This window comes from Ursus arctos, unplaced genomic scaffold (genome assembly GCF_023065955.2).
Source record: "Ursus arctos isolate Adak ecotype North America unplaced genomic scaffold, UrsArc2.0 scaffold_22, whole genome shotgun sequence".
Taxonomy (NCBI): Eukaryota; Metazoa; Chordata; class Mammalia; order Carnivora; family Ursidae; genus Ursus; species Ursus arctos.
In genome coordinates, this window is record NW_026622897.1 from 42,143,147 (window position 1) to 42,719,862 (window position 576,716).

At 39.4% G+C, this 576,716-nt stretch overlaps 2 protein-coding genes, 4 long non-coding RNA genes, 1 other non-coding gene and 1 pseudogene across 8 annotated transcripts in view; 4 read left to right on the top strand and 4 right to left on the bottom strand.

Moving 5' to 3' along the window:
* Positions 1-6,769, bottom strand: part of LOC130544538 (uncharacterized) — a 10,849-nt gene extending 4,080 nt beyond the window's left edge. Inside the window, exons 1-2 of the long non-coding RNA XR_008960901.1 lie at positions 6,602-6,769; positions 2,490-5,734 (exon numbers count right to left, since the gene is read on the bottom strand). This is a non-coding gene — a long non-coding RNA (uncharacterized LOC130544538). The remainder of the gene's footprint in view (positions 1-2,489; positions 5,735-6,601) is intronic.
* A 46,641-nt stretch (positions 6,770-53,410) lies between these two features.
* On the bottom strand, positions 53,411-56,153 carry LOC130544539 (uncharacterized). Its single transcript, XR_008960902.1, has 3 exons — positions 56,013-56,153; positions 55,375-55,505; positions 53,411-54,976 (listed from the first exon to the last, which is right to left on the bottom strand). It is a non-coding gene; the product is annotated as an uncharacterized LOC130544539 (long non-coding RNA).
* An 82,621-nt stretch (positions 56,154-138,774) lies between these two features.
* Positions 138,775-189,065, bottom strand: LOC113269411 (uncharacterized). The gene is made up of 7 exons (XR_008960903.1): positions 187,795-189,065; positions 175,388-175,490; positions 173,233-173,393; positions 159,141-159,227; positions 152,912-153,020; positions 151,778-151,807; positions 138,775-148,407 (listed from the first exon to the last, which is right to left on the bottom strand). It is a non-coding gene; the product is annotated as an uncharacterized LOC113269411 (long non-coding RNA).
* A 9,470-nt stretch (positions 189,066-198,535) lies between these two features.
* On the bottom strand, positions 198,536-451,803 carry TMEM135 (transmembrane protein 135). 2 transcript variants are annotated; one of them, XM_048217349.2, is made up of 16 exons: positions 449,198-449,541; positions 424,871-424,998; positions 422,267-422,359; positions 416,739-416,774; positions 407,789-407,822; positions 361,168-361,233; positions 288,276-288,322; positions 236,973-237,014; positions 225,782-225,928; positions 222,926-222,995; positions 218,993-219,160; positions 215,304-215,367; positions 214,253-214,329; positions 210,072-210,170; positions 209,181-209,248; positions 198,536-206,966 (listed from the first exon to the last, which is right to left on the bottom strand). In XM_048217349.2, the coding sequence occupies exons 1-16, from the start codon at positions 449,336-449,338 to the stop codon at positions 206,834-206,836; spliced, it is 1,413 nt and encodes a 470-aa protein (XP_048073306.1). In that variant the 5' UTR covers positions 449,339-449,541; the 3' UTR covers positions 198,536-206,833. The 2 variants fall into 2 exon arrangements, with proteins under 2 accessions (XP_048073306.1, XP_026374070.2); XM_026518285.4 differs by lacking the exon at positions 416,739-416,774 and having other exon boundaries at positions 449,198-451,803.
* On the top strand, positions 308,326-308,432 carry LOC113269549 (U6 spliceosomal RNA). Its single transcript, XR_003321477.1, has one exon. It is a non-coding gene; the product is annotated as a U6 spliceosomal RNA (small nuclear RNA).
* On the top strand, positions 449,462-454,335 carry LOC113269472 (cofilin-2-like; annotated as a pseudogene).
* A 57,070-nt stretch (positions 454,336-511,405) lies between these two features.
* FZD4 (frizzled class receptor 4) lies at positions 511,406-520,619 on the top strand. The gene is made up of 2 exons (XM_026518282.4): positions 511,406-512,043; positions 514,170-520,619. The coding sequence occupies exons 1-2, from the start codon at positions 511,759-511,761 to the stop codon at positions 515,496-515,498; spliced, it is 1,614 nt and encodes a 537-aa protein (XP_026374067.1). The 5' UTR covers positions 511,406-511,758; the 3' UTR covers positions 515,499-520,619.
* A 41,813-nt stretch (positions 520,620-562,432) lies between these two features.
* LOC130544605 (uncharacterized) lies at positions 562,433-574,648 on the top strand. Its single transcript, XR_008961021.1, has 2 exons — positions 562,433-563,219; positions 567,972-574,648. It is a non-coding gene; the product is annotated as an uncharacterized LOC130544605 (long non-coding RNA).
* Positions 574,649-576,716: the final 2,068 nt, after the last annotated feature.

Consider the following 576,716-nt stretch of genomic DNA (forward strand, 5'->3'; position numbering starts at 1 on the left):
ATGGTATGAGATTTTTCTGTGAAAGACCTGTCTCATCTCAGAATGTACAGCAATAAAAAGAAAGAGAAGTCAAAATATCTAGGAAGAAGAAATAAAATATTAAAACAGTTCTTGTTAAAAGAGCCTCTGAAGAAGAAACAACCAGAATGGTGAACTAGCAAATACCAAGTTCTTAGTCAATCCCATTTGTCCTCAAGGGGCATAGGAATATAGGATGAGTCGAGATACTGTCTGCCTTGAGGGTGAGATTTTGATCCTAACGCCTGTGGAACCACTAGCATCTAAGAATCATAGGCTTGTTCCAGACAATGGGAATTATTGAAAGGCCATCTTAAGTAAGCTAATGATTTTCCCCCCAGGAAATATGCTTTCAAATAATTTTATAACATTTAACAGAAAGCATTTTGGCCTGCCCTAGATATATGAAACCAGACGTTGTTACAATTCCCATTGTACTTATGGAGAAACTGAGCTTCCCTGAAACTGGAGTGCTGCTTTTGTAACGGGACTAATGGCTGTGCTGGTGTGTGAGTCCCTATCTTCCAACTCCAAGTGGAGAGAACTTGCCAGTGCTGTCAGAAGCAACCCGCATTAATAGAAGATTGCGTTCTGTGCCCTACACATCAAGATGATTTGTGTGCAGTTGTTATTGATCCAGAGCAGACGAGGCAGGCCAAATGTAATAGATGCCAGAGGAATAACTTAGGAGCACCTGTGTGAGGAGCAGTGTAAGTGGGGGCATGTGTCCAGGAATCTGTTCTCAAATCAATAGGGGAGCAGAGGTTTATGTGCAGGACAATCAGAACAACAAAGGTCTGATCTGAAGGTGGACAGGTGGCTGAGTATCTATCTTGAGTGAAGACAGGACACTACCCCATGTCCAGGAGAGCTGACCCAAGGAGAACAGGACTTTCCCATTTTTAAGTTAAGAACCTCTTGCTACCCATTAGATGAGGAGGCTGAGGGACAGTGAAGTTTAGTGATGTATCTCTGGTTAAACAGAAAAGGGGTCCCACAGGAAAGAGGACCTAATCCTTCTGGGTCTTCATCCCAAAAGCCTAAAATTGAACAAAATAAAGAAGCAAAGTACTTAGAAAAGTTCTAAATCAGACCGTTCTGTCCTCTGAATGGGGCCCCAGGAAAGGGAAGCAGAAACAAGGTAAGAATTTTATTTTATAAATTGGTAATTTAGTCTTAAAAATGTGGCAATGTAGAGATTTTGTTGGTTTTGTGCCTGGTTATTTCCAATGGGCTTGAACGTAATTGCCCAGAGATTTGCTCTCTTTGCTCCTTGTGTGGGAAAAGAGAAAGTGAAGGGCAACATCAGAAGAATGGACACCAACGGTTGGATTGGCCTGGAGGGGACACTGCTTGCTCAGCCAAATGACAAAGGCCAGCATGTGAACTGATCACCTTTCTCTGCAGTTTTTGGAGGAAAAAAAAAGTTAAGCAGAAAATACTATTGCTCAACTGGGGATAATTACAACAGAGAGGAAAGGAACCAGACTAAGGAAAGAAAATTAAGCCAAAGAGAATGCAGACTGATCACCAATGGAAATGGCAAAGCATGGAAGACTGAGATTGGGAAACTATCTTCTGAGGGAAATTAGAGGAACCCTATTGCTTGCATAATTAAACACAGATATGGTGCTGTAGGGAGCATACCTGAGGTGATGGAGGAAGGAAGGAAAGGCCCATCTGAGGATCCTGAGCTTTCTTGTGGAAAATCCTGAATGAGGGAAAAGCCCTGCCTCCGCACAGGTTTATTATAAATTAAAAAATAATCCAACTCCACCACTGATGTTTCTCTAAAAATCAGTTCAAAGTCTCCTTCCCATTCCCTCCAATAGTGCCTACTTGATGTAAGCCTCATTCTTCTGGCATTTTGTTGTGGCTATTTGAGGTTTAACAGATGTCTCCCACTGTGTCAACATTGCATGTGCGTTTAGGACTCTTCTCAGTGATTATCATGCACACAGTAATAACAAATCACTGGACACAGCCTAAAGAAAACAGTGATTTGCATGGCAAATCGCAATGATCAGAACAGGCTCTGGAGTCAGAATTGGGTCAGAATCTCTCATTATGTGTGATCTTGATCAAGTCAATTAACCTTTCTGAGGTTTCATTTTATTATCTGTAAAATGGGTGTAAAAATAACTCTCCCTTAAGATTTTTGTGAGATGATAACATTTTTAAAAATTAATGCAGTGCCTGGAGATAATATGCTACAGAGCCTCTTAATAAATATTATTGATAATAATGTCAATGACAAAAACGAAAGACACGGCTCTGGATATTAACCGTTAGAAAGAGATCAGAGAGAAGATACAAAACATGCATTTTTACCTCCTCTTTCTAGGTGTTGGGAGTGTGAAAAGGAGTAAAGGGATCCTCATTTAAAATAGAGCCAGGAAGCCCTGAAGGGGGAGCTCTCACACAGGAGCTACAGGTTGCAGTCCCTAAACCAGCAGGAAGATAACTCTTACCTTGAAGAGGTTTCCAAGTTTCCACACAGGAACTTCATCTCCTGCCTTTCTGAAAAAGAAGGAAGGTTGCTCCCTGCCTTAGCAACAAGACATGAATCACCACCTTCTGCAGCCAATGAAAAGCCATCATAAGCTCCAACTCCTGTTGCTCTCCCCTGAGCTTTTGTTCCAAACAACCGTCCCAATTTCCTCCTAAAACCCAACAAAAGCTGACCTTCCCTTTGTCTCTTTGGACTTGCCTGCGGTTTGCCAAAGTTTGCTTGTCCTGAGTTGCAGTTCCTCTGCTCTTCCCGAATAAACTCATGTTGCTACTGAAATAACCAGCTATTTTATTTTTGAGGCTGACAGGAGGTGCTCAGTGACTGTTAACTTATGTCATTTAAGCATATGGTCTATATGAGTACTTATGGAAGAGTGATGACATTCAAGCATTTTTTTCTTCAGGGTCATTTAAAGAAAGAATGAAGAGATTGGGAAATGCACCTTTCTGGTGTGTGTCTATGTATAGGATGAAGAAATGCAGTGTCTTTCTTTTCCCAGTAAAAATCCTGGCTGAAGTCTGTAACATAAATAAACATAAGGAATTTGATCATACTTTATTGCTGAGATAATCTTGGCTCTTTGTGATGGAAAAAGTGAGAAGTTTAAAGTCAGAAAATGGGGGTTTGAGTCCCAAGACCAATACTTCCTCTTCAGTTTAGTGAGAGATTCTCTGTGAGCCTTCATCATCCTCATTGCAAAACAAAAATAATTATCTTTTCCCTGACTACTTCACAGGGTTGTAAGAATTAATTAATAATGTTTGTGGAGGTGCTTTGTAATGTCATGTCAAACATTACCTTACCACATTATTATCTCACAGGAAGGTAAAGCTCATTCTTTATAAAGAAAACAGCTGCAATATAGTGGGCTCTCCATAGGACCAGCAGTCTGGTAGTCAAACATTTATGAGTGATCCACTACCAGTTACCTTCTATTGTAAAGCCATACCCCATTCAAGTTAAACTGTAGGAAAAAAATTGTACTTGCATGAAAAACTGTGTATTGTCTAGGAAACATCACTCCAGGTTATCTGAGTCTACTCTTTCCTTGTCTTTAGGCTATTTTGCAACGTGTAAATTGTAACTGATGGCAATGCAAGATTATTCTTATCTATAAGCATGCAAGTTCTGTCTTGCCCTGTAGAGATTCAATTGTCTTTCCACCCACTCTTGTTAAAAATTAGTTTTGCCACCATTTATATATTTCGATATTCCTGATCTATAAATATGCCCCTTCTTTTTTTCCACATTTTCTTTTGAATTACATTTGTTTGTCCATCACATTTACTTGATTCCCTCATGAGTTAAAAATCTTTAACACAAGTTCATTTTTGAACCTGTAGGAGAATAATGAATTTACTCTTTTTTGGAAATTATCTTGGGACCATTTCTTCATTCATCATTTATCCCGCAAACATTTGCTGAGTGACTACTCTGTGGACAGCTCTGGTTAAAGAGGTCATCAAAGCCCTCAGCACGCTGCAGCACTATTGCGAATCCAGTTTCCTGCCCCACCACGGCTTCACCCAGCACACAACAAATACTCAATAGATGGGTATTGAATTAACTTTAAAACGTCTTTCCCTACAGGTGGTAATTTGTAGTCTAGAAATTTCTGCTCTTGCAAAGGCTTTCCAACCAGAGCCTAGACAGTGCTGAGGATGAGAAGACATTTGATAAATGCCTGATGAACGAATGAACTTACAGTCAGCTTTTGAGGGACTCACAGTCTACTGATTTTGCTGCTCAGATGAAGGTCATGCATCCAGGCTTGCGCAGTTCCCCACACTTAAGAGACATGCAATCAATACCAACTGACTGACTTCCAATGCATGGCAGTTGTAAAAACCCAATATAAATATTACATCCTTCTCAATGAAATCACCTCCTGGATAAGCAAACCATCGTTGCAACAGTAGCTTTTCTTGAATGGTTAGATTCCCAAAGCAAAAAGGTCGTTCTCCTAATTAACTTTTTCCTTAGTCCAGTAAGTTAAATTTTGATCATTATTTTTCAGGAGTTGATATAATCCCTGCTCCACTGCTAATATTTTTGTTCAATTACCATCAACCACAAACCTTGGGTGCATTTTTGTCAAGCAGATTCTAACATAATCTCTTTCTCACAGATACTGACAAGAACACCAAGATGACCATTGGGTTTCTTTCACAAAATGGAAAAGAAGAGTTATGTTATAAATTTTCTAAACCCTGTGCACTGTGAGAAAAATCTATGCCTAGCAAAGATAATTTAGTATGTAGAACTATATATAAATCTTACCAAAAAAATTAGAAGCAGCTACATGCTTAGAATGAAGTGCAAATCATTTTCTCCAAAAGGGAGCTGGTATAAACCTTGAAAAGATTTATTAATAATGCCCACATCTGCCCTGAAACCTTCTCAATACCAGTGGGAAAGAATGTTCCTCACTGACCATGCTATAAATATAGCTGGCGAGAGACGGAGTTTTACAACGTCAGAATGACTGTGTGGATTACTGCAAAAGGTTGTTACCAACACCAGAGGGAATTAAATTAACTGCTCTGAGAGTCTCAGAAGGTTGAAATGTGCTATTGTGCCGATATTATGTGTCACAATTGATGTAGTCAGTACAGCGTTTTCAGCTATAATAAGTGAAAAAAATGGCCAAATTGGCTATTTTAATTAGCCAATTTGAAGATGGCCATGACAACTGGCTTGGGATATACAAACTCAAAATCAGATCATTCCTTTCAGAGGTCACAGTATTGTGGGAGGAATGAGCCTTGAACATAAATAACTAGGCAAGTAACCCTATGTGGGAAATGCTCAGTAAAATAACAGAAGGAAAAATAAAAAGATATGGCAAGAGGGAGAGAGATTGCCTTCAGCCATTGCTTTAGAAGGCTTTCTGTGGGAAGGGAATTAGAGCTGGGCCATGAAGGATGAGTACACCAGGGTTATGTGGAGATGAAAGGCTGAGCATGCTGACAGTAGGGCACAGCATTGGTACACACCTGGAAGAGAGATGAAAGGACAAGTAAGCAGAAGAGAAATAAGCTCTCTTTGTGAATGTCCTCCATGCACACACCTACCTTGCCTTGATGGCTTTCTCCTTGGTAAGACTATCTTTTCGGTGATAATCACTATAAAATTCCAATGTGCTGAGACTATATGGGGACCATGAACACAAGAGCTCAGATATGGGAAGACCTGCAACATGAACTGAAAATAGCAGGGTCTCAGTTTTCTGTAAGAGCAATGGTTTTCAAGCCTTATAAATCCATGGAAACTCTATATTAATCAAAACCCATGTGGGTTCACAATAAGCAAAATAGAGCTGCTCTGTTTGAAGCAGTGGTAGGAGTCTAGAGGCTCACCTACTCAGCTTCTTCTCCCTAAGTAGGAGGCCTGGGAGGAATGATCTCTTATTGTTCCCTGGAATAGAGTTTAGAGAAAGCACTACTTTCAAGCAAGAAATGTACAATAGAGTTGCAGGAAATCAGAGGTTTAGTTCTGATGGAGAAGGGCCTGGAATTCCAGGTTACGTGCTTGGTTTTTATTCTGTCGGGAATAGGGAGTCTTTGAGAGTTCTTTGGGTAAGAGGAATGTATCCTGAGAGAGAGAAAAAAGAGACGACAGGAATGTAATGATGGAAAGAATACATTGTTGAGAAAAGACTCAGCAGGACATACTAAGTGATTGATGTCAAGGGCAAGGAAAAGGGGGAAGTTCACAAAATAAGACAGGACTTCAAACTGGGTGACTGAAGTCATTAGAGAAAGACAGCGACTACATTCCTTTTCTCGTTTATTAATTACCATTTGGGCTTGTGGCATAGTGCTAGATCCTGTATACAATGTTTAAAAATGTACTAGTGGGCCCTGGAGGCAGCTTGGAGTAATAAAAAAAAAAAAAGCACAGATTAGGATGTCTGATAAGCCTGGACTTGAATTCTGGTCAAGTTACTTAACCTTCCTCTAAAATGGGACTTGAATCTCAGGGAGAGGCCAAGCTGAGCAGGCACCAAGAGATGGGCTGGATTCCCTGAAGGGATCCTACTTCCACTCCCCCCCAACGTGGAAGGCTTACCACTGTGGCTCTGACTTGCATGCACTGGGAGATAGCAGCACCTGCTGTGTGCCCTGTTTTCTCCAGCTCCTCCCTCCAGCATCTCTGCTATTTGTAAAGAAAGAGAAATGGTATTTTCACACTTTTGTTCTTGCTCAAAGATGGCTAACAGTTCATCACTACATCTTCTTCTTTACAGATCTTAATTTTTAGAAAATCAATCTGTTACATGATGCCTATCCTTACAGCAACTCAAACAAAATGGTGGACATTTCCACTTCAGAGAGTCCCAAGCAGCACTTTTTTTTTCTGGAATCTGCCTCACACAGGTTTGGTATCTGGGTGGCCGCACCTATATTGTTTGAGTTAGAAAGCTGAAGAGATAAAGTCCAAACTTCCAAGTCCTTAATTATCCTGGCCTGACCTACCAGAATAGCTGAAAGAAAATTTGTTCTCAAATAATACAGGTAAACTATTCCTTCCTAAGTCAGTGATTATAGTCTAACAGAACCCAAGAGTCAGTCTAAGGGAAATTTTGTCCAGACACCTAACTTCAAAAATTGAGATTTGACACTAAAAGACAAAAAAAGTAAAAACATAAGAAAATAAAAATAATTGGAACTATATCAAACCAAAAAACTTCTGCACAGCAAAGGAAACCATCAATAAAATGAAAAAGCAACTTATTATTTTGGGAGCAAATTTTGAAAATCATATCTCTGATAAGGGGTTAATATCCAAAATGCATAAAGAATGCCTACACTCTGCAAAAAGAACAGCAAAAACCAAACACTCTGATTTAAAAATAGGTAGATGATCTGAATAGACATTTTCCCAAAGAAGACATACAGATGGCAACCAGGCTCATGAAAAGATGCCCAATGTCATCATCAGGGAAATGCAAATCAAAACCACAGTAAGGTATCACCTCACACTTGTTAGCATGGCTATTATCAAAAAGACAAGAAATAAGTGCTGGTGAGGATGCAGATAAAAGGGAACACCCATGCACTGTTAATAGGAATGTTAATTGGTGCAACCACTCTGGAAAACAGTATGGAGCTTCCTCAAAAAATTAAAAATAGAACTACAACATGATCCAGCAATTCTACTATTGGGTATTTATCCAAAGAAAACAAAAAATAACTTGAAAAGATATATGCACCCCCATGTTCATTGCAGCATTTTTTTAAAATAATAGCCAAGATATGGAAACAACCTAAGTGTCCATCAAAGGATAAAAGACTAAAGATGATGTTGTATGTGTGCACTTGGGTGTGTGTGATGGAAAATTACGGCCATAAAAAAGAATGAACTCTTGCCATTTATGACAACATGGGTGGACCCTGAAGGCATTATGCTAAGTGAAATAAATCAAAGTCAGAGAAAGACAAATTCTATATGATCTCACTTACACACAGAACCATAAAAAAAAAAACTCATGAATACAGAGAAGAGATTGATGGTTGTCACGGGTGAGGGCTGGGAGGTAGATAAAATGGGTGGAGGGGGTCAAAAGTTACAAACTTCCAATTATAACATAAATATGTCATGGGGGTGTAATGTGCAGCATAGCAACTATAGCTAATAATACTGTAGTGCATATTTGAAAGTTGCTAAAAGTAAATTTTAAAAGTTCTCATCACAAGACAATTTCTGTAACTATGTATTGTGACAAGTGTTAACTAGACTCATTGTGGTGATCACTTTACAGTACATACAAATAGAGAATCAACATGTTGTACACCTGAAACTAACATGTTGTATTACAATTATACCTCTATTTAAAAAGACAAAAAATAAAATAAAAAGGACTGAGGATAATTTCTTAAGGGTTCTTAAGTCTCACATTATTACAAAATGAAGGGTCATTTGGGGAAGCCATTTTTAGAGTAGTGTCCATTGGTGTATGCAGTAAGGGTCATGGGCACGTGGTATATGAGCTAGTGAAGAAATAAGTGTGCCCAGAAAGCACTATTCATTCTTCACTGAACAAATATAGAGACTATACATTATTGAGAGATTTAAAAAAAAAATTGAGTCTACCTACACCACCCCCGTCTCCTATGATTGAATTATTGCTTCCAACTCCAGCCCTGATACTTCATCCTATTTTGAGAACACACAGTGGTTGCAGGAGCTCCACCTTCTCACATGAATCTACCACATTAACCATAAAAATGCAGACAACCCCACCCCCACAATGGCAGGTGAAGTCAAAATGCCTTGAAGAAAGTTTTACTAAAAACTGCATGGGTTAGTTACTTGATCCAGGCATCCAGGGTTTTTCAAACTGCCCTCCATTGCAAATTGTCCCCACACCTCTGTCATCTCTTCCCCTGTTTCCTGTTAAATTAATACTATTTTCTTTGTTTACTTACTCTTCTTTCCAGGTTTGGAAATTAAACAGTCTATTCCCCTTCTCTCTAGTGGTTGCCTTGACAAAGTTGGAAGCTGACCAGTAGTCTTTCCCTCATCTCAAATGATACAGAAACCTTAGGATTCTGATCAGAATTCTTCCTTCAGTCCTAATCTTCTATGCTAATTTAATCCAGTATTGTTTCTTTTGCTCTGTAACATTTCTAGTCAGAACTCAAAATCCTCTTCCCAACACACTATTTTTTAAAATCAAGTTGACAGAGGCTGGGTCAAGCTTGATGGTTTAAGAGGAAGTTTCTAGACAGAACTAAGTAGGCTCACATTACAAGGTATAAATTTCATCTTAAATGATAACTTTCTCTGCAGAACACGGGACAGATTTTACAACTTTCTTCTGACTGTGGAATGATATTCTCAGGACAGCCCTGAGGCTGGCTACATTCTTCAGAACTGTATGTCCAGCATGCAGCAAACAGGGGCAGGGCGCACACTTCTGGCTCAGTCCCAGAGAAAATCTATTCCAAGATGCTGTTGAGTACTTAGACTAAAATTCAAAGATCCTAGGTAGAACCAACTCATTTATCAATCTGAATTATTCTATTCCTCAAAGACATGGCTAATCTGTGGAAAAGGCCCACTGGCAGCTTTCAGACAAACAAAAATGTTCAACCTTTCATCTCTATGCCCTCCCTGCCTATGCTTTTGCGGCCTTCTGTACAATTCTTTGTCCCACCCCACGCCTTAAGTCATCATACTGTGAATGTAGTTACTTTATGGAAGATTTTGTGTTGTCGTAAGAAGGGAATTACTTTTATTATCTCAATAACTCTCTCTTCTGCTCTCCTAAACTCATGCTCTTCATACTGCCCCACACAACCTCTAGAGTGTCAATTTCAGTTCCCCTTTCTCCTCCACCTCTCTCTTAGGGGGAGCTTACCAGGCCAGTCTGTCTTCCTATGGCTTCCTTGGAATTCCAGAGCATAAATTTTCCTTTCTTACTTGTGCAGGTCAGGGTACTATTAGTAAGCACTGGGTGCTTGTGCTTTATTCTTGAGGCTTTCTAACTCAGACTCTAGGTACACAAAAGTGCCCCAAGAATAGTTTCATGGAAGAACAGGAAGTCCATATATGCTGGCCTCTAGGCCTCCCACATCAACCAAATCTATTTGTCAGAGATCATCCAGTAACAGAAGCAGAAATGAGAGATCAAGACCCATGACAAGGAAATTTCACTGAAACCAATTATAAATATGCTGAAAAGTCACTACTTCTTTATAAACACCCTAAAAGCTAAGAAATAGAAAATTAATAATTTTCTTTCATAACAGGCAAAGGAAGATGCCTCCTTCCCTCATAGGCCTTACGTGGGAACATTGGTGAGAAAAATATTAAGAATAAAGGAGTTTTCACCAGCCAGTGAGTGAGTACTTCACCCCTTACATGATGATAAAAGCAAAATATTTTCCACTCTATATAGATTTAAGGCATTATGAAGCCACACAGATTTTGCCTGTCACTACCCCTTACTTCTGCCTTTTTAATAATAAATAACCACTTATTGGTTTCTCAATTCTGCTTTGTGGGGTTTGCTTCGCTTCCCAGGCAACAACAATTTAGTGAAGATTAAAGACCAAGAAAAAAAAGAAAAAGTCCAGAAGCTTCATGCATTCCATGATAGCCCTTCAGAAGAGATGTGAAATAACTCCTTTAACTCAACTCCAAGAATAGTCGTTATCCATCATCAGTGTATGCTAGTGGGCTCAGCAAGTCCTAGAGACTTTGGGGGTTTGCCAAACTAAATTCTGGAAAGATAACACAATAGAAGATGAAAGTGAATATGCCTTATTCCACTCACACAAAGAAATGTTTCTCCTCTTTTTAAACCACAGGAACTTGGGAAACTTACAAATGCTAAGAAAAGAGAACTACAAACCCAGTTTAGATAGCAGTGGGAAGACAGAGGCAAAAACTACAGGTTTCAGAATCTTTACCTGGATAGGTGGATTCTTTTATTATGACTGTGACCGTGACCATGATACTGAAAGGAAGAACGCTTATCTGGGTAGTTAGCATGCAATTGCAAGCCCTATTGTCAGCTAATGTGCTTAGACTATTATCAGACAGGTCAAAATGTGGAATCATTCCCAACCTGGTACGAAGTAATTCCAAACTCCCTAGGTCAGAATAACTGGATCCTCCAGGTTCATCTCCAAGTCAAATGTGTACAATACAAACCAGACCTAAGTTTCAGGAACAAAGAAAGTAAGTAGGTCTTATACAAGAAGCTGTCATAGATGTAAAAGTCGACTTCTGAGGGGACAATGGACTTTATAATAAGTCGCCCTCCCCACTTTGGACTCTACCCCCCAACCTAGATCATGAGTGGGGATCCAACTCAAGGCACTAAATTAATTGGCTTATGAGTGACCAGTTCAATCCTCTTTGTTGTTGCTGGAACAAGGGACACAGGTGGAGTGAATGAGAAGGTGAGGGACACAAGTGCTGTGAGGTCATTATTCTGTTCATCAAAACAGCACCTTATTTCCATTTGTACAGATGAGGTTGTTGCCTAGGAAATGTTTAGAAGCCACTGTGTCATTAGAGAATGAGAATCCATTGTTAGAATCCTATTTTCTTTCTCACTGACTACATGAGCTTGAATAGGTCATCTTGACCTAATTTACCAAGCTTAAAAAAAAATCAGGCTTATAGAAAATCCTAGATGTGAAAGTAGGATTTTGTCAGTGTAGCAAAAGACCTAGAAAAATAACTGAGCTGTGAAACTTCTGGGAATTCAGATAAGCCAGATATGAAGTCGAAGAGGGGATCTAGGGGTGCCTGGCTGGCTCAGTGGGTACACGCCCACTCTGAAACCTACCATTTATCTAATTGCTGGTTTCGTGAAGGCAATCTTTTTCCCTGTGATAGCTTTTATCATCTCTTTATCTTTGACATTTTTCACATTTTCACTACTATGACTAGAAAGTGGTATATGTTTACTGATTGTACTGAGTATTCAGTATGTTTTATGATCTGAGAATGCATATTTCCTTTCCTCAGATATTTGCCATCATTCACATGTAATGTTGCTCTGAATTGCTTTTTACTATCCCCCCCCCTTTTTCTCCCCAAGATTTTATTTATTTATTTATTTGACAGAGAGAGAGAGCCAGTGAGACAGGGAACACAAGCAGGGTGAGTGGGAGAGGAAGCAGGCTCCCAGTGGAGCAGGGAGTCCGATGCAGGGCTCGATCCCAGGACCCTGGGATCACACCCTAAGCAGAAGGCAGACACTTAATAACTGAGCCACCGAGGTGCCCCTCCCCTTTTTTAAATTTTATTTTCTCTTTATGATAACCTCTCCAGGTCTAACAGTTTTGTGATACATCCCATCCAGTACTCCAGGCTTAAGCAGTATCTTATAATGTTAGATCAGGATTCCTACCCAAAATGATATTGTAGAGATCTTACAATCCACAGTCAAAGCTCTATGCAGATTATTCCAGTCATTCGGCTATATTCAAATACAGTGCTATTCAAGAAGGCTGCCAGGTCATGGGGAAAAAACAACAACAACAACAACAACAACAGCATAACACATTCATAGCATGATGCAAGGGAATTTCCTCACCTACAAAAGCATCCCTTGGGGCGCCTGGGTGGCACAGCGGTTAAGCATCTGCCTTCAGCTCAGGGCGTGATCCGGCGTTATGGGATCGAGCCCCACATCAGGCTCCTCTGCTGTGAGCCTGCTTCTTCCTCTCCCGCTCCCCCTGCTTGTGTTCCCTCTCTCGCTGGCTGTCTCTCTCTGTGTCAAATAAATAAATAAAATCTTTAAAAATAAAAAAAAAAGCATCCCTGGTTTTCACTTTACTCTGCATTGTTCAGAGGTACAGAGATTATACCCTAGGAACTTACATATATCCCCACTTTTTTATTTTAATGTACAAATTTAAAATACTAGATTTTAAGTTAAACATATTCTACTAGAAAACATTAACATTATAAAGATAAAGTAGCAGCAAAAGCCTGTAAACGTCCACTTCACTAAAAACACTAAAGATGTCAGCAGGTAAGTGGCTCATCCTGGTAGAACACCAGATGTGTTATTGGTTAGAACAGAAACGTCATATGCAAACATTGATTTTAACATGGAAGATAGAGACTAACATCGCTAATAGACTTCTGCTATGGTCATCTGGATCAATTGGACGTTGGTGGGAAGTTTTATGTCGACTTTTTACATTTACATCCCCATAAACTGGTGACTTGGTCATGTTGATATGATGATATAAAAGTATATTACTTAGGAAGCAGCAGCTCTTTCTGCCCAGGGGTCCTTTCCCCATGCTTTAATAAACTACCATTTTGTGCCGAAGACATCTCAAGAATTCTTTCTTGGTCTTCAGCTCTGGACTCTACCTCACCTATATTCCAAAACTACATCCTACGGCTCCTGAATGTGGGGCTTTGAGTCTTTACATCTGGATTCTGAGCTTCGGTGCAAAATTGGTCTTCAATAACTTAGTTAAAATGTCTGAATATTGGAAATGGGGAGTTAAGATGGCGGAGGAGTAGGGGACCCCTTTTTCAGCCGGTCCCCTGAGTCGAGTTGGATAGGTACCAGACCAGCCTGAACATCCACGGAATCAGCCTGAGACGCAGGACGATACATCTGGATCTCTACAAATGAGCATCTCCAGCGCTGAGTATTGAGGTTCGAAGCAGGGATCCGTGAAACTGCACACAGATATCGGAAGATAAACGGAAGAGGGAGGGAGCCGCCACGTTCGGGCACCGGGAAGCTGTAGCCACCTGCACGGGGGAGCGGATGGACTTGCGGACTGGCACCCGGAAGAGAGCTGACTGAGACTGTGAGCGGGGGAGCACACATGACCAGACTGAAATGGAGCTCCGGTGCGCTCACTGGAACCCGACTGAGACCGGGAGCTCCGGAGCGCACAGGGGCGGCTGGTGGCTGGGGGCTGGCGGTGTTAGAAACACAAAGGGCAGAGACCTACCGGCTCCGGAAGGGAGGGCTGGGACACCGGGTGTGGGGCGCACATCACCGGACGCTGCAGGGTTGAGCAGCACCAACAGAAACAGAGTTAAAGTGGCCAGATCATCAGTGGAGAATGGTCCGCGATCCCTCTGTTCTGAGACAGAGGCTGAGATTCGGCCACTGCTGCTCTGACTCTCAGAAGAGACACAACAAACCGCCAGGGAAAGCCACCAGAGAACAAAAGCCTGGAAATACCGGCTCACAGTGTGCCCACCCCCATCCCCCTTGCAGGGGACCCAGAAACTCTACTTAAACAGGGTTGCCTGAGTATCTGAGCGGCAGGCCCCTCCCCCAGAAGGCAGGCTGAAAAATCAAGACGCCCACATCCCTAAGATCCCTATAAAACAAGGGGCACGGCCTGGGTCCCGGTCAATAATTTGGGCTCTGGACAACCCCACAACCTCTCCTCATCAGAATGATGAGAAGGAGAAATCCCCCCCAGCAAAGAAAAGACAATGAGTCTGTGGCCTCTGCCACAGAACTAATGGATATGGATATAAACAAATTATCGGAAATGGAGTTCAGAGTAACAATGGTCAAGATGATGTATAGACTTGAAAAAAGTATTGACGAAAATGTTAATGAGAATATAGAATCTCTAAGGGCGGAAATGAGAGCAAATCTGGCAGAAATTAAAAATTCTATGAGCCAATGCAGTCAAAACTAGAGGCTCTGATGGTCAGGGTGAATGAGGCAGAAGAACGTAGCAGCAAATTGGAGGATGGGTTAGTAGAAGAAAAAGCTAAAATAGAATCTGGACTCAAAAAAATCCACACTCAAGAATGTAGGTTACGGGATATTACAGACTCAATGAAACATTCCAATGTCAGAATCATCGGCATCCCTGAGGGAGTGGAGAAAAACACAGGTCTAGAAGAGATATTTGAACAAATTGTAGCTGAAAACTTCCCTAATCTAGCAAGGGAAACAAACATCAGTGTCCAAGAGACAGAGAGGACCCCTCCCAAGCTCAACCACGACAAACCTACGTCACGTCACATCATAGTGCATTTTGCAAATAGTAGATCCAAGGACACAGTACTGAAAGCGGCCAGGGCAAAGAAATTTCTCACGTACAAAGGCAAAGTTATCAGAATTACATCAGACCTGTCTACACAGACCTGGAATGAGAGAAATGGTTGGGGGAGGGGCATTTTTAAAGCTCTTTCAGAGAAAAATATGCAGCCAAGGATCCTCTATCCAGCAAGGTTGTGATTCAGAATGGATGGAGAAATAAAGACCTTCCGGAGTCACCAGTCATTGACCAATTTCGTAACCATGAAACCAGCCCTACAGGAGATATTAAGGGGGGTTCTATAAAAGTAAAAAGGCCCCAAGAATGATACAGAACAGAAAGTCACAATCTATAGAAACAAAGACTTTACTGGCAACATGGCATCATTAAAATCATATCTCTCAATAATCAGTCTCAACGTGAATGGCCTAAATGCTCCCATAATGCCACAGGGTTGCAGATTGGATAAAAAGACATGACTCAGGGCACCTGGGTGGCACAGCAGTTAAGCATCTGCCTTCGGCTCAGGGCGTGATCCAGGTGTTATGGGATCGAGCCCCACATCAGGCTCCTCCGCTATGAGCCTGCTTCTTCCTCTCCCACTCCCCCTGCTTGTGTTCCCTCTCTCGCTGGCTGTCTCTATCTCTGTCAAATAAATAAATAAAATCTTTAAAAAAAAAAAACACATGACTCATCCATTTGCTGTCTACAAGAGACTCATTTTGAACCTAGAGATACATTCAGACTGAAAGTAAAGAGATGGAATACCATCTTTCACACCAATGGACCTCAAAAGAAAGATGGGGTAGCAATTCTCATATCAGACAGATTGGATTTTAAACTAAAGACTATAGTTAGAGACACAGAAGGGGACTATATTATTCTTAAAGGATGTATCCAACAAGTGGATATGACAATTATAAATATATATGCCCCCAACAGGGGAGCAGCAAGATACACAAGCCAACTCTTAACCACAATAAAGAGACATGTGGATAAAAATACACTAATAGTAGGGGACCTCAACACTCCACTATCAGCAATAGACAGATCACCTAAGCAAGAAATCAGATAAGAAACAAAAGCTTTGAAAGCCATACTTGACGAGTTGGACCTCATAGATATATATAGAACACTACACCCCAGAACCAAAGAATACTCATTCTATTCTAATGCCCATGGAACATTCTCAAGAATAGACCATGTTCTGGGTCACAAAACAGGTCTCAACTGATACCAAAAGACTGAAATTATTCCCTGCATATTCTCAGACCACAACGCTTTGAAATTGGAACTCAACCACAAGGAAAAATTTGGAAGAAACTCAAAAACTTGGAGACTAAGAACCATCCTGCTCAGGTTTGACTCGATAAACCAGGAAATCAAAAATCATTTAAACAATTTATGGAGACCAACGAGAATGAAAACACAATGGTCCAAAACCTATGGGATACTGCAATGACAGTCCAAAGGCGGAAATACATACCAAGCCTCACTCAAAAGAATAGAAAAATCTAAAATGCAGTTTTTATATTCTCACCTCAAGAAGCTGGAACAGCAACAGAGGGACAGGCCTAATCCACACACGAGGAAGCAATTGACCAAGATTAGAGCAGAAATCAATGAATTAGAAACCAGGAGTACAGTAGAGCAGATCAACAGAATTAGAAGCTGGTTCCTTGAGAGAACTAATAAAACTGACAGACCATTGGCAAGATTTATCCAAAAGAATAGAGAAAGGACCCAAATTAATAAAATTATGAATGAAAAAGGAGAGGTCACAACCAACACCAATGAAATTGGAAGGATTATTAGAAACTTTTATTAACAGCTTTATGCCAATAAATCAAGCAATCTCGAAGAGATGGAGGCCTTCCTGGAAACCCATAAGCTACCAAGACTGAAACAGGAAGAAACTGATTTTTTAAACAGGCCAATTAATTATGAAGAGATTGAGTCAGTGATAAACAACCTTCCAAAAAACAAAACTCCAGACTGGTATGGTTTTCCTGGGGAATTCTACCAAACATTCAAAGAAGAAATAATACCTATTCTCCTAAAGCTATTTCAAAAAATAGAAACAGAAGGAAAGCTACCAAACTCATTCTATGAGGCCAATATTACCTGGATCCCCAAACCAGGCAAAGACCCCATCAAAAAGGACAATTATAGACCGATTTCCCTAATGAATATGGACACCAAAATCCTCAACAAGATCCTGGCTAATAGAATCCAACAGTACATTGAAAGCATTATCCATCATGACCAAGTGGTATTCTTCCCTGGGATGCAAGGGTGGTTCAACATTCGCAAATCTATTAGTGTCTTAGATTTTATCGAGAAGGAAAAATTCAAAAATCATATGATTCTCTCAATAGATGCAGAAAAAGCACTTGACAAAATACGGCATCCTTTCCTGATTAAAACCCTTCAGAGTGTAGGGATAGAGGGTACATTCCCCAGTCTCATAAAAACCATCTATGAAGCCTACAGCAAATATTATTCTCAATGAGGAAAAGCTGGAAGCCTTTCCCTTAAGATCATGAACACGACAAGGAGGCCCACTCTCGCCACTATTATTCTACATAGTACTAGAAGTCCTTGCAACAGCAATCAGACAACAAAAAGGGATAAAAGGTATCCAAATCGGCAAAGGAGAAGTCAAAATGTCTCTCTTCCCAGATGACATGATACTCTATATGGAAAACCCAAAAGAATCCACTCCCAAACTATTAGACGTTATAGAGCAATTCAGTAATTTGGCGGAATACAAAATCAATGCTCAGAAATCAGTTGCATTTCTATACATGGATAATGAGACTGAAGAAAGAGAAATTAGGGAATCCATCCCATTTACAATAGCACCAAAAACCATACGTTACCTTGGAATTAACTTAACCCGAGAGGTAAAGGATCTATATTCTAGAAACTATAAATCACTCTTCAAAGACATTGAAGAAGACACAAAAAGATGGAAAAATATTCCATGCTCATGGATCAGAAGAATTAACATAGTTAAAATGTCCATGCTACCCAGAGGAATCTACACTTTCAAGGCTATCGTGATCAAAATACCAATGACATTTTTCAAAGAACTGGAACAAATAGTCCTTAAATTTGTATGGAACCAGAAAAGGCCCCGAATCACCAAGGAACTGTTGAAAAGGAAAAACAAAGCTGGGGGCATCACAATGCCGGATTACGAGCTCTACTATAAAGCTGTGATCACAAAGACAGCATGGTACTGGCACAAAAACAGACATAGACCAATGGAACAGAATAGAGAACCCAGAAATGGACCCTCGGCTCTTTGGGCAACTAATCTTTGATAAAGCAGGAAAAAACATCCGGTGGGAAAAAGTCTCTTCAATAAATGGTGCTGGGAACATTGGACAGCTACATGCAAAAGAATGAAACTTGACCAATTGCTCACACCATACACAAAAATAAATTCCAAATGGATGAAAGACCTCGATGTGAGACAGGAACCCATCAGAATCCTAGAGGAGAACATAGGCAGCAACCTCTACGACATTGGCCAGAGCAACCTTTTTCATGACACATCTCCAAAGGCAAGAGAAACAAAAGATAAAATGAACTTGTGGGACTTCATCAAGATAAAAAGCTTCTGCACAGCCAAGGAAACAGTCAAAAAAACTAAGAGGCAGCCCACAGAATGGGAGAATATATTTGCAAATGATGCTACAGATAAAAGACTGGCATCCAAGATCTACAAAGAACTTCTCAAACTCAATACGGGAGAAACAAATAAATCATAAAATGGGCAGAAGATATGAACAGACACTTTTCCAATGATGACATACAAATGGCTAACAGACACATGAAATAATGTTCAAATCATTAGCCATCAGGGAAATTCAAATCAAAACTGCATTGAGATACCACCTTACGCCAGTTAGAATGGCAAAAATTAACAAGGCAGGAAACAACAATTGCTGAGAGGATGTGGAGCAAGGGGATCCCTCCTACATTTTTGGTAGGAATGCAGGTTGGTGCAGCCACTCTGGAAAACAGTGTAGAGGTCCCTTAAAAAGTTAAAAATTGAGCTACCCTATGACCCAGCCATTGCACTACTGGCAATTTACCCCAAAGATACAGACGTAGTGAAGAGAAGGGCCATATGCACCCCAATGTTCATAGCAGCATTGTCCACAATAGCTAAATCATGGAAGGAACCGAGATGCCCTTCAACAGATGACTGGATTAAGAAGCTGTGGTCCATATATACAATGGAATATTACTCAGCTATCAGAAAGATCCAATTCTCAACATTTGCTGCAACACGGATGGCACTGGAGGAGATAATGCTAAGTGAAGTAAGTCAAGCAGAGAAAGACAACTATCATGATTTCTCTCATCTATGGAACATAAGAATGAGGATGAATCAGTAGGGGAAGAAAGGGATAAAGAAAGGGGGTAATCAGAAGGGGGAATGAAACATGAGAGACTGTGGACTATGAGAAACAAAGTGAGGGCCTCAGAGGGGATGGGGGTGGGGGATTGGGATAGACCCATGATGGGTAGTAAGGAGGGCACATATTGCATGGTTCACTGGGTGTTATATGCAACTAATGAATCATAGAACTTTACATCGGAAACCGGGGATGTACTGTATGGTGACTAACATAATATAATAAAAAAACATTAAAATTAAAAAAAAAAGTATATTGCTTAACCTGCTCAATATATCCTGATTTTTCTTTAGCTCTTAAGTGTAAATAGACCTTGTTTGTTTGTTTGTTTGTTTGTTTAATCACTTGGGAATTTCCCATCCCTACTCCTGCGTACATACCACAATCCAGAAGAAGGAGCTTTAACATAATGTGGGGTCATTATTGATCAATGGAGAAAGGAGCAAATGGATTAAATGTTTCTCCTTTTTTCCCCTCAGGTAGATAATTCCTAGACATATTTCCCCTGAGGATTAAGCAACCAATCACCTGTAACAGTGGCCATTGTATTGGCTTCCCTTCTGTGTTGCTTCCCTTCCTTCCCTACTTCTGCTCCTAGGATCACATTCCCATATAAACTACCTACCTTCAAGCTTTTTACTCAGGCTCTGTTTTCAGGGAAACCTATGCTGAGATACTTTTCCAGAACTTAACCCTTTGGTACACAGATAGATAGTAATGAGTCAATTTTTTTTAATTACAAAGTTAATGCATGCCCACTTTCGCACTGAAAATAAGAGTCTCCATTTCTGATCTGATGTTTTTCTGTACAGTATCACACATTAAATCCTTTAAATATAATTGAACTAACCTGCCTTAAATCAAAGCACATCCTGCTCGTTTCTGACACCCACCAGACAAAATGCCCAGAAAGATTTTAAGAGAAAACAAAGGTCCATTCATTAATTTACTAGACTAGTAGATTCCTTAAGTATTTGAGGATACTAATATGAAAGAGGAGCCATCTCTGCCTTCATTGAGCTCGTATTATGGTAAAAGAAACATAATAGATTCATATTCATATGCATAAATGGTATATCAAATGCAGTATAATTAGATGATATATAATACAAAATTTTATTCTATAGAAGATGAATTAGAAATAACATGGTACTTAGAGTCCACCTCCCCCAAAACGGATCTTTGCTGCATAATTTGGAGCACATTACTTAATTTCTGTGAGTCTCAGTGTTCTGAAATAATAAATAGAAACAATTATAACTATTCTAAAAAGTTTTTATGAAGAGAAGGGCCATATGCACCCCAATGTTCATAGCAGCAATGTCCACAATAGCTAAATCGTGGAAGGAGCCGAGATGCCCTGCAACAGATGACTGGATTAAGAAGTTGTGGTCCATATATACAATGGAATATTCTCAGCAATCAGAAAGAACGAGTTCTCAACATTTGCTACAACATGGACGGCACTGGAGGAGATAATGCTAAGTGAAATAAGTCAAGCAGAGAAAGACAACTATCATATGATTTCTCTCATCTATGGAACATAAGAACTAGAATGATCAGTAGGGGAAGAAAGGGATAAAGAAAGGGGGGGTAATTAGAAGGGGGAATGAAACATGAGAGACTATGGACTATGAGAAACAAACTGAGGGCTACAGAGGGGAGGGGGGTGGGGGAATGGGATAGGCCGGTGATGGGTAGTAAGGAGGGCACATATTGCATGGTGCACTGGGTGTTATAAACAACTAATGAATCATCGAGCCTTACATCGAAAACCGGGGATGTACTGTATGGTGACTAACATAATATAATAAAAAATCATTATTAATAAAAAAAAACTATTCTAAAAAGTTTTTGTGAAAATTCAAGAAGATAGTATGGCATTTATGATGTGGTACCCACTATTATTGTTCTTTGTTATAGAGTTTTCATTGCTATCATTAACAACAAACTTCATTTACTATCATTAATGTAAGATGACCATGATAATTAAATTTAACAAATGTTTGAGGACCTACTCAATGACAGGTGCTGTGACAACCAATACAAAGCAAACAGGAAAAGAACAATTGTAAAAAGAAATGAAGTTAGGCTATGTGGCCTAGAGAGAAGTAGGGAAGGCCAGATGGAGGCTCAGAACATAAAGGTGAAGAGAAGGCAGCAGACCTAATAATAAGCTCACTGCACAGATGGGCTTGTGGTGCTCCAAGTCCTCAGTACACAGTATCGAGGAACTCAGAATTCTAATTTGAGGTCATGACTTCCAGAGCCTGTCATCTGTGGAAGAGCAGCATATCCATCACCCCTGGATCCATGACAAATATACCACTGTTGCTTCACTGGCTTCTCCCCTCCAGCAAGTGTTAAGTGGAAACTCACTCAAGCAGAGCTATTTAGCTGCCCTTTCCTCTCTGTTCTATTGTCTGTGTTCTGTCATCATGTATATTCAATTAAGATTAATATCTGTACCAAAAGAGTCTGAGTTCTCACTAAGCCCCAAAGAGAAATCACTCATGGGGAACCAAAGTCCTATGGCTCCATTATGTTCAGAGGGCAAACAGCAGCTGGATGATGAATTACATACTCTATCTTGTTGTTGTTGTTGTTGTTGTTGTTGTTGTTGTTGTTATAGTTATATATATTTCAAATGATACTGAGATAAGACCCAGCTGAAACCTATCCGTAACCAATGCAAACAAGACTACTCCTTTTATTACTGGATTGATAGCCCTTACATCCTTTTCCATTTTATTTTATTCACAATTATTGTCTCTAAGAACAGGAAAGATTTACTCTTATTTTGACTCATTTGAATTAACAAGATGTATTTCTTCTTGATAAATTATGTTGAATTAATTCCTTTGGACAGCACTGAGGACCAAATATTGGATGAGCTACTTAATCATGAGCCCTGTCAGAGCCCAAATCCACCCAGACTAACTAATGGAAAATTGTACGAACAATGAGCATGCTAACAGAACAGATAAAGCTGTCCATAGACATTTGAGAAATGCCTCTTCGGGGTGTGTTTCAAAACTCTGCACACATATCTACAAAGACAAAAAGTCTGGGATTAGTCATTACAAAGTAAAATAGCAGATTCACGATTGCAAATCCAGGTTTGGGGAGATGGGAATCTTACACAGTTTGAGGGGCCATTTTGAAGAAAAATAATAAAAAGAAATAGGAAACAGGTATAAAATTCAATACAGAATTAGGCTAAAAAAAGAAATTCCAATAAATTGTAAATTTTTTTTAAGTTGACAAATACCACAGACATCACCAAAGTCAGAAAAATAGCATATATTTACTAAGTTATTGCCTGATCCATTTCTATAATACTTCATACATTTTTTTTGCTGGTTACTCTGCGTCTTCGTATAACAATTTTGTAGTATCAGTCTTTGTAGGAAAAAATGGAAAGAGCCCTTTTTCTAGCATGGGTGATCAAATATTGATTTTTTTTATTATTGATGGTTTTGGGTAGGCATCTGTGTGAACTGAATTCTCTACTTACAATGTTACGTCTCCTGATGAAAAGAACATTCCACAGACAAGCTTCCAGCTCCTTCCTGTAAGCCCTGCCCACACAATTCCGGGGCCAGGTACAATAGGAAACATTCACACTGTGATGTGACATCTAGCCTATGTCTTGAAGTCATAATGCCTGGTATAGCAAGTGTTAGGAATATTCTTAGAAGCCATTTCTAGGCCAGGACAGTTAACAATAGCTTAACTATTCATGAAAGTGGCCATTTCTCATGAAAAAGTTATTAGCATCTTTCGGCTAGTGACAAATACTGGTCCAGATCCTTGTATGGTGACTTGAGCCTCTTGTTCTCTTCCAAGTATATGTGCCATATAATCTTTGGCCTCAGCATTGGAATCCAGATCATTTAATTTCTTTATAATTTGTTTATATCTTTGGCCTCTTCTGTATCTCTCCCAATCCTCTCTATGTTGAAAAACCCAACAATGAGCACAGAGCCTGCCTAAGCACAGGGTCCCTGCTACATTTAACGGAGCCATTTATATGGTTCTACACGCATATCAGGGAACCCAGTTCTGCCAAATACAACAATCTAATCATCAAAAGGGTGTTTAGAAAGTATTTTTATTAAAAGCACCCTCTTGAAATTTTTTAAAAAAGCAAAAGAGAAAAATACGATTCTTAAGCTACTATAACATGGTGCCTGCAAACTCGGCTGATAAAAAAAATCTTGAAGGATTAACCATGTATTAAGGAGTCTACATTTTAATTTTGGCATGAGATCTTGGAGTTTTAAGGAAAATATAGTTAAAACCACTATTTTTCAAGCTATCTGATAATTACATGGCTTACATCCTTTTCTTCCATTTCTCAGATTCCTATAATTTTTTTTTTAACTCTAAACAGGGCTAGATTTGAAAGCGGGAACAAATTTAACACTTACACAGAATTCCTTAATGTCATTTATTCTCTTAACAAGCTTAGTGAGAAATGAAAAAATGAAAGAAAAGACATTTCTTACTTGTGTGCTTCCTCCAAGCAAAGCGAGTTGTAACAGATTCCATGCATTAGTGGGCACTCTATTACCCCATTTTGCTAAGAATCAAATCAAAAGAGACATCTGTTCTCAATAATTCCTCTTTCTTCTGTACCAGCAAACTGCCTCCAGCAGAGGAAGAACTCCACAGTGCCATAAAGAACCCCTCTGGCTTTAAACAAACCATTACATGAAGGTCAGGTCTATATACTACCAGCAACAGTTAATGCAAAGAAATAATAAAAACAGCAACAATAATAATAAATAATACACACACACACACACACACACACACACACACCCCAAAAGGGTAACAGTTGATCTTCTGTTAATCAAAATGGTGGCCCGGAAGTCTCTATTAGATTGAATTTTCCAGTTAAGTGAATGGTAAGCACAGGATCCTTGTTATGGGACTTGTTGTATGTCACCCTATTCTAGGACCATGCTTCTCAATGTTTTTTAGATTATGCTCTTTCTTGAAGAACGGAGCTTCCCTGGAGCTTCTGCTCCCCTGTTTATAATGGAATCACTGAGAGACAGAGGAAATTTTATTTTGTATATATTCTCATCAGCCAAGAAGTTTCCTTTAGCTTTTCTGATGTAGTTTACATTACAAAAATAATGGCTTTTTGTGACATTTCAATTTTAAAGTTTGTATAATGTTAAATACATATTTTCATATACCCCCTGAGAGAGTGATACATTCTCCTGGGGAAAGAAAGGATGTTGCCCTCTCCCTAGCCACAAGTAAGAAATGCTGTTCAAAGACTAATGATTCCAATTTTCTGCTTTAGTAAATAGGATAGAGAGAACATAATTGAATTCCCATTTAGTGCTTAGGATCTAATAGTGCCTCCGGCTCTGGATGATGCACTTGGATCTTCACCATACAACACGATAGTTACAGATTTACAAAATAAGTGAGCTTGATTTGGGAGGTGTGCCATAAAATCAGTAAACACCACAGGGGGCCCCTCCCCTATTATTACTATTTTTTAAACAGAGTCTCAATCACGATAAACACTGTTCAGAATTTAAACTTGAAAATACTTAAACTATACAATACAGCTCATCTCTGGTGATTTTCCCCCAACGCATCTTCTATTATTTATGAAGAAAAAAGCTAATCTCTTTTTTAATCCATTGCCTTAGAACATTCCTAAATTTGCAGATATGTAACGATTTTCCCATGTCAGTCTTTGCTCAGGCTCTGGATATTAACCGCCATAATTCTTTTCACATGCTCCTGGCAATTAATCCCTCATGCAATATGCATACTTTAGTGCCCTTTTACTGCATGACCTCCACTGTCACGTCTCCCCAGGCTAATACCATGCTAACACCTGGCTTCTGCCTTCCAATTTGAAGATATATTGAGTTCAGGAAGCAAAAATAGAACAGGCTTGAAGTGTCTCATTTTCCTTCCACCTTTTCGTGGTCCCTTTGTGTTTCACCTTGAAATTAATTGAGAGGACAGTGAGGTGAAACTGCACCATTTCCTCTGGATGCTACCTCTGCTTTCCTTTTTTGTTGACTCTTAGACTGCCAAGATTTCAGACAGATATTTAAACAGTGAGGAAAAGATCACAGCTTGTTACAGAGGCCTTTGGTCAAACACAGATGCATCCCCCTCGATTTATTTATTTATTTATTTGCTCCTAAATGTATGAAACTATTGTTATGGTATAAAATTGCTAAAAGGGAGAAATTTTTTTTTAAGATGTTCATGAGGTGAGGGAGTATGGTTGACTCGGGGTGGATGATGGAGACAGCAGGTCTTGCACCTCACAAAAAGGTATGATATCATTAAAGAGCAAGGGACAGTGCTGAATGAAGTCCTCCAGAGAGATCAAGAAACCAAGGAGATGCTTGCAAGGCTGCTCACAGACCGGGCAGCAATCCTACACCTGCACGTGAGGGCACATGGGGGAATCAGCAAGAGGAGGTTAAAAATGCTCATCTCTTTACTTCAACGTCCTAGGCCTCTGCTGACACCATGTTGCTATTACCAGTTAAAAACAGACACACACAAAAAAACACCACAGGGTTCAACAAGTTCATTCAGGCAGGTACAAGGGAAACTACTGCAGCTGGCCAGTCCAGAAACAGTGAAAGCAAAAAAGCAAATGTATGAGTAAGCACCCTGGGGACCAAGAGAGAGTCTGATTTCAGTCAGACCAGGTGTGACTTCTAAACAAGAAATGCTCATCAAGGCATGAGGCAGGTTTCCTGGAAAGTTCCTTCACAGTCACACCATGCAAGGGGTGGGCAAGATGATTTGCAGACCACTACAGATAATCTCCCAACAAGACAGTAAGATCTGGATGGGACCATGACTTCACTCATACACATTTGCAGAGGGACGACCATGCATTAGGTGCTATGCTGGGGATGGGAGAAGGGGTGCACAGACCCTTAGACAAGTGATGACCATATCCTGTGCTGAATGAAGCTACAGGAGCCCCCGGGGAGTCAGGGGGATGGAGATGGAGAATAAACGCATTCTAGAAGAGCTAGGGACAGCTTCACAGAGGTGAGTTCTCTGCGCTGAATTTTGACCATATCACACAGGGTTCTTAGCTGCAAATAACAAAGTGTATTTGGCTATTTTTAGCAGCAAATAAATTTATCAGAGGAAAGCTTACAGATTTTCTGAGAGACTGTGCAGCTAGGAATAACACCCCAAATCACATCATGGAAGTGCTCCAGTGGAGACACTGCTGCTACCACCACCTCCAGGCAGAGATCCAGTGCTTGGCCCCACAAGTTGATCGACTGCTTCCTCTGGAACTGGATGCCCCTGCCGTCTCCCCAGAAGCTCTCATTGCCAATTCTGAGTCTGGGGTCAGTGCGTTTGACTGGTGGAGTCTGGGTCTCATGCAAGAGTAAGTGGGAAAGCCCATTTTCTGAATTTGAGACATGGCAGAGTAGAGAATGCCTCAAGAACAGGAGGCATAGTTGAGGTTTCAGGACACGCAGAAAGAATGGCAAAGATTCACTTCTGGGGTCTAAAAACGGGCTCACATGTGGAAGCAAGGTGAAATGGTGCGTGCAGAGGCACTGGGAGTAAAAGCACGTGGCCTCGGCAGAGCTGAGAAGTCATTGCTCTCAACTTTCCGTTTCATCTTGGGAGAGGGATTCAGGAAGCAGCAGCCCCATTGTACATTATCAAGACAGGAGATTTTATTACTTTAGTTATTACTATTATTAGTACTCTTATCCTCAAATGACAGCTTCATCGTATCTTGGATGCTCTGCTCACACACAGCCATCACTTGCCAAAGCCTGTGCTCAAGCATTGGGAACTGACTCAAGAACAGCCACTGAGCCCTTCTGCCCCGTGCCAGGGCCCGACATACTTGGATCTATTAATGCCAAGACTTTTACAATTATTAAGGATATTCCCATATGCATCCTCCACTGAAGCTTGTCTGAAAGTATTTCTTATTAGAACATTTAAAAATCAATTGCATATAATCCCATGCCGTACGAGCACATGGGTTTTGTTAGCTAACACACCGGCCATAGTACGTGCATTATATAGCCACCTGCCATATAACACAGGCACAGAAACTTGCTCACTACAAATATTTTATCATCATAAGCAACTCTTTCTTTACAGTAGCTGTCAGAGTGGTTTATGCATTCACATTCACACATCTGTCTACCTGTCAATCAGGAAACAAGTAGAGGAGGCAAAATGAGACCTGTTCCAATTGGTCTGGCATTCCCACGCAAATGCAAAGCTGACTAGGACAGAATACTTTCAATACTTTAATGACCAGTAAGTGAAGAACTTCACACATTTTCAAACTTCCCTAGCAACTCTGCATAGACCCAGACAACACCTTAGGGATCCGTCTAGCTTATTAATTAGTCTTCACACTCTTGTCTGGTTTCTAACATTTTAGAGCCAGCTTGTAGAATCAGCTCAAGTTACAAAACCTGCTGCATCAATAAGTTATTTCCCATAACGCTAGAGGCGCAATTAAATCAGTCTTTATAGCTTCTTGAAGATTTCATATTCAGTTACCTGATGCACCAGAAATTTCTCACTTTACTCAGCCAGGCACTTCCATTCTGTATCACTGCAATGAACTTCTTTCTGAGCTTTGTCAAGCTCTCCATTTTAAGTGCCTTGTTCAGAAGAACTCCCAAATGTAACCAAACTGTTCTAGTTCAGTTTATGACTGAGAGCTACCTAAACACCCCCTCCCTCAGCTCTTCCTCTTCTACCTCTATTTTTCTTTCTTATTGCTTTGATCAACTTTTAATTGGCCCACCGGAGACAACTAGAAACCTAGGGAAGAGAGCTCATTGTCCTCTACCTCGGTGTCTAACGTTTGCTCTGTGATGTTCTGCAGCTCTTCTTTGATAGGTCTTTAAGGAGCAATCTCAGAGAAGCCCGTTTTTAATAGTTGACCAACTTGAATAAAACCAAGAAAGATGTGGGAATATATAAAGACAAATTATACTCCAACAGAATAGAAATATGATACAGCTCTGACAAATTGGTCCAAACTTTTGCAGAGAATTCTGCTGAGACCACACTTGGACAAGACTTTAGGACACAGTGTAGGGTCACTTAAAATAAAATGTTTTAAAATGGATCTATTGCTTATTTACCAGTGGACATGATTTCATATTTTAAAAGAAATATCATTTGTAATGAAACACCCTCTCCCCACACCCTACCCTAGAGTGAGTGATACCTACTTGTTCACAAATAGAGATAGCAAACTTTATAGGACAATTCGTGGTTTATAGGACACTTTCACAGAAATCATCTCATTTGATCCTTCCATTAGGTAAATAAGGTATTCTTCAGTCCATTTCAGTAACTAGGAAGCCAAACTCAGCATTTCCCCAAGATCACATATGTAATTAATGAGAGAGTTGAGCCTCTAATCTTATCTTATTACTTCTCACTATTTTCTTTTTAGTGGCCCTGATTGAGCACTGAGTACCTGAATGTGCCAGTCATTCCAGAAGAGTCCAAGGCCCACCTTGGGTCTGCAACCCTTGGCACCATCAAGGGCGAAGGGAACAATGCCAACTGCCCCATCACACCCGAAATAGTAAAGCACATATTTTCACTTCCATTACATTTTTAACCACCTTAGCCACAGAGGATGTTCAGCAAGAACACGCTTCTAACCAAGCTACACAATTTACAGAGGAAACACCCTGTGTATCGCTGCCCCAAGCCTTTCCCTTTCACCAGCTCTTCTTCCTCCATCTTCCCATCTAACACTCCGTTTCAGTTGCTTTTATTTTTAAGATTTATTTATTTTAGAGAGAGAGAACACATGTGCATGAGTGGGGAGGGAGCAGAGGCAGAGAATCTTGAGCAGACTCCTTGCTGAGTGCAGAGCCTGATGCGGAGCTCAATCCCAGGACCCTGAGATCATGACCTGAGAGTCAGACACTTAACCGACTGAGCCACCCAGAAGCCTAGTTGCCTTTATTTCACTAAGGTTTTCTGAATTTCCTACTTATTATTTGTCCAGTGATTATTCTGTCCATTCCATTCTACACAATGAGAAAGCCACAAAAACTTTCACCTAGTTTAAAAGCAATTAAAGCTAAAGTCTACCATGACCCCAGAGAAAGATTTAAATCGCCACTCACCACCCATCCTGTGCTGGCAGCTTTCTCCATACACAGTACAGTATATTCAAGAATAAATGCTCCCATCCTTGCCTAATTTCTGACTTAAGCCTTAACACAGAGTCTCTAAAGCAACCTAAAATTACTTATATTATTTCTGGCCTCTGAAACCAGTGCTCCCTGCCTTAGGTTCCTATGCAAATTCTGAATAAAACCGTGTTGGCCCTCATAAAACTTAACATGTTTATTAATCTTTGAGAGAGAAAGAGAGTGCACACATGGGGGGACAGAGGGAGAGATTCCTCAAGCAGACTCCCCACTGAATGTGGAGCCCCATGAAGGGCTCGATCCAACAAACCCATAAGATCAAGCCCTTAGCTGAAACCAAGAGTCAGACACAACTGACTGAGCCACCCTGGCACCCCGAGACTTACATCTGAAATGGAACTCATGATAAAGACAATTCTCTGTGAATTGTCTGGGTCTACACTGTGCCTAATATCATGTTATATTTATAAGGCACCAAATAGTTATTAAGTTGAACCATAATTATGGAAAGAATCAGGTATAGACGTTCTGATAAAATGCTTATTTCAATCACGGCTTCAAGAGAAATATCCGATAACTTCTAAAGAAAATAAAGAAAACAGATAGTAATATCTAAACTACAGCTAGGTAGCTTCAAATGTTGCAATACTCTCACTACCCAGCTGTTTCATTTCCACTTAAAAGCAGTTTCCACACAAATGAGATAAATAGCTATGAAACTCAGTGGGCTGGTTAGCCATCTTAAAATAATTTTAAACAGGTTTTTCTACATTTCTTTCAAAAATTAAGTGTGTTCTTTAGTTTCAACCACTTTTTTTTTTCATTTTTGGTCAATGAATCTACCTAACACCATTATTTTTTAGTTAAATAAACCAGAATTTCTGTTTTGGACTAGTTTTCAGGTGGGCCAATAGCTGTCTCCAGTGTTTCACATTTTCCCATTGTTATCAAAATTGCCACATATGTTATGTCCTTATGTGGTTCAAACACCAAATGACCTCATGGGTTACTTCCCCCCCCCCCAGATTATTTATTTATTTATTTATTTATTTATTTATTTATTTATCAGAGAGAGAAAGACAGAATGCACACACAAGCAGGGGGAGCGGCAGAGGGAGAGGGAGAAGCAGACTCCTCGCTGAGCAGGGATCCTGATGCGGGGCTCAATCCCAAGACCCTGGGATCATGACCTGAGCCGAAGGCAGACACTTTACCTGAGCCACCCAGGCAATACCCGGGCACCCCTCATGGGTTAGTTCTATCATTTCCAAATTTTTTATGAAGAAGCTGGGGCTTGTGGCACCTAAGTGGCCTCATAGAGGACTTTACAAAGGGCACTACAGAAGATGGTGACTGGATGTAGAGTGATTAGGTAAGCAGGGCAAATAAGCATGCCAGGTGCAGAAAACAGCCAAGCCTGAGTGGAAGTACACAGCTAGTGAGGACCATCTGCCCCAGGATCTTTAATCTGTGTGGACATTCCCCCTTGTTACCACCCTATAGCTCATTCCCTGAAAGATAGAAGGACCACCTTGCCTCTCGTGAAATGTAATGGGCTTGTGATATTTTATAAAGGAAATATAAAAAAAATACTCCTTTATTCTACAATACTTTTTTCCCACTGACTCCTACCTAAGTTTCAAAATTACCCCATCATACACAGATTCAATACACACCAAGTTTATATACTGTTTCTTGACACCGACACTGTGTAACTTTGCGGAGACTCACCTACAAAATGCAGATAATGACACCTACCCCATGTGGTTTTTGTAATGACTAAACAAAACAATCTGTGAAAGGCCCAGTGTTTGCACAAGGAAGTATTGTTTGGGTCTCATCACAATGAATTTGGCTATATTTAGCGAGTGTCTCCAATCCAGCCTAAAAAAGGAGCAGGCGACCAGCTACTGCAGAGTTTATGCAATAACTTTCAATAATCAGGAACTAGGAATTTAAATTCTACCAGCTGTTTTAAAAAGTTGTAAGATGTTTTCTGTTTCCCTCCAGAATCATGCTGATGCCCAAAAAACACGTTAAAAAATATGTACAGACAACTGTGTTGAAGTAAATGGCTTAACTTTTTAATACTTCCCTCCTGGTGCATCAGCTAAGCCATTAGCACCAAGGGCAAATCTGGACTTCTTCCTAGGATCCCATCTGCTCCCCGAGGCTTATTTTAAGCAATAATCATCTTATTCTAAGAGGGGAGATGTTCCTATCACATTAAACTGAGAGGTTTGGTGTCCCAGTTATTTTTCATAGGGACTTAACAGCTCAAATAATTTCAACCTAAATGTTGGGAGTTGAGGGGAATAGAAACAATCTGGTATTAGATATTAGTCCAAGCAAACCTAAGTTAGGAGGTACTGGTGCTCTTGAAAAGGAAATACACAAAGGATCAGAAAAAGGGCCAGACGAGAAGTTGAGTCCAGCAAGCCACCAGCAAGTCAAGAGTCAGGAAGTGGCAGGAGGGAGACCAGCCACAGCAGCAGAACATGGCAGATGAAGCACTTGCTGGCACAAGGTTCTACCATCAAAGACAAGTAGGGCCTGAAGTTAACATTTGAAACATCTGCCCAGTGCTGGAATTGGGAGGCCACAATTCTTAGCTGGGCCAGAATAACCAGCTATCAAATACAAAGGAGAATTTTCAGTTTTCATCTCTCTAATCTTTGTTATCTGACAACACTAACCAAAGAATTACAAACACCTGTCTTTTGCCTATAGGACACTGAGGTCCTCATGCTAACTCCTGGCCTTTCTTTGACAGCTCTTTTAGCTGGGTCTATCAGCTTCTAAACATTACTGTTTCCTTCCTACTCTCTCTAAATGATCTCATTTCTTCATGCTTTATCCACCACCTACGGACAGATGCCCTGCAGATTAGTATCCCTCCTAGATCTCCTTTCTGAATGCCCCATTTGCCAAGTGTTTAAAGGCCACCATGTGGACATTTCATCACCTCCAGCCCATTCATACCTCCCCCAGAATCAGTCATTCTCTCTCACCCTGTCTCTTTCCCTTCCTCTCTCTCCCTGCTTCCTTTCCCAACTGCCCATACACACATATGCACATACACACTTATGCATACGTACACAAGCAATTTTGTATAAAATGGTGTTTCTTCAACCTTAATGTGCATATGAATCACCTGGGCGTCTTGCTACAGTTCTGATTCTGATGTAGTCTGGGGTGGGACCCCAGATACTTCATCTCTAACAACTCACAGGTGTCATTGATTCTGCTGGCCCCTGGACCATTCTTAAAGTTGCAGTGGTAACCAGGAACTAGGTCACCTAAGTTAGACTTGCACCTCTGCCATTACCTCCCTTCAGAACCTGAGTTATTCCACTCAGTGTCTTTATCTGTAAATGAGACAAGACTACACAATTCATGAGGCTTTTATCCAGTTCTTAAAGCATGAATCAAGAGCTGAAATCTATTAACTGTAGCTAACAAAATGTACCCCATTTCTGTGCAGTGAGCCCTATGAAAAACTAACCAGGATTTAGTAGCAATGCTAAACCAAACTAGGATTTAGTAACAACAGTAAAGTGTTCAGAACGCTATCTGCAATAGATATTGGTCCAGAAAACACATTCTTTAAGGCATTGAGCCAGGGGCAAAATTGGCACTGGTAAAACACAGTGTTATTTTGTGAAATAATAACAGTTTGAAATGACTTCTTTTCTCAGTGGGTCTGTAAATCAAATGAGAGCCATCAGAAATACACTTAGAGAATAATCACTAAATAAATAGTACTAAAACAAAACCTAAGGATAAGAGTATTCCAGGTCTAATGGTTATTTTTACGGCCTAATAAGCAAGGTGTTTAGAGCTGTTCTGTACGTTTCCCCAGGGGCACATGACATGCAAGTCCCATACTGGTTTTTATTTTCCTACTGCAGTGGTGGAGTATAGAAGAAACAAGACAAGGCTTGGAACACTAAGATTTGGGTTCTAGTATAAATTCTGTCTTTTACAGGCTAGATAATCTTGGTCATATGATACGAGCCTCTGTTTCTTCACTGGTGAAATGCAGATGGTAATAACGCATGTGTCAGTATATTGCTTTGGGGATCAAATTAGCTAATGGGAACAAAAGCTTAACAAAAATTATACTACACTGTGGAATATCAGTGGAGAGTGTAAGGAGAAGGGGAGGAGAGGGAGAGGAACAGTGGCAATTATTTTGGATAAATGCGTTGACAATGTAACACTTCCTATCACTTGTTTTCTAAAATACCTTCAAATTACCTCGTTGTGCACCAAGAAAAAAAAAAAAGCCTTTAGAGGACCACCACAATTTTGCCTCTGCCTGCATTTCTAGCCCACTTTCTAATACAGCATGTTGGCTTTCCACCGACAAGTGATAGGGTCTCCATATTGGGGGAGTGAGTGGATTACTAAATATTTAAGAGGGAAATGTAACTACCATTTGGAATTGCCTACCATGTGTGAGGTGCTATGTATTAGTTACTTAATTTTTACAATCACCCTGTTGAGCATGTAAAGCCTGTTATACTTGATAGTCCCTTCTGATTGTCTTGGTCCTACCAGCCAAAAGGTCGAGGGACAGAGTCTGCTCTGGAAGACTGTTCATACTGCAGTTTTTCCACACAGGATTAATCAAACTTCTCAAAGATTAGAAGTGGAATCTATTTTCTTTTCATTATGCACCAGTGAAAATGATACTTCTGCCATGCCTCTCTGTCATTTGTTGATACAATATTTTCCAAAGAATAAAAGTAGTAAAAATTTTGTGTGTGCCCATTGCACATCTAGTCATATTTACTATGACACATAGAATATCATGTGTTAGATTACTACAGTGCAATAATAGATGGACAACTACTGTGTAGGCACTGGCTATACAAGAGGAGCAGTAGAAAAATTGGTTCTAATGTTTCCATTCCAGTTTACAGGGTGACATGTATACAATTATCTCATTTTAATTCACTGAATCCTCCCCACCACCCTCTAAGGTAATCTTATCCCCACTGACCAGTTGAGAAAACCAAGACTAAGAGGGATCAAGTGTATTCCCCAAGGTCACGTGGCCTATAGACACAGGGGATCACTTCTAAATACTCATCTTCTAAGTCCAAATCCCTGTTCCTTTTATGAGCCTACTTATTTTTCTAACAAGCAAATATACAGTCAGGCACAGCTCTCCTCACCAAGCCCCCGCAGGAGCTCTAGACTTTCTGGGAGAATCATTTTGTGCAGACCAAGACTCAATGCCTGGTTCCTCTACTTTCAGAATAACATGTGGCCTTGGAATTCATTTTTCCCTTGGACCCAGAAATTTAACAATAGTTAAATACCATCATAAGAGAAGATAATAAATTTGACATTTGTGGAGACTTCTCATGTTTTAAATCTTCTCTGGGATAGCTAAGTCACTACCAAAGGTAGCAATGTGGTGAAAAAGATGATAGTTACTTCTCTGTCTTCCTGTTTTTGTCAGGCACAAAGGAGAAGAACTCAGGGCAGGGAATGGGAACAACACATTGGAGACAGATATTAGAAACTTCTTAACTCTTAAGCCAAGGTCTTTACTTACATGCTCATTTATGCCACTGATTTATAGATTCAAGGCTGCAAGGGAACATGAAAAATCGTCCCTTGTCAAGCAATACTTAAATAAACCATTTTCACTAAAAGGCAGTAGAGTATAGAGGTTAAGAATATGAACATGGAAGTAGGTCACTTCCCAGTATCAAATCCCAACTCTGTCACCTAATAGCTGTCTGACCTTGGGAAAGTTTCCTAACTACCCTAAACCTCAGTTTTCCTCTGAAAAATAGGATGGAATATAATAATACCTAGCTCATAGATTTTCTTGAAGAGTAAATGAAACATTATGTTTAAGGTAGTTGGAAGACTGCTTGATAAATAGTAAACACTTTAGAAGTACAATTATTATTGCAACTCTCTTGCTCAAAAAGCATGCTTCTGTATGGCAACAGGCTAGGTCCAAACCACTCAACTTGACCTTCTGACCTTCTGAGATCCTACACTATGCCTTGAGTTTCATTTCTTACTATCTATTCAATTGTATTTCAGTAGTATTACCCAACCACTAAGCTCTTACTATGGGCTAAGTGCAGTTTTAGGTGTTGGAGGTATAAAGAACAGGCAACACATGATCCTTGGACTCACAAAACTCAGTTCCTCTGATTCAGCCAGCCCTGTCTCCCCACTATCCCTTGAAATGTCACATTCATCTTGACCTTTATCCAAAACATCCCCCTATCTGAAATACTTGAATAACAGGACTCTCCCTTCCACCTAATCAAATCTTACTTTCCTGTCAAAGTGTCCTCTTACATGAAGCTTTCTCAGACAGTTCAACTCCAGGTTGCTCCCCTCTGAATTCCTACATCACAGCATTTAATTAGCTACTGTCTTCTATTCTTAGGAGAATATTTTACCCACACTGTAGCAGATTATGGCATTAGTGGTCAGAAAACCTTGAGTGGAAAATCTAGCACTGCTGCTTCATAAGTACATGGCCCCAGATTTTTTTTTTTTAACCTCTACAAGCCTCAGCTTCCTTATCTGTAATGGGAATAACTAGGACTTACTTCACGGTGTTATTATGACAGGTAAAGAAAGCACATACTAAGACTTCTGAGATATAGAAGGCACTAAATAAATGGTCATCTCTCTTTCCTTTTCTTCACTCCCATTGATCTTGTCTTCCCATCTAATGGCTACGTCCTCTGACTTGGTCAACTACGGCTCTAACACCACATATGCAAGGTTGAACATATATTAAGAACTCAAGAAGGGGCGCCTGGATAGCTCAATCGGTTAAACACTGGCTCTTCATTTCAGCTCAGGTCATGATCTCAGGGTCATGAGATCCAGCCGCACATCAGACTCCATGTTCAATATAGTCTGCTTGAGATAATTCCTCTCCCTCTGTCCCTAACCCAACTCTCTCTCTCTCTCAAATAAATAAACAAAATCTTTTAAGAAAAAAAAAACTTAAGAAATAAAGGGGAAGAGAAATTGATCCTATTACCTAGAACTGACAGAGAACATTCATTCATGTCCTGCCTTGACACCATTTTCTTATTTAAAAGCACTTCCTATAAAACGCTCTCAATATGACAAAATGGCATACACCAAGCACTAGTTTTCCAGTTTTCCACACATACATGTCCATAATAGCTATCATGTGTTGAGAAGCTAATTTTTGCTAAGGTTGTTTACATAAATGACCTCCTTTAATGCGTGCTGCAACCCTGTGAGATGACAATTATTATTTCCATTTTACAGATGAGAAAACGAGCTCCAGGAAGTAAAATAATGGATTCAAGGTGACCCAGCTAAAAAGTGACAGCACAAGAATTCAAATACAGATCTGACTATGAAGCCATGATAACACTAAACATTTATATTACATCAAATCTAGGATGTACTTTTTTAAAATATTTTTACACCTCTGAAATCAGGATGAGTCTGATCCCTAGTTGATATTTTTATTAAGTTACAATCATTAGCATTTTTCTATCTTTGTGGCTCAATAAATATGATGCATTTCTCAGTCAATGGTGTCTTTGATTCAACAAATAAGTTAAAGATTTTATTTATTTATTTGAGAGAGAGAGTGCAAGAGAAAGAGAGAGAGTGCACGCATGTGCATGCACAATTGAGAGGAGAGGCAGAGGGAGAGAGAGAGAAGTTAACTCCCCGCTGAGCAGGGAGCCCAATGTCAGACTCGATCCCAGGACCCTGGGATCATGACCTGAGCCAAAAGCAGACGCTTAACTGACTGAGCCACCCAGGTGTCCCAGAGTCAAAAAATATGTTAACAGTACTTTTTATGCAGCAGGCATCATTCTAAACACTGTACAGCCATTAACTCATCCAGTTCCCACAACAAACTTAGGACATAGTCCATTATTATCATTTTTGCTCTACAGATAAGACCAAGGCATAAGACTGTTTGTATCTTGTCCTCTTCTCCCTCCAACTGAATAGCTATAGCATACTGCAGTTAGTACTTGAAACCCAGTCATGGTCCAGCCTCTGTGATCATAACCACTATATTGTATTCATTAATGCTATACTCTGTACTGTTATGAGACTTCAGCTTGCTCCACACTGCTTTTCTGTCCAAAGTGGTCTTCAAGAATCATTCATAGGTTTTTAACAAGACTGCAGAGCTCTTCTTCAGTTCTCCAGAATTCCACAGTACCTAGCACAGTGTCTTATTAGCTCACAGGCAAATGCAGAATATGCATTTATTGAGTCTAATTTTAACACAAATATCAAAAATAAAATTTTTACAAACTGAACAGCCTTTTTGCTTTCCTTAGGTTAAGGTTTACCATGAGATTCATTTTATTCAGTTGCTCTCAATGGGGCAATTTTCTTTCCTCCCAAGGGACATTTGTTGGTGTATAGAGAGCCTTTTCACAATTGCAGTTGGGGATGCTACTGGCATCTAGTGAAAGGAAACCCTGGATTCACTGAATAGTTATGGAGCACCTTCTCAAGCCACACTTTTCTCATCTAGAAATTTGGAAATTCATAGTATCAAAAAATTTTTTTTAGCCAAAAGTACTCCCACCAGTACATGAATTCCCTTTTCAGCAACCACATCAGGCAGCCTTAAGCCTCTATGTGAACACCTCACCTCCAGGGGCCAAAATTGTATAGACTCTGGGGAAGCCCATCTGTTTCTAGAACTGTTTATTACTATTTCTAGTGGACATAACTATGATTCTGCTTAACATCAAATGAACTGGGCTCTACTACTGTGGCTGAAAATAGCACTATTAAAAAAATTGCCCATGACATTTTCAAAATGACTGTTCTTTAACATGTAGTCTCAGTCCACTAACTAAACCCTTTTTTCATCTTAAATGCAATTTTCCAGACAGAATATTCCTGACTAATGGTTCTTAGATAATCCTCAGAAATGTCAGTACCCTTCACTAATTCAGATTATCAGAGAAAAGCCAATCTCAAATAAGGACATTTCAAAATTATGACATAGCTGTAAAATTGCCCCTGTATTACTTCTAAATGCTGCTTTCATTCATCCATGCAATAAGGCCTTTTGTATTCCCATGCTGGACTTCAGAAATACAAAGATGGAATAGGACAAAACCCTCTGCTTAAGAAATCCACAGTCAGGGGCGCCTGGGTGGCACAGCGGTTAAGCGTCTGCCTTCAGCTCAGGGCGTGATCCCGGCGTTATGGGATCGAGCCCCACATCAGGCTCCTCCGCTAGGAGCCTACTTCTTCCTCTCCCACTCCCCCTGCTTGTGTTCCCTCTCTGTCTGGCTTTCTCTATCTCTGTCAAATAAATAAATAAAATCTTTAAAAAAAAAAAAAGAAATCCGCAGTCAGAGGAGGCAAATAATACTGCATCATGACTGCAACCAAGGAAAGCGTTGATGAGGAAGTCACCAATTCTATGTGGGGGACTCAGGGAGAATTTACAGAACAGTTGCCTGAGCTAAGATATAGAAGATCTGTAGCAGTTCCCAGGCAAAACAAGGGAAGAGCATCTGCAAACATACCAAGTCTGAAAGAAGGAAGAACATTCTGGGAACTATACATAATCCACCAGGCTGGCACTCAAGACTTGTGTACAGGATGAGCAAAGCCAAGACAAAAGATTTTGTGGAAGCTCTTATGTACCTTGCTAGAGAATTTGGACTTTATCTTGTGGGCCCAAGAGCCACCAAAGGGAAGAGAACAGGTCAGAATGGACTCTAGAAAAGATCACTGGCAAAAGTGAGAACAGATTGGAACTAAGAGAGACTGGCATGCTAGGGTTATGGTGATTTATCTAGACATCTGGGAAAGGAACTGTCCTTCCTACTACAATGTTTGCCTAGCTTAATGAAGACTTAGAGCACATCAATTGCTATCATTGTATTAAGTCATAAAAGGCCATGGAGAACAACTTCTGATTTTATGGAGGAGCCAACTAAGCCCAAGGAAGGAAAGCAGTGTGCTTAAGTGCCACAGTAGTTAGGGAAGACATAGGATGAGCACTCAGGACTCTAAACATCCAGCCCTTTCTGCTTTTTCTACTGCTAGGAGATTGCTTTTATTTGTTTGTGAAGGGCTGTTTTTATCTTGAGAGCAATTAAATGCCTCTTTCTCCTTCTCCTTTTTTTCTCCCATCATTCACCTGATGTTCTATTTACCCAATTAACTTTTACTGTCTATGAAGAAAGCCTTTTCAAAGCTAAAGTAAATTTCAGCCTAGCCCTTGTCAGCCTGCTGGCTGATTCCTAATTAACTGAGATGAATTGAATGGAGGTTTATTGTTATTGAGCTTCTTAAACCCTCTGCTTATATTGGATTTGGAAGCACTTGACAAGAAGAATGTGTGTCTTATATTCCTCAAATATGGACTTGATGATGGACACATGACAGAGCAAGGGAGTCATCACAGGTCTGTAGGACCCCAACCTGCCCGGGGTTTCCCAAATCCCTTACTAACTACTGTATTGATGCAGGGGGAATGCTCCAGGAAATGGCATTGATGGAGAAGGGTCTGAGCCCAAACCTTACATTGGTGACATCCTTGTGTCTCCAAATTGAATAGCTTTGAGAACCTCAGTGTTAAGATAGAACAGGATTATTTTTGCAAGTTTATCATCATTGCAATTCTCATTCCACAATAATAGGGGTGGTTATGATTCTGTGGAAACTAGAAGTAATGAGTACTCACAATCTCATATGCTTTTTCATCAGTTGTTTGAAGAATAATGACCAAAGTTTTTCCATATTTGATTGAAACCATAAATCTACAGAGCCAAAAGTTCAGTGAATATTAAATACAAAAAACAAGAATAAAGGCACATCATAATCAAATTGCTCAGAACCAATGATAAAAATCTTAAAAGCAGCCAGAGAAAAAACTACAAGCTACATGTAAACAGTAATAAACACAAGAATGACAGCAGACTTCTGGTTAGAAACACAAGTGAGAAAATAGTGAAGTAACATTTTTAAAAGACAATAGGAAAATAACTGTCAATTAGACTTCTGTACCCAGAAAAATAACCTTTGCAAGTGAAGGTGAAATTAAGATTTCAGACATACAAAATCTAAAAGAATTCAACACCAGCAGATCAGCAATACAGGAAATGTTACAGGAAGTCCTTCAGGCAGAAGGAAGATAGTACAAGAGGAAAATACAAATCTACCTACGTAGATAGGAATAAAGATATGACCATATCTGGAAGAACACCAGATATGGTCATATCTTTACAATTATAATTGACTATTTAAAACCAGGAATCAACAAATTATAGCCCACAGACTATTTTGTGGATGGATTTTGTATCCCCCCAAAATTCACATGTTGAAATCCTAGTGCCCAAAACTGAGGGTATTAGGAGGTGGAGTCTTCGGGCATGATTAGGTCTTGAGAGTGGAGCCCTCATAAAGGAAATGAGTGCCATATCAAAGAGGCTCCAGAAAGATCTCTTGCTCCTTCTGCCATGTGAGGATACAACGAGAAGCCTGCAAACTGGAAGAAGGCCATCATCGGACCATGCTGGCATCCTAATCTCAGACTTTGAACCTCCAAAAGTGAAAAACATATTTCTGTTGCTTATAAGCTATGCAGTCTGTGATATTTTGTGATAGTTGTCAAACAGACTAAGACCAAATCCTTCTTGTTGTTTTTTAAATAAACTACTACTAGAAAACAGTCATTCTCGTTCATTTATATATCACCTATGGCTACTTTGAACTAGAGTGAATTGTTGCAACAGAGACCATATGGTACACAACGCCTAAAATATTGACTATGTCGTTCTGTATAGAAAAAGTTTGCCAACCTCTGGTTTAAACAAAAATAGTAGCAATGTATTATGGTGTTTATAACATATTAAAGCAAAATGTGTGATAAAATAACACAAAGTTCAGGAGGGAAGAAACGAGAATATACTGCTGAGATTCTTCACTATATGCACAATGATGTAATATTTCTTGAAAGGTGTAATAAAAATGTATGCTATAAATCTTTAAGCCACCACTAAATAAAACAAAGTTTTATTTAGACATAAAAGCCAACAAAAGACATAAAATAGAATCATATTCAATTAATCCAAAAGATGACAGGAAAAGTAGAAAAAGAGAAAGAAAAAATAAAGCAAAGAAAAAGAAGGTAGATTTTTACCTAATCTATCAATACTTATATTAAATGTAAATGGTCTAAGTACCTCAATTAAAAGGCAGATATGGTCAGATTGAATAAAAAAACAAGGTCAAACTATATGCTGCCAAAAGGAACAGACTTTAAACATAAAGACATTAATAGACTAAAAATAAAGGAATGGCAAATAATATACCATGCTAACACTATCAAAGGAAAGCTGAAGCAGCTACATTTTTTTTCAAACAAAGGACTGTTCAGAATAAAGAATACTATCAAGGATAAAGAAAGTTACTTGATAATGATAAACAGGTTAATTCATGAAAAGGATATAACAACCCTACACAGTTATGCATGCAAAAACAAATAAATGAAGCAAAATATATGAAGCAAAACCTAATAGAACTGAAAGGAGAAATAAATCCACAATTATAGTCAGAAATTTAGGGTAATGCGATTAAAACTATAATGAGCACCACTTCCCACCTATTAGCATGCTAAATTATAAAGCTCATCCTAAGAGTTGGCAAGGATATGGTAGGCTAGAACTGTCATACACCACTGGTGGGATAAAATGGTGCAACTATTTTAGAAAAATAGTTTGGTAGCTTCTCAAAAAGTTAAACATGACCTACCATATGACCCATACTTCCACTCCTAGGTATTTATGCAGGAGAAATGAAAGCATATATTCATGCAAGGCTTATACACAAATGGTCACAGCATCTTTATTTGCAATAGCCAAAAACTGGAAACAACCCAAATGTCCATTAATATGTGAATGGATACACAAATGATATATATGTACAATAGGATACAAATCAATAATGAAAAGGAATAAACTATTGATACATGCTAAAATATGGATGAATCTCAAAAATAATTATGCTAAGTGAAAGATTAAAAAAAAGACTATGTACTATATGATTTCATTTATATAGAATTCTATTAAATGAAAACTAATCTTAAAGGAACGGAAAGTAGATCAGTCATTGCCAAGGGATGGAGGTGGAGGATGGCAGGGAAAAACTAGTGAGAGGAATTACAAAGATGCATGAGGACACTTCTAGGAGTTAAGTTTTTATTAACTTGATTGTTGGTGATGGCTTCACGGGTACATGGTTAGGTCAAAACTTACCAAATGGTATACTTTACATGTAGTTTATCGTACATCAATTATGTAAAGCTATTTTTAAAAATGTAAGGAGAGAATCACTGGTCCAAATCAAGGTCAGCCTAAGGTGGCTGGAGGGCCCTCAATGCATAACTGCTTTGTCTGCAGAGAGGTATAGACCGAATAGCTCCAGAGTGCTCCTGGCCCCTCCCACTGTCCCCTTCCAGTACCTGAGAGAATATTCATTCTAAACCCCACTTTGAAGCATGAGAGACTATGGACTCTGAGAAATAAACTGAGGGCTTCAGAGGGGAGGGGAGTGGGGGAATGGGGTAGGCTGGTGATGGGTGGTAGGGAGGGCACGTATTGCATGGTGCACTGGGTGTTATACGCAACTAATGAAACATTGCACTTTACATCAAAAACCAGGGATGTACTGTATGGTGACTAACATACTATAATAAAAAAATGTTTTAAAAAAAAACAGGAAAAAAAGCAGTACCCTGAAACCAAATGAGGAAAGTATTTCAAGAACTACACTTTTATTTTTTCTTTTTTGGTCCAAAGGAAAGCAAAAGTCACACTCCAATTCTTGATAAAACAAGCAAACAAAACAACACACACCCAAACAAAAACAATCTCTTAAAATTTGTTATTTTGGCCTTCCTTCTTATGATCAACTCTATGAACTAAGGATATTGAGCATGATTTTGTGTACATTTCTAATGCTTCCTTTAAATTTGGGGCTGTATCACTTACTTAGTTTGAAAAACCAATGTCCAATGTAATTAAACTATAAAGTGCAAAATAAATAAATAAATAAACCCCGCTTTGTTTCCTGTGAAATCACATAGAGCTGCTGTTCCCTCTCATCTCAAGGGTATGGTAAGAGGAAGTACTCTTTACCTACCAACATCTTTTCAGAATAACTCTCTGCTAGCACCAAACACTGACAGACACCAGAAGAGATATCCACAGCTTTGAACGATTGCCAACGTCTAATTGGTACTGTTAGATTATACAAAGGTTTTTTTCTCCATGAAATAATTTAGGAAGTATCCACGCTGGAAAATAAATATTTTTTTAAAAAGTACTGACAGTATAATCCGTCATCATTTTTTTTTAACCAATGTACTTCACAGCACAAAGAGCAACAGTGTATAAATTGAGGAATTAGGGTAAGATTATAGATGTGTTGCTCTAACGTAATACCTTATCTGTGCTCCCCTCTATGTGAAATCTGAAATATTCTTTCCATCAATAAATATTGCACTACCCACATTCTATACTAGCTACACATGGGAGGCGATGCATGATGCACCCTCCAAGTAATGAATCAATTGTCCAAATCCACTTGTACATTAGTCAGAGGAAGACCAGACCAAGCTGCCAAACTAGAAATTGAGAAAATGATCACTCAAGGAATTCAGAATTCTATTGAGTACAAAGAAAGTCACCACTTGGCCTTGATTGTCCACAAATTGACTTTTAAAACTGATAGGACTTAGATTTTGATGTGAGACATATTAATCTCAAATATATCCCACATGCTTTAAAATACAGAAATCTATCTAAGGGATAACAAGATGGTAATAGTCTATTTGGATAGTGACCTTGTTGTGGTGGTAGGAGAGATGAAGAAAAACTTGACTGATGTCTGTGGAGTAAAAGAAAGGGGGATCCCACAGCTTCTATGGACCCTCCCTGGTATATGGAATATAAGATAGAAAGAGGATTTTCTTTGGCTGAACTGATAGGTACAAAATCTATCCACAGGCTTATCTTTCTTAAAATCTGAAAAGGGCAAATTCTGTATTATCACTATATAATGTATTCAATCACATTTCCATTTCTGAGAGCAGATGAAAAGTGGGATGCCTGGGATTCTAAATTAATTCCTTTTATTCCTTTTCAAGACACAGCTTCTGTGCTGTAGAAGGGTATTGCTGCTCCCTTCTCATTTCTTATTTATAAGTCAACTCCCTGTCCTAATCATCTGCAGCTCTTCCCCACAGCTAAATGGTTTCAAAGAAACTGAAGTTTGGCATCTTCTGCAAAGTGCCTACTGCTTTACTCCTTAAATACTCATATTTACTTTAGAGTTAAATAAAAAGTAAAGTTAGTATGTCCAAGGATAACTCCATATACCTCCTGCTAGATCTGATTCTAATTGGTAATCCAATATAATAATTGAAATAGTCAGAACTCTTTGATTGCAAGAGATAGCAATCCAACCCAGGGTTTTTTCTACAAGCATGTAAATATAGCCATAAACAATTTCAGGCTTATAGCCTTCCAAGCTAAAGGCCAGAAAGCAATTTTTATTGCATACCTGCAATTTGGGATGCTCAAAAAGGACTCTGATTTCTATACCCCAAGATGGAGGTGTTAGGATTTTCAGCCTCCACTAAAATGATGTAACTTGGCTGAGGAGGGAGAAATTTTTAAAAAGGAAGAGTAAGAAGGAGAAGGAGGGAAAAGAAGAGATTGGGAAGATGAAAGAGGTTAGAACACACAAAACCACCTGGTGAATAGTTGGAAATTGGGAAACCATTTTACTACATCCATCCACCTTATACTTTAGTTTTGCTTATTCATCTTACAGACCTTTTAATCGCCATGAAAGGTAACACTGCTATGTGAGAATGTGACCATAAGCAATGGGAGGTGTCTTAACTGCATGGTCCAAAGGAATAGAATTAAACTATTGCAGTTTTATCTGAACTACAGATTAGAATTTCTCCCTTAAAAGAAAAACTTAAAAAAAATTTTAAATACCAAGAATTACAACATAAGTAACAGGTAGAATTTGTGTTTCAAATACAATAACCCTACATAAAACTTTGTGCTTGCTCACTAATTCTTAACTGTTAGAAATCTGAGGCTTCTGTCTTCTTTCACCTTAAAATGTCAAAGAGTAAAACAGCTTCTCTCATATTGGCCTGTAAGCCTCAGAACTTAGAGGTCTGAACAATTTTCCAAAATGTGCTTTCACCTACGGTACAATTCTATGAAATGTTTTCAAAGTGGTAGATTTGGACATTGTCCTCTATCTGTGTTAGTCATGGGAGGATGCCATCAGAGGATGAGAGGGAGATGTGCTTTGTATTTGAAAATTTCACAAGGAACCTCAACTGAGCAAACATCACCTTTTGTAGTACAGTCTTCTACTGAGTCCTTCATCCTCTTATCCAGAGTGAGACCTCTCTTCCCGTGATGCTGCTCACCTCACCACAGAAACTGAAACAAAATGATGCGCCTCTGTCTGAAGACACCTCAGACACCTTATTAACTTTCACAAAGACCTACCTTCATGACACTTGTTATTTCTTCCAGCACAAATTTCGTAGTAAGATTTATTCTTTATGTAAAAATAATATGCTTCCTATAGAAAGCTGAAAATATAAAGAAAATCTTTTCAAGAGATCACACCAATTTTTTCATTTGGCATTATATCATAAGCATTTTTTATGCAACTAAATCTGAAAACATGGTTATATTGGCTGTAAACGACCATTCAGTCATATTAATGCACCATAATTTACTTAATTACTAGTATGTGTTTTCATGTTTTTTTCTATTAATAAATAACACTATAAAAAACATCCATAAATCTTTTTCTACATAATTATTACTTTGAAATTAATCCACAGAAATGGAATGACAGAACCCAAGGAGGTAAATCATTTTAAAGCTCTTTTGTTGTTGTTGTTGTTGTTTTAGGTAGTAATTCCTTTTTTTTTTAAATGTTTTTTTATTATATTATGTTAGTCACCATACAGTACATCCCTGGTTTCTGATGTAAAGTTCGATGATTCGTTAGTTGGTATAACACCCAGTGCACCATGCAATACGTGCCCTCCTTACTACCCATCACCAGCCTATCCCACCCCCCACCCCCCTCCCCTCTGAAGCCCTCAGGTTGTTTCTCAAAGTCCATAGTCTCTCATACTTCATCCCCCTTCTGATTAACCCCCCTTTCTTTATCCCTTTCTTCCCCTACCGATCTTCCTACTTCTTATGTTCCATAGATGAGAGAAATCATATGATAATTGTCTTTCTCTGCTTGACTTATTTCACTTAGCATTATCTCCTCCAGTGCCGTCCATGTTGCAGCAAATGTTGAGAATTGGATCTTTCTGATAGCTGAGTAATATTCCATTATATATAGGGACCACAGCTTCTTAATCCAGTCATCTGTTGAAGGGCATCTCAGCTCCTTCCATGATTTAGCTATTGTGGACATTGCTGCTATGAACATTGGGGTGCATATGACCCTTCTCTTCACTACGTCTGTATCTTTGGGGTAAATTGCCAGTAGTGCAATGGCTGGATCATAGGGTAGCTCAATTTTTAACTTTTTAAGGGACCTCCACACTGTTTTCCAGAGTGGCTGCACCAACCTGCATTCCCACCAACAATGTAGGAGGGATCCCCTTTCTCCACATCCTCTCCAGCAATTGCTGTTCCCTGCCTTGTTAATTTTTGCCATTCTAACTGGCGTAAGGTGGTATCTCAATGCAGTTTTGATTTGAATTTCCCTGATGGCTAATGATTTTGAACATTATTTCATGTGTCTGTTAGCCATTTGTATGTCATCATTGGAAAAGTGTCTGTTCATATCTTCTGCCCATTTTATGATTTGTTTATTTGTTTCTCGCGTATTGAGTTTGAGAAGTTCTTTGTAGATCTTGGATACCAGTCCTTTATCTGTAGCATCATTTGCAAATATCTTATCCCATTCCGTGGGCTGCCTCTTAGTTTTTTTGACTGTTTCCTTGGCTGTGCAGAAGCTTTTGATCTTGATGAAGTCCCACATGTTCATTTTATCTTTTCTTTCTCTTGCCTTTGGAGATGTGTCATGAAAAAGGTTACTTTGGCTGATGTCGGAGAGGTTGCTGCCTATGTTCTCCTCTAGGATTCTGATGGGTTCCTGTCTCACATCGAGGTCTTTCATCCATTTGGAGTTTATTTTTGTGTATGGTGTGAGAGAGTGGTCAAGTTTCATTCTTTTGCATGTAGCTGTCCAATTTTCCCAGCACCATTTATTGAAGAGACTGTCTTTTTCCCACCGGATGTTTTTTCCTGCTTTATCAAAGATTAGTTGCCCAAAGAGCCGAGGGTCCATTTCTGGGTTCTCTATTCTGTTCCATTGGTCTATGTGTCTGTTTTTGTGCCAGTACCATGCTGTCTTTGTGATCACAGCTTTGTAGTACAGCTCGAAATCTGGCATTGTGATGCCCCCAGCTTAGTTTTTCCTTTTCAACAGTTCCTTGGATACTCGGGGCCTTTTCTGGTTCCATACAAATTTAAGGACTATTTGTTCCAGTTCTTTGAAAAATGTCATCGGTATTTTGATCGGGATAGCATTGAAAGTGTAGATTGCTCTGGGTAGCATGGACATTTTAACTATGTTAATTCTTCTGATCCATGAGCATGGAATATTTTTCCATCTTTTTGTGTCTTCCTCAATGTCTTTCAAGAGTGATGTATAGTTTCTAGAAATTAGATCCTTTACGACTCTGGTTAATTCCAAGGTAACGTATGGTTTTTGGTGCTATTGTAAATGGGATGGATTCCCTGATTTCTCTTTCTTCAGTCTCATTTTTCATGTATAGAAATGCAACTGATTTCTGAGCATTGATTTTGTATCCTGCCACATTACTGAATTGCTTTATAACTTCTAATAGTTTGGGAGTGGATTCTTTTGGGTTTTCCATATAGAGTATCATGTCATCTGCGAAGAGAGACAGTTTGACTTCTTCTTTGCTGATTTGGATACCTTTTATCCCTTTTTGTTGTCTGATTGCTGTTGCAAGGACTTCTAGTACTATGTTGAATACTAGTGGCGAGAGTGGGCATCCTTGTCGTGTTCCTGATCTTAAGGGAAAGGCTTCCAGCTTTTCCCCATTGAGAATGATATTTGCTGTAGGCTTTTCATAGATGGTTTTTATGAGATTGAGGAATGTACCCTCTATCCCTACTATCTGAAGGCTTTTAATTAGGAAAGGATTCTGTATTTTGTCAAATGCTTTTTCTGCATCAATTGAGAGAATCATATGATTTCTGAATTTTTGTTTCTGGATAAAATCTAAGACACTGATAGATTTGCAAATGCTCTACTACCCTTGCATCCCATGAATGAATCCCACTTGGTCATGATGGATAATCTTTTCAATGTACTGTTGGATTCTATTAGCCAGGATCTTGTTGAGGATTTTGGCATCTTTATTCATTAGGGAAATCAGTCTGTAATTCTCCTTTTTGATGCGGTCTTTGCCTGGTTTGGGGATCACGGTAATATTGGCCTCATAGAATGAGTTTGGTAGCTCTCCTTCTGTTTCTATTTTTTGAAATAGCTTTAGGAGAATAGGTATTATTTCTTCTTTGAGTGTTTGGTAGAATTCCCCAGGAAAACCGTCTGGGCCTGGACTTTTATTTTTTGGAAGGTTGTTTATCACTGACTCAATCTCTTCATAATTAATTGGCCTGCTTAAAAAATCAGTTTCTTCCTGCTTCAGTCTTGGTAATTTATACGTTTCCAGGAAGGCCTCCATCTCTTCCAGGATGCTTAATTTATTGGCATATAGCTGTTGATAAAAGTTTCTAATAATCCTCCCATTTCATTGCTGTTGGTTGTGACCTCTCCTTTTTCATTCAGAATTTTATTAATTTGGGTCCTTTTTCTATTCTTTTGGATAAGTCTTGCCAGAGGTCTGTCAATTTTATTAATTCTCTCAAAGAACCAGCTTCTAGTTCTGTTGATCTGCTCTACTGTACTCCTGGTTTCTAATTTATTGATTTCTGCTCTAATCTTGGTCAACTGCTTCCTTGTGCGTGGATTAGGCTTGTCCCTCTGTTGCTGTTCCAGCTTCTTGAGGTGAGAATATAAAAACTGCATTTTAGATTTTTCTATTCTTTTGAGTGGGGCTTGGATGGCTATGTATTTCCCCCTTAGGACTGCCTTTGCAGTATCCCATAGGTTTTGGACTGTTTTGTTTTCATTCTCATTGGTCTCCATAAATTGTTTAAATTGATTTTTGATTTCCTGGTTTATCGAATCATTCCTGAGCAGGATGGTTCTTAGTCTCCAAGTGTTTGAGTTTCTTCCAAATTTTTTCTTGTGGTTGAGTTCCAATTTCAAAGCGTTGTGGTCTGAGAATATGCAGGGAATAATTTCAGTCTTTTGGTATCAGTTGAGACCTGTTTTGTGACCCAGAACATGGTCGATTCTTGAGAATGTTCCATGGGCATTAGAATAGACTGAATATTCTTTGGTTCTGGGGTGTAGTGTTCCATATATATCTATGAGGTCCAACTCGTCGAGTATGGCATTCAAGGCTGTTGTTTCTTTGTCGATTCTCTGCATGGGTGCTCTGTCTATTTCTGATGGTGGAGTGTTGAGGTTCCCTATAATTAACATATTTTTATCTATATGTCTCTTTATTCTGGTTAAGAGTTGGCTTATGAATCTTGCTGCTCCCCTTTGGGGGCATATATATTTATAATTGTCATATCCACTTGTTTGATACATCCTTTAAGAATAATATAGTGCCCTTCTGTGTCTCTAACTATAGTCTTTAGTTTAAAATCCAGTCTGTCTGATATGAGAATTGGTACCCCGGCTTTCTTTTGGGGTCCATTGGCGTGAAAGATGGTATTCCATCCCTTTACTTTCAGTCTGAATGTATCTTTAGGTTCAGAATGAGTCTCTTGTAGACAACAAATGGATGGGTCATGTGTTTTTATCCAATCTGCAACCCTGTGGCTTTATGGGAGCATTTAGGCCATTTACATTGAGACTGAATATTGAGAGATATGATTTTAATGATGCCATGTTGCCAGTAAAGTCTTTGTTTCTATAGATTGTTACTTTCTGTTCTGTATCACTCTTGGGGCCTTTTTACTTTTATAGAACCCCCCTTAATATCTCCTGTAGGGCTGGTTTCGTGGTTATGAAATTGGTCAATGACTGGCAATTCTGGAAGGTCTTTATTTCTCCATCCATTCTGAATGACAACCTTGCTGGATAGAGGATCCTTGGCTGCATGTTTTTCTCTGAAAGAGCTTTAAAAATGCCCCCCCCCAACCCTTTCTCTCATCCCAGGTCTGTGTAGACAGGCCTGACGTAATTCTGATACCTTTGCCTTGGTACGTGAGAAATTTCTTTGCCCTGGCCACTTTGAATACTGTATCCTTGGATCTAATAATTGCGAAATGCACTATGACGTGATGTGGTTGCGTTTGGGAGGGGTCCTCTCTGCCTCTTCGACACGAATGTTTGTTTCCCTTGCTAGATTAGGGAAGTTTTCAGCTATAATTTGTTCAAATATCTCTTCTAGACCTCTGGTTTTCTCCACCCCCTCGGGATGCCAATGATTCTATTATGGGAACATTTTTTTGAGTCCGTAATCTCCCGTAACCTACATTCTTGAGCATGGAGTTTTTTAAGTCCAGATTCTATTTTCGCTTTTTCTTCTACTAACCCACCCTCCAATTCGCTGCTACATTCTTCTGCCTCATTCACCCTGACCATCAGAGCCTCTAGTTTCAACTGCATTTGGCTCATAGAATTTTTAATTTCTGCCACATTCACTCTCATTTCCGCCCTTAGAGATTCTATATTCTCATTAACATTTTCGTCAATACTTTTTTCAAGTCTATACATCATCTTGACCATTGTTACTCTGAATTCCATTTCTGATAATTTGGTTATATCCATATCCATTAGTTCTGTGGCAGAGGCCACATACTCATTGTCTTTTCTTTGCTGGGGGGGATTTCTCCTTCTCGTCACTCTGATGAGGAGAGGTTGCAGGGTTGCCCAGAGCCCAAATTATTGACCAGGACCCAGGCCATGTGCCCTTTTTTATCAGGACCTTAGGGATGTGGGCGTCTTGATTTTTCAGCCTGGCAACCCTGTTTGGGTAGAATCTCCGTGTCCCCTGCGAGGGGGGATGGGGGTGGGCACACTGTGAGCCAGTCTTTCCAGGTTTTTGTTCTCTGGCGGCTTTCCCTGGCGGTTTGCTGTGCCTCTTCTGAGAGTCAGAGCAGCAGTGGCCGAATCTCAGCCGCTGTCTCAGAACAGAGGGATCGCGGACCGTTCTCCACTGATGATCTGGCCACTTTAACTCTGTTTCTGTTGGTGCTGCTCAACCCTGCAACATCCCGGGATGTGCGCCCCACACCCGGCGTCCCAGCCCTCTCTTCTGGGGCTGGTGCATCTCTGTCCTTTGTGTTTCGAACACTGCCAGCCGCCAGCCACCAGCTGCCCCCTGAGCACTCCCAGAGCTCCCAGTCTCAGTCTGGTTCCAGTGAGCGCACAGGAGCTCCGTTTCAGTCTGGTCGCGCATGCTCCCCAGCTCAAGGTCTCAGTCTGCTCTATCACGGGTGCCGGTCCTCAAGACCACCCGCTCCCCCGTGCAAGTGGCTACTGCTTCCCGGCGCCCGAACACGGTGGCTCCCTCCCCCTTCCATTTATCTTCTGATATCTGTGCGCGGTTTCACGGCTCCCCGCTTCGTACCTCAATACTCAGCGCTGGAGATGGTCATTTGTAGAGATCCAGATGTATCTTCCTGTGTCTCAGGCTGATTCCGTGGATGTTCAGGCTGGTCTGGTACCTATCCAACTCAACTCAGGGGACCGGCTGAAAAAGGGGTCCCCTACTCCTCCGCCATCTTAACCCACCTCCTAAAACTCTTGATATATACGCCAAATTTCTTCTCAGCAAAGATAACATTAAATTTTCACTCTTACTAGCAGAATCTGAGAGATTATCTTCCCATCAATACTATCATCATGTGAGTATTTTCAACCACAAAATTTAAGCAAGGTTATCAAAATAAAAATTTGAAATGGGTTCATTTTTCACTCACCAGCTGACTTAATTTACACCACGACTACCATCCCTGTAGCTGATGCTTATTTTAAATGCAGACTTCCTTGTCAGTAACCTAAATGTTCATCAGCAAAAGTACAGCTAAATTATGGTGCAGCTATACAATGGGATAAAACATAAGCAATAAAAAGACTGAGAGATATCCCTATTTCTTTTTTTTAAAAACTATCTACATTACTACATACAGTACATATAGTATATACCATATATATACAGTATATATAGATCATATATATATGATTAAATATTCATAGAAATATGAATAGAGGTAAGTACCAAACTACTATGAACAGTCTTAACTTAGTAAGAATGGGTTAATTGATGGGGAATGGGGGATTCTTGAGTTGGAAATTTCAACTTGAATTTTACTACAATGAGCATACTTTTGCAATTATGTCCAGTGAGAAGAGTTACAACACTCCATTAGAATTAATAGATATTTTTACTACCTACTAAGGAAATTTTGTTTTACAGATTTTGAAGCCACAAAGTAATGTGAGAGAGATGGGGGGATAATAATTTTTTATACCTACCTTCATAATTTTGAAAGATCTATCTGGTAAATTTAGAAATAAAAAAATGTATTGTGGGTCTAATCTGATTTGATCTTAAAATAATACTACTTGCTATATTTGAACATCTATGTGGGGGCGGGGAATAAAAAAATAAAGCAAAAACATCAAGGGAAAAATACTCTGATAAGATTGATCATCCTCTCGATTGCTCTGGGTCCAAGCCTTGGCATTATCTTCTACTCATTTCACTATAATCTCCTGTATCCAACACGGGTTCTATCTCCCAGAAAACTCAGATTTGCACCTCCCTTTATCTCCCACAATCCAGGTCCCAACTCAGGCCCACAGTTCACTCACCCTCTGTAGATTTCTAGGGAATTTTTTGCCTCTAAGTCACCTTTTGCCTCCTGCAACTGAAGTGATTCCACATTTCCCTTGCCAAGACTGTTAGATTTTCAACGGCTGTAAAGCAAAATTCTAATTCCTTGGCATAGCATTCAAAGACCTACACCATGTGCTGTCTGATCCACCATTTTCCAACATCACTATCAACTAGATGTGCTTCCCCCATCCCACCTCAACAACCAATTCACATTTCTCTGTCCTTCCCCTTAGGTTCTACCTCCATGTCTCTGCTTGTGATGATCCATCTGTGTACCACTTTTTTTAAATGAAGAACTTTTCTTCCCTGAGGATGTGAGAAAGGAGGAGAAACCAGGGCACAACTTAACTTTGACCACGATGATTTGAGAGTGAAACTTCATTATTTGAACATGAAAGCAAAATTCAAACGAAACTTCAAGGCAATAAAAAGCCTCTAACTATTCTCTCCATCACAACTGGTGGTGGGGGCGGCAGCACACACACCTCTCCCGAACCCAGCCCCCAGAGGTTTGTGGCCAGTCCCTTTTGCTCTTTGGAGTCCTCTACTGGAATTTTTGAAAACCACTGCTCTAGGTGGAAAATTTTCCAACCCCTTTCTGTTTGACAATTCCTGCCCATTTTTAAGAGCCAGCTCCTCTACAAAACATTCCAACATCCCTCCAAAAAAATGAAACCAAAAATGAAACTCCCTTCCTTTACTCCCAAGGCATATATAATGACTATTATAAACTGCTATTAAGCTTAGGTGGGCTTGTGGACTTTCAGCCCCTGCCTGTTCACAAAGCAATGCATCTCAGTAAAAATCAGGGAAGACTTGAATGAATGCATGCCAGAATACAGCCTTATCAAGGTGTGGGGAGACAAAACTTCCCATAAGTTGTCTACAACCCTGGAAAAAGCCTCAGCCTCCTGAGCTACAAAAATGTATATGCTATAAAGTGAAGGAAAGCTTACTTTCACTTCTCCTTGAAATATGTCTAAATCTACAGATTAAAACTGCCCCAAAAGTCAAGTGGGTAAGTCCCAGGATAGGTACCTAGGTTAGGTCAGAAGGTGCCTGGAGAAGGGAGCATTAGCTACCGAGGTATTTCCATTTTAAGAAATAATAATCCCCTGACCCTGGGATACCTTTTGTCACAAATCCTAGAGACAAGGGACTATCAAGTACCTGGAGTGATTTTATTTGCACATGTAAGGGCTGGAGTCAGGCTTGGAGTCAGGAAAAACCTTTCCAGAGAGAGAGAAGACAGCTGCCTCCTTCCCCTTTGTGTGCAAAAAGAAAAAAAAATCATGTTACTCTTCCCTTTCCTATGGGGTATCCAATTACTTCAAAAATAAAAAAAGTTGACTTGGCTCTCATCGCATCACCCAGAGGCTAAGACTAGGTCAAAGAGGAGGCCAGAGCACTTATTTACCGTGAAGTATTTAATAAGGAATGTGTCTCTGATAAAGAATACTTCATGTGCACATTCAGCCTAAATTAATAAAGACAAATATTAAAAACCTAACATAAGGCTTATAAGAACTTAAATGTAGCCAATATTTGTCTTCATTCTTGCATTTTGGAATTATTGTTATTGTCTCTCCCCAACTCTCACCATCTCCCCATTTCTGCCATCCATTTATTTGCTTCCGAAGCCTCATTTATGTTAACCATTTACCTTGTTGTCCTGATCTTGGTTTACTGCTGCTCATTAAAACATCATTGTTTCTCAGAGAAGAGCTCTTTTTCAGAGTGATGCAGAAGTGTTTTAATCTAGTTATAGACATCTGGGATAGTGAGTCAGCTAACCTGTAAGAAACATGAAAGACACATGATAAGTCATAAATCCCCAATCAGATCTCCTTGTACTAGCTCATAACTGTGAAAAAATGCAAAGGTAGCAAATGAGCATGCAAGAGATAGAGGTTAGGAAGCTATGGCTGCTCTGTCCATGCTAATTATTCTCCTACTTAATATATTCATGGAAATTCTCACATCTACTTAACATATTCATGAAACTTCTAGTACTCACTTAAAATATTCATGAAACTTGCTCATTTTCAGTCCCACAGTTCTCACAAATTTATTACATAGATAAGGTGGGAAAGGTAATCTGAGGACAGAATGTGTCTGCCTTCCTCAATAGTGTTAGCATCTGGTCAGGGTTAGAGACTGTATCTAATGAATTCTGACTTCCCCAAACATCTAACAATATACTTCACACACAATAAAGTTTTATGAGACTAAATGTTTGTCAAATCAAGTAATTTCTACAGGAAAAAAAGTGTGATTAATAGAGGATGAACTGAAGGGCACCTGGGTGGCTCAGTCATTAAGCGTCTGCCTTCAGCTCAGGGCGTGATCCCGGAGTCCTGGGATGGAGCCCCATATCGGGCTTCTCCACTGGGAGCCTGCTTCTTCCTTTCCCACTCCCCCTGCTTGTGTTCCCTCTCTCTCTGGCTGTCTCTTCCTCTGTCAAATAAATAAATAAATAAATAAATAAATAAATAAATAAATAAATAAATCTTTAAAAAAATTTAGAGGATGAACTGAATAGTGTTAATGAAAAACTTAGTCTCTGTAAAAAATCAAGTTATCACAGTGTTGGTAAGTGTATGGGGAGATAATTACAAATACATAGTTAGTGGCCACATAAATTTGTTCATTCTCTTTGGAGGACCCCTTTTTGAGATTATCAAAATTTTACTACACATGCCCTTTGACCTAGAAATTCAACTTCTAAAAATACATCTTATAAAAAATATATCTTATAAATGTATGCATATGCAAAAAAAATGCACAAATGACTCCTGCATTGTTTTTTAAAGCAAAGGAAAAATAAGCTTTATGTCCATTAATAGAGGACTAATTAAATAAGCTATACTACTTCTACTCATTAGGAATATAACATACCTACTACTATGTCATTGACAAAAAACATAACATAGCAGATAAGTCTATATGATATGGTAAAATCTTCAAGATAAATTGTTAATTGGAAAAAATCAATTAAGATCTAGAACAGTATGTTTAGAATAACCTGTGTATTTTTTGTGTGAAAGTAAACACACACACACACACACACACACACAATTTCCTGAAAGAAGACACAAGAGACAGTTGATATAGTTGAGGATTTGGGTGATAGAAACCATTTCATTCTCCTCTCATTGTTTAAATTTTTATTCTTTTTAATTATGAAAAAGAAAACAATACAAAGTTAAGAACAAAGTAGGGCACTGGAAGTCCTAGTCATAGCAATCAGATAAGAAAAGATATAAAAGGCAACCAAATTGGTAAGGAAGAAGTAAAATTTTCACTATCTGCTGAAGTAAAATTTTCACTATACACAGAAAACCCTAAAGAATCCACCAAAAAAAAAACTATTAGAATAAATGAATTCAGTTAAGTTGCAAAATACAAAATTAACATACAGAAATCTGTTGCATTTCTATACACTAATAATGAAGGAGCAGAAAGAGAAATTAAGAAAACAATTCCATTTATAATTGTACCAAAAAGAAAAAATACCTAGAAATAAACTTAACCAAAAGGTGAAAGATCCATACTCCAAAAACTATAAAATACTGACAAAAGAAACTGAAGATACATATAGAAAGATATTCCATGCTCATGGAGTAGAATTAGTACTGTTAAAATGGCCAGACTCCCTAAAGCAATCTACAGACTCAACTCGACCCTATAAAAATACCAATAGCATTTTTCACAGAACTAGAAAATCCTAAAATTTGTATGAAACCACAAAAGACCGTGAATAGCCAAAGCAATCTTGAGAAATAACAAAGCTGGAAGTATCACAATCCCAGATTTCAAGATAATCTTTTTTTTTATTTTATACTTTAATACAGTACAATAAATGTACGGCATTATATTAGTCTCGGGTGCACAATATAGTTGCAACAATTCTGTACATTATTCAGTGTTTATTGAGATTAGTGTACTCTTAATTCCCTTCATCTAGTTCATCCAACTCCTCACCCACCTCTACTCTGGTAACCACCAATTTGTTCTCTATATTTAAAAGTCTACTTTTTTGTCTCTTGTTCTTTTTGTTCATTTTTGTTTCTTAAATTTCACAAATGAATGAAATCATATGGTATTTATCTTTCTTTGACTTATTTTGCTTAGCATTATACCCTCTGAATCTATCCATGCTGCTGCAAATGACAAGATAGCAATCTTTTTTATGGCTGAGTAATATTCCATTGGATATATATACTACATCTTCTTTATTCATCTGTTGATGAACATGCGGATTTCAAGATATTCTACAAACCTATAATAATAAAAATATTATGGTACTGGCAAAAAAATAGACACATAGGTCAATGGAACACATTAGAAAGCCCAGAAATAAACCTATATTTGCCACCTATATGGTCAATTAATCTGCAATAAAGGAGGCAAAAATATACAATGGGGAAAAGACAGTCTCTTCAATAAATGGTGCTGGAAAAACTGGACAGCTACATGCAAAAGAATGAAACTGAACCACTTTCTTTTTTTTTTTTTTTTTTATTTTATTTTTTTTTTAAATGATTTTTTATTATATTATGTTAGTCACCATACAGTACATCCCCGGTTTCCGATGTAAGGCTCGATGATTCATTAGTTGTGTATAACACCCAGTGCACCATGCAATACGTGCCCTCCTTACTACCCATCACCGGTCTATCCCATTCCCCCACTCCCCTCCCCTCTGAAGTCCTCAGTTTGTTTCTCATAGTCCATAGTCTCTCATGTTTCATTCCCCCTTCTGATTACCCCCCCTTTCTTTATCCCTTTCTTCCCCTACCGATCATCCTAGTTCTTATGTTCCATAGATGAGAGAAATCATATGATAGTTGTCTTTCTCTGCTTGACTTATTTCACTTAGCATTATCTCCTCCAGTGCTGTCCATGTTGTAGCAAATGTTGAGAACTCATTCTTTCTGATGGCTGAGTAATATTCCATTGTATATATGGACCACAACTTCTTAATCCAGTCATCTGTTGAAGGGCATCTCGGCTCCTTCCACAATTTAGCTATTGTGGACATTGCTGCTATGAACATTGGGGTGCATATGGCCCTTCTCTTCACTACGTCTGTATCTTTGGGGTAAATACCCAGTAGTGCAATGGCTGGATCATAGGGTAGCTCAATTTTTAACTTTTTAAGGGACCTCCACACTGTTTTCCAGAGTGGCTGTACCAACTTGCATTCCCACCAACAATGTAGGAGGGATCCCCTTTCTCCACATCCTCTCCAACAATTGTTGTTTCTTGCCTTGTCTATTTTTGCCATTCTAACTGGCGTAAGGTGGTATCTCAGTGTGGTTTTGATTTGAATTTCCTTGATGGCTAATGATTTTGAACATTTTTTCATGTGTCTGTTAGCCATTTGTATGTCTTCATTGGAAAAGTGTCTGTTCATATCTTCTGCCCATTTTTTGATTTGTTTATTTGTTTCTCGTGTATTGAGTTTGAGAAGTTCTTTGTAGATCTTGGATACCAGTCCTTTATCTGTAGTGTCATTTGCAAATATATTCTCCCATTCCGTGGGCTGCCTCTTAGTTTTTCTGACTGTTTCCTTGGATGTGCAGAAACTTTTAATCTTGATGAAGTCCCATAAATTCATTTTATCTTTTGTTTCTCTTGCCTTTGGGGATGTGTCATGAAAAAGGTTGCTTTGGCCGATGTCGTAGAGGTTGTTGCCTATGTTCTCCTCTAGAATTTTGATGGATTCCTGTCTCACATCGAGGTCTTTCATCCATTTGGAGTTTATTTTTGTGTATGGTGTGAGATAGTGGTCAAGTTTCATTCTCTTGCATGTAGCTGTCCAATTTTCCCAGCACCATTTATTGAAGAGACTGTCTTTTTCCCACCGGATGTTTTTTCCTGCTTTATCAAATATTAGTTGCCCAAAGAGCCGAGGGTCCATTTCTGGGCTCTCTATTCTGTTCCATTGGTCTATGTGTCTGTTTTTGTGCCAGTACCATGCTGTCTTTGTGATCACAGCTTTGTAGTACAGCTCGAAATCTGGCATTGTGATGCCCCCAGCTTTGTTTTTCCTTTTCAACAGTTCCTTGGAGATTCGGGGCCTTTTCTGTTTCCATACAAATTTAAGGACTGTTTGTTCCAGTTCTTTGAAAAATGTCCTTGGTATTTTGATCGGGATAGCATTGAAAGTGTAGATTGCTCTGGGTAGCATGGACATTTTAACTATGTTACTTCTTCCGATCCATGAGCATGGAATATCTTTCCATCTTTTTATGTCTTCCTCAATGTCTTTTAAGAGTGATTTATAGTTTCTAGAATATAGGTCCTTTACGTCTCTGGTTAAGTTAATTCCAAGGTAACGTATGGTTTTTGGTGCTATTGTAAATGGGATGGATTCCCTAATTTCTCTTTCTTCGGTCTCGTTATTCGTGTATAGAAATGCAACTGATTTCTGAGCATTTATTTTGTATCCTGCCACGTTACTGAAATGCTCTATAACTTCTAATAGTTTGGGAGTGGCTTCTTTTGGGTTTTCCATATAGAGTATCATGTCATCTGCAAAGAGAGACATTTTGACTTCTTCTTTGCCAATTTGAATACCTTTGATCCCTTTTTGTCGTCTGATTGCTGTTGCAAGGACTTCTAGTACTATGTTGAATAATAGTGGCGAGAGTGGGCATCCTTGTCGAGTTCCTGATCTTAAGGGAAAGGCTTCCAGCTTTTCCCCATTGAGAATAATATTTGCAGTAGGCTTTTCATAGATGGCTTTTATGAGATTGAGAAATGTACCTTCTATTCCTACACTCTGAAGTGTTTTAATCAGGAAAGGATGCTGTATTTTGTCAAATGCTTTTTCGGCATCGATTGAGAGGATCATATGGTTCCTGAGTCTTTTCTTGTTGATATGATGTATCACGCTGATTGATTTGCGAATATTGAACCACGCTTGCATCCCAGGTATGAATCCCACTTGATCGTGATGGATAATCCTTTTAATGTACTGTTGGATTCTATTAGCAAGTATCTTGTTGAGGATTTTGGCGTCCATATTCATTAGGGAAATCGGTCTGTAATTCTCCTTTTTGATGGGGTCTTTGCCTGGTTTGGGGATCAAGGTAATATTGGCCTCATAGAATGAGTTTGGTAGCTTTCCTTCTGTTTCTATTTTTTGAAATAGCTTTAGGAGAATAGGTATTATTTCTTCTTTGAATGTTTGGTAGAATTCCCCAGGAAAACCGTCTGGGCCTGGAGTTTTGTTATTTGGAAGGTTGTTTATCACTGACTCAATTTCTTCATAATTAATTGGCCTGTTTAAGGAATCAATTTCTTCCTTTTTCAATCTTGGTAGTTTATAGGTTTCCATGAAGGATTCCATCTGTTCCAGATTGCTTAGTTTATTGGCATATAGCTGTTGATAAAAATTTCTAATAATCCTTCCAATTTCAATGGTGCTCGTCGTGACCTCTCCTTTTTCGTTCATAATTTTAATAATCTGGGTCCTTTCTCTTTTCTTTTGGATAAGTCTTGCCAGGGGTCTGTCAATTTTATTGATTCTCTCAAAGAACCAGCTTCTAGTCCTGTTGATCTGCTCTACTGTACTTCTGGTTTCTGCTTGATTGATTTCAGCTCTAATTTTGGTCAACTGCTTCCTCGTGCGTGGATTAGGCCTGTCCCTCTGTTGCTGTTCCAGCTTCTTGAGGTGAGAATATAAAAACTGCATTTTAGATTTTTCTATTCTTTTGAGTGAGGCTTGGATGGCTATGTATTTCCCCCTTAGGACTGCCTTTGCAGTATCCCATAGGTTTTGGACTGTTGTATTTTCATTCTCATTGGTCTCCATAAATTGTTTAATTTGATTTTTGATTTCCTGGTTTATCGAGTCATTCCTGAGCAGTATGGTTCTTAGTCTCCAAGTGTTTGAGTTTCTTCCAAATTTTTCCTTGTGGTTGAGTTCCAATTTCAGAGCGTTGTGGTCTGAGAATATGCAGGGGATAATTTCAATCTTTTGGTATCGGTTGAGACCTGTTTTGTGTCCCAGAACATGGTCTATTCTTGAGAATGTTCCATGGGCATTAGAATAGAATGAGTATTCTTTGGTTCTGGGGTGTAGTGTTCTATATATATCTATGAGGTCCAACTCGTCGAGTATGGCATTCAAAGCCTTTGATTCTTTGCTTAGTTTTTGCCAGGGTGTTCTGTCTATTTCTGATAGTGGAGTGTTGAGGTCCCCTACTATTAATGTATTTTTATTTATATGTCTCTTTATTCTGGTTAAGAGTTGGCTTGTGTATCTTGCTGCTCCCCTGTTGGGGGCATATATATTTATAATTGTCATATCCACTTGTTGAATACTTCCCTTAAGAATAATATAGTGCCCTTCTGCATCTCTAACTATAGTCTGTAGTTTAAAATCCAATTTATCTGATATGAGAATTGCTACCCCAGCTTTCTTTTGAGGTCCATTTGCGTGAAAGATGGTACTCCATCCCCTTACTCTCAGTCTGAATGCATCTTTGGGTTTGAAATGAGTCTCTTGTAGACAGCAAATGGATGGGTCATTTCTTTTTATCCAATCTGCAACCCTGTGGCGTTTATGGGATGGTTCAAACCATTTACATTAAGACTGATTACTGAGAGATATGATTTTAATGTTGCCATGTTGCCAGTAAAGTCTTTGTTTGTATTGGCTGTGACTTTCTGTTCTGTATCACTCTTGGGGCCTTTTTACTTTTATAGAACCCCCCGTAATATCTCCTGTAGGGCTGGTTTCGTGGTTACGAAATTGGTTAGTGACTGGCGATTCTGAAATGTCTTTATTTCTCCATCAATTCTGAATGACAGCCTTGCTGGATAAAGGATCCTTGGCTGCATGTTTTTCTCTGAAAGAGCTTTAAATATGCTCCCCCAACCCTTTCTCTCATTCCAGGTCTGTGTAGACAGGTCTGACGTAATTCTGATGCTTTTGCCTTGGTACGTGAGAAATTTCTTTGCCCTGGCCGCTTTCAATACTGTATCCTTGCATCTAATATTTGCGAATTGCACTATGACGTGACGTGGCGTAGGTTTGTCATGGTTGAGCTTGGGAGGGGTCCTCTCTGCCTCTTGGACTCGAATGTTTGTTTCCCTTGCTAGATTAGGGAAGTTTTCAGCTATAATTTGTTCAAATATCTCTTCTAGACCTCTGTTTTTCTCCACCCCCTCGGGGATGCCGATGATTCTAACATTGGATCGTTTCATTGAGTCAGTAATCTCCCGTAACCTACATTCGTGGGCGTGGATTTTTTTAAGACCATATTCTATTTTCATTTTTTCCTCTATTAACCCATCCTCCAATTCACTAACCCGTTCCTCTGCTTCTGCGACCCTGGCCGTCAGAGCCTCTAGTTTTGCCTGCATTTGGCTCATAGAATTTTTAATTTCTGTCAGATTCGCTCTCATTTCTGTCCTTAGGGATTCTATATTCTCAGTAACCTTTTCGTTAATAGTTTTTTCAATTCTACTCATCATTTTGACCATCGTTACTCTGAATTCCATTTCTGATAATTTGGTTACATCCATATTCATTATTTCTGTGGCAGAGGCCACAGAATCACTGTCTTTTCTTTGCTGGGGGGGGGCTTCTCCTTCTTGTCATTCTGATGAAGAGAGGTTGCGGGGTTTCCAGAGCCCAAATTATTGACTGGGTCCCAGGCCGTGCCCCTTGTTTTATAGGGATCTTAGGGATGTGGGCTTCTTCTTTAAAGATTTTATTTATTTATTTATGTGGCAGCCAACCAGCGAGAGAGGGAACAGAAGCAGGGGAGTGAGAGAGGAAGAAGCAGGCTCCCAGCGGAGGAGCCCGATGAGGGACTCCTTTCCGGAACGCCGGGATCACGCCCTAAGCCGAAGGCAGGCGCTCAATGACTGCGCCACCCAGGCACCCGGGTTGTGGGCTTCTTGATTTTTCAGCCTGCCTTCTGTGTTCTGGGGGAGGGGCCTGCCGCGCCGATACTCAGGCAACCCTGTTTGGGTAGAGTCTCGGCGTCCCCTGCGAGGGGGAATGGGGATGGGCACCCTGTGAGCCGGTATTTCCAGGCTTTTGTTCTCTGGCGGCTTTCCCTGGCGGTTTACTGTGCCTCTTCTGAGAGTCAGAGCAGCAGCGGCCGAATCTCAGCCTCTGTCACAGAACAGAGGGATTGCGGCCCAATCTCTACTAATGTTCTGGCCACTTTAACTCTGTTTCTGTTGGTGCTGCTCAACCCTGCAGCGTCCCGGGATGTGCGCCCCACACCCGGCGTCCCTGCCCTCACTTCCAGGGCGGGCGCGTCTCTGTCCTTTGTGTTTCTAACGCCGCCAGCCGCCCCGCGCGCGCTCCCGGATCTCCCGGTCTCAGTCTGGATCCAGTGAGCGCACCGGGATTCCGGTGTTCCGCGAGATGCCTGGTGGCGCGCGCACCCGGCTCACGGTCTCAGTCTGCTGTTTTGCGGGTGCCGTCCGCGAGCCCCGCCCGCTCCCCCGTGCAAGTGGCTACCGCTTCCCGGCGCCCGATCACGGCGGCTCCCTCCCCCTTCCGTTTATCTTCCGATATCTGTGCACAGTTTCATGGCTCCCCGCTTCGTACCTCAATACTCAGCGCTGGAGATGTTCATTTGTAGAGATCCAGATGCGTCTTCCTGCGTCTCAGGCTGGTTCCGTGGTTGTTTAGGCTGGTCTGGTACCTATCCAGCTCGACTCGGAGGACCGGCTGAAAACGGTGTCTCCTACTCCTCCGCCATCTTAACTCCCCCTGAACCACTTTCTTACACCTTACACAAAAATAAACTCAAAATGGATTAAAGACCTCAATATGAGACTTGAAACCAAAGAACTCCTAAAAGAAAAAAAAAGACAGTAATCTTTGACAACAGCCTTAGCAATATTTTTCTAAATACGTCCCTTCAGCAAGGGAAACAAAAGCAAAAATAAACTACTGGGTCTATACCAAAATAAAAAGACTTTTTCACAGCAAAGAAAATCATCAACAAAGTGAATAGGCAACCTACTGAATGGGAGAAGTTATTTGCAAATGATATATCCAATAAGGGACCAATTATTGGATATTGGATATTAACCAATATCCAAAAAAAAAAAAAAACCCACCTGATACAACACCAAAAAACCCAAAACTCTCATTTAAAAAACAGCAGAGGATCTGAATAAACATTTTATCAAGGATGACTTACAGATAGCCAGCAGACACATGAAAACATGCTCAACATCACTCATCATCAGGGAAATGCAAATCAAAACCACAATGAGATACCACCTCACTCCAGTCAAAGTGGCTAGTATCAAAAAGACAAGAAATAAGTTTGGTGAGGACATGGAGAAAAAGGTATCTGTGCACTGTGGGTGGGAACATAAATTGGTGCAGCTACTGTGGAAAATAGTATGCAGTTTCCTTAAAAAAAATACAAATAGATTTACCATATGATCCAATAATTCCACTACTGGATATTTACCCAAAGAAAAGAAACAGTAATTTGAAAAGTTATATGCACCCTTATGTTTATTGCAGCATTATTTACAATGGCCAAGATATGGAAGGAATCCCAACGTCCATCCATAGATAAATGGATAAAGATGTGGTACGGGTGTGGGTATACACACAAAGGAATATTACTCAGCCATAAAAATAATGAAATTTTGCCATTGGTGACAACATGGATGGACCTACAGGGTATTATGGTAAGTGAAATAAGTCAGACAAGAAAAAGAGATACCATATGATTTAACTTGTATGTGGAATCTAAAAAAACAAAACAAACAAAATACAGAAAATGAACATGGTTGCCAGAGTGGGGAAGTAGGGGGAAAATGGGTGAAGGGGAGAGGGAGACGCGGGCTTCCAGTTAAGGAATGAATAAGTTATGAAGGTAAAAGGTACAGCATAGAGAATATAGTCAATGATGTAACAGTGTTGCACAGTGACAAATGGTATACTTGTGAGCATAGTGTAACATATAAACTTGTCAAATCACTATATTGTATACTTGAAACTAATGTAACATTGTGTGTCAACTATACTTCAACTTAAAAAGACAAAAAAGAACAGAAAAGGAAAGCAAGCTATAGAATTGCAAAGGTAGAGGGGGCATTAGGGGTAATTAGCTCAAAAGGAAGAAATGGTAAGTGAGTTGCTCGAGGGAACACAACTGTTATTGGTGCTTCAATTGCAACCTTTAATAATTAATGTACATACTAGCTACCATTTTTTGAGCATCTACTCTGTGTCATGTACAAGGCATCATACTAAGTACTTTATAGAGTATACCTCTAATTCTTTTTAATTCTTACAAGAACCCAGCAAAGTATGGTTTGAAAGTGTCATAAGGGTCATTCAAGTTTCAGGACCATTTTACACCTTAGAGCAAATACCCATGTAGGGTAAAGTGGTTGGGAGTACTAGGTACTTCACATACATTACCTCTGCTATCTCTACTATCTTAAAAATGTAGGTTCTATTTCCACTTTATAAGTAGGGAAACAACACATCTTGCTAATGATTACATAGCTGATAGGTGGTAAACTTGGGATTCCAACCCAAGTTTGCCCAACTCCCAGATCCCTCTTCTTGGTACTACTTCACATTCTACGTCTTGGAACTGTGGATAGTCCGAGAAGTTGATATAAAGTTTTGCCCTCTTGTTGCAACTTGTCAGTTGATGACCAGCAAATCAATAATAATACTTGTGTGTATTGACCCAGATGTTCCTTTGCATATTGACATCCCACTCAAAAGTCATACTTTTCATTGCCCAGTTTTTCATCTAGCTCTTTCACTACTACACACAGTTCTCTGTGATTCCTGAGCCCAAATGTTCTGTCACTAGCACTGCTTGCCAACATACAAGCCCTGGTTTGATGCAGAAAAATCCTAAAACCACTTCAGATTCCACACCCAATTCTGCCTGTCCATAGCTACTTCTCTTTTGAAAGGTATTTAAAAAAATCACAAAGTAAAATTTTAGTGCTATAAACTAATTACTGTACATCTGCCTCAATAATTACTATATTAAGCAACTTACAATTACAATTCATTCATTTATAATTGAGCTCCACATAGCTCCCACTGATAGCTATTTTAGTTCCAAGACTTAAAATTCAACTCAACAATTATGTTCATCATTATGAAAATACATGGCTCCAACTACCCGCACTGACAAAGTGCCAGGGTGAGCTAAAGTTTCAGGTTTCTTGAACCTACATTTTTCTGTTCTCTATCTTTGGGTCTGAAATCATGCTGTATAACTCAGCCTTATTTCCATGTAGATATTTAAGTGATAAAAAATATTTCTAGACATGGGTAAATTTGTTTTGCTTAGTATGTTTCTCTCATACCAAACAGAGATATGAAAATGATTTTCCCATGAAAGTTTCACAATATCAATAAGGATATCAATAAAACAGTTAAGAAACTAACATACAATAAGCTACATATATTTACAGAGTAAAATTTGAGAAACTGTCATATATTCATCTGTGAAACCATCACCACAAACAGAATAATAAACACATCCATTACCCCCAATGAACTTATTATGCACCTTTGTAATTCCACCTTCCACCATTTCCCATTCCTGGCAACCACTGATCTGATGTCACTCTAGCTTAGTTTGTATTATCTAGAATTTTATATAAATGGAATTATACTTCATGTATTCTTTTTTGGTCTCCTTTCACTCAACATAATTATTTTGAGATTCATCCATGTTGTCATGCATATAAATAATACAAATAAATCTGCTCTGAATATTTACATACAAATCTGTGTATGGGTGTATGCTTTTATTTCTTTTAAGTGGAATGACTGAATCACATGATTGGCAGTTTCTAAAAAGTTTCACATAAACCTAACTGCTTTCCAAACTGGTTAAACATTTCACACCTCCACCAACAATGGAAAAGAGTTCAAGTTTCTCTACATGCTTACCAACACTTGATACAGTCAGTATTTTAAATTTCAACTTTTCTTTAAGATTCTATCTATTTTTATTTTAGAAAGAGAATGAGCAAGCAGTGGGGGAGGGATAGAAGGAGATCATCTCAAGCACACGCATGCTGAGCATAGAGCCCAACATGGGGCTTGATCTCATGACCCTGAGATCATGACCTTAGCTGAAATCAAAGGATGGATGCTTAACTGACTGAGCCAATCAGGCACCCCATTAAATTTTAACCATTCTAAAAGAAATGTACAATTTCTCATTGCAGTTTTAATTTGCCTTTCCCTAAGCACCAATATCATTGATGATCTTTTCACATATTTATTTACCATCTGTCTATCTTCTTGGGTAAAATGTCTGTTAAAAACCTTTACTAGAAACAACCACGGAAGCAGCCTGAGACAAGGAAGATACATCTGGATCTCTACAAATGAACATCTCCAGTGCTGAGTATTGAGGTACAAAGCGGGGAGCCGTGAAACCACGCACAGATATCGGAAGGTAAACGGAAGGGGGAGGGAGCTGCTGCATTCGGGTGCCAGGAAGCGGTGGCCACCTGCATGGGGGAGCGGGCGGACTCCTAGACTGCACGGGTGAAACAGCAGACTGAGACCCTGAGCCGGGAGCGTGCCACCAGGCTTCTCAAGGAGCTCTGGAATCCCGGTGTGCTCACCGGAAATAGACTGAGACAGGGAGATCCGGGAGTGCACAGGGGCAGCTGGCGGCATTAGAAACACAAAGGACAGAGACGCACCGGCCCTGGAAGTGAGGGCTGGGACACCAGGTGTGGGGCTCACATCCCGGGACACTGCAGGGTTGAGCAGCACCAACAGTAACGGAGTTAAAGTGGCCAGAACATCAGTGGAGAATGGGCCACAATCCCTCTGTTCTGTGACAGAGGCTGAAATTCGGCCACTGCTGCTCTCTTAGAAGAGGCACAGCAAACCGCATGGGAAAGCCGCCAGAGAACAAAAGCCTGGAAGTACCGGCTCACAGCGTGCCCATCCCCATGCCCCCTCGCAGAGGACACGGAGACTCTACCCAAACAGGGTTGCCTGAGTATCGGCGCAGCAGGCCCCTCCCCCAGAACACAGAAGGCAAGCTGAAAAACCAAGAAGCCCACAACCCGGGGCGCCTGGGTGGCGCAGTCATTAAGCACCTGTCTTCAGCTTAAGGCATGATCCTGGCGTTCTAGAAAGGAGTCCCTCATCGGGCTCCTCTGCTGGGAGCCTGCTTCTTCCTCTCCCACTCCCCTGCTTGTGTTCCCTCTTTCGCTGGTTGGCTCTCTGCCATATATAAATAAATAAAATCTTTAAAGAAGCCCACATCCCCAAGATCCCTATAAAACAAGGGGCATGTCCTGGGACCCAGTCAATAATTTGGGCTCTGGACAAACCCGCAACCTCTCCTCATCAGAATGACAAGAAGGAGAAGCCCCCGCCAGCAAAGAAAAGACAGTGAGCCTGTGGCCTCTGCCACAGAAATAATGGATATGGATGTAAACAAATTATCAGAAATGGACTTCAGGGTAACGATGGTCAAAATGATGAGTAGAATTGAAAAAAGTATTAACGAAAAGGTTACTGAGAATATAGAATCCCTAAGGACAGAAATGAGAGTGAATCTGACAGAAATTAAAAATTCTATGAGCCAAATGCAGGCAAAACTAGAGGCTCTGACAGCCAGGGTCACCAAGACAGAGGAACGGATTAGTGAATTGGAGGATGGGTTAATAGAGGAAAAAACGAAAATAGAAGCTGGTCTTAAAAAAATCCACACCCACGAATGTAGGTTACGGGAGATTACTGACTCAATGAAACGATCCAATGTCAGAATCTTCGGCATCCCCGAGGGGGTGGGGAAAAACAGAGGTCTAGAAGAGATATTTGAACAAATTGTAGCTGAAAACTTCCCTAATCTAGCGAGGAAAACAAACATTCATGTCCAAGAGGCAGAGAGGACCCCTCCCAAGCTCAACCACAACAAACCTACGCCACGTCACGTCATAGTGCATTTCACAAATATTAGATCCAAGGATACAGTATTGAAAGTGGCCAGGGCAAAGAAATTTCTCATGTACCAAGGCAAAGGCATCAGAATTACGTCAGACCTGTCTACATAGACCTGGAATGAGAGAAAGGGGTGGGGGGAGGGGGCATTTTTAAAGCTCTTTCAGAGAAAAACATGCAGCCAAGGATCCTTTATCCAGCAAGGCTGTCATTCAGAATTGATGGAGAAATAAAGACATTTCAGAATCGCCAGTCATTAACCAATTTCGTAACCACAAAACCAGCCCTACAGGAGATATTAAGGGGGGTTCTATAAAGGTAAAAAGGCCCCAAGACTGATACAGAAAAGGAAGTCATAACCAATACAAACAAAGACTTTACTGGCAACATGGCATCATTAAAATTGTATCTCTCAGTTCTTAGTGCCAATGTAAATGGTTTAAACGCTCCCGTAAAGTGTCACAGGGTTGCAGATCAGATAAAAAGAAATGACCCATCCATTTGCTGTCTACAAGAGACTCATTTCGAACCCAAAGATGCATTCAGACTGAGAGTAAGGGGATGGAGTACCATCTTTCATGCAAATGGAACTCAAAAGAAAGCTGGGGTAGCAATTCTCATATCAGATAGATTGGATTTTAAACTAGAGACTATAGTTAGAGATGCAGAAGGGCACTATAATATTCTTAAAGGATGTATCCAACAAGTGGATATGACAATTACAAATATATATGCCCCCAACAGGGGAGCAGCAAGATACACAAGCCAACTCTTAACCAGAATAAAGAGACATAGAGACAAAAATACATTAATAGTAGGGGACCTCAACACTCCACTATCAGAAATAGACAGAACACCCTGGCAAAAACTAAGCAAAGAATCAAAGGCTTTGAATGCCATACTCGACAAGTTGGACCTCATAGATATATATAGAACACTACACCCCAGAACCAAGGAATACTTATTCTATTCTAATGCCCATGGAACATTCTCAAGAATAGGCCATGTTCTGGGACACAAAATAGGTCTCAACCGATACCAAATGATTGAAATTATCCCCTGCATATTCTCAGACCACAACACTCTGAAATTGGAACTCAACCAAAAGGAAAAATTTGGAAGAAACTCAAACACTTGGAGAATAAGAACCATCCTGCTCAGGAATGACTCGAGAAACCAGGAAATCAAAAATCAACTTAAACAATTTATGGAGACCAACGAGAATGAAAACACAATGGTCCAAAACCTATGGGATACTGCAATGGCAGTCCTAAGGGGGAAATACATAGCCATCCAAGCCTCACTCAAAAGAATAGAAAAATCTAAAATGCAGTTTTTATATTCTCACCTCAAGAAGCTGGAACAGCGACAGAGGGACAGGCCTAATTCACTCATGAGGAAGCAGTTGACCAACATGAGAGCAGAAATCAATCAATCAGAAACCAGAAGTACAGTAGAGCAGATCAACAGGACTAGAGGCTGGTTCTTTGAGAGAATCAATACAATTGACAGACCACTGGCAAGACTTATCCAAAAGAAAAGAGAAAGGACCCAAATTATTAAAATTATGAATGAAAAAGGAGAGGTCATGACGAACACCATTGAAATTGGAAGGATTATTAGAAATTTTTATCAACAGCTATATGCCAATAAACTAAGCAATCTGGAACAGATGGAATCCTTCATGGAAACCTATAAACTACCAAGATTGAAACAGGAAGAAATCGATTTTGTAAACAGGCCAATTAATTATGAAGAAATTTAGTCAGTGATAAACAACCTTCCAAATAACAAAACTCCAGGCCCGGATGGTTTTCCTGGGGAATTCTACCAAACATTCAAAGAAGAAATAATACCTATTCTCCTAAAGCTATTTCAAAAAATAGAAACAGAGGGAAAGTTACCAAACTCATTCTATGAGGCCAATATTACCTGGATCCCCAAACCAGGCAAAGACCCCATCAAAAAGGAGACCCCATCAAAAAGGAGACCCCATCAAAAAGGAGAATTACAGACCGATTTCCCTAATGAATATGGACGCCAAAATCCTCAACAAGATCCTGGCTAATAGAATCCAACAGTACATTAAAAGGATTATCCATCATGATCAAGTGGGATTCATACCTGGGATGCAAGCGTGGTTCAATATTCGCAAATCAATCAGCGTGATACATCATATCAACAAGAAAAGACTCAGGAAACATATGATCCTCTCAAATGATGCCGAAAAAGCATTTGACAAAATACAGCATCCTTTCCTGATTAAAACCCTTCAGAGTGTAGGAATAGAGGGTACATTTCTCAATCTCATAAAAGCCGTCTATGAAAAGCCTACTGCAAATATTATTCTCAATGGGGAAAAGCTGCAAGCCTTTCCCTTAAGATCAGGAACACGACAAGGATGCCCACTCTTGCCACTAGTATTCAGCATAGTACTAGAAGTCCTTGCAACAGCAATCAGACGACAAAAACGGATAAAACGTATCCAAATCGGCAAAGAAGAAGTCAAAATGTCTCTCTTCACAGATGACATGATACTCTATATGGAAAACCCAAAAGAAGCCACTCGCAAACCACTAGAAGTTTAGAGCAATTCAGTATTGTGGCGGGATACAAAATCAATGCTCAGAAATCAGTTGCATTTCTATACATGAATAATGAGACTGAAGAAAGAGAAATTAGGGAATCCATCCCATTTACAATAGCACCAAAAACCATACGTTACCTTGGAATTAACTTAACTAGAGACGTAAAGGACCTATATTCTAGAAACTATAAATCACTCTTGAAAGACATTGAGGAAGACAGAAAAAGATGGAAAAATATCCCATGCTCAAGGATCGGAAGAATTAACATAGCTAAAATGTCCATGCTACCCAGAGCAATCTACACTTTCAATGCTATCCCGATCAAAATACCGATGACATTTTTCAAAGAACTGGAACAAATAGTCCTTAAATTTGTATGGAACCAGAAAAGTCCCCGAATCTCCAAGGAACTGTTGAAAAGGAAAAACAAAGCTGGGGGCATCACAATGCCGGATTTCGAGCTGTACTACAAAGCTGTGATCACAAAGACAGCATGGTACTGGCACAAAAACAGACACATAGACCAATGGAACAGAATAGAAAACCCAGAAATGGACCCTCGGCTCTTTGGGCAACTAATCTTTGATAAAGCAGGAAAAAACATCCGGTGGGAAAAAGTCTCTTCAATAAATGGTGCTGGGAACATTGGACAGCTACATGCAAAAGAATGAAACTTGACCAATCGCTCACACCATACACAAAAATAAACTCCAAATGGATGAAAGACCTTGATTTGAGACAGGAACCCATCAAAATCCTAGAGGAGAACATAGGCAGCAACCTCTACGACATTGGCCAGAGCAACCTTTTTCATGACACATCTCCAAAGGCAAGAGAAACAAAAGATAAAATGAACTTGTGGGACTTCATCAAGATAAAAAGCTTCTGCACAGCCAAGAAAACAGTCAAAAAAAATAAGAGGCAGCCCACGGAATAGGAGAATATTTTTGCAAATGACACTACAGATAAAGGACTGGTATCCAAGATCTACAAAGAACTTCTCAAACTCAATACACGAGAAACAAATAATCAAATCAAAAAATGGGCAGAAGATATGAACAGACACTTTTCCAATGATGACATACAAATGGCTAACAGACACATGAAAAAATGTTCAATATCATTAGCCATGAAGAAAATTCAAATCAAAACCACACTGAGATACCACCTTACGCCAGTTAGAATGGCAAAAATACACAAGGCAAGAAACAACAATTGTTGGAGAGGATGTGGAGAAAGGGGATCCCTCCTACATTGCTGGTGGGAATGCAAGTTGGTACAGCCACTCTGGAAAACCGTGTGGAGGTCCCTTAAAAAGTTAAAAATTGAGCTACCCTATGATCCAGCCATTGCACTGCTGGGTATTTACCCCAAAGATACGGATGTAGTGAAGAGAAGGGCCATATGCACCCCAATGTTCATAGCAGCAATGTCCACAATAGCTAAATCGTGGAAGGAGCCGAGATGCCCTTCAACAGATGACTGGATTAAGAAGTTGTGGTCCATATATACAATGGAATATTACTCAGCTATCAGAAAGAACGAATTCTCAACATTTGCTGCAACATGGATGGCACTGGAGGAGATAATGCTAAGTGAAATAAGTCAAGCAGAGAAAGACAACTATCATATGATTTCTCTCATCTATGGAACATAAGAACTAAGATGATCAGTAGGGGAAGAAAGGGATAAAGAAAGGGGGGGTAATCAGAAGGGGGAATGAAACATGAGAGACTATGGACTATGAGAAACAAACTGAGGGCCTCAGAGGGGAGGGGGGTGGGGGAATGGGATCGACTGGTGATGGGTAGTAAGGAGGGCACGTATTGCATGGTGCACTGGGTGTTATACACAACTAATGAATCATCGAGCCTTACATCGGAAACTGGGGATGTACTGTATGGTGACTAACATAATATAATAAAAAATCATTAAAAAAAAAAACTTTTACCTATTTTTGTGTTGGGTTACTTGTTTTCTCATTATTGAGTTTTGAATTTTTTATATATATATCCTGGATAAAAATTATCAGATCTATGATTTGCAAAAATCTTTTCCCAGCGTATGGCTTGTCTCTTCATTCTTTTAACAGTGTCTTACAAAAAGCAAAAGTTTCTAAATTAATGAAGTATAATTTATCAATTTTTTCTTTTATGGATTGTGCTTTTGGTATTATATCTGATCCAAGGTAATAAAATTTTTATCCAGAAATTTTATAGCTCTTGGTTTATGTCAATGACGCACTTTGAGTTAATTTTTGTATATGGCATGATGTATACATTAAACTTTGCTCTTTTGCATCTTAATATGCAATTGCTCCCACATCTTTTGTTGAAATACCATCCTTTCTCCACTGGATTGCTTTTGCACATTTTTCAAAAAACAGTTGTCCTTTTAAGTGTGAATCTATTTCTAGACTCACTATCCTGTTCCGTTGATATTTTCTATCTTTCTAAGTTTTTCCTCTATTCATTATCTTTTCCTAGACTTTACTATTAACTATTACTTTTAAAGTACATTTCTCATAGGCAATATAATTTGGTTTTATTTTTTGTATCCAGTTATCTCTGCCTCTTAATTGATGTATTTTATGTAACTTAATGTGATTATTAATATGGCTAAGTTTCATTTTATTATTTTGCTATTTGTTCTTATTTTGTCTTATTTTGGATAAACTGATGATCTTTTAATTACTCTTTAGTGGCATTGTTGACTTTATTAGCTATAATTTTTTTTTGTTTACTTTTTGTAGATTTTTTTAGTAATTGTTTTAGGGATAATAGATTCTTTCACAGTCTATATTCAAATATGATACCATTTCATGCATACTATACTTTTATTTCTCCTTTCAGACTTTTGTAGTTTTGTTGTCACACACTTTGCTTTCACATATAGACCCCACACTATATGGTTTTTATTTTTGTTCAAACCATTAACCTTTAAAGAGATTCAAATAAGAAAACAATCTATAGACTACTTCTGGAAAAGATGGCAAAGTAGGAGGATCCTAAGCTTACCTTGTCCCACACATATAATTAGATTATACCCACATTAGTGTAAATATCCCAGAAAACAACCCAAAGACTGTCAGAACAGACTCTGCACAGCTAAATGTAAAGAAGAAGCTATATCAAAGAGAGTAGGAAAGGTGGAGATGTGGCTGGGAACCAAACTAACCCAGCGGACTCTCTGTGGGAGTGAGGGATGCCATGGACATGGAAAGGGGAGAGGAACAGACTCTCATACCAGGCACCCAGGCATGGGAAACCTGCACTGGGAAGAAAAATCAACATAATATTTGGCTTTGAAAACCAGAGAGGCCTAACTTTATGACTTCTTACAATTGGGGGGCTTAACACCTGGGGTTGTAAAAAGCAGCAGCTTGGCTCAGGATAAGCTAGGAGGGCAATAGGAAACTGATTCCCCACCCTTAAAGAGACAGCACAACAAACAGCCCCACTGAGATACAGCATAAAAACAGCAATTTGAAAAATGCTTGAGGTGTATGGGCAGATTTATTCACTACTCTTAGAGCATGTGCTAGAGGCGCTGGGATCTTTGGGAACTTCAAGAACAAAAGATCTAGCAGGTGCCACTCCCCTCCCCACCTCTCAGACTAGATGCATGAACACATGCAGCAACCAGTGCAGCAAGAACACTCTCCACCTAGCTTGCTAACAGTGCACCCTGCCCACAAGTACTCCTGTGGACATTCCCCCTCCATCCCAGCCTCAGCAGGAGTTTTCCCAGGTATCTACAGGTCTCCTTGCATAGTGGACCAGTACAGACCTTGCTGGCACCACACACTTCACCCCAGCATTATCTTGTGGATCTTCTCCCTCCAACATTTGAAGTCCATCCAAAGCAGTGCCACAATCCTTGCATTATGTAAGCCGCCCAAATACGGTCCAGCACCATGCCAAAGTGACTCCTACCCTGGGGAGAGGGGAAGATAACCATGAACATCAGTTTGCTGGCAGCCCCAGCAATGAGCTGGAGGAAGACAGCTGATCTGACTGCAGGCCCTGCCTAGCAATGAAAACTTCTGAGGGGACAACATAGGGAAAATGTCCTGCAGTTTGGTGATTCTGCATCTCTGGCAAGTGGCTGGTCTGACAACTGAAGGATAAGGCAGTCAGCCCCAGAATGGCCCACTAACACAGGGACCAAACACTGCCTAAAACAGGCAATGGAAGCCATTGCAGAAAACTGACCTGAAGGTGAATATGTCTCAGCCACAATAGCAGGGCACACACATCACACATAGGAGACACCCCAGAAGTATCAGTTTCCAGTAAACTGGAACAATCCACCACCAGGCACTATAGTGCCCATCTTCATAAAGCCACTACATGAAAGAAAAGAAGATGTAGCTGACTTTCCTAACACACAGAAACCAACATAGAGAATTAGTCAAAATGAAGAAACAGAGGAATATGTTTCAAATGAAATAAAGAAGAGGGGAAGAGGACAAAAATCACAGCAAGAGAGCTAAACAAAATGGAGATAAGTAATTTGTCTGATAGGAATGTAAAGTAATGGTCATAAGTATACTCACTGGACTTAAGAGCAGAGGAACTCAGTGAGACCCTTAACAAAAAGTTAGAATACATAAACAAGAACCAATAAGAAATGAAGAACTCAATAAATGAAATAAAAAATACACTAGATAGAATAAATAGACTAAATGAAGCAGAAGAGATCAGTGATCTGAAAGACAGCAATTGAAAGTAATCAAGCTGAACAGGAGAGAAAATATAATAATAATAAATGAAAATAGACTAAGAGAACTCAATGACAAGCTTAAGCATAACAACATTTGCATTATAAGGATCCTAGAAGGAGAAGAGAGAGAAGGGGGCACAGAAAATTTATTTGATGAAATAATAGTTTAATATGTCCTGAATCTGGGAAAGGAAACAGAAATCTGGGGAAAGAAACAGAAATCCAGATCCAGAAGGCACAGAGAGCCAACAAGAAAATCAACCCCAGGAGGTCCACACCAAGACACATAGTAATTAACATGTCAAAAAGTAGTGATAAAGAGAATTTTAAAAACAACAAAAGAAAGCTGTTACATAAAAGGGAAATCACATAAGGCTTTCAGTGGATTTTTCAGCAAAAACTTCATAGGCCAGAGGGGAGTGGCAGAATATATTCAAAATGGTGAAAGAAAAAAAGAAAAAAAAACCAACAACCCAGCAAACCAGAATACTCTACCCAGCAAGGCTATCATTCAGAATAGAAGGAGAAACAAAGTGTTTCCCAGGCAAACAAAAGTTAAAAAAAATGTATGCCCTCTAAACCAGCCCTACAAAAAAAAGTTAAGGGTGACTCTGAGTGGAAAGCAAAGACCATAAATAGGAGTAAGAAAAGTAGGAAGCACAAAAGCAGTAACATTAAATATATCTATAAAAATTAGTCAAGAGATTCACAAAACAAAGAGATGTACATTATGACACCATATACCTAAAAGATGGGGTGGGAGAAGAGAAGAATAAAGAATGAGTTAAAACTTAAGCACGACCATCAACTTACTATAGACTGCTATATGCATAAGATGTTATATATAAACCTAATGGTAACCACAAATCAAAAACTGGTAACAGATATGCAAAACATAAGGAAAACAGAATCTAAGTATATCACTAAAGAAATTCAGCAAGCCATGAGAGAGCAAGAGAAGAAAGGAACAGCAAGGAATTACAAAAACAACCATAAAACAAGGAAGAAATGGCAATAAATACATACCTATCAATAATTATCTTCAATGTAAATGGACTAAATGCTCCAGTCAAAAGACATAGGGTAACAGAGAGGATAAAAAAGCAAGATCCATCTATCTGCTATCTACAAGAGACTCATTTCAGACCTAATGACACAAAGAGATTAAAAGTGAAGGGATAGAGAAGCATTTATCATGCAAATGGAAGTGAAAAGTAAGCCAGGGTAGCAATACTTAAAAAATAGACTTTAAAACAAAGACTAACAAGAGACAAAGAAAGACCTTATATAATCATAAGGAGAACAATCCAACAAGATATAGCAATTGTAAATATTTATGCAACCAACATGAGGCACCCCAAATACATAGAACAGCTAATTACAAAGGAAGTAATCAATAGTAATACAATAAGAGTAGGGGACTTTAAAACTCCATTTACATCAATGAATAGGTCATCCAAACAGAAAATTAATTTAAAAAACGAACCCTCATGCATTGTTGGTGGGAATGCAAAATGGTGCAGCCACTGGGGAAAACAGTATGGAGGTTCCTCAAAAAATTAAAAATAGAACTACCATATGATCCAGGAACTCTACTACTGGTATTTACCCAAAGAATATGAAAACATTAATTCAAAAAGATATATTCACCCCTATGTTTATTGCAGCATTATTTACAATAGCCAAGATAAGAAAGCAGCCTATGTCCATCAATAAATGAATAAAGAAGATGTGTTATATATACACAATGGAATATTTATCAGTCATAAAAAAATAAAGAAATCTTGCCATTTGCAACAACATGGATGGATCTAGAGGGTATAATGCTAAGTGAAATAAACTGATGAGAGAAAGATAAATACCATAGGATTTCATTCATGTGGAATTTAAGAAACAAGGCAAAAGAGCAAAGAAAAAAAGAGACAAACCAAGAAACAGACTCAACTGTAGAGAACAGATAGTTGCCCAAGGGGAGGTAGGTGGGGGGACAGGTTAAATAGGTAAGGGGATTAAGAGTACACTTACCATGATGAGCACTGAGTGATGTATAAAATTGCTCAATCAGTATGTTAACTATACTGGATTTGATTTAAAAATTTAAAAAATTAAAAAAAACTATATTTATCTATGCAGTTACCATGATCATGTCTGATACTCTTTGTTCCTTTGTATGTATGTTCATCCAGTATCAAACATTTACCTTCTATCTGAAGAGCTTACTTTAATATTTCTTATAGTACAAGTCTACTGGTAGTTATTTCTTCTAGATTTTATGTCTGAAAAGTCATTATCTCACTTTTATTTTTAAAAGATACCTTCTCTGAGTGCAGAACTCTAGGTTGACAGGTTTTCTTTCATAACTGTCAAGATCTTGCTCCACTATCCTTTCACCTGCATTATTTCTGATAGGAAATTGGCTGTATTTCTTATCTTTGTCCCTCTGTTTATAATGTGCCTTATTTTCTCTGGTAGCTTTGAAGCTTTTCCTTTTATCATTGGTCTTGAGCAATTTGATTATGAATTGCCTGTGTGTAGTTGTCTTCATGTTTCTCATTGTTAGCGTTTTTGAGCTTCATGGGTTGATCAGTTTATTGTTTTCATCAATTTTGGGATTTGGCAGGGGGGGTGAAATGATTGTATCTTCAAAATTTTTTCTATCTTCCTTCACTTTTTCTTCAGGTGCTGCAATTACACATAAACAGGCAATTTGAAGTTGTCTCCCAGCTCATTGATGTTCTGATAATGTTTTTACTTTTTCCTCTCTGTATTTCTATATGGATAGTTTCTACTGCTAGGCGAAGTTCATTTATATTTTTCTTTTGCAACGTATAATTTGTCATTATTTCCATCTTGTGTAATTTTCACTATAAATACGGTGGCTTTTATCTCTAGAAGTTGAGTTTGATTCTTTTTTATATCTTCCATTTCTCTATTGAATTTTTGAATGTGTGGAATACCTTTATAATCATGGTTTTAAAAGTCCTCATTAATTAATTCTAACATTTGTGTCAGTTGTGGGTCACTTTTAATTAATTTTTCTCCTTTTATGGGTTGTATTCTCCTTTGAATGCATAGTAATTTTTTTTTACTAGATACCAGAATTATGAATTTTACCTCATTGAGTGCTGGATATTTTTGTATTGCTATAAATTTTCATTAGCTTCATCTAGGATATGGTTCAGTTACTTGGAGTCAATTTGATCCTTTGGGGCCTTGCTTTTAAGAGTAGGCAAGAATAGAATAATGCTCAGTCTGGGGCTAATTATTTCTCACTACTGAGGCACAACCCTTCTGTGTACTCCATTGAGTTACTATGAATGGTTAGGTTTTCCAGTCTGGTGGGAAGGCAATAAGGTGAGGCAATTTTTAGGGCTGCCCTCATCTGTGTCCTGCCTCTCAGGGTTCACTGTTCTTTGATACTCAGTACCTTGACAGCCATCATTTCATAGATTTTATCCAGGTTTTTGGTTGTTTCAGGTGGGAGGCTAAATCCAGTTCCTAATAATCCATCTAAATCAGAAGTGAAATCCAAAGCCAATATTAATATATCTAGGTAACAGAATTCCATCCATAAAACTGATGACAAGAGGCATGTTATGGTAAAAGAAAACAAGTGCTGATTAAGGAGTTTTCAAGTCCTATTCCTGCTCCTAACCTACTGTGTGGTCTTGGACAAGTGACTTCACATCTATGAACCTCAGTTTTCTCCTGAATAATAGAAAGTAATTGCAGATTTCCTATCCCCAGCATTTATTCATTTAAAATTACATTTACTCATATTTATATATATACATGTATGTGTGTTAAGTGGATAGATGGATTTTAGAGGGAGAGAGAAAACCCGCATTGTGCCAGGATTTGTCCTGGACTACAGGAATATAGCAATAAACAACACAGACTTGGTTTCTGCCTTCCTAGAACCTAGGATAGTTTTTTTGAGAAATTACTGCATTCTAAGGGAAACCTTTGAATGTTTTGACACATCTTATTCCATCTATGAATGAATATGTTATTCACACTGCATGGCCCAATAAATATTTTATGTCTTCTTTGATGTCTTTTGTAATATTTCCTCTTACTTCTGATCTAAAAAAAATTACACACATACACACAACCTTGCAGATATATACATATACACTGAATGTTACATGCTTACTTTACATATCTTAAGACACTCATTCATTATCAATTTATTTAACTTTTATAAATTCAGCCCATACTCTAGGCCAGGGCACATGCTAGGCATCAAGGATACAACACTAAACAAAAATGAGTTGTTTCTCAAAATGTGTAACAGACTATTATAATGCACAGTATGTGATACAATGCTACAGGTGGGAAAGGGACACCGTGCTATTGGAACATGAATAAAGGATACCTAACCATATCTGAGAGGATCATGGGTGATGTCCTGTTAAGGTAATTTCGTAGTTGAGTTAAATAAAAATTAAGAATTATCCCATCTGATTTCTGTTTCTGCCTAAAATGTGGAATGATGACAAAGACCTCCACTTCTGCCAAACATGAAATTACTACAAAAACCCAGAGATAGACTGGGCCAAAAAAAAAGCAAGACTTAACTACATGATGTTTATAAGAATTGTACTTTAACTACAAAAATACAATCAGATTAAAATTCAAAGATTTGAAAAAAGATATATCATGGAAACACTAAGTATGAGAAAGTTGGAGTTTTAATGTTTTAAAAGCTGGAGTACTAAACAATGTTAACTTCAAGAATATTACCAGAAGGAGAGAGGGAAATTTTATGATAAAAAGATCAATTCACCTGGAAGACATACCGTTCTAAATGACATTTATTTAAATTATAGAAAGTGATCCTGCCAGAGTTGAAAGAGTGAAATAGACAAATCAATAATTATGACTAGAGATTACAATATTTCTTTCTTAGTAACCTAGAAGATTAGACCAACACTATCAATTCAGTAAAATCAACATTTACAGAACTCTACCATTAATAACTATGGAATACATTTCTTTTTAAGTTCATGTGAAACATTCACAAAGATGGACCATATGCTGGATCACAAAAAAGGTGAATTTTTAAAAATTCAAGGATTGAAATCACAAAGATTATATGCTCTGTCCATAGCATTAAATTATAAATCAGTAATTTTACATATAGCAAAATATACATATATTTGAAAATGAAGCAATACACATCTAATACCCATGGGTGAAAGAAGATATTACAAAGAAAACTTAAAAACATATTTAATGGAATAATTACAACATATTAAAATTAATGACCTGACTAAAGCAGTCCTCAAAGGAAAATTTATAGCCTTAATGTTCGCAGTAGAGAAGATTAAAGTACAGATCATTTATTTCATGCCTTAAGAACCTAGAAATGAAAACAAACTAAAATCTAAGCAAAATAATGGAAATAATAGAAGACATCAATATAACTGATAATAGCTGAAGAAATCAACAAAGAAAATGTTTATTTTGTAAGATTAATAGAGTTGATAAATCCAGGGTTAAATTAATCAAGAGACAGAGAAAGGACAAATTCTCTGCATCATTATAGATCTTATAGTCATAGGACAATGAGGTTATATTATGAGCTTTATGCAAACCAATTTGACTGCTTAGGTAAAATGGGCAAATTATTTTAAAAACACAACTTATCAGACTAAAACAAGAACTAGAAAATGTTGATAACCATATTACTATAGAAACACTTCTACACTTTCAGAAAATATTTGCTTCCCAATAAATTTTATAAGTCTAGCAAAATCCTGATAACAAATCCTTAAGAGGATATAAAAGAGAAGAATTTACAAACACCTTCACTAATCTAGGCACAAAGATTCTAAACAAAGTAATAGCAAATTAAATCTATCAGTATATAAAATGGTAATATATCATGACCCACTGAGGCTTATTCCGGGACTACAAGATTGGTGCAATACTTATATTGGTTTAAGTACACTACATAAACAGAATAAAGAAAAAAAAACATGATCACAATAGATGCCGAGAGGCATTTGACCAAATTCAGCACTTATTTAAAAATGTTAATCTCTCAGCAAAGAAAAGGGGATTTTCTCAGTCTGAAAAATATACATCTATAAAAATCCTACAGCTAATATAATGAAATATTAAATACCTTCACAATTGGGAATGGGAAATGTTGGTCCATTTTTAGTATTTCTATTCAACATTGTACCAGAGATTCTAGCCAGTATAAGATAAAAAGGTAAAAGGCATGAAGTTTAGACTATAGTAACAGACATTATGATTGATTACATAGATTCCCCTTACACTCCCCTAAGGAATCTACTAAAAATAAGAAAATTTAACAAAGACATGGGATACAATTTCCATATCCAAAAATAATTGCATTTATATATAGTAGGAAAAATTGGAAAATTAAAATTAAAAACACCACTTAAAATAACACTTAAAATATCATCTAAAAACAAAATATGTTAGAATATATTTAACAAAAATGTACAAGATTTCTACACTGAAAAGTATCATTACAGAGAGAAACTAAGATGGTAAATTATAATTTAGGAAAAATAAACCTTATTCATGAATTCGAAGATTTAATATTGTAAAGTTGTTAAATCTGCCCAAATTCATCCAGTCAAAAATCTCAGGTGGTATGACTAGCTAATTCTAAAGTTTTATTTAGAAATATAAAGGACTTTGAATAGCCAAAACAATTTTGAAAAAGAACAAAATTGAAAGAATTATACAACCTGATTTCAAGATTTACTATAAAGCTATAGTAATCAAGTCAGTGTGGTATATGTGAAGAACACACAGATTGGTGTATTTTCTTTCCTTTGATCTAAGATAGACTCACATATATACAATTAAGCTTTCCATAGGGAAATCATATCCTTCTTACAAATATTACTGTAAAATTCAAATCTCATAGTACAATATAGTCTCAATATAGTACAAGTTGATTCTTGACTCCTACTTCATACAATACACTAAAATTAACTAGGGATGTACTGTATGGTGATTAACATAATATAATAAAAATTATTTTAAAAAAATAAAAATAAAAAAATAAAATGTTTAATCAAATTAAAAAAAATACACTAAAATTTATCCAAGATGGATCACAGACTTAAGCATAAAATCAAAAATTAGAAAACTGCTAGAGGAAAATGATGGAAAATATCTCCATGTCCCTGGTGTAAGCAAGGTTACTCAGAACATGATAAGCATTAGCTTTAAAAGAGAAGATTGCTAAATTGTATTTCATTCAATTTTAAAACTTCTCTTCTTCAAAATATACTTAATGAAAACAAAAGATAAGCCACAGATTAGGGAAAAAATCGTAAGACATAGATATAAAAAATGAATTCAGAATATGTGAAGAACTCCTATATGTTTTTTAAGTTAGACAAATAGTGGGCAGAAGACTCATACATTTATCAAAAAAGATACATGAATTAGAAGCACATGAAAAGATATTTAACATCATTAGTCATTACGGAACTGCAAATCAAAACCATAATGAGATACAACTTCACAGCCACTAGAATAGTTAAAATTAAAAAGACCAATAATGCAAAGTGTTGAGATGAGAATATGGAGCCAATGAAACCATCAGAGACTGCTGGTGTGAGTCCAAAATGACACAACCATTCTAGGAAACAATTTGGTTAATCATATACCTACCAGCAATTCTCCTCCTAGATATTTACTCCAAAGAAAACAGGTATTCACAAACAGTACAAAAAAAAAAAAAAAAAAAGCTCATAGAAGCTTTAAATCACAGAATGCAAAAACTAGAAATACCCCCAAATACCCATCCACAGATAAATTAACTTTAAAAGTATAAATTCATACAACAGACTCATTAACAACACACACACACACACACACACACACTCCACAACATCATGAATGAATCTTAAAAACATTGTGATGAGTAAAAGAAGCCAGACACAAAAGAGTACATACCATCTGATTTGTTATATAAAATTCTAGAACAGACAAAAACTGTGCTAATAGAAATCAAACGATCACCCAGGTAGAAAGTAGACAGTGAGTTAAGTGCATCAAAGACTTTAAGTGATAAAAATGTTCATGATAGGAGTGTTGGCTACATCAATGTATTTATTTGTCAAAACTCATTGAACTGTATACTTAATATCTAGTTATATTATCACATGTAAATTATAGTTCAAAAGCATTTAAGAGTGCCAATCTTGGGAAGATTCAAGGGCTTTTCATGCAATGGAACAGCTTTTGCAAAGGCTCAGAAGGGAAAAGAAAATCAGTGCTGCAAAGTGGCTTATAAATTACCTGTTGGATGTTTTATAGCCAATTTTAATACTCTGTAGCGTACCCATGTGTTTTAACTGAATTTTACACACACACACACACACACACACACACACACACACACACAAAGGTTCTTGGCAGTCTCTCTAGAATATATGCATGTGTGGTAGAGCGTAAGTGTTCAGGGCTTGGCTCTGGAGCCAAAATTCAAAGCCTAGATTCAAATCCCAACACCACCTCCCCTCCTTGTGTAGTAGCTGTGAAAGCTCAGTCAAGTACTTGATTTCTCAGTGCCTCTGTTTACAGATCTCTAAAATGGAGAGGAGGATAGTACTTCCCTCTTCCAAAGTTGCTGGGAGGGTGATGTGAGATAATACATATAAAGTACTTAATATTTATTACATGATGAACACTAATAAATGTTAATTATAAATGAGGACAGAGTCTATCTTATTCACCACCACTTCCAGGCACATAGTGAGATTCCCAACTGAATTTAGAGGTTGGCAATTAGAGCAAAGGGTCTGTTGGATCCAGAAAACAAAGAAGGGAGATGTACCAACTACCCATGTCTCTCTTGCAGCCCCTGGGGTAGAAAAAGGATCTGTTTCTATTCTTGGTGTTTTCCCTACAGATGGAAACTGCTTGTCAACACCCATAAAGCCACATCCACCAAAAGCTTCCCCTTCTCCTTTGCAGCTACAGAAGTAAGTAGAGTTAATTCATCCTAAGACCCATGAAGAAAATAAAGGAATAATTTTAGTCTCAACAATCTTAGCTTGTTTACTTCACATGTAATAATACATGGGCATTAAAAATTGTGTACAATTCTCATTAACCAAGAAAAAGTATTTTCTATTCATTTACTCAAAACATAGTATAGATCAAATCTTTGATATGGCCCCTACTTCTTCTTAGGCAATAAAGTCCATCATAAACCATATTCTCCAAGAAAATTCCCCATAGTTACCTGCTTGATTTTGCTGTTCTCTCAAGGGTTCATCATAAGCCCTGTAATCACTGTACTATCCTGCCTCTCAAAGTCTGATCTCATTGGAACTGACCTTCTGATTCAGAATTCCTATGAGAGTCTGAAAAACAGACCTAATTAAACCACCTATTCCATAGCAATAGGAAATTGAGACCCAGAGAGGGGTAGTGTCTTGTCTAATGCCACACAGGTTGTTGTTCAATAAACAGAGATGTCAATAAATAAAGTATATAGAGTGACAATGATGTGCCTTCTATGTCCACACTCTGGATCTTCAGAGAAATAAGAATTAGTCAGAATCCAAGATGCCAACCTTCCTCCCACTCACAATGCCCTAAAGGAAGAGAAGTATGGAGGGGGTATCTCCCAGAAGAAGATCAGGAGGAGCAACGAGAGGGATTTGGAGTGGATAAAATTGAGGATAGCTTGATAAATCTCCTAAGTCACTTTCATAAGGGGCTGCTTGTGATTTATTCACCTCTGTGTACCATTGGATGGCTCCAGAGTGTCCCGTCCATTGGAGAAATAGAAGATCAATAAGCAGAATAAAATTTTATTTCCACATAAATTATATGGAACTTATAAAATAGAATGAGAGAGACAAAATGGAAGGGAATGGGATAAATTGGGATGGGAAGGAACAGGAAGGAATGTGATGACGTTGAATTGAATGAAATGAAATCAAATCCATGATGAATGGACAGGAATCTATCATCACCCATCTACATTGTCACTTTCCCCTTTGTGGCAAGGAGGCTGGCAGCATTTTCTTAAAAAAAAAAAAGCCACATTCCATCTTGGCCTCTCAGCCTCATGTAATAACCCACTAGGTCCACCAGTCCCAACCAGATAGTTTAGGATCTCTAGCATGTCCCAACTAAATTAGAAGAGAGAACTTGAGACCCGGGAAAGAAATGCTGAGCCAATTATGTGTCTTTCACAGAAACAAAGCAGAATCAAAAAGGCATCAGAGTTTCAGCCTACTTTCCCCACACCAAATGACAAAGCTTCTGAACACTTTTGGAGAGCAACAATTATGTGAATACAGTATTCATTACTTGAAGAAAACAGACTCATCAATACTCTATGTCCTAAGGAGAGAAAGGTGTGGGGGAAAAAATGGTCCAGGATGGAGTCTGGGACCTTGTGCAGTTTCATCCTGACTATGACTGAGGACAGCACTGCTACCTGTATCTGTCAGGGTCAGGGTCCTCATGACCCTGAAATCTAAGGTTGTGATTCATCATTATCTCAACAAGCATTTGCTTCATGCTCACTTCAAATTTCTCAGTACCTTTGTGCTCTTTCTTCAATGACTAGAGCAACTTTCTGCAGAAAAATCCTTTCCATCAACACAAAGCAGATGGGCAGCCCACCAGAGCGTAGCACCTGCTCAGAAAGCTCCTTTCGCCTCTGCTGCAATTCCTCATGGCTGCTGTGTGAATATTCCAGACCATTTGTAACTCAGCATATGCTCACTTGGAGCAGCATTGTGCAGCAGACACAAGTTTTGACTGCTGCTGGTCTCTCAACCTCTATGTTTGTGGTCAGCTCCCTGGCCAGACTGATCTATCTGTCTTGGTTTGGGCCCAGTAAGCTCTCAACAAATCCTATACCACCTTGTGCTCCTGAATTCGCCTAACCACTCAGCCCTGGTACATAATAGACAGAGAATAAAAGTTACTTTCTCTACTCTTCTTCAGATGGCAGCTGAAAAAAAATCAGTGCTTGGGGTGTTGTAGCATCCTATACTAGAAAACTCTACTGTGGAAAAATGTGACTGTTAGTGGTTTGACTTCAGCTTGGTGATTTCCAATGGGAGTGAAGTAGGGCAGATTTGGAGATTGGGCATTTATTCATTTCTTCACGTTGACAATTTGTACCATAGAGGCAGTTACCTGTATCGCATCAAATTCTAATTGCCATTCAGTCATCAACAAAACCGCTCAGTGTCTGCCTTCACATAACAGGAAATGTCCTAGTCACTGTTGAATGAGGTGATTGGAATGTGGCACATAGATGTTGTTCCCCACATTAGATCCTTCTAGGACTATTCCATTCACTGCTATTATTGCCAGCTCTGCTTTTGGCCTTTCCTTTTCTTGGACAAGGTATTATCCTTACCTGTGGCTGACAACAGTGACCTTTATAACGTGCCTTTCATCATTTCTGCCAGTTATCACCAATGCAAAGTCTACCTCCCCTACATTAAACTTTTCTTCCACATAATACCTGCTTTTTTCAGTCTATGTTGGCAGCTTTAACTGGGATTTCTAGCTCCTGCTCATGTATACCAGATCTCAGAACTCTCACGTACTTTGGCAAAGCCTACAAAAACCGTACTTTGGCAAAGCCTACAAAAACCGTACTTTGGCAAAGACTACAAAAACAACTGGAAGATGCAGACAAGTCAGCTGACCTGCTGTTGCCAACAAGTCGGCCTCCTGATGTGGCCTGGCCTGTGTTCCCACCTACTGGTCCTGTGCAACAGTGGGAAGCAAAAAAATTGTTGCAAACGACCTGCCATATTCTATCATAGTATATGCCACAGCTATCCTATCAAACTATAGGGAAATTAAAGAGAAGAGGCTACAGCTCCTTTGACAATCCTGGCATGAGAGGTGGGATCTTTGTCCCCTCCCATTGAAACTGAGCAGGCTTGCAACTTATTTATAATCAACTGAATGTGGTAGACTTCTGAGGCTTAGTAAAAAAATGCAAGGGGTGCCTGGGGGGCTCAGTCAGCTAAGCGTCTGACTTTGGCTTAGGTCATGATCTTAGGGTCCTGGGATGGAGTCAGGTCCCGTGTCAGGCTCCCTGCTCAACAGGGAGTCTGCTTGCCACTCTCCCTCTGCACCTCCCCCTGCTTGTTCTCACTCTCAAATAAATAAATAAATAAAATCTTTAAAAAAAAAAAAAAGGTGATACAGCTTCTGCCTTATTCACTGAGACACTCATTTTTGGAGACCTGAGACAACATTTAAGAAGTCCAACCTCCCTGGGGCACCTGGGTAGCTCAGTTGGTTAGGCATCCGACTCTCGGTTTCAGTTCAGGTCATGATCTCAGGGTCGTAAGATCAAGCACCACATCGGACTCTGTGCTCAGTGCAGAGTCGCTTGAGATTCTTTCCCTCCGCCCCTTCCCCTACTCACTCTCTAAAATAAATAAAATCTTTAAAAAAAAAAGTCCAACTTCCTTGAGACCACCATACTGTTAGAAAGTCCAGGCCACACATACAGGTCACTTGTAGATGCTCTGGTCAACAGGACTGGCTAAGGTCCACACTGATGGCCAGCATCAACTGCCAAACATGGAAGTGAAGGTGCATTGATAGGAGTTCAGCCCCAGCCATAAAGTCACCCCTATCCATTAAGGGTGAGACAAGGCATTCCCACTGTGCCATATCTGGAATTCCTGACCCACAGAATCCACGGACATGTTAAAATGGGTGTTTTAAGCTACCAAGTTTTACAATGATTTTTAGTAGCAAGAGTAGCTGGGACAAACAGTGTCTAAAGTCAAACAAGCCTACACTGAAATTCTAGCTCTATCCACTATGGGAAGTTAGTAAGCTACTCAACCTCTTTGAGTCTGTATCTGATGTAGAAAGTCATGATAACAAAACTGATAGAGAATTTGTGAACTAACTAACGTAGAGGGAAATAGTACCCCTCCTATGCGTGTCTGCTTCCTTTCTCCCTTCCACTCATTCCTCATTCTCAGATCCAATGAGCCAAGTAGAGGTTGGAGGTTCATTAACCATTGCTGTCAAAGATGCTAATGTAACTAATGTATTATCTTTCATCTGCAATATAATTCATTTATATAAATAAAAAAGCAGTTGAGGGAATACCTTGCCCAAAAGAAACTAAAAAAGGTTTTTCCCCTCATCTTGGCTGCTCTTGCAAGGGCAGCTCATCTGGCTTCAGGCCAACTAGAGACATTTCCATCTTCAGCCGGTCTTTGTGAGGGCCTTCCAAATCCCTAACCTTTTATCCCCCAGTAATTTTCTCATGCAATCTTCACCACAAACCTATGAGCGAGGGTGATTCTTCCCTTTCAAGTTTAAGAGATGGTGAAGGAGAGTCCACAGTACAGCACTAGAATCTAGGAGGATAACATCAGCTTCCTGTGCGTGAGCAACTAGTGTTGCCATGTTACAGCTGGTCTACATGGTATCTCGGCTGTTGGCTGGCAGCTATTTGGGAAGATAGATTTAAGTGAGAAAATATGAGAGACTCATTTCTGCTCTATGTAGCCTGGGTTACTGATATGGGGAGAGAACATAAACATATTGAGTACTTAGCATGTACTGAGCATTCTGCTGGCTGTTTTTCCTGCATTATACATTGTAATACCCAACACATTCCAAGGTTCATCTATAACCTTATTTTATAGATGAGGAAATGGAGGCTCAGGGGGATAAGCAAATTTACTTCAACTCATGCAAGAAGAGATGTTCGAATAGGCAGCAAGGCTGGTGTGTCTGATTCTAAACCTATAGTTTCCCCTTCAGCACCTCTTGTTTTCAGGCATGTTTTATTGAATCAGTGCTAATGTCAGTGAACTTGTGCAGATTTGATGGACTGGTCAATTTACTGACAAATTAGTTGATAGGGCTTAACAGGATTCAAAGTATCTTTTGGTCAAGTCAGCCTACAGTTTTACAACTGACTTCCATGAGCTCAAGTCTACCTATAATTGACATGAAAACTAGCCTGAGAACAGAAGTTACAGTAGGGGAACTGGACTGAGAGCCTAGATTTCACTGGATTCTGCTGGCTCGGAGGTCACTTGTTGGGCTTGGCTCCTACAGACAGAGATTCTCAGAAAACGCAGCAAATGTGCAGATATTGTAAGTCTTGGAATGCAAATGATGAACTTGAGTTTTTATTCTGAATTTTCCTCAAATTTGAGTCTCTCTATACGCTCACAGGGACCCAGACTAGATGTTAACATACAAACCAGCAAAGGGAGAGAGAACAACTTTAGCCCAGAATTGACTTAAATAAGTCAGGATTTATTGAAGTTAGATTCAAAATGCAGCTTTCTGTGGGACCTCTCAATAGCAAGGCGAAATGGGGCAGCAGATGGCCTTATTTATACCAAGACTGTATGCGGGTCTTTTATTTGCTTGCTGTCTTAGGTTTCAAGGAACAGATTCAAACTAGCTTTAGACAAGGAGGGTTGATTGCAAGGAATCGGGAGTACTTGACAGGATGCAAGAACAGGAAACACAGCTGAGCCGTATAGGAACTGGAAAATCTGGAGCTGCTCCTGTGTCCGTCTAGCTCTCACTCTCTGAAGCAACATGGCCTCTTGTCTCTGCTAGAAACTTACTACATTCCTCTCTCTGTGGACTGTTTTCTCTTCCTTCCTGAAACCTCATCATTTCAATTTGCATGGAGCTCCCCGTTGCCATGGTGCCAACTCTACCTGCAGTGTGACCTTACAGCTCCCTTCCCATCTCCCTCTGACAACATCTGGAACATCAAGTTCTGAAGAGAGAATCTGATATTCAGTTCAGGGTCAGTGACAACGGAGTTTAAGTCACGTCATAGAACACTGTCCTATCCCTTCTTGACACAGGCGGCATACTGGCTTGGGAAGCACTTTCAAAGAAAGGCAACTGACCTTAGCAGACTCTTGAAATATATCTAGTACATACCTGAGGGGATGTGGGCAGAAATAGCCGAGATAGAATCTAGCCTAAAACCTATGGAAGCATAAACAGAACCAAGAAGGTAAGGTCCCCTCAAGTGCTTATATTTTGTAATTTTTCTCCTCTTTTGTACCAACTATCTTTTTATGTGAAATGTAGGTTTCACAATTCTCAGACTCACGCCAGCATTTGAGTGACAGCTGTATGTCCCATGGGCCTTCCTTTCTTTATCAATAAAATGAGGGGCAATAAAACTAACAAAAGCTTACTCTTTTTCCTTGACTCCCTGGAATAGTGAGAGCCCACTGTGTGCCAGGCACTATGCTCAGCACCAGAGACACTAGTCTGTGCCAAGAGAAGCTAGCACAATTGCAGAAAAAAATAGATCAGCTAAAATAAATAATTATACTACCACAAAGTCTTTCCAAAGTATGGTCAGATGACATGCCATTACCATACAGTCGAGCAATGAGCTCCAGTATTAGGGTTTCAGCTTACAATGCAGATTCCTAGGTCTCCCCTAAATACACAGAGTCAGAAACTGTGGGGCTGGAGCCCAGAATCTGTATTTCGAGCAAGACCCCAGGAAATCCTAAGGGTGCCATGTTTGAGAACCACTGCTCTCTTCTGTGAAGTGTCACGCTTGAGGCCACGCCACAGTCACAGAGAAGAGTGACTCCCTGGCTGAAAGAGTTAGAGGAGTCTTCCTCAAGGCGGGGACACATTTGAGTTGAGTCCCAAATGTGTTTGCCAGGAAAAGAATGAAGATCAGAGAACCATAGGCAGAGGGAAAAGCAAAAGGCCAGAAGCATGAAAATCAGGGCAGGCTCTGAGGGGCAGAGAAAAGACCCCAGACATTTTCGGGAAGCATGGCAAGATGGGAAAGAGAACAGAGATAGAGTGGGAAGGGCTAAGTATGCAAGGCTTCAAAATAAAAGGTTCAAGGGGTCCTTAAACAATTTCTCTGACTTGTATTTTCCTTTAATATCATTTCTGCAAATCTACTTTTCTGGCCATGGCCCAGCCCAAGAAAAGCCTCCAGAATCTTAAAGGAACTGCTCATCAAACACAACTGTTGAAACAAACCAAAGACAGAGAGCCTGGAGCTGGTTCCATCTAATGCCATTCACTGGAAGGAGAACTGAAATTCATCCTGAGATCTGTCATTACAAGGAAGGAGGAGTCCATTGCTCAATCTTCTCTCAAAAGCCTGGACAGACTGGGGATTGCTTTTGCCAGAATCATTATCCACCCAGTGCCAGCCAAGGTCCAAGAGCTGCTTTGTCTCCCTGCCAGACAGGAGAGGCTGGGATTCTCTGATGACTTCCCTCCCCAGGCCAAGAACATCAACCAACCTTGAGCCAAACTTCAATACTGCCTGCTTCCCTCCCAGAATCTGGCATTTCCATTTCTAAAATCATCCAAATAGCCACATGCGGTTAGGTTAAGGGCAAAAACCCACACCCAGAAATGTTCTTTTTTTCCTTTGTCAATAGGGACAATTTGCTTTTAAAATAGTCACCTAAGGTGTGATTGATGGGAAATCAGTACTTGTCATTTCTGGCTCCCTAGGAAATGTCATTTAGTCAAACTTAACTAAGCCTTTTATTTCCCATATTCACTCCCTCCTGAACTGGGGCCTGTCAGCTACCCATTCCAGAAACAGCAGAGAGCCTGTATACCCTGCAGTATTTTCATAGAGCAATTCCTCCAGCCTAACAGATCAAATTTCCAGGTCTTTTTGTTCTCTCTTCAAAACCAGATAGCTCTCCCAGAGCAGCATGTCTAACTTTGTTTAGATGCCAGTGAGAACAGAGAGCAAGGGCTTCATTTTCTGCTTTTCCTTTTTCCACACTCCTCTGTCCACCTCCTCCACCCAGCAACACTGAAGGAACCCTGGGTTCCTAAAAGAATCAAGTCATCTTCTGAGGTGCCAAGATTTTCCCTCTCACACTTGCAGTTTATAGGATTTCCAGAAACTTGCCTTTAGGACCAGCACACATGCAGATGTTCGAGGGCAGAGTGAGCCTGCCAGGGCTCCCTGAAGGGCAAGGGCTTTGTTTTTTGTTTGTTTATTTGTTTTGGGTTTTTTTTTTTTATTTGAGAGAGAAAGAGAGTGGGGGGGGAGGGCAGAGGGAGAAGCAGCCTCCTGGCTGAGCAGGGAGCCCAATAGGGACTCCATCCCAGGACCCTAACATCAGGACCTGAGCTTAAGGCAGAAGCTTTACCAATTGAGCCATGGAGGCACCCCGGGGCAAGGGCTTTGAAATCAGAAAGACAAGGGTTTACATTCCAACTCTCCCAGATACTAGTTGTGTTACCTTAGCCAACGTATTTTCCTTATGAAATGTCAATTTTCTCACTTGTAATAGGAAAGCAATATTGACATCTGTCCAGTTTTAGGGTGAGAAGTAAAGAAAGTAATTGTGGCAGACACTGTTGGTTGTTGTTCTCAATCTGATTGTCCCTGAGCCCCTTCCACCTTAGAGGCGGACAGAGCTTACTCCTCACTTTCCCAACTACCCTTTCCATGAGGAGTAGGTGGCCAGATAACATAGTTCAGGGAAGTAGAATTAAGCAGAAGTATGAAGTGGTTCTGGAAATGTCTTCTTTCCTAATAAAAGGGACAGATGAGGCAGAACCTCTTTTTCCTCTTCTATATGCCTTAAACAAAGATGAGATGTCCAGAGCAGCAGGAACTTTCTTGTGACCAAGAGAATATCAGCATCATCAGCCCTGACGTTGACAGAGACATCATCAACACATTGAACCAATGCTACATGCATCAAATTCCAGATTTCTCATGACATGAAAAAAAACAGTCCCTCTTTATTTAAGCCACTGCAAGTTAAACTTTGTTTCTTGCCACCAAATGCATTCCTGATAGGTGTAAGTGATCTTAACACAGCAGCTACAATAGTCACTGGTATTTGATAATTATTAGCTCTTCTCTCTTCCCCTCACTCAAAGTGTTCAGCCCTAATCTGTACCACAGGGTTGTTCATATTTATGGTAGAATTTGGGCCCAGAATATGGATCCAAACTGACTTTCAAGGTCTCTGAAATCAGTTTCTTCCTCCCAAGGCCCCTTGCACACTGCTGTCAAAATCCTAGTCAATGCCAGCCAAGCCTATTGGTTACACCGCCCATGTGTCATGCTCATTCTATCCCCAAGCCATTCCTGCCTTCCCTCATTCTTCCCCACCCCACCCCTTTCCTTTGGCCTGCCTAAATCTTTATCTTTCAATTCTTAGCTGCAGCCCTACCACCTCCCTAAAATGCCTTTTCTGATGTGGTCAGCCACACTCAGGAGACACAAGAGAATCCTGCGCTAAAAAAACTGCTTGCCCCATTTGGCAATGACAGTGACTACACAGAAAAACATGGCTACTCAAGGGAGCCCTTGGAAAGAAGGGACATAGAGTTTTAATCAGCAGTAACCAAAGGCAGAGCTGTAACAAAACACAGGGCAGTTGCAAAGCAGCTCTCAGGGCTTGACTTTGGCTCCTGTAGAAATGAAAATAAAAGAACTGGAGAGTTATGGTCATGTAGGGGCTGCCCTTGAGATGGCAAGAAGAGGCATGCAGGGAGTGCAAGAGACAAAGGCATTTCTGCACAGTGCATCCAGAAGCTCCACCAGGTCCCTGGCCAAAGAAAAGGGGAATTAAATGGCCAAGGCTTTGGAGGACTTCATCTCCTGCCACAACCCCTCAGTACAAGGGGTGATGGATCACCATGTGGTTAACCAGATAAACACTGAACAAAGACAGGATGGGCCACATTGGCCCTTCAGGCAGAGTCCTTGGGGTCTATCAGCAGCTGCCATCAAGCCCCTTCTGTGTTCTTCTTGGGTGAACTGTGACACCTGCTGGTTTACAACGGAGAAAACCCAGGCTTCTAGGATTTGGTAAAAAAGCTGCCTGGTACTAGTGCAGGACACATGGCTCCCACATAGACAAGGTTCTTTGTTAGTGAGATATTGCACATCTTGGAGTTTCTATGGCCATGGCCACATGCAGAGTCAGCTTCCTATGGCCACAGTTGTTTTAGTCCTGGAAGGACAATGAAAGTAACCAGAAGGTGTTACAGGGAGAGACTAAGCACAAGGAGATCTGATTTCTGGCTCTGCCTCTTCGTGGCCTCAGGACACTAAGCAAATCATTTCTGTTTCGTTGTTGTTGTTCTTTTCAAAGAAATTCATTATCTTTATTCCAGTTTCATGTGTAAGGAATCAAATCATATCATATGCTTGTTGACACCACAAATATGTTTTCAAGCATTACTCAAGCATCTGCCATGTGCTAACTAACACAGTACTAGACAGATACACACATACATGCACATACACAGAAGCACATACATGCATAGTACACAATACTGGTGATACACACATGAACCAACCACAATTCTAGTCTAGGAGGAGGGACAGACATACAAACCAGACAACCTTGTTCTTTTTGCCTGAAACTCTTCTTCTTGGCCTCTCTTTCAAGTCCCAGCTCACATGTCACCCCTTCTGGGATACCTTCCACGGCCCCTCCCATCAAGCCACATCCTTTTTGACACTCTCAGGGTGAGCACTGTCATTTCTTGGGAGCATAGGGCCCGGAGTCAGGCAACTGTCGGTTCAAATCCTAGTGGCCCCCAGCCCCCTCTCAGTAGCTGTGGGAACTTGGGTGAGTTACCTAGCATCATCAAGCCTTGGCATCCTTTTTGTAAAATGTGGATAGTAACACCTGCTCCCCAGGGTTTTATATGCACTCAAACTGGCACTTGGAAAGCACTTGGAAGAGCACCTGACAAATAGTAAGTTCTTAACACTGTTAGCTTTTACTTTCGTTTACAGAATTTTTAACGTCCATCCCTCCCACCAGACTATTAGCTAAGGCCCGATCAGTTTTTTTCATGCCACGTTTTCTGCATCTATCACAGTACCTCAAAAACTGAGCTTTTTCTTCTAGAACATATACTTTCCAGGGACAGTATAGAGATCAATGGCAATAAGACCCCCAGTCAGCAGGAGTCAGCATGAAGCCCAACACACAGAGAAGTATTCAGTTGATATTATCATTAATACAATGAAGTAAATACGATGGTCAGAAGTACAATAGAAAAGGTAATTACTTTTACCTGGGAACGGGAGGATGCCTGGTCAAAGTTTTAAGGGATGGAGGAAGGACTTAGCCAAACAGTCTGTGCTCAGTTGTGGATAGAGAGAAACAGATTCCAGTCCCTGCCCTCCAGGAAGTCACGATCCCATAAAGGAGGACGTCTCCCCTGCCCCAGCCCAGGGTCTTTTGGGTGCACAGAAAAGGACAGCCTGATGCAGAATGCCTGCACAGAGAAGGCTTCTGGAAGGTGACCCAGAGTAGAGCCGTGCAGACAGAGAGGGAGTAAGCAGGCTAGGAACCAGAAGGAAGTTTCATTCTGCAGAACAGTAGGAGACAGTGAATGCTGGGGAACTGCAAAGAATTCAGACTTTGGGTACCTGGGCCCAATTGGAAAGAGTGCAGCTGGAGAGAGAAAGTCAGGAGGCAGGTAATGAAGAGCCAGGTAATAAAACTATGCTAAGGAATTTGGATTTTATTCAGCAAGCAGTGGGAATAGCTGAAAGAATCCAAAAGCAGGAGAGAATGATATGCTCACAGTTACATTTTAGATAGGTCGTTCTAGAAGGACAGTCAGACAGCAGTGGGGAGATTAGTCAAGAGGTCTTGGATGAATCCCGACAGGCAACGGTGATGGCTTGCCTTAAAAAAGTAGAAGTAATGAGAGGACTGAGTGATTTAAAAATACAATTAGGATGTACAATCAACTGGACTTATGGATTTGGTGTGGGAAGCAAAAAAAAGAGCAAATGATCCAGAATTTAACTTGGGTGACCAGGTGGATTATGGAGCCATTCACTGATTCAAAGATAACAAGAAAAAGAGCAAGTCTGCAACAGGAAAAGAGCCAGCACTGTTTTGTTCATATTTCATTTGGGATTTCTAAGGAGCCAATAACAATCCTCTTCTTCAATGTTACATAACATCATTTCCTCATGCACCAGCCACTTGCAGGGTTATGTAATCAACCCAAATCTTGGTCTTTCAGCTCCTACCAGCTCACATGTTGACTGGGAACCACCACTGGTTCCCCTGCAAGGGCTGAGTCACACGGTCAAGCTGCTATCTTCCCTGGCTTTTCCCTGGCCTACCAACCCTTCCAGGAGGGAGACTCAGACTAGCAAGGCAACCAAGTCTCCAGTCAGCAGCTTCATGAATGGAGCTGAAATTCAGAGCACAATCAGAGCCAGCAGTACACACTTGAGAGGTAATAACACAGAGTTGTGAAAAGGCAGCATGGAGAGCAGCTGAACCCGCCAGGAAAACTATGCAGGGTAAGAAGCTGAGCACAGATGGAAGCCTGAGGAGCAAGAACCATCAAGAGAACCATTAAGAGAAGAGCAAGGCGGAGGGAGAAGGACTGACGAAGGAGGAATGGCCAGGATGACATAGGAAGAAAATCATGATAAACTCAAGGGAGGAGGGAACTAAACACACGGTGGTCAGAGACATCCAGTTCCACAGCGAAATCAGTGCTGAAATCTAAATTCAGGGCTTGTGGGTGTTTGGTTGGTTTCAGAGCCTGGGAGCAGTTAAAGATGGAGGAAGTAGAGACACTATCTTGTGAAGCCAACTCTTTCAAGAAATTTGTAAAAAAAAAAAAAAATAGAGGGCAGAAGCTAAAAGTAGTTAAATGTAGAAAGTATTTTCGGTTTTTACTTTGGACATTAGTGCTTGTGGAGAGGCAGCATGTGGTGAGTGTCACGTACTGTAGCTCAGCTTCTAGAGCCAGACTTGAGTTCAAGTCCCACCTCCACACACAAGCTGGGCACATCCCTCAACTCCTCAGGATCCCATTTTGCTCATTCGCAAGATGGGGAGAATAACAGTACTAACATACAGTTGTATTTAATAGTTACAAGGAGTCAAGTGCTTAGGTGGTGCCTGACCCAGTGTAAACAATAAATAATAGTCTTTTCTGTTGATATTCCTATTTAATAATCAGAAAAAGCCATTAAAAGGAGACCCTGAAAATACAGGATAAAGAATTAGTGATGGAGGGAAGTTGCTGAAGAGTCAGGAGATGGAGCAGAGAACTAAAAGGGGTGTAGCCTTAGACAGGAGGAGGGACCAGGCTTGTGTTCACTGAGTCAGAGGAAGTCACAGGGGTTCAGATTCCGGTGTGTTGGTTTTAGGCAAGAAGGAGACAGAGAGTCGAGAGAGCCTCCGTTGTGCTCTGTGAGGTATGAAAGAAGGTCATTGGCAGAGAATGAAGAAAGAAGTGCGGAGGGGGCAGAGGCTGTTGTCAGAGGCAAGAGTGGGGATGGTCTGCTGTTGTGGCCATGGAGAGTGGCCGGCAGAGGTGTGGGTCTGGGAGGGGTCCAAGATCCCCCGGAGCACTAATGCATCAATATCCTCAGCAATCTCAACAGCCTGTGGGAGAGTAGAGAGGACTATTGGTTGGACTGCTCCATTGTCAAGACTTTGAGAGTCTGACAGAAAGTTAAGGAGACAAGGACACCAAGTGGTGAAGTGGTAGACAGAGACCCCAGGCTAGAAGGCGGAGGATGTAAAGCCAGGAGAGGAAAAAGGTGAAGCCACTAGAGGAACTGACGTCTCCACCTATAGGCACAACGAAGTAAGAGAATGGAATGGCAGGTGGAAGGAAAGGAGCTAGTGACCAGAGAAGCAAAAATAATAATAATAATAATAATAAAAAGTCCAGCTTGGCACCATGATTAGCTTGACCAACAGGATATGGGTTTCACAGGCTGGGCTATGAGAATCCTTGTAGCTTCCTTCCCCCCAGACCCCTTGGAAGCCTTGCTCTTCAAGTCCTGAGCAGCCTGATAAGCAGTCCAGCTCTCCTGAGGTCCCCACACTGGGGAGACCATGTGGAGATGCCACAGCGAGGGATCCTGGGATTACAAAGAGAGGGAGAAATGGCCGGCTGGCCCTCTGCCACGCCAGACCCAGGTATTTAAATTACACAACCTAGGCCCCAGACACCACGAAACAAAGACTAATTGCTCTTGTGGATTCTGGCCACCTTACAGATTCAGGAGAATAAATGATGGTTGTTATTTTGGGTGGTTTATCAGGCAGCACTAAACAGCCAGAGCAACTGGAGTCGAGCTTTCAGAGAAGGTACAGTCTAGGCTGAAACAAGAGCCCGCGAATGGCCGTGATGACCTGGTGGCTAAAGAAGATAAACTAATTGGTACCAAGAGGTCACACAGGAAAAAAAGCCACCCTCACCGTGGATACAGAGGAAGCTAGATCAGAGAGAGGGGATGAGGTAAGACTTGTCAGAATGTGCAAAACCCATAAGAGAAAAGTTTTATTCTCAAGTACCATAGAAACATCTATTTTTATTTGAACATACTTATTAGGTATCAGTCTAAGTGTTCATGTAAACTGGTCCCAAGGAACATGCTGCTATGTTTAAATTTAGAGTGTATGATGTTGGCCTAGGTGATCCCTCTTTAAACATGAAATAATACATTGCGTTTCTTTGAAATGGTATCTTCAATATAGCTGTTGTATTACTCAATGATTATAACACCTCCCCCTCAACTCCCATGTATTGCCATATATAGTCCTGTTTCTCTCTCCTGTGATGTTAAACATTCAACAAGTCTGTAGGGAGCATCTGCTAGGTGCCAGGCTCTGTGTTAGGTGCTGGCCTTAGACTTTTATTAGTCAAGTCCTGTCCGTGTTGGGGGATTGTAATGGAGAGGTTTAGCAAGCACTTAACAGAGGCCGGGCCCTATACTGTGCCCTTTACAAGTCTTATCCCATTCCAACAATAATAGGTGGGTTCTGTTTCCGGCGGGGCTCAATCAGATAAACAAAACCACTATAAACACAGAGAGATTTGTTACAGGGGTTGGACTTGGTACAACTGTGGGAGTCGGTTGTCCTCACGTCGGATATTGGAGCCGGAAGTCATTAGGGGAGGCAGTCAGCAAGGGAAGAGGGATGTGAAGTGGGGAGAGCTCACAAAGATGGACTGAAATCATGTCAGTTTGTTTCTGATTTTTGTGGTATGAGTGTCCTGCAGAAGCCAGGCCTTGTCCTGGAGCTTAGCAGACATACCCGGCCAGGAAGTCAGAGCAGCCGAGGGAGGATCTGAGGGGGAGGCGAAGGCATGGCAGGCCTGGCTGCTACCTCCCGCCAACCAGGGGAGCAGATAAATGATGACGTGTGTCGACTACCAAATGACGATTGCTTCCCTTGCACTTTGCAAATCTCCCACCGGAATCTCTGTTGGGGCCACTCAAACTCAAACGGAATTCTGGATTTCAAAGCCACCACAGAAACTATTCAAACAACAGTAACCAGTAGGCACTATCATCACTGACATTTTAATGAAGACAGAAACGGGGGCTCTGTTCTCAGAAACCGGCACTCTGAGCCGACAGACTTGGACCAGCTGGCTGCCAAAGCCTGTGCTTTGAGCCACCGCACACAATATTCTTGGCTTCTGCTTCAGGAAAGTTCAAAACAGTGGGCAGACAATAAAACACGTTGGTCTCCTTAGCCCCAGGGCGGCCCACACATGGGCCCAGAACGTAGGGCCCTGTCAGAGGCCTAAATAAGACGTGGGAGACCGGACAAATATATTGGCCACAAAACACAAAAAGAAAACTTATAATCCAAATGAATATGCACTTTATATTAATTATGTCAACACATCTTCTACTCATCTACAACTTATATGAAAGTCTAAGTAATTTTTTTATCATGCAGGATTTAGATGAATACTGTGTTTGACAGGAGAGGAGAGCTCCAAAACTAAGTTGCTGGAGACCTACCCATTTCTTCTAGACAGAGGAAAATTTAGTGGGGGCGTGGGGGAACAGATGTTGTTAAAACCCATTTTGGAGACCACCTTTGGAGCAGATACTGCAGGCCTGTCTTAGTCAGTAATTTGGAATTGCAGATGTGGAGCAAAAAAGGAACAACACTTACCTGATATTCACTAGGGTTTTATATAAAATGAAGGAAAAATGGGCAGTCTTGGTGTTGGCACACCGCCCACCTTGCTGATGTGTTGGGAGCGTTTTAAACCTATCACTGCGGGTGGTTGAACGAGAACAGAAACCAGAACTGTAGAGATTGAATTTAGCAGCAGATTGAATTGCACTCACCAAGATGTTTGCCTCTCTGCCTATTCCCTTCTTCCTCTGAGCTCAGGCTGTGGGGTGCCTAATCACAGAAGGCAGCCTTCTAGCAAATTCAATTAACGAGAGAGAGCCTTGCGTGGGTTAATGGGTAAGAGAAATGGAAAGAGACAGGACTGCACAGAAATGGCCATGGGCAGTGTGGGAAGGACTCCAGACTCAGCCAGACAAAGCTCATCCTTCTCAGGGAAGCTGTTACTGCCCCAGATGTAGCAGCAACAAGTGCAAGGTTAGGGGATGAAGGAGACAGACCTGGACTCTTCTGGTTGGGTTCCTGCTTCTGCAGGACTTCAGCTCCATGACAATGCACAAGTACTAGTGTCCTGATCTTGGTCCATATGCAGCATCTGCTCCAAATACTCAAAATAGTCTTAAATGGTGGTAATGGAGAGCTGGCGTGGACTGAGCATTTACCACATGTCAGGCCTTGTGCTCAGCCAGCTCATTTTCCACCTTCACAGCACTTACTCTCAACCATGATGATAAACTGACCTCGTGTAACCCATGGCTTCCCCAATCCAAGGGCAACCCACTTGAGTTTAAACTCCTGCATCAAGGAGGAAGCTGCACCTCCCTTCTAGATGCCCATGGTCTAAGACATGATGATGTATGTCCACCTGACCTGTCTCTGGGGTATACTATCTCATCCCTCTGACCTTGTCTAAAATGCTAGGTCTCTTTCTCTTGAGACTTCTGACAGGGCTTAGTTTTTAATATCAAACTGAATTTAACTACAACACATACTGAGACACAGCATTGGTTACGAGTGTGGTCTTTGGAGCTAGATAGCTGGAGTTTGAATTCCAGCCTTAGCATTTATGGTCTCATATGTATGGGTTTGAGGATTTACTTAAAATCCCTGTCACCCTCTGTTTTCTCATCCTTAAAATGGATAGAATAGTGCCTACCTTACATAAGATGTTGTGAAGAATAACAAACATGTCAAATGCTTAATATGTGCCACATAATCCATACTCAATAAACATTGGCACCTAGCTCTACTAGAAATTGCTCGTAAGTGTGTGGGGCAATGAATAAAACATTAGCCCACCCTTCGTAGCTCATGGTTCAACTGATGAAGCAGACATTAAACTATATAATCATAATACGATGAGTACAGAAATCCAGAAACAGTGGTTCACAACCTTCTTTCTGTCCTCAAACTCCTGAGGAATAAAATAAATTCCCATGAGAAGCAATGGCTCACTATGAGAGCAGCATGTCCTACCAGGATGGAGGGATGGGAGGCCACCCTGGATTCCATTTCCCCACTTTCCAACCATCCCAAATTACCTGAGCAACTCTGATGACATACAGATTATAGTCCATTGTTCCCTTCAACAAATGTTTGTTAAACACAAATGTGCAAGGTCCTGTTTTAGGCAGTGCATAGTGTTTGTAACCAGCAGAGAGAACATATTGAACAAACAGTTGCAAGTATGCTGAACTCAACAAGTAGAGATGTTGGTGCTGAGAGCTTTGAAAGTTCCTGAATACAAGAGACCAAGGTTGAGTAGTAGTTGAGAGAAGGGAGTGAGAAGCCTTAAAACCATTGTTTGTCAAAATAGACTTCACCCAGAGTTATAATCCATAGTAGACTTAAATGCAGATGTATAAACAGATGCAGAGTCCCTTAGGATGTAGATTGAGGACAGAATGCTAGCTCCTTCCTAAGAGTCTGAAAAACTATCTCATCAATATAACCAACAGTTAAAATCCTAAAGGATATGGTTATAATTTGTAGCTTTTAATAAGGAAAAGAAAAATAGCAGATAGTTAAAATAGGTGGGAGTATAACTAAGCACAGATGCATATAATTTAAATCATCGACAAGAACACAAAACATACATGTAAGCAGATATACACACTCTATCTCGGATCTCTTCCTCTCTGCCCCTAGAATTCCTTTGGTGGTTCACGGTGAATGCTGTTCTCTCATGAATTATCAAATCAAAGGCCATTATATATTGACTCTTGATATAATGAACCAATTAATTAATTAAATAAAGCTGCCACCTTGTTGTCCTCCTAGACCTAACCTTCCTGCCTTGAGCAGGCCACTGCTTTTAGATTCAAGTCATGTCTTTGTGGCTGTCACTACTGTCTCTCAAGAAATGCCGTCTGGGGCATCCGCATCCTCCCTCTCAGTCTGGGAGATTAATGGACCCATCGCAGCACAAGTCAGAGGCAGCCAGGCAAGGAGGCTCTTCACGGTCCCTGAGTTATTTAGAAAGGGAGTGAGGAAGAGTTTAAATAGAAAAGTCTACAAATAAATTTGAATTAGACAAAAATAGGAGCTGAATATAAAAAGGAGCAATTTTTTTTTAATTCAAGTAGAATTGACCTACAGTATTATATTAGTTTCAGGTGTACAATATAGTGATTCAACAATTCTATATATTACTCAGTGCTCATGATAGGTGCGCTATTAATCCCCTTTACCTGTTTCACCCATCCCCCATCCACCTCCCCTCTGACAACTACCAGTTTGTTCTCTATAGTTGAGCGTCTTTTTTGTCTTGTTTTGTTTCTTAAAGTCCACAAACGAGTCAAATCGTATGGTATTTGTCTTTCCAAAGAAGCAATCTTGATACTGTGAGAACCGGGTAACAAGGTGCCCAAGATAATGACAGTACCTCCCCCATCCTCAGAGATGGACATTTAGGAGGATCAAGGCCACAACCAGCAGAACCAGTGTCAGCAGAAGCAGCCAAGGCTGTAAGGGTTTTTGAATCATGCAGAGCTCAATCTGAGACCCAGCTTTACCGCCTAGTAACTATGTGTTCTTATACAGATAACCTGAGTGTGGGTTTTATTATCTAAAAAGAAATAATATTATCTAACTCATAGAGTGGTGGTAAAGATTAGCAACTATTTATTCAAGCCAAAGTATCTTGAACCAAAAAGCTCAACTCAAACTATTTTAAACTTAAAAAAAAAAAAAAAGATCTGTATCATGTAACTAGGAAGTCTGGAAGCCCAAGGGAAGAATAAATCTCGGAGACTCAAACACTGTCAAGACTGTTTCCTCCTGTGCAGTGAGCCCATCCTGGCTTACTTGCAGATGGCTTTCCTCCATGCAGCAGTGAGAAGAGAGAAGAAAAGGCCATGGGCTAATCACCTGCCAGCTGAGAGGTAAAGCCTCTCTTGTCCCCCTCTGCGGCACTGCAGCCAGGGGTTGGGGTTCGAGGATGAGCTAAACCAGATGTCACATACACCCTGCAGGTGGGGGGATGAGATTCCTGATTCCGATCAGCCTAAACCACCAAGTACTTGACCCTCTGGGTCTTCCCTCATTTGGAAAGTGGAACTATCATTCTACAGAGATAAGAATAGCATACTGAGAAATAATGCCCCCCTTGGCACTTCAGATGGCTCCATAAATGTGAGGGCATTAATCAGACAGGATTTCCACAATCTTAATCACCATCTAGTAACCAAACAGACCAAAAGGTAGATGCCTTTTGTCCTGGGCCATTCTTTTATGCATGCATTCGTTATTTCATTCATTTATTCATCCATCACTTGTCAGCATTTACTACATGTCAGATGCCGCACTTTTTGTGCGTTGTAACATTTAGTCTTCGCGGTAATGTTAGAAAGCACTATTATTAACCCTGCTGCATGGTATGAAAACAGAGGCTCAGAGTAGTGAAGTAACTTGCCTAATACTTGACAGAGGTGGACGTGAACACAGGTCAAGTCAAAGGCCATGCTCTTAACTACTACCAACTGGTACCCCAGAGGTATGAACACAACAGAAGATGACGGGAAAATTCATCACTATGAATTTTGTCCAGGGGAAGCCTTGAAGGGGAAGTCAGAATTCGCCCAGCAGGGCAGACGGGAAAGGGCACTTGAGGCACAGGACAGATGGTGGGCAAAGACCTTGTGTGCGGCAAGTGTCCTTTGCTTCTAGTCAACGTCCAGTGGGTCCTACCAACTCAAACTACTACAGAGGACAGCTTGAACTAGTCAAAGATCTAAACAATGTTCATTTATAGACAAAAATAAATGCAGTCTTATTACATTTCATATGCTCACAAACACCAAATTCGCAAAAGAAAAACAAACTTTTTTTTTTAAAGATTTTATTTATTTATTTGACAGAGAGAGACAGCCAGCGAGAGAGAGAACACAAGAGGGGGAGTGGGAGAGAAAGAAGCAGGCTCCTAGCGGAGGAGCCTGATGTGGGGCCTGATCCCAGAACGCTGGGATCACGCCCTGAGCCGAAGGCAGACGCTTAATGACTGTGCCACCCAGGCGCCCCAAAAAACAAACTTATTAAGAGACTGACCTGTTCAGTGTAGCGCAAACTATTTTGGGCCGTACGGACAGATTAGACTACCCCCACCTTCCCTGAACCATCTTATTAGGCAGCATACCACCTTTCTCTTTTGAATTTTCACAACCGCCTTTCTCAGCCTAATTATCGGTTAATCGGCTAATGAAGACCTGTATAAGATATCACCCATTTTGGATATTTAGTGAAAATTAAACTTCATTTATGTGGAGTTTTTACCTCAAAGCGGACAAATATTATCTTTGAAAAAAATCAGGGAAGGTTTAAGTAGTCATGGGGAGTAAAACAAAGACTCTTTCCTGTGATAAAAGGCTTCTCCCCATACCTCAATAGTACCACCTCATTCCCCAGTTTATCAAGTAGGAAACTAAGGCCAACATCATATATTCCCCAGACCTCCCATTCTCTCTCCCTTCCCCTTCATGCAATCCCCCCTGCTCTGTGAGTTCTGCCTCCTTTCTATTTTTGTCCCCGCCCTGGCTCACCGTTCCCTCTGTCACTGTATCACCTCAGGATTCATCGCCTCTCTCCTCCCTGCTGTTGGTCTCCTGCCCTCCTACCCATCCCCTGGAGTAAGCTGTTTAATACCCAATGCTGTCAATTATCTCACATCACTGACAAGTTTGGTCAGTCCAGGCAAGGCAAACCAGAGTCCTTCCCCAGAACAGTGACATAGATGCCAAAAATTAAATTCCTCCTCACATCTTCTGCTACATGGGGAGGCTGTAGGCAAGAGGGAAGGAGAAGGCCAACATTCAAAAAGAAGGAGAGAGAAATGGATGAGCTGTGGAGAGTCCTGACAATGCCAAATCCTTGGTTCTCAGCCCTAACCAGATTCCTTTTAGAAACCCTTATATCATTATCGACCACCAAAGCCAGCAAATTACATTTTTGCTTAAAAAAAAAATGCTGGTTGTACCATCCCTGGATCTTCACTAAGTCCTCATTCCTTTGAAGATGACGGTCAAACTTGTAAGCTGACAAGCTATGCCCGTCACAGCACACCATCTGGCTCCCACATGCAGACTTACCTTGGCAGCCTCCTTCACCGCACTCTAAGTTCAGAGCTGCATTCGTACTGAGCTCTGCTTTGCTGTGGCAATCATGGTCACTATTGTTATTGGTGCCCAGATTTCACCACCCCCTTTTGGTGCTAGACCTCTGTACTTCACATAACCACATTTTGATCTGCTGAGCTAAATTCTATCCGTCCTTCCAAAGGCTTCTTCTTAGCCAAACCCCTTCTCTAAGCTCCCTTAGCCTCTAAACACAGCACTACTGTAATGAAATGAACATGCTATTTCATAAATACATTTACTTTCCTGCCTTCTCCTATTCAAGGAAATTAGGAGAGGACTGTTTCTTTCTCCTCCATAAGGAACACAGTGTTGCTTTATAAACTGGCCACCATACACGAAAGACAAGGAGCAACTGAAGAAAGAGGTGAACCACAGCAGAATGGTAGGTGGCAGTTTCAGTCAGCAAGAGAACCCACATATGCAGCTTGTCTTGGGCAGCTGCAAGATGAGCATTTCTCCACCCATACCCACCAGAATCTTAGAAGTTCATATAGAGGCCTTAATGGGGTTGAGTCATGTGTACCACCCAGATCGTCTCAATACATTGTTCTGTCAAGGTTGCAACCTTAAAATAGCTGTGGGAACAGTGGCAGGAATGTACATTCCAAGGACAGGGGAGAAGGTAAGGAGCTCCCAATTGCCCAGACCGAGCTCTTGGATCAACCAGTGGTAATATCCTCTCAATGACCTCCTCCGAAAGTCCACTCCTTGTAACTGGCTCTTACAATCTTCTATGTTCCCCTCTTCCATGATGTGGCCTGAGTAGTCAAAGGGCTTTACTAGCTTGGAGACAGCTCATTTGAGGGTTATCTGGCTGTACTATTCTGGTGGAACATTCGATTGCCAGTTGCAGTAGATAACACCTCTTCCAGGTAGCATAAGGCCTGCTGAGAGGGCAGTGGCTGTTTCCTGTGATTCCCAGACCTTTGTGGTGCTGGGTACTTCAGCAGGGACCCGGTCTGGCATATGGGGCAACAGACCATACTGGTTGACCATTAAAATGTATTAAAGCCTGGGATAGTATTTAGCTGGCCCAGCCAAGCCATTTATTTGTTAGTAATGTAATCTGCATATATAGATAAAAAAATTTTAACCAGCCCTGTTGCTTGTGGGTTACAGGGGTAATGGAATCTCCATGTAATGTGCTGTTCTTTGGTCAGTTTTGTCTATCATGACCTTTGAAGGGTGACTCCCCCCCCCAATCACTGTCCATCCAACAATGGTATCCATACATGGTATTCAGTTTCTCTGATCTCCTTATGGCTCCAGCCTGGTTCATGTGGCGACAGGAAAAATCTTTGGTCAGACATAGTGTCCACACAAACCAAGGCATATATAGAACCCTCGCCCAGAGGAAAGGGACCAGTTTCATCAATTTTCCAATCCCTCACCAGTTGGGAACTCCAATGGATGGCCTCCAAGTTCTTGGACATTTGCCTTGGGCATTGTTTAGAACACACAGGTCATGCTGTGACTGTATTAACTGGCATCCTTGGCAATGTGCCTTCCCACCCAGGAGCTACAGGGATCACTCTTTTTATGCTCGCAATCCACTAGATCTACAGAAGGACCAGTTGCTAGGGCTCATACCCAGCCTAGGACATCAGCTATCTGATTGCCAGAAGGTGTCATTGCCTTATGAGCTAGAACGTGGGAAAACACTGAGGACTTCCTCAGGCTCTTGCAGGTGAACTTTTTTCCTCCCACATATCCTAACCCCACAAGGGCTTATGCAGGATCATCCACCCCTTGGCTTTCCATTGTTCAAGCCATAGGGTTAATCTCTTTAGAGCAGCCCAACAGTCAATGCAAAGGTTTAACAGCCAGTGATCATGAGCAATCACCAGCCATCCCTGAATTCAGCTCACTAGCTGAGCTGCTGTGGTTCGCTCTTGTTTCCATCCAAATGGGGTCAGTGTTGGCTAAACAGCAATTGTAGTCCAGGTGCCTGGCTTGCCCAGACCAGACCCAACTGTATGCCAGGCATCAAGGGGAAGGGTGGTGGGGGAATTTGGAGGATCTACATCCTCTACAGGGCCTAGTAGCATCCACATTTCTAGAGATAATGGGCTGGCGAACAGGTGCTCCTCTGCTGCCAATGGGCATGTCCCCAAGTGAAAGTGGGAATCTGAGCCATGGCAGAGGTGGCTTGATGGAACATATTCACAACCCACCCCTTGAAAGGAAAGGGAGTTCTTACCAGGTTATGCTGTTTCTTCAGGAAAGGCTTTACCTGGAGAATACTGTATATGCTGTTAGGAGCTGTTGCTCTATGACAGTATATTTGGTTTCTGCCCTTCCAGAGCTGGAACCAAAATCCTAGGAGCAGCCGCTCCTTCTTTTGATGGTCACAGTGCCTAATCCATACCTTCTGCAGTCACAGGGACATTTAATTCAAATGGTAGCCCTGCTTGGTAGATTTCCAAAGCTTTAACTTACTTCACTGTATTTTGCCTTCTTAAAGGCAGCTTGAAGCTCTGATCCCCAGTCCCACACATGCCCTTTCTTTACCAGGAAATATCAGTGACAAAGGCCAGGTGGAGAATAAGAATTCTTCAAAACCTTCAAAATTCTCCAAAACCCCTACAAAGGCTGCATCTCTTTCAGGTTTTTAGGGGTTAGATAGGCTTGCACCTCATCAATCACAGCTTTTGGGACAATGCACATCGTATCTTACCAAATAATTCCCAGAAACAATGGCAGTATCTGAGCCTTGAATTTTCTGTGGGTTTGCCACCCATCCTCTCCCTTTTAGATGTTCCACCAAAGTCTGCAGAGTGTCCTGCCACAGAAGCAAGTCTTTCCATGGTAACATCCTTGATGTAATGGGCCCATTTTACTGATGTGGGGAAGGACAGCAGGAACCTAGCTCAGCTACCATCCCAGGACTTATCATGGGGCTATGCAGGTAGCTATGGGGAAGCACTTGAAAGGTCCATTGTTGCCTCTTTCCACATGAAGGCAAATTGTCTTGCAACTCAGTGGCCAGGGGTATACTGAATAAACCATTTGCTTAATATAGTATGGTATACTCTGAGGACCACGGCTAAGGTGTCTAAGACAATGGCAAGGTTAGGCATAGCTGCATGGAGGGGGGAACTACCTTGTTCAATTTTGGGTAGTCCATGGTCATCTGCTATGAGCCAAATAGCATTTTTAGTGGCCGTACCAGGCTGTTGAAAGCACCAGATGCAGGGCATAAGACACCCGGTCAGGGCAGATCTCTGTTAGTTTCTCTTGGTTCCTTATGCTCCCCTCACACCCAGACAATTTACGTTGTCCTGGGAGCGGCAGACTTACTGGTTCCCAGCTGGTGTTTCCCCTCAGCACTGGTTTAACTACTTGATCCCGGAACAGAAATTCACCAACAGAGGTTTATAGAGTTTGACCCTGTAAAGTACCCATGCCTGCTATGTTCTCCACTATTAGAGAGAATCATATTCTTGTGAGAACACCGAATTTGCAGTTTCAAAGGACCTCTTGGACCATAACCAACTGCCTTTTGTAACCATCAGTGGCACTGAGGGACCAGAAAACTTTTGAGGGCTACTATGTGTTAGAGTATATTTGGCTCCAGGATCAACCAGAACCCTCACCTTGTTTATTTCTGGGGGACCAGTCAATAGTGAGCTCAACATGATACTCTGATTGCCTCCAATGGGCCTCACCTGGAGATGACCTTGACCTGCATCCTATACCTGGGGCATGGAATGCACCCCTCCCCCCATAGAACTATAATGTGGAGGCTTCTCAGGAAGTAGGTGGCTTATCAGGGATAGTAGGAGCAGGTAGGGTAGATTGGGCAGGTCTGAACTGTTTAGGTTTTAAGCTTTCCACAGGCAGACCAACATAATATTGGGTTGCTGGTTTTACTTTTAGGTAGGTCTCGGTAGCAAGGAGGTCAAACCACTGCCAGGTTACTTTTATTGCACCCTTAATAGCCAAATGGGATAGGCTTTTGGCGTTCTTAGTTTCCTCTTTGTCTTGGATCTTTCTCATAGCTGGTACCAGTTGCTGGAATTTGTCAGTCCACCCCCAGACCAGTAGACCACCCAACATCATACATGTCTGTCCCACAACTGGACTCAGCAAGGATACTGTTCTGTACCAGATGCTTGGGGGCATTCCTGCAGTGAACATGGCTCCATCAGGCCTTCAAAGACAGGGATGCATATGGCCCTGTGTCATTCCCAGCTCCCTAAAGATTTGTTGTACCTCGTCTATGGATTTCCAGGGTCCCAGATGACCAGGGAGATAGCCGTCACCGAGCCAAGCCTACTTACAGTCTAGAATAACCCATCTATAAGACAGTGAATACTTTAACCCCCCACCCCAGGGCCATGCAGGCATTACCAGAGGGCCGGATGTGTGGTGATGTTGCTAATTTTCTCTGCCTACTGCTCAGAGAAAGGCCACCTCTCCCCACCCCCATGGAGGCACTAGCCATACCTGGATACTTACCCCGGCTTCTTGCTGGGATTTGGTAGCTACACCGGTAAACTGAGTAGGAATATATTCTCTTGTGGTGAATATTTCCTGAGTTGGGGGCTGCCCTGCTGGCCGGGGTTCCTTTCGGTGTGTTTTTGTTGTCCTTTGTATCAGGGTGAGACAACATGTGGCACTTCATTCACTTCACTATCACAGCCTACTCCCCTCATTCTCCTCTGTTCCCCAGGGATTCCTCTTGGCGGCTCACTCAAGCTTCGTCCCAAGTGCACAGACCTTAATCCACAGCAGTCAGTGCCCACCTAGCTTTGCTAACCACACACTGAGTTCTCCAACTGACGATCCTGCTCTCCCAGCTTGCCTGCCAGCCCCAAAGCCAGCAGAAGTGGACACCTGCACATCCTTCTCTAACCTCAGCTTTGCCAACTTTCTAACTCGAGCTCCAGCCTCTAGTTGGGCACAGAGAGCCTGTCGAACTAATCCGAGGAGAGGACAGCCCACCGTGGCCGCTATGTGCTTCCCTCCTCTGCAGCTGGGCGCACATCCTCAAACAAGTGCGTTCAACTGTCCAGCATTTTCAGGGTGTCACGTGGTGGCCCACAGCACCCAGCCTCCTGGCCACCCCTCCCCACACAGAGGTCGATGGCCAGCTTGGGGTTTCTCCCACAGATGCCTCTTCCCCAAGACTCATTTCTTCCACTGGCTGCCATTGTTGGTTTGCAAACCAGTCCCACATGTGGAGAGCAAGGACAGACTAAAGGAAGAGGCAGGCCACTCCAGATCAGCATGTGGCAGGTTTAATAAGGAACTTACTTACCAGGCGGTCTTGGGTAGCAGCAAGTTGAGTAAATCTCCACACCGGTCTGCCAGAATCTGAAGTTTATAAAGAAGCCTTAAGGGGTGGGGGGTGTGAGTCATTACACCCTCCAAATGGTCTCAATAACACAATACTCTTTCTAGGTTGCATCCTTAAAACAGCTCCAGCTGCGGGAACGCTGGACGAAACACACATCCCAAGGACAGGGGAGGGGGGTTAGGAGCCTCCAATTGCCAAGGTGCACCTCTTGGGTCAACCAGAGGTCATGTCCTCTCAACAACCTCCTCCAATACCCAGGGCCTGAAATGCATAGCAGGTAGTCAGAAATGTCTGCTGAATAAATAATGAATACACTGAAATACTTCAGTTTGGACATCTTGGAAATTATAAGGTCCCACCTTGCTTTAGAAAATCCCCTAAGTTGTGCAAGGCAGAATGTTCTCCCCACCACCACCCTTTCACTGCAGGCCGTAATACATACATATTCAGCTCATAGGTTAGATTATCTTGTGATTGAGCGGATTCTCTTAAAGAGTTTAATATTAGCTTTTAATTACATCCTGCCATGCAACTAGTACTTTAATAAATGCAAGGGAAGAAACCCCTCTGCATAGCAACAGAGGCAAATTCAATTCAATAATTCTATTTAATTAAGCATTTTTGTGCCCGAATAGTCAAATTGCTACAGGAGATGTCATTTCCATAAGCTCCTCAACTGGAGAATGCTGAGCAGTTACTTGGATACTTTTTAAGGGCTTCCTCTTTCAAAAGGGTTTTTAAATGATTTCCAAAGGCCAGCCAGTTCTCTCACACCTTCTCAAGCGTGTGCTGCATCCTTTCACTCCTCTTTCAAAAAGCGGCAATCCCGGGGGCCTAGGGACTTTTTTCATGCTGCTCCCCTCACTTCTCAGGCGACATACACCCATCTCCTCTCCTTCAAACAAATTGGTGTCCTTTCAAAGCTCATTCCAGAAGTCACCTCTTCCATAAAGTCTGCACAGACTTACCAGGCATTGGTTTGGACCTATGAAAACATCCTCATTGTGATCCCTTAAAGCATGACTTTCAAAAGGTAATTTAACCCAGTCACAACCTCAGTAAGATGAATGGATCCTTGTGATTCACCTCCCTGAACTGTAAGAGAAGGATCCTTGAGCTCGAAGTCAGAGAATTCTATATAGGAACCCTAGGTCTGGTGAATAGTTGTGCAAAGTATAGCATCTCTGTGGGCCATAATTTCTGCACCCGTAAAATAGAGACAATATTGCTTACCTCACAGGGGTAGAGAGGACTCAGTGGCCTATCATGTGAGAGTTTATTACCTCATAACTGAGATTCAATCACGGTTCAAACCACTCTTTCCGGCCATGAGCTGTGGAACTAAAATGGCCATCTGACAGTCACCCTAAAGAGGACATCTGATAAACACACTCCATTCTCCCTCAACCAGATTCCTCACCCAGTGGTTCTCACCCAAGGTTCTGCATCCAAATCAGTGAGCAAAGATTTTTCAAAATACAAATTCTTGCTGAATCAGAATCTCCAAGGGCGGAGCTGTCAAACATGGACATATATTAGTCATTTCTTTGTTCCACTGATGTTGATAAATAGCCAGCATAAAAAACTTCCAGACAACCCGCAACAGAAGAACCTCTTCAGCTGAGCAGATGACCAGCCAGGAGGAGGCTCCACCACCACCAATTCCCAGCCTGCAGTAACAGAAATGTGAGCAATCAGGGAAGTCATTGGTTAGAGAAGGGGAAGCGCCCCAGGCTGTAGGCAGCCATCACATCAATGTGTGCAGGTGCCCTGGAATCAGGAAGGAAAAGCTCTTGCCTTTCTGATTGAGTGCAATCACCCCAGCAGGGGCACAATCGAAAAGACAAGTGTATTTGGTGCAGACATCTGAGATCTGGCTCTCTGCCAAACGCACGCTCTCTACTTGGAAAGGGGGTAAATGAGGCCTGGCAATAAGATTAGCATGGCCTTGCTTGCTTCCACTTACAACATGCTGGGTGCAAGCCTCCTTGAATTTTCACAATAGCCCCATCAAGTAAGCATTGTTTTACAGAGGAGGAAACTGAGGCACAAAAAGCTTAAATGACTTTGCTAGTATGCAGCAAGGCCAGACTTGAACAGAGATCTGCCTGACTCCAAACTCTGTCTCTAAGATTTCGGGGACCATATGTCACTATTTCAATTCTATGAGCCTCCGTATCTCCCATCTTAGATAATGGAGATTTTCCTATGGCAAAGAATAAGAGATTAGGAAGGACAAACGGCCATCAGTAAATGAGAGCTAGTATTGTTGTTTAATGTTGATAAAGGACCCCTCTGAAATAGAACCATTTAAGGGAGTGTGGTCCAAGGGCTAAGTATGGGGGCATTTGCAGAGAAGATGTGAAAACCAAGTTTAACTCTTGAGGTTGATAGCCTGGTTGAGATTTGTTGGTTACTTATTAACAACACACTTTATTGTACTCTTCTTTGTCTTTTTTAGTAACTCTTAGAAAGTGATTAAAAATATATTCTTACATGGAAAGGGGCTCCAAATTAGAAAGGAATCAGTTATTTGTAGTTGAAAAGGTAGGTAATGTTGTGACATGACGATACACAAAAACCACAGTCTCCTAACAGCAACGCGATTCTGGACATTTGCTCATCCTGGGCATTTACACATTCTAGAGTCTGGGCTCCTCTTCCTGGCTGAATCAGGGGGTGCCCTTGCCCCAGCGTGCCTCCTACTAAATGCCTGGGAAGCTACCGCGTGCCTTCCTGCTTCCCTTCTCCTTTTGTTCCCTCTCTATCCTCGCACCGGCCCATGCCGCAACACTCCATGGGGTTCTAGACACAGTACCCCTCACGGCGGACAACAACTTCCACCAGTCCCTCAAGAAGTCAAACAACCCAAGTGGTTTGCTTCCTATTACTCAATTTTCCCACATCTCCAACTTGGGTTTTGGTACTGAACCACTTCAAGCCTGCTAATGTGAGTCTAAACAGCACGCAGCACCTTGAGTTGAGTTAGCACTATAAACACTCCATGTGTTTGTAAACTGTGAAGAGCTAAGCAAATGTCGGCCATGTTATTCTTGCGTGTGCTGTGTCATGCCTCTCTGTATCACCAATGAATGCACTGCTACAGCTGCCTGTTTGATTTTGAATCAATGTTTGCTTGATGAATAAATTAAAAAAATAGAGTCTCTGGGAGTAAATAAAGACCTAGGAGGAAGATCACATACAGTCCCTGAGGACTGCAAACACTTGCATTTACTGAGTGCTTCCCTGTGTCAGGCACTGCACTAAGGAGGCCACGCACGCTCACAGAGATGCCTCGATGGGAGTAGTGTTGTTATCAGCCCCATTCTCCAGATGAAGAAATGGAAGCAAAGAGAGGGTCAGACTCTACCCCAAGCCACCCCTGACATAAGTGACAGAGCTGAGGATGGAGCCGAGGTGCTCTGGAGCCCACCGGCTTAATCATTATGCTCAGCACACATAAATTCAGATTTGGCAAAGAAGGTACCATTTATAGAATCAAACGTACATAAATGACTGAGGACGAACATGAGACACAGAGCAATTCCAAACTCCATCTATCGCTCTGAGTGGTAAAAGAGCTTAGGCTTTTATTCTCAGACCACAGTGGGTTAAAATTCTAGCTCTGTTGCTTAAGAGCTGTGAGGCCTTGGGCTTATCTCTGAGCCTGAGAGCAAGAATTTGTTGTTCAAACCGCTGTTCCCTTGGGAATCCTGGGAAGGGGGTATGTCAGTATAAGTCTGTTGCCAGACTTAGAGATGCTGTACACAAACACTCAACAAGAGTATCACAAAGTAGGTGTTCAATAAATGGCAGAATTGTTATTTTTAATGATCTGCTTCATGCCACTCTCTTTTAACATATTCTCCTGTTCTCTCATTTGCCTGACACACTCCTACACATCCTTAAAGGCCACAGTTGGGGCGTAGGCCCTCTGTGAAACTTCTTCTGGCCCTCTCTCCAGCTCTCTTTCCTTACAGAGGTTCTCATTCCTTTTTTAGAGCCATGAAGACATCTGGAAGGAGCAGCAAGCCTCGATAAGACATAGGGGGGGACATGGCTCTGGGGCCAGGCCCTTCCCCAAAATAAAAGTGGAGGGAAAAGACATTGGAGGACAAATTCAAAAGTTACTGAACATCTGCCATGTGGCAGACATGGTTCCAAGCACTGATGAAACAGTGTTGGATTCTATGTGCTTCCTGTCCTGCTGCAGATAAATGCTAACATGGAGGACAAAGCCAAAGCAACTCACCCTTTAACGGTCAGGGTCGTAAGGGTGAAATCATGCTGCAGGTCAGAGAAGTCTGAGGCAGAATTCTGGGACTACATGTTGGAAGACCAGCAAGAGTTTGCCACCAAAAGCAAGGCAGGGAAGGCTGAAACCATGTGCCAGTCAGAGTGGCTCCCACAAAGTACAGGTATAGAAAGCTGGGCACACTGGCCTTGATCCTTAAAGACGAGCTGCCCCTGAAGGAAGGAGGCAGATGAGTAATGGGGTGAGATTTACTTTCTCGATAAATGCCAAATCCCTCCTACGCTCATGGCTCCTTTTCTTTCTTCCCACACATTCATTAAGACAACACTTCTCTCAACACCCATTCTGATATTTGTTACTTTCGTCCTCTCTGATGTTGACGAGGACTCGGTCTTGCCTTACAGAGGAGAGATTAATGTCGTCCAACAGCACGGCTTCAATTACATGAAGAAATGTGATAAAGTGGTGATGAAAGCTGTGAAAGATTTTTTTTTTTTTTGAGAAAGAGAAGTACCAAGACACTTGGCAGAACACATTTTATCATCTTGTGTTATTATCAGAAAAAAAAAGTCTAGTCCCCGGCTCTGTAGGCCTTTTCCACCACTGTTCAGTGAGTAGTTTGCAATCAATCAGGGAGATGGTACTTGAATTCTAGATGGCCTGTCTCTGTCTGTCTCTCCCCAGGATGATTAAGGAAGACTCTTTGCATGACAGGGCCATTTATTAGGAGCAAGGTTTCAATACCCTTTCTGTGATAAAGCAGCCAGAGTCAGCTTGGGGCCCATTGTGTGATCAAGATACTCTACCTCTTCAAACCTCAGCACAAAGACTTACATCAACAAAGCTATTTACCTAAGAGAAGAGGAATTCTCCCAAAAGTCCCTCACCTAGATATCATCATTTTTTCATACTTGCTTTCTTCTTTACCTCTCTGATTTGGTATTTGTCTTTCTACTTCACAGACATGGCTATTTCTGTAGCTAATGCTGAATTCATTTTCTAGAATATAAGTGGCATTTTAATAATAACATCTTATCATTATACAGCTCTTTACTATTTACCAAGCTCTTTTCTTCATTAAGATGTTTTTCATTCATTTATTTAGAGAGAGCATCCTAGTGGGGGGAGGGGCAGAGGGAGGTGGCGAGAGAGGATCTCAAGCAAACTCCACACTGAGCACAGAGCCTAACACAGGGCTCAATCTCACAACCCTGTGATGATGACCTGAGCCAAAATCAAGAGACGATGCTTAACCAACTAATCACCTAAGAGCCCCTTACCAGGCCCTTTCACTTGTATTACCTGGTCCCCAAGCCCAAAGGCCTATCAGTTAATATGTTTCTTGATTTTTTTAAACTGCATTTAACAACCCTAGTATCTTGAGAATCTCTCCTCCCTTGAAACCTTTGGTTGTTCCTGATCTTGGGTCCCAAGTCTATGCCCAACCCACCTGTTGGCCACCCTGGTATATCAGTCAGCTTTTACTAGGTAGTGTTGTGGTAACAAACAATCCTACCATTACTCAGATTTTTTTTTCTTAAATCAAGGCACTTTCTATCACCTCGAGATACCTAACTTCAGTGAGTTTGCCTTCACCTCTCAAAATATGCTGTGAAGATGAGAAAATGTGATCCAGATAGTAGTACGTTCAAGTGGAATTGTACCTTGTTAAAAGAATATACCCAAAGAGTACTGAGGAATACAACCATACCAATCTTAAAGGAGGTCTCTAGGAGTACACTATGGGAATATTCTCTAAGTCTTATCCTTGCCAATGTTTTTATTAATTACTATGTCAACAACATAAGGATCATGCTGTGATAGTCACTGGCACTGTTTATGAAATATCTCTGAGAATATGATAGAATTGCAATTTCTGACCTCTATGTGGTTGATGAGGCTATGACAGTAATTCCAGCTAATAAGCAAAAGTAATGTGTATTATTTTCAGGCGGGGGCATCCAATTGCTGGTATGGAATCTTCCAGAGTCTTCTTCCTTCTGCTATGTTGATCAGCAACATTTGAGGTGGGGGTTTCTCCCAGCCTAGCTCCTAGAATCAAGAGACAGAGTCCAGCCAGTCCATGATGGACTAACATGAGCAAGAAACAAGCTTTTGGATTTTATTAGCTACTGGGATTTAGAACATATTTATCCTTCAATAGAACTGATCCTATTCTGACTGACTCTCATATTAACAAAATCTATTAATATAAAACAAAGGTGACTTAACCAATAGAATGATTGGCTAATTTAGGGTGAAAAAGGTTTGGAGAGGTTGGGATTAATGACCAAATGTGTCAGACAAGATAGGCTTTAAGAATGCAAATGTAGGGCACCTGGGTGGCTCAGTTGGTTAAGTGTCTGCCTTTGGCTCAGGTCATGATCTCAGGGTCCTGGGATCCAGCCCTGCATAGGGCTCTCTGCTCAGTGGGGAGCCTGCTTCTCCTTCTCCCTCTGCCCCACCCCCACTCGTTCTCTCTCTCTCTCTCAAATAATACATAAAATCTTTAAAAAAAGGGGGGGGGAGTGCAAATGTAGGGGCCCCTGGGTGGCCTAGCTGGTTAAGCATCCTACTCTTGGTTTCAGCTCAGGTTGTGATCTCAGGGTCGTGAGATCAAGCCCCATGGTGAGCTCCACGCTCAGTGTGGAGTCTGCTTGAGATTCTTTCTCCCTCACCCTCTGCCGCTCCCACTCATGCTCTCTCTCCCTCTCAAATGAATAAATAAATAAATATATCTTTAAAAAAGAAAAGAATGCAAATGTAATTTTCTGCCTTAGGTTTCAGAAATCAACAACAGTTCCTAAGGAGAAATGTTTGTGACCTATAAGCTCAATAGAAATCACTATCATATTCTCACTGCCAAAAATACCAAGCTCACTGGTAGTCCATATTCATTAAAAAATGTAGTTTCTAGATATCAAGGAAATGAATAGCCCTCTATGCCACAGAAAACATGCCAAGGGATGGATGCCTGGGTGGCTCAGTAGGTTGTCTGACTCTTGATTTTGGCTCAGGTCATGATCTCAGGGTCCTGAGATTGCACCCTGTGTCGGGCTCCACGCTCAGCAAGGAGTGTGCTTAAGATTCTTTCCCTCTGCCTCTCCCTCTACATTCCCTCTCTCTCAAATAAATCAATAAATCTTTAAAGAAGAAGAAGAGGAGGAGGAGGAGGAGGAGGAGGAGGAGGAGGAGGAGGGGAGGGAGAGGAGGGGAAAGGAGAGGAGGAGGAGGTGGGAAAAGAAAATACACCAAAAGCACCAGGCTTCAGTGAATGAAAAACAGCCAATGGAGTATGACTTAGAGGCTGAGGAACTTGAATCTATGTCTTCTGGTTAAAGGATTGGAGCTGTGTATCCCAGAAGAGAGGAGACTTAGGAGGGACACAATGCCCTTTGTTGAATATCTGGGTGAATGAAATGAGTGAGAAAATTCTGTTCTGTTTTGCATCAAGGCCCACAACAAGGAATAACAGAAACTGAAAGAAAGCAGAAGCAGGCTTTGGGAAGTCTCCCTTGACTTCCACAGAAAAGCCTGTCAACGGCCTCCTCAGACAAATAGACAAGCTTGGCCTTTGTTGAAGCAAAGATCACACTGAATTTGTCTGTATGAAGATGTTAAAAAATTGTGGAGTTGTTCAGGGAAAGGGGAGTGTATTACTTATCCATATTCCAATATTCAGTGCACATTCAGTGTTTATAGAATGGAGTTCAATCAAAAGAAATATCCTGATATGCAGAATCCCACAGCGTTGCAAAGGGCACAAGTGCCCACTTTTTGGGGGGGAATTCATCTAGTGAGGCCAGGGCTAGAAGAGAAGACCTAAAATTTGTTCCAACTCTGCTTTCACCTTTCTGCAATTCAACTGAGTCTTCGCTGGAATTCGGCATAGAAAGAAACACAAAGAGAAGCTTGGAGTTCAAAACGGTAGACCATATTGTACACCTGGTTTCTCTGACTATATGCCAGTATCTAAGTTTCATTAGATGAATTTGTAAATAAATTAGTGCTATACTTTCTCTCAGATAAATGTTTGCCTTTCAAAGGCAGTGTGTGTGTGTGTGTGTGTGTGTGTGTGTGTGTTTAACCTAAATAGAAGATCTTATAGCATTCTACAACATGTCTGGTATAGAGACCAATATGAAATCCCATGGGATCACTCTACATGAGCAATAGTCACTTAATCAAGAAATACATATTAAGTACTATGATAACGCACACTGAACCAGGCTTTGATCACATAAAGATTAGGTAGGTGGAGCCCCACATTCAAGGAACTTACCATTTAGGAAGAGTATAGACAATTACATCATATGAAAAAATGGGCACAAAAATCAGGGTGTAAGCAGCAGGTTCATCGTAGTGCTATTATAATAAAAACTAGGAGAAAAAGCCTAAATATCTAGAAACTGGGAACTGTTTTAATAAATTCAATTTATATACACTCAAAAGAATACTAAAATTTTAATAACTGACTTCGAGGAGAGGTCTGAGGTAAAAAGTATTTTGTTTTAATTAGTAGACTTTATTTCTCAGAACAGACTTCAGCTCACAGCAAAATCAAGAAGAAAGTACAGAGTTCCCATTTCCCACCCCCCCCATACACAACATACATGCATGACCTCTTCCACTCTCAACATTCCACACCAAAATGGTGCATTTGTTACAGTGGTTGAACCTGTGCTGTTATGTCATTACCACCCAAAGTTCATAGTTCACCCTAAGGTTCTCCCCTGGTGTTGTACCTTCTCTGGGTCTTGACAAATATCGAATGACATGTATCCACCATTATAACATCATATGGAATAGTTTTACTGCCCCAAATATCCTCTGTGCTCTGCCTCTCCATCACTCCCCTGGAAAACATTGATCTTTTTACTGTCTCCATAGTTCTGCTTTGCCAGAATGTCATATCATTGGACTCATACCATAGGTAGCCTTTTCAGACTGGCTTCTTTCACTTCATAATATGCATCTGAGTTCTGTGTCTTTTCATGGCTTGATAGGTCATTTTCTTTTAGTGTTGAAAAATATTCCATTGTCTGAATGTACCACAGCTTATTTATCCATTCATCTACTAAAAGACACCTTGTTGCTTCCATGTTTTGTCAATTTTGAATAAAGCTGCTATAAACATCTATGTGCAGCAATTTGTGTGTGGACATAACTCGTTTGGATAAATAATAAAGAGTGTGATCACTGGATCATATGGTAAAATTATTTTCAGTATTGTTAGAAACTGCCAAACCATCTTCCAAAATGACTGTACCATTTTTCCCACTAATAATGAATAAGAATTCCCATTGTTCCTCATCCTTGCCAACAGCTGGTAGTGTCCGTGTTTTGGATTTTAGCCTAATAGGTGTGTAGTGGTATTATCTTGTTACCACTTTAATTTGAGTTTTCCAATGACATGTAATGTTGACTATCTCTTAATATGCATACTTGCCATCTGTATATCTTCTTTGGGAAGCTCTTCAGATATTTTGCCTCTTTTTTAATTGGATAACTTTCTTATTGTTGAGTTGTTAGAGTTGGTCGTTTGTTTTGAATACAAGTTCTTTATCAGATTTTTGCAAACATTTTTTTCCCAGTATATGGCTTATTTTCATTATCTTAACAATGTCACTGACAAAGCAGAAATTTTTAATTTTAACAATGTCCAACCTAACCTTTTCTTTCATGATCGTGCTTTTGTTATTATATATAAAACTTGAATATCAAACCCAAGGCCACCTGGATTGTCTCCTACGTTATCTTCTAGAAGTTATATAATTTTGCATTTGCATTCAGGATTTCCATTTTGAGTAAAAATTTTTAAAGGTGTGAGGTCTGTGTCTAGACTCATTTTTTTTCTTTGTTTACTCTTAATAAATAACTTGTAAACTCTTCACATGTCAGAGCTGAAACCAGAATTCATATTTTCGTAAAGAATAAATACTTCAAAGGAATATAGAAAATCTGATTTCAAAGAATAATAACAGGAAAATGTTTAGTTTACTATCAAATGAAAAAAACAGCATATTTCAAAATAGTATGTCCAGAGAGAGATGAATTTTTTTAAAGTGTCAATGTATATACATACAAAGGGGAAAAAACGAGTTATCTCAGAGTTGTACATTATCTAGCTGCTTTTCATTTTTGTATGTGAGTTTTTTCAAATATGTTACAATAATCATCTATGAATTTTATAGTTGAGAAAAGCAATGAATGCTGTTTTGGAAAAGTCAAAGGAAATTTTCAAAGGTAGAAAGTATCAAACGCTGCAGTAGCAGATGTGCCAGATGCTTGGGGTCACAATATGGGGTGGCTCCTCCGTGCCGAGGGATCAGGAAAGGCTTCGCAGGGCCATTCCGGTGCAGCCCAGCACACATCTACCCTTACGCTGCCTCAGATATTTACACCAAGGACAGAGGACACTGCCTCTGGACTTTACCTAACTGGTTTGGAAAGCACAATAAAATACCTTAGTGAGTGAGCATGCATTAGTGTGCCTAAACTTTGCATCTTTTCTCAATCAATTAAAAGCGTGGAGGTAAAAAGCTCCCTGGGTTGCTCCCTGTTGAATAGAGTGGTTCTTTAATTTTTCCCTATGTTGCCTCTTTTATTATGCAAGGGCTATCTCTTCATTCTGTTTCCAAACTCATATTTGGTGTTCAGTCACTTACAGAGGACAGCACCCTTCCCAAGTCATCTGGAATGGGCCACAGGATTAAAATAAATAGCTGTATAAAGGAGGCAACATTATGCAGACCAACACAGAGTTGACCTGTCTCTAGAGATGTTGTGGGTGAAAGAAAATTTCCAGTTTATAGTGGAATAGAGTAGCAACAGAGTCCTGGAGTCAGAAAATACATCTGGGTCAGCAGAGTTTAACACTTCAAATGGAATGAGCTGGAATTTTATTTCAAATTCAAGATTTGCCTTTTAATCAGAAATCTGCATTGAGAGAGAGAGAGAGAGAGAATTATCAGAGGAAATAGTTCTATTTTAGTATCTCGATTTTAGATTGTACTAAAGTGACACATAGTAGAAAATAGCTTAGGCATGACAGGATAAAATCACTTTAATAAAAAGTCTATCTGGGCTTCTGGTTTAAGTGATGAATCAAAACCTCATCATTGTTCCTTCCGTCTATACTCTTTTAAAATGATATTACAAGGATTCAAAAGTATTAACCTAGAAGAGCAATGAATGGAAGAAAGACGATGTCAACAAACTTTGGGAAGATAGAAGGTACAAGAAGGTATTAGTGGACCTGAGAAAATTGAATACCAGGTGCTGCAGAAAAGGATGTCAGTAAGACTAGCCCATTCATTCTATGCTGCTCCAGAGAAGCCAGAGCAGGAGATGCCATTTTCCACCATTAAAGAGTATAAGGCAAGGGGGTTAGTGGAAGTCTCTTTAACAAACAAAATCTCAGGTCCCTACCCCCATTTGCTGAAGCTAGGTAACTACCCCTCCTGCTCAGGCAGGAAACTGAAGGATTATTATGTGGGAAATTGACATGAAGCAGTTCCTGATTTGGGATTACCAGGCAGAATGGAAGAGGGCTATACTGAAAACAAAGAAACTAAGTGTAAGTCTACATACTAAATATGAGATTCCCCATTCCACTAATACCGTGTTGGCTCCAGGAATGCAGTTAGCCAGCTGTGTTCTTCCCAGTTAAGAGATTAGTTTCCTGGAAAAATCAAATGGCCCCCTGAGCAGATCCACAGACACAGGTATTTGAGACTCTTCTAACAGAAAGACCTGGAAAGTCCCCACCAAGTCAACCCAGAGTGGAATTCACAAACCAGTTATCAAATCCCTCCCACAGATAGTTAGGATATCCAATCACCCATTTAGGATGTCACTCTTAACCATTAATGGGCAGCCAAGGATCACCAGACATCTGTATAAAGTCTGCAACATGAAAGGGACCAAAATAAATATTTTTTAAAAGTAACTCAACTCAGTGGAAACAGAGAAATACAGGGGAAAAAATTTTAAGAAAACTACAATTGACATCCTTAGATGGCCAGGAGAGGAAGAATAGGATAATACCAATTTGTTTTTTAAAAAAGACTTGTGGGGCTCCTAGGTGGCGCAGTTGTTGGGCGTTTGCCTTCAGCTCAGGGCGTGATCCCGGCGTTCTGGGATCGAGCCCCACATCGGGCTTCTCTGCTGGGAGCCTGCTTCTTCCTCTCCCACTCCCCCTGCTTGTGTTCCCTCTCTCGCTGGCTGTCTCTCTCTGTTAAATAAATAAAATCTTTAAAAAAAAAAAAGACTTGTAACAAAACATTTATAGAAAAAGAAGAAGGTCTTGTAAATTAAAAGCATTAAAAGAAATACAAATTCAATAGAATGATTGACAGAGAAAATTGAGGATGGCTCCAGGAAAGTAGACCAAGTGATGGAATATAAAGAAAAAAAATGTTAAAATAAAATGGAGGGGCACCTGGGTGGCTCAGTTGTTAAGCATCTGCCTTCAGCTCAGTGTGTGATCCCAGGCTCCTGGGACATTCTAAAGAGCTCCATGCTCCACTAGGAGCCTGCTTCTTCCTCTCCCACTCCCCCTGCTTGTGTTCCCTCTCTTGCTGACTGTCTCTCTCTCTGTCAAATAAATAAATAAAATCTTTAAAAATAAAATAAAATAAAATAAAAATAAATAAATAAAATGGAGACACCAGGCTTCAAGATCCTCTGATCAGACAAATCCATTTAAGTCACATAGACAAAACTTCATCTAGTTTATTTCATGCAGGTGAGGCAACTTATTCCTCATAAATCCTTCTGATAATCATAATAAAAACTTCAGTCATCTTCTTAAACTGATGTAAGATAATCACTTTTACCAACCCGGAAACTCCCATGGAAATAATCAGTCATCAATAATCAGGCATCATAAAGGCTAAATGACTTCCTCCTTCACATTTTAGAAGCCATCCTAGAATGTCACATCTATGAGTTTCATTCCCGTTGTGGGTTCCAAGTCTCCCACTTTGTTTCTTCCTCAACAAAAGATCCATAATTAAGTAAAGCTCTCTGAATTTCCTTTTGACAAAAGATAAGGCAATTAGAGGATCAATTGTAGAGGGTCCAACATGTAGTATTCCAGAACCAGAAAGGGCTTGGAGGCGGTTACATAAGAAACAACACTAGAAATTTTCCAGAACAAAAGGATCTGAGTTTCTGAACTGAATGTTCCCACTCATTGCTTGGAAAAGGTATATATTTGGGGCAAATTCCAGAATTTGGGGGACAAAAAGAAAACTCTAAAACCTACAGAGAAAAAAGAAAAACAAGTGATGTACTAAAGACTAAGAATTAGTATTGTAGCATTTACAGCAATACTGGAAGCCAAAAATCAATGCAGTAAAGCTTTCCCAATTCTGAGGTTCCTAACCCAGGGTCACCCAGACATACTGTGAGTCAATTGTGAGTTTTTACACATACAACTTCTCCAAAAAATTACATCCCTTAAAACCGTTTTCCAGGAACTACAAGATGACATTCTTAAAGAGTGAGGAAATAAATCAAGAACTAATATACATGATCCAGGAAATAGGAGATTTAACATAGAGCAGTGGAGAAAGTCCCCGGATGACAGCTGTCAGGTGTGTCTGCAGAGACCCCAGTCCAGACTGTATCAGAAAGACAAAGGGTTCCAGAAGAGAGGGATCCAGGAAATAAATGGACTGATAGACTATGAAATACCCAGTGAGTTTGACCATGTGAATAATAATATTTAAATGAGCTTTGAAAACAAGTTGAAGCATTTTAAGAATAATAGGATCATAAAAATGTAGGTAAAAGACAAAAAAAAAATCCCACACCTAATAATTCCAGAAAAAAGGGATGCCTGTGTGGCTCAGTCGATTAAGCATCTGCCTTCGGCTCAGGTCATGATCCCCGGGTCCTGGGATGGAGCCCCTCATTGGGCTTCCTTGATCAGCAGGAAACCTGCTTCTCCCTCTGCCTGCTGTCCTGCCTGCTTGTGCTCTCTCTCTCTCTGACAAATGAATAAAAATAAATAAAATATTTTTAAAAAAATAATAATTCCAGAAAAAAAAGTTAGTCAAGAAAAGTGATTTGACCACAGTACATGGCTTATCTCAGCAGTGAAAACACTCTTCACACAATCTGACTTGCTTCTCACAATTGCCAGAGCGATTCAGAACCCATGTCATTTCTCCTCTTCAAACACCTCAGTGTATTGTTGGATTTCGGTTTGCTAGAATTTTGTTGAGCACTTTTGCATCCATGTTCATCAGGGATATTGGCCTGTAGTTTTCTTTTTTAGTGGAATCTTTATCCAGTTCTGGCATCAGAGTAAGGTTGGCCTCATAGAATGAAGTTGGAAGTTTTCCCTCCTATTCTATTTTTGGGAAGAGTTTGAGAAGGAACAGGTATTAACTCTTCTTCAAATGCTCTGGACTTCTTTTTGTGGGGGGTTTTTTATTACTGACTCAATTCCTTTGCTGGTTATCAGTCTGTTCAAGTTTCTCTTTCCTCCTGTTTCAGTTTTGATAGTTTAAGTGTTTGTAGTAATTTATCTATCCTTCCAGGTTGTCCAATTTGCTGGCTTATAGTTTTCTATAATATACTTTTATCATTGTTTCTATTTCTGTGGTGTTGGCTGTTATTTCTCCTTTCTCATTTGTGATTTTATTGATTTGGATATTTGTTTTTTACAAATATGGCTAGAGGTTTATCAACCAGTTCCTGGTTTCATTTATCTGTTCTACTGGTTTGTTGTTGTTGTTGTTGTTGTTTAGTTTCTATATTATTTATTTATGCTCTAATCTTTATTATGTCCCTTCTGCTGCTGGCTTTAGGCTTTATTTGTTTTTTTGTTGTTGTTTTTTCCTAGCTCCTTCAGATGTAAGTTCAGGTTGTTCAGATTTTTTCTTGCTCTTTGAGGTAAAACTTCCCTCTTAGGACCACCTTTGCTGCATCCCAAAGGCCTTGGACCATTTGTTTCCATGTATTTTTCACTTCTTCTTTGTCTTCTTGGTTGAACCATTCATTGTTTAGTAGCATGTTGTGTAGCCTCCATGTATTTGTGGTCTTTCCAGTTTTCTTTCTTGTGATTGACGTCCAATTTCACAGTGTTGTGGTCAGAAAAGGTGCATGGTATGACTACAATCTTTTTATATTTGTTGAGGCCTATTTTGTGACCTCATATGTGATCTAGTCTAATGTACTATGTGCAAATATTGTTAAAATGTCTATATCACCCAAAGCAATCTACATATTTAATGCAATCCCTATAGAAATACCAATAGCAGTTTTCACAGAGCTAGAACAATCCTAAAATTTGTATGGAACCAGAAGAGACTCCAAATAGTCAAAACAATCTTGAAAGAAAAGCAAAGCTAGAGGCACCACAATTCTGGACTTCAAGTTACATGATAAAGCTGTAGTAATCAAAACAGTGTGGTACTAACACAAAACCAGACCCCTGGATCAATGGAACAGAATAGAAAACCCAGAAATGAACCCACAACTGTATGGTCAACTAAACTTCAACAAAGTAGGAGAGAATATCCAGTGGGGAAAAGACAGTTTCTTCAACAAATGGTGCTAGGAAAACTAGACAGCAACATGCAAAAGAATGAAACTGGACCACTTTCTTAAACCATACACAAAAATAAATTCAAAATGGGCTAAAGGCCTAAATATGAGATCTGGAACCATAGAAATCCTAGAAGGGAACACTACAGTAACTTCTTTGACATCAGCTGTAGCAACTTCTTTTTAGATATGTCTCCTGGGGCAAGGTAACAAAAGCAAAGATTAACTATTGGGACTTCATCAAAATAAAACGCTTCTGCACAGTGAAGGATACAATCAACAAAACTGAAAGGCAGCCTATGTAATGGGAGAAGATATTTGCAAATGACATAGCTGATAAAGGGTTAGTATCCAAAATCTATAAGGAACTTATAAAACTCAACACGCCAAAAAATGAATAACCCAATTTAAAAACGGGCAGAAGACATGAATAGACATTTTTCCAAAGAAGACATAGAGATGGCCAACAGACAATGAAAAGATGCTCAACATCACTCATCGGGGAATACAAATCAAAAATCAAAATCACAATGAGGTATCACCTCAAACCTGTCAGAATGGCTAAAATCAACAACACAAGAAACAACAGGTATTGGTGAGGACATGGAGAAAAAGGAACCCTCTTGCACTGTTGGCAGGAGTGCAAACTGGTGCAGCCATTCTGGGAAACAGTATGGAGTTTCCTTAAAAAGTTAAAAATAGGGACAGCTGGGTGGCTCAGTTGGTTAAGCATCTGCCTTTGGCTCAGGTCATGATCCCAGGGTCCTGGGATGGAGTTCTGCACTGGGTTCCTTGCTCAGTGAGGAGCCTGCTTCTCCCTCTGCCTACCACTCCCCCTGCTTGTGCTGTCTCTCTCCCTGATAAATAAAATCTTAAAAAAAAAAAGTTAAAAATGGAACTACCCTACATCCAGCAATTGCACTACTAGGTATTTACCCAAAGAGTACAAAAATACTAATTCAAAGGGATACATGCATCCTGAAGCTTATAGCAGCACTATTTACAATAGCCAAATTATGGAAACAGCCCAAGGGTCCATCAACTGATGAATGGATAAAGATGTGGTGTGTGTGTGTATACACACACACACACACACATATATACACAGTGGAATATTATTCAGCCATAAGAAAAGAATGAAATCTTGCCATTTGCAATGGCATGGATGGAGCTAGAGAGCACCTAGCTAAACAAAATAAGTCAGAAAAGACAAATACCAGATGATTTCACTCATATGTGGAATTTAAAACAAAACAAATGAGCAAAGGCATAAAAAAGAGAGACAAACTGAGGAACAGACACTTAACTGTGGAGAACAAACTGATGGTTACCAGAGTGTAGGGGGTTGGGGGGGGGATGGGCGAAATAGGTGATGGGGATTAAGGAGTGCACTTGTGATGAGTACAGTGGGATGTATGGAAGTGTTGAATAATAATACATTGTACGCCTGAAACTAATATTATATTGTACATTACCTGGAATTTAAATAAAAACTTAAAAAAAAAAAAAAACACCTCAAAGGCTCCCTATGTCTTTCAGGACACTCCATGTTACGAGCCTAAGTGGATTCCCTCACTTCAATGAGTAAATTAAGTCCCAGCAAGGTAGATGACCTGACTTGCCCAAGACTGTTAATTAAGTCAGGGGCAAGCCTGAAAGAACCGGGGTCTCTGTCCCCCAGTTTCCTGTCCCTTCCGTTGTCCGCCTGGCTGACATAGTGATCTGTGTTCTGACATCACCAGTCACTCCCAGTTCCCAGTCAGAACACATACTCAATTCCAAGTGCTACTTACTCTTACTGAGCAATCCCCTGTCCATTAAATCCAGAACCGAGGTTTGTTTCTTGGATCCAGTTAGTGAAAACCAACATAGAGACTTGAGAACCTGGAATATGCTGCCATGAGATGCTCACTGACTCCAGGTAGGCTCTCCCCTGCCTGTGTCAGCCTGCGTCACTCACCCTTCTGCATTCCCAGCTCGAGCCAGGCGTGAAATCAGGCGCGGTTTTCAAAAGACAACGGGGACAAGAGGCATCTGAACCTCGGTACTCATGACTTCAGGCTGCCTTGGTCCGTCAGGACACCCACCTTCACCTCCCCTTTGTCAAGGTTCCAGGCCAGGGCTGCAGCCCAAGTGTTCTGGGCACACTGTCCTTTCTTCTGGGCATTTACTCCTTCCCTCCCGCCCCATCTTTACTGGGTGTCTGCTCTGAATCGGGTGGTGCGCTAGTGCTGCGTGTACAGCAGCAAGCGAGAAAGTCACAGTCCCTGGCAAAGGTTAAGGTCGAGACTCTAGCGAAAGCTGACACATGTACATGCGAAGGTGGAGCAGGGCTGGTGGAAACTGCCACATTCAGAGAAACACACCCTCGGCATAACCACGGTCTGCCTGACAACCCGGGTTCTGATAGAATGGGGCATTTAAAGCAGCACAGACGGCCGCCTTGGGCAGAAAGCTCCCTCGCAGGAAAGTTGATTGATCACAGGGAGAGGATTGAAGCTTCAAGTCTGATTTTAGATGGAAAGGCCTCCAAGATTTCTGCCCTTTCCCCACTTGGCAATGCCTGATGAAATTCTGCCCTTCCTGCATCAGGAGCAGGTTCAGACATCCTGCCATCCGTCATATTTATCCTGATGCCTCTCAAGCGTCTGTTATCTCCACTCTGGGCTGTCTAGCATGCTGGTCTGTTCACTACTCTTTCCCTCGCACTGTTTGCCAGAAGTGCCTGGAGCATAATTTTTCATTTACAAACCTATCTCTACCACCAGGGAAAGGACGGTGTTTTCTTATCAGCAGATGCCTGGTGCATTGTAAGTGCTCACCCTGTGTTGTTCGAGGGACGAATCCAAGGCTTCACACCGTAAAGCCACTCTTACCCCCTCTGATCTCCCGCTAGATGGTCCTCAGCCTCCTCACACACCCCAAACACACCAAGGTCAATCTGGCTTTCTGATCTTAGCATATGCTATTGGCCCTGCCTACAAAGAATGCCCTCACCTTTTATTCTTTCAGTGAAGATTTTTTGAATGCCTACTGTGTGCCAGACACTGTGCCAAGTACAGACAAAACATGTTCTCCTCTCACAGGGAGTGCAGATTCTAGAGGGGAAGCAAGTCAGCAAGCAAGTAGCTATAAAGTGGCATGAGAAGTGGGGATTCAAGTAGACACAGGGCACGGTGCTCCCAGCCCCATCTTGCGAGTCAGAAAACTTTCACCAGAGGAGGTGGCAATGTTGTCGCATCCTGAAGGATTCATGGAGAGACTTGGATTTAAGCTCTTCTCATCGTTCTTCCGACCTCGAGGCCCACCTCCTCCAGGAAACCACCCCCGCCTTTCCTGATGTGTCAGCCCTCATTGACGCAGCACGCTCCATTTTACCCCTGCATCGATGTCATCTGTGACTGGTTCCAGTAAGGAATTGATTCAGATGGTGATCTAAGAATTCTCTATGGAGCTGGCTTGAAAAACACAAGGGAACACAAAGCACAGATTTCTGGGTCTAACCCCACATTTTCGAACTTAATAGGAGCATATACTTTCTATGGGCTGCTCCAGGTGAATCTTGTGTCTAGCCAGGCTTGGGAATTACTACAGCACAGCATTCCTTTTAGTATAATCCACATTAAGCTATGTTTATTTTCTAAGGAGATGTTAATGGTATTTTCTCACCTCTGTTAGAATATTTTTGATATTGAAATTGACATAAGTTTTCTCTCATATCCACTATCAACACTTTTTCCAACACAGTGCTGTCCTAAAACAGGCACTCAGGAAAGAGTTTAAGTCAATGAAGACTGGATATGCCTAAGAGCCAGAAAAAATAGAAAAAGATAGACATTTGCCCTTTAAGGCTAAAATTCATATGATATCATTGAATAATTCTGATACACAACATTTACATGGTGCTTTGCAATTTACAAACTGTCTTTCCAGATGGTTTTGCAGTTGATCCAACCGCGCCATGGATGGGTAGGCAGGAATATTATTATTACAATTTATAAAATAGCAAACTGAGGCTCAGAGTTGTTAAGAGATTTGCCCAAATTCAAGAGAGGTCCAAAATCCAGTCTTAAAAAAATCCAAAAAGCTCCTTCAAATGTTTTCCCCACCCATCACCTTTACAAAGGATCTTTAAAAAAAAAAAAAAAGGAAAGCAAAGGCATTCTTTTCCTAGTTTGTCCATGGGCTAGCCAGTGATGAATTTGTGGGTATCAGGGAATCATTCTAGTCTGGCAGGAAGACAAATGTTTGCATTTGGCAGGAAAAAAAGATGATGATGGCAGATAAAGGCCCAAGAGCCTCCAGAAGATTTCGTCATTGCCCTCTGTGACACGATATCTGCAATGATTAATGGAAACTTTTTGTACAGTAATAGTTAATCTCTGAGTTTGGGGAATTAAATTCAAACATTCAAGAGGTGAACAAAATTTCTCATCAAAGGCAAGATCTTGGGTTCACAGACAATATGCAAATGGAAGAAATTTGGAGAGCACAATAAGGTTACAGGGAAATGTGGATAACTATGCCTCAACTTATCCAACTGCTGATTCTAGGACTTTCTCTTGGGGAGGATGGGCCAGTTTGCAACTCCCTGCAGGATATTCTCTCCTGGGAAGATGATACAAACCAGGGTTTTGATGCAGGTGGAAACAATGTTTCCTTCTGCTGGGACAGGGATCCCTTTAGATATCATCTCAAGCTTGATCAATCATTCTCTTGCAAAACAAATGTGATATACTGCTGGGGAACCGTGAGTCTGTGAGAGGATCTGGGAGACTCAAAACCCTGTCAAGCTAGCAAGCGTACATACTTCAAGCCCTGGGGCCTCATCCCTTCTCCTTCAGAGTGTCAACAAACTCCAAGGAGAGATGGTGCTCACCCTTCACATTCACAGTGGAAGCACGCTGTCTACACACTGGTCCCTAAGCCCATCCTCAGCCTCTCCCTCCTTCTCACTCAGCATCAGCTGAGCAGCAAATTGTGTCAGCTGGTTCCCTTTCTTCCTTCTCATGCCCATAGCCCTCACCTTTACTCAGAGCTTTTTCTGCTGGGGAGAGAAGCAGTGATGACCATTGTAAGGACCTCCTGAGTGGTGTCCCTCCTTTAGGTTTGTCTCTCGCTGTTTCTTCCTCTAGCCTCCTGCCTGAGTCATCCTCCTAAAGCAGACATGGCCAAGTCACTTAAAATGCATCGAGAACCCCCTCTTCTTCTGGTGAGAGAGAGAGGTGCCCGAGATGCTTGCACGCCTTTCAAGACCTTCCTGATCAGACCCCAGCCTGCCTGCCTAACCTTACTTTCCATCTGCCCTCCTGTACCCTCTCCATCCACCCCACCGCAGACCCTCCATTTACCACCCCTCCTGTCCACATCTCATCCTCCATGCCCCACGTCTTTACTCCTGATGTTTTTCTTGCCAGACCTGCCCTCTCTTTTCCTCCACTCCTCACCTCTGCATTTCTCAAGGTTCAGCTTGAGAGTTCCTGTGCTACGAAGGCTTCCCAGAGCTCCCCAGCCACAGCTGCTCGCTCTCCTCTCGTGTTCACAGAGGCTTCTGTTTACACTTCTGTCTTGGAATGTCACGTTTTGCATGTATTTTAGTTCAGTGTGTATGTGAGCTGCTTTTTCCCTCACAAGATCCTTGAGGATAGTTCATCCATTTTTCAACTCTGTTTTTCTAACATTTAGCACAGTGCCTACTACATAGTAGGCAACAAATGCTTATTAAATCAGTAACTGTGGAACTGCATGGAACTGAACTGAAAAACCTTAGACTGATTTGAATTGAAGACACTTTTGAACCACTAGAAGTAACCTTAGCATTGCTTTCATCCATGGCTTAAGCAAACTCACTTAATCTCTCAAGATCAATTCAAGCACAAAGGAAGAAATTAAAAATCATAACCCTGCTGTGCAGAAATAACCCTATTTTGCATTTTAAAACTGAAATGGCCCTACACTAACTCTGGTCCCTAAGGCCCTGTCTTAGCCTTCCTAATTCCTCCTCCCCCTCAATGGAGACATTCCTCCCTCCTCCTTTCCCTCCCACCTTTCTCCTCCCTCCTCCCCCTTCCCTAAAGATAACCTGATTTTCATGGTTATTTCTTCCTTTCTTTTCTTCATACTCACACTACCCAAGTATGTAACCCTAAATGCTATCATCTAGATTTGCCCATTTTTGAACTTTATATAAATGTATTCCTACAATATGCACTCATTTTGCTCCATATTATGTTTTGAAAGCTCATCCATGTGGCACTGTATAACTATAGTTTGTTCATTCTCATTGTGGTACAGTATTTCATTCGACTCTCAACAGACATTTCAGTTGTTTCCACATTCTACCTAATTGATGTTGCTATGAACATTCTTGGGCACACCTCTTGGTTCATGGGTCACATCTTTCTGCTTGGTAGAACTCCTAGAGTTGCCAAATATTTGCAATGAAAGTACTTCCATTCATGAGGTAGCAGCCTTTAAAGGAGAAAAATACATACCATGTAAGGTGATACATGCTGTCATAGATGAGATGTGACCATGCAAGACATCATGGAGGCCCAAAGATGAGTATCAAATATTAGCCTGAATGGCAAACAATGGTAACTCTTATCCAGTGCTGGTGGGAGTAAAAATTGGTATACCGCTTTGCCAGTATTTGATATTATCTAATAATGCTAATGATATGCATAGTCCCCTGACCCAGCAATTTACTCTGCCTGGGATTTTGCTGGACCACATTTCCCAGCCCCCTTTGAAACTTGAGAGAGGGGGCACATAACTGAGTTCTGGCTTTAAGAGTGTAAGTAAGTAGGACTATGTGCCATTTCCAGGACTACCCCATAAAAACCTTATGTATGTGGTGCTCTGTGCTCTCTCCTCCAAGCCAGTGACTATGAATACCAAGTAATTGACAAATTGAAGTGCATAAAAGCTTATAGAAGGAAATTTTAAGCAGTGTGGTTACGTTCACTGCATTCAAGAAATGCAAGTAAATAGCTCAGGCCATTTTAGAAGTACTTTAGATCACTGAACTGTGATTATCTATCTGCTACAACACTAAGGACTGAACCACATGTATAATAGTCTCGAAAGGATTACAGATCACTCAACACATTTTTAGGGAAAAACTGTGTGTCAGGCACTGAGCTTGGTGCTGGGGAAACAAAGTTGAATATGCCACAGGCCCTGCCACCAAGATGCTCCAATACTAGTGAAAAGGACAGAGAAGGGACCAACTCAGTGCACTAGAGTGGAGCATGTTCACTCGTAGAAGTGGGAGGAGGGGCAAGGGAACCCAGCCTGTGTCCATCTTGTGGCCCAGCCACCTTCTCAGGGAGATGGGAAGGACAGAAGTGCACAGGGGTCTAGCAGAGAGTTTTAGGGAGAGGACAGAGGAATAAGGTAGAGAGAGAGACTCCCTAAAATCATAAAGAAAAATAAGAATTGGCCTGGAAAAAAAGAGGAGAGGTGGAAAGCGATGACAAGGCCCTTCCTGATGAAGAGAACAGAGCATAGAGACCCAGACCAAGAGAAAGGATGGAGCATTATGCAGTCTGTAAGGACAGCGGAAACTCTTTTACAGACCTTGCTTAACCAACTGGTTGGTTTAGCTGGTGCTCTCTGTTTCCTGTAAAATATACAGTGATGCCCATGGTACCCAGATGTCCCTGGCTAGCCAGCCACCTTCCAGTGTGGCTGTTCATGTGTGTTCCCCTGTTGAGTTGTGCGCCACCGAGAATGTTTCGTCCATATGTACATCTGTTCATTCCAGTTGTACCTGTTATTGTAATTAAATCATTTAATTCAGTCTTAGGTAAAATTACGAACTTCCAGTGTGATGAAAGAGTTGTTTTTTTCCTATGGAAACTGAGTTAAAGACTTTGGGAAAACTTGATAGAGTGGTGAGAGAATCAGCTATAAGAGATACAGGAAGGAAACATAAAAATCCAAAGACGGTAAGCTTAGGTTGATTGATTTTCAACTATCCTTAGGATCTGAGTCTACTTTAAAGGGATCAATACTAGACATTGCAGACAATGCAGTACAGATGTGCCTTGTGCAAGGAAAATCATATGTAATTTCAATAGTGACACGTGACCAAGGAAAAGGAGACTCCGAATTCTGGTGTGGGATGAGGTGAAGGGAGAGAAGCTCAGGGCAGCTGCTCAGCGTCCCAGGAGCATCAGCGTCGCGCCAGCCAGCACACAGCCCTAAAGAGCTTCCTCTGCCCACATCTTCTCCGATGGCTTTCATTTCCTGTGCCTGACATCTCCCCCCATCTTTCAGGCCAGGGCTGTCTGCCCACATAGAACCTGGCCTTCAGCCATCACAAGAGCACCCGGGGTTCCCACTTTCTGTCAGGGGCACCAGAAAAATGGCATAGGTTAATTCTCATAGCAGTCCTGCAGGGCAAGGGCTCATCACCCCCAATTTGCTGGTGAGAAAACTAAAGCTCAGACAATCATCTTGACAGATCTTTCCCGCTTTAACTGCTCTTTGTAAATGATCTGTGCATTCGAGGTACATGGCTCATCCTTAAAGAACTTTTTGAATTGTCGGGGCATCTGGGTGGCACGGTTGGTTAAGCGTCCAACTCCTGGTTTTGGCTCAGATCCTGATCTCAAGGTCATGAGATCCAGCCGATGCTGGGCGTGGAGTCTGCTTAAGATTCTCTCTCTCTCTCTCTCCCCCTGCCCCTCCCCCCACTAATGTGCGCTCTCTCTCTCTCTCAAAAAAGAAAGAAGAAAGAAAGAAAGAAAGAAAGAAAGAAAGAAAGAAAGAAAGAAAGAAAGAAAATAATAATAAAGAACTTTTTGAATTGTCAACCTATTACAATGCTTGGCACAGAATATGGTTAATAAATAATCATTATTATTACAAAAGTAGCTAACATTTCTTCAGTACTTATTAGGAGCCAAAGTGAATGCTAAAATCTGCTTTCTTTCGCTTCATCTCATGATACTCCTCTCGAGGAAGGTGTCGTCATGCCCCATTTTACAGATCAGAACGCTAAGCCTTAGAGGGTTCATAATCCAGGTTGTTGTTTCTCAAACCCAGGCTCCCGGCCTCAGGTAATCATGCTGCTCTGACTCCACCCAACGTCTGCTTATAGACGCCTCGCTCAAGTCGCATTGTGATCATTCTCTGCTCTTTGTTTCTCATGTCTACAAAACTCACTCCACATTGGACAGTCCTGGTGGGTTATAATTAGGCACTGCAGTTTGCCAACTGGACCAAAAGTGGCCTGTCTTCATTCTGCCTCACCTCTAGCACCAAGGACCTCACCATCTGCCACCCAGCAAGGGTGAGACTGCTCTCTCACTGGAGGAGCAAATCTATGGGAGTTTGCCTCAAGGAAACTCGGCTCACAGAAGGTTCAGGCCACATCATGGCTCTGACAAGCCCAGCCCTTCGGCCTCTACCTGCCAGCACCTGGGAGCTTCATTTACCTCGAAGCAGACCATAAAATGGTGTCTCCAAGACCCCGGTGCACTCAGCGAGAGTGTCCCCTCCAGTCCTGAAGGTGCAGAGAGCCCATTATCCGTTCAGGCTGAGAGTCACATCGGCCAGAATGCTTGTGCCAGGGAGACTCAGGGCAGTGAAAACACAACCTCTTGTCCCCAGGACTCAAACCGATTACTAGCAGGACAGGGTTTAAGGCTAGAGAGGTAAGAATCATGAATTAAAGTCTGAGGCCATGGGATCTGGGAGGAACCTTGGTCATCATCAAATCCAAACCTGTTGTTTCACAGAAGGCAAAGCTCTCGCTTCCTGTTACCTGCTGAACCCACAGCTGATCTTTAGATCTCAGATCAGATGTTGTCAGCCTCCTGAAGGAAATCTTCCCTGACTCTCCACACCCATCGTCCCTGCGCTCTCTCTAACATGGTTGATCTGTTTGTCTACGTGCCAACCTCTGCGTTAGACTTGGAGTTAGTCCTCTTCGCAGGCTCTAGCCCTGGCACCTGGACCAGCACCCATAAATACTTGCCAAATGACTGGGGAGCAACCAGTTCATCCAAGGGAGCTGGGACTTTGGACTTAGCAGGTGAGGTTGAGTCACAGCCTCCTCTTCCATCCAAACCCAGGGCTCTTGCCTCCCTCCCCCCCAACAGCCAAAGTCCTCACAGGACCTCTGTCTGCCCAAAGATCCCAAAGTGTCCCATGCAGATATTCATGGGTGACAGTCCCTTCCCTAAGTCTCTCTCCTTATTCTCTCCATTCCCGGGATGCCCTCAGTCCATATCGCACAGTCTCATGGAGTCTAAAAAAATGAATACTCAGAGGGTCTCAATAACTGATAGTAACAAAAATATTGTCCTCCAGGAGTATTTCCATGATAACAGAGAAGTTGTAGAGCTGTGATATGATGCCTTCATCAATCTCGAACTATGTTCTATTCTTCAGTTTGTCTTTCGTGACCTTGACAATTCAAACTTATTTTGTAGAATGTCCCCCAGTTCAGATTTGCCTGATGCTTCCTCCTGATCGTATTTCAAAGGAACGTTTTATTTGTCAGAAATATCACAGAAGCTGTGTTTGTCTTTCTTCGTAGATCATTTCAGGAGACACACAATGTTGGCAATCATGGAATCTTAGGTACACGTATGGTGTATGTTTTCAGATCTCTTCCCCCAGAACGGGATGGTCAGTGTCACCCAGAAAGCAGCTCCCGCATAGTGTTGTGACTGCCCAGAGCAACCCAATGAGAAGGACTGTCTATACTCCATGGGAAAGAAGGTCATGATTGGCCAGTGCTGTCTGCCTTGAATACAGGTCACCAGAGACGTGGTGCTGGCATCACAAATGTGCTTTCTCTCTTCGAGCTCATTCAGTCTTGACAGGAAGCCCAAGGGGTAGGCTCGCCAGGAATCCACATTCACCCTTCACACACTTCACTTGAGGAAGCCACAGGCAGAGATCCTGACTGGGTTGATCAAAGGTGGTTAGACAGCAGGGATAGATTTATGCACCTAACAAAGAGGGCACCCTTGTGGGGCGGGGATGTTTTTGAATTTCACTTCACGCCCACCAAAGGCTTTTTTCAAGGGGGTGAATTTCATCAACAAGGATAAATGACCTTCCATCGCCCTGCTGTGAATAGGCTTTTAAGGAAATGTATGATTTTAATTAAAATGAGAAAATTTGGGTGAGTTGCTAAGAAACAAGACCCTGTCTGTGGCCATAGGAGCTCATGCCAATAACTTCTGGTTATAGAGGGGTTTCCTTGGAGACCATTCACGGGCATTCTCAAGTATTAGTGCTGAGCAAGAATGAAGTCATCGAACAGATGTAGCTGAAGGCAGTAAAACTAGATTTGCTAATTGAGCAACGGGCCAACAGAAAAGGTAAGATAGGCCAGTAAAAATATACTCAAACTTAATAATCTTCTCTCAGTCTGTTATATTTCATTCTGTTTTTTTCTTTAAATGTTTATAGGGCAATAATTCAAAGAGTAAGGGAGGGAAGGAGGTGAAAAGTCGAGCTACACTTTTTCTCATCCAACCCCACGGTGCTTCCTAGAATTAGCCACTGCTAACTGCTTCTCAGGTGTCCTGTGAGATACTGTGTTTGTAGGCCCAAGCATGGCTATGCATATTTTTATTTCATACGAATAAAAGCTGTATATCCCAGTCACAGACTTGCAATTTTTTTCTCTCACAAGATGTCTTAAAGGTCCCTCCATGTCAGGATATGGAGATCTCCTTCATTCCCCTTGACACCTGCACTCCAGCCTGGACAACACTGAAGGAAAACGCACTCACCCGTTCCCTAATAGTGATTCATAATGTTTCCACTGTTTGGCTCTCGCAAACACTGTTGCAATGAACACCCTGTGTCCATCTCTGCAGACTCGTGTACTTCTAGCTTTAGGGTAAATTCCAAAAAATAAAATAGTCAAGTCAAATTTCATACACAGAGTTTCTCCCTATTGCCAAAATTGCCCTCTAAATATATCACACCAATTTATTCTCATACCAACAGCATAGAAAACTTCTTATTTCTGGCCCCCCTTCCTGTCCCTAAGCAACACTGGGTCTCCTGGAACCTAGGTCTATGACAATCCAATAGGAGAAAATAATACCTCATTTTTTCCGTTTTGCATTTTTTTTTATTTTGAATGATAGTATGTATCTCTTCATATGTTTGTTGTCCATTTACGTTTCTCTCTATAGATTGCCTGTTTGTGGCCTTTTGCTCACTTTTCTCTGGAGTTATCTTTTCCTTACTGATGCCTGAGCTCCCTTTGCTTACCAAGAAAATTAGCTCTTTATGTTTCCAAATATGTGTTGGCCTTTTTCCTTGAACAAAGGTGTCAGTTCTGCCAGCCTCACAGGGCTATTCTAAGCCTCGGTTATGATAATAGCATATATGAAAGTGTTTTTACTGATGCAAAGCCCTACCTGTTGCATATATTTGTATTACTATTATAATTTTGTTCTTACTATCAAAGCAGGAGAATCTGGTGGGAAAAGCACCCCGTTTGGAATCTGAAGAAACCAGCTCCAGAGCCTGGCTCCGCACTGCTTGCTGAGGTAGCCTGAGCAGATGAATGGGCCAGACTCGCAGGTTCCCTCTGTCTGTGTCCACAGCCGGTATCCTGCAGGGCCCTCTCCTGACTCTAGCCTCAGCAGCAAGACTTGGTTTGCCAATGCAGCAGTTGCAAACTCCAAGCAGAGGCTTGAGAAAGGGCTCCCACATCTCTGCTCCCTCTGTGGCTTCCCTGCCATCACCGTGAGAACATCACCAGGTGACCCTGAGAAGAGAGACCATGGGGAAGAGAGCTCCTCTCTGCAGAGACTCCAGGCATGTGGGAGAGCCCAGCAACAATCAGCGAGGGCATTCAGCTCCCTGTAAACTCCTGAGCAGCAATAAGCCACTGATCTGGGGCGGGGATCCGTCCTGCGGTGAGAGCTACCTGTTACACTCTCTACGTAACTAACCTCTCTGCATCTCAGTTTACAAATTCATATTGGGGATAACATCAACTTCATAGGGCTATTGTGCGACCTAAAACATCACTTATCTTGGTATTGATGACAGCCGGGTTCTTACTACTAGGGAGGAAACTCAACTACATGTAGTGTTTGGGGAAGGGTTGGAGGGCATTTGAGCAGTTACGCGTGCAGCCCCATGATATAAAGTGACTGTTACGGCATGCCTTTATCATTAAGATCTTCCGCTAAAATTTCCAGGTCTACCAAAGTTGCTTAAAAGTACATTTTTAAGCAAGCGGCTTGATCTCTCTGGTTTCCCACAGTCTCCTCCATCTCCCCCCTGCTTTCCAATCTGGCACATTCTCTCAGCTCTTGGACTCAATCTGGGTTTGCAAATGTTTGTCTTTATCTCTTTGTTCAGAAACAAAGCGGTGGCCCCCCACCCCTCCACCCCGCTGTATCTCTCAAAGTTATATTAGAGTAATAATTCTAAAATGCAAGTTTATTTTCACAGTTGACCACTGAGCTCCCAGTGGCTTGCCCTAGCCTTGAGGGAGAAATGCACTCTGCCACGCAAGGACCCCATGTCCCGTTCAACCTGTCTGGCCTCTTCCCTCACCATCGCCTGCTCCAGCTCACGTGCTGTCACAAGGCTCCCAGGAAGCCCCTGCTCAGGGCCTCTGGGCCTTCAGACGTGCAGTCTCCTTGGCCTCCAGTGCCCTCCCCACCACCTCAGGAGCCCTGCTGATTGCAACAACTAGGAAGCTTCTTCTAACCCAGAGTCACTCAAGCTCAGCGCTATTGACATTTGGAGCCAGATCAGTCTTTGCTGTAGGCGCTTTCCTGTGCATTTCAGGATGTTATGAGGATCCTTCTCTGTCCTCTGCCCTTTCCCAGATTCCATTATCACCCCCTCCCAACTCGTGACAACCAAAAGTGGCTCCAGAAGTTACCTGATATCTCCTAGGGACAAATTCACCCCCAGCTGAAAACCAACACTCTGACCCTACTCTCAGCCCCACTTCCAAAAGCAGATTTAATGGCGGCTGCCTTCCCAGGCCTAATTCTACTCCAGCACTTACGGCACTATGTGATACATGTCTCTTATCAGTCTGTCTTTTCCATTAAACCTGATGCCCAAATGGTGCCTTCAATCCTTATATCCCGAGGTCTCTCTCCCTCCTGAGGGAGAACAGCTTTCCTATTCCCACGGCCTCACCGTAGCCAGCAGAGCCTTGCTCCTTAGCCTCTGTGGACCACACATGGTTCCTCCCCACTCTCAGTAGCCTTTCCTTGCAAGAGAGCTAAGAGGAGGTTTGTGGTGGAGGATACAGTGTCAGCTTGTCCCCGGAGAAGAGGATGAGGGCCTGGGCTAACCCAGGGCAATTTATTATAAAAGGACGCACCAGACAAAGCAATGCTTAAAATACATTCAAGATGAATAGAGCTGTGCCTGGTGAAAATCTCTTTGTGAGAGGATGTGGAGGCCAGGCCTGAAGGAGTGACTGATAGCCAGAAATTCATCGGGAGGCAGGGCAGTGGGGTGGAACCGGCTGGGAAGTTGACAGGCTTGAAAAGAACATCCTCATTCACTCTGCCCTGACAGGCTATGAGTGAATGTTAATGGGGGAAAGCACTGTCGGCAGTCTGAGCAGGCATGAAGTCCTCTCTCTCTCCCACTGGGGGAACCAGCCATCTCTGGAATCTATAATGATGTTATCCATTCTGAAAGCTATGGCTCTGTCAGAACGTTTTTCAGTCTGGGATGTCTGTATTAGTTTGCTAGGGCCGCCATAACAAAGTTCCACAGGCTGGATGGCTCCAACAACAGAAACTCATTTTCTCATAGTTTGGGAGGCTGAAAGTCCAAGATCTAGGTGTTGGTGGGGTTGGCTCCTGCTAAGGACTGTGAGCAGAGGATCTGGTCTCTCCTTGGCTGTAGATGGCCATCTTCTCCCTATGACTGCTCACATCATCTTCCCTCCTCATGGGTCTGCCCCCAAATTTCCCCTTTTAATGAGTGATATGGGATTAGCGCCCATCCTAATGATCTCAATTTAACTTGATTACCTCTGAAAAGACTCCATATAAGGTCACACTCAGAGGTACTGGGAGTTAATCTTGTGTATATGAATTGGGGGGAGGTGGACATGCTTTGTGTGGTATGTATTTTTATAATAAATTGCTGCGACCACTATAGAGAACAGTATGGAGATTCCTCAAAAAATTAATAGTAGAACTACCATATGATCCAGTAATTCCACTTCTGAGTATTTACCTAAAGAAAACGAAAATGCTAATTTGAAAAGATATGTGCATCCCTGTGTTTAATGTAGTGTTATTTATAATAGCCAAAATATGGAAACAACCCTAGTGTCCATCAATAGTTAAATGGATAAAGATGTGGTGTATACATACAATGGAATATTACTGAGCTGTAAAAAATAGTGAGGTCTTGCCATTTTTGACAACATGGATGAACCTAGAAGATATTATGCTAAGTGAAATAAGTCAGAGAAAAACAAAAACTATTATGATTTCACTTATATGTGCAATCAAAAAAAAAACAACAAAACAAATGAACAAACAAACAAAGCAGAAACAGACCCATAAATACCAAGAACAAACTGATGGTTGCTGGAGGGGAAGGAAGTGGGGGGGATGAGCAAAAAGGGTGAAGGGGAGTGGGATATACAGGTTTTCAGTTACGGAATAAATAAGTCATGGGGATAAAAGGTACAGCAAAGGAAATATATTGAAAAATCAAGATGCAAGCAAGGAAATGAGATCAGTTTTGCTTTATGTCCAGACTAAGAAGAAGGTGGTCCACTCCTCACATAGGTGTGAACATTATTATTAATATTTAAAATCACAGTGTTGATAGAAATAACATCTTCCACATGTATAATGATTAATAGCCTCCAAAGTGCTTTCACAAATGATGTACATTTTTTTAAGTAGGCTCCACACCCAGCATGGAGCCCAACATGGGGCTTGAACTGATGACCCTGAGATCAAGACCTGAGCCAAGATCAAGAGTCGGACACTTAACCAACTGAACCACCCAGGTGCCCCAAATGATGTACATTTACATCTCGTTTCCCCTGAAGTCATATTTTATCCTCACTTTACAGACAAGGAAACTGAGGTAAGAATAGAATCAGGGCACTATTATCTTTCCCAAACATGAAAGGAAGGCAAGATATATTCTAGAGTCCCAGTGGAAGAATTTATGTGCAGATGACACTTGGAGACGGCGCAAAGGAGTAAATGGTGTGAGTAAGGGAGACCTTCCATCCTAGTCAGGAGTCCTCATTTGTCATGACTTCCCTCACCATCATCATTAACCAGCATTTGGTTGGCCCTATCATGTCCCAAGTAAATGAAGACTACAGGAGACAATGCAAGGTGCCTGCCCTCAAAGACGTTACAACCTGCTGTATGATTTCAAGCAAGTCGCTGAGCCTGTTTTCTCATCTGCAGATTGGGATAATAAAACCAACTACCTCATAGTGGTGTGAGGCTTTACTATAAAATGCACATAAAGTATTTAACATGGTACACAGTACACAGTAAATGTCCTCTAACTATTTGCAACTAGTCCTATATGTATTAGCCAAATAGAGATCTGCTTGCTGATTCGAAAGATTAGCAAGACATTTTGCATTTAGTCACTCCTATATGTCTTCATTTGTCTTTCAAATACCTACATTTTCATGTATATAAGAAAAAATCCCTAAAGAATTCTATCTACTGCAAAAATGAATAACCAAGCATCAAGTGAAGAAGAAAACTTTACAACGAGAGCCCCTCCTTGGAGCATTTTGGTATTAGAACTTTCCACCAAGCTCTTTCAACAAAAGCTCTGTGTTCCATTCAGAACAGGCTCTCTAGGCCAGAGCCCTTTGCCTGGAGTCCCCATGTGGGTTTCTTCCCAGCCCGTAACCCAGGCTCCTCCCACATCATGTATGGTCCCCTTCCGTTCCAATGACGCAATTTTTCTCAGGTAGGGGTGGGACAATCTCCTGTTAGTGGCTGAGCCCCTGGGATGATTCTAATCCTTCCCAACACTGCACTTACTAAGAATCATTTGCAATATAATGTTAGTGTGAACTGTCAAACCAGTCTTTCAGGTGCGGACACAGACAATGGCTCCTGGCCCTGAGCAGGTGGGGGAAGGATGCAGTGCTGAGTGCATGCAGAGGAAAGGCTTCTCCAGAAGGCTCTATCCCATCCCTACTTCTATTCTTAAGGCAGAGAAAGTGTGACTCCCCTTGGACACATTCTCAAGCTTCCCCTCCTATTGTTTTGTTCCTCTCCATGGTTGCCTTGGTGTTCACTGTAACATAATTCTACCCTATTGAAGTTGGTTTGTCCTGCCATCAGGAAAGGAAGAATGATGGCTAGGAAAGACTTCTTTCTGAGCATCAGAAAACCTGGATCCTAGGCCTGGCTCTGGGACTAATTAGCTGTATGTTTTTGAGCTGCTCATTTTCAGTCTCTGGGCTCAAGGAAGGTTGATCAGGGGACCTCTATGATCATGTATTCTGACCCTTCACAGAATCAGACTGGGTGCGTGCGTGCGTGTGTGTGTGTGTGTGTGTGTGTGATGGTAATAAAAGAACACTTAACAGAAGTTTAAGTGTAAATACAGTATTGTCAACATAGGCACAATGTGGCTTTGGCAGTTAGCGCATCTACTCCACCCTAGAGACCAGCAGTTTGGTCATCATCACAGAGTCCTGACCTGCCAGGGGACAGTAAGCCACAGATGACCTGGAGACAGCCTGACATCTGGTCTGTCCTTCTTACACCACTAGGTGTCACTGTCCTACCTTAAATACCCCTCCTCAAATTCTCAACTAGATTAACTGGAAACCCTCTCGTGAACTTCTTGGTTCTTAGCATATAGATACAGATTGAATCCACTTTTATAGGCCCTCCCCCTCCCTCCCAAAAAGACTCAACACAACTACTTACAAGTGTTTGCACACCTTAGCTCCAGGTTTTTGGATTTGAGCAGTGACATGGAATATGACGTACACATCTGCCCAAGTTAATGGGCCTAGCCCTTTTATTCACCCTCATTAAATCATGAATTCCATGAGCACCTGCTACGTGCCAAGCCCTGTGCCAGGAGCTGAAGACTCAAAGAATAAAAGCACATCCCCTGCGCTCAAGAGCTCACAGCAGACATGTCAGTTATTACTACAATCTGGCCCAAATGTTGAAAAGAAGGACCCCATGCCGTGAGCATACAGGAAGAGCCCTTGGATAGGCCTGCCTCCGGGTAGGTAGGGAAGCTTCCCAGGATTTGTCACAGCATTTGGGCTGAGACTTGAAAACTGCACAGGTCTTACGTGAATCATTGGGACAGACTATTCCAGGCTGACGGAATAGCATATGCAAATAGACCAGTTTCATTAAGCCTAAAGAAGGCTTTTCCTATAAGAACTAAACCATATTGAAATCAACTTGGACCTAATTACCTTGCATGGGAGAAAGAGCAGGCTCCTGCCCCACTCCCCATTTATATACAATCACAATTGTCTCTCTTACCCTTGAGAGCAGATGTGTGACTTTTCATTTTTTTGTATCCTCAAAACTGACCACAATGGAGAACAATATATTTTGAGTGTATGAATGTGTGAACAATTTACTAGCTAAGCTAAGCTACTACAAAGACCATTCGATTTTGAAGAGGCCCTTTCAAGAGAGGAAACTGAGGCACAGGCTCACCATTAGGAGAGCCATGCATGCCTCCTTGTTCCTGAAGTGCTCCCTGAAGAGCCTGCACTAGCTCATTCTTTCTGGGGTTCATTGATTCTTCAGGCTGATCAAGCTCAGAGAATTAATTCCCTGTTACCTTTTTTCTTTCCAGAGATTCTCTCTACTCTCCTTTCAGGAACACTGCCTGGGGGCAGGGGGTGGCGTAAGGAATTTATGAAAACTGTGAAGTTTAATCAAAGAGCAGTGGGAGGTTCTCTATATGCTAATCTCACAATCTAGACCCCTTGGGCATAACAGAAATTAAACAACTCCACAACTGATTCTAAAGTGATTTTTTTACTCCCAGAAAATCTTTACCAAGTTTTGCTTCTGCCCAAACTTATTAGGAGCTTTGACACCTGGAAGAGTGCATAACAGAGGAAAGGTGGGGAATGGAATGTGCAAAACACAGGAAGGAAAAAGTAAAGGGACCGCAAGAATGAGTCTGGCTCTGACCGGGTGCTGTGAGTATTAGCTGCAGAGAGCTTGGTCGGGTATGGGAGGGAGGAAGTCAACAGTCAACGAAGGCGGAAAGAAACTCTTGAATCTGTCTCTGACAAAATTCTTCCCCACACAAGCGCCCCATTTCCAATGGAATGAAGTCCAGACTCCCTAGCCCAGCATTCATGGTCACCGTGGTAGAGCCCTGACCGACATTTTCAACCCTTGATCCCACTGCTTTCCATTACTTGCCCACACCCCAGCAGAATGGGCCCACTCAATTGCACCAGGAAGGGCCTTTGGTTGCCAGCTACCTCTCAAACCTAGCTCCTGGGGTCTCCTCACAGATCCACTTCACCCCACATTTACCTCTCCAGGCAGACCATACTCCCTCATACTACATTTATTTCCCTTCTTTAATTGGCAAATCTCTGCTTACCCTATTTAACCTTCAACATTACTCCTCTTGAAAGTCTTCCGATGCCTGGATGGTGGCTCAGTCAGTTAAGAGTGCAACTCTTGATTTCGGCTCAGGTCATGATCTTGGGGTCATGAAATCAAGCCGCACACATTAAGCCTCTCCCTTTTCCTCTTCCATGTGTGTGTCTCTCTCTCTAAAAAAAAAAAAAAAAAATAAGGAAGGAAGGAAGGGAGGGAGGGAAGGGGGGGAGGAAGGGAGGGAGGGAGGGAGGAAGGAAGGAAGGGAGGGAGGGAGGGAGGAAGGAAATCTTCCCACTCTTGCTTGAACTTTAGAATCCCCACCTTGTACACCTTGTACCTACAGTTAACATAGCTCTTTTTACTGTGCTGAGAAATTATTCATTTGCATGTCTCTGAATTCTGAGCATCTTACTGACAGGTGTCATCCCTCTCATTGTTACAATACCAGCTCTAGCATAAAGCTTAGCATGTAGTAGGTACTTAATTAGTATTTAACCATAGAGTGTTCAAGGGCCCTTGAACACTGTCTAGATGCTATTCATCCTTGTGGCTCTAATCTCTAGACCATTGCTTGAAACAGAGAAAGACTTCAACACACGACTGTGAAATTAATGAATCTGCTAAATGAAAAGACGGTTTGTCATCCACATTAAAAGAGTTATTATGGTGGGGTGACTAACTCATCCCAAAACAAGTACTGAAAGTTCTGGATCCCAGGAATCCTTCAGTCCTGAGCAAATTAGGACCCACTCCAGGACAGAGCAGTACCGGGTCTGCACATAAATTCATAATTTATTCATTTATTTGTTTAGTCAACAAATATTTCCTGACTATATAAACAAAGAACTAGACCCTAAAAAGAAAGTAATTTACAAACATGTGGATACATTTTCTTATGTATTTGCTAAGTTGACTAGTTAGAGCTAGCCAACAGACATGGCCCCAGCACTCATGGAATTTACAGTATAGTCAGAGAATAAAAGAGTAAGCAAATGGATATATAATTACAAATATTACTACATACCACGAAGGAAAAGTAGAGTGTACTCTGAGGGCATATAATGGGAAGGACAGCAGTTAAATAGGAAAAGCAGACAACGTCTCCCTAAAGAAATAACATTTGGGTCGAGGCATAGGGGAGGCAAATTGAGTCCACTGAAGAGAGGGAGAGGAAGATCATGGCAAAAAACTCTGTAGTAGGAAAGCAATGGTACCACCAAGGAGCAGGATGTGTGGCCGAGTGTAATGTGATCTCCTTTATATTTTTTTAAAAGACTGCTCTGGGGGTGCCTGGGTGGCGCAGTCGTTAAGCGTCTGCCTTCGGCTCAGGGCGTGATCCCGGTGCTCTGGGATCGAGCCCCACGTCAGGCTCCTCTGCTAGGAGCCTGCTTCTTCCTCTCCCACTCCCCCTGCTTGTGTTCCCTCTCTCGCTGGCTGTCTCTCTCTGTCAAATAAATAAATAAAATCTTTAAAAAAATAAAAAATAAAAGACTGCTCTGGCTGCTCTGCATGTGACAGGTTGAACTGGCACAAGTGAAAGCAAGAGACCCACAAGAAGGCAGTGGTCTGGGAAGCAGAGGGGGTGGCCTGGCCCCCAGGATAACAGTGGAGATAGAACTGAAGAGTCTATGAATGGGGTGCTGCTCTCTGAGGCAGGAGAAGTCTATATCAGTGATGGGCAGTGGCTGAGACACTTTGGGACACCAAACACCCCCATCTGAACAACTTCTGAGAGTTGCCATTCCTCAGAAATCAATACTCACCTTTCCTGCTAAGCATTTCTACTGGGGAAGAACCACACACATCGTGGGTAGGTAACTTTCCCTACACTGCACATGGGTTTTGGTGATTTCTTCAGCTGGTTGAAATATTGAGTGCTCTGTATATATGTATCTATGTATTACTTGTGGCTTTAGAGATGGAAGAAGGGGGGAAATAAGTGACTCATCACAAAATCCAATTCTCTATGCTTTCAAGAGCCATTCATCACCAGCTTGGCTTGATGCCATTTCTTTCTGGAGTGAGGCTAACCACCAGCAACGCATAGCCAGGGTCTTGGAATCTTCTCCCTGGCAAACCTCACTGCTGGGCCTGGGCAAGGTCCTCTGAGAGCAGGCTTTCTTGACCTCAAGTTGAGCCCCAACATGAGCAACTAGCTGGGCAGTAGACAAGACCTCTCTTTTCAGGGAGATCCTTGCGAGCCCACTCCCAGGGAGTCTGACAGCACCAGAGAGCCTGAACCCATGAGGGATAACAGCCCATCTGCCTTCACTGCCATGGGTGCCAACCTTCATCTCTCCAGAGAGGTCCATCCAACATGTCAGTGCCACTACCATCAGACCGGAAGGAATCATCAGGCATGGGCCTAGATATGGGAGACCAGAGAGACTGCTACAGCAGGGATGACCTCCCTGGGAACAGCTGAGCGCCCAGGGCACAGTGCAGAGGACACCTGTAGCTCAGCAGTGTTCGGGTAAGTGCCAGGAGCCTACTAGAGGGGAAGTCCAGGTAGGAGGATTTGGGAGCTCCCACAGGTAGCAAGACTCACAGGTAGTGAGGCCTGAGGAACCATAGTTCCTGCCCTCAGAGAGCTGGCATTTAATACAGGAAGCAGACAAGTAGATGAATAGTACTAACCCTGTAATGGAAGCGAACACAGAGTACTAAGGGGGGTGGAAGGAGAGAAAGGAAGAGTCTCCTAACTCTGCCTAAGGAATCAGGGGAGACTGGCAGGAGGAGGCGATATTTCTCTGCTCCAAAGACAGCCCACTGGAATCCACAGGGTTTAAGTAACTACACTTAGAAAAGCTCAGAAATGCTAACAGCACATTTATAAGGGTATACCAGCTCCATTATTCATTTTAAAATAATGACCAAATGAAATTAATTTCCTGCATTGATTTTTTCCCTATAAAGTTATCCCTTACAGATGAGTTTTCAAATAAAAAAATATCCCTTTAAAGGTAAATTGCTTTAGACTTGGTATTTAAATCCAAGCTCCAGAAATGTCCAAGCTATGCAGGCAAACTGTCCTTGAGATGCACCTGAAAAGAATTGAGGAACAGGAGCCTTGTTGGGAGAGGTATCAGATAAAATGCGGGTGAGCCACACATTCCCGGGACTGATGACTGGGGACCAGGGAGGAGTGGGAGTCACCTCTAGCTGATGCCTATGCCCCAAACTGCAGGAACAGAGTGAACTTCTAAAGCTCTGTGCAAAGGCTCTTACCAGAAACAAAGAAAATCCTGGGATTATTTTTTCTAAAAGCAAACTTTTAAAGGAAATCTTAAGCATTGTACTTCATCCTGCTTGCCAAGAGAGAAAATGTGATGCAAGCTGACAGATACAAAAAAGAATAGTCCACTTCCATCCTCTGCTCTCCTCCCAGTTTTGGGGAAGGGAAGCGGTAAGTCACTCATAGATCTTCATGGCCCACTCTCTTTAAGGCCCGGGGTGTGCGGGGCAACAGAGGCGGAGGGGGTGGGAAGGAATTATAGTAATTTATAAGAACATAACATTTGCCATGTAAGCCTTTTCACTTACATCACCCGATGAAGTCCCTCCAGTCGCTCCCTGAGGTGGTAGGACAGTGCCGATCATGGATTTATTAAGGAACGGAGAGAAGAGTCAAATTCATGAGATACATGAGCTATGAAATCAACAGGAATTATTCTGACACTGTGATACAACGGTAACCAAAACCAAAATTCAGATCACAAACAAAAGCAGTTAAGCCGGAAAAGGAAGAGATCAATTCTGAACAGAAGTCATGAAAAGGCTCCTGAATTATTGGATAATCCAATTGGTGAAGAGGAGGGAATCATATAAGTGCATTGGAACACTTTTTGCTGATTGACAATTGAGAATGACAACATAGGACATTGAAGACAAACTGATAAAAGAATACTCTCATTTCAGAGTGCACAAGTGCTACACGAGAAAACTTGAATACAACATATATATATGTATTTTTTAGACTTGATAAGTTTCCCAAAATTGACAAGCATAAAAATTTACACACTAATAAAGCTAAGAAAGAACATCTCAATACTCTAATAATCGAGTAAAATTTTCGATCAGCATGCAAGAGGAAAGAATACAGTATCTTTCTCTTCTCTCCATAGACAGTGATATTACAAAATCATTATCCTATAAAAAGGTAATCAGACAATAATAAAGCAAAACAGGTAAGGAAAAACAGTATTGTAGAGATATGCCAGGCAGCTAAATAATAATAGTAAATTTCTAAATTACATGATGTTTGTGGTATTTTAGGGTTTTTTTTAATTTGTAGTTTGTAATGATTTTTCTCATTCTAAATGTAAATTTTGTAACTGATTTTGTGTTCATAATTTTGCATTCTTTTTCTTAAACAGGGCTCACAAATTGTATGTTTTGGCCCCCACAAAACCTGGATTTTATGTCCATTTTGTAGGTGGGAAAATACACTCAAGAGAACTGTCACCCTCACCCAAGGGTCACAGTGATGGAAGGCGGAAGAGCCAGGACTCAAAGCCCGTGCTCCTCCTCCTCCACGATGCGTTTCTGCCTAGAGCCACTGGTGCACCAGATCAAGCCCCATGCATTCCCTCTGGGGAAGCACAAATAAAGCCAACTAGGACATTTTAAAAACCCAGAGGACTCACTCAACTTTCTAAAGGATTCAACATGACTTACAGTGCCCATCCCATCTGCCTTCAGGACTGGTGTCTGCAGAGAAGAATTTGACTTACAGTCACACCGGGGTCATTATTGCAGGCTCAAAGCAAGCCAGGAATCAAGCACACTGTGGGAAGTAAAGATGGGTCATATCAAATGCATTCTGGAACACTCTGGAACCACAGGCCTACTAATTCTTTCTGGATACCTACTGTGTGCCATGCACTCAACACCTGCATTAGTCTTTATCCACATGAATAATTCTCATCTTTCTAAGAATAAGAAAATAGAAACTCAGTTGCCCCATGTCACAGAGCTAGTGAGAGACCCACAATAGCCCGCGAAGGCAGATCTGCTCTGCCCCAAAGCCCACACCCAGTTCTCCAGGAACAGGTTTTCCACTGGAGCTAGTTCATACTTAGGCATCACATGTCCTTGCTTCTTGGCCCCTCCCATGTCAAAGCAATCAGGCAGTCGTGTTCTTCTGCCAGCGGAGGTAAGCAGATGAAAACAAATCGTTTAATCCACATCCGGCACTAACTCCCCCACAGCCTCAAGGTGATTTCTCCCAACCTCACCTGAGACCAGAGCCAGCCATGCAGCGTAGGAGGCACCAAATCACAAGGGTAATCCCAAGGTCTTGAGGCCACGCTACTGTGTGTCTACAAGTGGTCATTCTTTGCTCTTGCTCTTATCTAGCATGAACCATGGAAGCCCAGGCCTCCGTCAAAAGCATGGTGGCCACTGGTCTCCCACTACTTCTGGGATTCCCCAGGGACCACCTACAATTGTGTCCTTTCAGCTTCCTCCTTCCCACTCTGGCCTTCAGTGCTGCTGAGGACATTAGTGCTTAAAATCCATGCCAAGAGCCACCAGCATCTGCTTCCGTCCTAGCCCACCTCAGCGTGCTATCCAGGGCCCTCACCAGACCATGCTCACTCTCCACGGCTGACCAGATGCACGGCCAGGACTCCAATCACAGCAGACATCCTATCCAGGTCTCCCTCCTTGGCAGCTTTCAGGATGCATCACATTGGATGTCCCACAGGCATCTGCAAATCTGCATATCCAAAACTAAACCCACACCTTCCGCACCAGTCTGCCTCTCCACGGGTATTACCTAGTTCAGTGAATAGCACCTCCCTCTACCAGGATGCCCCTGCCGGAAACATGCGGGCGACCTCTGGCCCTAGTCACTCTTCCACCCCTCCACTGAATCCCCACCGAGGTTCTATCACCTCTCCCCCTTCATGATCTTTTTAATCTGCCCTGTTCTCTCCAATCCCACTTCTTTCTGTCCTTACTTCCTCCACCATCATGTTGACTGTGTGCTCTCAGACCCCTCTACTTCCCCAAGCAAAGTGCTTGACCATATTATGTAATATATAACGCCGTGTTGTAATTATTCTATTATCCTGCAAGAATGAACTATTCTAATCCAGTGTCACAGGCTCCTGAGACTTTACTGGGCACAATGTCAGCCCTCGATTAGTATGAGGAATGAATGAAACCCACTCCCTCAATACCCATAAATGCTTGTTTCAAGCCAACATCGTCTCTCAGCATTGAGTATTTCAAAGTCCTCATGAAAGGCCACTTGTAACTTCAGGCATTCTTTCAGAGATAATAAATCCCTCAGGTGGGAGGTGTGAGAGTACTGGTCACCTGCTATATCAGTCACTGGAGTTACGGTAAATGTGTCTTTGTTGATTCATTCGTGACATCAGCACGTTCAATCATTACATCAGTAACAGTTTGCTATGGAAGTTATTTCCTACTTTAACATGATTTTTCATGGTATTTAGTTCTTATTCTCTTTATAACCAATTGTAATAGTCTGACCTCATTTTTGATGTTAGAGGGCTGATTTCTCTTAGGCCTCACCCTCCCTTCCCTTTGGCCTCACATCTGGACAGGCTGATAAGCAGGCCTATGACATCAGCTCCTTTGGCACCAGCAGGAAAGTTAAATCCCCCAAGAGCAGGAGCCCCTCCCCAGCCCCACTCCTTAGCCACAGAAAGTCCCAAACCCGCTGCCTCTGCTTTGCCCACGCCGACGTAGACTTGTTGGCACCTTCTCCACCCTTCCCAGGATCCCTCCAGTGAGCAATAAACTTTCTCTCAAATTCTCTTGGTGCATGAAGTGTCATCAGCCTCCACATCCAAACCAAACTTTGGGTGGTCCCTCCCACTTCTACAGGGGGACTATCCAACACCAGTGACCTCCATTAAACACATACACTCACACGCATGCTCACTGAAACGCACCACATGTCACAAAGGTTTGCTCTCAGTTTCATGTTGATTCAGGTTTATGTTCCCCTTTGATATGACAATATAGCCAGGAATGAATTCCCATTGATGCCATTTTGCCAAAGTGAAAATTGTGACAAGGAGAAATCTAGGAGGGTCTAGAAGGTGTCTCAAAGAGCAGAACAGTGGCTAAATTCCTGCTTATGATGCCCTCCCACACTCACCCTCCCACCACACACCACAAATAAGGCACATCATCAAATTGAGTTGTATCACCACAAGCTTCAATAATTACTGATAATAATGCCTACACTGAGCTTTTACTAAGTGTCAGGTATTGTGTTCAGCATTTTAAACATATTATTTATTTTGTGTTCAGCATTTTGCATAACTAAAACTTGATTAGCTACTCTTCATTTCCCCCTCCCTGTAACCCCTGACAACCACCACCCTACTCTCTGCTCCTATGAGTTTGACTCTTTTAAGATCTAAGTCGGATCATGCAGTATTTGTCCTTCTGTGACTGGCTTATTTCACTTAGCATAACTGAGGTCAAGTCAGTCATCTGCTTGGAATCCTTCAGTGGCTCCTATTTCACTCCAGAGTGAAAACTGAAGTCCCTTCAGTGCCCTGCAGTGGCCAGCCCTCTGCCACCTACAGCCTCCATGGCATCCTCTGTTACTTCTCTGCGGTGCACTCACGGGGCCAGCCACACTAGTGTCTGTGCTTGTCCACCAGCATGCCAGGCTTGCCCTCACCTCAGGACTGTCAGACAGGCTGGTCTCCTGCCTGGGACCATCCTCCCCCAGATAAGTGCATGGCTATTTCCTTCACCTCCTTCAAGTCTTTGCTTCAGGCCATTCTCAGGGAGGCCCAGCCTGACCACCTGACTAAAAATACAGCCTGGCCCCCACCTCCACCCCCACACTCCCAATCCCCCTCTATGCTGGATTTTTTTTCCCTTTGTTAATTTCTTTCCATAGCTCTTCTAATGCCAAATCTCTAATGCCAAATCTCCGCGAGAACAGGAGGTTTCGTCTGTTTGTTTTCCTGGTATAGGGTGGGCTCCTAGGGCAGCACTGAGCAAATAATAGGCACCCCATAAATTGTTACTGAGTGAATGAAGGACAGTGTAGAATGTATAAGAGCTCTGGCTCTGGCATCAGTGACACCTGGGTTCAAATTCCAGTGCCACCACTCAGAAGCTGTCTGATCTTGAACTAAGGTCCTGAACTCTCTGTACTCCCAACTCCTCAACCAAAGGAGGGCCTTTTGGTTTAAGGAAGGTCATTATATTCATATTCCTCTTTCATTCTGAGCACTGGTTCACCTGCTTTCCCACTGAGAATGACTTTTGGAGAGGCTCTGTAATCTGCCCAGAGCCACGCAGCTGGGAATGTACGGCTTGGATTTGTTGCATAGTTGCTGATCCAAGAGACTGTTGATCTCTCCTCCACAACACACCCTTTTTATAAGCATCTTAAGGGCTCCATGCAATGTAGACTCAAGAGGAATACTAATAATCTTTCACATTTGTGTGGAACTTTATAGCGAGAAGCAGACACTCTCTCCAGGCAGGAGCTTGGGGTGAGTTGGGGTACATCAGAATTACATGAAAAAGCCTTACTGAAACATATATGCCTATTTGCACCCCTCAACCTCAAGGGGTGGTCCCATGCAGGAATGAGTTCAAAAAGTTTCTCAGATAATTCTTACATATTTTCTGGATGAGAATCCACTGCTTTAAATAAATGAAGCTGGTCATCAAAACAATCTTATAAGATATATTTTATTGTTACCCCAGTTTGAAGGATTAGGGAAATAAGACTTAGCAACACAGAGGGATTTTGCCACAGCCACAAGCCAGGGAGTGGTATGGCTGGAGGCCCACCTTCATGACTCTGGTTCAAAGCCTGTTTGACAGAAAGCCTATGAACTGAAGTCAGTAGGTCTGGGTCCTAGTCTGGGCTCCTCCACTTCAAAAGCTAAGTGAATGTAGCAAGTCATTTCACTGTTCCCCTTTCATTTGAGGAGGAAAAAATATATATTTCTTACTTCTTTGAGGCAAAGAGGGAGAGAAACAAGTGGGATAATAGGCATTATTTATCAGTTGCCTATTGGAGAAAAGAAACTCCCTACATTATTATACTCAATCTTCATAAGTGTCTGGCAGGATAGGTTTTATTACCTTTATTTTATTGAGAGAAACAGAAATGTAAGCGCATGGCTGGCATGTGGTAGAGAGGGATTCAAATGTTTGTCGTTCTGATCCCAGACCCCACATACTTTCCAATAGGCCTTCCAAAGAGGATAGCAGGGAAATTAATAGCTGTGAGATAAATATTTGATATAAAAGGGTTGGCAAACCATATATTACGATGTAAGTCCTATGTATCTACTACATTGTACATAAGCAGTCAAGCTCTTGTTGAGGAGATCACATGAACATTGATTTACAGTTACAAATCACATTCAGTTAAATTCAAATGATAGTTCACGGGCACCTTCTAGGTACTGTGGTGGTTCAACAGATGAACAGCATTCAGATCTTGCTCCGATTAGCCTACCACACTTTCCCAGCAACAGTGCACATACCACAAGCCCTCAATCACTTCAGATCTACAGCATACAGCAGCACTCCTGTGTAGTTCTTTCTTTAGGACAACAAATGCAGATTACTGGGTGACTTTGGACAGATCCCTCAAGGGCATGGAGGCTTAGGAGAAAATAATCTATTCTAAGACCATAGGACCCTGCTTACTACTACAGCTCATGATCAGTCTGATCTACTGACCTTATTTCAGAGAGACACTCACCTAGTTACATCTGAAGGCTAAACCAGAGAACTGTCAGTGGAAGGCAGAGAGATGGGTAAGTAGTAAACACTTCTTCCACTCTCTCTGGTTCCTTCCAAGTCCTAGGCAAACCCGATAGTGGCCCTGGCATTCAAAGGGCTCCAGGAGGCAGCAAAAGTAGGAGACGCCTTTACCAGGAGCATCCCAAGCCCACAAGCCAATGGGATAATCTGAGTTGTAGCTTTGAGTAAAACAAACATCAGTATCTAGGGAGTGTCAAGGACAAAGTCCAAGCACAGAGTGAGAAATCTTGAGCTGAGATCGGAAGCAGGTTGGAAAGAAAGCAGTTTAGAAAGGGAGACCAAAAGTTTCAGAAAGCAGGCTGTGAAAAAATCAGAGCCAATAGATTTCTGTTGATTCTACTGTGGTCAGCATGTTAAATACCATCTTTCCATGGGTAATGGGAAGAAGAGAGATGCTTTGTTTTACAATAAATACTATCCACCCATGTGTCCCTTGGGCTGATCACATGGGACATCAGCAAAGAGTGTTATATGTTTGTCTTTTGTTGAGTATAACCCATTAAATGCACCTCCAGGGTGGGCCACTTCAGGACAAGGTCATGAAATACCTTATCTCCGAGAATGCCAAGGCTAGAATGATGGACTTAATGCTCAGTTCATAATAAAAATTGACTCCAAGTATAATGGTTGTTTCTATTTGTTTTGGCTAATTATTAACCTTGTTTCTATGGTTGTAATAATAATAAAAATCCCACTGGACACCATGGCCTTAACAGCCATGGACTGGATTGAACCTAATGCAATAGATTGGAGAGTTGAAATTAGAGGCATCAAGGAGACAACGGACTATGACTTCCAAGTGCTTTAACTGACATAAGGCCCCTGGAATTCAGACAAGCAAAGCCTCAGGGAGCCTTTGCTCTGAAGGGAACTGGAGAAAGGCCTGGGAGCCTTTCCAAGCCTGGAAGAACTTGGATTCATCAAGGAGGATGAAAGGCATTCTTTTCCAGCCCTAGCCCCAGCCCCAAGGCAGCCTGGGGACCTTGGGAGCCAAGGTCAGGAAAGTAATATCTTGTCCGGCGCCCCCCCACCCACCCACCCACCCCCGCCGATGGAGGCAAGTAGGGCCTGGGTAGTTTTTTTGTTTACATGTTTGTTTGTTTTTTTCCAACCTTACCCACAAATTCAGGGTGACCTCTTCTCTCCATTAGCAGCCTTGTGAGACAAAGGGCCTGATCCTTGGCCTGATAGCCCCAAACCACTCCTAGAAGAAAGGAAAAATACCAGGTATCCTTGGAGGTGTCTGAGATTGAAAAAAAAGAGTATTGTTTATAGAATCCAAACTCCTGGCTATATGCAATTCTTTAACCTATAACTCATTCAAATTGTAACCAAACCAAAGTCGGTTCACTCCTTGGGTGAGTCAGAAATCCCACCAGGTTGAGTTGTAAACATAAAGAAACTGTTATTTGCAGTAAATAAGAAAATGGCTTCTAAAAGCCAACTCCCTGAGAGAGGGTGAATGGATTCCTTTTGCTTAGGGTTAGAATGAATATTTAGATATTAGATGGGGAAGCCTTGTCATTGTATGTGTGTATGTAGTGGTGGGCACAAAGTTGCGCATGCACCTTAAGGAATCATGCCTACATTGTACGATACGTAAATCAGGCTGAGGCTTCTCCTTAGTGGAGATTTTAGTATTATAATGAGGTAAAGGTGATTGTAGGTCATTCCAAAGCTCACTCCGTGATCCATCTGTGCAGGTGCTAGTCAGGTTTAGCTCAAAGGGTCTGGGTGGTCTGGGCCAAGGGAGACTTTATCAGGGCAGTCGCTATCACCTGGGGAGTTGATTTCGGGTTTCCTTTGTCTGAGTTAAAGGGAAAGCCAGGAGAGAGAGCAAGGGAAAAGGCAGGACAAAGGTTACTGAGTGGCAGGTAAGCAGTAAAAGCCAGTCCTTGGAATCTAGCTGGTGACAAAAATCTTATGCCTTTGCCCCTCGTGAATTCTTTGCTTTGTCCCAAGAAAGTAACACAAATCATCGGCACATTTCCTAATTCACAGCAAGTGTTACTGATAGAAAGAATTACCACAAAATACAACAATGAAACAGATGACAATGAAAACTCTACAGACTAAAATTTGTTATAGGCAAAAAGGAACTGAAGAATCATAGATTATTGAGTATATTGCAAAATGCAAGAAGAAAATGAGGGGGGAAATCTGTTTTGAAGACATAATCAACAACAACAAAAAAACAAACTGTCAAAGGTAAAACTGCACACAGTAAAGCTAGCAAAAGAATCAAACCTTCTAGCCAAATTTACACCTAAAAAAATTTACCTGGGAAAACTAAAACTAAAGTTGTTTTTTTTTTTTTAAAGATTTTATCTATTTGTCAGAGAGAAAGAGCGAGAGCCCGTGCACAAGCAGGGAGAGCGGCAGGCAGAGGGAGAAGCAAGCAGGGAGCCTGATGCGGGACTCAATCCCAGGACCCTGGGATCATGACCTGAGTCGAAGGCAGATGCTTAACTGACTGAGCCACCCAGGCGCCCCTGGGAAAACTGAAGTTAATACCTATAAGAGACATAGAGAAAAAGCTGGAAGAAACTATAATCAATGAAAATTTTCAATAGCAAAACAAATGGCAATAACAAAACTAAAGGCGACATCAAAGTTTGTTGTAAAATACACACAGAAAGCATTTATCCACATCAACATTAGTAACATAAAAGTACAACTGGAACTGGTTTAACTACAGTGTATAAAAAAAATTGATCAAGGAAATAAATTAGTACAGAGTCCTTCCAAAGAAAAATGTTTTTTCAATAGACATTCATCATTCAGGCATAATCCTGATTTAGAATTTTATTGTTTTTAAATGTGGAGGTTAAATATGCTAAAGGTCAAAGCAGCCAGATCCAAACACCCATGGAGTCCAAAGAGGAGTCAATACAATCAAAATGTCTTACTCATCTCCCAGGATTGAATCTTGGCTCTGAAGCACCTGCTTTGATTCTAATAAGCCATGTGACTTTGAGAAAGTTACTAAATGTCTTTAAGCTTCAATCTACTCATCTGTAAGATGCCATGTTAATTCATAATATTCTTGCTCTTAGTGTTTATACTGGATATCCCAAGAAAAATCATGGGAAACCTTGCACATACCTTTCTCCTGAGGACTTCCTTGCCCTAGGGTTTCCATGCTTTGTATTCTCATAACCTCAGGCTCTAACCATGAGCTCCTGAACTAAGGCCGGGTACCTGACCCAAAGAAAACTACGTCTAGATTGGCCAGCAGTCTGGTACAAAAGCATTACCCAGAAAAATACTTTATACTCAATGATTACTGGATAATCCAATCCATTAACTCCATTCTTAGGAAATTTTCCTATCAGATGTGCAAAAAAAGTGAGCAGAGGGTAGGATCAATTGGAAGAAGCAGAGAGAAGCAAAGAGAAGGCAAGAGGCAGAGGCCATGTGCTGACATGACTACTGAGTAAGTAAAAGGCATGAGTAAGCTAAAAACAAAAAGGTTGAAAGGAGAGGGGAGAATGAGTCAGGAATTAAGCAGGAAGAAGCTGGTGGGGAGAAAAACAGAGATGGAGTTGCTGTGTCATAAACTCAGAAGACTTCTCAAGTTATTAACGGGGCTCAGAGCTGCTGACAGGCTCTCCATGCTGCTGCTGAGTTCTATGTGGTGACCAACAATGTTCCAGGTCTCTGGAGTCCTGGTTGTGCAGCCTTTCCAATTCTCCCATGTGTCCTTGAAATAAATGCCCAGTGCTAGAGATGACAACCACAACAAAAAAAAGCAAATGGCCTTTCACCATAAGAAAAGACACTCAACCTCACTGTTAAGATAATAAGAGAAATGTCAATTAAAATTAAACTGAGATCTTATATCTCACCTCTGAGGCAATCATTCAAAAGTTTGATAAGAAACCTTTGATCAAGCCTACGGGGAAACGGGTACTTCTCTGCTGGTAGGAAAACAAAATAATACAACTCACAGGTAGGGGAACTTGGTAATATCTAGCAAAATTACATATGCATTTATCGTTTGACACAGCAATCTTACTTCTAAGTATCAATGCAAGCATATAGTGGCAAAAATATAAAAAGATGTATGCACGATACTATATATGTCAATTTAAAAAATCCTGAAAATAACTTAAATGTTTATCTATAGGGGACTAGTTGAAAAAATGTGGTACATCTACAAACGGTATACAGTTATCTTAAAGAATAAAGAACGCTTCTGTGTACTACCATGGAATGATCTCTAGGATTTAATGTGAAGTGAAAAAAAAATCAAAGTAATGTACTTGAATGAAGCTTATCCCACACATGTATTTTCTCTGTAAGGTATATCACGGTCTTCTTACTCTTAGGAACATTTCAGCACTATGCTTGTGGGCCATTTTAAACAATGAAATCACAGCAAAAAGCATAAAATGCAACCCTAAACACCCTGCAATAAGGACTCTTGTTTGGGGACACCTGGGTGGCTCAGTCGGTTAAGTGTCTGCCTTTGGCTCAGGTCGTGATCTCAGGGTCCTGGGATCGAGCCCTGCATGGAGCTCTGCATGGAGCCCTGCATCAGGCTCCCTACTCAGCGGGGAGTTTGCTTCTCCCTCTGCCTGCCGCTCACCCTGATTGTGCGTGCTCTCTCTCTCTGTCAAATAAATAAAATCTTTAAAAAACAAAACAGAACAAAAAGGACACTTGTTTACATATGAGAGCTGAAACAAGAACATTCTTTGTTTAGCCTCAGCTAGAAATATCTACATCATGTTAGGGTGACTCGAGTTTTTTAATGCTCTACACATGTTCATGAATGACCATGAAATGCTACAAATATTGATTCGGGTGTTACAAATAAATTTTAGCATGTAAGTGAATTTGCAAACATGGAATTTGTGAATAATAAGAACTGACTGTATTTTTTACATTTAAAAAAGGAAAAATAAGCTATAAAATAAATAAAATGTGAGAAAGAAATAGGTCAGGGATAGAGAATTAGAAGATAAACTTTTATGTATATTCCTTGTTTCATAATTTGAATTTTGAATCATGTTGAAGTTTTATAAAATTCCAAAACAATATAAACCATCTTGCTATCCAGCCTAGCTGGTATCAGGACTTTCAAGTCACCCCTCTGGTGTCTCACTCCCTTTCTGCTGACACTTCGCTTCCATTTCGCAGTGGACTTTGTCCAGATTTTACAAAAATCAATGAATTCAGGATAACAAGTATATAGTCTCATGTGGCCTTCCTAAAATTGTTACCACATTGTTATTGACCTAGTTATTACATTTTACTGTTACCAGAAAGCAACTGCTTAGGCAATTTTGGGAGTATTTCACATCTATTTATTTCATCTTCACTATGTAGGATGACCTTGTAGAACTCAATTGGTTATTCCCAAAAGTAGACCTAATAGCTGGCATTATTAAAGCTTATGCAATTTCCAAGAATGCTGGATTCCATATTCTCTTTGAGGGCAATTACGTAAAACTCTAATTTTCCACTAATGCATAATGCCAGTTGGGCCAAAAGACAGAATAATTTAGTGCCCAACAGGACATATATTCAGCATGGAAAGAACAGAGATTAGCACTGTCTTGATTAAATCCCATCTCCTAGACCTCAGCTCCATCACCAGTAATATGAGCGTTTTTAAAAACTTGTGTCTGTCCCCTGAAAGTTTTGTATCTATCCCTCTAAGAGTCCTCTGAGGTCAGGGACTGTATTTCATCTTCTCTGTATCTCCAATGCCAAACACAGTTCTGTCAAACAGAAGACATTAATTTTGAATGATTGTGCAAGGTTCTGTAAAATTTTGACTTCCATGGAAGTATCCAAAACCCCTGACACCATCAAGACCTCTGTATGGCAGTAACAGCCTTCTATCTGTGATGAAAAAGAGCACAGCACATTAAAACCTGTCCCCAGTTATGACATTCCGTTCCAGGCCACGATCCTAGAGAGGTGATAAAGCGCAACAGAAAGTGTTCAGGACTCAGCGCTTGGACCTGCGCTATCCTGGGGAAACGCTGGACATGCGCAATTGGACCTGTGCTGTCCTGGGGAAGAGCCGGACATGCGCAATTGGACTGGTGCGGTCCTGGGGAACCGCTGGACATGAGCGATTGGACTGGCCTTGTCCTGGGGAATCACTGGTGTTTTGGGGAAACACTGGACATGCACAAACCACAGATGTCAGGGTCACAGAGGCCTGAATGTGAGTTGTTTCCATCAGTCCCCCACTTAAGTTTTTAGTTGTAAGAAACAGAACTTACTTGAGCAATAGTGAGAGGTGGGGTTTTTTGGATGATGAGAACTGTCAACACAAACTCCTAGGGAATGCAGACAGGCCCCAGGAAGACCTGGTACCAGAAACGACACACTCTGAACCAGGCACAGACCCACCCCACCACTGAGTCCGCTCTCTCTGGGACCACACGATCTCTCATCCCCTCTGCCATCACTCTGCCGCTCTCTCTGTAGAGCAAGTTTTCTCATTCTGCTTTGTAAACAGGCTAAACATGGCGCCCAGAACCTATTTTTTTCCTCAGTGTGCGGGTCAAGTACCCACAGCAGCTGGTTTGTGGCTCTGAGGTTTATTTCCAGTTTTCTGGGAGATGCCAGCTGATTGTCTCCCCGTCCTGGACTGACGATCTCTGCCCGCCCACCCAGCAGAGGCTGTGGGAGTCTACCTCCTGAGGAGTGGTGATTTTAATCAGGGTATCAGATGATCAGCTTACCATTTTATGGGCTCACACTGCAGAGTTACGAAGGATATTTAAGGCACAGATCGGTTCAGTGGCTATTGTATCAACCCAGAAAAGAAATGATGAGAGCTTAAGCAAAATCAGAAAAGCTGTCAGGGGGATAAAGGAGGAAGTGAATATAAGAAATATGAAAGACTCAGAGTCACAACATTAGGTGTGGGGGGATAAGAAAGAGACGTTTCTGGTCTCAAGAGGGAAGGATGGCAAAACTCGTCACTAAAGAAGAGGACCAGGAGGAATGGCAAATTTAGGTGGGGTCAGAGCGGGGAAAGGAGAGGAATGGATAAAGGTATCGTATTTTAACAAAGAACAAGAATCTGAGTGTAAAGATCAGGCAGAGATATCCAAAGTAAGGTGGAGAAAGGATGGCTTGCCGTGATCAGTTACAAACCTCTCTACTATTTCTGCCCTGATTAACACCCCTCAGCAGCTCCTAATACTAAATGATAAAATCCAATCTCATGCATGCACCTCAAAGTCCTTCATTACACAGCCTGTGACCACTTCTGTACCCCTGGTTTCAGCCACAGCCAGCACTAACACCAGCTGCAGTTCCTGAATGCACCGCCTTCTCCTGTCTCTCTGTGCATTGAGACATCCTGCTCCCTCTGCCTTAATAGCCTCCTTCCTTCAACCGCCTGGCATGCTTCTATTTGTCCTTCAAGACACCTCACCCAGCCAATGCTACCTTACTTGCCCTTTGCATTTGGTGTTCTCTGTACTCTTCCCTCCAGGCCCCTAGGAAACTGCTAAATTGCAATCTGACATTTTGGTCTGTCTCCCCAGACTAGGAATCTATGAATTCAGGACGTCAGTTTTCATCTCGGTATCCTCAATGCTGGCCACACAGTAACACCTATCGGTTATTTATGCAGTAGCTGGAATGGTAGAATGACCTCTGCAAAGGAGGCACACAAAACCGTTACAGCATTTTCCCCTGACAGTGTGAATCATCTCTCTCTCCCTCTTGTTTTCTTCTGCTGCTTCCCCATTACTGTGCATTTCTTCTCTGGGTGAAGATAAAGGAAAACAGATTCCTGTTTCAGCCTCTGCATTGAATGCGCATCCCCACAGCCTTGGTATTAAAAGAGCCATTGACCTTACAAAATTGTTCAGGGAAGAAAAAGAAAACAGACTTGTTTTAAGTAAATTGAAATATATTCAGGTAGGTACTGAGTCTACATGAGCTGCAAATATAAGGAAGAAGAGAAAATGGCAATCTTTAAACTTTACAGTGGGTGAACCAAAAGAAGTTGACTCACAGGTCTTAGATTTAAAAGTTTAAAAGTTGGATAACTATACCCAAACATATTCCCTCTCTTTTTTTCTCAAGTCAGATTGCAATGGGATGGAGAAAATGAGAGACACGGAAGTAAAGAAATCGAGACAAACTGCTTTTTCAAGAACTTCAGAAACAAGGTACTGAGGACCATGAGGTGTAAGGTTAAAGCAGATTGGAGTGAAATTGCATTGCGTGTGTGTGCATGTGTGTTGAAAGAGAAGATATAAGCTTATCTGTGGACTGAAAGAGAAGATCAAAAGGGACATTATTGAAGCAAGATCCTGGAGAAGGCCAAAGGGATGGGGCAGGAGCACAGGACAGGAAACACACTTCTATCTCTATCCAGATGATAGAGCCCCTACCAGCTCTTCTAGCTCTTCTCCCAACACTGCCTGAGACATCCTCCTTTCTAGGCCCTCCATCACTCTCTCTGATCATGCCGCACTTTCTCAGGCTTTGATGGTTTTGCACATATTGTTCTCTCCATGCTGGTCACCCAACTGTCTCCTATCGAATTCTGACTTAGTCTTTCAGACACAACTCACAGATCACTGTCACTGGGAAATTTTCCTGATTCTTCCATTTGAGCAAGGTAAATGCTTCTCCTCTGGTATTCAGACTTGTAAGATATACATTTATTGGTATACTTATTTATTCTGACTTCCCACCAGAATGGCGGTACCCTGAACAGGAAGGACTGTGCCAGATCCATACAAATCACACACTCAAGAAATGTTGAATGAATGAATGAATGGAGAAAGGAAAAGCCATTGGGGCTTTAGAAGCTTTGAGATGGAGAAGAAAAATAAAGCCTCTTCCTAGGCTGAAAAAGATGAATGAGCTGAAGATTAAGGAGAAAACAGAACTATCCAGAGCAGTCTCTGTTGGAAAGTCAGAGATGATGAAATGATTTAGAGGCACAGTAAAAGCTGAGCTAAGGTTTTCATGCCAATGGCACCATCTAATAAACAGAAATCCACAAAATGAAGTTCATGACCTTCCTGCAAAGTGAAAAGCAACTTTCCCACAGTCAATAGCTTTATCTGGGAAATAAATTAACAGTGATCAAGTCAGATTTGTGAGACTTCAGGGACAGAGTGTCTCAGACAGTGGGGCTTTCTAAAAGTCATAAAAATACCAACGTTCTATCCAAGTCCATGATCAAAGGCCTGCCAGACTCACTCATGAAGAAGAAAATCCACTTAACAGTATTAAGAAAGTCTTTGATTCCTAATCTTTTGCTGTGTAAAAATGTGAGTTTTGTTCACCAAATAGCATTAAGTATCAATTAGAATGTTTTTAAACTCTGTATTGTAAGCATACTAACTGATGTGTGTGGCTAGTGAGAAATCACCAGATATAAATCTAATATAAGCTTGAGTGGACTTGTCTTATCCCATTCCCTTCCTGGAACTCTGCAACCTAAGAACATCACACTGTTAGAGCTATAAGGAAGCCTGAAGAACATCTAGGCAAATAGCCTCATTCTATCAGAGGCCAGGGTGGAAAAGTGAATTTCTCAAGCCTCCCACCTCATTAGTGGTAGAGTGAGCTGGAAACATGACTCTCATCAAATGATCTTCCCTCTTTATCATGTCACCAAAAAAGTTATGTTCAATGTTTCTTGTTTTGATTAGCAAATCATGCGGTATAGTTCAAAAGTTTCCTGTCCAAAAGAATTAAACTGAATAATGGTTTCATGCCCAAAACAGTAACCCCTCAGAAAGCCAGAAAGTACTGTTTTCTGGAACCCTTCATTTCCTTGGACAGCTTCAGAAAGTCACTGTTTTACCAAACAAATGCTAATGTCCTAAGAGTTCTGAAAGAAAAGGATTGATGGGACTGATGTGGGAGATGGCAGTAGATGATGGAGGAGAGACGTCTGGAACAGGAAGCCTGGGAGCGTGGAATGACCGTGGTGTCATGGCAGAATGGCACTCCCGGCCAAGACAAAGGAGATTCAGGGGACCCTGACTGCCACATCTGGATCAGAATTCATTTGTTTAGAGCAGTGTTTCTCAGAACACACTCCATAGAACACTAGTTCCACAATACGCTCCATAAAAAAATAAAGATGGAGGAATTCTATGTTCAAACAAGATTGAGAAATGCTGTACACCCCAGGACACATTAACCTATGAAGGATGCCAGGTTTCCCTGTGGTCAAGTTTCTTTATTTTTGTGTACAGTGCTTTAAAAATGTAAAAACTCTTCTTAGCTAAAGGACCATATCGAAACAGACCACTCAGTAATATTTATCTCTTTGCCAACCCTTGCCAAAGAGGCCTGTTTCATGCTCCTTTTTTTTTTTTTAACATAATACTTATATATGTCCGATTTCTGCCGAACAGTTTCCTGGACCCAATTTCAATATATGTACAATATATGCTCCCCACACCAACAACTGGAACAATGTTCTGGACACCAGCTGGATGCCCTACAATTCAACTCAATGCGGACACTCTCTCCCCTGAGATAGCATTGGATTCCATAGGGTAAGGATTCAGTCCCATAGGGCTGCCTCACCTCACCTTCAGATGCCGGTGCCAGCCAGACTGTTACCTGTGTTTCCAACTGACCAGCTACAAATTAGAGCTTCCAGCAACCCCCTTCAATTCAGCATGCCAATAGCAACTCCGGGTTGTTGCCTGTACTTCTGACCAATACTTTACGGATTGGAGATTCCCACAACCTTCTCCTTCCATTAATCTGCTAGAGCAGCTCACAGAACTCAGAGAAACATTTTACTTACTCGATCACCAGTTTATTATAAAAGGATATAAGTCAAGAACAGTCAAAAGAAAGAGATGCATAGGACAAGGTGTGGGGAAAGGGCACAGAGCTTGCATGCCCTCTCCAGGCACGCCATGCTCCCCAAATCTCCATAATCTACCAACAAAAGCTCTCCAAACCCCATCCTTCTGGGTTTGCATGGAAGCTTCATTATATAGGCATGATGGAACAAATCATTGGCAATTGGCGACTGATTCGAACTCCAGCTCCTACTCTCTCCTCCCTGGAGGTCAAGAGGGTAGGATTGACGGTTTGAACCCTCTAATCACATGGATGGCTCCATTGGTAACCCAGCCCCCATTTTTAAGGGCTCCCCAAAAGTCACCTCATTAACATAACAAAAGAGATCTTTATCTCCCCAAACACTAAGGAAATTCCAAGGGTTTTAGAAGCTGTGAGTCAGACAGGTGAAGACCAAATAAGTATTTCTCATACTTTTTGGTTATCTGAATGACCAAATGTATATTTCTTATAAACGCAATATCATACCTTCTAATTCTGCTGGAGACATTTTAGAAAATATAATTTAGAGAAATGGCTTTCAAACGTTGAACATGATCAACTGAAGTGCTGATTAAATGTAGATTTCTGGATCTGAAATCTACATTTCCAATCAAGCATTTTAGGTGATTCTGATACAGGTGGTCCACAGCACATTTAAGGGAAAGCTGACAGTAATGGAAAAGCAAGAATGATGATGACCTTGAGGCTGAAGGTCAAGAGATGATTACATACAATGACGGGGTGGGGGGAGGGAGAGAGATTTTAGTTCTCTCAGAGAACACTTTCAAATCTTCTTTAAAAAAAATGCCCATCTCTCTTAAATAATCACATGGAAGAATATTTGCATGAGAAGAGGAACAGCCACAGTCCCTACACTCCCCAAGATTCCCTGTGCCCTTGGGGAGTTCTCAGGGAGCATCTCTGCCCACACCACTTGAGACTGGTAGGGGTGAGCCAGAAAGGTCTTCACCCCTTTCCTCAATCCCCTACGGTGGAGTGGAGCCAGGAGAGGCATTTCCTTGAGGCTTCAGGAAAGGCTGGTAGAAAACAAAGAAGGAAGAGAGCAGTATGCAGCTCCATAAACTAACTCTCAAGGTTTCACTCAGCTCAGTAACAGGCTTTACTGTCCAGAGCTGGAGCTTCCAGCAACCCCCTTCAATTCAGCATGCCAAGTTTTAGTTTGTTTCTACTGTGTGGGTGGCTTCATTCCAGAGGTGTGCTGGAGCCTGATCGCTGTGTGCCTCTCTTCCCAGCTCCCGTTCATTGAATGTCTTCATGTCGGCAGCTTGAAATGGACCATGCTGGGAATATTTACACCATAGAAATTGGCAAAAATCAGGGTGTTATTTATTTACTTAATTCTGAGAGCTGGTCGCTAAACAGTTACCAGCACATCACTATTTCCAACCCACTACCCAGAATGCAGAATAGCTCCATGGATAAAAGTGCAGGTTACAGGTATTTACAAGACCACCCCTTACTAGCTACAAAACTTGATCTCTGAGAGTCTCAGTCTGCCTTCTGTAAAAATGCAGAGAACTCCTTCCACTTTAGGGCAGAGAGTTTTAAAGCAAGTACTATACAAAGAAAAGTAGCCCAAAGCCTGGCACCTGGCAAGTACCCACAGGTGAGTCTAGACATCATAAGGACTTAAAAGTAGAATCCAGAGAGGCCCTGAGAGAGACAGGAGGTCTCTATCTCTTCTGCGTAATGCTCTTTACTTCCCTGCCTCTTCCATGGATGACTGACAGTGAGAACATCTCACTCTATGTACAGGACCTATTCTTATAGATTAAATTGACCAATCCTATCAGGATGTGGCCCCACAAAGCCCAGCTATCACAAGAAACACACACATACAGTTTTATTACAGAACCTCCAAACCCAAAATTATGCCGTGTCTTGAGCACTTACTACGTTCCTCAGCAGGTGCAGGCCTCATGGACATGGGTCCATGTTCTCTGTATAAACTGAACACTGATTTCTGGAATGACTGATACAGCAATTAGCAAGGATGTAAAATTTTTCATGAATCTTGATACAGATTTTACTTCCCTGCCTTAATGGGTAGGAGCATTCTGCATGCAATCAAGCTGTTCCCAGGTGTCTGCCAGGAGGCCCTCATTACCGACATCAGTTCTCCCCTCCTGATATAGTAGCTAAAGAAGAAAGCTGCCCTGATGCCATATGAACCAAGGGACAGCTCAGAGACACTGATTGGGTTTGGACCGAAGCCCTGGAATTCAATTGTTTTCTTGTTATTTGCCTCTCCTCGGGACTAAGAAGATTCACAGTGGATTGTGAGAATATTTCTATAATCCAAATTGATTACAGTTTCAAAACCCAGATCTCACTCATCTGCCTCTCCTTCAGCCATGATTGGGTGAAAGCAGAGCTCTGGGACCCACGGCTTCCCTCCCTTCTGTCCCTTCCAATCTCTTTGCAAGGGCCCCACTGTCCTCCAAGATTCTCTAAAGGGGGCCAGTTTTTTTTCCATAGGACTTTAATTGATTTAGACCAGAAATTAGTATGCAACCCACGGTCCCAGATATGTGAGCAGTGAGACAGATCAACATGTCACTTATTTCATTAGCTACAATTTAATTACAAGCAGAAATTCTTTCCAGTTGTGTGTTTCCAGCAGCCCTTGATGTTCAGAGTATAAGGACAACTTCATTTGGATGCAGAAAAGTTTTCAGGAAGAGCTTCTGCAAAATCAGGCTTGGAAAAATTCAAGTATCTACAAGAAATAGCTTCAAAAGTATGAGTAGTGCAATCCTTAACATCCAACGTTTTTGGGTGGGGAAGTGGTGTGGCTCTGCAGGAGTTAGGATGGTCCTCTGAGGAAGGGGCATTTAGGCCAAGATTTAGGAGCTGAGAAGTGGGCCTGGCATAGCATAGAGAATACTTTATTTTTTAAAGATTTGTTTATTTACTTATTAGAGAGAGAGAGAGAGAGAGATAATATCAAGCAGACTCTGTGCTGAGTGCAGAGCCCTACATGGGGCTTAATTTCACGACCCAGAGATCATGACCTGAGCCAAAACCAAGAGTTGCACGTTCAACCTACTGAGCCACCCAGGCGCCCCTTAAAAACTCCTGACTCACTGGTTAAGACTTCATTTCTGGGGGAGTGAAAGAGGACATTAACCACTTCCACTTTGTCCTCAATCTGTAGTTTTTGTTTGTTTGTTTTTTTAAATAGGCTCCATGCCCCAGAGTGGAGGCCAATGTGGGGCTTGAACTTACAACCCCAAGATCAAGATTTGAGCTGAGTTCAAGAATTGGAAGCTTAACCGACTGAGCCACCCGGGGGCCCTGAGAATACTTTAGAATAAAGGACTACCAAGAGCAAAGGTCCTGAGGTGGAAAGGAGCAAACCAAGAATCTGAAAGTTCAGGGTGGCTAAGCACAGTGAGGGCAGACAGGCAGTGCCATGCAGTGGTCAAGCTACGGACTGGGGCCATTGTCTGAAGAGCACGGGAAGCCACAAGAGCGTTTTCAGGGAATGAGCAACATAAGCAGCTTTGCATTTTTTAATGACTATTCTGATTATCGTGTGGAGGATGGCTGGAAAGCGGCAAGAAAGGCTGTGGGAGGCCAGCCAGGAGGATTGCTGGAATCCAGGAAAGTGATGTGAATGTCCTCCCACACACCAGAGCATTGCAGATGCAGCTCACATGAAGGGAAATCCTGCTCCACTAGAGCTTCGAGAGCTCCTGGCAGGTGGGAAGGAGGCGTACACTGTCCATCACACCACAGCCGTGTGGCTCAGTGACCGAGGCTTCCAGAGTGTGAGTCTCAGTGTCCACAGGGAGCCCCTGGCCGAGCGTGGGTGACCGGCTGCAGGCCATCCTGTGTCACGTCTACTGGGACAAATACTTAGCTGTGCTACACAGAAAGCCACACACAGCTCAGCCTTTAACTGAGTGAAGAGACCCCCCGCAGAAGAGGAGGCCCAGGAAAGACAGCGCTGCGAGTGAGACTTCAGTGAAGGGGAAACTGTTTAGTGGCCCTGTGATCTTATGCCAGCTGTTTACCCTCTTATCCCCTAGTTTCTTCATCTCCCCGCCAAACACAGCTGAGATGGCTCCCTCATGAAGGTTCATGGGGGTTCATAGAAAGTAAGTGGTTAATGTGCGTAAAGCAGTATTTAGCAAAGAACCTGACCCCAAAAAGTCTTCAATAAAGGACACTTGTTGGTTTTCTTACCTGCTGGGTCCCGTGAAACTTGGACCAGGTGCGCGTTTGAATCCCACCTCTGCCACTTAGCCTTTGTGACTTCGGGCAAGTTCACAAAGGGCTCTGGGTCTCAGCTTCCTCATCTGTTAAAATGGGGATGATAAACCCTACCCGAAAAGGTGCTCGTGGAGATTACAAGAGTCACTGCTACTCACTTTTCTTTCTACCCAGGGAGCGACACCAGGAGCAGCCTTCTCTCAAGGCAAGAGTGGGCGCTGCGAGGCGGTGGGTGGATGGAATAGAAGGGAGACAACGTTGAGCGCAGATCAGAGGAGTTGGGGCATCCAGGTAACACTCTCAGTTCACACCTGCACCTCTGCACAAAGAGGATGAAAATTATTCAGAGCGAAGCTGAATCTGCCAGATATCCCTGGGGGGAGACTCTAATTAGCATTTAAAGAGATGCCAGGAATGGGTATCCGCTGATAAGGTAAAACCCTTCAGCTTGGAACTCTCTGCACTAAAAATGTGCATCCTGCTCCACAGGGTAACAAAGGAAACCTCCACAAGTTCTCTTCCTGTTTTTCAACTGAGGAAGGGTGGCCTGTGCTGCTCTGCCAGCTCCGGCCCCATCCGCATCCAGTAAGCTCACTCTGGGTGGTGCACCTTTATGCCCTTATTCAACACCGTCCCGAGCACCCACAAGTGCCAGGCACCTGGCTGTGGATGCTTGGGTGCAGGGAGGCTTGGGGCACGCTTTGAGGAGCTCAGTCAGTCAGGGTGAGGATGGCAGCACCGCACGTGGGGCAAGTGCTACTGTAGGGGCCGGGACACTGAGCTGCTGCCCTTAGCGACTTCGCGGAGGGCACCTCGGAGCCCTGTTTTGTACTGTGAGTACAAGGAAAAACAGAACAGGCGCTCTGAGCTGGGCACTGCCCAAACATCACCTGGAGTCAGGAAGGAAGGCAGTGCCCGTGGAGGAAAGCAGCAGCACCGGCAAAGGCAGGGAGGTGAGGGGGGAACTCAAGCCCTGAGCTGAGCCACAGAACATCCTGTGAAATAATGTATTTGTTGGTCTCCGCCCCCCAGTTGCCAGCACAGAGCTCCTGAAACCCTTGTCTATTCCTAAGTTGGTAAGAGGACTGGGAGCTTCTCTTGTTCTAATGAGGCGACTCTGGGTGGGCTCCAGAATGGCTCCTGGATGGGGGCTGGTCTCAGGTAAGCCCAAGCCATAATTAGAAGTTTGGAATTTTCAGCTGCACCCTCATCCTCCAGAGAGGGAGAGTTCATACTGATCATGCCTACGTGAGGAAGCCTCCATAAAACCCCAATAGTTAGGCTTTGGAGAGCTTCCAGGTTGGCAATACATCCACACAGAGAGGGTGACGAACCCAGGTTCACAGGGACAGAAGCTCCTGCACTCGGGACCTCATCGTCTGCATTTCCTCCATCTGGATGTTCATCTCTATCCTTTATCATAGCTTTTAATAAACTGGTAAATGTGTTGCCCTGAGTTCTACGAGTCACTCTAGCAAATTATTGACCCCAAGGAGGAGGTCGTTGGAACCTCCCACCTATCGCTGGTTGGTCAGAAGCATAAGCGTTAACCTGAGCTTACAACTGGCATCTGAAGTGTGTGGGGGAGGGGCATCTTGTGGGACTGAGCCCTTAACCTGGAGATCTGATGCTATCTCTGGGTAGACAGTGTCAGAGCCCAGTTAAATCGTAGGACACCCAGCGGGTGTTGCAGAAAATTGTTTGTTGTAGGGAAAAAAACCCACACATTTACTGACCAGGAGTATCAGAAGTGAAGTGTGCTATGTGAGTAGTAAAGGAGACTCACGGGATGAAAGTACAGTAGGGAAGAACTGGGTTTTCTCCCTAAATATGAAGAGGAAAAACTGAGTTTCTATCCACTATACATCTCCAAGAAGAGAAGCCAGCCCGACAGAATGAAGAATGAGGGCTTAAACACTATCCAATATTGGAAACAATCTAAATGTTCAGTACTAGGAGAATGATTGAATAAATGATAATGAATCCACTCAATTGACTCTTCCTCAGCTATTAAAATTTTTACAAATAATATTAAAATACCTATAACATATTAAGAAAAAAGATATAAAGTAATAGCAATACTATATTAATACTATCTAAAAGAAAATGGAAAAGATAATTAAAAAACAAACTAAAAATATTGGTAAATGATTTTGGTAAATGATAATGAAATAGAAGTGATTTTTTAAATTTTAATTAGTTTTTTCAAAGTCTTTAATTAGGCATTATGCCTTTATAATGCTAAGGTATGCACAAAATATATACTAAATAATTTACATCCCTGTACAGACACGTGGAAGTTATGTTTCTCACTTCATCCTCTTTTGCTGGCAATAGCAAGCCTGCCATGTTTGAGGTCAGCTAAGTCAACAGGCAATCACTGCATGAGCTTGCGTGCTCCAGACTGTGCAACATACTGTGGGAGATAAAAAAAAAAAAAATTAGGAGATACAGACCCGAGCTCACAATTCTTAAAGAAGCAAGCCCAGTACAAGTGCAGACTCTGGGGAATGGCAGGTCCTCGTTACTCACTGGATGAATGAGTGAATGAATGGACGGACATGAGTCCGTGCAGACTATACATGTACAGGCAGGACTGTCTGTAATTGTCTCAGGAGCATCCTGCCCCCAGCCCCTCAGGGAAGAAGCTCGGAACTAGTCTAAAATCCCTTTCTAGTATGGTTCTGGATCAGTTCTGCCAAAGAGAGGCTCTTGGGGAGCTCTGGAAGACTGAGGAGAAAGAGAAGTCAATATTCCCCAGGGGCAGCTGTTCGCAGGCAGCTGGGCATTTAGCAGAAGGCAGATGTTTGGGAGATCATCCCGAGAATCATCCGTTCCCACACTGCAAACCTGAATGGCCAACCATGGGCAGCCCTCTGAGAATTACTCCCCTTGGAGCAGCAGCTGAGTTCAGGGGCAGGGTGGGAGGGCAACTTCCTTGAGATGGCTGCACTTCATGGTTTCCTGAAAACAGAAATCTCCACCTTCCAGTGACCGCAGACATCACTAATACCCCGTATTAAACCTCTTCCTACCTGAAACACCTAGAGTGGCTTCTGTTCTGACCTAATCAGGGCTAATATGGATGACATATAGTGAAATGCAAGACTGAACGGATCCTGGGAATCCATAGCTCTAGCCATGCTGGCAAAGTCTGAATCATGGGATCCATGCTAGGCTAGGAGAAGCAACCAGACATGGGAATTACATGTACACATAAATGACTCTCCTCCCTGCTTACTTTACTTAATCATCCTTTCAATCCTTCCCTCACTCATTCAAGTTTCTTTCTGTAAAGCTTCTGCCTCTTTATCGTTGGGGGAGATGAGAAAATAATGACATGTGCTTTTTTTCAAACAACAGCTAATAAATATTGATTCTCCCATGGATGATCTCATTTGAGCAGTTTGGTTTCCTATTAGTGGTGGCAAACTCCTGAAATAAGCCTAAGGTAAATCTTTACCAAGTCACTGAGACATCTCAAGCCCAGGCCACCTATTTCCTGGGACAACTTCCAGATGAATCCACCCCTACATCCAGAGACCATGGAAGAATAGTGCAAAGCCCACTCCAGTCTGGCAAATTCACTCAAGGCCAAGGGCAGGTTTGGCCCTCTCCTTCACGTTCACTGTCTACCCATTCAATATGCACATGTCACGCTCCTGCTCTGTGGTTTGCACTGGTGGGGGGTGACAGAGGCAAGATGACAGCAAGACATGGTCCCCATCCTTGAAGGACTCATGGTCCAGGGTAGCAACAAATGCTAAAATTGCAATCATAGAAGGGTGCTTCTTTTAGAGTCAAATACTGTTTTCAACCTAAATGCTGTTATAGAAATAAAAATAAAGACCAAGAGTCAAATTGAAAAGCAAGTGGAAGTCATTTTACTCCCAGGGAGAGAACGACAACTACAGTTGAGGTACTGGAAGATGAGGCTTGGGAAAAAGAAAATGGAGTCTGGAATGGATAAAGAAGATGTGGTCCATATATACAATGGAATATTACTCAGCTATCAGAAAGAACAATTACCCAGTATTTGCAGCAACATGGACGGGACTGGAGGAGATTATGCTAAGTGAAAAAAGTCAAGCAGAGAAAGACAATTATCATATGGTTTCACTCATTTGTGGAACATTAGAAATAGCAGGGAGATCGGTAGGAGAAGGAAGAGAAGAATGAAGGGGGGGTAAACAGAAGGGGGAACGAACCACGAAAGACTATGGACTCTGGGAAACAAACTGAGGGTTTCAGAGGGGATGGGGGTGGGGATGGGGTAGCCCGGTGATGGGTATTAAGGAGGGCACATATTGCATGGAGCACTGGGTATTATACGCAAACAATGAGTCATGGAACACTACATCAAAAACTAATGATGTACCGTATGGGGACTAACATAACATAATACAAAATTTTTTAAAAAAAAGAAAAGAAAAGAAAAGAAAATGGAGTCTGTCTTTTAAAGCCAAAAAATATCAACTCTGTCTCATTTAGGAAAACAAGCTTCCAAATGCCACTGACTGGCTGGTGACGTTCAGGCTTAATCCTTAGGTACAAACACAAGTGCCAGGAGGGCTGCCCAGGTTTCTGCTGTGTACAGGATGCTCCTGCCCCAGGACCAAGGTTTCCAGTTGCCTCCATTCCTTATCCCGAGTTGTCTAATTTTGGATTACGGCTCCCAGTTGTCATTTCAGCAGAAGTCAGGTCTGTGCCGTTGGCAGCAGACATGTCAGGGTTCGTTAACAGAGTGACCATACAATTTATCATCTCAACCAGGACACTGTTTAGAATACAAGAATGACAGCTGATAATCACAATGGGACAACACAATAGCTCTTAGGATGGCCCCAAGGAAGGCAGGAATTGGCCAGAGAAAGAATCAGGACTAAAGCATAGGGAATAGTACAGGCAAAGGAATGGTGATGTTAAAGAGGCTTTAAGGACACAGGGAAAAAGGAATGATTCTATTTGTTAGGAGAGAACAGGGTGGCTTAGGGGGCCTGGCCTCAACACTGCCCAGAGGAAGCCACCCATGACGCAGCAATGCCGACGTTGTATCCCAACCAGAGCGAATGGTTCAGTAGCAGACACATGTGCCAAAGTGGACCAACAACAATCTCCCTGAACACTTTTCTTCCAAATCTATTTTTTTAAACATTTTATTTATTTATTTGAGAGAACGCAAGCGAGAGAGCACAAGCGGGGGCAGGGGCAGGAGCAGAGGGAGTAGCAGACTCCCCATTGAGCAGGAAGCCCAACACGGGGCTCGATCACAGGACCCTGAGATCATGACCTGAGTTGAAGGCAGATGCTTAACTGACTGAGCCACCCAGGTGCCCCCAGATCTATTTTTTTTTAAATCTTCATTCAGCTAGGTTTGCTAACTGGGTAGTGTGTGAGTGGAAGCTACAAGGACCATCTTACCACGGTGTGGAGAAAGCTTGGCAGTGACTTCAGGCCAAGGTTAAAGACACCAAGAGACAAGTATAGAGAAAAGGAGACAGAAAGAGCACCAGAAAACACAGCTTGAAAGTCTGGATTGAGCCATGCCTAAAACTGGAAACTTACATGTCTTGGACATTCCAGTTATATATAAAAAAAATTATTTCATTTTCTTGCTTAAATTTTATGGGTTGGGTTTGTGGGTTTTGGTGCTGTTGTTGTTGTTATTTTTGATCCTAATATAGTGAATCAAAGTTACATCTGGGCCATCCAAATACGAATGTTCGAAATATGTCTGTAGCTCAAGAGACAAGTCAGGAGGCACCAATACATTTGGAAATATCACCATGAGGACTGAAACCTCAGAAGTGAATCTCATGGTCAATGGGGGGCACATGGGGGAAAGAGCAGTGGACAGATGTCTGAGCCCCTCAAGAATAATGAAGAGCAACCCAGCCAACAAGACTGAGAAAGAACCATAGAACGGAAATAAGGAGAGAGTTTCCTCCCTTCAGACCAGAAGCTGAAGGAGGAAAGCATAAAGAAGAGGGCTTGCGCATCAGAGCCTAATGTCACGGAAAAGTAAAAGGATTACCACCTCATAGAACAACTGGAAACACACATCTCACCCAAGGCTATAAGGTAGAGTAAGGTAATTGCCAGAAGAGGGGTCAAAGTGTAATGGAAGATCTGAGGCCATTTCTGTTTTCATCCTAACCTGTTGTTGGGCCCTGCAACAGCCATGACTGTTAAGCCCCTACTAGAATCCCAGAGTCCCCAAACCCATCCTGGCAGCATGGGAGCTGCTGCAGCTGGGCAGTTCAAAAAGAGCATCCTCTCCAAACAGACCTCCAGTATGTCCATGGAGACTTAGGAACAAAGAACTCCCCTGAGAGGGGAGCCAGGGCCCACCAGGGCCACCACCTACAGACGTGCAAGTTGAGCACCGCACAAAAAATGCCCTGCTGAAACCCAGCCTGAAATTCAGCCTGTACTCCATTCTCTAAGCCACTCTCTCTGGCACGGGGCTGCATGCCTCTGGGAGAAGGGCTATCCCTTCTTCACTAGCACAAAGGCACTGCCAAGTTGCCAAAGCCACACACCAGCAAGGCCGCAACCAAAGGGATGCCCTTTTCTAATTTATACAAAAATGGAGTATGGAACGATAGAGTCTCAGGGGATGCAAGAGGCAATGAGTAAGGGAGGTCCTTCCAGAGAGTAGAGCAGGGGGCTAACAGATGAGATAACCAGGAATTTGCTCCTATACAATGGTAAGGAGTCTTCAGAAACTCTGTCCCAGGAGATTGATCATTGTGTCAGGCCGGTGACTGTGCCATGCCTCCCGTTCTCTCCTTTCCAACAGTGTGTATAGTGGTTCTCCTGCTCCAACTCCATCATTGCACACTGAGTGTGTCAGGAAGTGCAGAGATGACTGGGCCCTCAAGTGTTTGCATCATAGACAGTAAGGCCATCCAAATGTGAAGGTACGTACTGCCCATCTTCCAGAGACCCTGCAGTTCAAGCTGGTCAAGACTTTAGGGTTGTCTCTCTTGGGAGGGGTAAGTGTGTTCTTTGTAAGAGAACAAAGGTGTTTTTGGTAGCCAAATGGTGTGGAGGCCCGGTGCAAGTTGCTGGCTAAATGATTACATTTCTCAGCCTCCCTTCCACTTACATATACCCATTTGATTAAATTTCATTCAATAGTATATAAACAAAAGTTGCTGAGTAGGACTTAAAAAGAAGGTAGATACTTGCAGGCACAGTCACTTTGTTTTTTATCTTTCACCCTTTCTCCTGCTTCCTGCATGGAATGTAAAGATGATGACTAGTGCCCTAGCAGCTATATTTGACTATGAGGCAATTCTAAGATTGAAGGCACATGCTAAAATGGTGAAGCAGAAAGACAGAAGGATTCCTTGGTCCCAAGAGACGCTATGGAACCAACCTTACCAGTCCTTTAATATTAAGTACAATGAACTTTCATCTTGTTTAAGCCACTGTTTCTCCTGGTTTTTGACTCTAGCAACTAAATGTAATTCCTACCAAACACACTATCGCTATGCAAAAAGTTCCCAGATTCATTTTCTTGTGTTTGAGATCCCTCCCTTTAATTATAAAGCTGCCTGTTAGCTGATCATATCAGTGGTCTCAAATTCAAAATTTTCAAAATCAGGGGGCACCTGGCTGGCTCAGTTGGTTAAGTGTCTTCATTCAGCTAGGGTCATGGTCCCAGGGTCTCAGTGGGGAGCCTGCTTCTCCCCTCCCCCTCTGGCTGCGGCTCCCCCTACTTGTGCTCTCATTCTCTGTCAAAATTTAAAAAAAAAATTTTTTCAAAATCAAATGTATTATCACTGTGTCCAGCCTCATTCCCGATTGAGTCTGTTCCTCGGCTTGGGGTGTGTGGGGATGAGGAACTAAAGTGCTGGCAAGCAGCAACCACTAGGACCCAGGAAGAGACAGGGTTAAAGGAGGAAGGACTCCCAGCCACAGGCCGGACCTGGGCTAAGATCCCAGGATGGACTCACGGCAGGCTCTGCCTGCTCCAGACCAGAGGTCTGAGGGTACGTATGTGTCCATCATGAGCAGGGCAGGCAGGAATGAAAGCCCATCTCAGGAGGCTCCAGCTGGTTTTTATGGGAGTGGAAAAGTATGGGCCACGTCTAGTTGGAAATGTCTAGTAATATCTGATCAAGAAACAACCCTGAAGAAACAGGGGGAAAACCTATGCATCATGTAGCATAGGTGTCAGCCAGGAAATGGTCATGTTTTCAGGTTTGTTGGGCCTGATGAAAAGCGAGGGCATACGGGCCGTGTGTGTAAGTTTGTGCGGTCTGTGCCCACAATTAGTTTGGAGGGAGGTGATAAACAGGAAGGGGAAGGAGGCTAGGGCTGCTTTTCCCGGAAGGGAGTAGCTAACGTTGTGAGCGTTGACAATTGAGCAAGCACCTTCTTCTCTGTGCACCCATTTGGTGCACAAAAGCTTGCTCCTATTTTTTCAGGAGGAGACTGAGACGCAGAGAGGCAGAATCCCCCTAAAAAGAACTTCCTTTGTGGAGGGGTCACACTGCCAAGCCACGTGGGAGCTCTGTGAATGCTGGTACTCTGGTAGGGAGCCAAGATACTAAACACATAGACAGTTGCTGAGTTCAGTTCATCTGCCCATCAGAGACTCCTGCGTCCCAGCCGTGCATCATCGACTTGGTCCCTGTTCATTGGCTCAGTCTCCCACACAGATTTCAGGTCCCCTGCTGCACATGTGTCTGCTACTGACCCATTCACTTTGGTTGGGATACAATGTTGGCATTGCTGAGTCATGTGTGGCTTCCTCTGGGCAGTGTTGAGTGGAAGGGATGAGGCCAGGCCCCCTAAACCACCCTGTTTGTGTTCTTCCCCTTTCTCTCCTAACAAATAGAATCATTCCTTATTTCCCTGTGTCCTTAAAGCCTCTTTAACATCAGGGGAGACGAGGTGAGAGGTCTGCGTGCCCATAAGCGACACTAACAGGACAAAGATGGCGCAAGTGGGAAGTGAGTGGAAGAGGGGACAAGGAGGAAGACAGAGTGGGCAGAATTTGGGTAAATTGTGGACACATTCTAAGCTTTCATTTCTTTATATTCAGGCTCTACCTGATTGAATTTCAGAACCCTAGAGTTTATGTTCAAATGCCTTCTAAAATTAGCATGCACAGCCCAGCGTGCAGTTCGGCAACATCCTCTCGGTGCGAACCAAGGCACTGCACCTGCTCCGAGGCGCTGCCCTTGCCCGGCTGGGAGCGAGAGAGGGAGTGCAGGCCCGGGTCTGAGCTCAGCTCTGGCGGCACACAGCCCCCAGCTGGTGGCTCTGGACTGGTGACTCACCTTTCTGGGTCTCCACTTATCCCGAGTAAAATTAGCAGGAAAGAGAAACGGCTCTCTTGGGGATTCGGGGTGAACATGCAAGTGCCTGCTGGTGGTGCAGTCCAGCTCCGTAAGGGGTGACTGCTGGCGCCGGGCCGGGCCTGTGAGCTTCTGATCAGATAACCGTGCTCCGTGCCCTCTCAGCTTTCCAAGCACTTTACACCCAGTTCATGAGACCCTTCTCTCTTCCCTTTAAGACAGGCATCTCTTCCCGTGTCAGTCTAAGAAGTGGAGTTTTAGAGAGGTTTGCAGGCTCACAGTCCGTCCATCAGTGGAGAAGCCGGAAGTCAGACCCAGGACCCCAACCAGGGATCCAATCATTTCTTCCTTCCTTCTGCCACATTTTTCGTATACCCTCTGGGTACCAGGCACACAGCAATAACCTGCTTCGGGTGCCCGGTGGCAAGGAGGTTCAGTCTACCGAGAAAGGAAAGTCACCAGTCACCAGGCAATTGTGACACCACGGTGACAGTGACAGTCCTATGACTAGAACACCCGTCAGCTCCAGGGGGGCAGAAGGGGGTCCCTCCTGGGTTCTGGCCATAAGAACTGGAATCACTCTATGCTTGCCCAGCACAGGTCACAGTACTCAGCCCAGCTCTGATGCTGGCCCCAAGAAGGTCCATCCCCCCAGGCCTCAGTCTGTGCTCCTAACTCCAGCTTCCCCATCACCCCTTCCCCTGCCTGTGTGTCGCCAGATGTCCCCAGATGTCTATTGCATCCCAGAACCTTTGCTGCAGGGGCTCAGACCCCAGGAGGCCTCCCCGAATCACTAGGCCCTGGCATTGGGGGGGGGGCGGATTAGGGGATTAGGTGTTAAGCTGTGAAGATGCAGACTTACTCCCCTTTTGGTCTCAGCTACTGGATAGGGCTGCTTGGATCTCTGGGAGAATTTTATCCCCTTCCCTCCATGGGATTCACAAGTTTACTTTATAATTTGATTTTTAACAAAATATGTAGGTTATTTTTCCCAACTTCAACCTGCTTCCCATCAAAACTGTTGAAAATATTTTTTTGGATTCTATCATGGTAAATGTCAAAAGGTGAAAATGTCATCTCAGCAGCTGGCCCCAGAGTTCTTCTTAGGGAGAGAACTACTCTTGTTTGGGGAAAATACTTTGACAGGCACCTTGGGGAAGAAGATGAGACCAACAGCTACAAAACCCCTGGCTCAAGTGAACCTATGAGAAAAAGAGGGCCATTTGCTCAGCCCTGGAGAGGGTGGGGTGGGATAGAAAGCTGAAGGAAGAAGACTAGAGGAGAGGAAGCAGGAGAGAAAATTAAGAATAAGCCCAGGTCTAGACAGTGAAATTCCTCACAGCAGAGTGAAGTCCAGCCCCTGACCCCGGAGATGGTTTTGTGCCAGCAAACTGCAAGAACAGGGATGCCTAATGTCAACTCGAAAGTGTTTCGGGGTGCCTCGGTAGCGTAGTCCTTAGGCATCTGCCTTCGGCTCAGGGCGTGATCCCGGCGTTCCGGAATCGAGTCCCACATGGGGCTCCTCCGCTGGGAGCCTGCTTCTTCCTCTCCCACTCCCCCTGCTTGTGTTCCCTCTCTCGCTGGCTGTCTCTATCTCTGTCAAATAAATAAATAAATAATCTTTAAAAAAAAAAAGTGTTTCATTGCTGTGGTGTCAACCCAGATATTATTTCAAGAACTTAAAGATGGGGCTGAATTTCTTGTCTAGATCATGTCTTGGAGACAGAAGCATTTGGGAGATGCGGTGCCCTATGCCCTGGGAACCTGCAAAACTCTGGTGCAATTTAGGACTCCCGCAAAAGACTGTGGTTTGCGGAGACCCCCGCTGACATGCTAATCCACATAAACGCTAAGCAGTTAAACGGCAACGGAAGGCCTTGGACCAAGAATCTACCTTGATATAACCGTGCCCATGAGCAGTATCAATGCTCCACGCTTGCAAAGTGCAAGCACTCAAGCGCTGTCTCGCCTCCTCTCACACCACCTCTAGGAGGCAGTTTAGGCAGAGAGGCCTATTTCCAAGCTGCACAAGACATGCGTCCTTTTCAGGCCCTTTCGGGCAGGACCTTTCCCAGGGAGCTAGGGACCCTCCCATGAGGCTCCCCAGGAGTAGGAGCCAGTCAGCTCGCTGGGCTGTGGAAATCAGCCTCCAGGGAAGGACCCAGGTGTGTGGAGGAGCTTTTGTTCTGCTTGGAGTTCAGAAACAGTACGTCCAGTGCTTTTGCAGTTTCCCAAGATGATTCTGGGAATCACGCAGCCAGCTTGCTAGCAATGAAGAGCAGGTTCTGATACGAGCCCCCAGGTCCTCTCTGAGGACTGGGGAGAGTCCCCACGCTCTTGCCGCCAATGCAGTGTTCCTGAGATCCATCTCAGTCCCACTGCTCAGCACGCCCCAACTTCTGCTAATGACCTTCCTCTCCTCCGCTGCTTTCCTACCTTCAGCATGAGGGCCCTGGGAGAAGGAATAGCCCCAGAAGTGCTGAGGGGGTTGGCTTCCCTGGGAGGCCCACCTGGCTCAAGGCCCAGAACCTGTGAGCCAACACAGCCTCACCTCTGTTTCGTGCTCTAAGGCTTGGGGTGTACTCTCTCAGCTGTAGTCTCACCCTGTGAGTTTTCTTAAGTGGGGGAGAAGGTATTTTAAACTCTTTGCAGGGAGGAGTCTTTTCCTGGCCGTGATCCAGCCATTACACGGTTCGCTATACCGTCCTTTCCCTCCAGTCCCTGCCTGCCTCCACACACCAAACCCAAGGGCACAGCCTTCCTGGCATTGTGGCTCCTCCTGTGACACATCCCTCTGGAGTGTGCTTGTAGTGGGGGTGGAGGGTTAAGGACCTTATGCCTCAAAAATAGCCCCTCAGGATCCCTGGCTGGCTCCAGTCAGAAAAGCATGCGACTTTTGATCTCGGGGTTGTGAGTTCAAGCCCCATGTTGGGTATGGAGATTACCGAAAAATGAATAAACTCCCCCCCAAAATCCATCCTCTCTTCTAGAACTTTGCAAAGAAGATATGGTTGCTGTAAATATATAAACACACGAATACATGAGGGTTCTAACCATTGCTCCTTTGTGCCTGAGCATAAAACAGACAAATTAACCTCTGTTTCCGTGAGTGCATGCACACTTAGAACTCTGGTTTCCAAATCAGAACTAACAGCTCCCAGCAGCCTCTGAGTGGGAAGTGGATAGTCCAGACACGTTATACCCAGAGTGTGGTACCCACTGACAGCTGAGGGACAAGACTGGAGGGCCAGAGAGCCCAGGCCCAGAAGGACAGGAGCTTCTGCTGGGGAGATGCACTTGAGACACAGCTCTGGACATGAGATGGCATATGTGCCAGGCTTGACCCGAGGCACCCTGGTCACCTGCCTGAGCACATCAGGGTGTCCTCTTTGCAGGTGGCGACCTCCAATCTCCCCCCAACCTACCCACTTCTTGCAGGTCATTTTTTATTCAGAGGAAAAGCCAGTTAGTGATGGTCATGACAGGGACAGGCAGATATATGGCATTTCTGATGGTGGGCTGGGTGCAGGGAGGCAGGACAGCTGGAGGCTGCCTGGAGAACACATTTTCCCAGACGTGGGCCTTCTGTAAATACCACTGAAGGGCAGACTCCATGACTGGGGGCGGGGGGGGGGGGGGGGGGCGGGGGGGTTATAGCTCCCTGTAACCCGCCGGCGCTGAGCCTCCTAATGGCCGGACAAGGCTGCCTGGGAGGAGGGGCGTCACCTATCTGCAGGAAACAGAATAAACACAAATAAAGGATTGGGGAGGAGGAGCGTGGAGCCCGACTTGGGTGAAGACCCACGCAGATAGCGCAATGGGGACGGATATCGGCTCATGGCTCGGAGAGCCCCGGGCTGGGTTTATGGCCCCTCGTCCTGTGGGGGCAGCGCCAAACCTCCTGCCCCTCTGCCTTCCGGCTGGATTCCCGAGGCGGGTCGCCGGCCACCTAGCAGAGCCGAGCCAAGCTTAGCTCCGTAGCGGCTCCTGTGGAGCGCGGGTGCCACCTGGTGGCTAGATCTGGCGTGACCGGCACGACCAGTGCGACGGGGATCACGATGGCCACCACGGCTATGACTGTAATGATGGCAACACCTTATTTACACCATGCATCTTCCCAGCCATCCTGTACTCTGCCCTGTTTTGGTCAAGCTGGTCCTTCCGTCCCTACACTGATAAGGGTAATATCTACGCCCCAAATAACCAGAATCTCCACCATAAACCAGGCAATTGCCTTCTGCCATGCACTGAGCTAGGAACACAGGATTAAAAACTACCAAGCTATGCACATGGTGCACTGGGTGTTATACGAAAATAATGAATCATGGAACATTGCATCAAAAACTGGGGATGTACTGTATGGTGACTAATATAACAAAATAAAAATTACAAAAACAAAAAACAAAAAGCAAAAAAACCTACCAAGCTATGGTCTCTTCCTCCAAGGGACTCATATGCTCAGATATTTACAACTAAACAAAATACAAGACAAGGGATGACAAGAAATTCAATAAGCTGAGCAAGCAGATGGGGTGGTAACTTTGTTGAACATCAGGAGCGTAAAAGGAGGCATCGCTGAGGCTCCTGAAAGTGCTGTGGTGGTGAGATTTCAGCAGGTGACCAAGGGAAGTATATTCCAAGCAGAGGAACTTTCCAGGCAAAGGCAAAGACTAGCAAAGAAAACACCACAGTAGGTCCAGCAACCAGCAAAGGTGGCTGTGGAATTTTGTGGGAGGAGTGATAGAGGAAGAGATGGAACTTTGAGGATAATTTGGGGTTGAGTTGAGGTGTGCCTTATAAGCTAGGTGCTGGGTGTGAACATTTCTCTCGAGGGCTAAAATAAGTCACTGCAAGGGAATAACTAGGTTGATCTTTAAAAGATCTATTTAAGAGGCAAGTGTGCAGGGAGACTGGTTTAGACAGACTGGTTACAGCATTCCAGTGATAAGATAATTCCTTCAATGTTCAATGGACATTTGGCAGGCCTATGAAGTGCCAAGCACTGTTCATACAAAAAGTCCTTCCCTCTTACATTCTGGAGCATAATGGAGGCGTGGGTAGGAAGCATGGTGAGAAGGTGACAAAGATATTGCAGAATTTGAATCTCCAGGACTTGATGGCCAGTGGTTAAGAAAGAGGGAGAAAAGATTTAGCATCCGTGACAGGGAGAAGAGTAAGGCCACTCAAGGCTGGACCAGACCAAGAGCAGATTCGAGTGGGAAGGAAATCAGTCTGCTTTTGAATGTCATCAGTAAACAGAACAAGGAGCTATGAAGCAAAAACTCCACAAAAATCAACATCACAATGACCACCCCCCCATCCCATCAAAATTCAGACTAGATTTTGTAGAAATTTTTCCTGCCATTGGAGGTCAGAATTGCATTGAGTCCATCGTCAAATACAAACCTCTATAAACAAAGCCATTCCGTGTTTGCAGAGCCAGCATACGGGAAACAGTAACTGGTAACGTTTACTGAGTGCTCAGTGCTCACTCCGTGCTTCCTCCGATGACCAGAGTTCAGCCTCACAACTATCTGCGGCCAATCAGTAGGCTCAGGTCACAAGCTCCTCAAGAAGGTCTGGATCTTTTCTTACCCTCTCAGGCAGGGGCTGCATGCAACAGATACTTTTTGGCCTGGTGACACATCCAGCCATTTTCCTTGGGTGGTCAACCTGCCTGGAGTTTTATTAGAAGAGGCTTCAGGCCCTTCCTGACTGGTCACGGTTAAGGGAGGGAAGATATCAAAAAGTTGGGACCCCATGAGAAATAAAGAGACAGCACTCTGGTAGCACGACAGGGAAAAGAAGCGTACAACTGTTCTTCTTCCGGGAAGATGAAGAAGGACAACGTGGGTTTCAGTGGTAGTGTGAAGGCGCGAGGCTGGAAGTCTAGACGATCAGATTCCGCCGTGTGGCCGTGAGGGGCTCTGGCACCACCAGGGCTTCTCCAACTAGAAGGAGCCAGTCAAGGAAAGCAGCCCATCCATGCAAGGTTCTCAGCCCTCCTGCACCTGAGACTCCAGGACAAAGGACACTTCAGTCTTACCGCAGATGTGGGAGAATTTCATTTCTTCTCTTTGGCAGTTCTAACTCCCCGCTATTCTTGTTGTCATATTGAGCAGATTGTTTAATCACTATAAAAGCATTCAAAACAATACTGAAAAAATATCTCATTGAGTGAAACCTTTATAATAGTAATAATGATATATCCCTAAAATAGCCCCCCACTGGAAAATCTGCAATTGATATAGGCCACTTCACCCATATGGGGAATAAATATGGTCATATTGCTTTATGTTTTTTCAATTATAAGAGATGACTCTTATAATCCAGAAGTCCCACAACCATTTGCCAAATGCTTGCTGTGTTCCAGAAACTCTTAGGGGCTATCTCTTAGGGATATGTCAGTGAATGACACCGATTTCCGTCCTTGTGGGCCTTACTCTCTACTGGGGGAGGATAGTGAAACAAAAGATTTAATAAATTAATAATTTAGCACATTGAAGGGTGTTAGTAGTGTTAAGGATTAAAAAAAAGTGGAGGGGCGCCTGGGTAGCGCAGTCGTTAAGCGTCTGCCTTTGGCTCAGGGTGTGATCCCGGTGTTCCGGGATCGAGTCCCACATCGGGCTCCTCCACTGGGAGCCTGCTTCTTCCTCTCCCACTCCCCCTGCTGTGTTCCCTCTCTCTCTGGCTGTCTCTCTGTCACATAAATAAAAATAAAATCTTAAAAAAAAAAAAAGGTGGAGGTGGTTAAATGGGTCTGAGATGCTAAGGTGGGGTAGGCCTCATTGAGAAAGTGACATTTAAGCAAATGGAGCCCCTTGAAGCAGGTGACTTGGCCTTCACAAAGCTATAGAAGTCCTAGTTCTACCCATAGTCCAGGACAAGTGTCCAGTGTCTGACGTTTATAGCATGAAGATGGACCTCTCAAGTGGTACTTCTTAGAACAAACTTCTACTTCAACATGACCTGCTCAGTACACTTACACCGACAAGTAGCAGCAGTTTCTCTCACCAAAAATGTCAAGTTCTACTCCCAGAACTTATAAAACTAGGGTTACAATCCAAATAACAGCTTCAAAGAATACCAAGGCTAGTGGTACGTCTGTAGGTCTCAGATCACTCAGAGATGTCACCTTGGTGTTTATCAGAAATCTGTGTGAAGTTCCCAGGAGGCCACATGGCACACAGAGGATGCTCAGCCAGTCTTAACGAAGGTTACCCTCTATTTCTCTAAAGCTTACACAACACTCCCCTGAGCTCAGGCACATGGCTTTAAGAAACGTCATGTGGCCCCAGTGAAAAGCCTACATTCAGGATCACTGGGACTACCTTAGGCCCACAGTCCCCAGTAACAATAAGAATTACTCTTTGAAGATTGATCTTTCCTCTAGCATTGTCTATAGACACCAGGCACACAAGGAATGTTTCCATAAATAGTAAATGCTCTGCTCCCAGTAATGGTGGGATAGATAATTCAGAACAACCCTCCAAATGAAGACGACCATGAAAAATGGACAAAATACGAAAGAAACAACATCTTGAAGGCATTAGAGAGCTAATTAGAACATGAATGAATGAGCCAGATCCACAGGTAAGACAAGTCCAGAGAGGGGAGCTGAGCATTTGGGGTTGCTTTAGCTGAGAAACTGTGAGTCCAAACAAAGCTTTGACAGCCACAGAGCCCTGTGGTTGTATAAACTGTAACTACCACTTTGGAAAAGGTTGATCTAATAAACTTGAAGATATACCATTCCCTAAGCCCCACCCCAGGTATATAACCCATGGAAAAGTGTGTGCAGGGCACCCAGACACAAATATGGGAATGTTAACAGTAGCATCTTTATAATAGCCCTACACAAGGAATAGCTCATGTCCTTGGTATACACAGAATACTGTACAAAATCAAAACAAATTACAGCAATACACAACAACCTAAAGCTGAAAGAAGCTAGAAAACAGAAAACAGAACCAAAACAGAAAACAAAACATAAAAACAAAAATGTAGTGCATAATTCCATTTACATAAAATTCAATTAACTAGCCAATATATAATCTCTAGTGCTTGGGAATGCATGTTAAGGCAAAAGTGACTATTATAAAAAGGACCCTGGTCACCTTTGGGGTAGGTAAGCTTTGGGATTGCAAAAGGGTACAAGATGGGCTTCTGGGTGCTGGCAATATTCTATTTCTTGATTTTATTGGTGACTACGTAATTATTTGTTTTGTGATAAATCACTTAACTAAAATGCTTGTGAGACGGAGATTGCTATTTTGTATATTTCACAAAAAGGTTTTTAAAAACCTGTTAACATGTTGTTGCATGAATCACTAATTAATTCTTTTAATTGCTGCATAATATTTTACATATATACCAAAATTTGTCTATTCATTCACCTGCTGAAAGACATTCAGTTTGTATCTACTTTCCAGCTATCAGAAAGAAAGCTACTATGAACATTCACATACAAGTCTTTAGTGTGGATATATAATTTCATTTCTCTTGGGTAGGTACTTACGATTGGAACGCATGAGTAAAATAGCACTGTATGTTTAATTTTCTTAAGAAACTACCAAATTCTTTTTTTTTTTTAAGATTTTATTTATTTATTCAACAGAGATAGAGACAGCCAGCGAGAGAGGGAACACAAGCAGGGGGAGTGGGAGAGGAAGAAGCAGGCTCATAGCGGAGGAGCCTGATGTGGGTCTCGATCCCACAACGCCGGGATCACGCCCTGAGCCGAAGACAGACGCCTAACTGCTGTGCCACCCAGGCGCCCCAAGAAACTACCAAATTCTTTTCCGGATAAGTTGCTCCATTTTGCATTCCCACTAGCTGTATATAAGTGTTTGGGCAGCTCCACATCCTTGCCATCCTTACTATACCTCCTTAGTATAGTCAGTTTTTTAGACTACAGTCATTTTAGTGAGTGTGTAGTGGTATCTCATTCTGGTTTTAATTGCAAGGAGTTTGATCATATTTTATGTGCTAATTTGCCATCCATGTATCTAACTCTTTTGCTTATTTAAAAACTCAAACTATTTACTTATTACTGAGTTTTGAGCACTTTGGATATGTTATCCCATGGTCTTCTAACCTCCATTGTTTCTGCTAAGTCAGTTGTTAATCTTATTAGGGTTCCCATGGTAAGTGATGCTTCGTTTTTCTCGTGCTGTTTTTAAGTTTTTCTAGATTGTCTTTGATGTTCAGCATTGTTACTGTGATGTGTCTGCAGATCTGAGTTTATCCAACTTGGGAGTTCACTGAACTTCTGGATATGCATATTATAGTTTTTCAATAAATTTGGAAAGTTTTCAGCCACTATTTGAATATTTTTTCTCCTCTCTCTTCTCTGCTACTCCCATTATGCATATCTCAGCACACTTAACGTATCCCACCTTCCTCAAGGCTCGGTATACTTATTCTTTCATCTTTCTGTTCTTTGGCTTACGTAATCTCTGTTAATATATTTTGAGGTTCACTAATTCCTTCTCCTATCAATTCAAATCTATTGCTGAGTTTCTCCATTGAATTTTTTTATTTGTTACTGTACTTTCCAACTCCAGAATTTCCATTTCATTCTTTAAAATTCTACCTCTTGGAACACCTGGGTGACTCCATCGGTTAAGCATCTGCCTTCAGCTCAGGTCATGATCTCAGGGAACTGGGATCAAGTCCCACATTGGGCTCCTTGCTCAGCAGGAAGCCTGCTTCTCCCTCTGCCTCTGCCTGCCGCTTCCCCTGCCTGTGCTCTCTGACAAATAAAATCTTAAAATAAAATCCTACCTTTTAACGATATTCTCTATTTGATGCTACCTTGTCATCATACCTTCCTTTACTTCTTTTAATCAAGCTTTCCTTTACTATGAACATGTCTATAATGACTACTTTGAAATATATTCCTATTAAATCTGCCATCTGGTCACTCTCACAGCAGTTTCTGTTACCTGTTTCTTTCCCTCCAGTATATGGATCACAGTTTCCTGCTTCCTTGCATGACTAATAAATTGTTATTGGAAACTGGACATTTTAGATAATATAGTGTAGCAACTCTGGGTTGAATGTTTCTCCAAATCCAGGGCATATTGTTCTCACTTGCTTCTTTGTCTAGTGACTGAATTATTTTACTGAAGTCTATTTCTCTCTCAGCCTCTGAAGTTGTCCCTCGATGTGCGGGGGGCAGGTACAGCTTTGGGTAGGTCTAGTGACCCTGGGATGACAGGAGTACTGGTAGGCTCCCTTCCTATCTTTCCCTGACTGTGGAGCTGAGAGTAGAGACAATGGCAAGCTTCTCTTGGAATGACAATTCCGCTCTTGGAGCTGAGTGCTCAGTGGAGGGGAGGGCAGCAGCCTGAGGTACTTTTGACTTGTGTTTCATAGCATGAAACCACCATCTCACAAGATGGGCGAAAGCCTGTCAGGGCCCCAGTATTCTCAGTATGCTGCACCCAAGGGAGAGCCCTCATTCCACAATAAGGGTTGGATAGAAGAAGAGAGTTCCCATATCTCAACTGTACTTGCCACGGATTTTGCCTCAGCAATAGTCAGCTGGGGACAGGATGAAAACTACAAAAGTCCTGCTACTCCTGAAAGAAAGCCTTCTTGCTAGAAGCTGTGGAGTGAGAGAGACCTATATTCTTGGCTGAAGCAGTCTAGAGTGAAGACTCCACCTGAGCTGGGAGGGGAGTGGGTAGGATATTAGTTCAAATATTAGAGATTTTTTTACTGAAAGTAAGATTTACCTTTCTTACTCAAAGTAAAATTTACCTTTCTTATTGAATTGTCATAGATTTCTTGAAGAAATGTTTCTTCATTTGCTGTTTGTTCTTTGGACCATTTCCAGAGGTCTTAAATGATTGAGTTTTAAAAATAATTTTTACCAGTTTCACTGGAGAGTCAGCAGAGCTGTTCATTCTGTCATGCCAGAAGTCATCTCCTTATTGAGTTTTAAAGAGCTTTTCATATATTTGGATAAAGCCCTTTATCAGATGTGATCTACAAATATTTTCTCCAAGTATGTGAGCTGCCTTTTCATTTCCTTTAAAATGTCTTTTGAAGAGCCAGTTTTCTATTTTATGTTTTTGTGTTTGCGTTTGCACATGGCTAGCCAAATGTTTCAGCACACTTGCTGAAAAGATCATCCTTTCCCCACTGAATTACCATGGCATCTTGAAATCAGATAATGTAAGTTCCCTTAGTTCTTTTTTAAAGTAGTTTTGGCCATTCTATATATTTTGTATTTCCACATACACTTTAGAGTCAGCTTGCAAAATTTACTAATCAATACTAATAAATTTTTTTATAGATTTCATAAGATTTTCTACATAGATGAGCATGCTGTCTGCTATTGAAGACAGCGTTTTATTTATTGTTTTCTAATTTGGAATTCACGTCTTATTGCAATGGCTAGAGCTTCCAGTACAATGGTGCATAGAGATGGTAAAAGCAGACATTCTTGTCATGTTGATATTACAGGCAAAATATTAAATAATTCACAATTAGGCATGATGTTAGCTGTAGGGTTTTTTTGTAGGTACCCTTTATTAGAAAATTCCTTTTTATTCCTAGTTTGAGGAAATTCCTTCCCACTCTTAGTTTGCTGAGTTATAAGAAATAGGTGGTTAAGTTTGTCAAATGCATTTTCAGTTCTATTGAGATAACCATGTTTTTGTTTTTTTTCTTTTTTAGCAGACTAGCATGATAAATTACATTCTGATTTCCCATTGTTAAGCCAACCTTGCATTCTTGGGATAAACCCCACTTGGTCATACTGTGTTATCCTTTTTATTCACTTTGCTAAAATGTTGTTAAATATTTTTGTCTCTATGTTTGGAAGGGATGCTGGACTTTGGTTGTCTTTTCTTATAATTTCCTTGACTAATTTTTTTTATTAGGAAAATTTTGGCTTCATAGAATCAGATGTGGTTTTCCCTCCTCTTTAATTTCTGAAAAAGTGTGTATACTGAAAAAGTGTGTAACATCCTTGGATGTTTGGTGGAACTCACCAGCGAACTGAGCTGATCCTACAGTTTTGCTTGTGGGAAGGCTTTTAACTAAAAATTCTATTTAAAAGATCCAGCACAATTCAAATTATCTTGTTCTTCTTGCAAAAGCTTTGTTATTTTGTATCTTTTAAGGAATTTGTCCAGCTCCTCCAAACTGTCAAATTTATTGGCATAAAGTTGTTTATATACTTACAATTTCTGAAGAATCTGTAGTATCATCCCTCTTACCCCTAATAGCCCTGTACTGACTCCCCACCCCACCCTGACTGATCTGTTTGGTTAGAGGCTTATCGATGTTATCAACTTTTCTCAAAGAAAACAGCTTTTGGTTTAATTTTTCTCATTTTTCCATTTTTATTTTGATTTATCTTATTACCTCATTTTTTCCCTCACTTTAATTTGCTTTCTTATTTTCTGTTTCCTTAAGATTTAAGTTGAGATCATTGATTTGAGAACTTTCTATTTTAGTATCAGCAACTAGTGTTACAAATTTTCCTTTAAGTGTTGTCTTATCTGTAGTTAATATACACAGGTCATTCAGGCCAATACATTTCTAAACTACTTTTATTTCTTTATCAGAAGCATGTTGTTTAGTTTCCAAATATTTGGAGATTTTTCAGGTATCTATTGATTTCTAATTTTTCTTTTTCTTTTGCCAGGGAATATACTTTGTATGATTTGAACTCTTCATTTACTGTGACTTGTTTTGTGGCTCAGGATATGGTCTCTACAGGAAATGTTCTCAACATATGTGAAAAAAAAAAGTGTGTTGTGCTGTTGTTGGGTGAAATGCTCTATAAAGATCAGTTAAGGTGGCTGAAAATTTTTTGGTTTATTTTATTTTATTTTATTTTATTTTATTTGACAGAGAGAGTGCGTGAGCACAAGCAGGGGGAGCAGCAGGCAGAGAATGAAGCAGGCTCCCCACTGAGCAAGGAGCCCGATGCAGGACTTAATCCCAGGACCCCAGGATCATGACCTGAGCTGAAGGCAGATGCTTAACCAACTGAGCCACCCAGACAGGCGTCCTTAAATGGCTGAAACTATTTTTCAAGTCTTCTAAATACTTGGGCACATGGGTGGCTTAGTTGGTTAAGCATCTGACTCTTGATCTCAGCTCAGGTCATGATCTCAGAGTGGCGTAATCGAGCCCAGTGTCAGGCTCCATGCTCAGCGTGGAGTATGCTTCAGATTCCCTCTCCCTCTTGCTCACTCTCTCTCTCAAATAAAATCTTAAATAAATACACAAATACATACTGATTTTTCCTACAACTTTTATCAATTATTGAAGGGGTTGAAATATCCAACCATATTTAGGGGTTGGTTCCTTCCCCATGCACTTCTTATCAGTCTTTTGTTCTTGTTATCTAGAAGTTCTTTTATTACATAAATATTTAGGATTGTATTTTCCTCTTACTGAACTGACCCCTTTATCATAAATAACCATTATAATCTTTAATCTTGGTAATATTCTCAAGCTCTAAAATCTACTTTATTTACTATTACTAAGGTACATCTGCTTTCTTTAGATTATTATTGTTAGTATATCTTTCACAATATTTTTATTGAAAGCCTAGTGTCTTCATAGTTCAAGGGGGGTTTTGAGTAAGTAGCACATAGTTGGTCTCTCCTTCTTTTATTCAATGTGACAATCTCTTCTTATTGGGTATTTACACCATTAACAATCAATGTGACTATTTATATGTTTAGACTTAAATCTATTACCTTGCTATTTGTTCCATTTTTGTCTTATCTTGCTCCCTTCTCCCCTTTCTTTTCCTTTTTTTTTTTTGGATTAACTGAATACTCAATAGATTCCATTGTAATTTTTGGTTGGCTTTTAACTATAACACTTTTGGGGGAGGGGAAGGGAATTACTTTAGAGTGTATATGTATCTTTAACTTATCACAGTTTTCCTTCAACTAATATTATACCAGTTCATATATAAGGATGTCACCATAGTATACTTCCTTCTTCCCCTACCTAAACTTTTTGTAATTGTTATTTTACTTTGACATTTTGCTATTTTTGCTTTCAGCAATTATCTTTTAAAGAGATTCAAAAATAACAAGTTTTCCTATTTTACTACATATTTATATTTCCACAGGTATTATTTCATATTTGTTTGAAAGACTTCTTGAGCAGTGAGAAATGTATAGAATTCTTGAGTCATTATATTGTATGCCTGAAAGCATTATAACGCTGTATGTTAATTGTACTTGAAGAACGAATTAACGTTTCCTGTAATGCAGGTCTGCTGATGATATATTCATTCAGTTTTTGGGTGTTTGAAAAATTCTTTGGTTTTTGAAGGATATTTTCACTGCATATAGAATTCCAGGTTGACAGGTTTTGTTCTGTTCCTTTTACTATATTAATGATGTGCTCCACTGTCTTCTGTCTTCCATTTTTTACGAGAAGTTTCCTGTCATTTTTATCTGAAATCCTCTGTATGTACCAGGTCTTTACCCCCTTCTTTAAATGCTATATAAGATTTCCTTTTTATCACTGGTTTAAAGCAATTTAAGATGTGCTTTGACATGATTCTCATGTTTCTTGCTCTTGGAGTTCAGTGAGCTTCCTGGATCTGTGGGTTTATAATTTTTATCTAATTTTAAAATGTGGCCATTATGTCCTCAAATGACTTGAGTGAAGAGGAAAACACAAAATATTTTTCTGTACCTCTCTCCTCCTCGCATCCATCTCATGTCCTTTGAGGTCTCCCAACTATATGTGTACCAGTCCACCAGAAGTTGACCCACGGCTCACCGAGGTTCTTCTGCCCACTTTTTCCCCCAGTAATGTTTCACTGTAAAGTTTGGGATAGTTTCTGCTGCTAGGTCTTCAAGTTCCATAACCTTTTCTTTTGCTTCTAATCTACTATTAATCACATTGTTATTGTTGTTGTTTTCCTCATTTTATCTTTCACCTCTTACAAGTTATTTTCTGGTCCTTTTTATATCTTGCATGCCTCTACTTAACACGCTCAGCTTTCTCTCTTCTTCCTATTACCTTCTTGAGGAGGTATACCATATGCCATATAGTTTACAATGTTTTGTACACATTATAATGCTATTATTTGTGTCATTCTGGGTCTGTTTTTGTTGTTTTCTGCTTGTGTTTTCCCTTCTCTTATGGGTTGTATTTTCTGGGGTTTTGCATGCCTAGCAATTTTTTATTGGATGATAAACACTTTGAAGTTTACCTTGTTGCATGTTCAACATATATTTGTATCCCTATATTCTCCTACTTTGTTCTAGGAGAGAGTTCCCTAGAAAGAGTTTGATACTTTTGAGGCTTTATATATTTTTAAAAATATTTATTTATTTGAGAGACAGAGTGCATGCATGTGTGCTGAAGTGGGGAAGAAGGAGGGCAGAAAAAAACTTAAGCAGGCTCCGCACTGAGCACAGAGCCCAAGGTGGGGCTCGATCTCATGACCCTGAGATCATGACGTGAGCTGAAACCAAGAGTCAGGACATTCAACTGACTGCACCACCAGGCACCCCAATACTTTTGAGCCTTTAGTCTTGGGTTAATTTTGCTCTTCTACTGAAGCAATACTTTTCTGACTCTCTTTTCTGGTGCCCTCTGAATTACAAAGTTTTCTACTCTGGCTAACAGGAGTATAAACTATTCACTGCCTTGTGTAGACTGCAGTGATTGCTCCCTCTGCTCCTTTTGGGTGGTTCTTTCTCCAGTCTCAGTAGTTTCCTCCCATGCATACAGAAGTACTCAGCTTAAGTCTCAAGGGGAACCCTCTTTAAATCTCTAGGCTTTCTCTCTGTGCAGCTTGCTCCTCTCTTGTATTCTGCCTTATCGACTTCACCCATTTTGGCCTCTCTGGACTCCCATGTCTGTTTCCTCACTCCAGGGAGACCTCTGGGCACTCTGTGGTGTTCCCTGAGTTGTAATCTGGAATCTCCCTCCAGGAGATCTGAGGCAATCACAGGAGTCCAACTTGTTTATTGTCCTTCGTTCTGGGATCAATGCCCTGCAGTGCTTGATGTCTAGTGTCTGAAAACTATTGTTTTATATACATATTACCAGGATTTTTTGGTTTTGTTTTTGTTTTTTTCAGGTGAGAAGGTAGTTCCAATTCTTGTTCTTCTATCTGAGCTGCAAGTAAATGTCACAATCATTTTTGGAAGCACGATTTTTATTACAATGTCATATGAGGACATTTAACAGAGAGAAGTAAAGATGCTACTTCTTGTCAGGAACTGTTATATTCTGAGACAAAAGAAAAAAAAAACTTAAAACTTTCAACTCTTGGAGATCTGAGCTCAAATTCCAGTACTGTCACCATGGGCAAATTATCAGCCTCCCTGATTCCCAGTTCTCTCACTGGTAAAATAGAGCCCAAAATATCTACCTCACAGGTTGAAGGTTTGAATGGGATGTAAACAATCTACCATATACCACAGGCACCTCATACATTTCAGTTCCCTTCCCTCCCCCCTAAAAATGAATATCAGAAGAAGCTATTTGTTAGGGCCCTGCTATATTGTTAAGAGTGATCCCAAACTTCTCAAATATCTAAAGATCCTTTCTGTTATAAGAAAAGAATAATCCTAATATGCTACTGAAAAGCCAGACATGAAGCATAATTCTAGGAAAACTGCCTGTGAATTTTCACCCTGTGAAAATGAATGGGAAGGAAGAGACTTGTGTCCTGCCCTGTCTACTTCTGGTTTAGATTTGGCAGTTTTTACAGTGGGGAACAATCCAGAATTCCAGCTCTGTCAGGAAAAAGCAAACAAATGAAACAGATGACGAATCATCTGTCTAAGACCTGAAGCCAAATCGGCTCCAAGAGCTGCTGGAATGGTAGTAGAGGCCAATTTCCCTGAGTATTTACAAAATCATTTGTAAGGATAATATTTTCCAGACTTTTACAGGGATGGCTAAGGGTAGATTTTTAGTCTGCTGACTCCACAAAGTTAGCATATATTCTGCAGGCAGTGGCTGAGACCACCACCTTCCACCCTAACTCCCCCACCCACCCTCCAATATAAAGGCCTGGTTTAGCCACAGAGATGGGGGATAAGTTGTGGTCCTTGCCTTTCAAATATATACACCATCTTCTAAAGGAGGAACAGTTGAGCACAGCTAATGAGAATCAAATGGAAATATTAGCAAACTGCTTCAGGAAGACAGAGATAAAAGATAAGCAAAGCCTTCAAGAGGTAACTGACTATTTCAGGATACAAGCAGAAGTGGAGTAGGGGAGGAAAAGAGAACATTCTAAGTCAAGAGACGAAGGGATACAATGGGAAATGAATCTGAGATCTGATCTACAAAGGATTGAAATATATCAGTTAGAAATGTTTTTAGCTGGGTCATAGGGTAGCTCTATTTTTAACTTTTTGAGGAACCTCCATCCTATTTTCCAGGGTGGCCGTACCGGCTTGCTTTCCCACCAGCAGTGTAAGAGGGTTGCCCTTTCTCCATAATGTTTATAGCAGCAATGTCCACAATAGCCAAACTATGGAAAGAGCCCAGATGTCCATCAACAGATGAAATGCTAAAGATGTGGTATATATATATATATATATATACAATGGAATATTACTCAGCAATCAAAAAATGACATCTTGCCATTTGCAAAACATCAATGGAACTAGAGGGTATTATGCTAAACGAAATAAGTCAATCAGAGAAAGACAATTATATGATCTCAACAATATGTGGAATTTAAGAAACAAAACAGAGGAGCATAGAGGAAGGGAGGGAAAAATAAAATAAGATGAAATCAGACAGGGAGACAAACCATAAGAGACTCTTAACTATAGGAAACAAACTGAGGGCTGCTGGAGGAGCGGGAGATGGGGGCGGGGAGGAAGAGATGATTGGGTCATGGGCATTAAGGAGGGCACGGGATATAATGAGCACTGGGTGTTATATACAATGGATGAATCACTGAACTCTACCTCTGAAATTAATAATACACTGTTAATTAATTGAATTTGAATTAAAAAAATAAAATTATTTCCCATTCAAAAAAAAAAGAAAAGAAATGTTTTTAGCTGAACATAATAGAATCTTTGACTAATAGAGCCTTAAGTGATTGAGGTTTGTTTTCTCAAAATTCTCAGAGGTATGTGGTTACTGGCTTTGATTAAATGGCCCAAGAATATCATCTGGGAGGCAGGTTCTTTGACCATTTTTCTGCTCTGACATCTTTAACACAGTGGTTTTTCATCTTTGTACTTTTCACCTCATATTTGCCAGGTCATTGCCACAGATCCATATCCCATTAGCTAGTGTTCTAAACAAGAGAAAAAGGAAGAAGCTAAAAAAACTTTACTTAAATCAGGGAGGGAAAAATTTCCCAAGAGCTTCCCAGATTTCCCATTACATCTTACTGGCCCAAACTGGATCACATGTCCATCTTCAGAGAAAAGGATGGAAAAATATCTGGACAAGAAGAAAGGAGTGACATGAAAGGCCTAGAAAATGCATGATTGATCCCCCTGAGCTGGGCGTATTGCTGCCTTAAACAACATCAGTGCTCCACCAACAAGGAAGAAGGATTAAATAACCATGAGGTGAGCAATTAACAATGACTTGCAATCTACTTTTGAAATTTAATCCAAGTTATAAAAGGAGTTCTAGTAGGGGAAAAATGCCCATATAATTCAATTATACCTCTAGTTTTGTAGATTTATTTATCCTGCCTTCACAAGTCTCAAGAAAACCCTAATTCCTGAGAATGACAGGCTTTAAAAACTGCAGACTCAGATTTAGAAGCTACTGAATTTCTTCCCGCAGTTTTCCAGATTTTACCAAAATTACGAATTCCATTACAAAAGGAGGAACTTAAAACTTTATTCATATAAAACCTCTTTTAATACACTGAACACATTTCCAACTCAATGAGCGAGTAACTGCTATCATTCTTAAGCATTACAAGGCCATCCAATCATTCACGCCACCAACTCTGAATACTCTGACGAAGCAAAGTACCTTGTTAGTTAATACCTAGTTTGACAACTGGCCTCCATTCAGGTCTGTATTTATAATGCTTGCAGACATGGCCCTCATTCTGATAATCCTGAGAAAAATCCCCATTCCTCCTCTTTCATATACTGTGTCTCTTCACTACGCCAAGTTTGGTAGTGTATACCTGTCACACGCATCACTGGAATATAACTCCAGATAGTCCCACTTTGAATGAAACCCTCTAGCTCACTTCTGAGGGGAGAGGAATGAAAGAGAAGCTACCTCTTTTTCTAACACATTAAACAACATTCCTTGAGGCTCTTCCCTGACCAAGAGTCAGACTGATGTTTATGTCTCACCTTCAATTTCCTCTGAAAGAAACAGGAAAATAAGAATTTTTTTTTCCTCTGGAGAACTCAAACTGAAGAAATAAGGGGCAAAAATGTGGCACGGTCTTGGGAAGGTAAGAAATAGGAGGGAGGAAGGGAGGCGGAAGTGTGTGTTTAAGAGTCTCCTCTCACCCATCCCTTTCAGCACCCCACCCCCGTAACGACCAAAGAACGACAGGATTACTTCATGCTTTAAACTTTTGTGGACCTTTGGCCCCAATCCATCCCAATAGCCACAGCGTCCTCCTGTGTGACCAAAATAATCTGAAAAGAAAATTCATATAAGGGGTTGAATGATAACTGAGACATTGAGTTTAATAGACATTGAGGAAAGAGGCCTCAGAAATTGCCTGGTCCAAATTAAGGGACAGAGGAAACTAATACTCCTGGATGATTTCTGTTAATACAGGTACACAGGTCCACTTGTGAAGGGCTGGACCTTCCCAGCCACGTAGGGCTGCGGAGGCTTGTACGTTGTATGCCAAGACCAGGAAACATCCTATTACCCACAGCCGGGGGTTTTCTTACAAGACCAGAATGTTATGCTTTAGGGTGGGGCAGAGGAGGTAGGCACTAAACTGAATAAAAAACTGAACAAGCAAGCTGCAGTGGCTTGTGAGCTGGAGAAAAAGTACAAATTGCACCTGACCTGATGCCTCTGCTGTGGACCAGATGGGGTGTGTGGGTGTGCGTGTTATTACTGGAATTTTCAGGTCTGCAAGGACAAAGCCTAAAGTCCAATATATTATTTCACTTAGGACACATCTAGAGGAGGGAGAGGTGGAAAGAAAATGGAGAAAGCAATAGAAAATGAGTTCTCCCTCCTTCCATGTAGCCACACCAAGTCAGGTGATGTCACAGGGCTGTTGAGAAGAGGTTGACTGTCTTGAATTTAAAGGCCCCACATTCAGAGGAATGTCTCTTTCCACATGTATGCAATTATCCTCTGTACCTTCAGCCTAAGAAATGCAGAGCCATATCAATGGTTAATTGATTTTGGTTATTTCATTTTTATGGTTATTTCATTTTTATGATCCCATGAGAGCCCCCCACCCTACCAGCTGCCACCCAAGGAAGCAATGGAGCGTTCACACTCAAGGAGCATAGTTAGCAGCATGGAACACCAGTCAGCAGAAAAAAAGGCAAGAGGCACAGGGATGAACAGTGGGGAGGGGCAACACAAGGTTAGACATAAAGATTCCAAGGCTGGGAAGGAGGAGAAAGGAGAGAGCTGGGAGAGAGAGGGGAAGAAGGAGAGGCCACATCAAAGAGTAAAAAAGTGTTACCAGATATGAATTCTTTCTTCCAATTCACCACAGCAGGAAGCTTAAGGCTACATGGGCGAGACACAGTGCCCCACTGCACTCCTAGGACACATGCTAAGTCATGGCCAACTTTCTGCCCCTCCTCTGCTTCCAGAAGCCACACACCTACGTCAGTCTCCTTTCTTTGCAGTTTACCCTTTACATACCTGCAGAGCAACAGCAAAGTCACCTGGCCTATAGCTAAAACAGAAACACAGCCTCAATCCTGGAGTCCCCATATCCTAGGCTCGAGGAAAGCATCACACAGCCCCGGAATCCATGTCCATACCCCTGATCTCAGGGTCACCTCAGTCCTGGACATTCCTTTCCTTGGTAATTGCACAAGAAGGCATTGCAGAGCTAGCGAAGGCACCACCGGCAAAGTAGCTATAAAAAGGAAGACACAGGGTTGAGGGAACTGTCAGAACAGTCTCCTGGGTGTCCAAATTCAACTAATCTTATTTATTACTCATCACAGTCTCAACCCAGCCTTACAGGACACATTCATTTCTTACTCTTTTTCTTATATGTTTTTCTTGGTCATTCATTTTCCAGTTACCTAAGTTCTCTACCTGAAAATGAATAGCAGGTGGATAAGCAGCAACAGGTTAAGTTGTTGGGAGAGACGAAGTTTTTCAGGTATCTTAACAGTTCAGAAATGAATACTTCTGTCTTTATGGAACAAAGAAATCACCCACATAAGAATGATCTTGTTGCTTGGTCAAACTACTTTGTCTTTACAATAAAAATAAACCACAGAAAGAATTCAAGGACTCCACGGGCTTGGTGGCCTCTCTGAGTCAAAGGTGGTGAAGGCCAGGCCACGGCTCGCAGTGGGCATGTGCCCTCTGGCCCTGCTGAGAGGTTTCTCGGAGCATGTGACATAAGCCAATGGACGAAGCTCCTTGTGGGTAAAGAAAATCGATTTTAAACAACTATACATTGACAGAGGACCTAGAAACTCAGGGCTATGATAAAATACAAACAGAATACAAATTTGTCACTCTTAACAAAATCAAATGTTAGCCTAGGCGCAATCCACGAGGGGAGGAATACACAAACTCAACGAGAAAACACTGTGATAACTGGCCAATTCAGGTTTCATCACACAAGACAAGTTCATTATAGAAAAAAAATAAATTATGAAATCTGAGAGCAAAGAAATAAAAAGATACAATTCTAAATTAAATAACAATGGACTAAGCAACAAATGAAGGCCGAAAATAAACTAGATATCAACCAAGTGACAACCATGTCCAGAGGTCAAGAAAAAAGTTACAGAAGTGACCACAGGATTTGTGAAACAACAGAACATGGTTTCACTTCAGACAGGAGTACTCAAATGGACTCAAACTATCTGATGAGAAACTGGCAAGAATCTAATAGATTGGAGACAATCGGTTACCTTGCAACCTCAGTCTTTACTGGGTTGGTACTAACTCTAGGATTTTATTCATGCAGGAAATAGCAATGAAACCACCATAATTCTATCCGTACCCCAACGCACTGTCTTCCAGACTACATAGCGATGTGGGAAAAGCTAAGGGGGCATATCCAGGTTTCCTGCCGTCAGTTCTGGCGGAAACTTACCATCAGCGGGATGTCTTCAGTGTATAAATGGACTAAGAAACATGTTTTGGAAAGGACATCTATTTGACTTTATTTATGGTGCCAAGTTGAAGTGACACCTGATTGGTTAGAGGTAGAAAGATACTCACTTTGACTGTCTTCAGGAGCACTAACAGTCTTGTTTTCTCAAACAGCTACACTTTGCAGCTGTCTCAGTGAAATCAAACCTCTCTTTTCACCATGGCAAATTAGTTAACTATTCACTCAAGCTATACGTTCATTACTGTATTCTGCTTCATGATGGTTATTTCATTTTACATTTTATATTAAAAAAATGACTATAGTTTGAGAAAAAAGTAAATCATAGAACTGCACCTTTTGACAGTAAAATTTTACTAAACAATCTCATCAAATTTCAGTAGGAATTGTCTTTCAACATCATAGCCTTTTTAATATTAATGAAAACAATAACTTACGAATTAAAGTGTTTTTCTTTTAAGCAGACAGGAATAATATTATAAACATAGTTTCTAGATAAAGAAAATGAGGTTCAGGAACAGTGCTTCCTTCACTGCTATAACACTTCATTTTTAAAAGTAAACACAGTACCAATTGTCTTTTTGATTCCAGTGAATAAAAACTTAAAACTTAATTTATTAATGAATTTGGAGTCTGAAACCAAAACGATGCCTTAACAGTACTGTCTAATAGACAAGTCAATTCCAAAAAGTTAATCACAATGCAGAATTTTAACCTAATTAAAGTGGCTCTCTCTGTCACCACGGTGTCTTTTTGTTGGCTTTCAATTTGCCATTAACAACCAAGGATAGGATTATGTGTAAACAGAAATATACAGGGCTTGATGAAATTGAATATGGAAGATTAAGCATTTTTAAAGTCTGGGTTATAATTCTTGCTGCAACACAAATTCTACTGTATAATTAATTTACAATGGCCCAAAGCTTTTCAACAACAGAATGATATTAAAAAAATATACCATCATCCCTTTTTGTTACATTAACTATAGATGTCATAACCAGTTAAGCCTTTTATTAACTTAGAAAAGTATAACTTTTCCCTGAAAAACTCTAAAGAGTAATCATATTTCAATCACAGCTGTCCTGAACTAACTCATAATCAACAGTGACTATATTTTCTCACTTCTTTTTTCTAACAGGAATAAAAATGGTGACAACAAGTTTCATCCCATTAGTGATGAAATGAACTTTTTAACAACTATGAGATTTTTATATTGTTTGTAGTAGTAAATAGCCATTGTGTAGGTGGAACGGTCGCGAGGGAACAAAACGACAAACTTGCCAAAACTACTTTTGATCCCTTCTAAATCTACAATGGCAGACAAATTTAGCCATGAAGAATTCAGTCCTTATAAATGAAAACAAACATCACAAACCCACAAGAGGTTTAAAAGCAACTTCATTTGCTTTTAAATATTCAAGTGTAATGCTTCTGCAAAAGATTAAAACATACATTTCAACTGTATCAGGTATGTCAATTTCCATTTACTCCTAACCTGCCATTAGTACACAGGTTCACTGGGCTGCCAGACAGCCCAACTCATCATGGAGAGAGACGAAGGTGTCAGTAGAAGACGACATGGATACCACGGCATTTATTCAAACAGCATAAGACCCGTCTTTGCATCCCTGAAGTAAGAATGGCCACTTTCTTCAATTAAATTGCTTTATACTAAAGCAGCATTGTCTGTGAAGAGTTACTTCATATCCATACATTTTACAACTATAGTTACCAATTCAAAAGTTAAAAAAAAAAAATACCAAATCCATGTACCCGTGATCCTTTGTATCCTAAAACATAGAAATATTCTTAGTTTTAACCATGAATTATATTGGAATGAACTAAAAACATCTTTTAAAGTAATTTTAAGTATACTCTTACTTGTTACTACATTTCTACATAGATTATTTAAGATTGCTTGTGGACATAACTTAATCAATAGTATAGCATCATGTCAATCACTAAAGCGACGCAGAATCAGATTCTGGCTATGGAAGGGTACTTAATTATTAAGCAACACCTTCTTAAAAAGCTTCTGTACTTCTGATTGGTAAGAAAAACAAACAAAGAGCATCTCTCATTGAAGTAACACTGAAGTTCAAACTCAAGACTCCTTCTTTGTGATTCAACATAATTAACTCTTCAGAAAAAAATAATGAAACATTAGGTCACATTAATAAATTACAGTCATCTTCAAGAAAACTCGATGGGCAACTCTGGTGTTACAGTCGTATATCTTGGATCCAACCTAGGGATAAAATCCTGAAAGTGTTTAGATGCACCAGTACCAAAAACATCAAGGACTTTTCGGTTCATGACAGCAAATCTGCAAAACAGAGGACACAGTGAACAAGTATTTAATGAAGTTTATAAAATAAGATGATTTACTTGACATATCTTTCACGGAATGGGAAAACAGAAAAGACTGACATGACAAAAGACTTAATGGCAGATTCAAAAGTCACACTGATCCTCTCTACCTCAAGATTCACTTTCTCATATTTTCTTTAAAGAGATAATAATCCCCAGACCTAAAACCCCAGAGACCCCTAGAAACCCTTCTCAAGTTCTTTCCACTAGATTATGTCAAATAGAAAAACAGGTTCATTTTAACTTTTCTGATGAACAAAATCACAGGAAACAAAATAAACAAATGACTGAGCTTAATATTACCAATGAGGCAAAGGTATTAAATGTAATTTCTTTCATAACTGACATTTTGATGTCTCACAATCCATAGAAAACACATCCAAATGTGCAGTATTTAATGATTAAAGGGAAAAGAGCATATAGGGTTTCAAATTTCTAATAGACACAACAAAGTAAAAGCATACCCTCATTTTATCCATCACCTAATTTAAAAGATTAAAAAAAATTTTTAAAGACACATATTTAGCTAATGTGCAGGAGGAACCTGTGTCTCTATGCCTGATCCCAAGCATTTCTTCTGGGGAGAAGAGTGAATTAAGTTTTGAGCCCTTGAATAAAAAGTAATGAAGGGCAGATACATGCTACAACATGGATAAATCTTCAAAATATTAATGTAAGTGAAAGAAGCCAGTTACAAACAACCACATGTTATAATTCCATTTATATGAAAGATTCAGAATAGGCAAGTCTGTGGAGACAGTAGATTAGTAGTTGCCTATGGGTGGGGGGCATTGGGGTTAGGGATGATAGCTAAGGAGTACAGATTCTCTTTTGGGGGTAATGAAATGTTCTAAAATTGTAATGACGGATACACAACCCTGAGAATATACTAAAAGCTACTGAATTATACACTTTAAATTAGTGAATTGTAAGGTATGTGATTTATGTCTCAATAAAGCTGTTTAAAAAGATTAAAAAAAAAAAGTTTTGAGCCCTTGGCCATTGTCACTATTCCAAGAACAAAAATGTAACTTTCAGTGCATTTCCTAAGTAAGTTCCCTTCCAAAATAATCAATTGGTTAAGCTCATTAATGGGCAAAAAACTAAATGACAAAGAAATAGATGATTAACTAATAATAACATAAAGGACGCACAGAAATCACGGCTAAGAGGAAGAATGCTGAAGCCAGACTGCCTGGCTCATATCCCACAGCTCCTGCATCTGCGGTGTGACTCTGACAAGCTAGCTCCCCTCTGTGTGCACCACAATTGACTCCGATATAAAATCAGGATCTTAAAAGTACTTACCTTATAGAGCTATTTCAAGGATTAAACACATATGCACATGTACCTGTATTGTATGTGTATGTGTGTGTATCTTAAAACCATAACTGGGACACAGTAAGCACAATACAACTGTTTGCTATTAAAACTATGACTGATAGTAATATTAATAATAGCTGCAATTTACTAAGTGCTTACTAGGTGCTAAGTGCTATTACAAACATCTCGATTTTCCCACAACCATACAGAGAATATATTATTGTTTCTAGTACAGAGAGAGAAACGAAGGCTCATGAGGGCAAACAACTTTCCCACCAGTGACACAGCTAAACGTTACCAGAGCCAGAGTCAAACCTAAGTCTGTCTGACTTCTGTTAGGTAAAGCTGCCTCCCAAAGAATTAGATTAAGATCAGAAAATGCTAACAAAAACAATGAAGAACAGAATAATAAAGGCAGAGGAAATTATGCTTATAATATCAAGAAAGAATAGTATTATTTTTCCCCAAATGGAAATCATTCAATTATTTAGGCACGATTTCTAATAAATCTGCTTAGTATTTTTAATCAAAAAGAAGAGATCAAAGACTTTAAAAGTGAGACTTCGGTGTATTATGTAGCAACTAACGAGCAATTTTCAGATCAACATGGCATTTTCCTACAACATTTAAAATATCTAAAATAATATAGGGAAAAGAAAAGTCAAAACCATGTTCACTAAAAGAAGACCCCATGTTATTCTTGTTAAGTCAGTCATATTTGCTTTATATGTAAGAGGCCTACTTGACCACTGAAAGAATATTCCCTCAAAAAGATGGAAAGATTCAAAATCTGTTTTGTGGCAAATGCCCGTCTTCTATGGTCAGGTACAATGTCTCCGTCACTTACTTGCCCTTGGTGAGCCTTAAAAGGAACTTCCAGTAGGATGGCCTCAAGGTCTGAACTTCCATGACAGCCTACGGTTAGAGCATTCAGTTTAAGACTTCTTTTAGTCAATAGGAAATATGATTAGTTGTATTAGGCAATAGAGCATTTTTATCTCTTATTTTTATTGCTCATTGTATTTTAAAAACAACAGTGATGATGATACAAAAATACGTATTTAGGTTTAAATTGGTTAACTATCAAGAATCTTTGTAAATATGCCCTCAAATAAGAATACTGCTTATGAAATAATAATTGAGTTAAGTCACTATTATTAGGAAAGCATTTACTGAATACTCATTAGATAGCTGGCACTTCACTAGTTATAATGAGTTTATTAACCTGGCAGCATTACTCTGAAAAAGGGCAAATAAAAGTGGCCCCCCAAATTTTGCAACAGCCCTAAAACTATTAACATTAATAATGATGATTACAGAATTTAAAGAAATTGAACAATGCTTCTAATAAACTAGATTCTACATCTATCCTCGCTGCCTGAGTAATATTGGGGAAGCGCAATTATTCTTATTTATGCTCATAGTATCTTCCTTCTTCTAAAAGTTTAATTAAACTGGGCATTCTAGCCAAGGTACTAGAGTAATAATTTACCTATAAATTGGACTCTACTTAAACCTAAAAATTACTGTGTGCAGAAAACATGACCTGGCCCATTAAGCTAACAGGTTCGATGATTTGAAACTTGCAAGCTATTTTGGTAAAAAAAAATTAAATTAAATTAAAATAAAAAATAAAATATAACCAATAGAAATGTTCCCAGGCCTTTATTTCCCCCCACTGGTTTAATGTACGGAAACAGAAATAATCTTATTTCTCATTTCAGAAAGCTGTACTTACTGCCTGGAAGCAAATTGCTGTAGAGATGGAATAGATGATCGTATCTGCATGGGGAAAATAGGGAACCTTTCCTGCTTCAATACCTTTGAAATACATTGTCTGGAATGAAAAACAAACATAATCCAAGATTTATTAAAAAAAAAAACAACACACACACACCACTTTAAATAGAATTAACAATACAGTGAAGCAATATATTCACTCCCTGTCTACAACTATTTTTTCTACCTTCTAAGTACTAATTATCCTTTCACAGCTCAAGTTACAGGTCGTATTATCTTCCATGACAGCATTTAAGTGTCAGTCCTTGCCTTCCCGCGTTCCCTCACCCAAAACCTGAGATACCAGTAATAATACTTCTCTGTGAAATTGAGTAACCTTTTATTGCTACTTCTTTTATATCATTTATTCTTCAATGCTTTTTGTATAATGCTCAGGTCCTCCTTCTCTGCTACATCTATTTACTCACTCATTCATTCATTCAACGTTTAATGGTGTTAATTAACTACATGCTGGGCACTATGCCAGGAGCTTGGGATTTAAAAATGAATACAATAACATCTAAGTTGGTGCATAACAGAAATAACTAATGCACTTAGATGTATAACCATGTATATACATTTATTGTGTGTGTGTGTGTGTGTATTTTTTTTTTGGCCCCCCTGAGAAGGGAGCAAACTACTCTGTCTAGGACAAAGGACCAGAGAATTTCAGAAATGGGTAAATTTGAGTAGTGCTTCTCAAACCACCTGTAGTGAAGAAACATTTTTTTTTTTAGAAATTCTAGTTGTCATGGCTTGTTGCTTTTACAATGCAATAAAAATAAATTACTAGAAAAGTAAATTTTAAAAACACAAAACTGAACCAAATTTTCACTCTTATATTCAAAAGACAAATTACTCTGTCAAGTTGTTATAAAAGTTTCCAAATGCTTGCTCTCAATTTCTATACTTATCTTGTCCTGAACTGATAACAAACAGTTCCTGGACTAGCACTAGTCTGCTGACTACGCTTCTAATAGTGTTGCCCCCTAAGAGGCACAAGATGGAAAAAGCAGGGGTAACAAGCTGGGTTAAAGTACACGATACGTATGAGGAAGGACCAGCCCATTTATATGGATAGAACATGGAGTAATTCTTGGCAACAGTTTCTCTGAAACATGGGAAAGCTAAAGTAGAACCAGTAAGAAAAGTGGAAAGAAGAACCAGCAGAGAACAGTGTTACAATCAGATGAAGGAAGGTTCAAGAAGACATGGGTGGTCCATGCCCTAAAGAACGTGGAATAATTTTTCCCCAAAAAGTTGTCTATACAGCTGGTTTTTATTTAATATTCATTATATAATAATATAGAATTTTATTAAAAAATTAACTTCAATCTGTAAGATAATGTACAAAGAGTTATAATCTACTTAGGAAGGAACATATACATGGGCCACCATTTTGAAAACACTATACGAGTATATTACAAGGTACAGGTATATTGTAGTATATTCATGTTGACAAAAATGAAATCTAGATGTGGTAAAATGGCATCATAGAAACATATGAAACAGGTATCTCTTGATATATGGAATAACTGTTTTCCTAATTTTTTATAATAAAACTTATCTATTGAACCATATTCTAAGTTAATGAAGGGGGGAAACCATATCCTATACTTCTATATGCTTACCAGCACACCTAGTACAGTAATGGGAACATAATAAGTATTCAATAAATATGTCTTGCAAATAATTTTTTCCAAGAAAAATGTTGTCTAGTCAGCTGACTTTTATTTAATATTCATTATTATAGTAATGCAGGATTTTAATATAAAATTAATTTCAATCACAGGAAAATGATTGCTTATTACACCAGAGTCATTCATTCCACAAAGGACACAGTAAGTTTAAATTTGTGATTTTCTGAATTAAAAAAAAAAAAAATTCTCATCAGCATACTTTATATCCAGTTTCTTTTAACAAGATCAAATATGGCCTGCTGATATAAGAAGATAGCTATGCCACTGTTTGGCTTAAAAAACTCTAGCCAATTAAGGAAGCAGCTATAAAACACACGTTTTACAAACTACATCTTGATATTGGATTTCCCCTGTGTCAAAGAATGTATCTTTGCTAGCTAGGCGATGTGTTCTTTCTCTCTAATTTTTCTCTTCATTAGCAAGTCTTGTCAGTTCTATCTCCTAAATCCAAATTTGTATGTTTCTCTCCACCCCTACTGCTACTGTCCTGGCACTAGTTACAATCTCCCACCTGAGACAAACTGTTCTCCCAGCTTCCAGTCCTGCCTTTAGTCTATTCTTTATATAATGGCCAGAATGTTTTTTTCTTCTTAAAACATGAATTAAATCCTGTCATTTCCATGCTTAAAACTCTCCAATGACTTCCAATTGCACTGAGAAAAATATCAAACTCTCTTTCTCTTTGTCACACACACACACACACACTTGAATAAAGCAAATATGTAATTCTCTTAATGTCATTAGGGACACAGATTTTCAGTGATGTAAAATTTTTAAGAAAATCAAACAAGTTAAATAAAAATCTGTAATCTTAACTTTGAATTAGAAATATCAATATGCTCATTACTTTCTCTTTCTCTAAAAACAAGGTGTGGGGGGAAGGATTCTCTAGCTCTGTTCACGGGAAAGGCCATGAAACCTTGGCTAGCCGGGGAGCAAGAAACTTCTAGTACCCAAATTGAATTCTCTAAGTACCATTTCCCGCCAAAAGAAACTAGTGGTCTTTGGAGAAAAGTCTGATTCTGTGCCTGGGGCAGGAAATGTCCACAATGAGCCTGGAACATCTTGTTTTATCACAAAGCAAGAAAGCTACCAGAGATATAGGCATTATGTAAAGAAGAAACAGGAGCCAACTTTCAGAGGCTCTCATGGTCAAAGATAGGGCAATGACTGCAATGACTGGGTGGAAACAAATCAAATACGTTGAAATTCATGTCTTATAATGACACTTGAAAATAAAGACTCATAGATCAATTTTGCAAAATGCCAGAAACTAATTCATTCTGAATACCAGTAAAGAAAGGGAAGTAATCAAACATTTTATTATCCCTTTGTGAGCAAACAATTTCAGAGTAACCAAACAGTTGAAAAGGGAAAGTTCTTTTTAAAAGAATTCTGACCAATAACTACTAAGAAGAAACAATTATAGATAAGACCATTTTGCAACTCTGAAAGAAATAATAAACCCTGGCAATGATTAACAATGGTTGCTAAAAAAATTAAGTGAAAGCCTAATAGGGAGTCTTATATTAGCTCTATTTTTTTATATTTATTTATGTTAGCTCTATTAACTCTGAGCCCACTGATCAATCTTAGCATCACAAAAAGGGAGACAACCAGACATTTCTGTGCTTCCTATTACGATGCAATGGGAACTCATACACACAGTTAATGTGAGCTATTTCAGTCCCTTTCCACCTTCTAAAAATTGAACCTGAATTGCTTAAGCCTCTGTTAACAGTTTACAGGAAATATGTGGGTTAAAGAAACATGTTAACACCACCAGTGAGGATACAATCAGCAAAATTCAGAATCTGGGATTTCCACAGAACTAATAACCAAGATCTTTAACAAATAAATGGCAAGGAAAAAAAAGAGGTGGGGAAGGAGAGTTGTATCAAAAAGTAAAAGAGACTCTGGATCCCAATTAAAGCAAGGAGACTGCAAAAAGACATCTGTGAAACAATCAGTGAGAATATAAGATCTAATCGGATATATATTAATATTAAAGAATTACTAGGTTTTTTTTAAATGTGTGAAAATGGTACTTTGATTATACTTTAATAGTACTACTGATCTGTTTGTTTTTAAGGAGTCTTTATCCTGAGTTGGAAGAAGTGATATAATGTCTGGTATTTGCTTCAAAATAATTCAGTATTTGTGGGGTTGGGGCAGTAGAGATGGAATGAGATTGCTCAAATGCTGTTAACCCTTGAAGCTGTATGATGGGTACGTAAGGGTTAGTTACTTTATTCTTTCTACACTTGTATATATTTGAAAATAACACACATAAAGAAAGAAGAAGAAATGGGAGAACCGACTTTGTAAATACTTGTATAAGATTGACTTGCTCTTCTAAATTGGGATATATATTCGTTGCTAAACCAGCTAGAAAAGCTCTTATATATGGAGATATACACGCATAATAATGTTTGCTTACCTCCACCAATTTGGAAGCTAAATACATGGAAATTGTTGTACTTTTATAAAACATCATTGATACTCCTGCCAAAAATCCTGAAACAACAAACAAAGCAAAACTGATCAAATCTCAAAGTATTTGTTAGTAAGTCACTCAGAAATGTCAATTCACTTAAGTAAGACAGAACTGATCAGCAGCACTGCCTTTTGTTATACAAAATCAAGGACAGGAACAGACTTGATGACATTAAAATGGGGTGAGTTTATGGGTATCATATATTCTTAAATTAAGAAACTGGCCTTCAGAGTCAGGAACACACTGTTCTGATACACATATTACAAGAAACTTTACATTCAAAATTTAACTATAATAACAATAGTGGTCTTAACAAATATAATGATTTTCAAAAATAATTTTTAAAGGCTACTGATATCATTTCTTAGTGGAAATATTTGTTAATCTATTCTTCTAACAGCTCAAATTACTTTTAGTGCTGTCATCACACTTCTCTCCCTAGTAGTGCCTTCGTTCTATAAATGGAAGACCAAGGCAGGGGGAGGCCTAGGATACTGTTAGCAGGTATAGTACTAATAAATATCTGAAAATTGTCAATTTAACTTAAGTAGCATGTATTCTGCAACTTGTAAAAATGTTAACCTTACGTTTTAATTTTTATGAAATTGTTTCTAAAAATATATATATATTTTATTAAACTATATGTCATGTACCCATGGCAAAAACAGAATACTTAAAGAAATAGAACTGCATTTCCATTAGTCACAACATTTTTTAAGTTTTATGTTCTTTTATGACACATTCCCTATGATTTCTGGCTTACAGCAGGCAGATACCCAAGTCATTATACTGCCCATTCAAGACACCTGATGGCAAGAACGCCTTGACAGGTTAAACTCTGCAAATGTAAAATGTTTGGACTAGTGCTTCAATAGGGATTCTATTACAGGGAAAGAGAGTTACATAGAAATCAGATGAATTTGGAAACTATTTCTGAGACATTCCTACAACTGATTGATAGAATAAGAACAACTCTGTTTTATCATTGCTTTACCAGCTATAATAGCATGCAGTTCATCATCCAAGTTTCTGACCCAGCGCAGGAAGCAACTAGTACCCTGTATCAAGAAGAAAATGCAACGACTTCAGTTGTTTCATCTCTAGAAAAGATGCATATAACATCTATAAGTCATTAGCTGACTGTGGAGGCAAATCGCTGATGCTATCTAAATCAAACTAAATGCATGATTGGGAAAATTATCAACAATAACCTGCAATAAAGTTATTGTTCTGGATAGACTCTATTAAGAAATTATACATAATATTTTTATTGTCATCGTTTTTCAAAATGAAAGCATAAATTCTACTTTGCCTAGATGTAGACTCACTCCCACTCCAGCAAGGAGAAAAGCTGGATAAACTACAAATCTAAGCCAGAATTCTATACTCAGATAAAATATTTTTCAATCCGAAGATGAAATAAAGACTTTCTCGGGTGGATAAACACTGAGAAAATTCATCACCTACAGACCTACATTACCAGAAATGTTAAAGGTAGTTTTGCAGGCAAAAGAAATATAATACCAGTTTAGATCTGTAAAAAGAAACGAGGACCTCTGAAGATGGCAAAATGAAGATAAATTTAGAAGTTTTTTTTTTTAATATTGTTTATTTTTATAAAAATAAATTAACTCTCCAAAGAAGTGGTCAGAAAACTACAGCCCACTAGCCAGATCTGACCTGCCACCTGTTTTAGTATGGTTCATGAGCTAAGAATGTTTTTATACTTCTCAATGGATGAAGTAAATAAAAGACTAATATTCTGTGACATGTAAAAATCATATGAAATTTTAATTAAAGTGTGATAAAGTTTTATTCGAATATAGCTATGTGGGGCGCCTGGGTGGCTGAGTTGTTTAAGTGTCTGCCTCTGGCTCAGGTTATGATCCTAGGGTCCTGGGAACGAGCCCCACATCGGGCTCTCTGCTCAGCAGGGAGTCTGCTTCTCCCTCTCACTCTTCCTCTGTCCTCTCTCGCTCTCTCTCAAATAAATAAATAAAACCAAAAAAAAAAAAAAAGAATATAGCTATGCTCCTTTATTTCTATATTGTCTATGGCTGTTTTCACACTACAACTGCAGAGCTGAGTAGCCATGACAGAGACCAATCACATTGTCCACAAAGCTTAAAATAGTTATCATCTGGCCCTTCATAGAAAATGTTTTCTGACTCCTGGTCTAAAACAAAAATGGTACAATGTATTAGGGGGTTAACACATGAAAAGATAAACGTATAACCACAAAGGACCTTAAGTATGCTGTTATAAGATTCTTACACTATACATGAAGTGGTATAATTTTGAAAAAATTGATGAATTTTAAATCTTTACTATAAAAGTTAAGGCATTTACTAAATTTAAAAAGAGGTGTAAAGAGTAAGCCAACAGTGAAGAATGAATTTAAAAATATTAAAAATTAATAAAAATAAAAAATAAAAAAAAATATTTTTTAAATCCAGGAGGCAGAAAAAGAAAAAAAATAGTGGAACAAATACAAAACAATTAGCAAGAAGATAGATTTAAATTAAACCATATCAAAAAGTAAAGTAAGTCTAAACATACCAATTAATAGAGATTATCAAACTGGATAAAAAAGGAAGAACCAACTACATATCATCTAAAAGAAATCAACATTTAAATTGAAGCCACAGAAAGATTAAAGTAAAAGAATAGAAAGACTATATATCAAATATAATCAAAAGAAAAGTGGAGTAGCTATATTTGTATCAGACATTGCAGACTTCAGAGCAAGAATATTACCGGAAATAAAGAGGAACATTACAAAATGAAAGAAAGAGTCAGTTCACTAAGAAGACACAGAATAAATATGGATTGTTTCCCTGTCCTTCTCTTAATTACATTCTTACAAAGATGCTAATGGCATTGACAATTATATTTTAAATTGCATGTGGCCTTGGAACACACTGTGCCATTATTTTTTACACGAGATTTTCTGACCCAGTTATATTTTCTTTTTTTTTTTTTTAAAGATTTTATTTATTTATTCGACAGAGACAGAGACAGCCAGCGAGAGAGGGAACACAAGCAGGGGGAGTGGGAGAGGAAGAAGCAGGCTCATAGCAGAGGAGCCTGATGTGGGGCTCGATCCCATAACGCCAGGATCACGCCCTGAGCCGAAGGCAGACGCTTAACTGCTGTGCACCCAGGCGCCCCATGACCCAGTTATATTTTCTGCAGTTTAAACCACTAGTTTGTATTACCTGAGCAAATAAATAGTAATAGAAATTAAAGCAAACAAAAACATGTTCTGAGATATACTGGATGGTGGAGAATAACCAACCTGGGATAAAAATGTTGGAGATAATCCACATGCAACACTTAAGAGTTTATGTTAAGAATAAATATAAACTCAATGACATGAGAAATGAAAAAGAGTATAAATATAAACACATAATTGCCAATATTCTGTCCTACTAACTCTTGTGTATTCAAAGACATTAGTAATGTTTCCTAGTCAAACCATATTGAAAATATTTTCAATATTAGTAATATTTCATAACAAGTAATTATAGTTTATCGCTTATTACTCCTGTTCTCCTGCCCATTTCAAAATACTTTGCCCACACCTACCTTTTTATGAGTAAACTTTTACATAAAATAATACATAACCATCTTACCCAAAATGACTGGAATTTAAGTTTCTCAGCATTAATTTTTTTTTTAGTTTTAAAACAATGTGTGTGTGGGTACGCATACAATTACCCTTAGTCAACACATTTTACCATTTGGAATCTACATTTAGATTTAGAATCTAAATTTTTGATGGTTTAATAAAATATCAGTAATATGATTTATATATGAGTGACTCCCATTAAACAAGACACCATTACTTAAAATTTCCGAATAGAGTGTAATGGATGATCCCTACAGAAGCGTTTAGGTGTGCGCTTATATGTGTGTGAGTGCGTATATAGGAACATGCAGAAAGGGTTGGAAGAAAGTTCACTATGGTTATTTGAGACAGTGCAGTAGGAATAGTGAGGAGGTCAAAGAGGGATCATAAGTCATTGCTTATATAAGCTACAAAAGAAAATCTTTACTGGCTCAAGTATTGATATCAGCTAGAAGGGGTCTGAAATATGTTTTTTTAATTATATTATGTTAGTTACCATACAGTACATAACTGGTTTTTGATGTAAAGTTCGATCATTCATTACTTGCGTATAACACCCAGTGCACCATGCAATACGTGCCCTCCTTACTACCCATCACCAGCCTATCCCCATTCCCCCACTCCCCTCATTGTGCCTCATTTTTTAAAAATATTTTTTATTATATGTTTAAATTAATAAGCAGGCAGTAAGTATGATTAAGAAATACAAATAGACCAGATACATTAATACCACTTTTGATATTAGAAATACCAAAAAGTTCATATTTTTTCAGTATCTACATTATTGAAAAAAAAGTCTTTGAGAATCTTTAATATTATGTATAAATGCACATATGTCTACACTTTCAAGCACATTAAGTAACACTTTAAAAGAAGAAATTTCTCCAACCCCAATTCCCAATATATTGTGTATATTTGGAGATGTTAAGATATTTATGAATATAACAGAAAGAAGTATTTAAAAAATGATATACGGGTAAAGGCCGTATCTCATTCTAATAATGGTCATGTTATTTATTTCCCATTTTTCTTTCCTCTTCTGAAAGGCTTACCTTGTATATACTAACAAAAGAGCCCAGAAAAGCTCCAAGCTGGAAGTTTTCTTTATTGTAGAAGAGAGAAAATAGCCGGGATGGCTGTGTAAACAGATGCCTGAATGCAGAGGGAATTCGGAGGCAGCATTGGATCAAGTATCCCACGCTAAACATTCTGATGAAACCCTAGAGAAAATTGGTATAAATTCTGATTTACATCCAAATTTCTAAGTCCGATAGATATAAATTTTACTGTCACAGAATCAAAACAGAACTCAAAATAAAAAACACAAGTTTATATCAAAGTATCTTCAAAATTAAGACTTAAAGACCTCAAACAATTTTAAAACAATTAATTTAAAATAAGGGTAAAATTTTTCAGTGACTATATTTCCTTTGATTTTCAAAAACATGCAAGTCTCACAAGCACTGGCCAAGCTTGTCTATGCACCAAACTTCCATTTCTTGGTATTCTGTTAACATTGTTAACACAGGATTTATAATTCCTAAACCACAACTGAATTTTAGGAACAAAAGCAGTCAAATTCAAAACAAAACAAAACAAAAAAACAGTTAACAAAACCAAATGCTTTTTGGAAATTTTAACAGAGAACTCTTCTTAATCATCACTGTAAGTAGGAATTCTTTTGATCGAAAAAATAATTTTATTTTTAGACCTTTGGTATCAACTTTTTAAATGATCAGGTTAAAAGAATTCTCCAAGAAAATAAAAAAATTATACCTAGGTTTTTATTTCTATGCTCAACAGTGTCAAGCTAAAACATCTCTAAGAAACATACCTTTAAAGTATACTAAACAAAACTTGAAAAAGCAAATCCACTACAAAGGCATACTTGCTGCCAACATTTTTCCATATTACCTGTAACTATCTACAGTGCAGAAGGGAACAGAGAGGATGGCTACTGTTGGTCAATTTCATTTCAGTATTTAGAGTAACGAAGTTTAAATGTCACTTCATACTGAGAGACTGAAAAATTACAATTAGCATAAAAGTAAATGTTATATAAAAGAATAGTATTTTACATGATTCAACCAATACATTGTAATACTGGTCTCCCATCCTCCTCCTCTCTCACCACCAGTGGGATGGAAAAAGGTCTACAGGCCTGCTAAATTCCAAAGGTCAGGTTTGTATCTTCCAAAGAGCAGCCTTCTTTTTTAGAAAAAAACTTAATTACTATAAAGAAACATTCATTAATTTACCTGAAACTATCTAATACCTGGTTAAAACATGAAAACTAAATTGTGTGACCAATTAGCATAAATTACCATGCATTTGCTTAACTGAAACTGCCTAGTATATGTTTCATGCATGAAGTGTTCACACTTTATCTTGCCATTAATAATCTCAACAATATTAATCTAAGGATTCAAGGATCACACTCATGTTCAATCTTTCCATGCTATTTTCAAGAGATCCACTCATCCTTCTATCCATTCACCCTTTCACGTATTCAGAAAATATTCACTGAAGGCCTCTTATGTGCCAAACACTACACTAGATCCTGGGGACAGAGTAGTGAAGAAGACACAAAGTTCTTGCCTTCATGGAGCTTCATGCTCATTAGAGAAAGAGCAAATAAGTGAATAAATAAAATAATTACAGATTACAGTAAGTGTTGTGCAGGAAATAATCAAAACTCTAGGAGGGAAATAATAGGCAGCCTATATTAAATTGGGTGGTAAGGGAAGATGATGGAGGATGTGACATTTAAAGAGAAAACAGAAGCAACTAGCATGAGGAAAACATTTCAGATAGCTTGGACAGAAAGCATAAAGACAACAGAGATTGGCAGTTACAAGGAACCAAAAAAAGTATGAATGGAGGATAGTGAGCTGCAGGGAAGGCTAATTCATATGAATATTTACTCAGGGATGTGATTTAACATGTGGTATAACTGAGCTGATGGAAGGATGAGGTGCACTATCAAAATATTGTACTATGTAAATTCCTCACCTACAGGTCTCCAAATAATTTTACATTCATGGACAATATTCCAATTTATACATAAACTGCCAAGTTTATAGGACTGGTACACATTTGAAACAATGACTAGATATTTTCCTTCCTCAGCAATTCTCCCTAACTTTCTCATATAATCTTTTTTTCATATCACTTCCCCTCTTCCCAAACTTTCTCAAATACCTCTGATTAAATCAGACTATTTCTCTTAGTTCCCCTCCTGAAGTCTCCCCTTAAATCAGAATTATATCCATTTGGAGGGAATAACTCCTCTCTGGGAGCTGGCAGACCCTGAGGGCTGCCAGCAACATTGCGTCCCCCCGCCAGCGTACAAGCGGGACAGGAAATCAGATGTGGAAGAAGTGTATCAGAAACCACTGCACAACTGAAAAAGTACTCTACTGCTTTAACCTCTGTTCATATCATCAGGGACTCTAAGGGTAAGTGTTGGCTTGGGTATATGCCACCATCAGTATCAGACCACAGGCATTCACATTCAGAAGCACTAATGTGATACAGTCTCCCTTCCCAAGAGTGACTGCCAGGAGGCTATTTTTGGGGGGTGCTATACAACTTCCCATCATCAAATGAGGGGGGATCAGCTATTATAAGGAAGAACATAAACTTTTTAAAGCTTCAGGATTGTGAGAGCCCCACCCTAAACTAAAGAACTTGTAGCAGGTGGTGCCGCCTGTGCCCAACTAGCTGCAATGAAAATAACTTCCTCCCCAGCAGTGGTGAGGGAGGATGGGAGGACGACAGGCACAGAGCGGGGATGGGCGAGGAGAGACACTCTACCACACAAATATGTTAGGGAGGAAGGAATTTATACCAGTGGGCATAGCTAACTTCCTTCACGTAGAGCAACTGTGGACATACTCCAGTTACCTCCATGCCTTAAAAAATGTAAGTCCAACACCAGATGCCACTGTACCAGACTGTGCACAGGGTATGTGTGTGATTGTTAATCCAATAGTACACAGCATACTCCAGGGACCTTGCTCTAGAATGTACTTTAATGAGAATACGTTACAAAATATAAATTTTAATAACTTTATTTTTCTGCCTTTTTTGCTGTTGTTGCTTCACCTTCTCTTCTACTTTGAAAGTTTTACATTAATTTTTTTCAAAGATTTTATTTATTTATTTGAGACAGAGCGAGAGAGAGAGAGAGAGAGAGAGAAACATGAGCAGGGGAGAGGGGCACAAGGAGAGGAAGGGCGAGAAGCTGAGCAAGGAGCCCAATGTGGGGCTCAATTCCAACACCATGAGATCATGACCTGAGCCAAAGGCAGACACTTAACTGACTGAGCCACCCAGGTGCCCCTTCACTAATTTTTAAATAAGCAAATTTTAAAATTAATTAACCAAGGATCTGGTAAATGAATACTAAAAGCTAAATTGTTATCTATTTTTCACAAGTTTTGTATTCTTCAAGTCGGATGCAAAGAATGATAGCAATTACTATCTATTTTTTCACTTACTTTGAAATCATGCTTTAAGTAAAAAGTTATTTCCTTTTTTTTTTCTAAAGAATTTATTTATTTATTTGACAGAGAGAGACAGCCAGCGAGAGAGGGAACACAAGCAGGGGGAGAGGGAGAGGAAAAGGCAGGCTCCTAGCAGAGGAGCCTGATGTGGGGCTTGATCCCAGAATGCTGGGATCACGCCCTGGGCCGAAGGCAGATGCTTAACGACTGTGCCACCCAGGCGCCCCTAAAAAGTTATTTCCATTCGGGGCGCCTGGGTGACTCAGCCAGTTGAGTGTCTGACTTCGACTCAGGTCAGGATCTAGGGTCCTGGGATGGAGCCCAGCATCTGGCTCTGCGCTCAGTGGGGAGTCCGCTTCTCCCTCTCCCTCTGCCCCTTCCCCTACTCACGGTTTTTCTCTCTAAGAAATAAAATCTTTAAAAAGTTATTTCTATACATATTCCCCATAGTTAATAGTGATAATTTTATATACTTACTTTAATGCAATAAGAGATGCAATTATCTTCATAGTGTTTGCAACATCTGTGCCTTGGTCCATGCTTACATCTGAAATAAAACAAAAATAATAAATGATGTGTGTGTGTAGATGTGCTTAAAACTCTCTAACCAAAAAAGGAGAAAACATCATCTACTTGTTTCTAAATGCATGCATCTTTTGGTTTCTTAGGACATAAAAAAGCAAAGATAACAGATTTTTTTTTCTTTTCAGTTCACCATTTGACACAGTGTATAAAATATGTGACTGCAGTCAAAACACTTAAATGCGGAACAGAAAAAACATTGGTAAATATTTGTGACTAAATATAAAAAATATGTATATATTATCTTTATACTCTGCCAAATCTTCTGGAAGCTTTAAGTTGCTTACTGTAGTGTATAATGGTCATAAATCACCCATGAAGTCAGTACTTGAGCAACAATCTAACGAGAAAGTGCTCAGGTTACAGGAATTTATACTTAATTATATTTGAGGGAAAACATCTGGAAAAGAAACATGATACAGTATTAGAACTCAAAATTCAGTTTTTAAAACAAATACAGTAATAGATCATGTGGGAATTCAAAAGTATGTTATTTGTGATTTAAATGCAAACCACTTGGTCCTCCAGCATTTAGCATATGTTTCTTCTGGGGGGACTACTGTTCAAGACACACAGATTTTTAATTATTTGGTATGTTGACTCCAGGACTATATATTCACTTGAGGCGTAAAAAGGTAAGTAAAATATCTAACATGGGTCTGGCTCTCTCCCCTTTTCTCTGTGAAGCATTCATGTTCCGAAAGGAGTAGGCCTCGTAACTCTTGCAGACTGCAGCTAATTAGCTTCATGGTTGAAACACAGTAACTTTTTCATTTGTAACAATAATTCGTAGAGTGATATTCTGGCTCCACATCTCTCTAATTCCATTTGCAAACTGATTAGCAAAACCCTTGCGGAAATCCAATTCTGCACCACAGCTGGAGAATACAGGCAGCCTTTCACAGACAAGGGTGACAACAGGAGCTCCTACTGACCGTAGCCCTTATGTCATCAGAATGATGGGACGTATCTGGCCATGTGAAGTTGAGGAATTAAAGCTGGGGCCTAAAAGAAGTGAATCAGAGAAGGGTGGCCGTAAGTAAACCACCACTCTTCATACTGCTAGTGTCCTCTTCAAGACATTCCTCAGCCAGTGCTACTGGAACTACACAGAAATCGTTAAACCCTCTTTGCTAGTGAAGTTAAATTCTGGTATCAGCTATACTGTCATTTAATCTTCCCTCAGTCTGTTATTAAAACTTCTCAAAACCTGGACTACCCATCTCCTGTCTTACCCTGCATCTGCTTCCATAGCAGTGGACTCACTGAGGTCACTCTGACAAGTTCTGCCGTGACCTGATTAGTTCCGATACCCAAGGCATCGATTACCCACATAATACATTCTCTGCATTCTCCTCATGATTTCCATGAATAGGGATTCCCTGTCTCTTTTCTCCACTCAGGTGATCCGTAACTATTTTGAACTTGCTTAAGAAGTTCATTACCAATCGCACTAGTGGGTATTTACCCAAAAATTACAAGACACTAATTCAAAGGGATATATGCACCTCTATGTTTATTACAACTATATTTACAATAGCCAAATTATGGAAGCAGCCCATGTCCATTGAAGAATGGATAAAAAAGAGGTGGTATACACACACACACACACACACACACACACGCCCGCACACACACACATATACACACAATGTAATATTATTCAACCATATATTATTCATATGTGGAAGTTAGGAAACAAATGAGCAAAGGAAAAAAAAAAGAGGAAAGAGAGAGACTAACCAAGAAACAGAATCTTAACTCTAGAGAACAAACTGCTGGTTATCAGAGGAGAGGTAGGTAGGGATATGGGTGAAACAGGTCACGGAGATTAAGGAGTGCACTTATCATGATGAAAAAATAATAAAACAAAAAAAGATATACATAATCTTTTTTTAAAGTTCACTACCACAATTATTCCTGCCATCTGTTATTCCCTCCCTGCCTCTTACCTTCTGTATGTGGTATATACTAAAATGGAGACAAAGTCTTTAAATTCAGTAAAAAAATTTTGAGCACCTACTCTGTGCTCATGTATGTAAGGCAACTCATATGTTATTTCATTTAATAGACGCAACACTCCTTAAAAGAGATCATTAACCCAACTTAACAGATGAGGACTTTAGGGTCCAGAGTGGTTAAATCACTTGCCCAAAGTCACAAAGCCAGCAGGGGTAAAATGAGAGTCTAAGACAGGTCTGATTTATGACTTCAGCTTCCCATAACTGATCCCTAACTTTCTATATTTACTATTCATTTAACACTCTCTAAAATACCACTACCAAGATTATTTTTATTAACTGATATTCTAATTTTTAATCACTAAACTAATTTTCTTAAATATCTATACTTGAAATGCAAGTAATATTTGTATGAAATTCAGACTTCTTTGTATAATATACAAATAAAGATGTTTTATTCCATTTCCAAAGCCCTGAAAATTTCTACTCTTACAAAAAAACCTTTATGTAAGGTTTGCTCCTTATTATTCCTGTGTCCCAGAACTTTTCTTTCTCCTTCCCACATTTGGGATGTTTGATTAGTGCTTATTAACCTGTTTCATAAAGTTCCCCATTCTAACCTCCCGCAACTGTGTCTAGTTTGACATAGAAAACTATTACAAATTCATATAAATCTATTTGAAATATAAAACTCCATGTGCTGTTTCCGGTAAGATATATATATATATATAATATATATATATATATATATAGTAACAAAGTATGCTAAATATCAAGATGAAAAACTTACACTGAATCCACAAGTTTCCTGATTAGAGCAATTATATTCGTTCTTCTTGGCTTTTCTTCATGTTTCTCTGTCTTTTGTTCCACTTTTGCATATGCTGCTTCTGGTGAATAAGAATGTGTGGGAATTTCTTCCTTCCCTACAATAAACCTAAAGAAAAGAGCACAATGTGAGGTATTTTCACCTTAAAAAAAATAAATAAATAAAAGGAAAAAGACAATAAGGAAAAAAACGCCCTGATTCTGTTAATATACAAATACATTTTAGAGAGTACCTTATCATTTGAAATAATGTTTTTCAAAATTTACATAAAATCTTATCCTTTATATACAGGCTTTTAAAATCTGAATACTTAGAAAATGTTGACAGCCATTTCTTTAATAATGGAAATTCTTCTATTAAGTTTTATATTTTAGTTTCAGCATAGTTAATATATAGTGTTATATTAGTTTCAGGTGTACAATACACTGATTCAACAATTCCACACATTATTCAGTGTTCATCACAATAAGCGTACTATTAATCCTTCACCTATTTCACCCATCCCCCCACCACCTATCCTCTGGTAACCATCAGTGTGTGCTCTATAGTTGAGTCTGTTTCTTCGTTTGTCTCACTCTCTCATTTTTTCCCTTTGCTCATTTGTTTAATTTCCTAAATTCTACATATGTGTAAAATAATATGGTATTTGTCTTTCTCTAGCTGGCTTATTTCACTTAGCATTATACTCTCTTGCTTCATCCATGTTGTTGCAAATGGCAAGATTTCATTCTTTTTTGTGGCTCAGTAATATTGTGTTATATATATATATATATATATATATACACACACACACACACATATACACACATATACACACATACACACACACGTGTGTGTGTATATATATATATATATATATATATATATATATATATATCTCCTCTTCTTTATCCATTCATCTATTGATGGACACTTGAGCTGCTTCCATAATTTAGCTATTGTAAATAATGTTGCAATAAACATAGGGGTACATGTGTCTCTTTGAATTAGTGTTTCTGTATTTTTGGGGTAAATATCCAGTACTGCGATTACTAGATTGTAGGGTAGTTCCATTTTCAACTTTCTGGGGAATCTCTATACTATTTTCCAGCATGGCTGTAGCATTTTGCATTCCGACAAACAGTGCAAAAGGGTTCCTATTTCTCCACATCCTTGCCAACACCTATTGTTTCCTGTGTTTTTGATTTTAGCCATTCTGACAGGTATTAAGGTGATAACTCATTGTAGTTTTGATTGGCATTTCCCTGATGATCATTGATGGTATCTTTTCATGTGTCCGTTGGACATCTGGATGTCTTCTTTGGAGAAATGACTGTTTGTGTTGTCCGCCTATTTTTAAATTGAATTATTTGCTTTTCAGGTGCTACATCCAATGTCAGAGAAGTTACTGCCTATGCTCTCTTCTAGGATTTTTGTGGTTTTATATCTCACATTTAGGTCTTTAATCCATTTTGAATTTAACTTTGTATATGGTGTAAGCCAGTGGGCCAGTTTCATTCTTCTGCGTGTTGCTGTCCAGTTTTCCCAACACCATTTGTCGAAGAGACTGTCTTTTTCCCATTGGATATTCTTTCCTGCTTTGTCAAAGATTAACTGACCATATAATTGTGAGTTTACTTCTGGGTTTTCTATTCTGTTCCATTGATCTATGTGCCTATTTTGTGCCAGTACCATACTGTTTTGATTACTACAGCTTTGTAGTATAACTTGAAGTCTGGAATTGTGACACCTCCAACTTTGCTTTTCTTTTTCAAAATTGTTTTGGCTATTCGGGGTCTTCTGTGGTTCCAATCAAATTTTAGGATTGTTTGTTCTAGTTCTGTGAAAAATGTTGTTCGTATTTTGATAGGGATAACACTAAATCTGCAGATTGTGTACAGTTGTGTAGTATGGACACTTTCATAATATTTGTTCTTCCAATCCATGAGCACAGATTATCTTTCCACTTGTTTGTGTGGAAACCTCAACATCTTTTAGCAATGTTTTATAGTTTTCAGAGTACAAATCTTTTACCTCCTTCCTTAAGTTTATTCCTAGATATCTTATTACCTTTGGTGCAACTGTAAATGGGATTGCTTTCTTAATTTCTCTTTCTGTTGCTTCATTATTAGTATATAAAAATATCAAGAATTTCTGTTTGTTGATTTGGTATTGTGCAATCTTACTGAATTCACTTATCAGTTCTAGTAGCTTTTTGGTGGAGTCTTTAAGGTTTTCTATATATAGTACCATGTCTAATGCAATAGAGAAAGTTTTACTTCTTCCTTAACAATTTGGATGCCTTTTCTTCTTTCCTCTTTTCTGATCAACGTGGCTAGGACTTCCAGTACTATGTTAAATATGAGTGGTGAGAGTGGACATCTCTGTCTTGTTCCTGACCTTAGGGGAAACGCTCTCAGTTTTCCATTTGAGTATTATGTTAGCTGTGGGTTTTTCATTTATGGCCTTTATTATGTTGAGGTGTTCCCTCTAATCCTACTTTGTTGAGGGTTTTTATCATGAATGGATGTTCTATATTATAAAATGTTTTTTCTGCATCCATTGAAATGATCATTTGGTTTTTATTCTTTCTTTTATTGATATGATGAATCACACTGATTGACTTGTGAATACTGAACCACCCTTGCACCCCAGGAATAAATTCCACTTGATTCTGGTGAATGAATTTTTAATGTATTGTTGGGTTCAGTTTGCTAACATTTTGTTGAGAATTCTTGCATCTGTGTTCAAAAAGAGATATTGACCTGTTTTTTTTTTTTTTTTTTTTTTGTAGTGTCTTTATCTAGCTTTGGTATCAGGGTAATGTTGGCTTCGCAGAATGCATTAAGAAGTTTTCCTTCCTCTTCTATTTTTTGGAATAGTTTGAGGAGAATAGTTAACTCTTCTTTAAATATTTGGTAGAATTCGCCTGTGAACCATCTGGTCCCAGACTTCTGTTTGCTAGGACATGGGTTAACATTCTCTTACAATCTTTTTGTATTTCTGTGCTGTCAGTTGTTATTTCTTCCCTTTCATTTCTAATTTTATTTATTTGAGTCCTCTTTTTTTATGAATCTGGCTAAAGAGTTACGATTTTGTTGATCTTTTCAAAGAACTAGCTCCTCATTTCACTGATCTGTTCTACTGTATTTTTAGTTTCTACTTTGTTTATTTCTGCTCTAATCTTTATTATTTCCTACCTTCTACTGCCTTCTGGCTTTGTTTGTTGTTCTTTCTCTAGTTCTTTTAGATCTAAGCTTAGACTGGCTGTTTATTTAGGATTTTTCTTGCTTCCTAAGGTAGGCCTATATTGCTATAAACTTTCCTCTTAGAACAGCTTTTGCTGTATCCCAGATTTTGGACTACTGTATTGGCATTTTCATTTGTCTCCATGTATTTTTAAATTTCATCTTTGATTTCTTGGTTGACCCATTCACTGTTTAGTACTATGTTATTTAACCCCTACGTATTCATGTGTTTTTCATGTTTTTTCTTGTGCTTGATTTCTACTTACATAGCATTGTGGTCAGAAAAGATGTATTTTTACGACTTCAATCTTTCTGAATTTGTTGAGACTTGTTTTGTGGTCTAATATGTGATCTATTCTGGAGAATGTTCCGTGTGCACTTGAAAAGAATGTCTATTCTGCTGTCTTAGGATGGAATGTTCTGACTATATCTGTTAGATCTGGTCCAATGTGTCATTCAAAACCACTGTTTCTTTGTTGATTTTCTGCTTGATCTATCCATTGATGTAAGTGAGGTGTTGAAATCCTCTACTATTATTATTGTATTATTATTGATCATTTTCTTTATGTTTGTTATTAACTGCTTTATGTATTTATTTGGGTGCTCCCATGTTGGGTTCATAAATATTTACAACTGTTATATCTTCTTGTTGAATTGTACTGTTTATGATTATATAGTGTCCTTCTTTGTCCCTTGTTATAGCCCTTGTACGAAAGTCTATTTTGTTGATATAAATTGCTACTCAGGCTTTCTTTTCACTTCAATTTGCATGATAAATGTTTCTCCATCCCTTCACTTTCAGTCTGTCTTTAGGTCTGAAATGAGTCTCTGGTGGGCTGCATATAGATGGGTCTTGCTTTTTTATCCATTCCATCACCATGTACCTTGACTGGAGCATTTAGTCCATTTACATTCAAAGTAATTATTGATATGCATGTATTTATTGCCATTTTGTTACTTGACCTATGGTTATTTTTATTGTTCCTTTCTTCTCTTGCTCTCTTCCGCCATGATCTGTTGGCTTTCTTTAGCAAAATATTTGGATTCATTATTCTTTACAAATTTATTACTGTTTTTGACTTGTAGTTACCATTAGGTTTATATATAACATCTTCTGCATATAGCAGTCTATGCTTAGTTAATGGTTGCTTAATTTTGAACTCATTCTTTACTCCTTTCCTCTCCACATTTCAGATATTTGGTATCATATTTTACATCCTTTTATTTTGTGCTTCTTGACTGATTTTTATGGATTTTTTTTTGTTTTGTTTTCTGTGTTTCCTCTTTTTTCTTACTCTTATGATTTCTGTGTTCCTCTTATAAAGCTCCCCTTAGCATTTCTTGTAGGGCTGGTTTAGTGGTTCTGAATTCTTTTAACTTTTGTTTGTCTGTGAAACTCCTTCTATTCTGAATGACAGCCTTGCTGGATAGAATATTCTTGGCTGCAGATCTTTCCCTTTGAGCACTTTCATTATCTTGTACCAGTCTTTCTGGTCTGCAAAGTTTCTGCTGAAAAATCAGCTGATAGCCTTATGGGGTTTCCTGTGTATATAACTGTCTTCTTTTACAGTCTTTAAAATTCTTTCTTTATTACTATTTTTTACCATTTTAATTACTATGTGTCTTGGTGTGAACCTCCTTAGGTTGAATTCTAACGGGGGAATCTCTGTGCCCCTGAATCAGGATCTCCGTTTCCCTCCCAAGATTTGGGTGGTTTTCAGCTATTACTTCTTCAAATACATTTTCTGCCCCCCCTTTCTCTCTCTTCTCCTTCTGAGATCCCTATAATGTGAATGCTATCATGTTTGATGGAGTCACTGAATTTTCTAAGTCTATTCTCATTATATAGTATTTATTTGTCTCTCACCTGTTTAGCTTGATTGCTTTCCATTACTTTATCCTCCAGGTCACTTATAGGCTCCTCTGCTTCCTGTAGCCTACTGTTTATTCCATCTATTATATTTTTAATTTCATTTATTGAGTTCTCCATCTCTGATGTTATTTTTTATCTCTTTGTCAAGAGTTTCACTGATGTCTTCTACCCTTTTCTGAAGTCCACTGAGTATCTTTATGATCATTACTTTAAATTCTCTATCAAGCATCTTACTTTTTTCTGTTTCACTTAATTTCCTGCTGTGATTTTGTCCTGTTCTTTCATTTGAGACATATGCTTCTGTTTCCTCACTTTGTCTATCTCTCTGTGTCAGTTTCTATGTGTTAGGAAAGTCAGCTACATCTTCTGCTCTTGAAAGTAATGGCTTCATGAAGAAGAGGTCCTGTAGTGCTTTGCAGTGTAGTGTCCCCCGTTCACCAGAACCTGGCACTTCAGGGGAATCTTCTGTTTGTGCTGCTTGTGTCGTATCTGAGTCATTTTTTCTTTCAGTCCAGACATCTTCATTGACTCTGTACCGGTTGCGGGCTTTACTTGCTCTCTGTGGCATTAGTGAGACACAGTCTGCAAGCTCTGAGGAGGTGTCATTCAGTCATTGCGGGAGAACTTGGGGGCAGGGCAGTGGTGTTAGCAAACTGAGCTCAGGGCTGAGGTCAGCAGGCTTGGAGTGTGCCAGTCCTCAGCAGAACGCATGGGCAAGGCACACTGCTAGCATGTTAGGTAGCAAGTGTCTGCACAGTGCCTCCCACAGGTGGCCCTATGTTTATGCTGCATGGCAGGGGAGGAAAATGGTGCCTCCCACCTCCTTTGTTCCCAGAGACGTCCCCCAACAGTATAAACAGATCTTCCTCCTGTTTGTCCCAGGCACTATGCAAACTGTTGTTTCTATGTTGCCTCTCTGTAAGGGAGGGACCCAGCTACAGTCACTCTCCCATCTTGCCCAGTGCTGAGTCAGCTGACTTTTTAAGCTCCAGGCTCCAAATCCTGCTGGTTATACAAACTCATGGAATTCAGCCCCCCTCGTTTTCAAAGCCAGATGTTATGGGGATTTGTCTTCCAGTTTGGGCTCCATAGTATGTGAGAGACCATTTCTTTCCCCTCTCTACACCTGCAGCATCCTCCCTCCTGTGGGGCAGCTCCCAACTACTATTTCTACCCTTTGTAACCTCTCAGATGCAGCTCTTTTTTTTCCCTCTAAAGATGTTATTTATTTATTTGAGAGAGAAAGAGATGGAAAGCACAGAGGGAGAGTGAGAGGGAGAAGCAGACTCCCCACTGAGCAGCAAGCCCAATATGGGGCTCGATCCCATGACCCGAGATCATGACCTAGTGGAAGGCAGACGCTTAACCAACTAAGCCACTGAGGTGCCCCTCTCAGATGCAGCTTCTTTACATTTAGTTGTGAAGTTTGTTCTTCCCATCTTTGGATTGCTCTCTAGTATATTTACATGGATGTGAGTGATATCTGGTCGTCAACATGGGATGGGGTGAGATTAGGGTCCTCCTAACTCCACCAACTTCCTAAGCTTCCCAACAATGCAGGTATTTTTTTTTTTTAAGATTTTATTTATTTAACAGAGAGAGAGACAGCCAGCGAGAGAGGGAACACAAGCAGGGGAGTGGGAGAGGAAGAAGCAGGCTCCCAGCAGAGGAGCCCAATGTGGGGCTCGATCCCAGACTGCTGGGATCACGCCCTGAGCCGAAGGCAAATGCTTAATGACTGAGCCACCCAGGCGCCCCAACAATGCAGGTATTTTAAATCAAATTAACCAAGTAAAATATAGCATAACACTTTTACAATACACCCTTTTAACTTAAGTTACCACTTTTTTAAGATATTACACATCTTAAAGTTCTTTCAAACAAAAAAGCAGATGAGGGGCGCCTGGGTGGCTCAGTTGTTAAGCGTCTGCCTTCGGCTCAGGTCATGATCCCAGGGTCCTGGTATCGAGCCCCGCATCGGGCTCCCTGCTCAGCAGGAGGCCTGCTTCTCCCTCTTCCACTCCCCTGCTTCCCTCTCTCGCTGTGTCTCTCTCTGTCAAATAAATAAATCTTAAAAAAAAAAAAAAAAAGCTGGTGAAATATTTTCTTGGGTCTACTAGTTGATCACAAAAATTCTATTTTTTGTCTAAATTCTACTAATAGTTACAATTGAATAAGGTTCTCATTTTTCAGTATGAAGTTATATCTCATGTTACTCTGAGTCATAAAATAGCTGCAATGCCATATTAGGTCATATAAAGATATTCAGAGAAATGGAGGGAACTAAAGAATGAGAACCATAAAATGGTCAAGATTCCATGTATCCTCACATAGTTTCATTAGAAAACCTTAAATTCAATGTTTTTCTAATCTAGTTGTTTCTCTTCTGAAAAACCTAATGTCCGGGCGAAGACACTATTCTTATCTCATCGAAACAAGTATTTTTTTCCCAAACAATGAGGAAAGAGGGAGAGAGAGAGAGAGAGGAAGGAAGGAAGGAAGGAAGGAAGGAAGGAAGGAAGGAAGGAAGGAAGAAAGAAAGAAAGAAAGAAAGAAAGAAAGAAAGAAAGAAAGAAAAGAAAAGAAAAAGAAAAGAAAAGAAAAGAAAAGAAAAGAAAAGAAAAAGGGAGGGAGGGAAGGAGGAGGGTGGGAGGGAGGGAGGGAGGAACAGTTGCCACCATTAGATACCATTCAATCCGTATCCTTTACTAGTCTTCATTTTTGTTATTTATACCTTCACTATAAGAGTCATTGCTCTTATAAAGAATAACTAAGCTTTCTTAAGAGAACTCTACCTGCTGAACTTTCAGAAAATACCATAAAATGCAGACAAAATCAAGGGATCAATAATACTACACTAAGGTTCTGCAACATGGGACCTACAATAAATAGAATAAGAAAATGTCAACACTCAGAAAAGAAAAAAGCTATTACTGTCTTCCATCTCATTTGGACAAACTTGGTAAAACATCTAGCTTATTAAATCATAAGGGGCACGTAATGAGATTGTCTCAAGGTGGCAGTTGTGCAGTCTCGATAGCTGTTATTCCAAAAGAATTTGGTTCTTAATCATGGGTGTGCATGGAGAGTTCAAGATCTGTACTACTGCTCTTTATAAAGAAGACAAAAACTATATTAGAACAGATATAATCGTCTCTCTCACACTGTTCGTAACACTGTTGCTCTTTTGGCCAGGACTGACCATCTCAGATTAGAGGTCACTTCCTTGGAGAAGCTGTCCCTGCCCAAGCTGGATGAACTAGCAATCCTTCCTTTGTGCTATCAAGGCCCAATGAGTCCCCACTAGTAGAAGCACCTTGTTAGTAGTTTGCATCTCCCATTAAACTGCAGGGTCTGTGAGACTCCACGCATCTCTTGTTATTACATCCCTGTGACTAGCATAGTGTCTGACACAGAGTAAAAATTTAATTAATATATACTGAATGAGCAAATATAGTAATAATTAGCATTTTCTAAGCATTTACTATATGATAGGCACAGTACTGATATTAAATCATTTAATCCTCATAGCAAACTACAAAGTAGGTGCCATCATTTCCGCAAGACTTAGCATGAAAACACATTTGACCACAGCCAAGAAGGGTAATTATTTGAACCCAAAAAACTGACTCTAAAGCCTGGGTTCTTAATCACCAAGCTGTCTATACACTTCTAACTATTAAACTATGTTGATGAAGGTTTAGTACACGATAAGGCTCCTGAACTGGTTCTTCGCCTTTGACTCCACCCTTGACCCTTTCTATCTATTCTCATAACTTCTAATAAATTAGCAAGAATTAATAACCATTCTTTGCCAGAATATTTTCCTATAATACAGAGTAAATTCTATGTGCAAATAGTTCAGTCCAGCCCCCTATATTAAGTGGATTTGATGAAGAGACACAAAAATATCTGACACATTTTGAGTTTCCGTAAGGATTCTGGGAGCCTACGGAGAGACACAGGGGGAAAGGCAAAATTTTCTCTTTAGGAAAACCAACTTTTGGTTTTGTTATAAACTTTTGACATAACACAGAATCTTTTATAGCCAATGCAACAACAACAAAAAGTTATTTTCTAAACTGTTTCGTGATCTTTTAATGAAGAATATAATATGAAAAAATTACCACTATGTATTATGACTTAGTTATTGTTATCACAGAGTTTCCACAACCAAAGATAGTCTTATTCACACAGTGGACTTAATTTGTCTCTTCCCAAACTAGTTTCCTTGCACACCATCTGATTTTCTGTCAATAGTGCCTCTTTTGAGGTACTTAGGTTTTCAATACTTGGCTCATAGCAAAGATTGGAGTGAAAGAGGAAGAAGGAAAATATCAGTCAGTAGGTCTTCATTTCCTTCTATGCCAGTCTCAACTTTGCCTCTTTCTCTTTAATCCTCCACTGTCGCCCAAATCCCAGTCCTTATCATTTCATCTTTCTTCTCTCTGATTCTTTTACAATGTCCATGCCAAATACTGTGGCCAGACTAATCTTTCTGAAACAATATCAACTACCCTGCTCAAAACCCTTTAGTGGCTCTCTATGGCCCATCTTACCAAATTCAAATTTGTCTTTTTTTTTTTTTTTTCTATTTAGGTCTCCCATAATCTGGCCCTGCTCTGACCATCATTTAAAAAAAAAAAACAAAAACCCACCAAACCTTATAATCCCTAAAATAAATTTTTCATACCAATTAAGTTGATTTTCCCATTCTTACCTCAAATTTCATGTTTATAATTTTTATACTTTTGCTAACATTATTCACTTCTACACAGAAGGTTCTTCCTTCCTCTTCCCTCCTAGTTCTCTAAAGCTATCCTTCAAGTGCTGTTTAAGGCTTATCCCCATAAGAATAATAATAACAATAATAGCCAACATTTCTGGAGCACTATTTGCCATACACAGTTCTAAACATTTTTCATGCATTAACTCATTTGAAACTCAAAATAACCAAATAAGATAGTCATATGAAATCTTCTAGTATACCAAAGCCTACCCTAATTTTTCCCTCCTATACTTATAATAAATACTCCACACCTAATCTTCACTAAGCATCTACTATATGTACTTAGGAGAATAAAAGAGGCAACATTTATGATACAAACTGGAAGAACATTAGGTTTCAAGTAATCATATGAAGTCACTGTGTGACATTAGTCAAGTATTCTAAGCCTCAATTTCTTCTTCATGTCTGTCACATGGGCATAAAAATATCCATCTCACAGAACTGTTGTGAAAATTTTCTAATCTATGTGAAAATGCTTGGTGAACTATAAAATACAATGCTCATGCTGCCAACCAATGTTTCTATACCATCTACTACTATCTGCCAATAACTATGGCAAGTGGGGCCTGGGTGGCTCCGTCGGTTAAGCATCTGCCTTCAGGTCAGGTCATGATCCCAGTGTCCTGGGATCCAGGGAGCCCTATGTCTGGCTCCCTGCTCAGCGGGGGCGGGGGGGGGGGGGGCTGCTTCTCCCTCTGCCAGCCATTCCCCCTGCTTCTCCCCCTCCCTCTGCCACTCCCCTTGCTTGTGCTCTCTCGCTCTCTCAAATACATACATACATACATACATACATAAATAAATAAATAAAATCTTTAAAAAAAATAACGATGGCAAGAGATGACGTACAGGGTGAAAAGCAGATTCTAGTGACTCTAGGGAGGCTTATGATCCAAACTGTGTCTGACGTGAGCCTTGTCCTAGTGAAGCCTATAATGTGGTACCACACAATTCAGTACTTAATTTTGCGGTAATTATTCATGTGTAGCTTTGTCTTTCTAATGCTCCTTGAAGAGAGAGTTCTTGTAATCTTTCCTAACTCCCACTGATATGAGGCACACAATAGGTCCCAAAAGTAGTTGTTGACCAACTTATTTTTAGGGGAAAAGAAATCCAATAAATTACTCTTTTGATAACATATCGTAAAAGTGACTTTGTGACTTCTGCAATTACTTTCAGCTAGAACATCTATTGTAAATTACTTTTTGAAAAAGTTAACTTGCAAATTCTCTCTTAACATGAAGGTAAATAAAATAAGCTACTTACCTAAGAGCAGAGAATGTAAATCCTTTCAAACCATCTTTGCACCTAAAACAATAAAAATTTATGATAAAGTAACAATTTTTGAGATATAAAGTAGTATATTTTGTAGCTATTAAAATTTATTCTGAAACTGATTACTTTTAAAAGGTGACTCTTAGGACAGTGATCTGAGCAGTACAAATGCAACAAACAATGAAACAAGCCATCTTACACAGGATGGCTAAAATTTCCTATGTCAAATTAACATAATTTAAGGCTCAACTCTCATATTTGCGGGTCGAAGAGAGATTTAAGTATATCTTCTGAGGGCTCCATGTGGAGTTAAAATGAAGGCTCCAAGTGGAATATTCATTTTACCTAATCCCTGGGGGAGCAATCTGTTGAGAAGAAAAGGCCACATACACCTGCTGGGTATTATGAATAGGTCAATTCAAGGTCCTGACTTATCCCTACTTATTAATTCACTGAATGCAGAGCAATGTAGAGTTGGCAGTCACAAAAAGGCTTCAAGTTTAGTTCAACAGTTTTAACTTCTGAGTAAGCCCAATCAGAACGGATAACATAGCATGGGGAACAGAGTGCGGGTAAGGGGAGGGCACAGACGCAGGAATTCAAATAATATTTATTGAATATTTACTACTGCTGGGCATTGTTTTGGGTACTTTATATGTGTTGTCTCATTTAATTATATCACACCTCCATGAATAGGTATTTCTCTATTCCATAGGTGAGCAGAGCGCCCCCCCCCCCGCCCCCATGCAGCAACTTCCAAGAGGTCACAAAATAAATAGTAATCAGAATTCAGGAAAAAAATTTAAAAGTTCCTCTGACTTAAAAGCTGTGGTTTTCTCTTATACCTCCTTCTGAAAAACTGTATTCCTTTTAATTGGGAGAAGGTTCAAACTGCATGACAATTGAGAAAAAAAGATTCTCAGATCTGCAAAAAATATTTAAACAAGATTTTAAAATGGGGATATTACTATACTAGTCTTAATGGTCTGCTTTATAAGTATGATCAAGTTACTAAGGAATTGTTGGATATCTAGTATCAGAATCCCTTGGAGAAACTATAGAGATTGTTGATACGATGATGCTCAAATGTATGGATATTCTTGGATAAAAAGTACAGCCTCAAATCTAATTGGGCAATTCTCTCAGTGTACCTTTTATATGAAAGGTCACAAAGGAAATGCACAAAAACATAAGATACGCTTCTGAACAAGTGTAAATGTAGACATTTTTACTGGAGGACACATAGAATCTCAGAAAATAATTTAATTTGTGTGCACAGACCTTGTAAAACACTCAAGAATTCATTTTAATTAAGCAGCATGATCTACTCTGTGGTCATGTTAATAGTGAGAAATGTAATCACAGAATTTAGCTAACATACTACATAATTATTCACCCCACAAGGAATGAGGGTAAAGGCAAAAGAATTCATATGTTAAGCTAAATATGCATGGGAAAATTATAGCATTAACATTCTTAAACTTATCTTTTTCCATCTGAAGAAAGTGTTTCTCGGTAATTTAAAACCCATAATTGGGCAATTTCTAGATAGGTGGGGTGTTGAGGGGGTAAGGCCAGGCATCTACTGACTGGAAAACAGAAAGCAGCAGATTGATTAAAGATTATATACAAGTGGGAACAAATTTTGGCTTTGGTATGCTATTGTTAAGAGATAGCCATTTATCTTTGTGCAGTGCTGAATAGATAAAGGATTCTGACAACTTGGTCTAGTCAGGATTGCATATTTGTGACCTTAAACAATAAATCTAATTGCAGACCAAACATCAAAAAGTAGCTTTGAAATAAAAAAGGGCATGTACAAATGAATTTGCAATTTCATTATGATGGAAGTTTGCTTCTTTCAGCAGAACCCTGTGGGAAGCACTTCATATTGATAAAGTCTTAGCCCGGATTCAAAAGGGGCTATTCTTCTTTCCATTCATGTGTATAAGGTCTGTTAATGTAATTGAGGGTCAGATGTCTATGTCAAAAGAACAAAAAAGTAATTATTCCCCTAAAAAGAATCTTTAAAATAGTAATATCGCCCTGCATTTTGATACCAAGAGTATTGTCTGAGTCTTAGCCTAACTACGAAACACTATCGTAATCTGAGTTAAATATAAAAAGTATGGTATGCACAGAAAGATTTATACAGAACAGACCCCATTAGAAGGTGCCTCACTATTTAAGGGATTCAGTTATTATAATGCAAATCAAATTACTTTCTGCATTCATGTCTTAAGGCTCACCTGTTTCCTCAACAAATACGGACTGAATGCCTACTATGTGTAAGCACTAGTTTCACTTCCAAGGAGGTAACAGCAGACAATAGAGAATCTGTTTCCATACAGCTGACATCTAGGGCTGGGAAAGGTAGGACGAAACAAGTAAATATGTCAGGTGGTGATAAAAGCTATGGCAAAACACGAGGCAGGGGAAGAGGAGAAACAGATGGGGTGGGGCCTTCTTATTTTATGTAGTGTCGTCCAGAAGGGCCTCTCCAATAAGGTGAAATTTGATGATATGATCAGAAGCCTTACAGAGTGGAGGGAAGAGTATTGGACTGAAGGAAGAGCAAGCACAAAGCCCCTGATGAGGAGTCTGCCTGGCACGGAAGGAGAACAGCAAAGTAGATTACTGTAGCTGCAGCAGAAGAGGGGAGGGAAGCAGAGGTAGGAAAGGAGGCCACAGTCATAGTGGAGGAGGGAAGAAGTGGTCCACAGTTCTTGTAAGGCCCTTCAGGCATAGAAACAACAACAGCAACTGTGGAAGGTTCTCAGCAGAAGAATGACAAAGACCTGTCTTAAATTTTAAGATAATCTTTGGCTGCACCCTGGAAAACAAACCACAAGAAGGCAAGGTTGACAACAAAGAGACTAATTAGGAGGGGGAAGATGACTGTGGCTTGACTAGGTCATTAAATGGAAGAGGTAGAGAAAAGTGATAAGACTCCAAATGTATTTTGGGGCGCCTGGGTGGCTCAGTCGTTAAGCATCTGCCTTCGGCTCAGGGCATGATCCCAGGTTTCTGGGATGGAGCCCCATGTCAGGCTCCTCCATGGGGAGCCTGCTTCTTCCTCTCCCACTCCCCCTGCCTGTGTTCCCTCTCTCACTGGCTATCTCTCTCTCTGTCAAATAAATAAATAAATAAAAAGACTCCAAATGTATTTCAAAAGCAGAGTTGGTGGAATTTCTTGATGGTTTGAATGTGAAGTAGAAGGGAAAGAGAAAATTTACCAATTATTAAAATATTTTTGATCTGAGCAAGCAGAAGGATAAAATGTCCATTTACTGAAACGGAGGAAACTATGGGAGGAACAGGTTTTAGGAGAAAATCAAAGTTTTATTTCAGACGTGGTAAGTTTGGGATGAATTATCTACAAGTGGAAATGTTAATGAAGCAAGCGGCTGCTGTACAGGTTTGGGGGTCAAGGGAGAGGGGTGATTCATTTATAAGTAGAACTTAAATCCATAGGACTAGATACAATCATCTAGGAAATAAATGCCAATAGAGAAAATATCCAAGGACTGAGTGTATTTTATTTCTCCATATTTTATAATGCAGAAAAGCTGTTCCACAGTGGGGAAGAAAAAAAACAAAAACAAAAAAACAAAGTCATATCTCCTCCTAATGAAATCATTCTCTAATGTAAAGTCTTGTTTTTATTTCTGAGTGTACATAAATAGAATGCATATAACTCATGTACACATAGACCTTTCTATTAGTTAGACTATAAATGGCATAAATATCTAATATGACTCAATCGTAGTTATTGAATCTCTACATTTGCAAGGTTAGGTGCAAGGTTCAGGAAAGAGGAGGGGGGAAATTGCAGCATCATATCAAACAACCTGATACACAACTTATTATATGAGGTTCAGGCTGGAATTATATACTGTGGATAAGAAAGTTTAAGTTTAATACTGTTAACTAAAATAATACACTTGGTCAAATGCCAATGAAAGGGGGGAACCCACAAACACAATTTTTTTTTTACTGTAAGTGTAAATGATGGCTTAAAAAAACAATTCTGCCCACAAAGATTCTTTGTCTCACACTTCATTTCCATGAAATTACTTCCAGGAGATACTTTTATTTTTATTACCAAATTACACCAGCAGATGTCACTAGTAAACCATTTTTTGAAGAGTTTGTAACTGTGAGGTGATTTCTGTATCATTTCATTGCATGTTTTCCCTTAAAAACAAATTTACTGGCACTCCAAATGTTCTTACTCTTAGTTACATTGCATTGAATTCCCACACGTAAATATCATAATATTAGACTTTTAATTATAGCTGACGTTCCTGTTCCTATCATTCTATACAGTTATGAAATCTTTAAGAACACCCTACCATTTGACACCAACATAAAATCTGATATGCACATGTGCTATATCCTTATGTTCTCTATTAAGATGAAAACTATTTTGTTTCCTACTTTTTTGTATTATCTACACAGTTTTTATTTGGTAAACATAATGGGGTATAAAAGAGGTAGTACTTTATAAATCTTTAAAACATTTCTTGAAGGCAATGTTGCATGGTACAGTGGAAAGATTCTTGATTTGAATGATTCACAGTCATAACTTCACTACCAACCTGGAGTAAATCATTTAACTTCAGGGTTCAATTTTGTTGTCTGTTACACAAGAGCCAGGAAGTAGATTATCTTCATAACTGACTGACTGAATGTCTTCTAATTCTGAAATTCTACCAATTATTTTATCATTTTATTTAATGCTAGTATTACTAGAAATCACAACAGAAAAATAGAATGATTATTCTAAGTCATTAGAAACTTCTAATCTGAAAGTTAGAAATCACAACAGAAAAATAAAATGAATTACTCTGTCACTACATAAACAAAAAAATGATCTCACCAACATGAAGAATATATATTTTTTTAAATCGTACAAAATAAAACCCTGAATTTGCCTTGAGATTACTGGCCTGCTACTACTATTATTATATTTGCTTACTGTTTTGCAATACTTACTGATGTGGAACTTATTCCTGCAAAGGTTCAAAGGGAACCTTTTCTTTTTTAACTTTAAGATTACAAGACCAACTATTGGGTTGGTCTGCTATAGAAAGACCTGATAAGAAACACTGTCAAGTAAAAGAAGGAATTCTATAGATATAGTCTCAATAATGATTAAATGTTACATTCTTGGCTATATTAAATATCAATGCTGAAATGTGATTAATGACAAAATGTAAAAATGTTGTTTAGTATATACATATAAAACGTTATAGGAAGTGGTCAAAAAGATATATCCGAAACACTTGTTAGTAGGCTACGTGATGAAGTTGAATGGGTTAAGATGCATGAAAAGAATATAACCTTTTACTCTCTATATTTATATATTACTAAAAAAATTTTTACAAGTATATATTTATATATTACTTGTGTAGTTTAATTTAATACATCAATACTTGAATACTTAGGAACAGATTAAACAGTGTAAAAGTTATTCATTTCTTATACCCACATTGGCAGAGAATGTAAACTCAAAGTAGTCAACTTCACTAGTTAATACTGCTGTAAAAGTTTTGCTAGAAGACATAAAATTACTAACTAAAGTAGATAGTTTAGATTAAATTTTTCTGAAACTATATCTCCAAGAACATGGATAATTAAGTGACTACAAGGATTTAAAAGAAGAAGAAACATGCATGAAGTATCAATTTCAGAGTTCTTTTGTCCATTTCTAATCCTTGAACTGATTAAAAGGAAACTCAAATATTGATTAAATATTACATCATCTATTTTTATTTGCTCAACAGTCATTTATTTACTGGGCAGCTAATACACAGAAGACACTGTACTGCTGAACTCTTGAGGAAGGCAAAGATAAATTATATGCCATCTCTGACCATAAAAAAAAAAGGTACATGCAAAGCTCTGTGTATGTTTGTCATAAGAATAAAAATAACCTTGACTAAAAATTATAACCTCGCCTAAAAGTTATGACACAACATTTCTTATATCAGTAGTGCTTTTCAAGAGCTTAATTACTCTACTGTGCTTTATATTTATAATTCAGCTTCAAATTTCTTTAGTCCAGTCTTTTTCTTATCTTCTTAAATTATTTGATTTGAGAAAAGCAGTATATGCAAAACCATAATAAATGATGCTAAAAGACTGGCAATAAATAAAGATGAGTTAGATTTAAAATAGCTGAGTACACTGATAAGCCTTAAAATACTCTAATTCTGTTGATTATATTGTAATCCCCTAAGTCACTCAGTATCAAAAACAAGTTACATTATTATATGTGAAATTATTTACAATTCTTTAAAACAGAAAATGATTAAAATTCAGGCATACAGAAGGTATAAAAAGAATGACATATAATGTTAATTATAAATAATAGTTATAGATAATAGCTAAATCAAAATTTTGCTTTGTCTATTACTGGTGCTAAAAACATAAATATACTTGGACTGAATATGACTGAAAAGTTTAATGTGAAAGTTCAAAAGGAACCAGAATGCCTATTTAAATGCTTCAAATTTGTAACTCACTATTGTTATTTATTATAAAGAAAACACACGCAATTTAATACAGTTTTTTTTTAAATGAAAGAAAAAGTCCATAATTTTATTGAAATGGTTTAGTACACTGGGGCACCTGGGTGGCTCAGTGGGTTAAGCGTCCAACTCTTGATTTCAGCTCAGGTCTTCAGGGTTGTGAGATCGAGCCCCTCAGGAGGGCTCCTCACTGGACATGGAGGCTGCTTAAAATTCTCTCTCTCCCTCTGTCCCTCCCAGCCACCCCACCCCCGCCCCTGCTCATGAACACACACATGCTCACTCTCTCAAAAAAAAAAAAAAAAAAAAAAGGTTTTAGTACAGTGTTGGAAGATCTTAAAATCATATATTCTAAACCAATACAAGCACTGAAAATGACATATTGCTGAATCTTTTGACATCTAACAAAGGACGGGTATAGTACGATATCCATAAGTTGATTAATATCATTTATGTTAGATGCTGAACAGCCCTGGTATAGTCTTATTTCTCTGGCTCCCTTTTTTGGCTAGATATATGCCAAGTCTAGCCCACTCAGCAGAGTTGGAAAGGACCAATGTATTTGGTGGTTTCCTAGTGTTAACGAAAACGTCAATGTTTCCACAAGGGATGTGCTAGTTCTGGGATTAGGCTGCTCTTGAGGCCATCTGCATCATCTTTGTTAACTGTACAGTTTCTTTTTAAGTTAAATTTTTCTCATTTTGTTTTGAAAACTCACATGAAAGAATAAACCACTTTTTCTTATTAATTTTCCTAATCCATTTTCAAGTGTAGAAACTCACCTAAGTACTCGGTTATAAATTAGTAACTGAAACTTGATCAACAACTACAGAATTTTGATTGGCACCTGTTTATCATAAGAATAACAAAAAAAGATCGACACGGAATTAATTCCAGCCTTTTATTTTCATTTTGTTTAAAAAACAAAACAAAACAAAAAACCTTCACTGTCCTAATCACATAGCATGCTCCAAAAGCTTACATCAACAATTTCAATTTACTACTCAGAACTTGGGGTGCACAATTAAAATACATTACATTGCTTACATACACACAACAGGCTTTTCCTCTTAAGTCTAATATTATTTGACTAATAGACTGAGAGCTCAGTTTCAGCCTGCATATGGCTCTGTATATGAGAAAGCAAAATAACTAATGTTATGTTCCTATCTTAAGAACCTCATAACAAAAATCTGAAGTTGGAATAGCAACAAATCAAGAAATTCGAGTACGATTATTCTTTTTGCTTCATGAACACATTATATATCTTCAAACTAATTTTCAATTGGATTTCTTTAAATATAAGTGAATTCTCTGAGTGCATTAAAAATGTTATTTTTGATTCTGGTACATATTTTACAGTACTTTATGTCATATGGAATGGAACACCGGTGCTTAGCTTTGTTCTCCAGAACCTAAGGGACACTGCTGAAGCAGGCAGCAGTTATGGGTAATCGAGTGTGATTCTAAGTCCCCAGATGATTATTGCACACTTTTCTGGTGTGCCCTAAATACAAATTGGTTACATTTGGGTAACAAACTTACAGTAACAACTCCAAGAGAATCATATTTCTCCTTAAACTTGAAGAGGCTAGAACTCTTTTTGCTTTAAAATCCAGACGAAGGAAGATCATGGTCTAAACTGTCTTCAATTGCTAAAGAACCAAGAATCACCTTCAGAATGTTTCTAAAAGAAATGTTAATTAGGATGAATTTCCCTCCCAAAATGAACTAGTAATAGGAATACTAGTCAAGCTTTAAAATACTTATAATAGGAGTAGATTTGAGTTGTACTGAGCCTAACCTGAAAGGCCTGTTTGCAGTTGCTGAGGAAATGGCATGTGTTTAGACTTGACAAATTAACTAGAGGCAAAACCAAATTTAAGATCAAAATGGTGTTTTATGTAAATCTAAGGAAAAACTTAGCAAGTTCCTTAAGATCATGGCATTGCTATGGCCACAAATTATTTACATTAAACAGAATTATAACCACAATTCTGAACCAAACTATTTTTTAAAGACCTCAAGACTGGCAAGTATTTTCATTTTTCCCCCTCCTATAATGGTTGTAAAAGAGATTAAAACAAATGTTTTCAATTATACAGAATCTTTGAGTAAACATTAATTTGTTTTCAATGCATGTTGGTATCTATGTTATTAAAATAATAATGGCAATTGGTTTTCATGTGGAACAAAATGAGCAGCTATTTGAAACTGTAACATTAGGCCATGCTTTTTCATAAGTTTATGCTTATTCAATATCAAAGTTCAAATCTAAAAATAAATAAAATATGCCAATGGTAATGGAGCAAAAATAACATTCTGGAAGCTTTTAGAAAACTCTTTTGTGATTAACTGAGCACTATAGCTGTATCCTAACTCTAAAAGAAATACATTCATTTCAAATCCTGCAGCGTACTTCATGCATCTCTAAGGTTATGAACTTAATTTGTGGTATGTATAATAGAAAATGGGCAAGTTAACACATATTGGAATTTTGTTGGCTCAAAGTATAAGAAAAATGGAATATTGGAACCTGAGAGAATTATATTTTACAAATTGAGAAACCAAGGTCCAGAGAGGTTAAGTGATCTGCCTAAAAACAGTTTGCTCCTAGACACCCTCACACAACAGTAAAATCATTCTATATCCCAGCCAACTCCCTTTCTGCCTGTTGAGGTCTCCCTGTGGAGGAGAAATACCAACAGAGAAGCAGTGGGACCTTGGGCCATAGAAGAGAAACCACAAAACACCTGAATGAAGGGAGAGAGCAATGCTCTTCCAACCAGTTCAACACAAAGACTTCACAAGGGACTGAAGTGCATAGAACTAATTTCCATCTCCTCACTTCCACGGCTCCTCACTAAACCTGACTTGGGGACCTTTGGTCAGGACTCCACGCTGGCCTCTCTCACCCACTTCCTCTTCAACAATAGCTATTATTCACAGCAGTCTCTCCAGGACTTCCTGGACAATCATAAGGCCTACTACCCTTGGTATTAATTTGCCACCTTTAGCAAAGAAAATTTCCAAAGCACCTCAACCCAAGTCATGAATACTAAAAACAGTACTGAACTGAAGCTTCACTGTGTTTCACTACAGACCAAGTTAGAAACTGGACTTCTGAAAGAGACTCTCCCTTATCTGTCTCTCAGTAGCAAACTCTATCAGTATTCCCCTCGGACACATTTCACACTTTCTCACCTCTCTCATTTTGGTCATCCTTGGTCCTTCTGTATGCAAGATTTCTTTAACAACTGTTCTTTTTTGAGAGAATTCCTACAAAGTCCATCGGGATGGCATTTTCTCCCACAATCAATGTGACTGTTTCTTTCTCAAACTCCCTTTGCTCTTTGTATATTTTTAGCAGCTTTTATTTGAATCTGACTAATATGATAGTAATTTGCATGGTTATCTAATCCACTCTACCAAAATCACGGTTTCTTATGACATTTTTGTGTGTCCATGTTCCACAAATCAAAGGAGCAGTTTATAGAGCTTACTTCTTTATTAATGAAGTTGGGAAATATTCTGCATTTTGTTGCTATAACATTTATTGAGTAATTAGAGTATCTGAGAATATGAACTCATGGGCTAGGAAAGGTGAGTTCTCAAAGTGCGGTCTTTGAAACACCGCAGCATCAGATGGTAACTTGTTAGAAACACAAATTCTTGGTCCCCACCCCAGACCTACTGAATTCAAAAACTCTAAGGGACCCAGCAATCTGTAAAACCTGTATAATCACCTTTTAACAAAATCCTCACATGATTCTAATGCATACTCAAGTTGGACAATCACAGGGCTAGGTTATGTTGCTGTAGTAAAATTTCAATAGCTTTCAACAACAGGAGTTTTTTTCTTGCTCGTGTTACATGTCAAACGAGGGTTGGCAATGGCTCGACTTACAGGTCATTATTTGTCAGACTTTAGGGTGAGGAAGAAGCATCTATTCAGATCTGCTGATTGTCAGAGCAGAGAAGAAAAGAGAATATAGGACACTATGTTCTGACTCAAAGCTTCTGCTCAGAAGTAAACATAAATCATTTCCACTCCTATTTCATTAGCCACAGCAAAGCTAAGGCCTGGCATGAGGTCAATAGGATAGGGAAGTATAATGCTTCCCCAGGGAGGAGCAGCCAAGGTTTCTGAAAATAACATAGTCTACCATACAGGCCAAGTACATTATTCTTGAAGATCAGTTGTGTTTATTACATTTAAGGAAATTCAAAGCACAATTCCCTTTTTCCTCCCAAATCCTACCATCATTTAGTTTTTTTCACAATAACTTTAATATCTCACTTTAAATAATCCTAAAATCTTTTGGTATTCGTTTTGGAAATGGGCTTATCTACAACATACTAATTAGTATGTTGTACTAATTATGCATAAATGCATAAATGTGTATGTGTTCTAGGCTCCTTTTTTTCTTATTTATTAAAGCATTCATTTGGAAGTTAACATTGTTCAATTATGTATCCCAAGTGCCTACAGAAATGCATAGCATATAAGTCACTCAAAAGATATATGTTGAAAGAGAGAAATTTTTATCTGTGTAGTAACTGATAACATCATACTTGATATATTTCTAATTGGGTATCAACTTTCTTGGATTCTTTTTTTTAACAGCAATTATTCTAGAGTTTTGGGGTTTTTCATATTCAGTTTCTAAAGAAATTTGTACATATTTTTAAAGAAACTTTTTTTGTTTAAGATTTTATTTATTTTGAGAGAGAGAAAGAGAACACAGGAGCAGGGGGGAGGAGCAGTGGGGGAGGGAGAAAGAGACTTTCTACTGAGCAGGGAGCCCAACATGGGGCTTGATTCCATGACCCCGGGATCAAGACCTGAGCCAAAGGCAGATGCATAGCTGACTGAGCCACCCAGGTGCCCCGAAATTTATATATGTTTAAATTAGCTACCCTGACACTTACCAACAACTCCCAATGATTGTCCTTAATATCAATTTGTACTAATTTTTTTATACTGATAATTTGGCATGAATTTATATAGACATAAGTATGCATAAATAAGGGTCTAAAACAGGAGTCATTCATCTTTTTTTTAATGAGGAGCTTTTTTTTTTTTTTAACTAGGCTCCGCACCCAACATGGGGCTTGAACTCACAACCCTGAGATCAAGAGTTGCATGATCTATACACTGAACCAGCCAGGCGCCCCCAGAACTATTTTAAATACCCTAAATGGAATATAAGTGACTATAATATAAAACTATCAAGTCTAAAAAGCAGGACTGGGGATGCTGCTATAGTTAGCTTTGTTTATTTACTAGGAATTGTACCTGAGTGGTAAGAACATAAAGTTTGTAGACTGGGGCATTATTCACATTCATTCATCATTCACTTATTCATACATTTCCATATTTCACAAATATTTACTATGAGTTGACTATGTACCAGGCAGGTTGCCAAGTGCTAGGAATAGCTGTTTTCCCTGTTTTCCAGAAGTTCACAGTCCAGTGGGTATATGTGTAAGTACTACAACATTACATAAAGTACATCAATATAAGGTACACAGTGTTACAGGAGCACAAAGGAGGGGTGCCTAACCCTGGCCATGGAAGGCTATCCAGAAAAATGACATATTTAAGGTGATATGTAAAGGAAGAAGGGGAAGAAGAAAGCAGAGAGACACAATATCTGCAAGAGTTAGAGAAAAGAGAACATTGAGTACTTCGGGAACTGAAGAAGTTTAATGTTAACTGGAGCCTGGAGACAAGGAAGCAGAGCGGAGGGAGACTGGCACAGGCCAGACCACTCCAAATTGAATTTGAAATTTACCTATAAGGCAAAAGGCCCCACGCTCCAGAAGAATGACATGACCAGATTTGTGTTTAACAATGATATTTGTTTAAACTTTGTAACATGTCAACTTACAAACTGATTTCTGTTGAAAGCAACAGATATTAAAGCCATTTAAAAACTTACATTGCTCTTTAAGATAATAGATTAAACCACACATCAACTTTAAGACAGATTTCTAATATCTTTTGATTAACAAATTAGTTTAAAAATAATAACTCCTTTCAAAACCACAACTAAATACAGACATAAATGTAAAGTATGATACTTAATGACAATATAAAATCAAGGACATTAACACTAGCTGTTGTAGTAAACAAGCTAAAAACATCAGTGCTTTAACATAATAAAGATCGATTACTTGCTTGTCACTATCCAAGCAGGAATTCATCTAGACTGTCTCTGCCACAGAGAGTAATCTCATTTCTGGCAACCACAATGGAGAAGATGTTGCTCTGTGTGTATGATTTATAAAGTCACATCATTCATTTATTGTAGGAACAGGGAAGGATGATGAAAACTAAGACTACCAATGAGTCATATCAGATGGAGTTATATACTTTTGTGGAGCTAACACCATAGCCAGAGAACTATGAAGCAATCATTTTTCTTTTACACATTCATTCGATTGTCCCCCAATTATTAAGCACCAAGGCAGCAGAGTTAAAAGGAAGGGCTACAGAATCAGACAAGTAAGTTGTATAAATTCTTTGTCTGTTTCTCTATGTGTAAAAAGCAAAAAATAGCACCAACTTCATATAATTACTATACTAAGTGCTCAATAAATATCACCTATGACTACTGCTTCTGTTATTACTACAACAAATTACAAAGGTGAGTGTATGGCAGTTCCTGTCCTCAGCAGTGGGAGGACTATAAAGAAAATGTAATAATCCCTACCCATGTCAAGCTCATCAGCTTAAACCCCAAGTTGAAACACTGAGCCACAAATAGCAAGAAGAAATTAGACAGCATCTGCCAGGACATAAACACCATTATCTAAAAGGTCCAACATTACAGCCCTCCCTCCACAGATACAAACAGGTATAATCACATTACAACCTAATTATTTACAAATCCAGGACAATACATATGACATAAACTGTCAAATGAAGAGTTGACCCAAACTGGAGAGGCGTCTACAGACATATGAATGCGTAAACTGTTGCATACTAGGGAATACTACTCAGCAAGTGAACAAAAATGAACTGGTGGGGGCTCCTGGGTGGTACAGCGGTTAAGCGTCTGCCTTCGGCTCAGGGCGTGATCACGGCGTTATGGGATCAAGCCCCACATCAGGCTCTTCTGCTATGAGCCTGCTTCTTTCTCTCCCACTCCCCCTGCTTGTGTTCCCTCTCTCGCTGGCTGTCTCTATCTCTGTCGAATAAATAAATAAAATCTTAAAAAAAAAAATGAACTGGTGATATACTCAACAGAATGGATGAATTTCAAAAAAATGTGGAGGAGAAGCCAGACCCAAAAGTGTAAGCTGTGTGATTCTACTTCCATGAAATTCTAGGGAAAGAATCTCATCTATAGTGACAGAAAGCAGATCAACATTTCCCTGGTACCAGGGATGGGTTAAGGGTAGGAAGTGACTGCAAAACCGACCGCACGAGAGAACTCGTGGAGACTAATGGTTAAATCACTTAACCTCAGAGGGCTTTTGTTTCCTCAAATGTAAGAATCAGATAGTATGACTTCTCATAAGAGCACTGCTGTGAGGGTACAGTCTGAAATAGAGAAGGTGCTCATTACACTGTTACTGCCTGGGGTTTTGCTGGTGGTCTTTTGAGAGGAAGACGGGGGGAAAGTGCCAGAGGGTTTGAGCATCATAACACATAGCTTTCTAAACACAGGATTAAAGGCCTGTAATGAAAGATTCATAAAAATCTCAAAACTACTCACTGAACACAGAATTTATCATCCTTAAGCATTATAATTTTAAGATGACAAAAATCAGCAAATCAACTTCAGGGAGGGAAATGAGTGACAAAGACAGAAAAGATGGAGTGCTGCGAGAAGGTGTACATAAGTCTTCTTAGTCCCTTCTAGGAGGATCTCACAGGAAATCTTAAGTTTGATGGCTCTTACTTGCCTCACAACTCCACTTTTGCTAATATACGGGGGCAAGAGAGTTGAGTAGCGGAGGGAAGAAAAAGGGATTGGTTGCAGGGATACCCTGATATTTTTTGAGAAACTTTAGAAGGAGATGTTTTACTTTCCCCCAAGCTTCATTAAAAGTAAAATTCTACACAGGTAGAAAACTAAAAAGGTTTTAATTCATCAAACTACTTGGAACAACAAAGTTTTCTTTAACACACGCAGAAAACAGGACAATGGATTTATATGCAAACAGTCTTGTTTACCTTAAAAACAAAAACCAACCCTATGTAACCAGCCTGAATAAGGAACCAGCAGTGTTGCAACAGAAAGTTCAGTAAACAAACAATGAAACCATCTGGAAGGTATTTCTGAGATATCAATCATGTGGCATTGATAATTTAGAAATGCAAGAGAAAGGAAAGACAGCTATTCCTCCTTGAGCAATGTTTCACTTACATTATCGGAGCCAACAACATTAATGACTTAGAATGGTCTTAAGAATATCATGAATTTAGACAGAAATGACTGACTGGTTCATCTACAAATAGGTCGATAGATATATACGTTCTGATATAGTGTGAGGTTAACTCTTCTCTTTCTAGTGAACATTCTTCTCCCAGTTTAGACTCCATAATTAATTATGATAAGCCAGAGTCTGAGATTCTTATTTTTAATTCTGGCTCTTCGACTAAGCAGTTACAAAACCTTAAACAGAAACATATGTTTCTCAGCCTTAGGTTCTTCAAGTATAAAATGAAAAGGACTGAACTGAATGGTCCTTCAGACTCCTTAAAACTTAAAAAATCTGATGCAAAATATTATCCACAAATTTTTATGATTTGCTCAAACCTGATACAGTCCCAATCTGATTCTAGGTTTGAAAGTAAAAAACTATAATTAAATTAATACCAAATTTGCATGAGGTACACTGGAACATATTCTAGGGACCACTGAAGATACCTTCTTCTATGTTCTAAGTGGAAAAAATATTGTATAATTAACATTCTACACAAAATAAAAGAACTTCTAATACCAACTAATACTATTTTATGGTCAAAATCATATTTTACCTTTAAGGGCTTATCTATTTCTGCATTAGTCCATCATATTTCTGTATGCGGAAATTATCTGAGCTCTGTTGAACTAAGTACTATTGCTAATAATCAGGGTATACTGCTTACAGTATCATCTACATTTTTTATTAGCTTTTTGCAACATGCTCTTGCTTTTACCAGCTTTGAAAGGTGAAACATTCACGTGCAACATTTTACAGGAAAATATCTTAGACTATTTAATGTGTATATAATCCAATATTTGGCAAGAAAATATCTCAGGACATTTAACAAACCTCCACTAGCAAATGTTTTAAAATGTATTAAAGAAGCTGACAAAATTTATATACACACACGCAGTTTTAGGATTACATATGCTCTTTTTTAAAGATGGCAAAACTGATATATGGGCACATCTAAGTAATTCTAATCACATCTTAATTCCATCCTTAAATACCATCCTAGCTAATGTCCATTCCTTATAGTATTTTATTTTCTTTCACATATGTAAATTGACATGCTGCTGAGTCAAAAGCAATAACACTATTTAAAAATGCAGAAAATATTTTCTTTTCAGTACTACATGATTAGGGGTCCCTGTGGAGCCTGGCAGTAGGGGAAAATGGGAGGAAAACTTCAAAATCCAAAGTAGCTTGGCTTTTCTCACTATGAGACTCCAACTTGGTGAAAAATGTATTTTGTCTTCCAACGAGTTTGTATGTGTGGGCTATATTTTAGGTTTTCACTATCCTGCCAGACAAATACTTAATACACGGAGTGATTTTTTTTTAAATTTTTGGCAACAGTATATCAAAACTCCACATTCTTAAGAGTTAGTCCAGTGCCCTTTCCTAGAACATATAGTCACCCAACAGCCAAAGTGGCTAATAGACAGGCTTTGGCCTTAAGGAGCCTGTAACGGTTGCTAGAACTTAAAGATGGGAATTTACTTTTGACTTCAAGCCATGCCTTGTTCTGCATCTCATTTTTGTAGAAGAAAGGGAAGTAAATTCAAGCTTCAGAGGCAAAATTCCAAGTGGCTAACGAGGAGGGAGAGTTAAGTGAAAGCACAAAAGACAATCACACAGTAGGATAGAAGAATTATAACATTCTGGTATTTAGCTTGAAATAAAATTACCCAATGAAATAATAACACTTCACATATTTTTTTTTTAATAGAAAACTTGTAGAGGTCTGAAGGTGGAGATAAGAGCTTCTCAAATATTCATTCATACAAATGAAACAGAAAATGAAGAAGAGGTTAAGGGTTATTTGTTCTAGAAATATAACAGATGCCTCTTTTCTCCTTAAGGGAAAAAAGATTTCTTTAGAAACCCGTGTACTTACAAATCATATTTTATAAATGTGTTGTCTGGCCTTCTTTTTTTTTTTAAGATTTTATTTATTTATTTGAGAGAATAAGAGAGAAAGAGAGCACAAACACAAGTTGGGGGTAGGGAGGAAGGGGCAGAGGCAGAGGGAGAGGAAGAAGCAGACTCCCCACCGAACAGGGAGCCCAGCTCGGGGTTCCATCCCAGGACCCTGAGATCATGACCTGAGCCAAAGGCAGACACTTAGCTGACTGAGCCACCCAGGGGCCCTAACAGCCGCCTTTTTGCTGTGTGAGAGAGACAGGGAGACAGAGAGGGAGAGATGAGAGAAATGGAGAGAGATGGTTTGTCTGGCCTTCTTTAGTATGAGAAAATGGACTTGAAAATACAGTCCATTCACTCCAGCCACGACTTCTACACAAGTCCGTAGGGCACATTTGCCATTTCAAAAATGAAGTCAGCAAGTCAGAAGGGAAGAATGGACTGGTGGAACCTGAGAGACATGTATGGTGTGGAACATGAGGGAGCTAATAGGGAGAAAAGCATGGACAGAGAGAAAAGCTTTGAGGGAAGTGGGCAGAGACGGTTAAAACCACATTTGTGAAGACATTTCAAGTCCAGAGTTATCCCTGAAAGGCACGGCGTAATTCACAAATTTACAATTACCATTTTAGCTTTGCCTACCCAGTAAGGGGAGTAGCTGGCAGACGAGCAAGAGCCGGGTCCTAAGGGAACGTGGGAAAGAAAATCAGACATTGAGAGCGTTTCACTTTAGTGTTCAGCAGCTTTCAGACCTGAAAGTTCTGTTGACATTTTTAGCTTGGGAAAGGAAGGCCTTCTGAATTACCACTACCACCCCTTCCACCCACTCTAAAGACCGGTCTAGAGATCTATGTTTCCCAAAACAGTACAAAATTCATTTCATAAATATTGTATCTGGTATCCTTGTTTAAAAACGCTCGAATTTCATTTAGTTTCGCTAGTACACTGGAGACCAACTCTATCTACATTGTTAGCAAAGAACTCAAGGGCCCAAAGTAAACAGTGCTTACCAAACAATGGTCTTGGGGGGGCGGGGAGAGGAATGCAGATAAACAATAAGGAGGGACTTGAATAGCTTGAAAGCAAATTACTTAAAGGCCTGGCCTGCAGTTACTTTCTTTAGAAGATAGAAGGAATAAACAAAACTCCCTTAAAAAATTGTAGTGAACACGAAATAAAACGAGGTAACATAAAATCATCTCTCAAGAGCAGCGCCTGGCACAGGATAGGTATTCAGTATGTGCTGGATTCTCCCTTTCCCTCGGGTCTTGTTTTCTTCAATATGTGGTGTTCTCCCTCCCCTACCCTTGGTATTTGGAACTTTTCTCTGAATCTATGATCTCAGCTATTAAAAATCTACATGCAAATTCCAAGTGATGCTTTCCATTTTGTGAGCAATAAGATATTTGCTTTATTTTTCTTTATAATCATAGTCTGTTAGAAGGACTAAAGATCATGGAACAACAAATATCAGTGGATGACGGAAAGAGAAGACCTAAAATGATAACAGTAAGAGTAAACAGCAAGGAATAAAGGACATTAGGAAAGCACGGTACCCTTGAAGTCAAATGCTGTCAAGAAGAAGGTTAAAAGGAAAATATCTCTGAATAAGAACATGGGTAAGTGGTAACAATATTTATATGATGTTTTATTTGAGCCTCACAATATCCATTTTACAGGTAAAAAGATTGAGGTTTAGGAAGATAACTGTCTTGTCCAGGATTGTTAAGTTAATAAGTTATTAGATGAGGAACCAGAATTAGAATCTAAGACTTTTGACTCTAAATCCTATATTCACTCTATTATTCATTTTAGACCTAATGAAGACAGAACTCAGACTCTGAGAAGTCAAAATCGTTGAATGGAATAAACGGGATCACTGAGATAAAATTAATAAATCTGAAGTTTTTAATAATAAAATGATGAAAAAAGGCATAATAACTTACCATATAGACAGATACAACTTCAGAAACGAGAAAATCTAGGCATAATAAAAAGTTTAAAGGCAAAATTCTTCAAAGCAAAGAAGTTTGGTTCATGCCCTGAGAAACAGAAGGGATTTTCCAAGAGCTCTATGTTCCAAAGTAACACACTATAAAAGTCCTCAATAGAGACAGCAATATCATAACAATCAAAAATAAAATGATGGCTCCCTAGTCAATCAGGACATCAATCAGAATCACCACAATGCTGGGAACAGAAGGATCCACAGAGATCATCATCTCTAGTCTTGCATCTGCTAAAGCATCACTGTCCAACAGAAATATAATGCAAGCTATGTACATATAATTTTAAATCTGCTAATGGCCATATATTAAAAAGTAAAGCAAAAGATGAGAAATTAATTTTAATAACATATTTCACATAACCCAATATATCTAGGCTATATCACCAAATAATCAACATAAAAGAATAATTAGTGAGATATTTACACCTTTTTCTGCAACTGAGTCTTCAAAATCTAGTGTGTGCTTTATAGTTACAGCACACTAAATTTGGCCTAGCCTCAATAGCTGTATGTGGCCAGTGGCTACCATACAGAGCAATGAACTTCCACATAATCACAAAAGTAACTACTGCCTGCATATGTGAAGTGACTTTCTAAAGATTAAAATTAATACTATGATAATAGAATGTGAGATACAACTTTCTTCTCTTCATTGATATTAGAACCATGAAAATTTCACAAAAATCCATACTAAGTTAATGTGACCATACTGCAGGCCAGAGGGTGTTTATTGATCAATTTGTTTTTTTATTTTTAAAGATTTTATTTATTTATTTGAGAGACAGAGACAGAGATAGCAACAGAGACCATGAATGGGGAGGAGAGGGAGAAGCAGGCTCCCCGCCAAGCAGGGAGCCCAATGCGGGACTCGATCCCAGGACCCTTGGGATCATGACCCAAGCCAAAGGCAGACGCTCAACTGACTGAGCCACCCAGGCGCCCTAGTTATTGATCAACTGAACCCAGTAAGATTATGATTATAGACATGTATTTTTACTGCTCGCGTATAATTTTCAAGGGGAGCTTTTCTTCTAAGGATTACAGTCAAGAAGGAAACAATCACAAATGACCTTTCTCAAAAGTAAGCTGATGGGTAACTTGATACAGCAAGTGTCATGAGAAGTATTTTATAACTGGGAGTTCACATAAGAAAAACAGAATTGAGATTTTTACAGATGCTCTCTCAGGTATATATGATTTGAATATGCTAAAAACTGGAAGTTTCTCTAAAAAAAAAAAACTTTTGAAAGTCAACAGAAATCTGTAGTCTAAGAGTAATGATGGCTGATCCCTTTCCAGAAAATGTTATTTTGTAGAACTTTTAACACTTGTGGCTTTATGAAGAAGGATATGCAACTCTGCTTTAATAATAAACAGAAGAGTCTGACAAATCACGTAAGTCAAAACTAGATGTTTGAAACTGCTTACATTTGGATGAAAAAATAAGAAGGCAAGAATTCATGGAAAGTTTCGGGTATGATAAATCATATGGTAAGTATGAATAGAAGTCTGTCTCTTCACATTATTAGAGGTTGTAATTTCTGAATCAGAAGCACTAAGGAAAAGTTCTTTTGATATATACTGTGGTACTTTTCTTAACAGTGAATTCTGATTTGCTTCATTGAAATTAGAAAAGTACAAGTAATTAAAAAAAAACCACACAGAATCCTTCCTTAAAACTAGCCTTTTTTTTTTTTTAAGATTTTATTTATTCATTTGACAGAGAGAGAGAGACAGCCAGCGAGAGAGGGAACACAAGCAGGGGGAGTGGGAGAGGAAGACGCAGGCTCCCAGCAGAAAAGCCCAACGTAGGGCTCGATCCCAGAACTCCAGGATCACGCCCTGAGCCAAAGGCAAATGACTGAGCCACCCAGGAGCCCCAAAACTAGCCATTTTTAAAAGCAAATTTTGGAATCTATAATTCTATCGGTATAACAAATTGAAGCTTAAATATGGATTTTTAACATGAAAATCTAAGTAAAATTCTTCAAAACTTAGAAAAATAACAAATTTAAACTGTTGAAGAAAGACTAGGAGAGGCATCTTAACCAGAATTGCCTTTTCCAGCTAGCTGCTTTGTGAAACCTAGACTTCTAAGAGAAAAACCTCAAACAGCTGGAATCCAGCTTAGATATACAAAATAAATCACTTCTGACTGAAATTCACTCTCAAAAGCTCTAATCAGGTTTCCACAAGTAACAAAACAAAACAAATAAAGAACATCAATAACACTAGTAAACTGGGTTTACTAATTGTGCAGCAAGAGAAAAAACACAATAGCAAAAAGGAGACAGAAAAGAATTCCTTGTTAAATCCATGATCATCCATCCAGTATCTTTGACCCTTAAGGTCAGAATTTTGTTCCTAATACACTCTTGAAATAAAGATGTAGAAGGTTTTCTTATTCTAATTCAAATCCTTACGTAACATATTAGAAACTTAAGTCATCTAAAATGTGATAGTTGATAGTGTATAATGAACAAGTCATGTGAATATTCATATTTAGACCACCTTTAGAAATACATAGGTGTACTTAATCTCCCCTGAAAATAAACAAGACTTTACTTAGCTATCCTGTATTCGAAAGCATGCTGTCTTATAGGGAAATAATATGGATCATGACATTTAGTTTCATATATTGTTTTTTAAATGTATAACATGCAAAATATTCTCTACTTTTATGAAAACTTTTTATGTATTACCAAAAGCAATCATGAAATCCAAGCTGTGAATAAACCAAGAAATTAATGTAAGTAACTATCAGAAGCTTACTACTATCTTCAGCGGGAAAAAAAAAAACAACTTTTCCAATGAAAAGTTTTTCCTCTAAAATACTTTTGTTTTTCTTTTTCTGTATAATAAAACTCCCACAACTCCATGTGAAATCAGATACAGCATGTCTTCCACTCTTTAAAAGGGGGTGGACAAGAATGCTTATCTCCTGAGAGAAAGGGAGAATTAGAAAGGAACCTCCCTCTGATCATTTAGGACTCTCTCAGTTCAATAATCAATCTTCTCCTACATACCTCAATAAATGAAACAAAGTGAGAATTTTTTCATCCACTCCCTTCCCATGTAGGGATAAGAAGCCCAGTTAAAAAACACTGCTTAAAAAAAATACTGCTTTTTATTAACCTGTTAGTAACACATATTTTATGTGGATGTATAATCAGACTTCACTTGTCACTTTATGGAAGAGTTTTACTCTAAAGAAAAACTACAGCAATTATGACTTGTGTCCTCTGCAATTTGCTTTTTGTGTTACTCTCACCATAGGCCATGAGTGTCCCCAAACTCCCATTCTATTGTTTTTCAATCCTTCTCCTCCCTTTTGTCTATTATTTAAATTTTCAGTCCAGGGCACCTGGGTGGCTCAGTCAGTTAAGCATCTGCCTTTGGCTCAGGTCATGATCCCAGGGCACTGGCATGGAGCTCGGGCACTGGGCTCCCAGCTCAGTGGGGAGTCTGCTTCTCCCTCTCCCTCCTTTCTCTCTCTCTCCCAAATAAACATTTAAAAAAAATAAGTTTTCAGTCCAAAATTTTCTGATAAAATCAGTATAAAAGACCAGTAGGAGAAGGTGTGGATACCAAGGATGGTGTCTCACAGACTGCTGGATACTTAGCCAATATCTATTCTCCCTTTCTAAGTAACAGAAATCATTGCCTAGTTAGGCATACTGCTATCCAGAATAAAAGACCACAATTCCCAGCCTGTATGGCCATATGACTGAATTCTAAATAATGAAATGAGAGCAAAAGTGTTGTGTGGGGCTTTGTTTAAAGAAAGCAGATTTTGATAGTAGGGGTCCGTTTTGTTTTGTTTTGTTTTGTTTTCACTATTCATCTCCCTTCTGGCCTGTAAGACAGATACAATGGCTGCAGTTGCAGCAGCCATTCTAGTACAGGAAGTGATCTCAAGAATGAAATACATTCACAAGGCTGATGAAACAGATAGTGGATCCAGACACAATGACTGTTGCATTCCCATATCAGCCCTGGACTGACCACCTTAGGTCCTCTTTTATGTTAAGAAATAAATTTCTCTCACTGAGTTTAAGCTACTATATTTTGGGTTCTTTAGTCTTTAACACTGAATCCTAAGTAATCCACAGGGACTAAAAAAATAAAAAAGAGAATGTAAAAGTTTTATTTTTTCATGGGCCATATTCTTCCCGATATCACATAAAGTAATTTAGCATATGGTTAATATCACAGACTCTGGATTCAAACAGCTGGGTCCAGGTCCTGGCTCTGCCACTTATCAACAGGTTAGTTTACCCTCTCTGTACCTCAGTTTACCCATCTGTAAAAGTGGGATGATGATAATAATGGGACTACCCCCATAGGATTGTTTTGAGTATTAATTAATACATGTAAAGTACTTTAACAACACTTGGCACAATATGTGTTATATCTATGTTAGCTACATGATTACCTCTGATACTTTTAATAACAAAATAGCCTTGATATGAATTTATATTTCGGGGCACCCGGGTGGCTCAGTTAGTTAAGTGTCTGCCTTCAGCTCAGATCATGATCCCAGGGTCCTGGAATCGAGGCCCACATCGGACTCCCTGCTCAGCTGGGAGTCTGCTTCTCCTCTCTCTCTGTCTGCGGCTCCCACTGGACGTGTATTCTCCCCTGCCCCCCGGTCAAATAAATAAATAAAATCTTGTTTTAAATAAATAAATTTATATTTCGATACTAAATGGATCTGAGGAAATTCCTCAATGCAAGGAGATTTTCTCAAACATATACAGAGTCCAATACTGGAAGATGGGTGCAGCCAAATATACCTGCTTAATAAGAGAAGATTTATTTCACTGGGAAATTTTTAAAAAGTATTTCCAGAAAGGATAATGATATCATTCAATGAGAAAACAATTTTTTAGGTTTACCACTTACTAAGTTAAATGAATCATTAAAGAAAAAGCAATTTTTATACTATTTTGGTAATTTATAAGCATGACCATATGATCATTAACTCAAAGAACATAAAACTTGGAAGCATTTTCTTTAAATAGCATGAGACACTGAGGAAAATTTAACTCCAACAGGTGCATGATCAGTTTACCACATTTACAAACAGAATTCTACAGTCCTTAGACAGTAAATGTTTCATTTGACTTATAAATTTTGCACTGATATCATCCACAGTTCTGATAATTTCTCTTACCCATCTTAGTACTCTTGACCTCATCTCTTTAATGGTGAGATTATTAAAGTCCATCTGTAGTAGGTATACTCCATTCCAAACACCAATACACATGAAAACCAAAAGCGGTAAGCCATAATATTGGTGTTTCAATCAACTTTATTACTAAATCACCTTTCACTGTGTACCTACTGCCTTGTGTCTTGTCCTATAATCTTAACTCCATCTTGAAAAGGTTCAGTGTGTATATGTATTTTTTTTTGCCTGTCTTCAATAAAAAGTAGCTGTCCCTTAAAGACATATATGTCCTGCAGCCATCTCAAATGAAGGCTATTTGTCTACTAATCACATTCTTCCTTGCTCACTATTTCTAGCTTTATACCATTTATTTCCAATTCTTTAGTAAAGATCCTGACCATGAGGTTCATGCCATTCAGTCATACCACCCCCTCTGTCTCCACATCACTGTTGTATCTACTAATCTCTTGTCATTCTTCCACATTCATCAAAGGCTTTGGCACTTAACTCACAGTCTTCTCTGGATTCCAAATCCTTCCATTATTCCGGGTGACTTTCGTATCCACATGTGTGACCCATGCAGTCCTCTGGCCTTCTGGATTCCACTGAGTAACTCCACGTCAGCTCAGCCATCTACTTCCACAGTTATTACCAGAATCTTGCCATCCTAACTGTTCTTGAATTGTTTATTCAAGCAGTCCGTCTTATTACTTCTAATTGTCTTGATGAACTACTCCCACCATGAAGATTCTCTGGTCTCTTAAGAGAATTCCAGTTCATTAGCTGTGTAGTGCTTCCCATCTATCAATGCTTTCTTCTTCACTATCCTCCTAATCCAGTTTAAACTCTATGATCCCAGGAAACATTCTATTACTCTAAACTACTTTCCCATTCAGTCCTTGCATCATCTCCATTGGCAAAACTGCAACCATCGTGAAATTAACTCTTTCTCCATAAATATAATAAGCTGGTATGTGCTGCTAGGGAAAACCACACAGCAAAATATAATCACCGTGCTCAATGGATCCTGAACATGGGCCTACAATCCTATCATTTTCTTCTGATCTATACAAAACAAGTATTTCAAACCCTCTGAATTCTGTTCAGGTCTTTGATTCTCCATCCTTAGTTTCATCAAAGACCTTACCTTCTACTTTACTGAGAAACACAGAGGTTCACAGACATGACTTTTCAATGAAAAGTGAAGGATATTCATGCCTGACAGCTTCTGCTTTGCGCCATTTTCTCTCCCCCCTACACCATTAGATAGCAGTAAAAGCTATGAACATGGGATAAGGTGTTTACAATTAGAATACAGAGAGAGATAAGAAGAGAGTCTAGAACCAATCTTGAAGAATTCTAAGATCTGATGGCTGAGTAGAGAAAATGAAGCTTCAAATCAAGGTATAAATTTTGTACTAAAAACAAGTCAGCTACATTTAGTGTGGGTGTGTATCCATTCATACACACATACATACACCCATATTTATATAAGAAACTGTTTTGAAGGCAAATACAACTCTAGTGTTTTCCAACGATATTAAATACTAGCCCTCTGACAGATGAAATCTGGAAATGTTATTATTACTGAGGTCCAAAGAAATCTTTTCCCCTGTGGAAATGAAATAATCTCCTTGACAGAATTTTACTAGCCAAGGGTGGTGGGGAGAAACATGAAATTATTACCCTTTGTAGACATAAAACTTTCTAGTTGGAACAAAGATAGCTCTTGCTCATCAAGAGCATATGTAGATTTAAGATCCTTAACTATAAACAGTAGGCTTTGGGCCTGGGTGGTCTGTGTTATGTCCAATAATATATAAATTGGCTTATCCTCAAAATAAATATTTCCTTTTTCATTACTCTGAGTCATGGAAGAGATTCAATCTTTGTTTAAAAAAGAAAGGTTTTCAATAAAGTGTTTTAGATATAAGTCCATATATTCAATAGACAGTGCAGGATACTATTCTTCATTAAATGCATATGAAAAGATCTTAAATGATTTTCTCAGTATCTCAAAGAACACTCGGTAAACTGGGAAGATGCTTAATGAGAAATGAATCCTCCCTACGCATTTAATGATCGCTGATATTTTTTGCATAGCGTTTAATAATGAGCTATGATCCAGGGGATGAAATGAACAATAAAATACCCTGTACTTCTGTTTTTCTCTCAGAGATAGCTTATTACTATACTATCTGGAATAATATACAAGCTACCTAGAGACTATTTAAAGTGAACGTGTCTTTCATTTTCTTTAAATTTTATATCAAAATGACAGCTGATTAGGCTAAATATGTCTTTAAGAGAATATCTGAATATTTTATAAATGATGCATATGAATTATTTTCAAGCCTTCAGATCCTTATGAAACTTGGTCAAAAATAAGGAAAAGTAGCATACAAATGAAAGGAAGCAGATTTTCTTTTCTTTCTTTCTTTTTCTTTTTCTTTTTTTTTTTGGAAAAGAGTAAAAGGGGGGAAACACTGAGGAGTAATATACTCCATTTATGTACAATATGGCAAAACAGCTCCATGAGACCATCCACAGAATTGTTTTTCTCTTTCAGGATAAAAAGAGTTCAGTATTCTTCATGCATGATAGGAACTCAGTCTGACTCAGGATTTGTTTCCATACCTGCCTAATGAGTTGGCCAGAATATATTCTAAAGTCATAACAAAGACATATCATCAGTGTGTAAAGATTCCAAAATCATCATGACCAGATGTGTAGGACTGAAAATCTTGGCTTCTGACTGGGTTTCTCACAGTTGGTCTATAAAATGAGCATTAAATATTATTTGTTCTAGCTCTAAATTTCCTCCTTCTAAAAGAGCTGATCTAAGTGTGAAACACTTTCTCTATGAAAAGTTAATGAACATTATGAGGAAATGTTTGAGCTGCAACTGGCTGTTTTCCAGACAGTACATATGGACTCAGATGTTCACTCAGCTCTTATATAACCCGATCCTCAGACCTGCAGCTGTGGAATACTAACAGTACTTTCCCCTATATAATTAATATGATACTTCTTATTTTATTATCTAAATGATAAAATAAGTTCACCTTCGATTCTAATAACTGAAAATCTGTGACACACACCATAGCCATCTTTTAACTATAAAAATCTTGATTATATTGGGATAACATAGGTAGAAAAGAGCTATACATTTTTAATATTGAGGAAGATAAGATTTAGCTTGAGTTTGAATCCAAACAATCATTATGCTAGTATTACTAGATGCATTAAACTAAGTCTAAATAAAAGGAAATCTAATATGTTGGGGGAGGGATGCATGTTTTAAGTAAAAACTATACAATTTTGTAAAAAGTGAACAATGGAAAATAAAGACTACATGCCATCTTTAAATTATTCCAGTTAAAATATGAAAACAGCATTTTCTTTTCTTTCCTGCAGTAAGACAGTACTAGCAGGAGGCATGAGCATGTAATACAGGAAACCGTTCATGTACTTGTGGAAAACTTCACTTCAGAGTTGTAATTTAAACATTAGTAATTGCTTTATAAAACAAATATTTTATCAATCCTGGGACGTGTCCATTCAGGAACAGTGTGATTTTCTATTATAAACTTCATAAAGGATGGTCCTCTTTCATATTTGTGTCACTCAAACTCCTTATTCTGTTTATTATTGTACAAAACTCTGGGGTGTAATATACCATTAAAACAATGACTTGATAAATAGAATTTTATTATAATATCATCTCAAACGAATCAAAATTCTGGATAATACACTGTCATATAGTATGCTAATCAAAAGTAGCGTTACTCAAGAACACATTCTGAAGGAAATCCAATTCTTACGTGGCATGAGATGATAATGAAGAATATAATAAGACTACTCAAACATAAAGCAAGACTATTCCTAAAACTAAACTAGAATTTGTTTCTAAACTGTTTCTAACATCGGCATTCACTACCAAAGATGTTTCAGTTACATATCACTAAATCTATAAATTTTGTCAGTTCTACAGAATCAATAATGTATAGAGTCTCCTGACATAGATCAGGATAAATTTGCAATGGTGGGATTTTTTTAACCCCTGCTGCAGTTTCAGATGTATATTGCCTCTCTTCTCACGTGCTAACAATATTCAGAAAGCCCTAAACAGGGAATCAAGATTTTTTCAAATGTAAGACAATAGACAAAACAAGATATGATATGGGAAATTTGCTTCATCAACGACCTTTTATTATCAGATGGGCACAAAGCAAACAGCATTTTGACGATTTAATTTAATAGAAAGTTCCTAGACTAATACCTATTCATATAGGCAAGTCAAGAAATAATATTTCTATATTAAATATGCAGCCTATATGTGTAAATATGAGCATGATAATTATGCTGTTGGATAATTAAAGAAGAAATTGAAACTAACCTACCATGTGAGAGCCTATACTATAGATAGACATGAGGACCTATTTTGACCGGTATATTTGGTAGGCCTCTAGAATTAAAAAAGAGTTCATGTCCCTCAAGAAACTCATAGTCTAGTGAGTTTTACATGGTATTACAGAAAATAAAGGGTTTTTATAAAGGATATTACTTACAAGAAAAGGAACAGTATTACTCCTTTCTAAAATCATGTAAAAAAAGGAAGGTCTTTAATAATGCATCAGCACCACCTTTCACAACAAATGAAGTTAACAAGAGAGGATAAGAACTCCTGTATTTTTAGCACCTTCCAAATTACAGTCATAGGGCTAAACACTGGACATGTTATACCATAATACATTAGCTCATATCTGTACATCATCAGGAGCCTTGACCCTGCCCATATCATGGGTAAGAAAACAAAACCAAAAGAATTACAGAACTTGCTCAAGACAAAGCAGCCAGAGCAAGTGGTGCACAGTCTACCCAAGCCCCAAAGCATGCAAAGCAGATGCCTAGACACGCAACCATGCCAGCAATGCAAGTGGCAGCAACTATTATGAAATACCATTCATCCGAATCTATGGTTCCTAACCTTTCATCTTTAGCTCAGGACCTGTGGTGTTCAGTGGTATTAAACAGCTATTCGTGTTGCTATCAGGCCTGGGGTCCTCCACACTAAATGAAACCCAGAGGCTTTCTACTGCCTAATAATGTACCCCACCCCATGTTATACCCATTAAGAATGTAACTTCTAGATTCCATCATGCCTTTTAAGCACTACATTCTTATAAAATATAGTCTGTGTTTTCAAAGGTCAGGGTGTTCAAGATTAATTTTGTGTTAAAGAACAATCATAAACAATTTGTGTTTTCTAAAGGTCAAATCTTCATTTACAACAAGTAAAGATTTTGCTTCATTCACATAAAAACTGCACACGATTTCTGAGGAGTTCTGTATCATTCAGGACATGGTTTGACAGCAGTAAGGAACTATGCCCCAATCTCAGTGACATAATACAGGAAGTTTATTTCTAGCTCACATTGCAAGCTCAGCAGGAGGAGCTCTGTTCATTGTAGTCAGGAATCCAGGCTGATGGGTCCTCTCTATCTTGACACATATTTCCTCGATCAGAAAGATAGGAATACGGGATATGGCAAGTGATACATGAATTCTTAAAGCTTCTGCCTGGAAGTGACATACATACATTACACTCATTCACATCCATTTGGCCCATCTAGTCACATTTAGCTTCAAGGGCCAGTAAAGTACACGCCTACCATGTAACCCAAGGTTGGGGGAGAAATCTAGAAATATTTAGTGATTAGTACTAATAACTACTACAAAATCTAACATATTTTCTTAAACTAAGATAAAATACCTTCTTCCTTCATAGAAGCGGCACAATCCCCACAAATTTACTGAGTATTTACTATGTGTCAGGCACTGAACGAGGCCTTATCAGCACTGTCTCTGATCGTCAGTACAATCAGCAAAGGAGAAATTATTGGTATTTTATGAATGAATAATTAGTCTCCAGGAGATTAATTGTTCAAGGTTACACGACCAGTGAATGGTAAAAGTGGAATCTGAATCCAGATTAATCTAATCCTAAAGCCTGTGCTCGTTCCACGACAAAATTGCTAACTGTTCAAAAAGCAGTCAAAAAAAGAGCGAGAGAGGATTGAAGGTTACATTTTCCCCCATCCTAACTCAAACTAAAGTGTCAGGATGGATGATCTAAAATCACTGATAAAAATATAAATAGTGGAAAAGAGAAGCCAACCACCAACACTTCATTTCCAAGATGTTTTCTTTAAAGGGGGAAAAAATCAGAGTCACCTGGAATACAAATGCACTAATACAAATAAATATGACCATGAGAAAAGTCAAAGGGAAAAAAACCTTCTTTTATCTGGTATTAGTGAAAAGCAGTAAGTCATATTCCCTTCATAAACAGCGCAATTAACTTGTGAATTGTGTTGTCTATATCCCTACGTCCTGACAGTTGAAAACAGAGTTGGTAATCTCTTTATCAAAGAAACAGAAGAACAAAAGACTATATAACATTCTGAAAAGTGAAAAATTTTCATAGTTTTGGCCTGCTAGGGCAAGCTATCAAACACACACACACACACACACACACACACACATCAAAATTAACTTTTAGATATTTTAAAAGAAAGAACAAAAAGCAAACCATGCAATAGGTATGCATGATACCAAATTAAATCTGGGATGAACGACAATAATTGTTGGATAATCTTTTCCAGTGAAATGAAAGAAAAAGGTATTACCACATAGGTGGCAACCAAAGCCAATCTATCCTCATAAGAGAATCTAACGTGTTTGGTGTTCGAAAATATAGTACTTGTTGTAACACCATTTAAAGTCTATCACAAATAAAATAAAAACCCAATATAAACATCCCAAATCTTCAGACAAAAGCTCTATTCCAAATGCTCTCCTTTCATGAAATGTACTAAGCCTACAGAGTCAGATTAAATCAAGCCTGAACAGAACTTCTCAATTGTCAATAGGATATTAGCTCTTTTTTTACATTTGCAAAAGTACAAAAGGCTAAAGTGACAGACATATTTAACACAAGCTCCTCTAAACATAACTCAGAATGTTTCACTTAAAAGCCTGCAGTAACACAACATGTCAAATATTTATGTATTTATTTTGTGCATTTGAACACTGACTCCCGACATCTTTCATGTTAAAAGGCTGATGCTTGAAATTTTTTTTCTTTCTACATATTGAGGCTATAATTTACTTGAATATATTTTATGCATGAGAAGTTTGGATAAATATGCCATATTTTATATACATTTAAAATAATGTCAGAATGAAAAAAACTAAATTGTTTTTCAATACTACTAGAGAGACAAAGAGATTGTATATGTGTGCATGCACTGCCTCAAAAGACTTGTGACAGATAAGGAAAAACATCTGAAAACATGAATAATTGGAGGTCTTCTTGGTCATCTACCTGGATTCGAATTCCAACTCTATGTTTGCTGGGACTGCCTCATTTTTTATGCTTCAGTTTCCTCATCTATAAAACAGGGCTACAAATAACATTTCTGAAAGCTCTTTTGAGGAAAATAATACACATACAATGTTTAACATAGTCCCTGGCCCATAGTCGGGGCTCAATAAATATTAGCTGCTGCAGCCACCACTGTATTGATTATCTTTTTAAAGGACAGATCAAATTTTCACAAAGTATCTTCTTCCTCTTTTGAAATTCGATAATATTCAAATGTCTATTCTCTCATTTGGCACCGGACGTATAAACCAATTACTTTTTGCTAGTACGTATCTGCAACGATCACCAATTACCTCATGCTCCCCAAGGATACTGAAATCACAGAAATCCTTGCGCTCTAACCAGTGAATGACCATACTAAGTGATACCCTAAGATTGGATTTTTTTAATAATGGATTTGGGTAAGGTAACAATTGCACTAGTAAGAGTTAACATTTATTGACTAATTACCAGGTACTATTCTAACAACTCATTCAATCCTAGCAATAATCCTAGGCCTTATCATTAATCCCATTTTAAGAAAGCAGAGAAATGAGGCAAAAGAAAGGTAATCTGTCCAACATCACACAAAGTGGTATCCAAATCCAAGAAACAGACCCCAATTCCTGAGCTCCTAGTCTCTCAGGTGAGACCAGACCATTATAAAAAGCCTTATAAATACCTGAGTTTAAACTTTACTCTGAGGGTAAAAAATTCACTGAATGGCTTTAAACCAGAAGCACAGGATCAGAATACTATCTGGTTATAGTTGGGAAATGAACTGGACAGGTCAGACAAGAGATGTGTGGAGACTTATAAGAAGGCAGTTGTGGAACCAAGACAAAGGAAGTCTTGATCAAGGAGGAGAGCGGCAGTAGTGGGCATGGAGAGAGTCTCGGGGATTTGACATTTATTACACAGGCAAAATAGGTAATTCTTGGTGACTGAATATATCAAAGTGATTGAAGGGGAGAAGTCTGGAATGGTGGCCAAATTTCCAACTGGGGCCAACTGGGTAAGTGGCATTTCCACTTATTGAAATAAACACTTGATGAAAAACAGAGTTTGGGGGAGAAGAGGTTAGGGGAAAGGTTGAGACAGAGATAATATGTTCAATTTGGGGAAAATTTATTTTGAGGGGCAGTGAGATAACTAAGCAAGCAGTTCAGGAAAGATGTGAGATACAGATATAGATTAGGGGGTCATCAGTATATACATGGTAACTGAACCCTGAGAAATATGTACCCACAGAAAGTAGGAAGAGTAAGAAAAGCGGAGGTCCTAGAAAAGAACATCAAATACAAGACCATTTAAGGGATGGTAGAAGTAAGAGAAGGACAAAGAGGGGAAGGGAGAATGACTAGACAGAGAGGAAAAGCATGATTTCAGGGAAACTAAGGAGAGTGTTTTAAGGGATGACACATGGACAACAATGTCAAAACCAGTTGAGGGATCTGATAAGAACATAAACATGCCTGGGAGATTTAGTCACAGGTGTCTTTGATGATCTCAGTAAAATGAATGTCAGAGGCATAATATGTGGAGATCATATTACCGCAGCACAGAAGAAGGACAAATAGCAAGTACGGGCAAATGATTTAAGAAATTTGGCTACACAAAGGAAGAAAGAAATAAGGTAGTAACTGGAAGATACAATGGGGCAAGAAACTGTTCTTTTCCTCTCCTTGTCCATCCCTTTCTTTTTAACAGGTAAACATTGTTCTAAGCATAGAAGTCTTTCCTGATACTCTCAATTCTCTCTGCATTACTGTCCTCATCACCAACCTCTTAACCTCTTGTGTTTAAATTCCACTAATCTTTCAAGGCTTGGGTAAGATGCTACTTGTTAATGAAACATTCACTACACTTACTAACTGAAACTAATCACAGTACCCCTCCTGTTTGTTGCACTTTGTTCATGGCACAGGTAGGATACTGCACACTCTATATTAAAGTAATAGATGTGCACATGTCTTAGTCCATTTGAGCTGCTTTAACAAAATACTATAGACTTAGTAGCTTATATACAATAGAAATTTATTGTTTACAGTTCTAGAGGCTAAGAAGTCCAAGATCAAGGCACCTGCAGACTCAGTGTCTGGTGAGAATCAGTTTCCTGGTGCGAGGATGGCACTTCCTTATGGTGTCTTGACGTGGCAAAAGGAACAAAGTATCTCTCTTGAGCCTCTTCTATAAGGACACTAATCCTATTCAGGAGGGTTCCACCTGCATTGCCTAATCACCACCAAAAGGCCCCTCCTTCTATACCATCACCTTGAAGGTTAGAATTTTAATATATGAATTTGAAGGGGGACACAAGTATCCAGACTATGGCAACAAGTATCATCTCTTCTGGCAAACCGTTAATCTTTTTAACTACCAAGGCGCTACACACAGAAATATTCAATAAATACTTCCTGAATGAACAAAACTCAACCATCAATAATATACATTGTTATTACTACAGCAGATAGAGGAGGGAAACCGAGGCGGAGAGGAATATAACAGATCTGAGAACACCACCAATCCAAACTCCCACTACGTGGCCTGTGATGATAAGGGGAGCTGGAGGCATTGTGAACTCAGGAAAAAAGTATTTACCTCTCAACTCCTATTTTCTACAGGGACAATGTAGTATAGCACATAGCTTCCCAGTGGGTGGGCCTGATACAAATGACTGAACAGTATCACTAGGTACTAAATCTTTCTTTACTCTGACTTGACTCAGTGGGGGCATAGGGAGAGACCTCTAGGGTATCCATCATCTCCAGGTCAGTTGCCTCCAGTTGTAAACAGCCTCAGCTGTTTCTCCCACCATGTTGTAAACACACACACACACACACACACACACACACACACACACACATTTTCTATGTACGACATGATGTGAAAAAGCCCGGAAGTGCTGGTGTGGTCAGATAGGTGAGACAATGAGGAGAATAGGCTCTGAGATTAGAGAGACCCAAAAGCAAACCCCATCCCTGTTTATTTCTAGTTATACAATACTTGGCAAATTACTTAACCTCTCAAAGCCTCAGTTCCTTCACATGGAATATGGGGAAGATATCAGTAGCTATCCTAGTGTATAGTGGGTGCTATGAAGGATTCACCCAATACTGTTTAAAAAGCACTCAGCACAATGCCTGGCACATAATAAGCATTTAGTAAATACTAGCTAGCTATAATTATTTCATTTTTCATCAAAGTGTCACCATCCACAGCCCTCTCCAACTGCCAAAGAAAGACAAACTGGCTCTGAAGCTCTGGGAGACACTGACTAGTAGGGTGGATTTTTTAAGTCACGGGAACTTTGCATACTATTTACATGTAAAGTTCCTATTAATATATGACTCCTTCAAAGCTGATAAAATCTAAATGTCTGTTCCTCAGATTTATGATATGTGTCTCTTTCACTAGGATATTGTTAGCTCTTCCCATAAGCATTTAAAACTTCTTTCATTTATGTTGCATGCCCAGAAATCAGACTTCTGCACTATTTCCTATAGAAAAACGTTACAAATATAAGAATATAGACAGGTTCTACTTAGGGTACATTAGTCACCCCCCACAAAACCGGGACCTGAAATAAGGCATGCTGTGCCCAAAGCGTGACCTGACTCCCACCTTGCAGATGACCACTCACAGGGCAGACTTAACTGACAATTTAAAAGGGGGGGGGGGGAATGATGTTGAAAAGAAGAGATATGCTGAATTTAAACAAAAAGTTCACAGCCAAGAGAGGGAACCTACTCAGATTTGCAGGGTTAGAAAGAGGGCAGGAGGTCAAGATCTGCAGCAGCTCTAGATGTTATTAACCCGTAAAAACAGTTAAACCCAAAGGAATTATGATTAAGAAAAAAATAGTTTTAGACTAGACAGAACATTACACAAGGTGGGTGTGATCAGCCTAATATCCATTTAATTCATTTCTGGAGAGGAAACAATATTTGGTTCTTGAAGAGAGGTGAAACAGAGCAGAATCAGAACTAAATTCAGTAAGCTAAAAGAAGAGACTTGTGAGATGTTCTAGACACACAATAAAATTCTAGCCACTCTCTTTTATGACAACAGCTGTTAGTAACACTCCAATTTCTGCGTTACGTCAAAGTTTCATATTTCAATTGTAGCTTATTATTACTGTAGCCGATTTGATCTGAGAACTAAGAATGTAAAACCTGTCTTCTACAACCTAGTTTCAGACTCATGAAGTTGCAAGTAGTTCAGAGCTTTAAAAAATAACAATCTCTTTTTATAAATCTCTTTGGAAATCTAGTCAATTATTTTTCAACAAAATAAACTTTAATACTAGAATAATGTCCTCAAAGGTAATAAACACAAAATAAAGTTTAATAGGTTTCTGAGTTTCTACATGAAATTAATATAACTTACCTTTAGAAGATTAAATTTAAATGACAACTGACTATATGCACTGGCCTTAAGGCTGCACCTACATTGCAGAAATTAAAACTGAAGCCCTAAAAATGTACAAACTTCTGTTCAAATAAATGTTTAATACATATCTGTTTATATTTCATAAAAACAGGATTAATTTACAATAAAATTTCAGAGGTGATTATAAATACATGCTAATGTATAGTTTCTTCATCTTAAGAAATTAATAATAATGCATGGAATTAAATTATTCCATTCTAATGCCATTCACAGACAACTTTGTCACACTTAAAATGACATGATGGATATTTAATGGTAAGTGCCATAAAGCAATTCTAGTTATTTCCTTGACAATATATAATAAAACAAAAAAAAAAAAAAAAAAAAAACCCAGAAAGCAAAAAACAGAAAGACTGAAAAAGAAACAGGGTGGAGAAGGGCAGAGGGAGGAAGACAGGGAAAGAAAGAGAGAGAGATTGAAACACAGAGACAGAAAGCACAGCCATCTGACTACAAAGGAGCTTTTCTCCTTTCTGGTTTAAAATCTAGTCACAAGAAAGGAATTCCAAGGATTTCTAATGGCAATAATCAGAAATATTATTTCAAATAGAAAGATGAATAATCCCATGAGACAGTATTTCTGTTATAGTTAAAACTACTTCAAACACAAAACTCAAGATATGCATTAAGAAAATTGTGACCAAACTTTTATCTTCCTTGATTTCTAGGTCTTTCTGTTTAATTTTATCTTTCCTCTCAAAAAGGGCTTTCCATTACATTGTACATTTAAGAGTATAAAAACAGCTGAATCTTTTGCCATGTTTCTCACATAAATTTCTAAACATTCAACTGTTTTGAAATAATTTATGATATTTAAAGCAAATTATTCAAAATTCTACTTCTACCTCTAATTGTTGACTGAGCTAAGACAAGTCACAAAAATTCTCAGAGATCTGTTTCCTCACCAGAAAAGGGACAATGCTGTATTACATTATCTCTCATTTGCTCCCTACTCTAAAAATCTACGATCCTCTGAAATATTAAGCATCGGTATTATTCACTTTACAGGAAAATACTTTTGTTTATGGAATTTTGCAACATATCAAATGAACTTAAAATAACACTGAATCAGCATATAGTCCATGAATTCTTGAACCTCAGTTATTTTTAGGCTAGAATAAATAAGCGTCAAGATCTATGTCAAATATATAAACTGATTCCTACAGTGAAAGTATGACTGAAGTTTGGCTCTACTAGAAGTTTGGCTCCCCTCCCCCACCCCCACCCCCCAAAAAAAGGTAAGGGCCAAATCTTGAGGGATTTAAGGCATAGAAGAAATCCTGAAAAGATGGAAAAGAAGCCAGGATGATGAGATTGCAAAGGTAAAAAGTATAGGATCCGAAGTTAGTAAATATGTTTTTAAATGTGCTCTTTACTGTAAAAAGTTATCTAACCTCCATTTCGGAGACGACATTTAATAAGACAAATTTTTCTTAGCTTCTTTCTTTTCTCTCTGTAAAACACTGTAATATTCACATTGATTGCTCCGAGATAAAAACACCACTCACAAATATGACCACATACACATCTGTTCACACTAGCTGAGTTATATGTCTGTCAAAAATCAGTTGTTTGTCCCCAAATGTGTTTATGACATTTATATTTCTTAATGTAATTATGTAACTAACCTACATATTACATAAACCAAAAAAGGACTAAATTTTTTTTTTCCATGGAAACTGAGCTGAATGCTTTTGGAAAGACAGCACCTTATAAGTACGGTTTATACAACAAAAACAACTCAGAACCCCAGCTAGGGAACTCATGCTCAAAGAAAATGCCTTGGTAAATGAGCAAATATAGATGTGTGCTAATAAAGCACTTAAGATATACATGTACAAATATTTGGGAGATGGTGTTGGTGAAAACAAACCTCATTCCACTGCCATGAGGACAACTTTCCTTGCACAGCTTTTGTCCCCTCAGCGTGGGCATCAGAATGAACACATGGGGAGCAGAACCGCCCTAACTGACCCACAGACCTACAGTGTGACACAGAGCTGGCCCAGCCAACTGCCTTGTTGCACGCTACGCTACGTAGATGATTTGCAGCTAAAACTGGGATAATAAATTAAAGTAAAATATACAATAAATGATAAAAGAAGCTGATGTTGAGGAAAATGTAAGAGAGAGAAAAGGAAACCTAATAATCCCTAAGCATCCAAGGTGAGTATATGAATAGCTGTTTTCTATTTCATCTAAGAAGAGGACTTTAGGGTAACCCATTTCCCCCTTGTTACAGACGTTTAGGATATTTGGGGGAAATGTCCTGACTCTATATATTGTCAACTACTAGAACAGGTTGCCAAGAGAGGCAGTGAGATTAAAGTCTCAGATTTTTTTAATTTTAATTTTATAATTTATTTCTTGAGGTGACTTAACAGATTTGCTGCTCAGAATGTAATCCCAGAGCCAGCAGTACTGGCATCACCTGGGAGCTTGTTGGAAATGCAGAAGCTAAGATCCTACCCCAGACCAACTGAATCATTGTCTGCATTTTAATAAAATCTCCAAGTGATCTGTATGCACATAAAAGTTTGAGAATTTCCTTACAGCTTTTACATTAGACATTTGAATTTACAATATAGTTCATTTTATACCTCTTGAACATTACTAAGTGTGTACTTGGAATCAATAAAAAGGAATACCTCATTTAACAACAAAACCTTTCTTCTTCATCTTTATTGGAACTATTTATTCTTGATCTTCTAAAGAATAATTTAAAAGAACACTATTTCACCAGGCTGATATTCTTTTAAGGTAAAAGCCGCATCAGTCCAACTCATATTCATTCACATAAGTTCTTCCTACTATGAGAATGTAATAGAAAATTATAAAGGATATAAACTAAAATCCAAAACAAAGAGTCAATAACTTTAGTAAAGTGATCAAAAACTTTAATAACTACCAAAGTCTTAGGACTCAAGTAATTTCAACAATGTTGGCTTGCTATAACAAATCTCCCTACATGTTTCACACCAGAAGTTGCCAGTGATTTTTAAAGGTGAGGGGAGTCTCCTCTTTCATAAGAATCCCTGAAAATATCTTAAAATGACACCCTGCAAGAAGGGTTTGTGCAAAATATTACAATTGGTACAACTGGAAATTATCCAATTCCAAAAGCATCTTTTTAACACTCAAGCAAAAAAAAAAAAATAAGTTAAAATGGTAATTGTGGTTCTATTACTAGAGTTTGATGTTTCTGTGATAGAAGACATTAAATCTGATAAGTTCAACTGCTTTCCATTATCTGATTCTGAACATTGTTCTTGTTCTGAATGTGCCTAAGTAGCTCAAAACCATAAGAATTACATAACTCCACTTTAGTGAACAAGCAAATCACCTCAGAAAGCATTCCAAGGTAGTTTCGATTCAGTGGACCTGGGCTGCCACAAGCGACTCACTCTCTAAGGCCTGAGAACCCAAAGTTATGTTTTCCTCCTCCTTTTATTTTGTGTTTTAGGATGATGGGAACACGATAAACAGCCAGCCCTCAGTCACCATCCAGGCCCCACCAGTACAAAGAGGCTTTGTGACTGACAAGAGCATATATAAAAGGGAGGAGACCCACTTTTTTCTTCCTCTAGGGAAGACTATGGCTGAAATTTTAGAACTTAAAAGCTTCTCCCATTTCGACCAGCTCACCTTGCAGGTAAGCACCTACTTGGTTCAGCAGCTCAGTCACACATTAGAGACAGAATTCGTACTGAAAACTGATAATGGTGTAAAAATATTCTTTTACTGTGACTTTCAGCTCAGTGCAGCTGTAAGTAACATACTTCCTCCCCCAGGAAACCCTGTCACTAAACCTGTGCAGCACGGAAAATAAGCCTTCATGAGCGGAGATTTTATTTGACATTTTAAGGATACAGATAGCAATAAATTCAAATATTTCCAATTTTTGCTGTGACTTTTTAAAAGTGTCTAGAATAGATCTTGAAAGAAAAAAATTGATGATACATGATATAAATATTAATATAATTTCCTTCTATACCCTTCCATTCAATTCAATAATTTTCTATGGCAAGGACAGTGATTTTGAAACACCTCCCTCAAAATAAACAAAAACTACAGCAAAATTCTTCTTCAAAATACAATCAATATCAATAATCAACATCAATATATAACCAAATATAATCTATGAAATACATATTTGAAATATAATCAAGTTATAAACTAATAATTTCTTTTGCCAAAGACTATATAATTTAATTTTCATTCAAACCAAATTGGAACGTATTAGCAATAAACTTTCTAGGTATTGAAAGAACATCCTCATGATCAGTCTTTAAATGGCAATCCATGACTTTTTATTTTGATAAGCAAGAATGCATCAGACTTATATTTGAGAATATTTTCATTAAACGCCTGTTTCATGTAAGTAAATTTATCTGATCTTTCATCTTGTTTTCCTCTAATTAATAAGTACTTTTGATATTGTACCATAGCTGCATATATTTCTGAAATTAGTCTTCGTTGGCAAGCCTATAAAACCTTGTTTAAACTGCACTTGTCAAGTGCTACTACCAAGTAAAAAATTTAACATCCTAACTCAGAATTATCAAAAAATAAATTTCAGCACAATGTTGTATTAACAATCTTATATACACTTGCAACTTCTATGGTAGCTTCCTCTTTTGTTTTCCTTCTAATTCCAAAGTGTAGTGTCTCACAACTAAGAGCATGCATATTCTAAACTGCAGTTCTGATAATTCTGGAAAGAGAGCTGACAAGCCCTGCCAGGCACATGCAAGTTCTTCATTCTGTCATCCTCCAAGGGAACACTCCTTCAAATACACATGAGAAAAAGAGAAGTTTCCTGATGTTCTCTTTCAGCGTATGCCTATGTGCCCACAAAAACCAGAAGCATCCCTGAGGGTGCAGGAACCAGAGGGATATTTGATAGTGATATCACAAGAAACACCATGCCTCTGTGCAACAAAGGTTTGTTTCCAGATCAGATTTTTTAATAACATGTTAATTGATATAATTTACATAACATACAACTCACTATTTAAAGTGTAACATTCAGTGATTTTTATAGTCCCAGCCTAGTGTACTCACCATCATAATTACTTTTAGAACATTTTCATCACCATTAAAAAAAATACTCATTGGTAGTCATTCCCCATTCCCTGCAAGTCCCCTAGTCATAAGCAACGCAGATTTACTTTCTATCTCTATGGATTTGCCTATTCTGGACATATCATATAAATGGAATCTTACCCTACGTGATCTTTACAGCTCAGACTTAAATAATAAAAATAGCTAACACTTATTGAGTGTGTACAGTGTGACACATTAATTCTTACAATAATCCCATAAGGTAAGTACTATCACTATTCCCATTTTAAGATGAGAAAGCTGATGCACAAAGAAGCTTAGTAGCTTAGCCAAGATCACAAAACAAGTTAGATGAAGTGAGGATTTGAACATAATGCAGCCTGGCTCCATAGTTCATGCTCTTTACAACTCTGCTACACCAAAGTGCCCCTTACTTACCTTTAAGCGAACTCACACGGTAGAAAACAACAGAAACAGAGTCAGGCTTGAAAAAAATGTAGTGAATTACAGCATTCCTTATAACCAATAAAATAAGCAGTTAACTGCCTCCAATTTGTACATCTGTATCGGCAAAGTCTAAGAACTTTCTGTGATTAGTAATAATTCTCCTTAAACAAGAAGATAGCACACAGAAGAGGATTCCCAGAACTTGAAAGAACAGACGCTTGGAATCATTATTTTGGTCATGTTCAGATTATTAAGAATTATCACCAGTTTCTTTTAGTGAAGAACTGAAGACTGGTATCAGAATCCTTTCTAGTGCTTCTAATAATTTGTTGTGTGCACCTGGTTAAGTGGATGTGAGTATAGATCTAATTCAAGAGCTTGCTGTTTAGACTAATCACAGAAAGTTCTTAGTCTTTTCTAATGCAGATATGCCAAGAAAAGGCATTTCATCATCCAGCAACATGGTATGATCTCATTTGAGAAGTTGGAGAAAGAACATAAAAATATATATGTGGAAGGAGAGGGGAAACAAGGAGGGGGGAAGAAAAGGAGTAAGGAAGGAAGGGAAAAAGGAAGACAGAGGGAAAGAAGGCAGGCAGGTGGAGAGGAAAGCAAAACTGACAGACAATGACATAGCAAACAGCCAATAAGGATATACACAAAGGTGGTAGTTACTCTCTCAAAGATTTTGTTTGGTGGTATTTTTCCACAACAAGCAAAATACATATATATATATATATATATATATATATATATAATAAAAAATCAATATAATCTTAATTTGAAGCTATCTGCCCTCTAATGTGTTTTATAAAATTCTGGCTATTTTTCTATCTCACAAAGTATCAGGTCTCATTACAGAGTAAGTGTTATCATTCTTCTATACTCATCATAATTTCCAAATTTAAAAATCTCTCTAGGCATTATATCATAATTCAACCAAATAAAGCCAAAAGGTAATTCTTAAAAGTATTTCCAAATTTTTTCAAAAACATTATATCTCAAGCCCAAATAAGATGGAGTAAGTTATAATTATGACTATGGTGTATAGATGTGTAAGTCTGCATAGCGGAATCCCTGGTTTTGGCTAATACTATAGATCTTCTATTGTATACAATACGGTGGTATTTGGGTTAAGAATGAATAATAAATTTAATTCAAAGGAGTTTGTAATTTCAGACTTCATTTAAAAGACTCCTATTAAAAGACCTTCCTTTAAGGGAAAGGAAGCTTACATGGAGACAGTAGTTGGCCTATACCTCAGGGTAGCAAGCAGGTCTGCAGGCTAATTTTTGTAATAGACACCTGAAATACTAATGCATTACATTAGAAAGTTGAAAAGTCCTTTCCAGTTGTCTTAGTTTAAGCTATTATAACAAAATACCAGACACTGGATGGCTTATAAACAACAGAAATCTACTTCTCACAGCTCCAGAGGCTGGGAAGTCCAAGACCAACGTGCCAGCCAATTCAGTGTTGAGCGATGCCCACTTCCTCACAGAGAGCCAACTTCTCACTGTAACCTCATATGGCAGAAGGGGCACTGCAGCTCTCTTGAGCCCCTTTTATACCAGCAAATTCTGGGAAAATACTGCCTTTTAACCACACTAAAGATACACAAAAATGAATGTAGATCCTTTCAATACAAATGGCCACTCTAGCAAACGTAACTTAGGCCTCCTCTTAGCCCACTCTTTCTAGCAATTGTTTCCTCTTTCTTATTCCTCCTCTTCTCTATCATTCCCACCTCTACAGGCAAGACATGAAACAGTCAATTGTGTGAAAACAGGGTCAAGTGCACAGCAGCTGTTTGAAAAATGACAGAAAAGTGCTCCAGACACTCAGGAATCACCTATGGCTCTATTTCGTCAAGTTATGATAGAATATGATGCAGTATGATGCCTAAAGAGATCTGGAACTTGGCGGGAAAAGGATTCTCTGTTTGGCTCCATTCTTTTTTTTTTTTTAAGCTTTTATTTTCATTCCGGTTAGTTAATATACAGTGTTACATTACTTTTAGGTGTACATAGAGCGATTCAACAACCCCATACATCACCAGGTGCTCATCACAAGGCACTCCTTAATGCCCATAACCTTGTCTGGTTCCATTCTTTACCCATTTTAACATCTTCAGATTTTTTTTAACCAATTTCCAATGGACAGACTGGCAACTAGTTGAGAGTAAGGCTGGCAACAGAAAGACACAGCCAAATCTTGCTGCTCTGGGAATCTGGGGCCAATACTCTCCTTCCTCCTCACTCTCCTCCCCACCCACCTACCCCCAACCCCCACAGTGCCCATATACCCTATATTTCCAAGTCCCCCTCTTCTCTAGCCCCACTTACTGTGCTGCCCCAACACCCCTCTAGTCAGACGGCATCAGAGTAGGGAACAGGGAGAAGAAAGAAAAAGGAAGACAAGTGAAAGGAAAGCCCCAGGTTAAACCATAATCCCAATCTCTTGGCTCTTTAGTTTGCAGTATTAGCCTGTTTTTGTTTCTTTCTTTTTTTTTTTTTTTTTTAAGATTATTCATTTGAGGTGGGGGGGGAGGAGTGAGAGGGAGAGAGTCTTAAGCAGACACCTCACAGAGCATGAGCCCAATGTGGGGCTCCATCTCATGACCCTGAGAGATCACAACCAGAGCCAAAACCAAGAATCAGATACTTTGCCAACTGAGCCACCCAGGCACCCCTGTTTCATTTTGTTTTTAACCACTCTCTTCCTGAGAGGTCTAATTCTGTTCTTCTATCCCCTCACTTCCTATCTCCTACGCTCTGAGCTCTTGCTCCAACAGGCGACTCTGTGGAGTAGCTCAAGACCTAGACAATTCCAATCCTTCTGCTTTAGCTCTAACATATTGGAAATAAATGTATTTTCCTACAAATATCTTATCGTAAATATTATTTGTTTCTATAGTACCACTGGCACTATACTCCAAGTACATTTTATAGATTCATTTATAGGTTAACTTTAAAGGATTGGATTGTAAACATAAATATCATTTAAAAAATTATTTTTCTCATAGCCATAGGGATACTTTTATGGATGAAAAATTTAAAAAGAAACCAGACAAATAATTTACCAAAGCCACAGAATTAGTAAGTGGTAGAGCCAAAACCTAAAGAGAGGTCTGTTCGAATGCGAGGCACTGAAGACTATACAATTTCTATTATACCACGGAACCTCCAACACATCTATGTTTTTCATTAAGTAAATGAAAATTCTGAAAAGCTAAAAATTTTACTTATAATTATTAGATATTTTAAACTCCATATCATTTATTCAAACATTTACCAGTACTCTTTTACCTAAACCATGTCTAGCAATAATCACCAATGCTAATAAACTATTACTGACATCATCAGGAGAAAAAAAAAAGTACCTACATTATTTCAAGAATTCACCACTAGTGTTATAAATTTATCATATTATTTCTCTTACGAATATTTGATTTGCTGAGACTTCTGTTAAGGTAACAGATTCTTACACCCAAGAGTGATTTCTTGTTGCTCAAAATAGAAATGCTTTATTGCAAAATGCTTTGTTAAAATCTTCTGTGAATTGTCATTTCCAAAATAAAGACATTTTCATTTCTCCTAACTACTTAAGAAGAATTACTTATAAGAATTATTCTTCTGTTAATAAAATAAATACAACTGTAGAACTTGAAACAAATGACTTCTTATTCATGACACAGCTATTACTACTACTAAATTCCAGCTACACTGTATTTTATAGATTCAATAAAAAATAAATACAACTATATAGTGCCAACTCGATTTAGGTGAACAGTGCTAACAGAAGTTAAAATTGTTCTAGGTCAGAAGTGTACATCAGGTTCTTAAAGAAAAAAAAGATAAACATAATTATGGTTTACCCTTTATTTTAACTACAAACTGCCATCTTGATTCACAGAGGTTCCAATATCCAGTGGAATCTCAGAACTACTAGAACAAGCCTACAGGCATATTAATAGTGTAAACTCTTCATTGACTTAGTAACATGTGGATGTCTTCACTTCTTGAGCTTAGACATCAGTAAAAATAAATAAAATATTTACATTTAAAAACCACCCAAAAATGCCATTTTTATTCTTGAAAATAAAACTGCAAAGACAACTGACCACTTCTAATGTGACTGCGTGCCATCAAATCCGTAAAAGGTTGCATTTTAAGTTGATAGTATTTCTCTAAGCAATATTTCTCTTTGCTTTCTACTAAAAATAATAAACATTTATATTAGATATAAAATGTTTGCGCAATTTCTTTATCTAGGCACAGTATCTCAAAGGCTGACAGGCAAAAAGTGAAAACAGATTTGTCACAACTTCCATCCATAGATGGACTACATTCACCACATGGGCAGACTAATTTTCTACCCCCGAGAAAAGAAAGTCAGATTACAGTCATTTGACTTGATAATAAGCTCTGCATTGTCAGAAAAAGTGATTTACAAAATTTTGAACCTATGTTTTCTCACCTTTTCTGCTTGCTTTGAAGATAGCAACAATCCTAATGATCTCTACCTTTTTTGCATAGGACAGATTTTGCATTCTTGGTAAGCTCGCTAGTATAATTGCCAATTATGGAAGTACCTCAATTCACCTGCATATATCTTCTGAGGAATGTTGGTTTCCCAAGCCCATGTCAATTTTTATTAACAAGTTAATTTACCTTTTAAGAACGACAATTTAGGAAGCCAAAGGCTTCAGATTTTTCTATTTACTACCTCTTCTGTATATAGCAGTCCTCTTCCACTTAAACCATATGTTCAAGGCTTTCAAACAGAACTTCAATTTCCTCCTAATCATCTAACATGATCTCTCTCAGACAAACAGAGGTTTAAGAATCAAGCTATCTATGTTGACATTTTGGACTGCATTTTAGACCATTTATCTTCCCTTTCCTAATTCCACAACTTGTTAATCTCTCCTGCTTGTGCAACCTTCTTTTTACTCACTTAAACTTTCCCATAGCCTAGTCTCTCTTGCCTAAAAAAATAAACAACTAAGAAGGAATCCAAAAGAAAACCTTACTCCTGTAACAACTTACCCTTTCTCCTCTCAAACTTCTTGAGTTTATTATACTCATTCTGCTTCCTCAGCTCACACTTTTTTTGCATTTACTAAAAAAAAGGTTGCATTTTGCAACCTTCCTCAAAAAATAATTGACAAAATTAATTGTATATATTTAAAGTGAACATAATGTCACATTTCTCAATCTACTATAACAACAACAAAAATTTCTCTAGCTGGTGACCACTGACCACCAGGTTGCTAGAGCAAATGAACATTTTTAGCCCCTACCTTAATGAATATATTTACAACATTAACAGGAAAGATAATGCCCTCATTCTTGAAATCCTCCATTTTAATTAACTTTCTTTCCTAGTTTACAGATAATAATCACTACTCATAACTCTACTTCTGCTAAAGTAATAATCACTGAGCTAGGTGCTCACCTGTATTAGCTCAGTATTTTTTCACACTGCTGTCATTACTCATTAGTGGTTCAAAGCAGCTTTTTAAATAATTAGAATAAAAAATATCCAAATGTATTCCATTTAGTAAAGTTAAGTATTATTCTGGAAAATTAATGTGTGTGTGTATTCACAATATAAAATATAGTCCTTATTTTGGGTCATATTAAAAAGTTTGAAAGAAACTGTGTCTAATTTAATCACCAGAACCTGACCTATGAGGTCCACATAATAACTTCTACTTTTTAATAAAGAAAAAACTGAGCATACAGAAGTTGTACAATTTGTACCCAACCAGCTGGTGTGACAATCAAGCATAGCCTCTATTTATCTCCTAATCTCCAAATACCCAAGTGATATTTATATCTTTTAATGTGAATGTCTTAAATGCACTTCAAGCTCAGTATTTGCAAAACCTGTAACCAATTTCCACACATTTTCTAATTTGCTAATTTCCAGTGTTTCTCTCTTCTTCATCCAAGCATCAATCCTGATATCTCAGATAGATCCACTCTTTACTATGTCATTACCATTCAGTCATACCCCCACCATTTCCTTCCAGGATAACTGCAACAGTATCCTCCCATTACCTGCCATTCTGCCCCCTCTAAACCTCCAATTCACTCTGCTTTGCTGGAAGAAATCTCTTCAAAATACAAATCTCATTATTTAGGGCAAACTCTCCTAATCCTGAAGTAAAACTTTTAAAGTTCAAATGCCATATATAATTTTCTAGACTCGATTTTTGTGTAGTTCTAGGCAGTACTTTGAAAAAATAGAACCTAACTGATATTTAAAGGACTTTTGTTAAAATCAATAATGGTCAAAAGACCCAGATCAAAAGTTATTTACTTGCCCTTAAAGTTACTTCAAAGATACTAGGTTACGTTTACATTAGGAGATTCGAGGACAATCACAAACATCTTTCACTCAAAAATGCAGATAGCCAATAAATAATTCATTTCATTTTCTTAAAAACAAAATACATTCATTATCTTGAGACTAATGAAACAGTTTATTATTTGTACCTTCACAGAGAGTTGACTAGAATTCATCAATGGCAGGCATCAGTACTGTTTCTAAATAATGTTTTAAACACAACAACAACCAACTTTAATTTGCACTGGATTCTAAATAAAAACGCAATGTTTTTCAATGTTTATAGCAGATTAAGATATGTCTCCTGTGAATCAGTCATACACAGTCCATAGATTATCTGCTATGACAACAAGTCTGAGCCTTTCAATCTACATGTTTAAACAAACTGTTGGATTTGTTGCTGCCTTTGCAAAGGCAGGTGGAAAGAATTTCCAGCTAGGTACTCACCAGGATGGGATCAAAGTTGTCATGATATGCTTTATGACACTATTTTAAATTAAATTATTAAAGAAAAGTGAAGCTGAATTATTTCACTTTTCTAAACTATGTGCTCTCCATACACAGATACCTAATATTGAAAATAAAACCAATAAATAAATTGCTTAAAAGCGTAGCATGTTTGTTTTTTGTGAGCAGGATTATGTGTAATACTTTTGGCATGCTGTTTGTGGTGTTGTTGATTCTTTCCTTTGCCTTTCGGTTAAAAAAAAAAAGAGTTAATGGTTCAAAAGAAACTAATTTCTTCTCTCCACATGACTGTTGGAAAGATTCTAATCAAGCCTAAATCAACAACTATAATAAATGCCTGACTTAAAAAAAACAGGTTGCTTTAGCCGTTAAGTACACATTTGGAAGTTTTAAAAAAAATGTGCTTTAAAGGTATGCATGAGAAAAAAAATATTCTACCAAATTTTCAACCATGACTTCTGCTTCATAGTGACAGACATGCTCTAAGATAAAGTTATGACAACAACATACAAAATAATAACATGATTGAACAATGGAAGCAGAATCATTATGAAGAATGCCCACTGGGGGCTGTACAGAAAGACTTCTTCCAAAATATCTTCAAAACATTGTACCCCAGTTCCTAACAGAATCCACAGCATATGTTGGTATCAAGAGACACCTGGATGGATGGATGGCCAGCTGGCTAAGAACTAGAACTCTCTTCACATATTACCCTTCGTCAACCCAAGCCTCTGAAGTTTTCTCAGGATTCTATCTGACTGTAAGCCTTATTTCTGGTGCACAGATTGAAAATCAAGATCACCATGTATGAAAAAATGCATGTGAAAAGAAAACTGTACCTATTAAAAATAACAAAAGAACTACTCAAAAGTAAGATGTTTTCATTACGTATTTTAATAGCCATCATTTTAATACTAAGAACACTGCATTACTTTTTAAGTAAATTCATACTAAAACCATCACATCCTACATGTCACTTTTAGAAAATACTATGGAACTACTTCCTCAAGTTCCTTCTCTAAATAAATAAAATTGGCACATTTTCTCTCTATTGAAGGAGGGTTTCATTTCCCTTTTTCGCACTTAAATAAAAACACAAGTTGATTAATTTCTAACATAAAATGATTCCCTTCTCTTCTCAGAGGAAATTTCTATAAATGGAAACCTACGAACAATATCATTTGATATTTATTTATCTAATTTTAAGCAATTAGAATTAAAATTGTTAATAAACGGAAAAAATGTGACCTCAAACATTTGTATATAAAACTGAGTTTTAAGAACAAAATAATTTAATGCAATTAGACTCCCTAACTGCTATATACAATGTTGTTTGTTCATTCCAAACACACGCTGGAGTTCAGACAAACATGTAACATTGTTTTGTTTGATTGTAGTACTTTATAAATGGTTTTATTTTACCATTTGCCAAACCCCTTTTGTTGAGTTATTCAAACTAACTTCTGCCAAGAACACTAGGAATTTGGTGATAGTGCTTCTTTTAGGAGAAAACAACCCCTTTCCTCAGAAAACTGAAAATGTTTATCTTGGCACTAAAACCTTGTATTGAGCCTTCTGGAAAGTATTTTAAATTGTTGTTTTTAACCTAGACTTTGTGACTGAAACAGGAAAAGGTTTCATAGCTCTACACCAAAATACATATTTATAGGGCTGATTTTCTTTCTACACCAAAAATACTACGTTGATGGCAGCAGTTTTCAAAGTACGATTTCTGAGGACGAACCTAAAACTTGGACATTATCACTATACTCAACATACAATTTGTTTTTTAAACCTCAAAAACTGACGACTAAGAAATGCTAACTGTTGATCAAATACACTGTCTTTAAGTGTCATACTGGAAGGATTGTTGCATTTAACTATCTGCTTTTAGGAATTTTCACAAAAAGAAAATTTACTAGATACTTTATTTTCCTCCTGTGTATGTCAACAGAAGATAGGTTTCTAAGTTTTTCTCTTTTTTATATTTTCCTCACTAGGTATGCTTTACCCTCAGACTAGATGGACGTAAAGATTAACGACATGAACTTTTACAATATTGTCTTATAATAATGTATCTAAATACAATACGCAATTTTTGAAAACTGATGGAACAATATAGTCATTGTCCCTAACTCTTCTACCTCACCCTTAAATTGTTAAAATATAAGAAAGACACCACACGGTAGCTCAAACAATTTCACAAAGACCCCCAGAGAGCTGTGATGATTTTTCAGTCACTAATAACTGGCAAAAAATATTATGCACCCATTACCAATACTTTGCAAATTAAGATCTCTCTACCTTGAAATTTGATCCATTTTTCCCTTCTAATGGCCTGGCTGTCCTTTTACAAGAATAACAGCAGAATAAAGCAACAGCTTTAAATGTGCATGTAAAATTTCTGATAAAGTCATAAGTTAAAATCATACCATTGTGCTTATCAAATATTTATTAGGATGTTCTGGCAGGAAATTACTTGTTTTAAAATTTCAGTATGGTTGAATTGTCTGATTTAGGTAAAAAGAAAAAATAAGTATATCCACCAATTATATCTTATTAAAATCTACAACTGCTTTTGTCAATCAAGTACAAATTTTAATTTAAAAGTTTGGTCCTTCCTGCTGTGATTGAATTCTGCCTATATCCAGAAAAAATCAAGAAAAAGTCTATTCAGATACCAGATACCTAAAATCAGGTCCACAAAAGAACAAAAATTCACTTATCAGTATTTGAGACTATTAATTTTTATATTCAGCTTTCCAAGATGAACCTGAAAGTAGAATAATATGAAAAAAAAAATCTTCTTTCCCTCTCTCTATTCTACTAAGATGCAGTGATTTATCTCTAACCACTCTAGGGAAAAAACACAAAAAGAAAAACAAAACCTCATGCCACTTGTGAGAAATAATTATTTAGGGAACAACTTTAGTTACATGGCTGATTTTAAAAAACCACAAAGGAACACTATTTTTTCTATTAAAATAAATAGGTATAAAGGACATACCTGAAAAAGAACATGTACATGGCAGCTGTGATGCAGAACAAAAGAACCTACAACAAGGAGAAAATATATTACTTGCAAAAGAACACTGACATCATTTGTGTCTTTCTTTTTAAATTTTAATCCCAGTATAGTTCCCATACAGTGTGATATTAGGTTCAGGTGTACAATACAGTGATTCAGCAATTCTATACAACACCCGGTGCTCATCACAGCAAATGCCCTCCTTAATCCCCTTCACCTATTTCACCCATCCCCCCACCCACCTCCCCTCTGGTAACCCTCAGCTTGTTCTCTATAGTTAAGAGTCTGTTTCTTGGTTTGTCTCTCCTCTCTCTTTTTTTTTCCTTTATTTGTTTTGTTTCTGAAATCCAACATGTGACTGAAATTATATGGTATTTGTCTTTCTCTGACTTATTTTGCTCAGCATTATACTCTCTAGCTCCATCCACGTCATTGCATCATTTGTGTCTTATAAAAGCAAAATACCCACTGTTAAATCTTGTGCCTGAAACAATTTAAAGACGTGCAAAACTAGTCACACATATGTCACATTCTCTACCTTTCAAATAAGCCATATTAAGGCAATGAGTGTGTATACACACATGTATAAATAAAATTACATACATTATACATTATATATATACAATATGTATATATATTACCATATGTATATATGTATATAGACTGGGTAGAAGGGTAACATGGTTCAAAAAGGAACAACCAATTTTTTAAACAATCTCTAAAAATGCCTAAAAAAACAAGTAACTTAAGAACAAAGAAAATGGCTTTTATATAATGAAGTCAGCAAATAAATCATAAGCATATTAACTGTTATACCAAGATGACCAGATTTTTTTAAAACATAAAATACAGTTCATTTATCAACCAATTCTAACCAATAAGAAAAACTCCTAAAAAATATAATCGCCTTTTGTGGGATATGGACTAACTATTTAAAAAATTCCTCTAAAAACAGGCATCTGAACACAGTCAACCTAACTTTAAAAGCTCCCCTCAAATATATCACACTAAACACAACAAAATAAGGTGTATGTGGAGGGGCACCTGAGTGGCTCAGTCAGTTAAGCATCTGACTTGATTTTGGCTCAGTCTTGATCTCAGGGTTGTAAGATCAAGCCCTACATCCAGCTCCACACTGGGTATGGAGCCCACTTAAGATTCTCTCTCTTTTCCTCTCCCTCTGCCCTTTTCCCCCTACTCTCTCTCTCTTAAAGAAAAAAGAAAAAATAGAAAAAGAAAAAAAAAGTGTATATAGAAAGAATCCAAGTCCTGACCAAAAGCTTAGTTGTGCCAGCAAAGTGGATCTCCATAAGTAGTTCTAAACTGCTGAAAAACAAGTTGTAAAATGTGTTCCTATGTTAACAACAGTGTAAACTAAACATGACTGTCAATGGCTTCACATCATAGACAAACGACAAATGAACAATCTTTAACTGTAAAAGGCTGACCACAAAGTACACCAAAACGAATAGAGCGCAAAATAGTGTTTTGCTACTTCCAACACAAATAATTCTAGTCACCTTAAGGAAAGTCTAATAGTTTTGCTATTACAAATTAAGCTTGATGGGTTTGCCGCCTTGGCTTAAGATAAGCACTATAAACATGGCTTAGAAATCTATAAACCTACAAACCAAAAGAAAATAAGTATCAATTACTGCAAAACAAATATTTTTATTATTTATTATACAGAAAATATATAAAATCTTTTTCCATATGTAAAGTATATAAAATCTCTCTAATAAACACACACACATAATCTTCTGTCCTCCTTGCTCCTTCCTTTCGTCTCTCCTTTCAATTACCTTTAAAAATACCCTATCAATGATGTGTAAGGTTCATATCACTGTTTTTGACAACATAACTTAAAGCATATCGAATATATTTCAATTATTGATTAACCAATTAAAATTAAAGTTCAAGTGAGATTGTTCACTGGTTCTAATTTGCCAGCCAATGACCCAGATATGAACCTCAATTTGTATTTCCCTATTATTCTATATCCTTTGGGCAAACCCATCCTTCCTAGATGTTCACTGTCTTATTCCTTCCCAGACTAGTCATTTTCCCCTTTGCAGACCTACTCACAAACCTCTCTAGAAGTGTCCCACAAATCTTTCCCACACCCTCTAACTTCTCTTGAGGAAAATTTCCTTAGTCTCTTTCCCTCGAAATGTTGCTATGCTCTATCCTAATATGCTAAACCTATAGGTACTCATGTAAAACTAACATTTATCTCTGCAAATAATACATCTGAAACTGGGAAGAAGTACAATGTTTAAGATCTCAATCTTTGGAGTATGGCAGATCTGGGTTTGAATCTAGTTGTATGTGACTTTCAAAGCTTTATTTAATTTCCCAAAGCCTTAGATCCCTCGTCTGTAATGTGAGAATTTCATCTCACTTGGAACTGCTGGGAAGATTCAATGAGATGATGATTGTTAGGCATTCAGCAAACTGTTTTAATTTTGCTTTGTTATTTATAGAAGTGATCTAGATACAAAAAACGTAACCTAGACAAGTCTGAAAGTATCTATTAAATAGGCAGACTTTTCAAAATCTCTCAAATCACCAATATTTGGAGTTCACTTTGTTTTATACAGTAGAGATTCAAGAGACAAAAATCTGTACAAGTGGGGAGGGGAGAGAATCCAAAGGATATTAATGTACCATTGATCAATGCATTTAACAGTTATTTACTGAACGCCTATTATGTGCCAGGCACTGTTCTACAACTTACAGCAGTACAGAAAACAGATAAAGTCCTTAACCTAATAAAAGTTACCTTTTAGTTAGGTAAAAGAAGATATGAAAGAAAAAGATAGTGATAGCAGTTTTGGAGAAAAACAAAGCAGGATAAGGAAATAAGTGCAGGAGAACAGGGGTTATTGTTTTATACAAAGTGGTCAAGGATGCAGAGACTTGGTATAGACACTGAGGAAATGAGAGATAAGTGAGGGGACTATATCAATAGAACCATTGGAAACGTTCTGATTTTTATTATGAAAGGCATTCAGTATTATGTTAATTAAAGATGCTAAAGAGGGGTGCCTGGGTGGCTCAGATGGTTGAGTGTCTGCCTTCGGCTCAGGTCATGATCTTCAGGATCCTGGGATCGAGCCCCACATCAGGTTCCCTGCTCAGCGGGAAGCCTGCTTCTCCCTCTCCCTCTACTGTTCCCCCTGTTCTCCCTGCTTGTGCTCTCTCGCTCGCTCTGTCAAATAAACAAATAAAATCTTTAAAAAAATAAAGATTCTAAAGAAAGGACTGAAATTTGAGTAACATAGTGTTTCAAATTTTTAAAATTAATTGTGCTAATTTATTAAACATCCTTTCAAAAAGAATGGTTTTTCAAATTAATGTAAATCTGTAGTTGAATAAAGAATATTTTCTCTATGTTTCAAATTACAGAATTTTAAAGCTAAAAAGAACTTAGATGGACCTCTATTTTTTCTTATCAGGAAACTAATCTGCTGAGAAGGTAGGTGATACATCCATGCTTACCCCACTAGTTGGATCTTGCATTTCCTTCACTAAACAAATATTGGTCAAATGAGCTCCTCTATAGTTGCTCTATACAGAGAATACTTAAATACGATTTTGATCCTCAAGGAGCTTACAGATACTGCTCCACAGCCCAGTTCTGTAGCTTCTACTCACATGTGGCTAAATTTTTAATAGGTTTATTGATGTAAAATTAACATATTTAAAATATATAATTTTGTAGGTCTTTACATAGGTATATACCTATAAAACCATCATCATCATCAAGATAACAAACACATCCATCACACCCAAAAAATTCTTAATAGCATTCCCTTATTTTCATCTTCATATCTGTAGAATCTGTAGTGATGTCACCTCTCTTATTCCCAAAATTAGTAGTTTGTATCTTATTTTCTAAATCAGTCTTAGTATAGATATATTAACTGAATTGATTTTAGCGAAGAACAAACTTCTGGTTTCATTAATTTTCTCTTATCATTTTTCTGTTTTCTATTTCATTGATTTCAATTTGCTCTTAATATTAGTTCCTTTTTCAGTTTGTTTTGCATTTCATTTGCTTTTGTTTTCCTATTTTCTTAAAGACAGAAATTTAGGCCATTGATCTATATTTTTTTCTTTTTTAATATAGGTATATAATGCTATTAATACCTTCCTAAGATCTGCTGTACCTATATCCTGATAATTTTGATAAGTTGGTTATTCATTTTTATTCATTCAAAATACTTTCTAGTTTTGTTTTGCTTATTCTGTGATCCATGACTTAGTTAGAAATATGTTACTTAGTTTCCAAATATTTGGGGATTTTAAGCAATCTTTCTGTTACTGACTTCTTATTTGATTCCACTATGGTCAAAAAATACTTTATATGACTTGATTATTTCTAAATTTATCAGGACTTATTTTATGTCCCAGAACATATCAGAATATGTTCCATACATTTGGTGAATACCCATATGTATTTTTTTTTAAGTAATCTGTACACTCAACATGGGGCTCAAACTCACAATGCTGAGATCAAGAGTTGCATGCTCCTCAGACTGAGCCAGCCAGGAACCCCCACCCCAATGTGCATTTTAAAAGAATGTGCATTCTACTGTTGCTGGGAGAGGTATCTGTAAGTATCAATTAGGTCAAGTTGGTTGACAGGGTTGTTCAAATCTTCTGTATCCCTAATTATTTATCTACTTATTCAATCAATTATTGAGAGAAGTTATCAAAATATCCTGCTATAATTGTGGAATTGTCTCCACAATCTCTCCTTGCAGTTCTATCAGTTTTTCCTTAGGTATTTTGAAGCTCCAATTTTAGGAACATAAACATTTCGAATTATGTCCACTTTATCATGATGAAATTACCTTCATTACCTCTGGTAATATCCTTTGCTCTGAAATCTATTTTGTCTCATAATAACTCCAGATCTCTTTTGATTCTATTAGTTACCCATTCTTTTACTTTTAACTGATTGGGTCTTTACATTAGAAGTTCATTGTGTATAGGTATCTGTTGTTTCTTGTTTTTTATTCTATCTGAAAATCTCCATCTCTTCATTGGCATTGAGTGCTCATATTTAGCATGACTACTGGTAAGTTCAAAATTAAATCTATCATCTTGGTACTTATTTTTCTATTGTTTCTCATTTGTGTCCTTTTTCTGCCTTTTCTAGGTTAACTGTTTTTTATGATTTCATTTTCTCTCTTTTGTTGGTTTATTTTAGTGTTTGTTTTAGGGTTTATAGTACAGATCTTTAAACTGATGCAGTCTCCATTCAAGGGATTTTATACCACTTTATATACATTATACTTACAATAGGATACTTCCATTCCTCCTCTTCTGCCCTTTGTGCTACCGTTGTCAGCTATCGCACTATAACCTATATTATAAAATGACTACATTTTAACATTTTTTCTTTAAAAAGGTAGATCTAAAATAATTTCCTTTGTTTTGAAAGATTTTTGCAGGGTGTACATTTCTAGGTTGGTGGATCATTTTATTTCAGTAGTTAACATCAACAAATGTCACTCCAATATCTTCTTACAATTTGATTATGATGTGCCTTGGAGTAGTCTTCTTCACGTTTCTTCTACTACAGCTTTATTAAATTTCTTGGAATTATGGGTCTACAATTTTCAACAAATCTGAAAATTTTTTCAGCCATAATGACATCATTTTTTTTCTTTCCCCCTTTTCTTTTTTAGGAAATCAAATTAATGTACAGTAGGTCACCTGAAGTTGTTCCACAACTAATGTTCTCTTTACTTTGTTTAAAAAAAAATTCTCTTTACTCTCTGTGTTTTATTTTCGGTTGTTTCTATTGCTGTATCTTCAAGTTCCTAATATTTTCTTCTGCAATGTGTGTTATTAATGCCATTCAGTAAATTTTCCATCTTACACATTGTAATTATCATCTCTCAAAGTTTGATTTAGATTTTCTCCCCTATTTTCCATGTCTCTAACTTTTTGAAACTATGGAATTCAGTTATAATAACTCTTTTTAATGTTCTTGCCTACTAAAACTCAAACAGCTTTGTCAGTTTGGGTTTGGTATTGACATATTTATTGTCTCATTACAGGTCAAATTTTCTTGTTTCTTATTGCATGCCTAGTAATTTTGATTGGATATCAGACATTCTGAATTTTACCTTGGTGAGTGACGGATATTTTTGTATTCTCATAAATCTTCTTCAGCTTTGTGCTGGGACACAGTTATCTGGAAACAGTTTGATCATTTAAGGACTTGCTTTTAAGACATTTTAGGAGGGAGTAGAGTAGTGCTCAATTTAATGCCAATTACTCCCCATTATTGAGATAGGACCCTTATGTGTACTTTACCCAATGCCACACGAACCTTAAGATTTTCCAGTCTGGCTAGTAGAAATAAGGCACTATTCTCGCCAAAAGCCAAGCACTCAAGTAAGGACCTCAAATCCTTTCAGGTTGAATTCTTTCCTCAGTCTGGGGCATTTCCCTCAGGTACACGCCCTAATTAGTAAGCAGCTAAGCACTTTACTCTCTAGTCTTCTGTTTATGAACTCGAGCCAGCATTGTGTCCTCCATTCTGTTTCTTCAACGCAGAAAGTCCTTGACTGTACGAATGCCTCCTCTTTGATCCAAGACTGGAAACTCCCACAAGCAGTAAGCTAGCGTACTCCTATGGTTCATTTCATTTGTTTCCCCGCCCTCAGAGACCTCTCTGCCCTTCGGTGCCTAATGTCAGGACCCTGAAACCATTGTTCCGTGTGTTGCACAGGTTTTGGTTGTTACAGCTGTAGGAATATGGATTACCTGGATCAACCAGTAACTTACTACGTCAACGATAGAAGCAGAGTGTAAATTTAAATTATTTACAATTAAATAACATTAAAACTCAGTTCCTCACTCAAACGAGTCATATTTCACATAATCAGGAGCCACATGTAGTTGTGGATACTATGACAGAAGAGATACAGAATACCTCCATAATTGTAAAACATTCTATTAGAACTGTCTGGCTAGTGAATGGTATTTCCACTGTCCACTGTGGTAATGTTATATAGCACTTAAAATATTCTAACTGGCTGTAAAGGAGACATCTGCATACATCTGTTTTTATACTTCACACTTTAATGGGGAAATTGACAAAATTTATAATCATGCCACTTAATTTACTCATTTGTAGAAACAATACGATACCACCTATTACATATATTGTAAAGATTAAAAGAGATAACATAACATACATAAAGCCTAAAAGAGTTACTAGTACATCAAAGATGCTCAATAAATAGTAACTATTCACAAAAAGTAATTTCTCTGTAATTCTCTTCCATTTCACAACCACTGCACAACATACCTAAAAAAGGATAAGGAATTTTGCAATTGCTTTTTTTTACTTTAATTTTAACATTTTTTAACTCAAAAAGTAATGCAGGGCACACAACATGGATGAACCTCAAAAACATTATTTAACGGAAAGAAGCTAAGTATAAATGACCACATGTTGTATGATACCATTTATATGAATTCCAGAATAGACAAATCTATTTACAGAAAGTAGAGTAATGGATGTCTAGAGCTAGGGAAGTGGGGTGTGATAGCAACTGTTTGCTAATGGTACAAAGTTTCTTTTGGGGGTGATGAAAAGCTTCTAAAATTAGATTGCATGGATAGATGCAGAACTCTGGAAGTACATTAAAACTCACATAATTAACACTTTCAACTGGCAAATTTTACAGCATGTAAATTACATGTCAAAAATTATTCAAACATTTTTACAAAGTAATGCATATACACAATAAAAACAAAACTGCAAACTGAATAATAAAAATACAGTGAAAAGAAAGTTCCCTCCTATTCCAGATCTCTAGTATCCTTTCTGTCTATGGCCATACCACGCTGAATGGGCCCAATCTCATCTGGTATCCTGTCTGTGCATACATTTGTATCTATATAGATACAATCTACAATATTGTATAGATACAATATACAAGAAAGGCATTGTTTTATACTTTCCTTTCTAATTTTACACACACACACACACACCCATATGGAAATGCTGACATTTTTTAAAACAGTCTATGAACAAATATTTAGAGTGGATGGAGCCAGAAAACACTGAATACCAAAGTATATTTTGCAAACATGTCCACTTATATCTCTTGAGGTAAATTCTTAGACCTGAATTCACTGTATTTAGGGCTAGGTGCATTTTTTATTTTGATTCATTTCCATCATCCATATATGAAAGCACTTATTTCCTTACGCTACCTATTTTCCCATACCCAGTTTGTGTTTTATCAAACTATTTATCCTTGCCAATCTGAATGAATGAAAGAAGCGATAGCTCATGTTATAGTTGCATTTTTCTTATAAGTGAAATTGTTTCACTTATAAATTTATAAACAGTTTTGTTTGGTTTTTGGTCAGTTGGTTTAACTCCTTTTCATATCCTTCACCTATTTTTAGATTGTTGATCTGTTAGAAACCATTTGTATTTTTTGAAACTGCATATACTTATATGAAAACATTGAACTGATTTCATCACTATTTCTATTTGCACCAAGAGTATGAATGGTTAAATAAAGGTAATCATGGAAAGGAAATCTCATAATGTCCAATGCCAAAAGAACATTTTAAGCCAAAAGTAGACACAAAGTATAACAAATAATGTGAAAGTAAAGTTCATTCAGCTGAAAAACAGTTTCTTCTGGAATGCCTTTTTAAGAAGTGATAGATTTACAATACACCGTTTCCTGCTATCGAGCTCTACAAAACTTTCAGAAAAAAAAAACTGTACTATTACTCTCTTCACTATGTCATGTGGAATTATATGAAAACTATCCTTCTCAAGGCTCTAACAAAGAAATAGTCTCACAATATATGAATACTTTAAAATCCTAAAAATAACCAGAAATATTGAAAATGTGAATATGACCCAACACGAACATGTCCTGGAAAAGAAAGCTGTTTTTACCATTTAAGCCTCAAAATGGTTAAAACACATATCCTGAAGTCATTTTAGAGCCTACTAGAGACCTAAACAGATGGTGCATTAACTACTTCCTACCACAGAGCTCTCCTGCTTTTCTTTAACATACTCGATTAAATGTTCTTTGTCCCTGATACTCCTTCTTGAGTGTGTCCAAAGACAATGATGCCCTTTGCTGTCTGGCCTTCATTACTCATCAAGCCCATTTCCCCCATATTCATCATGCCCTCTTCTTCCATGACACAAATAAATACTGAAATCTCATTTCTATTTCTGTAAAAGAAGCAACAAACTTCCTCTTGCCCATGTGTACTTTATTCGTACTTTAACCACGTATCCACCCACCCATTCACAAAAATTTATCTGGTGCCTATGTGTTTCTAACACTTTGTGACTTAGTAAGTCAAAAAGAGAGAGCTATGTAGAGGTAAGCTCTAGACAATCAGGAGCCTGCATTATCCTTGGGTGAAAAAGAACAGATAAAGAAGGACAAATTGTCGCCTTCATTTATATATTTATTCAGTACTTGCTATTTTGCCAGTATATTAGGGAAACAAAACTACATAATACTTGATACCTGTTGCCCTTATGAGGTCAGTCTAGTGGAAATGCAGGCACATTAACCAATCATTCCAATACAATATGCTAGGACAGAATATTTACACTTCACCCTTCAAGAGGTAATCACCAAAACATCTGATTATGCTATTATTGTAATTATTCAACATATTTAGGCAATGCTTTTTGGCCATCTATATACCTTTTTTTATGTCTCCACCAGAACTTACTTAGAACACAAAGTCCCAAAGGACAGTCTCTATTTCACCAAATTCCATACATGGATAGACTTTTGATATATAAGGTTTTTGATAATGATGTTAGTTTCTGTTTACACAATCCATCTTTCAAAAAACTAAATAGTACCCCATTCATACACTTTTTAAAAGGCTGAACTTTAGACTCTCAGCATTTTTTTTTTCATTTTTCTGCAAACACAGATCATTACATGGCCTCTTGGGAGAAACCACTCTTATTGGATGAATGCTATCATAATTTGCAGTGTATATATTTTGACTCTGAACACACAACATATCATTATCATAATATCAATTGGCTTTAGACAATGCATAGTTTTAAACAGTGCTATTCTCAAGTTAAATAGCCATGTATTGCTTTATAATTTTAAAAAATCCTTATGTAATTAAAATCTCACTTAACATACAGTCCATCTTTGTAATCTGCCCCTTTGTTTCAGATTGGCAGTTTTACTTAGTGATTTTTTTAAAAATTTCCCTTCCTTGATAAAACAAATACAGGAACAGTACAAAACACCTTACAGAGAATTTTAGAGTCACAAATGCCAGGCTAGAGGTAAGAAAGAAGTCTTGGATCTCCAGATTAAGACTATAAACTTGATCAAATCACTTCCATTTTTTAAACCTTAACTTTTCATCTTTAAAAGAAGTTAATCTCTACGATTCTTCAGAACTCCAAAATCCTGATTCCCTTCATCGATTTTTTTTCACCATACAAGAAAATTAGTTCAAAGCAAACACTCACTAATATGCTAAGAGACAAATCTCAGAATATATGTATAAATTTAAAGTACTTGTACTGACTGAGCTGAGTGTAAGAAATTACACCAAATGGACCATAATTTGGGCCTAGTCTCTTCCTTGCACTGCCGACTATTCTTGAATTATACCTTCAAGGTCAGCAATCAGTCTGGCATACATTAACCTTGAAATTTTTCAGTTGTGAATGAATTATGTTAGATAGTGGCTGGGAAGTATAGCTTATATGATATCCTGTCCTTTTATGGTTAAGTGAGTAAATTGTACTTTGTTTTCCATAAAAATGAAACAATGTAAAGCATAAAACTATGAAAAATTTCAGTACACAGTAACTAATACAACCTGCAAGTTAATTCCTTATAACAACAAAATGCTAATTCTGCTAGCAGATTTTTAAAAAATAAATTGCTTTAAACAACTCACTATTTAAAAGACTACAGATAAAGGTTTATACATAGAAACATTCAGTGCTTATTTAAAAATTTTAAAAAATGTAATGGTCAGGTAAAAGCCAAGATGTGAATTCAATCACTGAACAAAATAGTCGTTGAAAGCATACTCTTTAAACTGGGCTATAAACACCAATTAGACATTATCGACACCCACCCACAACACTTTATTCGCATCTCAATTATGATCAGGTAAAGGAAATGCAGTTTATTGGACATAGGTTTGGCCACTGACATAATTAAAAGTTATCAAAATATTCAGCTGCTTCTTTTTTTCCCCATTTCTCTATTGTATGGTCAATTCACTGGTCATTAAAAGTCATTAAAAATGCAATTCAAAACAAACAGGAAACAAGTGTGAAAAGGAAGCCAAAAGAAACCCTGGATGAGTTTAAAGATGCAAAGTTAGTACAGGTAACTCAAGACAAGGACCAGAGAACAAGGAGAAAGAGGAAAGGAGAGGAATAAAACAGATCATAAACTGCTATTGATTAACAGTGCCAGGTACTATAAAAGGTATCTTTAAAATATTATCTTTAATCCTAACAATAGCTCTTCAAGGTAGGTTTTTATCACTCCCATTTTAAAGATGAGGCAAGTGGGCTCAGGATATAAATTACTCACCTAAAATCACAGAATATTTAGTGGCTGAACTAAGACTCAAAGCAAAGACTATTCTGATTTCAAATTCAAGACTGAATTATATTCCTCTGCCTCTAGAAAATATTTTATTCTTATTAATACTGATTGAGTAGTTACAGTGTTTCCACGGGAGGAATAATCCCCATAATGTTTCCAATGTATTATTATTTTAACTAGTGTCTGTCATTCTTTTAAAAAGGGAGAGGAAATTTTTCAGAGTTCAATATAATAGTAATTAAAATAAAAGTGCGACAACAACATCAGTTGTTGATGTTTACTGACCTTGCTACATGTCACATGCTGTATTAGGTGCCTGACATTTATCACCTTACATAATCCTCAAAATTGCCCTGCCAACGTAGGGATTATTATCTCTATGTCAGGGAAGATGTTTAGAGACATAGATAGTTATGGGATTGAGGCAGGTTTAGAAACCAGGTGTGATTCCAAAACCTGAGATATCACGGATTTCTCGCAAAGATTCCTTTAAAAAAAAAACCCATTCATTAAAGCCTTACAGTTTTTATAAATTTTGTTCGACTTAATTATAAAACATCTCTTATTTTCATGCACAACAAATAAAATAGTAAGTTAAGATATAGTCTCAGTGTGAAAGAACTCACTATTGACATAATGAAACAGATTTAAGAAAAGCAAAGATAGACAAGAAAATTCCATAAGCCTCAAAATCTGTATGAAATATTTATTCTAGTAAAGAAAAACATATCTAAAAAAATATTTTTTCAAATTCCAAAATAAGTAATTTAAATATTACAATTAAAAGTAAAGAACCTAGAAACCTTCCTTGTTTATATATTGAGTGAGATGAGAAAAAAGTGACATGAGCCAGTTTTCCACTATGTTTACATAACTATATAAGGGACCATTCTTTATCCTAATGCTGCCAAACATGTTACTTTCTCAATTCAGAAAAAAACAAAACGACACAAAAAAGCTCACATGTCATTCAGCACATGGAGGAGAAAGGTTTTATATGGACTCAGAGCAAAGTTGAAGCTGAAAAAATATTGTGTTTTCAGCAGGGCAAAGTAGACAGGTCACCTAGGTGAAACCTCATTATTATAAGTAGACAATTTGTAGTAGGTTAGTTATTTTCATCCAAATGGTAATATTCCCATTAACCTCAAATAAGAAACAGGCTTAGGGTGATATTGTGTTTTTCCCTCAGAGACATTACAAAAATGAATAAATAAGAGCACCCAGATTACTTTAGAGAGGTCATAGCAAGGCCACATACAAATAGCACACAGCAATATGGCAATTCAGATTTTTATCATTTGATAAAGGTAAGAAAGACCATTAGAGTGAGGGTTATTATAATACTAACTAAGGTGGCCAGTAAGACAGCCCTCACTACCTCATCAAACAACACTGTGCTATGGACCAAAAGCCAACAGCTGCCCTCCAGCTGGGTTCCAAATATTTTAGGTGTCCACTGAGAACCAAATCAATCCCAATGCATAATCCCCCCCCAAAAAAAACAGCCTTCAACAATAAGTAAAAGGATATGTAATCTCTTTACTGTTGTTTTAAACACAGCATAAGGGTAATTTTACTCATGCATTGGTATGATAAAATGTCACTTAGTTCTCGCAAATAGTATACCCCGTGCCCATTCTTTGGGTATATGCTCATTCCAGAATTCATCTGAGAAAATCCTTCCTTGATTAGGCATGGCATTGCTCATATCTGTCCTGGTTCTCACTATTTCTATTCAGCTGCTGATTCTTCTCTGCATACTAGCATTTCTCCAGCAGGAAAGGTCCAGAACTAATTGGCTGTTTTCAGACACCTTCATTTTTCTGTGTTGTGTCAGCACGACAGATTCAGTACCCAGTTTATCACTAAGAGAAACAATAATATGGGAATGTATGCCTTTTTCAAAATATTTACAAAACCATCTTAACAGTTTTAACAGAAAAGAGAATAAAAGAATTTTTTTAAAAATCACTACCGATACCTTTTAAAATCCAAAGTCAACTTTGTTCAGTACTTACGGGCCTAGGGCAATGAGAAGAAACTTAAATGCTTATCTGGTCGTGTTCCAACAGTTAAAATGAATTAAGAATAAACACAGATAAAAATCTAGTACAAAATGAAGTTTACATCCAGTATTAGCTACTGGTTATGGATTGCAAAATGATAAAAGAGAGATTTATAGAGCGGGCCATCACGTCTATATAGCACGGAAATCTCTATTTTGCCTTGTATTCCAGTTGCATGTGGTCAAGGCCTTAAATGAAATTTGTGTATAGGCAGTTTCAAGGATGAATCAGGACCATATATCCTAAAATGCAGGCAGGAAGTGTATGTGTGTGTCTGTCTACCAGTCAAAACCACCATTTTAGGCACTAATATAGGGAATGTTTGTTCAGACTCTTCTCCCTTAAAAGTACATTACTCTTACAGTGCTGATGTCAGTATTGTGTATATCTGTAGACATGTATGTGTACGTGTGTGTGGAAAGACAGATAAAGGCAGATGGGTACATAGGTTGGTTTATACCTACAACTCCTCTTCAGAATCCTCTTACCAAAGGAGAGTATTCCCTAAACTTTCCAAATAAACTCAAAACAATATACCTGCAAATCTGAGTATAGTCTAAACTCAGAGAAACCTCCACCTTGTTTTTTTCTCTCCATCTTACTTGCTTTTCCATAACTCCTACAGCTGAGAGGACTAGGAGTCTTCAGGATGAAGACTGTGATCCTCACATAGTATTTAGTCCCTCAGTTATGTTCACAACCTGATAATCATCTACTCCTATGGAAACTGTCATGTAAGGAAAAATAAGTTTTGTTTTTTCTTCCCAATTTTTTTTCCCCAAAAGATGTCATTAACAGGCATTGGAAGAGTTGAACAAAGGTCTTTTTTAAGCCTTTTCACAACAGCATTCTTAATGTTCTCACAGTCTTCTTTAGCTAGCTGCAGTTTTAGTTTACTTTTCTCTAGCATATTACATTTAATAATCCCAAAAATGTGAATTTATACTTATTCTAGGTTATATTCCAAAGTAGTACCTTGAAAATGCAGATTAATGAACATATAGACATATGGGACATAGAATTCATGGTTAAGAACAACAACAAAAACATTCACTGAAATTATAGACTTAGTTATTTCTCGCATCTGACTCAGATTTTTTGAGATAGCTATTTTTAAAGGTATCTTACAGTTTACAAAGTTAGAGCCTTTTCAAAATAAAATTCTATAAATTATAGCACATAGAAAGACATCCTTGGGATATTTCTAAAACACCATGTCTAAATACCATTCTTGTCTCCACCCACAAAGTTAGAATGAGATAAATAAGCAGTTTAACAGCAGAGCAGAACCACCCAATACTGTCATGCTGGAAAGATGATTAGGAGTGAAACAGAGTAATACCCTAAAAAGTTAAGTCCTCACAACACCCAAAGCACTTTGAAACTGATATGACTTGGGCTTCTCGGTCTTCAAAATTTAATTAGTAACAATAAACCAAACTAATTGGGAGTAGAAACAGCAAAGTTCTGAAGAGCATTTCTAAATGTAATTTTCTTAGTATATTAAATATAGGGCAAAAATGAGGTATGCATGTATGTTAGCCAAAATTTTCAAATGGAAATTCTGTCATAACAACAAATAGTCTGATTAATATTTTAATAGAAAAGGCCCCTAAGGAAAGCAGGTGGTTCCTGGTACACACAGTCTCAGTGTCTGAGTTATCCTACGTGTACATTCCTTCATCTTAAACAAGCTAGGAGCCAAAGTATAAACTGGCATTTGTGGAAGCATGATTTCATTATTATGAGAGTGAAAAAGGGTACAATGACCAGTTTTTAAGTGAAAACTAAACATTAAAATATTGGTAATTATTCTGCTTCAAAACGTTCATTGGAAATAGACTTTTATATATATTGAGAACTAGCTGGGCAACAAATAAATTCTTCAACAAAATATACTCATTATTTAGGAGTGAGAGTATGAAGGACTAGGAGAAAACTTTTTCCATTATCTATAATAATAAGGGGACATTTGAATTTCATTTTGGATTGTTAAGTCACCAAACTACAAATCAAAGAATTTAATTTATATCAACTAAATATCAACACAAAACTATTGCCTGATTATCCCATTTCTGCATACATATGTAAATAAAACTGATGGTCAGCTAACCTTCAAAAGTTAAGCAATCTGTACCCAAGTGATTGTAGATCATTCTTAGTATTAATAATTTCCAATACTCAAATTGCTTTCACTGATATTTTAATCTGAGTTGCTAGCTCTAATTAGTTTTATATATATGCATGTAAATATTTCTAATGTCTTGTTTGAATTTTTATTTAAATCATTTTGAACAGATATTAGACAAGAATCCCATTGTCTTGCTTTAATAAAGTATTCACATATAATCTGCATGAATGACAACCTGTAAATTTTACAGCCCTCTAAGTAGATAACTGTCCATCTTGGAAAGATCCAGCAGAATCACCATAACTCGAGAGGGGAGAAAAAGAGATTCAGGTATTATCACCAATTAAGAGAAGGGCACTAAATTAAAATGAGTAGGTATATACATTTTTCTATTACCTAGGTAATAAGAGAACAGATGTTGAAGGAATAGGACCCAAGGGAGCTAAGTTTGATGAGATCAAAAGTCATTAGAGAGGACGGCCCCGAAGGAAGGTAAGAGGTGGACCTTACAGAGCATGCGAGCAATGGAATTGACAATGTGAAGAGCAGGACAAGGAGCCGTTGAAAACAATTGTTTCCTACTCCCCACTTCTGCCTGAGGCCAGCACGAGCTGGACTAATCACTTCAGGCTCAGACCAGTCTCAGTGAGCAAATAGACAACAGTCTAAATCACTCACTCTGCCAGATCCCCAGAACCAAATCCCAGAGTTTCTCACCCTTGGCACTGGAGACAATTCTTTGTTGTTAGGGGCTGAGAAGTGGGAGGCTGTCCTGCGCACTGTGGATGTTCAGCAGCATCTCTGGCCTTTACCCACCAGATGACAATGGCACTCCCAACACCTGGGAGGACAACCAAAAATGTCTCCAAACATTACCAACTATCTCTGGGAGGGTGTTCAAAATTGCCCCCAGCTGAAACCACCGACCTAGAGGAACCCTTACAGATTTTTTAGGTGGACCTCTCATATAATCTTAAGCACTGATAAAACGCTGAGAACTATCTAATCTAACCAGTTCTCTGCTTCATGAGTCCCTTCCGTGATGACCATAAAAGACCATGATATAGCTTTTGCTTAAAATTTTCCCAGAATGAGAAAATTCTCAACTTTGCCAGGCAACCAGATCCATTTTTTGGACAGTTCTATTTGAAAATTCTTCCTCATCACTGCACTGAAATCTACCTTCTCTAAATTACACCTGTAATTTCTAGTTCATTAAAAAATTTAAAAAAAAAGGAACCTTCCACAAAACCTGTCCTTCAAAGATGATAACCTCATACCTTGGTCCCTCTGTAGGTCAGAACTACAAGGGACACTTAAACAATCTCAATCAATTTTTTAGGTACTCAATGGTAAAGGAGTCACCCAAGATATTCCATGGAGGAAGAGAGTAATTGGACTATCTTTCAGCTCCAGACAGGTCCAAACCTGGATCACATATGCATTTATAGCAACATTAATAAACCTTTTTTTTTCTTCTCATTTAAGCTTTCATATCCTCAAAAATACACCTATAACTTATGGAATAACTTTTTTTTCTAATTATTTCCTTTTCATTTAAATAGCATTCAATTCTGATAAAGTTTCAAATTCTTTTAAAAAAAGATCTACTCCCTCATTGCTGGGCTAAATGATATATATTCCTTAAACATACTAAGACTCTTCATTTTGCTGTTTTACTGTATTCACTGCTTTCTTAGATGTAAGTTAGTCCTTAATTTTGTATAATTTCATTTTTTTCTATGTTATTTGGTGCTTTGAATTTGGGACTGCTAAACTTCTACAATACGTTTTTAAAGTGTCTGATAAAACTAAAGCATACAACTTTCCCATTGAGAAAATATATTTTAGAAATGGCTTAAGGCAAAAGTATTTTCATAAGACTTTAAAGCATTTGTGTTTTAACTGTATAATTAACCTCACCTATCCAAAACCCAGCCGGTCAATAAATCTAAATACCTAAAACGGCAGTTTTGTTTTTCAAACAAAGAAAATTTTTGTTCAAATGGAATCAAATCTGTAAATCAAATAAATACATCATAAATACAATAAATAAATGTAGAAATAATACAATAATACAATAAATACAATAAATACAATAAATAAATGTAGAAATAATACAATAATACAATAAATTCAAACAAAGAAAATTTTTGTTCAAATGGAATCAAATCTGTAAATCAAATAAATACATCATAAATACAATAAATAAATGTAGAAATGCTGTGCTTGAGGTACTGTTTTGTCTCCCGTACCATGCCATACAGTAGTTCTGGAGAGGCTCTGCAAAACTCTACATGAGAATATCTTAGGAAACACTATCTTGGCACAAAGTTTGGGGGGGAAAAAAAAAGTTCAGAGCCCAAAAGAGATGCCACAACTAGCATGTACTTGATTTACAGTAAATTACCTCATGTCCTTTCTCACAGCAAGTCTGTTTCTTAATTCACATGTCATTCTAGAAATGTGGGTTAAGTGGTCTCAAAAACATAGTAGCAAATTCATAGAACAGAAAGGTAAGAGACTGGGATGTTAGAGAAAGGCATAAAGATAATAATGATGTAACAGTTGAAACCAAAAGCAAAATAGGAAATTGGTTAAGAATGTTATATTGTTTGTAAAGTCGGCTACAACAATTTCTCCCATCCCTATGTGTATGCCCCCTTGCAATTTGACTTTGCTGCTCTGTTCATCAGAGTTAAAGAAAGGGAGAGAGACTAGTTTCCCTCCCTTCCTGGGTTAGCCCTATGATTTGCTTTCAGCAACAGAATATGGCAAAAGTGACACTGTGTGACTCCCAAACCTAGGTTCCAGTATCACCTCTTGGGACCTTGAGGTCACTGTGTAAAGAAGCCAAAGCTAACCAACCGGAGGGGAAGAGACCAGGGAGACAGAGAAGCGAATGCCTAGCTTAACATCATCTAAGACCACAAAGCACCAGAAGATCAGAGTTGTGTGAGTGATCCCAACAGAGACCAGCAGAAGACCTGCCTGGCTAAGCCCAGATGAAATTGCTAATGCACAGAATTATAAGTAAATAAAACTGCTGCTGTTTTGAAGCCACTAAGTTTGGGGGTGGTTCACTATATACAGCAATAGATAATAAGTAAGCTAAGCTCAAAATTAATAGTCATCTGGAGATCATTCAGTGTAGAGTAACAAACCCTACCCAATTTGATAGGTCCTAACTGTACAAATATTATGGGATTATAAAATATTTCATATTTATATTAATAATGAACAATTTAAGTTGTTTGTTATGTTCTAGTTAAGAAAGAAATATGTGACACCTTTTAGAAACAATTTAGGATGATTTGAAATATTTTAATGAATCCAAAAATGTATAGAAAACTTGGGATTTTGCATTACTAAATACCAATGAATTGTTGATTTTACATATATGATAGAAATTATAATAATAGAATAAAATTCTTTAGCACCTATATTTCCTTATATATTCCATCAGTGTTGAATAGGAAATCAATTATGGATATATAAAACTTAGAACATACTTTTTATGACCTAATAAAGATGCATATTTTGGCAGCTAACACATCTTTATCCAATTCTTTATTCAAAAGTTTGGCTGAAAAATATCTTAGAATCATTCAATTGTTGTAGCAGCAGAAACTGTGCATAAGTGACCCATAGCTTCAGTTTTTCCTTCCTATAACATTCCATAGTGATGTAATATAAGGGAAAATGTTTTAAATACTTAAAGTAAGACCATTTAATTAAGCAAACACTATAATTACTAGTGTGTGTGTGTGTGTGTGTGTATATATATATATATATATATATATATATATATTTGCCTCATAACCTGGTGCTATAGCCAAAATAAAACACACACCAAAAAAAGTGTTATAGAGTCTGAACTACATAAGGTAGTGTGTTTTTCTTAAAGGAAACTCTACTTCACCTGATGACCTACAGCACAGCCTACCAAGAAGTAACTTTCCAATATAGGTATTCTGTAAATAAGACTTAAGCATACCTACCACCAATCCTACTAAGTCAAAGGAAGTTTGAAAACAGGACTGTTTTTCACGGGCAAGGCACCTGGAGAAGATCACCCAGGGGCCCCACCGATCCCGAGCAGGACTGCATTACATCAAGAATTCACCACAGTCTAGAACTGAGGTTCTCGACCTATTTGTGTGCTCAGAGCACTTTGGAATTAAGAAATTTAAGACTCAGTGCTCGCTTCGGCAGCACATACACTAAAATTGGAACGATACAGAGAAGATTAGCATGGCCCCTGCGCAAGGATGACATGCAAATTTGTGAAGCGTTCCATATTTTTTATTAAGGAGGGCACGTATTGCATGGTGCACTGGGTGTTATACGCAAGTAAAAAATCATGGAACTTTAAAAAAAAATAAATTTTTTTTAAAAAGTTAAAAATTGAGCTACCCTATGATCCAGCAATTGCACTACTGGGTATTTACCCCAAAGATACAGACGTAGTGAAGAGAAGGGCCATTTGCACCTCAATGTTCATAGCAGCATTGTCCACACACACACAAAAAAAGAAATTTAAGACTCAGAATAACACCAAAGTCAGCCATGGTTACAACAACTACTACAATAGAGCAATGGATCACAGTTTCTATAAAAGAATTCATTTTTTGTCTCATTTTAAGGATCTAAAGCTCTGTTTTCCAACATTACATCATTATGGAATGCTATGGGAAGGAAAGACGAAGTAATAGTTCAGATATAATAGTTCAAATATACAGACTTTCTGCTGCTGAACCGAACAGCTTAGAAGGTCTTTTTAAATCACCCTTTAGAAGAGGATAATAGATGTGTTATCGGCCTAAATATGTATCTTTATTAGGTTATTAAAGAGCACATTCCACAAAAACAAAACAGAACACACACACACAAAAGAAAGAACAAAGAGGTCTGTAGAAACTTTTGGATGTGACAGATAGGTTTATGGCATTGATTGTAGCAAGGAATTCACAGCTGTATACCTATCTCCAAACTCATCAAGTTGTATACATTAAATATGTACAGCTTTTGGTATGTCAATCATACCTCAAAAAAAGTAGTCTTTCTAAAAAGAATTGTATTCTATGCTTTATGTGTCCACAATTGACCTCCTATTCAACACCGACTGAATATTCAATCTACTCACCCATTCCACAAAAATTTCCTGAATACATGCTACCATGCTGGAGATCCAGTAGAGAATAACAGATATAGGACCTACTGGTTTGGAAGCTTGAAAGTTGCCCTTCAATAGAGTCTCTGAGTATAAGTGGATACTCATCTAACTGTAGAAGCCAAGTTCTCAAATGGCCAGACCATTCTTTGGTGCTGGCTTCTCATCACACTCTAGGTATCTCACACTTTTTCACTCTGCATGATTCATTAAGGTCAGTGTTCTGCTGTATGATGTCACAAGAGAACTGTATAGTTGCAACAATAAAAGTTTGGTATTTATTAAAATTTGGCAGCACACCTTCCATGGGACACTACTAGAGAGGCACCAGTCTGACTCTCAGCAGGCAGAGAAATCTGATATCTTAGTATCCAAAGAGACCATTTTACAAATGCTTACTGACATTCATCAAGCTATCAGTGACAGCTCTAGCCAAAATGTAGTTTATAAATTTACAATGTAAAACTTAACTGCCAAAGCAACAATACATTCTAAGGCTCTTATTAATGAATACTCTTCTTGTATTCTAAATGTAAGCTCCATAAGAAGCCGGATTATAACCAGAAGATTTACTGGTGAACAAAGCATCAGAGCAAGATGAATTCAATATACAGTGATGTCAAGCTAAAAACAAAAACAAAAACAAAAACACAATTCTATTAAATCAGGAGAAATACACCAATCACACACAGGACATTTATACTCTCAGGCCATGGCATTCTCTCAACTATACTGGCACTGCTAACTTTCGATCTACAACTCCTAGTTCTCCCTTTTATGAATGACCAACACCCTCTGTAATTTACAAAGTCCTCCTTCAGAATTATTATTATATTCCATTACATTTCAGCCAAATTTTATTCTGACCTAGGAACCATTCTGATCCTTTAGAGTAATCACATATCTCTGCTTTAATCCACATTTTGTAACTCCCACATTGGGACAAGACATAGTCAAAGTTACTACCATTTACCACCAAGAAAAAAAAATGCAGAAGAGCTAAAGTGGGCAGTGTTAAAGTAATTAAACAAGAGAGTCTTTAGACTGAGGGCGCTCTACGCTTTCGCAACCTTCATACACAAGCCAAAACCTAAGCTAGAATAAATTCTGTAAATGCCTCAAGGTTAAGAAATTGAAACCTAAGAACAACCAATCACAACAATCAACAAACTAGGTTTTCCCAAATAAGGCACCCAATTAAGCTATAGCCAATCAAATAATTTCCTTGCATTGCTTCCATTTCTGTTGTAGTAAAGCCCTTCCCCGCGCCTGTCCACAGAGCACTCCCAACCACTTTCAGTTTGGTGTTGCCCGATTAAATTTTTTATTTGCTCAAATAAACTCTTCTAAATTTTACTGTCTCCGTGTATCTTTAAACAGTTCAAAACTGAACGAAGTCTACACATTCTACTAAAAAAACAATGACTTTTATACAGATTAGTTGTATTACCTGTTAATATTCACTACCAGTTATTGGGTGTTTGCTATGTATCAAGCCTTATTCTTCACAGACAGATATGTAAGATATAGAGATACACAGATATATAGTATAGACAGATATATAATATCTGATTTTGTCCTCTTAATAAATCATATGTATCACTATACCCATTTTACATGAGAAGATAATACTAAAAAAGTTAATAAACATGCCCAAGCTCTCACAGCTCTGAAGTCAAAGAGCCCTCTTTTTTTTTCTTTTTTAAAGATTTTATTTATTTATTTGACAGAGAGAGAGAGAGAGCCAGCGACAGAGGGAACATAAGCAGGGGGAGTGGGAGAGGAAGAAGCAGGCTCCCAGCAGAGGAGCCCGATGTGGGGCTCGATCCCAGGACCCCGGGATCACGCCCTGACCTGAAGGCAGACGCTTAACGACTGAGCCACCCAGGCGCCCCCAAAGAGCCCTTTCTTTACCTATTTACTATCTGCTATACTATCTCAAGAGAATTTCAATGCTTTATACTTGGCGATCTTCACAAAGAAGGGCTCAATAGGAAAGAGTGGTTTAAAAACAGATTTCTTTAGTTTTGTCTTCCCAAACTCCATCTCCCAATCAACTAAATGAGCTTTAAAAGGAATAAAGAGAAGAGAATGCATACCAACTCAAGGGAGTGAATGGTTGAGAGTACCATTTTGTAATGGTTCTTGCAGCCTCCCCAATTCTACAGGGTCTCCTTAGGTTTCTGTCTTTTCCTCCTAATTCTCTTCGATATATTTTTTACTCTGTGGACCTCACTAAGTCCGTGACAATAGGATGCCTAAGGATGGAAGACCAGGGATAGAGAACTTAGCAATAGCAATGACAGCTTTATTTTAAATAAATCTTTAACAAAATAGGCATATATGAAAAGTACAGTTATGTGATGGTAATAAAGTTATTATTTGTAGGAAATACCAAAATCCAACTTCATTGAAAACTTAAGACTCCAAAGTTTGTTGGAGTGTGTTATTCTGGAAAGTCCTGAGGTTCTAAACCCTTAGTGTGTGTGATCTTGGGCAACTGAGACAGCCTCTCTGAGCCTCAGTTTTCTATTTGGAAAAATGGGGCTAAGAATGCATACCTTTTGAGCTATTTGAGGACTTAATAAAGTAATAAATGCACGTAAGGCATTTAGCACATTACTTGGCACAGTGACGAGGGTCAATAAGTGGTGGTGATTACTGTTACTACAGCCTGGAAAATTTATGCTTTCAATTAAGTAAACAATGTTACCTAATGACAAATCATTAAACTAGAAACGTGTGGTCTTTGAATCCCAGCAAGAGATCTAAGGAACACCTGGTAAGTCTCCTAAACTATTTCAGGTACAGCAAAGATCACAGGGAATCAGAGAACAAGAGCCATAAGGTAAGAGGATCACAGCAAAACTTCCAAGGGCAATACAAAAGCAGAATTATTAATTTCACCACCCCAGGTAAAACTTTAAAATATTTTAAAACATAAAACTTGGTGATGCAAGAACTTAATGTCCCAAAACAAATAGCCCAAGGCTTCAAACTAAAACACATCTGAGCTACAATTACTAAAAAGTTTCCTACCTCCCTTTCCTCATCCTTTACCCTAGGATCCTGTGCCATACGTATCATCAATAAATTTAATCAGAAAAATCCCTAAGAGTGATAGCTAGCTACTACTTTGGTAGGTATACTGTCTCCTCATGCCTTGCCTAGATCAAATGCATGTCTTCATAATTTTCAACATTACAGGGAGAAAGGAGAGAGGGAGAGAGAATTTTTATTAACCTTACCTTTAAGTGAACTATTCTGACCAACACAGGTTCTAACATACATACTAAAACCAAAAAATATATATATTAAAGAATCCAGGCACGGAGGTAATTTCAAGTTTACTCACCCATTGCAACAACATGTAAACAAGACTTTAATGAAAATGAAAATAAAATCCCCAAAATAATGGTTCCTGCTAGAATAGTTCTTAAATTATTAGTATCCTGCCAAAATACCTTTAAAGATTAAACTTGTATACACTAAACTTTTTATTCTGATTAACTACACTATATGTATGTAATAAATATTCTCAAACTAATATTAAATGTGAATACTCCTAACAGATGTTTCTGATTAGCCTCTTAGCAACACTACCACAGGTTACACTATGGATACTTTAGAAAAATTTGCCCTCACTGTGAGATTTGTTTTTATATTATTTTATTTAATAAATCTTCATCTCTGAACAATTATGAAAGTAATCTGTACCGTGAGATAGGAAGAAAAGAGCATAACATTTAAAAATCCCTGCATGAGTTAAATGTACCATCATTTGCCTTTCTGTAGTCCTGGAGTAATTTGAGATTAATTATGACAAATTTCCACAATTCTCAATTTTTATCCATTATATACAGACATGTATCACCAGCATTAGTGAATACTAAGTCACAACATTTCACACAAATGACTACATATCACTCTCAGACGCAGTTTCTGAAGTTTTGCCAACAATCTGGAACAGAGTATGGACTTTTCAAACCAGATGCATATCACTTCCTCACTTTATGAAATGTTACTACAAAGCTGTGTTTCAATGAAAGTATTACAAAGTGAATTACATTTTAAATGATTAGAACAGTAGTTCACAACCACCTGTGCAAACATAAGTGACCAGTTAGGTCTAGTGATAAAAAGGAAAATGAAGATTTATTATAATTAGTAAGAAAGTACATCCCCATGTTCATCCTATCAAGCCTTTCTGCCTTGGGGTGGCTGGATGGCTCAGTCAGTTAAGGGTCTGATTTTGGCTCAGGTCATGATCTCAGGATCCTGGGATCGAGCCTTGCATCAGGCTATGTGCTCAGTGGGCAGCCTCCTTCTCCTTCTCCTTCTGCCCCTCCCCTCCACTTCATGCTAACTCTCTCTTTCTCAAATAAATAAATAAAATCTTTAAAAAAAAAAAAAAAGTGTATCTGCCCAAGAGGTTTTATCTCTCTGAGGGGAGACAAAGACCCACCAAGGCACTCACTAGTTTTCCTAATTCTCCAATTCCCCACACTTTTGATCAGCAGCATGAGAAACAATGAGGGGCAGAGCATGGGATATGGACTCAGGACAAGGAAGGGACACAGAACATGAACAAAAATCTAACAAATTACCATGCTCAGCCAACTTTTAGGTCTGAAAAATAAGAGACTACCTCTTATTCATCTCCCCAAGACCTACATTAGCATCACAAATGTTAAGTAGTTAACTGATATTTTTTCAAAATCTGGCTGTAACATCACTTGCTATATCAAACTTTCAAAGAATATCAAGGTTTCACATAAACTGTGGTATTAAATTATGTCCCACTACAGAAATGGAAATGACTCTATCCTAGTCCAGCCTCTGGCCCCTCCCAAGTATTAGTATTCACCTAAAATATCTATGCTATCCAACAACATCTAGATAACTACAAATACCTTCTAGCTGGCTTCTTAGTATTCACTTCTCCCAATCCATAGTAAATTGACAGACATGTCTTTCCTAATGCACCATCTTCAGCATACCATTCTTACTCAAATATCTACAGTAGGTCTTCATTGCTTATCGAAAATCCAAAGCCACCATTCCATCAAACAGTCTTGGAACTATCCCATCCCACTTCACACTACTCCTTAAAACCAACCTACGTTTCAACCATGTTCCCATACCTTCCTTATAACTTATCTCCACACCTATTTTTTTCCATCTATGTAACTTCTCATTTCCTCTGAGGCTCATAGCCCCATTTCTTTCAGTAGCATACAAAGAATGTAGATGACATAGTCCCTGACTTTTGCCATAGACAAAACTAGCAAAAATTATTTTAATTCAACAATTAGCATTAAATAATAAACACTGATTTAAACTAGAGTAAGTGCTCACAGAACGTACATTCCAAACTGTCTCAGAGAATTTCATGCAGAAGGTAGAGCAGAACAGGTAGAACTCAGAAAAGAACCACAAAGGGCATTTCAGATAGAAGAAACAATATGAATACAGAATAGTTATAGAAACAAGTATTATATTGTACTTTGTAGGGAAGCAGTAGGAAGAAAAGTTGAATACACAAGAAAGGAACAAATTATAGATGGTCTTAAATACTAGGCCAAAGGGCCTGGGTTTGATGGGTCATTTGTATGAATATTCAATCCACCCATTCATAGAACAAAGACTGGCCAAGTAAAGCTATTATAGATTCATAAGGGACTTTCAGAAAGAGGCCAAAAACAAAATGAACGAGAAAAACAAAAAGCAAGGGAAAAGACCTCCCAGATTATCTACAGTAATTGAGTCAAAAGAGGACAAGCATCCAGAAACAAGTAACGGCAGTGAAGCTAGAGAGAAAAGGGTAATTCTAAAAATTATTTGAATGAGAAGAATCTAGAAAAGACTATATAAAGGAGAAAAGGAAAAGAAAGAATAAAGGCAAAAATATTTTATTTGGGGAGACGGTATAACAAGGAATAGTTAAGAGATTCACTCTGGAGTCATTCTACCAACACTTGAATGGGAGAAAACTTCTACATAGGTCTTTCAAGTTTCTGCATGTCTTATAAGAGAGGTACTCACCTTTTGATCCAGACTGTCTTTCAAGGATGTCTGCATACACTGAAAAACTTTGGAAGATACAGTTTTTTGCTCTGGAGCAAAAAAGCATGTTTACTGCCTACTATAAAAGATTTGGGTTCCCCAGGCTCAGAGTTTTCTGCTTGTCATGCAATCTACTGTGTTTGCAGGTGTCACATGGTGCTCTTCACTTCACCCTAGAACAATGAGGGCTCCAGAAACCATCACAAGAAAATAACAATATTCTTTCTACTGTTATTGCTCTTATAGTCTTTTGTCTCTGAACAGAAATCTCATGTCTTCTGCCAACATCCATGAAACCAAGGCAGGCTAATTTGTTAGCGTGAAGGTAGGGTAAAATCTCGACTCTTTATAATTCTTGACAACATCCTACTTATCAAGAGTGTGATCATGTGGCATTTAGTTGATTTTAAACCATAGTTTTCTGTAAAATGAAAATAACAATAGCATCTACTTCATAGGTTATCAACATTAAACTAAATGAGAAAATCCACATAACTAAGTTAGCACAATGCTTGACACCAAATTGTCAATCATTATTACGTGTAATATGTTATGCACACACACATCTGCATAATATAATAGTATTATATTATAAAGATACCCATGTGGTTTGCCACTTTTCCCTCAAAAGTCATATAGATTAATAAAACTGCAAACTACTAAAGGGGAAATGATATAAACACTTTTATAAAATTTTCTTTAAAATAAAAACCAGAAGCATGCATGTATATTTATGTATGGGAGATGTTTTTAAATCTCCTATGTCTGAGCAAATGCAATTACAAGACAGATTCCATTACTATCGTTACACATGCAATGCATGTGTAATGGTCATTAAAATAAAGTTCCTGAATGGCTTAATATAAATTTAATATTAAAATAATTTAGCAACTAAGTAAAGTTTTTCAGTATAGTAATTATATATGTAATTTTATCAAATATCAGGTTTTTGAAAACATGATGGGGAAAAGGCACATTATACATAAACTAGGTTTATGTATTATTTCTCATGTTTCCCAAAGTAGGAGCTTTCATAATGTACAGCTGACATTAGCTGTCATCATACGATAAAATTAACTTTTTCAAGTAGCAGATGTCTTAACAATGACCTAAACAATTAGCATGTTATATTCATTGACTGCATCAGGAAAGATATATATTTTACAAGATTACAAAAGGATGAAAGCCCAGACAAACTCTGTATTGCATAAAATCTTTTTACAAGATTACAAAAGGATGAAAGCCCAGACAAACTCTGTACTGCATAAAATCTTACAGTTAGTGAAATTTAAACTGCATCTACTAACACTCTAGTTAAAACCTCGGTAAAATAGCAAGCTATACAGACTCATTACATTTTCTTTTCCCAAAGCAGTTTATTTTCCATACAAAAAATAATGCTAATGAATAGAATGTGAAAGATGTAAAAAGACAGTATTTTTAATAAAAATTTAGTTGCACTTAAAATTCCAACATATCAGATTTTATTTATGTTAACATAATCCTTCTCTAAGACAGGATGATATAGCAGCATCAAGATCTTCTGGGATTGAATTCCTGAATTTATAATTCCTAGCAATGTGATTTTGGAAAACCTATTTAACTTTTCTGTACCTCAGTTTCTGAAATGTGCTTTACTTAACAAGAATGAAAAATTAAAATGAGTTTTTTTTAAATAACAGCACTAACATATTAAGCTTGATCCATTCCTAAAAGCTAAACTAATACAATGGAATATTATTCAGTACTTAAAGAAAAAAAAAAAAAAAAAAGAGCCATCAAGCCCGATAAGACACAGTGGAATCTTAAATACATATTACTAAAAATAGAATAAAAATTAATTAATTAAAAATGCATATTACTAAGTAAAATAAGCTGAAAAGGCTACACACCATCTGATTTCATCTATATGACATTCTAGAAAAGGCAAAGAAACTATAAAATGATCAGTTGCCAGAGGTTTGCAGGGAAGAAGGGATGGATAGGTAGAACACAGGGGATTTTTAAGGCAATGAAACTTTGTATTACACTATAATGGCAACAACAGTCATTATAGATTTATCATAACCCATAGAAGGAACAACAGAAGAGTGAACTCTGAAGTAAAGTCTGGACTTCGGTTGGTAATGATTGTCTGTGTAAGTTCTTCAATTGTAACAAATTTACTATTCTGGTGGGGTACGCTGATAAGAAGGGAGGCTCAGAGAGGGAGGAGGTAATATGAGAATCCTTCATACTTTCCTCTCAACTTTGTTGTGAAACTAAAACTTCTCTAAAAAATAAAGTCTACTGATATTTAAGAAAAAACTAAAATAAATCATAAAATGACTTATACACTATAAAGACAAAGCATTATATAATGTTGACCATCTTGAATTAATTCTAAGATTACCAAAAACCTAACAAGATTATTCAAATATCCAGTTAGGTTACTTTCCAAATAATAACATTTTTGTATGCATGTAGACAAAGCCTAAAGCCCTGTGAATGCCCATATGAATTATAATATTTAGGTGGATAAGCTATTTCCTATTAAAAATAAAATTAGTTCTCATCTCATAATTTAAAACCATTGTTTCACTTCTGTAAAATAATTATCAAGTTGAGAATTATGAATTATTTTACACATATTTTAATAAGGAGTTTATAACAAATATTAATGAGACTTAGAGAAGGACAAGTTATATTGGGGATTAAAGTGAAATTCCATTATAAGTAGACGGGTTCAAGGAAAAGATTTAAAGGGTAACAGTGGCAAACTTCTCTCCCGGCTTTACAAACTCAAGCTCTTTCTTCCCTCTACTCACTCACTTAGGCCTAAGCTAGTTTCTCAAATGCTTCAACTTGAGAAGTCTGCAGGCATCCATCTCATGCCCAACAATAATTATTAAATACTACTACTCTATGCTCAGTTGAGTAAATTATTGTCCATTCAAGTTCACAATCAGTAGTTCCAAAGTGAATGCTTGTACATAAAACAGAGCTCTGAGTAGAGGTCACAGCTTTCTGTGTTTACACTTCCCCACACAATTAATCTTGCAGCTGCACTTGATTAGTTTTTGACATGAATACACTGTCTCAGAGGGGTCAATACAAGGAGGTTTCCATCCTCTTGACACTCCCTTTAACCTATGCCATTCAGAAACATTAAACCACTTGTAATAGCATTGCACAAGGAGTTCCCCAGTGTCTTGCACTCTAAGAAAATTCTCTATGGTCAGTGCTGCATTCTCTAGACTGCAAAAGGTAGTCTGAACATGTCCTTCTTTGTGAGTAGTTTTTTAAAAAAGCAAAAGTTCATTTTTGTGCAAGCATCAGTCCAAATTTCCAATGTGGATGTCATACTATTTCAGCAGAAACAGAACTAAAAGAATAAGGATAATGACTACAAATCTAGGATTTAAGGTTAAGTTCTTCTCCCTTTAAATATAAATCACTAATCTGTCTTCATTAAAACAGAAATCATGATAACAGGTCATTCACACCAACAATTATATGTTAATATGACACAGACATGGATGAATATAAGTGACACATGTATATGAAGTCATTCAAGTACTGAATTATGAATTAATTTTTCCCAAAAGGTAGAAAAAAAACATTTATTTCACACAAATACATATATATACACACACTTCTTTTTTTACACCATGGCTTGTGAAAACTGGTGGTTTTATCCAAACCGAAATGTTGACAGAAAGTATCAATCATACTACAGAGTAATGGTTAAAATGGGGAAAAAATTAAAAATTATAGATACATGTACATGTATATACATACACAAAGGCAATTACACACAGAGAGAGCATACGTGTTGTAAGTTTCTCTCATAAAATTAGTCTGTTTGTAAAGTGGCAGAACTGTACACCCATCCGTGTACAGATATGCCTAACTGCAGAGAAAAGCTTGTTTCTATGATTAAGGAGCAATAGCTTGAAAACAATTCTACAGTTAAAAGAACAATCTAATAAAAAAATTACAACTTAATTTTTACAAAGTAAATAATAACTTCATGCCCAAGTCACCATGTTTGTTGTCAAACATGGCATAACTTTATGCGACCCTTAACAATTTGCAATGTCCTTGCTGAGTGGCCTAGGTCAAGATCTGTAAAAATTGCCATATGCCTTCCATTCCACTGGTGTAGACTTTGAGTGGAAACTTAATCAGCTAGGGGAAACACACCACCATAGACTTGATACATTATAACAACTGTTACCTAACACTCTTGAACTAATAAGGTGATGTAGTTATAAGGACTTCTAACACGGTTACTAACTTAAAAAACTGACTCCTGGGATGTGGGGTTGTGGGGAAAAAAAAAAAAACACTATCATAAAAGAATTTGTTTAGAAGACGTATACGGCTACTGTTCAAAATCTAACCAAGAAAATAAAATCCTTTGGAAATGCCAAAACAATTACTAGGAATCTCAAGAGAAACATTTACTTATTTCTTGAAAACTTTTTGGACAATTTCAGTTTGCTATCAATGAGTGGAATCTAATTTAACTTAACAAGAGACATACTAATCTAAAGTCATACAGAACACATCTAGTTCAACTCTGGTTGATCTCTAGTGCCTTTTATGAGTATTTTAGTTCTGCATCATGCAAAACATTCACGTAAGGTAAAACTAGGAGTTAAAATTCACAGGGCCATCCTAAGAGCTTATTTTTTTTCATCTACCCTGTTTATGAAATAAGCAACTCCTAATTTATTACAAAATAACCAAAAACTTCAGCTTATCAAAATCTCTCTTCTAACACTCAGTTCTCCCTGCCTTGGCAGCTTCCTCAGCCTCTGCAAGGCACTCACCGTGGGGGACTAAGACAACCAGCTGGAGCCCCAGTGCTCCCAGAGGGCCTAATGCCAAGGGGCAATGGGTCCAGCACTGTCTCTGGAACTTGGGTCCCAAGCACAGCCCCATAGCGTCTGTCAGATGGCTGTGAAAGTGAGCTAAGCAGGGTCCTTATCTGTACAGAATGACCAGGGCAGGGGATGGCGGGCCAGTATAGCAACGGCCTCTCTGTACTGAGCACAGGCTGATTTCTCTGGTCCCTGTAAATACTGGATCAATGAATGAATCAAACTCGACTAAGGGGAAAAAAAAATTATTTCTCCTAACATATGATGAATATGTCCTCATTTAAATTTTCTGTATTTCCTATCCTCAAGTACATACCATAAATTCCATTTCTAAAGATAGCTGAAAAAAAAAAATAAAGATAGCTGGAGACAAATTGGGTATACTTAATATATTAAGACAGAATTTCTTTAAAAGAACACATCACTATCTCCTCAAAAAGAGGTCGAAATCTTCATTTGAATTTTCTTCTCAAATTGTGAATCTTTTTTGTCAAGGAAAATGGGAATGGCAGCTAAAGAAAGACAGAAATTAAGAGTGTGAATATATTCTCAAACATGTGATTCTGTTAGAATAATAAGCATAACGCACATTGATTGCAAACCTCAGTGCTTATCTAGGATTTATTTCTATATCCCAGCCCAATAATTAGTCTTTAATCAACGAGCTTTCCTATTTTTTCAGTATTGGCCATTCATATCATGTTTTCAAATATTCATAAAATTGATCCTAGAGGGAAATATGTTCCAAAATGGGTAGTAGCAAAAACTTTAATGCTGATGTTAATTTCCTTTATATTAAACAGCTGATCTTACCCAAGGTCTTTGGAATGAGAAGCAGCTCCAAAATGGCAATAAAAAGCAGAATCTCCAGAAGTGTATTTATAAATCCACAAGAATTACTAATAAATATCTAAACTTGTATATTCTAGGAAAATTAATACCTTTCCAAATTCTGGAATTTGGAAACTTTTTAACTTTACCTTCTATTACATTTCTACACAACTTAGAGTAAAACAGATTTACTAAAGTTCTGAAACTTCTTTTTGTTCTTCTTCTATTCCAAATTTCTTCAAAATACTGGAAAAAGCATAAAGTTTAGAATTAAAAACAATTAAATTTGTCACTCTATCTCCAAAATGCTACTCCATTATTGCACTAATTATGGTTGCCCTTATATTACAATTTCTTATATATCTGGTGCTCTTCAAACTAGACTTGAGGTCCTAGGAGAACAGGGACAATGACTTACTAATTTTTGTATGCCCTATACATTTTAATCAGTTCTACATCTATCTATACACCAATAGTAATTTAATGTTATATTTACATACCACACCACAGAGCATTTTTAACTATTTTCCTATTACAGTTTCTAAGATACTTAAGGCATTTATCGTATCAACAGCCAAAAAAGTCTGCCAGCTGACAATGGCTGTTATCAAACCCACTGTTCACTCTTAAAAGGAGGGAAGATAGGAGAGAAGGCAGAAAGGAGAGGGGGAGGGAAAGAGTTATTTGGTCATACCTATATTGATTCTGGGCACCCTAGAGGCCAAGTCAGTAAATACCTTGAAGGCAGAAACCATGTCTTTTAATTTAGTTGTGTACAGAATTTAGTACAGAATAATACATGCTTTGATGCATTAGCAAATATAAAACCTAGAAGGACCAGATAAAAGTCGAAGTATGTTTTGGTTTTTAAATATTCAAGTAATATCAATTTCTCAAACCATCCTCAGAATACTGCCTTCGATTTTGCTCTGCCAATTATAAACATGTTGAAAAAATGTAAAAACTTGAAAATGGGGACGCCTGGGTGGCTCAGTTGGTTAAGCAACTGCCTTCAGTTCAGGTCATGATCCGGAAGTCTTGGGATGAGTCCCACATCGGACTCCTTGCTCAGCAGGGAGCCTGCTTCTCCCTCTGCCTGCCATTCCCCCCTGCTTGTGCTTGCTCTCTCTCTGACAAATAAAATCTTAAAAAGAAAAAAACTTGAAAGTGGTGTTCTATCTTTAAAGTTTTTATTTTTAGCTATTTGTATTCTGCTGATACTATAAAAAAAACTTTTTACACATTAGTTAGGTCAGAAATAATCAGATATGGATCAACATTCCAGAACATTACACTGCAATCTATTCCAAGAAGCTGTCTATTAACACATGGGTTATCATTCAAAAGTTTGTTTTTAAGTTAATTTTGGAGAAATGCCAATACTACCATATGTTAGATCCCACATAAACTTTTGAGAATGAGCCTCAGAATCTAACAACTTTTAAAAAATTTTTAATAATATAAACATAATGTGTCAAGAAGGTGATGTGGGGACCACATCTATCTTTAGCAGAGTGACCTGGAGAGAAACGAATATGAGAGCAGTTCAAAGTTTATGTCCTGAGCACGGCTCTAGCCATCCTTTGATGCATACTGACAACGAACAACATTTCATTTTCTGAATGAAACACCATCTTTCCCTATTCCCAGACGACAACTGCGATGACTACTTACTCCCCAGAATACAGGGAGAAGATAACTCAGTAACAGTAGAGAATGTTTTCCCACTGCCACCCACCAATAACTCTAAAGATTCTGGGATAGCAGTAAGGCTGGGTCTGCAAAACTGCAATCTTGAAATTCATAAATTCTGATATTAAATAACTGTTAATAACACATGAGGTATCTGAACCAGGCTTCCAAATCTGAGCATAAGGAATCTTTTTTGAAGGCTGATCAAGATGCTCCTTTCTTCATACGACCATGGTATTTGGTATATACTTCCATTATAGCACCAAATTTTTTTGCATTATGAGCCTCGTATGTGCAAAAAATCCCTAGCGCCTAGCAAAGTAAAAGACATTCAAAATTCATTGAATGAATTTACAAAACTAGGCACTCAGTCATATGTTCTCCATTTCTAAGCATCTTTTTAAACTTGTTTCCATTTCTTCTATTTGTTCCCACCACCTGCCATGATGCCAAAACATAGCAGATGTTTAATCATCATTTGTTCATTCACTGGAGGGGTGGGGGGAAGGAAGAGAAAAAGATGGAGGAGGGAAGAAAGAGGAGAAAAACAAGAGAGGAAGGGAAGGAGGGAGAAAGGCAATGAAGGAATGAAGGAAAATAAGGAAGGATATTTTAAAAGGAAGGAACCAACTAACCAAACAGGTATTTAGATGTTTCAACATGGAAAGTTACCATATTAATTTCTTTGTTGTTTTTAATTCATTCTGTTTTCTTTTTCTCTAGCATACTCTAATGGCTTTCGAGGGTTCACAAGGTTTCCACTCCAGCATGCCAGATTCTAAACAGATTTAGATCAAAAAGAAGTATCCCAATAAAAATGCATAATGAAACAATATAAAAATGGATTCTGAGATAGAATTAATTTGTGCTTTGTTAACTGTTTTCCAAATAAATAAAATGTCAAATTTCTTCCCTGATAACATACAAGTTTTAAAATTTTTGTAACTTTTTCATTCTAATTAGCATGGCATTTATTCAGATAGATGGATTTGGATTTGCAAGAAATACTTCAAATAATTAAACATGAAAAAAAATTAAGCTTAGATTCATACCAACCTAAGTGACACATTTTGCCAAGCCACACATAAAAAAAACCACACTGATCACAAAGAAACCACAAAGAAACCAAAATAATGAAAAACTACTAATTCTAATAGAACTGTTAGGTACTATCATAAAGAAAACTATCTCATCAATAGCACAAATTTAGCAAATTTCACTTGCTAACTCAGAAAAAGATATTTATCTAATGTCAAATTACAGGTAACTGTCTCCTTCCTTGATTCTCATACAGGAATAGTGTTTTCCAACACAAAGGAACTTAATGTATTTTTCTTTTTATGATACTTAACAACACTCTGTATGAATGCCGTGTATGTTTTACCATTTATGCTGAATTGAAATTTCTTGCATTAAATTAAAAGAATGCATAACCATGTAGATACTGCACCTTCTGTTTATATCAGGAAATTTCTAAAAAGAGTAAGAATATTAAAAAAAAAAAAAGAGTAGGAATATTTAATTTTGTTTGTTTGAAGTAAGAAATAGCCTAAGCCTGAAATACTTTATTTCCTTTTATTTTCCTTTTCCTTTTCAGCTGAGGTTTCTTAATAAACAGAACTTGCTTCATCAATTGAGGGGGTCCTCAATGTTCCAAAACTTAAATTTAAAAAACCCATCTTTATTTTTTTTTTATTTAATGATTTTTTATTATATTATGTTAGTCACCATACAGTACATCCCCGGTTTCCGATGTAAGGCTCGATGATTCATTAGTTGTGTATAACACCCAGTGCACCATGCAATACGTGCCCTCCTTACTACCCATCACCAGCCTATCCCATTCCCCCACCCCCTCCCCTCTGAGGCCCTCAGTTTGAAAAAACCCATCTTTAACATTAGATAATGTGTGTTTAAAAAAAAACATGAATCTACTTATAAAGTAATTTCAATTACTTTTTGGATAGTAATTTTCAAAAAGAATTCTCAGTATTTTTTAAAGCCCACTAAAAGTATCCCACTTGTAGGATTATGCATTAGAATCTAAAAGTTCAGGTTTCACTGAAAATTTCACTCAGTCTGGGCTTTGTCTTATCAGAAAGTCAGGAAATACTGAATAAGTGGCCAGATTGTGCACAATTACATTTGGAATCTACTTCCTGACAACTCTGAAAAGATCTTCCTGTAAAACTAAGCCTCAATGTCAGGCTCCCTGCACCAAATTCCATAAAAATAATGGTCCCAACTGTGCACAAAAGAAAAAGAAAACATTCTAATAGCCAGGCATCTAAATCTGACATAATCAAATTACAACAATTCTTAGGCTAGAAAGATTGGCATATCCTAAAATAATCCAACATAGAGTGGATTTCTGAGACTTTATCATTCCTTTCTATTTTACTTCCTCAGCATTTGTACCAAGTTAACTAACTACAGTGAAAAGGAAAAAAAATCTGTTAAATGATAGTTAATGTAATTTCAGTAACTATTTTAAGTATCCCAAAAGTTACAATATGAGCATACCTGCAATTATGCAATCAAATATTTAACTTAATTTCTGAATATTTCACCATTGCAGAGGTGGATTAAAGTTACAGACCACATTTTAGTGCAAAATCCCCAAATATTTCCCAATGAAACTGTCACAAATATTATTTTCACATGATTTTACTACCTCAACTAAAATCATGAAGGAAGTTTTTTAAACTGGTTTGTTTTCTTCCACAATTCCAGCCAACAAAACAGTATCATTTCACACATGTTTATTGCTGTCAAATAGTCTTGCCCAAAAACTGAAAATTGTTTTAAAATGCTACCATAACAAGCAAATGCCATATTTCTGAAATATCTCAAATTTTACTCATTGTTATTAACATGGAACATCATCAACACTAGGAGGCAGACTCCCAGAAACTGCAGGCTGAAAATAATAGACATGAAAAAATAATTTTCACTTGTGTGCAGTGGGGAAATAACTTTTTCAATGTTAGTGACTGGAATTTAACATTCTTGGCAGCAGCATCATATCCAAGAAAAGAAGAGAAAGAAGAAAGGGGAAAAGGATGAAGTAAAGACAGACATTTCATGGTAAATAAATTACTTAAGTTTGGTTAGTTGGATTTTCATTAATATTCTGCAAAGAATACTTATGTTTCTAGGTAAAACATAATTCAGATTTTAATAAGCTTCCTTCAAATAACACGCAACTAGGACTTAATTTTTAATATATGTTTCACCCTCTAATAAAAAGCCATGCTTTGTTTTAAAAAAAAGTAATACCTATATAGTTTTAAAGGTTAGAAAAACAAAATCCAGATTAAATGGCATGTGCATATGTCTCTTTAGGAAGAAGATGTAATTCATCTACTTTGATGTTATGCAAAAGCTAAAATTATGACACAGCATCAAGAAATTAGCAAGACACCTAAAATTTTTCTAAAAAACAATACCAAATCACATGTAGCTTGTTATATATTATTAGATACTTCACTACTGAAAGAGGGATAGATTTGTTCAGTTAATTGTCATTGACTTCAATGAGAGTCTAAGCACACTAGGTTAGATTTTTCTTTCTCCTTTTTTTCCATACTTGTAACAACAGTGACTTCAAAGATAATTCTAGAGGGCTGACAGAGGATGTGAAGGGCAACAGGAATCTTGTTCAGTGTAGTAGATTGGGACTAAAAGGCCATCATTTTGACTTAAGTTTCATGGGTGCCTTGATTTGCATATTTTATGACAAATTTTCCACTATACATATACATATTGGTGTTATTATTGGTGTTCATATTATTTATTACTATTGGCATTGATATTATTCTTTAAATAAGTGGAACTATAAAATGTAGAGGAAGCTAAAATAGAAAATAAATAGCTCCAAAGAAGACTTGATATAACTGTAACAGAATTTTTGAAGTCTTTGTCCACTAAATCATTTAAGAGATTTCTTTTGCAATTTGCAGAATGGTACATAGTTAGCTGGACTAAGATACTGCAGAGTTTAGCATGGTGGTGTAAATTCAACCACAGCTGCTAGTATTTTGTTGATTTTGAGAATACGTGCGAGAAATAGCAGCTTTCTCAGTAGCTCTCTTCATGCAATGAAGACCTACATTTACCGAGCTTTCTCTTTTTTTGCTTGAACAGGGAAAATGTTGCCTTTTATGTGAAGCCAAAAACGGTTCATATTTCATTAAATGCTCTACGAGTAAAAACCATTAAAAGACTTAAAATTCATATAACAGCATACTCTTTAAAATGTGTTCAGCTGATTCAAAACAGACATTTTATGAAAATTTTAAAGAATAAGCAATAAATGCTATAATTTGAACATCACCACACTAACTCTTCCTGCTAGTAAGTGAAAAAAGTAGAATAATACTATGTTTTACCACGAAAATATTTTATCATTTTTCATAACAATGCTTCAATACGTACAAATCAAATAGAAATTTATTGGGTATTTACTATATCCTAGCAAGATCCTAGAGCCAGCAAAAATTCAGAACAAGTATAATATATAATTCTCATTAGCGAAAACTTAAGACATGAATACGAAACTAAAGAAAAATAAAAGAAAGAAAACGGAGTTCTTATTTCTCTTTACCACAAAATTAAAAGCTAAATAGTATTTCATGGGTACTCTGTAACAATTATTATCCCCCCCAAAAGGGGGTTAATTTCTAATTGTTAGTACCAAACTAAAATATTTTGGTATCTGGAGTCTCATTAATATTTAGCTCTAAGAAAAAATAAATGGGAAAATAAAATGGAAAAAAAACCTGAAAAAACTATATAAATTACAAGGAAAAGAATATTACAAGGAAAATGAAAATTATAAGCAAAAGGATAAAAATTAACAAGTTAAACTATTGAAGGATCCATATCAATCTCCAAAAAAACTGAAGACAAAATGATTTTATAAATTTCGCTTACAATTTTCAGACATCTCCTAAGTATTTCTTCAATCAGATCTTACTACCACTGTCCTAGCTTAGAATCTACTAGATAGAAGTTCCTGCTCAAGAGCAAGCACAAAGTCATCTCCACTGTTGTATGTCACCCAATCCTAACTTGGTGGTGGACTACAATATCTGAGAAAAAAGGAAGGAGTTAACAAGGAATGGAAACCTGACAACCAAAATATACATTAAAAACAGTCACGTGTTTTATTCACACATACAATCACATTCTTACCAACATGTAAACTGATTTTATAAAGAAATAAACTCAAGGAAGATTGTTTAATTGAGAACAAATCTAAAAACAAATTCAAGTCTATATAAAGTTACATAGGATAAAGATTCTCCCTCTCGTTAGTAGTATGATGAATTGACTGATGTCTTCCAACAGCATACACAACACAAAAAAAGTAAATATGTGGTTTTTTGAAAACTCTTACATTCACTCATATTTACCTAACTAGTAATGCCTTCACCTACAGGTTAAAAAACAAATATGTGTAAGACAAGTGTACTCCCAATCTTTAAAGAAACATTTCTGGTGTCTGCCTATATATAAAATATGTAAGTATGTAATAACATGTTTATTTTATTTTCATTGGTTTATAGTATAAAAACAAAAGATATGGACTTGTAAGTATAAATTTGCTTTCAGAAACTATCTTAAAAAATATTGAAATTGGGAACAGAAATGGCTCTAATACAGGCAGAAAGTCTACATAAATCAAGTATTATGAAAAAAATTTTAAAAGTAGTTACACAGCTCCCAACAAAAGGCGGCTCAGGCCCAGACACTTCCTCAGGAGAATTCCAGCATACTTTTAAAAACTGTAAACACCCAAATGATACTTGAAACTATTCCAAAAACATAAAAACATAAGAAAAACTTCCAAAGTTATTTCTGTAAAGGGAGTATAACACCCATTGCGAAACCTTGAAAAACAACTTCATGAAGAACAAACTACAGCACATCTCATTTATTAACATTGCTGCTAAAATCCCAAATAATAGACTCACAGCACATTTTTTTAAAAATCATATATCATAACCATAACAATAATATCATGACCGTAACATTGTGGCTTTAAAATATACTGCAGTTTCTTTATACTCCACCCTTCGAAAAGTAGACATTAATTCCCCTCCTTTTAAGTTTTGGCTGTACTTAATGATTCACTTCTAACAAACAGAATGTGGCAAAAGGGATGGTGGATGGTGTGTGACTTAGGAAATGGGGACAGAAATGGATGTGGCTTCCTCTTTGCTTCTCACAAACACTCTGGGGAGTGCTAGGGATCCATTTTTGGCAAATCTTTGCAATTCCAAAAGATTTCCAAGTATTTATATGTCATTGTCTAAGAGTCAGTTTCAAGTATTCCAATTACTAAAATGCCACCAAAAAAGAAAAAAACTAAGAAAAAGTTTGCTTGATTCTTGTTAAGAATACACATTCCTCCCATCCCACCCCACCCTCTCCCTCACCCAATACCACTACAGCCATTACTTCTCTTTTAACCAGATGGTTTTCTATTTCCCTTGGCATTATCTGTGATAATCCTCAAAGACAGCAGGCAAAGATAAACTGGAATTAGGCAGTGACAGTACTTTACTTCACGAAGATGGTGATTATGTTTATCAGGGAGTAGTAAGAGCTTTGAAGTCTGGAGAATATCTGTAAACAAGAAAGAAAGTCAACTGTGGCCCTATCTGACAAGGTTATGAAATAAAGTGAATGAGATTTTTGTAAGACAGCTCTCTTAGGAATCAGGAGATTCAAAAGTATTAAAATAAAGTTCCTTGCTCAGCATGACTAAATTAAAAAGAAAATCTGGATCTGCTGCTCTATCGTGGGCCTTTCAAAATGATTTTTTTTAATCTTAATAGCAATCTCAGAATGCATATTTTCCAGTCCCATAAACATTTCTGTCAAACAAATAAATGCCCATTGAGATGTTCTATCTGCCATCCTTATCACTATACAAACTCTTAACATGTTCATGATTACTATGTGGCTGAGAATGCATGGGATTCCCAGAAGGGAAGCGTGAGGAAGGTCATGAGTACAGCTGGTATATTAGAGGTAATAATCCCATGCATGCAATTGGTAAAGCCTTTAGAAACCATGGCACCATCCAACACTAAGACTTAAAAAAAAAAAAAAAAAAAACACCTTTTTCTACTTTATGCAATCATAGAAAGAATATACTGCATTGGGAAATATAAATTTTAAATAATTCAAAAAATGACAAAGACTGGCTCTGCCCTCTGGGAACTTAGGAAGCTAACAAGATAACATACAAAAAGACAGTTAAAGAAAATTACAAAATCAAGGAAAAGTGACTAGCATGAAATAGAATACTCAGAGGGAAATGTACATAAAAAAGTTAAAACTTAAGCTAGAAGGCATATAAAATCTATGTGTGTCTAATTCTATAAAGAGAGCTTGCATGTGCATTAAAATTTACTTTATGTAGTGGTGGCTTCTGCAGCAAATTTCCATTCATAATACAGACTTTACAGGATGCTCATGAGATGTATTTGAATTCCCTGGGTATACTATAAGAGGCATCAGAAAATAATATCAAATGAAAATATTTTAAAGATGGGGAATAGCACAGGGTTGCAGTTAACCAATATTCAAAACTGGCCATAAAAGTAATTCACAAAAGCAACAATTTATCTTCCCAGGCAGGTGAGAGCTGACCATATTTGGAAAAAATTACCATTAAATAAAACTTGACTTCTTCAAATTTGAAATTTTGAAACTTTTTCCATAAATACATTCCCTTCATGAATTTACAGAATAAATGAATGTCCTGTATTCCAACCTAAACCAACAAATCCTTATTAAGGAGTATGGAAAATTCTGTGGAAGAAAAAACGGAAGTAGAAGATAGAGACTCAACCGTGGAGAGTACAATATCCCCTAGAAAAAAGAGAAAAGAAAAAAAAGCAAATGAGACTAGAAATTTAAAGGGGTGCCTGGCTGGCTCAGTCAGTTGAGAATCTGACTCTTGATTTCAGCTCAGGTTATGATCTCAGGGTCATAAGATCGAGCCCTACCTTGGACTCCTTGCTCAGCAAAGAATGTGCTTGACGTTCTCTCCCTCTCCCTCTGCCCCTTCTTCTACTTGCGCTAGCACTCTCCCTAAAATAAATAAATAAAGGCTTTAAAAAAAAAGATTAGAAATTTAAAAAAAGAAAAGAAAATCTATTAAGCTACATCAACTTATGTTTTGAAAATATGCTATCATGCTATCTTATTTTTCATCTTTCATCTTCTAAGACCTCAAAACTGGAATAAATTTTAAAAAACGAATGTTAACAAAAGTGATGTTATTTGGGTGCTCCAGCATGAACATAACAAATCTGATTCACATTTACTAAAGTAACAATGAGAAGTTTTCCAAATACCAAGAAACTTTACCAGTGTTAACACTTTCTCATTTCTTCAGCAAAATCTCTATTGCTTGTGTTCTTTGTCAGCTGCTAATAAAAGTCACAAGTCAGAGCAACAATTCAGGAAAACTAAGAAGCAGTTCTTTTTTTTTTTTTTTTTTTTTTTTTAATTTATTCGACAGAGATAGAGACAGCCAGCGAGAGAGGGAACACAAGCAGGGGGAGTGGGAGAGGAAGAAGCAGGCTCATAGCGGAGGAGCCTGATGTGGGGCTCGATCCCAGAATGCTGGGATCACGCCCTGAGCCGAAGGTAGATGCTTAACCGCTGTGCCACCCAGGTGCCCCTAAGAAGCAGTTCTGAATGAAAAAGAAGGGTGAAAACAGTTCAACTTATTAAACAGGCCAAAGATTAAAGTCCTACTGTTGGCAAAGGTGTGAGAAAAAGAACATTCTCATAATGTATGCTGGGGTAGTATAAAGCAGTCCTAACTCTGGGAAGGCAATTTGGCCATATCAATCAGTATTTTAAAGGTACACACCCTTTCACCCAGCAATTTTTTCTGCAGAAATCTGTCCAAGATAAGAATAAGCAAAAGTACTTAAGAATATAGGCTCAATGATGCTCATTCTACCATTAGAGAAATAAACTATTGAAAGCAACCCAAATGTTCAATAGTAAAAAGAAAGAGTAAACAAACAATGGCATATCTAAACTACACGATATTTATACAATTAAAAACAGTAAATTGGATTGACACATGTACCAACTGGAAAGATGTTCATGATCTAATTTTACGTGAACAAGGTAATATGCAGAATGTATATGATCCTATTTTTATTATAAAGTAGATACATAATATTTTTTTAGTAGAGAATTTTTCTACTAAACCCAATGGTAACAGTAAAAGACAAGAAAAAGAGAAGTAGAAAGTGATTAAAAACAAAACAAAGCACAGAATGCTAGGCCATAACATTTTTTCTTCAGATTGACTTCAAATCAGTTCAATTCAATTAACTTAGAGAAATTCCATGACTTTTTTTTTTTTTTTTTTAATAAAAGCCTCTGTATGAGATTGGGGATGAAACATGAACAAAACAATGACTGTGCAAACCGCACTGGCTCCCTTTCTATAGCACTCTAAAGAAACAGACATCCGAACACCACGTAGTAATCCACTAATTTTCACCATCACAACAAAGAGGAGTCTGTGATGATGCTCCTTCTCCCTGCTCAACTCTGAACTCGTAGCTGAAAACGCTGAATAAATAACCTTATTTAGCACAATATCCTGCAGCATAAACACAAAGCGCTCTTTCTAAACAAAGTCAGATATAGACATTAACTGAGTGTCCAAGTATAATATAGTCTAAGAAGGTTTAACTTTGAAAGAGTGGCAAGTAAACAGCCTCTAGCAAGGCATAAGTAACATTTTGTGCTAAATGAATGAATGGTAAAGGAATCTGACTTTATTTTACCACAAACAATAAGAAACTGCTAAAACAGCATGGTGACTAGACATTTTCTTTACCATTTTACAGTTTGGTTGAAAAATGCTCCAATCTTTGAAATCTAAAGTTGTAAAATACCATCAAAAGACTCTCAATAGTCAAAGTACTATCAGCATAATGCAAATCAAATGGTGCCCCATGTACACACAGAAGTGCACACAGACACACACACACTGCACAACATGTTTCAGGTCTTCTTACTGCAATCATTTACAAGAGACCACATACTGACTGCGCTCAGAGTGGTTTGAGAATCCATGGTGGTTGAGGTCAAGCTCTGAAAGATCCCTAAAGCCCAGGGGAGGGTTATATTGAGTTCAACAGGATCACTTAGATTTAGCAGTTCCAACCCAACCACAATACTTTATGACAGACAGTAACTATTTCTCCATTCCCTGTTTTCATTCACGTGAACACATTTATCAGAATCTGGCCTCAGGTACCCCATTTTGTCAATTTGGTACACAGGCTGTCCCTGTCCAGCCCCTCTAACTTACTGTTTCACCTCAGAGACTTTTCGTGAAGTATTTCTATGTAACCTCTGATATATAAATTCAAGCTAAATCCCTGTGAGAAATAAACTGTACGAGTTTTACTAATGAACTCTTACTGGGCTTGACATATCTCCTTTTGAGACACAAACCAAACACCGACATTTCTAAACATTAAAATCTCAAAATCAGATAAAGTTTGAGAACCCAACAGGCTAAAATATGTTTTCAAAGATTTTGTTTATTTATTTTAGGAGTCGAGGGACTGAGGGAGAGGAAGAGAGAGACTCAAGCAGACTTTCCACTGAGCGCAGAGCCCGAGGCTGGTGGGGGGGGGGGGGGTTTCCCTGAGATCACAATCTGAGCCAAAACCAAGACTCAGATGCTTAACCAACTGTGCCACCCAGACGTCCCAGGATAAAATCTTCACGTATCATACCAGCACTTAAACTATTATTTTGGCCAAGATTCATTTAATTATAAACCATGAAAACAAAGTATCCATAATACTAATCACACAATAAAAAACCACACTCTCTAGTACATCATCTTTAATAATGTTTAATAATGTTTAATATTGTAAGTTTTTTTATCCTTAATTTTTCCTTTCTCTTGTTTGATAAAATAACTTCCCATCACTCCTACATCAGTTTTAAATCTAAAGTGGCATATCACCAAGTGAAAAATATTATAAATCAGATGACTCAATTACTGAGTTTCACAAACAAAACAAAATCATAATTTCATAAATCTTTGTTTTCTTACTTATAAAATGGAAATAATTATTTATAAGTATATGTATAAAGCTAAATGAGTATTATAATGCTAATCAGTCAAATTCTACATTACAAAAATTTAACCATTCTTACAGATGAACTTTATTATAACAGAAATTCCTAGAGAGAGAAGCTAAATCTCAGACTGCTGACTTCAATAGTACAGAAATCTTAAAAAATTATTTACTTATATATCCTATACAATCAAAACTGTGTAAGTCAAATGAAAATTTTGATTCATGGGGAGGAATTAGTTTGAAAGAGAAAAACATTTAAGTTAAACTTCTTCTTTAAATTAACCATGGGTGCTTAGAGAAATGGCTAACTCCCACTGGAGCCAGAAAATGTACAAAATGAACATCTTATCAGAAAACTACTCAAGTTACCTCAAAAGGATTCAGAAGCCAACCCATAGAGGCTTCTATGGGTCAAAAAAGGAACAATCTGACCATGAAGGAGGATAAGGACAACTATAATGGACTGAAACACATAAAATCTATTTTAATCTATGATTTTATAATAATCATTTTAAAAATCTCATTACTCATTTTTGGAGCTGGTTTCTAGGAAATTAGAGTGAGATGGATGAAGGGAACCAACCAATTAAAACAATTTAAGACTTATTAACCAACTGGAATATTATTTGCATTCTCACTTTAACAAAAAGAGAAAGGTGACTGGGGAAGTATGAACAGTGAAGTACACTGTGTGAATAATGAAAAACTTCTGAGTGAGGTAAATGACATTGCGTTTTTATTTTTTAAAGGGGAGTCCTTATCTTTCAGTGATACATACTAAAAATATTTACAGACTGAATCATATGATGTACAAAATTTGCTTCAAAATTATTGAGGGGAGCTAAGAGGAAAGTGGGTGGGGATATGGATAAAAGATATGAGCAATCAGTGTATAATTATCAATGATGGAAGACAGCTATTCTTAAGTTTAAAATATCCCATAATTAAAAGAAATTTTAATCAGAAAATCCTTTTATGGGACACCTGGGTGGCTCAGCTGGTTAAGCGGCTGCCTTCGGCTCAGGTCATTGATTCCAGGAGTCCCGCAACAGGCTCCTTGCTCAGCAGGGAACCTGCTTCTCCCTCTCCCTCTGCTGGTCCCCCTCCTTGTGCTCTATCTTTCTCTCTGACAAATAAATAAATAAAACCAAGGAAGGAAGGAAGGAAGGAAGGAAGGAAGGAAGGAAGGAAGGGAGGGAGGGAAACGAGAAAAGAAAAGAGAAAGAAAGAAAAGAAAAGAAGGAAAGGAAAGGAAAGGAAAGGAAAGGAAAGGAAAGGAAAGGAAAGGAAAGGAAAGGAAAGGAAAAAGAAAAGAAGAAAAGAAAAGAAGGCGGGCGGGCGGGAGGTAAGGAAGGAAAGAAGAGAAGAAAATCCTATTATAATGTAACATGGTATCCTAAATTTTTCATTTAGCCAAGAGATTATCTGCCCAAAGGGTTTTCATAAATAGAACTAAACCAATGTGTATTAATACTTTTGTCGGGTATTATAAAATCTTATAAATCTATGTTTACTCACAAGTGTTTAACAACATCAATCTTTCAGTGAGCACGTGAAAAAGCACTTCAACTACCTCCATTTTGACCTCAGTCTGTTCTTTCTAATTGATTAAGTTCTTCTTTCCTGCTCATCTCTTAACGCAGGCAAAAGACCCTATGGGCAAAACATGCCCTGATGGGAACTGAAACTACCCCTCAAGCAGTAACAACTGCCCTGAACCAGCAAGACCCACACGACTGACCCCAAGACAATGATCTACCTGACCTTTACTGCCCAACTGCTGTACCCAGCGACCTTTGTCCCACGTTCTCCTTATATAAACCCAGAAATATGTTCAGCACTTTGGAGACAGTCTTTGAAACATTAGTCCACTGTCTTTCTGCTGTCAGAGTCACTGAAATAAATTCCTTTATTTCACCACCACTCATCTCTCTGCCTTTGGACTTTGTCAGTGGCAAGTGGCTGAACCCTTGCACCCCTGGGCCCCCATTATACATATACCACATTCCAGCCATTGGAATTCAATATAGAAAGTAATATACAAAATAAACATGATAACTTCATTATATGTAATGTCCCTTATATAACACAAGAATATTTAAGAAAGAAAAAGAGGGGAGCATCTAACTAACACTTTGAACATAGTTAACACAATTTGTCCTATCTATAGTTTTCAAAGCTTACTTTTTTAGCATTAGAAATTTCTTCATTTACTATGGACTAATTTTTAGCAATTTTCTAAAAACCATTCTGAATTGCCGATTTTTAAAAACCTAAAGTAATCAGATACTTCTATAAAGTTCTTATCTAGAAGCCATTCTGTCAGGCAAAACTACACATTATTTCCTCACTATACATTTTTCAAAGAGCAACATTTAAAGACACACCCTACTACTAAAAATTGAAAACTCTGTTAAACTAAAAAATAAATAACTAACCCAATTATGGAGGTAATACCAAATAGAAAGGTAATATGAAATTAAATTGCCCTTATGCAATGTATATATGATATTCATGTAACAATTCTTTAATTTTTCCCATCAGCTTTTTGGATCACAGATAATTCACAAATAAATATATAGGGGGAAAGTTTCAATTTCTCCTAAATAATTTTCCAAAATAACAAAATAACTGTGACACAAAGCCCTTTTTGAATTTAAAAAGTTCTAAAATATTTGAAAGATATATTGCGAAATTTTCAACTTAGAGAATGTTCACTAAACACACTCTTAGAACAAAAAAGATTAGGATTAACTGAATTCTGTTGGGATTTTTAAACAATAACATTAATACAGAAATAGCATTCAAAAAAAATGTGATTTGCATGTTTCGCTATCAGTGCATACATTTCAACTATACAAACGAATCCATCAGTAAAGAAGTTTACTTTTTCATTGTAATGTCCTTTTATTAAAAACATTAAGAGCTTAATCTTACTTGCCTTTAACTTTACTATAGACTATGGAGGAAACAAACAAAATTTTAATGATTACTGAACCATGCCAGTTGAAAAGAAACATCAGTCATTTAGACAGCTATAATTCAAATACAATAGAGCTTTTAGCTTCAAGCAATAGCTTTCTTTCCTTGCCCTTTCCTAACCTCAGCTCTATACAACTATTAGAATTAAAAGTAATTAAACCCTGGTAGGTCATGTGCATGCAATGGAGGAAATTTCCATCAAATACCATAGTAAAATCAAGTATTAATTTTACTTGCATTCTACAAGAAAGAAAACTATTTAACAAACAAAAAAATCGCATTTCAAATACTTAACACTAAATATTCTAGAGATAAATTAAAGGAAATCCAATGAAACAGTATTTTTTCAAAATGAGATGCATGAAAGCAGGGGCCATGTCTTAATTATCATTACATTTCATTATGTCTAGAACACAGTTTAAAAACATAATTTCCTAAAGAAATATTTCCTAAAGCCAATCTGATCTTCATTAAGTAAATAATCAGTAAGCAATAAGTGATGCAAAGTACTTTCACAAATTCCCATCACATTGTTAAAATCCATCGTTTTAATAATCAAACACCACAAAAATAGAAAAGCAAATAGAAATTCTATCTGACACAGGCCTACCTGTGGGAGATTTAAGGAGATTTAATTTTCTGCACAAAACTGTCTCCCATCACCTAGAATTCACAGCACTCTGATTAAGGTGCTATCATTTTAATCATTTTATTGCAACAGGTATGTGGCAATTACTACAGGCTATATCAAACAACCATCCACCCAGTCAGAAGTCTAAGCAATGAACAAGAAACTGTAACTTACACAAACATACATACAAGAGGACTTTCATTTTAGTTTGCTCCTCTTAGTTTACCTCCGTTAACTCACTAACTGTAAACTGGGATTCCGTACTAAGTGTTATACAGAACACAAAGGAAAAGCAGATACAAAAACCATCCTTGAAGAGCTTAAATCTAGCAGGAAACAAAGGCAAGTAACTAAATAACAAATGTTAATGTAGGAAATACTGAAAGTTTTTATAGAGTACAAATACAGTGCTGTGCTATTTCAGAGAAAGAAAAAATGACTTCCAGCTGGAGAAATCAAAGCATGCTTCACAAAAGAGGTAACAATCGCAATGGGTCTCACTTGAAGGAGTAGGATGTGAATATGAAAAGTGGAAGAAATGGGAATGGGCATATAGTTTGTTTTCAACAAATATTTACTTGCTTTTGAATCTTTGTCTTTTGGCATGGTACGGCTACCATTGCCTTTTAGTGGTCTGTGAGGTAAGGAAACATCTTGATTCCTTTTTCATTGGCAGTGGTAGTGAAAGAGGAGGTGGTCATGGGCAGCAATGTCCAGGTTTTAGCCTCCCCAGACTGTTGCACAGCCTTAGCAACACAAGAAAAGGAAGACACCTTCATATGGTTTTACCATAATTCTCTGGGAGCAACTGGTCTCACCACGTTAAGTACATTTGATTTGTTTAAAATGTTAATTTATACCTGTACCTTAGTAATAAACCATGTTTATAAAAGCTATTGAAAAGACTATATACCCAGTATATAACTTGAATTTCTTTTCAAGGGTTTTCTTCTACTTAACAGTTAGGTGAAAATACAACGCAATGGTTAAAAAAAAAAAAAATGTATATACATATATATATATATATATATATATACACTAACTGCCAAAACGGCTTTGACAAAATCCATGCTAACCAAAAGTTTAAACACAGCTTTTAAGACAGCAGAAGCTATATTTTTAAAACACAAGATAACACTTTAAGACAGCTGTCAGAACAGTAAGATCCAGAACGAACAGGTCACTAACTGAGAATTCCTACTTGAGCCTGGAGACCTCCACCTAATCCACCTGAGCAGTGAACAAGAGCTATAACTTAAACACACATACAAGAAAGCACTTTGGTTTATTTTCCTCCTCCTAATTTGAACACAGAATTAAAAAAAAAATAGTCTATAGGTCACAAAATGTACACTGTATATTCCTACTATTAACAGGAAATACAAAACATACATACATTTCCTTTTGGCCTGTAAACTTGGAAAGTTTGCATGGAAAAACAATGAACAAAAACTTCATTTTAATACTCTTAGATATCACTACACATTCAAAATTCTGTTCTGGTTTTTATTTTTGGCAAGTATTTTCGACTTCTTTCCTGGGCTTTATTAGAAATACTAAGGCTTACTTCTCTCCCATTTCAAATACACTCTATGTTACCAATCCTGTCTTAAAGAAAAAAAAAATTGTAACCTTTGTTCAAAAGAAACTGAAAATTTCAACATCATATAGAAATACTGAGTATAAGCATTCAATCGTCCTTAAAGTATCTGAGGGACTTCCCGTTTGCAGTTCCACATGCAAGGAATTTGGAAGTCACCACTCCATGCTAACAAGTAAAAAGCTGTTGAACAAACTGAAAAACTAACAACTCTTCTTGGATCCCTAAGAGGTGAGGACACAGGGCAAACCACTAGCCCCAAACCTGGAAAACAGACCAGCAAGTACAGACAGGCAGGTGCGGCTCACCTCAGCAGAGGCTCAGGAGTAGAAACCACAGAAGCCAGCGTGGGGGTCGGAAAACCTCTAATTGACTAAACTGCTGGAGGCTCCGTGGGAACAAGTATGAGAGTTAAGAAACTCCAGGGGGAACCCACTCATGGCAGGAGGAGGGCTCACACTTTTGTGAGTTTTACCACCACAAGCTTGACTGGGTTCTCACAGTAAATATCAGACAAAAATCCCCTAGCACTTCTAAGCAGAGGGAAGGGAACCATTTTGAAATAAGCCAAAGAATTCTGTTCTTCACAAGGCCTACCCTCACGGGAAACTAGTTACCCAGAGCCTATCTTGCTGGGGTATTATGAGAGCCTAACTGATGGAGGGGAAGAGAAACATCCAACCCCAGCCCATTTTAGCCATCCTGTCCCACCTAAGGGAGTTGAAAAAAAAATGAGAAACACCTGTGAAGCTCACAGTCCAGAGGCACAGACTCACTAAAAAAAAACAGATCTTAGGAGACAGAATGCTTCACCTCCTCCCACACTTCATCATCACATTACTAAAATCTATTTGAACAGTTCCTTTTACCATGTACATCATGTCCGGCTATCAAGAAAAATTACAAAACATACTAGAAAGCAAAAAAAAAAAAAAAAAAAAGCCAAAAAACCCAAATTTGAAGCAACAAAGCAAGCATCAGAACCAGACATGGCACAGATGTCAGAATTATCAGACAAGCAATTTAAAATAACTGTGATTAACATGCTAAGGGCTCTAATGGACAACGTAGACAGCATGCAAAAACAGATGGGCAATGTAAGCACAGAGCTAGAAATCCTAAGGAAAAAAAACAAAACAACTGCTAGAGATAAGAAACACTGTAACAGACACGAAGAATGCATTTGACTGGCTTATTAGTAGACTGAACATGGCTAAGGAAAGAATCTCTGAACTTGACGATACATCGGTAGAAACCTCTAAAACTGGGGCACCTGGCTGGTTCACTCTGTAGAGCATGTGACTCTTGAACTCAGGACTGTGAGTTCGAGCCCCATGTTGGGTGTAGAGATTACTTAAAAATAAAATCTTTTAAAAAAAACTTAAAAAAAAAAGGAAGAAAGAAAGAAACCTCTAAAACTGAAAAGTAAAGAAAACAAAGACTGAAAGAAACAGAACAGACTATCTGAGGACTCTGGACAACTACAAAAGGTGTAATGTATATGTTATGGGAATACCAGAAGGAGAAGAAAAAACGTAACAGAAGAAATATGTGAAACAATGACTGAAATTTTCCTAAATTAATCTAAGACCAAAACAATAGACTCAGCAAGCTCAAAAAACACTAAATAGGATAAATACCCAAAAAAAAACAAAAACTATACCTAGGCATATCATTTTGAAACTAGAGAACATCAAAGATTTAAAAAAAAAAAATCCTGGAAGAAATCAAAGGAAATAATCTGTATAACCAGCCTCTTTAATTATGCTCCTTAATCTTCAACAGTCCAGGAGAAATGATAAGAACCAGAGTATTCTTAATGGTATTCTTTCAATGCACGTTTTTTGTCATTTTTACTTTTTTATCTTTTAATTTACATACAATAAACAACACAATAATTTACTCTTTGTGGTATAGAGTTCCATGGGTTTTAAAAAACGCACAGAATTTTGTACCCATCACCAGTATCATGATACAAAATAGTTTCAACACCAAAAACATTCCCTCGTTTTGTCCTTCTGTAACCAACCGTTCTTCCACCTGCAATCTCTGACAATCACGGATCCACTCTCCCATCCCTCTAAGTTTGACTTCTGCAGAATGTCACATAAATGAACTCATATAATATTTAGCCTCGTAGGGGTTCACTGAGATTTATGAACATGTAAATGTACGTCTTTCATACAAATTTGAAAGTTTTCAGCCATTATTTCTTCAAATATGTTTTCTACACAAATATCTTTGTCTTCCCTTCACTTACAACACAATGTTAGACCTTTGCTAGCAAACTGCAGGTCCTTAAGCTCTGCTCATTTTCCTCAGTCTTTCTCTCATTATTGTGCAGATTTTACAATTACTATTGAGCTTTCTTCAACTTTACTTCTCTTTCCTTTGTCTTCTCCACTCTCCTACTGAATTCACCTACTAAATTTTTAGTTATTTTAATATTTAATATTACTATTTGAATTATTTTAATTTTCTGTCCTAAAATTTCCATTTAGTTCTTCTTATGGTTTCTTTTTCTTTGCTGGGAACTTCAATCTTGGTATTCATGTCAAAAGTGTTTGCAGGGTTATAGCAGTTGCTTTGAAAGCTCTTTATCATAATCCTAACATCAACGTCATCTTGGGATTGGCATCTGTTGATTGCTGTTTTCCCTACAATTGGTTATGATTTCCCTGGTTCTTGGTATGTCAAATACTTCTGGATTGTATCCTAGACATTTGTATCATGACATTCTTGGTCATGTTAAAGATTTTTGGTCCTCTGGATAATTATTATTATTTGTTTTTCTGCGGCTGCTGCTGCTGTTTTTGCTGATGTTGTTGTAGGCGATCAATCTGCTTGGGTTCCAACCACAAGTATCAACCCACCTTCTATAGACTGTAGTTTCAAGATTTTTTTTTTAAAGATTTTATTTATTTATTTGACAGAGAAAGAGAGCACAAGCAGGGGGAGCGTGAGGCAGAGGGAAAGGGAGAAGTAGGCTCCCCACTGAGCAGAGAGCCCGACGTGGGGCTCAATCCCAGGACCCTGGAATCATGACTTGAGCCGAAGGCAGACGCTTAACTGACTGAGCCACCCAGGTGCCCCTGGACTGTGGTTTTGATATCATTTTCAGTTTCCTGAGATTCTTCAGGGTACTCAGTCTGTCTCCATATGTGCCACCCTAAGGGCAGTGGTCTATGCTATAGTTCAGTTCTCAAAGCCTTTATCATGATTACACACATGCTCAGTTCAGATTTAGGTCACACAGATTTAGGTCATCTTTTTCTCTACCTCCTGCCTCTCCATGATTTTCCCCACACTCCATCTCCTGAGCTCCTTTTCTTTCTTTTTTTTTGGGGGGGGGGGACTGTTAGAAGAAAATTTTATTTTATTTTCATTTTATTTTTTTGGATTTTTTTTTTAATAATAATATAACACCCAGTGCACCGAGCTCCTTTTCTTGATCCTCTGTCTACACTGGGGTTTTGCCTCCCTACATCATTGCACATGGCCTACAACTACATCTGCCTCAGGGGTAAAGTGGCAAGAACAAAAGAAAGCAAGAAATAACAGATATTCTCCCCACACTCTTTGGACTATAAGAACTCGTTTCTACTTTCTCTGGTCAAAGAGAAAGATACCTGTCTTGAATTTTACATGGCTGCACAGTTGCTGCTGGAGGACAGCCTCATGGTTGGGGCCTGCTTGGAGTCCCACCAGGAGAATAAAATCAAAATGCAAAAACATAGTAAGAAAACGGCAATTTTCTAAAGTCTTCTTCATGCAGGAGCCCTCCTTACTAGTTCTCTGACCATAAACAGAAGAAGAGGGGGGTCTTTCTTAGAGTTTTTTCTGTCTACATTCATTAAAGAACAGGAGATCCCCGGAGTCCAAACCAGTTAATAAAGGATGGTGAGTGGAAAGAAACAGGAAACTTCACAGGTATCAGTCACACTTCCAGTTTTGATCCCTTTTCCCAAAACTTCTCCTATCACTTAAGATTTCAGATGGCTGCTTTATGTATTCTATTCAGGGCTTTTAGCTGTAATCAGTGGGAGAGATAGACTACAGTTTCTCCATCTTAGCAGAAACAGAACCACAAAATTTCTGGAAATAAACCCTAACATTTATGGTCAATTGATTTTGACTAAGGTGTCAGGGCAATTCAACAAGCAAAGGAGAATTTTTTCAACAAATGCTCCTCAGACAATTGGATATCCACATACAAAATAAATAGCTGAACCTTTGCCTCACACTATATGCAAAAGTCAACTCAAAATAGATCACAAATCTAAATGGTAAAACCAAAAATTATAAAATTTCTAGAAGAAAACATAGGAGAAAAGGCAAAGGCAACTATGTGTTAGGGAAAGATTTCTTAGCTAAGATACAAAATATATATATATATTAATGAACTGAATCTTCATCAAAATTTAAAACTTAAAAATATGGGATGCCAGGATGGCTCAGCTGGTTAAGCATCTGCCTTCAGCTCAGGTCATGATCCCAGGGTTCTGGGACAGAGTCCCACATCGGGCTCCTTCCCCAATGGGGAGCCTGCTTCTCCCTCTGCCCGCCACTCCCCCTGCTTGTGCTCTCTCTTTTTCTCTGACAAATAAATAAATATAATAGTAATAAGTAAATAAGTAAAACTTTTTAAAAAATCTTAAACTTTTACTTTCAAAAAGCACTGTTTACAAAAATAGAAAGGCCACAGACTAGGTAAAAAAAATTTTTCCAACTCATATATTTAATAAGAGATTTGCATCCAGAATTTTTTAAAAGTCACCTCCTGCAACTCAATAATGAGAAACAAACCCAATGAAAAAATGGGCAAAATATTCCAACAGATATTTCTTCAAAGATATACGAATGACTAATAAGCACACGAAAAGATGCCCAATATCATTAGTCATTAGGGAAATGCAAATTACAACTACAACGAGACACCACCACATACTTCTAGAATGGCTACAATCAAAAAGACTGATAATACCAAATTCTGGCAATGATGTTGACAAACTGGACTCCTTGTCCACTGCCACTGGGAATGTAAAATGGCAGAGCTGCTTTTTCTTAAAGAGTTATCCAGATGACCTAGCAATTCCAATCTTAGGTATCAACCCAAGAGACATATAAACATATGTCAGTATGAAGACTTCTATACAAATACTCACAGAAGTATTATTTCTAATAGCCAAAACCTGCAAATAATCCAAATCTTCATTAACTTATTAATAAACAAAATATTATTCATGCACTGGAATACTATTCAATCATGCAAAAGAAAAAATCTGATATGGATAAACCCCAAAAACATGCTAAGTGAAAGAAGTCATGCATGTGAAATTTTCAGAAAAACCAAATCTATAGACTATGCTATAAAGAACAAATCTGGTCTCTGTTCTCAGTTTCTGGTACACAACTTCAAAAATCCTTGGAATTTCCTAAAGATAGGAGTGTCTGTTATGCTAATGAGGTGATTTACAGTGACAGATTTAGGATCAGGCTGATCACAAGAAAGACCAACCACATCATTTAATACACATCCTCTCTTTTCTGATCTGCCAACTCCCCACTAACCACCACAAATAATACTTGTCACTAGATAGCAAATTTACCTATTGACAATACAGTCAAGAGTCAACAAAGAAAGAAAAAAGATGTACAAACAAAATGGTACAAATTATATTGGTCATATATATGTGTATAAAATTACATTTCTTTGGCAATTCAAAGAGTTTAAATTACTTGTTGGTGAACTCACCCCAACATTTTACACAAAATTCCTTTAGTATGCTTTGTATAAAAGAATATTTTCTGTGTACCTAAAGACTTTATTTTTATAATACAGCCTGCATTTTCTAATACATTCAACCCACATTTAGCTCTATAACCAAGGTAGGCAAGTTTAAGTTCAAGGATTGGTGAAGGGGAGGTAGCTGGGACTGGCTTTACCCATGTGGAAATAATTGCTTTCCTGGCCTAAAGCTCTTCCTATTAGGATCAAAACAAACTGATGTTATCTTAAGAGCCCTTCCAATTTTTGAAAAATAAAACCTAAGTGTTCCATACTTAGCCAGATATTGTCCAGATATTGTTTGTTTTGTTTAAGGAGAAAATTATGGCACATTTATTTTTGTATTTAAATTAAAAGCAGCGTTCCTATTATGAAGAAAATAAGGGCACTTCAACAGATACTCATCTCGGTATAGAAAGGCACATGCAGAGTTGGTATAGAAAAGGCCAACAAGCTTAAACGTTGTGATCTGATATTTTTAAAACCTCAGCTTAGCCCCTGGCCACCTTCGCGCCAGAATTTTCCAAATAAAGTCTGTTCACCAGGAGTACATAACAATGCCACAGCACATAACATGATGAGCCACTTAAAGCAGATTTAGTGACAAAGATAAAATATTCCAGCAAGAATAAAATACAAGTTCTGAAGCTCAATGTTTTATGATGTAATTCTGGCATGGATTCTAAATTTTCCAAGCACCTGACAAAATATAACATGCTGTTTTGACTCGTGTAATTAGAAAACTGAAAAAACCCATATATATATATATACACATATATATACATACACACACACACATATATATATACATACACACACACATATATATATATACATACACACACACATATATATATATACATACACACACACATACATACACACACCAAGATGGTACATAAACCAGTCTTCTGCTTCTGCAAGTTCAATATCTAAACCACCCAGATTGATAGCTATTAAGAAATAAACCTTTTTTTAAATGAGCAAGATAGCAATCCCACAACCTCTTTGAAGCCTCTGAATGTTTCATCACCCTAAAGTAATAACCACTGGCTTCAGTTGTCTCTAACTTTCTGTTCTGCAATCAAAACTCATTTCTTCCCACCTTATTAGAGAAAGCTTTGGGACTTCCCTGCATTACCTTGCTTAAATACTCTGAGTCCTAACCTTTCTCTCTAGATCATTTAACATCTTTATTTCTTCTCTCCTGTTCTAAAGGATCCTAACCATTTCCCTACATGCTTCTTTTTTTTTTTTTTTTTTTGAAGCTATATTCTATCTGTTGCTTGAAAGGAAACACAGTAACTTTTCTGGGCTAAATTCTAATAGATTATTTGCATGGCTTGTCAATAAGGACACAATTTGGAAATCACTCCCAGAAGAAAAAACTATTAATAGACTTGAAAGAGTTATTCAGGAACATTCTAGAATGGTCAGAATTCCTTTTTTTTTTTTTTCCTTAGATGATATGGGGATATGGGAGGAAGCTAATCAAGCTAACAAACGCTATATTTCAAATGGCAATGGACATGTATAAAGCATCTGAATATTTTCTTCCTGTTAAAATACAATACATAAATCAGAAAGAAGTCTTCTTGCAAAAGGATAAGCCAATTTTCCTTGACAGGATCAACTGAGCCTTAGTCTGCACTTCTGCAAGGTCAGGGTCTCACCATTCACAGTGGAACCTTTGTCCCACTAAGACATGAAATACTCAGAACTAAGTTTCCACTATGTAATGACTTTACCCTGTTTATATAATAGAATTCTTAGGTTCATTGGTGAATTTCAACTTTTCTACCATCATACTTCCTCCTGCTATGTTTATTCTATGTATGGAAATAAAATCATCATCAGCAGAATACGGGTGAGTGGGAGACTTCACGTCTGTAACTAAACATATATTCTGTATATTACGAAATTATTGGCACAAAACAGTTGAGGGCACTGGCAATATAGGCTGACCAAAATATTTAAAGTCTGCCTTTCATTACCAATTATCAGTTCACACACCGTTATAAATAACCACAGTCCAATCATCTCCATATACTCCCTTTATTACAGAAAATGCTCAATTGTATTTAATTAACCAAAAAAGGTAGTGCACCTGGGTGGTTCAGTCAGTTAAGCATCTGACTTGATTTCAGCTCAAGTCATGATCTCATGAGATCAAGCCCTGCCTCAGGCTCTGCACTGGGCATGAAGCCTGCTTAAGATTTCCTCTCTCTCTCCCTCTGCCCCTCTCCCCTCCACAACCCCACTCTCTGGCTCTAAACAAAAACAACAACAACAACAAAAAGTTATCAGTTAGGATAGGCTAAATTCTAATAGGCTTACTTTGTGCCAGACATTGTGCTAACTGCTTTACACATATTATCTATTGGTTTCTCACAAAGTAATGCATGAAATGTATGCATTTTTCCCTATTTAAGGAAGAAGACACTGAGTAGCAAGGTCCTAAGTGGCAAGTTAGGGACTCAGCCACTAGACTATATATAAAGCTCCCTCAGAGAAGAAACGATATTAGTTTTATCTACCATTACAACCCAGCACCTAGTATAGTGCCTGACACTGAGGTAATATTTAGGGAAGGGAAGGATGGGAAGGGACACTAGATCTGACCCCAGTGCCATGTGTCAGAACTACCTTTAAGATGCTCTCAATAGGGGCGCCTGGGTGGCACAGAGGTTAGGCGTCTGCCTTCGGCTCAGGGCATGATCCCGACGTTATGGGATCGAGCCCCACATCAGGCTCCTCCACTATAAGCCTGCTTCTTCCTCTCCCACTCCCCCTGCTTGTGTTCCCTCTCTCGCTGTTAAATAAATAAATAAAATCTTTAAAAAAAAAAAAAAAAAAGATGCTCTCAATAAATATTTATTCATTTGATCAGATTTTACAAGCCACTAGTTCCTGGCATTCACCAAGCACCAGGCCACAGAGACTTCACTATTGAAATACTAACACATTGCTTACTAAAGACTTACATGTTTCCTTAGGTGGTATTAAAAGAGAAATAGTAAAAATAAATAAAATATTCAACTAAGAAAAAAATAAATGTAATTTTAAAAATATAAATGTATGAAAGTTTACTTCTAGATTTCTTCATATAAAGAATTTTCATACACAAAGAAGAAAAAATACTTTAAAGTATACTAAATTGAATATAATATTTAACAATTTCAACAATGTTGGAAATGTATCTTAATATCTGAATAAACAATTAGCTTTGTGAACAAGACAAAATACCAAATATGTAAATTTCATACTCTCTTCAAATACTCAATTCATGAAAAAATCTGATTTCAAAAAAATATATCATTGTATTACAAATGTCATGATTTTTGAAATAATAGATTCCTAGTATTTACTATACATATAAATCTGTATTTATGGTTATACTTATCTTTGAGAGTTGATTAAATCAAAGTGATATTTGCCACATAAGTTCTAAATTCTATTACTGGTTCGGACACGTACTAAGATCCTTATTCTGTGCTAGGAAGGTGCAAAACCTGAAAAAACAGAAATCCATACCAAAGAGGTCCTACTCTTACTACAGCAATTACATGAAAACAAAATATTCTCAATTAGTTATTTAAAGCATGTTCCAGAAAGGCAAAAAAATGTTTCCATTCTAAAAAAACATGCAGAATACCTAATACCACACAGTGATATAAAACAAAACTAAATACTGGATCAAATTCCCTATCTATCTTTCCAAAACAGCCACAACCCATGCTGCTGTGTTCTGCTTTATATACAAAAATCTTTAAATACACTTTAAACTCCTTGCTATGTCTTCATCTGTTTCGTCTTACTCAAATTGTATGTTCCTTGAGTTCAAAGAAGACATAAGAGTGAAAAATACCTCTTTAAAATAGTTTACAGCAGTGGCTAGGCATTAAAATTAGTAGATTTCAGTAGCTCCGTATAATAGATAGGTAGTTCTATAACAGATTCGTAGATCTATATAAATATAGATGCTGGAGCCCTAAGTTAGACCCAATGGACAAAGTCTTTGGGGATGAAGCCCATGCACCCAAATTTTATAGAGCTCCATGGGCAATTCTCATGTACAGTAAAGGCTAAGAACCACATTTTTTAAAAAGGGGGGTGGCGTCTGTGTGGCTTAGTCGGTGAAGCATCCAAACTCTTGATTTCAAACTGAGGGCTACAGAGGGGAGGGGGGTGGGGGAATGGGATAGACCGGTGATGGGTAGTAAGGAGGGCACATATTGCATGGTGCACTGGGTGTTATACACAACTAATGAATCATCGAGCCTTACATCGAAAACCGGGGATGTACTGTATGGTGACTAACATAATATAATAAAAAATCATTATTAATAAAAAAAAAAAAAAAAAAAAAAAAAAAAAAACAAACTCTTGATTTCAGCTCAGGTCCTGACCTCAGGGTCGTGAATTCAAGCCCTGAGTAGGACTCCACGCTGGGCATAAAGTCTACTTAAAAAAAGGGTTAGGGGGCTGGCAAGGGTGGATATACAAACCTGCCTAAAGTAGAAAATGTTAAAGCTGTATAGGACCTTAAAAATCAACTAATCAAGTCATTTTCTAAAGTATGAATCTGAAACTGTGAGAAGTTAAGTAAAACGTCCAAGATCACATAGTTATCAAAGCCAGGAAGAGAACCCACAAGGACTAGCGCAAACTAGCGCCCTTTCAGGCACACAAAGCTGGCTGTTCCACTTAGGAAGGCTATAAAAGTATTAATTCTTGATTCACAAGGAATCAATGTAAGCATTCATATAGTAAATTCTCAGGGAAATGTAAATTTAAAAAAAAACAACAAATTACAGTTGGAGGTTAAGGACACCAACCCCCCCCCCCGCACAGTCAAAAATCTGCATATAACTTTTGACTCCCCAAAAACTCACCTACTAATAGTCTACAGTTGACTGCAAGCCTTTTAATATAGTCAATTAACACATTTTTTTTAAGATTTTGTTTATTTATTTCACAGAGAGCCAAACAGAGAGGGAATACAAGCAGGGGGAGTGGGAGAGGAAGAAGCAGGCTCCCAGCAGAGGAGCCTGATGTGGGGCTCCCTCCCAGAATGTCAGGATCACGCCCTAAGCCCAAGGCAGACGCTTAACGACTGAGCCACCCAGGCGCCCCAATTAACACATATTTTGTATGCTGTAAGTTTTATATATTGTATTCCTACAATAAAGAAGCTACAAAAAATGTTAAGAAAATCATAAGGAAGACAAAAAACATTTAATGCATTTATCCAAAAAAAAAAAAAAAATCCACATATTATTGGGCCCATGCAGTTCAAACCTGTGTTGTTCAGGGGTCAACTGTACTTTCTTGAAGCTTAAATACCTACGTTGGAAAGAACAGTGATAAAAGATCTAAAATGTAAAGTTGCTTTGATGTATAAATGAGCTGAATAAAGTGCCCAGAAAAGGTACTAAACAAATGTTACTTCAACACCACACGCCCCCCTTCTATTTAATTCTACATCAAGATATCTCCCCTTAACTCTCAACTCTGCCCACATTTACACTTTCTCCTAATGACTAGCAATGCCTTCTCACCTCTTCTCCTTCATAATGCTTGTAACATTCTTCAAGGCCCAGATGAAGATGTGCTTCCTAAGAAATCTTCTAAACTCGCTTAACCTTACTCTAATTACTTGTTTCTTTCTCTATTATTTAAATTACTTGTACTCTTTTTTTTTATTTTTTTTTTAATGTTTTCTTATTATATTATGTTAGTCACCATACAGTACATCCCCGGTTTCGGATGTAAAGTTCAATGATTCCTTAGTTGCGTATAACACCCAGTGCACAATGCTATACGTGCCCTCCTTACTACCCATCACCGGCCTATCCCATTCCCCCACCCCCCTCCCCTCTGAAGCCCTCAGTTTGTTTCTCATAGTCCATAGTCGCTCATGCTTCATTCCCCCTTCTGATTACCCCCCTTTCTTTATCCCCTTCTTCTACCGATCTTCCTAGTTCTTATATTCCATAGATGAGAGAAAGCATATGATAATTGTCTTTCTCTGCTTGACTTATTTCACTTAGCATTATCTCCTCCCATGCCGTCCATGTTGCAGCAAATGTTGAGAAGTCATTCTTTTTGATAGCTGAGCAATATTCCATTGCATATATGGACCATAACTCCTTAATCCAGTCATCTGTTGAAGGGCATCTCGGCTCCTTCCACGATTTAGCTATTGTGGACAATGCTGCTATGAACATTGGGGTGCATATGGCCCTTCTCTTCACTACGTCTGTATCTTTGGGGTAAATACCCAGTAGTGCAATGGCTGGGTCATAGGGTAGCTCAATTTTTAACTTTTTAAGGGACCTCCAAACTGTTTTCCAGAGTGGCTGTACCAACTTGCATTCCCACCAACAATGTAGGAGGGATCCCCTTTCTCCACAGCCTCTCCAGCAATTGTTGTTTCTTGCCTTGTCAATTTTTGCCATTCTAACTGGCGTAAGGTGGTATCTTAGTGTGGTTTTGATTTGAATTTCCCTGATGGCTAATGATTTTGAACATTTTTTCATGTGTCTGTTAGCCATTTGTATGTCTTCATTGGAAAAGTGTCTGTTCATATCTTCTGCCCATTTTTTGATTTGTTTATTTGTTTCTCGTGTATTGAGTTTGAGAAGTTCTTTATAGATCTTGGACACCAGTCTTTTATCTGTAGTATCATTTGCAAATACATTCTCCCATTTCGTGGGCTGCCTCTTAGTTTTTTTGACTGTTTCCTTGGCTGTGCAGAAGCTTTTTATCTTGATGAAGTCCCACAAGTTCATTTTATCTTTTGTTTCTCTTGCCTTTGGAGATGTGTCATGAAAAAGGTTGCTTTGGCCAATGTCGTAGAGGTTGCTGCCTATGTTCTTCTCTAGGATTTTGATGGATTCCTGTCTCACATCGAGGTCTTTCATCCATTTGGAGTTTATCTTTGTGTATGGTGTGAGAGATTGGTCAAGTTTCATTCTTTTGCATGTAGCTGACCAATTTTCCCAGCACCATTTATTGAAGAGACTGTCTTTTTTCCACCAGATGTTTTTTCCTGCTTTATCAAAGATTAATTGCCCAAAGAGCCGAGGGTCCATTTCTGGGTTCTCTATTCTGTTCCATTGGTCTATGTGTCTGTTTTTGTGCCAGTACCATGCTGTATGGTGATCACAGCTTTGTAGTACAGCTCGAAATCTGGCATTGTGATGCCCCCAGCTTTGTTTTTCCTTTTCAGCAGTTCCTTGGAGACTCGGGGCCTTTTCTGGTTCCATACAAATTTAAGGACTATTTGTTCCAGTTCTTTGAAAAATGTCCTCGGTATTTTGATCGGGATAGCAGTGAAAGTGTAGATTGCTCTGGGTAGCATGGACATTTTAGCTATGTCAATTCTTCCGATCCATGAGCATGGAATATTTTTCCATCTTTTTGTGTCTTCCTCAATGTCTTTCAAGAGTGATTTATAGTTTCTAAAATATAGGTCCTTTACGTCTCTGGTTAAGTTAATTCCAAGGTAACGTATGGTTTTTGGTGTTATTGTAAATGGGATGGATTCCCTAATTTCTCTTTCTTCAGTCTCATTATTCGTGTATAGAAATGCAACTGATTTCTGAGCATTGATTTTGTATCCCGCCACATTACTGAATTGCTCTATAACTTCTAGTAGTTTGGGAGTGGATTCTTTTGGGTTTTCCATATAAAGTATCGTGTCATCTGGGAAGAGAGACATTTTGACTTCTTCTTTGCCGATTTGGATACCTTTTATCCCTTTTTGTTGTCTGATTGCTGTTGCAAGGACTTCTAGTGCTATGTTGAATAATAGTGGCGAGAGTGCTCATCCTTGTCATGTTCCTGATCTTAAGGGAAAGGCATCCAGCTTTTCCCCGTTGAGAATGATATTTGCTGTAGGCTTTTCATAGATGGTTTTTATGAGATTGAGGAATGTACCCTCTATTCCTACACTCTGAAGGGTTTTAATCAGGAAAGGATGCTGTATTTTGTCAAATGCTTCTTCTGTATCTATTGAAAGGATCATATGATTTTTGGCTTTTTTCTTGTTGATAAAATGTATGACACTGATAAATTTGCAAATGTTGAACCACCCTTGCATCCCAGGGATGAATCCCACTTGGTCATGATGGATAATGATAATCCTATTAATGTACTGTTGGATTCTATTAGCAAGGATCTTGTTGAGAATTTTGGCGTCCATATTCATTAGGGAAATCGGTCTGTAATTCTCCTTTTTGATGGGGTCTTTGCCTGGTTTGGGGATCAAGGTAATATTGGCCTCACAGAAAGAGTTTGGTAGCTTTTCTTCTGTTTCTATTTTTTAAAATAGCTTTAGAAGAGTAGGTATTATTTCTTCTTTGAATGTTTGGTAGAATTCCCTGGGAAAACCATCAGGCCCTGGCGTTTTGTTTTTTGGAAGGTTGTTTATCACTGACTCAAATTCTTCATAATTAATTGGCCTGTTTAAAAAATCAATTTCTTCCTGTTTCAGTATTGGTAATTTATAGGTTTCCAGGAAGGCCTCCATCTCTTCCAGATTGCTTAATTTATTGGCATAAAGCTGTTGATAAAAGTTTCTAATAATCCTTCCAATTTCATTGGTGTTGGTTGTGACCTCTCCTTTTTCATTCATAATTTTATTAATTTGGGTCCTTTCTCTATTCTTTTGGATAAGTCTTGCCAGCGGTCTGTCAATTTTATTGATTCTTTCAAAGAACCAGCTTCTACTTCTGTTGATCTGCTCTGCTGTACTCCTGGTTTCTAATTCATTGATCTCTTCTCTAATCTTGGTCAACTGCTTCCTCGTAAGTGGATTAGGCCTGTCCTTCTGTTGCTGTCCCAGCTTCTTGAGGTGAGAATATAAAAACTGCATTTTAGATGTTTCTATTCTTTGGAGTGAGGCTTGGATGGCTATGTATTTCCCCCTTAGGACTGCCTTTGCAGTATCCCATAGGTTTTGGACCGTTGTGTTTTCATTCTCGTTGGTCTCCATAAATTGTTTAAATTGATTTTTGATTTCCTGGTATATCGAATCATTCTTGAGTAGGATGGTTCTTAGTCTCCAAGTGTTTGAGTTTCTTCCAAATTTTTCCTTGGGGTTGAGTTCCAATTTCAGAGCATTGTGGTCTGAGAATATGCAGGGAATAATTTCCGTCTTTTGGTATCGGTTGAGACCTGTTTTGTGACCCAGAACATGGTCTATTCTTGAGAATGTTCCATGGGCATTAGAATAGAAAGAGTATTCTTTGGTTCTGGGGTGTAGTGTTCTATATATATCTATGAGGTCCAGATCGTCGAGTATGGCATTCAAAGCTCTTGTTTCTTTGCTGATTTCTTGCGTAGGTGATCGAGTATTGCTGATAGTGGAGTGTTGAGGTCTCGTACTATTGACGTATTTTTATCTATATTTCTCTTTATTGTGGTTAAGAGTTGGCTTGTGTATCTTGCTGCTCCCCTGTTGGGGGCATATATGTTTATAATTGTCATATCCACTTGTTGGATACATCCTTTAAGAATAATTTAGTGCCCTTCTGTGTCCCTAAGTGTAGTCTTTAGTTTAAAATCCAATCTGTCTGATATGAGAATTGCTACCCCAGCTTTCTTTTGAGGTCCACTGGCGTGAAAGATGGTATTCCATCCCTTTACTTTCAGTCTGAATGTATCTTTAGGTTCAGAATGAGTCTCTTGTAGACAGCAAATGGATGGGTCATGTCTTTTTATCCAATCTGCAACCCTGTGGCGTTTATGGGAGCATTTAGGCCATTTACATTGAGACTGATTTTTGAGAGATATGATTTTAATGATGCCATGTTGCCTGTAAAGTCTTTGTTTCTATGGATTGTGACTTTCTGTTCTGTATCACTCTTGGGGCCTTTTTACTTTTATAGAACCCCCCTTAATATCTCCTGCAGGGCTGGTTTCGTGGTTACGAAATTGTCAGTGACTGGCGATTCTGGAAGGTCTTTATCTGTCCATCAATTCTGAATGACAGCCTTGCTGGATAAAGGATCCTTGGCTGCATGTTTTTCTCTGAACGAGCTTTAAAAATGCACCCCCCCCCGGCCCTTTCTCTCATTCCAGGTCTGTGTAGACAGGTCTGACATAATTCTGATACCTTTGCCTTGGTACATGAGAAATTTCTTTGCCCTGGCCGCTTTCAATACTGTATCCTTGGATCTAGTATTTGCGAATTGCACTATGACGTGACGTGGTGTAGGTTGGTCGTGGTTGGGCTTGGGAGGGGTCCTTGGACATGAATGTTTGTTTCCCTTGCTAGATTAGGGAAGTTTTCAGCTGCAATTTGTTCAAATATCTCTTCTAGACCTCTGTTTTTCTCCACCCCCTTGGGGATGCCGATGATTCTGACATTGGAACGTTTCATTGAGTCAGTAATCTCCCGTAACCCACATTCCTGAGCGTGGATTTTTTTGAGTCCAGATTCTATTTTAGCTTTTTCTTCTACTAACCCATCCTCCAATTCGCTGAAACGTTCTTCTGCCTCATTCACCCTGACCATCAGAGCCTCTAGTTTTGACTGCATTTGGCTCATGGAATTTTTAATTTCTGCCAGATTCGCTCTCATTTCCGCTCTTAGAGATTCTATAGTCTCATTAACATTTTCGTCAATACTTTTTTCAGGTCTACGCATCATCTTGACCATTGTTACTCTGAATTCCATTTCTGATAATTTGGTTATATCCATATCCACTAGTTCTGTGGCAGAGGCCACAGACTCATTGTCTTTTTTTTCCTGGGGGGGATTTCTCCTTCTCGTCATTCTGATGAGGAGGGGGTGCGGGGTTGTCCAGAGCCCAAATTATTGACCGGGACCCAGACCGTAAGCCCTTGTTTTATAGGGATCTTAGGGATGTGGGCTTCTTGATTTTTCAGCCTTCCTTCTGGGGGAGGGGCCTGCCACGCCGATACTCAGGCAACCCTGTTTGGGTAGATTCTCCGTGTCCCTTGTGAGGGGGGATGGGGATGGGCACACTGTGAGCGGGTTTTCCAGGCTTTTGTTCTCTGGCGGCTTTCCCTGGCGGTTTGCTGTGCTTCTTCTGAGAGTCAGAGCAGCAGTGGCCGAGTCTCAGCCTCTGTCTCAGAACAGAGGGATCGCAGACCATTCTCCACTGATGTTCTGGCCACTTTAACTCGGTTACTGTTGGTGCTGTTCAACCCTGCAGCGTCCAGGGATGTGCGCCCCACACCCGGCGTCCCAGCCCTCACTTCCAGGACCGGCGCCTGTCTTTTGTGTTTCTAACACCGCCAGCCGCCAGCCACCCCCATGCGCTCCCGGAGCTCCCGGTCTCAGTCTGGTTCCAATGAGCACACCGGAGCTCCGTTTCCAGTCTGGTCGCGCGCGTTTCCCGGCTCACGGTCTCAGTCTGCTCTCTCGCGGGTGCTGGTCCGCGAGTCTGCCCGCTCCCCCGTGCAGGTGGCTACAGCTTCCCGGCGCCTGAACGGGCGGCTCCCTCGCCCTTCCGTTTATCTTCCGATATCTGTGCGCGGTTTCACGGCTCCCCACTTCGTACCTCAATACTCAGCGCTGGAGATGTTCATTTGTAGAGATACAGATGTATCTTCCTGCGTCTCAGGCGGATTCCATGGATGTTCAGGCTGGTTTGGTACCTATCCAACTCGACTCAGGGGACCGGCTGAAAAAGGGGTCCCCTACTCCTCCGCCATCTTAACTCCTCCAAATTACTTGTACTCTTAAACCATATACTTCTTTATAACTTCTTTCGAAGGTATGTAATTGTAATTACTTTCTAGTTGCTTTGTATGTTTTTATTTTCTTCCATAATTAGAACATAAGTTTACTAATGGATTAGAATATAAGCTCCCCAAAGGCAGGGATATTGGTTTGTTTTGCTCACCGATGAATCACAGACACCTAAAACAATGCTGGAAATATAGAAGCTGCTTAATAAATACTTGCTGAATGAATGGAAAAGGATTATTTCTCCTTCCCTTCTTCTACCCAAAATTCCAAATGTAACGCTAAAGACCTGTACAGATACGAAAAATTAAACCTTTTGAAAAACATGAAAATACATAGGCTTGACATTTTAGAAATTCATAAAAATTTTTAAAAATTGGGGCACCTGCATGGCTCAGTCCATTGAGTGTCAGACTCGTCGGCTCAGGTCATGATCTTAGGGTCTTGGAATCGAGCCACGAGGTAATAATCTTAGAGTCTTGGAATCAAGCCCTGAGTCAGGCTTTGCACTCAGTGGGAAGTCTGCTTCTCTCTCTCTCTCTCCCTCTCCCCCTCCCCGTACTCTTGCACTCTCTCTCAAATAAATAAATCTTTTTTAAAAATTTTTAAATTAATTGAACTATAACAGATGAATAAACTCATTGGCTATAGGAAGTCATTTAGCTTCTTTATTACACACTCCCAGTGATTCTTTGTTATCACTCTAAGAACTGAATATATAGTGTCAGCTGATAAACAGAAGGTAAAGGATTAAATTAAGACACAGAGTTTGAAGTCCTACCTTCCTAAGGTTAAGAATTTCTAAACTTTGTTCTATCTCAAAACTTTGAATTAAGAATAATCTAATGAAAAAACACCAATTCCTGGCTTATTTGGGTCTTAAATTATGTAAAAGAACAGAATTTTTTAAAATACATAAATTTAAGAGAATAGCTCTTTCAAAAAAATACTTGTTTCACCCTACAGAGTATAAAACACTAGGAAGATGAAAACAGGATTACATCTTTCCTGAAGAAGTTACAAAAGTATGGTTTTTGAGACAAGCACATGTAACATTTACTGATAAAGATAATTTTTCAAGTTATTCCCCCAATAAACACATTTAAAAGAATTCTACCCAAAAAAACTGCTTCCTAGCCTACGTAATTTAATCAAGACACAAAAGATCCAGCCCACATATAAGACTATATAAAGAAAATATCAACATGGTTAGACTTTACTGACTAAACAGAACTGTGGACTGTCAGTATTTTTTTCCATTAATTTTAAGTCAGATATTTCTCTACACATAGGAAGGGAGAACAGTGATAATCAGAATGTGTAAAAAATATCGTGGCTGATTACATAACCTTAGAGGTCTTAGGTACTCTGCTACTTTTCAACTGTCAAGCTACAGGATAACTGAACAATTAGAAAACTCTAGGGGCTCCTGGGTGGCACAGCGGTTAAGGGTCTGCCTTCGGCTCAGGGCGTGATCCCGGCGTTCTGGGATCGAGCCCCACATCAGGCTCCTCCGCTATGAGCCTGCTTCTTCCTCTCCCACTCCCCCTGCTTGTGTTCCCTCTCTCGCTGGCTGTCTCTATCTCTGTCAAATAAATAAAAAAAATCTTTAAAAAAAAAAAAAGAAAACTCTAAGTAAGTGAATTACATTGAGGGAGATTATACTGTATACTGGAATGAATGGGCGTTAGAGTCACACTGGCGCTCAAATCCAGCTCTCCCATTTCCTACCTGTTTGAACACAGACAAAATGTTTAAACCCTCTGAGCCTCATTTTACCTATAAAATGAGCATAATAACTTCTCCCTTGCAGAATTATGGTGAAGATTTAAAAAAGATAATGTGTCATTCCTTTGCTTAAATCCTCCAATGATTCACCATAACTTATAAAGTCAGTTTCAAACCCCTTCGAAAACGATCTTCTTATTTTCTGAAAGAGGAACCATGTTTTCTGGTCTCAACATTTCTTAAAACACCCAAGTAGAAATGCCCAATGACTAGACAAAGTGTAGGCTTAGAGTCAGAACACAGGGAAGGTTAGACAAGCAAAGTTCAGTGTCATTGTGCAGCCAGACAATAACTTATTCAAAGACTGATCTTTTTGTGATTTGGATATACCAGTCTTTATCCTTCCTACTTGATTGCATTGTCATGGAGTTACTTCTTAATCTCTGCTTAACAGAAAATTTCACAGAATTGAGCTAGAACAATTTTTTAAGTGCCCTAGGACAAGTAAACTGCTTACCCCTCGCCTCCCTTAGCATTTCATAAATTTTCCAATATGATAAATATGGTTATTTCAGCTTCTGTTTAAATAATCCATTAAATTGTTAATCTTTTAGCTTTTCTCCTATTCCCAAATGAATTCTCTATTGTTGCCCTGATACTAAAATTTAGCACATTCCAAGTGGAATCTGGACTCTAGTTACTTCTAGACTCAATATAACTAAGCATTTTCTACTCTCTGCCACCAGATTTTTTTTCCAGGTATTTGTGCAATTGTTTCTTCAACCGGAGAGTAAGCACCTCTAAAGGCAAGAATGATGTTATATCCTCTATTTCCACAGCACTTAGAACAGCAGCTCCAAAAATCTATGCTACTTGTATACACACATATTTAATAATATCTTTGTTTTGCTTTGTCTTAATTTTCTATTTTCCAAGTCAAATAATTAAATTAAAACTATTTTGTAGCCCATCCTAACTACAATTTACTGAATACTTACATGTTACTGTACTTTTTAAACTACAAAATATTATATTTTATCGACTCTAACATATCAGACTTATAAGAAATCTCACAATTGAAGAGATATTAAAACATGAAAAATAGTAAATGGTAACTATAAGGTATCACTGATTAGAAGACACATACCATTTTCAGAGATCTTAAAATGTAAAAGAAAAAAGACATGCATCCTACAGTTTTAACCTCATTTAAGAAACCGAAAGTCAGAGAGTGCTAAAAAACTCTGTCCAAGGCGAAACTGGGTGGCTCAGTAGGTTGGGCTTTAGCTCAGGTCATCATCTCAGGATCCTGGGATCAAGCACCACATCTGGCTCCCTGCTCAGCAGGGAGTCTGCTTCTCCTTCTCCCTCTGCCCACCCCGCAGCTTGACCGCACATGCTCTCTCTCGCTCCCTCTCTCCAATAAATAAATAAACAAAAATCTTTAAAAAAATACTTGTCTAACATTAATACCTCTTAATGAGGTTAGTAACCTGTGGTAATCCTCAGTAACAGGGAGGAAGAAATGGATCAAAAGCCAGCTGCTTTAACTACTTCCTCTCCATTATATGAAATACGTACATATTCAATATGTGTTGATATGCTCAAAAGATTACTTTTAAAATTATCCTGCATACATTTCCCCAACCTTCGTACAACAGAAGATAACGTTCAGAAATATATTGCCCCCCCAAAAGAAAAGACACAGTAATTACTAAAATCTGAAATTCATTTTGACATATTCTAAGCAGACAAATATGTCTGACTTTATTAGTGGGATTTTTTTTTCCTCAAAATAGCACCACATACTGCAGTTTGTTGAGAATACAAAGAGATCACTTAAGTCTTTTTCATGGATAAAATATATATTACAAGTTAATACCAGAGTGCCTTGCCAATATACAATTCAACATTTAAAAGTATATGATTTCCAAATGATTGTACATTTTCACCCAACAAGGAGATATATTGATCAATAAAATTTATAATCACACAATAATACAATTTCAGTTAACTCCTCAGATAGTCACTTCTATTAAATATTTAGGTTACTGAATTATAAGTACTACATTAAATAGCACAGAATTTAATTCTAGAATAAGGAACACTATATTTTATCCTTAAGTATTTGCTAGTAAGATAGAAAAGGACACGGCAACGTGACATAATGTTCAACACCAACCTAAGTATGTCTTAGTGAGAAAGTGAATTAAGAAAAGGCAGACAGAGTAGTAATCAGGCTGGTAATAATTCTGGAATGAAAATTTATTTCAGTAGTAGCATTTTTCTAAGAATTGGTAGGAGCATTTAGAAAAGTGAAAACTTTGAATCTGTCTCTTAACTGAGCCTCAACTATAAAACAGACTAAATTCCATTTCTCCTACCTTCTCTCTCTTGTTTCTCTCTGTGATAAATCTCAACATTATAAATTATTTTATCCTAAGAAAGAAATATCAGATCTGTAGAACATAAAATATTTGAAAGGAAAAAGTACAGGACTATTTTCACTAAAAAAATATATATTTGCAGATGTTATTATTAAATAAACTGTCATCTTCTTTTAAGAGTAAAAGCAATTGATAACCAAATATGAAAAGATTTAGCAATTTGCTTTCAACCCAAGACCTGGTTCCAATACGACTGAACTAAAATATAAAATAGATTTGTACATCAGATTTACTCAGTATTATGTACAGCATTGTGTTTCTCAATTTGTTATATAAAGTATCACAAAATTCACCACATTTTTTGTTTTAAAAACAGCATACTATGAAATAAATAATATGTCAAAATTCTCATCTTACCTCGCCATTTCTTAACGTTGTGATGGTTCCTCTTGCTACTGCCATTCTAAATAGTGTTTCTGTGGCCTGTGAATTTAAAGAAGCAAAAATATATCATTTATAATCTGTACTCAACTGTATACCCCCTCCAAAATGTGAAAAACATTCATTACTATTACATTTCCAGCAACTGCTAGAGAAGCATCAATAAGTCACAATAAGACCTATGTGATCTACATTATAGTTCAGAAATATCATTTCAGAACCTTTTAATAATATTAGAGAGCTCGGGCACCTGGGTGGCTCAGTGAGTTAAGCGCCTGCCTTCCGCTCAGGTCACGATCCCAGGGTCCTGGGACTGAGCCCCCCATGGGGCTCCCTGCTCAGCGGGGAGCCTGTTTCTCCCTCTCCCTCTGCTCATCCCCCCTGCTCATGCTCTCTCTGCCTCTCTGTCTCAAATAAATAAATAAAAATCTTTAAAAAATAATAATAACATTAAAGAGCTCAAACAGAATTGTTTCAAAGGTTATTTTGATCTGCTGGTATTCATCCATGTCTACATAGTTTCAAATTAGTACACTTAGATAAGTTTAAACCTTGGTTTGATTAACAAAGATTAAGTAAAAAGCTAGTACTTGGATTCAATTCAGAAATTATCATTTATTCTGAATTTTAGTTTCCATTTAAGTTCAGTTCAAATCACTTGACTACTACTGAAATACTGACAGAAGATGAAGTAATTCAATGACTCCATATATAAAGTAACACCCAAACGGAGTTATTGCTTTCTATATACTAACAATGAACAATCCTAAAAGGAAACTAACAATTCTAAATAAGCTTAATCAACAAAGCAAAAGACTTATTTGTTCACTGAAAACAACACACACTGCTAAAAGCAATTACAGAGCACATAAATAAATGGAACGGCATCCTGTGTTCATGAACTGGAAGACAATTGTTAAGAAGTCAAAACCACCAAAATGATCTATAGGATCAATGTAATCCTACGAAAATCCCAATGACTTTTTTTTACAGAAATACAAAAATCCATTCTAAAATTCATACAGAGATAGGGAGTTAAGACGGCAGAGGAGTAGGGGTCCCCTTTTTTTGCTGGTCCCCTGAGTCAAGCTGGATAGGTACCAGACCATCCTGAACATCCACGGAATCGGCCTGAGATGCAGGAAGATATATCTGGATCTCTACAAATGAACATCTCCAGCAATGAGAATTGAGGGACAAAGCGGGGAGCCGTGGAGCCGCGCAAAGATATCGGAAGATAAACGGAAGGGGGAGGGAGCTGCCCGTTCGGGTGCCGGGAAGCAGTAGCCACCTGCAATGGGGAGCAGGCGGACTCACGGACTGGCACCCGCAAGAGAGCAGACTGAGACCGTGAGCCGGGAAATGCGTGCAACCACTCTGAAAACTGGACCTCCAGAGCGCGCGTGAACCACACTGAAACGGAGTTCCGGAGCGCGCGGGGGCAGCTGGCGGTGTTAGAAACACAAAGGACAGAGACGTGCTGGCCCTGGAAGTGAGGGCTGGGACGTCGCTGTGGGGCGCACATCCCAGGACGCTGCAGGGTTGAGCAACACCAACAGAAACAGAGTTAAAGTGGCCAGAACACGAGTGGAGAGCGGTCTGCGATCCCTCTGTTCTGAGACAGACGCTGAGATTCGACCGCTGCTGCTCTGATTCTCAGAAGAGGCACAGCAAACAGCCAGGGAAAGCCGCTAGAGAACAAAACCCTGGAAATACGGTTCACAGTGGCCCATCCCCATCCCCACCGCCCCGCAGGGGACATAGGGACTCTACCCAAACAGGGTTGCGGCAGGCCCCTCCCCCAGAAGGTAGGCTGAAAAATCAAGAAGCCCACGTCCCTAAGGTCCCTATAAAACAAGTGCACACTGCCTGGGTCCTGGTCTATAATTTGGGCTCTGGACAACCCCGCAACCTCTCCTCATCAAATGATGATAAGGAGAAATTCCCCCCAGCAAAGGAAAGACAATGAGTCTGTGGCCTCTGCCACAAAATTAATGCAAATGGATATAACCAAATTATTAGAAATGGAGTTCAGAGTAACAGTGGTCAAGATGATGTGTAGACTTAAAAAAAGTATTAACGAAAATGTTAATGAGAATATAGAATTTCTAACGGCGGAAATGAGAGCGAATCTGACAGAAATTAAAAATTCTATGAATCAAATGCAGTCAAAACTAGATGCTCTGACGGCCAGGGTGAATGAGGCAGAAGAACGTATCGGTGAATTGGAGGATGAGTTAGTAGAACAGAAAGCTAAAACAGAAACTTGGCTCAAAAAAATCCAATCTCAAGAACGTAGGTTATGGGAGATTACTGACTCAATGAAATGTTCCAGTGTCAGAATCATTGGCATCCCCAAGGGGGTGGAGAAAAAGAGACGTCTAGAAGAGATATTTGAACAAACTGCAGCTGAAAACTTCCCTAATCTAGCAAAGGAGACAAGCACTCGTGTCCAAGAGGCAGAGAGGACCCCTCCCAAGCTCAACCACAACCAACCTTCACCACGTCACGTCATAGTGCAATTCGCAAATACTAGATCCAAGGATACAGTATTGAAAGCGGCCAGGGCAAAGAAAATTTCTCATGTACCAAGGCAAAGGTATCAGAATTATGTCAGACCTGTCTACACAGACCTGGAATGAGAGAAAGGGCCGGGGGGGGGGTGCATTTTTAAAGCTCGTTCAGAGAAAAACATGCAGCCAAGGATCCTTTATCCAGCAAGGCTGTCATTCAGAATTGATGGACAGATAAAGACCTTCCAGAATCGCCAGTCACTGACAATTTCGTAACCACGAAACCAGCCCTGCAGGAGATATTAAGGGGGGTTCTATAAAAGTAAAAAGGCCCCAAGAGTGATACAGAACAGAAAGTCACAATCCATAGAAACAAAGACTTTACAGGCAACATGGCATCATTAAAATCATATCTCTCAAAAATCAGTCTCAATGTAAATGGCCTAAATGCTCCCATAAACGCCACAGGGTTGCAGATTGGATAAAAAGACATGACCCATCCATTTGCTGTCTACAAGAGACTCATTCTGAACCTAAAGATACATTCAGACTGAAAGTAAAGGGATGGAATACCATCTTTCACGCCAGTGGACCTCAAAAGAAAGCTGGGGTAGCAATTCTCATATCAGACAGATTGGATTTTAAACTAAAGACTACACTTAGGGACACAGAAGGGCACTAAATTATTCTTAAAGGATGTATCCAACAAGTGGATATGACAATTATAAACATATATGCCCCCAACAGGGGAGCAGCAAGATACACAAGCCAACTCTTAACCACAATAAAGAGAAATATAGATAAAAATACGTCAATAGTACGAGACCTCAACACTCCACTATCAGCAATACTCGATCACCTACGCAAGAAATCAGCAAAGAAACAAGAGCTTTGAATGCCATACTCGACGATCTGGACCTCATAGATATATATAGAACACTACACCCCAGAACCAAAGAATACTCTTTCTATTCTAATGCCCATGGAACATTCTCAAGAATAGACCATGTTCTGGGTCACAAAACAGGTCTCAACCGATACCAAAAGACGGAAATTATTCCCTGCATATTCTCAGACCACAATGCTCTGAAATTGGAACTCAACCCCAAGGAAAAATTTGGAAGAAACTCAAACACTTGGAGACTAAGAACCATCCTACTCAAGAATGATTCGATATACCAGGAAATCAAAAATCAATTTAAACAATTTATGGAGACCAACGAGAATGAAAACACAACGGTCCAAAACCTATGGGATACTGCAAAGGCAGTCCTAAGGGGGAAATACATAGCCATCCAAGCCTCACTCCAAAGAATAGAAACATCTAAAATGCAGTTTTTATATTCTCACCTCAAGAAGCTGGGACAGCAACAGAAGGACAGGCCTAATCCACTTACGAGGAAGCAGTTGACCAAGATTAGAGAAGAGATCAATGAATTAGAAACCAGGAGTACAGCAGAGCAGATCAACAGAAGTCGAAGCTGGTTCTTTGAAAGAATCAATAAAATTGACAGACCGCTGGCAAGACTTATCCAAAAGAATAGAGAAAGGACCCAAATTAATAAAATTATGAATGAAAAAGGAGAGGTCACAACCAACACCAATGAAATTGGAAGGATTATTAGAAACTTTTATCAACAGCTTTATGCCAATAAATTAAGCAATCTGGAAGAGATGGAGGCCTTCCTGGAAACCTATAAATTACCAATACTGAAACAGGAAGAAATTGATTTTTTAAACAGGCCAATTAATTATGAAGAATTTGAGTCAGTGATAAACAACCTTCCAAAAAACAAAACGCCAGGGCCTGATGGTTTTCCCAGGGAATTCTACCAAACATTCAAAGAAGAAATAATACCTACTCTTCTAAAGCTATTTTAAAAAATAGAAACAGAAGAAAAGCTACCAAACTCTTTCTGTGAGGCCAATATTACCTTGATCCCCAAACCAGGCAAAGACCCCATCAAAAAGGAGAATTACAGACCGATTTCCCTAATGAATATGGACGCCAAAATTCTCAACAAGATCCTTGCTAATAGAATCCAACAGTACATTAATAGGATTATCATTATCCATCATGACCAAGTGGGATTCATCCCTGGGATGCAAGGGTGGTTCAACATTTGCAAATTTATCAGTGTCATACATTTTATCAACAAGAAAAAAGCCAAAAATCATATGATCCTTTCAATAGATACAGAAGAAGCATTTGACAAAATACAGCATCCTTTCCTGATTAAAACCCTTCAGAGTGTAGGAATAGAGGGTACATTCCTCAATCTCATAAAAACCATCTATGAAAAGCCTACAGCAAATATCATTCTCAACGGGGAAAAGCTGGATGCCTTTCCCTTAAGATCAGGAACATGACAAGGATGAGCACTCTCGCCACTATTATTCAACATAGCACTAGAAGTCCTTGCAACAGCAATCAGACAACAAAAAGGGATAAAAGGTATCCAAATCGGCAAAGAAGAAGTCAAAATGTCTCTCTTCCCAGATGACACGATACTTTATATGGAAAACCCAAAAGAATCCACTCCCAAACTACTAGAAGTTATAGAGCAATTCAGTAATGTGGCGGGATACAAAATCAATGCTCAGAAATCAGTTGCATTTCTATACACGAATAATGAGACTGAAGAAAGAGAAATTAGGGAATCCATCCCATTTACAATAACACCAAAAACCATACGTTACCTTGGAATTAACTTAACCAGAGACGTAAAGGACCTATATTTTAGAAACTATAAATCACTCTTGAAAGACATTGAGGAAGACACAAAAAGATGGAAAAATATTCCATGCTCATGGATCGGAAGAATTGACATAGCTAAAATGTCCATGCTACCCAGAGCAATCTACACTTTCACTGCTATCCCGATCAAAATACCGAGGACATTTTTCAAAGAACTGGAACAAATAGTCCTTAAATTTGTATGGAACCAGAAAAGGCCCCGAGTCTCCAAGGAACTGCTGAAAAGGAAAAACAAAGCTGGGGGCATCACAATGCCAGATTTCGAGCTGTACTACAAAGCTGTGATCACCATACAGCATGGTACTGGCACAAAAACAGACACATAGACCAATGGAACAGAATAGAGAACCCAGAAATGGACCCTCGGCTCTTTGGGCAATTAATCTTTGATAAAGCAGGAAAAAACATCTGGTGGAAAAAAGACAGTCTCTTCAATAAATGGTGCTGGGAAAATTGGTCAGCTACATGCAAAAGAATGAAACTTGACCAATCTCTCACACCATACACAAAGATAAACTCCAAATGGATGAAAGACCTCGATGTGAGACAGGAATCCATCAAAATCCTAGAGAAGAACATAGGCAGCAACCTCTACGACATTGGCCAAAGCAACCTTTTTCATGACACATCTCCAAAGGCAAGAGAAACAAAAGATAAAATGAACTTGTGGGACTTCATCAAGATAAAAAGCTTCTGCACAGCCAAGGAAACAGTCAAAAAAACTAAGAGGCAGCCCACGAAATGGGAGAATGTATTTGCAAATGATACTACAGATAAAAGACTGGTGTCCAAGATCTATAAAGAACTTCTCAAACTCAATACACGAGAAACAAATAAACAAATCAAAAAATGGGCAGAAGATATGAACAGACACTTTTCCAATGAAGACATACAAATGGCTAACAGACACATGAAAAAATGTTCAAAATCATTAGCCATCAGGGAAATTCAAATCAAAACCACACTAAGATACCACCTTACGCCAGTTAGAATGGCAAAAATTGACAAGGCAAGAAACAACAATTGCTGGAGAGGCTGTGGAGAAAGGGGATCCCTCCTACATTGTTGGTGGGAATGCAAGTTGGTACAGCCACTCTGGAAAACAGTTTGGAGGTCCCTTAAAAAGTTAAAAATTGAGCTACCCTATGACCCAGCCATTGCACTACTGGGTATTTACCCCAAAGATACAGACGTAGTGAAGAGAAGGGCCATATGCACCCCAATGTTCATAGCAGCATTGTCCACAATAGCTAAATCGTGGAAGGAGCCGAGATGCCCTTCAACAGATGACTGGATTAAGGAGTTATGGTCCATATATGCAATGGAATATTGCTCAGCTATCAAAAAGAATGACTTCTCAACATTTGCTGCAACATGGACGGCATGGGAGGAGATAATGCTAAGTGAAATAAGTCAAGCAGAGAAAGACAATTATCATATGCTTTCTCTCATCTATGGAATATAAGAACTAGGAAGATCGGTAGAAGAAGGGGATAAAGAAAGGGGGGTAATCAGAAGGGGGAATGAAGCATGAGCGACTATGGACTATGAGAAACAAACTGAGGGCTTCAGAGGGGAGGGGGGTGGGGGAATGGGATAAACTGGTGATGGGTAGTAAGGAGGGCATGTATAGCATTGTGCACTGGGTGTTATACGCAACTAATGAATCATTGAACTTTACATCAAAAAAATATAAATAAAAATAAAATAAAATTTTAAAAAATAAAATAAAATTCATACAGAACCCAAAGGAGTCCAAATAGCCAAAACAATAATCGAAAAAGAAGAACAAAGTTAAAGGACTCACACTTCCTGATTTCAAAACTTATTTCAAAGCTATGGTAATCAGTGTGGTACTGTCATAGACAAACATACAGGTCAATGAAATAGAATAGAGAGCTCAAAAATAAACCTTTGCATACATAGCCAATGACACTCAATAAGGGTACCAAAACCACTCAAAGGGGGAAAGAACAATTTTTTGAAGAAAATATCCACATGCAAAAGAATGAAGTTGGACCCTTACCTTATACCACATACAAAAATTAACTCAAAATGAACTAACGGCCTAAATATAAGAGCTAAAACTATAAAACTCTTAGATTCAGTGTCTGGTGAGGACCTATTTCCTGGTTCCTGGATGGCTGGAAGCAAAGAGAAGCAAGCTCTTTCTCTACTCTCATAAGGGCACTAATCCCATTGGTGAAGGCTCCTTATCTAATCTGAATTACCTCCCACTGAGGGGTAGGGTTTTAACATGAATTTGGGGGTGACAAAAACATTCAGTCCATGAAAAGGTATTCCAATCAGATGGGGCAAGAAATACAAAGGCCAGTAGGTGAGCTCATGCTTGGCATGGACAAAGATGAGTGAGATAGCCAATGAGGCCAAAAGAAAAAGGTTTCATGAGAGTATGGTTAGGAAAAGAGAGGATGCAAGTTCATCTGTTCAATACGTGCTTCTAATTTTTAACCTGGCACAAGAGGAATGCATTTCCAACTTCGCTAATAGAAAATAGAATTCAAAGGATGCTCTACAAAACATAAATTTTAAAGAATTAGTAATCCAAAAAAAAAAAAAAAGAACAACAGAAAAAGGCAATCCTAAATTTAAAAACTGAATGCACATCTAAAGAAATCCGAAGGGTGGGAGGATCAGAAACTGGAGGAAACTGGAATAAAACTGATGTATGGGGGCACCTGGGTGGCTCAGTCATTAAGTATCTGCCTTCGGCTCAGGGCGTGATCCCGGAGTCCTGGGATAGAGCCCCACATTGGGCTCCTCCTCTGGGAGCCTGCTTCTTCCTCTCCCACTCCCCCTGCCTATGTTCCCTCTCTCACTGGCTGTCTCCCTCTCTGTCAAATAAATAAATAAAATCTTGAAAAAAAAAAAAACTGATGTATGTATATGAACTTAGTGTGACCGGTGTAATATAAACGGCTGTGTAAACATGTTAATTTAGATATAAGGAAGTAAATAACAGAAGAAATACGTAAAAGGTTGCAAGTGGTTGCCTCGGGGTTGTGGAAATCAGGCATCAGAAGAGGTGAAGAAGAGTGCTGCTCTTTTTCCATTAGCTTCACAGCACGCTATTTCACTGTTTACACTACATAGACATCCTTGATCAAAACTTCTTTTTAACTTTTTATGGTTGATTTTAAGTAAATCAAGAGAGTCCAATTTTCCAAAGAGGTCAAATACTTTACAATTTCAATCGAGTGATGCCTACAAGAATCAAAGTCGGCGACTGAATAAAAGGATATAAAGTCAAACAGTGCACGCAAACTCTTTCAAAAAGTTTGACAATGAAGGTAAGAAATGACAATGAGTTGTTGCCAGAAAGAACAGGGTTGAGAGAAAATTGAAGACAGTATACTTTTAAGGATAGAAGAGATTTAAACAAGTTTTTAATGGCTAAGTAGAAGCAGTCAGTCAGGTGGAAGTTTAGACACAGGGAGGAAAATGGATCCTGACAGAAGGGGATTCCTGTGGAAGATGGGATCAAGCGCACACAGCAGTCTATCAGCTATGTTAAAAGAGAAAAGGTACAAATAGAAGGAAATGTTTTCCCTCTCCTCCCCTCTGCTCTTAGCCCTCCCCTCTCTCTCCCTCTCCCTCTCTAAACTAAGGAACAGGATAATCTTCTGAGAATGACAAAGATACTGACTGAAAGAAAGATGGGGGTGAGAGTAAAAGTAAAAGCAAAGCAGAAGGGAATGGAACTGCCAAGCCACACGAAAAGCCCAGCTAAGGCTGAAAGTCATACATCTTTGTTGTCCCAAAGCTACACAGTTACAGAATTAGAAAGCTAAGAAGACCGTAGTTTAGGAATTATCAAAGAAAAGTAAGCGACCCTAGACAGGACTAGGAATTAAAAAGTAACAACTTTTCATTCAACTTTATTGGTAAAATATAGCATGTAATTTATCCAAAAAAGCAAAACTTTTCTAACATTTTCTAAATGAGAAGAGCAATCTTGAGAACACCCCTACACATACACACACATACCCCCAGAGAAAGGGGGTGGGATATCTACACACTAAGTTAGAAAATAAAAAATCTTTTAGAGCAAACACTGCTAAATTTTGTGATTACAATACAATATGAATATAATTCCAACTCATAATTTACTGAGAGAGTTAAAAAAGGCCAATGATGGAAAAGGAAAGGGGTTATTCACATACCCATACAAAAAACAGATTATAAACACATGGCTTTGTTATGACAAATGAACTTTACTAAAGCACATAAAACTAGATGTTGAAAGATCTATTTACAGAAATTGTTATCGAAGGAAAAAAATTTCTCACCAATGATGTACTTGCATCTTTTCTATTCTTAACGATATGTACATTAAATTACATCTTCTATCTTCCTATCTTCCTGTTTCGTTTTAAACCTTATTTAATCTAGTGATGTGATTAACAGTACTCATCTAGGTCAGGTTAGTTACTGTATGTATTTGAGAAGCAAAAGGTGACAGGCAGAGGCAGCAAGCACTAGGGATAAAGTATGCAACAACTTCTCTAAACCAGATCAAACTATTTGCTTTTTTGTGTCTCAAAAACCTGAGGTAGTCTGAAAATCTAATTCTGTTTCTGCACTTTCTCTAGTAGAAGAATACCAAATTCAATCTTTTGTTTCCAACTAAATTGATTTATTTCATCAGCTCTTCCCACCAACGTTTTCAAGGATGTCTCATTCTAACAACACTCTTGTCAATTCAGCCCAGCTTTCTTTGATTCTATAGGGAAGCACTGGAGTGTACAACATTCTTTTGACCTCTATGAAAGAGATTGCTTTTAATTTACTTGTACCCAAACAATGTCTAACAAGTGTCAAAAACAATGAGATACAGGGCTAACTCTTAGCATTTGTAAATTGACCACCAGCAAGTTCTTTACTGAAATTTCCCTCTCCTTGAGTTTTGATAACAACTAAAATGACTACTACAAAAACATTTACTACACATTTTCTGCCAGTGGCAGGGTAAAAAACATCTATAGGTCCTTATTTAAAAATAGACTGCCAAGAGAGACTGCTTTTTTAAGAGTGTTAGATAAAAGAGACTTAGGAGACATGAAATCTAGATGTAATAAATGCAAAGTTCTGGGTTGGATCCTTGTTTGTCTGTGTATGTGTGCAAATCAAAAAAGATCCAGGATTTATAATGAGTTAATAACAGTATTAGTCTCTGGATGTTTTCCTTTTTCCTTACTTTCTAACATTCTAACATGTATATATATATATATATATATACACACACACACACACACACACACACACATACATATATATATATATATATATACACACACACACACACACAAATATATACACACATATACATATATATACACACATACTGTTTGGTAATAATAAAAAGGAAACCAAAAAAAAAGTAACAATTTTTGTGACACTAAAAGATAAAACAGATTTAAAACAGAATTTTGGAACAATGTAAATGCTATAACACAAGCAGTACTATACTGAGTAGCACCTAAAGTGAAGATTACCAAAATTCAATACAGACTCATGCTCTTACAGCCTAAAAATTTTTCATTCAATAAACCAACACAAAGTAAGTAAAATTACTTTTACCTTGCAAAGCAGTATAATAGCTTTAAAGCATCATATTACAGTAAGGCTTCAGTACATTAATTTAATTTGAAGCTTATTAATATAAATATAAAAGTTGTATTTAGCAGGCCTTGACTTCCTATTCATTAAGCAACCAGAATTCTAGTTATCTTATTTCCACTATTTACAATCTGGGCAGATCATTTAAATTCTCTAAGTTCTGACCTCCTCTGTAAACAGGTGACCACTAATATCAACCCATCTTCTTGTGTTGGTTAATGCAGGTGTTAACATATGTGAAAAGCTCAGTAAAGGGCTAGCTATAAATGCAAAAGAGTGAATCCAAGGTCTAGCTTAGGACAGCACTTTTGCAATGAAAAGATGTTTAAAAAACACTAATTTTGATTTTTTTAAATTCTTAAATAAAAATTGGACTAATGAAAGACCAATAATGAATGAGCTTTAATCACAGCTGTGAATTTAAAGGCCAAAAATCTATGTCAGAGTCATGGCACTTATTGTTCTATCAATATCTCTTGATTGTTCTGGTTTAACAACTAAACACAGAGGTCCTGGAGGGCATTTATTCAATCTTTTATTTATGTATTCCCAGCACCTTGTGCAATGTATGACAACTAGCATAAAGATTAAGAAAAGCAGGTTTTAGAAACAGATTGCTGAGTTCAAATTCTAGCTTTGCCATTTGTAAGATGTGTGCTCTTCCACAAGGAACTTCACCTCTTTAAGCTCAACCTCATCAATAGCAAAATAAAGACAATAATGGTACATTACTGAAAGAAAACTTTCATGTGCTCAATAAATGATCATTTTGTTACTATTAGTATCTCAAAGGAAATGCAGAACTCAAATTCTACCTTAAAAAAATCAGTCATCAATTGCAATTAAAAATGCAATTAAAAACCATATCAGATGGCAATTGAAAATGCACTATATAAAAGTCAACCACAATTAACACATTATGCCAGATGGTCATTTATTTATGCTAAAATTCTTGACAGGATAACCAGAAAGTAAAAAACTTACATTATTTCAAGGTTAATTTAGCAAAGTCTTTATAAATCATATGCAAAATTTACTTCCAGGCTGTTTATCCTAGCCATAGAAGAAAAAATATTTAAACACTGAGGTTTTCAAGCACCAGGTATTTTCCTTCTTATGACGATAAAAGTACAAAATAAACAATAGGAAAACTGAGCATTAGCTATCTGCTTCTCACAAAAGGAGAGCGAATGTGTAGGGAATTAATTAATCCCTGGCTGTTCAGGGGTTTTTCTGTCTTTGTTTTCTCTTGATTCTGGCCCAAAGATAAACCCATTATAAAATGAAGCAGCAGCACTACAGGTAGTTAACACTGGAAAAGAAATGCTGTTTTTCTAGACAAAGGCATATGAAAGAGATCCTCTCCCATAGTGCAAAGAAGAAAGGAAAAATACCCATTATACTTTTCGCTCTCTTCTCTAGCCACTTTGTCCCAAAAGCAGGCCCTGTTCAGTGTGTGCAGCTATGACAGTGGTGCCGGCAGCTATAACACCAAGAAAAGCCCTGTCCTTCTGGACATAGGACCAGGAAAAGGAGGCCCAGTGAGGCAGAGAGTAGAGGGGTAAACCCAGAAAGGAAGAGCTAGAAAATGGGGGTTCCTCTAACTAAATCTGAATTAAATTTGCACAAACACAGGGCTCACCCCACATCAGCGTAAGCCCCGAACAGACCCACTTTAAGAGCATGACCCATTACTGGCACACAGACAGGACAGACCCAAAGCATCACAGGAAAGATACTAAACACCTAACTACTTGGAACTACTGCCCCCTGAACGGTGGACATTGGACCCACTGCCCACTGAAGATAAGACAGAATCTGCAGTCCAAACCTAATCAGTTGACTGCTTACTACTAACAACAACAAGAAATCAACGCTCTCCAGAGGATTTTCACAGGACCCAGAGTTTCACAACATGACATTCAAAACATCTGGGATCAATCCAAAAGTACTCAACTTGTAAAGAACAAAAAAATCGTGACTATTTCTCAAAGGAAAGACAATCAGATGCTGAAATTACCAGACAAAGCCTAAAAAGCTCCTATTAACCATGTTCCATGAGGTGAGGTTATTATACACACTTACTATGAATGGAAAGAGAAGTTTCTCAGTAAAGAAGTAGAAATAATTTTTAAACATGGAAATTTTGAAACTTAAAATTATGATATGTAAAATTAAAAATTCAGTGAATGCTCTCCCACAGAGTGAAGATGAAAGAGGAGAGAATCAGTGAACTAAACGATGAATCTGTAAACTTATCCATTCTACATAACAGAGAAAAAAAGATTGAAAAAAGAATTAACAGAGCCCCCATACACTTGTGGGAGAACATCAAAAGATCTGGCATTTGTTTTACCACAGAGCCAAAAAGAGAGGCAAAACAGATTCATATTGAGAAAATATCTGAAGGCATAATGCCTGTAAACTTCCCAAATTTGGTAAAAGGCATACACTTACAGATTCAAGAAAGTCAGTCAATGAACCCCAAGTAAAATAAACTCAAATAAAACATACCTAGACACACTATAAACAGAATGCTGAAATCCACATTTTTTTAAATCTTGAAAGTAGCCCCTAGAAAAGGACCCATACTTATTGCAGATAGTAGAACAACTATTAGAATGATTATAGGTTTGCCATCAGAAGCCGTGAAAATGAGAGAGAGAACATCTTTAAAGTTTTGGGACAAAAACCCCCTCTATCAACCCCGAATTTTATATTCAGCAAAAATATCCTTCAGGAATGAAAGCAAAATAAAGACAATCTCATACGAAAGACCCTAAGAGAATGTGTTGCCAGCAGAACTGTTCTAAAGGAAATGCTAAAGACATTCCTATAAGTTGAAGAGAAATAATCCTAGAGGGAAACATTAAACTTTAAGGATGAAGAGAAGCAACAGAAATGGCAACATCTGAGTAAATGTAAAAGCTTGTATTTCACATTTGAGTATATGTAAAAGCTTGTATTTCTTCTTTTAAGATCTTTAAAATATGTATGACTGTTGAAAAAATTATAATATTGTCTGATGGAGTTTCCAATATATGTAGATGTAATATATATGAGCATTATCACATAAGAGGGAAAGAGTAAAGAGGCCTCTGTGGTTGTAAACCTTCAAATTTTACCAGAAGTGGTAAAATACTGATCTAAGTAGGTGGTAAAAGAATAAGCATGTTCTTTCTAATCACTAATGGAACCACTAAAAACTAATACATAGAGATATAGCCAAAAAGCCAATAGATAAATTTAAATTGAACAGTAAAAAACATAATCTAAGGAATTCAAGAAAAGAGGAATAAAGAAGCAAAAAAGAGGGGTGCCTGGGTAGCTCAGTCGTTAAGCGTCTGCCTTCGGCTCAGGTCATGATCCCAGGGTCCTGGGATCGAGCCCCAAGTCGGGCTCCCTGCTCAGCGGGAAGCCTGCTTCTCCCTCTCCCACTCCCCCTGCTTGTGTTCCCTCTCTTGCTGCCTCTCCTCTCTGTCAAATAATTAAATAAAATCTTTAAAAAAAAAAAAAAAAGAAGAAGCAGCAGCAAAAAAGAGGTGGCAAACAAAAAACAAATAAGAAGACATGGGGAAAAAGTAGTCTTTTCAACCAATGGAGATGGAACAACTGACTTTCTAAACAGAAATACATGAGCCTTGACCCATACCATACTCCATACACAAAAACTAATTCCAAATAGAACACAGACTTAAATGTTAGTGCTCAAACCATAAAAGTTCTAGAAGAAAACACTGGAAATCAATGGAAAACACTTGATTTGGGTGTTACATAAGGAAAAAAAAATAAAAATAAAACATTAAAGAAAAAAACGCAGTAAGGCAGATTGTACTGTCCAAAGACAGTCACACCAATATATATCCTACATGAGCTTCTTAAAATGTGACATCGAGTCTCCTACATATTTCATTTGCTCCCTCCCCTTGGACCTGGGACCTTTGAAAATATCTTTGTAACGGTAACTTAATGAGGAGGAAGTGATGCTGATAAGGGCAAAATGGTTTTTATATGGTGTTCTCACTTTCTTTGCATACATGTTTTCGGGCCCTGAGCCAGCGTGTAAGAGGTCCAACTACCTTGAAGCCCACCATGCTAGAAAAACTATATAGAAATAGAGAGAGATGCCCTAGCCATTCCAATATACAGCTCTTCAAGTACTACAAGCCCAGGTGCCATTCATGTGAGTGAATCTTCAAATGACGGCAGCCCTTAGCTTTCAAGCTGTACCAGCCATGTCAAGTAGAGCAGAAATGGGTCTGTTCTGGGTGAGCCTTTCCTACACTGCAGATTCATGCAAAATAAATACTATTGTCATTTTTAGCCATTAAGTTTTGAGTGCTTTGTTAAGCAACATCAGACAATGATACATTGATAAAATGTGCTTCATCAAAATTAAAAGCCTTTTGCTCTTTGAAAGATTCAATTGAAAAATGAAAAAGGCAAGCAACACAGACTCACAGAAAATATCTGCATGTGTATACCTAACAAGGCACTTGCATTCAGAATATATAAATAATTCTTACAACTCAAAAATAAGACACAACCAAAAAATGTTAAATGAACAAAAGATTTCAAAAGATACTTCATCAAAAAGAAAAATAGATATATACACATATACATAATACATGCATGCATACACACACAGACATGTATTTGTGAATGGACAAAAAGCCAATAAAAAATGTTCAACATAATCCTTAAGGAAATGCAAACTAAAACCACAATGAGGTACCACTACACATGCACCACATGGCTAAAAGTAAAAAGAATGACAATGCCAAGTTACAGTGGGAATATGGAGCTACCGGAACTCTCACACAAAATGGTATGCTTTAAAAAACAGCTGAGCAGAGTCCTATGAAGTTAAACATACACTTACCATAAGACCGAGCAATTCTATCCCTCAGTGTCTACCCAAGAGAAATGAAAACATATGTCCTTTTATATGAATTGTAGAAAAGCCAAAATCATAGTGACAAAGAGCAGATTAGTGATCGCTTGGGCCCTGCAACCTGGGGGGAGGGAACTGACTGCAATGGGAGTTTTTAGGGAAGAGAGAACTATTCTATATCTTAATTATGGTTGTAGTCACAGAACTATAAACATCTGTCAAAACTCATCAAACTTTGTACTTAAAACAGGTGAAGTTCATTAAATATAAAGCTTTATAAAAAAGAAAGAAAGAAAGAAAGAAAGAAAGAAAGCAAGCAAGCACACCTGCCTCCCTCCCCAAAGCTGTTCTCAAATAATTGGTAACTTAATTACGACCAACCATTAGGAAAAACCTGGATACTACCTTGATGGAAATTATTTTTTGAAAGGATATTTATATGCTTTAGTTATAGATTTCATCTTAAGTTCATATAAACTGAGGGCAGAGGTAGAGGTTGACCAAAGCAGAAGAAAAGCGGCAATAATACTATAGCCAACAGTAAATTCAAGACGTGAATAATCTAGGACAAATAAGACTAATAGAGTCTGCATGTCACACTCATAGGAAGACTGAGGGAACCAAGAAAAGTAAATTGGTATGAAAACTCTGCATTCCATACAAAACTCTACATATGCCACCGATAATGGTGTACTTAACTTAGTACTACATGTAAAAACTGAGCAATCAGCAAGCGAACATCACCAATCTCACCTTTACTTGCAGGTGAAGTGTTTCCACCCACCATTTGCCCAATCAGAAACTTGAGTAATCTCTGATTCTTTCTGTTCTTTCACCAATGTATAATACCTTACGTAAGTAATAGTTATTATAGTATTATATTTAAAATAAGTATTATTGCATACTTCTTATATTAATTATCTATTCATCTAAAATTCTCACTAGACTGTAGGTTGTATTTCACCCATCATTAAACCTCTAACACCAAGCACCTGAGAAATACTCAATAAATGGTGAATAAATGCAAGAATCAATAGTCAATGAATAAGTAGTTGTTAGGAATAGGTCAAGTAAGAGCTTATTTATTGGTAGTTTGGGGGTTTACACTTTACCACAATGTGAACAAATATGCCCTAAACTGTATTATAACAATTTTAAATGCTAAAAGTATAACTCATTAGCCTATCATGTTAATGAAATTAACTTGATCTTTTTAGACATCATAAAGGTCATAATCTGTTTCCATTCAATACACAGGAAATATGCATTACATATGGAGACAATGGACCTTAGTAGTGATTTTAAGGTTATGAAGAATGTTACTTCTGTTTATAGATGTGGGTTGGTAAGTTACCCAGGAATTTAAACAATAAGCAGATGGTTTGTTTCCAAACTGATAGCAGTCATCTGGCCCTAAAGAAGAGTGTATTTTTGTAAATGTATGTTCTGTCATGTTCTATCCAGTGTGACATGATGAAATAACGTAGTATGTTATGTTCTGCTTTTCCTCTTTGAACATAATAAAACTTAAGAAAAGCATGGGTTTCCCCCCCACAATGTTATCTTCTTAGACTCAGAGTCAAAACAAACTAACAAAATATAACAAACAAAAACACAAACGCTTAAGTTTAGAGTTAGATTTCCATTCTATTTCATAACAATAGAATTGAGTCACTCTTCCAGTCCAGTTTTCTTAACCATGAAATGGTGATAATACCAAATATTATAATAACTGAGACTCTGTTTAACTTCAAATTACATCTAAATTGCACCTTTCATTTAATTAGCATATAAAATATTTTTAAGTAGGTAAGTTAACATCCCTCTCCTCTTCTTCACTTCTTTCCTCTGTTCTAACAAATGCGGATTTTCTTTTTTTCTTTTTCTTTTTTTTTTTTTAAAGAGGGGTAGAGGGAGAGAGAGAGGGCAAGGGAGAGAGAATCTTAAACAGGCTCCACGCCCAGTGCAGAAATGCAGAACCCCACACAAGGCCCCACACGGAGCCAGAAGTAGAGCCGGAAGCAAAGCCCAAGTGGAGCCCAGCGCCGAGCTTGATCTGATGACCCTGACTTCAAGATGTGAGCCAAAATCCAGAGTCAGAAGCTTAACCGACTGAGCCACCCAGGCAGCTCTTTTTCTTTTAAGTAGGCTCCAAACCCAGCCTGGAGCCCAAAGCGGGGCTTGAACTCACAAGATCAAGACTTGAGCTGAGATCAAGACCTGAGCTGAGCTAAAAGACAGATGCCCAGCCAACTGAGCCACCCAGGTGCCCTAAATGCTGATTTTCTTTAGGTTATCCACCTTTTTTTATAAACCTTTGGTTTAACTAAATCAACAATGTTAATCCCATTCCTCTTGCCAGTGATTTTTTTAGATATGGGCATATAACACCAGAGATAAAGAAAGCCATTTCATAATAATAAAGGAGCCCATTAATCAAGAACACATAACAAACTTAAATGTTTATGAATCTAAACACAGAGATTCAAAATACATGAGTCAAAAATATACAACTACATGGACAAATAAGACAAATCCACAACTATAGTCAGGAATATATCCCTCTACAATAACTGATGGAGAGGCAGAGAGAAAATCAATAAAGATATGACCCTGGAAAAATATTACCAATTAACTTAACTGCTTTTTATAGAGCTCTGCACTGAACAAAAGCAGAACAAACATTGTTTTCAGACCCATACAAAATATTTCCCAACACAGACTATAATCTGGAGGAAAAAAAAGAGAGAAGGCACAAATTATCAAGAATAGGGTCATATCACAAATTTTTCAGAAATTAAAAGGATAAGGAGGGAATACATAAACAATTTTATGCCAATTAATTTAACAACATAAATGAAATGGAAAATTGCTTGGAAGACACAAACTACCAAAGTGCACACAAAAAGAAATATAGCCTAAATAGCCCAATGTTTTCACAAGAAATTGAAAGAGTAGTTAAGTATCTTCCCACAAAGGAAACTCCTGGTCTATGTGGCTTCATTGGTAAATTCATACACTTAAGAAAGAACTAATTCGAATTCTATACATACCCTTCCAGAAATTTGAAAAGGAGGGAATGAAATGCTTCTTAACTCAAAAAGGGCAGGGTTACCCTGACAGCAAAACCAAAGACATTACAAGAAAACTACAGACCAAGATGCCCCATGAACATAAATATAAATATGCTTAACAAAATTTGAATAGATTGAATCCAACAATATACAAAAGGAATAACACATCAAGTGGGGTTTATTCCAGGATGCAAGGTTTATTTAACATTCAAACATCAAGCAATGTAATTCACCATACTAAACTGAAAAAGACAACCACATGATCATCTCCATAGATATGGGAAAGACATCTGACATAATCAAACATCTATTCCTGATAATAAAAACTTTCATAAAAACTAGGAATAAAAGGGAACATTCTCAAATGGAAAAAGGGCATTGAAAAAAAACTATAGCTAACATATTTAAGGGTGAAAAGACTGAATATATTTCTCCTAAGATCAGGAAACAAGGCAAGATGTCAGCTTGATTTCTATTCAATGTTATAATGGAAGTCCTAGCCAGGGCAGTAATGCAAGGAAAAGAAATAAAAGGCATCCAGATTAGGAAAAAGAGGTAAATTTTTCTTTTTTTTTTTTTTTCAGATGACATTCTAATAAAGGCTAAAATCAATAAACAACAACTCTTCCATTCTAGAAAAGGTAAAACTATAAAGACAGTGAAAAGACCAGTGGTTGCCATGGATTGGAGAACAGGTAGAACACAGGGGATTTTTAGGGTAGTGAAATTATTCTATACGATACTGTACGGGTGGATACATCATATTATGCATTCACCAAAATCCATGGAACTGTACAACACAAAGTATATACCCTAATGTAAACTATAGGCTTTAGTGTTTTAGTTAATAATAATAATATATCACTACAGGTTCATCAATTATAACAATTGTGCCATACTTATGCACGATGTTAATAACAGGGAAAAGGAAAAGGGGAGATTATGGAAACTATCTATACTTCCTATTCAATTTTTCTATGAACCTAAAAACATTCTGAAAATTAAGTCTAATTTTTTTAAATTTTTTAAAGATTTTATTTATTGATTTGTCAGACAGGGAGAGAGCACAAGCAGGGGGAGCATCAGGCAGAGGGAGAAGCAGGCTCCCCACTGAGCAAGAAGCCCAATGCCACAGTCAGGAACCTGGGATCATGAGACCTGAGCTGAAAGCAAATGCTAAACTAACTGAGACACCCAGACATCCTATTAAGTCTAATTTTAAAAAGTATATATGCACAACCTAAAAAGACAAAAGAAAATGGAAGGTCATATACCAAAGTTAAAAAATAAAATTAAATAAAAACTCTAACAAAACATATAAATTAGAAATACCACCTTTTATACAACCAAATTAATTTAATACAAAAAAATGGGTGAAGTTAGAAGACAACCTGACTATAACTCATTTAAAACATCTAACAGCTGTTCATTCCATACTAGAATACCCAGAATCATTAACAATGATTGTAATACCCAGATGCACAGTCCGATTCTATAGGCCATGAAAAGAACAGTAAAGAAAGAAGGGGCACAAATGGAAAAAGGAAATGTGAATATGGAAGGCCTTCCTTTTCCATGATGTCAGGATTTCATTCATATGATTTCCAAAATATCAACAGAACATTACTTTCAAAGAGTTGTGTCCCAATTTCCAATCTGTTCACCCAAGTCCTCCCCCCAAAAATAGAAACATTAATTGTATGTCCTTCACCACCACCACTACATCACCATCATGGAATTTATGGAAGCACAAAAGCAAAAAGGCAATGAACCAAAGATAGCAAAGTAGAAAGATCTAAATAGCCTGAGTTCTTGATTACATCACAGAAGCCTGGATCTGCTACTCTTCAAGACTCCCTTGTAACTTACTTTAAAAAATAAATATACTTACATCTTAATTCTCTTGTATGTTGGTATCCAGCTACTTGCATCCAAATAAATCTAGCCCAGTGAAGCACTTGCCTCAGAATTTGTTAAGATAAAAATCTTTATCTTGGAGTGGAACTCTACATTTATCACTTCTTAAATATTTGGGGTCCTAGATGTCTGGAGAGTTATGAACAAGTTTCCCAAATATTTATATTTTATTAAGTTGGGGCTCAGTTTTTCCAAAGAAAGAATGTAAACAGTTTTATATTATTTATGACAAAGAGTAAAGACCATGTAAAACTAAACTCTGCTGATAGTACAAACTTTGCCATTCCTTTCAACTATGGCCATACCACTAATAAGGTTTTTTTAAAGGAAAGCAGAAGTTATAAATTACAAAACCAGAAAGTAAGATGTAAAAAAGCCTCAGGTATTAACAATGTTAAACTGTAATACTAAGAAAAACAAACTTAAAGCGGCTTAATTTCCAAATAGGAAACAGCATGAGTATTTGGAAGAAATAATTCACTGGGAGTTTCTCAGAACCAACCTGAAGCTTCTATGCCACTTAGTCATCATTTCCAGGACATGAATATACAATTTATTTATCTATTCAATTACTGGTGGATCCCCAAGTTGAACTGTTTTTATAATTATGAAGATGCTGCTCTTCTAAACATTCTTTTCGGTTTCTCCTAGTACACACAGGTAAAAATTTCTCTAGTCCATACGTAAGAATGAATTGATGAGCTGCAGAATGTGTGTATGTTCAAGCTGATTTAAGAGTACAAAACTGTTTTCCAAAGTGGTTGTACTTATTTGCACTCCAACAGCAACAGATAGCAGTTCTCATTATTTCCTAATAATATTTTCCCAGAGTTAACAGAAGAAAGTTTATCAAGTCTCCTGAAACATCTAAAGAAATTTCCAAAGTAAAATTCTTCATGTCTTCAATAAATGGTTACTTATTACCTACTTAATGGTACTATGTGATGGTAACTCAGTAATCAAAAGCATTTCCTTAGCTGTCTCTCAGTAGCAAAAAAAAAAAAAAATCATAGATACTTGCTCTGCTAAAAGTTGTCTTACTTAAAGTAACAAAAACCTACAAGAAAAAGAGTATTCAGAGAGTTGAAACAACCGGAAGCAAAGATCTAGAGTCAGCAGAGCAGAAGGTCTGAAGGAAGTATGTAAACGCATATATGCCACACAAGCAAGCATGCATGCTAACACGCAATGCACACACACGTACAATTAAGACTAAGAAAAAAGGAACCATCAAAGTGTAAAGGGGCTACAGTCTTGTTTTCCAGCTCTAATATTCTTAACAGGTCATCATAAAAGGTTAGAAGCCAAGAGTTTTACTACACTATGCAACTATATCTACAGCAATCTTTGTTATCCATGTAACCCATTCAAAGAGAAACTGAGACTAGACACAATAAAGCCAAAGTGAAACTCTAGATCCAGCATGATCAAATAGAGCACTTATTTGCCTAGAAGGATTTAAGAGATGTTGAAAGTCCCTCTCACCTCCAAAACAGATCTTCATTTCCTCTCACAGTGCCTGAAACCACATTTGCATTACTGTATTCTGTTGGACATTCAGGATTTTTCATTGGTTAACAAATATTTGCATTAAGTTGCAAATATCTCTGGACACAGGAAACATAAAAATTAGCTGACAAGCATAGATACCTGAAGAAAAACAGAAATAGGAACAGAGATGCTGAAAAAGAAGGTAGGAGAGTACCAAACAAAAATGTGCCTACCTCACCAGTTTACCACCATCTCGTCCTAACATCAGTAGGAAAATGCCGTCTTTGAAAATTTCACCTATTGAAGACCAATATCCTAAATTGGCATAAAGTTTCATTTATATATTTATTGTTGTAACTTTCTAGTATGCTTTACCAAACAATACTCATTTCTAACTATATTAGTGTATGAAACATGTTTGATTCCATGCATAATTTAAAATGGGATAAAGAACGGGGGATAAAAACAGAGAAACTCGTGAAAAGGAAAAGTGACGTTTCAGATACTGAAATGCCAGTGCCCCAAAACCTGGAGGCCATGAGTCTTGATTAGTCCCCAGAAAAGCCTGCTTATGGAGACTGTGTGGCGGGCACCCCTGGAGCAAGTAACTTGGAATGAATGGAGCCCTTAGAATTTTGTATTAATTGAAGTAAGACATTTAAGAATCCGGCACTTCAACTAGTTAGTTCACACTAATTGAACACAATGCTAAACATTATCCTCAGACACCAAAATTAAAATATTTAACAACCTATAAACAGTGTCTCTATATTGAATTCCTTGTCTTATTTAAGTCGAAAGGAACCAGATTACCTTGTTATGGCTTTAACAAAGTAAACAGGAGTTGGAAAAAATCCAAAATTGCTCAATCAATGTTACTTTCTACCAGACTCAGGCTGTTAATAAATATATCGTAAATGACCTTAGCCTTTTTTATCTACACTTGTATGTGTGTTCTTAATAAGAATGTAATAGATCCCAATTCTTAATCATTCCCCCTAATTCCACAATTTCTCACCATTTCCTGTACTAGTTTGCCTCTCCTGTTGACTTTTATTTCCATCATAAATTACTCTAATAAGAAGTCAGAATGCAAACATAAATTTTATAAACACATACAGTATATATGCTTATTTAGTAATTAAAATTAGCCTTCTTTAAATGTAATGCTTCTTTCTAGTACTTCCAAATATGCAGAGCCTATACTTCGTAGGGACTTTATTTTATAAGCAATTTTTAACACCAAAAATGGAAAACATGTCTTTTTTAAAAACATCAGATTCATAATGGTACGATCAATCAGGCCCCTTCTCCCACAAGTGTGTGTGTGTATATACATACATAGTGTGCTATATGAAAAGAAAGAAAGAAAGAAAGAAAGAAAGAAAGAAAGAAAGAAAGAGCAAGCCATAGCACTTCTAAATCTATACACAGTTAGCAAAGACTAAATTTCCTTCCTTTAAAAAAAAAAAAAAAGCTGAAGAATACAGTAGTCTAAATTTTTTTGCTAGAAAGTTAAATAATGTAACTGTTTTGGTTATGATCACTTAAATTTTCATTTTTAGTGAAAGGATAAATAACTATCAACAACTGTTAAGAAAATATTTTAAAATATTTGACAAAAGTGAAATAAAACTAAGATAAAAAATTCTGAGGCTATGATAAATGTAAAAATATACACTGAATCCAGACTCCAAAGGGACAGCCACAAAAATTAAGTTTCAAAAGCCTAGTGATAAAGATATGAATTATACTTACTTTTCAAAGCAACCAACAAAGATTTATATTGACCCTGTGAATTAAAATTTTCTGTATTTGCACAGCACTTTAAAATTAACAAGTCACTTTCATTTGAATATTCTAATTTAAATAATTATTTCTAACTGAAATAAAATAAAAAGATTAATACATAAACAAAATAAAATGGTTACCTTTCATCTGGGAACAGAGGTGTCAACCGTTTTTGCATCATGACTCCTAAGATGGCCGACTTAACACTTCCATGGGTATTCCCAAGATTATGGGTAATTAATGTCACCCTAGCTATAATTCACTCCTTTGTCTTCCACTCAAGAAAGTATTTCAGGATGCAATTCAAGGAAAGTTACGTTATTTAAAGAAATAATTAGAATATTTTCACTAGCACAAGTAAAAAGTTCCTGGAACATGCCTCACAGCAGATTTCAACACATACTGTTTCTTCATAGCATTGTTGAAAACAACCAATAAAAGAGAGAGGGCAGGTGAGAATAGCCCTGAGACAGAAGGTATACGTTCCATATGCTTACTCCAAATTTTACTTTGGTCAAAGAGTAAAACAAATCAGTAGAAATTTTAGAGGCTAGTCAAAATTTATCTGTACTAATATAAACTGTAAAGTTTAATCAAATCAATTTTACATGACATTTAAATTTTCTGGAGCTCTTAAAATCTGCTATTACAGCCTGAGAACTGGCCCCAGTGCTTCCAATACTGTTGCCCATCTCCCTACAATTAATCCTTCCCAAATAAGCTAGAGTAACTGTTTGAAAAGGGAAATCATCAGATCACTCTTTTGTTTAAAAGTCTTCAATTGCTTTCTATTAAAAATAAAATGAAAACAAGACCCTAAAAACGAACTGTCCTTTGCCTACTTTTCCAATCTCATTTCATACCACTCTGTGACAGTCATCTAGGCTACAAATCAAATGTACCAAGTCTGCTCCCATCTAGGGACCTACTTACTTTCTGTTCACTCTCCCTGAATACTCTTTCAAAAGATGGTCTCAAGATCTGGCTCGTTAGAATACAAATATGATTAAAACAAAGTCTCAGCTCTGGAAGAGCTTACCAGGGTAATAATAGAGAAGAGAAGCAGAAGAGGAAAGGAGAAAGGAAGGAAGAAAGAAAGAAGACAGAATAGAAAGGAGGGAGTGTACAAGAAGACACTGCTATTACTGAATCACAAACTAAGTCCCACAGGAGAACAAAGGAGAATATAACCTGCTCCAGAGGAAAGATTTCTAAACTGAGATGTGTCACTGTCTTAGGTACATAACCAGGAAATAACAATGACACGTAACATGTATTACACGGCGATTATTCTATTTGACCCTCTATACCACAAAGGAGCCCGGTGAATGTGTATGATACAAAAGATGTCATTTGACCCAGGATCAGATACACTATACCCAAACTAGGCCAGTCAGAGTCACCCCAAAAGGATTTGCAATTTCAGGGGAAAGACAAAGGGGATAGGCGAGAGGTGGGACATTGGATCTGAATTACTATAATGATAGCGTCATATTAAAAAAAGGGCCCACTGCTGAGTTTTCTGTGGCTGCCCTGGTTCGTCTTTCCTGACACTTGATTGTTCACCTTTCCCTGAATTCTGTGAGCAATCTCAATGTCCTTCCCTTAATCCATATTTTTGTCTTAAGCCAAGTGAATTGTTTTCAGTTATGTAAAACCAAAGCAAATATAATAGATATATATGAAACACGGTGAATGTGCAATCATCCTAGCGAAGAGGTAAAGGATGTTAAGGGTTTGGGATCTGTTCCAAGTAGTATGAAATCACTGTGTGCAAATTAACTACACTGATACAGTAAGAAGAGGAAAATACTAGTGTCAGTCACTTTCAAATGCAGATTCAAATCCCAGACTATTTTGCTACCTATGTATTGTGAGCTTGAACAAGTAATTTAACAATGTTCTCAGTCCACTTCCTGAACTGCTGCTGGTAAGAATAACATCTGCCTTACAGTGTTGTCTGAAGATTAAAAAGATAAAAGAGGTCAAAACACTCAGCAAAAACATCTGGGATATAGTAGGAGCTCAATGAATGTTAATTTTCACCTTGTTTCCCAATAAGAATAAGATGTTCAGAGAATAAATAAAAAGTCAACTCTGGCTAGAGCAGAAGTTAGCAAATACAGCCAGGGGCCAAATCCACGGCACCACCTGTTTTGCATGCCCCACAAACTAAGAATGGTTTTTCTATTTTTAAATAGAGACATGGTGGGGCGTCTGGGTGGCTCAGTCGTTAAGCATCTGCCTTTGGCTCAGGGCGTGATCCCGGCGTTATGGGATCGAGCCCCACATCAGGCTCCTCCACTGGGAGCCTGCTTCTTCCTCTCCTACTCCCCTTGCTTGTGTTCCCCCTCTCTCTGGCTGTCTCTCTCTGTCAAATAAATAAATAAAATCTTTAATAAATAAATAAATAAATAAATAAAGACATGGTTTGAATATTGCCCCATGAAAAGATATGTGGAAATCATAAGCATTGGTACCTGTGAATGTGACCTTATTTTGAGAAAGGGCCATTGCAGATATAATCAAAGTGAAGTCATATTGGATTAGGGTGAGCCCCAAATGCAATGCCTACTGGTCTATAAGAGAAAGGAAACAGAGATTTGGAAACAGAAAGACACACACAGGGAAGGAAGCCATTTGACAATGGAGGCAAAGACTGAAGTAACTCAGGTAAGCCAAGGTGTGCCACGAATTACCCGAAACCACCTGAAACTAGAAGAAGGAAGGAAGGGTTCTTCCCTAGAGACTTCAGAGTCTCCCAACACCTTCATTTCAAGTTTCTATTCTCCAGAACTGTGTGAAAACCGTTGTCTTAAGCCACCTGTTTTTGGTAATTTGTTATGGCAGCCCGAAGAAACTAATAAAAATTGGAGGGTTTTTTCATCAAAAGAATAGTATTTCCTGACATGCGAAATTATAAAAATTCAAATTTCAGTGTCCTTAAATAAGTTTAATTAGAGCACTACCACACCCACTTGTTTACATATTGTCTATGGCTGCTTTTGTTCTACACTGGCAAAGCAAAACAGTTACTACAGAGATCATATGGCCCACAAAGCCAGAAATATTTACTATCTGGCTCCATATGCAAAGTTTGCCAGTCCCTGACCTTAAACATTAATGCCTGAGACACAAGTAGTAAAGTTCTAAAACCAATCTGTACCAGTGAGAGATGACTAAGTAGTAGCTGGAAAGATTAAAGACCTAAGTGAACAAAGAATCTAGGGATTTTTATCATGAAAAAAATGTTTTAAAGTTTTAATATAAATCAGGACTTGGCAAAAAAGACTGCAAAACACGAAGGTACTAGTCAAGAATAGTCCGATATGTCTTATTTTGTGAAGTAAGTTAAAAGACATTAGTTGTTGTTACAGAGAAGCTGGGTATGGTGGAAGCATGTGGAATAAGACTATTAATTTGCTTTATTATGCATCACAAGATACGCAGAAAACATCCAGTCGAGGTCTCCTGAAAATAGTATCAAATGGAATTGAGAAAATGATTTAAGAATTCAGGCATAGATTGGCATACCGTAGTCTTCTCTTTCCAGCCTAAATGCTAATTCTAAGTAAAACTCTTTGTTGACTAAACGTTCTAAAAACTTCTCAACTGGCCATCTATCCATACTATATGTATCCCATCCATAAGAGAACTTTCAGAATGATTGTCATAAAATAAAAAGTTTGGTCATGCTGTGGAATTTCTATAGTTAATTTTTTACTAAGATATTATGTATACTCCTATGCTCAGTATGTAACGTTCTTAAAAATTAGACTCCAACCTCCATCCAGTCCCATTTTACACAACTCCTCGATATCCCAAAAGCTTCTCCTGTATTTAACATTGTTATATACACACCTATAACACCCTACACTTCCCTTTTTGTAATACTCAATATTATTTTAATTACTTGTTTATCCTTCCACACTAAAGTGAATTTTATGATAGAAGCATTTCTGTCAAGGTTCACTATGATATACACAGGACTCAACACAGTGCCTGGTACATAGGTGCACAATAAATAAAAGTTGAATGAATAAATTAATGAAGGATGACTAAATACACCAGGCCAATTTAAACCTTCATCTTTCTGCACACAATGCTCCCTTCTGCTGAGAATTCCCTTTGCCTTGCTTATCCATCAGGAAAATTTGTACTCATCCTTCAAATGCAGCCTTGTCAGTAAAACCCTTCATTTCCTGGCAAATTGTTCCATCCTTTCTCCGCATCACTAACATAATATTTACCATATCATACTGTAAGGTATCTATTTGCCAGTACTTACAGTTCATTATACCACAAGTTTCTCAAGGACAAGAACTATGTTTTATTAGTCATTGTTTCCCCCAACACTTAGCCCAATGTATGGAATATGTGAGAAGTGAAAATATATTTGCTAAGTGTACAAATTAAGATTATCTTAAAAATTTAAGACAAAAAATAAAGTTCTAAACCATAGAACACTGTATCTTTAAGTATTTTCTCCATTAAGAAGTTAGTTTCAGTAATATATTGAACAGTGCTTTAAACAACTATGACTGCATATTTTAGTTAAAATAAAATTTAGAGATTAATTAAATATTATCTCATGTTGCAAATTATTTTATTACAAAAATAATATAGCCCCACAATAAGACTGGAAAGTATTTAGAATAAAACCTGAAATTCCTTTTCACCAACATTCCCATTTCAGACATATTAACTATAATTAAGCCATTTAGCATTTTTAGCAAAATGAATCTTTCTGGTTCTTTATCTAACATTTATATACATACATAAATGTGTTTGTGCACATATGCTATAAATCGTAGTAGATATAAATCATTAATTTATACCAATCCTATTAACACAGTTCAACTTAAATGCATCCAAAATAAATGTCATAGTTTAATTGTAATTTTCTAATATCTGGAATCAATTAGTTCACGAAAGTTTCAAGAAGGCCACCCAGTAATAAACACAAAATAAATTGTGTCTGCTGTCCTGTTAGTGATAATTTTTTATTGCTACCACGGTTTCAGATGTCAGAGTAATGACTTCCATATTCTGATTAAAATGCAAATTGAAGCCATATGTAAGAAAAGCTTAGGCTTTCAGTATCACTATTTTCTGACTTAAAGCACAATAAAAGTATGTTTATAAAGGCTAATAATTACCCAGATGAATTATACCAATTCTGGATGTAGAAATACGTACTTTTTACATTGTAAACTATGTCAATACATACAGTTGTAGCACATAAATTAATAGCTACTGTCATATATAAATATATATATATATATATGTAAAAAATTGGCCAGAGGTGGGTCAAAACTATAAAACAATAACAGAATGGATGTTAATTGATTTTCCTCAAGAGTAAAATTTGGAAAGTGATTTTATAAAAACCTATTTTTAATCTTCAGACTTGCTAAAGTAACTAAAATTATCTTTAATCTATACTCTAATAAGATAAATGAAAAGTAAACAATAGATTGATATTATTTTATTTTGCCGTGTTAAATAATTCTACATAAATCAATTTAATGTTTAGTGAGTTTCTAAGACTATGCCACAAGTTTCCCAAAGATCTTCTTAGACTGTGATTACAAACTGACCAGCTCAATGATAAATTTAAATATTATAGGCTCTACTCTTTTTCTTTTTTATGTGACATTAAACTTTAAATGGCTATGTACAGAAAACTTTCTTTTATTTTAGAAAGCAAAATTATAAACAGTACTCCCCCCAAAAAACTGAATCGTGAGTATTCTACTCAAGAGTAAATATTTCTAAATTTAACCATCTACCTTACCTAATATCAGCTAGATGTAAAAAATTAATAGAAAAATCAATGCCAGCTAAGCCATTAAATTACACAATTTATAGACCTCAAAGGTAGTAAACTCAATGTAAATAGAGTTCAGTTGCATAAGTATAAAAGTGAAGGTGACTATAAAAGTGTTTACTGAAATAAAAAGGGACTGGCATGAGGTAGGGCAGGGATAAACCACAGTTCTCAAGACAAATAAAATCACTTTAATTTACCTTAAAAAATGTCCCACTTGAAATATGGAGACAGAAATCTTTAAAGAGTGAAATCACTAAAGTAATTTCCAATGCAGAGAAAAAGAAATCTATAAACTAAAGTGATCTAGAATTATTAAGGTTTAAGTTGGGATAGGAGGGTGGGGGATGGGGTAACTGGGTGATGGACATTAAGGAGGGCAGGTGATGTAATGAGCACTGGATGTTATATAAGACTATGAATCACTGACCACTACCTCTAAAACTAATAACACATTATATGTTAATTAATTGAATTGAAATAAAATCTTAAAAAAGAAGGTTTAAGTTGGAGAGGACACATACCACATGATTTCACTTACATGTGGAATCTAAAAACAAAACAAAACAAATGAATAAACAAATAAACAAAAAGCAGAACCAGACCCACAGATACAGAGAAACAAACTGTTAGTCACCAGAAGGAAGGGAGGATAGGCAAAATGGGTGAAGGGGAGTGGGAGACACAGGCTTCAAGTTACGGAAAGAATAAGTAACAAGGATAAAAGGAACACCATAGGGAACATAGTCAACGGTATTGTAATAGCGTTGTATGGTGACAAATGGTAGCTACACTTGTGGTTAGCATAGCACAACCTATATAGACTTACAGAATCACTATGTTGGTATACCCAAAACTAATAACATTGTGTATCAACTATACTTAATAAAAATGAACATGCATACATACATACATTCATTTCAAAAAATTTTTTGAAAGGATATTAATAAAATGTCACAGGCTTTTCCCATTACTATCAATTCTTTTAAATAAAATAATGGACATTGTGTTCTTAACCATTTGGCTTATAAAAGTCTCTTAAAATTAAACAAATTTCTTTAATACATTTTTAAAAATACAATATAAACTATTTCATTTAGTGCTTAATTTAAATAAATCAGTTACCAGAGTTTCTCTTACAGAGCTCAAGATTCCATGTTTCTCCCAAATTATCTGTATATACTGCTTTTGTTTGGGTTCAAAGATAATAAAGGTGACTATGCATGAATTTTCTGGTATCAATCAGTGCTCTATTCTAGACTTCTGTTTTTCTAGCTACGTGCAGGACTAGCTAGTTTGCCAAAGTCTCTGTTGTAAAAATAATATGCCATTACAAGTATTGCACCCTTGGTTAACTAATCTGTACAGTTACTTTCAGGCTCTGCACAGACATGTCCCTCAGTTCACAATCAGCCTCAGTATTGTTTCTTTTGCCCTCCTTATTTACAGTAGCCTGTAACACATAGAAAAACAACTTAAGTGTTATACTTTAGTCCCTGATTCACACATAATACAACTCACATACAATTCACTCTTGTCAGTATAAACTACAACTCCGTGACAATATTCAAAAAGCAATCTCAACCCTGTGGACTAAGTCTAATATACTGGCTGGCAGAACAATGATTTCATTTTCTATCCTTAGGCTCCTAAGCCATATTCTAAGTAGTTTTTTCCCTTAATTTAATTAAAAATTTTTAAAAAGGACTTTGGGAGGTCCATAATATCTAAGAATAATTAAAACCAAAAACTCACAAAGAGAATTTTGGTCAAATTAAAACAAGGACAAACATTTAGAGTAAACAGTGAGGAAATGGTCTAATTGGGACCAGAATTTTAAAAAATGAATTTCAAAACTTTTTTCAGCTGTTAACTGACAGGTCCATACTTCTCAGTGATTTGCTTTTTTCATAAATATTAACTTTAAGGGGCTTCATGAAATGCCGTATCTTTTAAAAGACCTGCAATTTCATTTTCTAGTGATTTGTACTGAACTCACATCAAACTATCAAATGTATGCAACATAGGACATCATCTAGAGACTGCCAAGGACAACGACATCTTAACCTAACAGAGCCGTTTAAGGATTAGTGAATATTTTACATTATACTAATTTTGGCTATATGATACATCCCAATAGCAGTGACCTTGAAAATGATAACTCCCAGCCTGTCAGCATAAACGTGAGTAAAAATAATAATAAAATAAAGAGGGAAAGAAAAACAGGCAAAGTCAGAGAAATGACATAAATGTGAATACTTATAGTGCTGTTCAACTAGCAACTCAAAATGTACTTTATTTGATTTTAGTTATTCAACTGGGTTATCACCATAAATCTACATAATATGCTTATACGTTTACTTTTTATCCAGTTTTATTGAGATATAATAGAAATATAATATTTTTTTAAGTTTAAGGTGTACAATGTGATGACTTCATACATGTATATATTGCAAAATGACTACCACAATAAGGTTAGTTAACATCTCCATTACCTAACATAATTATCTTTTCTTTAATGGTGAGAACATTTAATATCTACTATCTTAGCAACTTTAATAAAGTATATAACACAATATTGTCAACTATAATTACAATGCTATACATTAAATCACCAGAACTTATTAATTTGTACTCACTGACCAGCATCTCTCCATCTCCTCTACCCCTATCCCAGCTCATGGCAACTACCATTCTACTCTGTTTCCATATCATCTGCTTTTTTAGATTCCACATATAAGGGAAATCATAAAGTATTCATCTTTCTTTATTTTACTTATTTCACTTAATAACACCCTGCATATCCAACCCAGTTATTCCAAATGGCAGGATTTCCTTCTCTTTTACAACTGAATAATACCACATTGTATATAAATACCACATTTTCTTTATCCATTATTGAGACACTCATAAGTTCTTTAAATGTCATGACTGTGCAATAATGCTGCAATGAACATGGGAGTGCAGATATATCTTCAAGATAATTATTCATTTTCTTCAGATACATACTTATAAGTACAATTGCTGATCGTTTGGTAGCTCTGTTTTTAATTTTTTGAGGAAAATCCATACTGTTTTTCAGTGGTTGTACCAATTTACATTCCTACCAACAGTGCACAACTGTTCCCTTTTCTCCATATCATCATCAACGTTTCTCTCTTGTCTTCTTGATAATGGCCATTCTAGCAGGTAGGAGGTGATATCTAACCCTGGTTTTGATTTGCATTCCCCTGACAATTAGGGATGTTGAGCATTATTTTGGGTAACTGTTGGCCACTATGTTTTCCTTGGAATAGTGTCTATCCAAGTCCTCTAAAAAACTTTAATGAGATATTTTTTTGATATTTGGTTGTATGAGTTTCTTATATATATTTTCAGTATGAACTCCTTATAATCAGATGTATGGTTTATAAATAGCAGAGAGAGAAATAAAGACAAGAATCCCATTTGTGATTGCATCAAAGACAATGAAATACCCAGGAATAAATTCAACCCAAGAGGTAAAAAACTTGTTTTCTGAAAACTATAATACATTGAAGAAAGAAATTGAAGGCAACACAAATAAATGAAAAAATATATCATGCTCATGGACTGGAAAAATTAATACTATTATAATGTCCATATTACCCAAAGCAATCCACAGATCCAATGCAAACCCTACCAAAATAGAAATATATTTTTCACATAACTAGAACCAAAAATCCTGAAATCTGTATGGAACCAAAAAAGATCCCAAAAAGCCAAAGCAATCCTGAGATCTCAAAAAGAATAAAGCAGGAGTTACCATAATCTTAGATTTCAAGATACACTACAAAGCTATAGTAATCACAATAGTATGGTACTGGCACAAAAGGAGGCACACAGATCAACAGAACAGAATTGAGAGCCCAGAACTAAACCCACATATATGTGGTGAATTAATCCTTGACAAAGGAGACAAGAATATACAATGGAATGGGTAAAAGACATTCTCTTCCATAAATGGTGCTGGGTAAACTGGACAACTACATGCAAAAGAATGAAACTGGATAACTTTCTTATTCACAAAAATAAACTCAAAATGGATTAAAACCCTAAATGTAAGACCTGAAGCCATAAAAGAAAACATAAGCAGTAATCTCTTGGATATCAACCTTAGCGATATTTTTCTGGATCTCTCTACTCAGGCAAAGGGCACAAAAGCAAAATAAACAACTAGGATTATATCACACTAAAAAGTTTTTGTACAGTGAAGGAAACCATCAGCAAAACAAAAAGGCAGCCTACTGAATAGAAGATATTTGCAAATGATATATCCAATAAGGGGTTAACATCCAACATATATAAAGAACTCACATGCCTCAACACCAAAAAATAACAATAATAATCTGATTTAAAAATGTGCAGAGGACCTGAATAGGCATTGCTCCAAAGAAGACATAAAGATGGCCAACAGACACATGAAAAGATGTTCAACATCACTAATCATTAGGTAAATGCAAATCATAACCACAATGAGATTTCACCTCATTCTAGTCAAATGGCTCATATCAAAAAGACAAAAAATAACAAGTGTTGACAAAGACGTAGAGAAAAGGAAATCCTTATGCACTGTTGATAGGACTGTTAGTGCAGCCACTCTGAAAAACAATATGGAGGTTCCTCAAGAAAGTAAAAACAGAAGCACCATATAACCCATTAATTCCACTTCTGGGTATTTCTTAGAAGGAAATGAAAATACCAATTTGAAAAGATACATGCTCCTCTATGTCTATTGCAGTGTTATTTACAATAGCCACGATATGGAAACAACTAAAGTGTCCACGGATAGGTTAAGTGTATAAAGAAGATGTGGTAGATATACACAATGGAATATTACTCAGCCATAAAAAAGAATGAAATCTTGCTACTCGTAACAATATGGACGTAGAGAGTATTATGCTAAGTGAAATAAGCCAGACAGAAAGAGACAAATACCATATGATTTCACTTATATGCAGACTCTCAAAAACAAAACAAATGAACAAACAAAAAACAACAACATCTAAGAGACAGACTTATAGAGAACAACTGATGGTTGCCAAAGGGAAGGGAGAGGCAAAATGGGTGAAAAACTAAGAGTTACAAAATTCCAGTTATAAAATAAATAAGTCACAGGGATGAAAAAAACAGCATAAGGAATATAGTCAATAATACTGCAATACACTTACCATGGTTGAGTATTTCATAATGTATATAATGTTGAATTACTATGTTGTATACTTGAAATTAATTTAACACCTATACTTTCACCAAAAAAATTAAATATCCTGGCCTCACTAAATGATTATGGAAGTAATCACTTTTCTTCAACTCTCTGATATAGTTTGAGTAGAACTGATATTATTTCTTCTTTAAATATTTTAGTAGACCTCACCAGCAAAGCTACCAAGGCCTGGTATTTTATCCGGGAAAAGTTTTTTAACTACAAATCCAATTTCTTTAATAAATACAAGGATGATCATATTATTTATTTCTTCTTGAGTGAATTCTGGTGGTTTGCATCTTTCAAGAAATGTAACCATTTCATCTAAGTTGTCAGATATATGGAATTAAACTTGCTCAAAATATCACTGATTACTGTACTTTTAATACCTGTATACTGTATATTAATATCACTTCTCTCATTCCTGATATTAGTAACTTGTATCTTCTTTCTTCTTCTTCTGATCAGTCTGGCTAGAGATCTATCAATTTTATTCATTTTCTCAAAGAACTAGCTTTGGGTATATTTTTTTCTTTGATTTTCATGGTTCTCTTCACTTATTTCCACACTATTTATTATTTTCTTACTTCTGCTTTCTTTGGGTTTAACTGCTCTTCTTTTTCTAGTTTCTTAAAGTAGAAACTGAAGTCATTGATTTAAGACCTTTCTTCTTTTTCTAAACAGACATTTAGTGCTATAAAGCCCCTCTGAGTAGGCAGTAAGTATTTACCACAAATTATGATATGTTGTGTTTGCTTTTTGTCCTGATCAAAACACTTTCTAGTTTCTCTTTTGATATCTTCTGAAGTACATTTCTTTCCAAATATTTGGGGATTTTCTAGTTTCTTTTACTCATTTCAAATTACACTATGGCCAAACAACAAATCGTATGACTTGAATTCTTTGAGACTTGTTTTGTAGTCCAGAATATGGTAAATATTAACAGCACTTGAAAATAATGTACATTCTGCTGTTGGATAGAGAATTCTAAAAATGTCAACTATATCAAGTTAGTTAATAGTGTTATTTAAAGCTTCTATAAGCTTAATGATTTTCTTCTGACCATGTCTATCAATTATTAATAGAAGAATGTTGTAGGCTCCAAGTATAATTATGAATCTGTATATTTCTCATTGCAGTCCTGTCAGTTTTTGCTTTACGTATTTTGAAGCTTTCTTATTAGGCGCATAAACATTTAGGATTATTATATCTCAGATAGCATAAAAACCTTACATCGCACTTTAATTCTTCCCTCTTGAACTTTTTACTACTGTTGCCATACTTTACTTTCACATATGCTATTACCCTGACAAACTACATTGCTATTATTTTACAATTATAATTTTAAAGGGATATATATATATGTAAAGTATTTTTTATATTTACCCATGTAGTTATCATTTCCAGTGATCTTCATTTCTTTGTGTAGACCTAGATTTCCAACTGTTACCATTTTCCTTAATACTTCTTGACAAATTTGAACATTTCTGCTACTACAGATCTGTTGGTGATGAATTCCTTCAGGTCTGCTTGTGTGAAAAAGTCTTTATCTTTGTTTTTTAAAAATATTTTTCTGGCGACGCCTGGGTGGCTTAGTCAGTTAAGCCTCCGACTCCTGATTTGGCTCAGGTCATTATCTCAGGGCCCTGAGACTGAGCCCCACATTGGGCTCCGCGCTCAGCATAGAATCTGCTTGTCCCTCTCCCTCCACTCCTTCCCCTGCTCTCTCTCTCTCTCAAAGAGATAAATAAATAAAATCTTCAAAAAATATTTTTCTAGGTATGCAACTCTAGGTTGATAGCTCCTTTTCTTCAGTTCTTTAAAGGTGTTGCTTAACTGTCCTCTGGTCTGTATTATTCCCAGTGAGACATCTGCTGTCATCATCTGTGTTCCTCAGTATAAAATGTTTCTTTTCGTTGGTTGATTTCAAGATTTTTTCTTTATCACTGGGTTAAATGACCATGATATGGTTTGTTTCCTTCCTATTTCCAGGGTGCCTGAGGTTCATTAAGCTTCTTGGGTATGACAGTTTAGTTTTCATCAAGTTTGAGACATTTTCATTATTCTCCAAATGCTTTTATTGACCCTCCCTCCCTCTTACAGAGACTTCTGTATGCATATCAGGCCAATTCAAGTTGTCCCATTAGATCACTAATATTCTGTTCATAGTTTTTATTTTCTCTTGGTGTTTCATTTTGGAGAGTTTCTATTGCTATGTCTTCAGGTTCACTAATGTTTTCTGCAAGGTCTGACATGCCATTAATCCTACCCTGTGTATTTTTCATCTCAGATGTTACAGCTTTCATCTCTAGAAGTTTAATTTGGATCTTTTTTTATCTTCCATATCTGCTTAACATGTTCAGTATTTCTCCTAGCTTCTTGAGTATACGGAATACAGTAATAACTACTATTTTGATGTCCTTGTCTACTAATTCTGTAACAGGTATCACTTCTGAGTTGGTTTCAAATGATTTGAGTTCTCTCATCATTCTTGGCTATTTCCCTAATTCTTTTCATGCCTGGTAATTTTTCATTGTATGCCAGACACTATGACTTTTACCTTATTGATTGTTGTATATTTTTGTTTTCCCATAATTTCCTTTAGATTTATTTTGGGATGCAGTCATTTGGAAACAGATCCTTTCACGTCTTGCTGTTTATGTTGTTGTTGTTGTTGTTGTTGTTGTTGTTGTTGTTGTTGATGTTATTTTAGTTGGGCCCAGAGTAGTATTTAGTCTAGGGCTAATTTTGCCCCACTCTGAGGTAAAATCCTTTTAATGCTTCTAATGACTTCTAATGTTTCTAACTCTTCACAATGCCTTGCAAATTATGAAATTTCCCACTCTTAATGGTGGGAACAGTAACCATTCCTAGCCCTGCATGAGCTCAGAGGATTTTCTTCCCTCTAATGGGTTTTGCTGGTTCTTTCCCCAACCTCAGTAGATTCCTCATGTGCATGCACCAATCAGAACTCACCTAACTATTTGCTAGGATCCTCTGCATATCTCTGGAGCTCTCTACCTTTCTCCTCTCCTACCTGCAAACTCTGGCCACCTTGTCTCCTTGGACTCCTGGCTATATCTTGTAAACTCTGGGACACAGTCAGGCTCTGCCTCAGTTTCAAATCCCTTCTTCATGGCCTAGAAATGCTCTCCAGGTAGTAAGCCAAAGTAATCACAGGGTTCACCTTGCTAGTTTCCAATCTTTTAGGAATCACTGTTCTTCACTGCTTAATATACAATGTTTTGAAAACTGTCAGGTTTTTTTTATATTGTCAGTTTTTTTGTTGTTGTTTCAGGCAGAAGGGTAAATCTGTTCCCTGTTATTCCAATTTAGCCTGCATCAGAAGTCATCTTTTATTTTAAACATAGTAAACACAGAAGTTTTATAACATTTTCAGATAATCCCAATATACACAGTGTCTGCAGGTCTGTTTTGTTCTTTATTGTTTCTGCCAGATCTTGATTTTGGTGCCTTGTTTTTTTAAGTGCTTGATTATTTCTGACTACCAAAAAAAGTATGAAGAAGAACTTCCGCTTCTAGGAAGAACTGGTATACACCTTTTCCTTATTCCTCCCACTAATTACAACTAAAAACCCTGGGCATTAGTTATAAAACAAACATTAAAGACTGAAAATTGGAAAGAGAGCAGACCATCTACAGATCTTACAATTCAAAGAATGACATGGTGGTGAGTAGCCTTATATACCCCAGTCTTAGAGCTGAAGAAGCCTAGCAAGTTGGAAATGCTAATAAGCACAGACAAAAGTCTACCTGTCTTGCTAAAGGACCAAGATAAATGCAGTCTATCAAAACACAAACTTTTGAACAATAACCACTCCACTCCAGCCAAACATGACAAAACACACACACACACACACACACACACGAAACAAAAAACAACCCTGTGGTCCAACCCCCACTAGCAATGACCAAATGACCACCCTCACAAAGCTGTATCAGGGCACCCTAACACCCCCAATGAGGAAGAGTCGGAGAATACCAAGTACTAAGTCAGAAAATACCAATACCAAGTACAGTCAGAGAATACCAAATACCAAGACTTTCATCCCCACTAGCTGATAACTAGGCCTCTGCTTCCCTACCTCCACCTCAGGTGTCAGCAGAGACCATGTTCGTCCAGTAGTAAAGAGGAGCCACCCCCCCTCCAGGGGTCAATGAAAGCCAAATGTTTAATATATGGGTTGTTTTTGTATCTCGCGTTTTCCTTTCTTATATGCTGCTTTCCTTTGTCTCTTTTATTTATATTCCTTAGTAAAATTCTGCTTCGCATCTGCTTCTTTTAGATGTACTTATTTTTATTAGTTGTCCTTTGCATTTGTCTCTTTCAATTTTCTAATATATATTTTATATTATCTTTCTCAAACAAATAGAAAACAAAGCTGTATGAAGACTAGTTATGATGATAAGCTATACCCAAAGAGAAACTACACTCTTTTCTCCTTTGGTCTAACTGACCTTGTAGTAGTACTCCAAGTCATTTATAGCAGAGTCCCTAATAGTTTCAAAGTTCAACCTCCAATCCTAAAATCCCTAAGATGATTAATCAAATTATTCAAATAAAAACACAAGACAAAGATGCACAAGACAAAACTCTCTCCTAAAGTAACAATAATTCTACCTCCAAATGAACTACTAGAATGGTATTTCTCACATTCCAAGCCATTCTGTCCTTTTACCAGAAAGTACATGATCTAAAAATCCATCTTCTCAAATTTTATCCATGCACACCCAGAAAAATTCACAAAACACTCACGTACAAAGATGTTCATCACCACATTGTGATGTTGAGGCGCTGTAAGCAATTTGGATATCCATTGCTGGAAGAATGAACAAGTAAAATGTAGTGTCTGAAATATTCTAAAATTAGATAGTGGTGATAGATGCTCAAAAAGGTAAATTTTATGGTATATGATTTATATCTTAAAAAAACATTATAGAATATATATAGGGGATGAATATTCTGGCACACCATGCAGCAGTCAAAGCAATGCATTGGAAGTACATAAAACAACACACATGGGTACTGAAATATGGGGCACCTGAGTGGTTCAGTCGGTTAAGCGGCTGCCTTCAGCTCAGGTCATGGTCTCAGGGCGCTGGGATCCAGCCCTGCAACAGGCTCCCTGCTCATCAAGGAGTCTGCTTCTTCTTCTCTCTCTGCCCCTCCCCCTGCTCATGCTCACTCACTCACTCACTCTCTCTCTTTAATAAATAAAATCTTACCAAAAAAAAGAAAATAGGGTGTCAAGTTCAAAGTAAATATAATACAGACATATTTTGAAAATACAGTTTTAAGGAAGAAATAGAAAACCTGAACAGACCCTTAACTAGCAAGGAAATTGAAGCAGTAATCAAAAATCTCTCAACAAACAAGAATCCAAGGCCAGATGGCTTTCCAGGGGAATTCTACCAATAATTAAAGAAGAACTAATACCTATTCTTCTGAAGCTGTTTCAAAAAATAAAAATGGAAGGAAAATTTCCAAACTTGATCTATGAAGCCAGGATTACCCTGATTGCAAAACCAGACAAAGACCCCCATCAAAAAGGAGAATTACAGACCCATATCCCTGATAAATATGAATGCCAAAATTCTCACCAAGATACTAGCCAATAGGATCCAAAAGTACATTAAAAGGATTATTCACGACCCAAGTGGGATTTATTCCTGAATTGCAAGGGTGGTTCAACATCCACAAATCAATCAACGTGATACAGCACATTAACAAAAGAAAGGACAAGAACCATATGATCCTCTCAAACGGTGCAGAAAAAGCATATGAGAAAAAACTTAATAAAATACTCAATAATAAGTAAATAAAAATAAATTAAAAACAAAAATAATAATCCTTTCTTGATTAAAACTCTCCACAGTATAGGGATAGAGGGAACATACCTCAATATCATAAAAGCCATAAACAAAAAGTCCACAGCAAATATCATTCTCAATGGGGAAAAACTGAGAGCTCTTCCCCTAAGGTCAAGAACACTGCAGGGATGTCCACTATCACCACTGTTGTTCAACATAGTAGTAGAAGTCCCAGCCTCAGCAATCAGACAACAAAAAGAAATAAAAGACATTCAAATTGGCAAAGAGGAAGTCAAACTCTCACGTTTTGCAGATGACATGATACTCTATGTGGAAAACCCAAAAGACTCCACCCCAAAATTGCTAGAACTCATACAGGAAGGAAAACAAAGGAATGTACTAGTTCAGGAACTCAGCTGAGGACAGATCCGATTACTCCTCTGTTTATTTCCTGTGGGAAAACAAGGTCATTTGGTTGGCTTAAAGGACTTGCATCTTAGGGCTAATGGAAGGAGGGAAATAAGAACAGATATAAAGATCATACTCTCTCATCTTTGCCATTTTAAATAGTATTTGCTCCCAATCTACATTCCATTCAATAAGTACTTACTGAGCATATATATTATATACTAAGACTATTTGTATCTCTATAGAGATATGTCAATGAACAAGCAAGAGTCCTTGCCTTTAAGCAGTGTATACACAGTAAGGGGGAAAAAAGACAACAAACAAAACCATTTCAGTACTTATAAATATCACGGAATAAGACAGGATTATGAGTTACGGAGTAGAGAGGTGAGGGCAAGTTGTTTAACTATGATGGTAAGAAAGGGCTTTCTCAGCAGGTGACAATGGGTCAACTATATAAAGAGGAGATGCTAGCCAAGAAATTTAGGGAAACAGATTTCCAAGCAAAAAGAAAAATAAATGCTAAGGCTATAAAAGAACAAGCTTCAAGCATTCAAGAGACAGAAAGAAAGGCAATGTAAAGAATGAGAAGAAAAAGTAGAAGTCAGAGTCTTGTAAGCCACAGAAAGGCATTTGAATTTTACTTGGTGTATAGTGGGAAGGGAAGGTTTTTCTGAGTTTTAAGCAGATCATCAACATGCTGTAATCTGTACTTCCAATGACTCTGACTTCCACATATTGAAGAGAGACTACAGGAAGACAAGAGTGGAAAGATGCAAACCAGTGAGGCTATTAAGGTAGCTCAGGCAAGAGATGTTAGGGCTCGGACTATGGTTATAACCGTGGAGATGGCGAGTCACTTTAAGATCCAGAATATATTTTATTAGTAGAATAAGACTTCCTACTGGATTCAACTAAGAGTATAAAGAGAAGAAAAGAGTGAGAACTCTAAGTTTCTGGCCTGAGCAACCACATGGATGGTTGACGTCATATGCTACAGAGGGAAGGCTTAGAGGAGGAATTTGAGGAAGGATGTTTATAATTGTTTTTTTAATTTAATACTTTCAGTTTCTTTCTTTCAAATTCATCTGTCAAAGTTCTCCAACTAGTTTACAATCCATTTTGTATTTCTTTTGTATCCTCATGTGCCTAGCACAATAATGATATATAATAAATAGCTGCTAAATCTAATTAAATTGAAGTGGCCTTACAAGAAAACGTATGAATCAACATTTTCAAACCTTATGTTTGGAAAATCAAATACAGATGTTTTAATCACAGACACTGCATGTTCAAAATTAAAACACAAATGCTAGAAGAAGGCCTACTAAATACATATATTTACAATTTTAAAACGCATACATTGTTCAACGCTTGGTTGCATAAATGAAATTGCAGAGAAGTTTTTCAAAAGGACCTATAGAGAAAGATTTTTAAATGTCATAAATTATAATTAAACTAAACATAAATGAACTACACCTAACATCACATTTTAAATAACTGTTAGCAGTATACGGTGAATTTTGAAAGACTGGGACCCTGTCATTGTCACAACCAACATAATAAAGGGAAATCATATCAATGCAAACTTTTATGTGTTCTCTTTTAAATAATACTGTGGCAAAGTTGAATCTAAGCAGCTGGTATTCTTGTAGGTAAATGATTCTAGTATATTAGCCCCAAGAAAACATTTCCATCATTTTAGAGCCATATCTTGGGCAGAAACAAGAGAAAACATTTAATTCTTTATTTTATACCATGTCTATACCTTTCATATATTTCGCCCTTTAACAACTAATTTTCTATCAATTCTAAAAAGCTAAAAAACTATACTATTTTTAAAATTGTACACTTTTCCTTCCAAAATTGCTAACAAACACATAACAAGAAAACATTCTCAAATGGGTAGTAATTCAATTGCCTTAAGTTTGTAATTACTAAAACTGCTAATTAATCTTAAGGCTACAAACTACTGATCTAATAACTGAGACTTGCCAGGGCTTACTGACAGATATCATACGTAATAAGAGTAACAATAAGGTAGACAAGAAAAGACCTTTGATAATAACAAAAGTACTAATAGATATGCCGTTTATTTAGAGTAGCTGGCTCTTCACCTGTTCCTTACAACACTAACACAAACACAACTAACAAAATGTATACTCAAAATTGCATAGCAGAAACATTACAATGTTTTCTGTTTTGAGACAACTATCAATACAAAAAAAAAAAAAAAACAGATGAGGTTTATTTCCACTGGTTTACGTATTTCTCTCCCCAATAAAGTAGAAGGTCCCCCAGAAGCAGAAACTATATAATCTTGCTTATTTTAATGACTCCAATTTCACTTACAGAGTCTAACACAGTAGTTGATCAATGGTTCTCATCCTTTTTTGATTTGTGAACCTTGACCCCAGCTTGGCAATCCTTGGAAAGGCAATTTTGTCCTGTGGTCACCAATGACATGTCTCCAAGATAGAGCTGCTTCCAAGTTCCCTCCTTTCTTCAAGGTTCAAGTCCCATGTAATTCAAAAACTTTCTGATTACTCCTGCCCAAAGCTAACTTCCTTTTCTAAAGTTCAAAGGACTGTATTGTTTTATCACACACTTGACATGAATGCACTATCTTGGACTATTAATTACCTATTCATTTTAAATCCAGATCTAGGTATACCTGTCCTCTCAACTAAATTAATTTCAAGGACAGAATAATGGCTTATATTCATGTCCCAATACCTAGCAAAGTGCTGTGCATGCAATAAGTATTTACTAATAAAAATAAAGACAAAGATAATAAAGATAATATGAAGCCAGTTCTGCATACTCTTCTATATTGTACTCATTCAAAGGCATGTCAATGCCTTTGAAATTTTCTGGTCAAAATGACTAAGGAACGGGTAACAATCACAGCCAAAAATAACGAGATGATATTGTTACTAACCAAGTTATTATTTCATTGTCTGCCAAAATTTTAAGGGGGGCTGTGTATATATGTATATGTATGAAACCAAGCCATTGTCATGAAGATATAACAAGATGTGGAAAGGTAGGAGTACACCCTCCAAAAAATGATTATTTAATATCATGAGCAATGAAAACTATACAGCACAGTAACAAAAGATGTCACAAAATAATATGTCCCCAATTTTTTATATATAATATGTAATGTGAATGTGCACTTATGTTTGTGTATTTATGTATGTACACTGGAGGAGAAGGAAGGGAATAAAAAACACTAAAATGGTAGTAATCACTACATGGTAAAATTACAGATGATTTTTACTTTCTTTTTTTATGCTCTTCTGTACTTTCCAAATCAGAAATACATACCTAAATACAAAAAATAATTTTAAAATAAAAGCTCCTAACATTTAGAAATATTGTTGTTGATATTATAAGGCAACAACTTTAACTTAGTCTAGTAAGCAATACAATCAAGTTATAGAACAAACTTATTTCTTAAGGCTGAATTCGGTCTCTCTGAAAATATTTAAATCTTTACTCTGCACCACCTACTCTCTTACTAAAGAAACAGTTTTATACTAATAGTATAAATAAAAAGCTCTATTTAGATAAAGAAAATTAAGCTTATTAGGCTATCATTGGTACCAAGAATGAATTATGTATAAGTTCACTTTCCTTTAAACATAGTCAAAATCTATGTTTAAAAGGCCATTGATTTCGTTAAAATTCTGTGGTTAATGATAAAAAAAAATCCTTAATAAAGGATCAAAACTAAGTTTTTATTCTTGTCATAAAGGAACGGTTCTCTATCTTGACTACAGAAAATATCAACATCAATAGAATTTTGATACTACTATAGTTTTGTAAGATATTACTATTAAGGGAAGTGGAGCAGAGTGTATATGAGATCTCTGTATTATTTCTCACAGCTGCATATGAATCTATGTATGATTCCTTCAATAAAAGGTTTATTTAAACAAATACAATATTTTAAGGGCAATCTCCAACACTGATTATATCAAACAAAGTTAAAGATTGTCTCTCCGGGAATTAACAATCTAAACCAGGCAACACACACAAAAAAAGTTTGTGAAACTTTACTTAGAATTTAAAGATAAGTATATAAATTTACAGATAGCATTTGAGTATTGAAGTATATACCATGTGGTAGTATAAAAAAGCATGCGCATGGTTAAAGAAAAAAAACACATTTAAACTCAAATCTATTCTAGTATGCAGGAGAAATATTTTTTAAGTTTCTTGAAAAATGAGAAAGAAGAGCAGTACCCACAAAAGTCTGGTGTCACTATTACGGTTCTCACAGCATGCTATAATTTATATTCCAGTCCTTTTCAAACATTATTATTTCTACTGTGACTTCTTCACTAGGCAGCAAACCCCTTAAGTATAAGAACTACCTCCATCCTGTCTATCAGCAGATAGCACAGTAACAGACATATGGTAAGTGCAGAGCAAAAATTAAATATTTTATACCTGAAATGAGTTGCTAAATAGAACTCTGAACTATATTCCCTTGTTAGAGAATTCAAGAACCTCTGCTCAGATAAATAAATAATTTTTTCTTAGTTGAATTTTTCAGTGTTGCCTATTAATTCTAGTAAATAACTTTAAAATTTTTTCATAGAAATATGTTTTTAAATAATGAACTTGACAATGAAAATTATATAATCTTGATTATATATTTACCATAAAGACTATCAGACTAGAAAACACTGATTTCATTCCTGTGAACTTCGAAATTTAGAAAACCAGCTAACTATGTTATTAAATATACTCAGTGTTTGGAGATAGGACCAATGTTGTTCTAATGTCCAAGAATAAAGACATCACAAAAGCTCATCCTTAAATCATTTTCCCACAAGAAATGGCAAGACAAGCAGAGTATGAAATGAAATTAAAGATACAGAGAAAGAGATACATAGAGATATATATCCTATCAAGGATGAAGATCTATGCTTAAAGAAAAAAAACAGTCATAAAGGGCACAGGGCAGTGAATCACTTACCTCCTGAAATAAATGGAAATAAAGTCATATATGATAGGAATAAACTAGACGGCATCACAGCTCTTTTAAACATTTAAGACTATCCTTCAAAACAGAAACAGAAGATCTTCTGAAATTTCAGTAGCCTTCCTTTCCTTTTTTTTTTTTTTTAAGGGAACTTTCTTAAAAAAGAAAGATAAAAAGACATGGGAAAACTTCAAAAGCAACAACAACAAAAAAAAAAGGAATTACTTACCAAATTGGCCATATAAATTGTGAGCAGCCCTCTCCTGCAAATAATTTTAAAAAGAGATAGAGTGAGATTAAGCATCAATTTGACTTAATAATCACTTTATCATTTTTTTAGAAATTAAAACGATTATCAGGAGGAGTTGAGAAAAAAGGCAGATTATACGGAACTAAGTTTTCAGTACCCTAACAACTGGATCTAAATAGATTCTACAAGTCATTCTTTTCAGTAGTATTAAATATTCTATTTAGTGGTCATTAATTGAAATTATTTAAAATTATTATTGCCCTGTAATTGTTAACTAGATTTACTGCAGTGATCATTTCACAATATATACCATTATTGAATGATTATGTTGTACACTTGAAACTAATATAATGTTATGTGTCAATTATATCTTTATTTTAAAAATTACTATTTTGTTATCATTATGTATTAACGGGAAGAGAAGTATAATTCGCCATTTGTCTACATTTACACTAGAGAATTCTAAATTTAATAAAGAACCCTAAAGAATTCATCTTGCCAAAGTCTCAAAGTCAAGGCCAAAACAATACACATTTATTGCAAAAAAAAAAAATTAGGTCTTCTATTTACTTCACACACAATGCAACTGTTTATTAGATATCCTTACAAATCATACTAAATCACCTTGGTTTTAACTTTGTTGTTAAGTGAGAAGTTAGGCGATAAGTAAACTTTCTAATGTCAAAGGACAAATGAAAGTTCGATAAACATTCGCTTTACAGAAAAACTGCATATTTATCAAACTTATTTAATGAAAATTAAGGTAGAAACTCAAAGGATAATTTTATGCCCTTAATCACTTCATTTAACTTATACTGCATGTAAGATCATGAATGAAGCATATCTTATTCTTTACGAAAGAAGTCTTTAATGTTTTAAGAGTTTAAGAGCAGAGTTAAAATAAACTCTGATGGGGCACATGGGTGGCTCAGTCAGTTAAGAGTCTGCCTTCAGCTCAGGTCATGATCCTGGAGTCCCAGGATAGAGCCCCACCTCTAGCTCCCTACTCAGGGGGGAGACTGCTTCTCCCTCTCCCTCTACCCCTCCCCCTGCTCCTTCTCTCTGTCTCTCTCTCTCACTCTCTCTCACTCACTCTCTCAAATACATAAATAAAATCTTTTTAAAATTTTTTAAAAAATAAGGGGCGCCTGGGTGGCACAGCGGTTAAGCGTCTGCCTTCGGCTCAGGGCGTGATCCCGGTGTTATGGGATCAAGCCCCAGATCAGGCTCCTCCGCTATGAGCCTGCTTCTTCCTCTCCCACTCCCCCTGCTTGTGTTCCCTCTCTCGCTGGCTGTCTCTATCTCTGTCAAATAAATAAATAAAATCTTTTAAAAAAATTTTTTTAAATAAACTTTGAAAATTATAAAAATTTAATTGGAGTTTCAATTTTGAACACTTCTAGTACTTAAAAAAAAAACTTTGTAAATAAAACAAGCACCAATATCAAATCATTTTCACTTAAATTTCATGCCAGGTTTTAATATTAACATTGTCAATGAAATCTTCCTGAAGTCAGATTCAGTCATACCTAATCTGGATTGTTCACTATTTAAAATGGCCTAATAAGATTTCTAATATCCCTAAGCCACATGGAGGCAATATGATTTAACCAAACAACTGAAGTTTGAAAATCAGGGTTTCATTTAACTTTAATTCTCTGGTACTCTGTAATTTAATTTTGTCATTAAAATGAGGGAGCAAGGGGAGCCTGGGTGGCTCAGTCAGTTAAGCGTCTGCCTTTGGCTCCGGTCATGATCCCAGGGTCCTGGGATGGGCCCCTATGTCTGGCTCTTTGCGTGGCAGGGAGCCTACTTCTCCCTCTACCTGCTGCTTCCCCTTCTGTGTTCTCTCGCTACCTCTCTCTCTCTCTCTCTCAAATAAATAAATAAAATCTTAAAAAAAAAAAACAAAATAAAGTGAGGGAACAAAACTAGTTACCTTATATTTTTAAACATAAAAACTATTTAAAGAAAAAAGCATACATTTATCACCAACAGATAAACATAATTGGACCTACTCTGGTTGAGAAGGGGAAGGAGATCTAGGCGAACCCATGGAACCAAACCCTGCAGGCAATGACCCTGTTCGGCAGGTCCTAACACACCTCAGCAAAACAACAAAATTCTAATGCTCCTCTAAAAAAGAATTTAAAAATCACTGGTAAGGGGCGCCTGGGTGGCACAGCACTTCAGCATCTGCCTTCAGCTCAGGGCGTGATCCCGGCGTTATGGGATCGAGCCCCACATCGGGCTCCTCCGCTATGAGCCTGCTTCTTCCTCTCCCATTCCCCCTGCTTGTGTTCCCTCTCTCACTGGCTGTCTCTCTGTCAAATAAATAAATAAAATCTTTAAAAAAAAAAAAATCACTGGTAAGATGATCTTTTAGCTTTCTTGTCTATGATTTGTACAAATGAATTGAAATCATTCTTACTAATCTTTACAGATCTTACCAGTTCCTACCAAATTCTAAACCAATATTCTACTAGTACTTATTTTAAGTAAATTACATAAAGAATTAGGGTAATATCAACATCCGAGAGTCACACATACACAGAAAACTTAAATCCTTCTCAAGTAATACCTATTCTTACCAAAAGCTCGTTACATATGAAGAAAAAAAACAATATACTTAATCACAAAACCAAAAGTGTCTCTGCAATTTCAGTGGTAGTGCCCAATTTTACATTTCCTTATGAAGTGAACTAATGTATTTGTTCCACTAATCTATTTCCATCTCTAAAATTCAACAAATTATCTACCTGATAATATAACTGTTAAGCTTTAACTACCAGGCAAAGATTATCTTGTTTACCTTCACATTCTCACACACCTGCAATAGTACCTGGCATCTAATAGGCATTAAACAAATGGTTATGGAATTACTAGACAAAGTGTTACTAGGAACATAGCCTTATAAAAAGGAACATACTAGAGACATATAACGTGTTACAGAAATATAGTCGCAAAAGAGAGCCATTAAACAGGAGGGAAAATTAGTGATATCAATTTATTAGCAAAGATGTGATCAGATTATTTTACATCTGCATAAAATTTAATAATTTACAAGGTATAATCAATACTTGAAATAAGATTTTATATCATCTCAGTAGTCCTATGAAGTGTAATGTAGATTCTATTATCCTTACTCTACTGAAAACCAAGAGTCAGAAAAATTAAGTGGTTTCCTTACGAATACAAAGGTAGCACAAAGACAAGCTGGAATTAGAAGTCAATTTCATGTTCTTTCTAAAGCACTGCTCCTACGGCAGAAAATCTGTCCATTACTAACTTACCTTTAAATTCTGTAATGACTTGTTTAATACAATATCCTAACAGGCTTCTGTGCTTTGAGAATGAGTAAAGCCCTCACACACTCTTACTACTGGGGGAAAAGCAGAGGATGTACTGTTATTAAATTGCATCCTATCCTGGAATCAAGTTTAACTTTATTGTTCTTAAATAATGAGGAAGAGCACCTCCTTCCCAGCTTTATCTGAATTCCAACCCAGAACTAATAGACTCAAGAATGAAAAAACAGTATCTGTGAAGGGCATCATGTGCTGTATTACATAGCAGACACTTCTTGGTAGGTTTCCCTGGTGTGGTGTCTTCAACCTCAGCTCCAATGTCAATTTGGGAGGTACAGAATATCAGAATATTGATTTATCACTTCTCCAGGGATGTTCTGTATCACAAGAAACTGATAAGTCAATTAAATGCCATTTTATTATTTACCACTTGACTATCTCTAGCCGAGATCTGAAGACAAACAGGTCACTCCCTTCTTAGTTGAGTAAATTCTCTCTGGAAACCAAGTGACCTATTAAAATACTATTACAACTGTGATGGGGAAGGAGGAGGTGCCAATAACAACAAAAGATGGCCTAAGCCTAACTAGGAAGGGCTAGGGCCAAGAAGAACAACAGCTTTTTAAATTTCACAGGACATTGTGATACACAAATACTCCCATTCTTCTGGGAATCACTGGATCCAGAGATAGGTGAAGCTCAGTGAACCACAAACAAACTTTTTTTTCTTTTTTTGATACGGGAAGGGGTGAAGTCTTTCAACCTGCATGCAAAATTTAAGGGACTGTGCACAGCAAGGGGTACTACCTAAAAAAGTATTAAGAACTCTATGTATTAAGAATATCATTATTCCCACAGGAAAACATTTAAAAAATTAAATTTTCTTAAAACCTCAGTAGACTACAAGGTATCTTCACACACTGCTGAAATTCTAAATTTTATTATCTTCTAACAACAATACTGTATCTAACAATAGTATTTTTTTCTTTTTCTGGAAACCTTAACGTATATATTCTTTAGCTAACCTTCTGAAACTTTTTAACGACACTGTATATAACACATTTCATAACTAAGGTTATTAGGGAGTATGGCAGACATGGTGTAACTTCTAAATTCTAAATGTTTATATATTCTTTCTCCCTCTCTCCCCTTCTTCCTCTCTATAAATACATACATTGTACGAAAATATATATATATGTTTTACATTCTACAAAAAAGGGGAAATTACGGATTAAAGAAAAACAAAGTGGAAGGTCCTAACGATAGTAATGGCTTACTAAGAGATGCTATTTAATCATCTCAGAAAGTCTTTTAAGACAAGAATAAATTTTCATCTGCCAGAATGTTTTAGAATAGTATAGAAATACTGCCTTAAAGTACAGGAACAGATAAAATAAGAGCAAGAGTTTATGATCACATGCTGTTATATACAGCAGATAATACAGAATAAACTTTTCAGAAGACTACAAGGTAATTTAAATTCTCTTCCTGTGAAGATAACATGACACTGAAACCTGAAGATGTCAAGAATTTATAAACCAAATTCATGGTATTTTATTCACATATTATAGAGTTCACTCATTCTGGTCATATCTGCCTAGGAGTTTCACAACTACAACAGTATAATTTCACAATTCATCCCATGAGTATCCTTAGAATAAATATGCAGTTTTTTATATTTTAATCCATACTCATGTTCGCACACCCTGCAGTTTTAACTTATCTAAACTAATACTAAATATCAAAGCAAATTCCATAGTAATTCTACAAAACAAAATCTATCAGAACAACTTTCTGAACCACAAACAAAGCACTTCCTAGAAAAAGAAAGAGAAGACTAGTTCTAAACAGCCCACCTAGGGATAAACTAGATGTTACCAATGCTTCCTGCTGAGTTACTATAATCACAGTTCTTTGTGGCACAAATTTTTTAAGCAACCCTGGAAACAACTTCAAAGTTTTCTCGGAATCCCACAGTGATACGATTAAGATTTAAGTAAATTGCCCTCTTACAAGTTGTCAGGAACTAGCTGGCAAAGCATGCCTATCTGTAAAAGGAGGGAGAGAGACTGGGAAAGATGGATGGATGGATGGATGGATGGATGGATGGATGGATAGGTTGGAGAGAGGGAGGAAAAAAGTAGGAAGGAAAGAAAGTTAAACCACTATAGATGAAGACATACTTATGAAGATAGATCTTTACTTATGTATCTGTATCTATATACATACGTTATACATATGTGGATGTATGTATAATCACACTGTATGTTCTTACCTCATTAAATGCTTTGGAAAAACTGATTACACAATTGAGTACAAAATATATGATCTCCAAGTGAAGATTTCATTATTAAATAAAGCTTTAGAGATTTAAAAATTAGAATTACCACTAGTTGCTAATTTGAAAAAAAAAAAAAAACACTGCTAATCTTCCATATTCTGTATCTTCCACGCTATTACTGATTTTATTTAAAAGTATGAACTGTACACATATCACAATGGACAACTTAAATGTTGCTGTTTCCCACCTTCTACCCTCAGACGACTTCTTATTCTGGGTTTTTATACTCTAATCTTCTCACATAGCCTCAATAATCACCTTTAAGAAGAAAACTCCCACTCTTATTTTTATGACTATCACACTACTCCTGAATCTAGACTCCTACTTGAAGCTGCCTACTGGCTATCTCCACCAACATATCATTGATTTTCTTCACGAATTAAAGACATAATCACATATTTCTTTTCCTTAAAGTAAAAGCTATAATATTAATTAACTTCACTTTGGGCACTAGCTATAATAATTTTAAAATATACATAACTTCAACCTCTGTAAATTACATATAATCTATTAAGGGATCTTGATATTTAATGGAATCTTGAGAAAAATTTGTGGTAAGTAAAAAATACTTTTTCGAAGCAAATAGACTATTAACTTTTGCACAATTTCAGATAAACACAGACCAGACTTGGTATCATTTTTAAATAAGATACACTATAAAGCAACTTGTAAAAAGATAAAGCAAAAAGATTTGCTTCCCTATGTTTTAAGGTTAACTCCAATTTTTTTAATCTGTTTTTTAAAAAATAAGTCACTACCTTGTGGAAAATACTAAAAGACTAAAATTTAAGGTTTTTAATTAGATCCCAAACTAGGATTTGTGGTTGCTATACATACACACACACAACCCCTCTCCAAAAAAAAGAACTAGCAAGCTATTTCCAGGTATTAACTCCATCACCTAATAAACAACAGAACTAAATCAACACATATCACAAAGGGTTAGACTACTTAACAATCACATCAAGGTAAGGATCAATTTTTCTTCAGCAACCACGTGATTATCCTTATTAAAAAGTTACACTTAAAATTTTGATTAGGTTAAATCACTCCAATTAATATTCAGAACAGATCATAATGTATAACTACCTACAAATTTTCTGTGAATATCTAATGTTTATGGATAAAACACTAGTGCAATAGCTCACTTAAAAGAAATGAAAGCAAAATGCTTTAAAACAAAAAGTTCACTACCAAAAGTAAAAAGAGAACAGGAAATAAACTAGTAACTAAACTCCAAGTTATCACTTCACTTCCAGGAAACCTCTTTGTGTCTTAAAAAGTTATAGCTCTTGATATCAATAGCACAATTTTACTTTGAAGTTACTGTATTTAAAGACATGTTTATCTTCAAAGAAATGTTTAACTAAAATCATTAAAAATAAGGCCTAGACTAATACAACAAGAGAAAAGAATTGAGCTCTCAACAACACACACATATATATAAATTGGACTATGACAAGGGCCATTACAAATACGTGGAGAAAGAATGGACTACTGAATCCCTGGTGCCAGAGAAAGTAACTATTTGCCAGCCAAAAAAAAAAAAGTGTTGGGCGGGGGGGAGATAACAGAAATCCTATGGCAAGCAGCCTCTAATACGGACCTAAACACATTTCCATGTTTTACAAGGTGATGAAAGTATTAACACTAAGAAGCTCTAAAGTTAAAATATCTACTGTAGTCCTTAGAGCAAGCACTAAAAAAAACAAAAACAAAAAAATACTGGAAATAAAATATAAAAAATACAAAAAATAAAAATAAATGTTTTCTTCCAGTTTCCAGTTATTAGGGAGTATAGCAGGCATGGTATAAGGAGCTCAGAAGTCATCACTGAGTCCTAACATCAAGTAAAAAGCTGAGGAAGCTGGAAACTCAACAACTCATCTTAGATCCATAAGAGAAGCAAGGTCACCCTGCAAACTACGGCCCCCAAAACTGAAGAGACAATAGGCAGATAAAGAGAATCACAATTTACCAGAGCAGAAACCAGGTGAAACCTCAAAGAGAATAAGAGCCACGATAGGAAAACCTAAACTGACAAACAGTAGGAGGCTCAGTGGGACAAGTCTGAGAGTGAAAAACTTCCGGAGGACCCAATCATAGGGGGACCCTCACACCCTTGTGAGTTTTACCCCTGGGAACTTAACTAAGGTCCCACCGTAAGTAACAGGGGAAAAGCCCCTTGTGCTTCCAAGTAGGGGGAGATGAAAAGGAACCATTCTGAAATAAGCCACAGCACTCAGTTCTTAACAAGGCCTGCCTTTGGTAGAAGCTAGTTAACCAGAGCCTAACCTACTAGGGTAGGATGAAAGCCTAACTGACTTGGGGAAGAGAAATACCCAACTCCAGCCAGCTTAGAATTCCACACAGGAAGAAGCGAACTAACCAACTACAGCACGTTCTAACCATCCTGGCCCCACCTAAGAGGAAAAGAAAAGCTGAGAAATACTTGTGAAGTTCAGTCTAGAGACAGAGGCTCACAGAAAGACTGAGGTCACACCACAGTCCTACAGAACAGTTTCCTTCCCCCCACACTTCACCACCACACTACTAAAGGCCTATTCCAGCAATTTCTCTTACCTGGTGTGTTATGTCCAGCTATCAAGAAAAAAATTACAAGGCACATCGAAATGCAAAAAACACAATTTGAAGAGACAGAGCAAGCATCATAACTAGATACAGAAGAGATGTTGGAATTACCAGACCAGGAATTTAAAATTAAACAATGACTAATATGCTAAGGACTCTAATGGATTAAGTAGATAGCATGTAGGAACAGATGAGCAACGTAAGCAGAGAGATAAAATTCCCAAGAAACACAAAGAAAAGGAACTATAGCAGAAATGAAGAATGCCTTTGACGTAATCACTAGCAGACCAGACACAGCTGAGGAAAATAATCTCTGAGCTAGAGGATGTATCACTAGGAATCCTTGAAAACTGTAAAACACAAAGAACAGAGACTGAAAAAAAAGTACAGAACATCCAATGCCTGTGCAACAACTACAAAAGGTGCAACAGACACATAATGGGAAGAGCTGAGGGAGAAGAAAGAGGGAACTGAACAGAAGAAATACTCAAAGCAATCACAACTGAGAATTTTCCTAAATTAATGTCAGGCCCCAAACCACAAATCAAGAAAGTTCGGAAAACACCAAGCAGGATAAATGCAAAAACAAAAACAAAAAGCGACACCTAGGAATATCTTATTAAAACTACAGAAGATCAAACATAAAGTAAAACACTGAAAGAAGCCGGAGGAAAAAAAACCACCTTACCTATAGAGGAACAAAGGTAATTGCATCCAACTTCTCCTGAGAAACCATGCAAACAAGAAAGTGGAGTGAAATATTTAGTGTTGAGAGGGGGAAAAACAAAACAAAACAAAACACACACACACACACACACACACCAACCAAGAAATCCATACCCTGAGAAATTATCCTTCAGAAGTGAAGGACAGACAAAGATTTCACCAGACAAAAATTGAGAATATCTGTTGCCCATGGACCTGCAAGAAATGTTAAATGTTCTCTAAAGAGAAAGAAAACACTACAGATCAGAAACTCGTCTACATAAGCAAAGGTGGAACATTAAAGAAAAAACAAACGAAGGTAAAATAAAAAATTTTGTTTTTCTTATTCTTAATTGCTGGAACTGATAACAGTTCCTTCAAAATAATAAAATAACAATGTAGTAAAAGCAACAATGTAATTGTGTGTGCTTATGTATTTATATGGTGTGTGTGTGTGATGCATGCTTACATATAAGTGAATGACAGCAATGATATAAGGGACAGGAAGAAGGAATTAGGAAGATATTGTTATTGTAAGGTACACTATCTATGAAGGATTACAGCGTTATTTGAAAGTAGGATTAGTTGTAAATGCATATTACAAAACTAGGGAAACCACTAAAAAAAGTTAAAAACAAAAAAGGATAACTGATATACTAAGAAAGGAGAGAAAACAGAACCACACAAAATATTCAGTTAAGGGGCGCCTGGGTGGCTCAGTCGTTAAGCATCTGCCTTCAGCTCAGGTCATGATGCCAGGGTCCTGGGATAGAACCCTACATGGGGCTCCAGCCCCGCATTGAGCTCCCTACTCAGTGGGAAGCCTGCTTCTCCCTCTCCCACTCCCCCTGCTTGTGTTCCCTCTATCGCTGTCTCTGTCAAATAAATAAATAAAATCTTTAAAATATACATATATATTCAGTTAAAACCACAAAAAGCAGAATAAAAGTAGAAGACAGAAAATCAAAACAAAGAACAAGGGAACAAAGAGAAAACTGTAATGAATGTAGTAAATATTAATCCAAGTATATCAATAATCACTTTGAATGTCAATAGTCTAACTATACCAATTAAAACACAGAGATTGTCAGAGTTGATCAAAAACATGACCCAACTATATGTTGTCTACATGAAATCACTATAAAGACATCTGCAGATTAAAATAAAAAAGCACATGAAGAAATGCTCTATAACATATACCATCAAGGAAATATAAATTAGAACAATGAGATCTTACCACACACCTATTGGAATGGCCAGAATACAGAACACTGACAACACTTAAATGCTGGCAAGGATGTGGAGCCACAGGAATTCTCATTCATTGCTGGAGAGTATGCAAACTGGTACAGCCACCTTGGATAACTGTTTGGTGGTTTCTTATAAAATTAAACATACTCTTAACATATGATACAGCAATCATACCCCTTGGTAATTACCCAAAGGGTCTGAAAACTTATATCCACACAAAAACCTGTGCATGGAAACCTGGGAGCAGCCAAGATGTCCTTCCGTAGGGCAGAAGACAGCTTGTGGTGCATCCAGACAGTGGAATATTATTCAACACTAAAAAGAAATGACCTACCAAGCCATGTACAGGCATGGACAAACCTTAAAGGCATATTACTAAGTAAAAGAAGCCAATATGAAAAGCTTAGATACTGTATGATTTTAACTATATGACAATCTGAAAAAGGTAAAACTATAAGAGAGTAAAAAGATAAGTAGTTACCAGGGGTTGGGGGAAGGTGGGATGAATACCCAAGCACAGAGGATTCTTAGGACAGTGAAATTACTCTGCATGATACTGTAATGGTCAATACATGTCAATGTAAAAACCAGTGACTATGAATAAGGGCCATAGTCTAGCTGACAATAACGTCAATTTCCTGGTTTTATGTTATACTACAGTTACATAAGATGCTATCATTGGGGGACAACTAGGTTAAGGTTTCAAGTGACTCTGTGTACTATTTGTGCAATTTTCCATGATTCTATAATCACATCAAAGTTAAAAGCAAAAAAATAATAATAATAAAACAGACCACACAGTGACAAACATGATAAAAATAACATAAAATAACATGGCAGAACTAAACCAAATATATCAGTTGTATAAATAAATGTATATGGACTGAACTTATATATCAAAATAAAACGATTTTTTCAGATTGGCTCTTCGAATATAACCCAAGTTCATGTGGCCATGTGAGAGAGACACATCAAGTGTTTCAGGAAGATAAAGACATACTAGGCAAATGCAAGCAAGAAGAAAGATAACTAAAATTTTGGAACTCAAGCCAAAATGCATTAGGTAAAATAAAAAACGTACTTTTAATGCCAGAAATTACACCTCAAATTAAAGATATAACCTAAAACCATATCCAATAGCATAGATTTTATGGCTATCTGCCAACCTTTGAACTCCTAATAAAAGACAAGGCACTTTTTTTCAAAAGTTCAGAAAAAGGCACAAAAATTGAGCATAAATTCGGCCACAAGGAAAACCTTATTAAGTTTCTTACAGAGAAAACACTATGAACAACATTCTCAGATAAGAATGCAATATAACTGGAAATTAATAACAAAAGGGCCATTTCATCTTCTTAAACTCTCTACTAAATAATTCTTATATTAAAAGAGAAACACAAACTAAAATTGCAGAATTTCTAGAAAATGATGATAATGAAAGTACTACATGTCAGAACCTATGGGATATATAAATAAAGCACTTACCAAAAGAAAATTCTAAGCAACAAATGAAAAGGTTTCTAAGAAAAGCAAATTAATCAAAAGAAAGTAGAAGGGGAAAAAAAATAAAAAGAATTAGGAAATGAAAAAACAGAAGTAATAAATAAGATGATTTGTTGAAAAAAATCAACAAAATCACTAGCTAACTTAATAAAAAAAAGGAAATGGCACAATCACACAAAATAAATAACAAATTGAAAAATAACCACTGAAAACATAAAATTCAATCAAATCATAAGACCACTGTACAACTCCAAGTAAATATAAAAATCTTTATAAATACTTTCTTGAAAAATAGAACTTTCTAGCTATTAGAGAAAGTTACTGAACCTCTTTATTGAGTGAACTCCAAGTTGAAGCAGATCAATTCCACAGATGAAACTGATAACTTCTTCTAAGAACTACCACCCCCAGAAGAGTCACCACGCCCACGTTTTACAGAGAAATGGGCCAAATACTCAAAGGCCCAAAAATTCATGGCTATTTAAACTACTCCAGAGCAAGAAAAAAAGAAAAAACTTCTGAACTATTTTATGAAGTAAATGACACTCAAACCTGATAAAGAATACACAAAGACACACAAATACACGATGACTAGCCAATCAACAAATAATGGTATCATGATCAACTCAGGTTCATTCCAGCAAAGCAAAGACTGTGGAATGTCAAGAAATCCATTCAGCTCATTCCCTCAAAATCATAGGTTTATTGAAAAGATCACATACTCGAACTTGGAACTACTTAGAACTATGGACCTCCTGATGGCCTCAGCATCATCTATGAAGTATATGCTTACCAAATGTGTTCAATCTTAATATAATCAAGTCTTCAGACTGAACTTCAGTTTACAGGAAATACACAAGTGAACCAAACAATTCCATGAGGAAAAAATTCAGACAAAACCAGAAAAGTTTTACATACAACACAACTGGCCTGGTCACATCAATAAATCAATGCCATGTGGGGAAAGTGGGGAAATTAAGCTAGATTAAAAGAAAATAAGGAAACATAACACCATACTAAAGTATGGTTCAAAAAAACAGCGATAAAAGCATTTAGGGACACTGTGGACTAGATGGTATTAGGGAATGACTGTTAATTTTCTTAACGTGTGATAAGAGTGTTGTAATTACACAGAAAAATATCCTTATATTAAAATATGCATGCTGATGTATTTAGAAGTGTCACGATGTTTACGATGGTTCACACACCACACACACAACCACACATACATATAATCATACAAATAAGTAAAAATAGCAAAATGCTAACAACTGTTGACTCTAGGTGATTACACAGGTGTTCAATTTCAACATTTTCTGCTGAAAAGTAGGCAAATAATTTCGAAATGCTCTTATTACTCTTGTATAGTGCTAAAATGTGCTAAAATAAATCAGAGCAAACTGGTTTAAAGCATCCTTAAAGTTTCACGTATGAGTTACATATTTTGAAATCGTATTTCTAAAACAAGTGTTCACATTTTTAAATGAATCACAAAGTTAACAATCAGCAGAATAACTCTCTCATGCCTTACGGGCAAAAACCAATAATAACAGTTAATAGGTAACATTTAGTATGTGTCAGGCACTGTTCTAAGCACTTTTACATACATTAATTCTTTTAATTGTCTGAACAGCCATGTGACTAGATTATCACTGTCTCCATTTTCAGGTAAGGAATAAGCCATATAACACAGTAAGTGACAGAGCCAGCTGCCCCAGCCAGAAAACACAGGCCCAGAATCCACACTCTGAACTCTGAACATGCTGAACTTTCAGGTGGGATAACCTATGTTTCTGGCAATACTGATTTGATGATGCTGGAGTAATAATATCCCTTGATTTTGGTAATATTAGTGATCCAATCATATTATGATACAAGCAAAGAACCAGAAGTTTAGACACCAAAAATTTAGGCACCATTACATTACTTAAACAAGAAGGCATTAAAAGTGGCTTCAGGCAGTTAAAGTAAACATTTGGTTATCTGATAAGATCTATCTATACTCTTACTGTGGGCTCAGTGATTATAATAAATATCTTCATAAATTGGATGATGACCCAATCTTGATTAATACATGACCCTTGATTAAAACATGACCCCATCTTGACTCTCTGGGATAAAGATGGAATCAAAGCAACTCCCAGCAATGAAAATAATTATTTACAAGATGGTAAAAATTCTTTTATTCAAAAGCTTTACCTTCAACTGCCTACCTGACTGAATAATTTACATAATAGTTTGTAGCATTTTATAGAAATCTTATTATGTCACCAGACATTTTCAAGTTTATATAAATGAAAGTATTTTTTTAAATGAGAAGATACCTTAAAAATAAAAATTGATTTAACAGAGGTCACTCAAAGAGCTTGATGGAATTACAGATGTAGATGATAAGAGAAAACTACCATCAATTTTCTCAGGTGTGATAGTGGTATTGTGGTTATGGAAAAGATCTTTAATTAGATTTGTGTATGCCGTGTCTCACGCACATTCGAGAACTCTAATTTTTTAGTAAACAAAGACCAAAGGGTATTATTGTTCTATAAAGTCAATCTTTATATTTTTACAGGCTTAATAAACATAAATAATAATAGTATTAATTTAAATTAAATTTTCTATCAAATATTTGCAAGACTAAAAACATGTGAAAATATTTTTCATTCCTGGACTACAATAAATAGTATGTTAAAAAATTTTTATTTGGTGTGGAGGACAGTAAATCAGTTCTATTTAATATATAGAGATAAAAATTTTTACCTGCTTTTTCTTTCAATTAGAATGGCCACATAAGATGCTGGCAAAGCGGCACCAAAGCCAGGACTCCAAGAGTAGAATTTTCCAAGTATCTTCCTGAAATTCAAATTTGGAATGTTTGTATGAAATTTCTATTTGGTTATTTCTGTTATTACGAATAAAATTCCCCTTCTCAGTCCACCCTCTACCTAATGTCCCACAGCACCTCAAATTCAACCATAACCAAACTCATTAGTTCTCTTCCCTATCCCCATGAATTTGCTCTCTATTTTCCTAGGAGAATGGGATCAACATCTACCTACCCACTCACGTGTGACGCTTTGAGACATCCTCAGCTTCTCCTTTTCCCCCACACATTAAATCATTTAATTTTTCCATACACAATTTATCTCTCAAATTCCTCTCCAACCTGCCACCCCTGCCTCAGTTAAGTCTCTCACCATCTCCTATTCTGATTACAACAGCAAACTAATAGGTATCTCTCCTTCCAATAGTTTAGTCAGTCATATTCATTCACACATTCCCTGGATCTAACATTACTCACTATGCAAATCTTCTATGTTCTCAGTTGCCTTATCTATCAAATGGAAACAATAATACTACCTATCTTATACACTTATTATGAGAACTACATGAGATATTTCCTAGCAGCATGCATGGCACATAGAAAGTGTGAGGAGGGGCGCCTGGGTGGCACAGCGGTTAAGCGCCTGCCTTCAGCTCAGGGCGTGATCCTGGCGTTATGGGATCGAGCCCCACATCTGGCTCTTCCGCTATGAGCCTGCTTCTTCCTCTCCCACTCCCCCTGCTTGTGTTCCCTCTCTCACTGGCTGTCTCTATCTCTGTCGAATAAATAAATAAAATCTTTAAAAAAAAAAAGTGTGAGGAAAATGTTAGCTGTTATGATTATTATTCTACTACTATTTTTTAACACATGATAAATATTCAACAAATGTCTCCCCTTCCTTGCTTCTACGCCCTTGATACTTTTCCTTACAGTACTTATAAAAGTAGTTTATATTTTTTAGTTTTGTGTGTGTGTGTATACATATTTTATTTAATTTTTCACTTACTAAAATGTCCCTTCAAAATAAGAACCTACATAGTGTCTCACACACTATAAGTGGCCATTAGCTGCTTGGGTTTTTAAAGAGACCAAAAAAAGATATTTGGAAACATTAGAAAGATTTTTTTTTCCCTTTCAAAGACCATATGTTCCTAAGAAACGGAGAAGCAGCACATAAAATTTTCGAGAAATGATCTGAACAAAGTTGGCCAATTACTAAATAACACATTATAAGAAAAATATCTGTACATACACATAAGGATTAAGAATCACTGATGAAATGATATTTTTAACTAAAGCTTAGCTTTAGAAGAATTAGAAAACCAACAGAGCATATATAACATGGGCATTTCTAAAACGAACATCAGAAACCTTCGGCCTGAGAAAACCAGAAGTGATTCTCCCTCCAACATAAAATCTTTGACGGCCTTAAGAAGTTACTGAATGCAAAAATTAAAGAAAAATAACTCAAGGAGTCAGTTATAGGAGAAACACAGATGTTATTTTAAGTACTGTAACTATAAACCCAATAAGTGTCCTGCATTTCCACAAGTTAACCACACAGACTCACAGAACAAATATGCAACAATAGCAATTTATGATTATCGCAATATTTTAAAATCTAATATCTTATAACTTTATTTTTAGTGTGTGAGCAAGTATTAGAAACTTTCCAGAGAACATATGATAGTTTCTTACACATACTTTCAAGTCAAGTTAAAAGCATAATTTTCTCAGTAGTATAAACCTTATCAATTATTTTCTATATAATTTAAAAGTTTATAAATATTAATGTATTGTGGGAAAAAATCTGTAAAAGCCATACGAAAATTATCTTTTTAATTGTAGTTAATGTATACCTATAGGACTACTCTGAGCAACACTAGTATGAGAAAAATATAAATTTAGTATTTTAATTTGACAGTTTTAAGAAAAACACTAGTTTGGATTTTCAACAATCACTAGGGAAAAAGATAAGAAGTAAATACATAATAAACATGTTAGGCATATCACAGCACTAAAAACTGAATTCCAACTGTATCTAAATTATAGGAAGCATGTGACACAGGTAATCATAAGACTTAATCAGGACCAAAGTTTCATCAATAGGATATACCAGAAATTAATTTACTGTTTTACATATAAACACGAGCATTTTATAGTCCTTTTGAAGTCTATTCACTGCATGTGGACCTCACCTGTATCATGGATGGGTGTTTTGAATTCCTGATCCATGAAATTGAAAAGCTAGGAAATCTTAATCAACAACTTGGAAATATAGTAGGCCTCAGAAAATGCATGATACACCAAAATACTTTTGCTATATAATCCCTGCAATAACTTAAAGTTTATATTACATCTTTAGGCCAAGAGGCCCACAACTCCTCATTTAACAAGCTTTCTTTGAAATAAATAAATGTCTTTGATGGAGAAAAAAATACACAAGCAGTGACCTGCACAACATTTATAAAAATATCCGTTTATTTCAGTTTCAACAAAGGAACCTGTATTAATCTCCAGTGGTGATTATGAGTACCAACCTTAAAATGCAAAAGAAAGCCATATACAAGGCCCCATTAGCAGTCAGAAATGAAGCAGATTGTAGGATCTCAGGGAGTAGTTTGTGTAAATAATAGTCTAATTTTCGTTTCCGGAGAATTGCTGCAATCTGGAAAGAGAAAGCTTTTTTGTTTAATTCAACCAATTTTTCCCATTTAAATTAGCGTGAAAGGTACTGAATAACAGCATATATTTTAAAAGTTAAAACTGGTATTTTACTGGTTCCTCTATAAAAATATAATTTCTGGGACAGAAGACACTTTAAATTATTGAAGATATAATGGGTAAATTATACACCAAGAAATTACAACATGGGTCATAAAGAATAACTTCCAAATGTTGTGGTAAATATTTGTCATGCCTTGAAAACAGTTTTAAACCAAGTAATGGCATACATTTTTAAATGGAAAAAAAAAAAGCACAACTCAAATATAAAATGAATGCCAAAACAAAACTATTTTACAGATATTATCAGCCTGGATATTAGAGAACCTCAGTGATAGAAACTGAAGAAATTCATTCAGCTATTCAAACATGACTACTGTGTGACAAAATCATGCTATGAATACAAAAAGTAAAAAATAAAATTAATGATTTCTGGCCCCCTGGAGCCCATAAAAAAAAAAAAAAAGGCCTGAAAAACAAAGATTGAGAATCTAGTCTACTCTAAGGTTGGTACCACAATGTTACCAAAACACGGAAACAGAAACAAGTTCCTATACAGAGGATGCCTACAGAATCCTGTACAGAAGTTTATCACAAAAATATTTCAAAAAGATATCATCCAATGAGTCTTCATGACTTATCTTTTAAATTTAGATTGAAAATGTATTTGTTTTTAGTGTTTTTTATGTGTGAACTCCAAATTTAAAAGAAAGGTTTCAAGACTAAAACAAAAATAGCTCTGAAATAATTTAGCAATGATATTTAAAAATCAAGACGAGATCTAAGTATTTATCGAGTACACTATTAGTGTTATAGGATATAAACAGAATATGGATTATAACATGGTATGATAAGATATGGATAAAGATATTCAAGAATGATTAAGTGTTAATAATATAATACAAAATGCCTTGGAAGTTTATCAAAGAGTGAGTTTAATACAGGGGCAGGCACAGTTTCACTGCAAAAGGGATACGAGCTATATTTGGAAAAATAGAATTTTCACAGGCCACAAGGAAAAAATATTTTTCCATTATGATAAACAATGTATCAAAGGAACAAAAGTTAAAACCACATAATTAGGGAATAAGGTAGGAGGTGTAAGAAAGGGCAAGACTGACTTGAAAGAAGACTAGAGAACGTTCTATTCACTCCCACATATCATTTTTCCTAAGATCCATGATCAAGAAATCTAATGGCCGGGGCACCTGGGTGGCACAGCGGTTAAGCGTCTGCCTTCGGCTCAGGGCGTGATCCTGGCGTTATGGGATCGAGCCCCACATGAGGCTCCTCTGCTGTGAGCCTGCTTCTTCCTCTCCCACTCCCCCTGCTTGTGTTCCCTCTCTCGCTGGCTATCTCTGTCTCTGTCAAATAAATAAATAAAATCTTTAAAAAAAAAAAAAAAGAAAGAAATCTAATGGCCTCTTCTCAATTCTTTTCCTACTCCACCCCTTTGAAACCTCTGAAACTGACCATCTCCTACTCCATTCAATTAAACAAATTGTTATTAATAAGTATGTCATACACAGGAAAAACAATGATGAATATCTAATCTCTGCCATCAAGGAACATAAAATCTTGATAGGGAAATAGACACATAAACAAGAAACTATAATATGGTGAAATGCTAGACTAGAGGAAAAAGAAATTGCTATAGAAATATATATTAGGGAATGACTAAAAGGAGATGGGACTGGACAGGTGAAGATGTCTGGAAGATATCACTGAATTTTCCAAGACAAATCTTGACAAATAGGTAGAATTTTGACAGGAGAGGTTTCTGTAGTTTCCATAAGAATGCATTCTTTTCATTTTCCCATTATATCTCTACATGTTTTTCCTTTGTTAGCATTTCCTCCTCAGATTGCTACTCATTCCACATATGCTCTCTCCCATGGCATCATCTATCATCTCAAAGTAGGAATTATAACTCCAACCTCTTCCCTAAATTCTTAATCCGTCCTTCAAATAAATATCTATTGGATGTATCAAGAAATATGTACCACAGGCATTTAAAAAATCAGCATGTCCAAAGTAGCAATCATTATATTTCTCCAAAATGCTTTTACTTATGAGTTTCCCACCTTATTACATCCACCCAATTACTCAGGAACAAAACACTGGTGTCATTTTCAATCACCCCTGATCCTCAACCATCTTATCGGTTCTTTTCTTTTTTTTTTTTTTTTTTTTGACTTTTTATTTTTAAGTTAATTTCCACACCCAACATGCGCCTCAAACCTACAATCCCATGATCGAGTCACAAACTCCACCAACTAAGCAAGCCAGGTGTCCCAACCATATCATCAGTTCAAATGGTTTTCTAGTATCTTCAGGTTTTGGAATGTAATGTCGCTTTCATTTTAGACTTAATAGTAGGCAGAATCTGCTACTCTGTTATATATTCAAGTAGTTACCAAAAAAAAAAAAAAAAAACCCTCTGTTCCTGGAAAGAAACAAAATTATCCCTGTTTGCAAATAACCTGATTGCCTACATAGAAAATCCCAAACAATATACAAAATAAAAACAAACAAAACAACAAAACCCAATCTCCTAGAATTAGTAAGGCAGTTCAGCAAGGGCACAGGATACAGATAAACATACAAAAATCATTTGTAGGAACATATGGGTGGCTCAGTTGGTTAGGCGTCTGCCCTTGGCTCAATTCGTGATCTCCAGGTCCTGAGATCAAGCCCCACATCTGGCTTCCTGCTCAGTGGGGAGTCTGCTTTTCTCTCTCTCTCTCTCTCTCTCTCTCTCTCTCTCTCCCCTCCTCTGCCCTGCCCCACCGCTTGTTCTCTCTCTCTCTTTCTCTCAAATAAATAAATATTTTTATTTCATTTGTTCAAGAGCAATCAACATATGGATACCAAAATTAAAACTACAGTAGCATTTATAAATCATCAAAAAAGTAAAACAGAAAAATCTACCTGTATAGGATTTGTATGCTGAAAACTACACAATGCTGATGAAAGAGAGCAAATACAGAGTAAATAAATGTTTGTGGACTAGAAGACTCATCATGTCAATACTCCCCAAAGTGACACAATTTCTATCACAATCTCAGAAAGATTTTTGCAGATAGATATAGACAAGATTATCCTGAAATTTATACAGAAAAGCAAAGAGATTATAAGTGTTAAAACAACTTTGAAAAAGAGAATAAAGTGAATCAGTCTACCCAATTTTAAGATTTATTATATTCATAGAGCAATCAGGCTTTGTGTTACTGGTGGAGAAATATACAAATAGGTTAACAAAATAGAAAAGAGAACCTAAATTAGACCCACACAAATACTTCCAACTAAAGACTTTTCAACAAATGGGGCTAGAGCAACCGGATATCCACAGGCCAGACAATAAAAAATAAAAATGAAAAAACAACCTCAACCTAACTCTCACGGTTCACACAAAATCTAATCAAAATGTATTATAGACATAAATGTAAAACATAAAACTACAACAGTTTAGGGGGGAAAAATCAGAGAAAAACTTAGGGATTTAAGGCTAGGCAAAGAGCTTTTAGACATGAGACCAAAAGCATAATTCATAAAAGGAAAAATCTGTACATTACACTTCATAATTAAAACTTTTTCTCTTTGAAAGGCATGTTAAGAATATAAAAAGACTAGCTACAGAATGGGAGAAAATACTTGTAAACTACACATCCAGCAGAGGACTAGTATCTAGATTATATAAAGAAATCTCAAAACTCAACAGTAAAAAAAGCAATGCAATTAAAAAGTGGCAAAGATATGAACAGACATTTCACTGAAGATGTGTAAATGGCAGACAAGCACACTAGTCATTAAGGAAATGCAAATTAAAACCATAATGAGCTATCACTACACAAACATCAGAATCACTAAAATTTAAAAATACTGGAAACACCAAATTCCGGCAAGAAAGCAGAGAAACTGGATCACACATGCATTACTAGGGAGAATGTACAATGGTATAGTCATTCTGGAAAGCAGTTTGACAGTTTTCTGAAAAAATAAAAAAGCAACTATCATATGACCCAGCAACTACAGTCCAGGGTGTTTATCCTAGGGAAATGAAAATGTATGTTCACACAAAATCTGTGCACAAATGTTTATAGCAGCTTTTTTATATAACAGTCAAAAACCAGAAACAACCCATATGTCTTTCAAGAAGTGAATGGTTAAAAAAAACGATGGAGTATCCATACAAGAGAACACTACTTAGCTATGAAAAAGAATAAATGAGTGATACACTCTCCTAAAAAAAAAGGCCAATCCCAAAACACTGCATAATGCATGATTTCAATTATGTAACATTCTTGAAATGACAAAATTATGGAAACGAAGAATAAAGTAATGGTGGCCAGGGATTAAGAGGAGGCAGGTATGTGGAAGGGAAGTGGGTACTGCTATAAAAGGGCAACCTCGGAGATCCTTTTGGTGATGGAGATGTTCTATATCTTGACTATATCAATGGCAATATTTTGGTTGTGATATTTTACTATGATTTTGCAAGATGATACCACTAGGAGAAACCAAATAAAAAGTACATGGAATCTCTCTCCATTATTTCTTAAAATTGCATGAGAATCTACAATCATCTCAAAATAAAAAGTTCAATTAAGAAAAAGAGCAGTCATCCACGTGGTCAATAGGTAAATGAAATATGCTCATCATCATTAGTCTTCATTGCACAAAGAAACAGCACTACACACACATCAGAATGACTAAAATAAAAAGAACTGAATGCAAAGTACTGATGCGAATGAAAAAACTGGAACTTTTGTATATTGCTGGTGGGAATGTAAAACTGAAGAGTTTCTTTACTATCTAATGAAACTAAATGTATCCTTACTCTATGATCCAGCAATTCCTCTCCTAGGTATATATACTCAGAAGAAATAAGTGCTTATTTCCACCAAGTCATATTCATAGCACTAGCTGTAATTACAAAAACTGCCAAAAACTAAATAGCCATTAACAATGAAGTGGATAAATTGTATATATTTGCAATACTGGTATACCAAACTGTACAGTCTATCGTGAGAAACAGGGAAAATCTTACACAAAATGTGAGAAATAACCTAGGACCTTATCATCACTGTGCTCTAACCCAAAGCTTCCAACCAGGGTTTACAAGTGGCCAAAATACTGATACTCCAGTTTGGGTAGTCAGGCCTAGTAGGTAACAGAGCACAGTAATAAACATCTCAGTTTTCCATCTCAGTTTTCCCTAGTGTGGCACACAATTATTATCATTTCTAGGTCTGCTACAGTGTTAAAAAAGAAAAAAAAAAGTCAGGAAACACTGATCTCACCAAATAATGTGACAGTAATTGTACATACCATGTAGTAAGAGCACCATGTACATGTATATAAAATCACTATCAGGCATCCACAGGCACCTTCATAAACATATTTTTATGGCAAAAATATGTTGTGATATTCATAAATTTTGACCAAGAAATTCCACATTAATCAATCTCTTATGAGTTTTCCAAATATGCTTATAGTTAGCTAAAAAAGGTACATAATAGCATTATGATCAAAAAATATAAACCTGTATTTATTTTAGTTACATAATCTAGTTTTAGAAGACTACTTAATGACCAGGAAAAAATAAATCAAAATATATACAGTGAAAATCCAGGCTACAAAACAGTATTTTTTAATGAACATATGGAACAAATATGAGAATACTGTGCATTGGTTATCTCTGATTGTGGCAATAGACTTCTTTTTGTTTGGGAGTATTTCCCAGACATTCTACAATAAGCATATGATATATGTGTAAAATTGGTAGGAGATGAACAAGTATGAGAAAATGAGGTTTATTATAGAAAAAAGAATCTGAATAAGAGAAAGAAATAAATACCATGATAGAGTATAAAGTAATCATGAGACACAATTTTTAATTTTAGCTCCACAACTAACAATTGACATGAAAAATCCTTGTTAAATGTAATTCTTTAGATTTCAGTTTCCTCATGTATTAAAGAGATTGAATTAAATGACACAGGAGTGACAACAGCCAATAGCTGAATAGCAGTTTCCACCACTCGACCCCTTGCAGAAACATGAATTTGAATAACTACCCATGCATGAAAATACCTTCACAAAAGCTAAGGATTCCAGGTGAGAGATTACAACACCTGCATGGTACACAGGGATAAGAAAAAACACATCGAAAAGGGTAGGAAAGACGATCTCACATTATGTGTATTACCTAACCTCTGAGTCCAGGCAACTCACTGTGGAGAGAGACACCCAACCAAAAAAAGAAGAGTGAAGTGAGCATCCAGCTTCACCACAAATCTTGGAAGGAGGCCTGCCCTAGTGAAGTCAGGCACAAGGCCAACCCACACAAACCACAGACTCAGGATCAAGACCCATCCCAGCACCAGGCTAACTCCCAAGAAACTAGGCTCTAATCTTGTTCCAGGGACCCAAGCTTCAGGCCCAACACCAACATCCAAGCCACAAGGCCTGCCCCCATGGGCCCAAGCACAAAGCCCATGCCAGTGAACCTAGGCTCTAGACTCACCCCCAAACACCAGACCAACCTGCTTGAAGACTCCAATAGCAAACCCATGCACAGACTTGACCAAAAAACCTACCTAAAATCTCTGGACAGTATGTATGGTGCAGGGCTTTCACTGCAGGAGCCAGAGTTTAGAGACTGGAAATGATGCCTACTTCTTCAAATGTACACATACCCAAATGAAGCCACAAGGAATACAAATAATCAGGAAAACAAAGAAACAAAATAAAGCATCAGTAACTAGCCATAGATCTCTAAGAAAATAGAGATCTATGAACTGCCAAAGAATTCAAAGTCGTCATCTTAAAAAACCTCAGTAAACTACAACAGAACACAGACAAACAAAATCAGGAAAATAATGTATGACCAAAATGATAATTTCAAGAGAAGGAAACGAACGAAAGAAAGAAAGAAAGAAAGAAAGAAAAAGAAAGAAAGAGTAATAATTCTGGAGCTTATGAAAACAATGACAAAACAATGACAAACTAAATAGCTTCAACAACAGACTAGATCAAGCTGAAAAAAGAATCACTGAGGTCAAAGACAGGTCATTTGAAATTACCCAGGTGAAGAAACAAAAAGAAAAAGGATTGAAAAAGAGTAAAAAAAGTCTACAAGAATTATGGAAAACAAGTCAAATAAATAAGCATTTAGGGAACCCCAGAATAAGCAGAGAAAGAGAGGAAAAAAAAAAACAACAGAAACCTTACTCAAGGAAACAATGACTGAAAACTTTCCTAATTTAGAGAAGGAAACACACATTCAGAACCATGTAGCCCAAAGAACCCCAACTATATTAACTATAAAGAGATTTTCACCTAGATATATCGTAATCAAATTCTCAAAGGTCAAAGAGAATTTTTTTTATTTTAATCCCATACAGTTACCATACAGTGTTATATTAGTTTCAGGTGTACAATAAAGTAATTCAATGATTCTATACATTACTCAGTGCTCATCATGATAAATGTATCAAAGAGACAATTTTGAAAGCACTAAGATAAAGGCAAAACATTGTATACAAAGGAATCCCAAAAGAATAAGTAAATTTCTTAGCAGTATTCTTGTAGGCCAGAAGAGAGTGGGATGATATATTCTAACTGCTGAAAAAAAAAAACCTGCCAACCAAGAATACTTTACTTGCCAAAGCTGTCCTTCAGAACATAAGATAAAAACTTTGGCAAAAAAACAAAAGCTAAGAGAGAACATCACCACTAGAACTACATTACAAGAAATATAAAAAACAGTTCCTCAAGCTGAAATGAAAAGACATTAAATAGTGTCATAAAAACATATGCAAATATAAAACTCACTGGTGAAGATAATGCACAGTCAAATACATACAAATATATAGTCAGGTATTTTAATATTGTCATGGTGCTGTGATAGTACCAATTCAAAAGTAGATAGTATTAACTCTAAAATAAAGGTCAAAAGATAAAGTATTTAAAATAACTATAGCTACAATACTGTATTAACAGATACATAATACAAAAAGATTGTGACTACAAAAACATAAAATGGGGATGCGGAGTAAAGGGTAGAGTTTTTGTATGTGATTGAAGCTATCAGTTTAAAATTGACTGTTTATAAATATGTTTTATATTAGCCACATGGTAACCACAAAGCAAAAATCTATAGTTGATACAGGAAAAATAAAGAAATCAAAGCATGCCACCACAAAAAACAAAAAAAAAAATCATCAAATCTCAAAGAAAAACAGCAAGGGAGGAACAAAGGAACTACAAAATAGTCAGAAAACAATGAACAAAAGAGCAACAGTAAGTACTTCTTATTAATAATTATTTTAAATGTAAATGCACTAAATAATCCTATCAAAAACACAGAGCGGCTAAATGGATTAAAAATAATAATAATAAAATTAAATTTAAAAACAAACAAACAAGATCCAACAAAATGCTGCCTACCAAAGACTCACTTTAGCTTTAGGATACACATAAGTTGAAAGTAAAGGAATGGAAAAAAGATACTCCACGCAAATGGTAACCAAAAGAGAAAAGGGGTGACTATACTTACACAAGACAGGACAGACTTGATTTAAGCCAAAAATTGTAACAAGAGACAGAGATGGTCAATGATAGAGGTCAATTCATCAAGAAGAGATAACAACTGTAAATATATATGCATCCAACATTAGAATACCTAAATATATAAAGCAAATATTAACAGACCTGAAGGGAGAAACAGAAAGCAATACAATAATAGTAGGGGACTTTAATATCCCACTCTCAACAATAGATGGGTCATCCAGACAGACAGACAATGGAAACAGCAGATTTAAACAATATAGACCAAACGGACCTAACACACATATAAAAATAACATTCCATCCAACAAGAACAGAATAAACATTCTTTTCAAGCCACACGGAACATTCTAAAGGATAGATCATATGTTAGGCCACAAAACAAATCATAAAAATTTTAAGAAGATTGATATCATATCATGTATCTCACTTATATTCCTTTGTCTGTTTCCCCATGTGATTAATGCAGTACATTTATCATAGAGATGGTTGACTAGCATTAGGATTACAGTCTATGGTCAGGGAACAGAACAAAGCTAATTGTCCCTCAAGGTGGCTAACCCCATGATCTTAGCCTTATTAGCATCAAACTTTAATTCAGCAGTCTTTTCTTGGCCCCAAAGCTTGATCACTAACTCTTCTAGAAGACTATTTCTAGAGGGGCTGACAAATCTAGTTCCTTTGGGAAATAAGAATTCTTCAATAAGGGAGCCTGGGTGGCTCAGTCTGTTAAGTGTCTGCCTTCAGCTCAGGTCATGATCCCAGGGTCCTGGGATAGAGTCCTACATGGAGCTACCTGCTCAGCAGGGAGTCTGCTTCTCCCTCTCCCCTTGCTCCGCCCCCAGCTCATGCTCTCTCTCTGTCAAATAAATAAAACCTTAAAAAAAAAAAAAGAATTCTTCACAATAACAAAGCATTGGTTTCATGGTTCTTTAAGCAATCACTAGCAAATAATGATTTATTTAAAGCATGGTTTCTCAACCTTGACACTATCAACATTGGGGGCCAGATTATTTGCTGTTGTGGAAACTATCCTATAGATTAGAAGATGTTTAGAGCATCCCCTCTTCTATTCTCTAAATGCCAGCAGCATTTGAGAACAACTACTTTAAAGACAACAGCATAATGAATTTATATTTTTTAATTATTTTACTAACAGAATATTCATTTTATTAATTTAACAAACACTATGTGCCAGGTACTGTTCTAAACACCATACAAATGTTAACTCACTTATTCTTCACAGCAATCTATGAGATGGGCATGATCATTATTCCCTTTCATAAGAAAACACAGGCACAAAGAGATTACGTTGCCCAAAGTCACACAACGAATTAAGTAGCAAAACAGGGACTGAACTCAAGGAAGTGGCTCCAGAGTCCATACTGTGCATACTCTTAACCGCTATGCCTGACGTTGAAGTCAGACTATTCTAAATGAGGACAAATATCATTTAGCCACAGTGCATGTTACAAATAGAAAGTTATGACTTGCTATCCCCTACAGGAGTTCAGGCTGTCCATCCTGAAAGAAAAAAAATACAAAAATATAGGGAAAACACAACTGAGATATATAAATAACCTAATAGGCTATTCATAAATTTGGTATATACATATACCAGTGACTGAACCTGGGGGAAGACTAAATTAGGCACAATGATGGCTCCAGAGGTAGAAATTACATTCCCAGTCTACAAGAGCAAAAGATGAAAGACAATGGAAAAACAACATCAGTAAGTAAAAACAGAACTAATCCCAACAGAGGAAAACAGCACCAGCCACTTGTGCAGTTAACGTTACTCTCTTTTCTTTCTTCCAACATGTCAGTATTTTTAAATAAGTAAGATGACAAATATATAAAGTACCCAGCAGAGTAACTAGCACATAGTAGGCATCTTAAAATGTTAGCTTCCTTCACTCTGCACGATCACTTCCTGCCCCAACCCCAGCTCCTTTTTGTGTTGTGCAGGTTTAAATATTTTGCAGAGATTTCTGTCTCTAGTAATTAAGATGTTTGAAAAAAATAAATGGCAATTAATTTATTTAATTGTCCTCACCCTGCCTTCTCTTGTAACAGGATTGTCAACGAGCACTGTTACTCAACCACAGATCTCAACAGTTAAAATCAGAAATAGACAAAACTGGTTAATTCGTGCTCTAAGACCCATTGTGTTACTTCTTATCACACTTTCTTAAGTCACTGAGGAAGGCATTTTGTAATAACTGTAACATTCCAACCACCAGACAGACCAGAAAAGCCCTGATAGCAACAAAATGCCTAGAACACCACACCCCACCCATCCCCTTCCCTGCCCAGGGTCACTACTGAATACATGCTAACCCCAACCCATGATCACCTGCTTTCTGCCTGCTGTCCTGCACGTACTCACCCCCAACCTCTCTTCATAAATCTCTAGGTATGGGCAAGAGAGTCTGGTTGTTAAGGCTTGAGCCTGACACCTCCCTCCCACTGCCAGCACCCAAAATAATTTCTCCCTTTCTCTTTTCCAAACCCTCATCTCTTGAGTTCTTGGCTCCACCTGGAGCTGTGCTCTCGATTTGTCCAGACCCCTCAGGGCTCCCCAGGATGGCACAGTTGCCTGGGCAGTGCACCAGGGCTTCCCCATTCATTTCCTGAGCAACTGTAACAGAGCCATTGGTAACAGGATCAGTAGATGTTAGAGGAGTGTTCACCATAACCTAACTGATACAGTCAGGAAAGAGCTCTACTGCATTATCCAGAGAAGTTGCGTGGTCCTCATGAGACTAAACCGCATTTTCATAGCACCAACAGATTCAAAATAAAAAACAGAACTTCAATGAGCAAAACTAGACTGGGATATTTATCCACAGTCAGAAGACTTCCTAAATTTTTTTCTCTAATTTCAAAATCTTCTGAAAAAATAAGGCCTCGGGGCGCCTGAGTGGCTTAGTCCATTGAGCGCCTACTCTGTTTCAGCTCAGGTCATGATCTCAGGGTCAAGAGATAAGCTCTGTGATCAGCAGGGAGTTTGTTTCCCCTCTCCCTCACCCTATGCCCCTCCCCCAACTCATGCGCACCAAGAGCTCTCTCCGAGATACATGAATCTTTTAAATAAATAAATAAATAAATAGGGGCGTCTGGATGGCTCAGTCTTATTAAGCGTTTGCCTTCAGCTCAGGTCAAGATCCCAGGGTCCTGGATCGAGTCTGACATCAGACATTAGGCTCCTTGCTCAGCGGGAAGCCTGCTTCTCCCTCTACCCACTCTGCCTGCCACTCCTCCTGTCTGTGCTTTGGCTCGCGCGCTCTCTCTCTCTCTCTAACAAATAAATAAAGTCTCTTAATGAAAAAAAAATGATATATATGATATTAAATATATGAAATATGAGATATATGATATATATTGATATATATGATATATGATATATATATACATATATATCTATATCTTTATAAGACCACATATTTTAAAATATTTAGAATAAAGGAGGTAGAATTACTTTATTGTCACAAATAAATTTATACTGCATGTGCTGGTTAATTAGATGTTAACTTGACTGGACCACAGAATGCCAGTTATTTAGCCAAACATCATTCTGGGTGTGTCTGTGAGGGTGTTTCTAGATAAGATGAACATTTTCAGTAGATTGAATAAAGCAGATTCCTAAGGTGGGTGGGCCTCATCCAATGAACTGAAGACCTGAACAGAACAAAACAGTACACAGAACTCCTCCTGTCTGCCTTCAAGCTGGGACATTAGTCTTTTCCCACTTTTAGACTCAGGATGAAACATCCACTTCTCTTGGGTCTCAAGCTTGACAAGGACTTTCAAACTGGATCTTACACATAGGCTCTCCTGTGTCTCCAGCTTACCAATTGTAGATCCTGGGACTTCTCAGCCTCTGTGATTATGTGAGCCAATCCTTTTAATAAGTCTGTCTGTCTGTGTGTGTGTGTGTACATATACACATACCCTTTTGGTTAAGTGTCTGGAAAACCCTGACAAATATATTGTATTTAAATCGCTTCCAAAATCTTTACTTTTTAACGTTAAAACTATAAGCTACAAAAGCTGAATTTAAATATCAAAAACAAAAGGACAAGAAAACAAGTCTCACAGACCAACATTTACATATCTTTTTAGTTTTCAAAGCTTTTAAATATGAACTGTTTCATATAATTCCCACGGCATCTCATGAAGTAATTAAGGCAGGATTATCATCTATTTATAGATGAGGAAACCAAGGGTCATGCTATAAATCACAGAACAAAACAAAAACTCAAATCTTGTAATTTACATCCAATGTGTACACATGCCGCCTCATCAGGTTACAGATACCAGTTTAAAAAAAAAAAAAAAAAACTAGGACAACTTTGTTAATAATATATGCTGGAGAATACAAGCAAATCTTAAAAGTTTTCCTTGGCTACTTATCATGAAGCCTCCCTATAATAAATATCTTATCAAGCTTTAGTGATGACCATTAAGCCTTACAATACTTTACTCAGTAAAAGGGCTACAATCAAACATATATGGAAGTTGACATTGGCTTTAAAGATAAAACTGAATATATACTTTAGATATAATACTAAGAAAAAATATGATCAAGAACAAGACTCAGATTGAGTCCTACATACATGACACCCATGTTCCGAACCAAGTAACGTAGACAGTCTTGAGAACATGTATCTGTTACTTTCGCTTACCAATATAACTTACCATGTAATACTATAATCTTAAACCAAAACATTTTTCATACCCTGTCATCTCCTGCATATTTAAGTACAAATATCATGGGCTCTAATAGGAAATACCTTAATTAATGAAGAAAACTCCTAACAGTATGCTTCTCATTAAAGAACTTTATTCAGAGGAAAAATAGAAAGAATGCACATATATTCCAGTCTCTCCAATAAGAATATTGGGTATACCGAATTGACTCCCTAAAACAGAATTAAAAAGCTCAAGCCAGAGAAATAGGGACAATTTGAGCCAGAGAAGAAATCACAGATATCACGGGATTATGCAGGCTAAATACCAAACTGCCTTACCATTTGTTCCTATATTGAATCCCATTCACAGAAGACAAAGCCATTCTCCAAAAGTTTAAACTGTACTTGTACTCACATATTTGCTAAAACTCACTCATTCTGAAGCCTTAATCATTAGCCCCACAACTATGTGATAGACAAAATATCCCTTACTATAACCCTGATCATCTACCTGAACCAGAAAAAAGACTTAACCACAAATTTAAACATGAGAAAAAAAGAAGAGCACAGAAAAAGAAAGCTTTAAAACGATGCTTAACTTCCCAGACCTCACAATTTTGTCTTAAACATCCTTGATTTACCTTTAGATGAGTGAAGACAAATAGAGGTTAAAACAGCTTTTTTAACATTTGTAATGATATCTGTAATCATTTGTAAGTGAAAACTTCCGAATACCTTATTTAAAATACAGCTTTTATTATAAAAGGGGCCCAATCTCAGCGAATCTGGTAATCAAGGTGTTTGTATAGCCTGAGATACCTTATAATTGCCTTGGCTTCAAGTTTAAATAAGGGCCAACATCAAAAGGAGAGAAATCAAATCCTTGGCCAGGATACTGGATTTAAGAAAATCATTAAATACTCTCCGTAAAGTAATTGCTTCTTCTTTCTCTCAGTTTCCTCATGGTAAAATTTGGGATTTGTGCCATAAATATTAAGACTAATACATACATACTTAATATATATTCGCTGTATCTTTTCATTGGGAAAGCTTTCCAAACCCAACATACTAGAAGGGGTAGTCCTCTTGTAACACTCTCTAGAACACTCTGTACTTCTTAGTAGCAGTTAGCTACTTCTTATCACAGTTGAAAGAATTTTTTGTATATTTCTTTTACATTTATCTTCCCCCTTCACTGTAATGTCCAAGTACATCTTGTTCCTGCACCACTGTATTTCTGACACATTGTAGGCAATCTGTAATATTTGAAATGAAGGTAGGAAAGCAAGAAGACTTGGTAAATACAGTTAGACTAACACTGGATGGGCTCCAAATGGAACGATGAGCACACCCTGAAATTCAGTCTGATCCTGATTAACTCAGCGTACCCTGTGCTTGAGAATTTCTGAGACACAGGTCTGAAACAAAAAAGGTCCCACGTCTACTTTCTGCAAGTTTTAGAAATCCGAATGACCAGAACAAACCTTCTTACTGCCAATAGATACAAAGGTATCCTTTGAAGCAACTCCCAAACTGGACAAATCACAATCCAAACTGCCAAGATCTAGCTAGAATCAAGAAACCAGTGCAACCTGACACATGTAATAAGTCAAAAGACTATACAAAATAAATGGTAATAAGTTGAAAACACTGTAAATTCATCATTCTTATAAAAGAACCCTGCTCAAATCTAATGAAACTTGATCTAGCATTCCTCCTTCTTTTCACACTTTTTTTCCCACACATAAACTCATTTTACTGAATATTTTCCAGAGCAGATAAACGCAGAATTACTTAAAATCTGCTTTCATTCACTTCAATTATTAATTCTCTTCAGGTATAATTATGAGGAAAGAGAGCATCATATATAGTTTGTAATATCAACGGACAATACTAATTTGATTCACCAATAAGTCAGGCTCATTAATGAATACTTTTTAACTATACTTCTTGTTTCCCAAGATGAAACAGACTTATATTAAACATGAAGGAAAAAATATACCCACAAAAATCTCAAATGACAACACTCTTTGACAGGAGATCAATTAGTAGGAAAAAAGCTAAGATGAGTATTAAACAAAAGGACAGTTTTAAAGTTTGACCTCGTATTAGCAGAGATTCAAACAAATCTTTAATATGGTACTATGCTATAATCAAATATTTTAAGACCCCTAATCATCAAAGTATCAACTAATATTACACATTACTATGTGGCTAGTACAGTCCTCAGGGATATAAACATACTTCCCATCACTATACCATATAAGTAATGCAAGAAATTGTACCAACATGTTTTGAAAAGACTCTCCAAAAACTTTGTATTTAGCTCTTTGTTAAGCAGTCACTTCAATTAATTCTCCTTCCCTAATTACTACCTAGCACAGTACCTGTTAGATAGTCACTTAATATTTGATGAACAGATTACAAATTATAAATCTATTATCAAAGTCCTACCACATTTTTTATCCCATTTTTATGGGATATGTTTGTGCCTCTGCCTTTCAATCCAGGTTGTTGTCATAATCAATAAAAGCAATTACTTATACGTATATTGCTTATGCACAAATAGGAGGCAAGATATTTTTCCCTCAAAGTCAAAACTCATTAAAAGAGGAAGTCACCTCGTATTAGTTCACTCCTTAGAAATGTTCATTTTTTGACAATCTAATTGTCCCAATTTTAAGATATTCCTCAGAAACCAAGAGCTCTCAATTCTATATAACAAAACTTAGATTCAAAAATATAAAATAAATCATGTAATTGTATCTGGGTGGATGTAAATAAACAAAACGGGAAAATGGTAAAATATGCAATCAAACAAGCAACAGCCAGATCACTTAAGATTCTACACACTTGCACATTAACTGAGATGGAAAACCACTGAAGAGTTCTGTCCAAAAGAATAACAAGTACTGATTTATATTTTTTTACAAATATGGAATAGGTATTTTACTCCCATTTTTGGATGAGAATACTGAATTTCAAATATATTAAGAACCTTGTTCAAGGTCACAAAGCTAGTAAGCGGCAGCACTGAGATTCAAGCCTATGCTCTTCGAACCTCTCAATACTTCCCAAAACTCCCTGCTCAAGATTTCTCTGCAACATTCTCTTTTCAACCTCCTCATACATGTGACTGCTTCTTTCATATTTTTCCTCTACTCCAAAAACAATCATTCCTCAGATGGTCTTCTCTTTCTAAACTCTCTCCCTTGTTGACCTAAGGACCTCTCTTCCTTGTTGATCTACCATAACTTCAACTTTCATCTCTATTCTTACGACATCTTAACTGAAATCTCTAGCTCCATCTTCTCTCTAGAATAGCAACTCTGCCGCTGTCTGCTGCTTCCTGGTCATTCTCCACTCATACGTTGCACTAGTAGCTAAAACTCAATACGCCCCCAAAGCAATCCAGCATATCTCAATGAAAATACTTTCTCCAAAGCACTACCTTCTACACATCCCAATAAACAAGGTTTAAAACTGTATAGTGTCATTTGATTCTTTTCCCCCTTAACAAGTGAATCACTAATTCTAGACAAACAATTCTATATACCACTGCCAGATTAAGTTTTCCAAAACAACCGCAAGCATACTACACCCTGTTAGCAACCTTTAGTGATCCCTACATCAAATCAAATAAAATCCAGATTCCATCTGCCATTCCTCAAAGCATACCATATCCTATTCTATCTGAATGTCTTAGTTTAAGCCATTCTTTTCCCTCATCCATCATCTATTTCTACCTTTCCAAATCCTACCTTTCCTTCAAGGCCACTAAAATGCCACCTTTCCCATTAAATTTCTTCCATTCAAATGTTTTCTGCCTCTGATCTCTCAAACCATTTTCTCTATACATTCCAGTATTTATCTCAATGAATTTATATTACAGTATACTACACACCTAATCTCCCCTCCTGTAATATAACTCAATATAAGAAATATGTCCCATTCATTTATTTTATTCTTCACCACACCACATGGAACACAGCTGCTATAACAGCACCCTGCAAACAGCAGATGCAGTAAATAGCTGGTGAACAAATAGGGGACAAATATTCCAAATACTAATAGTTTAGGCTCAGACATTACAAAATCTAATCATCAAATTTCAGTATCCCCTCCATTAGTATATGTTTTTTCCTCAATATTTATCAGTAAGTAATTAAAAAATGTTTTAGTGTCCAAAGTTCAAGACGAATACAATTTTCTAAGTACTAAATAAGAGGTCTGGTTACTCAAAATAATCTGCATCACAGTGAATCAACTATAGAGTTGGCTATGAAGGCAATCTGATGAAAAATCTGTCACCACAGGGATTACCAGTATGGATCTGGCTCCCTCACTTCTCCAGGTGGGTTTCTCTCTCTACCAAAATATATTATTTCATTGAAGAGGATAAACTTTCCTAGATAGAGGACCACTCCTTTTGATGTAAAGAGAATTTTCTGGGGAAGATGCAAAAGTAAATAATGCTGACATTGAAATATGCACATTAAGGGTTTGAAGGTTATTTAAGTTTTATTTAAGTCAACCAAATATCTGTTTTAATAAGAATCTACTGACTCAGAAACATGCACAGTAATGGATCATAATTACTTAGATCCTGTATTCCAATATTTATTAATTTTTATCCCTGATGTATGATAACTGAAGAGGCAAACAATAGTAAAGCAGAAATGGCCAGCTACACAGAGACAGTTGCTACAGGAAAGGGTAAGTTGAGGAGTGTTTAGTAACTCTTCAACTTTCAACTGAAAATGATGTGCTAAAATTGCACTTTTGTACTCCACAGAGACCAGTCAACAAGAAGTCACATTTTAGAAACAAGTTCAACAAATCAAAATGTCATGTTGAAAATAGGAAAATTCATAATATAAGTGCTTATTTTTTAAAAAGACCAAATGATCATTATATCTCCAAAGTTATAATAACAAATTATGTAAAAAAAAAAATCATTTATTTATTGAATAGACAGGTAAAGGGAGTCCCTTACCTCTGTCCCCTAAACTAGGCTTCAGACAAAACTTAGAAGGATTAGTCTATATGTTTACAAATTCCATGATCTCTGAAGGTCAAATAATCTGAACAGCTACTCTCAGCCTCAGCCGTTTGTATTCCGCCACGACTTCAGTCTCTTTTTCTCTTTTTTTAAGTAAAAACGGAAACAAAGGGCCTATTATCAAGAACTTCGAAAAGTCTCATGGGACTCCTGGGTGGCTCAGTCGGTTAAGCATCTGCCTTGGGCTCAGGTCATGATCCCAGAGCCCTGAGATCCAAGCCCTGCATCAATCTGGCTCCCTGCTCAGCAGGGAGTCTGCTTCTCCCTTTGCCTGTTGTTTCCCCTGCTTTTGCTCTCGCTCTCGCTCTCTCTGACAAATAAATAAATAAAATCTTAAAAAAAAAAAAAAACCTTTGAAAAATCTCATTGCTGATCTCCTTTGCTCTAGAAAACCTGCTCAACCACTGCCCTTACAAGCTCTATCTACACTATGCACCAGAAGCACTTTACATGTTATGCCTCATTTAATCTTCACAAAGATCTCCCAAGGGAAAATTTACCATTTCTCCAATACGGCAGACACAGAAATTGAGGCTTAGAGTGGTTGGGTAATTTGTCTGAGGTTACCCGACTAGTAAGGAGTGAGCTACAATTCTAACATGGGCAATTTGATCCAGAGTCCAGGATCCTGCCTGTAAGCCACACTAAAATACAAAAATCTGAACAGCTTCCTGCAAGTGTAGTCAAGCTTTGGAAATTTTCTAGAATTACCATTTTTTCTATAAAATAAAACTGTGTGAGAACATTTAAAAAAAAAAAAAAAAGAACTTAGTCCACCTTAATGAACAGATTTCTCCCGTCAGTGGTTTCCAAGCGTTTTGCAACCAACTAGAGCCTGCCCATAAATTGTTTTTTTTTTATTTCTAGGAATTCCAACTCCTGCTTAAGTGTTTATTCAGTATAGAGGTGATGAACTGAGAATCGGTTAGATTATATGGCTCAAAGGGAATCAATATTCTGTAAATATTTTTGTATTCTGAAGAGGGGTATAAACATGAAAAGGCAGGTTTTTACATCATTCCTTCCCAAAAGTGCAAAAGGTTCTATTTTGCAGTCAGATACCTGTAAATGCCAGTACCCTAATCTGGAGGTCCTAAAGAAAGTCACCGAGGAAAAGCATAATTAAGAAAGGTCTTAGAACCACCTGAGTGAGTTAAGTGAGCAAGTCTTCCTTTTTAAAGAAGGGACCTAAGAACTTGAACAACACAGAATCCATCCCCCTAAATGGGCAAGTGTGTATTCTAAATTTGTATTCTAAATTACGGAGGGCACTAGCTTTCTTTAATTTTAGTGACAGCCTAGGGTTTAAACAGTTTAACAACTGTCTCCTGTGTGTGTGTGTGTATATGTGTGTGTATATGTGTGTGTGTGTGTGTGGAAAGGGGTACCACTTGTTGTGAGGTGTGTGGTAATAACAAATAGTAATAACAAACATTCAAGAAATGAAATATAACTTCTTGAAATACATTTTTGGTACACGCATAAATTGTTAGCATATATTACAGTACATGTAGGATTCTTTAAAAAAATACATGAAGTGAATTGATGATGAGGATTGATGTTTTTTAAAAACTATAAAAACACAAAGATTCACTATTAAAAAGAATAGTCCACATACATTTCAACATGGTTTAAGCATTAGAAGGTGAATACTGACTAAGAACTGTAGATATCAAGAGAGAAAAGAAGCAAGAGAGCAGTAAATCTGAAAGGAATAAAAGGAATCAGTTTAGCACAACACATATGGTAATATTACAAAGAACCCAGAGACACTAAACCCAGTTTATAGGCTCCAGAAAACACTCTTGATTAAAATTTCCCCAAAACCAGCTTCCCTTCAAAATTTCTCCTTTTCTATCAATGATGGCAACAGCATCAATCAGATTTAAAGTCCTAGAAGCAGAAACAAGTCCTCACACTACCCCAATGCTCAGTCTCTAAGTCCTATTCATTCTTCCTATGAAATACCTATCCTATGAAATGCCTCTCGTGTAAAAATGCCTCTAAAGCTGCCCTTCCATTCTCTTGCACTGCCGAATACCTCCTTACTCCTGAACTATTCATGAGTTCATTCATTCACATTTGCACTCATTTCAGACACTTATTAAGCACTTAACGAAGTACTGTACTAATTCTGAATCCAAACTACCATCCTAACAAGACACAGAACATACGTACTGTTTTAATAACAGCAACGCTTTATTAGGGCCCTGCTATGTGATAGCTGCTACACACTACTATGCCACCTAAGTCCTCAAAACAGCCCCAAGAGATGAGTATAATTAATTTCTGCAAAGCAAGGAGACTAAGGCTCAAAGAGGTGAGGTAATTTTCCTAAAATTACATTGCAAGTAAGTTGCAGAGAGGGATTCCATGGAAACTGATTCTTTCTGCCCCTTAGTGAATCTCCTGCATCAACTCCTAAATATTCTTTTCCAATCCAGTACACCCAGTGCTACCAAATTCATCATCTCAAAGTACCATCTTGTACTTGTAACCCCGTTGCTCAAAAAGGAGCCTCTATGGCTCCTTTAGCCTGACCTCCACTATGATTCTGAGTCAAAAACAAAAAACAAAACAAAACAAAAAAAAACCTAGAACTGAATCCTGTCTCTCCCTTACTAGCTCTGAATCTTGGAAGTCACTTAATCTCTCTAGCCTTCAGCTTTCTCACCTATGAAATGTGGATAATAAGACGGAGTTGTGTAAGGATTAAACAAAATAAAATATGTAAAGGTCTAAGTTATGTAATTCAACAAACAGAAGTTGTTATAACTCATAACTCCTGTACACAAAACTTCTATTTTAGCCAACCAATATACATACTGCTTTTCTTACAAAATCACTTAGATTTCTGCCTCAATTCACATTATTCTCCCTCCTCCCCATTAAGAATAAGTATTCTACAAATGTCTCCTTACAAGAATCATATCTGTCCTTCCTTATCTTCATGGCCCAACTCAAATGCTACAGCCTTGCCTAACCATCCTCAATGAACTTTACATCTAACTTAAGTGTCACTGGGGTAAGAGGGAAGAAAAAAATGCCTAATTCTTCAAGATCTACTTTGAACCCAGAAAATATGTGATACATCTTCAATGCATTCTTTCACTTAATTCTCAGAGACGGACAAAGTAACATGGACAAACAGCTAGTAACTAATGGAGCTGAGATTCAAATTCAGATGTCCTTGATCACTTTTAAAGCCCACTTCTTCCCATACCACCTTTTTTCTTGCAACTGGAGGTTACACATTTAATCAACAACTATCCAACACTGACAAAGAGGACAGTGTTTCTATTTGCTCTAAGTAGCCCAGCCACAGATACAAACATAACTGAAACAAAACTGTCATGAAATAATGCTTATCCTTAGTATGTGCAAAGGACTCTCATTTTTTCTATTCTCTTCTATTTCACTTAAAATAAAACATTGTGGGGACGCCTGGGTGGCTCAGTCATTTAAGCACCCGACTTTCGATCTTGGCTCAGGTCTTCATCTCAGGGTCCTGGGATCAGCCCATGCTCAGCGCAGTGCCTGCTGAAGATTCCCTCTCTCCCTCTCCCTCTGCCCTCCATGCGCTCTTGAGGACTCTCTCTCTTAAAGGAAAAAAAACAAATAAAGTAATAATAAAACCTTGGTCAGTTCCCATTAATTTTATTTTTTTTAAAGGCTTATTCATTTGAGAGAAAGAGCATGAGCAGGGGGTGGGGGAGCAGAGGGAGAGAGAAACTCAAGCCAACTCTGTACTGAGTGCAGAGCTGAACATGGGCTCGATCTCACAACCCTGAGATCGTGATCTGAGCCAAAACCAAGTGTCAGACACTTAACTGACTGGGCCACCCAGTCATCCCTCCCCCTCTCCCCCTGCCACTAATTTTATTTCACAACCCAAAGTCTAAAATACATAGCTATAAGGGGCACAAAGCCAAATAAGATGAGAATTTATCCTCAAGAAGTATTTAGTTGGAGATATAACAGTGAATCGCAAACTTTTCCTGACCCCCTAGCTCCACCCTACCTGTTGTAAAAGAAGAACCCCTGTTCCTATTGCTCCCTTGAACTTCTCTATCATGGAACATAACCAATAAATTGTCTAGGCTGTAGATATGACAAAAATCAGGTACTCAACAAACAGTTGTTAAATGAATGAATGAGACACAATAAGAGTACAGTTGATTTTCAGAGGGAGAAATTAGACAGCATAAACTTTCTCCCCACCTACATCATAATCCCCTAAGAGCAGGAACGATCTTTTTGTATTACTGAATATATCAAGAGCTCAATATTGTTTGTAAATGTTCTGTTTAAAAAATACTGAGCTATAGACTGGCCACAATTCATGTGGAAAAGTCAGATAAACATGGATCTTTGCCAAAGAAAATCAAGGGAGAGATGTCCAGCTCCAGTAACAATTTTATTATTAGCTTCTATTTTAGATCCTTCTTATTCAAATTGGGACTCTTGATCCAACAGCACCAATAAAGCCTGAGAGTTTGTCAGAAATGCAGAGTCCCAGGCCCCACCCAGACCTACTGAATCAGAAACTCATTTTCACATGATCCCATACTAAAACGTTTGAAAAGCATGGGTCTATACAATAAAAATGAAACTGATTTCTGCAAGCTCAGAGACAGTTACCATCTTCTTTGTTATCTCTATAATAAACAATCAGACTTTTCAAGAAGTACCACAGATATGGCCATGACACACTTTCTGGCATATTAGGCTATAAATCCAAATTACTACTCAATGAGAGGTAAGAACTGACCATCCATTGAATATTCAATGAAACCCTTAGGAAACATACAAAATATATGATCTCTGCCTTCTTAGGGCACACACTTAGGGCAAGAAAATAAGAGAATAAACTTCGATGGTCAAAGTAATAAATCTTTAATATCAAGGACAAGGTTATTGAAAAAAAAAAAAGATGCTGATGAGAACATTTAAGAACAAACTTCTTTTGGGGCACCTGGCTGGCTTAGTAGAGCATGGGACCCTCGAGCTCAGGGTCGTGAGTTCAAGCCCCACCTTTAGCATGGAGCCTACTTTAAAAAAAAAAAAAAAAAAGAACAAATTTCTTTTAACAGTTCTCAGCGATACAGACACGTATTTACAAATATTCTCTACTTAACACTCCAAACTTAAATTGCTTAGGTGACCTAAAGTCAGATCTTTCAATCACCTTCACTGACTTGAGTCTAGAATCATCCTTGAAATCAGCACCCAAAATCTCAACCAGTAGTCTACTCTGTGCACCTGCAAGAACACTTGCAAAACCCTCAAGCCACAATACTATCATCCCAACTAAGACAAGATCTGAACCCACAGGGTTTCGCTGTCAAATATGCCCTTAAAAAAAAAAAAAAAAAATGGAGGGGGAGTACAGAGGGACTTAAGATGAGGAAGGACAGCAGGGCATTTCTCATCGCCTCGCTGACCTACAAACTCCTCTCCTTCATAAGACAAGAGAGAGGGAAAGTTCCTCAGTTCCCTTAATTCAAAATTTTAAGTGTCCTAACTTAATCTTGAAGTTGGGAGCCCACCCCTTCACATCCACAGGCATTCGGATGACAGCTCAACCTCAAATTCCCCTCCCCCTTCTCCCGCCCAATGTAGCATGTTAGATATCCGCCCTTTCGACCTCCACCATCCCACCCACACACACCCCCCCCCAAAACCCTCTGGTCCCTCCAAATGAGAACCCAACACAGAACGAGTCGAGTCGCCCAGGCCGCTCGGAAGCACGACTGCACTCCCTGGCCCATCCTCCACACTAAACTCGCCCTGGGAGGAGCTGATGGATCTCACCAAGTACAGGGGAGCGTAGATCTTCAGGGACTCCTCCAGGGCGCCCCTGGTGATCTGCACGAAAGAGACCCCGCAGGAAGGGTGCCAAGTGTGGCCGATCTCGTAGCAGTTATGAGGGATGGACTTGCTGAGAGCCGCCATGACGGGAGCCGCGCGGAGGGGAAGCGAGGGGTGCGCCGAAGCTCCGGAAGGAGCGGGGCCCCAGGGAGCAGAGCAAGCGCCCAACCGCAGCCGGCGCGCCCGGCCCGCCGCTTAAGGTGCAGAATGGAGGGGAAAGGTCACGCGAGCAGGGTTACTCTGGGCCAAAGTCCTCGGATGTTGAGCCCTCGGCGTATCGCAGCTCGAGGGGGCGGGGCGCGCACCGAGGAGGCGGGGAGAGGAGGAGCGTGCGCGCGCCCGGAGCCCGGAGCCGCGGGGGGAGCGGAAGGGGTGAGAGCGTGGCTCGGGGACGCGCCTGTCTCCCCACCGCCCATGTCAGCCCCTAGCTGGAGGGCGAGCCCTGCAGCGGGTACGCAATGGTAGGTGAATTGGGTCACATTGTACTCCAGTCTTTGTCCTCGCGAAGTCCTGCCCAATAGAACAGAGGGCAGTGGAAGAAGGGGATGAAACATCTTCGTTGGGAGCTGGGGGAGGAAGACCGTGGCCAGAAGAGAGTCTGGACAACCGTCCTCCTCAGAACTGCCAGCTCTTCCCTTCTCTAGAGTGCACGGTAATAAATGGCTAAGGCTGCCCGCTGGTAGCGACCGCACTGCTCCCGACTGCTGAGCTTTCGAAGTTCTGTGGTGTCTGAGAAGCTTGAAAAATCTTTTAGCCAAGTGTATACACTTCCGTTGTGGTGAACGGGATCATCCTTCCAAATCCTGGGCCCCTGAGCGGTTCTTTCTACGGTATCCGTGACAAGTGCTTATCTGCCAAATGGTGCACACAGTAGAGGGGGCAATGGTCTTAGAACTCACACCTGATAGACAGTTGGACCATCGGTTGGCGTAACAACGGACCTGTGTGACCTAAGAATCATTTAACCCCTCTAAATGTCAGTTTCCTCACCTATAATAATCCAGTGTCTTTGGAATTCTAAATTCTATAGTTTCTTAAAGCAGGAGCTTACTACCTTTAGAGGAATCCCGTTCTAATCTAGCCTTCATTCATTCCACAAAGTTTTACTGAGCATATACCATTTTTCCAAGCACTGTTCTAAACTCTGTAGATTCGGATGTGAGCAGGAGAGTCAAGGTTTTGGCCCGCGCCTCCTCCTCCTCCCACTCCCACGGAGCCTCCCTGCTGCTGCAGCCGCTCGCATTGTGGTTTCTGGCGTTACTAATAAATGATGTCAAAGAAGTTATTAATGATAAGAAAGTAAGGCAATCTTCTACACAGGAGGAGATCAAAAAAAAAAAACAGTTCTCTTCTGTTTAAGCAAAGACAAAAGAAAGAATTGTAGAGAAAGCAAAGCAGAACTTGGTGGGTGACACTAACGATACTGTAGAAAACCCCCACGCATCTTTTGTGAAGTTGCTATCTCTGAATGATTGTCAATTTGCTTCATACGATACCACATTCACCACAAGAGCTGGGAAAGAAGACCTGGTATTTAAATTCTGGGGTCCTGAAAGTGCACCTTCGCAAAGGGAGATGATTTATGCTAGCTCTAAAGATGCCATTAAAAAGAAATTCACAGGTATTAAACATAAGTGGCAAGTAAATGGTATGGACAATATTAAGGACTATTCCTCACTTGGAGAGAAACTGAGAGGCAACACAGTAGTCTCACTTGAAGGAAAACCCTTATAAAATGACGGTGAAATGCCATCTGGATGTTCGGGAACTTCTATGTCTCCAGGTCAGTCAATAGGAATAGTGTTAGGTTTTGTTCTGTTTCTTCCCCTTCTCAGTGGGCCCGTCTAAACCAATGAAGGAAGGAAGTATCATTCATTTAAGCAGCCTATCAGTGATTGCTATTAAGCTGTTTCAAACTGTTACTTTTACGTAGAACCCAAGGACTGCCTTCCCATCATATTTTAGCCAAAACAACTAGCTATATGCCTCCCTTGCAGCAAGCACTACAATGAATGTCATTGTCAATGTGAATAACTTAGAATACTGCAAACGGTAAGCTAATTGAATGCACTGGAAGTATTATCCATTTGTCAGAGGGTAAACTTTATTCAGTATTATTTATAGTTGCACTTGATTGCAGTTCTTTGAGGCTCCAGCATTCATATACCTCACCTTCCTTTGCAGTTCTATTTTTATGACATAGCAGGATGGATATAACATTGATATGCATTGAAGGTATTTTTTTTTGTGATGAATTTAACACCCCACTCCCAAGAGGAATACCAATTAAGTTGTGTTAACTGGGTCATCAACTTATCCTGGTACCCACTGTTCATCCTTCTTAAAAGAAATAGCTGTTATTACTGCCTTTTTGTTTTCCATTAAGTGTACAGTACTGAATAAGGGTAACAGTTTTATTTATCATGTGAGTCTTACAACACTAAAGATATTTTGAATATCATCATGATGGCAATTTCTATATAAAAGAACCTCAAATGGAACATTAAGACCAAACTCCCCATCGTCACAAAAATGGCCATACTACAATAAAAAATTAAAGCATATCACAAAAAAAAGGGGAGTAAATATTCTATTTTCATAAAGCTAGCACTCTAGAGGGGAAGATGAGAAATAGGCAAGAAGACTAAACAAGATAATGTGTATGACTGGTGTAATAATAATATAAGACAGTATATCTAAATAAGATAATATAAAATAATCAAAGGAAAATCAGAGAGGAGTGGTCATTGATGAAAAGCCCAAAATAACAGTAGTAAAAGCTAAAAGCTTCTCTATCTCTCAGGTAAACATAAGCAGTCCTAGACTAAGACAGTAGCTCCATAACCATCAGGGATCTCAGACTCCTGACATGTTGTTCTGCCAAATTTACCTGTGCTTTCCAGCCTGACTTACAAGTTGGCTGCTCCATCTTGAGCCATGACATCCACATGCCAACCAGGAAGGCCAGCAAAACATAGTTCCCCTCTTTAAAAAAAAAAAAAACTTAGCAGAAGACCTATGCAAATTACTTCTCCTTACATCCCATTGGCCAAAGCTTAGACACATGGCCACACTAAGTTGAAAGAGAAGCTGGGAAATGAGGCTTTTTCTATTGGTTGAATAATGCCCTGCTAACACGTAGGGTTTTATGACTGAGCAAAATGGAAAGAACAGATACAGGGGACAACCAGCCATTGTTCTACGCCTCTAGCTACTCAAATTTCTGGGCACATTCTTCTTCCCACAGATAAACATACCCTCCCCTTCCCAAGGGGGCCAACCTAAAGTCCCATGTAGTTACCCCAGCCTATTCAAAGTCTAGGATCTTTCCCAGGAACAAGTACAGCTCTCCTGATCAGGTTATCTCCCAGCTTCACATAATCTACAATAGTGAGACAGGAACAAGATAATCACATTGTTTTTTATTTATTTATTTATTTTTTTAAGATTTTATTTATTTATTTGACAGAGAGAGAGACAGCCAGCGAGAGAGGGAACACAAGCAGGGGGAGTGGGAGAGGAAGAAGCAGGCTCCCAGCAGAGCAGGAAGTCTGATGTGGGGCTCGATCCCAGGACCGTGGGATCAGGCCCTAGGCCGAAGGCAGACACTTAACGAGTGAGCCACTCAGGCGCCCCAATCACATTGTTTTTTAAATTTCCGATTCAAAATATGACAGGATCAGAAACACAGCATAAAACTTGTCCACAGAAATTACAGGAACAGCAATGCAGTTTTATCCTACTTAATTTTAATAACCCATCCCTGAAAATCTGACAGTCAGCAGGGACACACTAAATGGGGGCCTATTTTTAACTGGAAAAAATAAAAATGTGTTATATATCAATCCCAAAATTCCTAACATGTATTTAAAATAAAGGCCAAATACAAGTAAGAAACTATCATGTTGGTATGTACAATCCTTAAAAAATCGCAATCTAATCACCAGTTCATACAGTTGCTCTCAGTTGCTTTTGAATATAATAGCACATGTAGTTTGCCTGTATAATGATAAACATTATGTTTGCCATGTAGCACAACAAATACATACCAATAGCCAAGGAAGTTTTTAAATTACAATTAAAAACAGGCAATTTCTTTTAATTAAGGGGATGAAGCTTGAAGGTATTTAAGAAGGAAAGAACACAGTTGTTACTGTCACAGGTTCCAAAGATGACAGTGCTGATCAGTTGGATGGTGGAAGGCAGTTTCAGGTGTTCTCTATCTTTGCTGTTGCTGTTGTAGAGACTCCAGAACATTCAGGCAGTGACAAATTCTCAAGGAGGATCATCTGTGCTCTAGGATGAAAAAAAAAAACTGCAAAATAAAGCCGTTCTCAGTAAATTCTCAGTAAACCTGTAGTTCACATTTGTAAATTTCTTCATATGGTATCATAAGACATGTGTTTTAAAAGAAAGGCTTCTCATTGTGCCACCATTAAGTTTAACGGTAATGGTACACGTGGTATCTACATGAGCCGTTTATTCTTTTAGGCTGCCTAGGAGCAGTGGTTGGCTGCATACTCTCTTGGGCCTTCATTGTTGCTTTTTTTCCATAAAAACGGCTTTAGGGTTCATCAACAAGGTGAAGCAAAGCATTTCTTCAAAGTAGAAGCACAGTGAATGAAGGAAACTGATCTGGAAATTTGTGGCTAAATTCGAAAGCTTTGAAGACATGCCAGGCTGAAAATTGTTGCTTTTGCAAGATTCTGCCTTTGAAGATGTCCATAAAAATGAATGGAGGAGCTCTTATGATTTCAGGCAGAGGACTTAGTGACACTGAGTTGGTCAGCATTACATGCAGTCATTGTAGAGATGGGTACCAGCCATAAACATGATGACAAAGCATGGCTCAAACTAAGTATGACACTGTGCTACCTCTTAATTCCAGCAACATTGAGGTACGCATTCCCTTTGTGGATACCAGGCAAGCTTTTCAAAATAGCTACATATGATTCTGATTTTCTACCACTTTTGGTTACAACAGAACTTCACATTTTTCTTCACATCATCTTTTTTAAAGTATTATATTCTGTTCTTAAGGTGTAAATATAAGTTTTTGCCATATAAACATTGAAAGCTGTTGTGTGGAGTGATCCTTATGCTCTTTCAGTCCAAGCAGGTACTGCTTCTGCCAACATAATTCTCTAAAAATTTGGAAGATTCTTATATCAGATTATAACCACCCCATTTAAAAAGCCACAACCACAAATACCACAAATATCTTTGAGACAGCCACTTTCCATCTCGAACTGAGAGTCAGAAAACTGTTTGAAAATGTCCTTAAACTATTGGAAGCCCTTTTAGCAAGCTAAGAGGGGCTAAGGAGAACAATCAAATATTTCTACAGTCTTACAGTTGCACCCTGGATTTAACCTTTGCCTAATACAATTCCTTACTTTCAGAATCATTTACCATCTGGTGAGGCTCCGAATGAAAAACAGCTTTATTTTTGAACCTAAAGATCCTAGATTCTTTGTACTTCCTCAAAATTCTGCTTAAAAATTGAATAGTTCTTCTTATTTCATCTCTCTATATATATCTTACCACACATCGTTTTTTATTATTTTTTTAATTTTTTTAATTTTTTATTCTTAAAGATTTTATTTATCTATTTGACACAGAGAGGGAGAGAGCACAAGCAGGGGGAGCAGCAGACAGAGGGAGAAGCAGGCTCCCTGCCAAGCAGGGAGCCCAATGCAGGACTCGAGCCCAGGACCCTGGGATCATGACCCGAGCCAAAGGCAGACGCTTAACCAACTGAGCCACCTGGGCACCCAGACATATAGGTTTTTAAAAAATCAATTAGTCCTTTCAACATTCTGCCTGGAAATGTGAACCAACTGCACCAGTTTGTTAGAGATAGTTTCTATTTCCTACAATTTAGCAGACAATAGTGTTGCTAAACTTTCCTGTACTACATAACAAGGATCCTTTTTCTCCAGCCTCTGATAAGAAGTTCTGCTCTGTCCTTCAAGTCTTCAGGACTTCTCAAATAACCTTACAAAAGATTCAGGTACACTCTCTATTAAGATTCCCAGCCTCTCTTTTAGTTTGATGATGTCATCAGAACTTGAATACTACGGCTAAGGACTCCATTCTCCCCCACTTCGACCTCCTACCATTCCCACTGCAGAATTTGAGAGTAAAAGACTTAAGATTGTTCTTTGGTGGGAAAAACACACAATCTACACATAATAGGAGTAGAAATGTAAAAGGAATGCCTTGGAGGCCAGCCACATCATCTAAAAACTTAGACTGAATGTAGTAACATGCCTAAAAAGAAAAGTTGAAAGATTGGAAGCAAAAAAGGGAGAGCCACTGAGGCAATTCAGGCATATGCCTAGGGAGTGGAAAGTGTAGTCCAGGGACCTCAGTTATTCTGGACCCACTGACAAAACTATCTTTACTGTGAAATGGATTCACAAGTGCTTTCGGAAGGATGTCATTGAACATATGATTCAGCTAACTAATACCCTTTTTCTGAGAACAGGTGCACCAAGCAAACTTTTATTATTATTCCCATGCAGGTCTATCTTAAGTGAGAGAAAGGGCTTGATCACGGCAATACAGATATGCTAGTTTGTAGAAGAGGGCTTTTTTTTCTCCCCATAATTTAATAATTTGACTTTTTGATTTACACATACACATTCATTAAGAACCTTGTTTTGTGTCACTTAGCCTATAAGAGACAGAGCCTCCCCTGGTATGCTAACAAACCAGGTTTCTGATGTTGGCAGTTTGTGGGTGATAAATCCTGCATTAACCAAGAAAAATGAGGATGCGCTGAGATAACAAGTATGCCTCTAAATCTCAGGGGATTAAAATATGAAAGGTTTGTTTTGTGCTTACACAAAGTCCGAAGCAGGTTGGCCAGCAATTCAGGGCAGCTTTCCTCCAAGTAGTAACTCAAGGTTAAGTGTTCCTCCATCTTCTTTGGGCCTTCAATGGTTGCTTTTTTCTTTTTCTTTCTTTCTTTCTTTCTCTCTTTCTTTCTCTCTTTCTTTCTTCTTTCTTTCTTTCACTTTTTTTTTTTGCATAATTTTTAGTTGTCATACATAGTAATGTACAGAAATTTAAGTGTACCGCTTGAAGCATTTTTACATTTGCCCTCACTTGTGAGACAACTATCCAGAAGAAAAGCTTTTCCATCACACCAGAAGGCTTTCTGGTGCCCATTCCCAGTTAATACACCTACGAACAGAGGTAAACACTATTCTGGCTTCTATCACTATAGCTTCATTTTGCCTTTTCCTCAAATTTACATTAGTAGAGGGAAATATTATACTTTTTGGTGTCTGGGTTTCTTTCACTCAAGAGTTTGTGCATGTTGGTGCATGCATTTGTAGTTCATTTTTTATTTCTGTGTAATATTATATTGTATGAATACAACACAGTTTTTCTGTTCTAGGACATTTGGATTATGTCCAATGACTCAATGTCCAATGACTCAATGTCCAATGACTCATGTCCAGGACTCAAAATGGTTTACATTACTTCTGCTTACATCCATTTCCAGAACCTATTTACATGTCCCCAACCTAACTTTAAGGGAGGATGGGAAATGCAGTCTTCCTGCAGGACCAGAAAAAGAAGATGAAATGAGACATGCTACTTATCTACCACTGTCTCTGCCACAAACACGAACTCCAGTGTCAGGCTACCTGTGAGAAACTAGCTAATCTTAGTTGATTCTCTTTCACCCTTGTGGACTGCATGACCCTTCTTTTTCAAATATTCATTTGTGGGGCGCCTGGGTGGCACAGCGGTTCAGCGTCTGCCTTCGGCTCAGGGCGTGATCCCGGTGTCATGGGATCGAGCCCCACATCAGGCTCCTCCGCTATAAGCCTGCTTCTTCCTCTCCCACTCCCCCTGCTTGTGTTCCCTCTCTCGCTGGCTGTCTCTATCTCTGTCGAATAAATAAATAAAATCTTTAAAAAAAAATATTCATTTGTGCAACTATATATATTCCTATATGTAGAACTATACCTCCTGTTTTAAATGGACAAATGCAAGCTGATCATCATCATTTACTGCACTGGACTGAATATTTGTGTCCCTCCAAAATTTGTATGTTGAAATTCTAACTCCCAGTGTGTTGGTTTTAGGAGGTGGGGCCTCTGGGAGATGATTAGATCATGAGGTAGGGCCCTCGAAAAAGGGATTAGTGCCCTTATAAAAGATGCCAAGGAGCTCTCTGCCCCCACTGCCCCGTGAGAACGCTGCCAGAAGGCACCAAATATGAACCTGGAAGTGGGTCCGCACCAGACACCAGATGAGCCAGGACCTTCATCCTGGACCTCCTAGCTTCCAGAACTCCAAGAAATAAGCATTTATTGTTTAAGCCATCCAGTCTATGGTATTGTCATTATAGGAGCCCAAAAGGACTGACACATTTAAATTTTTAGTAAAACTCTTTGAAGGCAAGATCTACTTTGGATTCTTCTTTACTGTATTCTGTACCACACAGCATGGCACCTTCAACGTAGAACACATTTAATAAAATATTGAATGAATAAATAAAGGAAGACCTTGGTGGAAGAGAAATTTTAAAGCACTATGTCTTCTTCTTAATGGAAAAGCAAGACAAAAATATTGAGTACTTATAATTTCTTATCTATTTCCTTATTTGTTTTGGGTTTACTTCCTCAGCTCCCTATTAAACTTTCAGTTCCTTGGAAGTAGAATCCATTCCCTATTTGCCATCTTTATATTGTCTTCTGCACGTAGCATACTCGTGTGAAAATGTAACATTTTGAGGGAAGAAATAACTGACTCCCACATAGAAATTTTGGTTTATCACCCCAGTCTATAGTTTCTAGAAATGGCCTTTTACACTTTTTTAAATGTGAGGACAATATTAGCCTGACCTCAAACTTCTGGTCCTCTCAAACTATCTATGAGCACACAAAACTACCCATAAGGTCCATAATTCTGCAACATTTACAAGTTACTTTAGTTCTGTGATGTAATTTACTTAAGCCTAGACACTTGAATTCATGGAAAATAGCTACATTCTTACTGTCTTTTCACCCCTTGGGCTTCCATTATCCTTAATTTTATTCTTTCTAATAAGTGATCATTATTTTTGATAGAAAATATAAAAGCAAAAGAGGAATTAATCACTTTGTGTTCCGCCTATCATCCATGTAGGTTACACTATTTCCCCCAAGCACAGCATCTACTCCTTGCTCTATCTGAAGCCAGACTTGGCCAATATGTCTTATTTGTTGACCATAATGAGACTCAAACAATTGTTCATTCTGGAATTTAGCTACATCCGGAGAGTTCTTGTTGCTACTCTTGTGTGTCCTTCCTTAAAGACATACATCTTTTTCTAACTTTTCACAAGTTCTTTGAAAATCTATGCAGGACATGGAGTAGCAGCATTTTATTTTTCTTTGTGAAGGTTCTACTGCTTTTCTTTTAAACCATATTTTTGTGAAACTCTGGCACTCAAAAACACCTGCAAGTGTTTTGAAGGCAGGGACCATCTGTTCTATTTGTGTGTCAGATACACTCAGCAGGTTGTCAATGTAATCTTTTAAAATAAATGTTATTGTTTGCCTCTCTGTGATTTATATCACCATTTGCAAAATGGAGATACATTTTTGCTTAAAGTAATTTAGAAAATTAATATATGTCAAATGCATTAAGTTCTTCAAAACTGCCATTTCCTCCAAAATAGATGCACTGTCTTTAGTGCCTGACCCTGTATCTAGTACATAGGCACGTTCACGGGTCTGTTGAATTAGTAAAATACAACTTAAAATACACCTTCATAGGGACACCTGGATGGCTCAGTCGGTTAAGCCTCCAATTCTTGATCTCAGCTCAGGTCTTGATCTCAGGGTCGTAAGTTCAAGCCCCACATTGGGCTTCATGCTGGACGTAGAGCCTTCTTAAAAATAAAATAAAATAGAGGTGCCTGAATGGCTCAGTCAGGTAAGGAGCCGACTCTTGATTTTGGCTCAGGTCATGATCTCCGGGTCCTGGGATCAGGCTCTGCACTCAGTAGAGAGTCTGCTTCAGGATTCTCGATCTCTCTCCCTCTGCCCCTCCCCAATAAAATAAATAAATAAATCTTTAAAAATAAGTAAAATAAATAAAATAAAATATACCTTTATAGCTGAACTTCTGTAGTTAGCATTCAATAGTTATAACCTCACTTGAAGATTCAAGTAATGGGTCATTCGTATTTTTTTCTCTTTCTATACTTTCAATACCTGTTCTCCCCAAATCTTAAGTACGTGTTTAAGCCTGCCCGGAAATTACATTCTTACATATTATGAATATTACAAATTCTAAGATAACACAGATACTTTTTATCCAGGATCTTATCACTCTGACTATACAAGTCAGTGTTCCACAGCAGTTAGAATCAAGTCCAAAGGCAGAGGGTTTCCTCATTAAGATTACCTAGTAAAAGAAAAAGTTATCTGCAAGAACTTATTTGATGGTCTGCTCTTAGTAGAGTAAGACCTAACTAAATAGTTGAAGAGTTACTGAATCTCTTTGGATTCATTTGTGAAAATTTTGGAAAAGTATTTTTTTCACATAGTCTGAAAAACAAAACCATCTGTCATATGTTCTCAAAGTAATGTTTATTTTCTGTCTCTTTTCTAAAAAATTCACAGTCAAATTCTCTCCATTTTGTGTCTATTCTCATGTTTGAAGATTTCCTTCCTTCAGATATTTTATCTCAGATACTTGTCGTTTTGGTAGGACCTATGAACATTTTGAATACACACATACCATTTAACCCAGCAATCCTAATTCAGGGCCTTTATTCTACAGAAGTAATGACAAAAAAATTTCTCCATCACTACCTATAAGAACACAAATACTAAAAATAATCTAACTGTCCATGCTAGGGACATGTCAAATAAACAAATTATGGTACATCCAGATTGTAGAATTTGGGTAGTAGAAATGGTAAAGTAGATCTGCACATATCAGCATTGAAGGATGTTCATGACATTCCAATGAATGAGGAAAATAATCCACAGACTCTTTCATATAGAGTGAGTTCATTGTTTAAAGAATAAAAGATATTTTTTATATATGTATTTGTGTACATATTTACCTAGGCATTGAAAAACATGTATGAGAATACACAACAAGTAAAGGCATTGGGATAGAGTTCTTTCACTTTTTATTTTACATATACTATATTATTAATTTTCTCCCAATTAGTACACATTATGCTTGCATTCTAACACTTCCTTCTGGATTTTTTTGTTTCTTGCTAGAGGTTGTTTTAGGTCATTGAGTGCTAATTGTTTCAATTTTTTTAAGTCCAAAAAACAGCATTATTTTACCTTCATTCCATCTAAACTACTGACAATTTTTTACGAATAAAATTATAAATTCAAAGCGTATTTCTCCTGAGTATTTGAAAAATATTTCTCCATTGTTTTCTTGCATAGCACTGTTAATTACATATTCGGTGTTATTTGATTTTTTTTTTTTTTTGGTAGGTTTTCTTTCTTTCTATCTGGTACTTTTTAGGGTTTTCTCTTTATCACTGATGTTTTACTGTATGTTTCTGGTTATGTTTTTTTCATTTTTTGAATTATTCTGCTAGATTTAGTGAACTATTTTAATCTGAAGTATCATGTCCTTTTTCAGTTTAAAAAAATTAAGTATCACATTTCCTCTGTTCTGGGGAAATCTCCTGGAAATTCTATTAGACCAGAGTTTTTTATCTGTTGATAGAATTCAGGGAAGTCCATGAACTTGGATGAAAAAACAATTTCATTTTTATTTCCATTAACCTCTAACTGAAATAAAATATCTCCCATCACTTGAATGGAAGCAAAAAACCACAGTACTTATGACATTATCACCAATAGGAATCAGATATTTTCATATCATACTATAATTATAGCAGATAGGTCAAGAATCATAGTAAACTATCAAATCTTGTTATTTAATTTGTTAACATGTTAATATATCACAAAATTTTAATGTGTTGATATTGCATTTCAATATAATTAATGTCTTTTATAATCTTATATATTTTATTTTATACATTTAAAGGTAATATTCTGGGAAGGTGCTATGGTCTGAATGTTTATGTCTCCTCAAATTCATTTGTTAAAATTCTAAGGCCTGGTGTGATGGTATTTCAGATGGGGTGTTTGGGCAGAGCTTAGGTCATGAGCCTGGATCCCTCATGAATGGGATTAGTGCCCTTATAAAAGAGACACCAGAGAGCTCTCTTACCCCTTCCACCAGAGTAAGCAGGAAGGTACCAATTAGGAATTAGGAGAGGACCCTCACCAGAACCATGTAGACACCTTGATCTTGGATTTCCAAGCCGTCAGAGCTGTGAGAAATAGATTTCTGTTACAAGCTACCCAGTCTGTGGTATTTTGTTATAGCGGCCCAATCAGACTTAAGACAGAGGGGATCTGCTAAGCTGCTGAAGAGATCCATGGCATGACACATTTTTAAAACAACTGCATTAGATCGATGATAAGATCTCCGTAACTCCAGTTCCTTTTAGCTTCTCTTCCAGTTTCAGTCTTTCCATCTCTTCATCTCTTCGGTTAAATTAGAGAGAACTAGAAGGCCTCCAGTCAGGGCAGCCCATGACCAAGAGCGATAGCTTTGAGATGGCAGGCGCCTCAGCTCCCTGCTCTGGTTTCTCATTTGATCACAGCTTCTAATCCAAAGACAATTCTTTCCTTGTTCTTGAATATTTACTAATCCATCCTACAATTTTGGTAAGGGAGGAAGAGATGATCAGTATGCACCCCACCTGCCATCTTAAAGCTGGGATGCACGTATTCATTTGCATTTAGAGAAAGAAGGAGACGGGGCGCCTGGGTGGCACAGCGGTTAAAGCGTCTGCCTTCGGCTCAGGGCGTGATCCCGGTGTTCTGGGATCGAGCCCCACATCGGGCTCCTCCACTATGGGCCTGCTTCTTCCTCTCCCACTCCTCCTGCTTGTGTTCCCTCTCTCGCTGGCTGTCTCTATCTCTGTCAAATAAATAAATAAGTAAACTCTTTAAAAAAAAAAAAAAGAGAAAGAAGGAGAGGCAATGCTACATTCTTTCCCCCTCTGTTACTTATTTATTTATTTTTACAATATATAATATCTTTAGAATGAGCTCTTACAAGGCTATTTTACAAGTGAGAAAACTGAGGGTGGTACAGGATAATCACTGATTTAAAGTCATGTAACTAGTTAATAATGGGGCTGGGATTAGAATGCAGGTCTGCTGGCTTCTTCTCTGGAGTTTGTTCTTTTAAGTTATCTTAGGGCTCATCTCTTTTCTTTGCAGAAGCTAATGGTGCTGATGTTATAAAACATGGTCTAAAAAAATCATTGTGTTATTTGTTATTGTACATGTGGTTCTATCTGCCCAAGATACTTTCAGTCGTTTAGTCCACAAATATTCAAGAATATTTGATGTGTGCCCAGTGCTGAGCTGGGTGCCAGGCATCCAACAATGAATAGGACCCACTCCTTACCCACGTGGTTTTTACAGTCTATCTAGCAAGGAGATCTGTAATATCAATCAGATATTGAATTCCCCTCCCCTTATTTGGTGACCCTCTATTCACCTTTCAAGAAGTTTTCTAGACTTACTTTCTCTTTTCAGTGCTTCTACAACACATAGTTCTCACCCCCATTATTAACTGAGAATAAGCTTCTTATTTTAATATTTTAGTTAACTCTGTTTCCTGGCAACCCACTCACCTCTATCCCTTAACCGGGTGGTAAGGAACTTGAGGGCAGCTTTGCTCATTCATCTTGATACCAACTTCAGGACCTAGCACAGTGCCTGGCACATAGTAGGCAATAAGAATTTAAATGAATGAAACTGAAGTCAAGAAAAATGAATGAAAAATTCTCTATGACTTCTTTTCTGTATACTGTGTGTGTGTATATATATATATTTATATATATATATATTTATTTATATATTACACTGCATTTTTAAAATTAAAAATGGCATCCCCCATGGATGATTTTGAAGTTCATGATTGGCAAAATCCATTTTTATTGTTTGGGCAAGCAGCCAATATAAATAGAAATAGATGTGAGCACTTGCCAGCTGTTGTTAATTATAGAATCCTAAAGTCTATTCAAAAACGTATGGAGAAAATCCACCTTTTGCTTCAATTTATCTGTGTTGACAATCTCCACCACCTAAACCCACTAAAATCCACACCTCCAAATTCATTTAATTCTGCATGACCTGTGACTACAGAAATTGAATCCCTAAAGAATCTCAATTTCACAATTTGGCTAACTATAATTCTTTTACCTTTATAAAATTTTTTTTGAATGACTGTCGACAAGCCAGGTATCTAAGTTTCAAGGAAAAGAAATAAAAATTTGTTCCATATTTATGTGTCAGGGGAAGGACTGTGTCCCCTGGATGGAGGAAGCCGTTTCTCTTCTACCCTCACCTCAGCTTGAACTCCCCAGTGAGTGAGAGACGCTTGGAAAGAGCAGAAGCCTCTGGAGGTAGACAACCACATAGCACTTGTAACTAGAGACACAGCAAAAATGAGCCTGAGATTTTTGAAGGCTGGGATAGGCAGAGTGGTTTGAACATTGTAATTTCAGATCTTCAGGAGTTTTTCAAGAAATTTTCATCCATCTCAAGGCAGATTCATCCTTGGTTTGGGGAAAATTACCTAAATGGACAGGGATAGATATACTAATATCGAACCAGAACTTTTTCTGGAATGGAAGTTTGACAGTTGTGACTCCAGAAATCTAAACTTTTCTGCATAATAATATTAAAAGTTGCCTTTATTATGGGCAGAACTGCATCTCTGTAGTTTACGATACCTTTGGAGAAATAGTTCCTTTCAGGTGTGGGTGTAAACACCCCCAGTCTATATGGTGTTGTTTATTTTAGTTGAGGTGTTTGTACTTCCTGTTAAAATGCTTCTCACAGGAGATCGGGCGTAAAGACTTCAGGGACCACTGGGAAGCTCCAGTTCTGTTTTTTACCTCATGTGGATAAAATGTCATAAAAAGAAGTGGGGGGGGGCTCCTGGGTAGTGAAGTCGGTTAAGCATCTGACTCTTGGTTTCAGCTTAGGTCATGATCTCATGGGTTGGGCTCCATGCTCAGCGAGGAGTCTGCTTGAGATTCTCTCTCTCCATCTCCCTCTGCCCCTCTCCCCACTCTCTCCCTCTCTCTCTCTAACATAAATAAAATCTTAAAAAAAAAAGAAAGAAAGAAAGAAGGAAGGAAGAAAGAAATGGGATTGGGTGAGTCTAAGTCAGAAAAGACTGGTTTGCTATTATCTCACATGTGGTAATACTCAAACACAGACTTGGGAAATGTAGTCCACTGGATATTTTGCTTTTATGTGATGATCTCACAGAGGCCATAGGAATGGACTTGATTCCATGAGTTGGGGAGGATTGGGGTTTCCTCAGAGGATGTGAAGGGGGAGGTGGCCTGAGACCACAGAGACCACAAGGAGAAATGTGTTCTCCTCCTGGTTTCTGGAGATAGGGGCCTAGACTTGCAGGAGGGCCAACTCCCTGAAGGTCACCCCCAAAGAGAAAAGATGTGCAGACCCTATCAGATAGTCTAAGCCTGGAAGGCACCTCCACGGCCCTAAGACAACTTATGCCTCAGCTTGTGAACGCAGACTGTTCAGAATTCATAGCCATCTTTAAGTTTGTAAGTTTTATAATTCCTTCCTCTTATCCTTAATCATTCTGTGGAATTTTGCTAAATGTTACAGCCTAGTCCCTATCATGATGTGGGAAATTAAAGGATCTGTGTCCACCTTTGGGAATATTTAGTGAATGGAAGAAAAGCCTTCTCTTGAGGTCAGCATAGCTGTGGTGGCTTCAATCGTGCAGTTGTAGGAGGTGAGGGGTGATGGGGGGGTGCGGGGATCTGTGATGAGCAGTCTAGAACCACAGAGACGGCTGGGACAGTATGGATTTTGTGGAATGCGTGAGCAGCTGGGGAAGTGCAAAGGCCGACTTGTGAAGGAGTCTCATAAAAGATGAAACTTCCTGTCATCAGATAAGATGAAAGTTGGAGCCACAGTAATTTGGACATTAAGAGGTAAACCTGACCTCATTGTTAATCGCAGTCTGGTGAGGTCTGGGAGACTGGGTATATATGTCTGGAATGCACTATAAATTGTAGTCCTTATATCTTAGTAACCTGTTTAACTTAAGTTTGCAGAATACAAAAGCAGGCCTAGCGTGGGTTCCCAACCAAATCTGCGGAAATCGTATTGATCACATTCTGTTTTATCCACTTGTTAGTCATCATGTACCGGATGCCAGCCTGTGCCAAGCAGTATGGGTAGGAACCAAAGCAGATCCACTAAAACACTGCTCACATTCAAGGTAGAATTATGATCACACATCCAACTCTTCTAATTAAAGAGAAAATGACTCGAGCCCCCTGGTGCTAGATTAGCGTGGAATCTGGCGTCACTTTCTTAGGGTTCCTTTCCCCTCTTCTGGATCTTCTAAGAACCCCAGAAGCTATACACCGACCCTTTAGGAGGTGCATTTGACTTCCTCTTCAGGCTAATATATGCTCTGATTTCCAAAGATCCACACTATTCCTTGAGGCCTCATGGTGTTGTTGTCGGAAGCTAGTCCCCCGACTGGTGGCCTGACTCTGCCGAAGCTCCACTGTCAGCTGCCGCCACTGGTCTGGTTCGCTGCACAGCCCAGCACGGTACCTCCATGAACACTCCATTCTCTCGATGCCGCCATCAAAAGAACATACCCTTGCTGGATGTCCTGGTCTGCAGGTCTTAGTGCTCAGTGCTCTCCATCCCACACCACCATTCTCCTGCAGCCCCACCATCCGTCCTAAGACACTCCACTCACATCAGCTCAGGTGTCAGCCCTGCGTACACTGGGAGACCACTGTCATGCCAGTCCCCGGGGGCCCACCCGAGGCCAGCTCACTTTCCTTTCCAACCCTGCTATTTGCATCTTCTGCCAGACAACGGGCCCTTTCATGCCATCAGCTGGAGTGACTACCCAGGAGTTCTCCAGGGCCCCCGCTCCCCTGATAGTAGATTTGTTGACCCCTAGACACCAAAGGTCCTTCCTTGGCATAGGATTTCGAAAGCTTGCTCTGGCCACCTTCCTTAATGCACAAATATCATTCACAACTTTGCTCCTAAACTGACACACCTTGCATGCCTTGGACAGAAGGTTCAGGGATGAATTTTAATATTTTGCAAACTTCTCTGAACCTAAGAGCTACGTATCATAAATAAAGATATCCGGGCTTTACTTCTGGAGATTCTGATCTGGTGGGCTTCAGGTTGGACCTAGGACTCTGTATTTTTCCAACGGCAAAGAAGTTCAGGTGAGGAGGGAAAGCCCAAGTGAATAAGGATCCACTCACACTGTTTAAACCAGTAGTTTCCAGTATTGCACCTGAGATCACCTGGGAAGCTTTTGATCCAACAGAGATACCATGGACTTACCTGGGATTTTTTTTATTTTATTTTATTTTTTGGAAATAATCTCAAACTTACAGAAAAGTTTTAAGAAGACTACAAATAATTTCTCTTTTTTTTTTTCTGAGCTGCTGAAGAGTTAGTTGTTAACATGGTGCCCTAGCATTCTCAAATATTTTAGTATTTCCTACAAACAAGGACGTTCTCTCACATAACCAAATAAAATCCGTCAAAACAAGGAAAGTGAACATCAGTATGTCACTACCTTCTACTCTTCAGACCCCATTCATGTTTTGTGAATTGTTCCCCAAACATTCTTTCAAGTAAAAAAGAGTATAGAATCCTGTGTTGTGTTTATAACACATTTCTTCAGTCCCCTTACTCTGAAAACTCAAATCTTTCCTTGATTTTTATAGCCTTGACATTTAAAAATTACAGGTCATTTATTTTGTAGAATGAGCCTCAGTTTGGTTGTCTGAAGCTTTCTCATGAGTCAATGCTGGTCAGAGGCCTCTGAAAGGAACATCAAAGAAGTGATGCCACGTTCCCCTCACTGCATCCCAACAGGTGGCCCACGATTTTGATTTGTCCCATTACTGGTAATGAGTATTTTGATCACTTGATTAAAATGGTGTCTGCCAGTCTTGTCCATTATGAAGTCATTCTTTTTCCTCTCTGTAATTAATACGTTTTTATGGGAGAGAAATTTAAGATTATGTAAATATCCAGTTCCTTATCAAACTTCTGATTTTTTTCATTTCTTTATATCAAGATATATTGATAGATTCCTGTTTTATCCAATGGGTTATATATCATTACTTATTTTGATGTTCAAATTGTCCCAGGTATGGCCAGTGGGAGCCCCTTCAAGCCGGATCCTGTGTTCTCTAGACATGTCCCCATATTTTTGAGCACTCCTTTTTGGGTTTTATGGGCACAAAATGTCCAGATTCATTTTTTACTTTCACTGCCCCAGCATGGAAATCAATGAATCCTGCAAAGAACTCCGGTTCCTTACGGAAACCAAGATGCTCAGTGTGCTCCTTGCTACTGGGGTGAGGCTGCTCCCAAACCCTTCAAGTGAGAAGAGCTGAGATGTGTGCATGTGTGTGTAATAACAAGGTATCCATATACACGCACAGAGATATGTATGTATAAATGTACATATATACACACATAAATGTACACATATACACATGTATATGTTCATACATCCTTGCACATACACACTATTTGCATCTATATTTCTTTCTGTATATATTTCTATCTTGAAAACCACGAAAGCCTCCAATGACAATCTGACACCGTAGGATTCATTCTAGTTTTCTCCTGTCCCATATTTGTAAGCATCTGACAGTAAGAGACTTCCCATCAATAAATGTACTTATTTACTAGTTTCTTCTTACCTTGGCCCCCCAATACCCATACAGTTCCCTCCTGATGCCTCTGGGGCTCTGACACTTCACCCAAGCAGGAAGATGCTGCCCAGAGACATCACCCTTCATCTTGCCCTCTCACTCTGGCAGGCTCTGATGCCCCTTTCCAGGCCACCACAGCGTCATCCTCTGTGCGATGCCCTTCTCACTCCGCTGCAGCCCTGACATCCACACCACATCACCCTCCCACCCAGGCACACTCTTCATCCAGCTTAAGTTTTATCACCCCATCCTGGGTCCCCATCCCCTCAACACTATGGATAGCTACCTTGTCCAGGTAACGGCATTGGACTGACTTGCTCAGGAAGGAAAACAATGGGAAGAGGAGGAGGAAGAAGTAGAGGAAGAATCATCTGGGAGATCTGCATTGAGAAGAGCTTCAGTGGAAGATCAGCACCTGTGTTTTTAAATGTTCCCTCAGGAGACAGAACATTGTAAATCCACTGGTTTTACAGCTCTTACACTAGGAGAGCCTGAGGAAACCAACCTTTTAACTAAATATTTACTAAATTCTGTTCATTATATTAATCCTTGAGACAGATATGTAGAGAATAAGCTACTATTCATGCCCTTAGGAGCTGGCAATCCAGAAGAGGAGGAACATGGAACTAGCAGAGATGGAGAAACTTGTGGAAATGAGGATGTGTGTAAACGATATGGGAGCAAAGTGGAAATTCAGAACTCTGTCTGGGGAGGTGGGGAAAACTGGGCTTTCGAGGATAAACAGAAGTTTACCAGGAGAAGAGGACGAAGGAATTTGTAGCAGAAGGAACGGCTTATTTCAGGTAAGAACAGGTAAAAGCTGGGATCGTTATTAAACATGAAAACCTGCCACGAACATGATCATTTGGGTTGGGATGTGAGTTAGTTGTTCAGATCAGTCTACATGTTAGTCCATTAAAACAGCCAGTCAGTCTTTTGAGGGAAATATCAAGAAACACGGTCATAATCCTAAGTGAGCCAATTTGTTTGTTAGAAAAATCAATAATGACAATATTGAAAATTTAAATATTCTAGGGACTACACAGTGTAGAAAATTAAAATCTCCGCCTGTATCTCCATCTTCCAGAAATATTCCATCTCCCTAACTTAACCTCAGCAATAATTTAGTATATTTTCCTCATTATTTTTCCTATGCATACACTACCAATTATGTGTGGGTACATTTACATTTTTCCTCAAAATAGAGCTTAGGATATTTACCACTTAAACTTGCTATTTTTGATTTAACATTTCTTGGATAGCCTTCCACATTAGTACATAGAATTTTACTTAGTTCTTTTGAAAAATACATTTTTACCTTAATGTAATTATTTTCCCTTTGTTTATTTACACACTATGTGAATAAAATATCAATGTAAAAAAGTGATAGATGGACATCAAAGGTGTGCTCTTAGCCCCATCTATTCACACTTCCTTTCTCAGAGGTAACCATTGTTGTCTCTTGGCATCTGTCCTTCTTGTTCTTTATTCATTTACACACACTCACACATGTGTGTTGGGGGGGTGGGTTTTCTTTTGCATAAGTGGGATATGTTTCAGGAGTTGTCAAATTTCAAAGGCTGAAAGAACACACAAGAAGGACTGCAACCTGTCCATCATTCCAGGCCTTTTTTCCCCAAAGCCCTCCAATCTCACTTGTATTCTAGCCACTGCAAACATATCATAGGCAATGGGAGCCGAGCCACAATAAAGAAGGAGGTGCATCAGTAAGATCCCCCTGGGGCAGCTGACCCCAGGCACACTTCTCTTGTGGCTTTCACATTACAAAACCGATCTGAGGAGAAACAGATGGAAGGGAGAGGAGAGTAAGCGAAACATGATGGGCCCCTCGGGACCCTAAGTGTCTGGAGCTTTAGGTTTAGATAGAGTTCTCACTAGGGCTCTAGACTGCTTTGCCCCTCGTCGCCAGAACAGGGTTTGAAACATATAAGATCTTGGAAACTGTGCAACTGAGCAAGGTCTAATCATCAGTGATTGGAAGAGAAATGTGCAATAAGAGCCAACTGGGATTGAACTCAAAGGCATTTTGAAAGTTTGCTTCAGTGAGTTAGAATTGCAGCCTTTTGCCCCAAATTTCTCCACAAATATTCTATAGGCATTTTTTAAGCCCCAGAGCCCTTCACTAATGTTATTTAAGGCAATTTCATGTATATCTAATTGTAAATTGTTTGCTAACTCTTGGGCAAGAAATGATCTCTAAATCCCCTCGTGTCTACTGATATTTCAAGGTAAGAGAATGCTCTGGAATCCTTCCCATTTTCCAAATGTAATATTTTCCAAAATAAATGCTGGAGTAACTGCATGGTGGATACCATGTGAACATTTTAATTCACACAATAATATTCTGGAGTTTATGGAAGGTTGGCATCTTTCCAGGAGATCTGAAAGTCCAAAAGTTGGCTGTTTCTTCTCAGTGGGAGAAAAGGTGGAGGATGTGAATCAGGAGTGGTAAATTGGAGAGGAGGTCACAGGCTGAATGGCGTTAAGTAGGGGAAAGTGCAGTTGCAATCTTCCTTGGGAGGAAAGCCAGTTGCACAAAAGGGAAGGACTGGTTACCATTAAAGGCTTCAAAATTAGAGCCTTGGAGGAGAATTGAATGGGAAAGTTAACAACCCCTTGTTTATCTTCCTCTTCTCGAAGATGGAGCTGTTGTAATGAGATCCAGGTGCAGCCCTGGGATATCAGAGATCCCTATCCTTGTCTGTTTAGAAGCCCCCTAAACCTTCGATGTTTGTGATTCGAATGCCTCCTCTTCCAAGGAGCCTGCCCTGATGGCCAGATTGCAGTCATCAGATGATATCACACTGTCAAGCTGATCTGTTTCCTCATCCTTTTCCCCGCAGCTTGTGAGCTTCTTGAGACCAGGATGTGAAAGGCACACAATAATTATGTGCTGAATGTTGACTGAATGAGCCTCTCTGGCTGGAAATAATCCCCCCTCCTCTGGGCTCTCTTGGTACTTTACACTTACCTCATTCATGTAATTTTTTTCACATTCTACCTTGTACTCTCATTTCTGTACATTTTAGCTCCATTATGAGAGTCAGATTATTTTCTACAAGGAAAATGAGATAATGCATGTAAAGTATTTGTGCCACATCTGCTGAGTAATGATAGCTATTATTACTTGTGTAATGAGATGGCTGGAGGAGCAGAAAATAGATCTTATTTTTAAAAAACAAGATTCAGAAAATCACTTTGAAGCAGATCTTTGTTTTGCAAGAGTCACTTGAGTTGCCTTTCTCAATTATGCAACTACAAGAGACCTATTGCCTTGGAAGAAGGAAGGATGTCTTAGTCTTGAAATATCAGTTCTTTCTCATTCCTCTTGAATAGAAAGCTGCAGTCGGGGTTAGGTAGGAATGTTGGCGCTGAGTTGCACAACACCAGGGGGCACCATTCATACTGTAATCTGTTGTGATGGATGTAAATACTCTTTGGAGATATGCTCCAAGGGATACCCTTCCTTCCAAATACAATATAAATGGCGTCCCTGGAATTGCACAAGGAGGCAGCCCTAGGAAGAAGAGGAAAGGATCTCTGACCCTTTTTCTTTGAGGTTCAAGGCTATTGGACCAGAAATGGAATGGGTGGTGGTCACTGAGATCTGTTGGCAGGAAAGAAGATGAAGGGCTCCAGAGAGGCATTTGCCATAAGAAAAGACTGTCTTTGGCGGGCTGGGCCCAACAGAGGTTTCTGAGTGACGATGCCATAGAGATGCAGTGACAGAACATGCTGAATGTGTACTAAGTGAGCTGAGGACCTGGACCTTGAGGGCAAACCTTGGTGCCTCATGCAGCCAGGGCAGGATCCGGACCAGCAATAGTACTGCCTCAGCAGTGGACTGTGAAGGAGCAACAAGGACCCAGTATGGCAGAAAGAGAACTAAGAAGCCTTTGGATTGATCAGCTCCCCAGTTTTCTTTCAACCTGGCAGCTAGAAGTGGGTAATGACCCTTTGGATTGAGGAAATGTTTTTAATTCTTGAATAATTCAGGGGAGCATGATATTGGACTTTCTGCTAATGAAGACACAGGAAGTAGAGCAGTTAATTGAAGAAATTAAGGAAATGTGATTATATTTGGATTTTCAGATGGTAAAATGTCTTCCTTTTCATCATCATCATCATACATTATACACTCAGAACATCTGCTACATAGGGGGCAGATAATGGGCAATGCATGAGAACAAGGGACCTCCAGAAGTCCATTTTCTCAATAAAATTGAGAAATCGGGTCTTTCTAGATTGAATCTGGAATAAACCTAGAGTCCTAGTGTGAAACAGACTCCCAGGCCAACTCGAGAATGGACCTGAATCCCCATAGGGACACTGTAGTCAAAATACCTTTCTGGACTGCCTCCAGCAGAGGTGAATCTGGAACTCTCCCCCTCTCTGTATTTCACCTGTTGCTTTTTCTCAAGGGTCCAAGAAGTTGAGGTTGGTGTCTCCCTTGCACTTCAGGTGAATTCACTGCTTTGTGTGGTGCATGCTCAGCACATATTAATTAATGGTTGGCCAGGTAGCTTAGCTTGCTGAGTGCAAAGGTTTGACGTTGAAAGAACTGGAATAGTTCATTATCAGCTGATTCCAGGCATGAGATCAGAGTAACAATTCCAGGAAATCAGTTCCTTGTGATTTTGTTTATGTGCATGACTTTTACGATTAAATACCTAAATCTGTCATTTCAGAAGAAACATTCCACTTATAATTTTATAACTAGATAAACAAAACTATCCCCTGGCTTCGCCTTCTCCTCTGGCCCCAGTGTCGTAGTTAAGATCTCGAGCTTTGTGTCAGTCAGTGCTAGGTTTGAATCCTGATTATGCAACCTCTTAGCTTGGTGATCTTCAGCAACTCAATTAACTTCTAAGTATGTTTCTGGTGTATAAAAGGGGATTATAATTACACACAGTTCATAAGATGAAATGAGAAATTATATGTCAGGCACTGCACTGAATAAATGAGTAAGTGCTGAATAAACGTCACTATTTATTATTATTTCCTTTATCAACAAACTCTGCTTCCTTCTTCTCTTTTCTTCGTGTTCACACATGAACCCACTGCAATCTGCTGCCCATGCCCCACATACCCTGGATGTTGTGTTAACGATCTTCAATGGCCTTCTCACTGCCAAGGCAATGAATACTTCTCACTGTTGCTTCTCCTTTCTCTGGAGGATTTGACATCACCAGACACTCTCTTCGGAATTTTCTCCCTTCTTGGTTTCCATGGCAGTCCATTCTCCTGATTGTTCTAATGCATCTCAACATCTCCCAACCTTCTTAGCTGGCTTCTTGCTCTGCTGGTCAGCCCTTATACATTACTATTTGTAGATTTAAACCTTTATCCATTTCCTTTTCACCTCACACACTGCTCCCTTGACTTCAACTGTTATCGATAACTTAATTACCCTTACTTGCATTTATATTTGCACTTCTATCTGAATCTCCTGCATTTTTGACATCTTACCTGATGCCTGGATTTCCCTTGGGAACCTCAACCTAGTGTATATAAAGTAGAATGTGTCCTCTGCCACCCAAACCAGCTCCTTTCCTTGTAGTTCTTTTCCTGTTAGTGGTATTATGATTCCCCAGTCATTCAAGCAAGCTGATTTTATCTGTGACTTCTCTTCTCTCACCCCACCCAACCTCAGTATCCAACCAGTCTATTCATTCTACTCCTACACAGCTCTCAACTCTATCCTTTCTTCTCCATCCACGCTGCCACAGCTTTGATTCAGGCCATTGTTACCTCTTGCCCAAATAGTGCAGTAGAATTCTAAATTTTAGCTGCCATTTTGTATTTCTAATATACAAATATTATCATGTCACTTACCTGCTAAAATCCTTTATAGACTTCACCCTCAAAACTGGGCAGACCAGAGTAAGGCTGCTAGACAAAAACAGTAAGAGTAATTTTCTTTTTAAAAATGAGAGCAGATTCAAGGTCACCTCTATGGCAACCTTGTACTCACATGTATTCTAATATGCTTTCTTAAGTAGAAAAGAAAGAAATGGAGCTAGAACCAGCACCCTGGAATTCACGTCAACCTGGGACTGCCCATGGCAACTGTTCATGTGAACACCATTCACCATGTGTGTTGGGGAATAAAGGTTGAGAATTGCTGGCCTGTGTTTCAATAATCACCAACTTCCAAGATTTCTTCCTCTGCTTTGCTAGTCCATATGCTGGCTGAGTTCAGTGCTCAGGGATGACAGGGGCCTGCCAGTGACTCATGATAAATAAATTGCCCACGAGACTAAAAACAGACACCAGAATGATGATTTAATAATCTTCAATGGGCAATGAAACTGTCAAATAGATTAAAATATCAGCATTATATTGAGGGATGCTTTTGCTCCTTGTTATTAAGCTGCACAGGAAGCCTAATTATAATCATAATGATTGCTTTGTGAGCCTGGCTGAGAAATTCTGTTACATCTTTCTCATGGTAAGGAAGGAGCTGCTGGTGGGGCTGGAAATTGAGAATCTCCTGTATCTATTGCCACAGTAGGAAGAGCCCTGTCATTAGACCTGGAAATAATTCAAAGTTTGTCTCCAGCAAGGGAATTTCAGTCCCTGGGGCAATACTGAGATGGGAAACACTCACATTTGCTGCTCAGACTCTTACTCCCTTATTCTATGCTTGGCAACTGAACCATCTCTCTTAGAGTTGTAACTTTTTTCTATTGATCAAGTTACAGTCAAATCTTATAGGTCTGGGAACTTTCCTATCTCTAGGGGATTCTTCATATCTGCTCTTATTCATTGTCTTTAGGGATTCAGTACCACCTGGGTGGCATTTCACAGGTTTCCAACTTCTTGAACTTACTATAGACCTTAAGTTCCAACAACAACCAGTGCGGATGACCAGAATGGAGGAATTAATCCTTCACAGAGATGACCGAGGGTGTCACAGAAGTGACAAATGATTTCATTCATAAAGGATGGGTAGGGGTTTTCCAAGCGAAGTGACCTGCATTTACCAAAAGACAAAGAGGCTTACAAAAGCATGCTATGTTCTGGGAATGCTCAGAAATTTGGTATGGTTGTTTTGATAGAAAGTAGGAAGTGGTGGGGCGTCTGGGTGGCTCAGTCGTTAAGCGTCTGCCTTCAGCTCAGGGCGTGATCCCGGCGTTCTGAGATCGAGCCCCACATCAGGCTCCTCCACTGGAAGCCTGCTTCTTCCTCTCCCACTCCCCCTGCTTGTGTTCCCTCTCTCGCTGGCTGTCTCTATCTCTGTCAAATAAATAAATTTAAAAAATCTAAAAAAAAAAAGAAAAAGAAAAAAAAGAAAGTAGGAAGTGGTAAGAGAGGAAACAGGTCACACAGGTCAGGGTCAGATTGGAGAGCCTTGTGTACCATGATAGGTCATGGGTATTCAACATGGCCATTATGGATTCCAATGAAAAGTCTAGTGCCCACCCCAGCCCCAATATAAGAAAAAGCATTCCTTTCTATTCTCTTTTACATAGTGAGCAGGGTAAGTGAGCATGTTTGTGCTTAGATAAGGTTTTTGGGAGGAAGGAGAGAGTTTGTTTGATCTTCTATGGTAGAAGCAAGCTTACCATAGAACGAGCTCTGGGCATATGGCCTGGACATAGGAGGCACTCAACAAATGCTAGTTGAATGAACCTTTGGATGAATGGATGGATGGATGAATGAATGGGTGGAGAGATGACAAATGCCTTGTAGTACAGATAAGTAGTTTCCAAATTGGTAGAGTTGCTAGTGGGTATTTTAATAAATATATATGTCAAAGGCAACTGTTATTTGAGGCCAAACAAGTCACAATCAGGAATGGGGATGGAGGTGGCAGCAGCAGCATCCTGTCCCTTATTACCTCAGTGCTGCCTTGACTCTTTCCTCTTGGGCTCCTAGCCCTTGCTGTGCAGCAATGCCACACAACACCCCCCCACACCATACCTCAGAGAACCCACATTCACATTGCAATGAATTGATCATACTACCTAATTTCATTTCACTTTGACCTCTGATTTCCAGACTTGCTCCTTTCCTAAAAAAAAAAAAAAAAAAAAAGGCTTCTATCCTTTCTCCCTTGGCCATGAATGGTCCTTTATCACAAAAATCTATATTACAAATCTGAAACTGTGTATGACTGCAAAGGTCATGGCCATTTGGTACAGACTTGCTGCCAAACTTCCACAATAATAAACAAAAAGTGTCCTACTTCTCTATCCCTTTTTTATTTAAGAGGATGTCAGTCCCTTTCTGTGAAAGGAACCAAGCCCCAAAGAAAAACCAGTTATTACTATTTTTTTTTACAGAAGACAGAAAGTAAACAATTCATTTTATTTAGCCACTGATAGAGCAATGCACTCTGCATCTTCCAGGCTATTTTGCTGGACCGGGTAGTGAGCATTCCAGGTATATGTTTACACTAAATTCCAGTTCAACATGATTCAAACAAAAGGAAAGATCAAATATTTGGAATGTCTTCTGCAGATTAGTTTTGTGGTTAGTAGACAAATGTGACCGTCTGCAAGCTTATAGAAAAGGAGTCTTTCTGAAGCAACTTTAGGTAATGTTGCAGAATCAGTCCACACTCAATTCTAGTAAACCCCTCAGGCATTTACTGAACACCTGCTGCTTACAGATGTCATCCTAGACATTGGTGGGGTAGAGTGCAAAGAGAAATATGGGCAGAATTAAGGCTATGGCTAACATTCTATCGGAAGAGAAACTACAAGGCAGGCAGTGATAAGCTACTCATTAGCTCTTTCTTGGCATCAAGTGAGAGAAAAATCTCATTCAAATGGACTTAAACAAACAAAAATTATTAGTTCATGTAATGAAAAGGCAAGAGGTGTTGGGCTTAAATGAGTCTTCATCCAAGTACTCATTGGGACCCCAATTATCTCCACCTCCTGGATCTGTTCTCCCTAGTGTAGGCTTCACTTGCAGAGTTTATGTGAAGGAAAAATGGCTTCCCACAGTTCCAGGTCTATCTTCACCCAGATTGAAGTTTAACAGAACATAGGGCTTCTCTTCCAAAACAGGGTGATTTAAGTCTCAGATGTGAGTTGCAGTGGCTTGGAATTGTTTGCAAGCTTCTCCCTAAACTTTTCACAGTGGCTACAGGGATGCCATCTTCTAATTGATGAAGACTGTGTGACTTGCCCAGCCCTGGGGACAAGGATGGAGTCAGCACCTCCCAAAGCAAGTGGACCACGGTTGAGAGAATGGACAAATCCTCAAAGGAAAAAAGATCAGAGTTCTATTACCAGAAAAAGGAGAAATTATTTTTTAAAAAATTCCAACAGAGGAATAAACATAGTATGATGGGAGGATGGGGTACAGATTTATTCTGACTTTAAGGGTCTATGAAGTAGGACCAAGAAGTGAAACAGAGTTCAAATCCCTTCCTCTCCTGAAAATCTGTGATTAAGGGGATTGCCCTAAAACACACAGCTATTATAAATGTTGGCAGTGTGATCCAGTGCCTGAGTTCTTTCTGACTCTGATGTCAGACAGGTTGGGGTGGGAGACCCAGATCTGCCGCTCACATGACGTTGGGTCTTAAAACCTGTTTACATCTGTAATATAGGGTAATAATAGTCCCTACTTCATAAGGCTTTATAAGGATTAAATGCGATGTTTATTACAACACACACATGTTGAGACTAGATCCCCAAATCTTAAGAGAGTGTATATCTTTACAACATCGTCTTCCACTTCCTTTTCAGCCCACTAAAGTTAGGGTTCCTCCTCACCATACCAATTAAACTTCTCTTACTAAGGCTATGAATGACCTCTTAACAACTAAAGCCAGTAGATAATTCTCAGCATTTATTTGATTTGCCTTCTGTATAATACTAATTCTCCTGATCACTACTCCCTCCTTCTGGAAGGTCTTTAATCAATGTTCTTCCATTATTTTTCTTTTTTAAAAAAATATTTTATTTATTTATTTGAGAGAGAGAGAGAGAGAGAACGCACGCACCAGTGGGGGGGGAGAGGGAGAAGGAGAAGCAGACTCCCGTTGATCAGGGAGCCCAATGCAGGGCTCCATCCCAGGACCCCGGGATCATGACCTGAGAGGAAGGCAGATGCTTAACTGACTGAGCCACCTAGGCCCCCATTATTTTTCTTTTTATGTTTTTTTTCTATCTATATCATCCTTCCTCCTCTGTATTCTCCTCTGGATCCTCTTTGTCTGCCCACACCTTAGATTTTGGGTTTTCTGGGGGTTTCTTTGTTCTTGTAGTAGATAAAGATTACAGTCATGACTGACCAGTGTCTTCTGAATAGTCTTTCTATGTTAGGGGAAATTCCCATATTTTAGTTGCAAATTTTCCAAAATAGTAGTCCATCTCCTTTGCAATAAGGCTGCAGACACACAATCTTCATATGTCAATCAGTTCAAATCATATGAGACTTCACAAGAAACCTGGTATCCTTAATTATCACTCTCCGGTTTCCCCATCTACTCAAGCTCCAAGCAACTATGAATCTACATTCTATCGCTATAGATGTGCTTATTTTGTATGTTTCATATAAATGGAATCACAAAATATGTGAATTTATTTCAGTGAGCATGTTTTCAAGGTTCATCTGTGTTGTAGCATATATTATACTTGATTCATTTTTATAACCAAAGGATATTCCACTGTATAGATACATCATATTTTGTTTATCCACATATCTATCAGTTGGTGGACATTTGGGTTACGGCAATTCCTTTTTTTTTTTTAATATTTTATTTATTTATTTGACAGAGAGACAGCCAGCAAGAGAGGCAACACAAGCAGGGGAAGTGGGAGAGGAAGATCCCAGGACTCTGGGATCACGCCCTGAGCTGAAGGCAGACACTTAACGACTGAGCCACCCAGGTGCCCCTGGATTATGGCAATTTCTATTATTACTACTCCTGTTTTGTTTTAGAGATAAGGGAACTGAATCTCAGGGAAGTAACCTGTCTGCTAGAAAGGGACAGAATCGAGATGCACACAAACCCAGGTGTACCTGATGCTTTAATTCCTACTCTTAACCATGACACCACTGCCTCTTACGATGCTATACAGATTTGTAGAGGCCACACAAAAATAGGTGGGGCAAGGCCAATACAATTCTCATTGGAAATCTTTTTAGGAGCACGATTGAAATTTCATCCTGAAAAGCAAGTAGGTACAACTATCCAAGAAATTTTTGAAAAATAAGCAATTTTTTAAAAATAGGAATAGCTCTAACAGATTCTAAAACAATATAAATCTACAATAATTAAATATTAATAGACAGCACTTACACAGCACTTACTATAAGCTTCTAGGAACAGTCCTAAATACTTTACATATATTACCTACTTTTTAATTTTATTTCATTTTTGCTAAGCAGGCACCATGCCCAGCGTGGAGCCCAACATGGAGCTTGAACTCACGACCCTGAGATCAAGACCTGAGCTGAAATCAAGAGTCAGATGTTTAACTGACTGAGCCACCCAGGCGCCCCAGTATATTACCTAATTTAATCATCATAACAACTGTTTGAGTTGCACATACATTAGTGTCTCCATTTTGTACCTGAGAGAATTGAAGTGCTGTGAGTTTAGTAACTTGTCCCACATTGTAGAGCTGGTGGGTGGTAGAACTGGTATTTGACTTCAGGAACTCTCACTCTGGATTTTGGGGTCTTAATCACTACCCTCCTGAGTCAAACAAACAAACATAATCAAAGCAAACAAAGGAAAGAATGGTTATCAAATATCTGGGAGGAAGGCTATTTAAGTGTCAATGTCATAAAAGATAACACAAAGTTAAAAAGCAATACATTGAAGTACAAAATATGTTTTCTGCATCCTAAACAAACCAAAATGAAATGGAAAACAACAAGTGAAAAGATGGTATTTATATGGATGATAAGAATTAATGCACATGAAAACTAACAAGAAAAAAAGGATCAAATGGAGAGAGGAAAAAGGATATAAATAGATGATGACGTCCAAGAAGAAATACTTACTTGAGAAAAAATATTTAACCTCATTAATAATGGAAGAAATGCAAGTTATATCTCTGATGATTTTTTTCCCTATCAAGAAAGAAAACTACACAATATTGAAGGAGACTATCTAGTTTTGGCTAGGGTGAAATATACTGGCATTCTCTAACATGCTGACACAAGCATAGGTAGAGCCTTTCTATCGAATCATCTTGTGATATAAGCCAAGAACTTAAATATTCCTATCATTTGATCTCTCCTGGGAATCCAGCCTAAGGAAAGCATTAAACATATAGAAAGACTTTATGCTCAATGGCATTCACGACAATTCAGATGAAAAGTACTGGAAACCCTGTAAATACCTAACAATGAGGAAACAGTAAAACAAATTAATCAATTATACATATTTTGCTGCTATGGAAACTTTATCCAAGAATATAAAAAATTGGGGCAATATTCCTGTTCTATTTTTAAATTCTTTAAAAAGCCAGGATACAAATTTATATTTATTACAAAATGTATATAATCACAACTATTGAAGAAATAACCTAGAGAAAGACTTAAAGCAAGACCTATCAAATACACTAAGTGGTTAAGGAATTTTTTTCTTTCCACTTTTTGTTTTTTTGCCAAATTTTCTGTAATGAGCACTGATTCACTTTATAATGGGAAGAAATAAAAATAAACCTTTCTTTTAAAAAACAGTTAATGGGTTGTGTTGTGTGTTGAGCTGAGTGCTCCCAATGACGCGGGCCTCTCCCCAACACAGCTATCTGACCCAGGGGAATGGTGTGCACAGATGTCTTTGAAGTGCCAGCTCTGGAGATAATCTTGCATTGACCTGCGAGCCTGCTGATTTGCTAGCAAGGCCAGATAAGGAATTTTAAACACAGAAGGAAACTACAGAGCCACTGGCTGGTCTGCATCAGGAGAGCTCAATCAGTGCTTTTTTGTTGTTGTTGTTCCCTCTGGTCAGTGGCCCTGAAAGAAGGCGAGATTACACTGTAGCTTCTGCCCTCTGTCCAGGACGCCAGGCTCCACCACTCAAAGAGCTGAGGTGCGGGGCTCTGGCAGCAGAGGAATGCCTGGCTGGAGAGAGGGAGGCAAATGACACCCCGTGGTGAAGGAAGCAGATAAAATCTCCAAACAAAGATACTTGTTCTGCTTAACAGTTTCCACAGTCTGAGGAGCAAATAGAAACCTCCAGGGAAGAGGGAATCACATGTGGGTAGGAGTTCCCAGGCTTGCCCAGCGGAAGGTTGAGGAGCCCCATGAATTCTTCCTCCTGTTCTTCATTCTTTGCTTTGCCAGTTATTAACTGAGTGCGTAGGATAAACTGGATGTGGCCCCTCATAGGTTTTGCTTCTAGACTCATACAAGAGAAAAAGAGGCAGACAGAAGGCTATGGCTGTGATATCAGGGGCATCTTCAACTAATGAGGAAGGCTTTCTGGAGAAAGGTGACTCCAAGCAAGAAAGCATTTGAGGAAGACTAAGATTTCTGGAATGGAAGATGGGAAGAAGGGACACGGTTTCTCCTCGTTCTCCTTAGGTTGCATTGTGGAGGAAGGTGAGAGGAAAAAGAAGAAACATGGATTTGTGAAAGCCTTCCTTTTCTTCGTCTTGGAGCTTTGCTCTTTTCCTTTGTCCCAGAGTATGCTGATCTTGGCTCTCCTACTCCTCCTGCTGTTGTTCCCAGGCAGAGGAAATGAAGGGACAGAGGCAGCCCAAGTTTGCAGCCTGAGCTTGACATAGATGCTGTGGCCATCACAAACAGATGACATTGACCGGCCAGGCCAAAGGTGATTACCACTGTCCTTAAATACCACAACCGCAATCACTGTCAGTTCCAAGGGGCCGAGGGTGGGGGCAGGGATGTCATTCTGTCATTCTGTATACATTTACTGCACAGTGGGTATCCGCTAAGGTAATTAACAGCCTAACCAGGGACATAATATATGCAACCGTGAATGGCATATATTTACTTGGTGTGAGACATTATGGAGTGGGGGGTACAACAAACGAATGTCTGAAGTCCTCATTACATGTTAGGCACTACATCAAGTGCTGGGGAGAAAAGATGAGAAAAACCTACCTAAAGTAGATCAGGGTCAACCAGCCTGTGTATACACATAGTGGAAAGAGAACAAGATGGGAAATGAGTATTAAAATACAATTTAAGGGATGCCTGGGGGCTCGGTTGGTTAAGCATCTGCCTTCGGCTCAGGTCATGATCCCGGGTCCTGGGATCGAGTCCCACATCTGGGTCCTGGCTCGGCGGGGTCCTGGCTGCTTCTCCCTCAACCTCTGCCTGCCACTCCCCCTGCTTGTGTTGCTCGCTCTCTCTCTCTCTCTCTCTGTCAAAAAAATAAAATCTTTGGGAAAAAATGCAATTTAAAAGTAAATGCTTAATTATCTTGTGAACCTATTAAGATAGATCCATTGGCCCTCCACCCTTTTGTACAACTCATTTAAGAGCTGCATTGAATAACAGGTGGATATCTCACAGCTCCTTCACAGATGAGAAAACTCACAAAAATAGGATATGATCAGAAAACCATGAAGTCAGAGAGCCCTGAGTTTGAACTTAGGACTGTATTCAGTCATCTTGGGTCCTTGAGCAGTTTACCTACCCTTTCTGATGTTCAATCTCCTCATCTAAAACAGATAACAGTGGCTGTGTATGGCAGATAACGTTAGTGGCCTATCCAATGACAGTGTCCTCTTCTTGTTGCTCTTGAGGCTCTCCCAGTTTTGTTTTCAGAAGAAAAGTGCCTAACCTAGGTGATGGCTCATGAATGGCTTACAGCAGAAATTGGTAAACGTTTCTGCAAAAGGGCAGATAGTAAATAATTAAACTTTGCAGACCACTGACTCTTTGCCACAACTCTGCCACTGTTGAATGAAAACAGCCAGAGACAATATGTAGTGAATGTGCGTGGCTGTGTTGAGACTAAACTTTATTTATAAAAACAGGCCATGGTCCAGATTTGGTTGTTGTTTGCCCATTCCTAGTCTAAGGACACCCTGACAATTCCATTCCTGATTTTCTCCAGCTCCTCTGAGACTAAAGGTATCCATGCGATCAGTTATGGCCAATGATACCTAAGTAGAAGTCTCATGATCAGGTTTCTAGGAAAGTTTCTGCTTTCCTGTAAAATGGAGACTAATGTGGCCGACCCTGTACTTCCCCTCTTAATCCTACCTTGAATGTGGATGTGATATCTGGAGCTGATGCAGCCATCTTGCAATTAAGAGATGACAAGCATAAGACTGAATGTTAACTTGCCAAGGTTAATGATGCAGAAAAAGGAACTAGTTGTCATCACTAGATGTCGTCACTGAGAAGCTGAATCAATGCCAGCATCACCTACTGCACTACTAAAAACCATCATTTTTTAAGTTACTGTGGTTAGATTTTTTGCATTTTGCAGTAAAATCTATTTTTAAGTAATTTCATTATATCACAGGCTTACTGTGAATATGAGATGGGATTAATATACAAATCACATGGTAGATGCTCAAAAAAAAAAATGACGGTTCTCTTCACAGTTCATTTTCCAGAGAATTGATATCATTCCTTCTGGATTTGGTACTCTTAACATTTTGCACAAGGTCCTTTTAAGAATAACTCACCTGGGGTGGAATAATTTTTCAGAGCCATCTCTGGTTTCACTCTAATTTTAATTTTCCATGGCCTGAGAGAGACTAGGCAAGGGAAGGACTAGAAAGAATATGTAGTTTAGCAGGAGCCTGAGCATGAGAAGATCCCAGATAATAGTTAAACAAATTGGAGAAACAATCTTTCCCTAGTAACTATTAATGAAAGGGTCCTTCCGCATCCCCATCCCCAGCTGCATGCCTGCCTACCTGCCTGCCCCTGACTTCAGATGTGAAGCTAGGAAGTCTGTAGGGTGCCTGGAGTCCTGTGTGGTCACAGGAGACCCTCCATGATGCTATTCGACATTCCCTTCCTCTCTTTGCCAGGCCTGGCACCCTCACAGTCTTCGTTTATTAAAGAATCAGGCTCAGTATGCAAGGGAGCCCCATGAAGAAGACACTTGAAGCCCAAAGGATGACAGGTCAGAGAATGATTAGTCAAAGGACTGGGAGCAAGAAGAAACAGGGGTTTAGAAATGTTAAGGGTCAAGCAGTTTCGAAACAAGTTTCTGAGAATCAAATGTCTGGGATCTCTTTCTCTTAAAATAGTGCTGTTTGTGTGTGTGTGTGTGTGAGAGAGAGAGAGAGAGAGAGAGAGAGAGCGTGCGCATGTGTGTACCTCAGCTGAAAGTACCCCTGCAGAGATGCAGTATCCCAGAAATGTTTGCAAAAGTACGGGTCAATGGGCGGGTGGATGGATGGATGGCTCCTTAGAGGCAGGACTGGCCATGTGAGTGATGCACAGTCGTGATCTGGCTGTCGCCTGGCCTGGCCTGGCTTTCTGAGAACTTTTCAAATTCTCGGTCACAACTACTCAATTCTGTTATAGAGTGGAAGCAGCCACAGAGAATAGGTAAAGGAACTCCTATAGATGTGTCTCCATAAAACCTTACTCACAGAATCAGGTGATGTCTGCATTTGGCCTACCAGTCACAGTTTGCCTGCCCCTGCTCTCTACTTTGTTCGTATGTAGGACAGCACCTCCTGGGACTGCAGCGGCCATATTGCTACCCACCTGAGGTTGGAGACGGTGGGTGCCAGATAAAGGCACCTGGCCCTTTGGCAGAAACCTCTAACCCCGATACACCTGGAACCCATCCTCACCCTGTGCTTCCTATCTTGTGAGATAGGTGATTTCCTTTTTTTTATGTCCACTTGAGTGGGTTTTCTCTGGTGGCCAAGAGCATCCTAGCTACCAGATTTCCCTAGAGGAAACGCTCCCTCATGCCTGTTTCCCTCACTAGCTCGTGGTGGAATAGGAAATGTACTGAGGGCTCAAAGCAGCAGGAGAAAGAAGGAAAAAAGAAATATCTCCTTACTGAAGACTGACCTAAACAAAAATTCACCTTAATTTAGGAGATTTTTAAATCCTTTAGGAATTGCTATACTGCCAAACAGCCTGAACTATCACCTCTCTGTTACAGTAGAGTTCAGAGAGGTTTGGAGATGATTGGGATATGGCTCCTGCCCTTGTTTTGTGGGCTAACTCCACTGAGCTGCTCATTATAGTGTCCTTCATCTGTCTCTTTGTTTCTTATGTGTGGATTTTACCTCCACCAATTTAGAGAGATGCTCTTTCGTGGTAGGGAACTTTTTGTAGCTCCAACAAAATTGGGGACTTAACAGTATGTAACATATACATTAACTGAATTTTTGAAGGGGTATTTTCATGAACATATTACAGAAGTAAGAACCATTGGTAGGCATTTTAAGCCACCCCAATCTGAATAAAAGTTAGCTATTGCAAAAAAAAATTATATTGAGTCTATCTGGGAAATGTTTTTAAATGCAGCTAATTTTGAACTCTTGGTTCATTCTTTCTCTCGGGGGAATATTTTCCCTGCAGTGGAACTTGTACAGTAGGAACTGGTCCCACAGGAATGCCGTGTTCTAGCATATGGTTGTTCCAATCAGTATATCACAATAGGCATGGGTTTACCCCTCTTTTTCTGAAATTAACAAGACATTTATTGTTATGCATGAATATCCAAGATTGGTTGGTAACTTTGGGGCAGTTTTCAAACACAGTTGAGTAAAATACAGAATAGTAGGTAAGGAGAAATTAGATTATCATGGGAAACAAGAAAAAAGAAAAGAACAGCCTAGCTTAGCCTTGCCTTCCGTACAGCCTCTATGCAATGAAATGTGGTAATTCGATCCCAGTTGATTTTTTGCACTAGTAAATAGCCCCAAATTGCCTTTTGTATGAATTATGTTATAAGAAATGTGTAATTTTATCAGAGAGATTGCTTAAAGGTGGTCTTATAAAAACAACCATGGGGATCTTTTTAAAATTAAGATTCCTATAGACTGTAAGCACCTTTTTAAAAAATTACATATTTATTTTCCCAACTGTGCAAATATTATGTACATACTATAGGAAGTCCAAAGAAGAAACTAAAAATTATGCATATGCTCAAAATCCAAAGATAACCACTGTCTTCCTCTCTCTCACTCACACTCACACACACACACACACACACACACACACACAGAGAGAGAGAAACAGATCTATTTTAAGGTCTATGGTTAAGATCACATCGTTCATCATAAACTTTTCCCCAAACCATTAAGAATTTTTCAGTAAGATTTGTAGATGATCTTTCATCTTATTTTTCAGTACATTATATCCTCTTCCTCCATTTTAATTTAGAAGATAAGATATTCATGACATTTAAAAAGAACTTTTAGATAAAAATTATTCACAATCCTATTATTCTAGTACAACTACTCTTTTTTCCTACATTTTCTCTTCAGAGCTGAAGCTGTTTTGTATTCTATTACATAGTAAATATCTCTGAACTTGACCATGGAACCTCTTCTTCGGAGACTATTTTATGATAATGGTTCTCAAAGTGTGCGCCCTGGACCAACAGCAGTATCATTTGGGAATGCTGTTGGAAATGCAAATCCTCAGGTTCCACCCCAGACTTACTGAATCAGAAACTGGGAGGTGGGAGTGGGGGGGGGGGAGGAGGGAAGGGAAGGGGACAATCTGTGTTTTTTTACAAGCTATCCAGGCAATTCTGATGCTCACTAGAGTCTGAGAACCATCGTCCTATGGGATCAACAATCTGCATGCAGAACACCCTCTGGGAAACAACTTGCAAAATTGCATTTCTGACCAGTCTCTATATTTCCTGGAAGGAAGATACAAATTGCTGGCTGCCTCTGTTCCTTCAAAGGTAGAATAGGGATATTCGCTGACTCCCAGGATAAGGACGGAGCAGGATAATTAGTAAAAGCGTTTCGTAAACTAGGTGGTAAAGTGATATATAGATATTAGTTATCGTTATGGTGACCTTAAATTTCAGCTGAGGGATTTATGTTACTAAGCTCTGGGGAAAGCCAAATGGCATGTGGACACAGATGGTTCTTAACTTTCACATATTCAAGTTTTCTACAACTCGATTTTCACACATTATCCATGCCACCCCTAAAATGCCTTTCCCACACCGAATCGGGAATTTCCTACACTCGCAATTTAATGAGCAACTTGAGGTATCCCATGGCTGCACCACCTGCCAACCCACAGCTCTGCTTTGGCAGGGTTACATCTTTTCCTATTTCACAGTTTTGGGGCATATTTTATTGCATTCAGCCATTATGATTTACAAAGAAAACAGGAGGAAAACGACACAGTACTCGGCCATGTTTAGTTTCTCTTACCTTTCTCTGGCAGTCTTAGGCTATGATTGTTGGGGTTTTTTGCTTGATGCATGGGATAACCTCTCAAATATCTCCTACTTACACAAATTTGTATTCCTTTCAAGTTCTCCTCTGCTCCCAGAGTTACTTCTGCTTCCTCTGGTCGTTTGTTCTTCTTGCTCCTTCTTAGTCTTAATGTCCAGTGATCCCCAGATACCTGGGAATCCCTAGTTGTCTGATCATATTTTTTATGATTTGGGGTACTGGCATGGGCTCCCTCTGAAGCTGCCGGGGCTTGTCCCCCCATAGGCTCTCCCCTAAAAGGCAGGGTGGCTGTGATCTTCGTTTGAGTAGGTCAGGCCATGACCGAGAGACTCCACTCCAGGGACTTGGACATGGGGAAGACAGGCAGGCTGAAGACATCTTACCCTCTCTGAGGCTCTCACCTCCTGCTCTCGTTGCCAGGCACTATTGGACTTCAATGAATATTTCACCTCAGCAAAAATGACTCAGATATTTTTTTCCCTTCTGAGTCCACTTTGGAATTTTTGATTTATCTCTCTTAGACCTCTATCCCCTCTCCCCCCCCACATCACTATCCCTCTCCAGATAGGAAGTTCACACTCTTTGGAGGGGTATTCTCTTAGGGGTTTTATCACAGGGTCTAAGGCTGCTGCTGCTACTGGCAGTGGTAGTGCTGATGGTGAGGTCAGAGACACGACTGGCTTTGCTACTCTGAATGCTGGTCTGTAATTAGTTATATTGTCATTAATGATCTCAATAATTAAGTATCTTAGGGCCCCCTACTGCTCTTGACTTGTAGTCACCCTGACTCTGAGATGGAAGTTTCTTTTAATCTTTTATATTTCTTTCTGATTCGATCTATTTTTTATAGATTTCTCTAGAATTGTAGTTCTCCAGTTACAGTGCCTGAGCCGGCAGGATCAGCAAAACCTGGGAACTTGTTAGAAATGCATATTGTTTACCCATAAGATGGGTAAAAATTTGGTTGTTTCTAGATTTCTGACTATTACAAATAAAGCTGCTGTGAATATTGTCGTACAGATGTTTCTGTGGACATATTTTTTCATTTTTATTGGGAAATACCTAGAAGTAGAATTGTAGGCCAAATCCAATCTGACACAATCCAAAAATTCTTCATAGCTGTGATCCACTAATGTACAGTGTTATGGATTTATTCCTTTTATGGTTGCCGATAAAATGCAGTAAGTCCAACATATTTCATTTAGGGCATACTTTTACTAAAAAATTATTCTTTGTTTACCTGAAATTCGTATTTAAGTGGGTGTCCTGTATTTTTCAATGTTTTTTTGTTTTCTTTGCTAACTATGCCCACCCTAATAAAAAGGATTTTTATTATCATATATGTTATTTTAAGAGCTTTGGAAGGTAGAAGAAGCAAGATTTACTTGTATGATCATTCCACCATCTTAATCTAAGATAGAAACTTGGCAGAAAACTGATAGCCTCATAATCCATTTACTAGTCTGTTCATTCCAGTGCAAAATATGCTGCCCAAATCAGTGAAAACTTACCATCAGAAAGTCCTCCTTCCTAACATGAAATCAATATCTTATGTCTGACAAATGTCATTTCAAGTAGGCTAGGAGCAGAATTTGAGGTAAGAAATTACATTAGATAAGAAATTCTATTGCCTGTATTTAATGTTAAATTTGTGTTTTGAAAATTTTTAATAATCACATAATTGTATTAATATTCAGGTTTTTATTTTCAATCCAAGATTAAAACATTTATAACATCTACTCGGGACTTTATCTTTTTTTTTTTTTTTTTTTTTTAGCTCTTGAGGATAGAATTCCCCACATAACACATAAGGCTACTGCTTGATTTAGATATATTAACTTTTCATGTACATTTTCAGAAACTCATTAAACACAAAAATAGACCTGTCTCCAAAAAAATGTAATGGGCAGAAAAAAAACTTAGATGTAACCAATTAGACCCTTGGGCTAGAAAAAGAAATATCTAGGTGTTTTATGAACTTTCTAGCAAGCTTAACCAATTTTGTTTCCCTACCATTTTCTTTTTGTTTTACCAGATGAAGCGTGCTGGTGTTGTTAGTTCTCCCTTAGCAGTTATGGATATTATGAGATTATTATACATCCTGCCTATGAATATTTTGGACTTGAGTTTCTTTGTCCTGTAATTTTTAAAACATGGCCTCCTTCTACCCCACTGCTTTGGTACAATCTCTTGTGGTGAGTTGGAGGAAGGACACCACCCTGGCTTTGAGGCTTCTGGCAGAACATTAGTCTTGTGTGGCTGTGGTTACCACTAGGTTATTGCTGAGAAATCATGTTCAAGGCCTATCCCCAGCTTGAGTTTTTCCTGTGCATTAAATACTGTTAGTGGTTTTAGTCCATTCATTGTTCCCATTTGAATAAAACAAAAACTCTTGTGCAACAGGATTTCTGAGGTGGTGTGAAAAGCTTTAAGTCCAATAAAGTCCAGGTTGCTCTGTGTAGAATTTTTACTTCTGTTTTACTCAGCCATTCTCTAGAGAGGCAAGAGAGATTCTGTCTCTAAATGGTCTACGTGATTTTCATATCTGGCAGAAACATTAAGGATAATAATAATAATAATCAGAATTTACCATATACCAGACTAAGTACTAGTGTATAAACTTAGCATGTGTATCTTGGCTGATAACAGTCATAATCACAACCAGTATCATTTATTAAGTCCCATCTATAAGCCAGGTGCTTCACCTACCTTATTCTATCTCCACGACAATTTTCTGAGAGAGGTGCTTAGAGAACAGGGAATCAAGGCACTGACAATTAAGAAGTATGTCCAAGATTATGCAGGTGGCAAACCACAGACCTAGGATTTAAGCACAAACTCTCGGGCCTTTTTCATATAATGCAGTTGAATCGATTTTTATACTTAAAAAAGCACTTGCTCACTTATTACTTTATTTCACTTTGACAAGACCTTCCCATGGGAAAAAAAAGAAGATAGGACTATCTCCACATTAAAGTAAGGAAAATGAGACACAAGAGGGTAAATGGCTTACCTAACTTCACACATTAACAGCACAGATGGTCCACAGTACCCATTTCTGGCCATTAATGTGATACCTTTTCTGTTGTTCACCCACCCGATGACCGGGTGAGTTCATGGTAAGAGAGCACAGTTTTAAATCCCTGCACTCAAAGCAAACCTTAAGAGGGTCATCATCCTTGAATTCCTAGTTCCCACATAGGCATTGTTAATACCTAGTCTAATCGTGGTAAGGAAATAGGCAGTTGTTTAAATATCCAAGAACCCAAAGTGCCTTAGTTTGTGCCAGCAAATATTGATCTTCAAAGATAGAGTCCTCAACAGTTTTACATTCCAAACCACACTTCCCAATAAAAATGATCCTCCAGAGCGAGTTCCAAAGTAAGCTCCAGGCCCGGATCCCCGGCCATGAGTTCTATGGGAGGGCGTCATCCACAACCCACCGGAAATTTGGCACATTGCTTAGACAACCCGTCTCCATCAAGCTGCCTTTGATGGCAAAGCCAGATGGGCTTCTCTGGGCACCAGCTGACCTCCTCCTGCTTACCTTCACTGGGCTCTCCTCTTCTGTCACCCTTCCCCTCCAGCTCATAGCACCCTGCACAAATGCTTCTCTTTGCCAAGAAGACACATGGACTCAAATGATCAGATAACTATGCTGATCATTTTTCTCGGCCAATCAATGCTGTGTCATTTCAGGTCTCTAGAAAATTCCCTCCAAATACTTGACAGCCCTATCCATTTACAGAGTTCTGAAAACCTAGATGCAGGTTGAGCCCAGATTCTGATTTCAAATCTCCATTTGGCTCACACTTGGGATATGTTCTGTCTTCCACCTCCAGCTGGCCCACTGTCATGCCCTTTCCTCTGGAACGAAGACTTCCCCACATTCATCTCCACATTCCTCACACTTACACTAGTGGAATTTATAGCTTGCTAACTCAGCCTTGCCCCAAAGAGCAAGCAAAGGGGAATTTGGTTCAGGGCCCACTTGCTAGGCAGAAAATAGTCGAAGTTCCAATTTTTGACCTTTTTGCCCCAATTTTCCCTCCTTTGCCCTCTTTCCCCGTTTGAAAGACTTGCCTTCTAGAGGTCTCTGCTTAACTTTTTCAGCATCCAACACTTGACTTGAACACTGCCTGGTTAAGGTTCAGAAGGAAAAAAAAAAAAGGCCTACAGAAAGTTTGTGGAATCAGACCTGAGCTATTCCTCAGCAGTGCAGTAGGAAGTGTTCTTGAAAGATGCATTGACTCTTGCAGGCTATATCGGTGTCCTTAGGTAAATCACTGCCTATGAAATGACCTGTGAAATTGGGTAAATTTCTACTCCACTGCACTGAACGGTAGCGTGGTCGCCCCTAAGAGCTCCCACGACTTCTTAGAGTTCTCAAAAGCAACTTCAACAAAGAGAAGACCTCACCGAGTCAAGGGTCCCCTCAGCCATTTCCTGTTTTACGGAAAGCAGACACTTGGACTCATTTACTCATTCAACAAACATTCTTTGTGCCCTAGCTCAGGGCCAAGTATGAGTTATGCTGAGGGTACACCAGGGAAACACAAAATAACAATAATCCCTGCCTTCAAAGAGGCCCAGAGCCTGAGGAGGGACTCACGCCTCAAGCCCCATTTTTATTTTGGGTGGCTTGACCCCTTCTGACCTCCTGAACAACTACTGAGGGCTGTGAAAGAATTGCCCGTCTCTTCTCATTTAATCCCTCATCCCCTTTGGTGGGGAGAGAGGGGAGCAGAGACTGATCAGGTACAAGTTCCCCTTCCCTCCTCATGTTCATCATTTCTTAACCTCTAGTCATCTCAGTTACCTTGTCCATAAAATAGAGGGTACTATTCCACATCTACTTTGTAGGGGTGTTAAGGTGACTAAGAACAACATAAGCGAAGTGCCTGGCACAGAGTGATTGCTCGAAAAACAATGGCAGCCATTTTAACAGGAAATGGAAAGAGGTACAGTAGTTGTCCCATAAGTCGTAGCTATTAATATGGTAGTTCTTTGTCCTCAATCCGAAACTCCAAGGGCTGATCCATCAAGGTGAGGCTTGACGGATGGAGGTGGAGGATTAGCTTTCCCTGGCTCCTTTCTCAGCCTGCATCACGCAAACCCTGTTTGTGCAAACCTTTCTGCTCTGTCCTCAGGAGCTCAGGGGGTATCGGCTCCTCAGGCAGGCCAAGACCTACCTGCAGCAGCTTCCTGTGTAGCCAGGGGTCAAGCAGTTGGCAAAGTCAAGCCAGCCAGCTGCTGTGAAGTGATACCTCTGAAGGAAATCCTGGATCGGTCCTGCAAGCGAGTTGTAAACTGCAGCTGGGATTAACCCAGGCTGTTCATCAGTGTGTCTCAGCTGCTCATCCTTTCGGCCGGCCAGGCAGCTGGGCAAGAACTCCATGACCGCCACTCCCCAATGCCCAGAACGGTCAGAGGGAACAGTGGGGATTCCTGATCCGGACAAGCTCTCTTTCCCAGAAAAGGGATTAAGCGTGCCCTGACAAAGTTCACTCTTCCATCATTCTTTCTTGGGCAGTGAAGTGGGTGAGAAAAGAGACTTGAACCACTCATTCCTTCCCCCTTACAAATCCCTTCAAACTGCTCCATGCTTCCTTCCCACTTTGCATCTGAACAAGCCATCTACTGATCTAACACCGTCAGCTGGGTCTGTGTTCCCAGAGAAGTGAGGATAATAACGCCAACTGTAGAGGGCTGCAGTAAGAAGTAAATGAGAGATCACACGTGGAAGCACTTACCCAACTGTCTGGTCCGCGTTGAGTATGGAACGCATGCTAGGATAGTCTTTTTCTGCTTAACTGTGTAAGGCAGTATTGCGCAAGGTGAGGAAAACAAGCCCCGACGTCTCCCTCAGAGATCTCTCGTTGTAGAGGTGACCAAAAACTGACTCAAAGTTGTTTAGAAGGAAAATAAAAGGACTTCACTGGCTCATGGAATTTGTAGGTGTGGCTAGCCCTAGACGCTCCAAGGAGGTTTTCAGGGCTCTTTTTCTCTATGTCTTAGCTAGCTCTGCTTGGCTCTAATTCCTTTTGCCTTTGGCCTCATTCTCTCCTGCCACAAACAGCCTCTCTCCATGTGGGAAGGAAGACAGCCATGGAAATCATGATCCAAAAGGAAGAGACACATGCTCTCTCCCAGTGTCCATGTTTTAAATCTCATGGCACGACTTTGGCCTTTTGTGGGTCACGGCCCCTTCCTTAGACCAGGAGTCAACAAAATATGACCCAAGGGCCAAATCCAGCCTACCTCCTGCTTTTGGACATTGTGTCCAAAATGGTATTGTCATTTTTAAATGGTTGGGGGGGAGCACAAAAGACAATATTTTCTAATACCTGTAAATCATACAAAATTCAAAGTTTAGTGTCCATAAGCTTCCATTTTTATTGGACACACAATAGCCATTCATTTATGTATTGTTTATGTCTATTTTTCTCTACAACAGAAATGGAGTAGTGGTAATGGAGATCAGATTGGCCCACAAAACGTAAAATATTGCTATCTGCTCTTTACAGAAAAATTGTACTGACCTTGCCCTAGACCAGTCATGGTATACAAGAAGACAGGACACTCTGATTGGTCGGATCTGAGTCATGTGTCCACACCTAGGAGACAGACAAGGTAAAATAGTAGTAATACTTTATACTTGATGAGCACTTACAGTGTGAATCAATGCTATTTGCACTTCATTTGTATTAGCTTACTTAGTCTTTATAATAACTTTTACTATCCCCATGTGATAGACAAAAATACTAAGGCACAGAAAGGTTAAGGAATCTGTCCAAAGTGAAACAGCAAATAAATGGTAGAGGTGAGATTTGAACCAAGCCATTCGGCTCCAGAGGTCACTCACTGGCCACTGGGTAAGTCTGCTCTAGCCAAACAATGTGGGATGGGGAGTAGGATGATTTTGAGGGTAAAAGAGGGGTGTAGGGGAAAAGAAACAGCAGATAACCATAACAATGTCAGATCACTATGGGTTCGAAAAACTTGTACTTAACTTCTTAGAACCTCATTGTTGTTTTGCTTTTTTTTTTTGTTTTGATCTAGTGTGAAGTGTTCTGAGATCTGCCTTTTGGGGTTGTAGAGGGGGTGTTTGCTAACATTCATGGAGTACTTACTTCAGGCTAATTCTAAGTACTCTGTGGATGCTGTCTCATTAAGGAAGACAAAGCTTTGACCGTTTACACAGGTTGCCCAGGGGGGCACGGTGTCCTGATGAGAAGCCAGGTCTGTCTCACTCAAGGGCCTGGACACATAGCCATTACACCACACTTCCTCCCATCCGAGAGGATGAAGAGAGATCAGCTCTCGAGTGGACATAGTAGAGAGCCTGACACATTGTAGGCACTGCATTCAGGTTAGTTTCTTCTCTTCCTCTTTCTTGACTTTTCCTAGTCACATTACGGAGATGTATATATGAGCAAGGAATCCATATGTATCTTTGGAAGAACATTCTAAGAAAAATTTAAATTAAAGGGGGGGGAGCTTTAATCAGTCTTGCTGTCGAAAAGGCAGAGCAAAAATAGTAAAGGTTCAGAGAAGGGCAGTGAAAATAATGTGTGGCATGCATGGCAGAAGAGCATGCCATGAAAAGAGGCATTCCAAACCCGGGGATCATTTCATTTGGAGAGGCAAGCTCCCAGAGGCACAGTGTTTACAGTATCACAAGCTGACGACAGGTATAGGAAACGCTAATCAGGACCTGGTATTTACTTTTCCCCCAAAACACAAGAAGCAGACTGTTTAACGCATTGTATAATAGCCGTGTCACCTTCCACTCTGGAACACTATCAAAGTGAGCTCTACCCTCCCTTCCTACTGACTGTGGTGCCAAGCCACACCCCCAGCCCCAATCAGTACACAAGACACTGTACTCTACACGTACTATTCAGAATCGAGGTTTCTAGCTGGAAGGTGTGTTGGGGCCAGGTAGACCAGCCTCCCGTGTGATACAGGAAGTGCAAGCCCAGTAAAGTGAAATGCTTGGTCCAAATCTGCAGGGTAAGCTCATGGCACGTCTAGATTTAGCTGGGCCTTGCGACCGATCAGAGGAACTGGACTGAAGTCCTGGCTAGATCTAGATGACCTTCCTGAGACTGAGAATCAGTATCCTCATTGCTAACGTGGGTGGAGGATCAAATCATGAAAGTAGCGTAATGCTCAGTTCAGTATACTGTGGCTTACTGCTCAGTTCAGCACTTCCCCTCTGTCCGTTCTGCTCCTCGGAATTGTCTTGCGAAGGAAAAGAGTGCAATGCCAGATCGCTGAAAAACATGGATGATGCGGCACCCCCTCCCCCTCTTTACTTCCCCCCACCAACAATAAAGTCCAAACTTCAAAAGAAACACACTCGCAAATGGTGGCCAGTCTCAGAGGCCTTTCCCAGAGTGGAACCATGTGGTCAGATACTGGCCAGGGCAATCCTTGAACGACTTGGTTACAATCCAAGCCTGTTTTCAGTGGGGAACAAAGTTCATGTTTTGGAGGCAGTATCCTTGACTTTTTTATCCTGTTATTCAAATATTTCCTAATAATCTTCGGCATTTATACACTCAAGAGACCTTGAAGGAAAAGGATGCAGGGCTCCAGTCTTTTTTCCTTCCTTTTGCTAATGAATAGATGTTTTCTTTCTGAATTCACTGGCCCTATCACCCTATTTTTTTTTTTAACACTTAAATAACCATCCAAGCAAGAAGTCAACTACCAAATGGGAAACCGTAAGTTACAAAGTTTTGGTTTGGACTTAATGCTATGAGTGCCTTTTCAACATGAAAAACCTAAGTAGAGAGGACTTGAAGTCCAATCGCGTACATACATAACGCGTCAATCAGTCGGAACAAGTGTGGCTGTTTCCGGTGCCACCTACTGGTCATACCGTTAAGACTGACTGTACGCAGTATGGCTGGTCCTGGGAATGAAGACCGAATGGAATTTATGCTGTGGCAGTCCCGGTTACATATTCCAGCAGGCCGGCTGAATGTCACAAGAGGGTGACCGTTGCTTGAACATCATCTTCAGTCACAGTTACTTGGAAGTGTAAGACTATTTTACTATGTGGTTTTTGCCCTGGTTTACTCACCGATTACATGCGTAGAAAGAAATACATAATGAGGCATAATCTCTGGGAACTCTGAGGTTAATGAACCAATACTCAGATTCAAACGATTTTTGTGTCTTGTGATTCAGAACTGGTATTGGTGCCCCGCCCAATCCCTTTGCCAGCCAGTGCACCACACAGTTGCCCCAAGCTGCTGGGACGTTGGCTAAGCCGACGCACAGCTACCCCCTCTCTGGAGAACTGCCCTTGGCCAGGAGGGAGCCACCTTGACCAGGAGGCTACGTGCACACGTACACATTCATGCGGCCTCCATAGCCAGGGGCCGATAGCTGACTGTTGCGATGGCACAAAAGGCCAGCTCTCCTAACCTTGAGGCGACACTAATCCACTGGTGCAATTTGTTGCTCCAGAGCTCCCTGTTGGATCAGGATGAAGCCAAATTCTTGCTTAGCCCCCCTTCTCTGTCCTGTGTGGTTTCTCCTTGAAAACACTCTATAAATCACTTGAACACAACGCATCTCAGGCTCTGCTTCCAAGGAAGTTGACCTAAGACAAGAACTATCCCATGGAAAGATGTATCTGTAATGATGGAAGTCATGAGAGCAAAATAGCCCTTCGGGTCTCTGAATGTGGTTTTCCCAACATGCTCGAGTGGCTAAACAAAGCCACTCTTCTCCGTAGGCGGCAGGGCCCGGATTCAACAGCAGCAGTGATACAGCACTGTGGGACCAAGGACCTGCGTGATGATATAAAATATATCCTTGAAATGGCACTATGCCTGCGTTTTCTGAGAAATGCATTTAGTTTCAAAATAGTACATCCGTGCTGGCATTAGACCTAGTGCTCCCGGGGGCAATGAAGAATGACCTGGAGCCGGGGCACTTGAGGCCTCACACATTTCTGCCTCTTCTGGAAGAGCCAGGACTTCTTCGCTTGTGCCAAAGGAGAATGCTGGGGAAAGGAAAAAGCTCTGCAGAGGACAGTTTTGGAAATCTCCTAAGAATGGGTGGTCGATTAAATCGGGTTCTGGCTGCAGAAGTTCCAGCTACTTCTCCAGAAGTCGCAGTGCCCAGTGAGAAGCTGGAAGTGTGGGGTCTAGTCAGGCCTGGCTTTGAATTCTGCTCCAACTCACTAACTCAGTCTCCTCATCTACAGAATGGGGATCATAATTTCCCTCCCTCAAGTTTTGGGCGGTGGGTGAGTTAGGAATAGTGTTGGTTTAGCACCTGGTACCCATTAGCCAGTGAATAAAACGGCAGCTACTTCTCTGCACTTGGGTGGTAGCATCTACCAATCAGCCTAGTTTCTCTCACTAATAAGGGCAATATTTTGGCCTTATTTATTCAACTTGTTTCAAACCCAGTGGGGCAAAGGATGCTGTTTACTTAGGGCTCTACTGGGGACCCCCCAAAGAACGACTTTAATTTTGTTATTAATCCTCAGATGATTATGATCCTCACTTGGCGAAAGCCCATGGAAGGGTCTCACTAATTTAAGGGATCCTGTATGTCTGAGCAGACCGTACAGTGTTCAGACATGCCCCGCTGTGGTTAAGAGGGGCTAAATCTAGCCTTCCTCCTCTCACCAAGCCATGAACCCCGCAGCTAGTGTCCACCTAGAGGTAATACCTTATTAGTTCTCATAGAAAAGGGGCTAGAAGCAGCCCTGACATTGTGGAAGCCCTTTGTTCAAGGTTAGGATCTGTCTTGTGGGCAGAGGGGACCACGAGGACCCCTCCGAAGAGAAGACCTGAGCATTATGCTCTCTAGGCCCACTTTCTCCTGACCCTCACAAATAAAGCCTGACAAAAATATTTAAGGCCACAGTAATTACCTGCTAGGGGTCTCCTCAAAATATGGTGCCTAGCCCAGATGTCCCCATATCATAATATTCAAGGTAGGGTCTGAAAAATTACCAGCACCATCACCTGGGGCACTTGATGGAAAATGCAATATCCTGAGCCATACACCTGACCTTTTAGATTCTATAATCTCTAGAGATTAAATTAGGGAACAGCTGTTGAGATATTATTAATCTCTTCCTCACAGGCTTGCTGACCATAGGCTTCCTTGGTCAAGGATTCCCTTCATTCTCAAAGTCTACAGAAGAGTCATGGTAAAGACTTGAATGTTCCTTAGAAAGATTCTTCCTCTTAGAAGAAGCCTGAAGATAAAAAAGCCATAGGCTTCCTTTCCCTTGATAACATCCTTCCATTCCACATCCCCTTCTCCCAACACATACATAATATCATCTCTCACAGGGCTCTTCCTTCTCTCTCCCTTTCTTGTTTCTGGTTGGTGGTGTATAGAACATATCCCCCAGCAAGCAGAGGCAACTTGGTGACAGCTGTCCTTAAAATTCTTGTTTACTTTTTAGAATCACATCTAGCATTTTCTACTGGTCTTCCTAGAGTCCTGGGTTACCCAAGACCTTCCAAGCAACCTGTGTCCTTGGTGGCAATCCTAACAGTCAGGGAATGTCCACATGATGGGTTGTTAAGTTAATGATACCTTCAATACAGCATAGGCTTCACATAATAGCAGTTAACATATGAGCACATCACTGTCAACATAAGGTCTGTCCATCAGAGAACCAAACTGAGCTGTTCTGTAACCAACAACTATACTATGAGGTACACATCTAGAATTGTGTCATGTTTACTTTGCCCAGTTCCTACATAATTACTTCCAAGTGAACATTAAGGAAGAACCAATTCATTAAAAGATATGGTAAGAAACATTCAACACCTATGCTAGGAGCTAGAGCTAGAGATAAATCAAATGTGTCTCAATCTTCATGAAATTCAGCCTAGCAGAAGAATGCCTATGGAAGCAGTCTGTGGCCAACAGAAGACTATACCACTTAAGGGATTATCATTATTAACAGAAGAGTCTTACACTATAACTTAGATGCTGAGAAGAAAAATATTTACTGACCACCACTGAATTTTCACAAAGATCCTACTAGCTTGATTGCTAGGTCAGTTATGATGCCTTCAGGTGCAAGAAATAGGAAACCCAACTAAAAGTGATTTAAGCAAGAAGAAAAATGTATTATCTCACTTAACCACAAGCCAAGACGTAAAGATTACTGGAGTTGATTAACTCAGTAGCTCAGTCATACCTGCAAGAACTCAAATTCTTTCTGTCCCTCTGCTCTCTCACTCGGTTAGTCAGGGTTCTTCAGAAAAACAGAACTAATAGGATATATATACATATATACACACACACATACATATATACATATATATACACACATACCTATGTACACACATATATTTAAAGAGATTTATTATAAGAAATTGGGTATGGAGGCTGACTAGTCCCAAGATCTGCAGGGTAAGTTGGCAAGCTGGAGACCCAAAAGAGCTGATGGTGTAGTTTCAGTCTGAAGGCTGGCAGGCTCAAGACCCAGGAAAGAACCAATAGTTCAGCTAGAGTCCAAAGGCAGAAAAAAACAATGCCCAGCTTGAAGGCAGGAAAGCAGGAGGAATTTCCCCATTTCCAGGGAGACTTGGCCTTTTTATTCTACTTAGGCCTTCAACTGATTGGATGAGGCCCACCCACATTAGGGAGAGCAATCTACTTTATGCTATCTACTGATTTAAATGTTAAACACATCCAAAAATCCTCACAGAAACACTCAGAATAATGTTTAATCAAATACCAAAACATCCTGTGGCCCAAACAAGTTGACACATGAAATTTAATCATACATTCATCTTCAGCATTTGACCCATACCTTTGTCGGTATGAGGGATGGCAGCAACAGTTCATGCAACATTCAAAAGTTGGAGTAAGAAAAGGCAGATTTTTCTGCCATACCCTATCTGAAAGTTAGGGAAAATGTCCCAAGGATGAACCCTCCCTACCTATCCTCCACACTTCTACATCCATCTCCTTGGCTACAATTATGTTGTATACCTATTCCTAAACAAATCACTTGCAAGGGGAAAATTTACCCCAAGCCCAAAGACTAGGAAAGAGCTCCTCTTCTTAAGACGCACTTGATATCCTGATACATTGTTGTTAGGAAGGAAGAAAGGTTTGGATTGGGCATGTAGGAGCTGGGGGAGGCTATTGGCTCAACAACCAACACTGTCTTCCATAATTTCTATTATCCCATTTTAAAGATATGAATACTGAGGCTCAGAAAGCTTGAGTTGGTCAGCATCACACACCTAGTTAATTGTCAAGCACGAAGTTCAATCAGATCTTTCCAGCTCTAATTTGCTCGCTCATTTGCAGGTTTATTTGTAAATATGCCTAACTCCACCTGTACTGTAACCTTGGGCAATTGCCTTATTCCCTCCAAATCTTCTTTTCTATCACTGATAAAGAGACATAACAACAGTCCTTAACTTTCAGAGTATCACTTAACTTAGTGAATGTAAACTTTCACTATTACAGATCTTCCTTGACTTATGATGGGGTTACATGCTGATAAACCCATCATAAGTTGAAAATATCATTAAGTCAAAAATGCATTTAACCTACTAAACATCATGGCTTAGCCTTGCCTATTTTCAAGGTGCTCAGAATACGTATATTAGCCTACAGTTGGGGAAAATCATCTAACACAAAGCCTATTCCTATTTTGTAATAAATGCTGAATTATCTCACGTAATTGATTTTATACCATACTGAAAGCGAAAAATAGAATAGAATGCTTATATGGGTACAGAAGGGTTGTAAGTATATGAGCCGTTCACCCTCGTAAGCTGTGGCTTGCTGCCACTGCCCAGCATCATGGGAGATGATCACCCCCCCATACTGCTAGCCTGAAGGAAGATCAAAACTCAAAGTTCAAAGTAAGGTTTTTCCTGAGTGTGTATTGCTTTTGCACAATATAAAGTCATAAAATTGTAAGTTGAACCATTGTTAAGTTACAGACTGTCTGTATTTGCTGCCCCACCACAGTATAAAGAGCCACCTATTGTACAACTGTAGGGGGCACTATTCACCTAAAATATACAATGAATTACCCCCCTGGAGTTTCACCATAGCTTACTAAGGGTACAGAAAACTTACCTCCAGAATGAGAAGTAGAGGATTCTTGGGAAGTAGTGCAGCACTGGCAAGTTTTAACTCAATGCCACAACAAACAGGTGAAGGAAAGCTAACAGAATTTTCCAAGCCCAATGGTAAGGACCTTCATATATGTATCTCATTAATTCTCACAAAAGTCCTAGGATGATAAAGAAATTTTGTTATGCTTTTGTTTTTCATGTAGAGAGTTACCATGGTAGGTTTTAATTCCAAGAAGGAAACAGAATTTCTTGATTTCCTTGCTGGAAGATACCGTCAGTCATTTGACACTTTTTCCGGGGGCTCACTGTGTTTCTGTGTTCCACCTGCCAAGGCTTCAGCATGATGCAGTAAATACTGATCTGTGAAGTCAGAAGCCTGGGTTCTAGCCTTACTCTGTGTCTAGCTAACAGTATCAAAGTGGACAGTCAATTAACATTTCCTTTCCCCTCTGTATCCACAATTATCTGCAAATCTGGTGATGAGGTAGATTCCTTGGTTTGTACGAATGGTTTCTTTTTTCTTTCTTTTTTTTAAGAGAGAGAGAGTGCACGTATGCTCTCGCATACGAGAGTTGAGAAGTTGGGGAGGGGCAGAGGGAAAGGGAGAGAGAGAACCTTAAGCAGGCTCCATGCCCAGCATAGAGCCCATTGCAGGGCTCCATCTCACAACCCTGAGATCATGATCTGAGCCAAAATCAAGAATCAGACGCTTAACTGACTGAGCCACGCAGGCACCCCCCTAAGAGTGGTTTCTAGGGGCCCAGTTATACTGAGCAATCTATCACCCAGCTCTCTATATATGCAGGCTGAACCCTCAGGTCTGGTTAATAGGTCTGTTGCTATTTACCTAAATAATCCTGGTTTGCTAAGGAGGTGGAAGGAAGACAGTGTGATGTGGTGGGAAGAGTCCTGAAGGCAGGGTATAGGATATCTAGTGCTAACTCTGTCTTGGAGAAGTCTCAGCTTCTTTATCTGTTCAGTGGGGTTCTGCAGAAGATGACCTGGAAGATTCCTTCCAGGTCTATGGTAGTCTAACAGATGCTATCAGATGCTACTGTTTCTTTGCATGTGTCTCAAAATTGCTTTCTTAAAATGTGTCCCATGTTCTTGTTTTAGAACAGAAATGAAACCCCAGGTATAGATTCTTGAAAGCAAAAGAGATAATGAAAAAAAAAAAGGTAGGAAGGCCTAAAATGCAGTCAAATTCTTGAAATTGAAAAATTGAAGGCTACTCAGGTATTCATCAACAGACAAATGGATGAAGAAGATGTGGCACACACACACACACACACGCACACACACCACACAATGGAATACTACTCAGCCATCAAAAAATCAATCTTGCCATTTGCAACGATGTGGATGGAACTAGAGTGTATTATGCTAAGCGAAATAAGTCAGTCAGAGAAAGACAACTATCATATGATCTCACTGATATGTGGAATTTAAGAAACAGGCAGAGGATCATAGGGGAAGAGAGGAAAAAATAAAACAAGACGAAATCAAAGAGGGAGACAAACCATAAGAGGCTCTTAATCATAGGAAACAAACTGAGAGTTGCTGGAGGGGAAGGGGTGAAGGGATGGGGAAACTGGATGATGGACATTAAGGAGGGCACGTGATGTAATAAGCACTGGGTATTATATAAGACTGATGAATCACTGACCTCTACCCCTGAAACTAACAATACATTATATGTTAATTAATTGACTTTACAATTTAAAAAATGAAAAAAAATTTAAAAAGTTGAGGGCTACTGAAGGAAAATCATAAAATGGAAATTCCCAGGATGTGATAAATGAGTGATCTTTAATACCTGCCCTCTTTGGGGGAGCAATTTCTGTTACCTTAGCAATGCACACTTTAAGAACTCGAGAAATGGTTGTTGACCGATAACTTTACTATAATGATTAGGCACAGAACTAGCTGATTATCAAAGGTTCCTTGTAGTTCTAGTATCCCATGATACATTTTGCTGAATTACAACACAGTTCTGCCTGACTCCACAGCCCTAGCTCTCTACCATTAGGCATCCTGCTTTAGACAGCTTCGTTGTCTCCACACATTGGAATTCAGCATTCTCAGGGACTCTGTTTCCTCACCTGTAGAATGGAGAGAATAACAGTAGGTACTGTATAGGTTTGTTCACTTAACAAATATTTACTGAGTACCTGCTGGGCACCACGGGTATCTTAGTGAATCAGACTGTTAAGACCCTGCGCTTGTGGAGATTCTTTCTAGTTAGGAGAGAGAGAAAATTAATAAATAAGCAAGTGAATAACCAAGACAGTGATGGACATCAGTAAGTGCTGTGAAGGAATTAAAACAGGGCTAAGGAGTGACTGGAGGGAAGGATGAAACAGGAGTGTTGGAGAAGACGTCTCAGAGGAAATGACATTTGTCAAGAAGGAGCAGCCCTGGGGAAATAGGGGAGAATATGATGATGGCATTCTATGCAGAAGAGAGACTACAGACCCTACAGCAAGAATGGCTGGGCGTATTTGGAATAGAGAGAAGGTCAATGTAGCTGGAGTGTGGTGAGCAAGGCAGGGGTGTGACCAAAGGTGAGGGAAGATGGCCAGATCTTACAGAACTTTGTAGGCCTGATAAATTTTCTTCCAACAGCCATAGGAGACCACTGACGAGTTTCCAGCAGTTTCAGAGAGGAGCATGATCTGTGGAACCTGGTTTGAAAACATCCTGTTTGCCATGTAGAGAAGAGATTGTCAGTGAGCAGTGGTGGAGAGAGGCCTATCAGGAGATAGCTGTCCACGTGAGAGCTGATGGGGACGGGACAGTTTGTGGTGGTGGAGATAGAGAGTAGAGAGAAGTAATTCGAAATTAGGATATCTTCTGGAGGGCATGTGGATTAAATGAGGTAACCTATGCAAAACACCTCACAAAGTGCCTGACGGAAGGGGCTCGATTAAGTGCTTACTGTAGATAATATGGCCTGGTATAGCAGGCCAGTCACAGTTCCATAAGTCAAAGAGAAATCTGCCAAATACTTCAGTCACAGAGCAGATCAGCAAACTGGTTCAAGCACTCATTATTTATGTGCCATCTGGGCAAATCACATTTGGGGCCTCAGTTTCCCCACTTATAAAATGAGGAGTGGGTGAAATGAACTCTAAGGCAGCTTCCAGAGCTAACATCCTCCGAATCTTTTTGATGGGCTATATCATCAGGGTTTGCTCAGAGAAGCAGAGTCACTATGAGTGAGGTAGAATAAGGAATTTATAGCAAAGAGTAGACCTGATAAAACCGTGGAAACCAGTGAAGTACTTTATGTAAGGCATTGCCTCTGTGCCTGGTGTTGGGCCCAAAGTCGCGATAGATCAGCCAGCCCTGCAATCAAGAAGGAAAGTGAGGCACAAAGTTTCAGAAGTCAAGGGCAAATTGGAACACATTGGGACAAACTAGATGCCAAGTCTGTCTAACCATCCCTAAGCTTGATGCAGGTGACCTGCAGAAGCTAGAGTCCTTAACCATGGAGCTACTCAGTCACCGAGCCCAAGACTCAGAGCAGCTGAAGGAGGAGCTCATGCAGGTCCAAGTGCTGCCCCTGCACTGAGTGAGCCAGCCGACTCAATGTCATGAACTGGCACCCAACTGTGACTTTCAGAGGAGAAAACACTGCTTTGCTTCCACCTCTCCAGTCTTGTGCCAATTTCTTTTATGGCCAATCCCAATCTGGAACCATGCAGGGAAGGGAATTCTGGCAAATGAGTTCCACTGCAGCTAAACTGACAGTACAGAGCTACCAGAGTCCACTCCTTGTCAACTTGGCATTCATACACACCTTTTAAAACCATACTTAACTGTTAAGTAAAGACAATAGCAAAATCATGCTTCCACTTAACATGACCCGATGGTCCTTCATGCAACTGAAAACATTCTATCCTTCTCCCCAGTAGAGGATATACGGTCCCTTTATGCACCTTTGGGTGATATTCATTCTTTTTCTAGCTGAGTCACCCTCTCTTTTGAAGGTAAGGGCTTTGGGAGGTGATAGGTCACAAGAGCAGAGCCCTTATAAAAGAGACCCCAGGGAATCCCCTCATCCCTTCTGCCTTGGAAGGACACAGCAAAGAGACAGCCATCTAGGAACCAGGAAAGGGGCTCTTATTAACATTGAATCTGCTGGTGCCTTGGTCTTGGATCTCTTAGTATCCAGAACTGTGAGAAATAAATGTGAGGTATTGCCTTATAGCAGTCCAGATGGTGTAAGACAGGCATAAAAAATAACGTGAATTTTGTGTGTAAGGAATTTGGAAAAGGCACAGCAAGGGTGGTTCTTTTATACCCCATGTCTGGGTTTAGAGGACTCAAACAGCTGGAGGTAGGAACCCCTAGGACCAGAGAATCTACTTCCAAGATGGTTTCTTCATTCATACTTCCAGTGCTCATCCCGGGGTGGCTGAAGGAGGGCACTATCAACTGGAAAACCTGCATGGTAGTCTCAAGGTAGCTGGATTACTTACAGGGCTGCTCAGAGCTCCAAAGCAAATTTTCCAGCAAATAAGGAAGAATCCGCATGGTCTTTTATGACATAGCTTTGGAAGTCACCTGGTGTCACTCACACTATTCTATTGGTTGAAGACGTCACAAGCCCTCCCAAATTCAAGGGGAGGAAATATAAACTCTGCCCTTCAATGGGAGGAATGTCAAAGAACTTGAGGCTATGTTTTAAAACCACCATCTGACACCTTGTCCAGTCTAGTTCATGTTTATCCACAGCAGGTGGCTAGTTCACACTTTTTCATTATTTAGCATTATTTTTATTACTGTTCATTTCTCACCTTTATCAACTGATGAGAATGCTGCCTGTGGGAATATTATTACAGGTGCTTTCCCTTCCCTGGGTCTCTTGGAAAATCACACACCCTTCATAGCTAGACTCACATTTCAATTTTTCTACAAACTTAGTACTTATAGGTGATCTCCTGACTTATAACTCTTTGGCTAGATACTCCTGCATATATGGCCTATAGGATTCCTAATGCCTTCAGTTGACAATATTGAGATCAGTGGTCAACTAGCCAATGAACAGTGATAAGAAAATATCTTGGGCTGATTGATGAAATTTGCAGGCTTCTGAACCAAACAACAATTCAAGCCAAGACATTCTTCTACCTTAAAATATATTTAAGAATCTGCAGAGAAAAAAGAAGGTTAGTGATTGGCAAAACTTCTGAGTTCTGAAGAAAGCAGAAAGCTGTCTTGTAGGCATGGCCTGTAGAGCAGACTTGACCATCATTCTGGAACCAGTTGGGTTGCATTTTGATGGCCTCCTACACCCAGAACATAACGAAGTCTCTCTTTTTCTGAAGAATTAGAGCACTTCTAGCCTGAATCATTAATTTATTTATTCAACAAGCATCTATCGAGTGCTGCAGACGGGCTAGGTGGTTCCTCCCTTGCTGTTCAGAAACACAGCGGTGAAGAAGACACAGCCTCTGACCTCGAAGGACTATGAAAGGGATCAAAACCAAGCCAAATCAAAACAAAAACCCAAACTTATAATGAGGGAGGGTGTTCAAGAAAAAGCACTTAATTATAAATAAGTTTCACTCTGGGTCTCGTGTCTTAGTCTCCTCTAATGTGACTGTAAGCTCGATGGAGGCAGTGACCACATTCTAATGCCTCCACGCCTCCCAGGACACTGCTCAGTGACGTGTCCACAAGAACCTATCACGAAACATTGGCTACTGGCTTGACTGACAAATACTGAAATGAAACGAAGTTGTAGAGGTGTGAAGTGTGTTAGCAGTACTTTTCGCCTCCTGCGTGGGTTCGCAGTTGCGCATCTGTATATTAAACCGTCACCACCAACAAATAAGAATGTCCTCTGTACTATCTCATGCTTGGTAGGAGGAACAACAGGGCTTTGATTCCTTGACATTCAAGAGCTCTCTGGTGACATGATTCTTCCCTGGCTAGTGGTGCAAGTGATAAGAAGGCAGGGGTTTGGCTCTGCCATTTAAGAGTCGTTACTGAACCTCTTGGGGCCTGTGATTCCTCAACTTTGAGCAAGATTAGGGGTCCCTCCTGCTTTACTCAGTACAAATGTTTTGTTTCATAACTAGTACGGGTGCAGAGGGAGATGTAGCATCCAGACCATCTATAACCTGTGGGATGTGAACTGGCTTCTCCCCATGTTTCTCTTGTTCCACGATAAATTCCCAGTCCTTATGAGGTTTTGGTCCCAGTGAATTTTCCCCTCAAAAACCAAACAGGATAATAATGAACCATTTTCTTGCATTTTCTATCAAGACCGCTCTTTGTGAGTTCTAAATGTTCTGTCCATATTCAAAGAAGCTGGTTTCTTCATGAGTGGTTGGAATAAGACTTCTCTTGGAAGCTACTGAATATGGATTAGTTGATTGTTTCGCAGCAAATAAAAAGCAGGCTCTGGGGTGACTACTTCAGCACTTAATTGGGTTAGCAAAGAACTGCAAATGAGAGGTTTTCCTTAGGAGGGAAAGGATGTTTATGGCCCCCCACCCCCCTAGGTGGTGGATTTTAACCTAAACCCTAGTCTTCAAATGCAGCCTTTAATTTAGAAACCATTACAAGAATCTATTAGAGCAGAAAATGTCAGGTTGAAAAATTAACACATCACAGGAGTTAATTAGAACCCAGCCTCTCATTAGATGCAAATAGAGAGCCCTCCAACTGCCGGGCGGCCTGCTGAAGTCACATTTGTTGCAGCTCCAAACGGGCTGCCTCCTTCCTACTCAGACAGTGGACAGAGGAAGCTGCCCAGGCCCTAAGGCCAGAGACACTAGGGGCCCACGGCCTGCCCTTTAGGTTAATGGAAGGTTCCATTTCTCTGTCCCCATCTTCTGCTCCTCTTCTAAATGCTCTGCCTATCACAGGGCAGACAGCCCTCTGCCTGGAACTCCCTCAGGGAAGTGTTTTCTGCAACAAAGACAAACATGCCAGGCCTGTCACCGGCAGCAGACTGGCGACTGTGTAAACCGCTCTGTGAGAGGGGAGGCTGAGGGGCTCCAGGCCATTCAGACTTAGCTCTAAGTCGTGGTCTTTGTTTTCTTTCCACATTCAGACTGAAATGTGATTCCCCTGGCTTTCTTTTTTGGAAAATACCTGCGATGAGTTCCATGCTGGGGAAAGAAAAGCTGTTGACAGGAAAATCTTCTGCCGGGGAAGGGGCTTCTTTCAGAGTTCTCAAGGAGACAGTGCTTCGAGCAAGCTGGGGCAAGGATGCCAGGGCTAGGAAGAAGTCCAGATCGCAAAAGGGTCATCTCTAACTGGGGATAAGGCAAAGCGTCAAGCGGTTTCCTCTGTGAGAGCAGTACTATGCCCATAAGCTTTCAGGCCACACAAGCATGCTCCTGAGTCCCCCGTCACTTACTGTGTGATCTTGAACAAATTGCTTAACCTCTCAAAACACCAGTTTTCTCAAGCTGCTGGGTGAAATCAATGAGATAATGCACGGAAAGCATGTAACACAGTATCCAGCACGTAGTAAGGGTTCTATACAAGTTCTTGGTGTTGGTCTGATAATAGTATCACTTCCCCCAACACTGACGGTGCTCCCTCTGCGTACCAGGCCCTGTGCTGCTCCTTGACCTCGCAGAGTCCATCGTTCAATAAACCATGCACACACACCGCAGCATGCAGCCAGCCTCCTCCCCTTCCTGAAAATGCCTCAGGAGAAGCGCCCATTGCACGTTAACGCTGTTTTGTTGAGTAGCTCAGAATCCTGCAGGCCATCTGCCTCTGAGCAGCCCTGGAACCTCAGCTACCTCCACCCTCAGTTTACCCACAATTCTCTCTGTGTGTACTTACCACATCGAGTTACAGTTGTCTGTTCCTTCTTTGTCTCTTCCTGTGAGTTCCTAGAGGGTGGGGCTCATCTATCCATTGGATTCATTCATCTCATCATTTATTCATCTCTGTGGGCCTATGGTCTCCTGCATTACTCAGCACAGTCAAACGGAAGAGTCAGCCCTACTGCTGAGTATGTAGACTTGCAGCTCGAACATTTCTGGGGAAATAACCCTGCCTCCCATCCTTGAAGGGCCTCCTTGGGCCCTGGTTTGGTTGGTCTTCCATTTTCTAAATATTACTTTGGTTCTAGCCTCAGTTTCTTCATCTCTTTAAGAGGCTAATAGAATCTCCTTCCCTGGGAGGTTGTGATAATGGCTGGAGACAAAGCAGCTTTTATGTACCCAACACAGTTCTAGGTACAGAGCCAAAAACCAAAAAAAGTTGATTCCACTCTTGCCCTCAGCCAAGTCTAGTTGCCAGTATATGAAAACTAAAACTACAAGGCAAAATAGGAGTACCACAGGAGAGGAACAGATATCCTTTCAACTTGTATCCAGCCTCTGCCATCTGCCAGACTTGGCTGAAACAGAGGATACAGACATGCATACAAACCTGGTCCCTGTCACCAAGCCCCAGGAAAACCTTGGCCAAAAAGATCTCAGGGAGTAGAAAGCTCTTTACCCAGATTTTCAGACCTGGGCTGCAGGAGCTGTCTTTGGGACCTGGCTGGAAAGCAGGAGGTCACCTCAGAACGACGAAAACCAAGTTATTTGGCACTTACTTTGTATGTGCCAGACACTGTGCTAAATGGTTTACCAGCATTCTCTCATTTAACTATTAGAACAACTGTGTGGGGTAAACATGAAAATCCTTATTTTACAGATAGCCCATCTGAAACTCAGAGAGGCACAGTAGATTTACCACAGTCAAGCAATAAGTAAATGGCTTAGAAATCCACCTGCTGAGGGTTTCACTGGTCCCGCTGAAAAGGGAAAGGGTGAAGTAGCACAAACCTCCATCCAAGGGGTAGGCAGTGGGGTGGGGGAGGGCTGAGAATGAAGGGAGGGGAAATTGGATCAAAACAGCGGTTTTGATCCCCAGACTCCAGGGCCCTTCGAAGCAGCAGAGTAAGTTAGAGATGCAGGTTGCAGGGGAGGGATGCCCGGGAGACTGGGGGAGGGTACCCCCGGTGGCTGTGCGCCTTCTTCGCCTCCAGTGCACAGGTCAAGCCTCTCCCCTCCCGCCCTCTCACCCTCCCAACCTTATTTAGAAACCGTGTCCCCGAGACAGGAAGGGCGGCGGGCCGAGAAGCACGGAGCGTCCCGGTCTCATTTCCTTTCGAATCCCCCTGTGGAATTTCATTTCATACGGTGAGGAAATCGGAGCGCGAGACCGTCGGCTGGTCGGCTGCTCCGGGCGCCTCCCCCACTCGCGGCTGGAGACAGGCAGCTCCCGGGTGCAGGTCTGGCCGAGTCTGGGGGCGGGGAGACGGGGCCCGGCTCCAACCCAAGCAAGTTAGCAGTGAAAATAGCTGTGAGCTTGCGTTGTACCAGGCAAGGGGCTAAGCGTTTTACGCATTACCTCTAATCCTCCCAAGTCTCTTTACGGATGAGGAAACTGACGCCGAGAGGTTGAGCAATTTGCTCAAGGTCACACAGCCAGGATTTAAAGCCACAATCATTGTAAATCTAAATCCCGTGTTCTTTGTGTACGTTTCTCTGCCTGATAGGTAGGTAGCCACGGGCCGAGGTGACAGCCGGAAGAGGGGAAGGAAAGGGAGCCGACTGATCTGGGAGCATTTCTCACCTGGGAGAGGAGGGGGCAGGCTGGACCGGCGGGAGCAACTCGGCTCCATCCCCGCCTGGCCCCCGAGCGCCGCGAACCGGGTGGGAGGAAAGTGAGAGCCGGGCAGCCGGGCGGGGCGCTCCGGGAGGGAGGGAGGGAGAGACGGGGGAGGGGGGCTGGCGGGCGGGCGGGCGGGGGCCTGACCCTTCCAGCGGCAGAGGGGCCCCTCCCCTCGCTGCCCACGGCGCCCGGCCATTGGAGAGACGCGCTGTCTGTCCCGCCCCGCCACCGCCCAGCGAACCTCCAGCGCCGCGGAGGGCTCGGGCGGTGAGAGCGGCGCGGCGCTGGGTGCTGGCGGGATACGCCGAGACGCGGAGCGGACGCTGCCGGCGCCGGGTTGGGGTCTCACCGCCTGCAGCCATGACCCTCGCAGTCTGTCCTTCGGCCCCGGCCACGGGCGTCTAATATCTCACACATTCGCGCGCGGCTGCCAGAGACTCGGCCGCTGCCCCTTCTTCGCCCTTGGCGCTTTATCACACTCCCTTCCTGGGAGTCGGGAGCAGCGCGGGTAGCCGGCGCCCCCGTGCAAACTGGGGGTGTCTGCTGGACCACCCCCCGCCGCCGCAGACGGCGCCCCCGGCTCTGGCCATGGCCTGGCGGGGCGCAGTGCCGAGCCTCCTAGGGGCGCCCGGGGGCGTCGATCTCAGTCTACGGCTGCTGCTGCTGTTGCTGCTGCTCCTGGAGCCAGCGCGGGGCTTCGGGGACGAGGAGGAGCGGCGCTGCGACCCCATCCGCATCTCCATGTGCCAGAACCTGGGCTACAACGTGACCAAGATGCCCAACCTGGTGGGGCACGAGCTGCAGACAGACGCCGAGCTGCAGCTGACAACTTTCACGCCGCTCATCCAGTACGGCTGCTCCAGCCAGCTGCAGGTGGGCGCCCCCACCCCCACCCCTGGCGGGAGGGGACCCCTTGGGCAGGGACGCCCCAAACTAACTCCGTGGAGCCCTTACCGAGCCAAGCTCCTTGCCCCCTTCCAAGGCTGAAGGGTAAAACTGTCCTGGAGAAGTGATTTCCAACCCCACCCCCACTTTTCTGTCCCTTCTCAGGGACTGGAAGCCAAAACGTTGTGTAAGTCATCTGGCCTGCGAAAGAACCCACTCTTACACCCCGCCCTTCCGTTTTTCTCCCCTGCTCACCCGTGTCTGGCCAAGCCCCTAACCCCAGTGGAGCTGAGGGTTATCTTTGCCAAGGATTCTGGCCGCCGCTGCTCGCTGCTCGGTGGGCGAGTCCCCAGCAGGGCAGCCAGCTGCAACTAGACTTGGAAGGAGAGATAAGGAGCCGGGAACTTCTCCTCCCTCTCCGACCTCCTTTCTCCCCCATATTTTGGGATGGGTTATTAAATGAAACCCCACTGCCGCGTTTTCTGCGGGGTGGCCCCTCCTCGCGTCGTCCCGCATGACTTTAGAGGTCATGCAGGAAGGAATGGTTGGGTGGCTTGAGATTGTTCTGATCCTCGGGGTTGAGGGCAGATTTAGGATTTGGCGGGGAGAAATCACAGCTTGGGGAAAAGGTGATAGTGTGTGATCAAGCCCCAGGAAGGCAATTTGTATATTGGAAGATTTTTTTCAGTCATTAAAATTTTAAAGCTTCTGTAATGATAGAGGCAATGTTCAACCTACAATAGGTGAAGAAATAATTTGCATATACAGGGTGATTATAATCTTACAAAACCAACAACTAATTCATTTTTTTTAAAAAAGGAACTGAAAGAGATTTTTAAAAAAGAGTTAGCACTGGTTGTGTTTTGGTTGGTGAGGCTATGAGTGAGTTTTAGAAATTTAGGCAAGAGAGAACTTAGGGAAAAAATAGAGGGTAGTTGTCCAGGCTGAAAGCTTCAGAAATCTGTGGTTCTGGTTATAACTTCTGAGAGGTAAGAAACAGGCAGGCAGCTTCCTTATAGGTGCGTGTTTTTACATAGGTCATTTTAAAAGTTGGACTGTGGTTTCAGAAAGATGGTTGGGATTAGACCTGTAGCTGCTGAAATGTCCCTTCGGGGTTTTCCGAACTTTAGAACTAGGTTATAAAAGCTTAAGAAATGATCCTCTAGCTCTCAGTTTGGAAACAGCACATATCCTGACATCAGTGGCAATTTTGTTGGAGAAACAGCTTTTGCAGGGATATATATTTTTAATTACATGTATCCTGGGGAAGCAGCCAAGCTGTTTTGAAGGACAGGACTGGATCCCTTTACATGCTGGAAAATAGTTACTTGTAACTCTAGACTTCATAGACAACATCTGTAAGGAGCCAAGCCGACTGTTTATCAATGCTGGAGGAATTGAGGACAGCAACTGGACTCTCCCCTGCTGGTACTGCAGTTGCAGGGACTTCACATTTATATTTTCTATTGTGCTTCATTATTATTCATTGAGGAGACCTGGCCAAACAAAGCCCTGGTGACCAGAGACCTCAACCTGCATCCCATCCTTGGGTCTACTAGTGTCTCAATTAGGACATTTTCTGTTTCAGTATGGGACTGATTAAAAAAATAATTTCAGGGGATAAAGTAGAGAAAGAGAATATTAATAGGATAAAAGCTGGATCTACATGTTTGGTTTGTTTGTTTTTTTACATTTATTTTTATTGTGATAAAGAAATGAGGACAAAAATAAATCACCCCATCACCAGAATGACTCAGTCATTCGATTATGCTGTTCAGCTCTTTGAAAGAGGGAGATGCAAAGTCAAGTTTTAAGGTTTATTTTCTTAAGCATTATGCAAAAAGGGATTATGTAATTCTTCAGGTCCTTTTTATATATTTATTTATTTATTTATGTTCTCCTGGAAAGGATTGCTGGAACCCAAAGGAGCAAAGACTGCAAGCGATGGATTTTTAGGCACCCTAGTCTGAGGTCGGAGTAAACAGTCAGAGTCCCTATAGCTGGTTTAAAAGTCGATATGTACTTTGCCTGGAAGCATTCAACTCCACTTCGTGCAAGCATTTGGTCAGACTTCCAAGTCATTGTTTTCTTTGTTCATTTCATTACTTTTCCAGTTCTTCCTTTGTTCGGTTTATGTGCCAATGTGCACAGAGAAGATCAACATCCCCATTGGCCCATGCGGCGGCATGTGTCTTTCAGTCAAGAGGCGCTGTGAACCCGTCCTGAAGGAATTTGGGTTTGCCTGGCCAGAGAGCCTGAACTGCAGCAAATTCCCGCCCCAGAATGACCACAACCACATGTGCATGGAAGGGCCAGGTGATGAGGAGGTGCCGCTACCTCACAAAACCCCCATCCAGCCTGGGGAAGAGTGCCATTCTGTAGGCACCAACTCGGATCAGTACATCTGGGTGAAGAGGAGCCTGAACTGTGTTCTCAAGTGTGGCTATGATGCTGGCTTATACAGCCGCTCAGCCAAGGAGTTCACGGACATCTGGATGGCCGTGTGGGCCAGCCTGTGCTTCATCTCCACTGCCTTCACGGTGCTCACCTTCCTGATCGATTCCTCCAGGTTTTCCTACCCTGAGCGCCCCATCATATTTCTCAGTATGTGCTATAATATTTATAGCATTGCTTATATTGTTAGGCTGACCGTAGGCCGGGAAAGGATATCCTGCGATTTTGAAGAGGCAGCAGAACCTGTTCTCATCCAAGAAGGACTTAAGAACACAGGATGTGCAATCATTTTCTTGCTGATGTACTTTTTTGGAATGGCAAGTTCCATCTGGTGGGTTATTCTGACACTCACTTGGTTTTTGGCAGCAGGACTTAAATGGGGTCATGAGGCCATTGAGATGCACAGCTCTTATTTCCACATCGCCGCCTGGGCCATCCCTGCAGTGAAAACCATTGTCATCTTGATTATGAGACTGGTGGATGCGGATGAGCTGACCGGCCTCTGCTATGTCGGGAACCAAAACCTCGATGCCCTCACGGGCTTTGTGGTGGCTCCCCTCTTCACTTACTTGGTGATCGGAACTCTGTTCATCGCCGCCGGTTTAGTGGCCTTGTTCAAAATTCGGTCCAATCTGCAAAAGGATGGGACAAAGACAGACAAGTTGGAAAGGCTGATGGTCAAGATTGGGGTCTTCTCAGTCCTGTACACAGTGCCTGCCACCTGTGTGATTGCCTGTTATTTCTATGAAATCTCCAACTGGGCACTCTTCCGGTATTCTGCAGACGACTCCAATATGGCAGTGGAAATGTTGAAAATTTTTATGTCTTTGCTGGTGGGCATCACTTCAGGCATGTGGATTTGGTCTGCCAAAACTCTGCACACCTGGCAAAAGTGTTCTAACAGATTGGTGAATTCTGGGAAGGTAAAGAGAGAAAAGCGAGGGAACGGTTGGGCGAAGCCTGGGAAAGGCAATGAAACTGTGGTATAATGCTACCCGGGCTCCACGCTTTCCAAATTTTGAAGGGGGGGGGGAGGGGAATGCTAGCATTTTGGCTCAAGTGCGACTAAAAGTTTCCTGCAATGAATCTCAGTTTGAGCAAACTGGCAACACTTAAGTGACCCCTGTAAGCCACCGCCACCTGTCCCCCCCTCCCCAGCATCATAAAAGGAATGATTTTGCTGCAGACTTTGGAATGATCCAAAATGGAAAAGCCAGTTAGAGGCTTTCAAAGCTGTGAAGAATCAAAACATTGATCACTTTAGCAGGTCGCAACTTGGAGCGTGGAGGTCCTGCCTAAATTCCAGGAGGGTCCAGGGCGATGCTGCTTTTCCCTGCAGAGTAAGATCTGAGCTGTGAGTAGGTGACTCGCAGGGAGAAAGATTAACTTTTTTAACCCTTAAAATCTTAAATACTAACCGGGTCTTTCAGATAGCAAAGCAATCTATAAACACTGGAGATACTGGGTTCAGACAAGTGTTACAAGAGTTTTATAGTTGGGCTGATCTAACATAAACATTTTCTGTGGTGCGCTGTCTGCTGTTTAGAACTTTGTGGATTGCTCTCCCAAGAGGTGGTGTCAGAATCTTTCAGTGCCTTTGTCATAAAACAGAATTGTTTGAAAAAACGAAAGTACTGTACAAACACACATAAGGTATCCAGTGGATTTTTCTTCTCTCTTCCTCTTAAATTTCAATATCCCTCTTCTAGGCTGCTGCTGTTTTCTTCATTTTACATTAATGACTCAAAATAGGTATTTTTATAGGATTTTTTTTTTTTTTTTTGCACTGCAGCATGCCTAATGAGGGGGAAAGTAAGGGTGATTCACTTTCTGACAATCATTTAATTCAGAGGAAAATGAGATTTATCAAGTCGACTTACCTTACCAACCCCGGAGACCTATTGCATTGAGCAATGGGGACTTAATATATTTTACTTTGTGTGATTGCATCTATGCAGGCGCCAGTCTGGAAGAGCTAAAATGTTAAGTTTCTTGGCAACTTTGCATTCACACAGATTAGCTGTGTAATTTGTGTGTGTCAATTACAATTAAAAGCACATTCTTGGACCATGACATAATAGTATACTCAACTGACTTTAAAACTATGGTCAGCTTGCATTCTCAGAATGATAGTGCCTTTCTTTCCTCTAGCGTAAGAATGTTATCAGTCTAGCCTACTACCACAATGAAGACTTTTCTGTTTTGTAGAGAGAACTAAGGACAGCTAATCCAACTACTTGGTGCATAATTGTTTCCTAGTAATTGGCAAAGGCTCCTTATAAGATTTCATTGGAGGCAGTGTGGCCTGGAGTATTTATATGGTGCTTAATGAATCTCCAGAATGCCAGCCAGGAGCTTGATTGGTTAGTAGGGAATAAAGTGTAGACCATATGAAATGAACTGCAAACTCTTAACAACACAGGTCTTAATTGCCTTTTGCAGGGGTATCCAGAGCTTTTAAAATTTATGCTTTATGTTCCTCACAATGGGGTACCCCCCTAGCAGCCTCTCAAAAAGTTGCAATTCTTTTAAAATTGTAGCTGGACTCTCTTTTAACCTGCTTTAGGCCTTCTGACCGCCAGATCTCTGGGACGAGTTGTTGACAGTGTCACAGGTTGCTCTCCTTGTAGCTCATGCCTGTCTTTGCTTCAGCAGCTACTTTGCAATGACTCATTTATTTATTCATACCCCACCCCTCCCCCCTTTTAAAAACAGGTAGGAAACTCTTTTATCACATTTCTTTGTGGAAAAACATTTCCAGGGACTCAAATTCCCGAATAGGTGGTCAGATTCTGGAAATACACGTGTCCTTTCTGTGTTTTTGAGCTTTATGTCCGTGGTTTGACATTTTCCTTTCTTCTTTGTTTTTGGGGGCTCTTGAGCCATCTGAGGTGAAGATGCATATAAGGTCTGTTGTGTCTTTTGGGAGGGAAAGTCCTGGGGCTTTGAGGACAAATGCTAACTGGGCACGGGTGGCCCCTGTTGTGTGTGTGCTGAGCCCAAGTACCTTGGCTGGACTCTGGGTCAGGGTTCTAGGAGCATGAGAAATGATCCCCAGAAGGACCAGTTGAACTCCATCTGAGACCACATCGCCTACAAAATACAAAATGTGAACTCCCTGTGCTGCTTGCAGACAGTTCCCAGAGTTGGCCGGGGCCCTGGAGCACGGACCCAGGGGCAGAGCCTGCCCTTACTCACGCTCCACTCCAGCGTCTAGGGAGTTGTGCTGAGACTCCGGCCCAGGAAAGGAAAGAAGGACGGTGCAGTGGGGCACTGGTCTCACTGTGAGACCATAGGACTTTGTCAGGCAATTGTGTTTCTAATGTTTCAGTGATTTTTGTGACCCAAGCGGCACCTAGCAGGGGCCAGGCACAGAGTAGGTGATCAATATTTGTGAATAACGAAATAATAGAGTACGTGGGTGAACCTCTACACCCGAGCTCTGGAGCTAGTGCCCCGACAACTTTCTGGGTTTTAACATGTCCCTCTACAAATCACTCGTCTTCTCAGGGGAGAGTATATTTGATCAGAAGTGGCCGTAGGTGCAGATTGGATTAGTAGCCCGAGCAATGTCACAGGGCTGGGGGCCTTTCCTTTCAGGGTCCAGACAATGGAGAGTGTTTACTGTTTCAGGAAAAGAGCTTTGTGTCTGAGGTCAGTTACCAGTTACCTTGATGCGACTCCAACACCTCTTAAGCTGGTATTTGTTTAGAAAAAAAAAAAAAAGTCAATTATTAGCACATTTATTGAGTGCCCACTCTGTATAAAGCCCTGTGTTGGGTACCTTGGGGGACGTCGAGGAGTACAAGCTCTGTCCTTCTCACTGACCTGGACTGAGATTGCTCCTGGGTCTGCTGAATTTTGCTGTCGGTTTTGGGGAAGGAGGACAGGCCTCTGAATGGTCATCTGTTTCACTGTCTCCCGTCCCATAAATGCTTCCTGGGTCTTTCTACCTGTACTGTTTCTCTCATCCCTCCCCACGATTCCCTGCTAGTCAGTTACAGGGGTTTTGACAAAATGCCTCAGCCCTTTTTCATGACCACCTTTGTGGAGATCCCCGAGGAAGACTGTGAACACTGGCAGGAAGGATGTGAGCTCCCACACTTCATGTGGCTGTGGGGGCCACCATGCGGGGCTTGGGGTATTCCATGTGATGTGCACAGGGGAATTTGAGGACATCTTGCTAGGGAAAAGGTTAGGGCTTTTTGTTTTTGTTTTGTTTTTTAATTCTAGGATAAGTAGGGATGATTGTAGCTTCCCACAAAGTGCCTTGGCCTCTGGAGATTTTATTCAACGGGGCCCAAGGGTACCTCTCTCCTCCCCTCTGCTCTGTCAAACCCCTCTTTCTCTTCCTAAAGGCCACCTTTCAGGCAAGAGGAACACGGGGTCGGGTGGAACTGGCCAGAACCATCTGGTTGAGCTACTTGGTTGATTCATATCCTTTTTCCTCCCGTTTCCTGATCTCTGAGACGGCTTCTGAGCTGGCAGTCCTGAAACCAGAGAAGGGGGTGACACTGTTTACTTCCCTGAGATGCTCTCTGACTTTCCCCTCCCCGTCACTCCCTCACCTGCACCCTCAAGCCCAGAATCGGGGACACCTCTGTGTTGAGGTTCTGAATTGTACTCTTTACCAGCACCCTGAGCTCTATCTTCTCTGGTCCCCCCCTCCCCAGCCTCCTGGTCACTGAATTCAAGGCTTACTGTGTTAGCAACCAAGCTGGGACCCGAGGACACGGAGGAGCTTGACAGCCTCCGCTGTGGCGCACAGACGCAGTTTACAGGGATGTCCCCAGGCTGGTGCAGTCTCTGGCTTCTGGGGAAGTGGCCCCAGCAGCAGTCAGCGGGGAGAGCCACGGGGCGCAGACTCTGGAAGGAGCCCCCAGGATCAAGCTACGTCCTGAATTTCATTCTGTGATGGGAGAGATTGGAGGGAGTTGCCTTTCTAGCCAATTATGTCGAGTCCCTGGACTCTAACGGTTCCTGGTGTTCTTTTATTTACTTGGGTTCAGAGTCCTCCTCTGGGTTTGTATAATGTCTGGCAAAGGACCCAGGTTATCATTTTCCCTCTGGGCCTAGGTTATAGATCTTGGAATCTCCTAGAAGAGCATTTTGCTCCTTCCGAGGATCAGTTACCCGAGCCTTAAATAATGGATTTTGTTCTCCTGTGGTCTGCTCAGAGCGCTGTGCCGCTGCGGCTTGCCACGCGCATGTGCGGTCATGCCACAATGGCTCTCACCAAGAGGGAAGTGAGCCCTGACCCTCCCCAGCAGGCCTCTTCCCCTTGGGCAGCCCATTGGCCCTGTAGCAGCCTGTTCCTGTTTCTGATTTACCTTATTTCCCCTCTTTGCACCAGCGAATTCCCCATATTTGCCCAGGCAATTCGGAGAGGGTCCGTTTGGGGTCCTCAGTGAGCCATGTCCTCCAGTCTTTGGTGGCTCCCTGAGCTCCTGCAATATTCAGTATATGACCACTGTCATCTCAGAGGGGCTTCTGAGAAGAGGGGAGGGAGCAGCGCTGCTCCCTGAAGACTGGTCCATCTTCCCCCCAGAATGTGCTCCTCTCCACGTCCCGCTCATGGGCTTGGGCCCCAGCTTGGTTGTGCACTTTGGGAGGGGGAGGCTGCTCTCTCTCTCTCTCCCGGTGGGGCATCTAGGTGGTTCTGAATTTTTTCCTACCTCACAGGGATGTTGTGAGACTTTTGAAGGTCTGAGAATGAAAGGCCCCTTGAGCTCTTTGCAGGAAAGGTGGAATCAATATCAAGCATGATTCATGACAAGACGAACTGGGACTAGCAAGGCTGTGCAGAAGGCAGGCTGGTGCCCTGTGGCCTGTCCCTGGATCCCCATGCCGCCCTGCAGCTCCAGCCACCTTGAGGCCAACCCGTGGGGCCTTCAGATATTCAACATAGAGGTACCAGGCAAAGCCCTGCTACCCGTCCCCTAACGAATTACTGAACATCAAGGAAAAGGACCCTGCTTTTAAGGGTGTACAAACGTGTGTCTGCATTGATGTCTGTACTGTAAATTTCTAATTTATCACTGTACAAAAAAAATAAATAAACTTTGCTATTTAATTTTTGTATTAAAGGAAAATAAAGTTTTGTTTATTAACTGGTCTGAGATATGGCATATTCCTGGAGGTGTGCTCCCAGGAAGCACACATTCCCAGCAGTGAGAAACAGAGAATTTGGTCTGCAGGGCAGATTGAGAGCCTCTTTCTGAGAGCCTCTTTGTTTCTTTTCTGCTGGTGCTATTTTTCCCCTCTGGGATTTCTCTTGGGTCAGCAACCCCCGAGGTCCAAGGTCAACAGAATTTATCACTACTGTGGTCATCAGTATCACTCACATGGTCACATGATGCTTTGGAGGTACCCATAGTTCCCAAGCTGTCATCCATGACACCTCTTTTTGGCATTTCCACTATTTGTGGCCATTTTTAATATACTTTCCAAGCCCCTTTGACTTAATCTGGTGGCTTGAAAAAGTTCCTATCACCACTAGAGCCTTCAGGACTTTTTAAAAGGGGTAAGGGAACTTTTTTGTTTTTTTTTAACATTTTCATTAAAAACATTTTTTTCTTGGCTACCCAATGGTCATTTTGTATAATAGATATGGGAGTATGTTGTATCAGTCAACCAGGATAATGACTCCTTTAGTTAATTTTATAAATTGGGTGGTCTGCGTCTCCATATCCAGAAGTCATCAGGCAAAGCAAATTCAAATCCATTATCAGGACACTGTCATAGGAGCAAATAATAAGGACCGCACAGATACAGACGAAAGGGGAACCATGGCCATTGGAGATGTCTGCTGAGGGCCCAGAAGAGAACATCAGCCCTCTTGGTTTGCCTTTAAATTACTTTCCACACCCTGCTTTCTCCTGAATACGGCCCTAGTTTGGTGTAAGGACAAAGCCCAGGGAAGAGGGATCCGTAATACTATTCTTCTTCACTGCAGATTGCTATTGTACTTTTATCTGAAACCATAAATGAAGGGAGGTATGTAATTTAAATTCTCTTCCCTGTAAGACAGGCTGTGTTTCTCACTTCATTACCTACTCATTAAGTAGTTATGAAGTTAAGGAGAAGTCAGCACAATCTGGAATGAATTCATAATTGCACTTGTAGGAACACTTGCCATATAGAAGATAGTTTTATATTTACATGATTTCATCTTATTCTCATGGCCTCTCTAAAGCAAGCAGGGCAGGCATTGTCTTGCTTAAGGAAGAACTGAAAGTTGGGGCAGGGGACTCACCCAGGGAAGTTGCAGTATGGCCGGCCTGGTCTCCTCACGCCCAGCCCATGGATTTTTGTTGTTTTACACACAGTGGTGAGTGGGTGCGTTCACCCCAGAGACATGTTGAAGTCCTACCCCCTTGTACCGGTGAATGTGAACTTACTTGGAAATCAGGTCTTTGCAGACATAATCGGGTTAAAATGAGCTCACACTGCATTCGGATGGGCGCTCATTCAATGACTGGCATCCTTATAGTAAGAGGGCAGTTTGGACACAGACACTGAGGAGAGATCGCCTCGTGAAGGCAGAGGCAGAGACAAGGGTGATGCAGCTGCTGGCCAGGCCGGAAACCCCAAGGATGGTCAGCCCCCTGGAAGCTAGGAGGGAAGAAGAAAGATTCTTTCTGAGGGCCTCCAATGGCAGCCAACCCTGCCGACACCCTGACTGCAGACCTCTAGCCTCCATAACTGCGCAAGAATTCATTTCTGGGTCTGAAGCTCGTGACCATTGGTTACGGCAGCCCTAGGAAACTAAAACATACTCTATTCCTCCAATTCCTTCAACCACTGCAAACAGTTTGGTGGGAATGGGTAAGCGTCTTGGCAGGCAACTCTCTCAATAATGAGACCTGGCCATGAGCTTCTGTTATTTAAGGATTATGTAGCATAAATCGCTCCGGTAAGTTTCTTTATCTGCACACTGGACACCTCTAGAATCAACCCCATGATCCCTGACACTCAACTGACTTGAACTGGTCTTGGCTGGTCTCCCACCCCCAATGGGAGCTCTGTGTGCAGGGCCAGGACCTTGACTGGAATGTGGCCCAAGGGCTTTTAGCATTTCTGTCCTGAGAACTGATTTTTTCTTTCCCATTTTAGATTTCACATGCAATCATAATTTTAAAGTTGAGCTCACTCTTGACTAAAGAGGTCAGCCTTGGCTTCCTGTCTTCAGAGGTTCTGCGAACAGAAACAAACCACGCTTGGAGAAGGCCATCTTCCTCCTCCGTTTTCCTTCTCAGTGTAGCAGGGTTGGAGCATTCAGAGCATCTCGCTAAATGTTGTGAAAATGTTGGACATGCAAAGGTGTATTCCAAAAGGCTTTCAAAACGGGCCTTGGCCCCACCTGAAATTCCTAAAATCACCCTGTCCTCTTTCTCAGCTTATTCGCAGGCTAAGAGAACCCATGCATTCACCTGCCCTCACACAAAGGATTCCAACGTCTCACTCCCAGGAGAGAGAATAAAAATTAAAATTTACTACATTTCATGTCAGTGGCCTGATGTGCATTAGCCTCCCATTTGGTTTCCTCTAAGTGTCGGATCCTGTTTTCACCAAAGGGCGTGCTTAATCTCTTGGCGAGCCCACCTTATCAGTGCCTTTCTTTTTAAGAGATAAAGCGATTGGCTAAAAAAGATGAAGCGATTGGCTACCGAAGTTTCCTAAAATGCCTGAGGGTTGCATCACTTCACATGATATGAGGCAAATGGGTCAAGTATAAAGCCATGAGATGGAATTGATAAATCACATAGAACAATTTGTCTACGCTTTGCCTCGCACTCCCTTGCTTTTTCATAGGTGTTTCCCTTTGCCTAGGATGCCCCTTCCATCTTTCTTCAACAGGGAAAGCTGCGCCTGTTCTTCCTTCAAGACTCTAGTCTTAGGTCATCTCTTCTGGGAAGACTTCCTTGACTCTCCTCCTTACATTTCTGGCCTTTCCTTCTTACCATAGCTGAGTCTAAGCCTCTTGTGCTTCCAACTCTGGGAGGCTTCACGGCACTGTTTGTAATGGTCTCTTCATGTGTCCATCTCCTCCACTGGACTGATACCCCTGAGGATGACTCTGGTACCAAAAGGTGCCTGTCTGTGTGCCCTCGCAGCCTGGCACTCACTGTGCCTGACACAGGGCACGAGTCTCAGGAATGTCTATGGAAGGAAGGTAGGAGGGAGGTAGGCTTTACTTTGTTAGGTAGGGGAACTGGAGGGGTTTGGTGACAAACGTAACCAGCACAGGAAAGAAATAAAAGCTAACAATAAGAGCCATCAGATAGGTAGGACTTTCTGGAAAGATGCTCTGGCAAAATTCTCAAAATTCTCTAGTCTCAAAGACAGGCTTGAGAATGATCACCTACTCCCTGTGATGCTTATTGTTAGTTGTCTTTCTTCCCCTCTTTTTTCCTCCCCGCCCCCCAACAACATTTGCTGGGAGCCTACTCTTTGTAGAATACTGGCCCAGGCTGGGGCAGGAGAGATGGAGTGCTTGTAAAAAGCCGCAAAAGACAAGGTCCAACTCAGAGTCCAAAAGTGCAGATGACAAAACAGAGAAAGAATTCAGCTGTTATTAACAAGCTTTAAACTCCAAACCTGGGAAAACAAATCCTCTACTGCTTAGTAAATATTTGTTGAATAGCTGAATGAGGGCCCATCATGCGCCAGCCACTGTCCTGGGAGGGCATTGTAGGGGACACCAAGATAAATAAGATACAACGACTCCCTCCAGAAGTTCATTGGCTGCACCGCACATCCCCCTCTATCCCTACCCCCTAAAGGATCAGTGTTGGTCTTCCTAGCATATTTACTATGTAATTTCTCCCTAACCGAAGTCCCAGGAGCTTTCTGATTTTACTCGGAAAGAACAGCTTCTGAGTACCGAGTACAATGGGAAAACGTTCTTGAAACTGTTTTCATCTCATCTCGAAAACGACACTTCTGCTTCAATAGGTAAATGTGTAGGGAGGCAGGGGGAAGAGGGAGAAGGAAGGCGTGGATCCCAGAGACCACCACTCTTAAGATTTGGTCTGCTCATCACAACCACCCCCTGATTTCAGTATATAAAAAATAAAACAAAATGAGGGGCACCTGGGTGGCTCAGTTGGTTAGGGGTCTGCCTTCGGCTCAGTCATGATTCCAGGGTTCTGGGATCGAGTCCTGCGTTGAGCCCTACATCAGGCTCCTTGCTCAGTGGGGAGTCTGCTTCTCCCCTGCCTGCAGCTCCCTTGTTTGTGTTCTCTCAGATAAATAAAATCTTTAAAAAACAAAACCAAAACGTGCTCATGATGGGCCACTGAAGGCACGGACTCTTCAGAACGGCTAACCTCCTGCACCTGAACATCTTCTCCTGCAGCCGTGGTAATTTGGGATATTTGCCTGAACGGATCTCTGCCTTGTGTCCTTCGAGCCCCGTTCCCTTGCTTCTCTCTCCTAATTCTATAAATCCAAAGAGACTATTCTGTAGAAGCTTAAAAAAGCATGTGGTCAGTCTGCATTTCCTCATTTACCCAGAGTGAGAGGAATGAACGTGCGAGTCAACGTGCTGAGGAGCGTGGCCTGTTGGGGGTGCAGGGTGCAGCCCTTGCTCAGCAGAACTGGAACCTGAGATTCTCGGAGTGGGAGGGAAGGTGGCCTGAGGCCAAGTCATGACAGGCCTGGGAGGTTGTGCCGTCCCCCGGGCCGGGCACAGTGTGAGGGCACAGCTTGCCCTGGCTGCTGCAGGGACTGGGGGCTGGAGACCAGGCGGAGGCTGGCGGACCAGTTTGGAAGAGAAACCATGAAGGCCTGAGGGAAGGTGGTCGCAAAGAGATGCAAAGGCCAGGCGATGTTCAGAGAAACCACAACTGGCACTGTCCACCAGGGCCCTGTTCAAGGAGCGGAATCTTTGCTTTCTGGGCTGGGGGTATTTCAAGGCCAGAAGCTTTCTGTTTGCTCTGCGCACCTGATCCAGCACACTCCCTGCATCGTGAGCCTGGAGCAGTGACCACCCGCACAAAAGGGCCTCTGCAATTTGGCGGCCTGCGGAGCTGGGCTTTTCCTTGAATGAGACTCCCTCCCTGGAGGGGCACAGGTCGGCATGACACTATTTGCCCGGGGCTGGAAGAGACAGGGAGCTTGTGAGCAGAGGGTAGTGTTTGGTTGTTTCTGTCGGGCCAAGGGGCCCCACCGCCTCTTCTGGACTCAGAGTTTCCTATCAAGACACACTTCCTAGAATAGCCAATACAAATGCCATAGTAAGGGCTGAATTTAGGACCAACTTAATCCCCCGTCATGCCCTTCCATCTAGATGTTATTTCTTGACACAGTTTTCTTTGCCGGCTACTGTTATCAGTAAAAGTCTGCACTGCCTAACCAGATCCTCGGAAAAAGATATCACGGGCACACACATTTTTCCTGGTCCTCTTCCTTTTCAATGAGAAATTCTGTATAACATTTTCCATAAGTAAAAGAGAGAACCACTTCCTAGCTTTTTTTTTTTTTTAAACAACAGACCTTCCTTTTGGATTTACATCAGCATTTAGCTAACTTCCTGAACACTTCACCCATTTCCTGAACTTATTCTGAGGAAGGAAAAACATCCTCCTTCAGAAATAAATGCAAATAATCGCAGAGATTATTTTTATTAAATAAATAGTGTAAATGCAATGGAATTTCCTGCACGATGTACGTTTACCATGGGTATTTCAACAAAAATCTGTGGCGATCCTGTAGGAACCATCTTATTTGCAGGTCATCTGAGGAAATATGACCATTATGTAGCTACTCAAGAGATAAGTTCCGAACATTTGCAGTTTGTGTTCTTGTTAAAAATATTTTTTTGCCGAAAAATCTGAACACTAGGGGGAATTGTTTTCTTTAGGTCTGCAATTTTGAAGCTTTGTTTCTTTTAAAACGGGGTTCTCATGACACCTAGCGGTGAGCAGGGGAAGAATATCTTCAGGGCAGAGTACGGACTCCATGGAGTGTCCCAGTAATTAGGATTTTCTTGTTTCTGCATTTGCTTGGGAGAAAACACACCCCTTCCAAGGACTTCTTAGCCCATCCTGCCCCGGAATCCTGAGAAGTAGTGACAAGGAAACAGCAACCGTTATGCGTTTCTGGAGATGTTCTCTTCTCTTGATTAACCTTTCTTCTGAGGCAGCCCACCGCCTAGGGCTAAACTGGTTCAATTTTAAGCGTGAATAAAAAATGTGAAACCTTGCAGAGGAAACACATCATATATCAAGCGGGGATCAGATTTTTAAATTTTTTTAATTTTAAAAATGTAAGTACTTTCTCTGTGAGAAGGCCTCCTCCCATTCAGCCATCTTTTAGTGGAGAAGAACAGTACTTTTCTGGTGAATAGATCTCATTGGCATCTTAAAGATATTTTAGGCTGGCTGCCCGTCATTTATGAATGCTTTCCAGGGCTCTTCTTATGTTCTCTAGTGTTTGGCAGCAGTTGATTTTTATGGAGAGAGGGATTGAGATCTGAGAGAGGCTGCCTGCCCCTCATCCCTACCCCACCCGCGCCCGGGAGAAGCCCATGCAGAACAGATGGATATCTGTCCTCCTTGTAGTGTCCCCAAGAAGAGACTCCTTCATCTATCACTCCAGCTGTCGCTCTCCTGTAAGTCCAAGGCCCCCAGAAGCCGGACCCTTCCAGCACCTTCCACGTCTCCCTCAGGCATAGCCTATATTCTAGCCGATCCCACCCACTTGCACCGCAGGCTGCCTGATCCTTCTCTGCCTTCCCATATGCTCGGCCTCTCAGCTAGAACTCTTTCCTTGCATGGCCGGGAGCCCATTCTTCAAGACCCTATTGTCGGAGTTTTCTCTCCTGGGAGCCTGGTATGATCCAAGCAGGCAGAGCTGGTGGTGTCCTTCTGTATGTCAGCTCTCAGCCGAGCTCAGACGTCTGTAATGACACACGTTCTGTTACACTCTGTTGTTGGTATGTGTCTCTCCCCTAGATGTCTGTGAGCTTCTCGAGGACACGAACTGTTCTCATCCCCAACACCTTGGCTTGTCAGGTGCTCCCCAAATGTTCATTAGCATCCTGACATCAGCCATTTGTGCTGTTAGAATGTCCCACACGGTGACAATGTTTTGGTAGGCGCACATTAGGAGTGGGGCAACTACGTCAAGGGAGAGTCGACGACCAGGGGAGTGAGTCTTTGGAAACATACAGAGCCTTTTATTATCCCAAGTGACCTCGGCCTTCACCCCCTCTGAGGAATAAGAAGGTTTCATAAAAATCATCTCTAAATTTCTGCCTGGGTCTAATAGTGTAAGTTCTATAATTGGGGAAGCTAGGATCTAAAACGGGGTTTTAAAAAATCTGGGTCAATGCAGGGAGTCAATAATTGCATGCAAAATACTTTATGTACACATGCTTCCTTTTTCTTATGGAGATGGTCCATATTTTCATAGATGGGACTATGATTTCAGAAGATTAAATACCATTGATTCAGAATTGCTGGCCAGAAGGACAATCATAATCTCTGCTGGGTCCACAGGAGAGATCACCTTCTTGAGTGCGTCAGGAGAGAGGCTTATAAGCCAGCGTATGCAGAGTCCTTGTTGCTTTTTCCCTACTGCCTTCGTTAGAGCATGCCTACAGGTCTGCACTACAGTTTAGTAAGAGCGGCTAAGAGGCTTTGGCTGGGTCCATTTGGGCTGCATTAATGAGCCCCTCCTCAGGTTCTAAATGTAAGGTGAGGGTGTGGTAAGAACCCTTGTTGCCCCAAGATGATCTATCTTTCCCCACACAAAAAATGTCCCTTCTCTGGGAAAGCTACTGCACAGAGCCTGCAAGTTCTGCCCAAGAGATCCATGCTGAGCCCTTTGGATGACATCAGGAAGCACGCACATGAAGCATGACTACTGGAAAATTCTGTCACTGAGGTCTGGGCCTGCCAGTTACTATGATGCTTTTGCTCCTTGATGGGAGATGCCATCTGCAAAGTAAATTGTAGCTGGTGGGGCAGACTTCATAGGTGTATGACCAGGATACGTGTTCAGGGCCCCATGCTTAGAAAGGCCCTCTGCTTTATTCAATGCTCTACTGGACTGTCCTGAAATTCTTAATAATTTCTGAACAGAAGACCCCATATTTTTACTTTGCATTTGTTTCTACAATTTATGCTGCCGGTCCTGAGTTGCCACATATACCTCAAGCAGTACCATGTAGTGGAAAGAACACAAGCCTTGAAGTTGATAGTTGGGGGTTCAAATCTGAGTTCTGTAGCTTCCCAGCTGTGTGGGTTTGAGTAGGTTACATAACCTCTCTGAGCTTCGGTGTTCTTATATCTAAAATATCCAAAATGGTGATGATAATATCTAACTTTTACAGTTGGGGCAATTAAACAGTATGTAATGTAGTAATTGGTAATGGTTTATAATAACAACGATTATTTGAAAATAACTAAATCAAGGAAGAATAAAATACATTGTGTGAAAGGCAGATCAAAACAAAACACACAAATAAGAAAGCCACACACACAGACTTTTAAAGCTGAGTCAAGTTGTTACCACCTTTGTCCTTCCATTGCACTTTGCGCAGAGTACCAGTAGAATGCTTAAAAATATTATTATTCTTTTCCTTTATTATGCATATTTCCCCAGTTAAACTTTGAGGACCCTTGCAACCAGGGGTCTATCTATCCTTTAAAAAATACTTCCAATTCCTTGCACAAGGCCTGTCCCAGATAGATGGTTAGTAAGTATTTGTTGAAAGAATAAACTAATGTGTTAGGTCATTTTATAGTTGAGGAAGTGAGGCACAGAGAAGTGAAGTGAGCTGCCCTAGCTCACAGAGCTTGTCCTTGGCAAAGCTGGAACTGAAGCCCCTTTTGTTTGCTTTGAAGGGATTGCCTGGGGGCTCTGTGTGGACCCAGCCCTCGGAGCCATTAGACACAGTTTTTATTCCTTGCTGAGTTGCAATTATCCAATTATCTGGTAAACGTTTGACCCTTTTGTGTAAGTATTTATTTATTTATTTATGTATTTATTTATTTGGGGTAAATAAATCGGAGGGCAAGAACAGCCACTGAGCTAGAATTTACTGGAGTCTTTCCCAGGGAACTTCTGGAGAAAGTAATCCATCAGATCACCTTTCCTGAGCTCACAATTCTGGGGCAGTTCAGGCTCCCCTCTCCCCTTCCCCACATGCTCCCATTCATGGGATTCTCAGCTGTGATGCTGATGTCCTGGATGTGATTGATTACCTGCTCCTATCTTGGGGACCTGAGAGTGACCTTCTGGATGCATTTGTAAGGAACCAGCTTGGAAACAAAAACAAAAACTTGAAGGCATCCTCTGGTTGGCCTGAGATAAGGGGACCTTAGGGTCTTTTTCATTAGCCTGGCAAAACAATCCAAACAATAAAAATCCATAAGAAAATATTCTGCTTCCAGGGACTTTAAAGATGCTCGTGTTTCACCCACCCTGTCAATGTGAGACCATCCCCGTGTAGGAAAAAATAAGTGTGTTTGTGGGAGGAGAGGAAGGGAGGAAAGAAGAGAAGGAGAGGAGAGAAACAGAGAAAAGGGGGGGTGGGTGGAAAGTCAGCGAAAAGGTGAAGAGATAGACAAAGACACAGAGAGACTGCGTATACTTGGACAGTGATGTGGGACTAGTGTTTACCTGCAGAATCCCAGGGGGCCAAATCAAACCATCAGCATGCCTCAGTGCAGATCCCCTTGCTAGGCCCAACTGTGCAACAATAATTCATGTGCAGGGCAGGAGAGGGCTGCGGGGTCCAGTGAAAGGGTCTGGGTTTGAGTTTTCACTCAGAGGCTCATTTGTTGCATGAACAAGGACACGTGACTTCAAGTCCTGGGTCTCGGTTTTCTCATCCAGAAGTGGGGGAAACAGATGAAATAAAACATATGAAAGTAATTTGAAAAAATGGAGTGTGAGACAAGCAAACACAGTCTCAAATTTACACTCAAGCTGGATCCATTCCACTTAAATCAAAACAGGCTTCAGGGCGTCTCCAGCTCAGCTTCTCATGGGCTCAGGACCATTTTCTACCTGGGTTTTTTAAATAAAGAAATGCATAATCCCGTGATCTTGTCACATCATTACGAACTCATTCCAAACCATGGATACAACTCGGAAATCATACTATAAAAGGAACAAGGCACATGGTTTACGTAACCACCGGCGCTCAACACACCTATTCAAGTGGAGCGGGCAGGTCTGGTTAGCAAGGCAGTCTGGTTCCGAGCCTGGCTCCTCCGTCTCATGCTGCGTGGCCACGGGCAGGATTCTCAGCCTCACCCAACCTCACTCCTGCCACTTTGGATGTGAAACACCTCCCTCCCTGTGTTGTCACCACGAGGGCATCTGTTAGAGGCTTTGCCTCTGCTGACCCCCGCTGTATCCTCAGTCCTGGAATGGAGTGGATGGAAAATGTGTGGTTCTTTTCCTTCTCCCATCCTCTTCTTCACTCTTCTCTCCTCATTCCCACTCCCACGTATGCAGGTGTCCTTCCATTGCCCCCACAGTAAAGCCTTGGATCTGAGTGTCTGACAAATTGCTTGAGAGCATTTCTATGAAGGTGTGAGATGGGACATGAAGCCACTATTTTATGATTGTGTGTTTGTCTTGGGTGTCAGCAGTGAAAGCAGGTTCCAGGTAACTTACACAGAAGGGGATTTACTGAAGGCTATTGGAGGTTAGAAATGGGTAGAAATTAAGGGAGATTGTTGTGCTAGGCAGGAAGCAGTGGGAATACAGTGAAAAATCTAGGTTTGAGTTTTGGCCTGGATGTTAACTTATTGTGTGAACACGAACACATCATTTTAAGTCCTAGGACTCAGTTTTCCAATCCAAAAGTGGCAAGTCAGAGGGTATGGCCAAAGGAGTCACAGTCATGGTGTTTTGGCGGGAGTACTGGGTCACCACGCCAACCTGTGAACAAATGACTTCCAGCTGTCTTCATGGATAACCACCAACCACATCCATGCTTTTGTATTGCTCCCTTGAGGCTCCCAGTTCAAGGGAAGACCACTGGGTGGGCTAAGCCCAAGTCAGTTGCCCATTATAAGATTTTGCCAAGGCCAAGGGGGTGTGTGTGTGTGTGTGTGTGTGTGAGAGAGAGAGAGAGAGAGAGAGAGAGGAGAGTAGGGAGAGAGAGAGATCCTGTCTACTTTCAGTGTGGAAGGTGGGTCCTACCTCACACCAGGAGAAACTACAACAGAGATCAGTCCTTAGAAAGAGAGGGGGATTAGGTGACAGATACTAGCTAATAAAAATACGGCCAATGTCCACTGCAGCTCTGAAGAGGATCTTCTGACCTCTTCTGGAGGTCATGGACTCTAAGGCTCAGACTCGGGTAGGGATGGCTTCCCTTCATGGACAAAGGGCCCAAGTACAGTGCGGGGTGTTTGGCGTCCTTTGGTGTGGATAGGGAGACGCCAGCTGTGTCTGCTCATTCAAAATGGTTTTGGGAGAAAAAATCAACAAGAAATGCAAGCAAATAAGTAGGGATTTATTAACATTGGAAAAAAGCACATAAAAAAGTTGCGTTCGGTTAAATGGTGAGCAGTCAACTATTCTGATGGCTTGTGACTGGTTTCCCCACAGCTGTTTCTCTAAACCTGTCTGCACTCAGAGGCAGATGCTTCCAGCAGCCCACGTGTGTTTCCCACACACTCTCAGCTCCCAGCGAACTCTCCTGAACACTGGGTGGCCGTGTCACTGATCGTATGGTCCCCGCCTCAGGAACTGACAGCCTGCTTCCTTTTCTCTGTCTCCTTCAAACCCTAATTATTCAAAAAATAAATTCAAGACTCAAGCCCAGGAGCTAAATGCAGTTTTTTGTTTGGAAGGTCCGGTTTTTAGTAGAAAACTATCCTTGGCAAAGGCAGCTATATGCATCCACCCCCCACCACCTCTCCCTGCACTAATTTATTCTTTTTAAAATTTTTTTGAAGATATTATTTTTAAGTAACCTCTCCACCCAACATGGGGCTCGAACCTGCAACCCCGAGTTCACAAGTCGCACGAGCCACTGACTGAGCCAGCCAGGCACCACCACTGCTTTATTTTTGCCTCAAGATCAAGTACTCTGATGAATCGCAGCAGCCTCTGGACCCATTTCCTGCCAAATGCTGACAGACCAACGATTAACAGCCCCCAAGCCCTTCACTGCAAATAAACAGGACTGCCTCTGGCAATCAGACGTCCCACGTTCACTTCCAGAATTTGATGTGGGTTGTTTCACTAAATCCTCACTTTTGCACAGGGCTTCACAGTATGTATAGAGCTTTACGATTTCCATGGACTGTCATAGTTTGCCTTCTTCTACACATTATTTTACTTGATCCCCATTATAGCGCATCAGGCGACCATGACCTTTCTTCTAGATTATTATAAACACCTCCTACCTTTCTCAATGACCACTATTTCTTTCTTTCTTTTTCTTTCTCTTCCTTCTCTCCTCCCTCCCTCCCTCTTTCCTTCTCTCTTTCTCTCTCTCTTTCTCTTTCTCTTCTTCCCTTCCTTCCTTCCTTCCTCTTTCTTCTTTCTTTCTTTCTTTCTTTCTTTCTTTCTTTCTTTCTTTCTTTCTTTCTTTCCTTTCCTTTCCTTTTCTTTCCCCTTCCTTCTTTCCTTCCTCCCTCTCTCCCTCCCTCCCTCCCTCCCTCCCTTTCCTTCTTTCTCTCCCTTTTTCTTTTTCTTCTTCTTCCATTACTGAGATATAAAACATACTTAACATAGAATGAAAAGCATGAATCTCAGCTGTTCACTTTGATGAGTTTTGACAGCTGCACGCACTGTGTAACTGCCCATGTACAACGAGAACTAAAACATTTCCATTGTCCCAGAACACTCCCTCATTTTTCCACTCAATTTCTCCCCCCGCCCCAGGCAGCTACTTTCTGATTTCTATCACTATAGATTATTTTTCTGTACCTGGCTTTCATTTCATGTCAATAGATTCACACAGTATATGCATTTCTGTGTCTTTTTTCCCCACAGATTTAAGCATCATTGGTGTTGTGTGTATCAGGAGTCCCTTCCTTCATATTGCCAAGTAGTATCCCAGTGTATAAATACACTACAATTCGCTTATAAATTCGTCTTTTGATAGAGATTTGTAGGATTTGGGAAGATCATTTTTGCTCTTACCAATATGGCTGCTATAAAAATTCTTGTGCAAATACTTTTGTGAACATATGTTTTCATTTAACTTGGATAAATACCTAAGAATGAAATTGCCAGGTCATAGGGTAGGTGTATGTTTAACTTTACAAGAAACCACCAGATAGTGCTCCAACACAGCTCCTCAGATATATGGGTTGTCAACATCACTCCTGCTTCCCCCAGTCATTTCTCCTCAGAGGCTCCAGAGCAATCTATTCAAAACATAACCTTGATCCCATCACTTTCCTGCTTAAACTCAATGGCTTCCTACTGCCCTTCGGATACAGTCCAAGGGTTTTTTTTGTTTTGTTTTGTTTTACTTCTGACTACATTTTATTTTGTTTTTATAATAATTTTTTATTATATTATGTTAGTCACCATACAGTACACCCCTAGTTTTTGATGTAAAGTTCCATGATTCATTACTTGTGTATAACACCCAGTGCACCATGCAATACGTGCCCTCCTTAATACCCATCACCGGCCTATCCCATTCCCCCAACCCCCTCCCCTCTGAAGCCCTCAGTTTGTTTCCCAGAGTCCAATGAACCATGAGAGACTATGGACAGTCCAAGTTTTTTAACATAGCTTGCATACTTTGGCCCCTCACTGTGTCTTTAGCTCCTGCTTCCCTCCCCCCTACCCCTAGTGTCTGCAGCACAGCTTTTTTGGGGTGTCTTTCCATTCTTGGTGGGTGAAGCCCCTTCCCTCCTCAGGGCTTTTCTACACCGAGTCCTTTTTCCTGGACTGCCCTTGTTCACTCATTTGCCCCTTTGCCTATTCCTCCAACAAGTTTCAATTTAAAAGTGACTTCCTCAGGGAATTCCTCTGCCAGCCAGGTCCCGTACCCTGTCACCTGCTCCCAGAGTGTACTGGCCTCCTGCTTCATGCTCATGGTGCTGCTGTTATTTTTAAATTATGTGTATTTGTTTCCATTTTTGAATGGCTTATACATTCATGAGGTTCAAACATTCTCAAAAAATTTTCAGCAAAAAGTTTTATTCTCACCCCTTTTCCCATTCGCCTGGGTTCCCACCCATATATTTTTTAATTTTTTAAAAAAGATTTTATCTATTTATTTGACAGAGAATGTGAGCACAAGCAGGGGGAGCGGCAGGCAGAGGGAGAGGGAGAAGCAGCTCCCCACAGAGCAGGGAGCCCAGCACGGGGCTATATCCCAGGACCCTGAGATCATGACCTGAGCTGAAGGCAGATGCTTAACTGACTGAGCCACCCAGGCACACACTCCCCAAATATATTTCTTTAAAAACCCAAACCCTTTATATTGGTTTTAAAAGTCTTTCCAGAGATTTTTTAAAATGCCTATACAAGATTTTACACACACATGTACTACACTAATTATTAGCATTACTATTACTAATACTTTCACATGACTTTGTCATATTAGTGTAAAACTATTTCTAATCCTATTTGTATTACTATACTATAATGAGTATTACCCTACATGGCTACATTATTACTGTATTATCACTAGCATTACGTTAGTACACTCTACACCCTGTCCTGCACTTTTCCGTTTGCCAGCATGCCTGGGCAATTTTCCATCTCAGACCTTAGAGAGCTTCTAAGTTTTCTGTCAGTGATGCTCAGTGTTTCACTCTCTGGCTGATCCAAGGCCACACTGAGGGCCACTGAAGTCATTTGTAATCTGTTGCTATTACAAACAGTGTTGTAATGATCACAATCATATGCATATGTTACTTTTGATGAGTGTGAGAACATCTGAAGGATAATTTCTCAGAAACAAATTGCCTGTACAAAGAGTATATGAGGTTGTATTTTAACAAATTTTGGCACTGGGTTGTACCACTTTGTATTCCCACCCACAATGTATCAGCGTAAATGTTTCCCCTCGGCCTCACCCATATGTGTTGCAGAACATTTGGACATTTGGCAATTTGAGAGCAGAAAAATATTATTTCAGCAGAGTTAGTTTTAGTTTGAATTTCTTAAGAAACGAAGCATCTAGTAGGATTTGTTGTATTTTTGATTACTTAGCACAGTGCCTGACATGTGGTAGATATCCAGTACATTTATTGACACAATAATAAGCATATGTATTATATAGTAATCTATAATATGATGTCTCATATGCTATATATGTATATCTTAGGTATTACCATACAATATGCATATGTATCATCTAATATGTAGATTTGTTTAATGGATGAAGAAACGAATGATGATCAAAGAGCTTAAGGTGAAGAGATTTAGGACACACATCTTGTAAGTGGAGACTTTCTGCAGGAGATAGTCTGCTTTCTATGTCTGTGCAGCCCCACATTTCTAGGCCAGTCCAGAGAGAGGAAAGGAGGTATCACTGAAAAGAGGAGGTACAATCTTAGCTCTGCCTTGCTCTCAGTGTTACTGTGGAAGTCATTTTTTAAAGTTTAAAAAAATTTTTTTAAAGATTTTATTTATTTTTTGAGAGAGAGAGAAAGAGAGAGAGAGACAGAGATAGAGACAGAGAGCGAGAGAGAGCATAAGTAGGGAGGGGAGGGAGAAGCAGGCTCCCCGCTGAGCAGGGAGCCCGATGTGAGGCTCGATCCCAGGACCCTAGGGTCATGACCTGAGCTGAAGGCAGATGCCTAACCACCTGAGCCACCCAGGCACCTCTTTTGAAGTCCTTTTTATATATGATGCCAGGTATTCATTCTCTTTCATGCCAACTAGAGAACATCCAGCTCAAGGCCAGCTTCTGGGGCCTCACTACTTGTTTTCCATTAAGAACATGCCATGAAGGTCAATCAGACCTGGGTGAGAATCTAAGCTGAATTATTAGCTGTGACTGTCCTCTCCTAAGGTGCGGTGTCCTGGACAACATGTACCTCTGACAGGAATCTTGAGGCTTCTGCTCAGCCTGATTCTCTTCCTCCAATGACCCCCCTCCCTCTTTGGACCTGGTGACCCCAGGAACCTGGCAGAGCTGTCTGGACCCGGGGTGGGCTGTTAGGTCAGTCAGAATCTCAAAGGCATGTGGGCCTAGAACCCAGAGGTGCTAATTCTTGGTCTGGGCAGTGGGGTGAGACCAAGACTGGGTAGGCCTCTATTTAACTGCATGTGGAATTTGAGAGGACCCACTAGGGGCCTCCCCTTTCTCTGTCTCACTTCAGAGCCAACTGAGGGATGGACAAAGGAAGAGCAATACGTCAGCTTTTGCAGATAAATCTGGCTTAGTGTGGCATTGCTGAATCCCACAGTGAGATAGACTCGTTGTAGGCAAGCCCTAAATAGCCAGAGGCTGCCTCACAAAGATGGAGAAAGGGAGACTGGGGGCTTTCTGGGGGCTTTCAGAGAAGAAAGGGGAGGGGAAGGGCTCAGCCATGAGTGCCTGGTTCTTTTCCCAAATTCATGACCAAAGGCTGGAAGTGTGACCCTAATGAAGTCCTTGTACTTGAAAAAAGGAGGGTCAGCCTCACACGGGGTTATGGAGAGAAGCCAGGCCAAGAGACAACCCGCCCAGAAAACAGCTCCAGTTGTCTGCCTTCTGACATCTGGCCTCTGCTTCCATCTCCCTCAGGAAGCTCAGCCACACTTCTTACCCTTAAATTCTCTCAGATACAGCACAGTATTTATAATCAGATGTCTCCCTTTGTTTAAGTTCTTTCACAGGGTCCTGTTACCGATCACCAGGATCCTGAGTCACACCACTGTTGTGAGGTTTGAACAGGAAAATGAATACAGGGCACTTAACACAGTGGACTCGACACGTATTTAGGTTTATAGATACAGACACAGATAGAGGTGGGGGAGGCCTGGGGCCAAGTTTCAAGCCTCAGTCGGTCAATCACTTCTGCTTTGAACACGACCCCAAACAAACCCCGAAGTCTGGAAATTTCGACTTGAAGGTCAAAGAGCCATAAGAAGTAGTCTTTTTGCTGTGAAAACAGTGTTGAAGACATGTTTGGGGAAACTGTGTGGGGAGGTAGCTGGGGCCCGGGGTACTTGAGTAGCAACTGAGGCTCCAACGCCTACAAGCTGAGAAGGCTTAGCAAGGTCGTCACCTCTGGGAATCTGAGTTTCCTCAACCCCAAGAGAAAAACTTCATTTGTGTGGTTGTCGTGAGCACTAAATGTGTTCCTGGCACATAGCAAGTGCTCAGTAAATGGTAGGTGATAGTGTGATATTCTCCGTATTCCCAAGAAGGGTCAAGAGCACACTCCTTTCTGATAATAAGAGTTTCCCATCGTGCCTGGAGTTCAGAATCAAACCTAAAACATGCAGTCCTGACAACCCCGTTGCCATTGAAGCTGACATATCATAAACCCCTTTTCCTGGCTCTTGATGTGCAACTTCTGAAGCTTATCTACTGATGAGAAGCATCTCATCAACGTGACCAGGGCATTGGTGTATATGTGTGTGTGTGCGCACACACCCACAAGCTTCAGTTAAACAGCGATTTTTCAAGGCAATTCCCACTTGGGTGATTCCCTGCCAAGAGAAAATGTATATCACCTTTCAATCCAGCATCCAGGGGCTCTGCAAATGAGTCCAAGAGAAATTTAATCTTTGTGTACATAACAGAAACGGGGCAGCCAGCCAGCAAACTTGGGTTTTATGTTTTAAGAAAAATGGAGAGAAATGCAACGTGCTCTTTGTCACGTGATGTCCAGGGTGATGGAGCGCGGCCCTACTGAGCTAAGGGCTAACGCCAGGAAAAGGACAGGGGTACCTTGGTGGGTTGTGCTAAAGGACGGTCTTTGAGGGATCAGTTTCCTTGGGTGATTTAAAGGCTGTAGAAAACACCAAGGAATGAAACACTGAGCTTCAGCATCCAGGTTGTTGGTGCTGAAAGTGTCACAGATCAGAAGCTGCTAAGGATGGAGTGGGGGGAGGAGGAAGGTGAAGGGAGTATGTGTGCAGGAGAGAAGCTGGGAGATGAGCTGGGGCCACATCACAGAGGGACGGGAGCTTACACCTTCCCCTCGGGATTGTGGGGAGCCTCTGGACCATTAAACAACAGTATTGTCTTTTCTACTCTTCAACATCCATTGAACTAGGAGGCAGGAACTCTCAATATCATGTAACTACTATGACAATGCTTGGAGGTTTCTTCTCCAGTTGAGACTCAGAAGGTAACTCAATTGCCCAGGATTACCCTGCAGGTGGAGCCAACACTTGAACCTGAGTCTTGGAGCCTTCAGGCCCAGTGACTGCCTTTTCCAGTTTGGCTTCAAGGCAAGAACATTATCTTATTTATTGATCTTTGTTTTTCTAGCCCTCCCCACTTGGTCCCAGCTCTTCAAAAGTTAGCTGAGTTTGGGGAGTTGAAAAAGTCAAACATGACCTGGGCTTTTTTTTTTTTTTTAAGTCCACCAGGCCCTAGAAATAGCTGTAGGAGTTGGCAAATTAAGTGCATGTTGAGGCCAGAGGCCCCTTTTTCCCCTTCTGAGTACATTCCCTTTCCCCATCCAGTCAGAGGAATTTTGCCCATGGGAGCTGTCTCAGGTGCCGACTGCTCCCCCTGACCTTTCCTTGCCTCCCTACCACATTCCTGCATCTCAATCAGAACTGGTCAATGTTTCACTCCCCCAGCTCCCCTCCCCGCCAGATCTTCTGAAGCTGGTGAACAATTAACCTCCAGCAGCTCTTGATCTTCTCTCCCCAGAAGCCTCCCAGCACTTCACTGCTGGGTGTCAATGATCTACCAAACCTGACAGGCTCCGGGTGTCCTCTCTGGTCTTCCAGGAGCCCCTTACATATATATTTTTACAATGATTCTGACGATATAAGAGTCTTAAAGGACAAGGAAATGCGTCTTGGGGAACAACTGAGCCCAAGCACCTGCATTAACTCCTGAATCACGTCTTCTGTTGGAGATTTCTACAAAGAACCAGAGAAGAGGGAGGAAGATTCTGGTCTAGCTCTAGCCAGCCAGCCTCAGCCGTCTCTTCACTTGTGCAGGTCTTCTCTTCTTCATTTACAAAATGAGAAGCATCATTCTCCCCTCACATTTTTATATAGATTAAATGACAACGTGTGCAAAACTCTAACCCATAGTAGCAATTTAATAAGTACTCATAGTTAAGAAACTGTAGCCTAGGATGCCTGGGTGGCTCACTCGGTTAAGCACCTGCCTTCAGCTCAGGTCATGATCCCAGAGTCCTGGGATCCAGTCCCACATCAGGCTCCCTGCTCAGTGGGGAGTCTGCTTCTCCCTCTGCCTGCCGCTCCCCCTGCTTGTGCTTTCTTTCTGGCTCACTCTCTCTCTGTCAAATAAATAAATAAAAAATCTTAAAAAAAACAACAACAACTGTAGCCTCAAGTTGACCAAATCATAGAACGCTGTACCTGGAAACGGCCTCATAGAGCTTGTACGTCTTTTACAGAGAGAGAAGTCTGGCATGTATCCGATGACCTCTCAGCCCGTAAATGGTTTATACTCTAGCTCAGATCTGTCTAGTAGAAATCCAACATATAAGCCATACATGTAATTTAGAAGTTTCTAGCAATCACATTTTAAACAATAAAAGGAAACTGGAGAAATTAACTTTAATAACATACTTTACTTAATTCAGTATACATAATATATTATCATTTTCTGTAAGCAATATAAAAATTATTCATGAAATATTTTACTTTTTTTGGTACTAAATCTACAAAATCTGGTGTGTATTGTACTCTTACAGCACTTGCTCAGACTAGCCACATTTCAAGTGTTTGATAGCGACACGTGACTAGTAACTATATTATTGGGCAGTGCAGGTCTAGTTGAATTAAGGTCCGCAAATATTTTGTGCACCTGTCACGTGCCAGCCACTCTGTGAGATGAAGGGATGTGAAGGGGAACAAACAGCAGGGGACTAGGTGGACAGCTCTGGAAACCACAACCATAATCCAAGGCTGGGAGTCCCTCCCCCTCTAGGCTGTTGGATGACTCATCTGTATGTTTGGCTGAGCAAGTCAAGAAGAAAATTCTCCTGGGAAAATATCAATACCTCTAAGGGATTTTCCTCCACTCAGATATCCGAGGATAGAAAAGCATTTGTATGTACTGAGCTGCTCTTATGTCCTAGGCATTGTGTTCTGCACTCGATAGTTATTGTTGGATTTACTATTTGTAGTGACTGTGTGGGGACAGTATTTTGTCCATTTTAAAGAAAAGGAAATAAAGGCTCAGAGAAGTTAAGTAATTCACCCAAGAGTCTTACAGTTTATCCAAGGTGAAGCTAGGGCTGGATCTCAGAAAGCAGGCATCTTTAACGTGGTCATTGTCACCCCATGGGGATGTAAGAGAGATGAATGCTTCTCGGCTATTACTATTTTGGCTTATTCATAAACATTCCCAATCTTCTTGAATTAAGGGACTGGAGTTTGTTTGTTTGTTTGTTTGTTTATTTTTTAGAGATTCACTTATTTTTAGAGAGAGAGCATGAGGTGGGGGGTGGGGGCAGAAGGAAAGCAGAATCCTGAAGCAAACTCCCCACTGAGTGCAGAGAGGGAGGCAGGGTTTCATCTCAGGACCCTGAGATCATGACCTGAGCCGAAATCAAGAGTCCAGCACTTAACCAGCTGAGCCACCCAGGCGTTCTTAGAGGTTTATTTTTTATTTTTATTTTTTTTAAAAGATTTTCTTAATTTATTTATTCGACAGAGATAGAGACAGCCAGCGAGAGAGGGAACACAAGCAGGGGGAGTGGGAGAGGAAGAAGCAGGCTCATAGCAGAGGAGCCTGATGTGGGGCTCGATCCCATAACGCAGGGATCACGCCCTGAGCTGAAGGCAGACGCTCAACCGCTGTGCCACCCAGGCGCCCTCTTAGAGGTTTATTTTAATAACAACTTCCCATCCCGGTTGGCCAAAGCTGCCCCTGCCTGAAGGCTCTTCCAGTTCAGTTGCCCTCAGCTGCTGGAGCCACTCTGTGTCTCAGAGGCCTCAAGCTGAAAAGGGCGTCAGGCTCAGGTTCATCCCAGGGAGGGTTCACCTCATTTCTCTAACCTGAGCACGTTGCCCACAGCTTCACCAGGGAGCCAGGCCAGGAATGGCTTTTTCTTTCCCATAGCCTGGACCCCTCTGCCTCTGGCTCCTGCTCCCATCACTTGGGAAGTGTGTACGCTGGTTAAAACAACAACAACAACAACAACAACAACAACAACAACAACAACAACAACAAAAACCACCCAGAATGTGAATATGCACTAAGCTGGAGCATGGCCTTCGGGAGCTACAGTATTTCCTGAAAGGGTGTCAACTGCCCTGAGGGTCACAGATAAAGAAGCTTGTAAGCTCAGTATAATGAAGGAGAATATAATATTCTGATCAAGACTATCCGTGTGATTTAATGGGAAAATCTCCCTTTAGAGGAGCGTAGACAGTGTATGTGTGTGTGGGGGGTACCACTTTGTAGAAATGAGTGATACTTTGTATCAAGAAACAATTCAAAATTATACCACATTCTAAAACAGAGAGCATATGACACCCTGTGGGGCTTGCCTGGCAGAACGTGAACTAGCCGGGTGGAAGGATTTAAAAAAAGAGTCAAAACTGCAGGTTTATTCTGTTATTTGAAATAATATGTTTCTTATATTTCATTTAGTCAACAAACACTTTTTTAAATTACCCACCAGCACTGTACTAACCATAAAACATACAAGTTTGAAGAGAGTAAAGATGGATCTACTCGGATTTTCAGACTAGCAGGAGGCAGACGCAAAGAAGAAAATCGCCAGAGAAAGGCACCCAACCTTCCTGTACCGTAATCTAAGACCCTAACGTTGAGAAGCCTGGATTTCAGAAGTCATGTGTGGATATGCAAATTTAGGAGCCAACACATGATATTGAAAGTCATGGGAATGAATGAGATTCTCTTGATAGAAAAAAAAAAAAGGTTCAGGACTGAGCACAGAGGAATATTGATTGTTCAGGATGGGAGGATTGTTCAGGAGGAGCTGACAAGGGAGAGGGAGAAGGGAAGGAGCAGAGAGGCAACTTCTGCGTGAAGAGTGCGTCCCCATGCCTAATGGTTGCTGGGAGAGAAAGTAAGCCAGCAACAACAAAAGAGGGTCATTTGGATATGGTGTCACGGTGACCTTGGTTAGTCATTAAGGGGTTTGGGCGAAGTTAGCATAGGAAGCGGGGGTGTGAGGACAGAGCAAGAAGTTTGCTCTTTTGGAAAGTTTGGCCAAAATAGGCAGCTGAGAAATATAGTGAAAGCTAGAAGGGCAATCCCTTGGGTGGGTCAAGAAAGTTTTGGTTTTTGATCTCAGATAGAGCATAGAGATGATGTTTTTGTGTCCATATTCACCCTGCTCCTTCTTCCTGGAGTGTCTCTCTGGCAAATTTCTAGCTATTCTGTAAGGTCCAGATTTAAGTGTCCTGTCATCTGTCAAACATTCTTTCCAGGCCCACAAAGATGTCTGTCTTGAGCCACCATGACATTCTGTGTGCACGTTGTCTTGTCTTAGTACATGACAATGGAAAGTTTATCGGTCTTTCTTCTCCATTAGATGAAAACAATGTCCTTGAAGGGTATAGGCTGTGTCTTTTCAAACTTGTATCGTGAGCATAGGTAGGTGCTTAGAAGTTAGCACTCAGAAGATAGTCATTAAATATTTGACAAATGACTAAGTAAATGAATGAATAAACTAACCATGAGTTTGAAAGCAGTTTGAGTCACAATTCTATTGCATGAATGGAAAAATGAAGGCACAGAGCAATTTGGAGTTTGATTATTTCACAAAGTCAGAAGAGCACCTGCAAAAACCACCAAATCTCCAGCCCTACCCTGTTCACTGTTCCCAGGTGCCTGCCAGCCCTCAAGACACCTGCGGCTGAAACCCTTCCATTTACATCTAGCCTCACACTTCACCACAGAAGCACAGGCCTTAGGTTTGGGTGGGTGGCCAGGGACAGGGGGACTTGGCTTCCTGTGGGTGAATGCATCAGGCTGTGGGCTAGAATCACTGAAGCTCAAGGGGCTCCACAAGGTGTCACTGTTGATCCTTGGTTTAACAAAAACTGATTGGGTAGGGACTTTAGAAAGCCTTTAAAAGCACTTATTTTGCAGATGAAGAAACTGAGGCACAGAGAGGTAAATATGATTTTAACTAAGCTCACATAACAAGTTAGTGGCGGAGCAATTCATAGAATCTAAGCACCTTAACTTTGGGACCAAGATAACTACCTTCCCCCACTGTTCTTAGAGGGGCATTTAGAGATGAGGACCCAGCTGTCTCTACAATCGTTCACTCAAGACAATGGCTCTAGATTGGAAACAGACTAGAGAAAAAATGGAGAAAGAAAAGAGAATGAAGAAAACCTCCCAGCTTTTACCTTCACATGTGTCTTATTCAAAGTGTCCAGTTTAGACGCCATCGCTGACAATGAGAGCGTGGCACGTGGGGCCTCCATCTGTGGCAAGGTTTGAATAGCTGAATAGAAAAGTATCAGGTAATGGATTTCATCCTCTTTATGGCTTCAACTTAAAAAGAGTCTGGTTCCCAAGGAAAACAAGAAGCCAAGTTGTTTCAGCAAAGAATTACTGAAACCTAAGTAGGAACTAGATAAAAACACTTGCTGGATAGAAGGACAAGGATAAATTTCTGGGCCCTGCTCTTCAGGGAATGGGAAGCTACAGGGCAGAAGAGGCTTTGTGAGCCAGTGACCCCGAGAGCAGGCATTTATCCTGTGTCTGGAAAGAACAAGGTAGCCGAGGAGCCACGAGGGAGGGACTTTGGCTTCCCAGTCAGGTGTCTCATGAGGTGGCTCCCATGCTCCCTGGCCTGACTCCACCGGCCCTTTCTGCTCCCTATGTGGCTTCTACTGGAGTCACCTTTTCTTGTTTCCTGGGCAACATTTTTTTTTTAATTAAAAAAGCTTTATTGTTTCCTTAGGTAATAACATTAATATGAGCTCATTACAAAAATTCAAGTACCAAGTAGCAGATAGAAGAAAAGGAAAGATCTGTAATCCTTCCATTCAGAAATAATTGCTGTGAACAGTAGTTGGCCTGCAGAGCACCTGCCTGGTGTGTGAGGCACCAGGTTCAGAGCCGGGAAATGACACCCACTCGTCTGGCCTCTCCCAGAGCTTACATTTTAGCCGGGGGGGGGGGGGTAGATATCCATCAATTTTAAAAAGAAGTGAAATATATAGAATGTCAGATTGTAGTAAACACTATGAACATAAAAAAGCCAGGGAAGGGGATGGGGACCAAAAGTAGGATATTTATTTATTTAGATTTATTTATTTGAGAAAGAGAGAGAGTGTGAGGGGGGGCGGGGAAGAGGGGCAGAGGGAGAGAGAGAGACTCTGAGCAGACTCCCCGCTGAGTGTGGAGCCTGACTCGGGGCTCGATCCCATGACCCTGAGATCATGACCTGAGCCAAAATCAAGAGTCTGATGCTTAACTGACTGAGCCACCTGGGCGCCCCAAAACTAGGATATTTAGAAAGAAACATTTGAATAAGGACCTGAGGCAGCTGAGGGAGCAAACCATGTGGACATCTGAGGGAAGACTCCTTTACCTTCGACTTTCTGCGCACATACAATAATGCAATTATAGCATAAGCAATATGTGAGGGCCTCCTCAGTGTGAAAAACTTCAAACGACACAGGAATATATGGGTACCAAGAGTCCATTCTTCTCACCACCCTATCAGCTCCTCCCTCCATGTAAACACTTTGACAGTGGTGTGTTCCCTTCCTGAACTTTGTCTCCACGTTTATGTTCATTTCTGTGTATCTCACACACACCTTTAGCTTTATTTCCTACATAAATGAGATTATTCTTTGTGAAGGTGATGCCTTTTTATTTTCAGCAGACAGGCTATTCTTAATGTTTTCTAAACTTCAGAGGTCTAGGAGAGCTATGGCCCTTATTACTAAAATGAAATTGAGTGTGGGTGCAGGTTTTACTTCCTCCCCTGGGCTATTAATCTGGTATCCACTGCATTATATTATAGTAATTTGTTTCTGCCTCTGTGTCTTGTCCTGGACAGTGAGTTCTTTGTGGTCAGGGATTCTGTCTTGTTACCCCTGACTTTCCAGGGCCTGTACGATGCCTAGCATATGGTGGGCACCCGGTAAATAAATGGGCGGTTAATTACACTTGTGTACGTTACCTGAGAAGACCTCCAACACTGGATGGGATGTAGGCTGAGAGCGATGTCATGGTCTACCCTAACAGGAGCCAATTTATTCTCCACTGAAAAATCTGTGTCACTGTTGGATACAGGGACTGTGGATACAGCCAGGATGACTGTGGTCAGGTCCTTCAGATCACTAAGTCCAACGTTAGCATTAGAATTAAAAGACCAATGAAAGAAAACTAACTTTCACTCCCTTTGCCGAAAGAAATGGGCATTTAATGAGTATACCAATGTGCTAAGCATTTTATAAAACATTCGTCATTCAAGTCAGAAAACAATGAGGTAGATATTAGTTTGAAGATGAGTAAAACCACAAATCAGAAGTTTATATGGATGTGATGTGGGTCCATTCATGTACCACTGTCCAGATTTATCTTAACATTTCCTCATATTTGTTTTAGATTGTTTTTTTTTTTTTTCGGGGCGCCTGGGTGATGCAGTCGGTCAAGTGTTGGACTCTTGGTTTCAGCTCAGGTTGTGATCTCAGGGTACAGAGATTGAGCTCCAAGCTCACTGGGGGTCGCTTGAGATTCTCTCTTCCTCTCCCTCTGCACCCTCCCACTCGTGCACGCTCTCTCTCTCAAATGAAAAATAAATAAATTTTTCAAAAGATAGATTTTTTTTTCAAAAAATGAAACAATAAATATACCCTGGATGGCTGTATTCATGAATTCCATTGCCAACACTGGATGAAATAATTTAAAAGTCACTTAATGCAAGTTGGCCACTTAGTCAACAGAAATTAATTCAGCCCAGGTGCTGGGCTAGGCCCTATGGATACAGAAAGGAATGATACACGGTCCCTGCCCAAAGGGACCCACTTTTTAGGAGGAGAGGTGTTGCAGATATGAAAGGCTTTACAGTTGAGAAACTGAGGCTCAGGGACGGATGGTGACTCTTCCAAGGGACAAAGCCAGGTTTGGAGGCCAGGAGCTAAGTGAAGCTGTCTTCAGGGAGGACGGTATAGCACATCCCTGCCCAGTGACAGCAGGCTGGCCCCGACTGGAGGCGGCTCCTCTCCGAGTGGTGCCAGCAAAGCAGCAGAGCTGGTCTGATACAATCAAGCAGAGTCAGAAACATGCACGGGTGTTTGCTCTCTCTTCACTGACCATCATTTTGCTGCAAAGAATTAAATTCTTTCCTGGTGACACACACTTCCTGTCAGGACGAGGCACACCCAGTCGAAACCACCCAAATTAAATGAAGAAAAATCCTTTTAATTCCTCTAGGTACACACTTTTGGGTTCCACTGGATTGCTGCCATTTTCCCAGGGGCCAAGCCAGAGGTGGATTTGGGGAACAGCAAACGGGAACAATATACTAATAAGGGTAACAACCACAGTGACATTAAAACATCCACCATTTATTATCTCTAATTCCCATGTTCTGTAAAAGCAATTCATTCTCACAGAAAACTCAGAAAATGGCAAAAAAAATCTGTGCGCTTTTTGGTAAAAACAAAACCAAATCTATAATTTCCCAGTCCAAACAACTACTGTTAACATTTTGATGTAAATACTTTCTTTTTAAAAATAATATTTATATGTACTTTATATCCTGCTCTGGTCTCATAACTTTGTATGGTAAATATTATCTCACTAATTACGTTCTTTAAAACATAATTATAAATGATATATAACATTCTGTTATGGAGTTGCTCTGTGGTTTGGTTATCACTCTATTGTTCGACATTTAATTTGCCTCCTTCTCCCCCACCAAGTCTTGTTTAGTATATTATTACAACTCTTTTTTTGTCTTAAGATTTTATTTTTAAATAATCTCTACACCCAACATGAAGCTCGAAATTATAACCCTGAGATCAAGAGTCACATGCTCCCCTGAGCCAGCCAGAGGCCCCTATTTTACAACTCTAAGCAGACATTAGCCTCACTGAGAGACACCACTGGTCTCTTTCTTTGTATTATCTTATTTCCTCATCTTGAGCCTCCAGAGAAGGCAGCACAGAGATTTAGAAATGAAGGAATTGGGATTCAAAGAGGGTAAGGAACTGTCCCAAGGTCAGAGTCAGGTTTGGAACCAGGTCTCTGTAACTGCTGAGCCAGCCATTATCACACCCCGGTTGTGCTCGGCTCTCTCTATGCCACCGCTGCCGTGAGCTGTCTGTCTTTCCAGAACATCATTGCCTATGGTGGAAGAATGTCCTTGTACTTCCCTTTGTCCAAAATCTTAATCCTGGTCTCACTCTTTTCACGTTCCCATGGATACCCTGGTCCCTTAATAAGATTCAAGACTTTCCAATTAAGCCCTCTCCATGTGGAAGTTCCCAGGCAGCTGGGCTGATGCGATTGATGGTTCCCAACTGCTGCGCCATGTGCTCTGGGCCTCCCTCGTTCTCAGCTGTTCTCAGATAGGCAGGCTGTGAGGCTAATCACGTCTCCACAGTGTAAAACTGAATCCCGATATACTCACTAAAGCCCTCATGGTTCCTTGGGCCCCATTTAGGTTCCCATTTCCAAATTCAGAGGTAGCCTCACATTTTAAACAGGATGCTAAACTTGAGAAAAATATACCGAATTCAAACCTCTCTTTTGAACTCTGGACTCATACAGCCAACAGTCTAATCGACATCGTTTCTCAGATATTTTGAAACTTGCCACGTCCATATCAGAATTCTTTGTGTTGACTATCTCGCCAGTAGCCATCCCCTGCCACCTGCTCAGTTCACAAAACCTTGATTTTTGTTCAGGAACAATGTGCCCAGAGCAGGGCTTGAACCAAGATTGGTCGAAGCCCATCACAGCAATCTCAGCCCCATTGCAGGGTACTCCTGTTCCTGGCCTCCAGTAAGGAGAGGTCAGTGAAATTTAAAGGAAGTCTGCTAGAGAGTTTCTAGATACAAACTGTCCTCAAAAGAAAAGGGAGGCTGTTTTAGACACTTCTTATGCAACACTTGAGGTCATCTGGGCCTCACCTCTTACTCCAGCCATCTCTGTGGGCCTCAGTTACTTGCAAGGTTCTACCAGCTTCCCACTGGTGCAACTTCAGCCCACAGCCGAGTGCCTCTTGCTGCCCGCCCTGGGGCTCCCCACCTATCCAGCCACCACCCCAGTCCAAGATGGTGTCATCTCTCTCTTGAACTTTTACAAGAGCTTTCTCATCGATCTCCTCCTTCCAAATCCTGCTCCTTCCCTGATACATTCTCCACATCAAAGCAAGAGTGATTTTTTAAAAAAATATAACCTGAATCACACTAATTCCCTGCTCCAAACCTTTTGAGGACTTGACATTATCTTTTGAACAAAATCCAAACTCCTTACCATGGCCTGCAAGACCTTGCATGATATGGTCAACTGCCCCATCCCCAACCTTTGCTTATATCAATTCTCCCTTGCCAGAGTGGCCCCCTGGGTCTTACATGGCCTCCTGGGTCTTACAGTGGCCCCCGGGGTCTTACATCTTCCCAGTGCAGACCCTTCTGCCCGGTACACTCTTCTCTAAGGCTCCCCGTGGCCAGATCCCTTTTGTCAACCAGGTGCCAGTTTTAATATCTCCTCTTAGAGTAAGGCCTTCCTTACCACCCAGGGTTAAGCAATCCCACATTACTCTTGTTTTCTTCATAGCACTTAGGGCAAGTTGCAATTTTGTATTTGTTACTTCACCCATTAATCTGCCTGGTAAGGCTAGAATCTTTTATGGAAAAGTCCAAATCTTTATTCTCCGCCAAATACCCAGATAATTGTACAATGCTTGTCTTTGAATATGTACTCAATAAATATTTGTTGAATGAATGAATGAATGGATGAATTGTGATAATAACAATATAAGTTCCCATTGAATGAGGTCCTTGTTTTTGTGTTCAAATCCTGACTCTGCCACTTATTAGCTCTGTGAACTTGGGCAAGTAGCTTAACCTCTCTGTACCTCAGTTTTATCACCTTCAGTGGGGAGAGTGATACTACCTAGTTAAGTTGTCAGAAGAACTCACTTATTTATTATATGTGAAGAACCTCGAATGGTGTCTGGTGAATTGAGAGCATCATATAAATGCTTAGTTGCTACGGTTGTTGCAATCATTAACGTTTCTGCCCCGAAATGACGCTCAGGAAGACGAGAGCCGTATACCTAGTAATCGGCAGCTTGGATCCCAAAGGACTGGAAGTATGAATTAACAAAAGCGTAAAACCTTTTGAGGAGAAAGTTATTTGTGGACACTATTGATAGTGTCTGCCACATTATAATCTATTTGCCAATTGTTTGCTTCTAAATGCTTTTGAAAGCATAACCAGATGGCACATGTTTCCAAGGATATTCATGTAAATATGGGGACGGAAAATGGCTTAAAGTAATCACACATTTCAGAAATTACATGATGCCTGATTCTGAAGTTGATGTGTGGGGAAAGAACAGGGGAAGACAAGGGAGGTGCATCTACAGACATGGAGCAGTCGGCACCTCCTCATGTTCCATTCGCTTCTTAAGCTTGTCTGATCTGGCTTCTCCACCTGCCACTAAAGCTGTTCCCACCAGGTCAGCATGACTTTCCGATTGCCCAGACAGAAGGCGACTTTTTGGACCCCAGCTTATCGCGCTCATTTGATGCACTTGATGTTATTAATGACACTCCTTTGACACGACCACCGCCATGTTCCCGATTCTCTCTCTGGTTCTTCTTAGCCACCTTGCTGCCCTATCACAGTCTGTGTCTCCCCTAGGGTCCACTCCTGGCCCACGTCCCTTCCCACGCTCTCCTGGGAAAACACCATTCAAGACCATCACATCACCTCTCACCACAATCTACACTGATACCCAGATACTCTTGACATTTTTGTCCAGAACCCATCGCTGGCTATCTTCCTGAAGAGTCGGAACCTCAGTCTGGACCTCTCACCCATGAGCTTTCCTTGTCATCTACTTGCTGCTGCTGTGCACCCTCATGACCTGTTACTGGGTATTCTCCCAGAGCACCCTGACTGTTCTCCCTACCCGCAGTCACCTCCATTCTCCACACGCCTGTAGAGCACTTTCTAAAACGTGGCAATCTGAGCTTCTACTTCTGATAATGGTGGAATTGCTCCCGTAAGACAACCCTCCACAAATAACAACTAGGAACTATAGAAAAATAAAAAATAGAAACCAATGACTTGAAGGCACTAGAGAGGAACCAAAAGTAGGCAGATAGAGGACAAGAATGGAATGGAAGAATGAAATGTCATGTGTGTTTTGCATTTTTTGTAGATTTTTGCCTGAAGCAAATCCCAGTCAGTGCTAAGGAGGGCAGCTAAAACTCAGCAGCATGCAGTCTCACGAGATAGAAGAACCAGAGAAAAGCATTCAGGGTAATAACCAGAGCACTGTAACTTGGGGAGGGTCGGGGGGAGTCCAAGACAGGAGGAAGCAACTTCAGAACTCATCCTATGATGATCCGCATTGGTCATGTTTGGATTCCATTACTTCTAGCATAATTCATTACTTTGATTTCTTATTACAAAAATGATGCATAGGACATTTAAAAGATACAGGAGAACAAAGGTAAGATGATTCATTATTCAATAATTATTCACTAAGCACGAATTATGTGCCAGGGACTATCCTTGGTACTGGTAGCACAGCCTTTAAAGAAAAAAAGTCCTTGTTCTCACTCTAGTATGTGAGTCATATGAGAAGAAAAGAAAGAGATGTGTAATATAATATTCAAGGTGGGAATTTCAAGAAAATAAAAGTCAGTGTTGCTGGACAACATTGAACAAGAGAGAGAATATTTAGAATGCTAAAAGTGGCCACTTGTCCAATGTTTTTTTTTATCGAAAAGAATTTAGCTCATTCTTGATACTTTAGAAATTACTTTCAAGTAGCCAATGGTAATAATATACATATTTTGCATGTAGACACCTTATTCACAGTTAAGGGTATGTTATTTTTTACCCGCAAAATGCTAAAATATATCCTACATCAGTACAATCTAGGTTTTGTGGCTGGATCTGCCTATGAAGCCAAACGATTTTTGACAGTTTTTTTAAAACCCTGAACTGACTCAGTGTTTTGGTGTTACTTCACTCGAGTATGAATTTACTCGTCTGCCATTTAAGAAGGCACGAGGTATTAGTACAGAATAGGGCTGCAATGCAAAGCGATCCCCCATTGTCTGTCATCTCTCTTTGTCTAATGAGATACTGCTGTGAGCTCCTGATGAAATACGATGCCACAGAACCTTGCCCTGTCATGCAGTTTCTGCAGAAGACCATACAGGAGCCATCTGAGCTCAGGCAACATTAATTACGGTTCCATCTGTCCATTTATCTCTAAATAATCATGTGTTTTCATGATCTTCTATTTCCGTGTTGTATGGAAGTTCTTTTGGAAACTCATTCAAAACAGTTGAATTTTTTAAAGATATTTTTAATCGGACGTGTGTTTCTCTCCTGAAGCAGCTCGTCTTCAAATTCTGCTTTGAGAAGAGTGCGTGTGAGCAGCACAGCGCGTGGCATGCCGTGGCTAGCCAGTAATCCTGTGCATTTTAGCAGCCCTTTCCTAAAATATTCATTTGATTTCTTTAATTACCCTTTGAATGACTATGACTCGGTTTTGTCAGTGGTTAAAGAGGGGGAAGCCCCATAGATGCACAACAGCTGGAGGGGGGCGCAGACCTCAGGGGGGCAGGAGGAACTTCTGATCCGAGCAGGTGTGTGGCTAACACAGCAGCACAACACTGGGAGAGGCTGGAGGGGGGCGCAGACCTCAGGGGGGCAGGAGGAACTTCTGATCCGAGCAGGTGTGTGGCTAACACAGCAGCACAACACTGGGAGAGGCTGCTGCAGACCTGTTCTTTGGGGAGCACTCTGGATGCACCTGCTCCTTTCCCACCAGCAAGACTGCTCCTCCCCAGCCAGTGCCTTTGTGGATGTGCCCAGCTACACCACCCTGAGTGCCAGATTCTGGGAAGCCTCTCCTCCTCGCTCTGATTCCAACTAGCTCTGCTGCTTGGGTCAAGTTGCTTGCCCTCTCTGGGCATGTCCTCCTGCCAAAGTTGGGTAGGGTTGGACTCCATGAGAGCTGGGGTGGCTTCCAACTGATGCCATATGGTGACCCTCTCCCCTGCTCACACCTGTCCCCACAATCCCATGGTAGCTCACAAACACCAAGCTCACCCTCCTGGGTTGGGGGTCAGCAGATTTCCATCAGGGTCTTATGGCAGAGTGAGAAATGTCCACAGGAAACTCAGCCAGTCTTCTTCTTCTTCCTGAAATAGGGCCCCTGTGGTCTGCGGGCTGTGCTGTTGAGCCTAAGGCAGAGGACAGTGGGGGGTCCATCTCAGGCCATAGGTAGGAAGGTCTGGCCCATAAATGCAGGGCCAGGCAGTCTGTGGCTGGCGTGAATTCAGCTCCAGAATCAGGAGACAGGCTTGGAGCTGATCCAGACAGGAAATGGTGTGTGGCCCTGGGCACTTAGCTCTATCTAGCCTTGCCTCTTCATCTGTAGAATGGGGATAGCCACCCCTATGCTAACAACTCAGGATTGTTCGAAGACCAAAGTGAGGAATCTCACTCAACAGTATCTTTTTTTTTTCTTAAAAGGATAATATAAACCATAATGTGCATATAAATCATTTGGGGATCTTGTTAAATGCAAACTCTGGGGGTGTCTGAGTTGCTGCTTGAGCGCCTGGCTCTCGGTTTTGGCTCACGTTGTGATCTCAGGGTGGTGGGATCGAGCCCTGAGTCAGGCTCTGTGCTCAGTTTGGCATCTGCTTGAGATTCTCCCTCTCCCTCTGCCCCTCCTCCTGCTCGAGCACGTGCTCTCTCTTTCTCTAAAACAAATAAATAAATCTTTAAAAAATGCTGATTCAGTAAATCCGGGGTAAGGCCCCAAATTCGGCATTTCTTATAAGCTCCAGGGTGAGACTGGCTAATACGGCCTGTGCTCAGGTGCGCCACCCTCTGGTGAGCAAGGATCCAAAACACTAAAGTCTTTGAAAATAAAAATAAGAAATTATCTAAATCCCACCACTCTAACACTACTTTCACTTCTGCTCCTTTTTACTTCACATTACATCTTCAATGGTTTCCATGCTTCGACAAACTGTACGGGCAGTGAAGTTTCTGTAGTTATTACTTTTAGATAGTTGTCCAGCATTCCACAGTGCCGATAGTATCACTTAGCCAGCCCGATGCTAGGCTTGAAGCTATCCCTGCTGTCGGCCTCTGTGAACAGCTGGACCAGAGAAATCCACCCCCTCAATGGCTGCGGGGGAAGCCATGTGCCCCTGGGACAGCTGGAGAGCGCTTGTTTCCTCCTGTTCCTCCTTAGGATCAATCTGTAGGAGGAAACTGGCTTGAGATTATGAACATCTTCATGAACCCTTGTTACTTTTGACATCCTGTTCTCCTGAAGGTTAACAAAGTGATAGATATGCACATATTTTGCTTATTAAAAATACAGGTTCCCCCTGCACACTGTTGGGGAGGTGGAAGATGTGTACCACTATGGAAGACAGTATGGAGGTCCCCCAAAAAGTACGATTAGAACTGCCATGGGATCCAGCAATCCCACTTCTGGGTACTTATCCAAAAGCATCAAAATCAGGATCTCAAAGAGATTACCTGCATGGCCATGTTCATCGAAGCACGATTCACAACAGCCAAGGTATAGACACAATGTAAGTGTCCTTTAATGGATGGATGGATAAAGTAAATGCGGTATATACATACTGTGTGGGGAAATAAGGACATCTTGCCATATGTGACAACATGGATGAACCTTGAGGACATCATACCAAGTGAAACAAGCCAGTCACAGAAGGACAAATACGTACATGGGTTATCTAAAATAGTTAAACTCCTAGAAGCAGAGAGTAGAATTGTGGTTGCCAGGGGCTGGGGTTAGGGGGAAATGGGGAGTGGGCTGCCCCACAGGTACAACGTTTCGATAACACAAGACGAAAATGGTCTAGAGATCTGCTTTACAGCACCATGCCTACTGTTAACAATACCGCAATGTGTTAAGAGGGTAAATGTCACGTTAGGTGTTCTTACATCCACAACAAAAAAATAATGATCCTTACAGAAAAAGTATAAATGACCTAATACCACTGCTACATTTTGAGTTTTCTCAATCATTAATTTATTCAATAAACACTTACTGTACACTTAGAATGTGCCAAGTACGGCGCCGTGCACCGAGCTTAGTGCAGGTAACCACCCTTCTGTCTAGATAGATGCACAAAATGATCTACCAATCTCTATCACAAAGCTATATATAATGGTGTGTCTAGTATATATTACATATATATATTACAAGATACTTTCACTCACAAAGTTCTATGTGAATAATAAACAAAACAAAGCAACCCTAATTGAGCCAAGGAGATAGAAAACAGACTAATACGTGGGGAGAGCTATGGGTATTTTATGATCACTAGGATACATAGTGCAAGATGGGACTGTGGAAGACGAGGAAACGAGCCTAGAGCTAGGTGATTTACTGGACTTTCTGTGTCTAGGTGGAGCAGGACTAGAAGCCAGTCTGACTTTCAGTCCTGTGTGTTTGTTTGTTTAAGATTTTATTTATTATTTGAGAGCAAGTACGCACACATAAGCAGGGGGAGGGGGAGGAGATGGGGGAGGGGCAGAGAGAAGGGTAGGGGTAGAGGGAAGGGTAGGGGCAGGAGAGGGAAGAGAGAGAGAGAACACAGAGGGACAGGGAGAAGCAGACCTCTGCTGAGCAGGGAGCCCGAGGCGGGACTCGATTCCAGGACCCTAGGATCATGACCTGAGCTGAAGGCAGACGCTTAACCGACTGAGCCACCCAGACGCCCCTCAGTCCTACGTGTTTGTGACAACATCAAGGACAGCAAATGCACAGCAGACATGTCGTCACTCCCTCAACCCAGGCCCGCGGCAGGTAGTGCAAATGGGTCACAGAGCTCCCGCTGGGCCAATAGGAGCTTCAGAAGACCTCTCAACCTTAAGGGTACGCAGGAGCCATCATCTGCCAAACATAGCTAGAAGGCACGTTGAAACCTCTTTGCTCTTCCTGATCTGTGTTACTTAAGCCAGATTTACTCTTCTCTGACGCTAGTAGGAAAGACCTTCAGCAGTAAATGCTACCAGTTCAAGCAGCCCCACTTCAGCACATTGTAAACTACTGTTTACCTGCCGGCACCAGGTCACCCAGCGCTAGTGGTTTACGCGCTTTATCTCTTAACCCTCACTCCGAGGGCGGGCGTGAGGGGGGTAGAATCAATAGATCACTTACCCAGGGGGCTGGAGGTAAGCACTTTAATTGTTGTAAACGTGTTCCAAAAGATTCTCCATTAAGAATCGTAGCAGTAGAGCTCGGCGGGGCGGTAGTCCATCTACCGGGGTTGTAAATGACTGGCGGGCGCCCCACAGAGGCTCACCCACGCAGCAGAGACGGCTGACTGCAGTTACCTCGAGACACACAGCTTGCAAGACAGGAGATGGCGTGATTCTTGTTTGATTATATTTTGGGGGACAGCACATCTTTTACCCTTTAAAAAAAAAGATTTGATTTATTTATTTGAGAGACAGCACGCGTACGCACAAGCAGAGGGGTTGGGGGAGAGGCAGAGGCAGAAGCAGGCTCCCTGCTGAGCAGGGAGCCCAACTCGCGGCTGGATCCCAGGACCCTGAGATCGTGACCGGAGCCGAAGGCAGACGCTTAATAGACTGAGCCACTGCCCATGCACCCCTCTTTTACACTTTTTAACTGCTGTTGTGCAAATTAACATTAGACATCTCATCTCCTAATCCATCAGAAAGGAGAGAGTGAGAAAGGAAGAGGGAGGAAAGAAGAGGAAATGTATCTAGAAGATGCTGGAACTGGATCACATGGTAGTAGAAAAGCTGTTTTGAAGATAAGATAGCTAATCTTTGGAAATATCGTTCATTTGGGGCAGGTGAGGTCCCTGACATCCTGGTGGGCAAGCTTTGTCTGCACTCTCATCTTCTGTATCTTGGTAAAAGGAAACCGAGGCTTGCAGGGGTTATATAGCTATCCCACACTACTCAGAGGTGGACCCAGAATATCCAAAGTCCAAGCTTTTAATAACTATTAAATATATCTTTTATCATTAGGAAGAAGGGAAGAAATTTCTAACTCAGGTCTGAAAGCATAAAGTGGTTGAGAGAAGCAGTTTGGAATTCATTCAGGTCAGAAAAAGTAAGCACCAATCTGTGCCTTGATGCTACTGTATTTGGGGCTTGTATTTTTACTGTCTTTCTAGAAAAAACATAGGTAGTGGCACTGTGTGCACCAATCTCTCCTCCTCTGTCATTCATATCTGGAGAGAGTTTAATAGCCGGGCCTAGGACACCATGCCTGTTACCTGTCAGCTGGTGGCAGCTAACTGACATGTCCCATTTCTCTGGGATTCACTCTTTCTTTTTTTTTTTTTTTTTAAGTTTTTTATTATGATATGTTAGTCAACATACAGTACATCATTAGTTTTTGATGTAGTGTTCCATGATTCATTGTTTGCGTATAACACCCAGTGCTCCATGCAATACGTGCCCTCCTTAATACCCATCACCGGCCTATCCCAATCCCCTAACCCCCTCCCCTCTGAAGCCCTCAGTTTGTTTCCCAGAGTCCATAGTCTCTCATGGTTCATTCCCCCTTCTGTTTACTCCCCCTTCATTCTTCCCTTCCTTCTCCTACCGATCTTCCTATTTCTTATGTTCCACAAATGAGTGAAACCATATGATAATTGTGTTTCTCTGCTTGACCTATTTCACTTAACATAATCTCCTCCAGTCCCATCCATGTTGCTGCAAATGTTGGGTAATCGTTCTTTCTGATGGCTGAGTAATATTTCATTGTATATATGGACCCACTCTTTCAAATTTCGTAGAGGCGCTTGGGCTGAGGGGAGGCAAGTGGACCTGAAGTGGCTGAGGCTTGAATGAAGACTCTTATCCAAGTCAGCCAAAGATAGGAATGAGATAGCCTGAACTACAGTTCTCAGGAAGTAGAAAATTGAGTACAAATACCTTGTCTGAAAGGAGGGAAGACTGTAGCTGGGAGATACTGTTGTAAGTCAGAGGACAGGCTACATCTAAATAAAACAGAGGTTGGGAGGAAAGCAAGGGGAGTTCTGGAGGTTGTAGAGAATGTCCCCACAGGGTCTGAGCACCAGTAGATCTGAGCAGATGATCTAACCGTGCCCAGCATTGTTCCGGTACACAGAGTGACTTCCAGTGTCTGGCCGTGAACCCAGTCCTGGTTCAGTAGAGGGAGACAGACATGAGTCATGAGTTTCTCTCTTTATCTACTTTTCCCTGGCAGTCTCCTGGTTTTCATAAATGACCATGACTTGACATGCTATGCCTTTATAATAATATTTTATAATCAGTGCAAAACCAAAGGAATGACTTGGAAGTTGCCTTTAGTTATGGGAACAGCTGGGCCTCCCAGGGTCACACTGGAAACTACTGCCCCATGTGAGCAAGGAGCTGTGGGTTTCTCGGGAGCTGCAGCTGCTTCTCTTTCAAATAACAACTTCAAATTTTGACATTTTAGCATTTACACGAATGACTGTATGACTAGAAACATGAGTGACCAGCTCTCCCAGAAAACTCCTGATTAGTGGCTTTCTGGTTTTGAAAAATGGGCCTTGTTTTTCTCAACATTCTTTTCTTTTCTTTTTTAAAGATTTTATTTATTTATTTGACAGAGAGAGAGATTGGAAACACAAACGGGGAGAAGCAGGCTTCCTGCTGAGCAGGGAGCCTGATTTGGGGCTTGCTCCAGGACCCCAGGATCTTGACCTGAGCCTAAGGCAGATGCTTAATGACTGAGCCACCCAGGCGCCCCTCAAAGTTCTTTATAACTTTGCAGCCCAGTGACCTCCCCCCCTTTCTTTTAGATTTATTTATTTATTTGTTTATTTATTTATTTATTTGAGAGAGAGAGAGAGAGGAGAGTCAGAGAGAGAGGGAGAGAGACTTTTAAGCAGACTCCATGTTGAGTACCAGTCAGATGGCGGGGCTTGATCTCATGACCCTGAGATCAGGACCTGAGCAGAAACCAAGAGTCAGAGCTTAACTGACTGTGCCCCCTGGTGACCTCCCTTTATCACAGTTCTTTGGCTAGAAGGAGAAGACAGTCTGCCAAACTACCATTTTGTCTAATTCAATTCAGTTACAGCCACTTTTAAAAATTTGATATTCTGTCCTGGGCTGATTTTGGTCAGAAGCCACCAGCTGTAGGAGTTGATCAGCGGCAAGTTCTGTTCAAACCAGCCATTCATTCACTTTCTGAACATTTGTCACACCCTGCACTGAGCCAGGAGCTATTGTGAGGTTCTCGGTATCCAATACACATAAAATAGATGTAGTCTATGCCTCCGTCCATCATAGAGGGGGCGACAGACATTGAACAAATAACTCCACGCACGCATTTTAGCAAGTACCGCTAAGGGAAAGACTGGGCTATTGTGAGTGCATCCTAGGGGTGGACCTACTTAGGATGGTGAGACAGGGAAGGCCTCTCTTAGAGACAATAACGCTGAGGGTTGAAGGAGTGGGCACCAGCGAGGCAGAGTGAGGCGAAGGCAGCCGGGCAGAGGGCAGAGGGCAGAGCGTGAGCACAGACTGTGAGCAGGAAGGAGGAGGGAGTCACGTGCAGGCTGTCAGAAGGCGAACACAGCCGTGACACCGTCGTGGTGGGGAAGAGTGACGCACAGCGAGTAGGGCCAGGTGGCTCGTAGCCACCGTGCAGGGCCTCGCAGCCCCTAGTGAGTGTGGGTTGCATTCTGGGTGGCGTGGGATGTCACAGAGGGTGGCGATCAGAAAACTAGTGTGATCTGCAGACGTTAAAACTGAATTCCGTGTGCAGACGGAGCAGGTGTATCACATTACAGAGCCTGAGTCGTTATGCACCAGGCTAACGACACTGTGCCTGGGGCAGCTGGCTCGCCAGGCTCTGGGGCGAGCTGGGCTAGAAAGCCGGGCCTGCGCGGCCTGGGCGCGGGCGCTCAACCGCTTCCCTCCTACCTGCCCGGCCTCGGCATCACCTCCTACCTGGGAGCAGTGCGGCCTCCAGACCCTGAAACCAAGTGTCTGCGACTGCAGCACAAGAAGGCTTTGAGGGGAACAATAAATCAAGTTTTAAAGATGTCACCAACTTCGAGAACAAGATTCCAGTCTCAGGTTGACTCTCGGGGAAGGGAGTCCACGTGGCGGCAAGCGTCTCAGCAGCAAGTCCTTAGGGCCGGTTGATTTAGAAACGTCTCTATTTCCCAAGTGGTGTTTAGTCAGCCCCTTCCTTTTCTAACTCATTTCCTACTTTTTCTCCCTCACAGACCATGCATTCTTTGGTTATCTGATTTGCCTTTGTAATTTTTTTTTAAAGACAAGTAAACAGATCTTTAAAAATCCAGTCTTGTTAGTGTCACTTGTCATTAGTTTCCCCTCCCATTTGACTTCATGGCTGAGGCCTCCCTTGAGGTGATATTTTTTTCCTGACTTGCTGGAATTAGCTTGGTTCTCCTCTCAGTCCCCATAGGCGGGGGAGCAGGGCTGGGTGGGGATCAACACAGGAATGTGCTGGCAGGGTCAGGGTTTGTTAAGTAGGTGGGGGCTGAAGGGTGAGGGACACATACCTCCGAGCTTCACTCTGTAAACACGGTGGCGGTTCATCTGGGACTTAGCAGACGCACTTTGTTTGCAGGCTGTACCTGGAAGTAGAAGGATGCCGCAGAGCACACGTGACCTACTGGTCAGGATACCTGGGTTTGATTCCTTATTGCTTCCTAGTGGATAAGCCTAGGACACAAAGGAATGAGCATGGGTGAGTGCCTGTTAGCACCGGACAACGTACATAAATGCTCGTGGGCACTCGGAGATGTGGATGCTGTTTTTTCCATTTAGACATAAGGATATAAAGGTTCAGAGAAGTTCAGTAAAATACCCAAAGATACACAGCTGGTAAATTTCAATGTTTTAATCTGTTAAAGGAGGATAGAAATAGATCACTGGCTGATAAAGCCTGAGGGAGCAATGTGTACACTGCGAAACTTCATGAAGACACAGGGCATTATGTGGCCTGTGTGGGCCTCAGTGTACACATTCGAGGGGTCTCTAGAATGGGCCTGAGATCTCACCTGTTCCTAGGAATTTGTCTCTGTTTGGGGACTGGATATCACCTGTTCCTAGGAATGTGTGCTCTGTTTGGGGACCTGCTCCTGGCCACTCCCCACTCCTCTTCCCCACTCCCCACTCCTATTCCACATCTCCCCCTCCAGACCAACTATCAAGAGCCCGCAGCCCTCTTCTCCCAAGCAGTTCCCTCTGCCTAGAAAGTCTTCATCTTCCCCATCCCTCTCTTCTGAGGAACTCAGATTCCGTCTGTTAGTCCCAGCACATATGTCATGTCTTCAGTGTGACACACTTATCTCCCACACAAGAGTTAGGCCCCCAGGGAAGGGACCCATGGAAGAACAACAGCAGAAGGATACAGACCCGGAAGGTACTCAGCTCCATTTGCCCTTTCCCCAGATAATGTGGGAAAGGGGCCTATAACTATGGCCAGGATGGAATTTCCACAGAGACTCTTTCCTTACGACTATATTCAATGGAAAATGGAGTCCACAGGACTTAAAGAAAAAATAATATGTAGATAGACACATACTGGTTGGTAGAGATTGGTATTAATATTTAGCAACCTTATATCAAATTGGCTTTAATGAGTCATGGCATCTTGCTCACATCTTTTTTACACTATACTTGATGAAGGAGATAAAAAAGAATAATTCAGTTTCTCCATCTGGTTCAGTTTTGGGGGTCTTCTTCATTATTATCTCTCTTTTTTTTTTAACATGCATGGAAACAGAGGTGAAACCCTTCTCCTCCGTCTCACTGCACTATTGACATTATAAACATTGACCTAAATTATAACCATTAGGTTCCCACTGAAATGAAAGGTCTGCCCTAGGGTTTAAATTCCTAACTTGCTGTGTAAGATGAGCCCCAATTAAAGTCTTCTAATAAGAAAAACAGAGGTTTGGTGTTAAAACATCTTCAAATAATCTGTGGGGAGCTTTACTTGTAACTATATAGCACTTACCACGACTGCATTTGAAGTAGGGCATTGGTCTATCTACCTCCTCTACTAAGGAGAGAGCTTCTTGAGGAGAAAGAATTTATCTCATCATGTTAATATTTGGCACATGTTTGAGCCCATAAGAGGCATTTAGTAAATGCTGGTTAAGCAGAAAGGAAAAGGACATTCTGGGAGTAAAAGAGCAAGGTAAAGCCATTCTGGTCTTTTTCTACTTCTTTGATGGTGATGATAGTGATGATGATGGTGAGGATGATGATGGTGATGGTGATGATGATGGTGATAGTGATGGTGAGGATGATGATGGTGATGGTGATGATGATGGTGAGGATGATGATGATGGTGAGGATGATGGTGAGGATGATGATGGTGATGGTGATGATGATGGTGAGGATGATGGTGATGATGATGAGGAGGAGGATGGTGATGGTGATGATGATGGTGAGGATGATGGTGATGATGATGATGAGGAGGAGGATGGTGATGGTGATGATGATGGTGATGATGACAATGGTGATGGTGATGATAGCAAGAGTTACCACTGAGTTGCTTGCTATGTGCTAGGCACTGTGTCAAGCACCTTACATACAATGTCTCTTTTAGCCCATATGATAATGAGGTACCTATTTCCCTATTAAGTAGGTGAGGGCTCAGAGTCATTAACAAAAGTGACCAAAGTAACTGACTTAGAGGTAACATTTCTAAGATCTCAGATCAGGTCTTTGCATGCTTTTAACCACTCTGCTATCTTTCCAAATGAGCCAACATTTCTTGCCTTTTTATGCAAATAATTAGGTCAAGTATTAGAAAACATTTCTCATGTTCTTATTCAGTTAGTTTGCAAAGCAACCCCGCTGGGGCTTGAATACGGTATAGGATGGGCCTGATGGGCCAAAGTTTGATCCACAAATGTAGAGGATGTATAGGATAATGTCTACTAACCCTAAAGGGTTAAAGAGAATTAAAAGTTTCAGTGTAACTACCAATTTGAGGCAGGGAAGTGTTAGCATGTAACGAGGAATTTCCCTTCCTCTGAGCCACTGGGTTTTTGCCAAGGCTTCAGGGTAGATGCTGCATTAGCAGAGGACGAATTTGATCCAATAAAACATCTTCTCAATCCCTGTTGTAAGATTAGTCTGAGTAGGAATCACTTGGTAACAATTTGGAATGGAGTGTGTTAGAAAAACATAGCTTTGTCTGGGTTGAGCCTAGAAATGGGTGACAGATGTTAATGATGAACGACTGAACAGATGTTTGGGGGAGAATTACAAAAAGGTTTTCTATCACACAGGATCTAAACCTTAACCTTCCTGGCTGATGCTGAAAGGAGAGCTTGTTTATGAAACATGTTCTCGCAAAACTGTTTGGCGGATCGTGACAAAGATGAATGACCGGATACTATAATTTAAATCTGAAAATAAGGTAAATGGGAGTCCTTGTTTGTGTGCGTATGTATATGTGTTCTCTTTGACAAGGGTCAATGCCTTATTGAAGAAGAGGAAGGCCAAGTAAGTCATTCCTCTCTGCCTGCCCCATTTTCCTACCCCTGACGGGAAGGAACGGGCAGTGTTTGATACCACACCCTAAGGCTCAACAAAATTATTAAAATACCACCGCTTATATACATTCGGAAATATCTGCCCTATAATTATGTGTGGAAAAAGGAAAGAGTTTCTATACAACTCAATTGTTCACTTTAAATGGAGGCTCTGAGGCTTACTTAAAGTTTTAAGGAGTCTAAAAAGATCCTCCATCCAAAGTAAGTAAGAAACAAAGGTAGATTTTAAAAGCTGTATAGTTACTACCATAAGCCCATCCCCACTTACCCACTCCACAGGAAGATGAACTGTTAGTTACGTTATACAAATCATTCTAGTACTTCTGATAATTTGCCCGAAATGATGGATGGACTGAGCAGAGGCATTTGTCAATGTAGCCTATAACAGACATAAACATGACGTATCTTCTGCAGACTGTAGCTGTATCTACACAGCAATACCATGCACTTGATTAAAAAGGATGAATGCAGTCAAAAAATCCAAATACTCTCAGTTTGATGTTAAAATAATAATAAATGCCATTGAATTTATGACACCGTATATATAATAGCCTTATATGTCACGATAGCCCTGCAAGGTGGGTTGATTATCGCCATTTCATGGATGAGAAGGGAGACATCCAGAGAAGTTAAGTGACTTGCCCAAGGTCACATGTGCTAGTAAGTAGCACGAGCAGGATTTGTATCTTTACTGTGTATTCAAAATTCCTCTTTCTTTTTTAAATGATTTTATTTATGTATTTTAGAGAGATAGAGAGCGCAAGCAGGGGAGAGGGAAGGGGCAGAGGGAGAGAAAGAGAGAATACCAAGCAAATTCCGCACTGGGTACAGAGCCCAACATGGGGCTCAATCTCAGGACCCTGATCATAACCTGAGCTGAAATCATGAGTTGGATGCTCAACTGACTGTAGCACCCATGCACCGCTTAAGTTCCTCTGACTTTCTAATATACCAGACTGTCCTGAGTAGAATAGGCATTTTACTCTTTGATTAAATCTTATGTGTTACTTTATATCAAAATGAAATCTGATTTGCAGCCATGATTATCAAACTCGGAATCTGAAGTCTCACTTTTTTTTTCAAATCATAACCAGTTTTACCCCAAAAGGACCCTGTACATATGTATCAATTCTAGTATCTGAAAAACTACACAACAAATCATTAACCACCAGAAACATGTATCAGGAGAAGCAAGAAAGAGCACCCATTCCTTCTTCATATTAGCAACACTTCACTCCTGAGCAACTCCTGCTTATAACACTGAGGTCTGAGAACAGTCATTTCTCACAGTCATCCTGAGTGAAAGATGGAAAGAGTACTCTTCAAAGACCACTGTTAACTCTGTGTGCTGTTGAAAGGCAAGGGAAATACTAGACTCTTCTTTTGCTTCATACTGAAGAGAGCCCAATAGGGAGGAAGGTGATAAATGAGAACGTAGTCAGCTGTGGGCAAAGTAGGGTAGAAGAAGCTGTGGGGGTTGAAAAGATAAATGAGGTACTTAGAGCTTACAGGAGAGATAAGACATATACAGAAATAGTCAGCGATGAGGCAAATGGCATACATCAAGGGATCTGGGAGCTTAAGAGATAATGAGATTTTTAGCTCTGGGGATTAGGAAAGGCTACATAGAGGGGATGGCGTTTGCACTGTGAGCTTTGGAGTCCAAGACCAGGAAAAACCAGTCCTTTTTCCCTTTTGTCTGACTTTCCCTTCCTGTTCCTAGTCTGCTTCTTCCTTTTCTTGCCAATTCTCAGAAGAGTAACCAAGATGTTCTGTTTTCACTTCTTCATTATTATTTAGTAATCCTTAAACTCATGGTTCTGGTTTAGGTCCTTTTGTTAAGATTACTAATTATCCTCTAATATCTGTTCTCTCTGTGTTCTTCAGGAAGAGAGCGCTTAAATTGTAGGCACATGGCCACAGGGAATAAAGCCTACATGTGCCAGCCTCCCTTGGGCAAGGAATGAACATACGACTAAGTTCTGGACTAAAAGAATATGATCAGAAGTGATGTGAACAACTTCTAGGTTATACCCTTAAAGGAAAGGGTATTAGTTTTCCCTTTCCCTGCTTCTTGTTGAAAGGAATGTGGCTGTGGCATTGGTGAGCCATCTTGGCCACTCTAGGGATGGAGGAGGAATAAATAAGATAGAAGCAGCTAGTCCCCCAGCAGTGGTTCTAGAATACTTACACTCACATTCTCATATAAGAGAGTGCCAGGAAAAACTGAAATAATTTGAAATGAGCAATAAAAAATTCATGGGTGTCCTGAGGAGCTTATCCAGTGGTCACCTCTTACCATTCATTATCTTTGAACTATGTTATAGCTCTGTTAATTTACAGATAATGGATCGTGGTGCAAATGATTGTTTCTCTTCCACATGCAAACAAATTCTGTCTCTCTCGGGGGAGAGTCGATTCCCCTCATCCTTGCTCCCCACTCCTGCCCCATGGAAAAAGCCAATTTTACATATATTTATAAATTCATTTCTGCATTCCTGATTGACCTATGTAAGTGTGATATTTTGAACTCTCCATTGAACCGGTAGCAATATCTTACTGGATCCTTCATCAGTTAATGAGTGAAAATCTTTGACATATATTCAGTTTATATAGGTGTGAGAGTTGAGATTTTACCTTTTACATAAAAAAAAATTATTCTTTAACAACAGGAGTATATTGTTTAAGCCACTGTTACTTTGGGTCTTTGTTGTAATGATCAAATCTCTATTCTAGCCAGCAGCTCCTCCTTGAATTATTTCCTTGGTAGTCAGCATTGACTATTCCTACCACCCCCCACCAACTTTTCAATTGTGTTTATTTAATGAGGATCCAGAATTGACTCTTAATCACCAAGTCCAAATATCCTTTCTCACTAAACATTCATCCTCAATGAGAGACAAAATAGAACAGTTTTTTTTTCCCAACTGTGGATGACAACCCATCAGTGGTCATGACATTAATTTTAGTGAGTCACGACCAGCATTGATAGAAAATGTCAAAATGCATCACACACGGTAAGGATATTTTGTGAAGCTCTGGATTCAGATCCCTACAAGCACATGTGTGGGTTTCCTCTGGCTGCTGTAACAAATTACCACATACCGGGTGGCTCAGAATGAGAGAAATGTGTTCTTCCAGAGTTCTGGAGACTAGATGTCTGAAATCAAGGTGCTCAGGGCCAGGCTTTCTCAGAAAGCCTACAGGAGATCCTTCCTAGATTCTCCCAGCTTGTAGAGGCTGCTGGTATTCCTTAGCTTATAGGAGCACACCTTCAATCTCTGCTTCCATCCTCACATCAGCTTCTCTGTGTGTCCTATTCTTTTTTTTTAATAATAATTTTTTATGTTATGTTAGTCACCATAGAGTATATCCTTTGTTTTTGATGTAATGTTCCATGATTCATTATTTGTGTATAACACCCAGTGCACCATGCAATATGTGCCTCCTTAATACCCATCACTAGCCTATCCCCACCCCCCCTGAAGCCCTCAGTTTGTTTCCCAGAGTCCACAGTCTCTCATGGTTCATTCCCCCTTCTGTTTACTCCCCCTTCATTCTTCCCTTCCTTCCTACCGATCTTCCTATTTCTTATGTTCCATAAATGAGTGAAACCGTATGATAATTGTGTTTCTCTGCTTGACTTATTTCACTTAGCATAATCTCCTCTAGTCCCGTCCATGTTGCTGCAAATGTTGTGTAATCATTCTTTCTGATGGCTGAGTAATATTCCATTGTGTATATGGAGCACATCTTCTTAATCCAGTCATCTGTTCAAGGGCATCTCAGCTCCTTCCACAATAAGAACACACTCATTGGATTAGGGCCACCATAACCCAGCAGGCTCTCACCTTGATCTTTGCCTAAATTATATCTGCAAAGACCGTCTTCCCAAATAAGCTATTTAGAATATTCCAAATATTCTGAAGTTCGGGATGGGCATGAATTTTCAATGGATTCTTTGCTAATAATTTCCTTTTTTCCCCTACCTCTCTACCTTAAAAATCTTTCCTCTTCCGTAGCCCTTTGGAGCTCCTCTGTACTTGCCAGATCTTTAAAATTTACTTGGTTGAGTGTGTATTTAACAATATTTTTATGAATAAATATGTGTTCTTGAACACTATGTAAAATACTTTTCTTCTCATGGAGAGAAGTTTCAAGAGTTTGAAGGACAGGACTAGAAGACAGACCCTTACTACCTCTTTCACCCTGATTCCAGAGAAGCATTTAACATTGCTGGCCAGGCTTTCCTTTTTTTGCCATAGTCATAGTAACAATTATGTAGTACAAAATTTCTTTAAGCAATTTTATATGCAGTAAATCATTTCAATCTCATTACACCTCAGGAGGTGGATCTTAATGACATCACTGTTTTAAAGTTATCATATAGCTAGAAAGTGAAGGAGCCAGGATTCAATTCCAAACCCATGTTTTCCCAGTGCTTCATGTTTTTCTTGGTTCCCATATTGTTGTGTTGGTCTGAGTGTCTCTGACGTGGCTCCATTTTCTGGCTTCTACTTTTTTCTTCCCATCTCCTAATAGTGTCACTCCATCCACCACTGGCTCTGGCCTGGTCCCACCCAATCTCATTTGCTACCTTGCTTCCTACTTGCCAGGGCTGGAGAAGACTGAACCCTATCTGCAGAAGGGAAGGAGACAGTAGAGAGCAAAGCTTGAGGAGAGATGAAAGATAGGAATGACTGATGAACCAAGGCTCCAGAGGGATGACCAAGTGCCTGGGAGGAAGAACTCTCCTTGGGAAGTATGACGGACACCTCTGCCTCTGAGACGTTTGGCCATTTCCGTGAGGAAGACAGAGACAACAGCAGAAGCAAGGGATTTCCTGTCCCTCTAGCTGGAACAGCTTCTCCAGGTTCAGGCCATGAGCCTTGCTGTGAAAAACGAGGCCTTGCCACACGGATACAGCGCTTCATGTTACAGATCTGGCCCGGGGCCAGCCCGGGGAAAACAGGAATTACCTCCGCGTGTTTGGTTCTGTAGTTTAAGGAAGAAATGATAAGCAGAAATGAGAATTCAACACCCAGAAGCCTTCCTCTTTGTCACCTCATTAGCTGAGGTGATGACTCCCAGAGACACAGAGAACACGCCAGGAATCCCAGACAGCTGCGTTCCTCAGCCGGGCGGAGCAGTCAACGGCCACAGGATCCCTGAACACTGAAAAGCTGCGTCTTCGCCAGATGATTAATGGCGCATCCTTGGCAGATGAGGAAGACGCAAGCTTCAACAGCTGAATTCTTTACATCGGACCTTTTAAATAAGAACGCGTTGTTGAGGGGGCAATAAAACCATCAGAATGTGACTCTGGCTTCTTTCCATCTTATTAGGCTTGAGGTCGTTATCCAGGTAATTCAGGAAAAATAAACTCCATTGCCTGAATTACTCAGATAATTACCTCACTGTTTCAATTCAGTCTGGTGGGGGAGGTCCAGCTGTAAATGTCTCCCGGGCCTCAAACAGTCTGATAACTGAAAACAGGCTTGGTAATTTAGGAGTCAGGGAGAAGCACGGAAAGGGGCTGAGCTCACATAATTAGAAAGCCCGGGTGTAGGCAAGCTCTGCGGCGTATGACCTGCTTACTCCGGGTTGGCAACTTTTCCTCACCGAGCCTAAGGCCATTTTCAGGATGATAAACTATCAGTGCTAGCCATTATACTTCATTTTTAAAAAAGATTTTTATGTATTGATTTGTCAGAGAGAAAGAGAGCAGAAGCAGGGGGAGCAGCAGGCTCCTCGCTAAGCAGGGAGCCTGATGCAGGTCTCGATCCCAGGACCCTGGGATTATGACCTGAGCTGAAGGCAGATGTGTAACCGACTGAGCCACCCAGGCATCCCGCCAGTACACTTTAAGCAATTATTATCAGTACTACTTTTTTTTTTTTTTAAGATTTATTTATTTAGAGAGAGAGAGAGAGAAAGAGAATGAATCTCAAGTTGACTCCCTCCTGAGCATGAAGCCTGACCTGGGGCTCAACCTCATGACTCTGATGAGATCATGACCTGAACTGAAATTTAGAATTGGACGCTCAACAGACTGAGCAACCCAGGCGCCCCAGTACTACTTTTTTATTGGTGGTGTTATATTCTGGCTTAACACTGAATAAAAAAATTATGTTTTAAGCAACGGTATAAGATTTCAGGGCAATGCTTCTCACCATAGCTGCCTATTAGACTCATCTGGGGAGCTTTTAAAAAAATAGAGGATTTCCCAGCCTGCACTCCAGACCAATTAATCTGGAGTGTGTCCTGGGGTGTGGTCCTTGACATAGGTATTTTAAAAAAGCTCTCCAGATGATTCTAATGGGCAGGACTGCTGCAAGTCAGAGAAAGACTCAAAGACGGGAAGGAGATTTCTGTCACCCGAGGGTCATATCCAGGGTTTAACATGTCTGATGATGAAGCCTCAGAGTGACAGGTGAAGCTGTCTGGCTGTTCAACCTGTACCCCAGAATTCCAGGCAGAAGGGACCCAAATGGCCCCAATCCCTGGGTCTCAGAGGGCCCCGGCCGGAATGATGGGGAAGGCATTCACTGTGCCCACCCGCTGACATCCACACTCCTGTAGAAAAAGCATGAGGGTCCGGTGGTGCCCACTGTCCACACCGAAGTTCAGTAATTGAAGGACTTACTCAGAACCACCTAATCAGAGCTAGTTATTAACAGAGATGTGCTGAAAGTATCATTTCTGCTTCCTTTTAATTCCTTAAAGCTTCCCTCCCAAGGATGAGGAGCAGGTGCATCTCCACCTTGTGGTGGCAGGACTTCCTAAGGTGCATTGGGGTGTCACATCCACACACATTACAAGTAACAAGACTGTACAAGTAACAAGACTGTAAGGGCTAAAAGCCATGCCTTCATCCTGGCAGCTAGTGTTTCCCGAGTGCAAAGCTGCCCTCTGATCGGCAGTAATGGGAACTGGCCAACTCTTCCTTCTGAGGCAGTTCCATGGGATCTTCCGGCTTCAAAGCACCTGATTGGTAACCGTGCTGTCAGCATGAAGCCACCTTCTCTGTGTGGTTTCAAATGCCTCCGGGCCAGAGCCTGAGGGTAGAATTCCTGCGGTCTAGACATAAGCGCTCTACCAGGTCTTACAGATGGGGCTCCCCACTAAGTCTTTGGGGGAACATGGCTTAGAAATAATCAAGCGATCTCCTGGGAATGGTCAACAGTCTGAGAAAAGAGCAGAACATCTGTTTCCTCTGTGGAGCTCCAGGGAGCCTAGGCTGCCTTCCCATGCACACGTGGCTCCTGCTAGAGTTTTAGGACATGTTTTAGTTGTAGGACCATTACTTTTGCCCCATGACAAGGCTTTCCAAGGATGAAGTGCTCGAATTCACAAGGATTCTCCAGGAGCATTTTCTCCTAGTTGTTGAAATACAGAAACCACCAAGTGCCTCTGATCTATTACAAGACAATGCAGTGGTTCTTCCTCGGAGTGCTCTCCACACCCCGGAGAAAAGCAAATAGTGTGTGTCCTTTCTCCCCTTAGAAAATAGACTAGTCTTTTCATATTCTCCTTGACTGCAGAGAGCTCCGTTATCCTAAAAAACCCTGTTCAAATGTCGCCTCCTACAGGCACCTGGGTGGCTTAATCGGTTGAGCTTCTGACTCTTGATTACAGCTCAGGGTTGTGAGATCAACCCCACATTGGGCTCCATGCTGGGCGTGGAGCCTGCATTGGGATTCTCTTTCTCCCTCTGCTTCTGCCCCTCCCCCCCGACTCTCTCTTTCTCCCTAAAAAAAACAAAAACAAAAACAAAATGTCACCTCCTCCGTAAAGCCTTCCAGGGTTCTCTCAGGCAGAATTAAACACATCTGTGCCAGCTCAGTCTTTCTATTGACTCCTCATTCAGCTGCATTGTGTAAATTTAGCTGCTTAGTGTGTGCCTGTGTCCTGCCCGCTCCCACCTCCACTCCCAGGACCCTGGACTGTAAGCTCCTTGAAGATAGGGATTGATCACGTAGGTAGATGCCCATTAAATATTATGTGGGGAATTGAATTTGCTTCTGGTTCATCTGTGGGGTTTTTTTGTTTGTTTGTTTTTTGCAGTGGGTGTCAGGGATATTTGACTTTTTCAGGTGTTCCATAAAGATGGGTTCCAAGTCCTTGGAGGAACTATTTCCTAAACCTTCTCATCTGCATCTTTTCATTTGCCTCTGGTGCTATGAAATCTTCCTCCTGGGACAGCCCTGGTTTTCTCCCTCTGGTTTTCCTAACTGTTTTCCTGTCGCCTTCCAGTTTCCCATTTGTCGTTTCACATCTTGGACGTAGTTGGCACAAGCTTGTAATTCACTCCCAACCCAGGCTGGCCCTGAACTTTGCTTCGACAACCCAGTCTCCACTTGCCACGTACCTTCCTCCAGACACTGCATGTGGAGTCTCCAGAATGACAACGTGAAAGAAGACAGGAGAGCCCAATAAGGATGAGCACAGATTTGGACCCAGTCCTATCTGGACTCGCAATCTCTCTTGAATTTTACCATATAAGTAAGTTACTTAAACTCTCTTATGTTCAGTTTCTTCATCTGTAAAAAGGGGATAACAACAGTACCGACCTTTTAAGGCAGATAACGATAACAATCCCATCTTTTGAATACTTGCTATCTGTCAGGTCTTGGGCAAAGGATTTTCTGTGGACTCTTGAGAAGCAGATTCTGAGACGGAGCTGAGCATGGGGAACGTATAATAGGGAGTGCTTCTGAGATTCATACTGTGGTGGGGGCTCAGGGGGGAAGGGAGAGGGAGAAGCTGGGCTGCATACAGTCTTCAAGCCTTCAGCCAATCTTACAGGATGGTTTGAAGCTGGGTGGCCCTTCAGACTTATCTTGAACTCTAGTGAGGGAGCTGGGGTCTCCTGCATTTCCCTATTATTGGAAGGAGGTTGTCCCTCCCCAAGGGGAGTGTGACCTGTGATGAGGCACCTCTTCCCAGATGAGGGTAATTTTTCCAAAGTCATCACTGTGCAGTGACACTCTCAAATGCACCTATTTCACAGATAACATGTAAAACGCTTAGCACAATGCCCGTCAAAGAGGAAGCATTCAGTAAATGTTAGCTGCTCTCATTGTCATTATCACCATCATTATTCATCACCAGATATCCCACACCTGCCATCTTGCCAGCAAGAATAGAATAAATTGCTCTGCTGGTAGAAAAGCCAATGGGCCTATTTACTGAATTCTTCCTTTAAAATAATCGGTCATCCTTTAGCAGCATAAAAAAGATAATGCTTATGCTAATGGAAAAGATTCTTAGGTATAGTCAGCGTTCTCCAGAAAAATGGAGCCAATAAGGTGAATGTGTGTGTGTGTGTGTGTGTGTGTGGAGAGAGAGAGAGAGGCAGAGAGATTTATTCATTTTAAGGAATCAGTTCATTTGATTTTTTTTTAAAGATTTTATTTATTTATTTAACACAGATAGCGACAATCAGTGAGAGAGGGAACACAAGGGACTGGGAGAGGAAGAAGCAGGCTCCTAGCGGAGGAGCCTGATATGGGGCTCAATCCCATAACGCCGGGATCACGCCCTGAGCCGAAGGCAGACGCTTAACCGCTGTGCCACCCAGGCGCCCCCAGTTCATTTGATTTTGAAGGCTAATAAGTCCAAAATCTGCGGGACGCCTGGGTGGCTCAGTTGGTGGTTGAGCATTTGCCTTCGGCTCAGGTCATGATCCCAGAGTCCTGGATCAAGCCCTGCATCAGGTTCCTTGCTTGGTGGGGAGCCTCTGCCTCTGCCTGCCGCTCCCCCTGCTTGTGCGTGCGCTCACTCTCTCTCTCTGGCAAATAAATAAATACAATTTTTAAAAAAGTACAACATTTTCCAGTGTAGGCCAGTGGGCTGGAGACCCACGGAAGAGTCAGTGTTGCAGTTCAAGGCCAAAGGTCATCTGCTGGCAACATTCCTTGTTCAGCGGAGGTCAGTTTTTGTTCTGTTAAGGCCTTCAGCTGATTGAATTAGGCCCATCCACCTTATGGAGTACAACTGCTTTACTCGCACTCCACTGATTTCACTATTAATCTCGGCACAGTGGTCCAGCCACGTTGACACATAAAATTAACCATCACAAGAAGTGAATAGGAGATATCTGCTAATTTATGGACTCAGAATTAGACCAAGAGGGTTTTATGGTGTGAAGAACATTATTCAGTGACAGTGCCAAAATAGGTTTTAGGTCTCTGTTCTTTTGTTTTGTTAATTTTGTCTTAAAGTACTTGGGATGAAATAGGTAAGTTCAGTAACAAATATTCTTAAGTCACTGGTAGTGAGAGAAATGTAATGCTGTTATATAGTACGTGGTAAGGTACAGAAGAGCGGGAGATTCGGTCATGGAATACCTGTTTTGGGCCAAGCTCTCCTCTAGCACTGGAAATACAGAGACAAAACATGTGCTCTACCTTGAAGAAACTATTTTCTAGCTGGAACACAAGCATCCCAATGAGCACAATACGGTAAAATAACGGTCTTACTAGAGATGTAGATATGGTATATCATGAGCACAGAAGAAGCACCTACGTTTGTCTGGGGGAACAGGGAACGCTTTCCAGAGGAGGCAGACTTTGAACTGAGGTCTGAAAGATGCAATTGGAAGAATGCCAAGTTTGGGAGGAGCTCTGTGAGACAGGTAATATCATTCAAGGTCATGGAAGCATGAAAGACAGAAAACATGTTCAGTAACTTAGCATGTTCTGAGACGATGGAGTAAGGCATGATGGTATAAAGGGAACCATCATGGAGCTAGAGATGGAGCTGGTTTGGGAGGCAGTGGCCATGCCTTGAAGGCGGTATGTCATGCAAAGGAATAGAGGGATTATTCTACTGCTAATGGAATTTTGAGCAGGAAAATGATATGCTCAAATTTGAATGTGAGGATATTCTGTGGGCAATGTGGAGGGTGAATGCAAGGTGTTGGGGACTAGAGACTAAGAAGTGAAAATCGTAATAATCTGGGAGAGAGAGAGTGAAAGGACCTAGTCTCTAGAATAACACCGGTACAGAAGGAAGACAGAGAATAGGATGTGTGCCAAGATTTTTTGAGAGGATGGAGAAGCAATAAGACTAGATAATTTATTTATTGGTTATACCCATAAGAGAAAAGGGAATAATATGGGATGACTCTAGGGTTTCTGTCTTGGGAAATGAATAGAGATGCATATCAAAACATTAAGGAATATAGGATGAGAAGGCAAGGGAGAGGAGGGAGACCAAAAAAATGTTAGTTTAATTTTGAATACTAAGTTTGTGAAATTAAACAACACACTCCTAAATAACTAATGGATTAAAGAAGAAACCACAAGGGAAATTAGAAAGCACTTTGGGATAAGTGAAAATGAAAACACAACATACCCAAATTTGTGGGATACACTAGAGCGATGCTTAGAGGGAATCTATTATAAAAAGAGAAAGATCTCGAATCAATAGCCTAAACTTTGTCTTGAAGAGTAATTTAACAAAAGAGGTGCAAATTTGCACAGTATTAAAAATCATTGTTAAAAGACATTTCAGAGGACCTAAATAAATGGAACTGTGTAAGGAGAAGAGTATACACACTTGACAGGCCATTCTGGGGGGTCAGAATGGGGACCTTTCTGAAAGCCCCCACTAAAGCTTCCCATGTGTCTCACAGTGACACCATGTGGAGAGCTGGGCATTCCAGACAAGACAGAGATGTTGTCCTTGACCTCAAGGAGCTCACAGTGCAGTGGAGGAGACGGACTTGAATGCATATAACAGAGTAAAATGGATAAGGTTATGCTAGAGGAATAAATGTGAGGCCCTGTGAGAGCCAGACACCTACTCTGCACACTGTCCTGAACCCATGGGAGGCCATCTTGGCTTGAGTGCAATTGCCACAGTGAGCCCAGGGTACCACAAGGTGCCCTGGTCATTGAGGTGGCTACAATGACCTGTTTGGCCAAGGCCCAGCTGTGCAGGCAGGGAAGAGAGTTTATACAACTCAGTCTTACAATGAAGCCTCTTTCCTGGGTGGACTTAGGGTAATAAGTCTAAGGCATGTGTTCAAAGCTCCACAACCCCTGTGAATCTTTCTATAGTTAGCCCTGTCTGTTTTTTCCTTTTAACTGAAATCCTTAGAAATAAGGCTTTTAATTTTTGTTAGAAGCTTATGCGTGTTACTGATAGGTTGCCTTCCAATGGATCTTAACCTGCTTTGTTTTTACTTTATCAAAATGCAGTACTCTTGTGGACCACTGACTTGCAAGCATTAACATGCATAGGTGTCACCTGAGGGTCTTATTAAACTGGAAATTCTAATTAAGTAGGTCTGGGGTAGGGGCCTGAGAGTCTGCATTTCTAACAAGCTCCCAGGTGATGTCCCCAGGCCACACTTTGGCTAATGAGGCAAGACCACATCTTTAATATTTTAACACTTACCAATCACTTTAATACCTACATCTTAGGTAATATTCGAAATAATCCTGTGAGGTAGGAAGAGTGGTTATTATTATTCCCCTTGTAACAGATAAGGAAACTGAGGCACATGCTGGCTAGCCAGAGGAAGCGAGGAAGCATCCTGCCTAAAACTCAGCCTTAGACTATGTGCTCCTTCACAGCAGATATGGCATCCCCTAAATCGGCCATGATATCTCTGGTGACAAGAACTGCGCCCTGATCTGTCCCCTGTGGTGTTGGCACATGGCAAGCATTTAATCTTGGTTCCTTACAAAATGTCCTGTTATATCCCAGTAGCCACTGTGCAATGTTCTGGCTGCTTTAGTTCATATTTATTATTCTAATCCTTACATTAACTCCCTCAGACAGACAGAAATATTACCTGCATTGTGCATTGGGGAAACTGAGGCTCAATGAAGTGGACTGACTTGCCAAAGTCTACCTAGATAGAAGCGAAAATAAAAATCTGCATCTGCCCTATGTTTTATTTTATTTTTAATTACAGAGCCATGCACACATCATACAGTAAAAAATGCTTCTCAATCAACCATTTCCTTACTACCTATACCCCGGTTGTCAGAAATCTTTAGAAACTCGACCATGAGAATGATAGTTGATCTGCCCAAGGTCTCTGCAGATGAAAAGCGCTATTCTCATTTTCCTGCCTCACATCCTCACAGGTGTTGCAACCTCTATCCACAGCTTTATGCCGAATGACAGCATAATTGATGCAGTTGGAGGGCTCCGCCCCGTCTATAAAGAAATTAAGTTTGTTCTGGTGGTCCTGCTCTGGTATGCAGTTGCTTAAATTTTTAATCAGAGATTTAGCCAAGAAACAGCGCAGAAAAAGTCAGTGGTCGTGTCAGTGCTGCTGAGGATGGTCTGAACAGATGTTTGGAGAAGAATTTTATGCCATGGATTTGGTAGGCATTTGA

Excerpts from the sequence above, each read along its gene's own strand:
- TMEM135 (XM_048217349.2), bottom strand. The coding sequence starts at position 449,338 with ATGGCGGCTCTCAGCAAGTCCATCCCTCATAACTGCTACGAGATCGGC. Across the intron at positions 210,171-214,252 it reads TAGCTTCCAAATTGGTGGAG|ACAATGTATTTCAAAGGTAT; the intron begins GTAAGCAAACAT and ends TTTTCATTCCAG. Across the intron at positions 209,249-210,071 it reads CAGCAATTTGCTTCCAGGCA|GCTGTCATGGAAGTTCAGAC; the intron begins GTAAGTACAGCT and ends CTCTAACCGTAG.
- FZD4 (XM_026518282.4), top strand. The coding sequence starts at position 511,759 with ATGGCCTGGCGGGGCGCAGTGCCGAGCCTCCTAGGGGCGCCCGGGGGC. Across the intron at positions 512,044-514,169 it reads GCTGCTCCAGCCAGCTGCAG|TTCTTCCTTTGTTCGGTTTA; the intron begins GTGGGCGCCCCC and ends TTACTTTTCCAG.